The sequence below is a fragment of the Homo sapiens genome, chromosome 10 (genome assembly GCF_000001405.40).
Source record: "Homo sapiens chromosome 10, GRCh38.p14 Primary Assembly".
Lineage (NCBI taxonomy): Eukaryota > Metazoa > Chordata > Mammalia > Primates > Hominidae > Homo > Homo sapiens.
Genome location: NC_000010.11, coordinates 124,914,914 through 125,449,181, shown reverse-complemented (window position 1 = coordinate 125,449,181; position 534,268 = coordinate 124,914,914). Strand labels below are relative to the sequence as shown.

Genomic DNA, 534,268 nt, shown 5'->3' with positions numbered 1-534,268 from the left:
TTGTTGTGTTGTGCGCATACCGTTTTCATTCTCTACTATACTATATTGTTATTATATTATATAACCTGGACCCTTGGAGGAGAGACCCCACAGAGAAGAGACTCAGACCTCTGAGCCCTGAGGGAGCACAATGAGAACTTCTAGAAATGTGAAAAGAAAAGAAGAGAAGAGAAACGGAAAGAGAAGAGAAGAGAAGAAAAGAAAAGAAAAGAAAAGAAAAGAAAACAAAACAAAACAAAACAAAACAAAAGAAAAAAACCCTAGAAACAATTAGGGAAAAAGCAAAAACATTGCTGGGGAAACTCCAGCAGGAAGAGCCAGCAAAAGGAAAGGAAAAATCTCTTCTTGCTCCTCCTGCCTCCTGCCCGGTCTCTCTCTAGCGCCCCCTCTGGGGACCAGCTAGCGGTGGCGAGCTGGAGTTTGCAGAGTCCGGAAGGCTGGGTTTGGGGCTTAGAGCCAGAGCTTCATCACAGGCCCAGTGGGGTGGGGATGATGGGGACAATGAACTAGGTGACAGCATGGAACACCCCAGAAAAGGTCTCTGCCCTCATGCAGTTTAAGGCTACTGAGATGGGCAGACACAGAAAAATACACGCAGAGATAAATATGTAATTGCACATTGTTTAAAGCTCTGAGAAGGACATGAATAGTGTGACATATTTGGATGGGGTGACCTGGGGAGGGCTCTGTGAAACATCTGTCTAAGCTGAGATGTGAAGTACAGCGGGAAGGGCTCTGCCTAGAGAACAGGAGGACGAAGGTGAAGGTGGGGAAGTGCTCCCTTCTAAGCAGAAGGAACAGCACAAACAAGTGGCCAGAGGTGGGAAAAATTTGGTGTCGTGGCGGAACTGGATGTCCGGCTGGGTTTAGATGGAGCTGACAGCAGGTATGGGGCTCCTGTCCCACTCACCCTGTGTCCTAGCCTGCCAAAGGCAAACCGTGTAGCTTCTCGGAGCTTCAGTTTCCCACCTTTACAACATAGGACGGTATCTGCCCCACTCTCGTCCCAGAGATACTGTGTGTGCAAGTGAAATAATGGCTAGGAGTACATTTCCGAAGCATTACAGAAACGCCAAATAGCGTTGCCATCATCTAGAGCTCAGGTCACTCTGGTGGCTCATCGTAGCTCTGCTGTGGCACTGACAGAACGCATTAGTGTGGTCTTCTGGGGTGGAAGGTTCTGGTTTGGCATTAGCCTCACTCTCACTGTTGTAAGCTGTCCACTAATACATATTAAAAGGTCCCATTGGTTGACGAAGGGAAGTTTATGTTGTTGGTTCTCAGTTTCCACAATCGCGAATCTTATGCATAAAACAAATATTTGTGGCAGCTCTGGCCCCAGAGCCCTATATTTATTTCCTTGGTGCAGGCTTGTCTTTGCCACATTTCTGCCAAGAAAGACACGTTGAGTATGAAGATGGAGCACCTCACTTGACTCCATGGTGGCATGTCTGTTCTTGGGGTCACGATTCATTCATTCATTCATTCACTCATTCATTCAATAAATGCTTGAGCACCTATTATGTGCCAGGACAAATTCTGAATTATGGTTCTCTCTGAATACATCTTACAGTGTTTATACTTTAAAATATTTTCTTGGATTCATATTTATAAAACTCTAGAAACCCACCTATCAAGACAAATTTGGGGGCCAATTGCTGAAGTTTAATCTTGCCACCATAGGTGGATATGTCGGATCATCTCCAGCACGTGGTTAGGAGCAGCCTCTAGGCTCTCGGGGCTTCGCTGCTTATTGCTGAGCTACGTCTGTTCCCATACAGACGAGTTTTGTTTTGCAGCATCTCGTGAAGGCTGGTTGCTCTGGGGAGAATGTCCAGTGGCCAGGGGTTGGGTGGTACCTGTGAATTCTTGGTCCCAGACTAACTAGTTTTAAGCCAGGAAGGAGAGCTGGAAGTTGAGAACAGGTTATGCTGGGAAAGCCATTTCCTGGATTCTGCCAAGGATTGAAACTAGAGGACTCAGGCCACATCCCTAGGAGAAAGCCAAGACAGAGAAGAAGGGACAGGGTCCCACTCCTCCCTTGACTCTCCATGGCATGGGTCCCAGCACGGCAGTCAGCACTGGGAGCTCAAGAGAGGACGTTAGAGCCAAACACGTGAACACCAGTTCGCCATCCTGGGAACCATAATTTAATGAGGGGTGTTTATTTTATTTACTGCTATGTCTTAGGCCTTTCCTGGCAAGCCCATGAGTATCTTAATGTGCCAGCGGTCCCTGCCTGAGTACCTCCTGACATTCAATGCATCCTAGTGACATCTTTTCCAGCAGCCACCAGCTACTGAATTGTTTTAATGAACCATTCCGTTTCACCCACCTTACCTGAGTTGTAACCAAGAGGCAGGTTTAGCTCATCGCTTTGGCTTGGTGCAGGCAAGACAGCTCTGTGCTGCTCTTTGGTTTCCTGAATCTGTGGTTGGTGCATCTGCAGATTAGCTAATGGATGGTGCTCTGTCTTGCCAAATGTTAATGGTGTAAAATGTGATCATTTTGCTGACAAATGCAAACAGGTTTCATTCTGACTTGCAGTAGAAATAATCCCTCAATTTTGCAACCTGGGAACAATAGATTTTGTTGATATTGATTACTCCACTTCTAGCTTCTTCCAGTGATACAGTGATTCTTTCTATTGCAGCTCTCAGGTGATATGTGTGTGATGTTCTCTCATTAGCACCCTAATGACAGATATGATGAATTCCATGTCGGTATTGCACCATCTTATAACCGAAAATGAATTTGCTAGGGCAGTTGCTGAAAACACATTGTCTGTCTTACTCTTTCCTGCTTGCGAAGTTGCTGTTCCCTCTCCCAAAGTCATGAAAAGCTCAGCATCTCTGATGCCATGTCACACCCTGGTGCATTTCTTTACAGTTCAGTACAACTCCCTGAGGAACTGGCTTTTAGTATTGACCTTGGGTTAATATTAATAGTCTGGGAGTTTTTCCAGAGAATGTCACTTTACATATATCTCCACTTCTGCAAATATATGCAAAATGTAGCCCCCCGTGCCTCTCATTATGACGTTTCTCCCCAAATTTTAGTAAAAAAAAACTTTAAATTTTTATAGGAATTTGGCATACAATTCCACACCGAAGAAGCCCATTGGTAGGACTCTGCTGATGGCTTCTAAATTAATAATGTAAGAATTCATTAATTTATATTGCATTTCCACTACTATCATAGGCCATGGAGAGATAAGAGTGAGCCAAAACACTCCTCAGGGAACCCGTGGTCTTGTGAAAAAGAGAATGATTGCAGAAACTAAAGGGCAACAAACCGTGGTAAGGGCTCGAAAGGAATAGGGAGCTCTAAGAACTTCTAACCCAGAACTCTACCTAGGCTTGAGGGCAGGGAAGGCTGCCCTGAGGGGATTTCATGTGAGCTAAGTTCTGGAGGATGCTTCAGAGGCCTGAAGTGCGCGCAGAACATCCCAGGTAGAAGATGTGCAAAGACCTAGGAAGAGTCCGGGGAGCGTGAGGGGTAGGGAAGGCTGGGTGGGACCCAGTGGCTGTGGGGAGGTGGAGAGGGGAGAATCACACAAGGCCCACCAGTCCTGGTGAGCATTCAGATCTTTATCCTAAACACCGTGGGAAGCCAGAGAAGGGACAGGTTGTGGATGGAGATGTGATCAGATTTCCATTTTGAAAACAATCCCCCAGGCTTTGGCTGGAGAATGGGTTGAGAGAGTTCAAGATTGGAGGTGGGCAGCCTAGTTGGGAGGTTTTCTTAGGAGTCCAAGAATGAAATGGTGGATGATGGCAGCTTGGATTTGGGGTTGGCAGGAAGATGTAGATGGACTGGGGAGACATTTAGGGGCTGGATGGGCAGACCTTGGTAGTGGATGGATGGGAGCGGAAATGTCAAGGATGGCTCTGAAGTTCTTTGCTTGTGCAGATGGGTGGCTGGTGCACCAATTTACTGACACAGGCCATGTGGAAAGGGGACCTGGTCACAGCGAAGGGTCATGAGTCTGAGATGCCTTGAAGATACCTCAATGCATCCTTTGGTTTTCTTCATGCCATTCTGAATCTTAAGTTAGTCCAACTAGCGTTATCCACATCCGCCTACTACACAGCGGTGGGCTGCTGCAGCCAAGATTCTGGTAGCCAGGGTTGAAAACAGCAGGCGAGAATTCCCAGTGTCTAAATAGCCACACGCTGGATGGCAGGGGGCAGGATTGAGCTCTGTGCTACCCACACACAGGGAAGGACGGAAGGGCACTCACTGAGGCAGGTTTCTCTCCCAAGGAAGGTGCCATCCCCAAGGAAGAGGCCTGCAGCGTGGGGAGGTAAGTTTTCTTTGGGGCTATTGGCTGAGGGTCAAGCTATGTTCTCTAGCAGGTTTTCGTCCACAATAAAGCTGGTATTTGATCGACTTCTGTCTGCCTCGCGCCATTCTGCACTCGTCCCATTACTCTCCAATAATGCTCAACTGCTTTTCATTCTGGCTCACCTCAGATCGTTTCCAGCCTGAGGATGCTTTACGTTACCCAACATGCCCCGGGAGATTCCAGCAGCAACTCTCAGGCCTTCTCCCTATGGCCACTCTCCTTCTTGTGCCTGGCTGGCCTCCTCACCCTTGTGCCCACACTAGAACACAGACACCCTCCCTTTCCAACCTCCTCCCTTCGGATTGGGCACATTCTTCATAGTCAGAGACTTCTCTCATTTCTTCCCAACCTGGATGCCCTCACACTTTTCTCTTGCCTCATACGGAGAATTCTTTAGCTCGAGTTGTCCCCTCTGCCTGGAATGTGCCACCCCACTCCCCTGTCCGGCCCACCCTCCTCATCTCTGAATCTGCCTTGGCACTGCTTCCTTCAGGGTCCTCAGTGGCCACTGCTACCCCTCCTCTGCCCAGGGTGGTCACGTGCCTGCCCCTTGCACATGGCCCTGCCATTGCTCTCCCATATTGGTCTCTGAGGCCCTGTTTATGTATCTGCCCCTACCACCCACTGCCAAGGGTCAGGAGAGGGTCTGCCTCACCAGCGCCTGCCCTGTGCCAGACCCATGGGAAACAAGCAGTAAGTGTTTGTGGAGAAACTGAAAGTAGTAGTTGTTGGAGGTACAGAAACAAGAAGTGTGCATTTTAATGGAATTGCCTCACCTCCCATTGATGCTGGAGCAGGTGTTTCCTAACTCCCAGTCACCCAGTGTGTCTAGCACCTAAGAGACAGCAGGGCAGCTAAGAGACACCAGGGCAGCAATGGCGGGATGGGGAGGAGGAATGTGGACAAGACCAGGGCAGGAGCGGGAAGGGAGCTCTACCCCAGACAACTCCTCCTTGGGATTTCCAGGCGACTCGGCCAAGCGAAAGGCAGAAACAAGAAAACATGGAAAGGATGGCCACTTGTAAGTGGGATGATAACAAACATATGTATCAGAAACATTAGTACTTTCAAAGCGCTAAGCTTTTTGCAAGCATCGTGTCATTTAATCCTCAGGACAACTCTGTGAGATGTTGAAGCTTTTATTATCCCCATTGTACAGATGAGGCACAGAGAGGTTAAGTAACTTACCCATGGTTACCCAGCTAGGAAGTAGAAGAGGTGGATTCAAACCCAGGCTGCCTGGGACAAGAACCTGCACTCCAGTACATCAGGAAAGGCAGCAGCTAAGACATGTTTTTAAATGGGAAAATGCTTCCCTCCAAGACTGGTAGCCCAGTGTTATTAATATCAGATTATAACAATGCACTGAGCTTTCATTGGAAAGGCTGACGTGGTTCCCAAAAAATGTAAGCAAAGGCAGGCAGATCACAGATTGCCTTTCCTGGAGAGAGGCCGAGGGGTATAGAAAAGGTGAAAGGAAAGTTAAGTACTTTGTGAGCCTGGACAGGGGACGGGGGTGGAGTTTAGGCAGAACAAGGCGCGTTTTTTTCCGTATGAGGCAAGAGAAAAGTATGAGGGCATCCAAGTTGAGAAGAAATGTGAGAAGTCTCTGACTATGAAGAATGTGCCTGGACCAAAAGGAGGAGGTTGGAAAGGGAGGGTGTCTATGTTCTAGTATGGGCACAAGGGTGAGGAGCCCAGCCAGCCACAGGGAGGAGAGTGGTCATACGGAGAAGACCTGAGAGTTGGTGCTGGCATCTCCCAGGGCACGCGGGGTAACATAAAGCATCCTCTGTCCTGATCCTCCGGCCTGCTTCCATTCATACATGACTTTAACCACCAGCCAGGGTGCTGGGCCCAGTGACACGGCGGTGACAAGGCAGGGAAGGCAAGGTCCTGCCCAGGTGAACCTCATAGTCCAGACCCTGAATGATGTCCACATGTGGTAAGTGCCACAGTACATTAGCGTGGCAGTTCCTGCAGTGAGTTAGACACTGTAAAGACCCTTCATGTTACAGACCAGGAAACATGAAAGTTGAGTTACCTGCCCAAGTTCACAGAGCTAATGACCCTCTGGCAAGAGGTCGACGTAGTGTCCAACATGCACATAGGGCTTGGAGACGCATTTTGAGCCACTGTGCTGAACCGCCTCCCTGTCTAGACAGTGGCAGACCACCACGTTCAAACTCACCCCACTGTGAAGGCTGCCAGAGACCACAGCCAATGAAAGGCAAGGCAGAGACTGGAATCACCTTGCGGGACAGTGAGGCCGACGTGATTAAATGCCAAGATGATGACAAGACCGTGAAGTTTGCCCAACAGTGGAGAAGAACCATCACGAAATTCAGAAGTTTTCTTTGGAATTAGATGATCTTCATGCTACAGTATCATTAGGAAAAGAAGAAAACAGAAACATTAATTTCCCAACTTCTTACTTAGATACGTAAGGGGAAAGTGCTTGAGCAGAGGCTGGTGGAGGCAGAGTGACAGCTTGGCTAGCAAAGGGGAGGAAAGGCTGAGTGCACGGCACACAGTCACAGCATTGGAACGGTGTTTAGTTCCAGGGCAGTGGAAGAAATGGAGGAAAAGGTACCAAGAAATGAGAAAATGTTCCTTTACCAAGGGCGAATAGGGATCTGTTGTGGAGAAGGTCCCGGTCAAGGCAGACGGGACATTCTGGTAGGAGAGGAGAGGAGAGTAACACAACCATGGCATGGGGTGGCCGGTGAATTACACATTTCTCAGAAGAAAACCAGACAGATCTGAGGATTGTCTGAAAATATGGCACAGGTGAAGGGTTGTATTTTGATTGACGCACACGCAAAATACGCAATTAACTGAGAAACTTCAAGAGTCAATAAAAGTGAAGGGTGAAAGGAACCCTAGTCGCAATCAGGGTGTGACCATGCCATGCAAAGTGAGGGACAACACAACACAACACAACACGGTGCGAAAGCTCCCACCGTCCCCACAAAACCAAACATAAAAACAACCCTTTCTAAAAAGGTATGGAATAGTGGGTATGTCATATTAGGCAGGGGACATAGATAAGAAAACTCAAATTCGTAGTTAAGCTTTAAAGTCAGAGTGACCACAGCTGAGCAACTCACTGGGCGAAAGCATTTCACACCCTCCTTAGGGAAAGGAGGAGATGACGCGACCAAGGTCACACTGCCAGTAAGACGAGAACCTGGATTCTTCCGCTCCAAAGTGAGTTTGTCAACCAGTTTTCTACTGTGCCTTTTGAGCTGGGTGACTTTGAAATTTGATATTTAAAAGACAGTAGCTTCAAAGTAGCTAGGACAGGAAAAAAAGCTTGGAATTTTTTTTTTTTATTCTAGTAAAACATTTGAAATATATTCCATTTAAAGCATTTTTATGTGCACCGTTCAGTGTCATTAAGTACATTCACATTGTTTTGCAGCCAGCGCCAGTATCCATCTCCAGAATTTGTCATCATCCCAAACAGAAACTCTGACACATCAAAAAGCATCTGTCCCTTCCCCTCCCCCTAGTCTCTGGTAACCTCTATTCCACTTTGCAGCTGCACTGTTCGACATTCCCAACAGCAATGCACAGGGTCCCGGTTTCAGCACATGCTTGCCAACCCTTGCTGTTTCCTGGGGGTGTTATTGTGTTGTTGTTGTTGTTGTTTTATTTTATGTTTTGAGGCAGGGTCTCTCTCTCTCTGTCACACTCATGCTGGAGTGCAGTGGCATGATCATGGCTCACTGCAGCCTCGGCCTCCTGAGCTCAAGCAATCCTCCCACCTCAGCCTCTGGAGTAGCTGGGACTGCAGGTGCGCACCACCATGCCCGGCTAATTTTTGTATTTTTTGTAGGGACAAGATTTTACCATGTTACCCAGGCTGGTCTCGAACTCCTGGGCTCAAGTGATCCCCTTACCTTGGCCTCCCAAAGTGCTGGGACTATAGGCATGAGCCACTGTGCCTGGCCCTGGTTTTTGTTGTTGTTGCTGTTTTTTGTTTTGTTTTGTTTTTAAGACAGTGTCTCACTCTGTTGTCCAGGCTGGAGTGCAGTAGCATGATCATGGCTCACTGCAGCCTCAACCTCCTGGGTTGAAACAATCCTCCTGCCTCAGTTTCCTGAGTAGTAGGGCTATAAGTGTGCACCACCCCGCTTGGCTAATTTTTTTTTGGTTTTTGTAGAGACAGGATTTCGCCATGTTGTCCAGGCTGGTCTTAAACTCCTGGGCTCAAGTGATCCTTCCACTGCAGCCTCCCAAAGTGTTGAGATTACAGGCGTGAGCAACCTTGCCGGCTGGGGTGTTTTGATAATAGCCATGCTAATGGTGTGAAGTGCTAACTCATTGTGGGAAAGCGTGGAATTTATGTCTTTTAAAATCATTAAATAATTTTTTTAATTTAGACTGTGTTACATTCAATTTCAGTCTGAGAATCTGGATAATTCATGTTACCAGAAAATCTAGAAGAAATAGCTAGCCTTGGGCAGTGTTTCAGTTTACAAAGTACTTTCAAATACACGGTTTGTGTACTTGCAAGACGCAATAAAGTGTGAGACTGGAGAGATAGATGGAATGACTATTATTGTTGTTGTTATTGTTCTCATTTTAAAGACGAGGAAACTGAGGTTTTAAGAGTTCACAATAATTTCCCAACATGATATACCTAGTAAGCATTATAGCCAAGATTCACCCTCATGGCTGTTCTACTGACTGTCAGATTCCTTCCCCTACAACACACTGTCATTAAGTCCCAACCTCTAAACAAACCCTAGAAATATGGTTTGTACATATGGTACTATGTAAATATTTACATATGACTTATGTGTGCACGTGAGTACACCCCCCAACCCCCACCCCCCCACACACACACACACAATGCACCTATTCAGGGCCTAGGGTAGGCTTTTAGATATAAAGTAGTAACCCACCTCTCTCTCCCTGAATTGGTCAAGATATTCCATTAGAGAATCACATGTAAGCCAGTTCTGAAATAAACTCAAATAGAACATCTGCGATGATGCGTATGGGAGAGGCCATGTGTAAAGCATATTTATGCTTCATCAAAGCCATCTCTATAAGATAGTGTCAATTAAAGCATGTACAGACACCAACTATGATTACTCATTTATTTTTTTATTTTACTTTTTATTGTGAAAATTTTCAAACATACACAGAAGCAGGGAGAACAGTGTCATAAACCCTCTCATAGCCATCTTCTAGCATCTGCCATTATTAGCACTCTGTCATTCTTTCGTCTAGTCTCCTTTCATTAATTTTAATTCTGCTTATCTTTTCTGGAGTCTTTAAAATAAAATTCCAGATATCATATGGTTTCACATATATGAATGTCCACATGTATCTCTAAAAAATAAGGACTTTTAAAAAAAAGTAGCCCAATACAATGATCACACTAAACAATTTTTCTTTCCTTTTTCAACTTTTATTCTAGGTTCAAAGGTGTGTGTGCAGGTTTGTTACGTGAGTAAATTGCATGTCATAGGTGTTTTGTGTACAAATGATTTTGTCACTGAGGTAGTGAGCATAGTACCCGATAGGTAGTTATTTTTTCTTTTTCTTTTCTTTTTTTTTTTTTTTTTTTGAGATGGAGTCTTGCTCTGTCTCTCAGGGGAGTGCAGTGGCACGATCTCAGCTCACTGCAACCTCTGCTTCCTGGATGCAAGCGATTCTTATGCCTCGGCCTCCTGAGTAGCTGAGACTACAGGTGCCCACCACCACACCCGGCTAATTTTTGTATTTTTAGTAGAGACAGGGTTTCACCATGTTGGCCAGGCTAGTTTTGAACTCCTGATTTTCGGTGATCCACCAGCCTCGGCCGCCCAAAGTGCTGGGATTACAGGCGTGAGCCACCGCGTCCAGCCCCAATAGGGAGTTTTTTGACCTTACTCTCCTCCCACACTCCACCCTCAAGTAGTCCCTGATGTCTATTGTTCCCCACTTTGTGTCCATGCGTACTTAGTGATTAGCTCTCACTTGTAAGTGAGAACATGCAGTATTTGGTTTTCTACTCTTGTGTAAATTTGTTTAGGATAATGGCCTCCAGCTGCATCCATGTTGCTGCAAAGGACAGCCAGGATTTTATTCTTTTTTATGGCTGCATAGTATTCCATGGCATATATGTGCCACATTTTCTTTATCCAGTCCACCGTTGATGCCCATCTAGGCTGATTCCATGTCTTTGCTATTGTGAATAGCGCTGTGATGAATATATAAGTGCATGTGTCTTTTTTGCAGAATGATTTATATTCCTTTGGGTATATACCCAGGAATGGGATTGCTGGGTCAAATGATAATTCTAAGTTCTTTGAGAAATCTCCAAATCACTTTCCACAGTGGCTGAACTAATTTTCATTCCCACCAGGAGCGTATAAGCATTCCCTTTTCTCTGCAACCTCGTCAACATCTGTTATTTTCTGACTTTTTAGTAATAGCCATTCTGACAGGTGTGAGGTAGTATCTCATGGTGGTTTTGATTTGCATTTCTCTAATAATTAGTGATATTGAGCATTTTTTCATGTGCTTGTTGGCCATGTGTATGTCTTCTTTTGAGAAGTCTCTGTTCATTTATTAAGTCACCAGATTACAGATACCACCAGGCCACCCAGTTTAAAACAGGGACAGGCAAACAGAGCATGGCTGCAGCACAACATGAAAGTTTGCTAAGTCAGAGCTACTCTGAGTCCAGCATTTTTCCCATCTGTCATTCCCTCCTTGCCACTGACCACCCTCTCCTCTCCTTTCCCCTGAAAGAATGGGCTTGTACTAACGGGCAGCCAACAAATTAGGAAGCCGGTGACAAAGCTAAAAGAAAGGGAAATAAAAGGGAAAAGGACAGTTACTGTCATTTTGTAGGCATTTTCTGAAGTACTGTACTTTCCAATGGATTACGGGTCCTGAGTGAATTCTGAGTTATTTCTTCTTAGTCCTTAGTTCTTGCCAGGTTTCTCATTTGAGGATCCCTGCTGATTTCAGCAGTATTGGCTAGAACTGAGGGTTAATTTAGCCTCAGTGCCACTGGATCCTGCAAATTCAGGAAGAATTTTCTTTAGTTCGCCATACCTGATTTATAAGGGCTCTACTTTGCTTCCAGGAGTGTGATAAATATTAATTAATTTTCAGTAATCTTACTTAACAGTTTTATAGTAGCTTCATAAAGCATAATTAAGATAACAGACCAAAGACTATATCAATACTAGGTATTATTATCTTGCATCATTAATTTTCAAAAATACGGTGTCTAAGCAATACCTTAATCATCCAGATAAGTAGAATTCCATCATAGCATTCTCCAAGGGACACTTTCCAAGGGATAAGCAGAGTCAGCAGGTTTCTGGATTGGGGAGCAGGGGTTGGGGAGGGAATTAGTGAGCATCTGCTCATCGTCAGCACTTCTTGTAAATATAGAACACCCAATAATCAGATAGAGAGACTGAGACTCGGAGGCCACTTGCCCCAGGATTATCAATGAGTAAGTAGTAGAAGCATAAGTTGAACCTATTTCCCACTTTCTAGAACACCAGATTTTAAGCTCCTGGCAAACAATGCCTTTTCCTATAGTGTGCTCCCATCCAGAGGCCCCGGGAGCCTGTCTCTGGGGAGAAATATAAGGAAGTAGGAAACTCACAAACATGAAGAGTATTTATTTATCTCAGTGTGCAAGAATGGAGTATGATTTAATGATTCTCCTCAAGGGTAGAAAAGGTTGTTTTACAGATGGTTATGAGCTTTGCTTCATTGACCCTGTGGGAAGTAAAAGAGAAGAGGATGAGAGAAGATGGAAGCATTAGGAATTTGGATTAGATAAGGAGGAACTTGTAGATGATGATGATGGATGGAAAGGGAACTGGGTACCACAGGAAGTTCAAATGTCCCGCTGTACACTGTTAAAATAAAATAGTCTCATTGGGTTGGTCCTGCCTGAAGGTGTCATGCTAGACAGCAAGGAAAAGATGCAGGTATACAACTCATTCTAAGCCCCCATGGTTTATTTATTTTTTAATTTTGAAGATTTGTGGGTACATAGTAGGTGTGTATATTTATGGGGCACATGAGGTGTTTTGATACAGGTATACAATGAGAAATCATCACATCATGGAGAATGGGGTATCCTTCCCCCCAGGCATTGATCCTTTGTGTTACAAACAATCCAATCTAAGCCACGGTTTATAAGGGTTGTAGCTGTTGGTAGGAGAAAGGAAAGAGCAGTCACCACTGCTACACATGATTATGGGAGATCCTGGGGAAAACCCCCTCTGACATCCCAAAGTCATGGTGGGATTAACAGAATCTGACCCACGTCTTCTGATCTTAAGCAAAAATCTACCTATCCCTTTCCAGGCTGTGTATATACAGCAAGGAAGAATGAATAATTTTTTTGTAAATATCCTGCCTAAGTCCTTATTTGTCCAGAAATTATTCTTGACTTTGGGAGGCACAATAGAGGTATAATTTGTATGCAATAAAATTCACCCATCTTAGGTTCTGTGAGTTGGGCACAGGTACACAGTTGTATAAGCTCCACCCAATTCTGACGTAGAACACTTCATCACTCCAAAGTCCTCTCATGCTCTGATGCAGCCTATCCTCTCCCCTAACCCTGGCCCCTGGCCACCTACTTTTGTCACTATAGTTTGCCTTTCCTAGAATCTCATAAATGGAATACTCATCATGCAATCTTCTGTGCCTGTCTTCTTTCATTTAGCATGATGTTTTTGAGATTTATCCGTGTTGTTTTCTGTATCCATAAGTTGTCCCTTTTCATTACTGAGTAATATTCCACACCAAATGGATAAACCACAATGTGTTTATCCCTTAACCCTATGATAGACACTTGGGTCGTTTCTAGTTTTGGGCTATTATGAAGAATGCTGCTGTGAACATTCATGTACAAATCTTTGTGTAGACATATTTCATTTCTCTTAGGTAGATACCTAGAAAGAGTATTGTTAAACTCATATGGAAAGTATATGTTTAACTTCAGTAAAACTCTCAAACTGGTTTACAAAGTGGCTGTACCATTTTGTATTTTCACCAGCAATATATTAGAGTTCCACTTGCTCTATCCCCACCAATACTAGTTGATATCATCAGTGTGTTGTTTTGATGCTCAAATGGTTGATTAATGGCCTCTCACTAAGGTTCTGATTTGTTTCTGTGAACATTTTCTCATTTGCTTCTTGGTCATTTGTAGATCTCCTTTTGTGAAGTGTCTGTTCAAACCTTTTGCTCTTTTTTAAAAAAATGGGTTGTCTTAATTTTGGCTTGTGTAGTTGTAAGAGTTCTTTCTATATCCTGGACACCAGCTCTTTGTCAGATATGTGTTTTGTAAATATATGTATTCTCTCAGACTGTGGCTCACCTATTCATTTTCATAACTCTGTTGAAGAGCAGAAGTTTTTCATTTTTTTGTGTTCTAAGAAATCTTTTTTAGCTGATGGTCAAAAAGTTTTCCTCTCATGCTGACATACAGAAGTTTTCTAGTTTTAAGCTCATACAGTTAAGTCTACAATCTATTATAAATTAATTTTTATGTATGGTGGGAGGTAAGGGTTAGAGTTCATTTTTTCTATATGGCTAATGAATTGTTCCAGTACCAGTTATTCAAAAGACCAAAATTTCAGGCTGGGGACTGTGGCTCACACCTGTAATCCCAGGACTTTGGGAGGCCAAGGTGGGCAGATCGCCTGACATCAGGAGTTCGAGACCAGTCTGGCCTACATGTTGAAACCCCATCTCTACTTAAAATTTAAAAAAAAAAAAAAGCCATTTGTGGTGGTACACTTCTGTAATCCCAGCTACTCAGGAGTCTGAGGCAGCAGAATCACTTGAACCCAGGAGGCAGAGGTTGCAGTGAGCTGAGATCATGCCACTGCACTCCAGCCTGGGCAACAGAGTAAGACTCTGTCAAAAAAAAAAACCCCAAAATTTCACGTTGAGTTACCTTGGTCCCTTTATGGAAAACAATTAACCATATAAATGAATCTTGGTCTATATGTCTATCCTTATGCCAACATCACACTATTTTATTACTGCGACTCTATAGTAGTAGGCCTTGGATCCAGTAGTTTGAGTCCTCCAACTTTGTTCTTATTTAAAAAATTGTTTTGGCCAATCTAGGTCCTTTGAATTTTCATATAAATTTCAGAATCAGCTTGTCAATTTCTATAAAAAAGGCCTGTTGAGAGTTTGATCAGAATTACCTTGAATCTAGAGATCAATTTTAGGAAAACTTAGTATCTTCACAATATTGAATCTTCCAGTCCCTATGCATGTTACAGCTCTTCTTTTCATTATATTTTAAAACTTTTCAATATTTTGTAGTGTCCAGGTCTTGTACATATTTTGTTAATACTTCATATTTTTGATGTTTCTATAAATGGTATTTTAAAATTACATTTTTCAGTTGTTCATTGCCAGTACATACAAATGTCATTGACTTTTGTATACTAACCTTGTATTTTGGGATCTTGCTAAACTCATTGATTAGTTCTAGTGCTTTATGGAGATTCCTCAAGATTTTTGTGTATATAACCATGCTTTCTGAGAATAAAGACAGTTTTATGTCTTCCTTTCTAACCTGTATGACTTTTTTGTTATCTGTTGCAAACTTTAGTATTTCTAGTACAAAGCTGAATTGGTGAGAGTGGACATTCTTGACCTATTTCTAATCCTAGAGAGGAAAATGTTCACTATTTTACCTCTAGTTTGCAGAGAGTTTTCAGGAACAAGTTTTATCTGCCTTTTCTGCTTCTGTTGATATAACCATATGGTTTTCTCCTTATTCCATTAATATTGTAATTTTTAGTGATTAATTTTCTAACAATAAACCAACCTTGCATTCCTGGTATATGCATTTTCTTATACTGTATTTGATTTTATAATACTGTTTACCCCTAAACAATGCAGAGCTTAGGGGTGCTGACCCCCAGGCAGTAAAAAACTTGCATATAACTTTTGACTCCTCCAAAACTCAATAGCCTACTCTTGACCAGAAGCCTTACTATAACATAGTCAATTAACCTGTATTTTGTATGTTATAGATAAGCCAGACAAAATAAAATGTTATTCAGATAACATAACAAAGAAAATATATTTACTATTCATTAAATGGAAGTAGCTCATCATAAAGGTCTTCATCCTTATAATTTCTATGTTGAGTGGGCTGAGGAGGAGAAAATAGAGAAGGGGTTGTTCTTGCTGACTCAGGGGTGGCAGAGGCAAAAGAAAATTCACAGGTTAAGTGGACCTGTACAGTTCAAACCCATGTTGTTCAAGGGTCATCTATATTTTGTTAAGGATTTTTGCTTGTGTTCATGCATGATATTGGTTCATAGATTCCTTTTTCTCTCCTGATGTCTTCATTTGGCATTGATATTAGAGTGCTACTGGACTCATAAAGTAAGTTGGGAATGTTTCCTCTTTCTCTATTTTCTGAAAAATTTTCTATAGAATTGGTATTATTTCTTTCTTAAATATTTGATACAAGTCATCACTGAAGTCATTAATATCTAGAATTTTCATTGCAGTAATGATTTTTAATTGAGAATTCATTTTTATATTAATATAGGACTATTGATATTTTTATTTCTTAATGAGTTTATTTTGATAACATTGTCTTTCAAGAAACTTGTAGGCTGGATGTGGTGGCTCATGCCTGTAATCCCACAATTCGGGAGGCCGAAGGGGGCAGATCACTTGAGGTCAGGAGTTTGAGACCAGCCTGGCCAACATGGTGAAACTCTGTCTCTACTAAAAATACAACTAAATTAGACAGATGTGCTGGTGCGCGCTTGTAATCCCAGCTACTCGGGAGGCTGAGGTGGGAGAATTGCTTGAGCCCAGGAGTTGGAGGTTGCAGTGAGCTGAGATCACACCACTGCACTCCAAAAAACAAATTTGTATATTTTGTCTAAGTTATCACGTGCATTGCACTGAGTTTTTCATAATAACTCCTAATTGTTTCCCTAATGCCTGTAGAATTGTTGTATTCCTGTCTCTTCTCTCATTCATAATATTGGCACATTCTGCTTTCTGTCTTTCTAGGTAGAACTTTATTGAATTTATTGACTTTTCAAAGAAAAGCCTTTTGGTTTCAGTTATTTTCTCTACGATTTTTGTTTTCTATTTCACTGAATTTTACTTTTTATTATCTCTTTTCTATTTACTTTGGGTTTAATTTGCTCTTCTATTTCTAGCTTTTAAAGATGGAAACTCAGATTATTGATTTGAGAACTTTTTTCTTTTCTAATACAAGCATTTATGGCTATTCATTTCCCTCTAAGCGCTTCTTTAGCTGCCTGTCATAAATTGTGAGAAATTGTGTTTTCATTTTTATTCAATTGAAAAAGAAGTTCTACTTTCTTCTGAAATTTCTTTCTTTACCTATATGTTATTTAGAAGTGTTTGTTTAATTTCCACATACTTGGAGACATTCCAGAGATACAGTCTATTGCTGATTGCTAGTTTAATTCTGTTGTGGTCAGAGAACACATGTATTGTTTCAATCTTTTAAAATGTACTGAGACTTGTTTAATGGCCCAGCATATGGTTTATTTTAATGTTCCATGTGTCATTGAAAATAATGTGTTTTCTGCTCTTATTGGATGGAACAAATCTCAACTAAGTCCAACTGGTTGATAGTGTTGATCAAATCTTCCATATATTTACTGATTTTTTGAAATCAATAATGAAATATGAGTATTGAAATTTCCAACTATAATTGTAGATTTTTTCTATTTATCCTTTTAGTTTTGTCCATTTTGTTCACGTATTTTGCAACCCTGTTATTACACAGACCTACATTTATAACTGATTTATCTTCCTACAATATAACCCCATTGCCATTATGAATTATCCATCTTGGTCTCTAGCAATTCTCTTTGACTTAATGTTTATTTCATCTGACATTACTATAGTCACTCCAGCTTTCTTATGCCAACTGTTTGAATGGTATATTGGTCAGAGTGTGATTTAAAAACAACAGCAACAGCAAGAACCACTACATGATACAGAATATGCAATTTAATTGGGATTTGACCTTATGTAATTATGGGAGATGGTTAAACAGTTTATGTCTGTTTGTTGCTTCTGCATTTAGACATAAACTGGCTCAGACATCAGAGAAGCTGAAGGGGACCTGGCAGGAGCTGAAGGAGCTGCAGACCTGGCTGCTGCCTGCCCCATCGACAAGGTGAGACAGTAAATTAATGACAGTTCATGAACTACAACAGTGCCTAGTGCCCTTGCACCCACCTGCCAAGTGTTTGAAGAATACGCTTGCATAGCCCAGGCATCAGCAATTAGACACAGTTTGCATTCAGATTCTGGGACTCGTCTTTGTGGTCCTCTAAACTTCCAGTTGCCCTGCTAAGTTCAAGTTCTTCCCTCTGATGCCTCAGGCCAGTTAGGCTTCTGCTTACTGCTGCCCAAGCTCTGAGTAGGTCTGGAACACACATATTCAAAGACGCAGCACATTTCACCAGGACCAGTCTGTCTTTCAAGGTGGGCCCTGCCCCCTGGTTTCTGCCTGTTTTTTGGCTAGGCTTTTTGGGGTCTGTATGCACGTGCAAACATTAGTAATCATTCAGAGGTTTCAGCAGAGTTTGGATCTCAGCCTTTCTGTGGGTCCTTCGTTTCTAAGGTGTCCCCCATAGATGTCTAGCTGCTCTGCTCTTCTGGCCTCTATGTCTGCCACCATGAGTAATGAGAAGATATCCTACCAGTAGGCTGTGGTCTTCTGATGTCAGAGGCATTGAGACCGGGTGACTCCAAGAGCCCTTCCAGTTCTAAGAAATCCCTAAATAAACTCTAAAATAACATGTATGCCCTTGGAATCAGGAAAGATCTCATGCTATTCTATTCCCTGATGTCTTAAAGACAGCCTAACCCTACGTGATCTCACTTCTGATTGAAAGGTTCTGACTTGTAGTCACTTAGTTTTCAAACTACTCATAGTCCAAATGCATGTTATTTAAGTTACCAAGTTCTGTTAAGAAGACTATGGAGGTGAGAGGAAGAGATTGGCCAGAAGAACCTTTAGGTTTCACCACATAATCCCAATTCCTTGGATATTTACCATCTCAACTGTATGTGCCACGTAATTCATCTGTTGTTTTTGGTCTCTGATATTCAACAACACCCACTTATTTTCCACAAAAGAAACTCAGTCTTGAAATTCTGTATGTAAATATTTTTCTCATGGCCACTGGTCAGTCAACTTTACAAGTGAACTGAGAGCAGCAGATTATTTTCATAAACAATACAAACCCAGGAATCCTGTTCAGAAGAACATATTGCTGTGATGCACTGAGCTTTTTTTTGTTTTGTTTTGTTTTGTTCTGTTTTGTCTTTGAGACAGAGTCTCACTCTGTTGCCGGGGTGGAGTGCAGTGGGCAGTCTCAGCTCACTGCAACCTCAGCCTCATGGGTTCACATCATTCTCCTGCCTCAGCCTCCTGAGTAGGTTGTTCCCTGAGATTACATGTGCACACCACCATTTCCGGCTAATTTTTGTATTTTTAGTAGAGACGGGGTTTTGCCATGCTGGCCAGGCTGGTCTTGAACTCCTGATCATAGGTGATCCTCCTGCCGAGGCCTCCCAAAGTGCTAGGATTACAGGCATGAGCCACTGTGCCTGGCCTGAACTTTTGTATTTTTATATGGAGCAAGAACTTCTCCATCCACAAAACTTCATTGTTACATTCGCTAGAAGAGGATGAAAATATCTTTCTGTAGTTGTGTTGAATCTAATTGTTTATAAACAAATATACCTGCAAGCAATCAATCCTGAGTACTTCTTGCTTGTTTGATAATTTATTGATATATATGTCTATGTCAGGAACTCATAACTCAAAAATTCCCAAACAATTCACCAGGCCAGCCACCAAGTCTTCTCAAATGTGTTGAGATGACCTGTTCTGTGGGCCATTGAAGGCAGATTTATGCTTAGGTTTCCTTGGCTGAGAATGAGTGGAAAGGAAGGTGGGAAGGAGAAGAGGGAGGACAGAAATGCATGAGACTCGCCTCCTCTTCAACAGGTTCTCCGCAGAAGAGACTTTATGATAAATGTAAAAATATCACAGTAATCTCCAATAGGCAGTACATGGGCTTTAAAAAGGTAGGGGAGGGAGAGAAGGTTTTATTTTCAATTATAAAGCATCTTTTGCAAGTGAATGCATTTTAATACTTTCCTTGACTTAGCCAATAATCTAGGCCCATAGCTCTTTATTGGGAATATGGTTCCTTCAAAATCATGCATTAGTGCTAGATGTAAACATGTTAGGTTACATTGCAAAAGTCTGTAGTATCACAAGAGCATAATAGTACATCCACATAATGAAATATTATGCAACTGTCAAAAACAATGAAGAAAAGCTATACCTACTGACTGGGGAAAAGATACCTTTTTAAGGGATAAAAGCTGTTTGCAGAACAATACACGTAACATACCCCTAATTTATTTATATATTTTTACTGAAGTGTATGTGCCTATTTTTTCATATCCTTTCAGAAGAATACCTGGAAGGATATGCTTCAAACTGTTGGTGGTGGTTCTCTCTCAGGTGTGAAATTAAAGAAATTGAAAAGGCAAGAATACTGCTTTTCTTTATATTCCAAGTGCAGGATTGTGATAATTTTTTTTCTTTCTGATGTATATTTTTATTATTATTTATTTATTTAATTTTTTGAGACATTGTCTCACTCTGTCACCCAGGCTGGAGTGCAGTGGCATGATCTCAGTTCACTGCAAGCTCCACCTCCTGGGTTCACACCATTCTTCTGCCTCAGCCTCCCGACTAGCTGGGACTACAGGTGTCCGCCACCACGCCCGGCTAATTTTTTGTATTTTTAGTAGAGATGGGGTTTCACCGTGTTAGCCAGGATGGTCTCAATCTCCTGACCTTGTGATCCACCCACCTTGGCTTCCCAAAGTGCTGAGATTACAGGCGTGAGCCACCACGCCTGGCCTATTTTTAGGTATTTTTTTAAAAAATTTTTCTGGAGGAAGAAAATAATGGGAAGAAAAGATCCCTGAGCCCAAAGAATTTGCTGACATCACCTGCGTTTTCCTGAGACTGCACATCACGGTATGTCTGACTTCCCACATGTTTGCATGTGTCTCTGGGTTGCCCACTTTCCCCTGGGCATTTGACTCTGCATAAGTCGGTACACACACACACACAGAGCTGGAACCTGTCTGCTGGGGTTGCCTGAGCAGGCGCTCCTTCAACAGGCCTTCTTTAAGTGTCTGTTATGAGCAGAACCCCACTGTGGGACATCTGAGTCTTGGAGAGTTGGACCCTGCCTTCCAGAGCTCCCAGTACCAGCCTTCCCAGGGAGGTGGACAATCCGCGTTCACATGTGTAACAGAGGGGAAGTAGGGCTGTGTCAGGAAGATGGTCTGCCCGCCTGTCTGGGCAGATGAGGAGCTCCACTGAGGACACGATGTTTTAAGTGGGCCTTTGAAATGAGTTGGACCTCGTCACGTGAGAGTAGAAGGGGAGGACACGATATTTTAAGTGGGCCTTTGAAATGAGTTGGACCTCGTCACGTGAGAGTAGAAGGGGAGGGCACACCAGGCCTAGAGGCAACAGGTGGGCCAGAGGTGGCATGTGATATGGCATCTTTAGGGCAGGTCACGCGTGATGTGGCATGTCCAGGGCATGATGAGAGGCTCATTCCAGGATCCCAGGCTGCATGGTGGGATGTGGTCAGAAATGATGTCCTGAAGCCAACAGGCATCTAAAGTGGGAGGAGCAAAATGGTCACACGTACATTGTAGAAAGGAAGCTCTGACGCAGTGACATGCGGTCAGGAGTGGCAGAGGCAAGTGACAGGCAGACCTGAAGACGGCCTCAGCCACAGCCATGGGTGTAAAGGGTGGGGGGCTGGGGATCTCTTTGAATAATCCAGGTGTGAGGGGGACAAAAGAGGAGGATGGGTCTTGCTTGGGAGGCAGAGGAAATGGGGACACCTTTAGTCAAGATATAGCCAGGGATTCCCAGCCTCAGCACTACTGGCTTTTGGGGCTGGGTAATTGTGCACTGTGGGTCTGTCTTGGTACTGTGGGATGTGTAGCATCAACCACTGAATGCCAGGAGCATTCCTTAATCCCTGTTGTGATGACCAGAAATAACCAGACATTGACAAATGTCCCTTGGGAGGTAGAATCACCCCCAGTTAAGAATGAATGGTGTCAGCAAAAAGAAGTCCCAGGTGGGGAGTTGAAGGTGACAGGTGGAGATTTGGGCACCATCAGCACACAGGTCGCTGGAGATGGATGAGATCACTTGGATAAGACAAGCAAAGGAGAGTCCTGGGAGCCTGAACATTTAAGAGACAAGTTAAAAAGGTGTACCAGTGAGTGGGCTAGAGAAGAAATACCAGACAGGCAGGCATAGAACCAGAGGAGCATGGTGCCTGGAAGCTGAATGGGAGCTGGTGGACATAGAGTTGTCAATAAGGCAGGAGTGGGGCTATGGACTGAATTGTGTCCCTTCAAGCCCATATGCTGAAGCCCCCACCCCCAATGTGACTGTATTTGGAGATAGGGTCTCTAAGGTCAAATGGGGTCCTAGGGATGGGGCCCAAATCCAGTGGACTGGTGCCCTTATAGGAAGAAGAACAGACACCAAGAGTGTTCATGCACAGAGGAAAGGCCATGTGAAGACACAGCAAGAAGGTGGCTGTCTGCAAGCCAGGAAGAGAGCCCTCACCAGAAACCAAACTCACCATCATCTTCCAGCCTTCAGAATGATGAGAAAATAAATGTCTGTCATTTAAGCCAGTCCGTGCTATCCTGTACGGCAGCCTGAGGTGATTAAGACAGATCACAATTAGTCTGGGCTTCTGGATTTAAATATCGGGAGTGGCCAGTGATCTAAAGATAGCCAGTGTCCATGGAGCTGAGGAGAGGAATGGAGGTGCACAGAGAGATGGCATGGAGAAAACTCAAGCAGGCTGGATGGCAAAGGAAGGAGGAAGGCAAAAGTTTGGAGTCATCAGGGAGAAGTAGAGTGGAGGAAAGATTTTTTTAGTATAGAGAAGGCTTGGTCTTTTTATTTTCTTGCAACTCAGTGAGGATTCTCAAGATAACTGTCCAGGCTTTTAATCTACTGGCAATGTGTACTGAGGCCTTGATGTGTCCCGATGTTATTTCCTGTGATTTTAAAAGTCCTTAAAATTGCTTTCTAAGAAAAAATGGAATATATATTCATTTGCAAAAGGTTGGTAAAGAAAATGTAGAGAAGAAAATAAAATACACCAACAATCTCAGTGGTGAAGACATCATTTTCATTGTTATCATATGGGAGGATTTTCTCCCGGTCTTTTTTTCCTTTGTACTTTTAACACTAAATTGGGATCATGCAATATATAGAGTTTTGAATTCTGCTTTCTTAAGCTGAGCATTGAGTGATAGGTATTTCTTGTTAAATATTTTTGAACGTTTAAATAAAAACCGTAAAAAGCAAATGTGGGGAGCAAATCAGTGAGGGTGGGTGCATGTGAGTATGTCCTTTTCTTTGAAAATGGCAGAGCCTCTCTCTGTTAGGCAATCTGAGAGTTTTGATTTTTAATAACTACATGCAAGTCCAGCACGTGAAAGTGACATGATTTAATCATGTCCCTATTTTAGGAAGTTAGACTGTTTCCAAATTTTGGGCACTGTGAAAACACAGTGATAAATACCCCTGTACATAAATCTTGGCGTGTATCATTAATTCTGTCCTTCCATTTTCATCCTGGTTATGAATCAGCTGGTTCCGAGAAGGCATCACTACACATTTTTTTTTTCAGTTTCATCTTCAAAAATGATTGTCAATCCTTCATGCCACAAATCCTCAGACTGCATGTCAGAGAGAGACCCTGCCATTCTAAGAGAGACAATGTGCTCACACCAATGGCACCGTCACTGATTTACTCCTTGCATTTCTTTTTTATGGTTTTTAATTAAATTTTCATCATGGGGGACTTGAATTAGAACCTTATCTAGAAAACCAAAACTTTGTAAAGAACGTGGGGGCATCTTGGCCAGGTGAGGTACCTCATGCTTGTAATCCCAGCACTTTGGGAAGCTGAGGCAGGTGGATCACTTGAGGCCAGAAGTTTGAGACCAGCCTGGCCAAGGTGGTAAAACCCTGTCTCTACTAAAAATGCCAAAAATTAGCCAGATGTGGTGGTACGCACCTGTAATCCCAGCTACTTGGGAGGCTGAGGCACGAGAATAGCTTAAACCTAGTAGTTGGAGGTTGCAGTGAGCCAAGATCATACCACTGCACTCCAGCCTGGGAGACAGAGCAAGACCCTGTCGAAAAAAAAAAAAAAAAAAAAAGAATGTTGGAGCATCTAAATCTCCTTCATAAATTTCTGATCAATTGGAGGGAGTTAGAGCATCCATGGGCTGTGTTCCTCTTTGTGCCCCTGGCTTGAGGACACCACCCCTACTGCTGCCCGATGCCCATCTGCAGGCTGTTTATTGTTTTGTTACCAGACAGGGAAGGAGGGGACAGATCCTAGCTGGGTACACACACACACACACACACACACACACGATGCTTACACTTCCATGGCAGTGTGGCAGGTAGATTAAAGAACAGCAAGAAGACACCCCCTACACATACACACATGTACACCCCTCAAATGAGTTCCAAGGCACTGGCCAAGAACTCAGAACTCGAGGAGGGTGCATGGCTCCATGGAGCAGAAGCAGGTGCACCAGTCACAGCAAAGCTTTTGTTTCCTTGTTCGTTTTGTTTGTTTGCTTGTGTTTGTTTTGGGTTTTTGGCTTTTCTTTTTTGCCTCATTTCCTGCATGGCACAGCTGGGTCCTGCCAGAGTTGCAGGGAAAATAGAGGAATTCCTGCTATTCTTCTGCCTTCTTGTACACAGGTTTCTACCATGTATGGAGAGAAATTACACATTATTTCCATGCAGTTCGATTTCAGAGAGTGTCACACAAGTGGGGTCCTCCTGGTTCTCAAATCAAAGTCAGCAGTGGCAAGGGCACAGACTCATTGGGAAAGGGGAAGGGTGAGGCTTGGGGGACCCTAAGCTGTGTCTCAGCCTCTGGCAGATGTCACGGTTCATGGGCCCTCGTCCTCCTGGGCCACCCTGACCTTTTGTTTCCTCTTCCCTGCATGGTTCCCAAACTGAGCTTGGTCAGAGGATCTTCCAGATCTCTTATACACGTGCGAGTGCACAACACACACACACACACGTGTGCACACATACACGTGGCGTGATCACAGCTCACTGACTGCAGCCTCAATCTCCTGGGCTCAAGCAATCCTCCTGCCTCAGCCTCCCAAGTAGCTGGGACCACAGATGTGTGCCATCATCACGCCTGGTTTATTTTTTCAATTTTTGGTAGAGAAGAGAATTTGTCGTGTTGCCCAGGCTGGTCTCGAACTCCTCAGCTCAAGTGATCCTCCCGCCTCGGCCTCCCAAAGTGCTGGAATTACAGGTGTGCACCACCACATCCAGCCCACTAACCCCATTTCTAAGAGGTTTTGTGACTGAGGGATGAGCCAGGGATATTTATCCCAAACAAGCACAGGCTCTTTACCCGGTCAAGCCCCAGAAAAGTCCCCATCAGCCCTGACCCTGGACATTGCTTTCTTCATTATTTGCTTCTGTTTGGAGATCAAATTAAAAACTACTATTAATAAGAGCTAACATTTGGCAAGGACTTCTATGTCCCAGATGCTGGGCTAATCACTTTAAATGTGTTATCTCATTTAATGTTTACCAAAAAAACCCTTATGATGTAGATATTATTATCATGATCCCCATTTGAGAAACTGAGAGGTGAAGCCACTCGTTCAAGGTCACGCAGTGAGGAAAGTGCTGAGTTGGGATGAAAATTCGTGGGAGAGCTTGCCATCGAAGCCACTGGGTTTTGTCTCCTAGCCATCTGTTATTTCGTGTCCATCACCTATTTACTCTGTGCCCAGGAACCTCACCCTTCTGGGGGAAGTTTCCTCCGTTCTGGGGGATGCCACCTCTGCCATGCCCAGTCTATGAACTTCTAGCCGCAGCCCCTAGCTCTGGGGTGAGCACATAACCTAGAATTAAGTCGACTAGAATGGGGCCCAGTTGGTGCCAACAGGACACTCGTGGGCTTCCTCTAGGCTGTTCTGTCCCCTTAGACTTGAAAGGAGAAGCACGAAGTCCTGGGAGCTGCCAGCTGCCTCTGAGGACCCTCGGGGAGTTAACCTCAGAGTCCTCACCTGTGAGCGACAGAGCAGAGGAGAAAAGGAAGAGATCAACCAGGTCCTGGTCACAAACCTGGACCCCAGATCAAAAGCAGCCTAAAATAAGTTTCACCCTGACCTGTTGAGTAACATGCACCAATAGATTCCCTTTAAGTTTGACGGCAGTTTGAGTTGCATTCTCTGTGCGTTACAGCTTGGAGCCTTGACCGGCTGGTGGGTCTTCTCAGCTCTTCCATTCTTCCACGAACCACTCCTGTGACAACACTTGGGAAGTGGCTTGCCTTCTCTGAGACTAGGTGCCCCACTCTGCCCCACTCCAATGCAGGGTGACAGCACACCCCACTCTGCTGGCTGCTCGCAGGAGTGAAATCCAAAGGCAAGAGAGCAGAAGGTAGTTTTTCTCCAATTAGAACAAATCCTCATGAGGTGTTGAGCTTAATTCTTCTAATAGTATTACTCAAATACGTGCAAACTATAAATTAGGTATAACCTCCTTATGCTGATAGATCTCATATATCTATAAAAACCAAGAGAAACTTAAAGATTCAATAGAAAGCCATAAAACCTATAAATGCTCAATTAAAAGCAGGAATTTAATGTAACAGATAATGCTGTGCCAGAACTAAAACATCCTCTCACAATGTGACTCTCGTGCCCGCTGGTCCCGTTCACATCCCTGGAGTTCCGTGAGTGTGTACTCTTGCGTGTCTCATGGTGAGACCCAGTCCTCATCCTTCTCAACCACAGCAGCTTTTCCCAGTTTAGCTCCCAGAATCCTGTGTTTGTCCGGCATTCCTTGGCGTCATTTTAGGTTTCTTGCTAAATGCATTCTTTTCATGGACAGTCCTCTACTCTTTGCTTGTGATTTACTCAGAAATCAACACAATTCTAGCCACGTTACAAGGATGTCGCATGGCAATATTTGGTTACAGGGAAAGGTTCCACAATATGCTGACAATGATTTTTAGAAGAGTATTGTCAGAATAAAAGAACAAGATTTTAAAATTATTGTTGAGACATAGAGGAGTTCCAAGACACGTCCTTGAATCCCAGTTTGGAAAACACGGGGAAAGTGGTGAAGAAGATACAGCTTGGCCGGGCACGGTTGCTCACGCCTGTAATCCCAGCACTTTGGGAGGCCGAGGCTAGCGGATCACAAGGTCAGGAGATTGAGACCATCCTGGCTAACATGGCTCTTTACCTGGTCAAGCCCCAGAATAGTCCCCATCAGCCCTGACCCTGTCTCTACTAAAAATACAAAAAATTAGCCAGGCGTGGTGGTGCGTGCCGGTAATCCCAGCTACCAGGGAGGCTGAGGCAGGAGAATCACTTGAACCCAGGAGGAGGAGATTGCAGTGAGCTGAGATCACGCCACTGCACTTCAGCCTGGGTGACTCCGTCTCAAAAAAAGAACAAAAAAGAAGAAGATGGAGCTTGAGAGGCCAGAGTTTGAGCCCAACCACTTAAAGCTCTTGAGCTCTGGGCAAGTTATTTACCTTCCTGAGCCTCAGTTTTCCTTTTCTTTTCTTTTCTTTTTTTTTTTTTTTTTTGGAGACAGGGTCTTGATCTGTCACCCAGGCTGGTGGCTCACTGCAACCTCCACCTCCTGGGTTCAAGCGATTCTCCTACCTCAGTCTCCCAAGTAACTGGGATTACAGGCACCCGGCACCATATCCAGCTAATTTTTATATTTTTAGTAGAGATGGGGTTTCGCCATGTTGGCCAGGCTGGTCTTGAACTCCTGACCTCAAGCGATCCACCCACTTCGTCCTCCCAAAGTGCTGGGATTACAGGCGTGACCCACCACGCCCGGCCCTAAGCCTTAGTTTTTCTGTCTGTAAATTGGGAATGATAAAAGTATCACCTCATAAGGTTGATAAGCCACAGTAAATGAGTTAATAAACTGGAACACATAGTGGGTTGAAGAGTGTTCCCCCCAAAATCCATTCCACTCAAAACGTGTGAATGTGACTTTTTTTGGCAATAAGGTCTTAACAGGTATAATCCACTTAAGATGAGGTCATACTGGATTAGGGCATGCTAAAGACTGGTGTCTTTATAAGAAGTGGGAAACTTTGACATAGATACAGAAACACACACACACAGGGAGAATACCATGTGATGAGACAGGAAGGATTGGATGGAGCTTCCGCAATCCATGGAATGCCAGGGACTGCTGGCAACCACGAGAAGCTAGGAATAGGCGCGGAATACAGTCTGCCTCAGGGCCTCCAAGAACAAACCAACCCTGCTGACACCTCAGTTTTGCACTTCTGGCCTTCAGAATGTGAACTAATACATGTCTGTTGGTTTAAGGCACCCAGTTTGTAGCACTTTGGTGCAGCAGTCCTAGGAAACTAGTAGAGGTAAGCCCATTTAACACAGTGCCTGACGTGTACAGCAAGCACTTAATAAGTGATAGCTTTTTATTAGTAGACAAGAGCCTCAAGCATTTTAAGAAGTACATGATGATAGTACATGATGATATACAAATGAAAGTTTTTATTAGCCTCTTTTTCCTTTAATTTCAGCCCATGAGTCTAACCCATCGTCAACCTCATCCAATATCATGTAGCATTTTATGGTTTACAAAGCTTCTCCCTGTGGATTATTTCAGTTACTTCTCACAGAAACCCTCTGAGATAGATTAAAAAACAAACAATTCTTGCACATGGGCCAAGGAATCTCTTAGAGCTAATTGGCTGAATGCAATGTGGTATATCAGATTGGATCCTGGAAGAAAAAAAGATTATTAGTAGGAAAACTGGCAAAATCCAATTAAAGTCTGTGACTTGGTTCATAGTAATGGACTAAGGATAATTTCTTAATTCTGACTAACGGAACGCGTTTCTGTGAGATGTTGACAATAGGGGAAACTGGGTGAGCAGTGTACGGAAACTCTCTGCACCATGTTTGCAACTTTTCTTTTCCTTGCAAAGTATCCAAAATTAAAAGTTGATCTTTTAAAAAGCTAATTGGAAATACTTTCCAGCTGATTTGAATACGTTGCTGGAGTATCACTGAGAAACCCTGGCAGATAAAAATATCTGATATATAGGGAGTTGTGTCTACCCTCGCCTTTGCTTCCATATTTTTTCTTTAAAAAAGTTATAGTTAATTTTTCCACTATGATAAAAGCTCAATATAGGACATTTGGAAGACATATAATATTGAAAGGACAGAAAAATATATCACCTATGGTCCTGCCACTTCAAAACCCCCCTCCATGAGTATTTTGGTATATCTCCCCTCCATTTCTTAAAGTTTGGTTTTATGTATACACACGGTAGGTATACAGTATGCGGTCATCCTGTGTCCTGGTTACGTAGTTATCACATTCTAGTTATCTAGAAATTCACATTCATGCTGGGGGAGGGCAACTTTAAACTCCCAGCCATGAGTCTTAGTGGGTACCCAGCACTTCCCTGCCCATGACCTCTCCTCCCTACTGAAATCACCTTCCTGCCCCTGTCCCCACACCCACATGCAGGCCCGCGTGAGCTCTCCCGTCTCACCTGTACCCATACCTCAGTGGGAGAACAGAAGTGATCTGAGAAACACTCTCGTCTCCCATGACCAATGTCCCCAGCCCAGCGGCTCCCACCCCACGCCCTCTGTGTCCTTGTGTGGCCTGCGGAGGGAGCACCTTTCTCCCAGGGGAGCATCATCACCCCACTGCTCTCTGGATTCTGTCCTCTCTTGCTTTCTCAGGAAATTGTTCCTCCCCCTGCCTCTTGAATCACCCACGTCTCCCCCTTCACTCCCAACAGCAGAAAAAGGCCACCCTAGATCTTCACTTGGGGGACGAAGGCCTCCCTAGAGCCCACGGCCCTCTTTAGGTATCACCCCTTTTCTCCGCTCCCGTCACCCATAGGACTCTTTGATGGAACTGACTCCAGCCACTGCCTCTGTTTCCTAGCCTGCTCCAGCCAGGCTCCTGATTTGCCGTCAGGAGATACCAGTCCCTCGTCCCCATGTTGAGAAGGCCAGTACTCCTGTCCTCGTACCTCCCTCATCTCCTGGCTGCCCAGCACCCAGCTCACTGCTGCATCCTCCTTCATTTTCATCTAAGTCTCAGCCCCCTCTGTACCTCCCCTTCTATCAGACCTCAGAATCTGGTCCCTGCTCTCCTTCCCGCCCCCCTCAATCCTGTCCCGCTGACCCCTGGACAGGAGCCACACCGCCCCCTGTCTCCTCCTGGAGTGAGTCCCCTTTGTCCCCACCCCAGGACATCTGCTCCAGCTCCTCCCTCTGCCTGGAGTGCTCCTCCCTCTGCCTGGAGTGCTCCTCCCACTGGCATTCCCACAGGTGTTCCCATCTGGCAAATCCGACCTTGGCGTAAAGGTCACTCCACGGAAGCTGTCTCCATGGCAGGGGCTGCTCTCCACCATCGCCTCTGCAGAGCTTTTGCACCACCAGTCATTTCTTCTGCTGACTCATTTGCTTGCTTATAGCCGGTCTACCCCAATTCCCACTCTCCCACTGATGGCTGCATCCCATCCGAGCTTGGAGGGCATCTGCCATGGGCACAACTCCATCTCCTGGGCCTGTGAGAATGCCTGGTATGTGGTAGGTGCTCAAGAAATATTTGTTGAATAAATGAATGAATGGTGCATATACGATTTTATACTCTGTTCTTTTTTTTCTTGCTAAATGTGATGCTGAACCACTTCCACTCTTTCAAATATCTTTTCCAAGGGCTGGATTGTAGTCTATGCTAAGGTCTGGATGTGGGTATCCCCTAAAATTCTTATGTTGAACTCCTAACCCCCAAAGTGATGGAATTAGGCGATGGGGACTTTGGGAGGTGATCAGGTCATGAGGGTGAAGCCCTTATGATTGAGATTAGTGCCCTTATAAATGGGACTCCTGAGAGCTCTCTTGCCCCCATTCTACCATGTAAGGACACAGCAAGAAGCCAGCATTCTGCAACCCAGAAGAAGACCCTCACCAGTACCTGGCCGTGTTGACATCCTGACCTCAGACTTCCAGCCTCCAGAATTACAAGAAATAAATTTCTGTTGTTTGTCAGCCATCCAATATATGGTATTTTGTTATAGCTGTCCAAACAGACTAAGATGGTCTATGTAGTTGAGACGCTAAAATCTATTTAACCCTTTTCCTATTGTGGACATTTAACTTAATTAAGACTTTTTCCTCTGAAAGATAACCTAGCAGTGAACATCTCTACATACAACACTTTTTATCCATTCAGATTGTGTCCTTAGGAGTGAGCTCGTGAAATAAATATACTAGTCAAAAGGACTTTTTGTTCTTTAGGGAAAAACCACTTTGTCCACTTTGTCTGTAATTGTTCGTTATTAAATGATGCTGGTGTATATACAGTGATAGAGAGTCCTTTGTCCCACCTGGTGCTGTGGGCAGCAAGAAGGGACAGGAAGAGTGGCATCTGCCGTCAGAGGCAGCAAAGGCTACTCTGTAGGAAAAACAGTGCAGAGACGCATGGCAGAACAGAACCACTGCCTAATGTGACTATTGTACGTGCTGAAGGGTCTGTTGGCTTGGAAGTGGCTTCTAGAGGCTGGGTAGCCTTCCAGGGAGGTCATCATGTCTCCTCTGGTTTTCCTGGAAGCATAAGCTTCCACTTTTTTATAGCATGCTATAGTTTATAAATCAATTCCTTCGTATTATCTTGGGTAGTTCTCAGACGTGACCCTGGCCCCCATGAGATTTTTGGGGGATGGGACATTCATGTTCTCACTTGCAGACTAAAGCTGGGAGCAATGTGCCCAGGATCACACAGCCAGACCCCAAATCCAGAAGCTCTGACTCCGAACCCAGTGCCATGGCCCTGTGCCAGTCCCACCCTGCACAGTCGGTGCTCAGCTGCATTTCTGTGTTTGTTACCATGTCACACAAAAATAGCAGGCTGGCTGAGCTCCAGAGTCGGAGGGTGTGTTAGAGGTAGGCTGATGTAGAATACTGGCAATGGAGCTCACACAAGTTCATATCAAGCGCACCTCAAAGACATAGGCCAGCATCCTCCAGGAAGCTGAAGCTGGGACCTGACCAGAGACCACCCTCTGGAGAGATGAACCTTGAGTACACCAAGGATGCCATGGACAGAGATGACAAACAGGGCTGAAGTCAAGTCAGAAGTCTTGAGGACACTTCCAGTGGCAGCATTCACGTGAGCCCAGGTGCTTCCCTCTCAGGCCACTCTGTGCTTCTGCCTGATGAGGTGGGGCCGTAGGCTGTGTTTCAGTGAAAAGCTGTGCATTCATGAAACAGTAAAGCTGGAAGGAGCTCAGAGGTCATCTCGTCCTACCCATTTCCATGCATAGAACTGCAGCCCCCAGTCTTTTTGGCAACAGGGACCAGTTTCATGGAATTCAATTTTTCCACAGCAAGGGGTGCCGGGATATGATGGTTTTGGTTTTCAGGTGAATCTGTTCCACCTCAGATCATCAGGAGTTAGATTCTCATAAGGAGCTTGCAACCTAGATCCCTCCCATGTGCAGTTCGTGGTAGGGTTCACACTCTTATGAGAATCTAATGCCTGATGAGCTGACGGGAGATGGAGCTCAGGCGGTAATGCTCGCTCACCCACTGCTCACCTCCTGCTGTGCAGCTCAGTTCCTAACAGGCCGCGGACCAGTACTGGTCCACGGCCCGGTGGTCTGGGACTCCTGGTATAGAAAATGAAACCATGTTCAGAGAAGTGAATTTCCCAAGACCACACAGCAAGTTAGTAAGGAAGCCCCGGCAATATTTTCCTCCACTGTAGCATACAGCCTCTCATCTATGCAGGATTATTAGAGAAATGCAGCTTTATTATTTTCAAGCACTTAGAGTTACATTGAAAAAAAATCTCCTGTCCAAAGCTCTTAAAGAAAGGACTTTAATGAATAGACATGTTTTATAGACAAACAAGACTTTTCTTCCAAGGGCACTTGAAAGTAATTTACATGTCTTCTCTGCTATCTTCCTTTTCCTCTGAATTTTCTTAGCACACTCTCTCCAGGAATGGACCACGGTGAGCTTCCACCTGGTCACTGTTGAGAATATCACAAATCCCAAATCCCAAATGATGGGATCTCGTGACTGAGGATCTGCTGCACAACAAGCTACTGGATTTCACTGCTCAGTGGCATGATGACAAATAACTATGCAGGAAAACGTGCAGCATTTCCCAAGCAATCAGGAACTTGACCAGGGCAGAAATGGGGAGACAGGACTGATTGGCAGAAGGGGGGTAAGGTTTTACTTTTTCCACCTGTGCAGATCAAAGGGCAGCTGATTGTTTTTACCCCACCCAAATGTTCCATCAACAGCATGGGGTGAAGAGGGGAGTGGGCAGCAGCAACACACAGTCTACAGGGGAATGTTCCAGAAGTTGGTGATGGTGTGCACATGTGCTGTATGTACATGTGTGTACATGCATATGTGTGCATATGTGCATGTGTGCAAAAAGGTGTGTGTACATGCATGTGTGCATATGTACATGTGTGTGCATGTGTGTGTACATGTCCATACACTTGTGTGTGTGCATGTGTGTACAAAGATGTGTGTGTGCACACGTGTGTATGGGGGTGTGTTGGGAGAGCATCAAAGCCTCTTCCTTCTTCCCTGTAGCCCTATGGCTCTCCTGCTGTCCTTTTAGACCTGTGCACGCATTTTGATCATACTGTCAGGATGGAGGCTACATAGTACTTTGTTAATAATTCTTGTAAAAGTTCTTTTTAAGACACTTGCACTGATGTTGCAAGAATTTATTCCTCTCAGCAATTAGATGCCATGATTAGACGATCTTTTATGTTACATTAGAGCAATCCTTAAACAGCAAATCAGATCCCTAGCTCATCAACCTTCTTGCGATAAGGAAGTCTTAAGGAAGACAACCATTTTTAACTTAAAAGAAAAGAAAAAAAGGCAGGTCAGCCCAGGAAAGCCTGAAGGAGACCAGCAGTGGGTTTTAAATCTCCCTTCTCCACTTCCGAACATGCTTGCTTGTTTCTAAGGATGGAGAGTTATTTTGAGCCAAAATTATTAAAATCATAAAGAGACAAAAAGTGAAACTAGCAGAGTCTTTGGCATGGTGGGTCGGGTTTGGAAATTTTTTTTTGTCTTCTTTCCATTCATTCGATCCAAAATGACAGCCTTGAAAATTCCTCTGTGAAGGTCACCACGTGCTAAAACATGACAACGCCCATAATGCAAAATTACAGATAGGGGTGTGTGCGTGCGTGTGTGTGCGTGTGTGTGTGTGTGTGTGTGTGGTCTTCTTTAAAAAAAAAAACTGGTAATGAAGTTGTAAATGTAGAATTTCTTTCATTACCTATTCATTAAAGATATGACATGAAAACAGAGTTGCCATGGTAATGGCTTTGTGGATTCTGAGTACATAATAAGAATTTCGTTGTTTACACTACAGCACAGATAACTGACGGGTGTTATTGTAGCCAGTGAAGTCTTATTTAGCTTCCTGAATGCTGTGAGGGCAGAAGGGCCGTGCAGCCGTCCTCACCACGCCTGTGTGCGGGCAGAGGCTTCATAATCGCCAAGGCACACACTTTCGATAGGAAGTGCATGCTGAGCTGTGCCTTCTCAACACTCTTAAACTTAAATATTGAACGTTCTAGACAAAAAAAAAAAGCCTATCCTGAAGGCTCTGAAATATTTCCACTTAATGTTTAACATGAGTCCATTTGACTTAAAGAAGAGATTTTCTCTGCTAATATTTGGACTACGCAACGAGACTGCCTTGGTTCAGATCTTGACTCTTAAACTTGTTAGCTGTATGACCTCGGCCAAGTTACTGAACCTCTCCCTAATTCTTGGCTTTCTTACCTGTGAAATGGGGGCAGTAGACATAAGCAATGCAGACACAATATACAAACACCACTTGTTGTGAGGATACACACTCGGTGCCTGCCTGGCCCCTATAAAGTGCCCCCTGCCCTTGATGTGGTGGGATTGTCTCACAGAGCATCTTCCAGCTTCCTTTTGACTTTAATGAGTTATGAGCTTATCCCTCTCTTTGTAAGGCCACGTTCCCCCATCATGGTCCAGTGCCTGGCACAGAGTAGGTACCCCACAAAAGAACAGTTTCATTTACGAAAAAATAAATTATTAAAACCCACTACGTGACCTCAATTCAGGAAATGAAGGTTTTTAAAAATTATTATTATTCTTTAGTTTTCTTTGGGGATGAGAGTAGCATAGGAAGGCCAAGATAATTTTTTAAGTCAATGCTTAAGAATGTAGGGAATGCCTGACCCTAGGTTGAAAATGAGAGTGCTTAAGGACTGAGATGCAATGCAGTTTTTTAAACATCCTGCTGCCAACTATACCTGGCCACCTTATGCTAGGGTGAAGAGCATAAGGCACCTAGGATACAAAATTTAATGTAGGCTGGGCGTGGTGGCTCATGCCTGTAATCCCAGTACTGTAGGAGACCGAGTTGGGTGGATCACTTGAGCTCAGAAGTTGGAGACCAGCCTGGCCAACATGGCAAAACCCCGTCTCTACTAAAAATACAAAAATTAGCTGGGCGTGGTGGTGGGTACCTGTAATCCCAGCTACTCAGGAGGCTGAGGCGGTAGAATTGCTTGAACCTGGGATGCGGAGGTTGCAGTGAGCTGAGGTGGCACCACTGCACTCCAGCCTGGGTGACAGAGCAAGACTCTGTCTCAAAAAAAAAAAAAGATTAATGTGACACTCACTCTTAGGGCCATTTACTGGCTATTATTATCCTTTACACACCTCACACCTCTCACCCTTGTCCCGTTCTGTGTCCTGGAATGGCTGGTGGGGTTGGATTCTATGTTCATCAGCTCCAGGCTATGAGGCAAAGCTTTCTTGGACCCATCATATGAGGTCCTTTTTCTTTTCTTTTTTTTTTTTTTGAGACGGATTCTCTCTCTGTCACCCAGGCTGGATGGAGTGCAGTGGCTCACTGCAAGCTCCGCCTCCTGGGTTCACGCCATTCTCCTGCCTCAGCCTCCCAAGTAGCTGGAACTACAGGTGCCCGCCACCACGCCCAGCTAATTTTTTTGTATTTTTAGTAGAGATGGGGTTTCACCGTGTTAGCCAGGATGGTCTTGATCTCCTGACCTCGTGATCCACCCGCCTCGGCCTCCCAAAGTGTTGGGATTACAGGCATGAGCCACCACACCTGGCATGAGGTCCTTTTTCTATACTTCTGAGGGAAAAATAAAACAGGACAAGAATGCTTCCTAACACAGCAGACGGAGATATAACCGGTGACACTGGCTGCTACACTTTGCAAACAGAGTGATACCAGGTGGGTCTTATTTATAAGACAGACATTAATCCAGTTCTGCATGACAGTAGCACAATTTACTCAAAACATGCCAGGAAGTCTTCTAGCCCATTAAAATAAGTGTTCCACAGTCTTCATCTGTACTGCAAATCCTGATTGCTGGCGTCTAGATGAGAGAAAGAGATTCAACCATGAAGACATGCTTGACATAGACTATGATTATATAACAAGAATTTTAATTGCCAGAAGTATTCCTGGAGTAATTATACAAGTGAGGGGGAAAGGGTATAGGGAAAGAGAGAGAGAAACAGACACAAGTCATCTTCCCCTGCCTGTTGTTTTACACAGTAGAGGGGCTGTACTCACCACCTTCCTGAGATGCCCAACTAAACCAGGAAATGCCTCGACCCCTCATCATGCAGGAAGGCAAGCTGGAACCGGAAAGCCGGCTCCAAAATTTATATGAAAATGCAAGGGACCTAGAATACCCAAAGCAACTTTGAAAAAGAAGAACAGAGTTGGAGGGTCTACACTGTCTGATTACAAGACTTATTAAAAAGCCACAGTAATCAAGACAGTGTGATATTGCCATGAAGACAGACACAGAGATCAATGAACAGAATAGAGTCCAGAAATCAACCCACACATAGATGGTCAATTTTGTTTTCACCCAGAGTGCCAAGCCAACTTAGTGGGAAAGAGACAGTCTTTTCAGTAAAAGGTGTTGGAATAAATGAATTTCCATATGCAAAAAAAAAAAAAACCTCAACCTTTACCTCACAGCATATACAAGAATTAACATGAAATGGATCTTTTGCCTAAATGTAAGAGGTAAAAAATTATAAAACTCCCACAGAAAACATAGGTGCAAATCCTGATGACATATGTATAGCAAAGATGTCTTCAATACAACAAAAATAAATTTTAAAAAGCACAAGCTATAAAATAAAAAAATTAGTACATTGACTTCATTAAAATTTAAAATTTTTTGGCCAGCTGGGGTGGCTCACACCTATAATCCTCGCACTTTGAGAAGCCGATGTGGTGGATGATTTGAGGCCAGAAATTCAAGACCAACCTGGCCAACGTAGCAAGACCCCCATCTCGTTTATTTAATAAGATAAAATAATAGTAAAATAAAATTAAAATAAAACATTTTTCTTCTTCAAAAGACACTGTTTTGAAAATAAAAAGGCAAGTCACAGACTGGAAGAAAATATTTGTAAAAATTTATCTGACAAAGAACTTGTTCCTAGAATATAGAGAGAACTTTTACAACTGAGTAATAAGAGGAAACACAACCCAATTTAAAAATGGGAAAAATATTTAAACAGACACTTTACCAAAGAAGATATACTATGACAAGAAGCACAGAAAAAGTGCTTAACATTACTCAGTTAGGGAAAGACAGAGGAAAACCACAATGTGATGTCACTATGCATCATCAGAATGGCTAAAGTGAAACAGACTGACCATACCAAAAGCTGGTGAGGATTTGGAGGCACTGGAATGAATCCTCACATGCTGTTAGTTGGTATGTAAGATGATACAACTACTTTTGAAAACATTTTGTCCGTTTTTTTTTTCTTTTTCTTTTTTTTTTTTTTGAGACGGAGTCTCACTCTGTCTCCCAGACTGGAGAGCAGTGACACGATCTTGGCTCACTGCAACCTCCGCCCCTCAGGTTCAAGTGATTCTCCTGCCTCAGCCTCCTGAGTAGCTGGGTTTACAGGTGCCTGCCACCGAACCCAGCTAATTTTTGTACTTTTAGTAAAGACAGGGTTTCACCATCTTAGCCAGGCTGGTCTTGAACTCCTGACCTCGTGATCCACCCACCTTGGCCTCCCAACGTGCTAGGATTACAGGCGTGAGCCACCGCACCCTGCCTGTCAGTTCCTTAAAAAGTGAAACATAGATCTACCATATGACCCAGCCATTACGTTTGTAGTATTTATTCATAAGAAATGAAAGCCTATGGTCATAAAAAGACTGTACACGAATGTTTATAGCAGCTTTGCTTATAATAATCAAAAGCTAGACAAAAATACAAATATCCATCAACAGGAGGATGTATAAACAAATTGTGGTATATCTGTGTGATGGAATCAGCACTACAATGGAATGATCTACTGATACAGCAACATAGATGAATCTCAAAATAACTATTTTGAGTGAAAGCAGCAAGACAAAAAGTACATAATGCGTACATCTGTTTATACAAAATTCCATGAAATGTGTATTCATCTATCGTGACAGAAAGCAGATCTGTCTGGGGATGAGGAGGGCAGTGAGGGTTGCGAAGAAGTGTTTATGTTCGTTGTGTTGACTGTGGTGATGGTTTCATCCCCTCCTTGGTGGTGGAAGACCAGCAGCTTGTGCCCCGGCCCAGCTGACAACCAGTTGTGTTTACGACACCATCAGGAAGCTATTGGTGTGATGATGGCTCTGAAATTCCTGCCCCAGGGCAGGACCATCAGCCTTTCCCCCTCTGCTCTAGTCTCCATCCAAAACTCCTCCCTGAGTCTGATCCTTCGGTATCTGGGTGCTGGTGGCTCTCTGCATATGCCCTGTCTATGCATAGTGGTCATAGCAACAAGGAAAACTCAAGTGTGACTGAGATTTGGTACTTTCTATTTAATATAATGATTCAAAAACATTAAGTAACAATAAAGAATCATTGACTGTTATCTTACAGATCAAGGAGAACTCCCATATCTCTTACCTCATGTAATTACCAATCATTAAATGGCCTGTACAAGACTATATCATTAGGAAATGGCAGAGCAAGGGTTCAGCGCCAAGTCTGCACTGTCAGTCTTGTATCAGTGTTTTCCAAACCTTCGTGAATTTTGTGCACCACCTATCCAATTAATTAATTAATCTTTTTCTTTCAATTGATTACCCTTCATAAAACAATACATCGATTTTCAAGTTTCGTGTCACTCTGTAAATGGAAAATAAGTATTCCTTGACCAAAATAAGAAAAAAAAACTATAAAAACAAATACAGTGGGCACAAGACAATGTTATTAACAGCTAGCTTGATGCTGTCCTTTGCAGAAGGTTCTGAGCCAGAGGATGGCATTAGATGGGTGTCAAAGGCTAACGCCCAACTGGGACTTTGGCCCTGGCTGCAGTCAGAATTATTTGAAGGGGATTGAAGAGGGAGTAACTTTCCCCACTGTGTGAGTCCATCAGTAGCTAGGGCTCATCTCTATGCAACCTAAAGTCATCTTATTAGCTTCACACATTACACTCAGCTACTTCTCCAGTTGTCACAGAACCCCACGAGCAGGGGAAGACCACCTGTCATTAATATTCCCATCTTACTTGCTCTATGCACAGGTTAGGCAGTACAGCCAGTTGAAAGTTGGCTTTGCCTTGTGCAGTCTCACATCTGAGCCGTGTCTATAACTAGTCCTGAGTCATGGCCTCAGCTGACATCTGTACGAGAGAAGAACAAGACAGAGTACCATGTGTGGCTTCCCTGAGGGTGGCACACATTTCATGTGCAATGTGCTGAGGCCACGTGCCAGCAGTGAGCAGGGTCTTGCACTGTACCCCTCTTGAACCCACCTGGGTCCTCCAGACCGTGCCTTTCTGTGGATTCATGCAAATAACACAGGCCTATTCAAGCCTGGACATTTGTTATCTTCCAGATTCTTCTTGAAGAAATTGCCCCCAAATACATAAAGTAAAAATTCCATGAAGCTCAAAAAGAGCAAATAGCTACATTGTCTTCAAGTGCTAGTTGTTTTATTAATTTTCCCCAAATGCTCTGAGTATCTCACTGACAGATTTTGAGAGAAGAATTTGCCTCATTTTCTTGTTGGTCATCCCACCTCAGTGTCCAAAATGCCCAGCATTGTGTGAAGGGTAAGGCCAGGGCAAGTCCCTAACAGACAAAATGGGGTGTCACCTCAGAGCCTCCCCAGTGTGTCCCGATTGTCTTAGTTTCTCTCACAACCCCGCCCCCCAACTCACACACTCAGCTCAGTGGCCCAGGTTGTGTGGCTTCCTGCTGTGTGGACACCTGGAAGAAAGCAAAGCACACAGGGGCAGTTCCTGGTCATTCTCTGGCCAGCCTGAAAGGGCTGTCTTGGACGTGGCTTCTGTCTCAGGTAGTGAGTGGGGTGATTTCTTTGCCAGAAAGCCCTTCAGCACAAAGCCTGAGTGGCCAGCTCCTGCCTTGCTGTGAATAAACTTCACCACTGAGGCTCCGAACAGCAGCCACAGAGGAAACCGTTTCCAGGCATTTTCAAGGTCGGAAAGGAAAGTGAGGAACATAAATATGGAGCAGGCATTGCTGGAGTAGAGCAGACACTGGCATCAAACAACTGGAAGCAGAGATTAGCTACACACTGCTGGGCACCAGCCACAGGCATCCCCTGTTACGGGTTTTTCTCTGCAGAGCTCTCTGGAGCTGGCTGGTGTCCTCACAGTTTTTGGGTGGGGCCAGGAGCAAGATGTGATTTCTCAAAAAATCTGTTTTTTGTTAGACGTTATCTGGCCCCAAGTCTCAGGGTTCAAATCACCCAGAGGCAGGATTTTAGATTCCTAGACCTTGAACAAAGTCTCAGAGAAGGAAAGCCACTCCCCAAAGCTGGGTCCAGCAAACTACCTCTGCCCACAGTGGACAGGATCAGTTCCTTTCATGATTACTTCCCCTGGCAAAGGCTGCTTCTCCCCTCTGGTCAACTCTGGTTCCTCTGGGACCATCAGTAAAGAATTGGCTCCCAGGTCTTCAAACCCTTCTGTAGGGCAAAGTCACTGCCTTAGACAAGTGAGGTTTGGAAAGGCCAGGAGTCCTGATACTTCTTATTCTATTTTAATGAGATTATATTCCAGCTCACTAAGTTAATAGCTCTGTGTGGATGAAAGGGTGCTGGGGAGGGTAGCAGGGAGTCCAGCCTTCTGGGTCCTAGACACACCCATCTCTGTGGCCATGGCCAAGTCATTTGTCTTCTCAGAGTCTTGGTTTACTCATTTATGAAAAACAAGAATAAAATTACTCCTTTGAAGAGGCAGAGAAAGATGGCTGAATAGAACCTTCCAGCAATTGTCCCATCTAGCAGGAACACCAAATTGAACAACTATTTACACAAGAAAATACCTTCATAAGAACGAAAAATCAGATGAGGAATCACAGTACCTGGGTTTAACATCACATTAAGGAAAGTGGCACTGAAGAGGGAAGAAAAGACCGTCTTGAACTGCCAGCACCACCCCTCTCCCATCCCTCTGCAGCAGCAGTGGCCGCATGGCATGGAGAGAGAATCTATGTGCTTGGTGAAGGGAAAGCACAGTGATTGTGGTACTTTGTATTGGAACTTAGTGCTGCCCTGTAACAGCAGAAAGCAACACAGAGAAGAAATCAGCTGTAGTCTTGGAGGGAGCATTAAGACCAGCCCTAGCCAGAAGAGAATCACATCTCCAAGTGGTCAGGAACCTGAGTTCCGGCTAGCCCCACCACTGTGGGCTAAAGTGTTATGGGGTTCTAAATAAATTTGAAAGGCAGTCTAAGCCACAAGGATTACAATTTCTGGACAAGTCCTGGTGCTGTGCTGGGCTGGAGCCAGTGGACTTGGGGTGTACACAACCTAGTGAGACATGAACTGGGGTGGACAGGGGAGTCCTTGCATCATCACTTCCCCAACCTCAGGCAGTGCAGCTCACAGCTTTGGGAGAGACTCCTACCTTCCATTTCAGGAAAGGAGAGGGGAGAGTAAGGAGGAGTTTATCTTACAAATTGAATATCAGTTTAGCCACAGTAGAATAGGGCACCAGGCAGAGTCCTGAGGTCCCCATTCCAGGTCCTAGCTCCCAAATGACATTTCTAGACACACCCTGGGCCAGAAGGGAACTTGCTTCCTTGAAGGGAAGGACTCAGTCCTGGCAGGAATTATCATCTGCCAACTAAAAAGCCCTTGGGCCTTGAATAAACATCAGTGGTTGCTAGGCAGTACTGAACAGGCATTGGGCCATGCTGACTTCAGGTGTGATTCAGCACATCCCAAGCTGCGGTGCCACAGGGAGAGATTCCTCCTGCTTACGGAAAAAAGAGGGAAGAGTGGGAAGTATACTCTCTTGCAGCTTGGGTGCCAGCTCAGCCACAGTAGAATAGAGCATCAAGTAGATTCCTAAGGTCCTCAATTCCAGGCCATAGCTTCTGGATGGCATCTCTGGATCTGCCCAGGGTAGGAGGAACTTGCCACAATGAAGTAAAGGACACAAGCCTGGCAGGATTCACTACCTGCTGACTGTAAAGCCCTTGGGCCTCGAGTGAACATATGCAATAGCCAGGCAGTAGTCACCCAAGGCCTTGGGCAAGACCCAGTGCTGTGCTGGTTTCAGGTCTGACCTGGTGCCTTCCCAGCAGTGTTAGCCACAGGGATGCTTGTGTCACTCCTTCCCCAGCTCCAGGAAGCTCAGCACAGAGAGAGAGACTTCATTTCCCTCTCTATGCTGAGAAAAATAAGGGGAAGTAAGGGAAGAGAACAAGAGTCTCTTCCCAGTAATCCAGGGAATTCTCCCAGATCTTAACCAAGACCACCAAAGTGGTACCTCTATAAGTCTGCAAGAGCCACACCATTACTGGGTTTGGGAAAGCCTTCCCAAGAAAGATGGGTACAAACAAACCCAGACTGTGAAGACGATAATAAACACTTAACTCCTCAATGCCCAGATACTGATGAACATCCACAAACATCAAGACCATCCAGGAAAACATGACCACACCAAACGAACTAAATAAGAGACCAATCCTAAGAGACAGAGATATATGACCTTTCAGACAGTGAATTCAAAATAGCTGTTTTGAGGGAGCTCAATGAAATTCAAGATAAGGCAGAGAAGAAATTGAGCATTCCATCAGATAAGTTTAACAAAGAGATTGAAATAATTAAAAAGAATCAAGCAGAAATTCTGGAGCTGAAAAATGCAATTGACATACCGAAGAATATATCAAAGTCTCTTAATAGTTGAATTTATCAAGCAGAAGAAAGAATTAGTGAGCTTGAAGACAAGCTATTAAAAAATACACAGTCAGAGGAGATAAAAGAAAAAAGAATAAAAAAGAATGAAGCACACCTGCAAGATCTAGAAAATAGCCTCATAAGGGAAAATCTAAGAGTTATTGGCCTTAAAGAGGAGGCAGAGAGAGAGAAAAAGATCAGGGTAGAAAATTTATCCAAAGAGATAATAACACAGAACTTCCAAAACCTACAGAAACATATCAATACTCAAGTACGAGAAGGTTATAGAACACCAAGCAGATTTAACCTAAATAAGACTACATCAAGCATTTACTAATCAAACTCCCAAAGGTCAAGTATAAAGAAAGGGTCCTAAAAGCAGCAAGAGAAAAGAAACAAATAACATACAAAGGATCTCCATATGTCTGGCAGTAGACTTCTCAGTGGAAACCTTACTGGCCAAGAAAGAGTGACACAACATATTTAAAGCACTAAAGGAGAAACAAAAATTTTTATTCTAGAATAGTATATCCAGCAAACATATCCTTCAAAAAGAAAGAGAAGACTTTCCCAGATAAATGAAAGCTAAGGGATTTCATCAACATCAGAACTGTCCTATATGATATTCTAAAGGGAGTTCTTCATTCTGAAAGAAAAGGATGTCAACAAGCAATAAGAAATCATCTGAAGGTACAAAACTCACTGGTAAAAGTAAGTATACAGAAAAACACAGAATATTATAACATTGTAATTATGGTGTGTAAAATACTCATATCTTGAGTAGAAAAACTAAAAGATGAAACTATAAAAAATGATAACTCAACAACTCCTGAAGACATCATATAGTAAGATATAACCAGAAACAACAAAAAGTTAAAAAGCAAGGAGGTGAAGTTAAATCCCAGAGTTGTATTAGTTTTCTCTTTGATCGTTTGTTTGTTTGTATTTGTAATCAGTATTGTCATCAGTTTAAAATAATAGGTTATCGTGACAAGAGTGATGGCTCATACCTGTAACCCCAGCACTTTGGGAGGCTAAGGCAGGTGGATTGCTTGAGGCCAGAAGTTGGAGACCAGCATGGCCAACATAATGAAACCCCATCTGTACTAAAAATACAAAAATTAACTAGTTGTGGTGGCACACACCTGTAGTCCCAGCTACTCAGGAGGCTGAGGCATAAGAATCACTTGAACCCAGGAGGCAGAGGTTGCAGTGAGTCAAGATGGTGCCACTTCACCATCTCACCTGGGCAACAGGGCATCATGTCACCATGATGTTGCATCATGTCACCATGATGTTGCATCATGTCACCATGATGTTGCATCATGTCACCATGATGTTGCATCATGTCACCTGGGTGACAGAGCAAGACCCTGCCTCAAATAATAATAACAATAAATGAAATAAAATAAAATAATAGGTTTTCAAATGTTATATGCAAGCCTCATGGTAACTGCAAATCAAAAAGCCTGCAGCAGATGCACAAAAATAAAAAGCAAGCAATTAAAACATGCCACCAGATAAAAAAAAAATCACCTTCAAGAAAAGTAAGACAGGAAGGAAGGGAGGGAAGACTACAAAACAACCAGAATACAAATAACAAAATGGCAGCATTGAGTCCTTCCTTATCAATAATTATAATGAATGTAAATGGACTAAACTCTTCAATCAAAAGACATAGAGTAGCTGAATGAATTTATACAAACAAAACCCAACAATCTGTTGCCTACAAGAAACACATTTCACCTATAAAGAAACACATTTCACCTATAAAGACACACATGGACTGGAAAAAAGGAGATGGTAAAAGATATTCCATGCCAGTGGAAACCAAAAAAAGCAGGATTAACTATATATCAGACAAAAAAGTTTCAAGACAAAAACTATAAGAAGAGACAAATAAGGTCATTATACAATGATAAAGGATTCAATTAAGCAAGAGGATATAAAAATTGTAAATACATATGCATCTGACACTGCCACACCCAGATACATAAAGTGAATATTATTAGTACCCCACTTTCATCATTGGACAGGTCAGCCAGACAGAAAATCAACAAAGAAACATCAGACTTAACCTGTGCTATAGACCAAATGGACCTAATAGATATGAACAGACTATGTCAGCCAATGGCTACAAAATATACATTCTTCTCTTTAGCACATGGATTATTATGAAGGACAGACCATATGTTAGGCCACAAAACAAGTCTTTAAAAATTCAGAAAAATTAAAATCATATCAAGTAACTTCCCTGACCACAATGGAATAAAACTTTAAGTCAATAACAAGAGGAACTGAAACTACACAGAAACATGAAAATTAAACAACATGCTCTGGAATAACCAGTGGATCAATGAAGCAATTAAGAACAAAATTTAAAATTTTCTTGAAACAAATGATAATGAAAACACAAAATACCAAAATCTGTGGGATACAGTGAAAGCAATATTAACAGGGAAGTTTTTACCTATAAGTGCCTACACTAAAAAAAAAAAAAAGAAAGAAAGAAAAACTTCAAAGAAGCAACCTAATGATGCAGTCTAAAGAAATAGAAAAACAAGAACAAACCAAACTCAAAATAAGTAGAAGAAAACAAAAATAAAGATCAGAGAAGAAATAAATTAACCTGAAACAAAAAAATACAAACGACCAATGAAATGAAAATTGGTTTTTGAAAAGATAAAGTCAACCAACCTTTAGCCAGGCTAAGGAAAAAAGAAAGAGAACCCAAATAAATAAAATCAGAGATAAAAAAGGAGACATTATAACTAATATTGCAGAAATTCAAAAAGGATCATTAGAGATTACTATGAGCAACTATATGCCAATAAATTGGAAACCCTAGAAGAAATGGAAATTCCTAGAAGTATACAACCTACCAAGGTTGAACCATGAAGAAATCTAAACCCTGAAAAGACCAATAACAAGTAATGAGATAGACATAATAAAATGCCTCCCAGAAAAGAAAAGCCCAGAACCTGAAGGCTTCGCTGCTGAATTTTACCAAACATTTAAAGGAGAACTAATACCAATCTTACTCTAACTGTTCCAAAAAAAATAGAGGAGAGAATACTTCCAAACTCATTCTACGAGGCCAGTATTACCCTGATACCAAAACCAACAAACGTGTGAATATATATACCTCATGAATAGTGATGCAAAAATCCTCAACAACAAACTGAATTAAACAATACATTAAAAAGATCATTCATCATGATCGAGTGAGTTTTATCCAAGGGATGAAAGGATGGTTCAACATACACAAATTAATCAATGTGACATATCATATCAACAGAACGAAAGACAAAAACCATATGATCATTTTGGTTGATCCTAAAAAAGCATTTGATAAAATTCAACATCACTTCATGATAAAATCCCTCAACAAACTGGGTATAGAAGAAACACGCTGAAACACAGTAAGAGCCACATAGGACAGACCCACTCCTAGTATCATACTGAATGGGGAAAAACTGAAAGCCTTTTCTCTAAGATCTGGAATAAGAAAAGGATCTCCACTTTCACCATTGTAATTCAACATAGTCCTCGAGGTCCTAGCTAGAACAATCAGACAAGAGAAAGAAATAAAGGGCATCCAAATTGGAAAGGAAGAAGTCAAATTACTTTTGTTTGCAGATAATATAATCTTATATTTGGAAAAACCTAAAGACTCCACCAAAAAAAAAAAACACTACTAGAACTAATAAACAAATTCAGTAAAGTTGCAGGATACAAAATCAACATACAAAAACCAGTAGCATTTCTATATGCCAACAGTGAACAATCTGAAAAAGAAATCAAGAAAGTAATCCCATTTACAATAGCTACAAATATAATAAAATACCTGGGAATTAACCAAAGAAGTGGAAGATCTCTAGAATGAAAACTATAAAACATTGATGCAAGAAATTGAAGGGGATACAAAAAAATGAAAGAACCAATATTGCTAAAATGTCTATACTAGTAAAAGCAATCTACAGATTCAATGCAATCTCTATCAAAATACCAATGGCATTCTTCACAGATACAGAAAAAAATAATCCTAAAATTTATATGAAACCACAAAAGACCCAGAATAGCCAGAGCCACTCTGAGCAAAAAGAACAAAACTGGAGGAATCACACTACCTGACTTCAAACTATATCACAGAGTTACAGTGACCAAAACAGCATGGTGCTGGCAAAAGGCAGTCACATAGACCAATGGAACAGAATAAAGAACCCAGAAATAAATCCATACATCCACAGTGAACTCATTTTCAATGAAGTTTCCAAGAACATACACCAAGGAAATGACAGTCTCTTAAATAAATGGTGCTGGGGAAACTGGATATTCATATGCAGAAGAATGAAACTAGACCCCTGTCTCTCACCAAATATAAAAATCAAATCAAAATGGATTAAAGACTTAAATCTAAGACCTCAAACTATGAAACTACTACAAGAAAACATTTGAGAAACTCTCCAAGACATTGGTCTGGGCAAAAACTTATTGAGTAATACCCCAAAAGCACAGACAACCAAAGCAGAATGGACAAATGGTATCACATCAAATTAAAAAGCTTCTTCACAGCAAAGGAAACAATCAACAAAGTGAGAAGACCACCCACAGAATAGGAGAAAAGATGTGCAAACTAGCTGACAAGGGATTAATAATCAGAATATATAAGGAGCCCAAACAACTTAATAGGAAAAAATGCAATAATAGAATTCAAAAATAGGCAAAAGAGCTGAATAGACATTTCTCAAAAGAGGACACACAAATGGCAAATAGATGTGTGGAGAGGTGCTGAACATCATTGATCATTGGTGAAATTAAAATAAAAACTGTAATGAGATATCATCGTACTCCAGTTAAAATAGTTTCTATTCAAAAGACAAGCAATAACGAATGCTGGTGAGAATGTGGAGAAAAGGGAACTCTTGTTCAATGTTCACAGGAATGTAAATTAGTATAACCACTATGGAGAACAGAATGGAAGTTCCTCAGAAAATGAAACATAGAGCTACCATATGATCCAACAATCTCTCTGCTAGGTATATGTCCAAAAGAAAGGAAATCAGCATATTAAAGTGATATCTGCACTCCTATGTTTTTTGCAGCACTCTCCCTAATAGCCAAGATTTGGAAGCAACCTAAGTGTCCATCAACAAATGGATAAAGAGAAGGTGCTACATATACACAATGGAGTACTATTCAGCCATAAAAAAGAATGAGATTCTGTCATTTGCAACAGCATGGATGGAACTGGAGGACATTACATTAAGTGAAATAAGCCAGGCACAGAAAGACAAACTTCACATATTCTCACTTATTTGTGGGAGCTAAAAATTAAAACAATTACGCTCAAGGAAATGACAGAAGAATGATGGGTACCAGAGGTTGGGAAGGGAAAGCAGGGGAGTGGGGGATGGATAATGGGTACAAAAATATAGTTAGATAGAATAAATAAGATCTAGTATTTGATAGCACAACAGCGTGATTACAGTCAACCAAAATTTATTGTACATTTTAAAATAGCTAAAAGAGTATAATTGAAATGTTTGTAACACAAAGAAATAAATGCTTGAGGTGATGGATACCTCATTTACCCTGATGTGATTAGTATGCATTGTATGCCTGTATCAAGAGATCTCATGTACCCCATAAATATATACACCTACTATATACTCCCCAAAATTAAATTTTTTTTTAAATTATTGCTTCTTCACTGGTTATTGTAGGCTCCAGTATTATTACAGCTAATTCTAAAGTATAACGTGCTATAGTGATGAGAGGTTGATAGCTCGTCCAGTTACATGAGTACCATGTAACAGCTCAGGGTGGTTAGAGGAAGGGAGAGAGCTGCTGGCCACTGGGATCTCCTGCCAGGTTAGTATGTGAGGCCAGCCGTGCTGGTGCCTTCAAGGAAAATGGGACACTAAAGTGCACACGACTTCATAAAATCCTCAGCAAATCCACAGTCCTTAGTTAAGCAAAATTTGTCCGCTTTCAGTTTTTCAAACAAAACACCATGGTGTCAATTGCTTGATTTAAAAGGATCAAAACAGGCTGGGTATGGTGACCCACTCCTGTAATCCCAGCACTTTGGGAAGCCAAGGTTGGTGGATCCCCTGAGGTCAGGAGTTTGAGACCACCCTGGCCAACATGGTGAAACCCCATCTCTCCTAAAAATAAATAAATAAAAACTAGCTGGGCATAGTGGCATGTGCCTGTAATCCCAGCTACTCAGGAGGCTGGGGCAGGAGAATTGCTTGAATCCAGGAGGTAGAGGTTGCAGTGAGCCGAGATCATGCCACTGCTCTCTAGTCTGGGTGACAGAGTGCGACTCTATCTCAAAAAAATAAAATAAAATAAAAGTAAATAAATAAAATAAAAGGATCAAAACAAAAACAAATCCCATCCTCTGCTACCCAGCCGACAACTCCTCTCTTATATCTAGGAGCCCCGTGCTGATCAGCAGCCTTTGATGCCCCAAGATGACCTGAGTGTCCCCAGGAGCCCCTGTGGTTCTCAACCTACTACTCTGCAATCCCTGAAATTATTGTACATTTTTAAGGGCATGCGCATATGCACGTTTTCATTAGGAAGGGAAGAGGGTTCCTAGCTTGCGTCTGATTTTCCAAGGGAACAATGACCCAAACAAAGTTAAGAGCCATCATTGCTCACTTTACTCTGCTTTCTAAGGGGAAGGGTGTGAAATAGCTATTTAGCCTGGAGAGGCGGGGTTCTGAAGGCTCAGGGACTCCTCTCCCCAGGTTAAAGGGTCATCCTGTGAAAAGCTGATCTCTGTCATTAAAAAGAATGTGGTCAGCATTGAGGAATGGATGTTATGGAGAGGGGGATTCCCTTCAAAACAAGGAAGGAACACCGTTTAAACAGTAAGAGTTGTACAACCTGCCTTGTAAGAGATAGGAGTGCTGGCCACATGGAAGGTTCCGGTTCAGTGGAATTTGGATAAGTACTTGCCAGGGATGTTCTAAAAAAATCCCTGCCTCAGGAGAACACTGAACTATAGAACTTCAGTGCCCATCCAATAAAACCTGAAGACTATGAAATCAACAGATAAAAAAAAAAAAGTGTTGAAAGTTTGTTTAAATTCCAACTGTTATATCCAACATTTATTAATGAAAGGCAAATAGATACGATCATTCCTCCAAATACAGATGATTTACTTATCTGTTTAAAATTTTTACAATTTTTTCTTTCCAATTTAATTTTTGAGGAGATTTCTTTCAATCTAACTTAACCTCTTTGGTAACTCTTCCCCTACACATTCACCAATGCAAATGATGGAAAAGAGTATCATTTTCCTAAATATAACTAAGTTTTGGGCACTGTATATTCTCACAGCCTTACCATTTTAGAGTTTAGAAGACAGGCTCAATTACTGGAGGTATACAGCATATAAAGGAACTTAAGTTCACATTATCTACTTGGTGTTGATAGGTTGCATTTTTACCTGTCAATTAGTCTCCTATAGCCCATTGATAACCATGTTAAATCTGACTTCATGAATAATTTGATCACTCCTGTTTTCCCTGAGAACCATAAATTGTAGTTATTTGGTATTATGTAAAATCATTTTCATGCAAGGTGAGCTTTAAAAATTCATGCCACACATTTCACACATGTTATTTCATAATGCTTAAATTTTTGAGAGGCAGGTATTACACTGGACAAATGAGAAAGTTATTTCAAGACCAAATTTTCAGTTCTGACCTCTAATTTGTATTCATAACTAATAGCAAGAGGTGAAATTCTACACAGTAGAATTAAAGTGTGGTTTGCTCCTAAACTAAAAACATATCAAAATCGATCTCCTTTCCACATTTCTTAGTCTAACCCATTCGAAGAGATTAGGGTTGTAGGCTATATTGATTGCTGGGATTTTCCCCTTGAACAGTTTAAATAATGCCTCTTTGTCTTTTATTTTTGCCGTACATTCTTTTAGTAAAATAACCAGGAAGTAAGCAGTCCTCAGGCAGGCTTCATGTGAAAGTCTTCTTTGGAGAAGGGAGCTTTGGCTGGGAGCTCCAGGGTCCCAGGAGAATGGCTCTGCTTCTTTGTATCTGACAAATAAGGCCAAAATGATAGATCTCTTGGCTTAAGGACATCTTACATATTTATGGACTGACATCTTTCTCCATCAAGATTCATGATCTAGATTTTCAGCTGCCAAGAGGGACCTCGGCCATTGTTCTACCAAGTGGTGCATTAATACGACCTTTTCATTGTTCAAATTCAGAGAGCAGAGTGAATAAAAATCAGTGGCATGCAGATATATAGTTGGAAGACAACAACAATGACAAAATCTTCCTCCTTCCGATTTCAAATACAGCATGTCAGAGAACCTATTTCACCTAAAAAACTTTAGCACAATTTGGGAACGGTTTTATAAACAGCATTTTAATTTATGATCCAATGTTTCCTGAAGCCCGGATTTAAGATTCGTATTCTTCTAATCATTTAGCAAACTCTTTCAAAAAGGGCAGTTTGCCCTGCTGCAATGTCAAATTTTAAAATCATATTTCCACATCAGGTTGAGGACTTGAAAACTAAATCCTGAGGTGAAATTGAAAATGCTGATATATACAAATTCAGTGATAAACCCTAATTGTCCTATTAGTTACGCCACAGGATAGTACACATTGTGTGTAGAACAAGCCATATTTCTTGTATAAAAGTTAACAGTATGATCTCAGGACTCGTATGATGAGATGACTAACTGTTTTTTTAAATTATAGCCTACACACAACTGTTGAGCTGCTGAGGCTGGGAGACCTACTTGGTTTTCTAACTGTTATTAGGAATTCATGAAAATTGATTACCTGAAGAGCTGTCAGATCTTTACTATTTGATGGCAGGGATGATAAAAGCAACTGTTTGTTGTCAGGGTGATTTTTTTTTCTTTAAAAAAACATTTATTAGAACTGTTGGAAATCATGCTGGTTAAAACAGGAGTTTGCAATTTTCTAAGTATTTTATGTCTCTTGGAGGGGATTCATTATAATAACAGAGTACTAGGCGACTCTATTTGTGTGAAACAGTGACCTCTTTGGAAATGCTAGATGTGTAACAAAATGAATGTTCACTGCCCTTACAGAGATAAAAATATTGATCTTAGGAGCTCCACGGCCTAAAGACTACAGGTTATTAGAAAATAATGAAATGTTGTCTTTCTGTTTCAGCATCTTAACAGTGCCGACTATCACCAGAGTACTTAATTATCCAACGAGCACAACTTTAATAACAGGCGGAGTTCTAAAAAGAAACAATAAAAAAATTCTGATTTTATTTGTTGCTTGTTTTTCCCCCAAGAGGTTGAAATTAAGTGACTTCTTCCCCCAATGCCTGTAACATATTTTTGGATCAGCACTGTTAAGTAAACATGATACTAGAGGTTAAGAAATAGTTTAGTAAATTAAAGCCATCTGGATAGTTGGATTTAAAATGTTCTTCATTGCAAATTAAGATGACACCTTTTTGGTTACTAAAATAATTCCACTTTCCCACTAGTTTCCCAGACTCATCTTGGTGTACTGCATTCCCTATTCTGAGCTGACTCACCTTGGCCTAATTCCACTGGACTAAAAACCTCAGCAGGACTGAGCTATGTGCTCTTTACAAGAGCTTCACTTTAAATATAAAGGCTGTGAAGGCATTGGTAGGTGAAAAGTAAACAGAGAACACATCTGTGAAACATTCCATAATTTTTATAAAACTACAGCTAGATAGGAGGAATAAGTTCTAGTGTCTATAGCACTGTGGGATGATCATAGTTCACGACAGTTTATGACATAATTTCAAATATATAAAAGAGAAGAATCTGAATGTTTCCCAACACAAAGAAATGATAAATATTTGAGGTCATGGATATGCTAATTACTCTGATATGATCACTACACATTTTATGTATCAAAATATCCCTATGTACACCATAAATTAAATGTAATAATTATACATACATATGTATAATGAATTATACATATGTATGTATAAATATATGTATATATAAATATGTATGTGTACAAATATGTATGTGTAAATATGTTTACTTAATTATACATATAATTATATGTATGTATACATAAATGTGTATGTGTATAAATATATATAAATATGTATGCTTAATTATACATATTTATGTATAATTATATTCATGGAGTATGTAGGGATATTAATGTATAATTATGTGTCTATTTAAATATTTTAATTTAAAATTTTTTTAAAAAATTAAGTAAACAGAAAAAGTTATCCCATAATCTAACTATATATTATAAATTACAGGAAAACTGGTGTGGTTCTATTAACATCAAAGAAATAAAGATAAGAAATATTACAACAAAAAGGAAGATTTTAAGTGATAAATGAGTCCATTAATCAAGAAGACATAACAATCCTAAATGCATTTCCACCCAATCACCACAAACACAAGAATACATTGAAAAGTAAAATCACTATAAGGAGAAGAAAAAAAAGAAGTGCAGGTAGTTATTTCAATACTCCACACTCAGTAATTGATGGACTAGGAGACAAAAATCAGACAAATAGAAAATAGCACTATGAACAAATATAAGTTAATGGGTATTTAAAATAAACCTCACCCAACAACTGCAAAATACTTTTTTTAAGTATACATAGGACATTCACCAAAGCAAGTCTTACTAAATTTGAAATTATACATAGTATGCTATCTGACCACTACAGAACTATATTAGAAATCAATACAAATGGTATCTTTAGAATACTCAAACATTTTGAAATTAAACAATGCACTTTAAAATAATCCATAGGGCAAAGAAATAATCACAGAAGAAATGAGAAAATATTTCAAATTGAATGATAATGAAAATGTAACATAATGTTCTGGTTTGATATTAAAGCAGTGTTCAGAGGAAAAGGTATAGCTTTAAATGCTTGTTTTAGAAAAGAATAATTGTCTAATCTTTATGATCTAAGCTTCCCCTTTAAGAGTATATAAAAAGAATATTAAATTAAACCTAAAATAAATAGAAAGAAGAAAATAATAAAGATATAAATGGAAATCAATGAAATGAAAAACAAACAGTGGAAATAAATCAATAAAACAAAAATTGGTTCTTTGGAAATATCAATAAAATGATAAAACTCTGTCTAGATTGATCAAGTAAAAACAGATAACACATTATCAATATCAGGAACGAAAGAGAGAACATCACTATGGATCCTACAGATACTAAAAGAATAATAGGGAAATACTATGAACAACTTTCAGTCAATAATTGTGAAAATTTAGATAAAATCAACAAACCTTTGAAAGATACAAACTAACAACACTGTCATAAAAAATTAGAAAATCTGCACAGCTCTTTATCAATTTTTAAAAATGAATTTGTAATTAAAAATTCTCCCACAAAAAAAAAAAAAAAACACCTCTAGGTCTAGATGCCTTTACTGGTGAATTTTGGACATGGTTATTTGTTGTGGTGGGGAGCTGGAAGAAATCTGGAATCCCAGCACTGGGAAAATGGATAGTTTACAAGGCAGGTCATGGAACATATACTGCAGTTAGAAGCAATGACACAGATATCCCTTTAGCTATGTGAAGAAAGTAAGAAACAGAATGAGATATGTTTATGTAAGATAAAAATGCATATATACAAAACAAGAATACACATTTTGCAGGAACACACACAAAAATACATTAAAAACTTTTTTTTTTTGAGATGGAGTCTCACTCCATCGCCCAAGCTGGAGTGCAGTGGCGCAATCTCAGCTCACTGTAACCTCCACCTCCCCGGTTCAAGCAATTCTTCTGCCTCAGCCTGCCAAGTAGCTGGGACCAGAGGAGCATGCCACCACACCCATCTAATTTTTGTATTTTTGGCAGAGATGGGGTTTCACCATGTTGGCCAGGATGGTCTCAATCTCTTGACCTCATGATCCACTCCCTCAGCCTCCCAAAGGGAAACTTTTTAGAATTGTTCCATGTGGCAGGGAGGGGAATAATGGTGTTGATTAGGACAAAAGAAAACAGGAGAGAGGAAGAAAAAAGAAAAAGCAGTATGCATGAAGATATTCTATACACAAATATATACACAAAATTGAGACACAACACACATTTATAGTCATACAAAAGTGATTATGGTATATCCATTAGAGAGATTGTTAAGATTACATAGAAACTTTGTAAATACTTGTTATGTATGATGTTAGATTTCAAAAAACAAGAGACAAATGATGTCGCAAAATGAATATGACTTTTATAAGGGAAGAGAGTGCCTACATACACACACACACACACACACAAATATATATATATATGAGAAAAAAGATCTTGGCCAGGCACTGTGGCTCATGCCTGTAATCCCAGCACTTTCAGAGGTCGAGGCAGGAGGATTGCTTGAGCTCACGAGTTCAAGACCAGCTTGGGCAACATGATGAAACCCCATCTCTACACAAAATACAAAAATTAGCTAGGAATGGTGGTACACACCTGTACTCCCAGCTACTTAGGAGGTTAAGGAGGGAGGATCACCTGAGCCTGGGAGTCGAGGCTGCAGTGAGCCGTGATCATGCCACCGCAATCCAGCCTGGGCAACAGGGTGAGACCCTGTCTCAAAAAAAAAAAAAAATCAGAAGAGAAAATTAAAATGCTACAAATGGTAGTATTAAAATGTTGTGATTATGAATAATTGTTTCCCTTTTTCTATTTACTCTATGTTTATGTTTTTATAATGTTGATACCCATGCCCTCTGTTTCATGATTTCTTTGTCATTCATATCCTGCTTTTCTTTTTTTAAACAGTATACTAATCATTTGCAAACAAATACAGAAAAAGAGCAAGTTTTTAACCTGCACTTAAGTGAATCTAGACAATTCACAGCTCTCCAAACAGACTGCAACGTTGGTAAATTCATCAGTTATCAGCAGGTTGAATCCTAGCTTCCATTTTGTAGTGTGACATAATTCTGAATTATGGATCTCCATAGTGAAGGATGCCTTCGTTCTCCTGCTTAATGCAGATGAAGATCTTTGGAGTACTTTAAGATTTGGAATTGTGTTTATAGGAACCTTAAGGTTAGAACTTGAAATAATTATATTGAAAAATTGAATCTGTGCCCACAGTTACTGCGGCCACTCATATAGAAATTTTACTGTGTCCTCAGGGCTAGGTCAGTTTGGGGAGGAAGTGGGGAGTAGTTTGTTTTATTCCTTTTTCCTTTCTCTTTTAACTTTTTATGGTGGTTGTCTCCCTATTTTCATATGGATGATGTTAGCATAGAAACTTATTTTGAGAAATTGTGCTACAGCATCTTTGTTTTCATTCTTCACTGTTGATAATTCTAAATGTGAAAAAGAACCCTTTCAATGGGAAAAGATTAGCCTAATATTAAAGGGAAAGTGATCAGGGATGACTTCAGAATAGTCAAATATTCCAATTTTGTTTAGACCCAGAGCCAGGTCTATTTTGTCACTCTCTAGTTTAAATTTCAATCGTTATTTGCGGAGATGTATAAAGTATGCATTATGAATGAAGACAAAACCGTGGAATTTAATTTGCCAAGGGATCCTTTCACAGAAGCTATACATAGCTCCAGACATCAACTTTAGCCCAGCAAGGAATCCCCAGAGAGAAGAAATAAATCTCAAATATTGTTCACAGATGTGCAGTAATCAGAAACCACCCATATAATAAAGAAGTGCTCAGATTTTTTCTTTATCCTTCTAATTTTTTTCCCTATGTCTCTTTCTATGTTACTCTCACTTGTTCCTCTCTCTTAAGACATATAATGAAAGGATGTCTCTGGGTCTTATCAGACATCTATGGTTTTCCTTTCCCTCCATAACTGTCAGAAAAAAGAAAGTGGATAGTAGTTATCTGTAAAGTATCCTGTATTTCACCTTTATTATCTGTATGCTACACTATCCTAGATCTAACCCCTTGACAGTAATAAAGAGAAAATCTTTTTAAGGAATTGATCTACATTGCTGCTTATTCTTCACCGCAGGATGTGATCCTTTCATTTATTACAGAATAATCGTCCTTATGCCAAAGTGTATGATGCAATATGCTGAAAGCATATTCTGAGCTATTTATCAGAATTAATGGCAGTGAGGCACATGGAGGAGATTTGAGTGTCCTGCAAGGATAGCGGACAGGGAAGGGCTTAGGTCAGTTTAGCTCCTGGCCACTCAAAGAACCATAATGGCATGTTGCATTTAAGCAGATCACTCAGTGAGATCAAAGAAATGGCTGCCATTTCATTCTCCTTCATAGAGTGTTTTTAATGAGGGGAACTTTGTTGAGAGACAAGGACGATGGAAAGAGTTTGAGCTTTGAAGTCAGACAGACTTGGGTTTGAATTCAACCCAATTATCTACCATTATCTACTATGGTGTGACCCTGGGAAAAAACTTGAGTCTGTCTTTCTCAGTTTGCTCACCTCCTCTAAAGTGTTGGGGGAACAGGGGCGGCGGGGAGGGTGGAGGTGGGCAGGAGGCAATAACACCTACCATGAAGGATTGTTCTGAAAAGTTAAATAGAGACTCTAGGACAGAGCAGGCACAAAGCTGGCATTTAATAAGTAAATATTAAAATTTTTTAAACTATGTTTTATAGCCCATGTGAACAATATTGATAATAATAGCTTTGAGCAGTAATTCTCAAAGCTTGTTTTGAGGGAACCCTGGAAGTTCTGATAATTTTATAACAATACAAAGATGTTATTTGTCTTTTTCTAAGTCATTCTTTTACAAGTGTATAGCAGAATTTTCAAAGGCTACAAGATATGTGATACTACAATAGATTGAATGCAGAAGCAAACAAGAGAATCAAGCTATCTTGGAATAAGCGAAACATTAAAAACATTTACATACATGTAAAACAAGGCTACTCTATTTACCATGATACTTTTAGAAAATACAGTTATTCCAGCCTGGGCAACATGGCAAAACCCCATTTCTACAAAAAATACAGAAACTAGCCAGGTGTGGTGGCACATGCCTGTAGTCCCAGCTACTTGAGAGGCTGAGGTGGGAAGACCACCTGAGCCAGGGAGGTCGAGGCTGCAGTGAGCTGTGATCACGCCCCTGCACTCCAGCCTAGGAGACAGAATGAGACCAAGAAAGGAAGAAAGAAAGAAAGAAAGGAAGAAAGAAGGAAGGAAGAAAGGAAGGAAGGAAGGAAGGAAATAGAGTTATTTTTCATAAAATTGTTATGTATACTACCAAGTAGTGAGTGGTCTTAGTGTATGATGTGTGTATTTGTGTACTGGTTTAATGTAAAAAGTATTACAGTGGTCATAATTAAACTTTTGAAAAACCCTAGTTTAAAGCATGGCCTCAGAGTTGTGTGCACAGGTGAGGGGGTACAGTTCTGACAATGACGGAGTGCCTTACATTGATCACGTAATGTATATCAGACTAATTCTCCCTCAAAAAGAAATATAGGCGAAGAACAGTGGCTCACACTTGTAATCCCAGAGCTTTAGGAGGCCAAGGTGGGCAGATCGCTTGAGCCCAGGAGTTTGAGACCAGCCTAGGCAACATGGTGAAACCCTGTCTCTACAAAAAAATACAAAAATTAGCTGGGCATGGTGGCATGCAGCTGTAGTCCCAACTACTTGGGAGGCTGAGGTGGGAGGATCACTTGAGCCTGTGAGGTGGAGGCTGTAGTGAGCTATGAACATGCCACTGCACTCCAGCCTTGGCAACAGAGCAAGACTGTCTCAATTGAAAAAAAAAATGAAATTATAAAGTTTGGATAAAGTCATTTTTAAAAGGTTTAAAGGCCTGGAGAACAATAGAAGAACAGGCAGATTCCACATTTATATGGATTTTCCCTTGCAGGCTCTCCTTAGTCTACTTGGCTCAGGGCAACTAGACTCAAGGAGAAAGCTTCAGGGTTCTTGGACTGAGAAGCAAGAAAATAGAGTTTGGGACAACTGAGAGTGTAAAAATTGAGGAGTTAATTCTTAAAAGGAGAGAGCCACAGAGAAGGAAATCCCAAAATCTATATATAAATTTACCCCAACTCTTTGACTAACCCCAAAACAGTACATGTGCAAGTGAGACCCCAAAGATTCTAGTAGGAAAACAATATCATCCAGAGGTCTGAAACAGCTGAGCAGAGTTTTGCCATACTCTGAACCTGGCTACTCTTCACCACAGGGGAAACAGAATTCAGAGTTCACATGTTACCAAGTTAGATGGATTTGGTAAATACCCTGGGCGACCCATTGAAACCTCTGAAGGGCCACGCCTTAGGAGTAAAAACTGTCTCAAGAGGGATTCAATCTAAGATTAAGAAAATGCTGAAATAGAACTGCCATAAGGAAGTGCAAAACCAAATATCCATAAGTTCAAGGTGATCTGTCAGTAATTTAACTGCCTGCTGCAAGAAAAAGCATCACTCTTCCAAAAAAAAGAAAGAATCCATATTCTATATACTATATCAACATATTTACAGTGTTAGTATACAATAAAAAATAATTTGACAAGTAAAGAAATAAGATGGTCAAGAGAGCAATCAATCAATAGAAACAGACCCTCAGATAATTTAGATATTAGAATTTGCAGGTGAGGATTTTAAAATAATTATGGTAAACGTATTAAATGGTCTACAGGAAAATATTAATAAAATGAGTGAAGATATAGAAAATTTCAGAAAAGACATAGAAACCATTAAAAAAGAATCAAATGAAAGTTCTAGATCTGGGAAATTATAATAGCTATAATTCAAAAGTCATGGAATGGGATAACAATTGATTGGATATAACAGAAGAAAGAATTAGTAAATTTGAAGACAGGTCAACAGAAATCATCTAAACTAAAGCACAGAGAAAAAAAAGATTGAGAATAAATCAACAGAGTCCCAGTGGCCTATGGGACAGCATTAAGCAGTCTAATATATATGTATTTAGAGTCCCAGAAAAGAATAAAAAGATCCAAAATACATTTGAAGAAATATTGACTAAAAATTTTCAAAATTTGACAAGAAAAACCAGAACAAAATAGCAACTCAAAAAAATATAAAAAACTCAGTGAATTGCAAGCAGAATAAATACAAAGAAAACCACATCTGGGCACATGACAGACAAACTTATAAAGGCCAGATATTATACAGATAGACACAGACAAACTGGTAGATCTTAAAGCATGACTCTGCAAAAGATGGAATTGTGTTGGTTCAAATTCTGGCTCTACCACTCATCAGCTGTGAAAATATGGGTACATTACCTTATATTTCTATACTTTAATTTTCTTATCTAAGAAATGAGAATAATAATGTTAACTTTTTTAGGTTTTTCTGAGAATCAAATGAGTTAATTAGTATAAAGAGTTTAGTACAATATCTGGCATATAACAAGTGCTCAGCAAATGTAATCTATTAATATTTAACATTCTTCTGTAATTGTTGGTCATTACTATTAGACAAGGGAAATAAATAAAATTTATAAATGCTAGAAAGGGGGGAGGCAAAAATAATTATTTTCAGATATGATTGTGACTCACATCAACCAAAAACTTAATAGAAACAATAATACAGCTTACTAAGGGTTCTAATTTAAAATTAATATATAGATAACTTATATAGTCAATAACCTGTTAAAAATATGATTTAAAGAAATATAAGGCCAGGTGCGGTGGCTCATGCCTGTAATCCCAGCACTTTGGGAGGCTGAGGTGGGTGGATCACCTGAGGTTGGGAGCTCGAGACCAGCCTGACCAACATGGAGAAACCCCATCTCTACTAAAAATACAAAATTAGCTGGGTGTGGTGGCGCATACCTGTAATCCCAGCTACTTGGGAGGCTGAGGCAGGAGAATTGCTTGAAGCCAGGAGGTGGAGGTTGCAGTGAGCCGAGATCGTGCCATTGCACTCCAGCCTGGGCAACAAGAGCAAAACTCCATCTCAAAAAAAAAAAAAAAAAAGAAAGAAAAAGAAATATAATGGGAAATCCACTATAGTACCAAAAATACAGTACACCTAAGAATAAAGTAGATGAAGAGCACATAAGATGCACATAAATAAAATTGTAAAACTCCACTGAAGAGCATAAAAATTATTTTTAAAATAGAGAAACATATTTTATCTTAGGGGGAAACATTCAATATTTCATTCTAAATCAAACTAGAATTCAATAGTCTCAGTCAGATGTCAACAGAACATTTTTTGGAACTTGACAGAATAATTCTAGAGCTTATCTGGAAGAACTAACTTCTGAGAATAATATGAAAAATTCCAAAATAGAAGAATAATGGCAAAGCACTTGCCCTGGCAAACAGCCTGTCCTGGTAAGAGCAATAATCAGACGAGTGAAATGGAATAGAAGGTATACATGCAAACCTGAGGTTAGAAAAGAAAATAGTATTGAAGGATGATGCCTAAAATCAATGGAAGAAGATGAATCGCTCATCAATGGATGACATGGGAAATTTTGCTAGTCATTTGTAACTCTACCTCAATCCTTACACCATAATAAATTGCAGGTGTATCAAATGGTTCAATGTAAAATTGTAACTATAACTGTAGAGCTGTTAGTATAAAGCAGTGGGGAATAGTTTCGTGTTCTTAGAATAGAGCCCTTCTCAATGTAAATACCAAGGCCAAAAAACTATTAAGAGATAAGGTTGAAAATTTTATTATATAAAAACATTTAAGTTTATTCATGAAAAAAGACACCATAAATAAGATCAAAGACAGACTATAAACTGGAAAAAATTGTTAAGATATATGACAAAGGGTTAATATTATTAATTTACAAATATGACAATTTCAAACAAGGCATATCAAACAGAAAAATGGGCAAAAGACTGGAATAGGTTAGTTACAAAAGCATAAATGGCTTTTAAACCTAAAAATTCAGCTCACAAATGCTTAAAGGAATGATAATTAAAACTACTGTAAATATTTTCCTATATCAAATTGGCAAAGACTTAAAAGGGTGATAAAACATAACATAGGCAAGAGTGTGGATTAACAGGCACTTTCATCTTCAGTTAATGGGAGTACAAATTGCTAAAACCTTGTTGCACAGGAATTTGGTGATAACTATCAAGCTGTAAGAATAGCAATGATTACTGTTGTCTTTTATTGGCTTTAATGGGCATTACCTCTAGTGTTTTATCAAGAAGCAGAATATTGGTATTGTTTTGTGTGATGTAATGAACACACACACCACACAAACACATAAAATTTTATCTAGGAAGTATCCATTTATTTCTATTTTACTATGGGGTTTTTAGAAATAAGGAACAGATATTGAAATTTATTAAATGAGTTTGGAATCTAGTGAGAGTATATGATAGAATACATGAATAGAGTTCTCTATATTAAGCCATCTTTACTCGTCTTTACTAAGAACTTCTTTTGGCCATTATTTCTTTAATATTTCACATTAAATAGGACATATATAAGATATATATATATACTAAATATCCATATGAATGTTCTATATTTCAATAGGAGATGCTGATTTTTACGTGAGTATTGAGATCAGCCTACTCATTGTCTGTCAGTGGACTGATTAGTTTTTTTCCATGCTCTCTTTATAATTTCTGGCTTTCTAACAAGATTTTAGAAGTTTTCCTTATTTCTCTGCTCTGGAAGAGCTGATGAAGCACAGGAATTATCTGTTCCTTGAAGGTTTGGGTGATTTGTCCCTGAAGCTCTCTGGGTTTTAGAACTTTGCAGTTTAAGATCTCTGTAACAACTTCCTCAGCCCTTTCCTTGGCTAGGAGCCTATTTGGATTTTCTAATTATCTTTCAGTTGGTTATAGTCTTACGTATTTTTCTTGAAAGTCATTTATTTCATTTTTTTATTCAAGTTGATTAGCAGAAAATTAAACAAAATACTACCTTAGAATCCTTCCCATTTATCAATATCTATGCTTAGTTTGCCTGTGTGAATCCTAGTTTTGTATATTTGGGCTTTCTCTCTTAGTTCTTGACTAATCTAGCTGGTAGATTCACACATGACATTAATTTTTCCCACAAAGAACTGTATCTTGTGTTTATTAATTATATCATTTTCTAATTTATTAATTTCTAATGTATCTGTCATTTACTTCTTCATTCCTAAAATTTATGAATTACTTTTTTAAAAATAGACTTTTTGAGCACAGTCTTAGTGTCACAGCAAAACTGAGCAGAAAATACAGTTTCTTTTAATTACTGGATTTGGTTGCTTGGATCATGTTTTTCTCCCTTTTTTATTTAATAAAGTGCTTAATGGAAAATGTCCTTAAGTCCAACTTTTGCTATATCTCAAAGGTTTTGAAGTCATATTTTTATTGTAGCTATTTCTAGATATGTTATCTAGAGTTACAAGTTTTATTTACTTTTTTGTTCAAAAAATACATCACACAGGAAGGTTTTGGTTTGATTTGCAGGGTTTCGAGGATTTGTTACTTTTCCACTTTTGTTATTAGCTCCAAGACTGAGTGTTTGTCAGAGACTGTCACAGTTTTTTCTTCTTTAGAGAACACAATAAGTTTTTATTATGGTTTAATTGTAAAAATGTGTACATGTATCATTACCACTGGCACTGTTAAAGGTGTGCTGTGTATATAATATCAATTAGATCTATCCTGTTAATTATATTATTCAGACTTTCTCATACTGATTTGTTTCCTATTTGGTCACTAAAGAGAAATTTAAAGTCTTTCATTACAACTTTATTTCTATTTGTTTTGTCCTGAATTTCTAGAGAATTTGCTTTATGTAGTTCAATGAAATTTATTATTTAGTTAATAAAGATTATGATAATTTTATCTTAGCTACACAACTCTTTGTGTCAGAAAAAACCCTTACCTTGCAAGTGATAAAAAACTCAACTCAAACTTTTTGAGAGAGAGCCAGCATGGCTGACTAGACACAGCCAGGAAGAGCCTCTCCCACTGAAACAGACCAGACCATCGAGTAAAACAGCACACTCTGAACAGATCTTCAGAAAGAAAGCATTGAGCATGGACAGAGAGAGGACACACACGCTGGGCTAAAAGGGGAGAAAGCTAGGAACCCTATACAGGATGACCAAGCACCAAGACTCATTCCTGGATCTGAGCAGCTCCTAAGGAAGGGATGAGTGATATACACATGGAGTGGCTAATTCTTTCCATGGACCTCCAGGATCCTAGCTGTGGGAGACCCCCACAACCACCACAGACATCTGCCTGGAGTGTTGGCAGAGACAGAACTCTGGAGAGTTAGCAGAGAGAGAACTCCAGCCTGCACAGAGCCCAGAGGTGGAGGAATGACTGCAGTGGAGCACAGCTATGAGTGCCCACCCCCGCAAGGCCCACCATACTCCTCTAGGCAGCTCTAGCCTTTGTTGGCTGCCAGACCTGGGCAGAGCATGGCTGTCTTGCCCATGGGAAAAAAAACAGTCTGATCTGAGCATCCCTCTGTCTGCCAGCCTCTCCAAGGGTTCCTGCCTGGCTGCACCTACTTGCAGTGCAGCCTCAGCTTGCCAGCAGTCACTGCCATAGCTCTTTTACCAGCGGACTCCACCTAACCATTGGGATGCTTTTGCAGACAGACTTCTGCCAGCATGCACCTGCTCACAGCCCTCCCCCACCAGTGTGGACTCACTTGCAGCCTTCCCTTACAGCCCCCTGCCTCATTGGCACACATGTGCATGGACCTCCCCCCACCACTCCTCCAACCAGCACACACATCCATGGGGGTCTGCCGATGTCCTGCTGGAGTGCTTTTTCCAACAGCCCCCATCTGAGTGCTGTTGCTAGTGGACTGGGAACAACTGAGTCCCTCCAGTACAGCAGGTGCTTAACCTAAAGGGGCCAGAGAACAAAGCTCTAGGCATAGTCCTAGCACCCCAGGGTTGGAACACATAGCCCAGGAGTGCTGAGCTGAGCCTTGGCCCTCTGAGAGCATCCAGAAACAAAGCCAATTGACTAAACCCCACTTATACCACAGCAAAACCTTCAAGGGCATCAGAGGATATAAAACCAAAAAGCCCCAACCAAAAGATAGCAACTTCAAAGATTAAAGGAACATCAGCCTACATAGACGAGAAAGAGCCAGTGCAAGAACTCTGGCAACTCTAAAAGCCAGAGTGTCTTCTTACCTCCAAATGACTGCACTAGCTCCCCATCAATGGTTTTTAACCAGACTGAAATGGCAGACATAGAATTCAAAATCTAGATGGCAAGGAAGCTCATCAACATATAGAAGAAGGCTGAACCCCAATCCAAGGAACACAGTAAAACGGTCCAAGATTTGAAAGATGACATAGCCATTTTAAGAAAGAACCAAACTGAACTTCTGAAAATGAAAAATTCACTGCAGGAATTTCAGAATGCAGTTGGAAGCATTAATAACAGAATAGACCAAGCTGAGGAAAGAATCTCAGAGCTCAAAATCTGCTCCTTAGAGTCAATGCAGGCAGACAAAAATAAAGGAAAAGAACTTCTAAAAATGAACAAAAACTCCAAGAAATATGAGATTATATAAAGAGACTAAACCTATGAATCATTGGCATTCTTGAAAGAGATACAGAAAGAACAAGCAACTTGGAAAACATATTTGAGGATATTGTCCATGAAAATTTCCCCAACCTCACAAGAGAGGTTGACATGTAAATTCAGGAAACTCAGAGAACCCTTGTGAGATACTATACCAGGCAAACATCCCCAAGACATCTTAAAGGCAGCTAGAGAGAAGGGGCAAGTCACATAGAAAGGGAACCCCATCAGGCTAACAGTGAACCTTTCAGCAGGAACCTTACAAGTCAGAAGAGATTAAGGGCCTATATTCAGCACCCTTAAAGCAAAGAAATTCCAACCAAGAATGTCAGGTCCAGTCAAATTGAGCTTCATAAGTGGAGGAGAAATAAACTCCTTTTTAGACAAACGAACACTAAGGGAATTTGTTACCACCAGACTTGCCTAAGTACCTAAGGGTACCTAGGTACCTAACACTTCCTAAGAGGTACTTAGGAAGTGTTAAACATGGAAATGAATGACCAGTACCTGCCACCACAAAAACACACTTAAGTACCACAGCCTACTGACACTATAAAACACTATGTAATCAAGTCTACATAACAACCAGCTAACAACAGGATGACAGGATCAAATCCTCACATATCAATATTAACCTTGAATGTAAGTGAGCTAAATGTCACACTTAGAAGACACAGAGTAACAAGTTGGATAAAGAAGCAAGACCTAACTGTATGTTGTCTTCAAGAGACCCATCTCACATTCAATGACATATATAGTCTCAAAGTAAAGGGATAAAAAAAAAATCTATCAAACAAACAGAAAACAAAACAGAGCAAGGGTTACTTTCTTATTTCAGACAAAACAGACTTAAAATCAACAATGATCAAAAAGGACAAAAAAGGGTATTACATAATGACAAACAAGAAGTCTTCTTAAACAAAAAGACTTAAATATCCTAAATATATATGCCTCCAACACTGGAATACCCAGATTCATTTTTAAAAGTTCTAGGCCAGGTGTGGTGGCTCACACCTATAATCCCAGCACTTTGGGAGGCTGAGGCGGGTGGATCACCTGAGGTCAGTAGTTCAAGACCAGCCTGGCCAACATGGTGAAACCCCATCTCTACTAAAAATACAAAAAAATTAGCTGGGCGTAGTGGTACACACCTATAATCCCAGCTACTTGGGAGGCTGAGGCAGGAGAATTGCTTAAACCCAAGAGGCAGAGGTTGCAGTGAGCCGAGATCGCGCCATTGCACTCCAGCCTGGGCAATAAGAGCGAGACTCCATCTAAAAAAAAAAAGTTCTTAGAGACCTATGAAGAGACTTAGATAACCACACAATAACAGTAGGAGACCTCAACACCCCACTGACAGTGTTAGACAGATCGTTGAGGCAGAAAACTAACAAAGATATTTGAGACCCAAACTTGACACTTGACCAAATGGACCTAACCAACATCTATAGACTACTCCACTCAGCAACAATAGAATATTCATTCTTCTCAACTACACATAGAACATACTCTAATATCAGCCACATGCTCAGCCATAAAGCAATTCTAAACAAATTTTTAAAAAATGAAATTATACCAACCACACTGTCAGACCACAGCACAATAAAAATAGAAACCAATAACAAGAAGATCTCTCAAAACCATACAATTACATGGAAATTAAACAGCCTACTCCTGAATGACTTCTGGGTAAAGAATGAAATTAAGACAGAAATAAAAAAAACTCTTTGAAACTAATGAAAACAAAGACCCAACATATCAGAATCTCTGAGACACCACTAAAGTAGTGTTAAGAGGAAAGCTTAAAGTGCTAAACGCATATATCAAGATGTTAGAAAGATCTCAAATTAATGACCTAACGTCACACCTAGAGGAACTAGATAAACAAGAGCAAGTCAACCCCAAAGCTAGCAGAAGAAAAAATAACCCAAATAAGAGCTGAACTGAACAAAATTGAGTCATGAAAATTTATACAAAAAATCAAAGAAGCCAAAAATTGGTTTTTTGAAAGAATAATAAGATGGATAGACCACTAGCTAGATTAATAAAGAAAAAGAGAGACGATCCAAATAAATACAATCAGAAATGACAAGGTGACATCATCTCACCAATCCCACAGAAATACGAAAAACCCTCAGAAACTATTATAAACACCTCTTATGCACATAAACTAGAAAACCTAGAAGAAATGGATAAATCCCTAGAAACATACAACCTCCCAAAATTGAACCAGGAAGAAACTGAAGTCCTGAATGTCTAGACCAATATCAAGTTCCAAAATTGAATTGGTAATTAAAAAACTTCCCAACCAAAAAAAGCCCTGGAACAGATGTATTCACAGCCAAATTCTACCAGATGTATAAAGAGCTAGTACCAATTCTACTGAAATTATTACAAAAAATTGAGGAGGAGGGATTCTTCCCTAACTCATTCTATGAGGCCAGCATCATTCTGATATCAAAACCTGGCAAAGACAAAATGAAAAAAGAAAACTTCAGGCCAGTATCCCTGATGAACATAGACGCAAAAATCATCAACAAAATACTAGCAAATTGAATCCAGCAGCACATCAAAAGGCTAATCCACCACAATCCAGTAGGCTTTATTCTTGGGATGCAAGATTGGTTCAGCATATGCAAATGAATACATGGATTCATCACATAAACAGAACAAAAACAAAAACTACATGATTATTTCAATAGATGCAGAAAAGGTTTTTGATAAAACTCAACATCTCTTCATGATTAAAAAGCCCTCAATGCACTAGACAGCAAAGGAACATACCTCAAAATAATAAGAGCCATCTATGACAAACCCACAGCCAACATCATACTGAAAGGGCAAAACCTGGAATGGAAGCATTCCTCCTGAGAACCGGAACAAAATAAGGGTGCTCACTCTCACCATTCTTATTCAACATTGTACTGGAAGTCACAGGCACAACAATCAGTCAAAAAATAAATAAATAAATAAATAAATAAATAAAAGGTATCCAAATAGGAAGAGAGTAAGTCAAACTCTCTCTCCACAGGCAATATGATTCTATACCTAGAAAACCCTATAGTCTCTGCCCAAAGGCTCCTAGAACTGATAAGCAACTTCAGTAAAGTTTCAGGATACAAAATCAAGGTACAAAATCAATAGCATTTCTATACACCAATAACCTTCAAGCTGAGAGCCAAATCAAGAATGCAATCCCATTCACAATAGACACAAAAAGAACAAAATACCTAGGAATACAGCTAACCAGGGAGGTGAAACATCTCTACAATGAGAATTCTGAAACACTGCTGAAAGAAATCAGAGATGACACAAACAAGTGGAAAAACATTCTATGCTCATGGACAGGAAGAATCAATATTACTAAAATGGCCATAGCAATTTATAGATTCAATGCTATGCCTATCAAACTACTAATGTCATTTTCACAGAATTCAAAAAACAACTATTCTAAACTTTATATGAAACCAACAAACCCTGAATAGCCAAGGAAATTCTAAGCAAAAAGAACAAAGCTGGCTTCAAACTATATTACAAGGCTACAGTAACCAAAACAACATGATACTGGTACAAAAACAGACACATAGACCAATGGAACAGGATAGAGAACCCGAAATAATACCATACACCTGCAACCATCTGATCTTTGACAAAGTCAACAATAACAAGCAATAGGGAAAGCACTCCCTTTTCGATAAATGGTGCTGGGATAACTGGCTAGTCACATGCAGAAGATTGAAATGGGACCCCTTCATTTCAACATATACAAAAATCAACTCCAGATGAATAAAAGACTTAAATGTAAGAACTAAAACTATAAAAATCCTAGAGAAAAACATAGGACATACCATTCTGGACGTAGACCTTGGCTAAGATTTCATAATGAAGTCTCCAAAAGCAAATGCCACAAAAACAAAAATAGATGAGTGGGACCTAATTAAGCTAGAGAGCTTCAGCACAGGAAAAAGAAAACTAGTGACAGAGTAAACAGGCACTACAGAATGGGAGAAAATATTTGCAAATTATGCGTCTGACAAAGGTCAGATATTCAGAATCTATAAAGAACTTAAACAAATCAACAAGCAAAAAACAACCCCATTAAAAATGGGCAAAGGACATGAACAGGCACTTCTCAAAAGAAGACATACAGACGGCAAACAAGCATATGAAAAAATACTCAACATCACAAATCACTAGAGAAATGCAAATCAAAACCGCAATGAGATACCATTGTGCACCAGTCAAAATGGCTATTATTAAAAAGTCAGGCTGGGCATAGTGGTTCATGCCTGTAATTCTAGTACTTTGGGAGGCCAAGGCATGAGGATCGCTTGAGCCCAGGAGTTCAAGACCAGCCTGGTCAACATGGCAAATCTCTGTTCCTACAAAACATTTAAAAATTAGCCAGCATAATGGCATGCATCCATGGTGCCAGCTACTTAAGAGGCCAAGGCAGGAGGATTACCTGAACACAGGAGGTTAACGTTGCAGTGAGCCATGTTTGCACCAGCGCACTCCAGCCTGGGCAACAGTGAGATCCAGTCTCAAAAAACAAAAACAAGAAAAGCGAATGCTTACACACTGCTGGTGGGGATATAAATTAGTTCAGCTACTTTGGAAAGCAGTTTGGAGATTGCTCAAAGAACTTAAAATAGATCTACCATTCGACCCAGCAATCCCATTACTGGGTATATACCAGAGGAATATAAATCATTCTACCAAAAACACATGCATGCATATGTTCATCACAGCACAATTCTTAATAGGAAAGACATGGAATCAACCTAGATGCCTATCAACAGTGGATTGGATAAAGAAAATGTGGTACATATACACCATGGAATACTATGCAGCCGTAGAAAAGAACAAAATCATGTCCTTTGCAGCAACATGGATGCAGCTGGACGCCTCTATCCTAAGCAAATTAATGTAGGAACAAAAAACCAAATGCCACATGTTCTCACTTATAGGTGGGAGCTAAACACTGAGTACACATGAACACATTATGGGAACGACAGACACCAGGGCCTTCTTGAGAGTGGAGGGTGGGAAGAGGTGAAAGTCAAAAAACTACCTATCCAGTAGTACGCTCACTACCAGGGTTTGTACACCAAACCCCAGAAACACACAATTTTCTCCTGTAATGAATCTGTACATGCACCTCCTGAACCTAAAATAAAAGATGAAAAAAGAGAACTTGTTGAAACAATAATAGAATTTACTAGTTCTTGTAACTAACAAAATAAGCTTTAGATTAGGCTTGATCCAGCAGCCCCAAATAATGCTACCAAGAACTTCATTTTTCTTTCTCTTTCTACTCTGTCTTTTTGGGCATCTGCATATATTGTTTTGAGGCCCATCCAAAAGCTAAAAAGAGTTTATTGCCACCCCAAGACATATGGCTAATAGTGGGAGAATGGTAACCTCTCAAAGGGGAATCAGGATACTATTGAGGGAATCGCTTCTGGAAAAGCAACCAACAAATGTCCATGCACCACCTTCATAAGGTAGTTGCTTCATTCAATGCCTTTCTCCTTAAAATCTCCTTTATTTGATAGTCATGCTACAGCTTGCTTCATTTCTTTTTTTTTTTTTCATTCTGCTTGTCTTATCTTTGCCCATCCTATGTAGTGTGTTTCAATATATTTATCTATTTGTGTCATTTAGAAATGAAACCACATCCATTGATTCACCCTCATGAATGATATGTCTAAACTCTCTCTCTGTTCACTCCTGCCCTGCATGAGGCAGCTAACATTTTTTCCTGGTAACTCTCAGGCTCATTGTTGACCTTTATACCCTTGCCATGTGTGAGTGCTCATGCTTGTGATGCCCTGTCTCCTAATTCTCCACCCCTGTGTTCAGACAAGCCCCAATTACTGTCACAGCCATCACTGTCCTATCTATGTGTCCATGAACCTCTGCCCACTTACTGCCACTGAGACCATTATACTTCTTGATGTTGCCCCTTTAGTTCCAACCCCTTTTACTGTCTAAGGGCCCTTTTAATTTTATTTCCACAAAGTTAATTTCTACCACTCCTGCCTGCACTCACGTTTTCTTCCCAAAAGGTTGATTTCAAGCCTCTAGTGCTATAGCAGAGGCTGTGTCCTGCCCATGGTCCCCCATTCCCCAACTTTCACCTCTAGAAGCCAAAGGAGGCTTGCTGCAAATGCTGCAATGTTCTCCCTGCAAGCTTCATCTCTGGCCAGCAAGGGGCTGAGCTATGGACAGGAAAAGCCAAACATTTTAAAGAGGGATGCCCAGAAAGCAGCTTCATCCACTGATATGGGAGCCCATGGCTGGGATAACATAGGCATTTCTTCACTTTCTGCTAAAGGTCCCAGGGGGATGGAGCTCACCACAGACACTGACTCATTAATTCATCCCTTTTTGGCTTTCCTCCTGTCCTATCTCACTTCCCCATGCCACTGCCAGTATATCCTGGAATCACCTCCCAAACCAAGCTACATAGGCCTTGAATCTTTGTCTCAGGGTCTCCTTCTGGGGGAACCCAAACCAAGACAGACCCCAAAGATAAGAACAACACTATTTTATGTTTTGCCATGAAAAACTTAAGTTAAAGTATTCAGTGAATAATGAATATGTCTCTTTAACTTCTAAGTACAGTAGCCCTACTGATAATTACAGCTTATTTGATATAAGCTCAATTGAACGCAATGTCGACCACCTTCTATGTGCAATGTGCTGAGCTAGGTGCCAGTGATGGAGACAGAGGATTAGCAAGCATCAGGTCCACCCACAAAGGGCTTAGAAGGAGAAGGAGTTAAGTCATTTACATAAATCCCTTTGATTCCTGAGAGTGTTATTAGTGTGGAAGGTGATAGAAGCACCTTTTCTTTTGAAAATCTGTTGTTTTTTATATAAGACCTTAGGAGACTTTAATTCTAATCACTTCCTCCAGATATCGGTGCTATTTTATAAATGTTCTTATTTATCTTTAACCAATGGAATTCCTAATATTGTTTTACACAGGTTATGTCTGTTTAGTTGCACATATTCTCCTCCCTCTGCTTCCTCCTGCATCTCAAGGTAAGATCTCATGGATTCCATCCATCTGGAGCACATTCCTTTGGCCTAGAGTCCATATTTTAGAACTTCCTTTAGTTAGAGGTCTACTGCTAGCAAAGTGTCTCAGTTTTCTCAGAAGATACTTCAGTTGGTAAATTATTCTAGGTTGATAGTTATTTTCACCTAGTATAGTGAGGATGTCATTCCACTCTGTTTGGGTTTTTGCTGTTCCTGTTGGGAAGTCAGCGTTCAGCCTAATTATTCTTTTGAAGACAAGAGGGTAATTTATTTCCCTCTGGGATAGTTTTTGAGATAGTCTCTGTTCCTGGTGTTGCTCAGTTTCACTGTGGTGGGTCTAAGTTTAGGGCTTCCTTTTATCTATCTATCTTGTTTGGGATTCACTGGACTTAATCTGTGGATTGGCATCTGTCATGAGTTCTGGGAAATGACTGGTCATTGTTTCCTCAAACATTACCTCTGTGCCATTTTCGCTGTCTTCTCTTTACAAAACTCTGTTTGGACAGTTATGTTGGACCTTCTCATTCCTTTCTTCACATCACTTTATCACTCTTTCTCCTTTTCCATACCTTAATTTCTTTGTGCTTCACTGTGGGAAAGTGTTTAGACCTATCCTTAAGTTTATTAACTCTCAGCAGCTGCCTCTAATTGCTTTCCATTGAGTTTTTAATATTAATCACACTGTTTTTTATTTTTTAAATTATATTGTTTATTTTTCAAATCTGCTCAGTCATGATCTATAACCTATTATTCTTATTCATTTTATTCCTTTAAGCATATTAACCGTTCTTACATTCTCTATCTGGTAATTTCAACAACAAAAGTCTTTGGGGGACTGATTCTTCTCTATTTTTCTGTTGGCTTTCACTCTTGATTATACAAGATGTTTTCTTGTGTTTTTTATTATGTGTATATATTTTTTGGAACTGTATAAGTGTAGGTTATTTGAGATCTAAGTTGAAGGTGGATTTTCACAGGAGGATAGAGGCGGTTTGCTTCTGCCAAGCACCTGGGAAGATAACCAGCCTGGAACCATTTTAAATTCACTTGAGATGAATGAATTATTGCCTCAGTTAGAATGAATTTGGCTGCAAATCTGCATGGGGGCAGCCTGCACTTATGAGTTCCCATAGAGGCACACTACCCCCAAATGCAAGCATCTCATCTCCCAAAATGCAAGGAAATATATTGTTGAACCATTGTGCTGGTTCAACAATATATTTCCTTGCATTTTGGGAGATGAGAGAAAGGTGGTTTAATTTCCAGTTCACTCTTACATTGACAGTGTAACCTTTTAGAGCGAAGTTTCTCAACCTCATTATGACTGATATTTTGAGCCAGATAATTCGTTGTAGGAAGTTGTCTCATGCAGTGTAGGGTGTTTAGCAGCATCTTTGATCTCTACCCACTAGATGCCAGCAGCACCTTTCCAGTCATGACAATCAAAAATGTCTCCAGGCATTGCCAAATGTCCCCGGGAGGCAAAATCACCCCAGTGAAGAAACAACTACTGCTTTCAAGTACCAGCAGGGGTTCCCCTTTTACACTCCATCCTTGGGTAGATCTTGAGCCTTGTCTCCTGTTCCCATGGAATTATGAATATCAAAGTTCAAGGTTACCCTGTTCAGCAAAGTAGGTTGGAAAAACTGATCTACTTCAGTGCATCATTTCTTGTTGGCCTCTGAATATTCTATACTCATTTCCCGCTCATTGACACTTTGAAAAGGGATGTGTGTGTGTGTGCGCACACATGTGCATGTATGTATTTCAGGGTTTCTTGTCTGCCACATTACTGGGAACAGGAGCTCTTTTAACTTTTTTTATATCATTATATCCTTTTACCAAGTCCCCATTATCCTCGCTTTTATAAAATTTTTACTTTTAACAGGCAAATAATTACTATCAATGGTTGCCTGAAAAAAAAGAATGGTGAAATAGGAGCGAAATGACAAAATTACAGATAATTTCTTTTAATCAACATTTCTGCACCTCCTCCCATTATCAAGCTTTATAAGAATAGCTTTAAAATTACCAAAATTGAGTTTCAGTTTCTTCCCCTTTACTTTTCTGTTCTTTATCACTCACATCAGTGGAGTTCTGGAGGTGGCTCACACCTGCTCACGAGGGCTGACTGTGCACATGTCTCCCCAACTCCACAGTCAATGAAGCCATCTTGGAGGTTGAAATAGGCCATGTTGGGAATATTTACACCCTGGAAGTCAGCAAACACTACAAATCAGGTTTCTTGTTTCTCATAGAGCTGGTTGGCCAGCATGTAGCAGCACACCACAGTCACAAATGGACAAAACACAGATTATAAGAAAGACAGAACTTGCTCATTTCGTTTCTTGATAATTGACTCAAATGTGTATGTCCACCTCGGTTTTTTCTTTTATTAATGGGCTAAATTATGTTCCCCTCCTCACTACCAAATTCCTATGTTGAAGCCCTAACCGCAGTACCTCAGAATATGGCTGTACTTGGAGGTCAGGTCTTTAAAGAGGGAATTAAGTTAAAATGAGGTCATTAGGGTGGACCCTAACGCAATATGACTGCTGTCCTTATAAGAAGGGAAAATTAGGGCACAGACACACACAGCGGGAGAGTCATGTGCAGACACTGGGAGAAGACGGCAATCTACAAGCCAAAGAGAGAGGTCTCAGAAGGAATCAACCCTGCAAACACCTTGATCTTAGATGTCTAGCCTTCAAAATTGTAGGAAATAAATTTCTGTTGTTTAAGCCCCCCAGTCTGTGGTACTTTGTTATGGCAGCTCTCTGAAAGGAATGCATCTTTTTACCTTGATTTTTTTGTATTCCTAGTACACCGCCACACCCAGCATGCAATTCTGGGCCCAAGAGTACCTGCGATTGGAACATAGCACCAAGGAGGCAAAAATCATGGACTTATTCACAGGAAGGACAGGGAGAAAAATTATCTCCACGACTGCTGAATGCCTTTAACCTCAACTTGCAACTAGGCAAAGATGTTTGCCTAATCCAACCTGGTTGCCTAAGGCCAACCCAAGAGAAATCCTGACCGCCCATCAGTACTTCCTAAAAAAATGCCCTTAACATTCAGGCCCTGCTGGTGGTGATGTCATCTTCCTGAAGTCAGCATGTTCCATTTTTCGTAAGCATTATCATAACGTTTCCTGGCTGGAGTCTAGAATGCCAATTCTCTCTCTCATTGCTCTTGCTACGTCACTCCTAAAACCAGCTTGATGTGCCGTTGAAGACAAGATTCCAGTCTATCCTAATGACAGAGAAGAGAATTTCTCAAAACCTTGATTTTCTATGAGAAACTTTGAACTCTTCCTATTCATGCTTATTTATAATTTATTTGAATAAATCCTCTTATTACTCAACTGAACAGGAAACCTAAACTTTGACTCAGTGGATGCCTGGAGAACAAACGAGGTCAGGAAAGTGGGATGTAAGTGGAGTTTCCTTACAGGGAGTGCTCCTGGTCCAATGGGTCTTATTTCTAGTTGGCACTCTTTTTTTTTTTTTTTTTTTTTTTGAGACAGAGATTTGCTCTTGTCACCCAGGCTGGAGTGCAATAGCACGATCTCCGCTCACTGCAACCTCCACCTTCCGGGTTCAAGTGATTCTCCTGCCTCAGCCTCCTGAGTAGCTGGGATTACAGGCACATGCCACCACACCCAGCCAACTTTTGCATTTTTAGTAGAGATGGGGTTTTGCCATGTTGGCCAGGCTGGTCTCGAACTCCTGACCTCAGGTGATCCACCTGCCTCGGCCTCCCAAAGTGCTGGGATTACAGGCGTGAGCCACCATGCCCAGCCCTACTTGGCACTCTTTTGCTGCTGTGTTTTTTCATTCTTTTATTTTTTCTTTCCTTTATTTTTGCTTTTCTAATCAATAACTCACGGAGCACAAAGGGGAGCTCACACCGGCTCCTTGATTTGCTGTATACATCACTTGAAGTGTTACATTTTAGAACCTAATTTTTAAAAATCATTTACACTTCAGGGTAGAAAAATAGCAACATTACTAGAAGATTCAATTAAATTATCCCAGGTTAATGTGTTCACTGTCAGCAATGAATAACCACAAGTGTATAGCCAATGAATAGACTATAAAGCTCTATTTCTTTCGCAGATCTATAGTCTATTCTGTGGGCATATTAAAATATATTTTCTAATAAAAAAAAGAGACACGCTTTTGTTTACTCTTTTTCACAGCAAGTTACTACCTATCATTCCCAGGACAATGGTTTCCTTAAAACTACAATAGCTTTTATCTCTTCAAGCCCCAGAGGACACTGGGAAAATCTCTCACTTGGGTTAACTTTGCTGAATATATTTAACCAGTAAATTATTTGCCTTCCCAACTGGAAGAACCAATATACATTTATGTTCTAGAAATGGGTTGTTTTACTAACTTTATGAGTGAAGACCTCAATAGTAGCAAAGCCGAGGGACATTTAATTAAGTTATATTTGCTTTTTCATGATCTTTAGCTCTAGCTTATAAATCAAGAATCAATGAGTACTTAATTTCCTCTTATAGCATTAAAAGTAATTGCTTCATAAATTCACTTTAGTAATCCAAATATTTGCACACAGTACAGCACAAAGAGAAGTTGTTTCACTGATGAGATCCTAACTTTTATTTTATTAGTAGAAAATGGAGCTTGCTCATTTTATAGCTTATGATTTTCCTGGCTGCCTCAAATTCTTTTTTGAAGCAGACAGGACATAAATTTAAAATAAATACAATTATGACTTTGCCTGAGAAAAAAAAAGTCAGTCTACTTATTTAAAATATAAAAAGAAATCATATATTTCTACTAAGTAGAGTATAACCATAATGAGTACATTTTTCCCAAACAATTGTGTATGTTCAAAAGGCAACAAAAACATTTCCAAGCCTGATTTAACCTTTACTTTACCTGCATATTTTAATTGAGGGTGGGGAGGACAAAAAAAGTCTTCATAAAATTGTTGTCTGTCTTGCTGAGCAATTGACTATCTCTAAACTTGCTCTGCCCCAGAAGCTGAAAGCATTCTGTATTCTCTTAACTGCTCTGTTAACAATATTTCCCAAAATTTAGTTACAACATGAAGACCTACAAAACTCATCTGCAATGTCTGAGTCATTCAAGTCTCCATGAACAAGAGACCATTTGCCTGGTGGTACAGATGAGAACTAAAATGAGAAACGATCTGAGCCCAAGGTCATCTGGCAAGCCAAGGTCATCTGGAGCTGGCAGCTGAGGGGGCTGGGAAGGAACTCACGTCTTCAAAGGGCACACCCAGGGCCATGGCTGCCCTCAGCTACTGCAATTTATGGATTGTTTCATTGTACACATATTTTGTAGTACCTACTGTGTGTCAGATACACACAGTAGGTATTCTAGAAATAGAGTAAGCAAGAAAGCCATGGCTCCTGGTGATAGGGAGCTATATAGTCTAGTGACAACATGAATGAGCCTAGAAAACATTATCCTGAGTGAAACAAGCCAGTCACAAAAGACCACATATTGTATGATTCCATTATATGAAGTGTCCAGAACTGGCAAATCTATAGAGATAGGAAGTAGATTAGTGGTTGCCTAGGGCTGGGGAGGATGGCGGGATGCGGGAATTGCGGGGATGGGAGGGGAGGAGGAGGATAGATAAAGGATGCAGAGTTTCTTTCAGGGGTAAGGAAAATGTTCTAAAATTGATTGCGGTGGTCCATGCACAACTCTGCGAATATACTAAAATCATTAAATTTAAGTCACCGAACACTTTAAATGGGCGAATTGTAAGGTGTGTGAACTGTATCTCAATAAAGCTGTTTTTTAATAAAAATTGACACAGCACCTAGAGAAGCATGCCTCCCGACCGGGAGGTAGATGCTCACTGGCTTGGTCTCCAGCTGTCCCCCGCTTACAGGCCTCCTCTGCACACATTCCCCAAAGGCTAGGCCTGCCCTGGCACTGGGGACAGCCCAGGGGGCATCATGAAGCCACAAAATTGTTCCCCACCTCCTACCTGCCCGCCCTCTGCATTCCCGCTCTAACCTTGAAGAGCGTGTGGGGCGCCTCTGGGCGCGCATGCGCCGGTTACACAGGATGCACTCAGCCGTGTCTGCATTGTCAGGCGCTTCTTTACAATCAGCAGCAGCACGGGCCCTCAGAAGGGCGCCCCCACCCGGACAGCTGCTCTTTAGTTCTCTGGGATCCTGCTACCTTCTGACCCCAGCCCCAGGGCTCTTGGCTGAACGCAACTTACAGAAGCTCCTGGCGGTCTCCTGTGAGGCACACCCGGGGTCAAAGCATACCCTCGGCTGATCCATAGTTTAAATGACCTCATTCCAGAAAATTATCAGTAGAAACATCGGCACTACAATTTGTCTTGCCATTATGAGATTCACCTTTGACACCTCCCATCTTGGTGCATTCTGCCTGCAACCCTGGCTTCTGCGGTCCACCTGGTGATATTATCTTTGCAGGCCCCACTCAGGGCCGCGGCCTCCACACACTGATCAATATTCCCTTCTGTGTTCTCATACAGTCGAGGCACACTGATTTTGTGATATGGAGCCTGAGGCTCCAACTGGCCTACAGGCTTCCTAAATCCAGGGGTGCCCGCTTCATCTTCCCAGGGCCCCACACCCAAAGAGGCGCCATCCCACTGGGATTATTCAACTTGAATTGAGTTCAGTCATTTAACAAGCAGAGACTTGGATGGGGAGCATGTAGGCAGAGGCATCACAGTACTGCTTCCCAAAGCCTGAAAAGAAAAACAAGCGTGTTTCTTTAGTGATATCAAATGAGACAAAGGAAGGAAGGAACCGCCTGAGGTCACAGACAACCAACCGTCGGAGTGGAAGATTTCCATTGAAGCTCGATGGAATAATCAAGATTTATTTTTTAAATATTGTTATTAAATAAACATTACAGAAACTTTTGCATATCCAACTTATTTATAGCTTAAGGCATTAAAAAACCACATTAGTATGTTGAATTATAAGAATTCACTGCAGCCTGCTAACTGACAGCACATCAAATTATTTGCAAATATTTTCTGGAACAGTAACCTTGAAGGATGCCAGCCCCATTCACTGTAACCTTATCACAAGACAGGAACTGAGGCAGAGATGAGTTCCAAAGCAAAGGAAGCTTTCGTTCCCTGCAATCTCTGTGTTGGGTGTCTGAACAAGGAGTTTGTCCCCCTTCTCTCAGCCAAAAGCCTTGCTTGTATCTCTTGGGCATTTACATTTCTCTCTGCTACACTTTAAAAAGATGGTATGCAGAAGCATCCCTTGAGGGGAGAGCATAGTTCTGTGAAAATTACGTAATCATTTTAACAAAGAGTCTCTAATGGATATGAAAAGCAAAGTCAAAATAAAAATGAACTTCAGGGTGAGAAGTACAAAATCTTCGTTTCCCCCACAACCCCATGGTGCATCTTCTGTGTTGCCTGAGAGGGCAGCGCACTCAGGACCTCGTATATTTTTGGCCTTGTGGAAACCATGGTGGCAGATTCCTTGAGAGAGTGATTTTTCTTTAATATCCAATATCGTTGCCTTTCAAATGTGTTCATTTTTACCTAATATTCAACATTATCTTCAATACTTCAAATAAATTCCTTTCCATCAAGAAAATATATTTCTTTTGATGAAAAGCTATTATGACCCATTTAAACAATTGTGAAGTGGTTGGGTGGTTTAAAAACGATATCTAGATCATTTTGCAAGGTTGGCACAACATCTGACTTCTAAAATCAGCATTTGCCAAATATGTTAGCCATACTACAGTTGCTAAGCTAACGAGAAAACACTAATCACTTGGCATAAATGTGGCCATGTTAAAATTAAGCAAAATTGATTGCCTTCAACATAACCCTTTGTTTTTGCCTCCAAAAATCTGCTTTGCACATTTGGTACAGGTAAGAACACATTGCTTACCCTGACACCAACATCTTTCATGTCTTAAACAGCTTCTGTGCTTTTCTTTGTTCTCTCAACAATAAAAATGAGCCCATATTTTGCCACTCCTCTGTGAATCCAACACTTGTTTATTAAGCACCTACTATGTGCTCAGTGCTATAATATTAAATGTAACTCTGTACTCTATGGTGCCCAAGGACTACCGTTGTGTAAATTAAGTGCTGCTAGGAAGACTAGACTAGTGTAGTCTAGCTAGTGAATCCGGCACACTGCTGCTAGATAATAACACTTCCAAGTGACTTTACAACTTAAAATCAAAATGAATTGTTTCACTTAGCTTATCAATTCTCTTATATTCTCAACAACATATTTTTAAAAAGCAAATTTAACACAACTACTATGTGTATGACTCTGTGGTAAGCACAAAAGGAGGAGAAGACATAGATCTCTCCTCCAAAGGGGTATATAAGTGAGCTCAGCAGACAAAGCACCCAGTTTATAATGAGATAAATATGTTAAATTCATAGAGCTGCAAAAAATGTATCAAGAAAAGAGAGGAGGAACTACAACTTATTGACTATCTACTGTGGCCAGGATGTTTCACATATGATGAGTCTCAATCCAGGCATGTGTGTCCCAGGGGTATCCTATAGCACACAACCAACGGGCAAGTAAAAAAAACACATGCCACAGAAACTGTCTGAAACCATGCACCACTCAGAAGAGAATTTTGAACATATGTGTCTCTGTAAACTTGAAAGATTAACACATATATTTTCTTTTCAATTGAAACCTGTTAATTAAATGTACATGTATGTACCTGGGCCCACTCCTGACCTACTACATCAGAATCTCTCATGTTTGCCAATAAGAAACATTAGCATATATTGATTATGCTAGTTATATTAACTGATTTAATCCTTAACCATTGAAGAAACTAAGGCTCAGAGACCTCAAGGCATTTGCTCAATGCAACAAAGTTAGCAAGTGGCAGAGAGGAATTGGACATAGGGTCTTTCTGAGTCTATTGAGATGATCAGGTGGGTTTTGTCCTTTATTCCATTCATGTGGTATATGACATTGATTTCCATGTTGATCCAACCTTGTGCCCTTAGGATAAATCCCACTAGGTCATGGCATATTATCCTTTTCATATGTTGCTGGATTTGGTTTACTAGTATTTTGTTGAGGGTTTTTGTCTCTATATTCATAAGGAATGTTGGTCTGTAGTTTTTTCTTGTAATATCTTTATCTGGTTACAGATATCTGAGTAACGCTGGCCTCTTAAATGAGTTAGAAAGTGATCCCTCCTCTTCTATGCTTGACTAAGTGAAGGACTGGTGTTCATTCTTCTTCAAGGTTTGGTAGAATTTAGCAGTGAAGTCATTTGGTCCTGGGCATTTATTTGTGGGAAGTTTGTTGATTACTAATTTAATCTCTTTACTCCTATTTAGATTTCCTATTTCTCCTTAAGTCAGTGTAGGTGCTTTTGGTATTTTTGATCTTTATAGGAATTTGTTCATCTCATCTAGGTTTTCTAATTTGTTGGTATGCAGTTGTTCCTAGTATTATTTTGTCATCTCTTTTACTTGGTAGTAATGTTCCCTCTTTCATTTCAGAAATTTGATTTTAGTAATGATTTTAGTTAATATGAATCTTCTCTCTTTTTCCTGCTCAGTCTAAAGGTTTGTCAATTTTTTTAGTTTGTTGGTTTTTGTTGATTTTCTCTGTTGCCTTTCTATTCTCTATTTTATTTATTTCCTCCTCTGCTAGCTTTGAAGTTAGTTGCCTTACTTTTTCTAGTTTCTTAAGACAGAAGTTAAGTTTTTCAACTCAGATCTTGCTTTTTAAAACATGGCTATTTAGAACTATAAATTTCCCTCCAATCACTGTTTTCGCTACATCTCATGAGTTTTGGTGTGTTGTGTTTTCATTTTCATTGATTCAAAGGATGTTCTAATTTCCCTTGTGATTTCTGCTTTGATTCATTGGTTATTTAGGAGTGTGTTAATTTCCTCAAATTAGTAATTTTCCCAAATTTCCTTCTGTTACTGATTTCTAATTTCATTCCATTTGGTTGGAGAACATACTTTGTATGATATCAACACTTGTGAGTGAATTTGGATTTGTTTTATGGCTTAACATATGGTCTATCCTGAAGAATGTTCCATTCGCACTTAAAAAGAATATGTATTCTGCTGTTGGGCAGAGTGTGCTATAGATTACTTTTAGGCCTACTTAGTTAATAGCATTGCACATATCTTCTGTTTCCTTGTTTACCTTCTTCCTGGTTGTCTATCTATTATTGAAATTAAGGTATTGAAGTCTACAACTATTATTGCTGAATTGTCTATTTCTGCCTTCAATTCTGTCAGTTTTTGTGTCATGCACTTTAAAACCCTATGTTAGGTGCACATGTGTTTATCATTGTTAAATCTTCTTGATATGTTGACTCTTTAATCACTATAAAATGTCTTCCTTTGTCTCTAGTAAAGATTTTTTTCTTAAAGTCTATTTTGTCTGATATTAGTTTAATCACTCTAGCTCTTTTCTGATTACTGTTTGCCTGGTATATCTTTTCGTATCCCTTCACTTTCAACCTATTTGTGTCTTTGAATCTAAAAGGTACCTCTTGTAGACAGCATATAGTTGAATCATTTTTTACCCATCTGCCAATATTTGTCCTTTAGTTGGAGTGTTTAATCCATTCCATTTAATATAATTACTGATAAGATTTTTGTCTGCCATTTTTCTATTTACTTTATATGTCTTATGCCTTTTTGTATTTCTGTATTCCTCCATTACTGCTTTTTTGTGGTAATTATTTTCTCATATGTTATTTTAATTTTATTATCATTTCTTTTGCCCCTCCTTTTTTTTATTTTTATTTTTTTTTGAGACAGAGTCTTGCTCTGTCACCCAGGCTAGAGTGCAATGGCATGATCTTGGCTCACTGCAACCTCCGTCTTCCAGGTTCAAGCAATTCTCCTGCCTCAGCCTCCCGAGTAGCTGGGATTACAGGCATGCACCACCATGCCCAGCTAATTTCTATTTTTAGTAGAGATAGGGTTTCACCATGTTGGCCAGGCTGGTCTCGAACTTCTGACCTCAGGTGATCTGCCCGCCTCAGCCTCCCAAGGTGCTAGGATTATAGGCATGAGCCACCATGCCTGGCCTTGCCCCCATTTCTTAAAGTTATTTTCTTAGTACTTGCCTTAGGGATTACCATTAACATCCTAAACCAACTTAAGTTAAATATTATCTAAAAACTATGCTCTTATATAGCATTATTTTCTCCTCCCATTCTTTGTGCTGTTATTGGCATACAAATTACATTTTTATACACCTTATGTCAGTTAACACAAATTTATAAGCATGAAGAAAGGAAGAATTACAAACAAAAATACATTAATATTGCCTTTTGTATTTACCTATGTAGTTACCTTTACTGGTGCTCTTTATTTCTTCTTTCTTATCTAATGTTCTTTCATTTCAACCTTAAGGACTCCCTTTAGTATTTTTCCTCAGCCAGATCTGCTAAGAACAAAATCTCCCTATTTTTGTTTATCTGGAAATATTTTGACATCTTCTTCATTTTGAAGGATAATTTTGCTGGATATAATTCTTGTTTGACAGTCTTTTCTTTCAGCATTTTGAATATGTCACTCACTGACTCCTGGCTCCCATAGTTTCTGATAAATCTTGTTGAGAATCCTGTGTATGTGATGAGTAGCCTCTTCCTGGCTGCTTTTAAGATTTCCTCTATGTCTTTGGCTTTTAACAGTTTGGGTATGATATATTTAGGTGTGAATCTCCTTTCAGTTTATTTGATGTTTGTTGAGCTTTTTGAATATATACAGTGATGTTTTTCATCAAATTAGGAAAGTTTGGGGTGATTACTTTTTTAAATATTTTCTTGCCCCATCCTCTCTCTCCTCTCCTTCTGGCATTCACAGTATGCGTATGTTGGTATGCTTCATGGAATCCCACAGATCTCAAGGCTGTTCACTTCTTTGTTGTTGTTGTTTTTTCCTCTCTCTCTTTATCCTTGGACTGGAAAATTATCTTACTGACATGCTCAAATCTGTTGTTAAGCCTCTCTGATAAATTTTTTATTTCAGTAATTGTACTTTTCAATTTGAGATTTTCTATTTGGTCCTTTCTCATAATTTCTATCTCTTTTGATATTCTATTTTTGGTGAAACATCATTCTAATATTTTAATTTTTTATAAATGGTTTCCTTTAGCTATTTGAATATTTTAAATAAGTAAACCAATGTCTGGAGTTCCTTGGGGATAATTTCTATTGACTGGGTTTTCTTTCCCACTGTGTATCAACAATGCTTTCTTGTTTATTTGCAAGTCTTGTGTTTTTTGTTGTTGCTGCTGCTGAAAACTGGATATTTAAAATAATATAATGTGGCAACTCTGGAAATCAAATTATTCCCTCTCTGCAGGGTTTGTTGTTGCTGTGGTTGTTTTCTTGGTGACTTTTCTGAACTACTTCTATAAAGTCTTATTCTTTGTTGTGTGTAGCCATTGAAGTGTTTGTTCAGTTAGCTCAGTTGTCAGCCAGTGATTGGGCAGAAATTTCCTTAAATGCCTATTACCAATAGGTTTCCTAGTCTTTGCTGAGGAGTTTTGTGTGCATGTTGGGGGTATTACTTCAACACTTAGCCAGGCCGTTTAAAAATCAATCTTGGCCTTCACTTCCTGCTTATGCAGAGTCTCAAAATTATCCAAAGTGGAGAGCACAGGGCCTTCTCAGGGCCTTCCTGAGCAGGGGCATAGCCCTTGGGCATGTGCACAGTCCTAAACATGTGCCTGGCCTTCTAGATTCCCAAGACTATATCAAAGCCTTTCAAAGACCCCTGTGGACATTTCATTTCCTAGCTTTTCCTTTTAAGCTTTTAGGTTTGTGTACTGTTTCCCCAAACTGTTATCTACCATCTTGGGAAGCTGTAATGTTAAACAATTGCCTAATTGTTTTAGACAACTGTCCCTGGGGAAAAAAAGCTGTTCACACTGGATGAGCTACCAGTCAGATCAAATAAAGACAGCCTTGTGTGGGGGTCTTCCAGAAACCACTAGACAAGTCAGATAGTGGCAATTCTCTGGAAATGAGGCTTTGAAGGAGCTTCAGCTCTGTTCTTCCCTTTCCAGGGTCTGCCAGGCCACTGGTTTTCACCATGATTGCAGACTATTGGTTTTCAAGGTTACTACTACGGAGCTCAGGAGTGGGCAATAGTAATAAGGCCAATTAGATTGCCATAAAGCTTGCATTTCATACAAAGATACAGTCGTTTTTCTTGAATAAATGCTCCCCAGATTGCTGCAAGCCTTTGGTTAACTTCAGCAAACGTTGACTCTGACCATTTTTGCCGATGATCTCATTGTTTCTATAGAGGAGATGATTTTTGGAGGTCCCTGCTCCACCTTTTTTGCTGATATCACCTCCACCTCAACCATCCTATGGTGCCTTTAAGAGGAAAGTATGATTCATGGTCCAGATATCAACAGTGAGAGCTCTGCTCTTGAGGCTGCAGTAGGCAGGTTGGGATTTATGGAGCAGAAGGAACTTAAAGAGAACCTTGAAAGAGAGAATTTTAAGTAGTCTACCTGACAGAGTAGGGAGGAGGGTACAGCACCTTCCAGAAAGAGGAAATACTGGGGTGTTTATTGTTGTAGTAAATGTTTTTAGTTCAGACAAGAAAGTCACTATAGACTCAATATCAAAAAGTACAAAAGAAAAAATAGATTTCCAATGCGTGCAAGCCTCTGATCCTATCATGGGGCCATGTGACTCATTTAGACCAATCAAATGTGAGTGAAAATAAAGATGGACACCTTCGGGCCCAAGAGGGCTAGGGCATAGCTCTTTATCCACCCACTGAATGAAGGGGATTGTGAGGCCCTGGAGGAGGCATAGCCATGAGCTGGAAGGAGCCTAGGTCCATTATATTGGTACTGGACTTGTCCTGAGCAAAACTTTACTTCTAGTGTGTTAAGCTACTGGGATTTCAGAATTTTTCTTTTACAACTACCGGCATTATCTTAACTAATACAAACATCATTAATCCTGAATTTTTTTTTACATATTCCTTTCTAGTTCTTATCAGCGTGCATTTACTTTTGCATAGCTGTTATCATAGCATACAGACCATTTGTATTCATTTTTTAACATATAGATCTATTAAGATATTTTCCATGTCCACCATTATCTTTATAGTTATCATTTTCAATAACTAGATAATATTTCACTGAACAAATGTAAACATGTCTCCGATTGAACATTTGTTTTTCAATTATTTTTGTCTTTTTGAGAAAAAACAAAACAAAACAAAATAACCAAAGAAATACAGTGTTCTCAATGGGGTAGAAGAACCTATTGTCAAACAACTTTACTATTAGCTGGTTAATATACACAGAGAGCTCAGGAGAATGAGATGGCTTTCCCTCAGCGTCACTTGTGATTGAGACCCACGCTGGAGGACCCTGGAGGACCTTATTCTCTTTCCTCTGCTTCTCACCCCTGGGGTCCTCTCCTCCACCTTCAGCATTTGGTTCCGTCCCATTCCATCCAGGGAGACCCAGAGGATCCCTCCACAATCCCTGTCTCCCACAGACACAAAGACACAATTTCTGATCTTGCCTTGAAGCCTGCCTGGAACAACAATTAAACACCTCCCTCAAATCAGTCGGGAGTGTGGCAGGAGACAGAGAACAGATTTTAATTATGTCATCTGAGGATCGTTTCACAAAGAAATGATCTGTAAGGTGTGAGCACGGAGTAACAAAACCACACAGAATTATGCAGTAACACCGGGGAATGATTTCGGAAATCGGCAAAAGGTTGTCACCCTCAGCCCTCACTCACTTGATCATCCCTTTAAAGCCCACCTCAAGGGTCATCTTCTTGGGGAAGCCTTCCCTGACTCTCTGATCCTCTGTGTCTAGTTCCTTGAGGGCAGACACCGCACCTGCTAAAGACTCTGCATCCCGGCACCCACCAGGTGTCTAGGCATCCTGGGACATAGTAGCTGCCCAATAAGTGTTTGATGAATAAATTCACCAATGATTGAATGGATTAAAAGGATGGAGAAAGTAGCAAGAAAACTAGGAAAACAAGCATAGACTCTTGATGCCGTATTTGTCAGTGTTTGTACTTTTACTGTACAATCAACTGTTAAAGTTGGCCATAATTTGTCACTATCCCTAAAATTAGAAATACAGATTACAGCATCTGTTGGAAAACCAAATTTTTAAACCTTTCAAATGTGTTAAGCATGCAACTACCAGAATAAAAATGTGTATTTAATAACCAAAGAAATACAGTAAGACTTTTCAGGCCATTAAAAGGAACTCCTAACCCAACCTCTCACCAAAAGACAGCCTGGTGAGCAGAATAAGGGTTGAGAGTAGTCGATAAAATTCACTCAGCAGAAGGAGGAAAAAAAAAAAAAGAAAACAGGAAAACAGAAACATCAGCCATGTGCGGTGGCTCACACCTGTAATCCCAGCAATTTGGGAGGCCGAGGTGGAAGGATCACTTGAGGTCAGGAGTTCGAGACCAGCCTGGCCAACATAATGAAACACTGTCTCTACAAAAAATACAAAAATTAGCCAGGTGTGGTGGTGGACACCTGTAATCTCTGCTACTCAGGAGACTGAGGCAGGAGAACTGCTTGAACCTGGAAGGTAGAGGTTGCAGTGAGCCAAGATCACACCACTGCACTCCAGCCTGGGCAACAGAGTGAGACTCCATCTCAAAAAAAAAAAAAAGGAAACATGTCTTTAAAATCCCTGTATACACAAACACATATCATTTATTTATCCTAAAAAGAGGTAGCCCTCTACAGAAGAATTAAATGATTGTATATTTTTAGCAGCTTTGAAAATCTACTTTGCGGACCAACAGACCTTCTGATTTTTATTTGTTTGTAAAATATTTCCTTGTTTGAAACAGCAATTGATTGTCTATTTTGTATTTAATAAAGAGATAAATTAATAAGAATTTTATACTTCAAAGTATTATAAAATGCCTATTAGTCTCATATTGGGCAAGGAAAGGTACAAAAAAAAAATCCATCGAGATATACTACCAACAGATGGAAAGAGGAACAGGCATCAGGATAAAGGAAAGAGACAAAGAGCAATGGACAAAGAGTGTTTTTTTAAAGTGAGTCTAATAATAAATCCCTCAAATGAGCTGCATTTTGGGGTAGGACTTCATCTACTCAACTCACACTTCCCACGTTTGTTAACTATAGGGCACAAGGACTCAATCAAATACAGTCCCCAGGCTAATCAGTGTGACAGGTCATTTAAAAACAACAACAACAAATTTTGGAACAAAAAGACTGGAGTTTTAGGATGGAAGTGCCCTTTTTGCCTGGTATGACCTTGGAGCCCCCGTTTGTCTCTACACCAGGACCATACAGATCTCGTGCTTTTTTGTTTGTTTGTTTGTTTGTTTGTTTGTTTGAGACAGAATTTTGCTCTTGTCGCCCAGGCTGGAGTGCAATGGCACGATTTCAGCTCACTGAAACTTCTGCCTCCCAGGTTCAAGCGATTCTCCTGCCTCAGTCTCCCAAGTAGCTGGGATTACAGGCACACACCACCATGCCAGGCTAATTTTTGTATTTTTAGTAAAGACAGGGTTTTGCCATGTTGGCCAGGCTGGTCTCGAACTCCTGACCTCAGGTGATCCACCCACCTCAGCCTCCCAAAGTGCTAGGATTACAGGCATGAGCCACTGCACCCAGCCTATCTCATGCTCTTATGTAGGTAGAAATGTTTTGGTAAGCTGTAAATCATCAGTGAATGTGTATGCACATAATGTTTTGAAATATTATTCAACACTTTTTCCCTTCTGGTTGGTTCCTGTTTTTTCCCTTTCAATTTAAAAATAGACTTTTGAAAGTCCATGCCTGGGCCATTGTTTGACAGCCAGCCTTGCCTTTGCTTTGTAAGCAGCAAGAGCTTGAGAGAGAAAGGGCTTTGAAATTTCTAAAAACTTGGGTCTCAAAACTAAAACCTGGTGGACTGGGGCGGGAACACAGCGTACGGAAGGATGCGTGCCAGAGCAGGGCAGGCTAGAGAAAGTGAGGAGCGGGGAGCTGGGATTTACCCGCTGGTGGGGGTCCTCTTCTCTCTCCAACCCTCAGGGTGGCATCTGAGATTCTCCTGATGGATTTGGAAACCCAAAATTAGTGAACCCAGAACTGATCCCCAGTGGAACTCTGATAGGAAAGAGCCTTGAAGAGAATTGGAAGAGTGATGCTGAGTGCAGCTGTAGGCAGAAGGGAAGAAGCTGCTTCCTCAGGCCTAAAGAAATCCCCTGTGTGTGTGTGGAAAGCAAAAGGTTGCCAAGGAGCCAGGATGATGATATGGTTGGGCTGTGTCCCCACCCATATCTCATCTTGAATTCCCATGTGTTGTGGGAGGGATCCAGTGGGAGATGATTGAATTATGGGAGTGGGTCTTTCCTGTGCTGTTCATGATGGTGAATTAGTCTCATGAGGTCTTATGGTTTTAAAAATGGGAGTTACCCTGCACAAAGTTTCTCTTTGCCTGCTGTCATCCATGTAAGATATTGGCTTGCTCCTCCTTGCCTTCCACCATGATTGTGAGGCCTTCCCAGTCACGTGGAACTGTAAGTCCAATTAAACCTCTTTCTTTTGTAAATTGCCCAGTCTTGGGTATGTCTTTATCCACAGTGTGAAAATGGACTAATACTGTAAATTGGTACCAGTAGAGTGGGGCACTGCTGAAAAGATACCCGAAAATGTAGAAGTGACTTGGAACTGGGTAACGGGCAGAGGTTGGAACAGTTTGGAGGGCTCAGAAGAAGACAGGAAAATGTGGGAAAGCTTGGAACTTGTTGGGAACTGGTGCAAGGGTGACTTTCTATGTTTCAGCAAAGAGAATGATGGCATTTTGCCCTTGCCCTAGAGATTTGTGGAACTTCGAACTTGAAAGAGATGATTTAGGGTATCTGGCAGAAGAAATGTCTAAGCAGCAAAGCATTCAAGAGGTGACTTGGGTGCTGTTAAAGGTATTCAGTTTTATAAGGGAAGGAGAGCATAAAAGTTCAGAAAATTTCCAGCCTGACAATGCAATAGAAAAGAAAATTTCATTTTCTGAGGAGAAATTCAAGCCAGCTGCAAAAATTTGCATAAGTAACAAGAAGCCAAATGTTAATCCCCAAGACAATGGGGAAAATGTCTCCAGGGCATGTCAGAGACCTTTGTGGCAGCCTCTCCCATCACAAGCCCAGAAGCCCAGGAGGAAGAAATGGTTTCATGGGCTGGGCCCAGGGTCCCTCTGCTGTGTGCAGTCTAGGGACTTGGTGACCTGTGTCCCAGCTGCTCCAGCCGTGACTAAAAGGGACCAATGTACAGCTCAGGCTGTTCCTTCAGAGGGTGGAAGCCCCAAGCCTTGGCAGCTTCCACATGGTATTGAGCCTGCAAGTGCACAGAAGTCAAGAATTGGGGTTTGGGAACCTCCGCCTAGATTTCAGAGGATGTATGAAAACGCCTGGATGCCCAGGCAGAAGCTTGCTGCAGGGGTGGGGCCCCTCATGGAGAACCTCTGCTAGGGCAGTGTGGAGGGAAAATGTGGGGTCAGATCCCCCACACAGAGTCCCTACTGGGGAACTGCCTGGTGGAACTGTGAGAAGAAGGCCACCATCCTTCAAACTCCAGAATGGTAGATCCACTGACAGCTTGCACTGTGCTACTGGAAAAGCCACAGACACTCAATGCCAGTCCGTGAAGGCAGCCAGGAGGGAGGCTGTACCCTGCAAAGCCACAGTGGTGGAGCTGTCCAAGACCCTGGGAACTCACCTCTTGCATCAGCGTGACCTGGATATGAGACATGGAGTCAAAGGAGATCATTTTGGAGCTTTAAGATTTGACTGCCCTACTGGATTTTGTACTTGCATGGGGGCCTGTAGCTCCTTTGTTTTGGCCAATTTCTCCCATTTGAAATGGCTATATTTACCCAATGCCTGTACCTCCATTGTATCTAGGAAGTAACTAAGTTGCTTTTGATTTTACAGGCTCAAAGGCAGAAGAGACTTGCCTTGTCTCAGATGAGGCTTTGAATTGTGGACTTTTGAGTTAATGTTGAAATGAGTTAAGATTTTGGAGGACTGCTGGGAAGTCATGATTGGTTTTGAAATGTGAGGACATGAGATTTGGAAGGGGCTGGGGTGAAATGATATGGTTTGGCTGTGTCCCCACCCAAATCTCATCTTGAATTCACATGTGTTGTGAAAGGGACCTGGTGGGAAGTGATTGAATTATGGGAGCAGGCCCTTCCTTCACTGTTCTCGTGATAGTGAATGGGCATCATGAGATCTGATGGTTTTAAAAACAGGAGTTTCCCTACACAAACTCACCCTTTGCCTGCTGCCATCCAATTAAGACATTGACTTGCTCCTGCTTGCCTCCTACCATGATTGCAAGGCTTCCCCAGCCATATGGAGCTGTAAGTCCAATTAAACCTCTTTCTTTTGCAAATTGCCCAGTCTTGGGTATGTCTTCATCAGCAGCATGAAAATGGACTAATACAGCTGGGTATCACTGGCTGGTGCACACAGCATGGCTGTGGGTGGGCTGTGAGCCAGGCATGGTCCTTCCCAGGACAAACATCCCCAAAAGCTGCTATAGGGCGAGGCCCATTCTCTGCCAAGTCCAGCCAACACAGGCCAAGGTAGACCAGCTGGGGAATCACACCTGGAATCAGCCTGGGTTTACTCAGTTTCCTTGTATTGGCAAGATGGGTGGAATTGGGGGTCTGGAAACAAGTTAACTCCCAGGGTACATAAAGTGACCATCTTTGCACATCCAAGTTTGTGACTGGCAAATGTGCCTGCAATACATGAATGCTATGGGCTTTGCATTCAAAGTGCTTTGGATACTGTCATACCAGGTGTATTACTATTATTAATTGCTTGCTAAAAGGGAGATATAACTTATTTATTCAGTAAATGTTTATTGTCTCGGCACTGAGAAAGGTACTGTAAATATAGGAGGAAACAAAGCAGCAAAGTCCCCGCCCTGGGGGGTTCCCAGCCTGGTCAGGGATGCCTTTCCTGAGAAGGTGACATTAAAGGAAAGAGTCAGGAAGGATAGTTTTGGGAAACAGAAAGTGCCAGGTATCATGGGTGTGGCCCAGGTGTTTGTGCGAGGGCAGCAAGGTGGCTGGCATGGCTGGGCAGAGCAGGGAGGAGGGGAGAGGAGCCAGGCTGTCAGTTAGGGGCAGGGGCCACTGTGGAGTGCCCAGACCATTCTGAATATTGGCTTTGACTCTGCATGGGATACAGGCCATCGAGGGTTTCTAGTAGAGGAAGGACCTGATATGCGATGAACTCAGCAAGTGGACGGGAGAGCCATGGGGACGCCTGCCCAGGTGACGGCCTTTCATGGCAAGAACACACATGAACAGGGGCATGAAGAGCCATGCCTTTCTTGGGAACTCAGTGGGTTTTCTTTTTGATGATCCTGTTTGGTCTCTGAGATTTATTACATTAGGGAAAAACTTAAGAACCGGCATGGCATCACTGCAAGGAAGAAAAGGGGGCCACCATCATTTGTCCATTTTATAGCTCAGGATACACAAAAGAGACAGAAAGATTTGCCCATGGTCATAAAGCAGAACAGCGGGGCAGAGGGCCAGATGCCAGGCCTCATATTTCCAGCCCTGCCACACTTACCTGGCAGGTGCCACCACCAAGGGTGGGCAGGGCCTTCAGAGGGGAGGCCAGGCCCTGGGGGCCGAGGGGCAGGCAGGTGGCAACCTGGAACAGAGTTCTTTAATCTCTCTCTCTCTCTCCTCTCTCTCTCTCTCTCTCTCCCCCACCACGCCCCACCTCTCTGCTCCAGACAGGGAATGAGAACAGCAAACCTCAGGAGAGTGAGAAATAAAGAACAAATGGCAGCGAGGTGCTTTATGGATGACGGCAGGATGCTAAATAACAGTAATGCAGCCGGGAAGGTGCAGCATAAACGATGATGGAAGGAATTCTGTCACCATGACTCAAGTTTTACAAGGCCAGCTGGGAGCCCAAGGCCGTCTGCCTTCCCTGTCCGGGTGATGGAACACCCCTCAGCTCAGCACCCCGGGCCCTGCCTCAGTCTGCAGCTCTGGGGCTGGGCGAGGACGCCTCTCGGAACCACATTAGCGTCACTAACAGCAGCTCACAGCGCATTTACACGGGGCCGGGACGTCTTCCCTGTGAAGGTGGCTTTCTGATTGATCTCACTTCTATCCTGTTCTAATGGAGACGGTCACGGGGGAAATAGATGGCCACAGTCCTGTGACAATCGGCCCCCACTTCTCACCTTCTCTGCCTCTCCCAAGGCTAACAAAGATCACCTGGTTTATGCATCACAGGGAATGCAAGCTGGGGCTGGAGCAGCTTTTTATCTTATTAATTTTTTTGCCTTTGCTTCACTGCCTGCCCTCTTAATTCTTCACTGCCCCCCTGGTTTTACATAGATCCTGGTTCTCCCTGCACGTCTCTACCCTCAGCCAACTAATTTATTGAATGGCTCTTACCTAAGGCCAAATGAAGTTCTCCTTTATTGACACAATTTCTCAAAGTCTGTAACGTGTAGACAACGACTTCACCTCACGTTCTCTTTAATTAATGGAGAGCCACTCACCACCCTGGGTCCACCAGCCACACACCTGTGCACCTCACATGTTAATTTCTTTTTCACCCTGCTGGCTGTATGCTTCGAGGTCTGGCCAAATGATAGAGACACAGAGAATTGCTTCCTTTCCTTTTTTTTTTTTTTTTTTTTTTTTTTTTGAGACAGGTTCTCACTCTGTCGCCCAGGCTAGAGTGCAGTGGCATAATCTTGGCTTGCTGCAACCTCAACCTCCTGGTCTCAAGCAATCCTCCCACCTCAGCCTCCCGAGTAGCTGAGACCACAGGCACACACCACCATGTCCAGCTAATTTTATTTATGTATTTATTTATTTTTGAGATGGAGTCTCGCTCTGTCGCCCAGGCTGGAGTGCAGTGGCGCGATCTCGGCTCACTGCAAGCTCCGCCTCCCGGGTTCACACCGTTCTCCTGCCTCAGCCTCCCGAGTAGCCGGGACTACAGGCGTCCACCACTACACCCGGCTAATTTTTTGTTGTTGTTGTATTTTTAGTAGAGACGGGGTTTCACTGTGTTAGCCAGGATGGTCTCAATCTCCTGACCTCGTGATCCACCCGCCTCAGCCTCCCAAAGTGCTGGGATTACAGGCGTGAGCCACCGCGCCCGGCCTCGTCTAGCTAATTAAAAAAAAAAAAAATGTATAGAGAAGGGGTCTCACTGTGTTGCCCAGGCTGGTCTTGAACTCCTGGGCTCGAGTGATCCTCCGGCTTCGGCCTCCCAAAAGTGCTGAAATTATAGAGGTGAGCTGCTACTTTTATTCAGTTCTTCACTCAGAAACTGCATGTTGAATGAATAAACACCACACAGCTCCTGCCCCCACGAGAGGGTCAATGGGATTTGGACACGGGCTGGGCCATGGATTACGAATCATCCTCTGTTGAGTCACACAACATAAAATAAGGGATCACGTTAATTGTCCAGAATCATTTTTACCTAAAAGATACTTTTATTTGAAATATCCAGGTAGTTGGGTAAAATTGGAGTTTGCTAAATTGTTTTTGGCCAAACCCTCAGCTAGCTCCCTCTGATTTGTCAGCTCTTGTCTCTGCCTGTGAAGCTATAAAAGGGGAACCCAGAACTGCTTCCTGTTGGTTGTGCCCACTTGCCAAGTTCTAGCCTTACAAAACCCTGTCCTCTAAGATGAGACTCTAAATATGTTAGGCAACCTATTTCAATCCTTTTATTTCACTAAAAGTCACTGAAAGAAAGCACAAATCCTGGATTAGTACATAACTTCTGTTTGCTCTTTTACTAACGAAAAGACCGAAAACTCCCAAAACAGAAATTCTCTCTGCTCTACCTTGCCAAATCACTAGCTTAAGAAGAAGGCAGGGCATTCTAATTAGAACTAGACCCAGCACAAGCTAAGATGTGTTTTAAATTATTTGAATAGCTAATATATTCACAAAGATCAACATTTTTTAGCATGAAAAGGTAACCAGGAAAAAGTCTTCTTCCCAGCCATCCCTTCCTCTCTCAATTTCCACCCACCTCCATTTCCACGCACAGGTAACTCTGTTTTGATATTCTTAATGTATTCTTCTGGGCTTCTTTATGTAGATCAAGCAACTATTCATATAGATTCTTTGGTTACCCCCACACATACCTTCACATGTTACATGCACTCTTCTCCTTTGCTTTGTTCTGCATTATTGTGTATCTTACAGATCTTTTCTTATTTAGAGGTCTTCCTCCTTTACACATGGAATTCCATTGTCCTTAATAGAGAGCTTCTTTCTTTTAACATGGTATCCCATTGTATGGATGCCTCATCTGCTGAACTACCCATCTCTCAATGGTCTTGGATTGTCTCTACTCTTGTGATTACCATGCTGAAGTGAATAACCTGGTATATACAGCATTTTGCATGTGGACTAGTAGATCTGTAAGACAAATCTCAGAACTGGAATTCAAGGCCAAAGGGATATACTTTTCTAATTTTGATAGGTGTTGTCAAATAGCCTCCAGAAGGGTTGCTCCAATGTGCACACCCAACAGCAATATATAAACATGCCTGTTTCCCAGAGGCCCGCCAAAATGGTGTTATCAAACATGTTTCTCTTCCAATCGATTAGTTGAAAAATGAAGTCTGTTTTTATTTGCATTTCTCATATTGTGAATGAGGTTAGCCTCATTTTTTCATATGTTTAAGAGCAATTTGTATTTCTTTTTCTGTAAACTATCTGTTCATAAGCTTTATCTGTTTTCCTATCTTTTTTTGTTTTTTTCTTATCTGTTCCTAGAAGCTCTTAACATAAGGTGCTATGGTTTGAATGTATCCTCCCAAGTTCATGTGTTAGAAGTCTAATCCCTAATGTAACAGTGTTGAGGGGGTGACTTTTAAGAGGTAATTAGGTCATGAGGGGGCTCTGCCCTCATAAATGGATTAATGCCATTATCGTGGGAGTGAGTTCATTATCTCAAGAGTGAATTTGTTATAAAAGCAAGCTCAGCCATCTCTTACCCTCTCCTGCACATTCTCTTGCTACATGATGATTTCTGCCATGTTATGACACAGCAAGAAGGCCCTCATCAGATGCAGCTCCTTGATCCTGGACTTCCCAACCTTGAGAACTGTGAGCCAAATACATTTCTGTTATAAAGTACACAGTCTTTGGTATTCCATTAAAGGGATTAAGACCGAAGTTTAGTCCTCTTACTATGATTAAATTACAGTTTACCTGTCCTGTTTTCATTTGTCTTTTGATTTTGCTTTTCATGTTTTTTTTTTTTTTGCTTTTTTGTGTGTGTGATGTGGTTGTGGTTGTTTCACCAAACAGAAGGCTTTTATAATTGTGTAGTCAAATTATCCATTTTTTATGGGTTCTTGCTTTTGTGTCATAGTCAGAAAGGCCTTCTCTATTCCAAGATTAAAAAGGAACTCTCCCATTTATCTTCTAATATATTAATGGTTTTCTATTTTACATATACATCTTTGATTCATTTAGAATTTGTCCTAATGTACAGTGTAAAGTTTAGATTATTTACTTTTCCAGATGGCTATCCTTTTATCTCATCAGATGACAAGCATTTTTGTCATGTAACCCAGAAAAGAAAAGAAGCCATTACTATCACAGGCTTTCTTTTTCATCCTTAGATACACATTGACTTAAGGATCTGTTCTTGAAGCATCCTTCTTATTGCTTCCCTAATCTCTGCTATATGTTCAAACACCAGGAATTCCTTGCCATTACATTTGCTAGTCCATCTTCCCAAACACCCAACCTGCTTGTCTTTTGTCATTTTAATTAAGCTTTTTATTGAAATGTGACATCCATAAAGAAAGGCACACCATTCATAAGTAGCCTTATGAAGTTTTAAAAACCGAGGACCTCCAGATAATCATCCCTAGCTCAAGATCTAGAACATTGCAGCATCCAAGAAGGCCTCTCAGACTCTCTCCCAGTCTCTGTTCCCACTCACAATTTCTATCAGCAGATTAGTTCACTCGTTGTTAAGATTTATATCAATTAAAGATATATGTACTCTTTTGCATGTGACTCCTTTCTTTTGTGTTGTGCTTGTGAGATTCATCCGTGTTGTTCCACATTGAGTCCTTCATTTGTTTTTGTTGCTGTATAGTGTTCCATTGTGTGAATGTAACACAATGCATTGCTTCATTTTAATGCTGCTATTTGGATTGTTTCTAGTTTGGGACTATTACATGTACTGAAGCTATCAACATCCTTGGCAGGTCTTTAGATGCATCTCTGTGAGCTTTTCTATTGGGTATAGAGCTAGAAGTGGAATCGCTGGGTCTTAGGGGATTGCACATGGTTAGCTCCGACCTCTGCTGCTATTTGGTCTCTGTTTTTGTGCTCAGTTTAACAAAAATTTAGTCAGTTAAATCCACTGGTATTTGTTTGGTCCCTCCTGTATTCAGACACCTTACATAAACTATCTTACTAAATACCATGGCCCTGAGGTGTCAGAGCTGTTATTGCCCCTAGTTTATAGCCAAAGAACCTGAGCAGCATCACACTCTCTCAGTTGAGAAGTTTCACCGGTGAATCTGTAAAATGCTGAAGCTATCATATTTAATAAAGCTACTTATCTTCTCAACAATTTGAGTTTCACTCTGTTTTTTTTAAAACAGGCTTTAAAACAGGAATGGACTTTATTTATGGATACAAGAAGAAATTGCTAAGCACTAAAAGAGTGAGTGATGTGACTGATTCAAGTCAACATATATTATTCTTAAGTTGTCGTTTAAATTATGATGGGTTTTTATGTCTACAGAAGCTGGAATAAGAAATATCAAATACATCAGATGTAATGAGAGTCCATTTATTGATTCGTTTACTCATTAGTATTTCTCAACAAATATTCCTGAGCCCCTACTCAGGACTAGAATGTCAGGGCTGGAGCACAGTTCAGGTAAAGTGATAAAGTAAGATGGGCAAATATTACAAATGTCCTAGATGTTGAAAGCTAAGACGCTACAGCTTCCACTGAAACCAAAGCAAAAAACTCCAAAGCATTCTGACAAGTAGCATCAAGGACCATGTACAATAAAGAGCTATTAGAACAAAAGAGGGAGTTGGGAAGGCTTCTCAGAGATAAGATATTTGGGCTGGGTTTTGAAGGATAAATAGGAGTTCTCTAGACAGAGGAGCAGAGGAAAGAACTCATGAAAAAAAAACACAAATGCATAGTCAAGAAATGATATTTTATGTGTGGTACAGGGTAAATGAAGAGAGGAAGTGAAAAATTAGGGGAAGCAAGTGACAGATGTCAATCATTTCAGAGAGAGCCCTGAATGCCGAGGATTTTGATTTTATTCAGTGTGTACTTGTGAGCAGAGTAATGACCCAGGTAGATAGGCAGCAATTCTGAAAAATGTAGAAAGCATAGAATTGACATTTTTCAAAATAATAAGATACTATTTGGGACACTGAAGGATCCTCATTGGAATTCCTAGTTTTCAGCTTCATGCCTGGGGAGAAACCTGCTTTAGAACAGAAAGGTTCAAAACTGGAGGCCATGGAAGTTCTCATTCAATTAGATAAGGACAGGTTAGTTGATCAAAATGGTCAACTAAGCAGGAAATCAGAAAAAAAACATAAACACCTTAAACTTTCTTATTAAATTAAAACAAATAAATGTATATGTATTTGACAGTAATCTAATATGGGTATAAGGCCTCTTCTTTGATACTCGAGGGCATTTCAGGTGTATTTTTTACATGGATCACACCATAATATATTGGCATTCATTCCTTGTTGCAGGTACTTCATATGGAGCAAGAACTAAAGATATTTATGAGTAATCTCTGAATAATCTTCTAGATTCTTATAAATTTTCAATTTTCAATTTTTGTGACATTTTGCAAGTTTTCAATGACTCATCTATATTGAGTCTTTTCAGTAACATTCAACTCGTATTGTATAGACACAATTCTTTGTCTTTGTCCACTTGTATCTTATTAGCTCATGCAATATTTAATTAATTACCTGACTATAATAACAAGTGAAGATGACATGAACAGGTTTGGGAACTAGCACAACAGGCTCTGGGCAATGGCTGGGAAAAATACACAGATGTTCTAGACAAGTGGTTCTCAGTACATGATCTCTAGACCAGCAGCATTAGCATCACCTAACAACTTATTAGAAATGCAAATTCTCCAGCCTGCTCCAGACTGATTGAATCAGAACGCCTGGAAGCAGAGACCAGCAATTTGTGTTCTAACAAGCCCTACAGGTGATTCTGAGGCTCCCTAATGTTTGAGAACACAAAGAGCAACCTACTTATCCCAAGCTTTCTATGCAGGCATCATTCTGTTTCCTTGATGGAGGGAATGGAGGGCAGCAGTTCATCTGATCACAGCTTAAGAGGGCTTCTCGGCTGGGTGCGGTGGCTCGCACCTGTAATCCCAGCACTTTGGGAGGCCGAGGCAGGCGGATCACGAGGTCAGGAGTTCAAGATCAGCCTGGCCAGCATGGTGAAACCCTGTCTGTACTAAAAATACAAAAATTAGCCAGGTGTGGTGGCTGTGGTGGCAGGTGCCTGTAATCCCAGTTACTCGGGAGGCTGAGGCAGGAGAATCACTTTAAACTGGGAGATGGAGGTTGCACTGAGCCAAGATCGTGCCACTGCACTCTAATCTGGGCAACAAGAGTGAAACTCTGTCTCAAAAAAAAGAAAAAGATGGCTTCTCATACATACCTCTAGGGATGTATGTAGACATCCTCTTCTACCTAAATTGAATCAGTCTGTAGCAAATTCCTCTAATGCCCAACATCACATTCCCTGGACTGCCTCTGATTTCAGCCACAACTGGAGTGGGCAGTTCTGTGTGAGCTACAACTCCCATTGCACAGGCTGTCCATCTTTTCACCTTCTGTCTCCTGTCCTTCAATCAGGGGACAAGGGACAATGCTGGAACCCTTCCTTACACTTCTCAGGAGGTCCCAACTGAAGCAAGCCCCTTGCCACACTATGTGAAGATCATACTCCCTTTGCTCCTCCCCTCATTCTCGTTACTCCCTCACACCTGATTCCTAGGATTCTTCCCAAATAAACTACCTGCATCCAAATCCTTGCCTCAGGCTCTGCTTCCAGGGAAACCGACACTAAGACACACTCATCTTTCCTTAATCAAATGCCTTTGGTACATTTTCATCTCAGCATGTGTATTTTATCTCATTTCATATGAGTGATTGATACTGTATTTCACTGTATATCACATCTATAGCAACTTATTTAGCTAGTCATCTACTGGTAGATGGAGTGTTTCAAATTACAATGTGATGAAAATTGTTATACAAAAGTCTGTACTCTTATGCATATGTGTCTATAGGGAAATTTTCAAAAGTAAAATTGCTGTGTCCAAGGGTATAAACATTTAAAAATTGTATTAGTGCTGCCAGATTTCTCCCCAGAAAAGCTGTGCCAATTTGAACTCACACCTAAAATGTGTGATACTGCCTGTTACACTATATCTTTCCCACTACTTAGTGTTTGTGATGGCTAATTTTATGTGTCAACTCAACAGGGCTAAGGAATGCCCAGATAGCTGGTAAAACACTATTTCTGGGTGCATCTGTGAGGGTGTTTCCAGAAGAGATTAGCATGTGAATCAGTGGACTGAATAAAGAAGAACCCCTCTCACCAATATGCGAGGGCATCACCCAACTCATTGAGGGCCTGAATAGAATGAAAAGGCAGAGAAAGGGTAAATTTTCTATCTCTACTACAGCTGGGACATCCATCTTCTCCTGCCCTTAGACATCCGTGTTCCTGGTTCTCAGGCCTTCAGGTTCAGACCATTGGCTCCCCGAGTTCTCAGCCTTTAAGGCTTGGGCTGATACAACACCACCAGCTTTCCTGGGCCTCCAGCTTGCAGACAGCAAACCATGGGACTTCTCAGTCTGTGAACCAATCCCTCATTATAAATCACTTTCTATATATTTATATTGTTTTATATATATATATATATATATATATATATATATATCCCATTGGTTCTGTTTTTCTTGAGAATACTGACTAATATGGTGTTATCAATCTTTTTTAATCGCATAAGTTAAAATTGGTATCACATGGTTGTTTTATTTTATATTACTGTAATGATGAGTTTGAGCGTGAAAATTATTTATCTGGGTCTCCTCAGTGTGTTGCAAAGAATTTGATACTTTTAAGTTTTGGACTTGCATATCTTTTTAAGGTTTAATTATAGGTATTGTGTAGTATCATTTTACTATTATAAATGATCTTCCTAATATTACAGTTTTTAGCTGTTTATTGCTGGTGTATAGAAATGCCACTGGCATTCATCTATTTATTCCATATCCAGCCACCTTGCTAAAGGCTCCTTTAAGTCTAACAGTTTATAGCTTATTTGGGGTTTCCTTTATCCTTAGTAATTTTATCTGCAAATGATGACAATCATATACTTCTTCCTTTCAGATTGCAATGTCTTTGATTTATTTTTCATGTCTTTTTTATTTTTTGACTAGGACCTCCAGGACAATGTTGAATATCAGTGGTGTTAGTGGACATTTTTGTCTTATTTCTACAAATCAATATGATAAAAGCAAACAACCTAGATGAAAGATGAAAAAGACATAAGCCTATAAGTTCACAGAGGAGGAAAAAGACATAGCCTGTACATATAAAAAGAGATGTTCAATTTTGCTAGTACTAAAGAAATGCAAATCAAGACCACAATGAAATGCTTTTTTTTTTTTTTTTTTTTTTTTTTTGAGACAGGGTCTCACTCTGTCACCCAGGGTGGAGTGCAGTGGTGCAATCTCAGCTCACTGCAACCTCTGCCTTCCATGCTCAAGCGATTCTCCTGCCTCAGCCTCCCAAGTAGCTGGGATTCCAGGCCCCCACCACCACACCTAGCTAATTTTTGTATTTTTTGTAGAGATGGGGTTTTGCCATGTTGGCCAGGCTGGTCTCAAACTCCTGACCTCAAGTGATCCACCCACCTCGGACTCCCAAAGTCCTGGGATTACAGGCGTGAGCCATCGTGCCCAGCTGAAATGCTATTTTATGTCCAATCAACCAGCATAAAAAGCCTGACATACTAACTCATGGACAGGAGGTGTGGACCAGTGTAATACCTCAGACCTTGCTAGGACCTAGGAAATGAAGGGGAGCGTGCTGGAAATGTAAGCCAGTGTCATTGTTCCAGGGCTTGGGTTGGAGGGTGGGCATGATGCCCACTGCAGTCATCAATAAACATACAAATAAGTAAACAAAAGAGGGGATAAAGGAACCAATGCTGAGTGTGTGTCATAAACCAAGACTTAAAATGAACCCTATCCTGGGTATCAAAAGTCCAGAAAAAATAAAAAGGAAAAAGAAGCATAAAAAAGAAGGTAAAATTCATTTATAATTCCATTAGTGAGAGACATTTTCTGAACACTCAGTCTATCTTATGCATATATGTAGATAGATGATATTGATAGATGAGAAATAAAGACACAAGCAATACAACTACAACAAAGTTGGGACCATACTGTATACACCACTTTATATATTTATAGGTTTCTTCTATTTCTTTTTTTTTTTTTTTTGAGATGGAGTCTCACTCTATCACCCAGGCTGGAGTTCAGTGGCATGATCTCAGCTCACTGCAGCCTCCGCCTCCTGGGTTCAAGCAATTCTTCCTGCCTCAGCCTCCCAAGTAGCTGGGATTACAGGTGCCCACCACCACACCCAGCTAATTTTTGTTTTCACTAGAGACAGGGTTTCACCATGTTGGCCAGGCTGGTCTCGAACTCCTGACCTCAGGTGATCCAACCACCTCGGCCTCCCAAAGTGCTAGGTGTGAGGCACTGTGCCCGGCTTTTCTATTTATTTAAGGAGCTTAAAAAATTTTTTGTTGTATTTTGTGACTTAATCTAATGCTTTTCTGCTCATAAATGTTTTGAGAGAGGAAACGTGGTTTTATCTGGATGCTGTGGTGCACGTCTGTAGTTCTAGCTACTTGGGAGGCTGAGGTGGGAGGATCACTTGAGGCCAGGAGTTGGAGGCCGCAGTGGGCTATGCACTCTGATCTGGCCTGTGACTAGCTGCTGCACTACAGCCTGGGCAATATAGTAAGATTCTGTCTCTAAAAACAAACAAACAAAAAAATTAATTAATTAATTTCCTAAAAAGAAAAATAGTTTTAGTAAATGATAAAGCAGCTAAATTATCAGTGGACAATTGAGAAAATAGTGCTACTGACAGAGAGTAAAAAAATGAAAAATCTAATAGGGGAGTTCATTTGGGGTAAAGATGTTATGTATAGCTTTAGAGATTTCGAGTTGAAAGTGAACGCTCAGGTTGGGTATTTGGTTGAAAATTGAAGCTAGAAGTTTGGCTATGAAAATACAGAGATAGAAATTTTGGAGTCATCAGAGTGAGGATGATAGCTGAAGCCAGAAATATGACATTAGTGATGTCTAAAGAATAAGAAGGACTTGAAAATATGGTTTGTGTTAAAGGAGCAATATTACAAAGAGATAAATGAGCAGAGACTTCGTGAAAATCCACTATTCAGGAGAGAAGAGAGAGAGAAGGAAAAGAAACAAAGTCTCCAGAGAAGAAGAGATCAGAGAGAGAGAGAGAAAGAGAGCAGGGTGGTAAGTGTGGGGAAAGAAGGCAAGAGTTTGAAGGTGGTAGGGTCTAACGCAGCGCCAAAAATGGAGGAGGATAAGAAAGCGCTGCTGGCGGAGTGTCTGGAATGGAAACCGGGTTGGAACGAGCGAAGGGCAGTGAAAGAAATGGAAATAAGCCAGGAGTGTCCCAGAAGGCTGCAGCTCTGTGCCGTGCACCAGCTATAGGCCAATCAGTTCATCCTCCCCGCTCTTTGGGGTGGGTATTACCATCCCTGCCCCAGGGGAAGGCTTGGGGAGGTTGAGGCCATGCCCTTTGCAGGTAAGTGGGCTGGGATTCTGACGATGCCCTTTCTGCTCTGCCGTGCCGCCCCCACTCCTCCGGCTTTGAGAACCACGAGGCAGGAACTTCCTATTTGCCCAAGGCTGAGTGCACACCTGCACTAGTAAATGCTTAACCACTGTTTGCCGGGTGAGTGGAAGAATGAAGACCTTTTAAGAAAAGTTCTCAGAGGCTCCTCGTTGCACCCTGGGGACCGGTGTGTCTTTCCCCAGCACACATTAGCATACTGTCAACGCCTGAACACCACGCTTCTCTGCCTCATTGCTTAGGAAATAAATACATGTATCTTGCTGTGCAGAGAGTAAACCACTAGTGGCCAGATTTTTTTAAACATTTTAAATAAGTTCCAAGGGACTTTAGGACAGCAGGATGAAAGCCCTTTAATTTGAACTTTAGCATCTTCATATCTGTTATTTTCTCCAATATATGGTACGGAAATACTGAGTGAATATGTATTTGCCGATGTCCCTGAAATGATTTGAACATGAAAAGCCTCAAGAAATCAGATTTGCTGTTTTCCACAAGTAATAGAGAAAATGTGATATCTGGAGCCTCGATTACACCAGAGAATTGTGTTTCTTTTCTTCTTCTTCTTTTTTTTTTTAAATCTGTTTACTGATGAGGAGGAAAAAAGAGCAATAATGGGAAAAAAAATCTGCTTTCTGCCTAACACATGATTCAGCTGACAGCACAAAGAATCAGATAATTCTACAGGAAATTGACAAGCTAGATAGTGATTGGGATGTAGCTGTAGTGTTCTTCTCTAAGTACCCGCGATATTACTGTCTGATGCTTAACATTCACAAACCATTAGACCCAACATGTATATTTATGGTTTGATAATCAGCTGTCATTAACAGATGAATAAACAACATAATGTTCATGTTTAGAAGGAATGTACAAATGGAAGAAATACTGCCAACAACCCAAGAACATTTACCTTGATTCCCTCCACGAAAAATAAAGAGGAACAAATCTCTGTAATTTTAATAGTTAAATCATATCTGCTATTCTGTCTTATCTTGGCTGCCAGAGCTTCAGACAGATTTCTCTTTTTCACATAAAATTTACCATGTCAACCCGGCTTATCTGTTAGGAGAAGTTGCATTAAATTTACTAGATTAGAGATCATCATTCTGTGGCCCTGTCTCCATAGTCAGCCCACAATAGAGTTGATGTAAACAAACACGTTCAGCAATGTCTTTCAGGCTGATAAAATTATTCAGTACTTTTAGTTGTTCTACTTATTAGCTTAGGCAAGTCACTTAACCTCTTTGTAGCTCGAAGTTTTTCACTGCGATACAAAAATAATGCTATCTACTCTAACTACCTCATTGGTTATAATAATGGACCCAGAAGAAGTGTGTCAAGTAAAACTCTAAACATGAGAGTATTTTGTGGAAGACAATGTGACTATAGCATCTTAATTCCAGTGCGATGGGAAATTTACGTACAAATACATCTGCTTTGGGTTTAGTGGCTGGGGGGTCTCCTATGCTACAGGCCTTTTAAAACTCAACAATACTGGCATCCACATTCATAGCAGCATTACCCACGATAGCCAGAAGGTGGAAGCACCTCAAGCTTCCCTCCACGGATAAGTGGATGAACAAAATGTGGTTTATTCACACAATGGAATATTATTCAGCCTTTAAAAGGAAGGACGTTCTGACCCATGCTGTGACATATATGAACCTTAGGACCATATGCTCTCCAAAAAGCCAGCCACAAAAAGGCAAATTCCGTATGGTTTCACTTACATGAGGTACTTCAAGTTGTAAATTCCTACAGATAGAAAGTAGAATGATGGTTGCCAGGGGCTGAGGGGAGCAGCGAGCAGGGAGTTGTTATTTAATAGGCATAGAGCTGAAGTTTTGTAAAATAAAAAGAGCTCTGGAGATTGGTTGCACACAGTGGGAATGCACTTAATGCTACTAAACTATACGCTTAAAATGATTAACGTGATAAAGTTTATGGTGTATTTTACAATAAAAAATTAAGGTTTGCTGGATGTGGTGGCTCACAACTGTAATCCCAACACTTTGGGAGGCCAGGGCAGGAGGATCACCTCAACCCAGGAGTTTGAGACTGGCCTGGGCAAGGTGGTGAGACTCCCATCTCCACAAAAAAACTTTTTAAAATTAGCCAACTGGAGGCATGGACCTGTAGTTCCGGCTACTCAGGAGGCTGAAGTGGGAGGAGCTCTTGAGCCAAAGAGACTGAAGCTGCAATGAGCCATGATCACGCCACTGCACTCCTGCCTGGGTGACAGAGCACAACCTTATCTCAAAAAAAATTTTTTTTTAATTAAAAAAGAGTAATGAATCAATTTAAAAGAAAACCTCGACATTATCCCCCCAGGTCAAGATTGCAGACTGCTTCCTAGCATTTGTCTCCTTTCTCCTGAGACTCCATTAAAATAAGAGTAAAGGAAAAGGAATTTTTTAAATGTAGGAGCCCACACCAAAGAAAATAAAACAAAGGAAACCATCAGAGAATACATGATTTGAACCAATTTCCAGATGATGTAAAGGTGATCGGGGAGTCCTGGCTGCTGAAACAGAGCAAAGACAGGTGGATCCTAGACAGGAGTTGTGCACAGAAGAGGTCAGTCTGCCCAGAAGTGTCCCCAGAGTCTGCAGACTTGAAAACTGCAGATCTCCAGTGGGCAGCAGTGAGAAGTTGGGCATTTGTTAAAAGCCTCTATTCTGAATGGTCCAGCCCATACACACTCACACATCCCATTCTCTGCAGGCCCATCTGTGGTCAGCCAGACATCATTACCTAGGAGGAAAACCTAGAGTTCTTCTCTGAACAAATCTATGTAAAACTCTAGGGTGAACCAAGGCAGCTAGTGAGAGCGCTCTTGGCCCAGAACAGAGGCCTCCTCACTTGGTGCATGGGACCAACCCATCCTGGAAGTTGGCCCTCGGTCCCCTGCACCCCAGTGAATGCTGAGCCTTCAGGTCAACAAGCCCTAAATGTGCCTCAGGCCCCAAGTAGGCATTTGCATTTTCTTATCTTTAAATATACCAGACGTGAGAGGAGAATCCGGACTACGAAAGAGAAAGATAAATAAACAACAACATCAGCAAAAATGACTCTGCAAGAAACAGAGACAACTGAAGAAATAGACAAGGAGTTTTTTAAAACACCCTCTAATATCCTCCAAGAGATTTGAGATTATAGTGTTTCTTTAGAATAAGAAAAAGATATAATTTTTAAAAAAGAACAAGAATTACAGATACGTAACCAAAATAGAGCTGAAATAATATAATAAATGAAATAAAAATGGAATAAAAAGACAAGGGATAGAAGATGATGCCAAGAAAATCTTGTGAAATAAAGAGAAAAAAGGGCAGAGAAATAGGATGTTCAAGAGAAAAGTTAATAAATAGAAAAGGTTGATCCAGGAGATCCAATATTCATTTTAAAATGTTCTAGAAAGAGAGACTAGAAAAAGCAGAAAGGATGAAGACCAAAGAAATAATGAGGGAAAAAATTCCTAGAGCAAAAAGGAGAAGCGAGACTTCAAATTAAAAGCATGATAGTGAAAAAGACCACAGCTAGACATACCAAGTGGATATTCTCCATAGACTAACCCAAAAGAATTTCCCTTTTTTCCTGCTAGCAGTTCTCCACATTTGCAGCTTAGGTAGCAGGCAGAGATCCTATGACATCAGGAATGGCACGCCCCTCTCAGCCCCAGGGAATCAACTATAACTGATCTTAACCAATCCTAATAAATTCCATTCTCTTCTACCAATGAGTGTCTAGGAGTCAACATGTAGCCAGGTTCTGGCCAAAGAAATGTTCAAGAGATGTGTAATAAGGAGCTGTTCTTTCACAACAAAACTCCAAGCCTCATAAAGAGAAGTGATATTCTCTGCAATGGTGCAAGGAATGATGTCGGAGCCATCTTTCAACCACGAGGCAACAAGCCAAGGATAACAAGATTCTGTTCCTTCCACATCCTTCATAAGGCGGGACAGACAGAAAGGGCCTGAGCCCTTGATGAAACCACTGAAGTGGTGCGTCTAATCTGGGACCACCTACTTCTTACAAATATTGCTTAAGCCATTGTTAATTGAGTATTTTTGGTGGTTTTTTTTCTTAATGCTAAAAAGGTATTCCTAACTGATATAACATATATTTATAAAATTTCATAGCAGCAAGAATTCATAAAACAAAAAAACAAAAACAAAAAAATCCTAATGGCTTCCAGAGAGAAAGAAATTACCTAGAAGGAAACTGAATCGGCATCAGACTTATCAATAACCAAATGGATACTAGAGGTCAGCAAAGCAAGATCTTCAGAATCTTGCAGGTTTATCATTTTGAACCCAGTGCATTGAGCAGGGTCTTGGCTGGAAACAGCACACTCCAAAGGGATAATTGGAGAGTTTGATGAACTTATTCGTTTTCACAAATACGAGATGAAGAGAATGTATTTCTAATACATCTTTTTGAGAAAGTTACTCAAGGATGTAATATTTTTAAAATTTCAATAGGTTTTGGGGTAACAGGTAGTGTTTGGTTACATAAATAAGTTCTTTTTTAAAATTGTTTTTATTTCCATAGGTTTTTGGGGAACAGGTTGTATTTGGTTACATGAGTAAGTTCTTTAGTGGCGATAGCTGAGATTTTGATGAACCCATCACCTAAGCAGTATACACTGAATCCAATTTGTCATGTTTTATCTCTCACCCCCTCCCACCCTTCCCTCCAAGTCCCCAGAGACCATTGTATCATTCTTATGCCTTTGCATCCTCATAGCTTAGCTCCTACTTATAAGTGAGAACATATGATGTTTGGTTTTTCATTCCTGAGTTACCTCACTTAGAATGACAGTCTCCAATTCCATTCAGGTTGCTGCAAATACCTTAATTCATTCCTTTTTATGGCTGAGTGTTCATATATATATATATATATATATATATATATATATATATATATATCACAGTTTCTTCATCCACTTGATTGATGGGCATTTGGGCTGTTTCTATATTTTTGTAATTGCAAATTGTGCTGCTATAAAAATGGGTGTGCAAGTATCTTTTTCATATAATGACTTCTTTTCCTCTGGGTAGATACCCAGTAGTGGGATTGCTGGATCAAATGGTAGATCTACTTTTAGTTCTTTAAGGAATCTCCACACTGTTCTCCACAGTGGTTGTACAAGTTTACATTACCACCAGCAGTGTAGAAGTGTTCTCTTTTCACTGCATCCAGGCCAATATCTATTTTTTTTTATTATGGCCATTCTTGCATGAGTAAAATGGTGTCTAATTGTGGTTTTGATTTGCATTTCCCTCACCATGAGTGATGTTGAGCATTTTTACATTTTTTTTTTTGGCCATTTGTATATCTTCTTTTGAGAATTGTGTATTCATGTCTTTAGCTCACTTTTTGATGAGATTGTTTGGTTTTTTTTCTTACTGATTTATTTGAGTTCCTTGTAGATTCTGCAAATTACTCCTTTGTTGGATGTATAGATTGTGAAGATTTTCTCCCACTCTGTGGGTTGTCTGTTTACTCTCATGATTATTTCTTTTGCTGTGCAGAAGCTTTTTAGTTTAATTAGGTCTCTTCTATTTATCTTTGTTCCAAAAAGCTCCTAGAACTGGTAAATTATTTCAGCAAAGTTGCAGGATACAAAATTAATGTACACAAATCAGTAGCTCTGCTACACACCAACAGTGACCAAGCTGAGAATCAAAACAAGAACTCAACCCCTTTTACAATAGCTGCAAAAAAAATAAAATACTTAGAAATACACTTAAGGAAGAAGGTGAAAGGCCTCTACATGCAAAATTACAAAATACTATTGTAAGAAATCATAGATGACACAAACAAGTGGCAACACATCTCATGCTCATGGATGGGTAGAATCAATACTGTGAAGATGACCATACTGTCAAAGGCAATCTACTGTGAAAATGACCATACTGTCAAAGGCAATCTACATATTCAATGCAATTCCCATCAAAATACCACCAGCATTCTTCACAGAACTAGAAAAAACAATCCTAAAATTCATATGGAACCAAAAAAGAGCCCGTATAGCCAAAGCAAGACTAAGCAAAAAGAACAAATCTGGAGGCATTACGCTACCCAACTTCAAACTATACTATAAGGCCTTAGTCACCAAAACATCATGGTACTGGTATAAAAATGGACATATAAACCAATGGAACACAATAGATAACCCAGAAATAAAGCCAGATACAGTTAACTGATCTTCGACGAAGCAAACAAAAACATAAAGTGGGGAAAGGAAACCCTATTCAACAAACGGTGCTAGGATAAATGGCTAGTCACATGTAGAAGAATGAAACTGGATCTTCATCTCTCACCTTATACAAAAATCACCTCAAGATGGATCAAAGACTGAAATCTAAGGCCTGAAACCAGAAAAATTCTAGAAGATAACATTGGAAAAACCCTCCTAGATATTGGCTTAGGCGAAGACTTCATGACCAAGAACTCAAAAGCAAACGCATCAAGGATGTAATTTCAGCCACACAAAAAGTGTTAAAACCAAAAAGGAGAAAGGAGTGGGAAAGTGAGAAATGGGCAATAATGGAACTAATCACAAAATCCCAGAACAATGTTATACAGCAAGATTAGAAAACAGCCAGTCCATGGCCAGGCGCAGTGGCTCACGCCTGTAATCCCAGCACTTTGGGAGGCTGAGGTGGGCAGATCATGAGATCTGGAGTTCGAGACCATCCTGGCCAACATGGTGAAACCCCGTCTCTACTAAAAATACAAAAAATGAGCCAGGCATGGTGGCGCGCACCTGTCATCCCAGCTACTTGGAAGGCTGATGCAGAAGAATCGCTAGAACCTGGGAGGCAGAGGTTGAACCGAGATCTCGCCACTGCACTCCAGCCTGGATGACAGAGTGAGACTCCACCTCAATTTAAAAAAAAAGAAGAAGAAGAAGAAAAGAAAAGAAAGCCTTGTGGCTCCCATAGCACAGGTGACCAGCACAGAAGTTGATGAAGCCAGTTCTGCCGGGTCCCAAGCTCTGGCTGGAGGCCCCGTGTCCTCTGACATGTGTTGGCTGGAAAGGGAAAGTAAGGGCAGCAGAGGATCCAGAGCACGGGATGCCTACACTATGGCACCACATTTCCCAGGCATCTTCAAAAAGAAGGAAAGGAAAAGCAAATCCCTTGCAGTGGCGGACTCCTGCCCGTAGGGCAATTCCCCAGCTAGGAACACTGCTCCCAGGGCACAGCACTAAAGCTTCTAGTTCAATGAGACCCTTAGAAGACACTTGTTCATTTGGGGACAAGGAAATTTAAAAAAAAAAAATAAATAAACTTTTAATTGTAGCACAGTTTTAGATTTACAGAACAATTGTGAAGAAAATGCATATTTTCCATACACCCCACACCCAGTGTCCTCTATTATCAACAGCTGAATACACCAATGTTGATACACAATTAACTAAATAATAATTCATTCATTGTTACATGATAACTAAATTAGAATACAGGTAACTGAAGAGTGATAAACAATTGTTAAGATTTCTGCAGCTTCCCCCTAATGTCGTTTTTTGGTCCTAGGAGCCCATCCAGGACACCACATTTGGTCGTTACATCTCCTTCGATGAGATGTCACCATCTCTCTTGGTTGTGACAGTTTCTTAGGCTTTCCTTGTTTCTGATAACCTTGAGGATTTTGAGGAGCACTGTCAGGGATGTTGTAGGATGCCCCTGCATTGACATTTGCCTGGTGTTCTTCTCCTGACTAGACTGGAGTTACGTGTTTTGGAGAGGTAAAGTGCCCCTCGCATCGCGTCATTCAAGGGCGCATGCTCTCCATATCACTTTTCACTATTGCTGTTAACCTTGATCACCTGGCTGGGGTAGTGTTTGCCAGGTTGCAACTTTTTTTTTGAAGAGAACCCAGAGTGGTGGGGGCAGGAAACACAAAGTCCCCCAGTCAGTCATTGGGCGTGATAGTAAATAGAGCCATGACTGCTTCTACTCGTCAGTTCCTGGAACCATGCATTCTTCCTACTGGAGAGACAGGACCAGCCATCTACAGGTCTCCGAATGTGCATACTCTGTCCTGAAGTCCGGCACCCATCCTTCCAGAGGGTTCCCCTTGAGCTGGCACTACAGTTGTGCCTCTAGAAGGCTGTCCCAGCATTCACTGAGGCTGGCTGCTCCTGGATGGTGCAGTATGTAATATAAGCCACCGGCTCACTCCCACACCCCACTCCCTAAGAGGCAGGTCCCTTGGTCAAATGCTATGGTGGGTGGGATTTCAGGCCTGTGGACCAGGTCTTCTATAAGCCATCAAACAACAGTGCTGGCTGAGGCTCTGTGGACAATAAAGGCAGCCCATACCTGGAATAATGTCTCCCTTTGAGGATGAACCATTGGCTATTCCAGAACGCCAGGGCCCAAAGAAGCTGACTTGCCTCCAAGTGTCTGGTCTCTTCTAGAAGTAGTGCCATACCAGAGGTTCCATGTGGGTCTCTGTGGCTGCAGGCTGGACATTCAGAGGAAGCAATAGCTAGAATGATCTTGTTAAGTCGAGTCCGTGCTGTTGAGCTCATGCATAGCCTCCACTTCTGCCACCATGGTCCCTCTATTCACGCACCTATACTGTTGCTTCTGGGTGGCCAATGATGAAGTGTGGTTAATGTCAACTAGCCAAGTCATTTGTCTACCTTGTTTTCCAGTTCTTTATCTACAATACATGTTTCCGGTGGGCATTAATATGCGATTCAAAAATCTTCAGCACTCTGCCCGCTCACACTTGTCCACACCAGCCTTCCTTGTCTCTTATTTTTCTGTCTTTTTTCTTCCAGTCCCAACGAGTTGCCAAGGTCATTGACCAGTGTGTAGAAATCCATGTATCTATTCTCACTTGTGCCATTTCTCCTTCCACATACAGCAGATGACACTATCCACCACAAAAATGGTCCTTGGTCTGGCACCCACGCAGCAATTAAAAAGAGGAGTCAAGATGAGAGGAGTTGTCTCAGGATTGGTGGGCTGTGGGAATCTGCTTGGGATTTTTCCCAGGAAGGGGAGTCAGATTTTTCTAATGGCCCCTTTAGGGATCAATACAAGACACATTTGCACCAAAGCCAACTGAATCTCTTTTCTTACAGCTGCCCTTGGGCCTACTGTACTCATAATACAAAAGGATGTGTTAAGAGTAGGCACAATAATGAATGTAACCCACCAACATGACCTACACCATACCATGCGTTACATACTGATTGTCACTACCATTCATTGAGGCTCTTCTATGAGCCAGGCTACAGGACAAGTACTGTGTCCTGTACATTCCCTGTGTTATTACACTTAATCCTAATGGCAACCCTATGAGGTTGGCAGTTTTACTATTATTTTCATTTCACAGGTGAGAAAATGGAAGCTCCAAGAAGTGAAGTAACTTTAACACCCAAGTCAGTCCAACTCCATGCTCAAGCATTCAGCTCCTCAGGCCTCCAATAGAGTCTTTTGAGAACAACTATGCTGCTTAGTAACACAGTATGTATGTAGCTATAGTATTAACATACTGATATACATTTAAATTGGTATAATGGACTGAGTATTTGATAAGAAAGAGAAATAAAAATGCCCCTGTCTGTGCCTCTCATTGGCTGGACCCAGTGGGAAAACGTTGGGGGCATGATGTTGGAGGATGGACCCAATGGGAAGATGCTATCCATATGGGCCACAAGGGGCATGAGCATCTCTGAAGCAGGGTGGAGAAGGATGGAGAATAGACGCATAGCAGGTTATCATCACATAGGCCTGTCCATCCCCCCAACTAAAATGTAAGCTACAAGAGTGCAGAGCTGTAGGGACCTTCATCTGTGTTGTTCTCTGATGTATCCCAAACACCTAGAAATGTGTCTGGTAATGAGCAGATGAATAGTAAACATCTGTTAAATAAATGGAGGATTTATTGCCTGACCCAGTTGACCAACCAACATCACCTGGACCAGAAGTCAGCAAACTACTGCCCTCTGTCCACTCGTTCATGTATTGTCTGTGGCCACTTTCACACAATAACAGCAGATTTGAGTAGGTGCTACTGACATTGGCCCGCAAAGCTGAAAATATTTGCTATCTGGCCCTTTCCAGAAGAAGATTGCCAACTCTTGCTGTAGAGAGACAGTGCAGTCCTCCAGAGCTCCAGTAGCAGGCCTGGGAGCCAGGGAGTTGGAAGGAGCCAGCCATCAGGAGCTAGCAAACCTCAAGATTTAAGCATTTCATGGGAGGGAAACCATTCCTGAGCCCAGAATTCTGTTTAGTGGATTACCTCTGCACAAACCCCAAATGACCCTAAAAGAAGGATGTCTTCTTATCCAGAAGAAATTCCCTCACCCAGACACCTCATCCATAGATGAGAATAACAATGCCATCAGCAGATAGAAGCTTCATCTGAGGAGCACAGAGGTTTCTTGCCTCATTCGTCTTGGTGACTTACGTGGTAAAGAGGATGAAGAGAACCCAGGATGGTTCTACCCAAAGAGCCTCCATTTTCCAGGCTTCCTGGGGTTATGCAGAGTGGAGAGGTGGCAGTCCTCTTCCCCTGCATGCCCTCTGCACACCAGAACCCTCTCCTTCTAGAGCCCTTCAGGTTTTAAACTCAACCCTCACCTTCTCCCCCACCCACCCCCACGGTTTCTGCCTCTGTTTTAAACCTGAACCACAAACTTCAGCTTATGTACTTACCTTTTGGATGTGACAAGCTGGGGGCATGGGGTTCAGGGCAGCTTAAATTTCCTAAAGGTTACTATTGTGGCAGGGTGAGGTGGGAGGACCTTCTTATGGCTCTAGGCCACCAAAGCCCATTGGGCAGGGGCTGCTCCCACACTGCTCCTCTCTCTGCCAGTCTTTAATCAGTCTTCCTCTTGGTCTCCCTCCAAGAAAGGCCACTACAATCATCACTTTCCCATCTTTCTGTCTGTCAGCACTTACTGCAACAGACAACCAACTAGACAACCCCCACAGTGCCAGAAATACCTTTGCATGGACCTCATTATCAAAAATAGAATGCAATCAAGACCAGCGGAGGTTACAGTAAAGTCACCAAAAATTACCCAAATGTCCCTCTGAGCTAGCTCATAGGTTTTAAAAGTGTGTGGTGGGTGGAATGAGCCTTCTATGTTCCTAATTTTGGCTCCTCCAAATGAAATATTAATAATACTACTACTATTGCATTTGACAACATGAAGAAGCTTCCAGTGATCAGGAAGTTATTGAAACCCTTGGGGAGTGTAAGCTCCAATACCACAAGGCAACCCACTTCACAAAGCCCACCAGAAAACCATAGGCATTCATCAGACTAAAACTGCATGTACTCAGAGACATATTCTTTGCACCTACGAAATGTCATATTTCTATCCATTGACCTCGTGGATACCCACAGTAAGTCATTTGCATCTGAGATCATCCAGCCAGAAAGAGTAACTGAGTCCTGATTCACAGGACAACGTTTTGCTGACATTCACTTTATTCACTTTCCCCAGTGATTCTTCCTTTGAGTCAGTGAGTTATCCTCAAGGGTTTCAGTAACTCCCTGATCAACTTTTGTGCCCGGGGACTCACATCTACATTACCACATAAATTGTGGTTCTGAAAACCTGCCATGAATACAGATGTCTTTGTCTGTTCAGCTTATTACTGGAAGCTTCTTCATATTGCCAAATGCAACAGTAGTAATAATATTAATATTTCACTTGGAGGAGCCAAATCTGGGAACATAAAAGACTCGTTCCACCCACCACATATTTTCAGAACATAGGAGCTAGCCTAGAGGGACATTTGAGTCATTTTTGGTGACTTTACTGTAACCTCCACCGGTCTTGATTGCATTCTATTTTTGATAATAAGGTTCACGCAAAGGTATTTCTGGCAGTGTGGGGGTTGTCTAGTTGGTTGTCTGTTGTAGTAAGTGCTGACAAACAGTTGGAATGAAAACTTAAATACTTATATAATCTGCAGAAAAATGGACTCACATCTGTGGGTAAAATAAGCAGATAAAATGGTGCTCAAATTAGATTTGATTTTCCCCCCTAGAATTGGCAATGTGTAAATGAGGCTGGCAAGTGACGGCAGGCATCAGATGACACTGAATAAGAATGGCAAAACTGCAATGCCAGCTTGGTTCCAGGCAGCTACGGTCAGGTGATTTGCCCATCCATAAAGAAGCACATGGAAAAGATTGCAAGAGTTGGGATGCTGAGATGGCAGAACTGTGATTTGAGGAATGCCAGCAAATCAGTGTTCAATCAGCATAGATGTTTGTCTGAAGTCCAATAGAACTGCAAGTCCAACTTTTAATTCACTTACGCCAATTACCCCCACCATCCCCCATAGGCACAAGATTGCTTTACTCAAACGTATCTCTCATAGAAGAAAATGATCGGTCTTATTTGTTCCATTTCACCAGTTACTGAGGAAATGGATAAGACATTTCTGGTGCCATTTTGAAAAAATGAATCCAATGTAGGTCACATTGGAATGAAAACAAAGATGCCCTTCTGAAGCTACCATTGTGGGGGTAATAATGTGTAATAATATTACAGTAGTAATATTATTAATATTTCACTTGGAGCTCCTGTTGGGGGGAATAAAAGCATAACGCAAAAGCAGGGAATAAATATCTGCAATTATGCATTAGCTAATGCATGTAGCTGTCCTTGCCCAGGCTTGGAGTTATGGGTTTGCATTTTCTTTTCTAAAACAGTTTTTTAACACTGACATCTTGGCCTTGAAGACAAATGTTTCTTCACTTGCTTAGAATAAGAAATGGGTTGTGCTGGCTTAGAAACACAGAATGCAGTGAGGTTTTCTGGCTTTTTGTTTTTTTAAGAAAAAAAATTCAGAATATATAACCTACCAATAGGATCTGAAGGGAGAGGGTCTGGTCTAAACCTTCTTGCCAGGCCATCTCAATGGCCTTCTTATGTACACGTGGAAAAATAAGAGAATTGAAAAGAAGTCTGTTTAGGTTTCCAACTGTTCAGAAAACAAAGCATGGTTTCCTCTTCAGTTTTCTATTTTGTAAATATTTCGGTACAATAACGTAGCCCCACATTTTAATTTGACTGACTCACCATGGGAGGGCAAATCGAATAGCTAAAAGGAAGTCTTTAGGTATGATGGCACTGGAAAATATTCAGAACTCAAGATGGGGGTGGGTAGCATCTGGGGAAGAGGAGCTGTGGGGTGAACAGGAAGTTTGCTGACTGCGGACTTGAGCATCATGCCTCATAGGCCTTGAATAAGCAGAGGCAGGGGTCCCTGGTGCTCAAGCTTCTCACTGAAAAAGAAATGGGATTGTTTGCCTGCAGTGGTTACTGAGGGAAGACCCACCCTGACCGAGTAGGTGCTGCTGAAGGCATCCATCAGGTGCTCTGCCCACCTGCCCAAGCAATTTTGAAGGGAGACCAATAGAAAACCAAGAGCTGAATGCCTGAGAAACATCTCCCCCGCTAAAGCCATTTCTGGGGCAGCCCCTCCACACTGCTGATACCTGTGTCCAGATGGCCACTTTGACCTTGGCTGCAGTCGCTCAGGTCCTCTTCTGTCCATGCCTGGCCTGGCCTTGGCTGGAACACTATGGAGGGGCAGGAGGGGGTGGCCATCTGGTGTGGGAGGCGTTGGCTGTAGGTCCTCTCGGGAGACAGGTGGTTCAGCGGCAGGAAGGACTTACCAGGCTGAAACTAATCAGAAGATGGGCTGGCTGCTGGTGTGTGCTGGAAGCTCACAGAAATGTTACAGAGCAAGGCAGACGGTGGAGGGTGGAGAGGCCGGCAATGAGGAACTGGGTCACCCTCATCATTCCTCCCTTGGGGTGGCCCTGAGTGAAGTCCCTGGGCCACAGGTCTAACCAGCAAAGGAAAAGCCAGCACCCCAAGGTAAGAAGAGAGGCCCAGGGGCCATGAGGAGGGGAAGGCCCTAAGACTGGAGGCCTTTACCCCTGGACCACTGCCCCAAGCTTGTGTGTCCCAAGCCTTTGATGGCCACCCCAGTGGCTCCTTCTGGAAGGTGGCTGTGGCTTGGTCTGATCCAAAGGGACTCCTGGAGCTCTGGATGCCATGAAGAGGGAGCAGTGGCATGAAGGTCTCCATCCCTGGTCCATTGGATCTGCCTCCACCAGCCTGGTGTCATCCAGAGCTAGAGGCATCACCAAAGAACTCTAGGAGGCCACCCTCTGGCATGGAAAACACATGGACCAGAGCAGCCCCAGCCATGGCATTCACTCACTCTTGACCTTGGTGAAGCCATTGAGCTCTGCAGGCCACATTTGTTCACCTAGCAAGTAAAGAAAATGAACCTGGTAGATAGACTGTCTCTAGATTCCTCTCAGGGAATGGTGACTTGAAGCCAGAAGATTGTGAGTTTGAGTCCTAGCTCTCCAACTTCCATGTTATATGATCTTGGGGAATTTACCTTCATCACCTGAACCTTCATTCTCTCATTGGAAACATGAAATAATAATGCTTCATTTAATCTGAAGTTAAGTGAAATAAAGTGCTCAGGGGGGTAGGTGGTACAGGATAGGTGACTCCTTTTTCCCAGTTGTCCTTCTTCCTGAGGTCCCTTCAGTTTAAAAATTCTGCAATTCCATGGATGCCAGGGAAAACCCAGCTTAATCTATAACATCTTTAGAATCCTACCCCATCAGGGCTGACTTCCTTTGCACAGGTTGGGGATTCTGTAAGAAGGTACAGGTGCCATGTGATCTCCTGGACTGGATGCCCCTGAGCAAGTCACCTGTCCTTCTGGCTTTGGTTTCTACATCCACAAAACAATGAACAGGGCCCTGGGCTAATGCCATCCCCAGAAACTCTGTGTCCTTCTTGGCTCTGGATTTCTGCTTCAGTGGAGTCCTGCTCTCATGGAGATTCATGCTCAGCGGATGTGGAAGGGTGCAGGTCTTCAGGTGGGTGACCTTTGACCATGGGAGTGCATCAGGACCACCACAGAAGCTTTGGCAAAGAAAGTTGCATCCAGCCCAACCTGGGGCAGCATTCCGGAGCTCCGCTGTGGAGTCTGAGAGTCTGCTTTTCCAAAATCTGGGGTTTAATGGAAATAAAGAAGCCAAAGTCTAGGGAGCAAAGAGCACCAAAGGAAAATTTAGAAAACAGTAAAGAATTTGCTCAGAAAAAGGAAGGGCTTATCTGAGACTTTCTTCCCATGTTAATTTTGCAAAGAAGTCCAGATGAATAATTCCTTCTTTCATTAATTCAACATCAATTTTTGACCTCCTAGTAGAGTATATGTCACACTGCATACTGGGGTTCAGAGTCCTGAAATGAAACAACATCTTAGAGATGGAATCTTCCAGAGTCATGACTCTCCAGATAAGGAGAATAAGCCCAGGAAAGGACGTGACTTGGCCAACATCCCACAGCCAGAGGCTTGAGAGGACTCGAATCCAGACCCCAGCTCCCTCCCCCAACCTGGCAGCCCAGCAGCGACCACAGGCACGTTTTGTTTCATCTGTCAGTGTTTTTCTGCTGATTTCAAGGAAAAATCCATCTTGTGTTACTAAAATCACAAGATCTGGCCACCAGTACACTGGGCCTGTTTCCCACGGGCAAGGATCTGCAAGTCACGTTTCCCTTGTCTGGGAGCTGAGGGCCTCAGTTGGCCACAGGCCCACCCTCCACTGAGCTCATTTATTTGGGACACCTGCCTGGGCCCCGAAGGCAGTGAGTTTGCAATCCCTGACCAAGGGAAGAGAGGCTGGAAGGATGAGAATGCCATGGAACCTTCTCCCAGTTCCACAAATGAGGAGGGCTAGTGAGTCCACTGAGCCTTCAATGAATTCTTCATGGCGAAATTCAGTTAGACATTTAAGTATAAAAGAACAGTCATGTAAATCTAAAAATTAAAAAGCGTAATTTATATATTCATATTGACATTTATTGTCCATGGGATTTTCAGTGAGCCTGAAACCATGTGCCCCAGAATATGGGGATTCTTTCCTGGGGGACCTTGATATCCCCATTGGGCTCTAAAGGTTTGAAAGGGCTTTACTCACCTGTTTTCCTGGTGCCATGCAGGCGACCACAGAGATGAGCTGGGCTACAGGTTCTGCCTGTTTCCCATCGCCTTTGCTGGCTGGGATCAATTGTCCCCTCCACCAGATTCTAACCCAACTTCTCACCCTCACCCTCCAGCACTTGGACTGCACTCACTAGAAATTCAGAGAGGAATTTACCTCCACACTCTGCATGAGGGAAGGGAGTTCAACCAGCAAATTAACTGTGTTTGCAAAGCAGAAGGTAAATGTTTAACCTACAGAGAAGATCATTCCATTTGAAAACCCCTAGTCATCCTTTTCTGCAGACAACCCATCTACCAATTATAGAGAATTAAGTTAAAATAGGTCCAGCCTGAACGTCTGCCGATCCTCCCTTCCTGAGAATGGGGAAACCTGGTTGTGCAAGGAACTTCGAACATGGTTCTCAACACAGGCATTTCACCAACTGTGTTAGTCTGTTCTTACGCAGCTACTAAAGACATACCAGAGACTGGTTATTTATAAAGGGATTTATGGGGGAAGAGATTTAATGGACTTACAGTTTCACATGGCTGGGGAGGCCTCACTATCATGGCAGAAGATGAAGGAAGAGCAAAGAGACATCTTACATGGCGGCAGGCAAGAGGGCTTGTGCAGGGGATCTCTCATTTTTAGAACCATCAGAACTCATGAGACTTATTTACTACCATGACAACAGTATGGGGGAAACCGCCCTCATGATTCAATTTTCTCCACCTGAACCTGCCCTTGACACGCAGAGATTATTACAATGCAAGGTGAGATTTGGGTGGGGACACAGCCAAAACATATCATCAACTCAGGTGAGCTTTCCCCAAATTTACTTTGAATGAGTCAGGCTTTAGAGAATATCTACAGATCAGGAGCAATGGATCAAGTCTCCAATGGCGGTGGAGAGATCTACATAGACACCCTTTTCACTTGATTCTTCCAAAAGATTGGGGGAAGAGGATGAAAGGGGGAGAACACAAAACTGAAAGGTCGAAGTGAGCAGAGCAATTGTGCCTGAGCTGTTGTCCTCTCCGTTCTGCCCTCTCATAGTGTTTTGTGGGGGTTTTTTGTTGTTGTTTTTTGTAGAGACAGGGTCTCACTGTGTTGCCCAGGCTGGTCTCAAACTCCTGGGCTCAAACATCCTCCTGCCTCCGCCTCCCAAAGTATTGGGATTACAGGTGTGATCCATGGTGCCCAGCCTTGCCCTGTCATGGTTGCTGGTCAAAACTCCCTTCATCTCTACACTCAGCACAAGTGTCCTCCCTCCACAGATTCCTCCAGTCCCCCCAGTTCCAGTACAATAACCTCCAGCTCTTTCTGCCACCCAGATCTCCCACGGTGCTTGGCTCCCACCTCTGCTATTTCAGCTGTCCACAGCAGGCTGCGTCTGTCAGTGGTCAGTTCCTTGGAGGTGCAGGATCCACATCCTACTCATTTTGTGTCTCCCCTGACCCTGTATAAATCCCAGAGCACCTAGGACAGTGCTGAGCCCAAAGTAAATGCTCAGTAAATGTTTGCTGAAGTAGAGAAAATGACAAGAGTTCAGAATTATAAGGAAAGATGTGGGACATCTATAGGATAATGTATTGAAGAAAGTTTGGATACAAAATATTGCAGGGTCAGGTATTCTGGTGAAAAGAACGTCACTTGGGAGCTGTGATCATTCATCTTAACTGCTCAGTGTGGGTCACTGAGTATCTACTCTGTGCCAGGCACCATGAGTGTTTCCATTATCTATCATAGCTGAGCAAAAAAAATCCCAAAACATAGCAGCTGAAAACAAGGTCCCAGGACTAGGGTGAAGCAAGTGGGGGCCCTAGAGCAGTTTAAGGCAGCGCTCACTCCCAGGGTCAGCCCTGAGAGTGAGCACCTCATTGCATTTTTTGCCCCAGGGGCCTCTCCTGCCTCACCCTAGTTTTCACCATGCTTAAAACGACAATTAATTTAATGTAACTCATGGTTCTGTGAAATAAAAGGGCTCAGCTGGGTGATTCTTCTGCTAATCTCACTTGCAATCTCTCTTGTAGTTGCAGTTGATTGGCACCCAGGCCTGGAGTCATCTGGGGGTTCTACGGAAATGCCAGGACAGCTGGGCCTCTCTCCCTCTCCATGTGGTCTCAGAGCCTCTCTATGTGATATTGCCATGTGGTTTCTCCAGAAAGATAGTCTCACAAGGCAGTGCAGGATCCCAACAATACGTGTTCCAAGAGGGGGAAGCCAAAGCCCTCTTCAAGGCCAAGCCTGGGACTGGCACAACTTTGTTTCCGCAGCATCTTCTTGGTCAATTCAGTCTTAGGACCAGCCCAGATTTGATGAGTAGGAAAATAAGCATCACCTCTCAATAGAGGAAGTGTTAAAGAATGTGTAGCCATCTTTGATCCACCATCATGAATTAAGACAGAGAATAAGCCATTTCCCAATCCGAAGAGGAATTGCAGAAATAGAAAAGTTGAATGAACTGGGCTGGGATCTAAGCTCGCTACTTTCTCTGAGTCTCAGTTTTGTCATTTACAAACTGGAGGTACTAATTTATTGAATGTCCGCTACATGCCAAGCACTATGATAGGTACCGGAAATACAATAATGAACATGACCCTGCTCCTAGGGAAATTACATTATAATGAGAGAAGTAGATTGTTTAAAAGGGAACCACATGGATAAATTATATGCTGCAGTAAGTTCTATGAAGAAAAGAAGAGTGTGCTGAAAGAAAGAAGACCAGGTCTGGGAGGAGAGAAGCAGACTCCTCCAGGACCAGGATAGATCAAGAAAGGTCTATCTCCAAGGTGGCATTAAGCCAAGACCTGACTGCGAAGGAGGGCTTCATCCTGAAGGGAGCTGAGCACTAGGGGAGACAGGGCGTAAGTGGGGCGGGAGGGATGTTGTAATTATTTGAATGGGAAGTGAAGAGAAGGCTTTGTGGAGGGAACACGTTTGCTCGTTGGCTTACCACTAACCCTGAAAAGTTAAGTAAAAGAAAACTCTATACAAGCAATTTGCAAACACATTATGAGCACAGAATGCCAAGCAGCAACAGCTCTAGAAGTGAATAGGATTTGCTGTTGACTAATTTTATTGAAGGCTTGAATGAGAGCAGAAATCATCCCCCTGGTGTTTTTAACAGTAATAAAGCTGCTGCTTTCTCCCAAAGCCCTAATCTCTCGAGAATGTTTGTTCCCCATGTCAGCACTGCAGGCACGGGGATGGTTAGGGTAACACCTCAAAACCATCACTCCTTTACCTCCATGGAACCCCCCTTTCTCATGAGGCTTTTATCATCCAGTCATATCATGTCTATCTCATCTCCACACTGACATCTTCCCATCTCCCAATCGCTTCCACATATTCATCAAGAGCTGACAGCTAGATCCTGTGATCCCATCTTTCTCTCCACTGCAGACCTTCCCAGCACACTGCATGGTTTAACTGTCAGCATGCATGCTCATCTAACTCAAGCCTCCTAGCTCCTTCACTGCCACCCACTCCCATGGCTCATCCTGGGCCTCATCATCACACAGAACTGCTCCACTGTGGAAATACATCAAGGCACCACTCTCCAGAGGTAGTCGCCTTACCTCCTCCTGTCCTTCTCACTTCCTCATCCCACCACACAGGCTGTGCCACATTTCAAGATCCTTACAGCCTGGTGAGTTTTCCCTGGGAGTCTTTCTAGCTTCCCTTCCATCCTTCATGATTCTAAACATCATGTTCTTCCGAGCCCTGCCTTCATAATGTCCTCATCCTTATCCTTACACCACATTTGCTGATGAATCACTTCTAAATAAACCCTGCAGTACACCAATCCTAACTCCCCATTCTCTCCTAAACCCACTGCAGTCAGGTTTTCACCCCCATCACTCCATTAAAACTGCTCTCGGCCGGACATGGTGGCTCATGCCTGTAATCGCAGCACTTTGGGAGGCCAAGGCTGGCAGATCACTTGAGGTTAGGAGTTCAAGACCAGCCTGGCCAACATGGTGAGACCCTGTCTCTACTAAAAATATACAAATTAGCTGGGCGTGGTGGCTGGTGCCTGTAATCCCAGCTACTCGGGAAGCTGAGGCAGAAGAATCTCTTGGACCCAGGTGGCGGAGATTGCAGTGAGCTGAGATTGTGCCACTGCACTCCAACCTAGGCAACAGAATGAAATCTGTCTCAAAAACAAAAACAAAAACAAAACAAAACAAAAAACTGCTCTCATCAAGATTACCAAAGACCTCCATGCTGCTAAATCAGTTCCCGGATCACATCATAATTCACCTATTGGCAGCATTTCCTTCTCCTTGATACATTTTCTTCACATTCTCTCTGGGTTTCTTTCATTTTTTTCTTTGATAAAATTTTTTTCTTTTTAATTTTTGAAAAAAATTTTGTAGAGACAGGATCTCACTGTGTTGCCCAGGCTGGTCTCAAACTCCTGGCCTCAAGAGATCCTCCTACCTTAGCCTCCCAAAGTGCTTACAGGTGTGAGCCACTGCATCCAGCCTCTCCCTCCATGCTAATTGCTGCTTCTTGGACTTTTGCTGGTTTTTCTTCTTCGCCCAACTTAATTTTGAAGTGCCCCAGTGGTCAGTCGTTGGTCTTCAACTCTGTGTCCACACTCACTATCTCAATAATCTCACTCAGCCTCATGACCTTAAATGAAATGTATATGCTGACAATTCCAAAAATATGCATGTCTCTAGCCTATATGTATCCCCTAAACTCAATACTTAAATATCCAATAGCCTACTCAGCAAACCTCTCAAACTCAACATGTCCACAACTGAACTTCTGATTTTTTTCCCCAAAAAACATTTGTACCACACCCAGTCTTCTCCAACTCAATTGGTACTAACTCTATCTTTACAAATTTCCAGGTCAAATTTCTTGGAGTAAAATTGCATTTCTCTCAAACCCCACATTCTAACTTCAAAATATGTCAAATTCTGATCATTTCTGAGTAACTCCATTCAAACAGACTCTTATGCAGAGACAAAATATAAAAATATGACTACCTAAAGGCACTGGAAAGCAACCCAGAGAAGGCCCATTCTGGAGAGGAGTGAACACTTGGGAGAAGGGAATGATAGTCGATGAGTTTCTCCATCTTTTGTGAATGTTATCCAGGTGAAGGCTCAAATATATACTATGTTGAGCAGTTAAAAGTCCAATAGAAAACGCTTGGCCTTTCTGATTTAAAGGATCAGAGGAGAGAATTCAAGGCAGTCATATCTGATAAGAAATGAGGGGAGAAATGTTGGAAAAGAGAGAACTACAAAAGTGAAGCCCCAAATGCTGGGTATAAACACAACCCAAATCCCTGGCTGACACTACACCATGCATGAGAAGGACAGATTCCAAGAGGCCCAGCTAAGGCTGAAAGGCTGAACTGATATTTGAGTTGCCCCCTACCACAGGGAAAACAGAGTTTGTTCTTTGTCTCCAGCCAAGTTAAGTGCCTGTTTAAACAAAAAAAGAAAGAAAGAAAATCACCCTTCAAAGGAATATAACAAAACCCAGTGTCTTCACAAGATAACATTCTCAATGTCAAGATACAATCCAGCTGAGAGTGGTGGCTCACGCCTGTAATCCTAGCACTTTGGGAGGCTGAAGTGGGTGGATCACCTGAGGTCAGGAGTTCGAGACCAGCCTGGCCAACATGGTGAAACGCTGTCTCTACTAAAAATACAAAAATTAGCCAGATGTGGTGGTGTGCACCTGTAATCCCAGCTACTTGGGAGGCTAAGGCAGGAGAATCGCTTGAACCCGGGAGGCAGATGTTGCAGTGAGCCGAGATCGTGCCACTGCACTCCAGCCTGTGCAACAGAGCCAGACTCTGTCTTAATTAAAAAAAAAAATACAATCCAAGATTACTCAACAAACAAAACAGTCAGAAAAATACAACCTATTTTCAAGAGAAAAGAAAATTTTTTAAAGACTACCTCCTCTGTATTTCAAAAGGTTCATAAACATTTTGTAAGATATTAAAAATATACATGTCCAGAATCTAATGCCATCTGACCACCTCCACCATCGTCGCCCTGTTTAAAGTCACCATCATCTATTGCTAGGAACACTGCCCCAGCCTCCAAACAGATCTCCCTGTTTCCACCTTTGCCCCCCATAGTCTACTTCCAACATAGAACCCAGAGAAATACTCTCACAAAATAAGTCAGATCATATCAGCCCTCTGCTCAAAACTCTCTAATGGCTATCATCTCACTCATTGTCAGCTGAAGCCCCTACAATGGCAAATACAGCCCTAGGTGAGCTATCCCCCTCTACCTCTTTAACCTTTTCTCTTCTGTTTCTTTCCCTCACTCCCTCTGTGCCGGCCACATCAGCCTTCTTGCTGTTCCTCAAACACCCAAGCCATGCTCCCACCTTAGACTTTAGTATTCCCTTTGCCTGGACACTCTTCCCCCAGACACCGGCTTGGTTAGCTCTCTCTCCTGCTCCAAGTCTTTGCTCAAATTTCACTTTCCCTGACCCCAGCCCCCACTGAACACTACAACCTGCTTCCACGCCACCTCCAAACCTCTTCAGCTGCTCTAATTTTCCTTTTTTCCATATGACCTATCCCCTTCTGACATATGATGTAATTTCGCTCATGGTTATGTTGTGTCTTCCCAGCTAGATTATAAGCTCCAAGGATAAGAATCATTGTCTGTTTTGTTCACCAATTTGTCCCAAGTGCCTAGTCCTGTGCCTGGTTCAGAGCAGACACTCAATAACTGGGGAAATTAATTAATACATAAAATATTGCTAAAGAAAAATCATACAATTGTGAGGACTGATGCCATCTAAATCAATGTCATGCTAAGCACATGCTCCTGTCTCTCCTCCCTTACAAGGTCCCATTGAAATGACAAAAAAATGAGATATTTTTAAAGAAAAACAAAGAAACAAAAAACAAAACCAGTCCTGGAAACAAGAAATAGAGTCTGCAGCTGACCAGATAATTAGAGGAAACTCTAGAGGATCAGCTACAGATGAGACTGGATTGATGATTAAACAAAGCAGGTAGTCAACAAACACGTATCCAGCATCTTCTATGATTATATACTGTCCTAAGTGCTGGGGTATGGCTGTCAGTGAATGTTCAACTCTCAAAGAGTATGGGGAATGTGGGAAAAAATAAGCGAGGAAAAAGTAAATATTGTTTTATGTGCATAACTCTATAAAGAAAATAATACCTGATAATCTGACAGAGTACTTAAGTGGTTGAATCCTAGTAATAATAGGAAAAGGCGTAGGAAATGACATTCATAAGGTAGACAAGGGCCAGATCATATTTGCAACCCTGCAAGTTGAAATAGGAAGCCAGTGGATGGATAAAAGCAGAGAAGTGACATTGTTAGATATAGAGTTTTAAAAGATCTCTCCAGTTTCTGAGTATAGGATGAATTACAGGGGAAGAAGACAAGAGTAGAAGTAGGGAGATGGTTTAGGAGACAATGACAGTAATCCAGGCAGATGAAGACCATAGTGGGGCAAAGGAAAAGCAGTGAAGATGCAAGAAATGGTTTGAGTTGTGAATATGTGTGCAGCTACTGCCAAAAGGAATTGCTAATACATTGGATGCAAGGTGTGAGGGAAAGAGAGGAATTTATGGTGAACACTAAGTTTTTGGCCTGATCAACCAATGGATGGTGATACCATTTACCGAAATGCAAAAGACATGGGTAGGCTCAAACACACATGCCAGCTGGTTTGCCAAAGTTGTGTAGGGGGCTTTCCCCAAAAAGCATATCCAGATTCTAATACTTGGGGTTTATAAACTAGCAGTTTTCTCTCTGTAAGAAATATTGGCATAAAATAGGCTACGTTAGAATCTGCAGTTAGTAAGAAAGGAAAATTACAGTTTAATCTCCTTCATGAACATAGGCACAAAAGGCCTAAACAAATATAAGCAAATAAAATTCAATGATAGATAACAAGGATAAGACATCATTATTAAGTAGGCTTTATTCTAAGAATGCAAAGTTGGTTTAACATTTTAAATTCAATCAAAATAATGCACTACATTATTAAATTATATAATCATCTCAATAGATGCAGAAAAAGCATTTAATAAAATTCACTACCCATTCATAATAGAAATAATAGAGAACTTTAAACCAAGAGCATCAAACAAAAAGCAGAAAAATACAATTTAGTGAACATCATAATTTATTGGAAACATTCTTCCAGGACATTGGGAATGAGACAAGATTGCCTACTATAACTTTGATTCAACATTGTACCGAAGGTCTTAATCACTACAATAAGGCAAAAAATAAAAGTTTAAGGATAAAGGAAGAAAAAACAAAACTACCATTAGTCAAACACGTGTTCAAATATTAGAAAATTGGAAAGAATATTCAGCAAAGTGAATTTAAGGTCATTGGATATATGCTTAATATGCAGAAATTGATTGTGCGAGCAACACACACATAGAAATTAAGTTTTTAAATGCTATCATTTATGATAGCATCCATAAACAAATTATCTAGGAATAAAGCTAACAAAAGATGTTGCAAAATCTATATACACAAAAACTGGCAAAACTTTCATGGAAATTAAAGACTTAAAGGAACAAAGGAAAGAAGAAAGGAAAGAACAAAAGAAGGGAGAGAGGAAATGAGGAAGACCTAAACAAATGATGGTATATAGCAAATTTATGAATTTGAAGAGTCAATATTATGAAGATATAAATTGTTCCAAAATTGAGTTTTAAGTTCAATGCAATTCCAATCAAAATTCAGAAGTCTTTTTAAATGTGTGTGCAAACTGACAAGTTGATTCTAAAATTTATAAGGAAATGATAAATGCCAAAAGTCACCAAGACAATCTTGAAGAATAAGACTGGAGGACTTACGTTACCAGATATCAACATTCATTACAAAGCTACAGCAATCAAGGCATGTGATATCGGTGCAATGATAGGCAGATAGAGCAATGGAACAGAACACCAAATCCAGAAACAGATCCACACACATACAGTCACTAAATTTGTGACCAAGGAGACACATCAGTACAATGGAAAAAGACGATCCTTTCAAAGAATAAAACTGAGTCAATTGAATATCCATGTGGGAAAACTGCATCATAACCACGACCTCACTCCATTAACAAAAATCAATCCTAGGTGAATTCAAGGTCAACTTGTGAAAGGGCAAACAATAAAGCTTTTAGAACACAAACAAAGGATAATATCTTCATAGCTTTGAAGTAGGCAGAGATGTCTTATGCATAACATAAAAAGCACTAACCATTAAGGGAAAAAGTTGATAAGTTAAACCACTAAAAATTAATAACTTCTAGTCATCACAAAACATCATTAAGAGTATAAAAAAGGCAAGCCACGAGGATTGACAAGGGACTCACTTCCAAAATATATAAAGAATTCCTATACCCATAAGAGAAAGATACAGAATCCAATAGAAAACTGGGCAAGAGACTTGAGCAGGCACTTCACAAAATAAGCTATCTAACTGGCCTAAAAATATGTGGAAAATTTCTAAACTCCTTGGGCATTAGGGGAATGCAAATTAAAACCACCATGAAATACTAATACATAGCCACCAGAATGACTCAAATTAAAAAGACTGATACTACCAAGTGCTAGTGAAGATATGGAGCAACCGAATCTCTCATACATTGTTGGTGGGAATTTGACAGTATCTACTCTGTCTGAATATATGCACATTCTATAGCTCAACAATCTACTACTTAATGGAAATGTGTACAATATGTTCCTTAAAATATGTACAAGAATGTTTATAGCCATGCTACTTTTAAAAGCCAAAACCTGAAAACAACTTTGGTAGTAGAACTATTAAATAAATACATATACTTTTGGCCTGATCAACCAATGGACAGCAGATGAACAAATGATTGCTACACACAACAACATGGGTGAAATTCACAAACATAATGTTGAGTGAAAGAAACCACTCTATGGATATGTTCACTTTGTGAAAATTTATTGAGTTTTATAATTATAATTTATGTCCTTTTTAGTATTTGTGCAGAAAGCTTACTTTAAATAAAAACATATATTAAACTCATAACAAAATGATCCATTTGATAAAATAATAGCCAAAAAACAAAAACTTTCAGAAATTAAAAATATTATGGGCTAGGTGTGGTGGCTTACACCTGTAATCCCAGCACTTTGGGAGGCTGAGGCCCAGCCTGGGCAACATTGGAAAACCCCATCTCTACAAAAAATACAAAAATTAGCCAGGCGTAGTGGTTCACACCTGTAGTCACAGCTACTAGGGAGACTGGGGTGGGAGGATCACTTGAGCCCAGAAGGTCAAGTCTACAGTGCAACATGAGCATGCCACTGCACTCCAGCCTGGGCATCAGAGTGAGACCCTGTCTCAAAAAAAGTTATTATGCAAAAAAAATTCAGTGGACCACCGGAATAATACAATGAGCATGGCTAAACCTCAGACTGATAGGCTGGAATAGGGATCAGCAAACTTTTTCTGTAAAGGACCAGATAGTTAATACTTTAGGCATTGTGGGTCATACAGTCTCTGGACAGCTACTCAACTTTGCCTTTGGAGCGAACATAGACAATATGTAAATAAATGGGCATGGCTTGTGTTTCAACAAAACTTTATAGATTAATTATGAAATTTGAATTTCATGTAATTTTCACCTGCCATGAAGCATTATTATTTCTTTTATTTTTTTCAACTTTTCTTTTAAGTTTATAAAGAAAATAGGTTTAATTGACTCACAGTTCTGCAGGCTGTACAGGAGGCATGGCTGGAGAGGCCTCAGGAAACTTACAATCGTGGCAGAAGGCAAAGGGGAAGCAAGCACTTCTTCATGTGGCCAGCAGAGAAACATGGATGGCAGGAGAGAGTCAACCATTTAAAATCCATTATTAACTCAAGGGTCATACAAAAATAGGCAGTGGGCCAGATGTGCCCCATTGGCTGTAGTTTACAGACCCTTGGTCTACAAGATCTAGCCAAGGAAAACTTACACAATTTATGGCTGAGACAAACAGAAAATCAGAAAAAAAGAAATAAGTATGATAGACCCAAAAGGTAAAATATTCATTTAGTTAGCATTCCAGAAGCAGAGGAAAGAGAGTAAATAAAAGTGAAAGCAGTGCCCAGGGGACAAGTGAAAGAAGGTCCACACCTAGATATTTTTGGTGACATTTCAGAACTCTAGAGATAAAGAGGAAATTCCACACTGTTCCAGAGAGAAAAAAGCATTTTACCTGGTTAACCTTGAGAGTCAGACTGAACTCAGACACAGTAAATCGTGGAAGATGGTGGGAAAAGGTCTTAAAGTTCTTAGAAATTGTTTTGGAGCCGAGAAGTCCATGCATAGCCAAACTGTCAGTGAAATGTGAGGGCGAATAAAGATACCTTTGGAAATGTAAGGAATCAACAGTATCTCTGGTGTAACACGAAGATCTTGAGACAGCTTAATTCTTGATTCCCTGGGAATCAGTATGGGCATGTTTCTTTTTTTTTTTTTTATGGTTTCCTTTTTATTTTTTTATTATACTTTAAGTTCTAGGGTACATGTGCACAACGTGCAGGTTTGTTACATATGTATACATGTGCCATGTTGGTGTGCTGCACCCATTAACTCATCATTTACATTAGGTATATCTCCTAATGCTATCCCTCCCACCTCCCCCCACCCCACAACAGGCCCCGGTGTGTGATGTTCCCCTTCCTGTGTCCATGTGTTCTCATTATTCAATTCAGTATGGGCATGTTTCTTAAGTGCACTGCTGTGATGGAGACGTTTAGAATTGCAGACACGGTTCGCTGCTTGCACTACAACTATGACTTCCCACTCACTTTGCTAACAAACCCCAATTTTCTTGAAAATAAGATGGCAATGTACTTCAGGCAGACAGTTCAGAAGGTTAACTATTAATTAGTCTAAACTATTCATCCATTCTCCTTGCTATTGGATCAGTCGGGGGTAGGCATGTGATGAAATTCTGCCTCTGAGATATTAGGGGAAACTTCTGGAAAGCTCCTGAGCAAGATTTTCCTTGCAGATAAAAAGAAACACACAGGAGAAAAGGGCTCTTCCTCTCCTGCTCACGCTGCTGTGTCTGCCCAAGAAGCAGGGAGCTGGGACACCTATCTGTACCATCAGGTGACAAGCCTGCGAACAATAGGCAACATGAGGCTATGACACAGTGGAAAAATAGAAAGCACCTGGGTCTTTGATAATATCTGAGCTGCTTAATTAATCCACCCTTGAACCAGTCTACCTCCAGAATTCCTGGTACATGAGATAATAACATTTCCTTTGTTTAAGTCACTTTTAGTTGGATTTTCTGTTATTTCCAACCAAAAGCATTCAATTGATAGAAGTGATGAAGTAAGACTGGACAGCATTTATCCACCCACATATTTGTAAAACTATGCCTGTCTGACCAGACGTGGTGGCTCATGCCTGTAATCCCAGCACTTTGGGAGGCTGCTGCAGGAGGATTGCTTGAGGCCAGGAGTTCAAGACCAGCCTGGGAAACATAGCAAGACCTTATCTCTAGAATAAATAAATAACAATAAAAATTTTAAAACTATGCCTCTCAGACCTAAACTAGGCCCATAGAAGGGCAACAAAATGATGAAGGGATGCTGGGGCTACTGAGGAGGACAGGCTGCTAGTTTGGGGCCTCTCTGGTCTAGAAAGAAAAAAAATCTGAGAGTAAAATGGTCAAAATCCATTAAGGCAAAGTATCATTGGTAAGATCAGGATGGACTTGAATGTCAGATGCTGAAAAGTTGGAGCAGCAAAAGCCTCACTGCAAAACCCAAGCCCTGCATGAGGGTAGGACATGAATATTGGTTGCCTGAGCTCTAGAGAAACAGTAGCTAAATTACAAAGACCTCTCAGGACTTACAACCACTTCCATCCAGACAGGACTTAGGTAGAACAACAGGAAGATTCTCTGCACACTGCCTGTAAGCACCTGGTTGGCATTCATTCACCTTACAGAAGCTGCTCATTCTAGGATCTGCATGGCTAGAATAAGGATATCAAGCACCAGCCCATTGTCATGGGGCCACTCGCCTAGGCTATTCAGTATCCAGTATACACACAAACAACTCAACTCAAAGCCATTTCCTCAAGGATCTTCTAGTCACGACTGAAGCCATCAGAAGACAGGCAGATGGGCTTTGATTTTTCAGTAATACTCCTTGAGAACTCACCAGATTTGTCAAGAAAAGGGCATGACTTCATGGTCATCATGACCATCAAAGTGAAATCATTTTGTGCTTATATACCAACCAGTGCAGTGATTCTCAACCCTGGAGGCATCCTACAATCACCTGGAAATTCTGATTTAATTTGTCCAGAGTAGAGCCTGGGCAAAGGTTTTTGTTAATAGCTCACCCAGTGATATTAATGTGTTTCACAAGAGAAAACCCTTTTTGCTAGGAGATAGGCCATGCGAGTTAAATGTGTGGGCAGGGGTAGGCTGTGGTTAGGCATTACTGAGAGGGCTGAGTCCTTTCTAATTCCCATAGTTGTTTGAGGGTTAGTGGAGATCAGATCTAGATTTGTTTGATTGCAAAGCCCATGGGCGTAACAAGTAAGATCTACTTCTTTGCATCCTCCTCAAACTATCTCTAGTTTGTTATTGTTGTTATTGTTGCTGTCATTAATTTTATTTGGATTTGGAAATAAGAAAGTCAGACACAGCTAAGAAATATACGCAATCCTCAGATTAGAAACAAGCTGTTTTCCAAGATTTTGGTTGTTAAGTCGGCCATTTGTTGTATATAAAGGGTTAATAAATGGAGGACTGCACACAGTTAGCTGCTGTGAGCTGGTAAAAGCCGGATCCAGCACATCCCTGTGTGAACTGGACAATAAGTAATGAAGGACAAAGTAAGCACGGGAGATGCGCTCTATGGTCAAGTTGTGAATAGCAGAAAAAGTAAGACAAAACAAAAACAAAATCAAAAGAGCAGTTTTTGTTTATTTTCCCACCAAACCATCAATTTTTGCCATATTAAATTCTCTCTCCTGGATCTAATTTCAGACTCTTGTGTTCCACTAAACTGTTTACCTAGTCTTATACAAACATCTTATTGGTTTTACTGCAGTGCCTTAACAGTATGGTCTGAGACCAGGACAGTTTCCTCTCAGCAGGCTTGGTCTCTCATATATTTGTGGCTATTCTCTAGAATTTAGTCCTCCATAGAAACTTTTAGATTATTTTATCCACTCAAAAAAAACTGCTTACTTTTCCATTATATTTATATAGTAATTTATCATTTATATAGCATTGATATATTCATAATGTAAAATATTTGCATCCAAAATCATAGTAGTGATTTTCTTTTTGTTCAGATAGGAAATAGTCCCAAAAAACACAATGAAAAATTGCAATACAATTTTTAAAAACAAATTTTAAAAACAGACATTTTATGTCTTTCAGTAAGATTTTATAGTTCATTTAGATCGAGAGTGTTTTTTATTAAATTTATTTGTGGTTTACAGGTTTTGCCATTATTGTCAATTAACTATTCTTCATATTTAATTTCAAGGTGTTTATTGCTAGAATGGACAAAAGTTATTTTTTGTATATTTATCTTATAACCATCCACCTTCTGAATTTTTCTTTAAAATATAGTACACTTGGCTCTTCTCATCCCCAGATTCCACTAACCTTGACTAGAAAATATTTTTTTAAAAATAAATAAAAACTATCAATACAACAATAAGAAATACAAATTTTGGTATATTTTTTTCTAGGTGGATTTTTTTCTAGGTTTCTTTTTTTTTCAACTTTTATTTTATTTTTAATTTTATTTTATTTATTTATTTTTTTGAGATGGAGTTTCGCTCTTGTTGCCCAGGCTGGAGTGTAAATGGCGCAATCTCGGCTTACTGCAACCTCCACCTCCTGGGTTCAAGCAATTCTCCTGCCTCAGCCTCCCAAGCAGCTGGGATTGCAGGCGCCCGCCACCACACCCAGCTATTTTTTGTATTTTTAGTAGAGACAGGGTTTCACCATGTTGGCCAGGCTGGTCTCAAACTCCTGACTTCAGGTGATCCACCTGCCTCGGACTCCCAAAGTACTGGGATTACAGGCATGAGCCACTGCACCTGGCCTTCAACTTTTATGTTAGATTCAAGGGGTTCATATGCAGGGTTGTTACCTGGGTATATTGCGTGATGCTGAAGTTTGAGGTACAAATGATCCTGTCTCCAAGATACTGAACATAGTACCCAGTAGTTAGTTTTTCAATCCTTGTCCCTCATCTCTTCCCCATCTAGTAGTCCCCAATGTCTACTGTTGCCATCTTTATATCCATGAGTACCAAATGTTTAGTTCCTACTTATAAGTGAGAACGTGCAGTATTTGGTTTTCTGTTTCTGGGTTAATTTGCTTGGAATAATGGCCTCCAGCTGCATCCATGTTGCTGCAAAGGACATGATTTCATTATTTTTTATGACTGCATAGTATTCCATGGAGTTTATATACCACATTGTCTTCATCCAGTCCACCATTGATGGGCACCTAAGTTGATTCCATGTCTTCATTATTGTGAATGGTGCTGTGATGAACGTGCAAATGTTGTGTCTTTTGATAGAATGATTTGTTTTCTTTTGAATATATACCCAGGAATGAGATTGCTGGGTCAAATGGTAGTTCTAAGTTATTTGAGAAATTTCCAAACTGCTTTCCACAGTGGCTGAACTAATTTACATTCTCACCAACAGTGTGTAAGTATTCCCTTTTCTCTGCAGCCTCACTAGCATCTGACTTTTAATAATAGCCATTCTGACTGGTGTAAGATGGTATCTTATTGTGGTTTTGAATTGTATTTCTCTGATGATTAGTGATGTAGAACATTTTTTCATGTTTATTGGCCATTTGCGTGTCTTCTTTTGAGAAGTGACTGTTGATGTCTTTTGTCCATTTTTTAATGGGGTTGTTTTTTGCTTGTTCAGTTATTGGAGTTCTTTATAGATTCTCAATATTAGACCTTTGTCAGATGCATAGTTTGCAACTATTTTCTACCATTATGTAGGTCGTCTGTCTACTCTGTTGATAATTTCATTGACTGTGCAGAAACTCTTTAGTTTAATTAGGTCCCAATTGTGAATTTTTGTTTTTGTTGTAATTGTTTTTGAGGGTTTAGTCATAAAGTATTTCCCAAGGCCAATGTCCAAAATGGCGTTTCCTAGGTTTTCTTCTAGGATTCTTACAGTTTGAGGTCTTATATTTAAGTTTTTAATACATCTTGAGTTAATTTTTATCTATGGTGAAATGTAGGGATCCAGTTTCATTATTGTACCTATGGCTAGCCAGTTATCCCAGCTCCATTTATTGAATAGGGAGTCCTTTCATCGTTGCTTATTTTTGTTAACATTGTCAATGTTCAGTTGGCTGTAGGTTGACAGCTTTATTTCTGGGTTCTCTATTCTGTTCCATTGGTCTATGTGTCTGTTTTTGTACCAGTATCATAGTGTTTTAGTTACTGTAGCCTTGTAGTATAGTTCGAAGTCAGGTAGTGTGATGCCCCAGCTTTGTTTTTTGCTTATGATTGCCTTGGCTATTCGGGCTCTTCTTTGGTTCCATATGAATTTAAATTTTTTTTTCTAATTCTGTGAATCATGTCATTGGTAGTTTAATTGAAACAGCATTGAGTCTGTAGATTACTTTCAGCAGTATAGCCATTTTAATGATATTGATTCTTTCAATCCATTAGCATGGAACATTTTTCCATTTGTTTGTGTCATCTATGATTTCTTTGAGCAGTGTTTTGTAATTCTGCTTGTAGAGATCTTTAACCTCCTTAGTTAAATGTATTCCTAGGTGTGTGTGTGTGTATATATGTGTGTGTGTGTATATTGTAAATGGGATTGTAGGGCTCTCAGTTTGAACGTTATTTGCATATGGATGTACAAAATGATTTTTGTACACTGATTTTGTATCATGAAACTTTACTGAAGTAATTTATTAGTTCTGGGAGCCTTATGGTGGGGTCTTTAGGGTTTTCTAGGTATAGAATCACACTATCCATGAAGAGAAATAGTTTGACTTCCTCTTTTCCTAGTTAGATGCCTTTTATTTCTTTCTCTTACCTGATTACTCTGGCTAGCACTATGCTGAAGAGGCATAGTGAGAGTGGACAACCTTGTCTTGTTCCAGTTCTCAAGGGAAATGCTTCCAGTTTTTGCTTTTTCAGCATGATATTGGCTGTGGGTTTGTCATAGATGGCTCTTATTGTTTTGAGGTATGTTCCTTCGATGCCTAGTTTCTTGAGGGTTTTTTTCATGAAGGGATGTTGGATTTTATCAAAAGCTTTTCTCATGTCTATTGAGATGACCATATGGCTTTTATTTTTAATTATGTTTATGTTGTGAGTCACATTTATTGATTTGTATATGTTGACCCAGCCTTCCATCCCAGGAATGAAGCCTTGATTATGATGAATTAACTTTTTGATGTGCTGTTGAATTCAGTTTGCTAGTATTTTGTTGAAGATTTTTATGTCTATGTTCATCAGGGATATCGGCCTATAGTTTTCTCTTTTTGTTGTATCTTTGCTATGAAGGTTATGCTGGCCTCATAGAATGAGTTGGGGATGAGTCTCTCCTCCTCGATTTTTTTAGAATAGTTTCAGTAAAATTGGTACCAGCTCTTCCTTTTATGTCTGGTAGAATTTGGCTGTGAATATATTCAGTCTGGGGATTCTTTAGTTGGTTTTTTTTTTTTTAACTACTGATTCAATTTTGCAACTTGATGTTGGTCTGTTCAGGGTTTTAATTTCTTCCTGATTCATTCTTGGAAGATTGTGTGGTTCCAGGAGTTTATCCATTTCCTCTAGATTTTCTAGTTCATTTGCATAGAAGTCTTCATAATAGTCTCTGAGGACCTTTTGTATTTCTTCAGGCTTGGTTGTAATGCTGTTACCTTTGTCATTTCCAATTGTACCTATTTGGATCTTCTCTTTTTTTTTTCTTTGTTAATCTACCTAGTGCTCTATTGATCTTTATCCTTTTAAAGAACGAACATTTGGTTTTGTTGATTCATTGTATGGATTTTTGGGTCTCAGTTTCATTTAGTTCTGCTCTGGTTTTCATTGTTTCTTTTCTCCTACTAGCTTTGGGTTAGTTTGTTTTTGTTTTTCTGGTTCCTCTAGGTGCAATATTAGATCATAAATTTGAGATCCTTCTAATTTTTTGAGGTAGACATTTATTTAGCACTATGAACTTTCCTATTAACACTGCTTTTGCTGCATCCCAGAGATTTTGGTATGCTGTGTCTCTATTTTCATTTATGTTGAAGAATTTTTTGACATCTTCCCTAACTTCATTGTTTACCCAAAAGCCATTCAGGAGCAAGTTGATTATCCATGTAATTGTGTGGTTTTGAGAGATCTTCTTGATATTGATTTCTATTTTTATTCCACTGTAGTCCAAGAGTATGTTTGGTATATTTCTATTTTTTTAATTTATTGAGGCTTGCTTTATGGCCAGGCATGGGGTCAATCTTGAAGTATGTTCCATGCACAGGTGAGAAGAATGTATCTTCTGTGGTTGATGAGTGGAGCATTCTGTAGATGTCTGTTAGGTCCAATAGGTCAAGTGTTGAGTTTAAGTTTAGAATTTCTTTGTTAGTTTTGTGCCTCGATAATCTGTCTAATGCTGACAGTGGGGTGTTGAAGTCCTCCACTATTATGTGTGGTTGTCTACGTCTTTTCATAGGTCTAGAAGTTTGTTTTATGAATCTGGGTGCTCGAACATTGTATATATTTAGGATAGTTAATCACTCTTGTTGAATTGAACCCTTTATCATTATGCAATGCCCTTCATTATCCTTTTCTTACCATTGTTGATTTAGAGTCTGATATAAGAATAGTGACACCCTCTCTTTTTGTTTTCCGTGTATGTGGTAGATCTTTCTTCAACTCTTTACTTTGAACCTAAGGGTGTTGTTACTTGTGAGATGCATCTCTTGAAGACAGCAGATGGATGGGTCTTGTTTTTTATTCAACTTGCCACTCTATGCCTTTTAAGTGGGGCATTTAGACTATTTATGTTCAAGGTTAATATTGATATGTGAGGTTTTAATCCTATCATGAAGTTGTTAGCTTGTTGTTTTGTAGTTTCTTTTGTGTGGTTGCTTTATAGGGTCTGTGGGCAATTGTACTGTGTTTTGTGGTAGAAAAAAATACAAATTTTGAAAAAATACAGTACAATAGCTATTTACATAGCATTTACATTATATTAGGTATTATAAGTAATCTAGAAATTATTTAAAGTATATGGAAGGATGAGCACAGGTTATATGCAAATACTACCCCATTTTATATAAGGAGGTTGAGTAGCCACAGATTTTGGTATCCACACAGGGTCTAGAAAAGGATTCCCCATGAATGCTAAGGGATAACTGTATTTTCTTAACTACAGACTTTTTTGTTTTTAGGTATATTATAGTATCATCCACAAAGACTAAGAGTTTTTACCATTTTTCTGGTATTTATGCAACTTATTTTTTGTTGTATTACATTTGTTAAAATCTCTGACAAAATCAAGCAATAATAGTGACAGTAGTCATTCTCATAGTTTCTGATTTTCATTAAAATAATTTTAGAATTTTACCTTTTAGAACAATATGTACTCTTGGGTATTGGTAAACAGTCTTTATTTTATTTAATCAGCATCCTTCTATTTCTATTTTACTTAGAATTTGCCATGCAAATGTCTGCTGGCTTTTATCAAATGATTTTTAAGCATCCATTGATATGGTCATGTGGTTTTCTCTTTTAACTTTTCATATAATGAATTAGTATAAAAATATCCCTGAAACTGAACCATCATTATTCCTAGAATAAACCTTCCATGGACATACAGTACAAATTTTTGTTACATATATATATATTCTATTTACTGATCTTTTATTTAACATTTTTGCAACTGTATTTATAAGTAAAAAAGGTTCCTAGTTTTGTTGTTATCTTTCTTGTGGTACATCAGACTTAGGAAACAAACTTATTTTGCCTTATTCTTAGGCTTGCATTAAATAACATTGGAATTATTTGTTTTATAACAACTAGATATGACTCTGTTTGAATCTTCTGGTCCTACTGCTTTTTCAATGACAGATCTTTAAAATTTTTTCAAACTCTTTTGTGGTAAATAGTCCTTTCAATTTTTCATTTCTTCTTCAATAAGTTTTAGTAAGTTGTATTTTACTAGGAAACCCATTTCCTTTTGTGTTTGTATCTGTTGCCATAGAGTTGCATGTGCTGTTCTATTATAATATTTGTAACACTTAAAATTTATTTATCTGAAGTTATGCTCCATTGTCATTCCTATAGATACACATTTTGTTTCATTTTATCTTAGGGTAACATAAGATTTGTTTATTTCATTGGTATTTTCAGTGAATAGTTGGATTTATCCAGTCTTTGTACCAGTTTTTGCTATTTTATTAATTTTCGCTTTTTATCTTTATTAATTTCTTCTTCTTCATTTCTTTTTGTTTAGTTTGTTGTCTTTTCTTCTAGTTTCTTAAGATGAATATTTAATACTCTTATCATTTTATTATTTTTAATATAGAAGGCATTTAAGGCTCTAAAATATTTTATAAATACAGAATTCTCTGTGCCCCACAGGTTTTGGTATAAATATTCTCCTTTTCATGGTTATTTAGTGGCGTATAATTTCTCTTTGATTTCTTTGCTCCAACAGCTAATTGGGAGTGGTATTGCTTAATTTCTGATAAGTTAAAACTCTTTTATTGCTCATTTATTTTGTTATTTTGTTGTTTCTAATGTGGTTTTTTTGTGACCAACTTAAATGCAATCAAGTTCTGTAAATATTCTATAGATATAGAAAGAAATGTGTATCATCTCTTTTGAGTTGTGTAAGTTTCTATACACATTTATTAAATCAAGTTTCTTATCATGGTTTTATTCTTCTATAGCCTGACTTATTTTTTTCTACTAGATCAGTTCAACTCTGAGAGAAAAAGAGAAATGTACCCAAATCTTTCACCATAATTGTATTTTTATTAGGCTCTACTTGCAATTCAAATATTTTTTAGATATAAGTTACTATATTACTTGGTGCATATAGATTTTGGATGGTTATAATTACTCATAAATTATGATCTTTCATTGCATACTTTCTCTATTAATTTTTTTAGTGTTTCTACTTCAAATTTCACTATGTCTGATTTTGACATTCCAGCTTTCCTTTGGTTGCTTTTGTTTAGTATCACTACTAATCCATTACTTTCAAGTTTTTTCTATCACTTACCTTCAAATATGCATAAATTGTATTTAACCGACTTGGTTTTTAATGCCAAATATGACAACATCCGTTGTTTTTTGTTTTTTTGTTGTTTGTTTGTTTTTGTCTTTTTGAGACAGAGTCTAGCTTTGTCACCCAGGCTGGAGTGCAATGGTGCAATCTCGGCTCACTGCAACCTCCTCCTCCCAGGTTCAAGCGATTCTCCTACCTCAGCCTCCCGAGTAACTGGGATTACAGGCACCCACCACCATGCCTGGCTAATTTCTGTATTTTTAGTAGAGACAGGGTTTCACCATATTGGTCAGGCTGGCCTTGAACTCCTGGCCTCAAATCCGCCCACCTTGGCCTCCCAAAGTGCTGGAATTGCAGGCATGAGTCACCACGCCTGGCTGACAATGTCTGTTTTTAATGGTAAAGTTTAGTCCCCTCGTATTTAATATAATGACTGATATACTTGATTTTATTTCTTCTGTCTTACTTTGTATATTATTTAAAGTATTGTATCCTCTTTAACATCAGGAATAACAAAATAGCAACATGAGTTCATGAGATCGTTTATCTTCATATAAGTGTGTGTGTTTGTTTGCTTATGTATTTCCTAGCTCAGTCTGCTGAAAAGACCTACAAACAATGACCAACTATTTATCTGCTCTGACTGTCATAACAAAGCACCATAGACTAGGGGGCTTAAACAGAATAAATTTATTTACTCACAGTTCTGGAGTCTGGAAGTCTGAGATCCACGTGTCAGCAGGGGTGGTTTCCTCTAAGGCCTCTCTCCTTGGCTTGTACCTGACTGTCCTCTCCCCATGTCTTCATACGGGCTTCACTCTGTGTGTCTATCTGAATTTCCTCCTCTTCTAAAGACACCAGTCATATTGGATAAGGGCTCATTGATATTAACTCATTTTAACTTAATTCCCTCTTTTAAGACCCGCTCTCCAATTATAGTCATATTCCGATGTACTGAGGGTTATGACTTCAACATAGAAATTTTTAGAGGACACAATTAAGCTCATAACATCACCCTCGTCCAGTGGCAATAGGCATCTCTACTACCCAGTCTCTGGTCTTTTAGACTAAAACAAATAAGGTCTATTGGAGAGGCTTCTGTGGTGCGACAAAGTTCTATTTCTTGACCTGGGAGGTGGTTACAAGGGTGTTCACGTTATAAAAATTAATTAGGTCGGCCAGGCGCAGTGGCTCATGCCTGTAATCCCAGCACTTTGGGAGGCCAAGGTGGCCGGATAATCTGAGATCAGGAGTTTGAGAACAGCCTGGCCAACCTGGAGAAACCCCATCTCTACTAAAAATACAAAAATTAGCTGGGCATAGTGACGCATGCCTGTAATCCCACCTACTCGGGAGGCTGAGGCAGGAGAATAGCTTTAACCTGGGAGGCGGAGGTTGCAGTGAGCCGAGATCACGCCACTGCACTCCAGCCTGGGCGACAGGGTGAGACTCCTTGTCAAAAAAGAAAATAATAATTAATTAATTAGGTCATATATTTAGTTTGTGTTTTTTGGTATATGTGCTTCATTTTACAGCAAAAAAGATTAAAAAGCATCAGGCAAATTCCAATAGAGAAGTGCCCTGCAACAAACCTGACCAGCTCACCTCAAAACTGTCCTGGTAATCAAAACAAAGAAAGCCTGAGAAACTGTCACGGCCAAGAGGAGGCTCAGGAGTCATGACAGCTTCAATGTAATGTGGCTTCCAAAATGGAATCAGAAAAAGGATGCTACATTAAAACAGAAAAAACTCAATAAAGTAGGGAGTTTAGCTAATAATTTATCAACATCAGTTCATAAATGGTGACAAATGTACTATATTCATGTCAAATGTTAATATTAGTAGAAACTGAGTGTGAGGCATATGGGAACTCTCTGTACTATCTTCACAGCTTTTCTGTAAATCTAAAACTCTTCTAAAATGGAAAGGTTATTATTTTTTTTAATCCAGGAGCAGAGAAGCGTACAACTGCATAAGAAAGCCATTGTTCAAATATGAAGAAAAATAAAATGTGACATGATTTTAAGTGATTGACAGAATGCAAAAATGGATAATCCATTTGAACGTCCTCTTTTGAGCAGTCCAGGAAAAGTGACATTGGAACCATCGGAAAGAAAACAGAGTCGCAGCACAAGACTTGGTTCTTCCATGAAAAAATATTTGCAAAATCACATTTGTGTAAATGCTGCTTATTGCTTTTAAGTCCATAGAATTTATTTGTAGATAAAACAGAATAAAATGTTAGCATTCTTTGCAAAGTAAAAGTAAATATAGCAGGTCCTTGAATGTCATTTCATTTGATGATGTTTCGCTATAACGTTGACAAAGAAAAAACAATTGATTCCCGGCAGGGGCCACCATCCAGGTGAAGTTTGCACCTTCTCCCTTTGTCCACCTGCGTTTCCTTGAGGTACTCCAGTTTCTTCCCACAAAGCTGTGCAATTAGGTGGATTAGTGGGTCTCCATTGTCCCGTGTGAGCGGGTGTGGCTGTGTGTGTGAGTGAGTCTTGTGTTAGATGGCATCTTGTCCAGGGTAGGTTCCCGCCTTGCGCCTTGAGCTGCTGGGAGAGTCTCCGATACCTGCGACCCTGAACTGGAATAAGCAGCTTGTGAAATGAATGAATGTATAAATACAAATGATTATAAAATAAAAATTCATCAAGCAGACGATAATAATACAAATGTCTGACCTTAGATGATGCAGTAGGATGGTAGGAAAGCACTCGACGAGCCTGCCACATTTAGTAGGGGTTGTTTTTGAACTGTGTGGTGGTAGACCGTGTTCCTTACCATTTTCACTTTGTAAACATTTATTCCTTGATTTAACCCACCACCACTATGACAGCTGTCACTCACTGATTCACCAAAAATTGGGTACATAATTATCTTGTTTTTATCAATCTTTCTTAATTAATGTACGTTAATGATTATATGTAGAGCTGACATTTATTTCAATGTTTATTAGAATTGTTTTGATCATTGTTTAGAAGTTTGGTGATGTTTTTGTGACCAGAAATATGCCATAGGAACTTAACTCTTGTTTATATCAATTAGCCTATGGTAAAATTGGTTTGTTATATGTTGTTTCACTCACAGTTACAGTTTCTAAGAACTTATCAACCATGTTGAGGACCGACTGTATACAACTTAAAGAAATTGAAAAGGGGCCGGGCGTGGTGGCTCATGCCTGTAATTGCAGCACTTTGGGAGGCCGACACGGGTGGATCATCTGAGGTCAGGAGTTCGAGATCAGCCTGAACAATATGGTGAAACCCGGTCTCTACTAAAAATATAAAAATTAGCGGGGCGTGGTGGCGTGCGCCTGTTGTCCTAGCTACTCAGGAGCTTGAGACAGGAGAATTGCTTGAACCCAGGAGGCAGAGGTTGCAGTGAGCTAAGATCGCGCCACTGCACTCCAGACTGGGTGACAGAGCAAGACTCCGTTGAAAAGTGAACAGAGATAACAGAGGGGTCAGGAAGGCTGGGCACATTAACCTTAGAAAGGAGGAAGTAAAGAGTACTGTCTCTAGTTGATAGAAGAGAAGATAGGGAACAATGTGATTTTTAAAAAATATTTTAAAGCCTTATCAAGGTATAATTTACACACCATGAAATTCACTCTTTAAATATTCAATTCAATGATTATGAGTAAATTTACAAGGCTTTGCAATCATCACTACGATCCAGTTTTAGAACTTTTCCATCACCTCAGAAAGATCCTTCCTGCCTGTTTGCAGTTACTCCCTGTTCCCAGTCCCAGTTTTTGGCAACCTTGATTTCTGTCTTTACAGAGTTGCCTTTTCTGGACATTTCACATACATGGAATTATACAATATGTGGTCTTTTGTGTCTGGCTTCTTTCACTGAACATAATGTCTCCAGCGCTCATCCATGTTATAGCATGTGTCAGTACTTCATGCCTTTTAACTGGTGAATAATATCTTTGTACGGATATGCCACATCTTATCTATTCATCAGCTGATGGGCACTTGGGTTGTTTCCACGTTTTAGTTATTATGAATAAATGCTGCCGTGAACATTCCCACACAAGTCCTTGTGCGAATGTATGTTTTTGTTTGTCTTGGGTAGATATATGTGGTAGTAGAATTACTGGGTCACATGGTAAATTTGTTTAACTTTTTAAGAAACTGCCAAACTATAGATAATTAAGTATATTTGTATTGGCACAAACTATTTAAAAATCTAAAGATAATGATTAGGGATATAATTATATATGGGGAGAGGACGGTGAGAGCATATATATTTAATGGTTAAAATGATTACCTGTGTGAGGAGGGACTGGTGAGCCAAGGGACCCATTGTAAGCCCCTCTGCACAACTTTCTTGTCAAGTCATGCATATGTGTTACTTTGATTTGAAATTTTTTTAAGTAGTATCAAAACATCTCATGTACCCCATAAATATATACACCTACTATATACCCAAGAAAATTTAAAATAAAAAAATTTTGAATAAAAAATACTAAAAAAAATTTTTTTTAAAGAAAAGAAACTTTTTAAAGTAAAAGATAAACAAGCGAGTATGCCTAGACTGCGAGGAACGCAATGGGGACTGGCCAGAAGCAAGACGATGGATTGGGATGCTCATAGTGGAGATGAAGAAGAGGGGGGAATTCTGCTGATTTTTAGAAGAAATATTTGAACAATTGGACAGTCTTATCAATCCATGCACTTATAGCAGAATTGCACACAGTCATAATTGCTCACACTCAAAAGATTGTGTCAACGTGGAAAAACCTCTATGCTCAACTTTCTAATGGCCTGGGTTAACTAGAATTCTCTAGAACGTGATACTTGTCTGTCTGGCATGGTATCATGTGGAATGACAGATTTCCAAAAGACTTCCTTTAAAAAACAAAAACAAAACATTGGATCATTTAATACATTTTCAGCCCAAGCAATGCATATTCAAGTAAAAGTGGCTCAAACATGGGGTTTTATTTTTCTCACATACCAAGGAGTGTAGGGGTAAGCAGTTTCCAGGGTTGGTTCAGCAGCTGCACTGCATTGAGGCTCTAAGACCCCTCCCTTGCGCTGCTCTTGGCCTCCCAAAGGGTCTTAAGACAACTGTGGCAGCTCCAGCTTCACTTCCTCATGTGATAAAATTCATACGCATCAAGAGGGTGAGTGGTTCTTCTCAGACATCCATCTCTCTCATCTTTTCCAGAAGCCCCAGGAGACTTCCATTTATGTCTCATTGGCTGGGACTGGATCACATGCCCAGTCTGGGTGGCAAGGGAGGCTGGGACAGCAAGTCACCAGTGTTTTCCATCTGGGATAGGATGCAGATTCTGCCAGCAGAGGAAAGGAACTAGGGCTGGCTAACGAGTAGATGTACTCATCAGGTAGGGCTGCCATCGGAAAATGCCAGACTCGGGGGCTTAAACAACAGAAATGTAATTTCCCATGGTTTCAGAGGCTGGAAGTCCAAGATCAAGGTGCTGGCAGGTTAGTTTCACCTGGGGCCTCTATCCTTGGCTTGCAGATGGCGCCTTATCACTATGTCTTCATGGCCTTTTCTCTGTGTGTGCACTCCTGGTGTGGCTTCTTTTTATAAGGACACTGATGGCCTCCTTTAACCTTAATTCCTTCCTACAGGCCCTAGCTCCAAATACAGTCACGTTGTGGGTTAGGGCTTCAACCTATAAGTTTGGGAGGAGACAAATCAGTCCATAACAGTAGATAGCCGGATCATCCACCCTAATCACTAGATTGTAAAATGATTTTGGCAACTATTTCTCTCTGAATTATATTAATAATATAATGGCTATAGCACAGAAGTGTGTATGTATATATATATGTACACACATGTATATGTGTGTATATATATATATATACACACACATATACATACACACACACACACACACACACACACACTCTTGCAGACCCTTCTCCAAATACAGTTATGTAGGGCCTGTGAGGAGGTAATTAAGGTTAAATGAATATAACACAGAAATATATATATATACACACACACACATATCTATGTGTATATATATGCACATACACAAGCCATACACACACACACTTGTGTTTTCTTCATTTTCAGTTTCTAAGTGTCAAGATCTTGGGACAATGGATTTTCCCTGCGTTCACCATCAGAGCTGTGAACTCTTCCCCTGTCTTCTCTATCCCAGAAAACACTCTCTGCCTATCACTTAATATTGCTTACAAGGGTCTTGACTTTTAAGCAATGCGACATTCAGTGTGTATTTAAATGCCATCCATTACCATCAAATGGTGACATTTACTTCATTTGTAATTCAGAAAAAGAAAACAGATCTTCAAATACAGAAGAGACACTCATATCAAAGATAATGGACCCAAACAATTGCCACCCCTTGTATTTCAAGTTTGGAGAACAGAGCTAATAAAAGATTAAAGAGAAGGCCCAGGAGCCCGGGGAACAAGTTTGAGCAATCACTTGTCACTTGAGGTTAGCACAGAACTTATTCTAACAAGATATTACTTGCAGAATTTCCACCATAAATCTTTTATTAAGTCCAAGAATCTCAGTCAAGACATTTCCCATGCAGGATTGTCAGAAATAATGCTCCTTCATAGCTTCCTTTAAAACCTGAGGATAAGAGATGCTAAGTGCCGAACCCACTGACCTTCACATAAACCCAATATTGTTATTGATTTTCCTCTCCTCAAAGACGCAAAATACATTTTTTGGAAGCAACCATTAACGAGCCTGTTTAGATAAGCCTGGACAAAGACAATGAGTATTTACTTTGCCCTCTTATTTGCTTGGAGCAGAAGCCCCTGGTTGGGTGTAATTGATTCCTTTTGATTGTTTTGCAGCCCCCCAGGGCACAATAAGGAGGAGGCAGCAGAGGTAGCCTAGTCGGAGGGCAAAAAATACTGTAGAATTCCAGCGTCTCAGGAACCTTTGCAGGCAGTGCTGACCTTCCCAGTTAGGCAGGATTTCTTATCCTTGGATTTCAGGAAAGAAGTCCTCGCTCCCCTCAGTAGCCCTGCTCTGGCGTCTCCTCCAAAGTCTCCCCCCCTGACATCTAATAGCTGGTTGCATCCATTACACGTGTCTAGATTTTGTTTGTTTGTTTCTTTTGAGACGGCGGAGTCTTGCTGTGTCGCCCAGGCTGGAGTACAGTGGTGCAATCTCCGCTCATTGCAACTTCCGCCTCCCGGGTTCAAGCGATTCTCCTGCCTCAGCCTCCCGAGTAGCTGGGACTACAGGCACACGTCACCACACCTGGCTAATTTTTGTATTTTTAGTAGAGACGGGGTTTCACCACATTGGCCAGGCTGGTCTCGAACTCCTGACCTCAGGTGATCCACCCGCCTCGACCGCCCAAAGTGCTGGGATTACAGGCGTGAGCCACCGCGTCTGGCCTAGATTCCTCTTTTTTTCTATTTTTGCCCGTGGATGTCCAGTTGTTCCAGCACCATTTGTTGAAAAGACTCTCTTTCAACCATCTCATTGCCTTTGCTCCTTCGTCAAAGACCAGCTGGCTATATTCATGTGGGTCTATTTCTGGGCTCTCTATTCTGTTCCGTTGATCTATTTGTCTCTTTTGTCATCAATACCACACTGTCTTGATTACTTGTAGCTCTAGAATAAGTCTTGAAGTCGGGTAGTGTCAGTCCTCTCATTTTGTTCTCCTTCAACCTGGTGTTGGCTATTCTGAGTCTTTTGCCTCTCCATAAACACTTCATAATCAGTTTGTCAATATCCACAAAATAACTGGCTGGGATTTTGACATCCATTCCAAGTGAAGAGTTCTCTCTGCCACAGTTGTTTTCTCCTTTTACTTACATCCTTTTCCATTGTAAATGAAAAAGAAAAGGAAAAAAGTACTTTTGAAGAAAATGCCAGCAGGAAGTTTTATTGGCTGGGTTGGGTACATCAAAGTTCGCTGGAGCTGAGTCCCCAGAGGCCATTGTGTGGCTGTCAGACTCACTCGGAGAAAAGCTGGGCTCATTGTTTATTGCTGGTCAACTGCCAAGGTCATCTTATACATTAAGATGACTCTCCTGGAATCTAAGACTAATTAAAATTAAAATCCATCAGTTTAGATGATGGGAATGTTTGAAATGGAGCAGAAACACACACTTTGAGGAAATCATATGTGTAATACCTATTTGATAAATGTATCCTCTAGGCTTTTGGTTAAAAAAAATACTGCTAAATAGGTTGTTAATGTTCTGATGCATGCTGATATTTTAGGTCTTCCCAAACGCTGTAAATTGGATAGTTAAAATATATAGTATATTAAGCAAGGCAATCATAAGAGGGGGAATGATTTTTGAAGTAAACAGAGATCGGGTGGGTTATAGGATTTTTATGTTATGCCGCATAAAGTGATTTTAAAATATTTTAAATTTCAGCAGTGCAGGTACTTATTGTGGACTGAAGCCCAACAAAAGCAAAATTTATTATCAGCTGTAATACTTACTGAAACTATGTTTTCTCTTTTGCTTGTTGATGCTTGCCAATTCTAAACACAGATATCCAAACTTCTTACAGGTTTCTGCAATTCCTGAGACTCAAAACTAATGGTTGACTTGAAGATTTATTATATATAAACTTATAGAAAATTTTGTTCTTATGTTTTAATTTTTTAAATGGGAGGTCTTTTGCACCTAATGCACCTGTGTTCTTTAATAATGAACATAGTTTTCTTACATTGAGGGTGGGGTATAGCTTGGAATAGTCTCTATGGAAAATAATTTGGTGACATCAACCCAAAATGTAAATGTACATAACCCTTGACTTAGCAGTTTTGTCCATAATAATTTATCCTACAGATTTATTCACAAACATGCAAAAAGATGTATCAACAATGGTATTTGTTGAAACACTGTAATAGCCAACAATTTGAAGTAAACTCAATGTCCATCTATAGAGAACCAGCTAAAAAATTATATCATAAAGAATTTATATTCATAAAATGGAATACTGTCCAACCTTTTTTTGAAGTGAAGAGTCTAGAGAGAGAGAGATAGAACTGACTTCAAGATGTTCTGTCAAGTTTAAAAGAATAAGTTACTGAAAAGTGTTTATAGAATGCTACCATTTGTACAAAAAATACACATGTATAAACCTACTCTCTATCTCTGAAAAAATTCTTCAGACACTTGTAACAGTTGTTGACTGTAGGGAGAGGATCTGGGTGGCCAGGGTGGGATGGCAAAAGGATCAGATCCTCCCATGTCTAATCATTTGTACCTTGAATTTGTATAATGTGCCTCTTTTATCTGTGCAAAAACTACTTATTTGGCTAAAAAGATATAATTTATTTTAATTAAATTTTTAATAAATTTAATAATAGAAAAACTAAATATAAATGTTAAAAAAGGAAAAATAATTACAACCCATATTTCCAGCACCCAGAATTAACCACTACTAACATTTTGCTATATTTGCACCCAGTTTTTTACCCATATGTATTATCTTTCAACATGATACAACCCATATGAACCCATGGTCCTTTAAAAAAATATGCGAACAATCCAGATAAAGCTAAACTTCCTTGACCTTCAAGCCTTCCACATGCCCCTCCCACCTACCCAAAGGAGGCTTTCTCATGGATTGTGCTCATCTTTGCATCTTAGGTAATAATTTTATAGTCCTATTCATCTACAGAAAGCATTTCGTGCCTTTAAAAATTTACATAAATGATATCATGGAATATTCCTCATTCTCTGACTTTATTTTTTCACTGCAATTACATTTTTGGAGGTTTATCCATTTAGTACATTTAAATCTTGCTCATGGTTTACTAGTTTTTATTTTTCTTTTTTTGAGACAGGGTCTCACTCTTTTGCCCAGGTGGGAGTGCAGTGGTGCAATCACAGCTCACTGCAGCCTTGACCTCCCAGGCTAAAGCAGTTCTCCCTCCTCAGTCTCTCTAGTAGCTGGGACTACAGGCATATGCTACTATACCTAGCTAGTTGGGTCTTTTTGTTTTTTTGTTTGTTTGTTGCTTTTTTTTTTTTTTTTTATGTAGAGACAGAGTCTCACTTTGTTGCTCAGGCTGGCCTTGAACTCCTGGGCTCAAGTGATCCTCCCACCTCGGACTCTCAAAATGCTGGGATTACAGGTGTGAGCCACCACACCCAGCATGCTTTACTTTTTCAGGATGAAAAATTTCCATCACTAATTCATCACTAGATCTTAAAGGCTCTTCACGAGAATAAGTTTCCATTTGTTCATTCTTCAGCTCACATTTGCAGGGCACTTGCTGCATGCAAAGCACCATGTGGGTAGGAAGCTGTGGTCTCTGAGAGCCTGGCATGGAAGGTCAGACATGGACCTCTCCCATGAGGTGGAAAGGTAACTGCCAGAGGAGAGGCTGAAGGTGCTGGGGGCTTCACAAGCGGGCGTGATCATTTCTGGATGGAAATAGTAATAATCACCGCCAGCACCAGGTATTGTGTGCACACGGTGTCCCGAGCATCATTCCCTGTGGTTTACATGGCTTTTCTCGCTTAACCTTTACAACAATCCTGTCAGGTGGTTCCTATTCTGTAGATTCAGAAGATGAGCTTCAGAGAAGTTTGGGTAACTTGTGCACAGTCATATGGCTAAAATGTGGTAAATGACCTCTAATCGTTTCGAGAACACTGCAAGGTAGACGTGTTAGCTCTCATTCTACAGGTGAAGAATCAGAGCTGCAGAGAGGTTGCTGGGTCACATGGCTGGAGTTCTGCACTTCCTTTCCCTCTGTCCCTGTGGCTTCCGGAGTCACATCAGACTCATCCTGCACCCAGGGCCTGCATTGATAAGATCAGGCAAGCCAAGACCTGCCCAGCACTGATCTGTCGGGACATGGGGACGGATGCAGTGCCCTGCCCGGTCTGATGGGGCTTCTGTTCCACCTCCTGCCTCCACGTCCCTGAATCGCAGGCCCCTCACCTTGTCCTTCAACTTCTTTCCCTTCTGTGTCTCTATTCACATGGCTTCTTCCCAGTGCCTTGAATTTTCCTTCCTCTCTGCCTGTGAGTTCCCACTTCCGAATGTCTTTTATTTGAATGAAATTTACAGACTGTGCAGTGTGAAGCCTTTGTCTGCCCATTGCCACTCGCTATGCAGGGCCACCTTTCTGTCATTCCATAGCTAGCCTGCACAATCTATGTGATTCCAGGGCTGGTATCCAGACCTGAATGGGTGCACTCCAACCAATTAAGAGAACCCTGTACCCCAGCCATACTGGTTGGTTCTAAGATGGACGCTTGATCTAAGTCAGGCCAATTAGGGTCTTTCCCAAACTTTCTCCCTCTCTTTGGGATTAGAAGCCATAAGGATAATGTAAGCATGATGATATGGTTTGGATCTGGGTCCCCACCCAAATCTCATGTCGAGTGGTAATCCCTAGTGTTGGAGATGGGGCCTGGTGGGAAGTGATTGGATCATGAAGGTGGTTCCTCATGGTTTAATACCATCCCCCTTGGTGCTGTCGTTGTGATAGTGAGTTCTCATAAGATCTGGTTGCTTGTAAGTGTGCAGCTCCTCCCACCTCCTCTTGTTCCTGCTCCTGCCATGTAAGACGTGCCTGCTTCCCCTTCACCTTCTGCCTGATTGTAAGTTTCTTGAGACCTCCCCAGAAGCTGAGCAGATGCTAGCATCATGCTTCCTCTATGGCCTGTGGAACACTGAGCTAATTAAAGCCCTTTCCTTTATAAATTACTCAGTCTCAGGTATTTCTTTATAGCAATGTGAGAAAGGACTAATACACATGGCTACTGCTTGCCACTCACCACATGTAAAGAACTTGCTTGGAATACAAACAGCTAGAGGCAAACAGGCTGAGAGATTTAAAGAGTGATAGAACTCTGACATTATTTGAACCCCTGGATCCAGCCATTCCTGGTCTCCTCTCAGAAATTCCAAATTACACATCAAAACATATTCCCTTTTGTAAAAGTTATGTTTTATGTCATAGAGTGTCGAGTACTTCATACCTCAATATAGGAAATAGATATTTTATAAATGTAATGTTTATAGCATTTCTTTATAAAATGAAAATGGCAAAGCTTTATAATAATCACATAAAAAATAAAGCCAGGAGTTATGGATGAAAATTGCAATATCAGCATCAGTAATCCATTTATTTCTATATTTTTGGTTCTTTAATATTAAGAGAATCTTGATTCAAACAGGTAAGTAGTTTTAAGCAGCTTACATGACTACCTTAAGGTGTCCTCTCACCTAACTGGTTTCAAAAACTTAAAAAAGGAGTAGGTCAGTTTTAGATCTAATCTGAGCTATCACAAGCATAATCAGTTCTTTTTTTTTTTTTTTTTTTGAGACGGAGTCTCGCTCTGTCACCCAGGCTGGAGTGCAGGGGCGCCATCTTGGCTCACTGCAAGCTCCGCCTCCCGGGTTCACGCCATTCTCCTGCCTCAGCCTCCCGAGTAGCTGGGACTATAGGCACCCACCACCGCACCCGGCTAATTTTTTGTATCACCAGTGGTGTTCTATGAACCAGTGTGAAACACTTCATGAAAGCTGAATGTTAAATTTTCAGGAACTTTGCACGCCTTTTCTTAATCAACTATAACTTGAAATTGGCCATGGTGAGAGTACGTATGCCATAGAAATTAGAAATAGCAGAAAACGGGGTGGAGGTTTTTCCCTAGAGAGTTAGTTGTTAACTATTTGGCAGCACACTACTGGCTCTCATTCTTTCTCCATTTTTATTACACTCTTACATTCATATAATGATGTGTACAAATCTTAAGTGTTCGTTTAATAGATTTTGACGTATATATGCCCTCTTTGCAAATAACCATCACGCTGATCAAGAAATAGAATGTTCACAATGAGAACATTCTCACATGCTCCCTCACTAGTCACAGCTCACACACAGAGAGACAAGCATGATCACTATTGTGACCTCTTTTTTATAGATGAGTTTTGCCTATTCTCAAGCATGTTATAAATTAACACACGGCGTATTCTCTTTTGTGTCTGGCTTTTTTCATTCTTCCTTGTGTCTGTGAGAGTCATCCATGTTGTTGAGTGTAGTAGTAGTTTATTCTTTTTTTTTCCTGTGGGGTTCCATTCCATGAATACACCACAATGGATTTCTCCATTCTACTCTTGATGACACTTGGATTGTTGCTAGTTTTTAATTAAAGCCAGTATGAATATTTTTGTACATTCACCTGGGGGTATATGCACTTTTTTCTCTTGGATATATACCAAGTAATCCAACTGCTGGGTTCTAAGGGATATGTTTGCTCAGCTTCAGTCAATACTGCCAAACAGGTTTCCAAAGAAGTTATACAATGGACTCTCTCACCAGCAATCCATGAGAGTTCTTGTTGCCCCACTTCCTCCCCACCACTTAGTTTTAAGTCTTTGTTTTTAGCCATCCTAGAGAGTGTGCAGTGGTGTCTTATTATAATTATAATTTACATTTCCTGATAGTAATGAAGCTGACCGTATCTCCACATGGTTATTTGCCACTCGAATATCTTTTTTGTGTGTGAAGTGCCTGCTCAAGTCTTTTGCCTATGTGTTTGTTGAGTTTTCTCTTCCTTATTGGCTTGTACAAGCTCCTCATATGTTCTGGATACAAGTCCTTTGTCAGATGCATGTGTTGTAAATATCTTCTCCAGTCTTTGGTTTGTCTTTTCACTCTCTCAGTGTATTTTGATGAGCAGAAGTGCTTAATTTTAACAAAGTGAAATTCGGCAACATTTTCTTCTGTGAATAGTATGTATGAGTGTGTATCCATGTGTGTTAGTCTTTACCTGTTTGTATCCTCACACTCATACCTCCTTTAAGATAGCTTGGCTTCACCCATGACTATGAAGATATACTTCTCTGTTTATCTTTAGATGACATATGGTTTTATTTTTTCAACTGCCTTCGTGTTTTATCAAATGTAAGTCAGACAATAAACACTTAAAATTCACAAGCTCTAAAATAATCACAAGACAGCATTATCATTGGACTAATAATATATTGTGGGAATGGGTGCCAGGCAGATGCACTTGAACTTGCCTAGGCTTTAATTGGGCACAGTGTGTGGGTTGTGTGATTTGGTTTACACACCTAAATTCAGGGAAAAAGGCCATTGTAGAGCCACTGTCTTTCTCCCAGTGACACACTTACTGGAAATTCACACCTATGCACAGGGAAGACACTGGAAGCTTTATTTCATAGTCAGGCCAGGTGACAGAGCTGGTTGCCCCAGCTGGCTAAAATTGAACTGTCACACATTAGAATGAACATGATTTTTTTTTAATTATGGGTCCTAAAACACTTGTCACAAATATATTCTAAAGATAAATTTTAAGGCAAACATGTGATGTACATTGGTGACTCTGGCATGAATATCACTGTCATGGGATTTAAATAATAGTAGAAAATTGAGAAGAAATTTTCTGTGGTCATTCATCCCTGAAAGATCCCCAAAAGCCCCCAGCCCAGCCTGGAAACTCCACTGATGGAAGGCAGATGACTCCGCTCCAGTGACCAGTGGAAACTGTACCTGCCTTCAAATCACGGGGAGTGCTGTCCTTCATTGTGATAATCTACAGAAATTTCGAACGTTCTGTAAAACGTGCAGTAACAATCAATACAGATTTACAGCTGCATTCTCAACAAGTCTTTAAATATTTATGTCACTGCTTTACTTAAGTTACTCACGGAATTATATTGTATGTGATCCTTACACACTCAACAAAACGTTGATTAAATATCCACTACTCTCTTTCGTGTTCTGCGTTAGGAAATTACATTCTTTGAGTCAGCAAACAGGCAGCAAGCAAGCCAACCCATCAAGCAGGATGAACTGATACCGCACTGGCTCTAACGTGCTTCTCAGCACCCACTCGTATGCTGCGGAGCACAGAGCCATAGCTGGAAAAGGAAATGAAAGAAAGATCTACAGACCTACTATGTGCCGTGTCATTTACTAGTCACCCAATCTCATAAGAAAGGTATTGTAACTAATGAGGAAATTGAGGTTTGGGAGAGTTTGCATAACCTGTGCAAGATCACACACAGCTTCCCTGTGTGTGGAGGCAGAAGGTGGGAATCAGGATTCGAACCTAAAGTCTCTCACTCCTAAGTCTTCCTCATGGTGGCTGCAGTCTGGAGCAAGGAGAAGAGCCAGGGCTGCGCGAGAAAGTTTATTTTATGTCAGGTGTTTCTAAGTAGGTTGGAAGTGGGTTTAAGTCTGAATATATCGGAGTAGCTTTCCTTTGTTTGTAGGAGTCTGTAGATTTCTCACTTGCTGAATTTTACAGTTGAGGCTGGTGTTTTTGCTGATAAATGCCCGTGGACAGGCTTTTCAATTTCCTTTTCATTCCTGGAGATATTATTTAGTACATTTCTTTGATGCCTGGCGATGCACAAATCGGTTTTAATATCAATAATGTACCATTTGGAAAACATTCAATTTCTAGACCTGCCAAAAAAACATCCCTCCATGTCAGGATTTATTGAATTCAATCCTAGGAGGCTGGGGGAGAGTGGAGTTCCTTAAGCAGAAGAGTAAACAGATGGTCTTTGGAAAGTGCTCGCGTTCTTAAGCACCGAATTAGTTTTGGACAGAATGGAGTCACATATGCCAACGCTTGTTGGCCAGCAGAGTGGTAGCAGGGAGACATCAAAACTATCGTGACATTCTTCAAACCTTTGGGCTTAATTTGGGCCTCAGTGATCTGATAGGAATGGTTACAAATTGCCAGCTGCCCCTCGGTTGGATAATTTAGGGAAAGAAGGCGTGACTGGCAGTCAGGAATGGGATACCCAAAAGGGGGTTAGAGCAGTTTAAAGCATTTGATGTTCAACATCCTTCAGGGCCACCTCCCACAAGGACCAGAAACCAATAAAGCCATGATTGCCACCTTCGGACCTCATCTAAAATAGTAACCCCCTGCTATGGTTTGCATGTATGTCCCAAGGTTTATGTGTTAAAAACTTCATCCCCAGTGCAATACTGTTAGGAACTGGGGCCCAATGGGAGGTGTTTGGTTCATATTGAACAATGTCGTTATAGTGAGAGTAGGTTCATCATCAAAGCAAGTTCAGGCCCCTCTTGCTGTCTCTCTTACCCTCTCACGTTCTGCCATGGGATGATGCAGCAAGAATTCCCTTGCAATGCTGGCACCTTGACATTGGATTTCCTGGCCCCTACAACTATGAGAAATAAATTTCTCTTTGTTGTAAAACACTGTGTCTCTGGTATTCTGTTATGGCAGCACAAAATGCACGAAGACACCCCTGGGATAAGCCCACTGGCACGTCATCGGTGGGGTTCAGTGGCTGTTCAAGGTACACTTCTCAGAATTAACCCTTCCCCATCTAGTTTCTTCACACTCTTCCCCTTTTGGAAATATTTCCCCTCTGTGTTAAATGGTCCTCTGAACCCACCATCTTTTTTCCCCCCACTTTTTTTTTTTAAGGGATGAGGTCTCCCTATTTTGCCCAGGCTGGAGTACAGTGATACAGTCACAGCTCACTGCAGCTTCAAACTGATCCTCTCACCTCAGCCTCCAGAGTATCTGGGACTACAGTTGTCCACCAACATACCTGGCTAGTTTTTTATATATTTATCTTGTAGAGATGGATAAGGTCTTACTATGTGGCACACGTAGTAACTGTCTTGAACTCTTGGCTTCAAGCAGTCCTCCTGCCTCAGCCTCCCAAAGTGCTGGGATTACAGATGTGGGTCACCATGCCCAGCCCTGAGCCCACCATCTTAACATGAACATTCTCACTGGATCCTATGGCCCTGCTCAATGCCACCTCCCATCTCTTGTCCCTCTGCATCTGGCACTTCCATCTCCTCTCTGCAAGTCCCCACCTGAAGTTCCCAATGACCTGGCTTCACTCCCAGCACCCTGGCTTTCAGGAAGCCACTTGAAATTTCTTTTTTCATTTTTATTTTTCCCTTGTGTTTTAGGTTCAGGGATACATGTGCAGGTTTGTTATATAGGTAAATTGTGTCATAGGGATTAGTGTGCAGATTATTTCATCCCCCAGGTAATAAACATAGTACCTGATAGGTCATTTTTTGATCCTCACGCTCTTCCCACCCTCCCTGGTGTCTGTTGCTCCCCTCTTTGTGTCCATGTGTATGTACTCAATATTTCACTCCCACCTGTAAGTGAGAACATGAGGTGATGGTTTTCTGTTCTTGTATTCGTTCACTTGTGTAATGGCCTCCATCCATGTGGCTGCAAAGGACATGGCTTCGCTCTCCTTTATGGCTGTGTATATTCCAAGGTGTATATGTACCACATTTTCGTTATCCAGTGCACCACTGATGGGCATTTAGGTTGATTCCATGTCTTTGCTGTTGTGAATAGTGCTGACCTGAACATATACTTGCATGTGTCTTTATGGTAGAAGGGTTTACATTCCTTTGAATATATACCCAATAATGGGATTGCTGAATCAAATGGTAGTTCTATTTTCAGCTCTTTGAGGAATCGCCACCCTACTTTCCACAGTGGTTGAACTAATTTTCACTTCCACCAACAGTGTATAAATGTTCCCTTTTCTCTGCAACCTCATCAATATCTGTTATTTTTTGACTTTTTCATAACAGCCATTCTGACAAATGCGAGATGGTATCTCACCGTGGTTTTGATTTGCATTTCTCTAATGATCAGTGATACCGAGTTTTTTTTTCATATGCTTGTTGGCTGCGTGTGTGTCTTCTTTTGAAAAGTGTCTGTTCGTGTCCTTTGCCCACTTTTTAATGGGGTTGTTTTCTGCTTGTTAATTTGTTTAAGTTCCTTGTAGATTCTCGATATTAGACCTTTGTCAGATGCATAGTTACAAATATTTTCTACCATTCTGTAGGTTGTATGTTTACTTTGTTGATAGTTTCTTTTGCTGTGCAGAAGCTCTTTAGTTTAATTAGGTCCCATTTGTCAATATTTGTTTTGGTTGCAACTAGTTTTGGCATCTTTGTCATGAAAACTTTGCCAAGTCCTGTGTCCAGAATGGTACTTCCTAGGTTATCTTCCAGGGTTTTTATAGTTTTAGGCTTTACATTTAAGTCTTTAATCCATCTTGAGTTGCTTTTCACATATGGTGCAAGGAAGGCATCCAGTTTCACTCTTCTGTATATGCTACCCAGTTATCCCAGCACCATTTATTGAATAGGGAGTCCTTTCCTTATTGCTTGTTTTTATCGACTTTGTCAAAGATCAGATGGTTGTAGGTGTACAGTATTATTTCAGGCTCTGTATTCTGTTCCATTGGTATATATATGTATACACATATATATGTATCTGTTTTTGTAGCAGTACCATACTGTTTTCATTACTATAGCCTTGTAGTATAGTTTGAAGTCAAGTAATGTGATGCCTCCAGCTTTGTTCTTTTTGCTTAGGATTGCCTTGGCTATTCAAGCTCTTTTTTGATTCCATATGAATTTTAGAATAGTTTTTTTTCTAATTCTGTGAAGCATGTCATTGATAGTTTGATACAAATAGCACTGAATCTGTAAATTGCTTTGGACAGTATGGCCATTCTAACAGTATTGATTCTTCCTATCCATGACATGGAAAGTTTTTCCATTTGCTTGTCATCTTTGATTTCTTTGAGAATTGTTTTGTAATTCTCGTTGTAGGATACTTCACCTCCCTGGCTAGCTGTATTCCTAGGTATTTTATTCTTTTTGTGGCTATTGTGAATGAGATTGTGTACTTGATTGGCTGTCAACTTGGATGTTGTTGATGTATAGAAATGCCACTGATATTTGTGCATTATTATTTTGTTTGTTTGTTTTTGAGACAGAGTCTCGCTCTGTCACCCAGGCTGGAGTACAGTGGTGTGACTTGGCTCACTACAACCTCCACCTCCCAGGTTCAAGCAATTCTCCTGCCTCAGCCTCCCTAGTAGCTGGCATTACAGGCATGTGCTACCACACCTGGCTAATTTTTGTATTTTTAGTAGAGATTGGGTTTCACCATATTGGCCAGGCTGGTCTCAAACTCCTGACCTCAAATGATCCACCCACCTCAGCCTCCCAAAATGCTAGGATTACAGGTGTGAGCCACAACACCCAGCCTATACATTAATTTTGTATCCTGGAACTTTGCTGAAATCCCAGTCACCAGTAGAGAGCCTGGCATATAGCAGGTGCTCAGTAAAGAAGCATTAAATAATTAAGCCCAGTGACATTTCCTACAGCTCTTCATTCTCCAACTGCTCTCCCATGCCAAGCGCTGCTGGCCACATGCTCCCCACTTATACCTCCCTTCCCCACTGCTGGAGCCTCAGGTCCTCCTTCTACTTCTCAGATTGCTTCTGTCCTTCTCATTCGAACTCCCCTGCCACTTCCAGTTCCTTGGGCACTTCTCTTCCGATGGTTTCTTGATAGAGGCTATCATTTTCCCCAGGCTGGAGATTCCCAAATCCCCCCTTCTTTTTAAGTTTCTTTATTAAGATGAAATTCACATAACGTAAAAGGAATAATTTTAAAGTGTACAATTCAATGACATTTAGTTCATTCCCAATTTTGTGTGCTCACCACCTCTATCAAGTTCCAGAACATTTTCTTCTCCCCCAAAGGAGACCCTATAACCATCAGGCAGTCACTCTTCCCACTCCTTCTCCCCAGCCCCTGGTAACCATTAATCTCCTTACTGTCCCTATGGATTTACCTATTCTGGACAGTTCACAGTGGAGCATACAATGTATGATCTTTGTGTCTGGCTTCTTTCACTCATCATAATATCCTCAAGGTTCATCCACATTGTAGCGTGTGTCAGAACTTCATACTTTCATGGCTGAATGATATTCCATTGTATGGATAGACCATGATTTGTTTATCCATTTGTCACCTGATGGACATTTGGGTTGTTTCCACATTTTGCTGATTGTGAATAGTGCTGCTTTGAACATGAGTGTACAAGTTTTTGTTTGAACACCTGTTTTCAGTCCTTTGGGTATACACCTAGGAGTGGAATTGCAGAGTCAATTCTATGCTTAACTTTTCTGAGCAACCCCCAAATCTCCTTTTATAACCCTAATCTGGTCACCTGGGTCCTCACTGGTAGAGGCAATTCTCATCTTCACTTCTGGGAGTTGTCCATAGTCACTTCACACCAACAAGTCCAGAATTGGCTTTGTGCCCCTGCTCATGCCTGCTGGTGGTCTCGCTGTAAGGGCCAGCATTCCTTCAATTTCCTAAGCTAAACTCCTTGTCGGCGCCAAATCTTCATGAAACACTACTTTTGTGGTCATTCCAGGTTTTTCTTTCACCACACTCTCCAATCCCAGCTCTCAAGATCATCCAAAGACATTGCATGTTGTATCCACTCATTCCCTCATTCCTTCATTCATTCATTCACATACTCAACCACCATCTGTGAAGGCTGCACTCTGTGCCAAGAGCTACAGAATGCAAAGTTGTAAGAAACAGAGTCCCTGTCCTCAAAGAGCTTGAATACAAGAGTGACTAAAAACTCCCAGAAGCGACAGGTGTCTACAGAGGCATGATATAGATCCGCCTCTAGAACGGCAGAGGCTGAGGTGAACCAGTAAAGGATCTTGAGGGAAGGGACATTTGAAGAGGGCCTTAAAGGGCGAACTCTAACTAGAGGCAAGAGAGAAGGCCTGGGTGAGACAGAGCGAATGCTATGAACCATGGGCTTCTGAGCAACAGCACGTGCTCCCCACTAGAAAGACCCCAAGGCTCAGACAGTGGTTGTCAAGGTCGGAAAATGAGGACTCTGGAAGACAGGTGGAGACTTTCCTTGGGGAGCAGTGCGGAGCCAGGGAAAGTGTTGTGAGGAAAGAGGGCATTGCCATGGGAATGCTAATTTAGGAGGGCTGATTAGCAGTGGTGTGGAGGCTGCATATGGGACCAAGCCTGATGAGGGAGCCTGCTTAGCAGGCCAGCATTTCCCACTGTAGGCCCCTTACAATCTCAGTAAGAGTTAGGTAAAAAAAAAAAAAGGGGGTTGATTTTTTTTAATCTGTTATAATATGACCAGATGTTAAGACTGAACACAGCAGGTGATCAACCCCAGAATACTTACCATGCTGTCCTCTAGCCTTTCCTGAGTGCTCGAAATATGTCATAAGAATAACTTTTTAAAGAAAATAAAATATAACTCCAAAAAAGTGTGGTTATGTAAGTTTGGGACACACTGGAGTGAACAAAGTTAAATCAAACTATTTATTTACAGCAGGCCTTTTCAGAGACTCTGGGATTCAAATGTGCACTGTAAATGTGAATTTCCAAAAGCTGAGTGTTGGAGGCAGAGATTCTCCCACTGACTTCACTGCAGAGCCTTCATCCAGGTCCTAATACTCACCTGCTACCAGTGTGGTCTGGGAAATACCATTGCAGTGCTGCCGATGAGAACAGTGGGCGCCTCATCGATCTCGCCTACAGGATGAAGCTGGCAAAGAAAAGCCACAGATGACAGGTCACCACAAAGGCAGCACTCTTAGGGCTTCACATATAGCTCCCAGTATTTGGGGACGTTGAGACTGAAGGCACATTCTTGACCTCAAGGATCTTGGAGTTCACTCTGGGGAGAGGGAATTATTCACAAACAATGCAACGCCTGTGTCTAGCAAGAGACCCAGCAAAGACTGTGGTTGACCTGGGAGCAGGCTCTTAGTGATTGGCCACTCTCCTTCAAAACAACACCTTTTAAATATTTGTTTAACAGTCAGAGGAGTAGAAGAAATTCTTTTTTTTAATTCATAAGAATAGCATGGCTTTTCTTTTTGGTTGAAATAAGCAACTTATTGCATGTACTGAGCAGAATATTACAGCTTATTTGACACTGTCTTTCCTTCAGCAAATTTTTGACACCCCAAACTGGGGAGCATCAGCCCCTCATCTGCGCTAAGGAGTGTGGTGTTCTGTGTGGGTATGGTGACAAAGACTCATTCAAAATGCAGCTGAAAGTTCTTGTTCAGGTTTTGCTGCCAACAGGACATTTCTCATGCTGCTGTAGTGCATATTTTCATTTCTGCTCTGTTCTGTGATTCACCACACCAGTCAAGTGTCGTGTGGGGAGTGGAGTCATATTAGATTATATAAAATGTAGATAATGAAAGAAATTCCTCATTCACAGTAAATAGCACTGTGCCATGCACTATTTTAGTTTCAGAATTTGGTGTCCTGAGATGCCGACTCCAGGTAGCTGTTGCTAAGGGGCCCCAGGCTAGAGGGTGTGGCCTGAGGTTGCTTTGTACCTTGCCTGTGCCTGGTGCAGCATCTCTCACTGGGCTGGCACCGGCAGGGAATTTTCTGCTCCACTGGCTTTCTCCTTCGGTGAGAATGGAACTAAGTTATATTTTACCTGTTGAGTAAGGAGTCATATGTGGAAGCCTGCCTTAAGAAGCATCTGTGATTGATACCATTGATGTTTACAGAGACTGGTCCCCCTATATCTAATCCCTCCTCCTTCCACTGTAATCAAACTCTTCCTGGACACACAATGACTGACTATCAAGACTACATTTCCCAGACTCCTTTGCAGCTAGCCGAGGCTATTTTATTAACTTCTAGCCAATGGGATGAGAGCAGAAGTAAAGTTGTGTCTTTAAAGGGAAGGGGTGTGTCCTCCCTTTCCCCCCATGCTTCCTCCCCTACATGGTGGCCAGCCATGTTGCACCATGCACGAAAGAGCAATATGTTAGGGATTGTGGAGCCACAAGAGAGAAGGAGCTTGTGCTCTGATGGTTTTGTGGTGCAAACCCACATTCCTGCTCAGACTTTCAGGTAAGTGATAGATACCTCAGTTAAGCCATGGTATTAGGTCTTTTTCATACACAGCTGAAACCATATCCTAATACTGACCCCTTAGAAGCCTCCTGGTTGCTCCGCCATCCGTAATCAATGCCCAATGGAGGCATAAACGAGAGGTGAGCAATCCCCTTAGGAATCAGGAAGGCTCTTCAGGAAGGTAACATTTCAACTCGGTCTTGGAGGATGTGGAGCTCAGACAACCTGAGTAGGACACAGGAAGAAATTGGGAGGCTCAGGAAGGAGAAAGGACAATTCATTAACCAATTTATTTCAACAGTTCTGTGTGTGTGTGTGCGCACACATATACACATTCACAAGTCCCCAGAGGAGCAGGGTAGAGGTGGTGGAGGAATTCATGAGAAGCAGAAGAAAGCATGCCTATTCAAGTTAAACAAGGAGGAAAGAGTAAAAGTGGGTGTGGTATCAGTTAGGAGGCTGTGGCTACAAGAAGCAAAACCCCAGCATAAACTGGCTTCAGCAGAAGGAAGTCATTGACTCACAGGGCACCAAACTTCAGGTGGACTGGGTGTCAGGGATGGTTGACCAGGCAGCCCAATGATGCCACCAAACTCTCCAATTCCAGAGTCTGCCCGTCTCTCTGTTTCTACCATCTTCATCATTAGCTCCGTCCTACGACTGGTTCACTCCTGGTTATAAGACCACTGACTACAGCATTGAGAGCGACAGGCTGCTTCTTGCGCATTCAGAGGGAGAAAGAAATCCTGGCTCTCTTGAGTCAGGTGAATATTCTCAGAAGCTGCCAGAGAAAACCTCAAATCTCAGCAGCCAGTATTGCCCCGCCATTGGCAAGCAGGACACTGACCTCAGCCCCGCGTTGCCCACCCTTGATCTGAGTCAGCTCCTCCACAGCCTGGCTGCACCGCGGTGGGAGAAGGGTGCAGTGGGGATGAGGGCTTCACACCAATGTGCCCCTAATATTTGCCTAAATTAAATGGGGCCAGATTTGTGAAAAAACTCCAGTCAGGTAGCTCTGCTTCTTCTGAAACCAGAAGGAAGTCTTCAGCTCAGAATCAAGAAATAGAGAATCTTAACAATTTATCTACACTTTTTTCCCTTTTTCCAGTTTAGCTGAAAATGTCAGCTTGGGAAGGGAGGGGAGGATTGAGGATGAAATGAGTAAACAAGGTAGCCCTCTCCTGGGGCCCGGGGAAGAGCAGGCATTCGCCTGGAGGTAATATAGAAGGTTAAATACAGAAGAAGAAATAACACAGTACACAATTATAGGCGTTCATTCTTCTGCTTAAAATGGGGAGTAAAGGTCACAAATCAAATCAAATCACTGCATTAAGTCCAGAAGTCACCTGCCTCCAATCACCTAAGTCCCTTTGTTAGCGCACAGTAAAGCCATCCCTGTTCCATTAATTAGAAGGCCAGGGCTCTCCAGAGGGCAACAGCGCAGCTAACAGGCGAGCATCCTGCAGCCCTCAGGTTAATTGCTCCATTGAAGCTGCAGGCTCCAGGGCTCTGAGCGGAGGTGGCCACCCTGCTGGAGTGTCTGCCACACCAGAGGAAGTTTGCATTGGTTTGAACAAAAAAAGAAAATAAGGAAGTGCACTCCTACTGAACTAAACATATTCAGCCCTGTCCTCTGCTCTGAAAATCAGGGCTTCCAGCTTTCCTGGTGGTGGAAAGCCCCTGTTTCTTAAAATAATGGTGATAGTAGGTGAGTCTGAGTTTTTAAATGTCTTCTCAATTTGAGTAAATAAAAAGTTAGCAACTCTATGTCAGTGCCCAACATTGTGTGTTATGATCATACTAGACTGTGAAACCCACAGTTGGAGCCACAAATCAGGTCTGCCCTTGACTGCAGGAGAACTTCGTTTATGTCCCCGTCTCTCTTCCTTTAGGGGCAGGGATCCTGAAGTGTTTGCCTTTGTTTCCCCACATCTAAAATAGTCTTGGCCATAGACTTAATTTATTTGACAAACCTCCCACTCAGCTCTTCTCCAGACTGAGGAATTCCATGTCCAGCACTGCTTATCCAAGCTCCTATTTCCAGCCCTTCCTTCCTGTTCATCCCTGTTTTCCCTGTAAAAATTCTCCACGTTTCTTCCTCAGCACTGTGGGACCCAGAACGCCCACTGAGCTGAGCTCAGTGCAGGGACTTGCAGCAGTGGAGCCCTGGGTACCCGGGCTGGCCAGTTTTCCAGCTCCAGGAGAATGCTCCCTCCCTACAACCTTCCATGGCTCTCACTGTTACCTCAGGTCCTTTCCTTGTCTGGTTCTGAATCCTCTTCCCAGAGGCTTCCTTCTCAATGCTCCATGAGCAGTCCTGTCCCCACCGATTGGCTCCATTGCCACCTGCCCTCTTCCGCAGCCCAGTATCTGCAACCATCCTGACCAGAAGGCAAAACCATCTTAAATTAATTCTGTTTTCTGCTACAGTGTCATTAAAGTGCTAATGTAAATACAGTCTTTCTGTTTTTAAAACAGTCCTAATAACCCAAGAAAACTTCACAGTGAATGTGCTATCTGTCCCAGTCAGTGTCAGGATGATGGACACATGGATGCTGGACTTTCTGTTTCTCCATCTGACACCTGTTGCCTGTCAGGCTTCCTTTGTTCTGGTGCATCATAAACCACACTTCTTTCATTGATCTCAATTCTACATGTGGCACACAAAGGCCTTTCTTTGCTGCAGATCTGCAGAACTCAGAGTAAAGAGCCAAAACATTATTCAGTTAATTTGATTGACACAGACATCTACTGTGAGCCACTAACACCAGAAGCAGGGTGTGGCACAGATCTTCAGAGCTGGATCTTAAGTGTCTTACAGAATGATCCCCTGAGCTCAGCAGATTTCCCAGAACATGGCCAAGTGTTTACTCCTCTTTAAGCAGCAGCAACAGCCTTGTGGTTGAATTTGGTTTGGGATAAGTTGATACTGGGTTCAGAGTGTATGAGATGATACTAAAGAAGTGCCAGAATGCATTCTCAACTGTCTTTATCTACAAAACTCATGAAAGTTGACACAAAGAGAAGTTGCTGTAAGCCACCATTAATATCACGGATGCAATACTCTGGCAGGTGCTAAATCTTGTCCTCCAACCTGGGCCACTCCAGAAAAGGCACTTGATTTCAATATGACTTGAGAGCTCTCAATCCTCTTGCCCAACACGAGAAATTACATTTTGTTTTAGAAAATGCCAAACTTACTTTTTAAAAAGTGTGATAACCACTCATATTCCTTTCACTGACATTCATCAATTGTTAACATTTAACCACATTTGCTTCCTCTTCCCCTCACCACCTCGCTCTGTCTTTCTCATATGTCTATAATGGATTTTTTTTTTGACTGAACTAATTGAGAATAAGTTGCAGAATCATGACCTATCACCCCTAAATACTTCAGCATTAATTTCCTAAGAACAAAGACATTCTCTTATGTAACCACAGTATAATGATCAAATTCTGGAAATTTAACCTTGACACCGTACTATTATCATGCAGTCGTTACACAAACTCCCAGTTGTCCCAGGAACATCCTGTAAAGCAATGTTTTTCTGACTGGATCCACCCAGCAAGCACATATTGCATCAACGGTCACGGCTCTAGTTTCTGTTTTATGGGGACCAGATCTGAAGCTTGTCTGCCTTGCCTGACGCTGGCAGCTTTGAAGAGCATAGGCCAGTTGCTTTGTAGCATGTTCTTCAATTGAGTTTGTTGGATTAGTCATTGGATTGAGGACATGCATTTTGGGCAGAACCATAGCAACCCAAGTGACACCGGGTCCTCAGTTACATTAGCGCATCTGCCTATTGGTGACTTTAGCTCCAGCCACGTGGTTAAGGTTCTATCTGCCAAATTTCTCCACTGTAAAGTACAAAAAAAAAAAAAAAAAACCTTAGGATTAATAAATAATGTGTGGGGGAACACTCTGAGACCTCAATTCAAAGTACTTGTGTAAATAGTGGAAGGATAAGCACAAAGTCAAAGGGGTCCTGATCCCAGCCATCATGAAGTTCAGTCTGGTGGAAGACGCAGATAAGCACCTCCTCATGACGCAGCACCTTCCCATCTTTGGGGAAGGAAGCAGGGAATGAACATACTCTTGAACATCCCATAATACAAAGCCAAACAAAATCAGTTTGCAAGAGGGATCCTAGCTAATTAGAGGCACCAAGGTACCAAACACCTACTTCCAAATGGAATGATTGAGAAAGGCGTCCCAGGAACGCAAAGGCAAATCACCTGCAATTATAACAAGCAAAAAAGCCACAGGAAAAAGGTGCATGTGAACTATAAACACATGAAAAGACGCTCGAGCTCATCAGTAGCCAGGCAAATGCACATTAACATAATGAGTGTTTAACCCAGCATAGAGTCAAAAAAACAAAAATGTTAATAACACACAGTGCTGGTTGGCATACAGGAAAGCTGCTGGAAGTGTGAACTGTTCCCTCTTTGGAAATGAATCTTGCAAAGCTACTAACATTTTAAACACCAATGCATTTTGACCCAGGTCTCTATTTGAATTACTTCCTTAGATCAAGAAAGACATCTGAAAACCAAGTGTAAGTGGTAGAATTTTAATCTACAGCAACAAAATCTCGAGAAATGTCACAAGCTTTTTTCTCTCTGTGTGAAATTTAACCTTGTCAGAGACCTTCATGCACTGGGCTGGCAGGTGATGCAATCTCAGTTGTTTGGGGAGTTCTGACCCCTTCCTAGATTCTCCAAGGGCCCTAGAGGCCCAGCGTTATCTAGAACATTCCTAGAAAGGGCATTTGGCCTCCAGACCAAGTCGGCCTCCATAGTACATCTTGTGGGCCCAGGAAAGAGAGCAGCTCCTCTGTTTCTGTGCTTGGGGCTTAATCTGGTCTCCTCAGGTACACCACGTCCCCCACTACCCAGAGGGCCTGCCACCCCCCAGGAAGTCTGGGGGGTCTGGGTTTCAGGTTCCAACACGCAGCCTTTTCCCCTTTCTCAATGTTAGATACAGCTCCTCACTGCTTCCACTTCCCTAGAATTTGCTTTCTCTAGACTATTTTTCTAAGTGAAGTAACTTAGGAATTGAAAATCAAACATCATATGTTCTCACTCATAAGTGGGAGCAAAGCTATGAGGATGCAAAGGCATAAGAATGACACAATGGACTTTGGAGACTCAGGGGGAACAGATGAGAATGGGGTGAGGGATAAAAGACTACAAGTTGGGTTCAGTGTATTCTGCTCGGGAGATGGGTATACCAAAATCACCATGAGTAAAGAACCTACTCATGTAAGCAAATACCACCTGTTCCCCCAAAATTTTTGGAAATAAAAAACTTTCCTCTGTTCCCAGAAACTCTCCCAACCGAGGCTCCCCCATTGCCCCTCAAAAGCCTACGTAGGGGGTCCCTTTGCCAGGCCACACCAAAGCTGCCAACCACACTTCTTTGCTTGTGTGATGAAGCCAACCCACCCTGACCCCCCGAGGGTGGGGGATGTGTTATTTATCTTGGCACCAGCCACGTAGGGGTTCTGGCAAATTGTAGATCCTCGGTCAGTGTTTGGAGAATAAATGTGTATAATTTTCCATCATTTTTAATTAGCAAGTATATACTTTCAATACAGAATGGTTCATGCTATTATGTTCCACGTGATAGCCAGCTTTTTTCATACAACAATATATTTTGACTAGCTTCTTTTTTATTGCATCTTCTCCAAAATATAAGATGCCATTACATAAATGTATCATAATTTATGGAACCAACCTCTTACTATTGTTTCCGACTGTTCATTATTATAAGCTCTGCTATGATGGACTTTACAACTCTATTTTTACAAACATCCAGAATTATATCCTTAGAACAAATCCCTATTTGTAGAATTGCTCCCTCAAAGGATGTACAGAACCATAAGGCTTTTCTTGAGCGTTGCCAGATTGTCCTCTAGAAAGGCTGTGCGAATTCACACTCCTACCGGCAGAGAGAGAATCCGTGCGCCTGGCACACTAACCTGGTCTGGTTTTTAAACAAACACATAAGCAAGTTGCAATTTGAGGTTTGGTTCTTTCTTACAGGATGCAAGAATCTTCAGGCTGCCCAGTTCCCACCACCCAATTCACTTGCTGCACTTCTCAAGAGTATTTTTTAGATCTCAAAAGAAAAAAAACACTCCCAGTGCTCAGAGTCCCATCACATAGGGCCTGTTGCCTCATTAAGAACAATAACGTGCTCCACACAATGCTGATTGTTTGATGTCTGAGTAGGGAAGAGAAGCGAAAGAAGGAGCCAACGTCTGCTCCCAAATATGTCTGCACAACTGGTATCCGAAGGCAGAACTGGGCCGGGGAATCGAGGCAGCTCTGGAGAAGCCTGTCAGCAGTCCAAGCAGTTTTACGGAACACGGGATAATTAACATACACTAATTTCTTACTGCTAATATTGATCTCTATCATAAAAGCAGTCATTTTCTCATTTTAAAAAATTGGGGAAGCAGAAAGAATGGGGGCAGGGAGCTCATCTATAGTCCACCCCGAAACAGCTGGTGAATGTTCACTGCTTCTTCAAAGAAGTTTCTCGTCCTCTACATAGATTACTTCTTTCATGTGATTGCTGTCACACAGTAATGCAGCAGTGTGCCCTGTCATTTTTTTATTCACCAACACACTGTAAGCATTTTTTAAATCTTGATACAAACTCGCAGTAAACCTATTTTTAACAAGTGCGTAATATCCCTTCACGTGGATGGGACATAGCACAACCATTTCCCCAACTGGACCCGTAATGTTGCTGGGAGTGGTGGCTCACACCTGTAATTTCAGGACTTTGGGAGCCTGAGGTGGGAGGATCACTTGAGCCCGGAAGCTCAAGACTGCAGTGAGTGGTGATTGTGACACTGCACTCCAGGCTGGGCAACAGAGTGAGACTCTGTCTCAAAAAAAAAAAAAAAAAAAGCAACTTTCTACATAAAACATTGGTGTATTATTTTGTCACTTATCACATAGGACCATAAGTGAAGAATTCATTTACAAGAGAAAAAAAAGGCACATTTAGAGATGCTGACCCCCTTGACAATCAAATGAAGGCTATAGAGTGGTCATCTGTCACTCTTCTCACCACATCAGATATTGCAAAAATCACAGACCCAATGCAGGTTGAAGTATTTCTCTGCAGACTCCAACCTGGGATCGCATTTCTATCTCCATACCCAGAGTGCAGCCACCAGAGCAGTGGGAACTTGGCTTGTGAGCCTTGTAGGGATGCAATTACAAGGAAAAGAAAATGGTCTGTTTTTGTTTTGCAGCAATTCCTCATTCCTGCTTATTAGCTTCTCTGGTAATTTTGACTTTCCAGATTTTACCAGCATTATACTTTTGGTCACAGTCATCAGTTTGTGTCTCTCTGTTGCTTCTCCAGATTCTTGTTACCCATACCTTTCTCTGTGTTTACTTGGTTATTCTGGTAAAATATAAACTACAGAAGCTTCCTGAGAAGTGAGTACATGGGATATAAATTTTTTGAGACTTCCTTTTTTCTCTTTGAGACAGAGTTTCCCTCTTTCGCCCAGGCTGGAGTGCAATGGTGTGATCTCAGCTCACTGCAACCTCCACCTCCCTGGCTCAAGAGATTCTCATGCCTCGGCCTCCGAAGTAGCTGGAATTACAGGCATACACCACCATGCCTAGCTAATTTTTGTATTTTTAGTAGAGATGGGGTTTTGCCATGTTGCCCAGGCTGGCCTCAAACTCCTGGCCTCAAGTGATCCACCTGTCTCTGCCTCCCAAAGTGCTGGGATTTCAGGTGTGAGCCACTGCACCTGGGCTTTTTGAGACTTTTTGAAGTCTGGAAATGTTTATTCTACCCTCAGGTTTGATTGATAGACTGGGTAGAATTCAAGATTGAAAATCATTTTCCTTCCAGGCCAGGCGTGGTGGCTCAAGCCTGTAATCCCAGCACTTTGGGAGGTCAAGGCAGGTGGATCACGAGGTCAGGAGATCGAGACCATCCTGGCCAACATGGTGAAACCCTGTCTCTACTAAAATACAAAAACTTAGCCAGGCGTGGTGATATGCACCTGTAGCCCAAGCTACGTGGGAGGCTGAGGCAGGGGAATAGCTTGAACCCAGGAGGCAGAGGTTACAGTGAGCCGAGATTGCGCCACTGCACTCCAGCCTGGTGGCAGAGCAAGACTCTGTCTTGAAAAAAAAAAAAAAAGAAAATAATTTTCCTTCCATATTTTGAAAACATTGTTCGTTGTCTTTTAGCTTCCAGGGTTGCCTCCAGGCTGAGAATTCCAAAGCCAGTGTGACACCTGATCCTTTGATATGACAGTTCTCTTGTATTATGTTGTGTTTTATTTCTTTTCTGGAAGTTTATAACATTGCTTGTTTGTCCTCAGGGCCTTGAAATTTCATTATATGGCTCTATTTTGATTCATTGTGAATTCATGAACCTCTTCAACCTGAAACTGTAACTTTTCATTTGGAAAATTTTTCTTGAATTATTTCACTTATTATTTTCTCCTTTCTATTTTCTCTCTTCCTACTTTCTGAACTGGTCCACTAATTTCGCAATCGTTTTGTTTTCCATCCCTTGGTCTTTTTGTTCAATTTTTGAGTGATTCCTCAACTTTATCCTCCAATCCTTATTTTGGGTCTGTCATTTCTAGCAGATGTTTCATTTTCAAGCAGTCTTTTCTTATTGGCTGGTTTGTATTGATTTATAGGAGTTCTTTGTATAATCTGGATAGAAGCCCTTTGTCTAATGTATAAATTGAAAATATCTAGTTTCCACTCTGTGGCTTACTTTTTCATTCTCTAAATGGTGTCTTTTGAGGAACAGAAATTCTAAATTTTAATGAATTTTAATTAATTTTTAATTTTATAATTAGTGCTTTTTTTGTCCAGTTTAAGAAATATTTGCCTACCTCCATGTCATGACAATATTCTCCTATGTTTCCTGCTGGGAGTTTTATTATTATACCTTTCACATTTATACCTATTAGTCCTCTCAAATTGACTTTAATGTGTAGTGTCTGGTAGGTAGTGCTCAAGGTCCTCTCATAGTTTGCTTTGGTATCTTTCTTTCATGTTAGATGCTTTCTTTAGATGTCTGGCAATCCTTGGTCATTTTCTCATGTTTAAATGTGAGGAACTCAGAATCTGTTTAGAAACTCCAAGTATGTGAGTAGGGAATGACTACTATGAACTTCCCTATACATGTCCATCTAAACACCTGCGCATTCATCTCTTCACAGTCTTTGCTCTTGTGCAGGACAACCTCCATAAGGAAGATTTCTTAAGTCCCCAGCCTGGAGGCCCAGCCTGGGTATGAGCATTCCAAGGGTCTAGGGGGAGAGAACTGGGGGTACCAGCATCCACTCTACATAGGCTCCCTTAGCCCATTGGGGTTCCCAAGTCCTTATCCGATCCTCTGCTGCACCTGATGTCCCACGGCAGCATTGCCCAACTTCACCTTCTCCAGAGAATAATGTGCAAACTTATGCAAGGCACGGGGTGAGGGGAACCACCCCTGGCCCAGCCAACAGAGCGAAGAAGCAGAACTAGGGACCTGACTGTTTCTGAAACAACTCTCAGCATCCCCGAGACTCACCTGGTGCCACCCACTCCTGCGTGTTTTGAGGATTCAGCTGCGTACATGGAGTTGATTTTCCATTTTCTCAACCACCAGCTGGGGATTCAGCCTTCCCAAATCTGCTAAAGCAGTTACCACTCGTCCATCTGTTGCTCAGACTCCCAGACTGTGCTGCTGTTCTCCTCTCATGTTCTTGAAAGTTTATGAGTTTCAAAAAAATCTCCCTACTGAAGCAGGGGGTAGAGGAACAAAATTAGTGTGTTCAATCTGCCATCTTTACCTGGAAGATAAAGAGATGGGCTTCTCTTTTTTCTAAGTATAAGCTATTTTTTTAAAAGAAATCAACTGACAACATGTATCAAGAAACTTAGGAATATTCATACCCTTTAATTTCACTTCTAGACTTCTAGGGATTTATCTCAAGGAAATCATCAGAAATGGGGGCAGAAATTTTTATTTTAGTGTTCACCACAGTGTTATTTATAAGGCACAAAACTGAAAACAAATGAAATGCACAACAATATAGAAATAGTTTAGAAAATTCTGGCATATCCATAAGGTGAAATATTAAAAATCATTAAAAATAATACATATGGGCCTGGTGGGGTGGCTCATGCCTCTCATCCCAGCACTTTGGGAGGCCAAGGAGAGTGGATCACTTGAGATTAGGAGTTCAAGACCAGCCTGGGCAGCATGGCGGAACCCTGTCTCTACTAAAAACACAAAAATTAGCTGGGCATGGTGGCACAAGCCTGTAGTCCCAGCTACTTAGGAGGCTGAGGCAGGAAGATTGCTTGGGCCTGAGAGGTAGAGGTTGCAGTGAGCCAAGATCACGCCATTGAACTCCAGCCTGGGCGACAGAGTGAGACCCTGTCTCGAAGAAAAAAAAAAAAAAAAGAGAGAGAGAGAGAGAAAAGAGTATATATAGGAAATGGGAAATGTTCATAATGCAATTAGTGATGCAAGGATATAAACTATACATTCAACTTCATCCTGCTTCTGGAGAAAGAGGAAAGGAGAGAGAAACAAATAGAAAGAAGTACATCCAAAGAAGGAGGTAGGGGAGAGGAGAGGCATGAAGAGAAAATATAGGCCAACCAAGATTTTTACCCTAATTGTCTTTAAACATTATTGCTATAATCAGAAAAACAATTGTTTTAGAATTAAAAATAGGGTCTTGCCTTCTTTCAGCCATCTTGTCCCTCTAATCCCTCCCTAAACATGCAATTTGCTTATGTGCCTCCACGTTGTGACTCATAAAACCCTCTTGCCTGGAACAGACTTCATGTCTAACTCCTACATAGCCTTCAGGTCCCAGCTCCTGCGTCCTCTGCCTTTAAACAAATCCCTGTCACTCCAGGTTGACGTGGCAATCCACCCTCCTGTGCCTAAGCCCAGTGTGCGTGTCTTTATTATCATGCCTTCCACAGTATTACACTCAGTGATTTTCTTTTACATGAACTTCCAGAGGGGGAACGTATGTCCGATTCGCCACTCCATCCTGGCACAGAGCAGAGTTTAACTCATGGTAAAATCATAAGCATTTGAATGGAGTGAAGTTGATGGGTTGAAGGAGTGAATAACATTTTCACAGGTCACACCACTGGGGGCTGGGTTGTGTATTAATCTATGCGCACCTACCTTTCCATAACTATGAAATGTTGGACCTACAAAGCCAAACTCAAGATATCTGTGTTCATCTCGTGACTCCTACTCAAATGATCCTTAGAAAATTTAAGAAGAAATAATCTGCAAACATCTTAGATCAGCCTCACAAACCAGTCTCGGAGGGAAGTAGCAAACCCTGCAGGACGCAGCTGCAGTTGACAAGAGTGGCTCAAAGCACAGGGCTCTGTAATAATTATCATTATTTAACAGCATTCCACAAGGAACCATTACAGGAACAAGGCTTGAAATTAGAGTCAAACGATTCCCCCTTCCCTTCGATCTACACACACAAGCCCCCAGTGGCGCGGCGAGAGGGGTAGGAACGCTGTAATTATTTCTAACTCTCTCCCCAACCCCAAAATACCATCTTGTCACATGGCTTGTCATTTTTGTATGGCTCTGTCTATCATAACTTGTCATATTTTCCCAGCTTTTATTGCAGTTCTCATGAAGCACATGTATTCCTGGTGGAATCGTGGCTGATGCTGGGAGATTCTTGTTAAAACCCGCTGAAACTTTGTCCTGTCTCTGCTGCTGCCTCAGAGGGCTTGGGAACAGTTCCCTCCTGAGCATTATGGGCCTGGTGCTACTAGGATGTAAGCTTCCTGTAGTGTAGGGGGTGCCTGGCAGCCCCGCCCAGAGCCCTAAACCAACAGCCAGTGGGGGCATGTGGACTCTGAGGGTCACCCTTAAAGGTGGAGGAAAACCTGTCCCTGCTGGTCATATTCTTGGTAACTGGAATGTTACCAAAACAAAAAACAAAAAAGGAACTTTCTGCATAAAACATTGGTGTATTATTTTGTCACTTATCACATATGACCGTAAGTGAAGAATTCATTTAGAAGAGAAAAAAAGGCACATTTAGAGATGCTCACCCCCTTGACAATGAAATTAAGGCCATAGAATGGTCATCTATGACTCTTCTCACCACATCAGATATTGCCAAAATCACAGACTCAATGCAGGTTGAAGTATTTCCCTGCAGACTCTAACCCTGGATCTCGTTTCTATCTCCATACCCAGAGTGAATCTCCCTTGCAGAAATTCAATCTACACAGGAGTAAACACTTGGCCATGTTCTGGGAAATCTGCTGAGCTCAGGGGGTCATTCTGTAAGACACTTAAGATCCAGCTCTGAAGATCTGTGCCACACCCTGCTTCTGGTGTTAGTGGCTCACAGTAGATGTCTGTGTCAATCAAATTAACTGAATAATGTTTTGGCTGTTTACTCGGAGTTCTGTAGATCTGCAGCAAAGAAAGGCCTTTGCGTGCCACGTGTAGAATTGAGATCAATGAAAGAAGTGTGGATTATGATGCACCAGAACAAAGGAAGCCTGACAGGCAACAGGTGTCAGATGGGGAAGCAGAAAGTCCAGCATCCATGTGTCCATCATCCTGACACTGACTGGGACAGATAACACATTCACTGTAAAGTTTTCTTGGGTAATTAGGACTGTTTTAAAAACAGAAAGCCACGTTTTAAAAACAGAAATCTCCCTTGGGGAATCTAGGAAGGGGGCAGAACTCCCAAAATAACTGAGATTGCCTCACCTGCCAGCCCAGTTTTTTGGGTGTGGGCCTCAGGCTCTCCATCCAGGTAGGTGTATAATGAACTCTGGTGCTTTAAGGCCAACCAGCTCCCATTTGCCTTCCAAAGAGCATTCCAGTCTCCCTGAGGGAAATTACTTTACCTGTGGGATTGTAGGCAGGACCCTGCCTTCACCAAGCCAAGGGCTCTTAGGCTGAGCCCTCGCTGAGTGCAGAGCTTGAGCTGGGAGCCAGGCATCCAGGAATGGATGGAGATCCCAGCATTCCTGCCAAGAGGCTACTCCCACAGGTCTGCTTCCATCGCAGTGCGCTCCCTTCCCCTCAACCAGCTTCCATGATTTCCGCCTATTGCCAAGCCAGGTCTCCAGGCTTCCCACTGCGCCCAGATGCTTTTCCAATCACTCCCCTTGTGCTTAGGTCGGCAATGAGTTTCTGTTGCTTGCAGCCTGAGCCCCCTGGCCCACCCGCTTGCTCCTCCCTTTTCCCAGGGTCCTCAGAGGCCGCTGAGAAATCCTGACCTCAGGGTGGCTGTGATAAGAAGCCTTCTCTCCTGGATCACACCTGCATTCCCCTCCCCTAGACAAGCCCCCTTCCCCAGGAGCCTCCCAGCTCTCCCCCTTTACCAACCCTCTCCCTTCTCCCCTTTGGACACTTGTCTCATGGGGTCTATGTGCTCCACTGGCTGACGGCCACCCCATTTGGCCAATGAATCTTGCTCAAGCTGCTTCCATCTTCTAGAATGGTTGCCCCACCCTAAGAGGCAGCTCTGGGGCCACCTGCTCCATAGGGCCTTTCCCTCAGACCCCAGAGGGACAGGACATCCTCCCCCACAGCACTTCACAGGCACCCTTCAGGACACGAGGCATGTTTCATCTTCTGTTACAGCCACTTCTACACACGTCCCTTAAACTTCCCAGCAGGGGTGACATGTCAGCAAACTATGGGAGATGCCAGAATCTCCTCAGCACAGTCCCGTGCTGGTGTGCAGCAATGGGGCTGTCTCCACCGACAGGCTCAGCCGAGCCCTGACACCGTCCCTGAAACAGGCCAGCCCTGTCCACACAGCCACAGGACAGCCTCTGTGAGAACATGTGCCCGTCTCACTCACCGTCTCTCAGGCCTGGGCTCTGTTTTCCATTAAATGTCAAGTTCAGCGGTCCATCATGATCAGAAAGGGCACACGTTCACTGGCATTAAAACGTCTTATTAACAAGATGGACAGATCCAATAATGGAGAGTTAAAAAGCAGGTTAGGTTCAGAGCCTGCACCCGGGAGATATACCACTTTCCACAGAATAAAACTCAAAGGACTTGGCTCCGCTTTCAACCTCTTCCATCCCCCACAACAACAACAACACACACACACACACACACACACATATACATGCACGTATAAACACACATGCATACACAAACATTTGCACATACATACATATATACATACGCACACACAGATACTCATACACACACAAAAACATATATACATGCACACACAAACACACACACACAAACACGTATACACAGCCCGTACCCAGCTGCAGCTCAGCAGGATGGCCACTCCTTCCACACGCCCTCGTCCTCCTGCCGCCAGCCGTTGCTTATGCTCTGTCTGAAACACCCTCTTCAGCTCTCCACCCAGTAACATTCTTTTGGAACTTCAAGGCCCTGTGAAGACCCACCAGCACCAAGAAGCCTTCCTACCCATCCCTAATCTAAGTGAATCCCACCTCTCTTTCTCCCAGTGCCTTTCATAGCCTTTTGATGCCACTGACCATCCCCCCGCCGCCGTCCCCTGCCCATCCGCAGGGATTAGTATATGTATCAGTGCCTGCTACCAGATCGTAATTCACAAGGGGAAAGACAATTAACACCTCTCCTCTAGTTTCCTCATCTGCAAAATGGGTATAATCACAGCCATAGGATTATTGTGAGAATTAGATGAGTTAATACATGCAAAGCACTTAAAGCAGCACTTGCACAGAGCAGGTGCTCTGCATTAATTGAGTGGCTGCAATGAGCTATATGCCTACCTCAATGTGCTATTACCGTTAGAGATGTGGAAACTGAGACCCACAGAGGTCAAGCACTTGCCCCAAAGTTGTCAAGTCATGACGTAGAATCAGGGGACTCACACCCAGGTCTGGCTGGCTCTGAAAATCTACCTTCTTCCTGCCCCACCTCACTCCCTGGACTAAGATCATCCCTGGCTCATCCAGAGCCAGCCTGAGCATGTTGCTCTTTTGAATTTTGAGGAAGGAAATCACCATGCCAACCCACCTTTCTCTCTCTCTTCTCTTTTTATTTTATTTTTTATTTTTATTTTTTATTTTTTGAGACACAGTCTCACTCTGTCACCCAGGCTGGAGTGCAATGGCACTATCTGGGCTCATGGCAACCTCCACCTCAAGTGATTCTCCCGCCTCAGCCTCCCGAGTAACTGGGATTACAGGCATACACCACAATACCCGGCTAATTTTTGTACTTTTAGTAGAGACGAGCTTTCGCCATGTTGGCCAGGTTGGTCTCAAACTCCTGACCTCAGGTGATCTGCCGGCCTCAGCCTCCCAAAGTGCTGGGATTACAGGTGTGAGCCACTGTGCCCAGCCTCTCTCCCTCTTTTTAAAGAAAGGGTCTTGCTCTCTGTCACCCAGGCTGGAGTGCAGTGCCATGATCATAGTTCACTGCAGCCACCAACTCCTGGGTTCAAGTGATCTTCCTGCTTCAGCCTTCCTAGTAGCTGGGACTACAGGCACATGTCATCATGACCAGCTATTATAATTTTTTAAATTTTTTACAGAGACAAGGTCTTGCTGTGTGCATAGTCTGGTCTCAAACCCCTGGCTTCAAGCAACCCTTCCACCTTGGCCTCCCAAAGTGCTAGGATTACAGGCATGAGCTACCATGCCCAGCCCCACCTTTCTTTTAAAAGAAATCCCCCCCACCCCAAAACTGGATATCCATATGCAGAAGAATGGAACTGGACCACTATCTCTCGCCGTATATAAAAATCAACTCAAGATGGATTAAGCACTTAAACATAAGACCTGAAACTATAAAACTACTAGAAGAAAACACAGGGAAAACACTTCAGGACTTTAGTCTAGACAGAGATTTTATGGCTAATATCTCAAACGCATGGGCAACGAAAACAAAAAATAGACAAACGGACTATACTAAGGTAAGAAGCTTCTGCACAGGAAAGGAAACCATCAACAGAGTGAAGAGACAACCTGTGAGTGGGAGAAAGCATTTGCTGCATCTGGCAGGGAATAATTCCCAGAATACACAAGGAACTCAAACAACTCAACAGTAAAAAACCCAATGACCCTATTAAAAAGTGGGCAAAAGGACGGGTGCAGTGGCTCATGCCTGTAAGCCCAGCATTTTGGGAGGCTGAGGCAGGCGGATCACAAGGTCAGGAGATCGAGACCATCCTGGCTAACACGGTGAAACCCCGTCTCTACTAAAAATACAAAAAAATTAGCCAGGTGTGGTGGCGTGCACCTGTAGTCCCAGCCGCTGGGGAGGCTGAGGCAGGAGAATGGCGTGAACCTGGGAGGCGGAGCTTGCAGTGAGCCGAGATTGCACCACTGCACTCCAGCCTGGGTGACAGAGCAAGACTCCGACTCAAAAAAAAAAAAAAGAAAAAAAAGTGGGCAAAAGACATGAATAGGCATTTCTCAAAAGAAGACATACAAATGGCCGACAGCTATATGAAAAAATGCTCATCGGCACTAATCATCAGGGAAATGCAACTCAATACCACAATGAGATATCATCTCACCCCAGCCAGAATGGCTATTTAAAAGGACAAAAACTAACAGGGATGCTGGTAAGGATGCAGAGAAAAGGGAACTCTTAATACACTGTTAGAAAGAATGTCAATTAGTACAGTCACTATGGAAAACAGTATGGAGATGATGTCTCAAAAACTAAAAATAGGACTACCGTGTAAGCCAGCAATCCCACTACTGGGTATTTATTCAAATGGGAAAAAAAGCCAGTATATCAAAGGATACCTGTGCTCCCATACAGCACAATTCACCATAGCAAAAATATGGACTCAATCTAAGTGTCCATCAAGGGATAAATGGATAAAGAAATGTGGTCTAGATGCAGAATGGAATACATTCAGCCATGAAAATAATGAAATCTTGTCATTTGTAGCAACTGTGGATGGAGCTGGAGGCCATTATGTTAAGTAAAATAAGCCAGGCACAGAAAGACAAATACTGCACATTCTCACTTACATGTTGGAGGAAAAAAGAAAGAAAAAGAAAAAAAAAAACCACATGGATCGTATGGAGGTAGAGAGTAGAATAGTGGTTGCCAGAGGCTGAGAAGTGGGGAGAGGATGAAAAAAGGTTGGGCAATAGTTACAAAAATGCAGTTAGATAGAAGGAATCAGTTCTAATGTTCAATAGCATACCAGGGTTATATATTTCAAAACAGACAGAAGAGAGAACTTGAAATGTTCCCCGCATATAGAAATGATAAATACTTGAGGTGATGGACACCCTAAATACCCTGACTTATCATTCCACATTCAATGCATGTAAAAATAACACATGCACCCCTAAATATGTGCAAATATTATGTATCGATGAAAAAAGAAATCTCCCCGCTACATTGAGGAATTTACATCTCGGCTTAGTGGGGTTCCCAGTAAAAACTCAGCACTTGCTGGTCCGCTCCGATCCCACCCTTGTGCTCCCCACAACTGACTCCTGGCAAGTTTTGGAGCGAGATGGCGGCAGAGTTCAGGGTAGGAGGGGAAGGTCGATTTGGTTATCTGACAGCAGTATGGTGCTTTCTAGAGCAGGGCTCGATGTGCCTTATTTCTTCAGCAGGAAGGCCTCGAGGGAGCGGTGCCCATGAAGCTATCGCCCACCTCCCCAGAACTTCGGTGCGGAGTCCTCAAGGGCCAGGAGATGCCCACCGTCAGCACCCACTGCCAGGGGCTTCACACTCCACACAGCACCCCAGACCAAAGGGATCCATTGTGAAGTCCACCTTTTTATTCTTCTCGGTAGTGGCAGCAGGCCAGGGAGGCTTGCCTGGAAGCCTCAAGAAGCAGTTTTGCCCGCAGCGTCTCAGTGGAAGGATGAACCCAGGCAGGAGCCAAGGACATGTCAATGTCCCCCCAGGGCCAGCTCTGCCAGGTGTCTTGACACTCAGCTGACAGCCCAATGGGATCCTGCTTCCCTTCCGTACAAATTACAGCGTGACACAGGAGACCTCGCCTGAGCTCCTACACCATCGCCAGCACTTCATATTTCCAGGGCGGGCGTGGGGAAGCCAGACGTCCACCCCCATTCGGGGCTCTTGCTGGTTAGAAACTAGAACTCGGCAGTATCCTGAGACATTGTCAGACTCCACCCTGAGGCGGGGCTGCCACTGCCCATGGAAAGAAGGAGGTGTCAACGAGGGATCCGCAGTCACCATCCTCTAAGCAGATGCACCGTCCAAGGCATGGGGTCCCCCAAGCCAATCGGGCTTAACATGAGGAAAGCAGCTCAGTGTCCATTTGACAAGACAGCTTCAAAGCTGACTCATTCTGATTTTTTTGTTGTATCTATTCCAAAAGCTAGTAAAATTAGTTCTCTCTCCTATACACACACACATGCACACATGGACAGAAATACTATTTCTTGGGACATGGCTGGCATATAGGTTGTACCAAAGAGTAGAGTTACAGGCTGGGCCCAGTGGCTCATGCCTGTAATCCCAGCATTTTGGGAGGCCGAGGCAGGTGGATCATTTGAGGTCAGGAGTTCAAGACCAGCCTGGCCAACATGGTGAAACCCTTTCTCTACTAAAACTACAAAAATTAGCCAGGCCATAGTGGCACGTGCCTGTAATCCCAGCTACTCGGGAGGCTGAGGCAGGAGAATCGCTTGGGCCTGGGAGGCAGAGGTTGCAGTGAGCTGAGATCATGCCACTCACTGCACTCCAGTCTGGGCAAGAGAGTGAGACCGTGTCTCAAAAAAAAAAAAAAAAAAAAAGTAGAGTTACAATATGAAATACAGGACCTTCAGTTAAATTTTAATTTCAGATATTTTAATTTCAGATAAACAATGAATAATTTTTTTGTCTAAGCATATCCCAAATATTGCATGGGTCATACTTACACTATAAAATCTTTTGTTGTTTTTCTGAAGTTCAAATTTTACTGGGCATTCTGTATTTTTATTTGCTGAATCTGGCAACCCTACCAAAAACCCACTCATTCCAGGCATAGTGCAGATGTGGCCACAGAGGGGGCGGGTGCTGGGAAACCATGCCTCAGGGCCTGGCTCCCACAGCGGCCCATTGAGAAGTGTCTGCCTCCCATTCCTGGCCTGTCCATCCTGGGGTACCTGAGCCCGGGTAAGATCAGAATGGGAAAGATGCTGCCGAAGGGCGGCCACAGTCCTGTTGCTGAAATGCTCCATCCTTAGCTGTCTGCATCTCCCCACTCTGTTTCTGCATCTGTACCCTGACCCCCTTCTCACCTCCCGGACACTGCATCATTTGCCTGGTCCTTACCCCTCTGGAAGACCCCTGCCCTCCGCATTCAGATGACTCCACACACTCCCAGTGGTCACCCCCTCCTCACAGGACCCACCTGGGGTGTCTCTCCACCTCCAGCCTCACCCTACAACTGCTGCTCAGCTGTGCTTCCTAAGGCACAGCTGGTTCTCATCGTGCCACTCCCTCCCCTGCTCCGTAGCCTGCTCTGGTTCCCTGCTGCTCGCCAGGTGATTCCTTAGCCTGGCATCCAAGCTCACTCCAACCGTACTCACCCTCCCTGGATTCTCTCTCTTTCCCTCCCCTGCACCCCTCCCTGCCTGTTCCCTCATTACACTCTGCCGGGGGTGCCCCGGGCTCCTCTTCTCCAGGGACCGGGCTCTACACATTTGTCAAAGCCCAGGACACTTTCCTTCCCTGCACTTACTGCTCTCCGCACAGTGTCCCTTCCAGGTACTTGTTGGCTCGCTCATTGTCTGCCTCTGCACGTCACCTCTGCTATTTCACAAGCTCCATAAGAGCAGAGACCTGGTAGCCCCAGGCTTGCAGGAAGTAGGGAGCTGCAAGAGGTGTGCTCGGGAAATGCTGTTGCCAAATAAATAAAATGCCACTTCTTCCAAGAAGCCCTCTCAGATTTCCCCCAGCTGCCTGTGATCCCTCCATGTTCAGAACCCATGTGGCACTGGAGCAGTGCTGTGTAGTGCACTGATCATTTCTAACTTTTATTTCTTTTCTAGACAAAGTTTTGCTCTTGTCACCCAGGCTGGAGTGCAGTGGTGCACTATCTCAGCTCACTGCAACCTCTGCCTCCTAGGTTCAAGCGATTCTCCTGCCTCAGCCTCCCGAGTAGCTGGGATTACAGGCACCCGCCACCACGCCCAGCTAATTTTTGTATTTTTAGTAAAGACGGGGTTTCACCATGTTGGCCACAGTGGTCTCAAACTCCTGACCTCAGGTGATCTGCCCACCTCAGCCTCCCAAAAGTGCTGGGATCACAGGTATGAGCCACCACACCCGGCCCCATCATTTCTAACTTAGATTATAGAGTTTGTCTTATTCCTCCTGCTAGACTGCAAGTCCCTGGAGGGCAGAACTCAAGCCTTACTTGCTGCATTCTGTGCAGATTGTATGAACAAATGCATTTGTGAAAGCATGAACAAGTATAGGAAATTGGGCAATGGCCCAGGGGCCTGCAGAAGGCCTTGTGTAAGGCCATCAGGTTTCAAGCTCCCAGCACCAGCTCTCCCCAAACAAGCCCCTGCCTTTTTCCCCAGGGTGTCTGGGATCCAGACCCCTGGTTCATCCCCTAGAGCTTCCAGTGCTGCCCCAGCCTGCGTCCCAGCAGCTGCACCCTGGGAGTAGGGAATCCCAACTCCACCATGACCTACTCAGGGTAGAAGCAAGGCTGTGTTTGAGGAGGCACTGCCACCTGGCCCACAGCTAGAAGCCCACCCAATGCCAGGATGGGGCTCAGTGTGGCTATAAAGGGGAGCAACAGGCAGGGAAGACCCAGGAGCGGGAGGCACTAGGGTTTGGATGCAGAGAGGGTGCTCGGACTGAGCTTTCTCTGGGATCCATCTTGGAGTGTTTTGGGGGATGTATCCCCTCCCCACCCCTGCCACCAAGACCACCCAGCAGTTCCTGCAACAACACGACCCTAACAGTTATGGGAATTTAAGAGGAAGATGACCAAGATCTTCTCTCCATTCTTTCCCCAATTCATTCATTCAACAAATATTTACTGAGCGATGACCTGCCAGGAAGGAATGCCATCCACGCACCAGATACCTTAGGTATGTTGTCACTAATTCACACCTCCGCTCATTCTACAGGAAATGGAGGTTTGGAAAAATGATGCAACGTGGCTGAGGCCACCAGGTGAGTGTGTCCAGGCCAGTCCAATTCCTGCATACTTATTCAATGTCCCCCGTACCTCTTATTAGTTTTTTATTGTGTTTTGTTCAAGAAAACGCATGTCTTTGTATGCTCCCCAAGTACATCTAGCTATAGGTTTCAAACTAAGAGGAGAACGCTCTTTCAGTCATTCAGCAAACAGTTTCTGATGCCAACTGTGCATCAGGTCCTGAGGGTAACCCACCGGGATGCCTCTAAAGATAAACAAGACCTGTCACCTCTGACAGAGTTCACAGTCAGTGGAACAGTGGACGGAACAGCAACGCAAAGTGAGCCATCACTGCGCCGTCATCCTGGCTCTTGGACTTTTCTTCTCACTCATCTGCAAGGTCAGAATAAAAATAATAAGTGTGTAACCTTCAATCCAACATGCCACACGCAGACAGACTGCACACCCACTCACCCCCGCCGACACACACACACACACACACACAAAATGAAAAGAAACACTTTATGTTGCAATGAGCATCGTTTTGTTTTCATACCTGTTTCATTTTTTCCCGTCACAGCCTACGGTTTTCCTATTGTCTCTTTTCACCTCCCTTCCTTTCCATGTTTCCCTGACATGACAACCCTGTGAGAAGAACACTGGAATCATCAGCCTGCATGAGAGGTATCATTAGAAGTGCATTGATATTATTGAAGGCAGGGCTCATTAAAACAAAATAATAAAGATCCAGATGATAGCAGGGAAAGCAGGTTGTCTGGGTGCCACTGCACAAAATACTTCATTAGTGTTCCTAATTAAACTAACAACTGTCACGAAATAAAAATATCACACCCCCTAAGATCTGCCTGCTTATCCGGTGCTGTTCTAGTTGAAAAGCCCCCATGTCTACTTCACTGTGATCCCTTTCTGAAATAATTGGTGTGGTTTGATTGATAATGCAGATTCCTCTTTAAAGGAAAACACACTATTTTTCATAATCAGAGCTGGAATGCATAATGAGCAGGCTGGTGATGCCTTCAGCATCAGGTCTGTCAAAGCGCACAGTTATTTCCATATTGATGCAAACTAAGATATTACGCTCCCTCATTACGTTGACGTGGCACATCTTTCAACAGTCAGCTCCAAATCATACATTCCTTGCAAACAAAATTACCTTCATTTTCTCCTTTGGTTCAGCGGAGCTAGCAGTTAAAATGTGCCCTAACAAGCTAATCAACTAATTTTTAGAATATGTTGGAACCGTTTAATATTCTAAAAGAAAACAAGAAAAAGTTGCTAATGGGTCTGCAGGCATAAACAGAAATAAATAGACAACTGGTTCATTGAGCATTAGCATACTTAAGTTTGAGCCAGTCACGGTGGAATTCATTTTGCAAGTCAAAAAAGCAGTATCTATTTGTATCCATAAGCCAAACAACTTCATTTACTCGGTACATACTTGAGCAGATAACCTTGGAGTGAAGGTAACAAGGAGAAAGAATTCTTTTGAAGAGTGGTGTGTTCTCTCAGAGCGGGGAGTGAGGGGCTGAGAGAGGAGACATGGCTCAGAGAGGGGCTGAGCTTTGCATTCTAGGGTTGGCCTGCTCGCTCTGCAGGGAAGAAATGCTCAGCTGTGTCTAGGGGTGGTCCAAGAGCTCAGAGGGACCCAAAGCCAAGTGCATCCCAAGGGAGATGACAAACGACTGTTTCTATGGTGGCCATCAGTGAAGGAGCCTTGGAAAGCACCTGTTGAGGGCCTACACCTGGGGCTGTCCCGGACTGGTTGAGAGGAGCAAGCAGGCCCAGACAAACCTGGGTTTGCATCTGTATTAGTCCACTTTCATGCTGCTGATCAAGACATAACTGAGACTGCATAATTTATAAAGAAAAAGAGGTTTAATGAACTCACAGCTCCACGTGGCTGGGGAGGCCTCACAATCATGGCAGAAGGTGAAAGGCACGTCTTACATGGCATCAGGAAAGAGAGAATGAGAGACCAAGCAAAAGGGGAAACCCCTTAGAAAACCATCAGATCTCATGAGACTACATGAGAACAGTATGGGGGAAACCACCTCCATGATTCATTTATCTCCCACTCGCCCCTCCTACAACACATGGGGATTATTACAATTTAAGGTGAGATTTGGATGGGGACACAGAGCCAAACCATATGACCACCCCAGAGCCACTGGGATGGCACCAGCTGTTGGACCTTGGGTAGGTGTGCCTGAGTGTCCTCACTGTGAAGGCAAAGGAGGGGTAAATGGCTCCTCCTCATAGGGCTGGAGTGTGGGTTAAGCGTAGTAGTAGATACAAAAGGTTGGGCACGTGGCAAGCTCTACTTGGGGGTCAGCTATTATTCCCACTCTTCCTCCATGGGGAACCTAAGACCCTGCTCTCCAGGCAAGCCCAACTCCCCTCCAATCCCAAACTTCTCTATGGGGTCCCACCTTCCTGGCTTTGTTCACACACACCCTCCTCCCGGCCTGACCTGCCGTTCCTCCCTCACCATCTTCCACCACCTGGATCCTGCCCATCTTCACCTTTCGAGGCCCTTCTCAAAGAGACTGACACCCCAAAGCCTTCCTTGATCCCCACTTAACACACTTACCAGCAGGCACAGTTTCCTCTTTGAAGGCGATGTCAAATTTCATCAAGATCGCACAAACAACTGTCTCCATTGAGCCTCAGGGATGGGAATGGAGTCTTGTTTCTTTGGAGTCAACATTAGACATGGTGCCCAACACATAGTAGATACTCACTTCATGTTTGCCAGATGGACATATGAATGGACGAACAGACAGATGGGTGGATGGATGAATGGGCAGTAATTTACCATTTTTTTTTCTTTATGAGATGGAGTCTCTCTCTGTCGCCCAGGCTGGAGTGCAGTGGCACGATCTCAGCTCACTGCAACCTCCGCCTCCCGGATTCAAGCAATTCTCCTGCCTCAGCCTCCCAAGTAGCTGGGACTACAGGCACGTGCCACCATGCCCAGCTAATTTTTTGTATTTTTCGTAGAGACGGGGTTTCACCGCGTTAGCCAGGATGGTCTCAATCTCTTGACCTTGTGATCCACCCACCTCAGCCTCCCAAAGTGCTGGGACTACAGGCGTGAGCCACTGTGCCCGGCCAGTAATTTACATTTTTATTATGACCCTTCCCATGTTTCTCACTGGCTGACGGTCATTGATATATATATTTTCATCCCTCGCTATGCTGTGCTGTCCTCAGGAGGCTGCCCCACCCCATCCTATGTACACATTTTGGTCCCTGTGCCTAGCGTGCCTGCGCCATGCCACTGAGGACCTACCACTACTGGAATGCATGGTGTGCTGGTGCCATTACCTGTGTGCAGTGTGATATTCAACATTTTTAACAGCCTGTAGGGCACTGATATGGACAATGGGACAGATGTTAGCAAATACGACGAAGAGAGGTATGCTGGCTCCTTTCCAACCTACCGTGGTTTGAATGTGCCCCCTCCAAACCTCAGGTGCTGCCAATGTGGTCGTATTAAGAGGTGGGGCCTTTAAGAGTTGATTAGGTCATTGAGAGCTCCTCCCTTCATCTATAGGATGGAGGCTCCTATAAAACAGGCTTCACACAGCCTTCCGCTGTGAGGACACAGCATCTCTCCTCTCCTCACTAGATGCTGGTACCTTGATGATGGACTTTCAGCCTCCAGAACCATGAGTAAATAAAACCCTGGATAAATGATCCAGTCTCTGGCATTCTGTTATGGCAGCACAAAACAGACTAAGTACTTAGTACCAGGTGTGGGGTACCTGCTTCTGTGTCTCTCCCTCATTGAGACCCTGCCGAGGCCAGGGTTAGGCTTACCTCTCTGTGCCCAGCACAGTGCCCGGCACAAAGTAAGTGTCACTCAGTGGAGGCTGGATGGAGCTGACAAGTTGCCCGAGGCTGGCCAGGCCACACAGAGAAGCTGAGTGACTTCACCCCTGCCCCTACCCCTGCCCCTGCCCCTCCTGTGGGTGCAGTCTCCAAGGCCACTTCCTATAGCCATACGATAAGCACTTTCTGTCCTCAACCAGTCCAACTTCACTATACAGTGAAGATCAAGGAGTGGCATTTTTCATTCTGGCACTTTTTTTTTTTTTAGAAAAACTAAGATGAAACCAGGTGCAGTGGCTCACGCCTATAATCCCTGCACTTTGGGAGGCCGAGGTAGGCGGATCACCTGAGGTTGGGAGTTCAAAACCAGCCTGACCAACATGGAGAAACTCCATCTCTACTAAAAATAAAAAATTAGCCAGGCGTGGTGGCGCATGCCTGTAATCCCAGCTACTTGGGAGGCTGAGGCAGGAGAATCGCTTGAACCCGGGAGGTGGAGGTTGTGATGAGCTGAGATCGTGCCATTACACTCCAGCCTGGACAACAAAAGCGAAACTCTGTCTCAAAAAAAAGAAAAAGAAAGAAACTAAGATGAAACATAACCTGCTTGGCAAGCGCTTATAATTTTCCACAAAGATCTTCCTATGACTCTTGACATAGGACCCAATTATAGGAGAGTGACAATGCCTCCCTTCTGCACAGCATTTTGCCAATTCCTCAACACCCACACTGCCCCGTTGATTTCATCACTCTTCACATCAGACCTAGGAAGTAGATAACATCATCCCCGCTCTTCAGAGGGGGAGAGCTGGCACTCTCTGAGAAGGAGCAATTTGTCCAAGCACTTTACTAGGAAGAGCTGGGGCCAGGACTTGAACCCAGGTGTTGGACTCCTGAGCACATTTGCTTTTCTGTACCCCAAGACACTTCTCCAAAATCTGTGAAATTCACTTTTCACTTAGCAAATAGCTCCTGAATACCTACTTGATGCCAAGCCGTGTTCTGAGAACCAAGTGGGGGAAAAGAGCCCCGGAGGGAGGAACAAGCTTGACATGTTCAAAGAGAGAGGGGGGCCAGGGCTGCTCACTGGAGCAGGGATCATGGGGAGATAGGAGATGAGTAATGGGTAAGAACTCAAGTTGACTTTCAGATCAGAGGACTTTTAAGAGATTTGCATAATTTATATCCTTTTGAAAGCCATCATCTAAATGTATAAACACAGCCATGAATTTTCCCCTTTTGAAGAAAACCATACACAGAAATTGGTAAGCCCAAACCTACAGTCAAGGAGTAGAACATCACGCACTGATGTTAAAAAGAAATGTTTAAAGCTGAAGACGGCAACCTCAATTTAAGGACGTGTTTGTTTTATGTAAATACACTTCTAAAGGTATGCAGATACTCTTTGCAACAGTCAGATAGGCGAAGATGAAAAGGAATGAGAGCATGCCCTTGGTAAGTAGGTGAGAGGCTGGCAGAGGTGGGGACAGGACTGACGTGACGTAAAGGGGAAACTGAGGCTTCCTTCAGCAACAGTAGAGAGCCCTGTTCCATCACAGCTCCACATATTAGTAGGTGATCACTGAGAAAACCCAGAACCATTATTTAGAAGGTAGAATTCGATTCCATTTACTCACCTTGTAAGACAGGGAGGTGTCAACCTATGTTTACTTTTCTGATTCCTTAAAAACATTTTTAAAATAAAAGATATATTTAAAGGGCCACACTTTCACTTTCTAGAAAGGGAGGCACAATAAATTATTATAAAAAGACCCTCTAAAATTGCATTTAGAGGTCAGAAAACAGCAGAAGTGGCTTTAGCTGGGGCACCAGCAGATACACTTTGGGATGTTATAGCAATAATACTGGGCAATGTCACAGACACAGAAAGCATATATGTCAATGTTGCAGGCTTGCTCGGGCCTTTGTGCAGACGTGACCTCAAATACCCACGTGGGAAGGGGTTGTCATGGAAACGATAGCTCACCCTCTGGACCGGTGAGATAGAATGGCCCCAGGCATCTGAGCCACCAGCTGGGTGGGTGAGCACAAGCGGAGGCAGAAACTGGGCAGAGGACAGCGCGGTTCACAATGCCTGTGTCCCTCCTGGGCCTTCCTATGTGAGGGGCTGGGGCGTGAGGGAGACCAGCCTCGGCCCTCAAGAAGCTTCCACTCCAGAAAGAGCCAGCAAGTGAGTGTAAATTACCCCACTCTAGAGGGCAGTGGCAAGTGCCGGGATTGGTGGGGAGCAAATTTAGGGAGTCAGAGGATGCCACAGGGACATCTGACTGCAGAGATTGGGGAAGCTTTTCTCACGGATGTGGACTTTGGCTGGGTGCTGAGAGAGGGATGAGACCACAGAACAGTCCAGGCAGACAGACCCATGTTCATAACTGTGTTTTGCTGCAATGTGGTGTGTGCAAGAGCGAGACCTGAGAAAGGCAGATTTGCAATATCGGTGATAACCTCAGTATCAAAACTGCACAGATTTTTATCTAGCTCATATGTTTTTGCAGAGAAAATACTTTCTTTAAAATGCAGGTTGTAGCTCTTGGAGAGGCTACCACATACAGTCAGATTTGAAGGCCTCTGATGTTGAATGATGTTGAATGTTTCTAAATATTTTAATGGTTCTTTTCAGGTCTTGACTTGTGTATGGGAGCACAGCAAACGCCTAGAAATTAGCATCAGTAGGAGATCAGGGGCTTTTTACAACATTGGATTCTGGGTACGCTTTTTTAAATTTTGTAATAAAATTATTCTTAAAAGTCCAGGCTGGGCACGGTGGTTCGCACTTATAACCCGGCACTTTGGGAGGCTGAGGTGAGCAGATCACTTGAGCCCAGGCGTTCCAGACCAGCCTGGGCAACATGGAAAAACCCTATCTCTATTAAAAACAGAAAAATCAGCCGGGTGTGCTGGTGTGCCTGTAGTCCCAGCTACTCGGGAGGCTAAAGGTGGGAGGGATCACCTGAGCCTGGCGAGGTCAAGGCTGCAGTGAGCTATGATCATGCCACTGCACTCTAGCCTGGGCCACAGAGTGAGACCTAGCCTCAAAAGAAAAATAAAAAGTCCAGATTACAAGAATACTGAATTAGTTACAGAAGGAGAAGCTCAGTTGCCACAGTGAGGCTCAAGGCCCTCCCCTCACATCCTGGCCATGGGACCATCAGCCCTCCATCCCCACCCTGGCTGGAAAGAAGAGATGCTCATAGTGAGTCTTCATCGTAGGCTCCAAGGCCACACATCTGCCATTCTGTAATTGTCATTCAAGGCAACTGGAAGATATTTGAGCTCAATCCAGATGGCAAGTCAGCAAGATCATGACCATGGCAGGTAAATCAAGGTAAAAAGAAATAGGTCTCCTCCAGCTGGGCCCACCTGGGAGTGTGGTCAGGGGAGCTGCCTCTTGGGTGAGTTTCAAACTGGGTTGTATGGTTTGGTGGCAATCTGGAACCACTCACATTCGCTCCATTCCTTGGGTTCCATTTGGGACCTCCAAATTTTTGCTGCAGGGGATGAAAAAAATATCCTGCCTTGGCAATCAAAGCAGACAGTTATAGGGTTCCCATCTGGGGCGTGGTGGACAGAGTCACTGGATTTGCCCAGTGGCCATCAGGGCTTGCTCCCACAGACTCCCATGAACTCCCAGAGCCCATCAAGCAGCCACTGGGCCAGGCCAACTGAACAGCATCTGCAGACTCACCAAGGATTCCCACCCTGAAGCATCATGGCTGCTTTGCTTAAAATAGACTTATTGACTGTGACCTTCTGTCTTGTGCATTAATTAGTCCATATTTTCAAAGCGCTTTGATGACGAAAAGTGCTATTTAGGAGCCAAGTTTTGATGGTTATATCTGCTGTTCTTTATATAATGCCACATAGACATTGCTACATGGCCCTGGGATGACAGTGTGCTTCAAACAAAGAACAGTCCTGCCCCAGCAGAGTTGGAAGATTCCAGCACAATGGCAAAAACAAAACAAAACAAAACACAAGCAAAATGGAGCACAGATGAATCAGACCCTTTCTTTTTTTATTAATTTTTATTTATTTATTTATTTATTTGAGACAGAGTCTCGCTCTGTCACCCAGGCTGGAGTGCAGTGGCACGATCTCGGCTCACTGCAACCTGTGCCTCCTAGGTTCAAGCGATTCTCCTGTCTCAGCCTCCTTAGTAGTAGGGAATACAGGCTCACAGCAGCTAATTTTTGTATTTTTAGTTTAGTAGAGACAGGGTTTCACCATGTTGGCCGGGCTGGTCTCAAACTCCTGACTTCAGGTGATCTGCTCGCCTCGGCCTCCCAAAGTGCTGGGATTACAGGCATGAGCCATTGCGCCCAGCCTCTTTTTTTAATTCTATTTAACTTTTTTTTTTTTTTTGAGACAGTCTCACTCTGTCACCCAGGCTGGAGTGCAGTGGCGCTATGTAGGCTCTGCAATCTCTACCTCCCAGGTTCAAGCGACTCTCATGCCTCAGCCACCCAAGTAGCTGGGATTACAGATGTATGCCACCACACCCAGCTAATTTTTGTATTTTTAGTAGAGATAGGAATTTGCCATGTTGACCAGGCTGGTCTTGAACTCCTAGCCTCAAGTAATCCTCCCACCTCGGCCTCCCAGAGTGCTGGGATTACAGGTGTGAGCTCCTGGCCTGAATCAGACCCTTCTAAACATCCCGACTGGAAAAGAGCAGGCGATCGGAGAATTACAGTTTCAGGGAGGGCAGAAGATAAGCCTGAGAAGCGTCAGCTCGCTGGGCACTGAGATAAGAGAAGCATCAGAAATGAGGGGCCTTTTATTGCTTGTGAGGCTAACCTGCCGTGGACTCCCCAAGAGACCTCACATACCACAGGGTATTCATCTCACACTTTCACCTGTGTTGCTCCCTCACATGTTGAACACAGTTTCACCTGTGTTCTTATGGATGGGAAAGCTAAGATGTACCCAAAACAGAGCTCGTCTTTCTTGGCCAAGTCTCACCCTAGCAGAATGATCTTAATATTAACCCAGTGTAAAGAGATGGACAAAACATTCTTCTGCAGCTTGCGTGTGAATTTCAAAGGGACTCCCATCTTGATGAGGAAAAATTAATGGGCAGATCCACCTGGAACAGAAGCAAAGATCCCAGAGGCCTGAGGGACATGAAGCTGCCCTCTACAGGGAGAACTGAAGGAGCAGGAAAAGAAGAGGAGGAATTGGGGGAGGCGGGGAAGTGGCCAAAAGCTGCGTAAAGCACAATGTAGAGGTTTTAGAAGCTTCAGTAAGGTCACCATACTCATAAAGTGCTGGTGCAAATAGATCTTTGATGGAAACCAATGAAGGGGGTGAAACTATGTGTACAGGTGATGGGAAAAAAACTGAAACATCTTATGCAGATTTGGATGGGGGCATGAAGAAGGGGGCTTGAAGGGGAGACTCCAGATTCCCATAGGCTATGATCATTGGGAGTGTAATGATTAATATTGTGTCAACTTGATTGGATTGAAGGATGCAAATTATTGTTCCTGGGTGTATCTGCGTGGGTGTTGCCGAAAGAGATTAACATTTGAGTCAGTGGACTGGGAGAGGCAGACCCACCCTCAATTTGGGTGGGCACCATCTAATCAGCTGCCAGAGTGGCTAGAATAAGGCAGGCAGAAGAAAGTGGAATGAGGAGACTTGCTCTTGCTGAGTCTTCTGGCCTTCATCTTTCTCCTATGCTGGATGCTTCCTGCCCTTGAACATCAGACTCCAAGTTCTTCAGCTTTTGGACTCTTAGACTTAACCAGTGATTTGCCAGGGGCTCTTGGCCCTTTGGCCACAGACTGAAGGCTGCACTGTCAGCTCACCTACTTTTGAGGTTTAATTGACTCACAGTTCAGCATGGCTGGGAAGGCCTCAGAAAACTTACAATCATGGTGGAAAGGGAAGCCAACACATCTGTCTTCACATGGCAGCAGGAAGGAGAAGTGCTGATCAAAGGGGGGAAAGCCTCTTATAAAACCATCAGATCTTGTGAGAACTCACTCACTATCACGAGAACAGCATGGAGGGAACCACCCCTGTGATTCAATTATCTCCACCTGGTCCCACCCTTGACACGTGGGGATTATTACAATCCAAGGTGAGATTTGGATGGGGACATAGCCAAACCATATCAGGGAGTCAAACCAGTTTTACCCCAATTCCTGCCTGGCAGAGAGCCCCAGCTCTCATCAGTGGCATAAGAACATGAGCTCCGAGAGAGAAGGGGCCACACCTGAAAGGAAGATTTGCTAAGAAGTCAATGAAGTGTACGTTTCAGGGCTCCTCACTTACATAGGCCCACTCCAAGGCAGCAGGAAAGCCTCAGCAGTTTGTATTTGTGATTTTATTCTTTTAAAGAGGGTCCCCCCAAATTGCATAAGCTTTGGGTCACAAAAACCTGGGCCTGCCCCTGCTTGTCTGCTTTTTTTGCCACTGTATCCTCAGAGCCTCCTAGAACCATGCCTGACATACAGTAGGGGACTGTTAAATTTTTGTATTATATGAATGGATGAATGGATAGATTGATGGAAGGAAAGAAACGTGAATGAATGGATGGCTGGACAGAAGAAGGGAGTGAAGGAGAGAGGAAACATGGATGAATAGGTGATTGGATGAAGGGAGGGAGGAAGGAATGGATGGATAAAGGGATGGATGGAAGGGAGCAAACATGGATAGATGGAGAGTTGGATAAAGGGAGGGGAAAGGGAAAGTAGGGTGAAAGGGAAGAGAGAAGAGAAGGGAGGGATAGCAGGGAGCAAACATGGATACATGGACAGTTGGATGGATGGATAGATGATAGAAGGGAGGAGATATGATGGACAGTAGATGAAGGGAGGGAGGAGACACGATGGGAGGACAGTTGGATGGATGATGGACAGATGGATGGATGGATGAAAGCAGGAAGAAGGGATATGGGTGAAACAGTGATGTCCAGTTTATAACTGAAGATAAATTGAAAGCTTTTGGCTAAAAGGGAAGAGTTCCATTTTAATTTAATTTATACAATGCTAAAAATTATCTTACTTGGAAGGGGACCTCATGCAGAAAACAGAGAATTTCCAATAAAGAGCCACCCACAAAGACAGAAGTGCTTACGAGGAGGCCTCCACTGCCACAGATCAAACATTAAACATTCAAAGCAGTGGAAAACAAAACCGCAAGTTCTGTTTATATTTCTAGTTTCAAGGTTAACTGTTTATTTTTAAAGTTTCCATCTTGATTAGTTCATTAGCCACCATTAGTAAATTTAGAAGTGCTTGAATTTCAAGAAGAATGTTTTCTCTCTAGCCTACCTTGGCACAGCAGGGCCTGGGAGCAGCAGGGCATTCTGCTGACATTTCTAATGGAGCTGGAACCAACAGCTAAGGGTTCCTTGACAAACAGAGAGCCAAATCATGAGTGAACTCCCATTGACAATTGCTTTGAAGAGAATAAAATACCTAGGAATCCAACTTACAAGGGATGTGAAGGAACTCTTCAAGGAGAACTACAAACCACTGCTCAACAAAATAAAAGAGGATACAAACAAATGGAAGAACATTCCATGCTCATGGATAGGAAGAATCAATATAGTGAAAATGGCCATACTGCCCAAGGTAATTTATAGATTCAATGCCATCCCCATCAAGCTACCAATGACTTTCTTCACAGAATTGGAAAAAACTACTTTAAAGTTCATATGGAACCAAAAAAGAGCCTGCATTGCCAAGACAATCCTAAGCCAAAAGAACAAAGCTGGAGGCATCACACTACCTGACTTCAAACTATACTACAAAGCTACAGTAACCAAAACAGTATGGTCTGGTACCAAAATAGAGATATAGAACAATGGAACAGAACAGAGGCCTCAGAAATAACACCACACATCTACAACCATCCGATCTTTGACAAACCTGCCAGAACAAGAAATGGGGAAAGGATTCCCTATTTAATAATGGTGCTGGGAAAACTGGCTAACCAAATGTAGAAAGCTGAAACTGGATCCCTTCCTTACACCTTACACAAAAATTAATTCAAGATGGATTAGAGACTTAAATGTTAGACCTAAAACCATAAAAACCCTAGAAGAAAACCCAGGAAATACCATTCAGGACATAGGCATGGGCAAGGACTTCATGACTAAAACACCAAAAGCAATGGCAACAAAAGCCAAAATAGACAAATTGGATCTAATGAAACTAAAGAGCTTCTGCACAGCAAAAGAAACTACCATCAGAGTGAACAGGCAACCTACAGAATGGAAGAAAATTTTTGCAATCTACCCATCTGACAAAGGGCTAATATCTAGACTCTACAAAGAACATAAGCAAATTTACAAGAAAAAATCAAACAACCCCATCAAAAAGTGGACAAAGGATATAAACAGACACTTCTCAAAAGACGACATTTATGCAGCCAACAGACACATGGAAAAATGCTCATCATCACTGGCCATCAGAGAAATGCAAATAAAAACCACAATGAGATACCATCTCACCCCAGTTAGAATGGCAATCATTAAAAAGTCGGGAAACAACAGATGCTGGAGAAGATGTGGAGAAATAGGAACGCTTTTACACTGTTGCTAGGACTGCAAACTAGTTCAACCATTGTGGAAGCCAGTGTGGCGATTCCTCAAGGATCTAGAACTAGAAATACCATTTGACCCAGCCATCCCCTTACTGGGTAGATACCCAAAGGATTATAAATCATGCTGCCATAAAGGCACATGCACACGTATGTTTATTGCTGCACTATTCACAATAGCAAAGACTTGGAACCAACCCAAATGTCCATCAATGATAGACTGGATTAAGAAAATGTGGCACATATACACTGTGGAATACTATGCAGCCATAAAAAAGGATGAGTTCATGTCCTTTGCAGGGACATGGATGAAGCTGGAAACCATCATTCTGAGCAAACTATCGCAAGGACCAAAAACCAAACACCACATGTTCTCACTCATAGGTGGGAATTGAACAATGAGAACACTCAGACACAGGGTGGGGAACATCACACACCGGCGCCTGTTGTGGGGTTGGGGGAGAGGAGAGGGACAGCATTAGGAGAAATACCTAATGTAAATGATGAGTTAATGGGTGCAGCACACCAACATGACACATGTATACCTATGTAACAAACCTGCACATTGTGCACACGTACCCTAGAACTTAGTATAATACAAAAAAAAAAAGGGTTCCTTGTTCACGGTTAAAGGTGCATGAAGAGATTAACCAAAGGAAGGGTGTGAAGTGCTTGCCTATTCTTCATCTGTTTCACCTGCGGGCCCTCAGTTCTCAGGGGAAATCTGAAGGCTTGGAGAGGGGAGAAAGACCTCCTCCATTCGCTGAGAGTTACTGTTCAACGATTTGTTATTGGTGATCTGCCACCCAGCTTCATCTTCAAAAGCTTCACCTGGGAAAAGTTTGCTGTAGTGAATTGTAAATTGCAATGTGTCCCCCAAAAGATATGTCCACCTGGGATGTCAGAATGTGACCTTATTTGGAATAAAGGTCTTCACAGATGTAATTAAGGTAAGGACCTTGAGGTGAGATCATCCAAGATGAGGGTGGACCCTAAATCCGATGTAAGAGACAGGAAAAGGAGAAGACACAGAGACACAGGGAGAAGCTCATGAGAAGACTGAGGCACAGATTGGAGGGATGCAGCCATGAGCCTGGATGCCTGGAGCCACCAGAGGCTGGAAGAGGCAAGGAAGGATCCCCCGCTGGAGGCTTTGGAGGGAGTGCAGCCCCGCTGACAACTTGATTTCAAACTTCTGGCCACTAGACTGCGAGAAAATACATTTCTGCTGTTTTAAGCCAGCAAGTTTCTGGTCATTGGTTGGGGCATCCCTGGGAAACTCATCCAGATACTTTCTCTATGTTGGCCCAAACGGGGCTATGGTCAGCACGGACTGACTGTGATGAAACTGTTTCCTCCTCCCCTAACCTCTCCTTTGGTGATATAAAAGTCTTGTCTAAGTGGCTGGGCATAGTGGCTCACACCTGTAAACCTAGCATTTGGGAGGCCAAGCCGGGAGGATCACTTGAGTCCAGGAGTTTGATGAGAACTTGGCAACATAGTGAGACCCCCCTCTCTAAAAACAATTTGTTTTAATTAGCTGGGTGTGGTGGTGCACACCTCTTGTCCCAGCTACTTGGGAGGCTGAAGTGGGAACATCACTTGAGCCCAGGAGATCAAGGCTGCAATGATCTATGATTGCACCACTGCACTCCAGCCTGGACAACAGTGCAAGATCCTACAAAAAAAAAAAAAAAAAAAAACACTTGCCTAAGGGATATGGAAATTATCTAAGTGGAATGGTAATTGTTTTTAAATTCCTTTTTCCTCCAGGATATAGAATCCCAACTCGTTAAATAAATGTAAATATTTGGAGAAGTGGCTCTGTCCCTATCTTTGTAGGATGTACCTATATGGCCTTCATCACATTTTCATATCCATCTAATAGAGCTTATAGTTATTTGCAGTATGCATTCATATGATTGCACCTAATAAAATACATATCCTCATAGAACAGTGCCATACAACATGATGCCTTTTATGTGGTAATTGCTCTGTAAGTCTTTATCGTACTAGGTGTGGTGTGTGATGTTCACTTCTGAGATGATGCTTGCCCTGTCATTTTCTTCACTGGGAAAATATAGAATCCAAAATTTTAATTTAAAATTTAGGAAAAACATGTATTCCTTTGGAGGAAAAAAAATCTTATTTTACCAGAATCATAATTATCCAAGTTAGAAATTAATACTTTGACATGGTTTTAAAAAATGAAAGAAATCTGAAGATAATTCCTAAATCACTATGCATTGGGTACATTTAGCAACAACATTAGGATTAAAAGCAGCTGTTAGAAGATTCTGATGGCACTAACAAGAGTAAGAATCATAGCTCCTATTGATTGAGTGTGGACTCTGCTAAGTGCAAAGCCAGATGTTCTCACTATTCCAGTGATTCTCAACCAGGGATGATTTTTGTCCTAAGGGGATATTTGACAATTTTGAAGACATTTTGTGTTGTCACAACTGGGCAGGAGAAACAGGGGTGCGTGGGTAGACCAAGGATGCTGCTGAAACATTCTACTATGAACAGCCCAGAAGATCAATAGTGTGAGGGCAGGAAGCCCTGGTGTACATGATGTCATTTAGCCCTCTCTGCCCAAGCTCACCAATAATGCCTGTTAGGAGGTGACTGATCCAGCCTACAGATAAGGAGACTGTGTTTCAGGCACAATGGATAATGTGCTCATATTCCCATGGCTAGCTTGAAAATCATTCCTTTACTCTATAAGGATATATAACAAAATAGCAGTTATCTACCAAAATAGGAACTTGGGAGGAAAAACATGAAAGAAAAAGAAAGAAGTCACAAATACTCGGCGTTCAGCAGCTTGTGGAAATGCTGCTGCAACTTTTGTGACTGAGTATGTTTCCGGATGAATACATCATGAATACATCATACATCACAGAACCAAGGGGAACGTGTTCTTGTACAATCTGCCACCCCAAGTTTGCCTCTTCTCAGATTTTTTTCTCTGCTTATCATCCATAATTGGATAACTTTTCTCCAATTTTCTCCTTGCCACAGCGAAGATAAGGTTTCTGTTTAATCACCCTCCTCTAAGCACTTGCAATCAGGCAGGATATTGCTGCTTTTAAAATAAGACAATGACATTTAATGGCTTTCATTTTTTCCTATACAAAAGATTAATTTATATGCTGGAGTCATCGTTTCATTGGAAAACTCAGTCTATTCTTTTTTAAATGCTGTGATATGATTAACAACTCAATCCCACCCCCTTATGTTTTTAACTCGGTGGTTTTCTCTGTGTATATTTGCCTTCACAGTTTAATTTAGCCTTTGCTTTGGCTTTAGAATGAAATGAGTGAGAGGAGCAGAGGCATCATGCCCTGTCCTCAGAGAGGTGCCCTGGGCATCAACCTGTCCCATCCTGGGTATTGCTGGCTCGTTAGCAAGAGAGAACCATCCCGGTGAGTGAATGGAACATTTTGGACCTCACTTGAAATGCCTGCCTAGCTCAACAAACGGAAGATCCCTGTGATCTGCCTTTGACATTCCCACCTCCCGCTGCATCCTTCCACACCCAGCTCTGGGTGCTCCGGGCAGTTCCCGAATTCCGAAATAGCCAATGTGTCCTCACATTTCCACATCTCTTAGCAAGACTTTTCCTTCCGCCTGGGTTCCTTCTCTCTGTTTCTTCCATCAAAATCTGTCTGTCCTTCAAAATTCATATCAAATGTCTTGCCCTTTAAGTCTCTGCAGATTTCCCTACAGAAAGGACGCACTCCCTCCTGGGCTTACACAGCCCTTGCTATCAAGGCTCTTGTTCTATTCTGCCGTTTACCACAGGGCTCCAGTGAAGCCTCACACAGCTCTGTGCTGCCGGATCATCCCGGATCCTTTTTTTTTTTTTTTTTTTTTGAGACAGAGTTTCACTCTTGTTTCCCAGGCTGGAGTGCAATGGTGCGATCTCGGCTCACCGCAATCTCCGCCTCCCGGGTTAAAGCGATTCTCCTGTCTCAGCCTCCCAAGTAGCCGGGATTACAGGCATGTGCCGCCATGCCCAGCTAATTTTGTATTTTTAGTAGAGACGGTGTTTCTCCATGTTTCTCTTTCTTCTTCAGGCTGGTCTCCAACTCCCAACCTCAGGTGATCCACCTACCTCAGCCTCCCAAAGTGCAGGGATTACAGGCGTGAGCCACTGCGCCTGGCCCATCCTGGATCATTTTACAGATGAGGAAGTCGAGGTGGAGAGGACTTCACCAATCTGCTCAAGTTCACCCAGTTATTAAGGGGGCTTAGGGAGCGGTGGGCTCAAACCCTCCAAAACCTTTTTTCTCCTTATACAACTCAATGAAAAGCCCTTTGCAGTACTGAGGAGGAGAAGGGTCTGAAGGATTACCCAGCAGAGAGGGGTCACCGTGGCCACAGCCAGATGCCTTTGTGGACAGAGTGGGTCACCTCCCCCAGCTCACTCACTGCAAAAAGTGGGCTGCACCTCCCTGACACAGCCCTGTGAACCTGTTTCGTTTAGAAATTACCACATTAACCATGCAAAAATGAAACCTTCTAAAATGGTGCCATGAATCTGTATTAACAAAATGTATTTATCCATCATCTATGACAAGATTCTCACCACCAAAAAGTCACATCACTTCATGTCTCATGCAGAAGGAAAGGCTTCTGCCAATCCTCAGGCCAAGTCCTGGCCTCAGCAACTTGCTTCTCATTCTTCCTGATATTAATGGTTAGTGCGCCCTGTTTCTTAAGAGAAAAGATGCCCTTTTAGGATGCAGCCTTGCTGTCCCTATTGTCTCTATTGTTTATGGGTGACTTGATCCATTGTGACAACTTCATGGTGCCCCCAAAGCTGTACATGACAGAAACTGGAAATTCCTCTTGCAAGGGGAGGAGCGGGGAGATGGAGTCAGGAAAAAGAAATCCTAGTTGTAAAAATTTTGTGCCAGAACAGTTTGTCTCTCTTTGTGTTCCCTGATGCCATAACCTAGCAGTTGCAGACAGAGGAGCGGTCCCATTTTTCCTTCCTTCCAACACCCCACTTACCACCCTCACTGTCTGCCACAGACTATTTTAACTCCATGCTGACCTTCAACCCAGTGCTACCCAGTGTAAAATATGCCCTTCACCAGATTGCCTATGGCCCGGAAAACTGTGGCAGGCAGAGCTGTAGGCACCTTGGAGATCACCCGTTGAGTGGCTCTTAAACTCTTTCGGTTCCAGACACCTTAAATAATTTGGTAAAAAATTATGCACTGACAACACCAAATGCTAGCAGGGATGTGGAACAAGAACTCGCATTCGTTGCTGGTGGGAATGCAAAAGAATGCAGCCACTTTGGAAGACTTTCAGTTTCCCATAAAAGTAAACATACTCTTACCATAGGATCCAGCAATCACACTCCTTAGTATTTACCCAAATGAGCTGAAAACTTATGTCCACACAAAAACCTGCACATGGATGTTTATAGCAACTTTCTTCATCATCGCCAAAACCTGGACTCAATCATGATGACTTTCAGTAGGTAAATGGAAAAATAAACTGGGGTATATCCAGACAATGGCATATTATTCAGCACTAAAAAGAAATGAACGATCAAGCCACCAAAGACATGGAGATTCCTCAAAGGCAAATTGCTTAGTGCAAGAAGCCAATCTGAAAAGGTTACATGCGATATGATTCCAACAATATGAACCCGGAAAAGGCAAAACTATGAAGGCAGTGAAAAAAATCAGTGGTTGCCAGGGGTTACAGGGAGGGAGGGATGAATAGGTGGAGCTCAGAGGATTTTAGGGAGCCCTGAAACTACTCTGTCTACTGTAATGGTGGATACATGTCATTACACATGTCCAAACCCGTAGAATGGGCAACTCCAAGAGTGAGCCCTAACATGAACTATGGCCTTTGGGTGATAATCATGTCAGTGTAGCTTCATCATAACAGATGCTCCACTCTGGGGAAGGATGCTCATCAAGCGGGAGGCTATGCATGTGGGAAGCAGGGGTTACGTGAAAGATCTCTGTGCCTTCTGCCCAATTTTGCTGTGAACCTAAGACTGTTCTAAAAAAATAAAATCTACTTTAAAAAAAAAAAAAAAAGAGCTCTGGCCCTCTCCCCAGAAAAATGCACAGGCACACAGGCTTTTACCTACAGTTTCAGGAGGTCCACAGACCTATGACGCTCCATGGTATTGAGACCCATGATCCAGTCCAAGAGTCCAAGACAAGCAGAAATGGCCAAAATCATGCAGCCAGACAAAGATGTAGGGCAAATGTTCAGATCCTGTGCTACCCATGGTGTTCCCCACATCCTCCCCCTCCCCTCATGCTAAATCAACATGATTATACATGAGGTCATTCATTAATGAGGAATAACATACATATCAAAATACACAACTCAATCAATGTTCATAAACCAAACACACCAACCAGGTCAACAGACAGACCACTCTGAGCACTCTCCCCATCCTCCTTATGCCCCCAACTGTCACCCACACCCACAGAGATAAACGTTATTCTGATTTCTATCACCATAAGTGGGTTTTTTCCTTGTTTTTTTGGATGGAGTTTCGCTCTTGTTGCCCAGGCTGGAGTTCAATGGCGCGATCTCGGCTCACCACAACCTCTGCCTCCCAGGGTCAAGCAATTCTCCTGCCTCAGCCTCCTGAGTAGCTGGGATTACAGGCATGCACCACCATGCCCAGCTAATTTTGTATTTCTAGTAGAGACGGGGTTTCTCAATGTTGGTCAGGCTGGTCTTGAACTCCCAACCTCAAGTGATTGCCCCCCTCGGCCTCCCAAAGTGCAGGGATTACAGGCGTGAGCCACTGTGTCCGGCCAGGTTTTGCTTCTTTTTGGACTTTATATAAGTAGACTCAAAGAGTATGTACCCATTTGTGTCTGAATCCTTTCACTCAAAATTGTTTGGCATTGGTGCCATGTTTTTTGTTTTGTGAGCCTATCAGTGCTTTACCAACACCCGCAGCTGTGACTGTCTTGCCATTTCAGACTTGGGAATGGCTATTGTCATTGCTGATTCTGTGAGAATGTGAAACTGGATAATATATAAAATGCAAAATAAAACAAAATCAAAATGAAAATAAAAATAAAAAACCAAAATTGTGTTTGGAAGTTTCATCCATATTGTTGTGTATAATTGTAATTACAATGTTCCCTAGTATGACTATGACCCAATTTAATTATTTACTTATGTTAATGGACATATGGGTTGTTTCCAGTTTGGGGCTGTTGCAAATAGTGTTGCTGTGATGTGTCTTTTGTTGAATAAATGTACATAATTATTCTGAGTATATGCCTGGTCACAGGGTATGAGTTACTTTTAAATTTATATGCAATAACAAAATATGTTTTCAAAGTAGATGTAGCAATTTACACTCCCACCAACAACCATTTTAGATAGGTGTTTATGGCTTAATATGCATTTTCTTGGTGATCACCGAGGTCAAGCACCTTTTCAATGTTTTTTGGTAATTTGTGTATCCTCTTTCGTAAAACATTTTATTCACATTTCTTTCCCAGTTTTTCTGTTGGGTTGTCTTTCTTCTTATTGGTTTGTAAAGAGTTCTTTGCTTCTTATTGGTTTGTAAAGAGTTCTTTGCATATTCTGGTCAGGAGCCCTTCGTCAGATTTATATATTGCAAATATCTTACATCATTCTGAGGCTTGCCTTCTTATCCCCTAATAGTATATTTTGGTGAACAAACATTTCTTAATTTTAATGTAGTTCAACTTACTAAGCTGAATAAGCTTATTTATGATTAATGCTTTTTGTGTCCTACTTTAGAAATTTTTGCCTAATGTTGAGTCATGAAGGTATTCTCTACATTTTCTTCCAGAAGCTTTACTGATTTATTTTCACATTTAGATCTATGATCCATCTGGAATTGCTTTTTGCATATGTTATGAGATAGAAGTCAGGTTTCATTTTTTTTCCATATGAATATTCAGTTGTTTAGGTACCACTCATTTAAAAGGCTAGTCTATCCCCAATGCACTGCACTGCCAATCATCTTTGACATAAATCAACTAACCTTGTATGTGTGGGTCTGTTTCTGGACTTTATTCTCTTCTGTTGGACTATTTGTTTATTCTTGTGCCAAACTATGCTCTCTTGATTATTGTAGCTATATAATAACTCTTATTATTTAGTAGCGTTAAGTCTTCTAACTTTGTTCTTCTTTAAGATTGTCTTAGTTATTTTACTCTTTGCATTTTCATATAAATATAAGAATCAAATTGTGAATTTCCATAAAAATCCTCCTGGAATTTGGATTGGAATTGCATTGAATCTACAGATTAATTTGAGAGAGATTTGATCTCTTTACAGTATTAAATTTTCTAATCAATGAACATGGTATATATTTCTATTATTTAGGTATTCTTTAATTTTGCTCAATAATAGTTTATACTTCTCACGTTGCTACAGCCTTACACATTTTTCATTAGATTAATTCCTAGATATTTGTTGTTGGTTGTTGTTTTCTTTTATTGTTTGGTGCTACTGGAAATGGTTACTTCATTATACTTTGTGATTTTGTTGTTGTTGCTGCTCTGAAGAGAACAATTGATTTTTATATGTAGACTTTGTATCCAGATCTTGCTAAACTGATTTATTAATTCTGAAAATTCACATTTTTGCATTTTCTCCATGCACATCATGTCATCTGTGAATAGATACAGTTTTATTTCTCTCTTTAATTATGGTGTGTGTTTTTGTCTTTTTCTTGACTTACTGCACTAGCCAGGACCATCAGTAAAATGTAGAAGTTGTGACAGCAGCCATCCTTGTCTCACATGTAACTTCAGAGAGAAAACTTTGGATATTTCACCATTAAATATGATATTTTGCAATAGAATTTTTGTCCAATTTAGGAAATTCTTTTTTATTGCCACTCTTAGTTTCTACTTTTTATCAAGTGCTTTTATTGCATTTCTCTAGATGATCATTAGTTTTTCTCCTAAATTATTCTGTTAATGTGGTGAATTATAGTAATCAATTTTTTTTTTTTTTTTTTGAGATGGAGTCTCACTCTGTTGCCCAGGCTGGAGCGCAGTAGTGCGATCTCGGCTCATTGCAAGCTCCGCCTCCTGGGTTCACACCATTCTCCTGCCTCAGCCTCCCGAGTAGCTGGGACTACAGGCACCCACCACCACGCCCAGCTAATTTTTTGTATTTTTAGTAGAGATGGGGTTTCACCATGTTAGCCAGGATGGTCTCAATCTCCTGACCTCGTGATCCACCCGCCTCGGCCTCCCAAAGTGCTGGGATTACAGGCGTGAGCCACCGCGCCCAGCCAGTAATCAATTTTTGAATGTTACACTAAATTTACGTTTCTGAAAAAACCCAACATGCTATGATATATTTTCTTTGACATATAACTTGTATTCAATTTAAAGTATTTTATTTAAGATTTTTGTTATGTTTATAAGAGAAATTTGTCCACAATTTTCCTTTCTCATAATGTCTTTATCAAGTTTTTATAAGATTATGTTAGCCCCATAAAGCAAATTGGGAAGGGACCCTTCTTTTTCTACTTTTCGGTAGAATTAGTTGGTTGTTTATTTCTTAAATGTTTCAAATAATTAACCAGTGAAACCATCTGAATCTGACGCTTTCTTTGTGAGAAAGATTCAGTGACAGAATAAGATTTTTGGTAAGTTTTTTGATAGGCATAGAACTATTCAGATTTTCTATTTCTTGAGTCCATTGTAGTAAGTGTTGCTTTTCTAACATTTTGTCTGTCTATCCTGGTTTTCAAATGCATTAGAATAAAGTTGTAGTATCATCTTTTAATATCTGTAGAATCCATAATTATATCAGTTTTTCAATCCAGATTTTGGTTCTCTGTCTCTCTCTTTCTTTCTCTCTCCCTCCTTCTTACCATCTCTCAACTTCTAGAAGTTTGTTGGTTTTATTAGTCTTTTCAAAGAACCAGCATAAATTATTAATTTATTTATATTATGTGTTGATTCTAGCTTATTAACTTCTGCCTTTGTCTTTTTTATTTCTTCTTTCTACTTTCTTTAGATTTTGTTTGCTATTTTTTTTTAATTTATTGACATGGAGATTTAGACCATTATTTTCAGCCTTTCTTCCTTTCTTATTTATTTTAAAATTATAAATTTCCCTCTAAGCAGAGTTTTAGGTGCATCTTTTTTTATTTTTATTTTATTTTTTTGTTTGAGACAGGGACTCACTCTGTCACCCAGGATGGAGTGTGCAGTGACGCAATCATGGCTCACTGCAACCTCAGCCTCCCAGGGTCAAGCAAACCTCCCATCTCAGCCTCCCAAGTTGCTAGGACTACAGGTGTGCACCACTATGCCCAGCTAATTTTTAAAAATTTTTATAGAGCCACAGTCTCCCTGTGTTGCCCAGGCTGATCTTGAACTCCTGGACTCAAGCACTCCTCCCACCTCGGCCTCCCAAAGTGCTGGGATTACAGGCATAAGCCACCATGCCCAGCCACATCCCACTTTTTTGATATGTTATATTTTCATTTTCCTTGAGTTAAAAATATTTTATAATTTCTGCTGAGATTATTTTTTACCTATGAGTTAATGGGAAGCATATTGCTTAATTTCTAAATATTTGGAGAATTTCTAATTAAGTTTTTAAAAATTGGTTTCTAGGCCAGGCATGGTGGCTCATGACTGTAATCCCAGCACTTTGGGGGGCTGAGGCAGGAAGATCACCTGAGGCCAGGAGTTCAAGACCAGCCTGGCCAACATGGCAAAACCCTGTCTCTACTAAATATACAAAAATTAGCCAGGTGTGGTGCCATCCTATAGTCCCAGCACTTTGGGAGGCTGAGGCAGGAAGATCACTTGAGGCCAAGAGTTCAAGACCAGCCTGACCAATATGGTGAAACCCTATCTCTACTAAAAAATACAGAAATTAGCCAGGTGTGGTGGCATGCCTGTAGTCCCAGCTACTTGGGAGGCTGAGGCAGGAAAATCACTTGAACCCAGGAGACAGAGGCTGCAGTGAGCCAAGATCATGCCACTGCACTTCAGCCTGGGTGTCAGAGTGAGACTCTGTATCAGAAAAAATAATTTAATTAATAAATATAAAAATTGGTTTCTAGTTTAATTCCACTGTGGTCAGAGATTATCCTCTGAATACTCTGAAACTTATTTAGACTTACCTTATGATCTATCACATGGTCAATGATAAATGTTGGTAAATATTCCATGTAGTCTTGAAAAGAGTGTTTAATCTGTCATTTTTGGGTAAAATGTTCTATGTCAATTAGGGTCAAGTTTGTTCATTGTGTTGTTCCAAAATTCATTTTTCTTACTGAAGTTCAGCTGTATGTTCTAACAATTACTGAGAGAGGTCTATTAAAGCCTGCCACTATAATTGTAGAACTGTCTATTTCTTATTTTATCAGTATTTGCTGTGAAGCTATATTATTATGTTTCTTGATGAATCGGCTTTTTTATCACTATGAAATGTCTCTGTTTATCTCTGGTAATGCTCTCATCGTAAAGTCTGTTTTGTCTTGTATTAGTAAACCTACAAAATCTTTAACTTGGTTGGTTTTTCAGGATATATTTTTTCCTGTTGCTTTACTTTAAACCTTTCTGCATGCTATATTGAATTTGTGTCTCTTATCGTATAGTTGAATCATATAGTTGGGCTTTATTCTGTAATCTATTCTGACAATATTTGTATTTTAATTGAATCCATCAATTTACACTTAATTTTATTTACATTTAATGTACTGACTAAGATATGTATTCAAATCTATTGTTTTCATATTGTTTTCTATTTAGTTTTTTTTCTTTGTCATGCCCATTTTGCCTTCTTATGGATTAATCAAGTGTTTTGTGTTACTCTTATTTTCTGTCTATTAACTTGTGAATTATACGTTATTTTAGTACTCTTTAAGTTGTCACTGGATTACAACATGTCTCCTTGACTTATTTGAGTATAATTTAAATTAGTGCTCTTATCATTTCCTAAACAATTTGAGGAATTCAGAGCCCTTTAAGTCCATTTGCATCATTTTCTCCTTTCTCTTGTGTTACTGTTGTCACACATCTTAATTCTATATATATTTCAAAGCCTGAAAGACAGTATCGTGTTGTTTTGTGCAGTCAATGTACTTTTACCCAGAGGCTTACACTTTTCTTTGCTCTTCATTTCTTTCCATATTTTTCTAATTCCATCTGGGATCATTTTCTTTCTATGGGAAGAAATTCCTTTAATATTTCTTTTAGTGCCAGTGTCTTGACAACTAACTTTCTGGTTTTATTTGACAGGAAATGTTTGTATTCACTGTTACTTTTGAAAGATATTCTTTCTGTGTATAGAATTCTGAGTTGATAAGTTTCTTTTCTTTCAGCATTTTAAAGTTGTTATTCCATTGTTTCCTGGCTTCCATCATTCCTGCCAAGAAGTCCATTGTAAGTCTTATCACTGCTCCTTTAAAGGTGCCCTGCTGGCTGCTTTTAATATTTTTTCTCTGTCTTTAGTTTTAGGCAGTTTCACTATGACATGACTAGGATAGTTTTCTCAATATTCATACTGGCTAGAGTTTGTAGGTCTTCTTGAATTTGTGATCTGATGTATTACGTCAGTTTTTGAACATTCAAAAACCCTTCAAATGTTATTACTGATCACTCTCTGTTATGGTTTGGCTCTGTGTCCCCACCCAAATCTCATCTGGAATTGTAATCCCCACATGTTGAGAGAGTGGTCTGGTGGGAGGAGGTTGAATCATGGGGATGTACTTCCCCCTTGCTATTCTCATGGTAGAATTCTCACGAGATCTGGTTGTTTGATAGGTGTGTGGCTCTTCCCCCTTTGCTTGCTCTCCCTCTCTCCACTTGCTTCCCCTTTGCCTTCTGCCATGATTGTAAGTTTCCTGAGGCCTCGTAACCATGCTTCCTGTTAAGCCTGTGGAACTGTGAGTCAATTAAATCTCTGTTCTTTATAAATTATCCAGTCTCAGGTAGTTCTTTATAGCAGTGTGAAAATGGACTAATCCACTCTCCCTCTCCTCTCCTTTAATTACACATAAGTTTGACCTTTTCATCACCATTTCCTTTATTTCTCTCATGTTTTTTCTTTATAATTTTCACCCTGTTTGCTCTTCAAGATTTAGTCTGAATATTTCTTACTAATCTGTCTTCCAGGTGACTAATCCTCTCTTTAGTGTGTAAAATTTGCTAGTAAACATATTACATTTTAAATTTGTGTTATTGGCTTTTTCAGTTTTATACTTTTTATTTGGTTCTTTTTATAAATTTCAGTTCTCTGAAGAAATTTTCCATCTTATCTTTTTTTTAATATATCGATTACAGTTAATTTAAAGGTCCATGTATAAAAAGTGCAACATCTGATTTACCTATGGGTCTGTTTCTATCTTCCGATTTTTTTTTCCCCTCTTTTGATACTGTTTTTTGGTATGCCTAGAATTTTTGTTGTTTTTTTTGTTTGTTTTTTTGTTTTTTTGGTTTTTTTTTTTGAGACAGAGTCTCACTCTGTTCAACCCAGGTTGGAGTGCAGTGACGTGATCTCAGCTCACTGCAACGTCCGCTTCCTGGATTCAAGTGATTCTCCTGTCTCAGCCTCCCAAGTAGTGGGGATTACAGGCACCTGCCACCAAGCCTGGCTAATTTTTGTATTTTCAGTGGAGGTGGGGTTTCACCATTTTGGCCAGGCTGGTCTCGAACTACTGACCTCAAGTGATCTGCCCGCCTTGGCCTCCCAAAGTGCGGGGATTACAGGCATGAGCCACTGCACCCAGCCTGGTATTCCTAGAATGTTTAATTGGGAGCCAGATATGGTATATGAAAAATGGAGAAGGTCAGGATAATGATGTCTTCCTCCAAAGAAGCTTCAACTCTATCATCTTTCAGAAAGCTAGAGTAAGAGCAGATGGCTTCCAATCCAGTCAGTGACATTGTTGACCTGAGTCTGAGTAACAGTCTTTCTAAAGCTCTAGTTCACAACATCTACAGGTGTAACCCTCTAGGTGTCCAATTCAGAACCTTACTTACTGGGAGTACTTACTAGGAGTAAGTCAGCTTGGAGTACTTACTAGGGCCCCTCCTCCTAGGCAGCTCCTGAATTCAAATATTTATCTCTCCAGCACCATGAAACTGCCAATAACTTACTGTTTTCTCAGCCACTTTTTTCTTGGATTCCTAGCCTCTTGCCCTGTGCAACTGTGACTTGGTAAACACCTAAACGTGAAAAACATCACATACTGGGTTCACTTCCTTTCACTTCCCTTCTTTCCATGATTCTGACTGTCTATGTTCTGGTTTACCTAAGTAGCCCCAATCTCCAATTTTGTTTCCCTAGCCCTGCAAGATTATAAAAATTCGACTGGCTTCTCTGCCTCTTAGCAAGGACCTTTTACCAGACTTTTCAGCCTCTTGTCACAAGCAAACGTCAATAAATCACCCCAAAGTAAAAGCAGCATATAGAATGTTGAGCTAAACTCAACGGCGCCTTCACACTCCAAGATGTTTGTCTCTCAAATCTTGGCTATCATGGCAGATCTGCAATGCTTTCAAACAGATGTTTTTGGTTTGGGATTTTTATCTAATTTTGTATGGATTTTCTAGTTGTTCTCAGTGGGACCGTTGGTCTAATATAAGCTTCTCTGTCATACACAAAAGGCAAAAATCTCATTAAGTTTTATTTCAGCATGGAATTCAGGATCCAAACAACATAACCCCAACTATTCTTACTAATTTTACCTCCTGCCTTCTCCCTACGTGGGCTATGGACTTTGCTTTTTCTCCTCTCAGCATTCGCTCCTACTGTTTCTTTACCAGAAATGTCATCGCCTGCCAATCCCACCTGTCATTTTCCAAGACTCATCAAAAATATCACTTTTTCTGTGACTCCTGTCTTCATCCTACCTGCAGAATGTGATCCTTTCCCTCCCTGACCACCCAGCACTGATCTGCCACTGCCTTGTCTTTGAGACATTGTGTTCCTGTCCTGTAACACTAAGCTTGGACTTAGATCATTCACATAGGCTTGAGGGCAACATTACCTCATTCAGATCTATGAATCAACTTGAAATTTAATATATCTGTAGTAGTCAGGAATCTTGGATTTAAGGGGCAGAAACTTAAATCAAATTGGCTTAAGCAAAACAGAAAGGAATATAATGGCTCGAATAACTGAAAACTCCAGATATAGCTCTACTTCAGGCACACCTGGATCCAAGAGCTCAAATTATATCTATAAAAACCTGTATTTCTATATCTTTCTGTTTTGCTTTCTCTCATGTTGACTTTATTCTCTAAAAACACTTCCCAAACAGAGCAGCACTCCCCAGCAAGGGTTTCCGAGCTGCACCACGCCATAGCCTCCCAATCATTAACATCAGAGGAAAAGAAAGAACACTTTCCAGCAAGTGCTCAAGCAAAAGTTCTGAGATGCATTCTGATTGGATGAACTTGATCACATGCCCATCCTAGATCAATCACAGTGATCAGGGAGATGATATACTTTACTTGCATGTCCCAGGTGAGGTTGGATTATCAACGCCATTCAAACCAGGAGGATTAAGAATGGAGAAATGGTGTTCTTCTGAGAAAATTTAGGGACCTATTATCAGAAAACAGTGATGGCTGCATGCTGACAAGGCAGAAACCACATTCTTTCATTGGGGTGACAGCCTATCAGGAAGGATATTATCTAATCCATTTCATGAATTACTCCTGGAGACCCAGCTGTTCTAATGAATTGAAAAAACAACAGCCTTGTGGCTCACTTTCCAATGCTGGCATCCCACAGAATTCCACCCAACGCAAATCTGATACTCTGCAATCTGTCTTACTGATAAAGCTTCTGAAACCTTCTGTGACCATGATTCCTTTCACAATGCAACTACACCAGCTCTTTGCAACAACCACTTTTCCTACTCTTCTTCTGAATTCATTACCCTACCTTGACTGAATCACCCTCAACAGATGAAGAATCTTGGCTGTCAGTTCCTCCCTAGTGAGGATTACCTGTGGTTTGGGGAGGAGTTGGCAGCTTCCTCCCCAGGGAGCTGTTCCCTTTGTCACTTATGGTTTCTGCTCCTGGGGTGGGGGCTGATGCCAACACTCACCGATGGGAAAGAGGCTCAGTTACTGCCCTCCAAGGTGTTGGTGACCCTGCCTCTTCTGCAGGCTGCTAGTTTCTTTCCGGAGTGATATCCAGCAGCCAGCCTACTGTAGACAACACAGTTTCAGCCCTTCTTGCTGAGAAGATGTTCTACTTGAATGCTGCAACAAGTGCAGCAGATGTCTTAAAGTACTCTGCATGTTTTGCCAGGGAAAATGCTATTTTTAAGAGGAATAGACGGTCATGTCAATGTGCATAACCTTTGATACAGCACCCCTGTTTCTAAGAATTTATCTTAAGGAAATTATTATAGACACACAAAGATACATGCAGAAGGATGTTCACTGAAGCACTGTTCTTAATAGCAAAAAGTTTAAAAAGGAAAGGGCCTAAATTTTCATCAATATCAAAAAGACCACAGAAATGGTGATCTCAGCTGAGTCATGGGCCCTTTTGCAACCATTGAAAACCATGTGCTTAGGCTGGGCATGGTGGTTCATGCCTGGAATCCCAGCACTTTGGGAGGCCGAGGTGGGCGGATCACTTGAGGTCAGAAGTTCGAAACCAGCCTGGCCAACATGGTGAAACCCTATCTCTACTAAAAATACAAAAATTAGACGGGCTTGGTGCTGGGTTTCTGTAATCTCAGCTACTCAGGAGGCTGAAGAAGGAGAATTGCTTGAACCTGGCAGGCTGAGGTTGCAGTGAGCCGAGATCGCACCACTGCATTCCAGCCTGGGTGACAGAGCAAGACTCCATCTCAAAAAAAAAAAAAAAAAAAAAGCTAAAATATTCACTAACTTGGAAAAAGTGGTATAAAGTGTTCAAAGTACAGTAAGAGAGAAAAAAGGCTAAAAATTAGTATATCCAGCTTATATTTTTTAAAAAGATTAATCTTGATGTACAAATTCACCTAGAAGCAGTTCTAAGAAGATACACACCAAAACACTAGCTGCGGTTATTGCTGGGTAGTATAATAACAGTTGATTTTTGGCTTTTGTGTATGAAGAACCATCATCTCATTTCCTTCTGAGTGAGATGGGAAAACTTCTACACCCTTCCAAATAGCCTCATCCACATCAGCATCAGACCACAAACACAACATCTGTTTTAAAGAAATTTGCTTCTGTTAACTGGGCTCCAAAGAACAATTGCAATTTTTTTAAAGCATGAGTATTAGCCCCGAACATGGTTTTATTGGTGGCAAAAAAAAAATTTTTTTAATGCTATAATGCTGGGAAGGGACCAACTTTCAAGACCAGAAGCAGGCTTCTGAGGCCAAGAGTCCCAGCTTGAACATAAAAGCCAGAGACAGGCCTCCCGTTGGGCTGGTATTTGAGGCAGCTCCTCTTCAACTGCTGGGCTGCTGGGAGATTTCTCTCCCATTTCCGAAACTCTGAAATGATGTTCCATTATCTCTATAATACATTTTCAAAGGACAAAATACGTGACAAAGATGAGGCTCCAAAGGTCCCTTCCAAACCCAAGGTCTGCTCAGAGATGGTGCAAATCGAACAGAAAGTTTGGCCAGAAAACAAAAGGAGGTGAAGAAGGAATCCGGGTCTTCAGGTGGCTTTATGCTGTAACCCACAGGTGATAAAGGCACCAGGCAAAGATTTTGTTCGCATTTAAATATGTGATTTTCGCTCTCCCTGGATCCCTTTATTGTTTGTTTTTCCTGCTTCTTGCTACATCTTAAATTTGAACATTATTTTAAGCAAAGTTGTTGTATGTTAATTTACTTTACCAAATACACAACCATCTCCAGGGCTGACATGATAGATGGAAACTGCAGTGGCTATTGGCCCCAAAGGCAGTCATTTGTGTTTTGAAATTCCTTAATTATATATGTACACAGCGCCTCTAATAGCCCCTGCAGAGGCACCAGGCCCGGCCGGAGTCCCTAAACACTGTCACACAAGCAGGAATAAAAACTTACAAAGGAAGAGTTTTAAATCAGTGGTGGGAATAAATCATGTTTTTAAAAATCTGTAATGTCAAATATAAGACATTCTAATCACCACATCTATAATTACAAAGCAGAGTAAATCACTAAAAAAATTAAGTGTCCTCAATATGATAAAGAAGAATAATTAACTTCTAACGCAAAGCTGGCATCCTGATGCTGGATGACTCAGGCTAACCCTTAGGAAGTAAGGATGACAAAGGAAATCAACTTTCAAAGCAGTGAGGAGACTGCCGATGGCTTCAGGAGGGGCTTGTGTCTTACTATTATACACAGCAAGACAAACAAATGAGCCACTGAAATGATCACGCATATGCAAGGGCCTCTGTGTAAATACCCAAACTTTGAAAATAAAAAAGCCTTTCTGTTTTACAGTGTACACGCTTGATGAAGAAGTAGCATGTACGTCTCTTTGCATGCACAAAGCATTTCCACAGAGCGCTATTGGTGTGGGCTCATGAAGCCCAGAGGCCCAGCTGGGCATACAGCATCATCCAAATTTTACAGAAGAGGAAACCAAAACTCAGTTGGTGCCTGGTCTATGGCTCCATGGTCAGAAGTAACAGAGCTAGGACCAGAAATCCAGTCCTCTGAGCTGTTATCCTGCAGTGCAAGGGCCTTCAATGCAAAGGATAGAAAAGAAGCCATGTGGAGGTCACCTGCGCCATGGGGCATTGGCCCAGGTAGGATGCAGGCAGGGAGGCCCACAGGGCTGGCACCAGAAACACTGGCCAGCCACCACTGGAATGGCCCAGTGAGAAGAAGCGGACACCATCTGGAGCCCAAGTCCCTACTCCTGCTGGTGGTCCCAACTCTCTTCTAGGGAGATGGCAGCAGCAACCTGGAAACAGATCCCAGGCTTGCCATTGTCCCCTAGGACACCTTGGGCAGCATGCTTAATGTTTCTACAAACAATAGTGTCCCCTTCTTGGCAGGCAGGCTAATACCTGCCCTGTGTAATTCACAGGATTGTTGTGAGGATAAAAACGAGGAAATTCACGCCTAGCACGTAAGCCAAGAGGAACTGCTGGTTTCATCGGAAGAGAAATGGCAAGTAATGAATTAAGCATATGAAAGTGCCTGTGAACTGTGAAGTGTTCACACATATGAGGGCTGTTATTATTATTCCTCTAACAAACAGTATTGAGAAGACAGCACAGCACTGGACTAGGTTCTCTAGGGGATGCCAAGTGTTGGGTGAGATGAATTCCCCATCCTTAGGGAGCTTGGGCTCTAGAAAAGCTTCAAAAAATTAAATGAAAATGGCCTTACCCACGTGAGAGTCAACAGCGGCAGAAACCGCAACCCCAAGCTCTTTGTGAGGGCTACAGGAAAATATCTGAAAGGGCTTCGGAAGCGCAGGGAGAGGTCCCAAGAGCTGAGGGTTTTTGCAAGGAGGCAGCACCTCAGAGGTCATCCAGGGTCTCAAGGGTGGTCCAGGAACCAGCAGCATCAGCAGCGCCCGGAGCAGGCCAGCCGTGCAGAATGTCAGGCCCCGCCTCAGACCTGCTGAGTCAGAATCTGCAACGTAACCAGATCCATGGTGATTCATGTCCACATTCCAGCTTGAGAAGCCCTGGGCTAGTGGATCCCAATTGCTTGAATTCCAGACTGGCTGACCCACCCAGCCTGGTGGAGGAGCTGCCCTGGGAAATCCACCCCACTCGACAGCCTCCCCATGAGGCCCCTGCCCGGAAGGGCTCAGCAACTCTGAAGCAGCCGCTCTGCCATGTGGGGTTCTATCCTATGCATTTGATTCAAGGCTTATATCTGAAGGCTCCATTCTCTGGCCACAGCATCTTAATATTAATAGGCCTCTCCCTAGCAGCAGTTACAGGGACCTCTGCAACCCTGGCTTCAGCTCCTTCAGAGGCTGAATGCCCGGTCATTGCACGGGGGTTTCCCATGGTCTCCCAAAGTAAGTTTTGTATCAGCTACATGGCTTATATGCTAAGTCAGACCAACCCAAACACACCCTTCAGGTTTGGTGAGCAACCACCCGGCTGTTCTTGCATGATGCAGTAACCAGCAGAAACGCCATTTTATCTATGGGCAGGAGGACCCTGCCACTCCAACAGTCAGTGACCCATTCAAAACCTGCACTCTTTAGTGACAGAGCTGGGGCTGCGATCCTGGTGACTGCTGCCCATCAGCACCCTCTGCCTCCCTTTGCTTCATAGTAAGATGTAACGTCTACCACAGCACGGTGAGAGGGTGGAGCGCCTTCTGTCCACATGGGCTCCGGCAGCCTGGCAGCTATGGCTGGGATGTCTAGGAGCAGCCTGCAGGGAAAATGGGCTCCAAGAACATGCTTTGAAATAACTAAAGGGGGCCAGGCATGGTGGCTCACACCTGTATTTGGGAGGCCGAGGTGGGTGGATCGCCTGAGGTCAGGAGTTTGAGACCACCCTGGCCAACATGGTGAAAACCCGTCTCTACTAAAAATACAAAAATTAGCTGGGCATGGTGGCAGGCACCTGTAATCCCAGCTACCCAGGAGGTTGAGGCAGGAGAATCGCTTGAACCCAGGAGGCAGAAGTTGCAGTGAGCTGAGATCATGCCACTGCACTCCAGGCTGAGCAACAGAGTGAGACCCTGTCTCAAAAAACATTTTTAAAAATAAAATAACTAAAGTGACCACGATTAGACCTCACACCCATGAGGATGGCTGTTATTTAAAAAGAAGAAAAAGAGAAAGAAAACAGCCAGTGTTGAGAAGGATGTGGAGAAACTGGAACCCATGTGCATTGTTGATGCGAATGTAAAATGGAACAGCTGCTGTGGAAATCAGAATGGCAGTTCCTCAAAAAAAATAAACATGGAATTACCATATGATCCAGCAACTCCACTTCTGGCTATAGACTCAAGGAAACTGAAAACAGTCTTGAAGAGGCATTTGTACACCCATGTTCACAGCAGTATTATTCACAATAGCCTAAAGATGGAAACAACCCAGACATCCACATGTGGATGAATGGATAAAGAAAATGAGGTACATACATACAGTAGAATAGTATTCAGCCATAAAAAGGGAGGAAATTCTAGCACATGCTACAACATGGATGAACCTGGAGGGCATTATACTAAGTGGAATAAGCCCATTACAAAAGGACAAATACTGCATGATTCCATTTATATGAGGTCTCTAGAGCAGTCAAATTCATAAAGACAGGACATAGAATGGTGATTGGCTGGGCTGGGAGCAGGAGGGAATGAGAAGTGAGGGTTTAATGGGGACAGAGTTTCCGCTTTGCAAGATGAAAAGGGTTCTGGAGATGGATGATGGTGATGGTTGCTGCGAATACACTTAGTACTACTGAACCACACGCTTTAAAATGATTAAAATGGTCAAATGTTAGGTTTTGTAAATTTTTTAAGACTTCATGCAATTTTTTAAAATCTGAAAAATGGTGTTCAGAGTCTCACTTGTCATCCTGTCCACATGTGCTTTGAGCCAACAGCAGCAGGTAAGAAGTGTCCATGCTGTGTGGAAGACAGTCAACTGATTTAGGAGTTGGGAAAGTTCAAGTCCAGACTCATCTCCCTTTGATGCCTCCATGAATTTGGATGAGACCACCTGCCTGCCTTTTGGAGCCTCATTTCAATTGCAGCCGAAAGCATTTGACAATCCCTATTGTCCCTGCCAGATTTCCAGTATCTGATGCTTCTCCCCAGAGCTCAGTGGTTCCCGCATTAGTTTGCACGGAAAGCTTGTTACATATTCAGATTCCTGGGTCCCAATCCCAGAGATACCGATTCAATCAGGGTCTGGAAATCTGCCATGCAACAAGCAGCCCAGGTGATTCTGACGCAAGGATTCCTCAGAACACCTTAGGAAACACTGCAGTGGGTCACTCCTGGGCTGTTTTACTGTTATTGTACAGTTTGCTGGGGGGAAAAAAATGCAGCCATTTACTAGCTGTTTGACCTTAGGTAAGTTACCAAATCTCTCTGTTCCCCTAGTTTCTTATTTTGCAAATGGGAATTACAACAGCACTGATTTCATAGATTTGTTGTGAGACTTCAATAAAATAAGTAAGTTCAAGGAAATAAAGTGCTTGGAACACTGTCATAGGGTGAGTCCCATGAAACAGACTGGGAGACTCTGAGATTTGCAGGCAGGAGGCTTACTTGGAGTGCCCTCGGGGGTCGGTGCCTATATGAGCTGGGGGTTGGACTGTAGAGGAACCTGAACAGTGATAAAATTGCTACAATGGTCTCAGATGAGCCCCTGTGAAGGTCTGGGGCTCTGATGATCCTTCAGCCAAACTGAGGTCTTTCTGCCTCTCCACTTATGGCCCAGTCATTGGGTGCAGCTACAGCTGGGGAGTCCTGGGAAATTTTCAGACAGGAGTGAGCTGGGAGCCTCAGCTGGCAATTTCCCTGGCTTGCTGTTAAGGGTCTCTGGGCAGCACCTCCCAGCATCCACTACCCTGTGCCTGCAGGTAGCGGGCACTGAGGAGACACCCATGCCTCCCCTGACTCCCCACTGCTTCCCACTGCCCGCGACGTCACCTTCCTGTGCACGTTACCCCACTGCTTCCCACTGCCCGCGATGACACCTTCCTGTGCACGTTACCCCTTCCTGTGCACGTTACCCCTTCCTGTGCACGTTACCCCACTGCTTCCCACTGCCCGCGACGTCACCTTCCTGTGCACGTTACCCCACTGCTTCCCACTGCCCGCGATGACACCTTCCTGTGCACGTTACCCCTTCCTGTGCACGTTACCCCTTCCTGTGCACGTTACCCCACTGTTTCCCACTGCCCGCGACGTCACTTTCCTGTGCACGTTACCCCTTCCTGTGCACGTTACCCCACTGCTTCCCACTGCCCGGGACGTCACCTTCCTGTGCACGTTACCCCTTCCTGTGCACGTCACCCCACTGCTTCCCACTGCCCGCGACGTCACCTTCCTGTGCACGTTACCCCTTCCTGTGCACGTCACCCCACTGCTTCCCACTGCCCGCGACGTCACCTTCCTGTGCACGTTACCCCTTCCTGTGCACGTCACCCCACTGCTTCCCACTGCCCGGGACGTCACCTTCCTGTGCACGTTACCCCTTCCTGTGCACGTTACCCCACTGCTTCCCACTGCCCGCGACGTCACCTTCCTGTGCACGTTACCCCTTCCTGTGCACGTCACCCCACTGCTTCCCACTGCCCGCGACGTCACCTTCCTGTGCACGTTACCCCTTCCTGTGCACGTCACCCCACTGCTTCCCACTGCCCGGGACGTCACCTTCCTGTGCACGTTACCCCTTCCTGTGCACGTTACCCCTTCCTGTGCACGTTACCCCACTGCTTCCCACTGCCCAGGACGTAACCTTTCTGTGCACGTTACCCCTTCCTGTGCACGTTACCCCACTGCTTGCGGTGACCTGGAGAGAGAAAGAAAGATGACCCCTTCCTGAGGCCCGTTAGTGCAGACACACCTCAGAGTCCTGAGCAGGTCAAGGCCTGCCCCCAGGAGGTGAACCTGTTGTCCCTACCTGGTGACGGATGGCTACGGCCTTAGCGTGCATACGGCCAGGTGTTCACTCCCTGCTGAACTCACTCAGTCCTCTTCCCACTTCCTCGCTGCAGTTATTCCCCGTCGTACACAAGAGAACACTGTGGCTTCGAGAGGGCCAGGGCCTTGGCCAAGCCCACAAAGGTCGAACATGGTGGAACTGCAATTTAAGCTCAGGGAGTCTGGGCCTCAGGGACGTGAGTTTAACCACAGGAGCCTACAGGGTATGTGTGGATTGGAGTGGATGTTGGTGTGGAGACAAGAAGAGGAGGTGGGACCCCCCACCGCCCCCCGGGGCCATCCTCCTGAGAGCTGGGGCTGCCCCCAGGGTTTGCTCTGCAGACACACCTGGGAGGCATCAGCACGTTATGCTTTCTCGCCAAAGAACTTAAAATGGAGACCTGGCTTCCGCTGAGTTTCCTCTCTGCCCCATTTCCCGGGGTAGCCCAGGACATCACCTCCCTCTCTGGCCTCAGCAGCAGTGAGGGTCACACAGCATGGTCTCTCTGGCAGCGTCCCCAGGCCAGCGTCAAGAAGTGGCAGTGCCTCCAAGACAAAGCCCACAAAGGACTGTGCCCAGGACTCTGCCCCATCAGCACGGCTCCCTTACCAGCCCTCAGCCAGCCTGTGCTGCGGACTCCGGCGCCCAAGAAAAGCCGAAGGCTCCCTTGGGCCTGCCAGGGCTCACCTCCAGTTCTGGGCCGCCGGATTCCTGCCCCGCCTTTGCTCAGCGCCTGACCCCTGACCCTTACAGACCACCATCCGCAGTTTCCCTTCCACCTTACAATGATGGGGCGCCCTGGGCCAGGGCTACCGCACCTCACCCCGCCCCATCCAGACTCCCAGAAGGCATGGCCCCAGGACCCACTGGGCCAGGAGAAGTAGCTGGGTACACAGCATTTAGGAGCAAGATCCAAGTTTGCTCTGATCCAAAAAGTCCAAAAAATAACTTCCAGGTTACTTGTCAATCTACTCCTCTGGTGTGGGATTTGCTTTCTGCCAGCATCTTTCCATTCCCAGAACCTGGGAGAAAACACTGACCTCTTTAGGAAGTTGGGCTCTCCCCTCACCACTGCCACCCAACTTTACAACCTTGGCCAACATCTCTGGTTGCTGCTGCTGAGAGAGGTCAAGGCCAAGGTCATACTCTAGTTGGTACATAAGCCAAGATCCACTTGAGGCCCGACTTCAGAGTGGACATTTCCCACCTTGAGTGTGCGCTGACCTTTCTAGAATGCAAGGCGGTGCAGGTAGGGCCTGTGCCTGTTGCTCTTCCACTCCCTCACATGCCCCTTGCCTAGCCGGCCAAGGAGGCTGTGCAGCCCGAGGCTCTCAAAGGCCTCTACCAAGGCCTTCTCTTCCTTCCCACCCAAGCTTCCGGCAGCCTGGCTCCAGTCTGACCCAAACCCAGATCACTGGCCAAGCAGGCAGAAGGTGCTGATCAAAAGGGCCCTCAAAGCTCATTTTATCTAATTGTGAGTCTTCACAGAGAAAGGGCTGAAAAGGGAGCTGACGTGAACAGTAAATCATGTCTGCAGAAAGAGGAGAAGCTTCCCTTGGAAATTAAGGAACGACTGTCGACAGGCCGGACCATCAGAACGCCAGCTGCCTAATGAAGCAATAAAGGCCTTTGTCCCCCCACTTCTCGCTGCTCTGCTCTTACATGTACAATTATTACAAAAATCAAAGAGAGGAATGTTGCCTTGAGATATGATTTCCATATTGGTATGGATTGTATTATACAAGCAGTACAATACGCTCCATTATCATTTTGATTATATGCGCCTTTCGTTTGCACTATTGGACCATTATCTGCCATACATTCATTACATTATAAGAAACTGGAACTATATCCTTGCAATGAATTGTAAAAAAGGATTTCTATTTTTTGCAGATTGATATTTCAGGGGAGAACATTAAACAGCAAACATTATTTGTAAAGTTTTTTTTTTAACATAAACTCTTAAAAGAAGGAAATAACCCTGATATTTCTAACAGACAGAAAGCCCCAGGCTAGATGCAATAAATGATTGCAATTTAGAATGCATGTACTATTAGGGATTCCTGATTAAATTGTAAGTTCCTTGAGAGAAAGAAGTCAAATAGATGAGGCTGGGGAAGCAGGCTGCTGGTTGGGAGAGAACAGATCCAGTCCGTGGTGAACAGCAAGACGTGGCTTAACTGGCCTCCAGGCTGCAAGGCTAGGTTCACAGGGAGCAAGGGAAGTTTCCAGGGAAGAGGAGTAGTTGTCTAAGAGTCTGGGTGGGATGCTGAAGGCTGCCAATTTCAGGTGTTCCTATGGAGAAACCCAGAAGAGGGTTTGTCTGGTTGTGACTCAAAGGCAAATCAATTCATTCCCTGACCTGTGCAAGTGAGGGAGCTGAGAGAAAGAGCTGTGCCCATGAGTGCCCCCAGCCCCTTGCTCTCAAACCCTGCTCTCAGGCATCAGGCATCAGACATGAAGCAGGGACTCCGCGTGGTGCCTCCTGCTTCAGAGGCCACACAGGGGCTGTGATCCAGGCAGACCAGAGCTCACACCTGGCTCTGCCAACGCCAAAGAGCTGTGTGTCCTAGGGCAAAGTCCTTTGCTTCTCTGATCCTCAGTTCCTCCATTGATAACATGTGGCTAATACCTAATCTAACTGGATCACATGTTTGCTAGGATGATCCAATAAACCTAGAGGTGGGAAAGTCCCTTGAAAAGCGTAGCCCTGCTTATTATATGAATAATAAAAACATAATTTCCATGTTATTGCAAACATCATTACTCTTCCCAGCTCAGTCTGTCTAAATCACAAGCATCTCTCTGCCACTCAGGGCCTAGCTTGAATGCCACCCCCTCCGTGGGACCCTTCTTGCTGCCCCCAGCCAGAAGGGTCCCACCCTCTCCTGACTCCCTCACGAGGCACTCTCTTTTCTCTTGAATCACTTTTCATGTCTGCCCTCCCTCTAGATAGGAATTTTTTAACTTCACCTCACTATCCATTCATAGTGGGTCATGAAATCAATTTTGAGGGTTGCAACCAGCACTTCTTTTTTCAATAAAATAGGCTAGAATAGAAACTATCAGAATGTAGCCAGGTGCAGTGGCTCACGCCTATAATCCTAGCACTTTGGGAGGCTAAGGCGGGCAGATTGCCTGAGCTCAGGAGTTCGAGACCAGCCTGGGCAATATGGCAAAATGCTGTCTCTACTAAAAATACAAAAAACAAAATTAGCCAGGCGTGGTGGTGCACACCTGTAATCCCAACTACTGGGGAGGCTGAGGCACGAGAATTGCTTGAACCCGGGAGGTGGAGATTGTAATGAGCCAAGATCATGCCACTTCTCTCCAGCCTGGGTGACAGAGCAAGACTGTCAAAGGAAGGAAGAAAGGAAAGAAGGGAGGGAGGGAGGGATGGAAGGAAATGCATCATGCAATGTAAAAGTGAATATTGTTCCATAAATTTTTTTTCCAAAAGTACACGAATATACTGGATCCCAATGTAGTACGTATTTCTGGTTTAAAAGTTTGACAGGCACTACATCAGAGTCTGTGCTTCCAGACGGCAAAGCATTGGCCTCGCGAGCTGTATATCCATCCCTGTGGCACAGAGCCCAGCCCCTGACTTACAAGAGGAGTATGACAAGTGTTTGTTGAATGAATCTTTGTTATTATCCTAGATATTATGTTACAGCATGATTTACAATTCGGACCCATTTGGGGCCAGGGAAAGTAAGCAATTACTGTCTCTGGGCAAAATCTCAGCTGATGGAAAGGGCCAGGTCTTTATGATCTGTTCCTGCAGAAGCAATCAGTACTCTTTTTTTTTTTTTTTTTTTTTTTGAGACGGAGTCTCACTCTGTCACCCAGGCTGGAGTGCAGTGGTGCGATCTCGGCTCACTGCAACCTCCGCCTTCCGGGTTCACGCCATTCTCCTGCCTCAGCCTCCCGAGGAGCTGGGACTACAGGCGCCTGCCACCACGCCCAGCTAATTTTATGTATTTTTAGTAGAGACGGGGTTTCACCGTGTTAGCCAGGATGGTCTCGATCTTCTGACCTCGTGATCCACCTACCTCGGCCTCCCAAAGTGCTAGGATTACAGGCGTGAGCCACCGCGCCTGGCCAATCAGTACTCTTTAGAAACAGTTTTTCCACCTGCATCAACAATCACCCAAATACTCCCGCCTCATTAGCTGCAAGGCTGGGCGGATTAAACATCCTCCTCATCCGTTCCTTACCGCGGCACACTTGGCTATGAATGGGACTAACTCAAGCTTTAGAAGATCCTTTTATACACTGTTATATTGATTTTTAAAACATTTTTAGTCGACACAATGAAAAGCTCACCCAGGGGTCTTCCTTCAACTTCAGAGTTGAAATCCATATCTTAACCTCTTACTGCCTGGAGCCTACCTTGCCCCAGAGCAACTCTGGGGACTGTGGTGGGACCTGACTTTACTCGTGTGGTTCACTAACCCCTTTTAGGATAAATATATTGATTTTTGAATAAACATTTTCATTTTCCCGTTCTCTCCAGTTTCCTAATTGCTTGACATGGAGCCTCTTGGGGTGTGTTGCATGTTGATCTTTACCGTATTTAAAAAACTAAAAAGCCCTGAGTGCTATTTTTAGAACTTGTAGCTCTTTATTTATGTGATCCTGTGTCCAGTACAAGTTCATCAATTACTTTAATTCCCACTAAATGTGGAGCTGGATTTCAAGTGGCGCTGGAAGGTTCACGCACCCTTTTAGCTCTTGGTTTAAATCTTGATGAGGGCTGAAAGTGAAGGGTCTTAACCTTTTTCTCCTTCAGCCCACCCCCAGGCCCAGGGCGCAAGATGGCATAGCTTTGTAATCCCTCAGGGAGGACAGGGATGGACTCGAGCGGAGAGCAGTCAGGGAGAAGGCAGCACCATGGAACCTCTTTGCCTTTAGGGCATTTCGTGCAAATTCAGCCTCTGCTCAGGGTCTCAGGACATGCAGCAACCTTGCAGACTGCGTCCCGGCCGTGCAGCCTGTTCAGTGAGCGCTCTACCTGCCCCGTCTGCCCCAGTTCCTAGCCCCTCCTCCAGTGACTAACCCCACCCTGGCTCCCCAGAGGCCACCTGACAACCTCTGCCTCACCTGCACTTCCGCCCACCAGACTGAGAACCGGAAACCTTAGACAGCCAGAGCTGAGGGAGGGATTGTTTAGAAGAGGAAGGGGTGGGTGCTACAAGCTCCCAGCCATCCACTTACTGGGAGTCCACCATGCACCAGGCCTGCAATGAAGGGGAGAGGTGTGGTCCCTGCCTCCAGGGGAGACAGTCACAAAACCCCTGATATAGGACAAATGCTTACCCCAAGGTGAATGTATTAGCAGAGGGGGCTTTGGGGAGGTGACTCGGTGATGAAGGCAGAGCCCTCATGGATGGATGAACATCCTTCCAGGAAGAAACACGAGGGGGCTTGCTTCCTCCCCTGCTCTCCGCCATGCAAGGACGCAGGAAGAAGGTGTTGTCCATGAACCAGAAATCAGGCCTTCCACACACACGGGATCTACCAGCACCTTAATCTTGGACTTGCGGCCTCTGGAACTGTGAGGACTAAATGCCTGTTGTTTAAGCCTCCCAGTCTCTGGTATTTTGGTTATAGCAGCCTGAACTGACAGGAGTGAAAATCAGATGTGGCGGGCTGGAGATAAAAGGGGAAAGTAGGAAGTACAGGTGGCAAGAGTAGCCCATTCCTTCAAAAAGCTCTCCTGTGAGCAGGAGGCAAAGGGGGCACCCAGGACGGACAGAAGGTCACTGACAAGGAGGAAGCATGACTGTGTGCGAAGGAGGAGCAGCCAGCGAGGGGAGGAACAGTCTGTGCAGAAGTGCAGGGACGCCAAGAGGTGAGGAGCGAGGGTGGGGAGGCTGTGGCTGGGAGGAAGGGAAGTGATTCCGCATCAGCATCTGCCACGCTGGTCTATGAGGTCCTGTGAGGTACTGACTGGTGTTCAGTTGTCAACCAAGTAGAAGCAACACCAGGTTACAAAGCCAAATGAGCTTCATGATAGCAGAAGTGCTCAGAACCAAAGTCATCTCAGGCCAGTCACATTCAGAGAGAAACAGTGGTCAGCTATCCGAATGTTTTCCAGCACTTTCCAGTCCTCTACTCCACTTTGACTCCAACAGCAAAGTACATGGACCTGGTGGGACCATGTGTGTGCCCAGGTCACACTGAGATCCAGCTCCCTCTTGCTGGATAATGTGCACATTTCTATCTAGGAGGGGCTGAGGGGCTGCAGGGTTATCCAAACTCGGGCTAAAGATGCTGTTTTCTTAGCAGCTGTTGCTGGAGACTAAGTGTTCTGTGGATCGCAGTTTTGGAAAATGCTCTAAAAACTGGTTAAGGTGCTAGAGAGGAAGGTGTCAGAGTGCTGGAGAGGTCCCTGCCTGTGGACCCCACTTTCTCTGGAAAGTGGGGGGCAAGTCCCTCTCTCGCCACTTCAGGGAAGCTGTGTGAGCTCAGTTTGGGAAGATGCCACTGGAGAGAAGGATCACAAACTGGCCAGACCGGAAACCACCTGTGGCTGCCTTTCCTTTCCTTTTCTTTTCTTTTCTCTTTTCTTTTCTTTTCTTTTCTCTTTTCTTTTCTTTTCTTTCCTTTCCTTTTCTTTTCCTTTCTCTCTCTCTCTCTTTTTTTTTTTTTAAGACGGAGTCTTGCTCTGTCGCCCAGGCTGGAGTGCAGTGGTGCGATCTCGGCTCACTGCAAGCTCTGCCTCCCAGGTTCACGCCATTCTCCTGCCTCAGCCTCCCAAGCAGCTGGGACTACAGGTGCCCACCACTGCGCCCGGCTATTTTTTTTGTATTTTTAGTAGAGATGGGGTTTCACCGTGGTCTTGATCTCCTGACCTCGTGATCCACCCGCTTCGGCCTCCCAAAGTGCTGGGATTACAGGCGTGAGCCACTGTCTTTTTCTTTCTTCTTTTTTTTTTCAAGTTCTCACTCTGTTGCCCAGGGTGGAGTGCAGTGGTGCAATTACAGCTCACTGCAGCCTCAACCTCTGGGGCTCAAGCAATCCTCCCACCTCAGCCTGCCAAGTAGCTGGGACTACAGGTGCGTGCCACCATGCCCAGCTGACTTTTGTATTTTTTTATAGAGACGGGCTATTGCCATGGTGCCCAGGCTGATCTCAAACTCCTGGGCTCAAACGGTCCACCCACCTTGGCCTACCACAGTGCTGGGATTGCAGGCGCAAGCCCCTGCACCCGGCCTGACCCCATTTCTAATCCTGGTTTTCATGGGATGATTTTTCTCCAACGGCGTTCGGCAGCCCTGGTGAAATATAGCAGAGGCAGATAAGGAGGGATGAAGAAGGAAGAGGGGCTTTCAGCAGGGCTATTGGATTGAAGGAGCGCTGGCCCAGAGTCAAGGAAGCTGGGTTCTGGTCCCAAATCTGGCAAGCCGGTCACCCTGGGCATGCTGCTGAAAGCCTGTGAGCTCTGGTTTGCTCTTCTGCAGCTGGGCTTCATGTGCCCGTCCTGCCTGCTTCCAGAGGGACGTGACAAGAACGAAATGGCCCCGTAGATCTGGATGTCCTTGGCAAATTACAAAAATGTGCAAGGGGCTTTTGTTGGAACTTAGGTCCTCTCCTTTTAGGTGCTCATGGTATTTCAAGTCCAGAAGCAATTCAGGCTGTTTCTGAGAGTGGTCATCGCAACAGCCACCACTGGAGAACTGACACTCAGACCTCCTGGCCACCAATCAGTGACCCACAGGTGGAAGGAAACTGGGCCTACAGTGTGCCTGAGAGATTGGCCAATGCCTCAGAACCCTGCTTGCTTGGCTACCAGGCCTGCCTTCATTCATTCATTCACCCAACAGAGATTTGGTGGTTTCTGTCTGTGCGTGGTAGCTGGGAGGCCACAGGGAATGGAACAGACACAGTCACTGCCTGCACCAAACCCACGAGCCGCTGGCACTGCAGCCCAGACAATGTGATGTCCTGGAAGAGTTTCCTAATGGCGGATTGTAGGAGCGATGAGGTTGGAATAGGGGACCAGGGGCCTAAACCCGACTAAGGACTTTGGATTTTGTCCTTAGAATGTGCGGCACCAGCTAAGAGTTTTAAGATGTAAAGTGGCACATATTTACATTCTTTACATGTCATTTAGGCCAGGGGTCAGCAGTCGTGTCCTATAAAGGAACCTGAGAGTAAATATGTTAGGCTTTAGGAGCCAAGAGGCAAATTGAGGACATTATGTAAGGACAGGTATAACAAGAGAAAAAACACATTTCCAGAAAATTTCTGTCGATGAATATGGGTTTATTCTTGTAACATAGGTCTGCTACTGAGAAGAATCAACTCTCTTTTGAAAGGGATAGCATTTTGCCTAATTGAGGTTCAAAGTTAAGGTTCTTTATCATCATATTGATTCCAAATGCTCATCTATAAAAACTGCTCTTCGCTCGTGGGCTGCACAAAAGCAGGCAGTGGGCCCCTGGTTTAGAGCAGACACGGTCAAGGATGTAGAAGGAGGTCCACTCCCTCAAGGGGAGAAGAGTTGATGAAGCTGCAATCCTGGAACAGGTGGAGTCCACCCAGGGGAGGTTCCCAGGAAGGCATAGGCTAAAGGTCAACAAGAACAGTGCAAACCCCAGCGGGTGACCAAGGAGAGGGATCATTTGCATTAAGGCACAAAGTCAACAGGAGTGGCTGCAGAGCTCACAGAGCAGGACACAGGACCCAGAAGCCCCCAAGGGCCACAGGGGCCACAGCTCCAGGGTAAGAAGAGGCCTGCTCAGAGGGCATCTGGGGAAGACCTCTCCAGCTCCAGGGTAGAAAAGGAACAGAGGGGTCTCAGGCCTGGGTGCTGCCCAAGGCCAGGTGAGTAGTGAGAACCCAGACAGAGGGAAGTGTGAAGGGCTGCAGAAGAGGGCCATGGGAGACAGGCCAGGGCCTCAGGACAGGAGACTGGGGTCCCCCAGGCTCCCACTTGGGTGCTGAAGTTGGGGGTGACACCAGCTCAGGGGGTCCCATGAAACACCTAGTCATGCAGGGCTGAAACTCAAAAGAGAGGACTGAGCCAGAGAGACCCATCTGGATTTTCAGCAAAGAGCTGACCAGTGAACCCTCAGGAAACGCTGGAGTGCAAATGGCACCACCAAGAATCAGTCCCAGGAAAGAGGCACAAAGGCCGGGAAGAGGACTGGGCAATGAAGAGTCGCCCTTAGAGAACAGGAAAACCAAGAACGGGAGGTCAGAGAAAGAAAACTCTGCCAGAAGAGGGAGCATCAGCAGGGAGGTCCAGGCCCTGCAAACATGAGGGTGCCCAGAGCTGCCTTCAGGGTAGGTGGGGACAGGAGCCAGCCATGGTGGCAGGAAGATCAGATGGGATGTGAAGACACAATCCAGGACAGGGAGGACAGACAAGTCTTCCCAGAAGCTTGCCTGGGAAGGAAAAGAAAGATCTGGAGCCAGAGTTGAGGGACAGGTGTCAATGCTGAGGAGAAGAAGCCAGGAAAGAAAGAAGAATAAAGGTGAAGTGTGAGTTGTATTTCGACATTAGATCCTTCATCTTATCCCAAAGGAGACTAAGCAATTCCATAACTGGGTGTGGGCTCTGGGCCGCATGATTCAGTGTACTTGGTATGAAGCTTTCAGATCCAGTATACTGGTTCTAAATTAGTATACCATTTGTTTCTTTTAAATAGTATACTAATCTGCCCTTTTTATATTTGATGGAGTTAATTTTACGACTTAAAAAGTGAATTTTGGCTGGGCAAGTTGGCTCACGCCTGTAATCCTAGCACTTTAGGAGGCCAAGGTGAGCAGATCACCTGAGGTCAGGGATTCAAGACCAGCCTGGCCAACATGGCGAAACCCCGTCTCTGCTAAAACTACAAAAATTAGCCGGGTGTGGTGGCTCATGTCTGTAATCCCAGCTACTTGGGAGTCTGAGGCAGGAGAATCACTTGAACCCAGGAGGCAGAGATTGCATTGAGCCCAGATCATGCCACTGCACTATAGCCTGGGTGACAGAGTGAGAATCCGTCTCAAAAAACAAAAAAAAAAAGTGAATTTTATAACTTAATGTGCCTTCGCTTTTTGCTTTGGCTCCCAGGAAGCTCAGAGCTAGTCTGCAGGCCAAATTTAATAACTACATAGAAGAACAAGATTTGCAGATCTGAATTATTTTCTCCCCTTAGTCGTATCACGCTATTCTGTCCATATCCCCTAATTGTATTTTTATTTTTAAATTTCTGTCTGTGTTCCATTGTTTTCTTTTAGCGGGCTGCTTGAGATGTTTGGTGAAATGAGGCAACGTGCCTGTGATTTTGTTTTCCACCCCAGTTGCCGGGGCATGCTCTGAGGCTTGCAATTTCCGTGGGCACAGCCAGGTGAGTTTGGGTGGCGTCGTCTGATCCCCACTCTTGACCCCTTGGCCCCTGCAGCTCTCCGAGCAGAGAAGTTGTTCTTCTGTCACTGCTTGCACATTGGTGAGCAAAAAGATGGAAAAGCCAGTGTGATTTCCAACTAATCTTGACTAAGTCAGATATAGGGGGTTTTTTCCCCACCTCTGGGAAGATTGTCAAGTGAAACAATGTGGCTTTGAGCTTCTGACAGATGCTAATGAATTGTTGTTTACATTTTTGATTTACTGCCTAAACAAAGATAAGACATGCTCTTGAAAACACATTGAATGCACAATCCAAACACATCCATTAAATCTGTCACAATAAACATGACAGCTTTCTTCTAACCTAACAACTGGCATGCCTCATTTGCATATTAATGAGAAAACCGGGATCAGCCGCGCAAATTACTTATATCTCATGAAGGGGCTGCTCCTGATGACAGCGAGACACTTGGGGGTGTAAATACACCACGTTAATACCTTTGCTGTTTTGGTGCCTTTTCCCTCTCTGTGCTTGGGCTCTGTGCGCCAGGTTGGATATTTCCGTTAAGCTGTGTGGGGGCAGGGGCCCCTGACGGGAGTCATCATGGGCCCAGAAAGAGCTGGATTGGCCTCAAATCCTGCCAACACTCCAAGAACACTTAGTGAGCACCTACTACGGCCTGGTCAACAGTTTCCAATTGCAGTTGAACTTGATCATGAATTGCATTCAAATGAACCAAGAGAAAAATATGAGAATTTACTGGTACCAACCAGGTGTGACTTTTCACATGCATCATCACATTTAAACCTCACAGGAAGCCTTAGAACAGGGTGCACAAAAGTAAAAGTGCAAGGACCCCGACTCCCATTCCTCACCCACGGCAGACATAGCTAGTCAATGCCAGAACTCCTTCCAGCTGAGCCTGGAATCAAACTCGCAATGCTCAAGGCAAGACTTCAAGAGGCTGCCACCATCCAAAGGATCCACACAGGTGATGAAGCCCCATTGGTGTCCTGCCTTAGGACAGGTATGATTGTTGACATTACAGAAATGAGAAAAAGACCCATTTGGAAAAGTTAGGGGACCTACCAGGTCACCAGGCAAGGAAGAGGCAAAGTCGAGATTCCACCCTGGGTCTTCCAGCCACCAGCCCAGTTCCCTCCTCACTTCTGCCGCTTCCTAGAGCACCTCACGGCTCCACTCTTTACACAGCTTCACCTGGGCCTATGTGTCTAGGTAGGAATTAAGTTGATTATGATTGAAGGTATCAGCAACAAGATAACTCAAATTGAAGGGGCCAGAGAACATAATGCTTCCAGGAAGAAGTGGTCCAGGCCCCAACACCACAGTGATGTCTTCAGAGTCACGAACGCTGAAAGTCTGCAGGATATCCCATCCTCAGACACGCTTGGGTCTGCACCCCACTCTGGCTGCCTGGGGCAATTCCCTTCATTTCCCTGAGTCTCATTTATAAAAAGGAAATGATAGCTCTCACTTTCTACCACCATCATGAGCATAAAAGGGATTTTGCTCTAAAGAACTTAGCACAAAGCCTGCTCAATAAATGGTGGTTTAAAAATGCCAAACCCTCACCACCAGAGGTTTTGCTAAATCTTTTACTCCAGCTGGCTCCACCCAGCTGCTTCTTCCTTGCTATACGCCAGACTCAAGAGTGCGGCAGTTACTCTCAGAAAGTGCCATGCCATCTGAGGGAGACTCACACCTAAAGAGAAGCTCTCCTTTCCCCTTCTTCCCTCTGCTCCTCCAGCATCTTCTTCAGGAAGGGCCTGTCCCTGAGCTGGAACTGCCAAGTCAGGGTGGTGCAGGCCCTGCCCACAATCCAAAATCCCCAGGTCAGGCAACTCAGCCCTGGCTTATTCTTTTAGAGCTCCCATCCTCATTCCACATTGCAGCACCCACATCCCAGGCTTTGGCCCCTGGCCATTGAAAGGCCCGCTGGGTGTCCAAGGTGGTGTTCACAGAGGCCAGGTGCTCAGAATCTGCTGACAAGAAGACCTCAAGTGTACAAGGTGGAGAGAGCCAAAGGCACTCTATAAAAAGGAATTCTCAGGGATGCTGCCACTGGGCATTTTTATTACAGATTAATCTATCCACATTACTTCACAAGAGAAAAAAGGTCCTATTCCTATTGAATTAGATGCACATGGAAATATTTCCAATGCTGCAACTCTTTCCCCTACTGATTTCCTTTTCCTTTTCTTTTTTCTTTTTTTTTTATTTTTTTATTTTTTTTCATTTTCTTTTTAGAGACAGGGTCTTGCTTTGTTGCCCAGGCTGGAGTGCAGTGGCACAGTCATGGCTCACTGCAACCTCAAACCCACCTAAGCCTCCCAAAGTGTTAGGATTACAGGCGTGAGCCACCACACCTGGCCTGATTTTCTTTAACTACCACGTCTTGATATCTTTAAAAAAAAAAAACAAAAAAAAAAACAAAACGGAGTCTCGCTGTGTCTCCCAGGCTGGAGTGCAGTGGCATGATCTCGGCTCTCTGCAACCTCTGCCTCCTGGGTTCCAATGATTCTCCTGCCTCAGCCTCCTGAGTAGTTGGGATTACAGGTGTGCACCACCACACCCAGCTAATTTTTGTATTTTTAGGAGAGACAGGGTTTTGCCATGTTGGCCAGGCTGGGCTCGATCTCCTGACTTCAAGTGATCCACCCGCCTAGGTCTCCCCAAAGTGCCGGGATTACAGGCATGAGCCACTGGGCCTGGCCCAAGATCTTTGTGTTAGGCTCATGCTAGATGTTACATGTTGTGGGAAGCTCCTAAGATGACCCCCAGTGAAAGCCCCTCTCCTGGTTTTCACCCCCTTGATACCTGTCCCTTGAGTGTGGGCTGGACTTGACAGCTCACTTCTAACAAACAGGATATGACAGGGGTGATGAATGTCACTTCCGAGATTAGGTTATAAAAAGACTATGGCCTCTGTCTTGGGCTCTCTCTCTCTCTACTCACTCTAGGGGAAGCCAGCTGTCATGTCATGAGGCACCCGGAGCCTCTGCATAGCAGGGAGCTGGAGGCAGACTCAGCCCAAAGCCAGTAGGAGTTGGAGGGCCTCATTCTACCAGCTTACAGGGGACTGAAGGCTAGCTACAATTATGTGTGTGAGCTCACATTGCAGTCAGGCTGGGGATTCCGTCTTGGCCAAGTCTTCAGACGAAACTGTAACCCAGGCCACAGCTTGACTGCAGTGTTGTTGGTGACCTTGAGGCAGAGGCACCAGCTCAGCTGCACCTGGATTCCTGACTCAGAAACTATGAGATAATAAATGTTTATTGTTTTCAGCTGCTAAATTTGAGGGCAATTTATTATGCCATAATAAATAATACATATTAAGTGGAACCATATAAAATTGTTACTTATTAAGTTTTTAAAAGTTAAATGTCAGCAATTTCTTATGAGTCAAACCAAATGCTTTATCCTATTTATTTCATATAACGTCCTGCAAGCTACCTGCTCTTTAACCTCACTCAAAAAATGTGGAAATAGACTCTCAAAAGTTAACAAATACAGCATGCCTCTCCTGTACCAGTAGTTTTGCTAGGCACCAGGGGACGAATGAATGGGACACAGTCATTGCATTAAGAAAACAGAGGGGCTCTGTTACAGGCTTCAAACAGACAGAAAGCCAGAGCCACCCATAGCTGAGTCAGTGTGGGAATTCCTGCAGTGCCCCGGCCGACCGAAACGTAGAGCATGAAACACACAGACATTTGACGGTAATTATCTCAAAAAGATCAGACCGGTGACATTTCTGCAAGGAGACCAATTCTGCCACAATTCCTTCCATCTATTAGTCACTATCTCACAATTATTTTGCCTTTTCTAATCAGCAGTGAGGCATTTGAAGCCCTTTCTTGAACACATTTATCATCTCCAATACTACGTGGACAGAATCAATTTTATTTACCCTTGCTAAGCCTACCAGGATCTCATTTGTAATTAGAGAAGTACGTGTGAGGGAAAGGATTTGTTGTTGCTAAATTAGGTCAAATGTTCCATCCTTGGCGTGTCTGGCGTGTTTATAACATGCCCTCCATGGCTGGTGGCAGGCGGACTCAAGTGCCCAACAACGTCCTTCCCTAAATCAATGCTCATCATGGTTTTTCCTATCTAAGTTGCTTCAGGGATTGTCCCAGCTGTCCCTAGCCTATCCAAGGAGTTCCCTGCTGGAGGGAGATTGTTCGCAGTCCCCTAGAGCTGAACCTGAAATTGATTTTGCCTACTCTAGTACGATCTGCAGACAAGGAAGAAACCACGAAATGGTGGCCAAAGAAAGACACCCGTGGCACCTCAAAAGTGACAAAACATTGAGAAGCAATGCCCATCGTAATTCTCCATTTGTGTCCAAATGGGAACCTCCTGGGGAACCAAGAGGGCACTTCTGATTAGCAAAAGGATATCTTAGGAAGCACATTCACCTCCCATTCCTCACCCAACCCTTGGTGCTTCCAAGCTTCACCTTGAATGGACCTCTCTCCTTCTCCTGATGGCAAACTGAAGGGCTCTGAAGAGGTAATACATTTCCGGGTCAGGAATGACCCACAATATAACTCAATCTGTGTTATAACTCCCCTCTTTCTCACCTTTTTAACTTCCCAGTACAGAGCAGACAGCTGTGCTCAGGAACTGCATCTCCCAAGGGTCTTTATTTGGGGAATATGACAAGAAGGAAAAAATGGAAAACACACCCTCAGGTGTCACAAGGGAGAGGATGATCCAGCAGCAGTTTTCCCCCTCTTTTCCCATTAAAGTCCTACCTGACAGCCTACCCCATGGAGAAGCTTCATAGGAATTAAGATATTCCAGATATTCTCAGGAAAATGAAATATTGAAGAATGGCTTCCTGAGCTGATAATGGTGGTACATTTGAAAAATAGACCAGAGTGCCGTGTTTAAAAGCCTAAAGTCATAAAAGGTATTATGAATGGATGGATGGGGAACCTCTACAAGCAGACTTCATTGATGTCACCGTAAACGATGAATGCTGTCACTCTTTTTTATATGTAACAAGAAGATATGCTGCTGCATCCAGATCTCATTGTAGAAGCTGTCAGACTCACTGAAATGGCATTGCATAAGCTATTTATGATGATATGAGGGAAAATACAAGGTTAAGAGATCTTTATCTGCTATCTATGGAAATGTGCTTCCACACGAAGGCAGTACATGAAATAACCTTCCGGATAACCCACGACATTGGGGGAGCTGTAAAGTGAGATTAACCAGCAGAGACAGGTCTGCATTCAAATTATGTTTGTCCTCACCCTGATGCCTTGGCCTCATGAACACACAGGTGTTTTTCTAGCTTTCTCTATGTAAAATCCCACTCCGAGTTTTACAGCACTCATTGGTGTGACAGATTCATAAATGATCCAACAAAAAATTCATGCGCCACCTTTCAGAAGATAGCAGGGCAGCGGAGAACAGCTGCCCAGGCACAGATGACGTCTCCCAGCCACCCTTGCCTTTGTCATGGCCAAACCACAGGCTACAAGTGGAGGGGAGGTGGTCATTTCCAGGCAGGAGTTTTTCAAAATCAGGTGTGCTTCCCCCATGATCTCTCCAGGTTTCCAATGCCCTGGGGGGGTAGAGGATTTCCAGGCTCTAGGGGATGGTGGAGCTATGACAAGAAAAACCCTGGGCCCTGAGTCACCCCATGGAGAAATGACACCACCAACCCAGGACCAATCCACACCGCACTTTATATAAATGAGAAGTTAACTTCTATTTCACTGCCCAGCCAACTAAAATTTGCAGTTTGTTATAACAGCTAGTGTTATCTTTATTAGTTGATATGGTTTGGCTCTGTGTCCCCACTCAAATTTCATGTTGAATTGTAATCTCCAGTGTTGGAGGAGGGGCCTTGTGGGAGATAATGGAATCATGGGGGCCGACATCCTCCTTGCTCTTCTTGTGATAGAGTTCTCACAAGATCTGGTTGTTTGAAAGTGTGTAGCACCTCCCCGCCCCCTCTCTCCTGCCAGCCATGTGAAGATGTGCTTGCTTTCTCTTCACTTTCTGCCATGATTGTAGGTTTCCTGAGGCCTCCCCAAAAACAGAAGCCTGTATAGGCCAAAGAACCATGAGCCAATTAAACCTCTTTTCTTTGTAAATTACCCAGTCTCAGGTATGTCTTCATAGCAGTTTGAGAACAGACTAATACATTAGTACAATTTGGTAACTTTCTAAGAAATTTATTCATTTAGTTATACTTGCATTCATACCATGAATGGGAGGAAATATGGTGCAGCAGCCTCCAACAGGTCTGGAGTCAAGACCTGCATGTGCCACTGGACTTGAGGTACCATGGGAAAATTGCTTATACTCTCTCAGCCTCCATATTTGTTTTTGTAAAATGAAGATTTTAAAAATCCTGACCCTTATTCACAACAGCCAAAAGGTAGAAGCATCGAACATCTGAGCAACCTGTTCATCAACAGAGGAGCAGATAAAGTGTGAAATGCACACACTGGAGAATATTATTCAGCCTTGAAAAGACGTTATGCTAAGTGAGGTGAGCCAGCCACAAAAACACCAAGACTGCAGGATTTCACTTTCTGAGGTTGCTAGAGTTGTCAGACTCATAGAGACAGAAAGTAGAAGGGTGGTTGCCAGGGGCTAGGGGAGGGGAGACTGGAGAGTTGTTCAACCATGCCCTTGAATCCAGGAGTTTGTACAGGCCCCAGGCCTGCCTGAAAGAAGCAAGAGCCTCCACTTCGGGTTCCCTGAGCCAAAAAAGGCCCCCGTTTGCCTAAGATGTAAGTAGAGTGCCCATCACTTACATCAATATCGGTCTCTCTCCCTCTTGGTCCCATACGTGCCTTACTCACCACCCAGGAACCCAGCTCAGGAGCTGGCATGGAATTAGAAAGCAATGCACGTGGTAGTTGCCAAATGATACACATTTTTAGGGTGACCAATCATTGTGATTTTCCCAAGACTGAGGGGTTTCAGGGCTAGAAGAGAAGCAGTCCCAGGCAAACTGTGAAGCCTGGTCACCCTGAACGTTCTCCATCTCTCCCTCTTCCCCCAGGTCCAGCTCTGGATGCACCAGCTCTTCCTGGTGAAAGAAACAAACAAACAAACAAACAAACACTTCCCAGGGCACTTCCCAGGGCCCAGGGAGGAAGTGCCAGCCTCTGAAGGCAGAGTTGTTGGCAGCCCTCTAAATCTGTGCACTGAATCCATGATCACTCTGAGCCCCCTCCCTCCCAGGGCCTGCACTGGCAAAGCCCCAGAACTCGGTCAAACCAGAGCTTCACAAGTTTGTCCTGGGGTGCAGCTGGACCAGTCCTAAAGGGGCCACTTACTGTCATTTTCGGGCATACCCCGGGCGTTTGCACAATCCATAAGTGGGTTTTTTTTCCCTCCTGGGGATGTACTATTTGTAACCGGATAGTGTAAGAAAAAAGCTTGTGGGCAAGACATTTCTAGAAAACTGTCTTCTTTCTGTGGCTTCTTGTTCCACCAGCCTCAATGAAGTTCTGTTAACTATTATAGGAAAAATAGTTAATCTCACATTCTCTTCTGGATTCTTGAGGAATCTTTCCCAACCACAGGCCCCAGAAACAACAGCCTTGACCTCCATCATATGACCAGGGAGTCAGCTTCCCAGGATCGAGGAGACAATTTGTTTGAGAGGAGAAGGGACAGACGCTGTTTTGAGCAGACTGGCAGGAAACGAGTTGTGGATTTCCTGCTGGAAACCCTTGCAGCGGAATAGAACTGAATTCTCCCACTTTCAACGATCCCTTTCCCTTGCTTTCTCTTTGTCAATATGCTATTATCTCCAGTGACTCCTGCCCTCCCAAGAAAAATGAGGCAGGAAATAGACAATAGAAGAGGGAATATGGCAAATGCATATTTCCTGTCAACAATATGCCTTCCTAATAGATCGTCAGATGAGTATTTTATTAGAACAACGATTATGACAGCTACAATATTTCCAGAGACAAACGAGGGTGAATCTGAGCTAGAGGAATGTGGAAGGAGCTTTGCCAAAAAACAGCATGGGTTTGGGGCTTGGCTGTATATCTGGGCACCAGAAACGTACCCGTTCTAATCTTAGGTCTGGCTCCAATAGATGTGTGGCCATGCTCGCGGACACAGACATGTCCTCTCCCTTCCTTTCTCCCTCTCTGGCCTGAGGTTGATAACATTCACAAGTCTCCCTCCCCGGAGGCCTGTGCTTGGGACGCCCTGGGTGATGCACCCCGAGGCGCTGAGAGTCCCAGAGGCGGCTGTGAGAAGTAGGCACCTGCAGCTCGGCTGTTCTCCCTGGCTCCTGCTTTTAGGCGGCTGAGTCCTGACTCCAACCAGACAGGTTCCCTACCACCCTCCCGCCGAGCTGGGGCACCACGCCCAGGCCCATCTCAGCCTGCCCGGCAGCCCACGCAATGGATCCCATCCAGGAACACAGATGCCTTCAGAGCTTGATGGGGAGGGGGACGGAAGGGGCAAAGAGTTTACAAAAATGCCTCCGTGGACGCTTCCTTTTCTAGCCTTGGAGCACGCTGCCTGCCTCAGAGCAGAGGCACAGTGGTGATGGGCCTTGGTGCAGAGCTGAATTCAGGCCCCAGGCCCTTGACCTTGGGCCCCCATGGTCTTACGGAAGTGCTCACCACAGTCCAAAATATCATAGGTATGGTTTCTGATGAGTGTCCACCTCCCCCCGGGACTGTGCATTCTGTGAGAACGAGGGCCAATCTAGCTTTGCTTACCATTTTTCCTGGAGATTATAGCAGCCCCTGGCACCTAGTAAGTGCTCAATACATGAGTGCATGAAGCTTTTCATGGAGCAGCTGCCGTCTCTGCTCCTGGTGTGGCCACCATGGGGAACAGTCTCGCATAGCATCTCACACACAGACAGGACAGAAATCGTCCGTGTTTCCCCAACCCAAACACTCAGGCTCCAATTCCCCCTTGCCCCCACAAAAGATAAGGAAAAGCTTCCTGGTCCTGCTTGAGGGAGTGCGAAGTACCCAGAAACCAGTGTTCTGTGAATTGAGGCACTGGAAGGTTCTTTTGCTGGGGAGAGGTAGGAGAGGGAGAGAGAGAGTGACTGGAGCTTCTTTTCTTCAGGATTTAGAAGAACAAGCAAAAGAAAAAGGCACACTTCGTTGTCCCTGGGATCCAGAACAGTGAATTCAAATAAAGAATTCGTCTCATCAGTGGACAGCCAAGAGGAGGGCAAAAGGGAGAGAAAATTCAAGTCCAAGGAGATCTTCCTTTTCTTCACAGCGCAATGATTTGAAAAGCTTCATCATAAAGTGGGGACTGCCTATGCACGTTCCATTTCAAACTTCATCATATTCTGAGATGATAAAGTCGTCTCTGTCACGTTAGCAAAAATAAAAATAAGAGAACGGGTAGAGGCAGATGGCTTGAGGGCTTTATGAAAGAAAAGAAAAGAAAAGGCAGAAGTTTAACCTCCGGAGCAGGGTCTATAAATAGAACCAAAAAATCAGTGAGACATTAAAATTGATGGTTAAGCAAAAACACAAGTAAGTTATTAAAGAACAAAAAAATTGTGTACAACAATCAACTACTCAATTAATGGAACCATGTCCGGATGAGTAAATGGAATGGCCAGAATGGAGGTCCTGCCAAGGGTGGCTGGCCCCTTCCAGCCCACTCTTTTGCTATCAGCACAGCTAGGCCCTCCACTGCCAGGCCCTCCAGCCCCATTCTCCAGAAAGACGGTGACCCCAGGGCCCTAGGGCCGACTTCAAAGAAAGTTCAAAGATTCCTTTCAACTTGTTAACTAGTCCTACTTTGTCCAAACATGGACTCAGCTATTGGAGGCCCAAAAGGTGAGTCAAAAAAAAGAAAGCAAAAACAGCTCATGTCCTATAGAGGAGTTATTGTCGAATTTCAAAATGAAACAAGCACCCTCAGAACCGTCAATCATGGCAGGAGAATCTCCTCCGGAAGAGACGTGCACAGCTCCTTGGAGTTTGCTTTCTTCTGAGGAGAAAGTAGTTTATTTTCAAATCATAAAGGTTATACAAACAGAAAGTGTGAAAAATGCAGAAGAATATAAAGACCAAAATCCAAAATGAGCTGTAACCCATCAACTAGAAATAATCAGCCTCTACTTTTTGATCTATTCCTCTTTTCTTCCAGTCTTCATACATATATAAAAATATTTATATTTTTCCAGGCTTGGTGGCTCATGCCTGTAATCCCAAAACCTTGGGAGGCCAAGGCGGGTGGATCACCTGAGGTTAAAAGTTTGAGACCAGCCTGGCCGATATAATGAAACCCTGTCAGTATTAAAATACAAAAATTAGCTGGGTGTGACGGTGCATGCCTGTAATCCCAGCTACTCAGGAGGCTGAGGCAGGAAAATCGCTTGAACCCGGGAGGCGGAGGTTGCAGTGAGCTGAGATCAGGCCACTGCACTCCAGCCTGGGTGACAAGAGCGAAACTCCATCTCAAAAAAAAATGTATACTTTGTAAATAGCCTACATTGTTCACATACTATATCACAAGCAGTTTCCCGTGTCACTGTATATTCTTTGAAACCACAATTTATAAGTGGTGGGATATTTCATCATATGGCCTTGCTCTGATAATGTATTTAGCCATGACACCCTTGACAGGCATCTAGGGTAGATTCTAGACTGTTTCCATTAGGGGAACATATAAGTAAGTAATGCTCAAATCTCATCTAAGAGTCTCCGATAGCATTTCTAATTTTTTCCATAATATAGGTTCTTACAAGTGGAACTTATTGGGTTTGAGGAGAGAATTCTAAAACCTCCTGATATATATGCCAAATTGGATTTCTGAACGATTGCATCAATTTAAACTCTACAAGCGATACAAGTGATTGTCTGCTTGCCGCCTGCTGGCCAGCTTTGAGTGCTAGCATTTTTTAGAATTCCTGCACTATCTGCCAGGCATGGTGGCTCATGCCTGTAATCCTAGCACTTTGGGAGGCTGAGGCAGGTAGATCACCTGAGGTCAGGAGTTCAAGACTAGCCTGGCCAATATAGTGAAACCCCGTCTCCACTAAAAGTACAAAAATTAGCATGGTGGTGGGTGCCTGTAATCCCAGCTACTCGGGAGGCTGAGGCAAGAGAATTCCTTGAACCTGGGAGGCAGAGGTTGCAGTGAGCCGAGATCGTGCCACTGCACTCCAGGCTGGGTGACAGAGCAAGACTCCATCTGGAAGAAAAAAAGAAAGGAAGAAAAAAAGAAAGAGAGAAAAAAGAAAAACAATCCTGCACCATAGATTTGTAAAAGTAGAAGAGGTCTTTCCAACACATTTAATCAGGAGTTTTCCTGAAGAAAGCAGCATTTGCAATGGGGCCAAAGGGGTGAGAAGGATCTCACGGTGGAAAGGGGTAGAGCTGCAGCTGGAACGAGCCCTCTAAGCAAAGGGTCAAAGGCAGGAAGGGACACTCCAGGATCGGCAGACAGTCCTGCTTGGCTGTGTGAGGAAAGGGTGGAGGAGCTGCCTGGAAGGAAAGACCAGGAGGACAAGGCCAAGGGCCTGCAAGGACTCCTCACCAAGAGATGACATCTGAGCTACAGTCCAACAGAGGGCCTACCAGAGAGCCCCATCTCTCACCATCTTCTGCCATCCCAAATTTCTGGCTGTCCCTGATATGCCAAGTTGCTGTCACCTCCAGGCCAGTCCTGGACCTGGACATCCTGTTCCACCAGCTTACACTTAGGTCCAGGTGCAGTGGCAGCCCCCACAGCAAGCCTTCCCTGTCCAGCCTCCCCACCTGACAAAGGTGCCTGCCCTGTGCCCCTTCCCTCTGGGCAGCATCCCTCTCGTGTGGTTGGAGTCTGTCTACGGGGGTCTCACCAGAGTCACCTGCAGGGATTGTCCTAGGCCCAGAGGCTGGAGCTGGACTGTGCACACCTATCCAGCATCTCAGGTGATTCCATGGATGCTCAGGTTTGGAAATCAGTGCACTTAGTCCTTAAAGGAAGGACCCTGTTTTCACAATAAGAAAAGCTGGCCAGAGGGAGGGAGAGCATCAGGACTAACAGCTAATGCATGCAGGGCTTAATACCTAGGTGATGGGTTGATAGGTTCAGTAAACCACCATGGGACACGTTTACCTATGTAACAAGCCTGCACATTCTACACATGTATCGTGGAACCTAAAAGAAATTAATTTTTTTTTTAAAGCTGGCATTTACTGAGTATCTACTAAGTACTGAGCACTGTTCTAAGCACTTTACACCTGGTTACTGTAATCCACATGACAGCTCATTATTACCCCCAATTTACAGGTGAGGGCACTGAGGCCCAAGCAAGTCACCCGAGCAAACCACCCTGTGGCTCTATCACAGTCCCAGCAGGGAAGAGATACCACTCAAAGTCATTATTTGAGAGGCGTTTATTGAAGGGGGGATTTACGGAAGTGGAAGCAAGGTGTAAGGGAACCAAGAAGGGATGGGATAGTCTCCTCGGGCCAGTGACAGCAGGGGACTCTGCCCATTCCTGGCCTGCAGAAGTAAGGGGTGACAGTGAAAGCCATGGTGTTCAGTGAAAGGTGCAGCCAGTCCCTGACAACCAGCTGGCAGGGAGCTGAAGAAAGATCACCCCTCCCCACTCTCCTACTGTCTCCCATCCCTTGTCAGTGTCTCCTATCGGCTAAACTCAACTAGAAGCAGAGGTCCAGGAAGTCCATGATATGGGCCACGCAGGTCAGCCTCCAGGGCGTGAAATAGAATCCAGAAGGAGTCTGGAGGAGTAGCCAGAGCCCTGGCACCATCCCACAGCCAGTAAGGGGCAGAGGGAGCTGGATTGAACCACATCCTTCATCACTGCCCCATCCCACAGCCAGTAAGGGGCAGAGGGAGCTGGATTGAACCACATCCTTCATCACTGCCCCACCCCACCCTGGCATCTCCAGGAGCATGTGACGTGTGGCCCAGCGTGGGCTCTCAGCACCTTTTGTTAAATGCACCTTTTGAGTAAATGAATGAATTCATGCACTGCAGGTATAATGCCTGTGGATACTGGAATCAGGCCTGGGTTTGAACTCTAGCTTCCTTGCTTAGGAATGGGTGACCTTGTACAACTCACTTCATCTCTCTGAGCCTGTTTCCTCGTCTGTAAATGGTAGGTAATCATAGCACCTGCCTCGCTTCCCTGAGGTAAGAAGAACTTGAGATAATGCATGTAAGTGCCAAGCACCAAGCATCAATAAATGCTAACTACTGTTGTTATTGCTGATATGGTACATAATTGAATGCATGTACTGTTTTTGGGATACAGACTTAGGAAGCCTAGTCATTTGCTATACTCATCTGATATTTGGCAGAGGGGAGGTGGGGAGAGAGGTTGAGAAGGGCAGGTAGAAGGATTTTCCTTGGCATCACGGCCAGCAAGTTTGGCCACCCTTTGTGTTCTTGTTCTGTGTATGAAGAGCCCCCTCTGACTTCATTAGTCATGAGTGCAGCAGCAAGCAATAAGTTAATTTCTAACTGTGGTACTTGATAAATTTTCCATTTACCTCATTAGTTTTTACAGCCTGCAATATTTGTGAGAACACTTCCAATTAACCATATGGGAAGCTTCAGTATGGAATCACAACAATTTTTTAAAATGTGTTATTTAACCAAATAAGAATCACAGTCCCCAGAAATAAAAATGCTAGAAACCAGCAATTGATTCCCTGGGAAGGTATTTCCAGGAGGTTGTTGGTCGGGATTCTGAAAGGGGTTCACCTGGAGAGGAAGAGGCTGACCTGGACACTCCCCCTGCATCCCCAAAGGGAGTTCTGGGAGGGCTCCCACAGGGGAAGGGCTCCTGGCACCAAAGCCAGAGCACGTGACTGGGTGTCTGGAGGGCCCGTTCTGAAATCTCACCTATAGCATAGCTGTATGTGCTCCTCCTTGATTTAGCTATTAAGCATTCCTCAACTTCTTTTATTTTTTTTTTATTTTTTTTTATTTTGAGACAGTCTCAGTCCATTGTCCAGGCTGGAATGCAGTGGCACGATCATAGTTCACTACACCCTCAATATCCCGGGCTCAAGGGAACCTGCTACCTCAGCCTCCTGAGTAGCTGGGACCACAGGCATGTGTCACCATGCCCGACTGATTTTTTTTTTTTTTTATGGAATTTCGCTCTTGTTGCCCAGGCTGGAGTGCAATGGCGCGATCTTGGCTCACTGCAACCACCGCCTCCCAGGTTCAAGCAATTCTCCTGCCTCAGCCTCCCAAGTAGCTAGGATTACAGGCATGTGCCACCACACCGGGCTAATTTTGTATTTTTATGGGGTTTCTCCATGTTGGTCAGGCTGGTCTTGAACTCCTGACCTCAGGTGATCCACACACCTTGGCCTCCCAAAGTGCTGGGATTACAGGCATGAGCCTCCGTGCCCAGCCTGATTCTTTTTTTATATTCAGCAGAGATAGGGTCTCACTATATTACCCCGGCTGGTCTCAAACTCCTGAGCTCAAGCAGTCCCCCGACCTTGGCCTCCCAAAGTGCTGTGATTATAAGTGTGAGCAACTACACCTGGCCTCAACTTCTTTTCTTTGTTTTGTTTGGTTTAGTTTGAGACAGGGTCTCACTCTGTCACCCAGACTGGAGCGCAGTGGTGCAATCACAGCTCACTGCAACCTCAAGCTCCTGGGCTCAAGCAATCTTCCTATCTCAGCCTCCTGAGTGGCTGGGACTACAGGCATATACCACCATGCCCTGCTATTTTTTTACTTTTTGTAGAGACAGGGTCTCACTATGTTGCCCAGGCTGGTCTCCTGCCTTGGCCTCCCAAAGTGCTGGGGTTATAGGTGTGAGCCAGCATGCCTGGCCCTCTTTTCTTCATTGATGATCACCAGAAGCCTGTGAGATGGGAAGTGGTCTTCCTGTTTCATAGCTAATGGGACCAAGGACCGGAGGGATTCCAAGACTGCCAACGAAAGTGCATGACCCCGCTGGGGCTCAGGCCAGGTTTTCTGAAGCTGACTCCTACAGACTGGGGACTCACTCCATACTCAGGCCTTTCCTAGGGGCCGTGATTGGGCTACCTGCACATTCTCTGGGATGAACCTCCCAGGCCTCGGGCTGAGCTTATGGCTAAGGCTGGGCCATCAGATATGTCATTCCCCTGATGCCAAGAGTGGTCCAAGCCATAGGCAGAGGCTCCAAATGTGTCCCCAGAAGTCTGCATCCTGGAATCAGGAGAAAGGCATTCAGAATTCTGTCCTGGGGCTAAGTGGGAGAAGCAAATCCAGAAATACCAGCAGCCACATTCTTGACCATGAAAGAGAATTTGGCCTGCGGTAGGAGGTGGCGACACCAGCATGCAGAGAAGCCAGCAGATGTGGGGTGAAGTGTGGGTGTGAGGAGGGGAACAAGAGACAACAACTGCCAAGCTGATGATGCCCCTGATCCCTGGGGCCAGCTCCATCCCTGCCTATGCCAGTAAGTCCCCCGGCCACCCAGGCTAGCTTGAGTAGGGTTTCTGTCACTGCAACCAAGTAACAGAACCGAAGTCTCAGTTTCCTCATTTATAAACTAACTTAGGGAGATGAGATCAGCTGGTTTTTGTTTTGTTTTGTTTTGTTTTTGAGAAAGAGTCTCGCTCTGTTGCCCAGGCTGGAGTGCAGTGGCACGATCTCGGCTCACTGCAAGCTCCGCCTCCTGGGTTCAAGCAATTCTCTGCCTCAGTCTCCCTCATAGCTGAGATTACAGGCACCCACCACCACGCCTGGCTAATTTTTTTTTTATTTTTATTTTTAGTAGAGACGGGGTTTCACCATCTTGGCCAGGCTGAGATCAGCTGTTTTCAAACTGCCTCCAGAGCACTGGGAAGACCCACAGGCTGGGGGATAGGATGGAGGGGGATACCTGGGGTTCCCAACCCCACGTTGGGCTTCTGAGCAAAGTGTTCTTGGATTCTGAGTCTAAACAAAGTGTAAAAACCACAGGCTCAGGTGACTCATTCAGCTGAACTCTCGGCTTTCACACATTGGCCCCAGGAAAAACCTGGGATTTAGCCCCGTGGGCACCTCTGTCCATGGTTCCATTGACGTGGAACCGTGTCAGTGGTTCATGGGGGCTGGTCATGGGGGCTGCCCAGGTCCTTCCTCTTTCTCTCACTCTGTGCATGAGTTACTCAGAGCAGCTTTTCTGTTGTAGAACAAGGAGCGTGTGGACCTGCTGCTGACTCATTCTGTTTCTCTGCTCTGTCAAAGTGAACTCCTTCACCTGCAGAGTGGACAAAGATTCAGGTTTCTGGCCTCTGTCACTGTCTGCAGGTGCAGTGGCCCAGGCTCAGGACTGGCAGTTGAAAGACATGGGTCTGACTCAGACCTGGTGCAGCACTGAGACCATTAACCTACAAGAACAAAATGCCCAAGCCCAGGAGGCTTTATGAATTCAGATTTTTTTTTTTTGAGACAGGGTTGCACTCTGTTGCCCCATCCGTAATGCAGTGGTGTGATCATAGCTCACCGCAACCTCAAACTCCTGGGCTCAAGTGATCCTCACACATCAGCCTCCCAAAGCGCTGGAATTATAGGTATGAGCCACCACATCCAGCCTTCAGATTTTTCCCATCCCCAGAAGGAGATATCCAGCAACGGGTGAGATATGGACTTGTCCATGTTTTAACAATATCATCACTAAAGCCACAGGGCCCTCTGTCTTTCTGCCATGCCATCCTTAGTGTGATGGGTAGGGTCAACTGCCCATTTGCTCTCAGCTCCATTCTCTGCTCTGCCTTGTTTCAGAGAACTGCAGTTCCCAGGATTCTAGGGAGTTCAGCCAATGGGAGGCACTGATGGAGGATTGAAGGGCAGATGGAGTGAGTCGGGCATGTCTCTGCCTCCCTCTGTGCTTCCTGCAGCATCTCTGGCAGTGATTGAACCTCTGCTGTACGTAGCTCAAGCTCCCATCAGACACCACCCTGATGCTCCCAGCTCCTTCCAAGAGGCTCTCGGCTGTAACTTCAGATCCCAGCTCCAGCTTCTGGGTGCTTACTCCTTCCTCCTCTGTCCCTCCAGCCCTAGGAGTGTTAACAGTATCTGTAATTGCTGACCTCTTGGGGCAGGGGAGGTGCTTTGGCATTCCCCTTTGGCTTATCAGTCTTCCATCATCTATGTAAGCAATCACTGCATTAATTTCCTCTGTTTTAAACACCTAGAGTGGTTCCTGTCTCCTGGCTACACACCAGCTAATTAGCAGTCAACTTCAAATTTTGCTCTCATGGCTGTAAGATAGCTGCTGCAGCTCCAGTCATCACATACTCGCCACAAACACATTGAAAGTCAAAAAGAAAGACAGTTTCTCCTTGCTGGCTTCTTTTTGCCAGGGAAGTAGACCCTTTCCAGAATTGGGCAGGATTGAGTCAGTGCCCATGCTGCAGCTGGAAGAGAGGACAGAAAGGTGAGCAGCCAGCATTTTTAGCCCGTATAATGTGAGATGAGCTCTTCAAGCAAGACAAAGGGAGTTGGGCAATGGCTGCTGAGTAGCATCCAATCATGTCTGCCACATGCACTTTGAGCATGACCTTGCTCAAGTCACCTCCTGTCTCAGGGCCTCAGCCTCCTCATCTGCAAAATGGGGGACTTTGGTGAGATCAGTGCTTCAAACTGTGCTCTTTAGAGCCCTAAGGTTCGTAGGAGGTCCCTGTGGGGCCACTGCAGGGCCACTGTAGGGGTCAGGGAGTGCGGTCTGAGCAGGTAGGATCCTATCCCAACTTAAACAAGAACAGTTTCATTTGATCTTTTTGGAAACAAAAGAATTCTGCTGGATTCACTGATTATTAATGCCCCTAGCAGCCCTCTCAAGGACCCAGATTTAACGTTATAGATCAATTTATAAAAATGAGGAAATAACCAGGATGATGTTCTTGCTAAGAATGATCCATTAGCTTTGGGGGTTACTCATAATAAACTTTGGAGATTGATTAAGCTTCTTGGCTCTTTGCCAGCTACTAACCAATCTGCATGATGCTGCAGACTCTAGACATGAAGCGAAGACATTCTCCCTGAAATATTCTTGACTCTCTCTCTGTTCTCTTCAATTATGAGAAGGCAAATACTTTACATATATACAATTATTTTAAACTCTTTATCTTGCACAGAGGAATTGATCCTTGCAGGTCTTTCTTGCTGGCCTTGACACTGATGAATCGCATTAGAGATGGTCTCAGAAAGGGAAGACATGGCCCCTAATGGATGGCTCTTCTCATCTTAATTTTTCCCCTGGAGGGTCTTCTCCATCTGGAATCTTCCTTACTTCCCTTTGTGGATTTAACTCTGTAAATGCCATGCCAGCATCAACACCCACTTTATTTCTGTTGTTTGAAGGCCTCTTTTACATCAAAGGTTCAAAGGCACAGACTGAGAACAGCAAAACCCTAAGAAGCCTCCAGGCACTCATCAAGGCTCAGCCCTGCGCTGAGAAGAGCTGACACCATCTCACAGGTACCTTCAAGGATTATCTCTTAAACACCTACCCTGTGACCCACATGGTCAGAAAGCAATCCTAGGCCCTCAAATTGTTTCGCCGTTTCACATTCTCTTACTTGGATCTGTGGGTCCTTGAAGCTGTTCGGTTAGCACCTTGAATTCTGTCTGGCACAAATCAGACAATGCAAGTGATGTCATCCCCATGTTACAGATGAAGAACTGGAGGCCCAAATAGCTGAATGGCTAACTGTCTCGCCCAAGGTCACACAGGTAATAACAAGGTCAGCAGTTGCACTCAGCTCTGATAATTCCGAGTTGAATGCCCTAGCATGGGGTTTGACTCGTAGGAGATGCTCGATAGATTCCACTCTCTTTCCTCCTCCTCTCTTCCTCTGGACTATCTCTGTGGATTCAGCGCAGATGAAACAGGTGGGTCCAGGTGTGCCCGGCCTTCTGGCGACCTCACAGGATCTGCTGGGGCCTATGTTACAAGGCAGTTTTTCTGCATCAATTACCATATAAAATAGGAATATGGTCTCATTATGAACTATTCAAATAATACAGGTTAAAATAATACAAATAATACAACTCAAGTCCCCTCAGAACCTCACTTCCAATTCCAGACTCCTTTCCAAAGTAACTCCTGGCATTTGTACAGTGTGGATCTTTCCAGATTTGTTTCTATGAACTTATCAGTAGAAGCATATAAAACTATCGGCTGGGCACAGTGGCTCACGCCTGTAATCCCAGCCCTTTAGGAGGTCAAGGCAGGAGGATCACTTGAGTCCAGGAGTTCAAGACCAGCCTGGGCAATGTAGGGAGACCCCATCTCTATAAAATATTTTAAAAATTAGCTCAATGTGGTGATGCACACCTGTAGTCCCAGCTACTCAGGAAACTGAGGCAAGAGAATCGCCTGAACCCGGGAGGTCAAGGCTGCAGTGAGCTGTGATTGTGCCACTGCACTCCAGCCTGGGCGACAGAGTGAGACACCATCTCAAAAAATAAACAAATAAATATAAATATAAATAACAAGCATATAAAAATATCATTTAAAGAAATATGTAGTTGAGTTTTTTTATCTGCTGGGCTTTTATTAATTTAAACAGTATCATACTCTATGTATCTTTTGCAACTTGCTTTGCAGAATGTTCCAAATCACTGTGTACATATTGGCCTCATTTGTCTTTTTTCTACAGTTTAGTGGCCCAATCCTCAGTATGGATGTGTTGTTAATTTGTTTAACCAGTCCCTTATTGATGAACATACGGGTTTCTCCAGAGTCTCACATTAAAAACAATGCTGCAATGGACATCCTTGTCTTGGCTTCTTAAGCATGCATGAGTATTTCTCTGGAGAAAAAAAAAAAATGAGTATTTCTGTAGAAAAAAAAAAAAAGAAACTGTGCCAGGAGTTCCAGACCAGCCTGGACAACAAAGCAAGACCCCATCTCTACAAAAGGAAAAAATTGTTTTAATTAGCTGGGCACGGTGGCACACACCTGTGGTTCCAGCTACCACTTAGGAGGCAAGCAGGAGGATCGCTTCAGCTCGCAAGTTTGAGGCTGCAGTGAACTGTGATTGTGCCACTGTACCCCACCCTGGGCAACAGGGTGAGACACTCATCTCTGAGAAAATAAAAAATAAAAATATCATAATCTAAGTTAAAAGAAGGAGACTGGGAGAAAACAATTGTAACATACATGACAGACAAGGTATTAATAAGCAGATTATACAAAGAAATGTTTCAATTTAATAATAAAAATTCAACGCAATAGAAAAATGGGCAAAGAATATATGAGGCAATTCATCGAAGAAATACACATGGCCAATAAGCATATAAAAAGTTGCCTCGGCCGGGCATAGTGGCTCATACCTATAATCCCAGCATTTTGGGAGGCTGAGGCAGGCGGATTGCCTGAGGTCAGGAGTTCGACACCAGTCTGGCCAATATGGTGAAACCCCGTCTCTACTAAAAATAGAAAAAAAATTAGCTCGGTGGGGTGGCGTGTGCCTGTAATCCCAGCTACTCAGGAGGCTGAGGGGAATTGCTTCAACCAGGGAGGTGGAGGTTGCAATGAGCCAAGTTCGCACCACTGCACTCCAGCCTGGGCGACAGAGCAAGACTCCATCTCAAAAAAAAAAAAAAAAAAAAAAGGTTGCTTCACCTCACTGGGAATCAAGAAAAAGCAAATTAAAACAGCAGTAAGATACCTTTTTTACTCACTGGATTAGCCCAAATCTCAGACATTGGCAAGAGTCTGGGGAAATGGATACAGTGCTGGATGGCAAATTGCTCCTGTCTTTTGGAGGCAGTTTCCACTTGTGGAACAACAATGTTTCTCACTATCTACTTGTTCATGCCAGGCACACATCATATACCTGATGTCCCAGTGGGGGTCTGGAGCCGAGTTGGGAGGAGCTGCATGCTTGGTGGGACAGGCCTCGGGTGACCACGACTCAAGGACTGCCCCACCATCTTGACCAAGTGGTTTTTTCTAAATAGCGCTCCAGCCCCCAGGCCTATGGGCAACTGCTCACAGTTCCTAGTGAGTCAAAGACACCTCTAGGGTGAGAGCAATGTTTTATGGGGTGGAGTGGGTGGTTCTGAAGAGACCACATGCACGATGACCATTCTTGCACGTTCTTGGTATAATTGAGATGCTGTCGACCTGCACACTACGGTACACAAATGACGCCACTATGGCCAGAGCAGTGGGTAGCAATGCTCTATTTCTCCACTCAAAGGAGGGCTCACTCCACACCTCCTCTAAATGTGTAGTTTCCTCGCAGTCTCTGGGCCGTTCCCACAGGCGACATGCATCCGCGGCAGGCCTGACATCACATCCTACTGCCGTGGACAGATGGCTTTGACTTAGAGCTGCACCTGGTTCCCAGAGACTCAGCCTCTACAAAGGATCGAAGCTTCATCTGGGCTTTGCCTTGCAGCCCTCCGTTGGCCAAATCACTGGAGGATGACAGTCAAGCCCGAGGCCCATGTGACAGTCTTGCAAACCACATGCTTCACTTGAGCTGCATCAAACCTGGAGAAGGCGTTTTGGGGCTTTGTTTATGAACTTGAAGGAATACTGTGACTGAGACTCAGGGAGCAGAGGTAAGAGACAGCCCGGCTTCATGTAAATGTAACAGGCCCGTCCGATCGGACAGGCAAAGATAAAAGCCAGCTAAGGCTATAAAGTCAGTGACATGAATAGAATGACAACCATAACGTCAAACATAAACAAACAACTCAAAATCCACCTGCAGTGTGGTTGTTCGGAGCTCTCCAGCTGTGAGGACACTGGGGTCATAATGGAAGGACACAGGACTCTAGGAAACCTCTTTCCTGGTTTCCCAGGACCAGCCTTGGGATTTCCTATCAGGTCCCACCCACTGGCTCTGATGCTTCCATACCCCTCTGTCCTCCCCCACCCAAGTCCTACCCCATCCTTGACTGGAAAGCCAGAAACCTGGGCTTTCACGGTATCCTCCTTGCCAATATCAGATTCTCTGTAAAAATACAGTAATCTGAAGTAACCCTGCAAATTTTTCCTATTTTCAATAACATGGTATCAATTTGTAAACAGAGTAATGATTCTCTGTTACTTTTCAGGAAATTATGTTTAATATAGTTGACTAGAGCAAAGGAAGAACAATTTAATTGAAAGAGCTGCTATGAACCATATTTAACCTCAGATGTACTAAATGGAGTGTCTCAGAGATAAGTTATGGTTTTTAATTTAATGTAAACTATTCTGTGCATAAGTATTGTGTTTTTGCCACTCTAATAATGACTGGTTGGGGTTTATGAACTATTTTTTCGATCATCTCTTTCCTCCGGTGAATACTGCTCATGAATGCTAAACCCAGTCTGGAGGTTTTCCCCACACAGAATCTAAAATGAAAGGCCCTGCCAGCCAGGCCAGCTCTGCTATCTGGTGACGCCGCGCCTCAAATGTGACACGTGCTCACACTGGAGAGGATCTCCCGGTTTTTGAGAAGTGCCCGTATTTCACCGCCCGGGTTCATTCTGCACCCAGCTGGCTCCTTCAACACTCTGATTAATGGGTTCCAGCCACTGCACCAGCACTTTAAATTAAGTTTTGTGCTCACTAAGATTAATTGCTAAGTGAAAAATATTGAAACTTTATTAATCATATAATTCATTTGAGGGGATAATCCCGGGAAAATGTAGTATGTGGTTGAAGTTAATCATCTGACTGTAATGGATGGGCAGGAAGATGGAAGGGAGCATGCTGGGCACCTCACAGCCCAACCTCCTCCGTCATTGGGGGTGCAGGCAAGCCGTGCGAACTGGCACCAACGTTTTTTGTTTTTAAGACAGTTGCTCAGGCCGGGCGCGGTGGCTCACGCCTGTAATCCCAGCACTCTGGGAGGCCGATGCGGGTGGATCACCTGAGGTCAAGAGTTTGAGACCAGCTTGGCCAATATGGCGAAACCCCGTCTCTACTAAAAATGCAAAAATTAGCCGGGCATGGTGGTGGGCGCCTGTAATCCCAGCTACTTGGGAGGCTGAGGCAGGAGAATCGCTTGAACCCAGGAGGTGGAGGTTGCAGTGAGCCGAGATCACGCCCTGCACTCCAGCCTGGGCAACAAGAGCAAGACTCTGTCTGAAAAAAAAAAAAAAAAAAAAAAGACAGTTGTTCATATGTTCATTTGCATAGTGAAGCCATCACACCATCACCAACACTTGCTTCTTGGTCCTCCCCTCTCCCAGCCCAGGCTCTGGCGAGTCCTATGATGGCCGGCCTGCTGCCCTGTTTTTATTTTATATTTTATTTTATTTTATTTTATTTATTTTATTGTGGCAGGGTATCACTCTGTCGCCCAGGCTGGAGTGCAGTGGCATGATCTCGGCTCACTGCAACCTCCACCTCCTGGGTTCAAGCGATTCTCCTGCCTCAGCCTCCCTAGTAGCTGGGATTACAGGCACCCGCTACCATGCCTGGACAATTTTTGTATTTTTAGTAGAGATGGTGTTTCACTATGTTGGTCAGGCTGGTCTCGAACTCCTGACCTCAGGTGATCCACCTGCCTCGACTTCCCAAAGAGCTGGGATTACAGGCAATGGCCACCCTGCCTGGCCTATTTTATTTATATCTCTTCTCTTGTTTATCTGTTTGCTTTTCAGAGGGGGCATTTGTTGTTTTTCTGGCCCACTGGACATCTACTCCCCTTATTTGGGTAAAACCGCCAAGTTCCCTCTAAGAAACTGTTCCCCAACTCTCAGCCCTGAGCTTCATTCAGTTAGGACTCCTGGGGGAGAGCATGTGACCCAGTGTTAGCCAATGAGACTACTGCATTCACCTGGCCACAGTAACTGGTTCAGAAATGAATACCTGACCTAATCAGGGCCGATGAGACGCAGTGAGTCCTTTCCCGGGAAGGCTGGGATGGAAGCTGGCCCTCGTCTTTAGGAAAGCTGCGAGCACGGAGGGCTGGAACTGCAGGCGCCATCATGCTAGCACAAGGGAGAGGACAGCGAGGGGCCACGGGGGAAGCACAGTGAGAAACAGGGAGAGACCGGGTCCTGGTGATGTCATTTGAGTCCTGAAGTTAGCCCTGGATGTTGGACACTGGGGTTTTGTTTTGTTTTGTTTTGTTTTGAAGTTATGTGAGCCATATATTCTGTCTTTGCTTGAGCCAGTTTGAGCAAAGTTTTTTGAACTTGAATCTTGAGTGAAGTGGCAAAAGGACGAAAAGCACCACTCGGCCAGGCTTGGTGACTAACGCCTGTAATCCCAGCATTTTGGGAGACCGAGGCGGGTGGATCACAAGGTCGGGAGTTCGAGACCAGCCTGGCCAACATGGTGAAACCCCCATCTGTACTGAAAATACAAAAATTAGCCGGGCGTGGTGGCAGGCGCCTGTAATTTTCCAGCTACTTGGGAGTCTGAGACAGGAGAATCGCTTGAACCAGGAAGTGGAGGTTGCAGCAAGCCGAGATCATGCCACTGCGCTCCAGCTTCGGCAACAGAGCGAGACTCTGTCTCAAAAAAAAAAGCACCAGTCAGAGGGCCTCCATTCTGGTAGCTTTATGACAAGGTGGTGAGTTAGTTCTTGCCATCCAGATTCCCGGGACTGCCCTCTTCCTGTCTGTTCCTAAACCTGGTTCTCATATCCAGCTTCAGTTAGCTGGTGTCAGCTTCCGTTGCTTGTAGCCAGAGCTTCCTGATGGAATGTAGAGGCTGTTATTGGACAGCGCGGCACCCAGGGTCTCAGCCACTTCATCCATCTGCAGACCTGGATCCGCGGGCATCGCTGTGGGCAGGTCTCAGAGACAGACAGTTGAAGGGAAAATCGTGTTGCAGGATGATAGCATCTGTGTACATTTTCAAAGCACACGAAACACTGTAAACTGTTTACAGATTCAAACATATGTAGTAAAATTATTAAAATGAAATGGGAAATATACACACCGAATTTGTGTCAGTGGCCACCTCTGGGGAGGGGTACAAAGGAGACTTCACCTGGATCTGCAATGTTTTATTTCCAAAAAATAGACCCAAGGCAAGTATGTGATGCTACTGTGTTGGGTGTATGGGTGTATTCTCTGTGCTGCTCTGAATTTTTGTCCTAATAAAACGTCAGATCAAACGAAGGACCTTCCTAGCTCTGAGGTGCAGGGAGTCATGGGCTGAGATCCTGGTGGGGCCCCAGGGGGACCTGGTATGGAGCACAAGGAGACCCTGGCCTGGGACAGTTCAATTTCATAGGGAATGAGGGTCAGGCCGGGATAAACCAGGAGGCAGAGAGTGTGCGCATGCGCCATTCGGGTGGCCAGAGAAAGCCCAGGTAGGCAGGGGAGAGAAAGCCGCTGATGACTGGAAGGTGGGCATGGAGGGCAGGGTGGGAAGTGCTAGGACAAGACTTGTGAAAGGCGTGATCCTGGCCTTGAAGGACAGCTAGGGGCTAGACACGTAGATCAGTTTGCAGAAGGATACACATAACCAACTGGAAGCGTACACATTATTCTCTTGTCGTCGTTATAACAAAGCATATTTTAAAAATAAAAACTAAGAAAAACTTTAAAAAATGAAAAATACTGGAAAGGATCAAGAAGAAAATGACCATCCATAATTTCATCATGCAGCTGTAAATAACCACTTTGGACATTTTAATGCAGCTCCTCCTGTCTTGGCTACAAAAGACAGATACTCTCTGAGAGTCAGGCATCAGCGTAAATACAGAGCATTTTACACAAAGTCAATGGGTTACCATTTGTGCAGTGGTTTTCCTGTTGAAAACAGGTTTGTGATCATGAAAGGTACAAAAGACAGAATAGCAAATGCTTCATAATGTTTACTGTGGCAGGCATGGTCCTAAATGCTTTATATATGCTAGCCCATTCAATCTTCACAACCCCATAAAGTATTTTGCTTTTGTGCTATGATGAATTCCCATTTTTCAGATGAGGAAACTGAGGCCCAGGGAGCCTGTCCAAGGTTACAGAGCTGATGTGTATCTCTGGATTTCAAAACTGGTAAGTCAGGTTCTTGAGTACTTTTTGGTGGTCACCTCATGATTCTGCCTCTCAAGGAGGCTGATGCCTACTGGAAACCCATTCCATGGGGCCTGAGTCCATGCTAAGTAGATTCAGACACAACCTCCTTCCATCTGCACAGCAAGGGAGATGGGCCAGCACTGCGTTCCATTCTACAGGTGAGGCGCAGAGAGGGACGTGCTCTGCCCAGGTCACCCAGCTGAAGACTTGGCTGACTTCAAGCTCCAGCCCTTTCCCTATGCCTGACCCAGGGGCCCAGGGCCACAGGCTTTCTGGGCCGGCCACAGGTTTTCTGGGCCGCCCTCCCAATGTCTGGCCAATTCCTCTGGCTCGTTACTGTCACTTGAGGAATTTCCCACGCTGAGCTAGGCAGCCAGCAGTCCCTTTCTTTCTTTTCACAGCCCTTTGGCGGAGGTTTGCTCAGGGGGTGGGGTGGACCTCTTCATTCCAGCCTTCCTTGTGCCAGCAAGTTCATCTGAGCACAACTTTGTGCATCCAACCAATGAATAATAAATTTAATAATCAAAGAATAATTAATTACACCTGAAACTTCTCACTTGGGGGTACAATTAGCCTCTGGCGCCTTTAGAATGAGTTGCTGGTGACTAATTATGCCCTCAAGGAGGCATTTGTAAGTACAATTAATTGTGTGCAAAGTTGAACCCACAAATACTTGGGAACAAAAAAATTATTCCCACAAAAAGAGTTTGTTCAAAATCCAGACCCTTACTTTATTTTTTTTAAAGATCCCTGTGGCAGGTTCCCCAGCGTGATCCAGATGTTTAAGGCCTACGTGGGGGGGCATCCTACCCCCAGCACAAGGGTCACCTGAGCACAGAGACTCTGATGCTGCGGGAACGCTCCCAGGCAGCCACACAACAGTGAGGGCATTGTCTGGTGTCTCCAGTCGTTTAGTAAGAAATCGTGGGAATGGAAAGAGCAGGAGGAATAAGTCAAGAGTTTAGGGGCAAACCTTCCTTCTTTGTTTCAAACTTCTTGGTCAAAGTTCCTCCTAAGTTGGACCCTGGTTACCAGTTCTCTTGCTCTTGCCCTCGTCTTCTGAAATGCACCTGTCTGTGCCGTTCCTGGTCAGCAGGATGGGACAGGGTGGAGGCACTGGACATGCTCTGGCCGTGTCATTCCCTTGCTCAGAGCCTTCAGTGACTCCCCAGGGCCCACAGATTTAGTCGTGATTCCTCAGGTGGTCCCCAAGGACAAATGAACTCAACTATGTCCCTCCATCTGCTCCCAAACCTAACCCTGTTACCTAACACCGTTCTCCCGGGAAACCCAAAATGATGACCAGCTGTTCTCCATTCTCATCCTATGCACACTCGCACATACACACGTACACATGTATACATACAAACACATATGTGTGTGCGTGGGTGCACACAACACACGCATGATTGTGCACACACATAAACACATATGTTCATGTATGTATATACATGTAAACCCACACGTGTGCCTATAAACACTGACACATATGCACAATACACACACATATACAAACAACATACATGCTCATACACATATACACGTACACGCTCACATGTAAACACACATATACATTCATCCATGTACACTATACACACACACATATAATAAAAACACATGATGCTCACATGCACATGTGCACTTTTGCCACCTGTCTGATTTCAGCCATTTCCCCAGACTCGACGCCAATGCTGCTGTAGCTGCATTCTTTCCTGACCACCTTCCTGCCTGAGCCAAGCTCCCTCCCTCCCCTGGGCCAGCTCTCAGGCTCGCTCTACCTGTGGCCAGCTCTGAGCCCTCTGGCTGGAAGCCCCCCAGAACAGAGTCTGTGACTGCCCTTTTTTACCCCAACAAATGCTCCAGGTGTGTTTGGAGCATGAATGAATGAGTGAAGGAGGAAGGAGTTTGGGTTTATGTGCTTGCATAAGAGTCCATCTGGAAATCTCCTTTAGAACACAGCTGTGGGGGGCTCTGAGGCGGGAGTCCCTCTCTGGAGGTGTCCCCATGAGTAAGAGCAAACAGCAATCAGAGAGCTACTAGCTCACTCCTCCCATTCAGGAAGGGAGTCCTGGCTACGCCTTGGTGCCCACTGCTCCCCCAGCAAAAGGAAATCACTGCCCTCACCCCTGAGCAGCCCTCGTCCCAGCTGGAGAGATGTCGCCAAGGAATCCAAGCTTCTAGAGCACCCGCTGTGCTGGATGCTGAGGGGACTGCCATGTTGGCCATGACGGAACTCACATTCTCGTGGCGGAGATCAAACAGGAAGCTGAGAGGGAGAAGGAGAGTTTTCAGACCAGAGGCAAACATACGGGGTTGGAGGAGGGAAGAGATGGCAGAGGATGCAGGGAGATGATGGTACTGCGGATGGCCTTGAATACCTGCACGAGGAGCTTGTCCTAAGCATGGTAGTACTGAACTGGGGAGCCACTGACGACTCTGGAAGGGGAGAGCAACACAAGCAAGAAAGACTTCAGTGCCAACAGAGCCACTGGGGCTGACTTTGCTAGCGACCAGTAGACACTTGACCTCTGCTTGTGCTCTTCTTCCTTGTCACCCAGTGAAGCCCTGTCAATGCTTCCAAATTTCACTCAGATGTCATGGTCCCTGAGAAGCCTTTGCCCTCCCAAGAAATAGTGTACCCCTCCAGGAGCAAGATGCTTCCAGCAGACATCTTAGAGCCTGGAGAGCTCCCCTGGGTCTCCTCCCCAGGCACTGGTTCTTTGGAAGGGAGAAACCTCTCTTCATTTTCTGTCTTCAGAGCCAACCAATGTTTGGTGACAGCACAGACATTCCTGATAGCAAAGGTGGAGAAGAGCTCCTTAGAGAGGGTGGCATTCTACTCCCGGCCTGCAACCCAGCTGCCAGCGAGGCACCACTGGCAACAACAATTTTGCAAAGCCTGGTGCTTTGCCTTGGTGATTTTCATATTATTTCTGGAAGATAAACCCCCTTTAGTGGCACATTCTGTGTGCTGGGTCTCTGGTTAAAGAGATTTGCGTTCCTTTCTTCGATTTTCTTCTTGGCAGTTTCTCAGTATGTTGCTCCATTGTCTTCTGGTGCTGATGTGGGGTCCCGAGGGCTGCCAATCCTCTAGAAGCCCCTGGAAACTAACAACAGAGCAGAGCCATCTGCCATGTTTCTTATTTGCAGTTTCAGGGCTTTGGGAAAGCTTTCATGAATCCCAGGTGTGGGTTCAAGTATAAAATGGTAGCAACCTGCTTAAGGAAGCCAGATACTCTGTGACATTCTGCCATTCACCAACACATAGGACACACCTTTGAGATGACAGGCCCTGGACAAGGCACTCCAAATACAGAGACGGGCAAGACCAAATCTCTACCCAGAAGTTTCCAGGCTTGAGGGGAATGGTGCTATAGGGAGGCTGGGAAGCCCCAGACAGGAAACACCTATCTCTATCCAAGGAAGCAGGCAAACTTCCAGAGGAAGTGAGCTCTGAAATGGGCTTTGAAGGATGAGTAAGAGTTCATCAGGTGGGAACCTAGGGAGAGTGGGGCTAAAGAGGGAGGAGGGGGAAGAAAGGAGGAGTTAAGGGGAGGGAAGAAAGGAGGAGTTAAGGGGAGGGAAGAAAGGGAGGAAAAGGGGAACAGCCTTCCAGATACACAGAGACAGTCCTGTGAGAATCAGGGACACCGTGCAGGTGGCACCTGGCACAGGCTAACAGTGCTCTGCAAATGTCCTTTGTTATTCAAGCCAGTTCATTCATTCATTCATGTGTTCATGCCTGCCTGCCTGCCTGCCTGCCTTCCTGCAACAGCATTTGTGGAGCACTGGCGTCATTCCAGCCTCTGGGGAAGCCCTCTGGGAGCTTGCAGTCATGCCAAAGCCTCATCACACCAGTCCATGAGCAAGTAAACCTCCTGGCTGAGCAGTGACCTCAAGGGACCAATATGCTAAGCACCCTAGAGCCACTTCCACTCAAAGACTTTAGGATCAAAATTACTGGTTCTACCGAGTGCCACCTGTGTGCGGCTCTCTGCAAGACCCTTTCATGTTGCCTGACTCATCTGATCTCCATGACAGCTCTGTGGGTTGTGCACTACGATTTTCATCAAGTAGAGAAAACTTAGGTTCAGAGAGGACATGATTGCCCAAGGCCAGTGCTGGCTCTGGAACTAGGTGTTCTCACAGCCACCCACATACTGGAGAAGGCAAGACACAGGGGGTGGGCAGGGGTGGGGGCAGAGGGAAAGAGGGATAGAGACCCACAGAGAGAGACCCTGGCTTGCAAATTTAAATGTGTCCGTTTGCTTTGCCAGCCCTCTCTGTCTTTGCCAATGACACCCAAGCTATTGGCTACTGGTCTGTAGAGCGTTCTTTCCTCAGTTGCTACCTTCTCCTTTCCTGCAAAACAGGGTGGGAAAAGGCCACAGAAAGCCTTTGCTCCTTGCACAGAAGACAGCGTGATTTGCGATGCTTCTGGCTCCAGAGTGCTGCCACATGGCGCCTGTCCCTCTTTCCCCAGAAGCCCGGAGAAGGCGGCAAGGCCAAGGTTTGCAACTCCAACAATTCACTGACCCTCAAGACCTTGGCTAGGAGTGTTAAAATCCTAACCGGGCCACGAGTGTACTCTGTTCCTTTTGAAGAATAGTGTTTTCTTCTTGGAAAACAGGCGGGATCAGAAAAGTTCACAAACCAAACCCAGCCTTCCAGAGCTTCGAGTGAGCCAGGGAGAAGACACCTCCAGAGCTCCCAGGCCCTGACAAATCCCTCGGGCGGTACCCCAGCTCCTCAGCTCCCCTCCTGGGGAGGCTCAATGCACTGGGTTATAGGGACAGAGGTTGCACTTAGGAAGGACAGTCACACCAGGCCCCAAGTATCAGCGGCAGCAGCTCACTGAGGTCCCTGGCATCCTGTGGAGATGTGAGCAGGGGTCTCATTGTCCCTTAGTTCTCAAAGACAGAGCAAATGATGCTTCCCTGTCACACGTGAGCACCATTGTATGTGGCATGCCTTTGGCCCAGGCGACACAGCGCAGATCCGTGCATCCCCCGTCTGACCCTCAACATCTCAATCGTTAGTCTGTGTGGAAAGTCCTGCCTAATTAGGAGGCTCCCCACCTCCTGTTCCATTGGCGTTTTGGGGAGAGTTTGTCATTAGAATGTTGGACCAGCACTCTATTAATTGCAAGAATTGTGATTCTTTTATGTATTTATTTATTTTTTGAGATGAGTCTCACTCTGTCACCAGGCTGGAGTGCAATGGCACAATCTCAGCTCACTGCAACCTCCACCTCCCGGGTTCAAGCGATTCTCCTGCCTCAGCCTCCGGAGTAGTTGGGATTACAGGCACATGCCACCATGCCCAGCTAATTTTTGTATTTTTAGTAGAGATGGAGTTTCACGATGTTGGCCAGGATGGTCTTGATCTCTTGACCTCATGATCCACCTGCCTTGGCCTCCCAAAGTGCTGGGATTACAGGCATGAGCCACCACACCCAGCCAAGAAATGTGATTCTTAGATTGAGTTAATAGCTAGTATCTGTATGCAATGTTCCCCAAAGATATTGTACATTACAGTAAATAAACCCCCATCTGAATTCAGAGACATAGCCATAGGTGACCATAATTATATTTAGGGAAGCCACAGTTCTCTAGGCTCCCTTCTCCAACACCCTCCCAACATATATTTCAGAACTAATCTGGCTTCCATGATGGGTAAGCTGCCATGATTATTTCCCATTCTTTCATGAAAACGGACTAAACTATCAAATTTACTGGTCAAGATCCTTGCCATTATGCTTTGCTAAAAATGTCTTGGTACAAAAAGTCAGGCACTGCAAATGGTTGTCATTGGTCTTGAGAAGAATCATCACACATTGATTGTGGGAGTGAGGATTATTGATCTAAGCTGTTAGAAAGTGTTTTGGTAAAATGAGTGAAGAACCTTAAAAATGTCTAAACTTGGTTTTTCATGAAGTATATCTCCATACCATGGCATGCTGTGCAGCCAAATAAAAAGATCTGGTCCTCTATTAAATTATTAGGAAGACACTCATGATACGTTAAGGGAAGTAAGTTAGAAGTGAGTGTGTGTGTGTGTGTGTGTGTGTGTGTGTGTGTGTGTGTGTGTGTGTAAGCATATAGGAAAAAGTCTGGAAGGAAAAATGTTAGCAGTAGTTATATGTAGTGAATGTGCCCGGTAATTTTCTTTTTCTTACCTAAATTATTTACATTGAGTAAGTATTTCTTTTATAATTGGGGGCAAATCTATTTTATCTGGAAAAAAAGAAGAGAAAAATATAGCCTTAGCAACATGAAATAAAATTTGATCAAAAAGAATCCCAAAACAAAACACTAAAAAATGTGCATGCTTTTTCCGTTCCAAGATGGCAGAATAGAAACAACTCCGGTCTGCAGCTCCCAGCGTGATCAACGCAGAAGACAGGTGATTTGTGCATTTCCAACTGAGGTACCTGGTTCATCTCACTGGGACTGGTTGGACAGTGGGTGCAGCCCACTGAGGGTGAGCTGAAGCAGGGCGGGGCATCAGCTCACCTGGGAAGCACAAGGGGTTGGGGGATTTCCCTTTCCTAACCAAGGGAAGCCATGACAGACTGTACGTGGAAAAATGGGACACTCCCGCCCAAATACTGTACTTTTCCCAAGGTCTTAGCAACCAGCAGACAAGCAGATTCTCTCCCGTGCCTGGCTCGGTGGGTCCTACACCCACAGAGCCTTGCTCACTGCTAGCACAGCAGTCTGACATCGAACTGTGAGGCAGCAGCCTGGGTTGGGAAGGGGCATCCACCATTGCTGAGGCTTGAGTAGGTAAACAAACTGGCCAGGAAGTTCGAACTGGGCAGAGCCTACTACAGCTCAGCAAGGCCTCTGCCTCTATAGACTCCACCTCTGTGAGCAGTCTGTAGCTGAACAAAGGGCAGCAGACAGCTTCTGCAGACTTAAACGTCCCTGTCTGACAGCTCTGAAGAGAGCAGTGGTTCTCCCAGCATGGTGTTTGAGCTCTGAGAACAGACAGACTGCCTCCTCAAGTGGGTCCCTGACCCTCGTGTAGCCTAACTGGGAGACACCTTCCAGTAGGGTCCAACAGACACCTCATATAGGCGGGTGCCCCTCTGGAACTAAGCTTCCAGAAGGAGTATCAGGCAGTAATATTTGCTGTTCTGCAATATTTGCTGTTCTACAGCCTCCGCGGGTGATACCCAGGCAAACAGCGTCTGGAGTGGGCCTACAACAAACTCCAACAGACCTGCAGCTGAGGGACCTGACTGTTAGAAGGAAAACTAACAAATAAAAAGGAATAGCATCAACATCACTAAAAAGGACATCTACACCAAAACCCCATCTGTAGGTCACCAACATCAAAGACCAAAGGTAGATAAAACCACAAAGATGGGGAGAAACCAGAATAGAAAAGCGGAAAAGTCTAAAAACCAGAGCACCTCTTCTCCTCCAAAGGATCACAGCTCCTCGCCAGCAATGGAACAAAGCTGGATGGAGAATGACTTTGACGAGTTGACAGAAGTAGGCTTCAGAAGGTCAGTAATAACAAACTTCTCCAAGCTGAAGGAGCATGTTCAAACCCATCGCAAGGAAGCTAAAAACCTTGAAAAAAGGTTAGACGAATGGCTAACTAGAATAAGCAGTGTAGAGAAGACCTTAAAAGACCTGATGGAGCTGAAAACCATGGCATGAGAACTTTGTGACACATGCACAAGCTTCAATAGCCAATTTGATCATCAAGTGGAAGAAAGGGTATCAGTGATTGAAGATCAAATTAATGAAATAAAGCAAGAAGATAAGGTTAGAGAAAAAAGAGTAAAAAGAAATGAACAAAGCCTCCCAGAAATATGGGACTATGTGAAAAGACCAAATCTATGTTTGATAGGTGTACCTGAAAGTGATGGGGAGAATGGAACCAAGTTAGAAAACACTCTTCAGAATATTAACCAGGAGAACTTCCCCAACCTAGCAAGGCAGGCCAACATTCAAATTCAGGAAATACAGAGAACATCACAAAGATACTCCTCAAAAAGAGCAATCCCAAGACACATAATTGTGAGATTCACCAAGGTTGAAATGAAGGAAAAAATGTTAAGGGCAGCCAGAGAGAAAGGTCAGGTTACCCACAAAGGGAAGCCCATCAGACTAACAGCAGACCTCTTGGCAGAAACCCTACAAGCCAGAAGAGAGTGGAGGCCAATACTCAACATTCTTAAAGAAAAGAATTTTCAACCCAGAATTTCATATCCAGCCAAACTAAGCTTCATAAGTGAAGGAGAAATAAAATCCTTTATAGGCAAGCAAATGCTGAGAGAGTTTGTCACCACCAGGCCTGCCTTACAAGAGCTCCTGAAGGAAGCACTAAACATGGAAAGAATCAACCGGTACCAGTCACTGCAAGAACATGCCAAATTGTAAAGACCATCAATGCTGTGAAGAAACTGCATAAATTAACAGGCAAAATACCCAGCTAGCATCACAATGACAGGATCAAATTCACACATAACAATATTAACCTTAAATGTAAACGGGCTAAATGCCCCAATTAAAAGGCACAGACTGGCAAATTGGATAAAGAGTCAAGACCCATCAGTGTGCTATATTCAGGAGACCCATCTTGCTTGCAGAGACACACATAGGCTCAAAATAAAGGGATGGAGGAAGATCTACCAAGCAAATGCAAAGCAAAAAAAAGCAGGGGTTGCAATCCTAGTCTCTGATAAAATAGACTTTAAACCAACAAAGATCAGAAGAGACAAAGGAGGCCATTACATAATGGTAAAGGGATCAATTCAACAAGAAGAGCTAACTAGCCTAAATATATATGCACCCAATATAGGAGCACCCAGATTCATACAGCAAGTCCTTAGAGACCTACAAAGAGACTTAGACTCCCACACAATAATAATGGGAGACTTTAACACCCCACTATCAACATTAGACAGATCAACGAGACAGAAGGTTAACAAGGATATCCAGGACTTGAACTCATCTCTGCACCAAGCAGACCTAATAGACATCTACAGAACTCTCCACCCCAAATCAACAGAATATAAATTCTTCTCAGCACCACATCGCACTTATTCTAAAATTGACCACATAATTGGAAGTAAAGCACTCCTCAGCAAATGTAAAAGAACAGAAATCACAACAAACTGTCTCTCAGACCACAGTGCTATCAAATTAGAACTCAGGATGAAGAAACTCACTCAAAACCACACAACTACATGGAAACTGAACAACCTGCTCCTGAATGACTACTGGCTACATAACGAAATGAAGGCAGAAATAAAGATGTTCTTTGAAACCAATGAGAACAAAGACACAAAGTACCAGAATCTCTGGGACACATTTAAAGCAGTGTGTAGAGGGAAATTTATAGCACTAAATGCCCACAAGAGAAAGCAGGAAAGATCTAAAATCGACACCCTAACATCACAATTAAAAGAACTAGAGAAGCAAGAGCAAACAAATTCAAAAGCTAGCAGAAGGCAAGAAATAACTAAGATCAGAGCAGAACTGAAAGAGATAGAGACACAAAAAAATACTTCAAAAAAATCAGTGATTCCAGGAGCTGGTTTTTTGAAAAGGTGAACAAAATTGATAGACCTCTAGCAAGACTAATAAAGATGAAAAGAGAGAAGAATCAAATAGACGCAATAAAAAATGATCAAGGGGATATCACCACTGATCCCACAGAAATACAAACTACCATCAGAGAATACTATAAACACCTCTACCCAAATAAACTAGAAAAACTAGAAGAAATGGATAAATTCCTGGACACATACACCCTCCCAAGACTAAACCAGGAAGAAGTTGAATCTCTGAATAGACCAATAACAGGCTCTGAAATTGAGGCAATAATTAATACCTACCAACCAAAAAAAGTCCAGGACCAGACAGATTCACAGTCAATTCTACCAGAGGTTCAAAGAGGAGCTGGTACCATTCCTTCTGAAACTATGCCAATCAACAGAAAAAGAGGGAATCCTCCCCAACTCATTTTATGAGGCCAGCATCATCCTGATACCAAAGCCTAGCAGAGACACAACAAAAAAAGAGAATTTTAGACCAATATCCCTGATGAACATCGATGCAAAAATCCTCAATAAAATACTGGCAAACTGAATCCAGCAGCACATCAAAAAGCTTATCCACCACGATCAAGTCAGCTTCATCCTTGGGATGCAAGGCTGGTTCAACATATGCAAATCAATAAACATAATCCATCACATAAACAGAACCAATGACAAAAACCACATGATTATCTCAATAGATGCAGAAAAGGCCTTTGACAAAATTCAACAGCCCTTCATACTAAAAACTCTCAATAAACTAGGTATTGATGGAACATATCTCAAAATAATAAGAGCTATTTATGACAAACCTACAGCCAATATCGTACTGAATGGGCAAAAACTGGAAGCATTCCCTTTGAAAACTGGCACAAGACAAGGATTCCCTCTCTCACCACTCCAGGGCAATCAGGCAAGAGAAAGAAATAAAGGGTATTCAATTAGGAAATGAGGAAGTAAAATTATCCCTGTTTGCAGATGACACGATTGTATATTTAGAAAACCCCATCGTCTCAGCCCAAAATCTCCTTAAACTGGTGAGACTTCAGCAAAGTCTCAGGATACAAAATCAATGTGCAAAAGTCACAAGCATTCCTATACACCAATAACAGACAAACAGAGAGCCAAATCATGAGTGAACTCCCATTCACAATTGCTACAAAGAGAATAAAATACCTAGGAATCCAACTTACAAGGGATGTGAAGGAACTCTTCAAGGAGAACTACAAACCACTGCTCAACAAAATAAAAGAGGATACAAACAAATGGAAGAACATTCCATGCTCATGGATAGGAAGAATCAATATAGTGAAAATGGCCATACTGCCCACGGTAATTTATATATTCAATGCCATCCCCATCAAGCTACCAATGACTTTCTTCACAGAATTGGAAAAAACTACTTTAAAGTTCATATGGAACCAAAAAAGAGCCCGCATTGCCAAGACAATCCTAAGCCAAAAGAACAAAGCTAGAGGCATCACATTACCTGACTTCAAACTATACTACAAGGCTACAGTAACCAAAACAGTATGGTACTGGTACCAAAAGAGATATATAGATCAATGGAACAGAACAGAGGCCTCAGAAATAACATCATACATCTACAACCATATGATCTTTGACAAACCTTACAAAAACAAGAAATGGGGAAAGGATTCCCTTTTTATAAATGGTGCTGGGAAAACTGGCTAGCCATATGTAGAAAGCTAAAACTGGATCCCTTCCTTACACCTTATACAAAAATTAATTCAAGATGGATTAAAGACTTAAATGTTAGACCTAAAACCATAAAAACCCTAGAAGAAAACCTAGGCAATACAATTCAGGACATAGGCATGGGCAAGGACTTCATGACTAAAACACCAAAAGCAATGGCAACAAAAGCCAAAATAGACAAATGGGATCTAATTAAACTAAAGAGCTTCTGCACAGCAAAAGAAACTACCATCAGAGTGAACAGGTAACCTACAGAATGGGGGAAAATTTTTGCAATCTACCTATCTGACAAAGGGCTAATATCTAGAATCTACAAAGAACTCAAACAAATTTACAAGAAAAAAATGAACAACCCCATCAAAAAGTGGGCAAAGGATATGAACAGACACTTCTCAAAAGAAGACATTTATGCAGCCAACAGACACATGAAAAAATGTTCATCATCACTGGCCATCAGAGAAATGCAAATCAAAACCACAGTGAGATACCATCTCACGCCAGTTAGAATGGTGATTATTAAAAAGTCAGGAAACAACAGATGCTGGAGAGGATGTGGAGAAATAGGAATGCTTTTACACTGTTGCTGGGAGTGTAGACTAGTTCAACCATTGTGGAAGACAGTGTGGCGATTCCTCAAGGATCTAGAACTAGAAATACCATTTGACCCAGCCATCCCATTACTGGGTATATACCCAAAGGATTATAAATCATGCTGCTATAAAGACACATGCACATGTATGTTTATTGAGTCACTATTCACAATAGCAAAGACTTGGAACCAACGCAAATGTCCATCAATGATAGACTGGATTAAGAAAATGTGGCACATGGAATACTATGCAGCCATAAAAAAGGATGAGCTCATGTCCTTTGCAGGGACATGGATGAAGCTGGAAACCATCATTCTGAGCAAACTATTGCAAGGACAGAAAACCAAACACCGCATGTTCTCACTCATAGGTGGGAATTGAACAATGAGAACACTTGGACACAGGGTGGGGAACATCACACACCGGGGCCTGTCATGGGGTGGGGGGCTGGGGGAGGGATAGCATTAGGAGATATACCTAATGTAAATGATGAGTTGATGGGTGCAGCAAACCAACATGGTAGATATATAGCTATGTATCAAACCTGCACGTTGTGCACATGTACCCTAGAACTTAAAGTATAATTTAAAAAAATTAAAAAAAAAATGTGTATGCCTTTGACCTAGTGGTTTCACTTGGAATCAGTCCTAAGGAAACAATCTGAAAGGCAAACAAAGTTTAATGGCACAAAAATATGAATTGCAGCAGTATTAATATTAATAAACTTGCCAACAACCTCAATGGCCAACCAAAGGGATCATGTATGGCCCAGCCACAGGATTGGATATTGTATGCCATTTTGGAGGTTTTTGAAGAATTTCTATTAACGTGAAAAATATGCCTATGTCATAATACTCAATGAAAAGCGAGATAAAAATACTCAAATTTGCCTTAAGAATGGAGACCCATTTAAAAAATCACACAATCAACTTGATGAAGCAAATTAAATCCCTAGACAGTTGAAAACAGACCCCTCAGTGTCCAAGATTCCTTTCAAAATGACTGCAGCAAATTCTGCCAGAGCCTGAAGTTCCTGCCATGTCTTTAATGGGCTCACAACTGTTGGTTCCATTATAGGCGAAGCTGGGTGTGACTGCGTGTTTGTGCAGTGAACAAACTCCCCTTCCAGCATGTCCACAATGCAGTTGTCAGCGGATAATACAAAAAGCTTCCTCCGTGCCCTTGGGCAGCGCTCCAAATCCCAAACACCTCTTTGTCAAAACAGCAACATCATCCTGCATTCTTTGCTACTGAATGAAGTTTAGATGCTGAAAATGGACAGTTGAACCCAATTGTACGAGAGTCCCCCCACCCAATTACGTTGCCCTCTTCAGTCTGAGACACCAGGCACATTCTCTCAGGGTTGGGGGGAGTTCCTCTCCCTGGTCCCCGATCCCCAGAGGGCAGACTTTCCAGGCCTCTGCCTGCTCCAGCTCTCACATCACCTCCCATGCCTCTGCGCGTGGGGTGGCACCATCCAACACCCTGGAACTTATGGACAGCTCCAAACACGAAGGCTTTCTAGGCCTGTGTGGTTGGCAGGTGCTTTTCCTATTTACTGCCTTTTATACTTTGGCCCTGAAAAGACATCTGGTGGGTTTGGCTTTGGCTTTGAAAAGAATTTGACAGTGACTGCACCTTGCTTTTACTTCATTCTTCTTTTTTGTTCGTAAAAGTGATACATACTTTTAAAAGTCTGTAAGGTAGAAAATGGAAGCCATTTCTCAACTCTCCCAATCTCACCTCCCAGAGCATGATGTAGTCCTTTCAGGAATTCATTCCTATTCTTTTTTGAAAAATTGCTTAATTCTGATTGCAGAAGTGGTACACGTTTGTCTTAGATAATAGAGACACACAAAAATACATAAAAGTCAGCTCTAATCCTTATGCCCAAAGGTGTCCCCTTGTTCATGTAGTATCTTGATATCTATTTTCTAGCGTTTGTTCTATGCATACATGCCTGAATTATTGCAAAATTAGAATCACAGTATAATTCTAAGTTCTAAAGTGTCTTTTTTTTTTTTTTTTTAGTCAGAGTCTCGCTCTGTTGCCAGGCTGGAGTGCAGTGGTGCAATCTTGGCTTACTGCAATCTCTGCCTCCCGGGTTCAAGCCATTCTCCTGACTCAGCCTCCCAAGTAGCTGGGATTACAGGCGCACCACCACACCCAGCTAATTTTTGTATTTTTAGTAGAGACGGAGTTTCACTATGTTGGCCAGAATGGTCTCGATCTCCTGTCCTCGTGATCCGCCCGCCTTGGCCTCCCAAAGTGCTGGGATTATAGGCGTGAACCACCACGCCCGGCCTAAAGTGTCTTTTTAACATAATAGTATGTCATGACCATATTACAATGCCATTAAATATTCTTTTTTAACAGGTGTATTGACAAATAATTGATATAGAGAACAACTGCGCGGTACTTAATGTACACAATTGGGTGAGTCTGGACATACACATACACCCGTGATACTTTCACCACAATCAAGGTAATAAACATATCCATCATCTCCAAAAATCTCATCCTTTTTTTTGTTTTGTTTTTTGGTGTTTTTTGTTTGGTTGGTTTTGGTGATAAGAATACTTAACATGAGATCTTTCCCCCCTTAGCAAATTTGTAAGTGCATGTATTGTTAATTATAAAAATATGAGTGCTATGTTGTACAGCAGGTCTCTAGAACCTATTCGCCTTGTATAACTGTAACTTTATACCCATTGAACAGCTCGTTTCTCCCTACCCCATCTCCTTGCAATTACCATTCTATTTGCTGCTTATATCAGTTCAACTATTTTAGATACCTTATGTAAGTGGAATCATGCAGTATTTGTCCTTCTGTGGCTGACTTATTTCACTTAGCATAATGTCTTCCAGGTCCATCCATGTTGTTGCAAATGATACAATTTCCTTCTTTTTTAAAGCTGCATACTATTCCATTGTATGTATATACCACGTTTTCTTTATTCATTTGTCAATGGACATTAAGGTTGTTTCCACCTCTTGGCTATTGTGCATAATGCTGCAGTGAACATGGATGTGCAAATATCTCTTTGAGAGTCTGCTTTGAATTATTGTAGATATACGCCCAGAAGCAGGATTGCCGGATCATAAGGTAGTTCTATTTTTAATTTTTTGAGGAACCTCCATACTGGTTCCATAGCAACTGCGCCATCTTACATTCTCACCAACGGTGCATAAGGGCTCCAATTTCTCTGCATTCCTCAGCAATACTTGTTTTCTGTTCTTTTGACAGCAGCCATGCTAATGGGTGTGATGCGATATCTCATTGTGATTTAATTTCCATTTCTCTAATCGTCAGTGATGTTGAGCATCTTTTCAGATAGTCCTTGGCCATTTTTGAGACTTTTAACACATATTGCCAAACCTTCCTCCAGAAATATTGGGCCAGTTGAAATTCCCACCAAGAATGTGAGGACGATTCTCCTTGCTTCTAGTCAACATCGTGTGTCTGTCAAGTTTTTAACTTTCTGCAAATAATGTCGATGAAATATTAAGCAAGCTGTTCACATTTGCCTTGTAACAGTAGCAGCTGGACACTATCTTTGAAGATAAAATGTCTCTGAGCCGGACGTTGCTGACCTCAATTTTCTTCTATGACCAGCGACACTGGAATCCTAGTCTTTGTTTTGGAGAGCTTTCAGTATCCCTTTCCTGTTTTAAACACTTGTATTGCTCCTGAGTTTTATCATTAAGATTTAAACGGCCGTTGAATTTGGGGCATTTTGGGCATTCACATCAAAGATTGCTCCAGAAAGAAGCCCTTGGGTTTGAGTGACAGGCTTAAGAAAACCTTGCCTTGTTATTCATGGGTCTCTACTATGGGGTCCATTGTCTTACGCTGCTGTTCTTGCCAATTCTTCCATAATACAGTAAAAATCAAAGCCTTAAGTAATAGGAGGTTATTTGCAAATGTTATTCTTTTTTTTTTTTTAGTAGCGCGATTCCTTGTTAACAAATGGAATATATTGAAAACTCTTTTGAGAATCCTCATGAGTAGGCAGAGGCTGGACAGTCTGTTCCCAGCCACCAGTGGTGACAAGGTGAAAGCCAGAAAATGGCTCTGTGTCAGCTACTAATGTTTCTCCCAAGGAGCCTCTTTTTAAAATTAGGGTTTCACACATTTCCCAAGTGTGTGTTCATGTGAGCTGAAAAGTTATGACCGCTTTTCAGTCCAGCAATTCACTAGGCATTTCCTCCATGTTCACTTCATGGATGAAGTGAATGCAGCCACTTTCAAAGTGTAGCTGAGGACCAGACTTCCCTGACAGGTGTTTCCAGAAGCAGCAGGTTTGGAGCCGGCAAGATCCCCTGGGATTCTTAAAACCATCTAACGACTTGGTAAAAGGCAAGAGCCATAAGAAAGAGCCACAGCCCAAATGTCATGTTATCAGCAAACCAATCATGTAATTATTTCTGCCCTCGCTCATCATGAAAATGTATGTGAACCACAGCCCAGCGTTGTGGCATGTTCCTGTCATCCCAGCTACTCAGGAGGCTGAGGCAGGAGGACTGCTTGAGTCCAGGAATTTGAGGCTAGAGTGAGCTATGATTGCACCTGTGAATATTGCCACTGTATTCCAGCCTGGGCAACAGGCTCTTGTTGTTGTTTTGTTTTGTTTTGTTTTTGTTTTTTTTGTTTTGAGACAAGGTCTCACCCTATAACCCAGGCTGGAGTGCAGTGGTACTATCTTGGCTCATTGCAACCTCCACCTCCTGGGTTCAAGCAATTCTCCACCTCAGCCTCCCAAATAGCTGTGATTAACAGGCACCCACCACTGTGGCCGGCTAATTTTTGTATTTTTAGTAGAGAGGGGGTTTTGCCATGTTGGCCAGGCTGGTCTCAATATCCTTTTTCATAAAAAAAAGCATGGACAGGGGGTAGCATGACCTTTGGTGGAAAGACACAGGCAGCCCCAGGCAACCTGGTGGGGATGGTGGGAGGAGGGAGAGAAGGCGGGGAGACAGGGAAATCAAAACACTGACCTCCGCTTCCTCCTTCTTTCTAATCCACTGTGGTTCCCCATTGTCCAGACCCAACTGAAAGCCAGTGGGTGAGCGGTTGGTGTTGTCTACACAGTTCAGCCTTCCAGGACAGAGAGTAGAGTGGGAAACGACGTAGGGTAGATCTGGAGGACAAATGAAGACGTCTGGCACGTCAGAGTAAACGGAAAATAAGAATGTGTAAATGCAGTGAAGCCGGGGATTAGTGACAGCATGTAAAATGTGTTCTATAAGGTATTCTGCAGCTGCTAGAGTGAGTTCAGATTTGGGGTATGTGCTTCCTACCAATTAGCACAGAGAGGGAAATCTGCTTGGAAGCAGATCCGTGGTGTCCATTAGGTAAAAGGAAGCTCAGGAGGAGACCCGCTGCTGAAGGAGGAGGCATGCTCTATGTGGAACTTGTTTCAGTCATGCTGTGGGACAGCAAAAGGAAATTGGTTAAAGAATTGGCTGCTATTCTCTGCCAGCTCAGGATTTATAAAGCTTCCCTCCCTATACTCACCTGGTGGATTGCTGCTGTCTTTAAAAGTTCTCTTGAGGCCGAGCACAATGGCTCACGCCTATAACCCCAGCACTTTGGGAAGCTAAACTGGGAGGCTTGCTTGAGCCCAGGAGTTCAAGGCCAACCTGGTCAACATAGCAAGACCTTGACTCCCTTAAAAAAATTTTTTTTTTAGTTTTAGTTTGTTTTTGCTTATGTTTTTTAAAATATAGAGATGAGGTCTTTCTATGTTGCCCAGGCTGGTCTTGAACTCCTGGGCTCAAGCAATCCCTCCACCTCGGCCTCCCAAAGTACTGGGATTACAGGCATGAGCCACAATGACCGGCCAAAAAAATTCTTTTTTTAATTAGTCAGAAGTGGTGGCACACACCTGTAGTCCCATCGACTTGGGAGGCTGAGGCAGATGATCTCTTGTGTCCAGAAGTTTGAGGTAACAGAGCCTGGGCAACAGAGCAAGACCTTGCCTCTTAAAAAATAATAATAATAATGCCGAGCACTGTGGCTCACACCTGTAATCCCAGCACTTTGGGAGGCCGAGGCAGGCAGATCACAAGGTCAAGAGTTTGAGACTAGCCTGGTCAATACGGTGAAACCCTGTCTCTACTAAAAAATACAAAAATTAGCCGGGTGTGGTGGCAGGCACCTGTAGTCCCAGCTACTCAGGAGGCTGAAGCAGGAGAATTGCTGGAACCCAGGAGGCAGAGGGTGCAGTAAGCTGAGATCACGCCACTGCACTCCAGCCTGGGAGACAGAGAGAGACTCCATCTCAAAAAAAAAAAATATTGCCAGGCATGTAATCCCAGCACTTTGGGAGGTCAAGGCGGGTGGATCACCTGAGGTCAGGAGTTCGAGACCAGTCTGGCCAACATGGTGAAACCCCATTTCTACTAAAATAAAAAAGTTAGCCGGGTGTGGTGGCGGGCACCTGTAATCCCAGCTACTCAGGAGGCTGAGGCAGGAGAATCACTTGAACCCGGGAGGCAGAGGTTGCAGTGAGCCGAGATTGCAACACTGCACTCCAGCCTGGGAAAAAAAAAATTATCTTGATTCTCGATATGGCAAAATCACTGAATGCACAGGAAGATGGCTCAGTCCTGGGGTCAGACCCCTGCTGTAACTGTTAATTCCCTGTGACCTATTGGAATGGACTCAATCACCCTATGCCTTAGTTTCTCAGTCTGTAAAATGGGTATCATGGCCGGATGCAGTGGCTCACGCCTGTAATCCCAGTACTTTGGGAGGCTGGAGCGGGCGGATCACCTGACGTCAGGAGTTCGAGACCAGCCTGGCCAACGTGGTGAAACCCTGTGTCTATTAAAAGTACAAAAATTAGCCAGGTGTGGTGGCATACACCTGTATTTGCAGCTACTCAGGAGGCGAGGTAGGAGAATTGCTCGAACCCAGGAGGCAGAGGTTGCGGTGACCCGAGATTATGCCATTGCACTACAGCCAGGGTGACAGAGTGAGAGTCCATCTCAAAAAAAAAAAAAAAAAAAAAAGGAATCATTAGGCCGGATGAGGTGACTCCCACCTGTAATCCTAGCACTTTGGGAGGCCAAGGCAGGCAGATTACCTGAGGTCGGGAGTTTGAGACCAGCCTGGTCAATGTGGTGAAACCCCATCTCTACTAAAAATACAAAAATTAGCTGGGCGTGGTGGTGGGTGCCTGTAATCCCAGCTACTCGGGAGACTGAGGCAGGCGAATTGCTTGAACATGGGAGGCAGAAGTTGCAGTGAGCTAAGATCCTGCCATTGCACGCCAGCCTGGGCAACAGAGCAAGACTCCATCTCAAAAAAAAGCGGGGGCGGAATTATTAAAATCCATACCTCATATGATTGTTGTGAAGATGAATTGAAATTATACGTGGCAAGGGCTGGAGCAGTTCCTGGTGCATGGTGCTTACTAAAGGTCTACACTGACTGCGATGATGACGTAAGAATTGAGAAGCCCTTTGGCATGATCTCATTATATTTGCTCATTTTTAGAGGAAGAAAAGGAGGCCCAGAGAGGGGTGTGACCTATCCCAAACCACATGGTCAGAAAAAAGGCACAGTCAAGAAAAGAACCCAGCTTCCAGTCTGAACACACAACAGAGCTTCTCAGCAGTGGCACTCATGTTTGTATTTTGCCTAGAAAGTTCCCTGGGCAGCCCCATTGGATTGCAGACACAGGAGGAGCGACGACCTCAGAAGCTGGTTCGTGCTATGCGTGCAGTGGCCATTCAGTAAATGCTCTTGAGTGAATTTGTAAAACTTAGATACCATTGCCTGGCAGACCAGGAGCTCTTTGAGGGCAAAGCCTGTGCCTGATTCTTCTTTGTTTCTCTAGTGCCTGGCATAGGAGACTGGCATAAATTAAGTGCTTAATAAATATTTTATATGTATTAATAATTAACATCTGAGGCTACTTATAAATAACTCTGTGGGGAAAGCCCAGTTGGGATTATGGCTTATATCAGACGTTAAATTCTCAGCACACTTACAAACAGCTATGTCAAAACATGGCTGCAATCCACCCAAGACGTTCTTTATAATGACATAATAGTGTAAATGCCATTTAGGGTGACATGTGAACTGATCCCAGAGGTACAAATTATCCTTTGCTCATTCTGCCAGTTTATCCAAGGAAAATCAAGCCCTGGTTGTTACGCATTTTATTTTAAATAAATTCCACTTTCCATCTGCAGTGGGTGAAATTGTGTTCTCCCAAATCATATGTCAAGTCCTAATCCCTGGTACCTGTGAATGTGACCTTATTTGGAAATAGGGTCTTTGCAGATGTCATCAAGTTAAGATGTCCAGTGACTAATATCCTTCCAAGGGGAGGAAACAGATGTAGACACAGACACAGAGGGAGAAAATCACCCGAGGACAAAGGAGAGGCTGGGAATAACCAGGACGGACGGCAACCATCAGAAGTTTGGTAGAGACCAGAGAGGGGCCTCCCCACTGAAGCCTTTCAAGAGAGCATGGCCCTGCTGACACCTTGATTTCAGATTTCTGGCTTCCAGAATTCTCTCTAGAGAGAATAAATTTCTGTCTTTTTTTTTTTTTGTGACAGAGTCTCTCTCTGTCGCCCAGGCCGGAGGGCAGTGGCGCAATCTCGGCTCACTGCAGCCTCCGCCTCCCGGGTTCAAGCAATTCTCCTGCCTCAGCCTCCTGAGTAGCTGGGACTATGGGAGCACACCACCACGCCCAGCTAATTTTTGTATTTTTAGTAGAGACGGGGTTTCACCATGTTGGCTAGGATGCTCTCAATCTCCTGACCTCGTGATCCCCCCCCTCAGCCTCCCAAAGTGCTGAGATTACAGGTGTGAGCCACCACACCTGGCCAATATTTCTGTCGTTTTTAAGCTACCCAGTTTGTGGTGATTTGTTATGGCAGCCCCAGAAAATGAATACACTGTCCCTGTCATACTTGATCTTGCATTTCACGTCCATTTCTGCTGCAGGGAAAACTCTGGATAGGTGAGATGGGAAGTTACACCAACACCGGCAACCACATACGGGGCTCCTGCCATGTGCCAGGCTCTGAATCGGATGTTTACATAATTTATCTCATTGGCTCCTGTCAATAATCCTATGAGCTAAGGCTCACTATATCCTAAGGTTCACTGATTTGTCCAGCACATATTCATCGAACACCCACCACTGTGACTGTCTTAGCATGGAATCCCCCCAAAGCAGAAGCAGACAAGGAACATCTTGGGTGCAGGTGGTTTATGTAGGAGGCGATCCCAGGAAGCAGGAGTGGTGGGTATAGGCAGGTGACTGTGAGCATCTAGGGCTTTGTTATGCTGGGAGCTCTGAGAAGTGTCCAGAATACATCCCAGAACTGTCTTTCCAAAGAGCAGGAGCCCACGGCATTTACCCACCAGCTCCTGCCCCCACCAATGACATCTGCTTGTGGGGTTCCCCACCACCACCTATCTCCCCACACTTCGGGACTCTATTTCAGTGCAGTGTTGGAGAAGGCTCAGGAGCAGAATGCGGAAAGTTGTGCTGCCCGTGCTGAAGGTGTTTGCTGTTGGTAGGAGGGGAGTCTGAGCTTGCACCCGACCATTCACCACATCTGCTGCTAAAATCAGAGATGGGTCAGAGAGATTTGGTGGGGATGGGACTGGCTACATGATCCTCAGGGCCCAGTGCAAAATGAAAACGCAGGGAGGGCCTCTTGTGCAAAATTATTAAGAATTTCAAGATGTCAGCTGCAGAGCTGAAGAGCACAGGGCTCTTCTAAGGGTAGGGTCCTGTGCAGCTGCACAGATTGCAACTCACAAAGCCCTGGGTGTGAGCTCAGGGGCGTCTGCTCTAAGCACGTTCCATGTGCCAAGCATCATGTGGAATGCTTTACACACAAAATAAATGGTAGTTATTTGTACCGTGCCTTATAACAATCACACTAATTAGTCCACTTCAGGGGGAATGAATTTAGACAAATGCATATTACTTCCTCGCTGAGGAGTCCCTAAATCCATACTCGGACTACCACTCCACAGCTGAGAACTACCTAGAGCCTAAACCAGACAACTTTCAATCTTGCGCAAAGAAGTTTAGCCAGATTTGAGTGCTGCATAAACACGTTGTTATGGTTTTCCTGATTACCATCTCTAACAGCAGAGCCGCACAAATCTCTGGCTTGGCTGATACTTAACATGAACACAGGTTCCCCTGCCTTACTCAGTATAATTCTGCCAAAATGCCAGATATGTTATAATTATTTTCTTTCATCAAGAAACCATTCATATGAAATTTGAAAATGATTTGTCGGATCGCTGGGCATACACTTTTATAGCTTTAAGAACAGTAATTTCTACAGTCCCAGAGAACTGCAGACCTGTCCCCGATCCAGGTCCCTGGTACTTGAATTACTTGGCTCTAAGATGGGCCCACCCACAAGTTCCAAAGACAAGCAGGAAGATGGCCCAATGCTTGCTAAGGGAGGCCAGCAGACCCTGTGAAAACCAAATGCTGCATGTGAACCTGAATTGGATACTGGGCTGAGAAAGAAATCCACAAAAGACATTTTGGGACAATTGGGGATGTTTGAATATGGTCCGAGGATTAGCCAGAGGCTCTGCAGACTATCTATAATGAAGGAACAGTTTTTGTTTTTGTTTTCTAGTGTGTCTCAGAGTGATGCTTTTGTAAAACATAAGAATAGTGACTTATTAGGAAGAAGTGGAAAAATACAAAAAATGCCAGCCCAGATTTTTTATTATTAGATTTAACAGATCTAAAAGTACTCTGTCAGATTGCTATAAAAGTTTCTAAAAGCTTGCTCTCAGTTTTAGAATTCAGCTTGTTGTTGACCTGCAAAAATAGTCCACAGGTTGGCCGCAGTATGCTGACCACGCACTGAACATTACTGAATTTACAACCCTGGCATTAATACATATTGTTAATTTTCATAGTCGTGGCTAAAGATATTAGAGTTTTGTAAAAGGTCTTTCTTCTTAAGAGACAAAAATGCTGAAGTGTTAAGGAGTGAAACACCAAGATGTCTGCAACTTACCTTTAGATGGTTCAGGGAAAAAAGTATCTACGTATATACAGTGAAAAAAAAAAAAAACAGCTAATGACACTGTGATCAATATGAAAAAATGGTTCACATAGGTGGTGGGCCTGTGAGTGAGCATGCATTGCACTCTTCAAATCAACTTTTCTTTCATCTTGAAATGAACAGTCAATTCCCTGACTTCAGTGAGTTTGTCCTCCCAGGGGACCTCTGTACTTAAAAAACAAAAAAACAAACAAAAACCATCCATGCTCTTCCCTGAAAAATCTACAAATAAGGGCCCCTGTGTGTCAGGTCAACTGGCCAGCCACTGCTTTATTTCTTCCTGGCACAAATTAGATGTGAGAACAAGCCTCCAGAGATTCCAGAGATGCACAGGCCAGGGGGCCAGGTGCCCGCACCTGTCTACAGCCCAGATAGCAGTAGGAGGCAAAACAGCCGAGCCAGGGAAAATCTGGGAAGCCCAGAGACCTGCAGTTTCAACCTCGGCTCCAGCCTACCTGCTGGAGTGACCCAGCCTCACAGCCTCCTTGGCTTCTTCTGTGAAATGCAAGGGCCACTCCAACCAACATTAAATAATGATGCTTTCCAGAGGCAAGTAAAGGCACGATGAACGGTATCTAATCAACCCTGACATGGGCTCCCCTGGCCAGCTGACCAGATAAACAGGGGCCCTAATTGTAGATACTTAGGGAAAAGCATGGACACTTTTTTTTTTAAGTAGAGAGTCCCCTGAGGAAGACAGACTCACTGCAGTCAGCTCTGTTATTAGGGTATTTTGCAGGTGCCAAAACTGCAGATGATATCAGGACCTTTTTTTTTATTTCAAAAAAGTTTTTACAGTAGTAAACATAAAATTTACCATCATTTTACCATCGTAAGCATTTAAGTGTACAGTTCAGTGGCATGAAGGACATTCACCATTTGTGCAACCGCCATCACCATCTACCATCCATCTCCTGTTTTTTTGTTTCTCTGGGTTTTTTTTGAGATGGAGTCTCACTCTGTTGCCCAGCCTGGAGTGCAGGGGCATGATCTTGGCTGACTGCAACCTTCACCTCCCCTGTTGAAGCAATTCTCCTGCCTCAGTCTCCCAAGTAGCTGAGACTACAGGTGTACACCACCACTCCCGGCTAATTTTTTTTATTTTTTATTTATTTTTTTTATTTTTAGTAGAGACGGGGTTTCACCATGTTGGCCAGGCTGGTCTAGAACTCCTGGCCTCAAGCGATCCACCCACCTCAGCCTCCCAAAGTGCTGGGATAACAGGCATGAGCCACCACACCTGGCCTCACCTCCTGAACTTTTTCATCTTCCCAAACTGAAACTCTGTACCAATTAAACAATAACCAATAACTCCTCATTGCCCCCTCCTAGCCCCTGGCAAACGCCATTCTACTCTTACATTACTTCAGACTCAGTTTCTTCTTTCACTTAGTAAAAGAGGGTCCACTGCTGACTAACGGGATTGTTTCTATATGTGGAGGCCTTCTTGCCAACATGGGATTGAGTTTATCGCAGAGATCAGTAATAGGAAATGGGATTGTTCAAAGAAACGAGATGGAGACACGACTGGATGAGGGTTTCACACTGGGTGTCCCATCCACAGGCCTCAGCAGCCCTGCCAGAGATCTGCCCAATTCTTTTACATCAAGAAGTTGATATTGCGAGCCATTTCCGTGCTATAGATCAGCCGGCACCTCTCATAGCTTTCCCTCTGCAGCCGGTGGCATGGCTTCTCACAATACCGCCGACGCCTAATGTCCTCAATGAGCCCATCCATAGTTAGGATTCTGTTTAGGGTCCTGTGTGCGCTTTCCACATTCCCTTCCTGTGCCATCACAGTCCTGGCGATGAACTCCAGATGTCTGGCCATGACCTTGGATTTAAGTCTTCACTCTGTAGAGCCTGACGCGCTCAGTACCCAGCAGACCCCGATTTCAGGAGCTTTTGACCATAAAGCTAATTCTGGTTGGAGCCGAATCGTTTCCTATGATAATGGAGCTCTTTCCTCCGTGTGCAGCAGCTCCCGGGAGGCTGCCATTCCATCTCTGTCCCATGCTTGGTCATTCTCAGCAGTAATCCCATCGTGGCCTCACTACTGGCCCCACTGAGTCAGTAGCCTGCATGACTCCAGCCTTAGTTACCATTGCTGATGTGTCTGAGGTCTGCATGTCACGGGCCTGCCCTGCTGCAGCATAGGAAAATTAACATTCCATGGGTGGACTCAGCACTGTACATGCAAGGCGGTGGCCTAGTGAGAGGCCAGGGGACTTCTTAGACTCATGTTGGTTCCTATGTGACTCCATGGGCTGATAATGAAGACTGCTTGGCTTTACCACTTTGTGTTCTATGGTGCAAGGATGCGGCCTTTTTAATCTAAATGAATGTAATCAGAACCAGCTATACAGTTTGTGAGGCCCGGTGCAAAACGAAGATGCAAAGCCCCTTGTTCAAAATTATTAAGTCCGGGCCCAGTGGCTCACGCCTGCAATCTCAACACATTGGGAGGCCGAGGTAGGAGGATCACTTGAGGCCAGGAGTTCAAGAGCAGCCTGGGCAACATAGCAAGACCTCATCTCTACAAAAAATTAAAAATTTCATAAAACATTTTTAAGATGGTGACAGCAGAGCCAAGTTCTCCCTTTTGAGCATAGGGTCACATGCCCGGGAAGCCAGGCTCAGTACCTAATCTTTCTGGGAGTTTCACCTTTCCCACAGATAACTGTGGAATCTTAATCCCTACCTCACAGTATTATGAGGCTTAAATGAGATAATACTTGAGCTAATGCAGTTTCCCTGGGATGCTCTCTCCTTGGAGATAGTGACCAGCTGGGGTTAATCTCTGTACCCAGGGTCCAGCCTGGGCCAGGAACGGCACAGACCTTCCTTCAATGTTTGTTGAGTAGTAGTTGCGTGGTATGTTTGCTGATTTCTTCTAGATGTTACAATACAGATTCACTTGTGTCTGTAGATCAACATGTTTGCTTTTGTTTTCCTAGGACTGTAGTCACTGTTTTTCAAAGGACTCAGGCAGTGAGAGTGTGTGTGTGTGTGTGTGTGTGTGTGTATTTAATTAAAAAATAAAAGTGATGGGCTTAAACCCAAATGCCAATTCAATCCTGAAACTGACAGCTTCAACCACTCCAGTTTTGCACCCCTTACTGCGTATGTCGGGCATGAGCACAGAGTTTTGCTCTGTCACCAGGTTGGAGTGCAGTGGCGTGATCTTGTCTCACTGCAGCCTCCGCCTCCCTGGTTCAAGCGATTCTGCTGCCTCAGCCTCCCGAGTAGCTGGGATTACAGGCATGCACCACCATGCCCAGCTAATTTTTGTATTTTTTTAGTAGAGATGGGGTTTCACCATGTTGGCCAGGATGGTCTCAATCTCCTGACCTCGTGATCCACCCACCTCTGTCTCCCAAAGTGCTGGGATTACAGGCGTGAGCCACCTTGCCCGGCCGAGCCTAGGATTTTCAATGCATAGTTGGAAAGGGCCATGGCATCTATAAAAGCAATATGTATTCACTGATTAGAATTAATTATGAATCACATAGTGATTATATTATAGCCAAAGAGAGCACTGTTATTCTATAAAACATTGCAACAAAATTCCCACATCCACTGAGGACAGCAACTGAGAGCTTCAGATAATTGCGGTTCTGAAGTGAGCTGAACCCTGAATAACAGAGATAGGTGAGTAACAATACAGTTAAGTCCAACTCCCAGTAACTCTCGCTGCACAGACCCTTGAAATACTCAAGTGCACACAACTAGTCCATTTTATTGCACAAAACAGTTCCGATAAAAGGACCCACCATTATCTAGGGCCACTATCTTTTTTTTCTACAACCATTGGTTCCTGGAAATGAAATAGGAAAGATAGGAAGCTGAGAAATAAGAACCTCGGTTAGAGGTCTTTGATTGTAGCGGGGGAGGCAGGCTGTGATGCAGCCGCAGGCCGGTCCCACGGGCCTTTTTCAGCCCCTGGGTTCCTACAGACATCAGAAGTGCTCCCGAGGAGGTATAAAGTAGGGAAGGAATTATGCCATCCTGTTTAAAGGCTGCCAGACGGAAGAAAATAAGTGCCTTACAAACTCAACGCTCCACACTGGGGCTGTGGATCTCTCTTTTCTTTCACTACTTTTTTTTTTTTTTTTTGATGGAGTTTCACTCTTGTTGCCCAGGCTGGAGTGCAATGGCGCGATCTTGGCTCACTGCAACCTCCGCCTCCCAGGTTCAAGCGATTCTCCTACCTCAGCCTCCCCAGTAGCTGGAAATACAGGCACGTGCACCACGCCTGGCTAATTTTTAGTATTTTTAGTTTCACCGTGTTGACCAGGCTGGTCTCAAACTCCCGACCTCAGGTGATCTGCCCACCTTGGCCTCCCAAAGTGTTGGGATTACAGGCATGAGCCACTGTGCCAGTCCAAGGGTTCCCATTTCTCCACATCCTCCTCAATACACGTTTTTTTCTCTTTTGTTGATAAAAGACATCCCGGTGGACATGAAGTAGTAACTTATCGTGGTTTTGATTTGCATGTCTCTAATGACCAGTGAGGCCAACCATCTTTTCATGTGCTTACTGGCCGTTGGCCATTTGTCTACCTTCCTTGGAGAAATGCCTATTGAGTCTTTGGCCATTTTTGAATTGGGTTTTTTGTTTGCAACATCTTAAAAAAAATAGTATGAAATAATTCACATGTTGGGGGCAAATGAGCTCCATATTTTAAAATGCAGGTAAAGTGAAGTGAGAAATACTTTTCAGCTCTCAGGATGCCTTGCTTTTAATGTCTTCAAAACAAATAATATATTAATAATACTTTCTCGGCCGGGCACAGTGGCTCACGCCGGTAATCCCAGCACTTTGGGAGGCCAAGGCAGGCGGATCACAAGGTCAGGAGATAGAGACCATCCTGGCTAACACGGTGAAACCCTGTCTGTACTAAAAATACAAAAAAAAAAATTAGCCGGGCATGGTGGCGGGCGCCTGTAGTCCCAGCTACTTGGGAGGCCGAGGCAGGAGAATGGCTTGAACCCGGGGGGCGAAGCTTGCAGTGAGCAGAGATCGCGCCACTGCACGCCAGCCGGTGACAGACTGAGACTCCGTCTCAATAATAATAATAATAATTATACTTTCTCTTTTTTTTTTCTTGAGACGGAGTTTCGCTCTGTCGCCCAGGCTGGAATGCAGTGGTGCAATCTTGGCTCACTGCAACCTCCACCTCCCTGGTTCAAGCGATTCTGCTGCCTCAGCCTCCCGAGTAGCTGGGATTACAGGCATGCGCCACCAGGCCTAGCTAATTTTTGTATTTTTTTTTTTTTAGTAGAGACGGGGTTTCACCATGTTGGCCAGGATGGTCTTGATCTCCTGACTTCGTGTTCTGCCCCGCCTTGGCCTCCCAAAGTGCTGGGATAACAGGCGTGAGCCACCGTGCCCGGCCAAGAACATGTTAGTAATACTTTCTAAGTCAGAATTCAAATTTATAGAACACGTGAAAGTGAAGGAGTGATATGGAAAATCAGGCTTTTTGTGGTTTCTTCCTGAGAAAAGAAGACCACTCAGAACCAAAGACTTCTGTGAAATAAGGAAGCAGAAAATCTTTATTTGTAGTTCTTATAGTTTATGCCTAAGAAACTCCGAAGAACAGGTACTGGTAACCCGGTAGCCTGGCGGTGGCCGCGGTTTGTTTACAGCCAAAAACTAGCTGAGGCGCCATGCCCTTGAGGCAAAACTGCTGAAGAGAGAAGCACCCTGAAGATCAGTTTGTGGAGATCCAGGGTTGCCAGAAGACGAGACAACCGTGATTGCATGTGCGGAGGTTCCTCGATGGAAGCGCAGCCCGGCGCGCCCCTCAGCTGGCCTGGCCAGGCCCTATGAAGGTCACGCGAAAACCCTGCTGCGGGCTTCTTAGCGACCGCATTACGTGGACTAGCGGGCAAGAAAAGCCTGGTCGGCGCTGCCCTCACAGGTAGGCGGTCTTCAATCACGTTTTAAAATCTTGTTGAGTGATTAAGCAATCTTCGATAGTCCCGGCCCCTCCACTGCAGGCCGCTCAGGCCGCAACGCACCTGGTGCGCTTTGGCAAACAAGCCCCGCGGCGGGCTGGGGCAGGATTTAAGAAATGTTTAATGAAGACTGGGAGGCCTGGAGCAACGCTCTTTGGGATGCAGAAAAGGGTCGTGCAGCTCGGTGGCCTCTCCTCCGGCCCCCTGGCCCTGGCTGTAAGTTTCCTCGGCTCTGCAGGGCGCGGGGCACTCAGGGATGGAGGAGACCACACCGCGCGGCTGGGTTCGCGGAATGGCGGTCCCTGCGGCCTCCAAAGGCGGGACCTCAGACCCCTCCCACTCCTTTCCTGCTCGACATCTCAATCCAGCTCCTAATATCTCAATAGGGTTTTTAAACAAATCGATCCTAAGGGCTCAGTTCAGCCCACCCAGGGATTCTTGGAGGACGCACGCCGAACTCAGGGTAGTGAGAAGAGTTTGGGGGGCCCTGGGGCGCAGGGAGAAGACCCCACACTCCACGGCCACCAGCTCCCTTCCGGAGACGGCGCTCGGACGTCGCGGGTCACGGGCGGGGAATTTAGCCCAGGTGCTCGTTGGGCCGCGAGCGGCCGCTGGGCCTGGATTCCCAGGCTCGCTGTGCAGACTCCAACCTTGAGACGTCAGGACGGCGTGGGCTCCGGGCCGCCGCGCAAGCCCAGGACCCCGAGTCGCGGGCCCCCACGCCGCAGCGCGCCTCCCTCCTCGAGACCCGGGGCTCCGACCCAACACAGGGCTTCTCAAATGCCCCGGCGAGATCCAGGCAGCAAGAGGGAACCTTTTTTTTTTTTTTCAATGTGTAAGAATGTTTTGCTTCTTTTAGGGCACAGCACTGCTGCAACTTGCAGCACAGAGGGCCCTTCCCTGCGCACCCACAGCGGTCGCCGCCTCTCCGGCACGGTCTCCCGGATCTGGATTTGGGGAGCGCAAGTGCCCCCTGTGGCCGGCCCGCGCCTGACCCCGCGGGCCTGAGAAGGCAGAAGCGGCCGGTGCGGGGCACCAGGAGGAAGTTGGAGCCCGGGGGCCGGGAAGGGGGCTGGTTGGCGCCGCTGGCTGGGCGGGGCCCCATGGGACCGGGGCCACCCGGGGCTCGCGTTCCCCCACGTGGCCGGCTGCCCGGTACCCCACGTGGAAGGGGCGGAGGAGGATGAAGGGCCAGGGGAGCAGCGGACCCCGAGCCACCGCGACAGGACCTCGGCCCCTGCCACCGAGGCCCCCGCGCCTCCCGAGGGCCTCCCGGGCGGGGCCGGGCTAGGGAGTGCCCGCCGCGCCCGGCCCCTGGCCCTCCCGCCCGCCGCGCTTGTGTGCACTTTCGCGGAGCCACTAATCCCCCGAGAGAGCCGATTTGTAGTGAGGAGTATCTGAAGGGGGCGAGGCCGGCCCATGTGGGGTTGTGTCATTGGTTTGCAAAAAGAGACCCCGCCTTTGCCCCCCCCCCCCAAAAACAGGAGCGAGGAGTGAGCGAGCGGCGACCCTCACCTCGCCTCCCGCCTAGCTCCTGCGCAGCCAGCGGGTACCGGGAGCTGCGGCCAGCGCCGCTTCTTTCCTTTCCTTTTCTCTCCGTTTTCCTTCTCCTTCCCCGGAGGAGAAAACAAATAAAGAAGAGCAAATAGCCGGGAGGCGCTCGGCATCCAGGACGTTCCCTCCCCCGATCCAAGTTGGAATTAGCATCCTCTCGGGGGTGAGCGCGGCGCGGGGCGGGCCCGGGCCGGGGACCCCCAGCGCAGCCCCCTCTCGGCGGGCGGGAGGGCGCGGGGCCGGGACGCGGGGGGAATTGGGAACCGGGTGGGCGGAGGAAGGGGGTGGGGTGGGTGGGGAAGTAGGAAGAGGCTCGGCGGCGAGGGGAGGAGGTGGAAGGGAAGGGAGGGGTAGGGTGGGGAGGGGAGGGGAGCGGAGGGAGGGTGGGGAGGGCGGGAGGGGGAGGGGCGGGGAGCTGGAGAGATTAAGTTTTTGTGTGTGTGTCCCTGTGTGCGTGTGTCATTTTAAGGTGGCTCGGGAGCGGCCCGGAGGAGCCGGCGGCGGCCCGAGGAGCGAGGGACCGAACCGGGAGCCATGCCGCGCTGAGGGGGGGCCGCACAGCCGCCGCCACCGCCACCGCCGCCGGGTGGGGTGGGAGGGGCGGGAGACGCCGCCGCCGCCGCCTCCAGGGTGGGCGCCTTTCGCCGTGGACGCCGACCGTCCGGGACGAGGTAAGGGGGGCCCCGGGGGAGGGCTGGGGCCGCCGCCGCCCCCGCCTCACCTGCGGCCGCGGGCTGGGGGCGCCGCGCCCGCGCCTCACTGCGCCACTCAGGGAGGAGGAGGAGGAGGAGGAAGAGGGCGAAGGACGCGGAGCCGGCATCCGAGGACATCTTTGGTCCGTGCCCCCGGCCTCGTGTCCCCCCTCGGCGCCCGGGGGTGGACGCTGGCTCGGGGGTCCCCGCCCGCCCCCGCCACCGATTGCGCCCGCTGGCCGCCGTTTGCGCCAGGATTTTTGTTGTTGTGATGAGAGTTGATGAATGCGAAGTAGGCGGTCACCTTCCTTCCCATCAGGGTTGAAAAAAAAAAAAAAAGAAACCCCGAGCGCGGCGGCGTCCGGAGGGCAGCGGCGGCGGCGGCGGCGGCGTCTCGGCGACGGTTCCCTGGGCGCCCCCGGCTCCTGCTCCCTGAGCCCGGTGGGTGCGCGCCCGGGGGCCGCCGGCGACCCAGGCCGAGCGCGCGACGCGCCGCGGGGACAATACGGCCGGATCTCCGGGGAACAGGAGTCCGAGCGCGCCGGGGTGCGGCGGGCCTTGCGCCTACGAGGCGAGGGTGGGGGGGGCGCGGAGAAGAGGGGTTCCGTGGGGAAGTCGGGGCGTGAGCGGCTCTCGGTCCCCAGGGGCGCTGCCCCTGCCGGCGGGGGATCCCGCGCGGCTCCCCGGGAGCGCAAGTGAAAGACGGGAAAGGAGGCGAAGTGGAACCCTTTTGTTTTGCCGGCCCCGCATTGTTGGCTCCTCCGGGCAGCCGGGCCACATCTGCTGCCGCTGCCGCCGCCGCCACTGCCGCGCGGGGCTCGGCCCGCCAAAGTCGCGGCGGGGCGGGGGGCCTGGGCGGGCCGGGCGGCGGGCGCGGGCGGGGGCCGGGCGGGCCGGGCATTTCCTCTGCCCGGCCGCGCTCCCGCGGGCACCACTTCCTCCTCGCCCGCCGCCGCCGGGAGCCCGGCCCGCCCGCCTCCCCCACCTTCCCCGCCCGGGCCGCACTTTTCGGGTGGGGCGAATCAAAAAGAAAAAGTTTAGCAGGAGGGGCTGGCTAGGGCGCGCCCCGGGCGGCAGGGACCCGGTGCGGCGCAGGGACAGCCGGGCCGCCGCGGTTCCTCCTCCTCCCAGCCCTCCGCGGCGCCGGACGGCCCCGCGCGGCCGAGGGGAAGCGCCTTTCTTTCTCTCCCTCGCGCTGCCCCCAGCGCCCCGGGCGAGTTGGGCAGAGGCGCGCGGGAGCCGGGGCGTGCCTGGGCCTTTCTCCCGCGGGAGGCCCAGCGGCGTGGCGGGTCGCCTGCAGCCCACGCCGCGCCCTGGGGCTCGGAGGCCGCGGGCCCAAGAGCTCAGCTCGGTCACCGCGGGCCGCGCCGAGACACACACGCGCGCACACACTCCCTCCCGTGGCTCGCTTTCCGCCGGCGACGACGGTCGCGGACACGGAGTGAGCGTGTGCGCGCGAGTGTTTGTGGTTGTCCCCCCTCCCCCCGCCCGGTACTTTTTCCGGAGGCGGCCCAAGCGGCAGTTGGCTGCAGAGGACCCCACGTTTAGGATTTTATAGGGAAGAGGAGGAATTTTTCGTAGAAATCCCCGCTCTGCGTGCTCGTGGTGGAGGCTGCTGGCAATGGCCTACGTCGTCATACCGGGCTTCCTTGCCCTGTCCGGGGTAAACAATCCTTCTGTGTATTTACCCCCTTTTTTCTTTAAAGATTGGAGATCGGGTTAAGTTCTTAGAGAGTCTGATGCGAGTGGCTGGAAGGATAGACAAGAGAATTCTATTCTATAAATATGCATTGGGAATTTAAAATGCTAAACGCCTTATTTGCAATTCTGTTGGATATTCTAGAGACTGGTATATTTTTATCTGACATGGATAATTTTGAGGGGACGTTATATTTTGGGGAAGTTTACAAAGTGATTCTTTCTGCCTTTCTAACTTGGGCGAAATATATCGACTCATACCACCCTTTCAAAAAAGATAGCTTTCTCTACTAGGTGTTTGGGTTCGAAGACAGTTTAAAAATTACCTCGTGTTCAGTACCTAAGATTGCTGTTTTGCCTCGAGGGTTTTCCAAGTAGAAGTGGGTAGTTTTCATGTACTTTGAGAATTCTGAGGTTTTTAACCCCCCCCTTTTTTTTTAAATATAAATCTTTTCTATTTTGAAGTAATGAGACTTTAAAGGATCTTGTTTTTGTAATCACTTGATTTCAAAGGATACTTCTTACAGCAATTATAAAGTAATAGTCAAAATGCTAATTAGACATTTTCAGTCATAGCTGCTTTAATGTTGAAACAGAATTTTTTTCTTTAGCAGAGACTGTATCGTAGAGTTGAAACGCTAAATATTCTTTTGTCTGGCATCAGATCTCTGAACTGCTCTGACATTCTCCTGAAAAACCCCTAGTGCCCTTTTTATTGCCCCCAAAAGAAAAGTTAATGAGATGGTAGATTTCAAGCAAAAAAACAGGCCCTCTTTCTTGCAAAATATGCTTACAGTTGCCATTGAAGTTGGATGTTAGCCGTGAATGCACTTGCCTTTAATGAAACCAGTTTAATCGTTCACACTTGATCAAGTATAACATGAGCAAACAAAGGAAATAAGCCAGCATATTTCTGTAGAGTGTAAGTGTTGATGTTGGGTCACCCCCTCCCCCTACCCTGCCCCCCTGTAAAAGGGAGAGAGGGTTGAAGGCAAAGGGAATTTATGGCGCTGATTGGTTTTTTGTGCCCCAGGGGTAGGGGACCCCAGTTACATCCCTGTGGAAAGCAGTTATTAGAGGGAATTAAAAGATCTTGGGTTTGGAGCTTGTTTTGAACCTGACTAGGTGGTTTGGGTTTAATTCTTTTTCCTGTTCAGAAAGATAAGGTAAAGAATACCGACTCCCCCCCGCTCTTTTTTTTTTTTTAACCCCCACCTGACAACCCCCTCTCTAATTGTACCTTAATAAGAGTCTGCAGGTTGAATGCAGAACCCTGTGAGTTATTTACGGTTTCGCCTGGGAGCTTTGAAACTGACCCTTGAATGGGTGTTCTCCTGCGGGGAGGGGCAGGGTGAATTACCTTTTCTTAACTGATTTTAAAAAGCCTCATTGTCCCTAAAAATCATTTCCTTGCACGAGTTGCAATTTATGTGTGGAACTGAATCATCAATTCCGTGAAGAGAAAGATATTCGTAAAGTACATCTCTCTAAAGTTAAGAAAGTAAGAACGTTTGGCTAGTTAAAAACAAACACTACTGCCATTGTAAAAAACACGCCAGTGACATACTTGGTGAGATATTTTGGCCTTTTGAGAGTCGGGGCACACCTGTTCCTGTCCCTGCCAAGTTGTGTGTGCTTTCCCTGCCATTGTTAATCTGGTCGTGTACACAAGATGAAACGGTAAAACTTGCTATCTGTATAATTATTAACTAGTTTGTCAGTTACCCTTTCAGAGAATAATCAATAACTTCAGTCTTAACTTTTAAAACTCCAGAAATTTTACTTTTTAAGTCTGGAAAATGTTTCAAAGAGAGATTAAATGAAACAAACAAACAGCAACAACAAACAACAAAACCAGAAAATCAACCTACAACTTTTTAGTTTCTGAGTAGCCAGCTACAAGGCAAAGAAATGATGAATATATATAGTATGTACTGAACAAGCAGTGCACTGGATTTTAAAATGATATTTTTATTGTTACCATTGCTGTTAAAATACAAACAGCTCACACTATTTGAAATCCTTGAGATTCACGGATTGAAAAAAAACCGAAAAGGACACCTCTGAGTGAGGGAGTAGCCCTGCTGAGATCTAGCACCAGAATGCCATTTGCCAACAGTTCACTAACATCATGAATCATTTTTGAAAGCAAAGTTATACCCTTTGCACTTAACGCTTTCCCTAAATGGAAAAAATTTAAAGAGTTTACAGCAATGGTAGAATGGCAGCCCCAGTTGTCATTTTTTTACCACTGTCATTTCCATAGAGAGGGGCTGTCATCATAATGTATGTGCATGCAGCCTGGGTCCCTCTGTTAATCTATCAGGGAAAAGCAGCAGCCCTAGTGTCCTGTGGCCCTGAATCAGGCCACAAATATATATTCATACAGCACATGGTTGGGAAGGGAAATTTATCAGTTGGGCAGGGCACAGCTCAGGTAATATTTCCACTTTGGGATGGTAGGTCTGTTACACAGGGTGGAACATATTTTTGTAGTAACTAAAAAATGGGAGGGCAGTGTGTCTGTCCCTGGAAAAAGAAGTATTTGTACTTAATGGAAGTGACCCATGTGGTGAAATCTCGGGGTGTCTTTTCCCCAGCAATCTTTCTATGAATTGCTAGGGGAGGAATGCTTGTGTGAACTTACCCTGCTGAAAACTTTTAGTGGGCACATGAAATGCTGGAATGGATACACTTTTAGAGACTGTGCGGCCTGGCAGATATCAGTTTTCTCCCTTACAGCTGGTAAGCATGTCTTAATTTACGCTGCTGCAAGTTAAAGTTACAGCACTCCTGGAAAGAAGGGAAAATGCAAGGCTTCTCCTCCCCACCTCATCTTTTGAAGTTAATTTTCATTCAAGTCTGTGTTTGATGGAATATGTATCAAAGACTTATGAAAGAGTTTTTTTTTTTTTAATCCTATCTTGGGGTTTGGAAAATTATATTTAATAATTGCTAAAAACTTAAGAACCATTTTAAAGGTGTTCAGTGGCCCTTTTGATCATGATTTAATGGAGAGTATCCAAAAGCCATCAGTGTGACTCTAATGATATTCACAAATTAATGTTTGGGCATAATCTGGAGTTTGCTTTTAGCTATCATTATTAATGTTTAAAGCCTAAATTATGGCTGCACTTGGGCATTCAGAACTTCGCCTGTGAAAAGAAGGGCTTTGCACATTGTGTAAAAAAAAAAAGGGGGGATTCACAAATGAATACAGAATGTACAATAGGGAGAGAGCCAGGCCATTGTTTGTGTGGAATGTTGACCATGGGAGCCAAGGGCTAGTTTCGCCTTCATTCTTCTGACTGCTGGAGAACACAGAAACTTCAGGAGCTGTGGACGGGATGGGAACCAGGGGCACATTCATCCGTCTTTGCCGGGCATGGAGATTTGGCCTGCCCCCTTTCCAGAGTTTTTCTTAGAAGGTGGTCTTTTCTGGACTGCTAAGGAACGTCGTGTGCTTTCTCTTCTCAGTAATCTGCTTTTTTGAGGAACGATTTTAACGGCAGATAGTAAGAGTTCCTCAAGGAAAGTAAACAGACCTTTTCTACCCCCTCGAAATGTGATTTTAGGAAATGATATTCAACTTCAGAAAGGAGGCATCTTAAGTCACAGGAGGAAGTTGTGTTTATTTTTACTCCTCTCCTGACTTTAAAGTAGTTTTTAATCTGTTGGTAGCATTAGGGAGAATGCAGCTAAAATAAGTTTTTGCTGGATGTTCATGTTTTGCGTAGCTGCTGCCATTTCGGAAAAAGCTCCTCCCCCATTCACAAAGCCCTTCTCCTTCCACGTGGGAGCCGAGGTCCCAAAGTGGAACCAACTCTGTAGCTTAAGGGAGGTGCATTCCTGGCCCCTCACTTTCTAACCCTCACCTTAAGTGGAATATGTAGATAATATGTAGATCATTAACCATTGTTGGTGTCTGAAGCCTGTTCAGTTTTTTTAGCAACGACACTCGGTGAGAACCAGTTGTAGTTTGCATGTGTATATGCCTAGTCCCTCCCTCAGTGAATGTTTTAGAAAGTGATCTGCTTTAGCTGTTTACCTAACTAAATTTAACAGATGGTTGCCTAGAGTTGGCTTAATATTCACAAAAATTGTGATGAAATGGTTGGGATCTTATGAATGGGACAAGTGATGATTTTGTTTCTATAGAGAATTGTGACTTTTGTCCTAGGTAATAATAGAGACTTCGTTTTTCCCAAAGATCGGTTGGTGTTTAAAGGATGGGAACCCTGAATAGCTGCTGTTGTCTGCCCCTGATCCTGGTGGTGGCCAGCCTTGCCTTTGGTTTTGTTGCCTTCTGTGAGTCCAGAAAAGCCCTGGAGGCAGGGGTGAGGGGGGAGAGGGAGGGCTGGGCTTTTCATCCGTGGGGTTCTAAAAATCCTTCTCATTTATAAAATACAAAAATACTTACCTTCCATTGTATTGCTGATTTGTGCTTCCTCCAAAGCTCTCCTCTGATCAGCAGAAATGTGCTTCTTGCATTAAAACAAATCCTTAATTATGACTAAAAGAAACTGTCAGCTGCCTTAAAGATTGTCTGGAAATAGTGGCAATATTTCTGTGTCTCATTCCAGCCCACGTTGTGGCAGAAGCCTGGAAGGGCCACGTTAAAGGATGTGTCACAGAGACAGTGTGTGTAGGTCTTCCTGCAGCACAAGCAAGCTCAGGGCTTGTAAAGTCCAGCTTATCGTGGCTGTGCTCCAGCCATGCCTGAAATCTGGCCTCCAGCAATCTGTCCCGTCCCAGGACAAACAAAAACTTTATTATGGAGTCATGGAACCTGAGGAAGTTTCTCTGGAAGGAACCGAAGACCTAGACCGTGGAGGGAGATCAACTCCTCTGGCCTAATGGGGCTTTTCTTTTTCCAAGATGGAATTTAAAAATCTCATCTATAAAATGAGGCTAGCAAAGAATCATTTTATGGTGTAAGTGGCCAGAATCTAACCTGGAAGTGATAGTATTGTACCTGCCGCAGGTGTGTGTGTGGCAGCGGGAGGGTGGAGAGGGGAAATGAGAGGAGAAGAGTTTGGAGGGGAAAACAGAGCATTCGAGGTTTCTCTGCTGGAGGGGGTGAAAGGCCAGGAGTTTGTGCACCTTTCCTTTTAAATGAGCTCTAGCTGTGAGTTTATTATTTTGCTGATGGATGGTCTTTCGTGCAGTCTAGAAGTGCAAACACAGTCGGCTTATCCGCTGCTTGTTCAGGTCCAGGGAGACCAAGGGAACGGGTGGGGGCAGTGCTTGCAAATCCATCTGGATCCTGGACACCCCACTTGGTGTTGCTGCAGCCAGCTCCCAGGCCTGCCCACCTGGAGTACAGCCAGCGCCAGCAGCGGGCAGGGCCCGAGAGAGCTCTTAAAGCCATGTCCCAGGAACGGTTGAGGGAACTGAGAATGTTCAGCCTGGAGTGGAGACACCCCTGGGAAGCCCAACATTGTCCTCTGTGCGGTCATGTGGCCTTACTCTGCTCGGAACAGGGAGGCCTTGCTGTTGGAGCTGCCGGGCCAGATGGGCTGCGTGGGCTCCTGGCACAGGCAGAACTTGGCTGACCATTGGCTCCCAGTGCCAGCCAAGGCTCTGCAAACACCCGAGACCCTGATGGAGACTCAGGCTTTGGGAGCACCTCCTAATGAGCTGGGGAGGATACTGTGTTTTCTTCCCAGTGGGGGGTGACCAATAATCTTAAAGTTTTTTCCCTTTCTCCAGACGTTCAGCTGTGGTCCGCACTCTGGATTGCTCTATCTGCCCTGCGGACTGGATAGAGGCTCAGCGTAGATGCCCAGCTGACCTGACATTTCCTACCCATATTTCCTAGTGTTTCAGGAGCAGGCAGAGACAGACCTGATTCCTTTATCTCGGGGCTTTCAGATTACGGAATAGAAGTCACACTAGGAGGGCAATCAATAAAGAGTATATTTTGCTGTACAGATACCAATATGCACATATAAGTGCCTACAAGTAAAATCTGGGAATGTTTTTGATCTTAAAAACATTTCACAGTCATTAATCTTCACGACGCTCCTGCGGGCTGGGTAAATAGAGCAATTCCTATTTTATGCCAGGAAGAAATATTGAATTGCCTCCCCCAAGTCATAAAGAGGCTGTTTTTCCTCCTTGTTCCTGTGACTCGCGGTGTGGGGGGCCTGGGGCGCCTGGAACCCCTGCGATCCGCTCAGACTGACTCCAGGACGACTTCCGGTGTCCTGCGCGACCTTCTGTTGCGGGGAGCGCCAGTCCGCCACACCTGGCCGCGCTCTACCTGGAGGGGGCGGGGTCTCCTGCATTTCCCGGACCGCGGGGGTGCCCCACCCTGCTGCAAGGACGGGCCTCCTGGCGTCCGGGCTTCTGGGGTCCCGGGGTCCCGGGGTTCCTGGCTCCCGAGCCCCAGGTGAAGCCCCCTCCATCCCTGGGGTTCGCCCCTCTCCTCCCGGCGGGTGGACCTGGAGGCCCCGCCCCCGCGGGCCAGAACACCTGGCGGCGCGGCCCCGCCCCAGCTGTGCCCTCTTCCCCCCGCAGGGCACTTGGCGGCCCCACCCTGGCCCCTCCGCGGGCCGCGGTATCTGACACCCCCGGGCCCCCCCACCTCGCGCCTCGCCTTTACACTTGTAAATGGAGCCGCTTCCCGCCGCGGGGAAGTCGTTGAGAGGTGTGAGAATGGGCCCTGCCCCCTCCCCCCGCTCCGTGCCCACTTCCTCCTTCCTCCCGCTGGCCTTTGTGCTGGGCGGGGCCGCTCGGACCCGGGGCGGCGGGGGTCCAGCTAGACGCCGCCTCAAGCCAGCAGGGTCGCCGGCCCCTCTCCGGTCCGCGAGGCCCCGGCAAGGTAGGAGCCTCGAGACCACGCGGGACACCAGGTTGGCCCCCAGCCCGCACTCGAGGCTCAGAGCAGGGGCGGGGACCTGGTTGCACCAGGCCAGAGCCGCCTCCACCCCGCAGCGGTCGCGGACTCCGGGCACTCATGGGGACTCCTGGGGTCGTGGTGAGTGGTGAGGTTCGTTGATTGACTGCGCGATGGTGGCTGAGTTGCAAGCAAACGGTAAACAGCGGCATCATTTCCACTTGACCGGCTTGGGATCTCGTCTCCTGGGCAGTGTTTGGGGGTGACCACGGTTCTTGGATAACCTTCGAATCTGGGTGTTTTCCTTGTAGTACAAATAGCGCAGTGGCAGTTGCTGTGGGAAACAGCGAGGGCCACTGAGACCTTCAGCAGAACTCCACGTCGAGGACGAGTGACATTTGCGCGCCTCTGCTGCGTTCTCTGCTGTTCACCCCGGCGGCTCCCAACACCTGAAGCCTGGCGAGGCATGTGACTAGAGGTTGTCCGAGCGCAGAGTGGTAGGACGGTGCGATCTGGCCCGTTTCGTCTTGCCCTCGTCTTCTCCATGGAGGAATTTCTGTGTTCGCCTCTATGTTTTGCAGACTTAATTTGGTGCTCCAGAAACTTATGCAGCCATTCAAGTGCGCTCTACCTGTTATTCAAGTAACTAGAGAGCAACCATTTCTTGAGCACTTACTTAGTGTCTGGCACTAGCTCGCTGGGCCATTGTGTGTTGTTGCGTTGCCCTGACTCTTCATTGGTAAAACAGTGACTAACTATCACCTGTGCCTCTGCGAGGACAGCGCTGTGCTTGGCCAGGGCTGGAGAGCCGATCTCAAGGCAGGTGTCTGGCCTTTTCCTGGACATAGTGAGTCTGTGATCCAGAGTCTGACCCACGTATTCAACGGGGCCTGCCTCAGGCTTCCAAACAGGAGCCAGGCTGTTGTGAATATTCACTCCAAAAGTGCAGTGAATGTAAAACATCCTAGAGCAGGAAGTGAGGCAGGCCCCGTTGAATACGTGGGTCAGACTCTGGATCACAGACTCACTATGTCCGGGAAAAGGCCAGACACCTGCCTTGAGATCGGCTCTCCAGCCCTGGCCAAGCACAGCGCTGTCCTCGCAGAGGCACAGGTGATAGTTAGTCACTGTTTTACCAATGAAGAGTCAGGGCCAGGGAGCTTAGGTAATTAAGTCTGGCTAGTTACTACCAACTTCGCCTGGCTCTGGCTTCTCTGTGGCTGACCGAGGCTTCTTGTGGCCTTTGACTGGGACACGGGAATGTCTGGGGATGGCTTTGCCACACTAACCAAGACTAGACTCCTTCTTTCCTCCCAAGCTGTTTCTCCCTTGCCCTCATCTGTGTGTCTCTGATGCAGCACCACCCCACACTCCAAGAATGCATGGGCACACTCTCCTGGGGTTATGTGTGTAGCTTTCACAGTGCTTAGGGTTTCATGTGGTAAAATTGGATTTAGTGGCCAGGTATCATTTCATCAATAGGTAAGACCATGTTTGTGGTCTGGGATAGTGTGATCTCAGTTGCCCTCCACCCCCCATCTCCCTCGAGGGAGGGCTTGGGTCCATGGGATGCACCCCTCCCCAACTCTGGTTGCCTCTGGCATTCAACTGGAGCCATGTGCACACCTGAAATAGGATCTGGTTTGTGGGTTCCACGTTGGGGAGTTGGGGGTCAAGAGACAGGGAAGATGCTTAGGATTTCTCCTAACTGTGATAGTCTGTTTGCACCACTCCTGTGAAAACCAGGGAGAAACTAGGTTTTGCCGGGTGAACTTCCTTTGGGTCGCTCCCCTGCATCCGTGTGGTGTGGGCCTTAGAAAGGAATTTGAATTAATACTCCTGAACAAAGGGAACAGCCTTCTTTTCAAAGAGGCTATCAGAGAACTGACAGGGAATGGCACAGAGTTGGGTGTGTCTTCAAATCCAGAGACCAGCCCCGCTCCACCGGAAGAGTACCCGGAGCAGGTGATGCGGGAGCTCCCAGGTTGACCTTGGCTTTCCATAGAGGGTAAGGTCCCCACAAGGTGAAGGTTTTCCTGAAAAACAGGCTTTTCTTTATAAGATTACCTTCCTATTCTACAACCCTTCTCTTCTTTTTGTGAACACGTGTGTACACTTGTGAGCACATGTGTATTCTGGAAATCCTTGGTTTCCGCTGGGGCTCTGGTGGGGCCGGGGGTGGTGTGGATGTTGGGTGCCCCCCGCCTCCATCTTGGCCTTTGGATTCTGCTCTGTCTTGTGGATGACTCAAGGAAGTGCTGGGAGGAGTCTCTTGACAAATCAGTCATGTGAGTCCCGGTGTCCTGGCTCACCTCCAGCTTGGGTATGAATAGAGTCAGCCCATTTTAAGTGCCCCCTGCAGTTTTTAAACAGGTCTCCTTCCACTTCACTCCACCTGGAAGAGGGTGGTGGGGCCAGGATCATCCCTGGGCCAGCCCTCTCCTTTCTGTGGTGCCTCACTGGGACACTGAGAAGGGGGAAGCTGCTTTCTCAGAGGCTGTTGCTTGGAAAGTGGCATCTAAGCATGAGAATGACTGCGGCGTGCAGGTTCCCATGAATGGTCATTTCCTGTGAGCCGGGCCTTGTGAGTGGTCTTCCAGAGCCCATGTCGTGTCTATGGTGTGTCCCCTGTCCTGTTCCAGGTTTCAGGGATCCTTTGCGCTGGGCAGAAGATCCACTGAGCTGGCATCCAGGTTCCTCCAGCAGAACACGGCGCAGTGGTGGACCTGCCGCAGCTCTGAGGCCAGCGAGCCAGTTTTCCCCAGCACCCTGTTTCCCAGCCCTAGCATCTTCAGAGTGTCCATTCTCCTCGCTCCTCCACGGCGCATGCTTTTCACTCAGGGTTGAGGATTCTTTTTCCTCCACTTGCACACATCCTTCTCATTTCTCAGCTAAGCCTGGGATTAAGAATGAGGCTTCAAGTGACAAAAGCCAGGAGATTTCACAATTAAAGTTGGAATTGTGTCTGCAGTGATGTCTTCCTCAGCATTTAAGGAAGGCCTTGAATAGTGGGTAATATTTTTCTATCCTAAATTGGCCACATGGCTCCAAATAGTGGGCAAAGGAAGACACTCCTGTGGTAAATTCGAGAATGTCTTAGTTGAGGCTCTCATGTCCGTAGAGGATGAAGGGAGGGGGGTTATGACTCAACCCAGTTGTGCTTTTGGGTCCCTGGTTGTGTCCCAGTCAGGCCCGAGAGCTTAGAAGCAAATCCCGTATGTTACTTGGCCCCTCAGAGCAGTCTTTTAAAATATTTCTCAGCAAGGAAGCTTAAAAAGGAGTTTACTTTCCTAATTCTCTTTTGTTTTCTAGAGCAGCGGGCAAGGTGGGAGGGAGAGCCTGGGTTCGCTGTGGTTAGTGGGAAGGGGGCTGCAGCAGCACATGGACCACCTTTTTGGTCACGCCTGTAGCTGGGAGTTTTGCAACCTGGTGGTTACTTGGCATGTCAGGGTCCTGGCTCAGATCCAAAGTTTTGCTCTAGGGGCCCCGGCAGCGCACTTTGAAAGCACTGAGCTAACTGCTGTGCTCACTTTGGTGGCTGGTGACCAGAGAGGTCCCACTGGAAGGTCGTGAATGTCTTTCTTCCTTTCAAACACTGAGGCTCGGCCCAAGGAGAGATGGTCCTGCCCTCCTAGAGCTTAGTAGAGGCAAAACAAGGAAGTGTGGCAAAGAAGGGATGGAAAGAAATGCTGGACTTCTCTCCCACACTGGGAGGCCTTTGCAAAGGGCTTCGGTTTCTGAATCTGTAAAATGAGGGTAAGGAGAGGGTGTGTTGTAAGGATTCAATGAAGTAGTGTTTCTAAAGCCTTTAGAACTGGCCTGACGTACCGTATGTGTTTGTTAGAATTTTTTTTTTTCCCGAGATGGGGGTTTCACCGTGTCGCCGAGGCTTGGAGTGCAGTGGCGCAATCACGGCTGACTGCGGCCTCGACCTCCCGGGTTCAAGCAATTTTCCCATCTCAGCCTCCCAAGTAGGTGGGACTACAGGTACAGGGCACCACACCTGGCTAGTTTCTGTATTTTTTGTAGAGATGGGGTTTGCCATGTTGCCCGGACTGCTCATGAACTCCTGAGCTCAAGTAATCCTCCCTCCTTGGCCTCCCAAAAGTGTTAGGATTACAGGTGTGAGCTGCCAAGCCTGTCATGGTGCTATGTTAAAAATACCTGGAAGATGTCGTGCCCTGTGGTAGGGAAGGGGAGTGGCTGGTGGGGCTGGCTTAGTTTGGGAGCAGCCGTCTTCTTTCTCATTGATTCCTGGGGCCCAAAGCAATGAACTGAAAACTGTTCACGAGGTTAATTTTAGTCTGTGGGATGTTACTACGTATTAGGTCACTCCAAGAAACGCTCAGTAAAATATTTACTTTCTATTTAAGACCTACTTTCTCTTCCTGGAGAAGGAAGAAAAAAACTGCCTTGCCTGATGGGCAGCCAGGGTGGGGGCCCAGTGCTGCCCCAGCCACCCTGCCCAGGTGAAGCCTGTTGAGAAGGGTCGCTCAGGTTTGAATTCTCCTCTACTGAGGCCTCAGTACATAAACCACAGTGAACGTGGGCATGACAGGCCACATTCCGAGGAGCATATTTGTTGAGGAAAAGGAACTGTGTCTGCCCTTCCCTCTGTGCACACGTCATCATCATAGCTCCCTTCACCCTCCCAGGTCCCTGAGGAATGGGTGCGTTTGCCGGTCAGTGACCAGGGCTGTCGACTTGCTTGGTGGCATCCTGTTTGGTTTCTTGTGGGTGCTCAGTCAGCAGCAGCTGTGGTAACTGGACCAGGTGCAGCTGGGTGGCAGATCTGCTGTGATGTTTGAGCATGTTCCTGACCCCAGGCCCTGGCAATGGGGTGGTAATTAATCATGTCCTCCTAGGATATTCATTCACAGATACTGACTGAGCACCCACTAGGGGCCAGGCACAGTACGCATGTGCGTACAGCATCACCAAATGTCTTCTGATTGAAATGTTCAAATATCTTTTCTCCACCCAGCCAGTGTTAACTGCTCTGTGCTTCCTGTGGGGCTCCAGGTGTGAATAGTAGGTCATGTGCGTGAAATGGCAAGGTGGGGTAAGGAAGGTGCCTGTCCGGCAGTTAGTTTGTCACCTTCAGAGTGGGCTGGTCATTTCATGGACCAGCAGTTTCTTTGGATTCAACTCATGCTATTAAAAAATCTCACTTGGAGGCCAGGTGGGGTGGCTCATGCCTATAACCCCAGCACTTTGGGAGGCTGAGGCAGGTGGATCACCTAAGATCAGGAGTTTGAGACCAGCCTGGCCAACATGGCAAAAACCCTGTCTCTACTAAAAATACAAAAAATTAGCCATGCGTGGTGGCGCGCACCTGTAATCCTAGCTATTTGGGAGTCTGAGGCAGGAGAATTGCTTGAACTCTGGAGACAGAGGTTGCAGTAAGCCAAGATCGTGCCATTGCACTCCAGCCTGGGCAACAGAGCAAGACGCTGTCTCCAAAAAAAAAAAAAAATCTCACTTAGGGCCGGGCATGGTGGCTCACACCTATAATCCTAGCACTTTGAGAGGCCGAGGCAGGCCAGTCACCTGAGGTCAGGAGTTCAAGACCAGCCTGGCCAACATGGCAAAACCCTGTCTCTTCTAATTAGTTTTGGAGAAATTGATTTTGTAGATTATATTTTAGTCTCTTCTAGAAATACAAAAATTAGCCAGGTATGGTGGTTGGCACCTGTAATTCCAGCTAATCGGGAGGCTGAGGCAGGAGAATCACTTGAACCTGGGAGGCAGAGGTTGCAGTGAGTCGAGATCATCCCATTGCACTCCAGCGTGGGCAACAAAAGCAAAACTCTGTCTCAAATTAAAAAAAAAAAAAAATCTCACTTGGAAAAGCAAAATGGTCCTTGAAAATGCCCTTGGGAAACCACCCATGCTGGAATGCAAGGGCATCTCAGCTGGCCAGGGACCAGGGGTCTGGGGCCAGAATGTCATATTCTTCAATTGCAAATCCTGGAGAGTGTGCACAATGAATAAGATGTGGGAAGTGCTCCCACGCTAGCTGTTTGTTACCATTATTATTATTAGGGACGGTGGTGCTGGTGGTGGTGGTGGTGATAGTAGTAGGATTCATGGCAATCCCAGTAGTTATGGTGGCGTGAATGTCATTGAGAAAGACAAATCCTCCCGTCAACTGTGCCTTCTTCTTCCTAGCAGGGAGTGGCTGTTTGTGCCCTGTTTTATCAGGAGGGAGCAGATAAGTGCTAGCAACCTTCTCTGGCCCCCTGCCGTGCCCTGCCCTACCCTGCCCCAAGGGACAGCAGATACCTTTAATACTACGAAGCTTGGGTGGGCTTGGTGGTTTTCACGAGTGACTCAGTCAGTCCCCAGAGAGGCCCTGGTACCTGGGGTTGGGGGTGCTCAAAAGGTTGGCTTCTGGAGCAGGGGCGTCCCCAAGGCACCCCTGGCCAGGAGTCTCCTGAGGGCCCCACCCTTCGTCCCGATGGAGAAGCCCTAACATCTGTATTTTTAGCCACCTCCTCCAGGGGGTGCCTGATGCAGCCAGCCCGAAACTGCCAACAGCAGCACACAGACTGGCTTTCTTCAAAAACAAACCACTCCCCCAACACACACCCACACACTCGAGTCTAGTTATTGAACATTTGGCATGAAAAATGGTTGAAAGAAGATTTTATATAACTCAAATAACCCACTAAATTATTTGAAACTTGGAATATGGATTTCTGCTGTACTCATCCTCATTCTTTGAAGAGGGATTCTCCACCCTCCAACATTACCAGGCATTTCTAGGAAGGCAGAGGAAATTTCCTGGGTGTCTGATAAAATTGGAGCTAGTTCCGTATTCAGATGCACTTGACATTTCACTCTTGACCGGGCAGCAGTGTGTATTGAGATGAGGCTGGGCAGTGTCAGAGCATACCTGCTAGAAAAGAAATTGGTTTTGCAGATTATATTTTAGTAAAATCTGAACTGCTCAGTGAAGCACACTATTACTATCTATGTACACAAGTCAAAGATGGATGCCACAGAGTCGATGTTTTTAACATTGGCCCGTGTGAGCAAGAACATGGATCAGCAAAAGGTGCATTTACTTCCCACTGCAGGCAAATATGCTTAACCTTCAGGAGCGCCCCCGAGGCCCTCACTTGTGCCTCTAGCCTGTTTCATCATGATGCAAGCGGATTTGGGAGTGATACCTGCTGTTTTAGAACTGAGAGTGAACTCGTTTTGTGGCAAATCCTTTTTATCTTGATCGGGGAATTTATTAATTAGTAGGCTTCAGCGAGGCTGGTAACCTAGCTTGTTTCTGTTTGCAGAAGTACTTTGTTATACATTGGCTTATTTTATTTTTAGTAACAACCCTGTTGTGAGGCAGTGCGATTATTTCCCACTTGAGGAATTGGCAAGCCGCATAGGCTGGGCTCACAGTTAATTAATGATCGAGCGAGATCCGAACTGGTTCTCCTCCACCAATACCAGGCCGTCCAGAGAATGGTTGTGTATTCACATGACCCCATTCTAGGGATGAGCGGGTGGGTGCAAATTCGAAGGCCAGAAGGGAAGCAGGAGAATCCAGTTTCAAGAGTCTGGAGCCTTTGGTGGGAGTCCCCCGGGTTGAAAGGTGAACTTGAAAGAGCATCCACGGGTGTCCTTAGATGAAGAAGGATTTAAGGGACTCTGTTTGCCCCTTGATATGAGGTTTGTAACTGGGGTCTTGAGCAGAAAGGAATTGCTCTTCTTGGTTTGAGTGACTGCTTTCTGGGGAGCGTCTGGGTGCTTTTTGAGTTGCATGCAGAGCCATTTATGGTGAGAGAAATTATGACCTGACTAATTGGCCCAGGGCTAGGTGTTTTGGGGCTCTGCACTGAGGCCTCTGTGCAAGGAGCTTGTCTGCTTGAATATGGAAAGTGATAGTCTTTGGGGCCCTGGCAGTTTCTTTTGGGGCCGCTTTTGGACTTGAGTTAGCAAAGAAATGACTTTATGATTTATGGTGTTTATGAAGAATACCTATCTGTTTTCACATAGACATCTTAATAGAGATTAAATACAAAATAAAGTGGAATGCATGAACGGAGATATTCCCATAAGCAATATTGTAGTTTTAGGCAGTGTAATTATGTTTTGTACACTTCCCGATTAAGCAGTTATGCATTACTGGGGAAACTACCTTTTAGAGATTTAGAAAAGCTTTAGAATTTAGTAAATCAAATAAAAATAGGTATACAATATTTTAGACATAGGGTTTCAACATGTTACATGGTGTGATAATGCAGTGCCATTGAGGTGAATTTTTTCTTTTTTTGAAATGGAGGCTCACTCTGTAGCCCAGGCTGGAGTGCAGTGGCGAGTTCTCCGCTCACTGCAACCTCTGCCTCCCGGGTTCAAGCAGTTCTCCTTTCTCAGCCTCCTGAGTAGGTGGGATTACAGCACTCCCAGCTAATTTTTGTATTTTTTAGTAGAGACAGGTTTTCACCATGTTGGTCAGGCTGGTCTTGAACTCCTGACCTCAGGTGGTCGGCCTGCCTCAGCCTCCCAAAGTGCTGGGATTACAGGTGTGAGCCAACACACCCGGCCGGCTGAGGCGAATTTGCTTCTTCTGAACATTGCCTGTGGAATGAAGGTGCACCCCTACTGTGTGCGGGATGTCGTGGGGGGGCTGCCGGGCTACAGGGAAGAAGAGCAAGGAGGGTTTATCTGGAGTTCAGCAAAACAGTGGTGGATTTCCGCGAGCTGGGGTGGGCAGAGGTGGCCACATTAGGTTTGGAGTTAGGCTGAAGGGGGTGTGCTGAGGGTAAATGTGGGAGAGGGAACCCAAGGTAGGAGCCTTTCAAGCTCGCGTGTCCTTTCAGCTCCCATGTCCTGGCCACTAAACCACGGGAGGTAACGAAATGATTTTCCCTGAGTAAACCATCTGAAGCGGAGCTGCATCTCAGGCAGCCTCTGCGAGCATGTGCTTCACAGAATCCTTCCTCCTGGTGTCTTCTGGGTGTTGCTGATTTCAAGGAAGCCTGGTGGGGTGTGTGCTGGCTCAGCCACCCCTCAGTTGCAAAGCTCTTGGGGGCCGCAGAGGATTTCACAGTTCACTGCATAAAGCAAGTCATTTAATTTTATCATTTGCTTTTTGAGAAGGATCAAGTTTTCAAAATCCTATGTAGAAATAACTTATATACAGTAAAACACCCTTTAGCATGCAGTTCTGCAAGTCTTGACGATCTAGGCGTCGCCACCGGGTGGTTGCGGAACCATCCCATCACCGAGGAAAGTTCTCTGTGCTCCTATGGAGTTCCTGCCTCCCCGCCCTGACTCCCAGCCTCCAGCCACCACTAAGGAAATCACTCCTTTTTGATAGTAGAAGGGCCAGCCTAGGAAGTGCGAGGAGTTTGGTAGATGCTGGTGTGAGAGGCCAGTAATTTCCAGGACATTTGTAATATCCAAGGATTATGCATGAGCCCCAGGGGTGCTCTGGTCACAGCAGATGGACTTGGCTTGGATGACACCCCTCCTCTCCCCAGTGCCATCCTAGGGATGCCTGAGACTCCAGGAGCTTGGCTCGTCTGGACAGGTCGGACCAAAAGCCAGTCACTGCAGTCTTGAGTCGTGTCTGAAACCAGCAGATAACCACCTCCTCCGCAAAGTAGGCAAACCGCCCCCGTCCCCTGCAAACCCAAGAGTGGGCAGTTCTGGGCCACACCTGCAGGCCCTGGTGCATCTAAGGCCATGCTCCCTGGGCTCCCCAGGGACACTCACAACAGCTGCCTCTCCACACTGTGTCCCACCAGCCCCTCTTGGAAAGTGCCTGGGAACAGGTGCCTCTTCGTCCGCCATAGCCGCTGGCTCCAGGTCCAGAGGGACTGTGAGTGACTGCCAGGCCAGGGCCGCTTTCTCCTTTCTCTGTGGGGGAAGTGGCTTTGGAGGGAGCCGGGCAGTGTGCTAACCGTGTGCATGTCGTGTGTTTGCCGCGTGCTCACTGTGTACTTGCTGTGTGCTTGCTGTGTATTTACTGTGTGCTTGCCATGTGCTTACTGTGTGCTCGCTGTGTACCTGCTGTGCATTTGCCATGTACTTGCTGAGTGTTTACCGTGTGCTTACTGTGTGCTCGCTGTGTACCTGCTGTGTATTTGCCATGTACTTGCCGTGTGTTTACTGTGTGCTTGCCATGTGCTTACTGTGTGCTGTCTCCCTGCTTCCTGTTCCGTGCTCCTGTGACTTCTGGGTGGTCTGGGGTGGTTGAGCGCCCTCAGGTCCCCATTTGTTTTCCTGAAGGTAGAGACCAGTCAGGATGGCCACCTTTTTGTGGTCAAGAAGGGTGGTTTGTGGAAAGCCCAGAGGAATGAGAGCTTCTGAGGTGGGGAAGGTCAGCTGCCCCGAGGCTGGTGCCGGCCCCGAGGGTAGATGGCCATGCTTGCAGTCCTGGGCTCCACTTTCAACCCTGCCAGCTCCTTATGCGTCAAATAGGACGCTAGTCACTAGTTCCTCTCACAGGAGGAGGTAATGAGAAGGCGCTGGAGACTTGTGCCCAGGTGCCCAGCAGAGGAGATGCTTGGCAGGAAGTCCCTATTGCACTCTGGGATATAAGCTGCAACTGACTCATTGCCTCATGGTTTTTGTTTTTATTTTTATTTATTCTTTTTTTTTTTTTGACAGAGTCTCACTCTGTTACCCAGGCTGGAGTGCAGTGGTGTGATCTCAGCTCACTGCAGCCTCTCCTCTGCCTCCCAGGTTCAAGCGATTCTCCTGTCTCAGCCTCCCGAGTAGCCGGGATTACAGCCAGTCTGTCAGGCCTGGCTAATTTTTGTATTTTTAGTAGAGATGGGGTTTCACCATGTTGGCCAGGCTGGTCTCAAACTCCTGACCTCAAGTGATCTGCCTGTCTCGGCCTCCCAAAGTGCTGGGTATGCAGGTGTGAGCCACCATGCCCAGCCACGTCATGGTTTTTAATATTCTTTTTATTGTTTTTTTGACACAGGGTCACACTGTCACCCATGCTGCAGTGCAGTGGTGTGATCTTGGCTCACTGCAACCTCCACCTTCTGGGTTCAAGTGATTTTCCTGCCTCAGCCTCCTGAGTAGCTGAGATGATAGGCACCCACCACCATGTCCAGCTAATTTTTATATTTTTTGTAGAAATGGGCTTTTGCCATGTTAGCCAGGCTGGTCTCGAACTCCTGACCTCAGGTGATCCACCCACCTTGGCCTCCCAAAGTGCTGAGATTACAGGCGTGAGCCACTGCACCCGGCCCTTGATATTATTTTCTTTCAGTTGGGAGAAACTTGAAATGAGTCTTGGAATTTATAAAATTGTTAAGTGGGGATCACTGCATTTGCTAATTTTCTGGTCGTTGCCCGAAATGTCCTTTCGGAGCTCATTCTTTGTCCCCTTCCCTCATCACATCAGTCAGGCTGAGGGCAGGTTTAAGCGGCAGTCATCGTGATTGGCCAGCCCTGACTGGCATTCCCGTGATCTCGGTGCATCTTGTATGCGTGCATTTGCAGTATGAGAAAACCCTTTGATGCCTTTGAGCTCAGACTAAATGTGACCTTGATTCCTGGCCTGAAATTAATGTCTAAGCATTCTTGGCTTCTTCTGGGTGGTCGTCTGTGAACAAACTGCCATGCAGCGAGTGTGATGGAAACATACCCTCCAAAGACATACATAGCTTAGCAGATTTCAGCGGGGCTTCCCAGTGTAGTGTGAGGACACTTGGGTACATGGGGTTAGTAGCTGAAAGGTGGGTGGACACCCCATCGTGTCTTTATTAAGGGTTCAGGGACAGTTCAGCAAGGGTTGGGGAAGGGGTGTGCTAGACGCTGAGTGGAAGTTGCGAATGTGTGTGGCCACCGGTCTGCTTTCGGATGGTGAGAGCAAAGTTCTTTACTGTCTGGAAAGGTGATCTGGGGACCTTTTCACAGGTCACCAGCCACCTGTGCTCTGTGATGTGCAGCTGTGAGCACAGTAGGGTCGCAGTTCTAGGCAGCCACAAGGCCTCATGGTGTCCTGGATACAGGATGCTTTCCCAGAACCCTTCTGGGGCTCCACATCTATCTCCACACTTTGGGTGGGGAAGTTGCTTCCCTTGGGTGGATCCAAAAATTCCAGCTGACTTGGAGGGAAGTGAGTTGAGAGCCCCTCCAGCGGTGCTTGCTCAGGTGAGTAGCTTTTGCTATTACATGCCCAGGCCCAGCTGGCCTAGACTGGAAGCTCCCAGAGTCCAAAAAACAGGGGCTAATGAACAGTCGAGAAAAAAACAAGGCAGACAGTCTTTTAGGGGTGTGCAGTATTAAATCACTTTGAAAGGGGACCACTTAAGAAAATCCTCTGCCCTCATTCAAGAATATTAGAAATACATTAATTTGGTGGAATAATTATAATAGTAGCTACCATCTTTTTTTTTTTTTTTTTTTTTTGAGACAGTCTAGCTCTGTCACCCAGGCTGTACAGTGATTGTACAGTGGTGCAATCTCGGCTCACTGGAACCTCTGCCTCCTGGTTTGAAGCAATTCATGCCTCAACCTCCCATGTAGCTGGGATTACGGGTGTGCGCCACCACACCCGGCTAAATTTTGTATTTTAGTAGAGACAGGGCTTCACCATGTTGGCCAGGCTGCTCTCGAACTCCTGGCCTCAAGTAATCTCCCCACCTCAGCTTCCCAAAGTGCTGGGATTACAGGCGTGAGCCACCTCGCCTGGCTAATAGTATCTACTGTCTGTTGAGTGCCAGGAATGTGCCAAGCAGGGAAGATGGAGATGTATTTGGTAGATGCATAATAGTAATGGCTAATGCACCACTCACAGGCTAGAGACAAAGTAGACTCAGAGAAGCTCAGTGACTTTCCCAGGAACACACAGCTCTTTGGCAGCTGCTGTATGGAAACCACAGTGGGACTCATCAGAAGCCGGTTCCTTTGCACAGTTAGCCGAGTGAAGAGACGGACGGGCACAGGTATGTTTGGAGTTCTTAAGTTCGTCATCTTGCACCCAAGAATCAAGGTCGCAGGGTGAAACTCTGTAGTTCTGGAGCCTGAAAGGCATTTGACATCCTGGCTGGAAACATACATTTTTGTTTTACATTTATTCGGGTAGTGGTTTGCTGGTCTGTTTTTTTTTTTTTTTTTAACCATTTGGCTTGGAGAAATTTTCCCTTTGGTTATGGTAATTACCCTTTCCTGATATGTAAATTGATTACAGCGGCTCTTTCCAATCTTACACATTTGATTATCCACGAGCCTCCTTCTCTGCCTCTTAGTTAATCTTATTTTTAGCACAGTCCTTGAAACCTCAGCGTGAGACTGTCCATCTTCCGCTGTTTCTGAACTGCCGAAGGTCATTTTCACCAGCCCCACCAAACGCGGATGTGTTTCAAGTCAAACACAGCCATTTGAACCAGTTTCAAACAGTTGCCTTTCAAGTGTCAGCGTGGTGGGGACAGGACCTGCCGCATGAGGTCCGTGTTGCTTGGGATAGTCTCGAATCACCCAGCGTGACTCCGTTGGCTCCCTTGGTTCAGTCGGCTCCAGGATGAGTGCACTTGACCAGAAGCTCCGGCGACACTGAGATTATAAGGGAGCCAGGTGAGCGGAGGCTGCGTTGTGGACACCAGCCAAGTCTGGGTGGGAGGAGGCACCGGGACCTATCAGCAACCTGCCCTGGACTTTGTTTCCTCATGTGTGTGTCTAGGGCTTTGCGGATGATTTGCTCCAGATGGAATTAATGCTGCAGTTGTTAGAAGAGCATCTCTGGCTCCGCTTCTGAAGCTAATCACCACCTCTGTTTTTGTAAGTTAGTGAGAGGAGCGTGGCTGGCTATGAGGGTGCAGAGGTGCCCCTCCCGCGGTCCCCTGGGGTCTTCTCTGCATCTGAGTCTTCTCAGAGGCCACGTGAGTGAGTAGCCCCAGTGGACTCCGGATGTTTTGTGAGCCTTACCTCGATAAGAATAAAAACGTTTTGGTGTGTGATTTGATTTGTTTGCTAGAAGATTAGTACAAAAGCAGGAAGGAAAAAGAACGTGGTGGAGGTGATTGCTAGAGGCTGGCAGAAGGTTATTTACGGATTTTTGCTGACAGTCCTTGTTGAAAGGAATTCCCTGTGAGATTTATGAAGCCTTTCCAATTTATTGTCTTTCCAAGTAAGGTAAGCAAATAAATAAGTTATTCTATTTTATTATAAACACAGCCAATGTAAAATTAAAAATAAGAGGAAATGGGGCTCCATTTTTTCAGCCTAGTGTGTTTCAGGAAAGCATCTTGGAGAGGCTTTTTGTTTTGTTTTTGGCTCCAGCACATTGTGCATTTAAAAGATAAAGTCGGTGCCTTGATGTTGTATGTGCAGGTCACCATCCTTGGAGGGAACTGGTTGCAGCCTTGGTGGGGTTGACAAGATGGTGAGGACAGAGGAGCTGGGATATTCAGGACCAGCCCACCAGAGTCACCAGGGACTCCCAGGCCCCTTGGGAAATAAGGCTGAGGGGTTCCCGAGACTCTGCTCTGGGTTTGGCCACAGCCGCTGCCCCCAGAAGGGACTCTTGACTCCTGAGGCCCACGTCCTAGCAAACTGGTGACATCTTCCTGCATCCTTCTTCCTGTTGTCTTGATTTCTTTGTCTCTTCTCCTTAAACTCAGAAATTGTTGGTGCTTTCAGTATCTTGGCGAATTGTGATTTTGTTGATACAGATGTGTAAGGACCCACATGGGAAATTTAGATTTTTAGGTAAAGAACAAGCAGGAATATGAGACCTTGTCGTAAACAAACTTCTCGTTTTCGGCGGTGATGTCAGTGCTGAAGATTTGGGTGGGTCAGGTTTGGTGACCTGTGTCCCACCAAAGGCAGCTCCTGCTCCTGACACGAGCCCGGAGCCCATTTGAAATCGCTCCCGGCTCTTTCAAGGCCCTGGGCAACGCCATCAGGGAAACATCCTGTTACCATTTTGGGAGAATGTTTTACGTCTCTGCCCCTAGATGTCCCTGTGCTAGTGAAGCTGTTTTGGGGGGACTAATAGGCAGCGTTTGGACGGTGTCTTGTAACTGTCAACTGATGACTTCAAGTTCGTTGGCCCCTGCTGTGTAGTAGGTGCATGTTGAAGATAGAGTGAGTCACATTCTCTGCAAGGGTTTGTTTTAGGAGCAAAAGAGGCCTAAGTAGGGAGGCTTGGAAGGTGCTGAGGGCATAATTCCTGCAAGAATGGGCTCCATGGGGTTCATTTTCTTTCTTTCCCACATCCTCCACAGTACCTTGTCCCACTCCTATAGGCACACAAAAGAGGAGGGCCTTTCTTCAACTCAAGGCTAATGAGCTGGGCACCAGGGGTTAGGGTGGGGGAACAGTGTGGCCGATGCTTTTCTGGAGTGGTGGCCTGAACAAGCCTGACCTGCTCCTGCCTGCAAGGAGCTGACCACCCAACCAGAGAACACTGGGCAGGCGATCAAGCTGGGTGAGCCAGACAGGGGGATGTGTCTGGGGCCTGGGGAGCCCCACCCATGCACCCTGAGGTCAGGGCTGGCCTTTCACAGGAGGTAGGCTGTGAGCTGTGAGGGTGAGGGGCCAGCCTGGGCCTCCCTCCCAGCTCACCCTCCCCTAGGAGGCCGCCCCCTGCCTGGGTCCCTCCAGCCCCTTCGTTCTCATCCTTATCTGGATCTGAGAATCACCTGGAGAGCTTTGAAAAAAGATCCCAGCTTAATCCTACCCCCAGGTTCTGAGTGTGTGGTCCACAGTGGCATCTGCCTTGGTAATAAAAAGTTCCCAGGTGACTCTAATGAACAACCAGGTAGGGAACCACTGCCCAGCCAGCACTCCTCAGCTGAGGCCACTTGTCCTGTTCTGCTCGTGGGCCGGAAGGGATGGGCTGGAGAATCAGGTAAGTCCTAACTTCGCTGCCCCACAGACTGGGAGCAGGGTCAGAGGGCAGAAGGCTGCCCTGGGAGGCCGACTTCTTAAATGCACACCTGACTGACAGGTACGCTCCTGCTGTGGGGCCAGGCAGGAGAGCAGCACAGGGGCACCCAGGGCCACACACCGAGAAGTGTCCCGAGTGGTGAGCCCAGTGTGGCCTGGCTTCCCATCGGCAGGTGAGGGTCATCTTTCAGGGCTGTTTCACTTCCTCAAAAGAATGCAGTGGAATGAGCTCCATAGGGTGAGGTGCCTGTGTGCGTGGGGATGGAGAGGAGGGCTAGCTGCTGGGATGCCAGAAATGAAGGGAGGCTGGGATCTTCCTGCCTTGGTCCATGTGTAGCTGGAAGGAGAAAGCAGCCGTTGCCTAGGAGACAAAGCTGGAGGGCTTGACTCAGACTATGGACCTCTTGAGGCTTCCTGCCTGGGTGGGGGATCAGCCCAGGAACCCCACGAGGCGATGGGGGATGGGATGGGGACGGTCATATATGCATTTCTATAGAAAAAGAATCTGGCTTTCCAGTGTCTCAAGGGATTCCGGGACCTTACATTTTTTTCGGAGCCCTCAGATGGGAATCCTTGGCCTACAAAGGTGGGAGGCTGTCTTGTGGACAGTAGGGAGAGAGGGTGGTGGAGCGGGTGCTGCAGGGAACAAAGGACACCTGGAGGCATTCCTGGGCATTGGCTTCCTTCCTGGTGGTTGGGCTTTTGTAGAAGGCAGAGTCAGGGAGAGACTGGGGACTTGGTTTCCTCCCAGGGTGCAGGAGGAAGTAAACCTAACAGTGATACCTGGATCAAGAAGGGGCTCCCCTCTAGCCCAGCGCAGCGAGTGGGGGCGCACCAAGGCATCCATGCACAATGTAGCCTTGCCGCTGCCTATGACGGGAAGGTTTGAGGTTGTGAACGTCGGCTAAGGTCCCCGGGGGTTGGCTGTTGGGATGAACGTGGGTTCTAGTATTAACGTGGGTTTTAGTATTATTGAGGGTTGAGTATACCGGGGGCAGGGGGCAGGGGGCAGGAGGCAGGAGGAGCTAAGCAGCAGGGTAGGTGGAGTGGGGAGGGCTATGCCTGACTCCCTCTCCAGGCTGGGAGGGAAAGGCTGGGGGAAGATGGGAGGAGGCCTGGCCACACGCATCTGTACTGTTGGCTCCTTTCCCCAAGGACCCGCAGAGGTGGCCCAGGGTGCTGGGCGCTTCACCCTCCCTCATTGGTCAGGTTCTCTTCGTCCTCCCGCGCCGCGTGTCTGGGGCTGCTGTGGTGCGGGGGCAGAAAAGGAGGGGCCTGCCAGCCTGGTTCTCCAGCCTTTGTGGGCTTCGATTGGTCCTGCCTGGCAGAGTGCTCTTTGCTCAGAGGAGTCACCAGCAGTTGCTGGGAGCGGTAGGATTATGGTCCCTACCTGGGGTTCAGAACAAGAACTTTGCTGTGAACTCCCCTGGTTGAAGCAGAGGGCCAGGAAGCAGAGGGACCTGAATTCCCCACCAGGCGGTCCCTACAGAGTCATGGACCTTCCTTTCTCCCCGCTTCCTCCTGCCCTGTTGTCTCTGCTGAGCAAGGCACGGGGCGGGGGGGCTTCCGCTGGGTGGACTTGAGTTGGCCTAGATTTGAATCTGCTCTTACTGCCGTGGACTCTGGCATGAGACTCTAAGCCTCAGTCTCTCCACCTCTGAGTTGGGAATGATAACAGAATTACTTGATGTTGGTCATGTTGGCTGTTGGTGATGGGCTTGTTAAATCTGGTCGTTGGGGCTGCTCAATATTTGCATTTTCAGAACAGCATGCAGCGAGTAACTAGCGCTCCAGGACAGGACTTCGGAATGTTTCCATTTGTTCCTTCTGATCGTGTCCTTTTCAAATCTGATCTGTAGTTTGTTTCTTGCCTGATATCCTACCTGCTAAGTTTTACATGCCTTTATGTGCGTTTCTTTTTGGACACATTTTATCACCCATGCAGAAAGAAGCTGCTCCAGTCTTCCAGCCGTGGTTAGGAAGTGCCTGCCATTCAGAAGTCAGTTGTAGTTTTCCACATGGTCGGCTGAATAGGAATGAGGCACTTCCCTGTCCCTAAAGAGCTCACAGTGTGGAGGAGAGATGGTATACTTCTGCTTTAGGCTTTGAGACTCTTTGTAAATACAACTTTGATTAAATTTGTTCATGGTGGCTTATTATTTCCAAGGCAAAAACAGTCATTTCAAAAGACTAGACTAGCCTCTTTAAAGTGATTTAGAGTTTATAGTTGTGTTCAAATGCGTTCTAATTACACCCTCCAAACAACAAGCCTCTGTTTTCAGATGGAGAAAACAAAGGATTCAGATTGAAGGACTGCTCAGACACCCTCCGAAGAGGTGGCCCTGCCTGCGCTCCTCCTGGCTGCAGAGTACCCCACCAGCGCGTGAGCCTGTTTCCCTATCCCCTGGTTTTGAGTTTCTGGCCTGATCGTTGCATGCTTGGCTTCACTGCTACTTTGTGAAACTCTTTGCTGAGATTTTAACCTGGGCTCTACTTTCAGGGCACGATGGGATTGAGACACATCTTGGGGGATGGGTAGGCAGGTGAGCAGGTCTGAGGAGGAGGCTGGGTCTGCCTTGACCTGTCCTCTCCCATCTCTACATACTTACCAGTAATCAGTGCTTGATGCTGAAGGTCATACTGAGATGGAGGCTATGGGCAAGAGTTTGAATCTGTGTGGTCTTCTGTGGGTGCTCACTGACCTGCTGTATGTGGATTTCCATGCACCAGACACATGCTCTTAGAATGTGCCTGGCAGCTTGAGCAGGATTGAGGGATCTAGAGCTTTCTTCTGGCTGCTTCCCCCACAATCAAGGAGATTTAGCAAGCAGGTGCAGGGCCAAGTTCAGGGATGTGGGCCACAGGCAGGCCCTTTAAATCCAGTCATCCATTTTGATTCTTCTCTCCTTGTGGTATCTGTCACTTGTCAAAAAAGACTTCATCTTCTGGGGCTGTCATTCTAAGCGTCATTTTGCCATACTGTTAAAATTTTCTGAGTGTTTGCTTGATTTGTGTTTATTGAAACTAAATTCATTAGGATGATGTGAAAATAGCACTCTGCTGTTTACCAAATCGGATTCTTGTTGTTGATATTTCAGTACATCATCTGTTCTCACTTGAATGTCGTGGAATTTGTTGGTAAAGTGCTGTGCAGATGAAAACCCATATTTTAGTGGAGTTTTTTTTATTCAAATAAGTTTATAAGTATTATATACCCAAGGTGCTTGATTTGCCATTTGATGCAGTCTGTACGGATGTGCGAATACTGGTGCTTGGCTTGGGCTTTGAGAGTTTGGGGGTGTGCTGGGAGACAGCTGCAGGGATTAGGACTCTACCAGGTGCTGAGTCAGAGGCTGGTTGGAAATCCTCCTCCTCCAACTCCGCCCCTCGCCAGCTGTTTGACTGCTGCCAAGTCCCCCAACTGTGGGAACCCCAGGCCTTCATCTGTGAAATGGCCATTCCTGTGTTTCTGACAAGGCTGTTGGAAGACTTCATTGAAGACACTGTATTGGTTTTTCAGCACTTTAACATCTCTGGACTCAAGTTGTGTCATAAAATTGATCACAAGCCATAGTTTAATTGACGGCATTTTTTTTTTTCTCCCTTAGTGGTTTATAAAATGATGCTGGTCTAAGGTTTGATGATGTCTTAGACTTGAAGAACATGAACCTGTTTTTGCAAAAGTTTTAGAGTTTGGCATTTTCCAACAAAAAGGCAGTTGCTGGACTTTTGAATTGGTCAACGAAATTCCACTTGTTACCAGAAGATTTACTAGTTGCATTTCTAGAGTTGTTGGCCTCTCTTTTCTGATTTGATTCAGTGGTCAGATCATCCAGGGTTCTTGTGTTCAGAGACCCAGAGTGCTATAATGCTTCCGAAATAAGCCTGACCTAAGACTGAGACAGAAGGTGAGTATGGCAGAGACCACCAGCTGTCCACCAAAGGGCCCTGCTTCCCTTCCACCACCTCAAGTATCTGTCGGAGGCTCCATGATAGTTCCCACATGGAATGTGGGTGGCAATGTGTGTCGCTTCCCGGCAGCACTAATTAAGAAACAAGTGTGCCTTGCTCAGTTTTTCTCCTGTTGACTGTCAGCTGGATGTGGAAAATCCAGCAGAGAATGCCTAGGTGCTAGGGGAGGATTCTGAGTGCCTGAATCACTCTGTGGAGCAGAGTTGCCCATTAGGAACATGAGCCTGATGTTCTTGTGATTTAGAAATCAAATTCTAATGTGTTGAGCTGATACACAATTTTAGGCTTGTTTGTTAAAGCAGACAATGTGAACGTAAGTAGTACAGTGAGTTGGGTAGTTCCAACCCGCCGCTGCCCCCTCCCTGTCCTACACTTGCTTGGGTTAGATAGAAAGCAGCGCCGTCTCCCATTCACCAGCCTAAATGAACCTCATGGCTTCACTTCACTCATTCTTGCTCATTTATTCACTGAGTCCTGTAGATTCTGCCCCTCCCTTCTGCCCTTGTTTGGGGGCCTCACACCTACCCAAATGGCATCCACCTAAACACTTTGGGTTCGGCTAGGTGCCCTTAAAGCCTGATTTTCAAACGTTGGAGAAGTTTAGAAGCAAGTCGGGCTGTAAAATTGCAGCAATGACCTGGCATGGTGTGGCAGCCATGAAGACGCTCCTGATCTTCTGCTTCTGGGAATGTGAGTGACTGGTGGCCCCAGCTGCTACGTTCTGAATCCCGCAGTGGAAATCCAGCATGGCGTTCCCAGACAGCCTGCACTCTGCGGGCTGCTCCCAGCCGGGGACAGCAGGTGAAGACTCCTCCTCCCCAGCCTCCTGCCTTCCCTGCCATCTCATCTGCATCTGCTGTCAGACTTGCGTCTCCCTCTGCCTCCCCGCCTGTCTGCCTCCCCAAGAAGTCTCTTCCAGAGCTGATCGTGTCTTGGCTTCGGTTTTTGGAAGAGCCGAGCCAACACACATCGTATTTGAGATACAGTGGGTCGGAGGCGATACCCAGGGATTTTCTCCAGCTTGGACAGCGAGCCCTTTGCCCTCTCTGGGTGGCAGGGTGCCTCCCTCTAAAATGAGGGGGCGATGCTTGGCAGTTTCTAGAACCTGTTCAGATCAAGGCAACCTGGGAGTTAGAGTTCCGCTAGTCTTGTCTGGCAGTACAGTCGGTCTCTAAATATGCTTTTATTGTACCTTCCCCACCATCTGGGTGAAGCATCAGTAATGAAAATGGAGTGGAGGCTGCATTGACCTTTTCCAGTGTCCACGCACTATATTTTAACTGGGAAGTTGCATGTATTTTCTATACTTAATACTTTAAAAGCTTCTTGGGCCTCTTGAGAGGCTTGTAAGTGCAGCCCACGTGTGACTTGAGCTGGGAACGCAACTTCAGATTGAGAAGTCCCACTTTTATAGGACACAGCATTTAACAGCAGCTGCGTCCAAGTCGTGTGGCATTTGGCAGCGTGTTTCCAAGTGGACCTGTGGTAATCACTTTGCTCTTGGGGAACCGTGGCCAAGGGCTGCCCTGCCTCCAAAGAGGCTCAGCAAGGGAAGGCTAGAAGTCCTGTGGGCTGGCCAGGCATGGTGGCTCACACCTGTAATCCCTGCATTTTTGGGTGGCAGAGGTGCGTGGATCACCTGAGGTCAGGAGTTCGAGACCAGCCTGACCAATATGATGAAACCCCATCTGTACTAAAAATACAAAAATTAGCTGGGCATGGTGGTGTGCGTCTGTAATCCCACCTACTTGGGAGACTGAGGCAGGAGAATCACTTGAACCTGGGAGGCAGAGGTTGCAGTGAGCCGAGATCATGCTATTACACTCCAGCCTGGGCAACAAGAGTGAAACTCTGTCTCAAAAGAAGAAAAAAAAAAAAAAAGAGAGAAATCCTGTGGGCTATACCTGGGGGTTCTTTGCCCTGCTTCCAAGCCCTGTACAGCCAGCATGTTGCACATGTCATTGTCCTGGGGTTTTCTTCCCAGAGGGCCCTTTTCGGTGCAGGGTCCTCTGTTTCATCAGCCTGCGTTAGCACAAACAACCCTGACCGTGTCCTGGACCTCCTTGAGCTCACGGGCAGAGGTTGCTGCTCTGTCGTGTGCTGTTTGCAGACTTGGACTTGGAGTAGTTATTCTCCCTGTGCCTCCAGGGCCTTGGTCCTCACAGGTGTTTCTGTGCTCCTCCTTCCAGAGACAGGCCTCCTGTGAATCGCTCTGAATAAAATGTTCCCAGCTGAGGTTTTGGAGTCTCCTTTGGAAGGTTGTCTTGGTATTGTTTTCAGTCTCTTGTTAGGAAAACCGGACAGGTGGGTCTGATCATCTACAATGAATGTGCACACCACCCCCGGGTTCGGCAGGACACACTGTGCCCCCAGCCCTGGTCATCTTCTGTTTGACCACATTTCTTGGCTGAATTTCAGATCTTCACCTGGAGCACGGGTCTCATGACCTAAGGTCAACCTGTTTGTGGTTCTTTCTGTTTTTTCTTTGAGGTAAAACTTAGAGGAAGTGTTGGGAGGGAAGTGGGGATTGGTGGGGAAGGGGCATGAGGTCAAATGAAATGCATGACCTTAAGTGTGCCATTTGGTTAGTTCTAACACACGCACATACCTGCGTACCCCCCAAAGCCCTACCAAGAGCTACAGTCACTCCGGAAAGTCCCCTTGGGGCCCTGCCAGGCTGTCCCCACCCTCACCTCCCTGATCATCTCAGGCCACCACTGTTTTGGTTTCTTTTCCTTCAACAGAGGTAGTTTTGCCTGTTCTAGAATTTCATGTAATACTACATAATACATGTATGTACATTATACACAGCATATACATGTATACATACAATTTAATATGTATGTATATTATGACACATGTACCTTTTTGCATGAAGCTTTTTTCATGCCACACACATGATGTATTTGAGATTTTTAAGACATTTTGGGCCAGATTATTCTCTTGTTCCTTTTTACTTCTGAGTAGTATTCCACTGAATGACTCGACCGCAGTTTCTTTACCCGCTCACCCATTAATGGACACTTGGGCTGTTTCCAGCTTTTCGCTATTCTGAGCAAGTAGCTATGAACCATTCTCATGCATGTCTTTTTGTGGACATATGATTTCATTTCTCTTGGGTAAGTTCCTAGAAATGGAATTGCTGGGTCATGGAGTAGGTGTATGTTTAGTCTTACAAAGTGGTTATAACATTTTATGCTTCCACTGATCATGTATGGAAGTCAGCTATTTTTTAAACCACCCTACAGAACGTTGGCTTTCTGCTTGGGTGGTGGAGTGGGATGGGAGGGTGAGTGGGTAGGGCCCCCTCCTCTCCCTTGACCCCCACCTCCCTACTAGCAGGATGGGGGCAGGGGTCTGCACCGTTGGCTCTGCTGGGCGTGGGCTGTGGAGTTCACATGCTCTGGAAGATGTAGCTGTGTCCTCTATATTAGGGTGGGGCCTGTTTCTCTTGCTTTTCCTGGCTATTCTGAACAATTCTTGTTCCTTCATTCCTTCCCCCCGCCTCCCAATGTCTCTCCCTTCCCCTGCTTCCTCTTGTCCCCAAAATACCATGCTCTCTGATGAAGCTCCAGGCTAGTAAGTCAAGAATGAAGGTCGTGGCCTTTGGTACCTGGTGTGTTCCTGGTTCTTTCTGACATCTGTGCCCACTGTTTTGCATTCATGACTGACAGAAGTGGACTTTTGGAGCCTACTGATGGTCACATGGTAGCACATGCTGTCCTAGTTTGCTTCCGTGTGAGGATGGACACTTGGCTAAGTAGGTATTCTAGACAGCTGCTCCCAGAGCAGCCTCACCATGAGCTGGGCCACCCCAGAACCCGGCATCTGGGTGTGCTAGCCTCATGGGCCTCAGGAAGCTGCAGCCAGCTCTTCCAAGTCTCTGGGGTCATTACTTTTAGAAGCATGTTTTATAGGGTTACTAGAATGTTCTCTTAAGTGGATTCCATTTTATGTATTTATATCCTACCTCTTTCAGGAAAGTTCTTTGAGGACTCAAAAAATAGGATGCCGTAATAGGGGTTGAGATTGGGGGAGGGCCAAAATTGATTTTAAAATGCAAATACAGCAACCAAAAATTTCACGACAGTTGCTGTAACAGATAACTTAAGTTGGGCAGCTCTCTCTGAGTTTAGGGAGGGATGACGTGTGTCCTTCAGGGAAACAGCTTGCCACAGGGAGGTGCGTATAGGGCATAGTGATGGCTGTAAAGTGCTCTACCACCAACCATGGGCTGCCAACAGATGCCAGGCCTGGGTTCCCACAACTGCTTCTTGTGCTTGAGATTGCTGGAAAGAGTCAGAAGTACAACATGGAGGGATGTTTAGAGGAGGCCATTCCATGTGGGTCCTTCTAGGGATACCCTTTGATTTAGGATCAAATTTACAATACCTCACCAAACACCGAGCCAATTGGTACAGGTCTGTTCTCCCAAAAAATTATTGATCTCAGCTGGGCTTTTGATAGGCGTTTGAGAGAAGATGATTCACATTCTACTTTCTTCCCAGGAACTGACGTGCACGGCTAGCCCCGGTGACCTGCCAGCCTCTCAGATGTGCAGGTGGACAGTGGTTGAGGCAGGCCTGTTGGTTCCAGTGACACAGACATGAGATCAGGGCAGGATTGGGCTTGTTTGGGTTGTTGATGAGCACTGCAAGGGGTGAGGCAGTGATGTCAGTGGTTGCGGGTGAGCAGAGTTGGAGGGGTTGATGGAACATGCAGTTGGACAGAAGTATCTAGAAGGCAGGTGGTAAGGAGCCTCTGGAGTGCCTTTGATTTGAGAGCATGTGCATGGGGCTGAGGCAGAGTTGCCATCCCTCCTTCGTCCGTGCCTACTTCGTGTAACACTCGGCTGTTTCTTGTTTGAACTCCTTGAGGACAAAGTTATGTCTCATTTAATTTCCAGCCTTCCTTACTTAATAGTACCTGGCTTGTTCACAGTTGATGCAGTATTGGGATGGACAGAGTAGAGTAGAGAGAGAGAGAGAGAGAGAGAGAATGTGTGTGTGTATGCACGTGTGTGGTGCAGCAGGCAAGACAGATGGCAGCTGAGAATGGGCTATAGGCTTTGACCATCAGAAGTGCACGCAGCTCTTTTGGATGTGTGTGTATGTGGAAGATGTGAATGTGGTGTGGAAATGTGGAAATAGCTATAGATGTGTATATGTGTGTCTGTATAGCGGGGGGTGGTGATCAGAATAAAAGCTTGATGGCAAGGATCAAATAAGGAATGTTGGCGCCTAGGGGAGCAGATAGTAGCTTCTCTGGGGCCGAGGCCGGGAGGTGCGAGCACATCTGCCCTAACAGGGAAGGAACAAGTACGTGGCTTGTCCTGATTGACGGGCCTGGCCCTGCCATGTATTTCGGTTCATCTGTGGCTTTCTGCCTTTGCCATCCCCATCCTCAGCTGTACCACACGTCAGTTTGTGGGGCCTGGCCTTGCGGATGGCATTTTCTGGTGCTTCCTATCCATACGCTAGGAACGGAGTTCAGCACCCAAGGAAGAGAATTCTAGCCTGAACCCAAAGAGAGAAGCCCCTTAACTCTTGATGTCTTTTAAGTCCCAGTGACTTTTGAGTTTGGCTTTGGTCGTTAAGTTTCATGACTGCCTATTTTTAAGTGGAATTAGAACTTAAGTTACCGAGAATCACAGCGTCTTGCTAGGTAGCATTCCTCTCGACCCTGCCAGGTGAGCTTCTGAGAGGCTAAGTGACTTGCCTGAGGTCACATAGTTGGACAAGGCAGGAAAGCACCAGCAGCTGAACTGGCCCATTGCGAAGTGTGTCCAGCGGGCCTCTCCCAGGCCACCGCTGCACTGCGGTCTAGTGGTACAGGCCAGAGCCCTGGGCTCCTCCTTGCCTTCCCGCAACCTCAGTCCACTCCTGCTTCTTAGGTGGACGGCACTGGCTTTGGCTTGAGACTGGGTTAGGCATGTCATCTATTTGGTTTCTCGAATGCTCAGCCCTGACACTTCTTCCGATGTTCTTAGCATCACCCTTGAACAAACGTTGGTTGGGGATCCGGGGACCGACTTGTTTACACTTCTTCTGATTTGAGTGAAATACCAAGAGGCTGGCAGAGGGACAGCCCCTGAGCTATGGCTCCCTTTCTTAGCCCAGATCTCAAGAGCTTTCTGCTGTTTTTGCTGTCATCTCTGCTGGATGTCGTCTCTGCTACCGAGGTACAGCAGTTAGGAAACATTCGCGTCCCCATCACTCTGGTCACTCTGCTGACTGGTTTTTGGACACTGAGTGTCCCATTCACTCTATCACTGTTGACTGGTTTTGGGACAGTGAGTATGTGACATGCATATGACCCATGCTTAACTCACTCGGAGCCATTATCTGAGCACTATTTGTCAGGTGCTAAGAAGGCAAGCTTCAATTGACTTAAGTTCCAGCGGGGATGTTTGCTTTTTATGAAAATGATGCTTAGTACCTCCTTACTAAGACAATGGCAGAATAGACCAGACTGTTGTCTTCAGAGATTCCCAAACACCGGATATTGACAAGGTTTGCTTTCCTAAAGTTGAGAAGAGGGCTGAAATATAAGGCTTATATCTGTCTCTCTGAGCATTTTAGAAGAAAGATATATCTAAGCTCTGTGTTTAAATATAGCATGGTGTTTGCTACTCGGATGGCAAATAAGCAATTGAATATGTAGGTCATTGACTTATGAGAATGAGTTTGGAGGTTTTTTTGCATGTGATTAACGCTGTCTTACGATTGGGCTGTTGATGCTCCGCCAACATTGGGTTACACAGAGTTCAGCAAGCCATCTGGGAAGAAAACTGGAAGAATCATGAGAGGATACCTCTGTCCCCTTAAGGTGTTAGGAGTGTGACTTGGTGTTGAGCCCTGTGGCTACAGCCAGTGGCAGTGGCACCAACCGCTCCCAAGTTACACTGGGGAGAAACACATCTGAGTGCCGTGCGTCTGTACATATCTATCAGGAGGGAGGGGGCAGAGGGCGATACTTCATCGAGATAAATGCCAGCGGTGTATTTTAATACATTCTTGATTCAGAAGGCACTGTTTGGAATTGCATATTTAAAAGGAAACTGCCATCCCCTTTTGAAGGTATGTGACATTTAAAAGATCTGTAGCAGAAGATTGGTTTGACAGCTTTGAATTATAATTGAAAGAGTTTTTGTTTTAAAAAAGAAAATGATTACTTCTATTTTAAATGTCATCACAAAGACATAAATATGTTTAATCAAATTATATATTTAATGTATGTAGAATATAATTTTTGTTTGTGTGGAAGAGTCACTGGTTTGTGTGTGTTTTAAGCAGCTTTAAAGCTAAGCAATGTTGATGATTTGAAAGTGATTCAGCTTTTTTGGTAAATGACTGTTTAAGGGTTTATAGAATTTCAAAAAATAGTATTATTAAAATCTGCTTATTTTTTATCTATACACGTGTACCTAGTGGCACATTTTGGGAGATGGAGGTACTTTTATTGTTGCTGACAGATAGTAAATTGTCGAATGAACTGAAAAAACGTGGAACCTTGAAGATAATAAAGGCGGAAACAGCAAAGACGCTCCTGCAGTTTTCTTTTGGATTCTTTGAACCAGCGGGGAGTTACCGGGAGTGCTAGCGTCGAGTATGCCAGCCCTTCCTAAAAGGGAGGCAGCAGGGGAGGCCCAGGAAAAGACACAGAGTGCCACAAAGACCTTTCGGGTGATACAAAAGGCTGGTGTGGCATTTGAGGGCACCAGCAAGGTCCCCAGGCTCGAGAAGCAGGGGCGTAGCTCTGGGTCTCCCCTGACCCTGGCTATCTGCTAGCACACTCCAGCTCTAGAACTTTCTTTGAGCAAGCTGGGTGTTGGAAGCCGGCCAGCCCAGCGTACAACTGTGTATGTCAGCTGGGGACAGTCTTGGCCTGTTCCAGCCTGCTCTGTAGTTTCGATTTAGCCAGACTGGGTCAGGGAGTCCTGAAGTTGTTACCCACCAGAGAGGCACTTGCCCAGCACAGAGCTGCCCCGGGGGCTGGTTTTCTCTGCTGGTCTGTCCTCCAGGGCTGCTCTGTCAGGGAACGTGCCCTCTGTTGGGTGTGGCCCTGGGAGGCCTGGGCAGCTGGCAGCACCTGGGAGAGAACAATGAGTCAGTCATGCCCGCTCCCAGGAAAGAATTGACGTAGCACGAGCATCTCTGCCAGCTCCAGTGAGAGAAGGTCAGGGTTCAGGAATTGTGAGCTCTGGCTTCTCGAGAGACAGGATGCACCCCGGGGCCCCTGGGGAGCCGGAGGACACAGATCCCAGTTGAGTGCGTAAGCAGTGTCAACAGGGCCAGCTCCTCATGGCCCCTCCTTGTAAGCGCTGATCCCCTAAAGAAAGGAATTGCCCTACTTAGTGCCCAGCATGAGCTAAACCACATAAACCAAAAAATGACAAATCTGTTATTTTAAAAATTAAACTTATTTTGAAGTAATTGCAGATTCACATACAGAATGAATTCACAGGGTAGGAGAAGGTAATACAGGAGGTCCCTTAAACCCTTTCCCTGGTGCCCTCCAGTTGTAACATTGTGCAGAGTTCTGGTAACAGCAACACAGCGGAGAAATTGACGTGGATAGAATCCATGGATACTATTCAGAAATCCCTAGTGTAACATGCACTCATTTGGCTGTGTATTTAGTCTGTGCAATTTTAGCACGGGTAGGTCTCTATTTGTACCAGCCCAAGAATCCCCCCGTTGCCCTTTTATAGTCATATCCACTTGAGGTGGCCAGGACGGTCCCCAGCTGAAGCACATGGTCGACACACATGGGTAGACACAGCTGACCAGCTTCTAAGACCCAGTTTGCTCAAAGAAAGTTCTGGAGTTGGCGTGTCCTACCTACTTCCTGGTCTCTAAGCCTGGCAACCACTAATCCGTTCACCATCTCTCCAGTGTCATTTAAGAATGTTATATAAATGGAACCTTACAGCATTGCCGCCTTTGAGGATTGGGATTTTTCACTTGGCTTAATTCCCTTTGAGATTCATTCAAGTTGTTGTATGTATGGCTGGTTGGTTTCTGTGTATTGACTGGAAGATTTTTGACCCAGCCTTAGACCAGAACACTGCGGAAGAGGAAATCCATCATGGAAACCCGAGAGTGACAGGACCCTTGCTTGGTGACAAGTAGAGCTGGTCATGTCGACAGCCCCCTCTTACCTCGTCGCGTCTCAGCAGATGTCCATGGGGTCGTATTGGGAGTGACTTTTGTACCAGTTGGCTTGGCTGATTTTGGAAAGAGTGGAAGAACCCCCTTCACCTTGTGAGTTTTGTTCATCTGTGTTGCATGTGTTTGCACAGTGTACATTGACTGAAACATGAAGAAACAGCCCTTGGGCTTTTGAGTCTCGGTTTTCTTTCTTGGCGCTCATGCTCTCAGAATAATAATACGTGTGGTGCAGGCCCGGTGCACCAGGCAAGTGAGGGCTGTGCTGGCATGGTTTCTTTAGGAGGAAGGCCTGTTGCACCTATGTGGCTTTGGCATGCTTCAGTGAAAACTGTAAAATTACAAGTCCCAAGAATCTAATCTCACAGTGAAAATGTTGAGTTGTTCATTCAGAAAGCACGCTTGCCCTGCATTTTGAACATACATACTTGTGTGTATTTATATGTTCATCATGTGAGAACAGCATTTGTGAATTGCTACCCTCATGAACATCCATGCTGAAAGGTTGTCCATTCTTTCCAAACTGCAGAAATGCGGCTGAGCAGTTACATACGTGTGTAAGTTAGTTCAGGATTCCCAGTGTTAGTGACTTGATGCGCATGAATCAATAGATAATATTTCTATGTCCTTTAGGGGCTCTGCAGTTATTTTTTTTCCTGAATCAAGACTAAAGCCAGCCCTGCTGCTGATTGTAGGCAAGTGCCCTTTGCTTTTTGGGGAGCCAGGACTGGAAGGTCTCTTGGTTCACAGGCCTGGGTTAGGGTGGGCCGCAGGTTGGTCTGGAGTTTGGCTTTTCTCTCCCATCCCAGATTCCCCTGGTAAGAGGCTGCGTCACCTGCATCGAGGACCATCAGAGTTGGGTGGTCGGAACTCACTTTGGCTGAATGTGAAGGGGCTGCTGTTTGGGAGGTTTCACCTCCGTGATGTGTTTCTTGAGCCTGGGTGACAGCGTGGTGTGGCGCAAGGTGGAAAGGAGTTTGTTGCTGATGGTCTGGGGGACGCAGGCCTTTTTCCCCATTTCTAGATGTTGTTGTATTCGTTTGGCACTGTGATTAATTCTTAAAAATAGAATGAGTTGCTTCTAGAGGGAATATATTTTGGACCCGGGAATTCAGTTCTGTCTTTGGGTGCTTCCTTCATGGCTGTGTTTGCAGAGTTTCTTCATATGCTATTTTCTGTGATATACATAGCCTTGAAATGGATTTTTTAAAGTACAGAGTCTGAAAAGTGAGTAGTTTGTACATGGTGGGTTTAGCTGCTGCTCCATTCCACAGCAAGGATACTCTTCATTTTCAATTGAAATCTCCCCCAACCTTGAGGTTTGGGTTCATAATTCAGTTTAAAATTAAATAGAACCCGGTTTCCTTCAGGCCTCTTTTCTTTCCAGGACTGTGGATTCTCGAATTCACCAAGCCGTGTGAGTAAAGCATTTGGTATATGATACAGCTAACACTTGGGTGCCTCTGGCGTGCCAGGCGCCACGCTGAGCGCTGTGCATTGGTATTGCCTGTGCTTCCCGCTGTGGCCCCATGAGGGAGGTACAGGTGACCACACCTGGGCTCCTGGGGGAAGAAGAGAAAGCAGAGGGAGAGAACACTCTCCTGGGGTGACTCACAGCCTCACCCAAGGGCTCCTTACCATTTGGTTGGTCTCTGAGCTTTGCAGGATAAAACTTGGATTCTGTCTCTGCTCTCATGGATCTGCCCATCTAAACCAGTTACAGAACAGGCAGCCCATTTATGTAATGCCTTTTGCAATAGATAAAGGGTTGAGGGTGAGGTCATTGTCAGGGGAAGGCAATGTGAGAGAGTCAGGGTCAAGGAACCGATATCTGGCCACCTTAATTTTACTAACTTCACTTTCCCAGTCAGTATTGCACATGTAGTCCATTGATCAATAGTGTTGACATGGGCAGGGCAATTAGCTGGGCTTGGGGGCCCGTGCCTGTACAGGAGGCTGAGCCCAGAAGAATACTTGAGCCCGAGAGGTAGAGGCTGTAGTGAACTATGATCATGCCACTGCACTCCAGCCTGAGAGACAGAGTGAGACCCTTTCTCTAAAGAAATGTTGTTGGCTGGTGGCTCACAACTGTAATCCCAGAACATTGGGAGGCCAAGGCGGGCAGATCACCTGAGTTCAGGAGTTTGAGAGCAGCCTGGCCAACGTGGCGAAACCCTGTCTCTGCAGAAAATAGAAAAATTAGCTGGGCGTGGTGGTGCATGCCTATAATCCCAGCTACTCAGGAGGCTGAGGCAAGAGAATCACTTGAACCTGGGAGGTGCAAGTTGCAGTAAGCCGAGATTGCACCACTGCACTCCAACCTGGGCAACAGGGTGAGACTCCGTCTCAAAAAAGAAAAAAAGAAATGGTGTTGATATGTAAAGCTGGTCACGCTTGTAAGTAATTTTTCAGGGACTGTGGACTTTGAGCCATTTGGTTCTCACTTCATTTGTTTTTAAATGCCACTTCCTGCTCATCTTCCTGCTCATCCTGCTGGAGTCTAATCTGTGGTCAAGGACTTGGCTGGAGCCCACTGGGAAGTCTCCTTTGGCTGAGCCCTGACAAGGCTTTGGCTGTGCCTCTTTCCCGGCATCAGTCGGGGTCCTAGATCCTCGCTGGGGCAAGGGATTCTCGCTGTGTCTCTCCAGCCCACCAATTCTCTCCCAGGTTGATTGGCTATTGGAATTGAGACATCTGCATTGAAATCCCCAAGAGAACATCCTTTTCTGTATCGAACTTGCATGAGGGTGGAGGGACACTTGGCTTTTTTCAAAACCCACCTTTGTAGTACAGCAGCCACGCAGGGACTTACATCCTAAATGGGGCCACTTTACAATGTTGGTGTGGCCCGAAAACCTGCAAGGCAAAGCAGCCCAGGCAGCAGCTCACTTTCTGCACCCCAGCTTCAGAGCCCTCCTGACAGGAGCTCACAGCTCACATTTTTCCATATTATAGGAAATCATGCTCTTTGCAGAAAATAGAAAAATACAGGAAAGTATAAGAAATAAGTAAATGATAGTTATGTTACACATTGTAAAAATCCTTTTTAATCTTAGCATGGAGAATAACACTTTGGATCTATTCTGTCTCTTATGCATATACGTATATACTAAAAATGAGATTCACTGAAGAATGTTTTAAAATATGTGAGATTTGAATACATGTTTCATAGTTTATTTTCCATTTGACCTATAAGTATTTTTCCTATGTCTTTGAAGTATTTTGAAATACTTTTAGTAAATACATAATTGTTGAGATGGATAGTGTCTGACATATCCCTGTACAGCTCTATCAGGAGAAAATTTATCCTACTCTGGTTTCCAGCATGGTCTGGTACATCTTGACCACTTTTCTAAGGATTCCCTAGGGGGAGAGTGGAGTGGGGCATGGAATCTCAAGTTTACAGAAAAGATGCCCACTCCTTCCACCGCAGTGGGAGTGGGGGTCACACCCTCGCTGACTCCTCAGAGCAGCCAGCATCCTGCTTTTGGTCAGGGGATCTTGCATTAAAACCTGCCAGCTTTAGAGGTTCCATCTCTCGCTGTGGTATGGGTGTGTGCTCTGAATGTCTGAAGACCCCTCTGCTCACCTTCTGGCCCTGTGTAGGGCCTATAGTAAATATATAGTCTGGCCCTTGTTAGATCAGGTGTCCTTGGGATACCCTGTGGAAAGGAGCTCAGAAAACCCCTCTTGGTCACCCTATCAGGGAGAAAGCAAGACCGGAGCCTGACACCAGGATGCCCCAGCTGGTTAGTAGTGGCCACCAGTTGGAGTGAGCCATCTCCTATGTCCGCTCCTTCTGGCAGGTTCCTGACCATCTCACAGGGGTGTGTGCACCTCCACCAGCAGCCGCCTTGTCCACTTACAGTGTGGAACCATGGAAGACTAGAGACGGATACCTTCAAGTGCTTCTGAGTTGGGATGTGTTTTCTACTTGTCTTTCGGAGCTGCGCGCCTTTGCGGGGACCTCAGGGCCAGGCTTCCCTCTGAGCCAGGCTGATTTTAAGCGTTCCCCATCCCCCCCTCCCACCCCCCAGCGCCTCCACTGCACTGGTCTCTTTCAAGTTCAGGTGATTTCCTGGCTTGTCTGTAAGTAGGACTGTCGTGCCCCACTCAGGTACAGGTGTGTGGGGGTGCAGCCAGGCCCCATGAGCCTCAGGTCCAGTTGCTCACACCGGCTGCCTCTGCTTCCATGGCCCACGGGCAGCTTTGGGTGTGGGAATGCAGCTTGAATTCACAAAATGACGTCGTTGTGTGGGCTGCTTGCTCGTGGATCCACTTTTCTTCCCCCCTTTCAAAACTTGGCCCATGGCAGCCCCGATCAGCAGCACCCGTTTATCAATTTGTTCCTTGTTCCTTTCTCCAGTTGTTGCCAGGACTCCCATCTGGCATTCTCCCATCTCACGCCCTTGTTTATTTCTCCGTCCTGGAGCCACTTCGGATGGGGCACTTCTAGAAGCCTAGCTAATGCCGCAAGGGCTTCAAGTTCCTCCTTGTCACCCAGCTCGTCTCAAGTCCGTTGGCCCTGTCATCTAGAAAAGCTGAAAGCTGAAAGAGCAGGGGAATGGTCACATTAATTGACTACATCTGAGACAACACTGGAAACATATCCTATTTTATTTTTCTTTAAAAAGTGGCAGGATTCCAAGACTTCCCTTCCAGTTTTCCACTGGTTGGCCTTCTATTGGAAGACGAGTTCTAAAATCTTGGCTGTTGGGCCTTTTTACATTCTTAAAACCAGCTGAATATATTTAATATTGTAAAATTTCCATAAACACTCTCTGACAAAGACTGTGTATGTAAAGTTTCTGCCTAGAGGGCATTTTTCTTCTCAGAGTTGAGACTCTTGGGCATCAGGGGGTCATAATGAAGTGTTGATTTCACCTGAAGTGCCTCTGTGCCAACGTGGCTGTATAGGGACATGGAAAGAATTAGCTTTCGGGGTTGTTGTTTTTTCCTTCCCTGAATAAAGGATAATTGTTTCCAAGCTAATTAATATGGTTTATTTATTACTAGGCAATAGTTGGTGGAATTGAATCTCGGGAAGGAATAATCCAGCAATGCTAAAGTGACAACCTCTCGGGTACACCCTGTTCATTCCTGTCCAGTGTGTATCTGACACTCAGCCCTTTGGTAGACGTTGTCATTTTATTGTATTTCTTTTCCCCATGTGCCAACCAAACTTGGACTCCACACTGCTTCATGCCCAGTGAGCTTGGCCTTTCTCAGGGTGGGTTTGTCCTTAAAGGCTGGCCAGGCGCGTAATTAATATGGTGGGCTTGGGGGGTGCCGTCCCAGGCAACGTTGAGCTGTGCTGTCATGGTAGCAGCCTGAAGTCCTTGTTAGAGGGCATGGGTCACACGTGTACCCCACTGTGTGGTGCTCGGTGGCAGAGTTGAGAAGTGAGGAGAGGTGGCATCTCCCACTGCCGTTTGCTCAGGGATGCCTGTCTTTACCCCCAGCAGCCCCCAGGACTGCACATGACCTCTTCCTGCAGAGCCAGCTGGCGGCCATCCCAGTGCCACCCCCCACTGCCCCCGTTACAATGCGTTGTACTGCGCGTCCTCACTGCAACTGAAGAGAGTCGGGGCAGAGGAGGGTTGGGAAGGCCAGGGAGCGGGATGTCGCCTTGTGGGAGAGCACAGGTGTGGCCCGTGTTCACACACAGGTGGCCAGAGACTGCACTGAGGGTGGCTGGGGGTGTGTGAACCAGGAGCCACTGTGGTACGCAGGAAAGGAGGCGGGCAGCTGAGTGCCTGTCCCTGGTCCTTCAGGGAACCCATGGGTCCTCTGGGCTGCTTCTCATGGCCTCGAGTCAAGGGCCACCATCCTGCCTCATGCTGCTGTAGGCAGGTCAGTTTTGGGGCAGAGCATTTGGCTTCTTGACAAGATTTTGCCCGAGGCTTTTCCTTGACCGCTGCCCTTGAACTTGAAATCGTTGGGAGGATCTGCTATGGGATGTGTGGGGAAAGCCCCTGGCACCACTTTCCATGCCATCCGCTCAGGGACTGGGAAACAGCTACATGTCTTCCTTGTGGTCCTACCATTGAGAGTCCTCCCCTTCCCACATACTGACTGATACCCCGAGGCAGTGCCGTGGTGCTCTAGGGAGTGTCAGGCTAGGAGAGGGGGCTTGCCCTGGGGTATCTGAGCTGTGTCTGGATGCCTCCGAGGGGTGGGCGTGATCCCCAGGGCTGTGGCTTTAGCTCGGCTTCTGATACAGCTCGGCTTCTGTGGGTCCCACTTTTAGCACCCCCATGGTAAGTCACCCCTTCTGAAGGGGGCCAGAGTGTTGGGAGGAGGGGCAGAGTGTGGGGAGAAGGGTGGGACATTTCCTGGGTACCCATGTGACGGGCCCATTTTGAGAAGGCCGTCAGCATGGGTGCCGAGGGAGTGTCTGTGAGGCAGAGGGCGTTCACTCGTCCTAACAGACACCATGCTTCCAGAAACCTCAGGCCAGCTGTGGGGCACTGTGACCTGCACACTACCCGTCTCTACGTGAGGCGTGGGTACAGGCCTTGGCCCCAGAGTTTGCTTGGGACCTTGTGGCACAGTCATTCGGTGGTTTGGGCAACAGTGGGGCGGGGGCTGAGTGCTGGGTTCGGGCCTGGAGTCGGTGGCCCCTCCTGAGTCCCTGGGGCAGGGACCAGGTTTCTGTTTTGCTCCTGTGCCTCTGGGGCTTGGCACAGTCCTGGCACTGAGTAGGTGCTCAGGAAATCCCTGTTGAAAGGATCCAGGAGTTTGAGGTCATAGTTGATGTTGCATCTAGTCCAGAGAGGTCTCTGAGGAAGCCTGGATGTTTGTGGTGGGCAGGGGTGTGGAGTATAGGGGGCGAAGACTGTAGACTACTCTGACCTGCTACCATGCCCTGTGCTTGGGGCAGAAGTGCAGAATTCTGGATGGTTCTTTACGCAATCCCTCTTTTCTGAGCACAGCCATACCACAGGATGGCAGTGAGGCCACCTTTCAAGGGAGGGGAACGCTTGGGATGCCTAACCATTAACCATCAATGACCTGATTAGGACTATTGGATTCTTGTGCTGAATGTCAACTGTTTATCTCATGAGTTAGGCAGAGATGAGTTTCTTAGAAGAGGTGGATAACGGCCTCAGCCTGGAGACATGTCTGGAGTCTGATGATGACACACAGTTATTGAGTGCTTGCTGTATGCAGGCCTTGGGACGAACCTTCCATGGGTTCTCTCTTTCAAAGGGCCTGACCACCTGTGAAGGTAGATGCTGTTACCTCCAAATCACAGGCAGGATACTACTTCTCAGCCACCGATGCTGGCCTGCGGAACTTGGGATTAATTCTTGCTAACTCCTTGTTCTTTCCCTTGTCCCTTCCCAGAGTCCATTACCTGTGGGAAACTTTTGATCGCCTAAGGGATGGTTTTGTGGACACATTCCAGTTTTCTCTTTTTAGCAGTAAACGTGAACGGTGCTTCCTGGAGTGTGAGGAACACAGCGCACAGTGGTGCTCCGTTCAGCCAGACCCGTGGAAACCATGAGTCAGTTTCAGATAAGGCTTTCCAGGGTGCAAGGGCCCCTTTAGGATCAGTCTTTCTTCTCCCCTAATATATGCCCACGCTGAGCTGAAGTTCTGCTCTCTGGCTGGTGTGACCCAGCCGCAGGGCCAGCCTCAAGAGGAGGCAGCAGGAGGTGCCCCACCTTGAAGCAGGGGTGATGAATCCTTCGCCATCCACGGCGGGACAGTAGTAGGAGGAGGAGCCTAGACAGCCAAAATGTGAGTTCAAGCAGAAAGCCTCAAGTCCTAACGAGAGCTGGCACATGTGAGCTTCAGATGGCAGAAATATCACTAGAAATCCCTCCTGCAGAGAAAGCGTAGGTAAGCGGGCACTTGGTTAGATGAATGCTGCTCACAGCAGGCGGCATGGGGGGGCCAGGCCAGGTTGAGCTGCTCGCCTGGCCTCTGTTATCTCTGCATTTGGGTGGGTGGGTGGGCACCCCTTCCATGCCATGCAGAGTACAGAAGCTGTTCTGAAAGAACGCTATGAGTTCAAGTGAAGGCAGGCCCAGTCCTCCTGGAAGGAGCCACACCAGAGTTTCTCAGACGCCCCCATCAAGACCTTTTTAGGGCTCATTGAAGGCTTCTAAAGGTTCTAGTCTCATTTAGTTTCTAAGAAAAGGATTTATTCACTACAGACCTAAAACGTAATTTTTGTATGCCTGACTTAGTATAAGAACAAAACACCCAAGCAGTGGCGGTGGGGTAGGGGGTCCTGTCTAGGTACTGCAGCCTCAGTTGTGAGTTTCCTATATGTGGAAGGTGCAGGAACTAGCTGACCACAGTCTGGTTGGGACTCCCACCCCCAAATCCATCTCTGGGTGCTGCGGTTCTCTTCTGGGATGTGTGAGAGTACACACCCCCCTGTCATCAGCTGTAGGCAGATCACATTTGCCGCGGGATGTTTAATAAGTTCACGCAGGTTGATGGTACAGGCCAGAAATAGGACCCCTGTCTGGCCCGAAGCAGCCACGTGAACTTGGAGGGGGTGGGCATGCTGACCGGCAGTTACACGCTGAGGCCACTTCAGCTCCTGCGGTTGCTGGTTCAGAAGTAGTGGTGATTTTAATCAGCTAAGTCATTTCTGCGTCTCGTTGTATACTCCTGGAAGTTCTTAGAGAAATCCTGCCAAGAAAATATCCCCTGGTGAATCCTCGGGGCACTAGTCCACGCCGCACTGTCAGCAAGTATCTGCTGAAACAAGTATTTTTGAATCTTTAGCTTTTCTGTAGCTCCAGTCTTTTTAAAGTACTTCTTTTGACCTTCAAGTAACAACGAGCACTTGCTTTAAAATTCTGACAGTCTTCCAAGCCTTTTAACATTCTTATTCCACTAAATAAGCTGTCGCCGTTCACTGGGACAGGCAGCACAGTTGCTTGAACGCCCGGCTTGAAATTCCACGAAATGTCACCTCCTCTGTGAAGCCTTCTACAAGGCAGACTTGTCTATTTCCTACTTAATTTTACTATGAAATATCTCAAATTAGAACCTGTACCCACCATCAAGATTAGGTAGATGTTAACATGTTGCTACGTTTGTCTTCAGACATTGTTCAAAAACAAGTAATGTTATAGTCATTGCTAAGGTGCACCTCCCCAGTTCCTTTTCCATCCCTCCTTCCTTTCCAAAAGGGACTACTTCCTGAAAATAGATACAATCCCTTTATATTTTTGGAAATTCTGTGTAAACCATTGGAAATGGAAGGAGAAAGCCTGTGACATACGAAGACAAGCAACACTAATCAGGAGTATAAATTCTGTTTTGCAGTTAATTAAATATTTGATTCCCTACTATGTTTCAAAGATAAATAAAATGTGATTAAGTAAAAGGCATTTAACCTTTAGAGACTTGGAGATGGGCAGGGTATATAGTAGCCTGCCAGCTAGAGTAGGGAAGATGTTAAAGAAGATAACCTGTGAGATGGGTTTTGAAGGGTGGATAGGAGTTTGCCAGGCAAGCTCTGCCACCTCAAAAAAATAGTTCCTTGGCTGTTAGATGCTTGTGTCACTATAGGCTTGGGATTACTGAAAAGCTATGCTTGTCCCTCCCTTCCTAACACTTCTGAGGCTGGAATGTCTGTCTCCCATCTACTTCCTTAAGAGGTGTGGGTTACAGTGTGGTGTACAGTTGGGAGTGAATTACTACTTGACCTTGGGTACATGATAACCTTGACTGTAGAGTCCATGCTTTTCCTGAGTAGTTCTTCAGAGTCCTTCCTGCCAGTGACTTGGTTCTAGGTGTGGAGCAGGAGCTGGCTGTCGGAGGACTCATTGAATTCAGTGGAAACAGCAGGGAGCATGGTTTTCTTTTGAATGGAAACCATGAGTGTAGCAGTTCTTCTTTATGACTTGCTACATAATCATGCAGGAAAATGCCTGTCACGGGATTGGATCCTAGGAGATTAGCCCCATTGCTAATTAAAAGCCCCATTAAAAGAGGGGAAGTTCTTTTAGGTATCTACAGCTTCCTAAGATTTGAATGGTTTACAAAGCAGAATGTTGGCTGGGCATGGTGGCTCATGCCTGTATCCCAGCACTTTGGGAGGCCAAGGCAGACAGATCAGAAGGTCAGGAGTTTGATACCAGCCTGACCAACATGGTGAAACCTCGTCTATACTAAAAATACAAAAATTATCCGGGCATGGTGGCATGCGCCTGTAATCCCAGCTACTAGGGAGGCTGGGGCAGGAGAATCCCTTGGACCTGGGAGGCGGAGGTTGCAGTGAGCCGAGACGGCGCCATTGCACTCCAGCCTGGGTGACAGAGTGAGACTACGTCTCAAAAAAAAAAAAAAAACGAAAAAGGTAGAATGATGGCTGGGCGCGGTGGCTCACGCCTGTAATCCCAGCACTTTGGGAGGCCCAGGCCAGTGGATCACTTGAGGTCAGAAGTTCAAGACCAGCCTGACCAACGTGGTGAAACCCCATCTCTACTAAAAATACAAAAATTAGCCAGGTGTGGTGGCAGGCGCCTGTAGTCCCAGCTATTCAGGAGGCCGAGGCAGGAGAATTGCCTGAACTCAGGAGGCGGAGCTTGCAGTGAGCCGAGATCGCGCCATTGCACTCCAGCCTGGGTGACAGAGTGAGACTCTTTCTCCCAAAAAAAAAAAAAAAAAAAAAGTCAAATGCAGCTGGGAATGTGGTTCGTGCCTTTTTGTATATTAACCATTTGAAACTTGGTTGTAAGGTGGGGTTGGCAATGTCAGGCCTGGCTGCAGCAGCTCATGTCTTTAGAGTGTGCCTCTTCCCTCTCTCGTGGGGCTCGAGCAAGACTACCTTCATACATGGGCTCTCCAGTTACATAGCAACTCCAGTGTTAAATTCCATCTTTTCTTCCTGGAAAAGCCGTAGAAAGGACACCTGGACATGCCTGCTGCACAGGTTGTCTGCCTTCCCCATCAGCCGCAGAAGGAGGAACTTTGCTCTCTTCTCTCACAGCTGTGTGTGCATAGGAAGTAGTTCGGATGATGTGGGTCCCACCATGTATTCCTTCTCTGTTCCATGTAGAGTAAAATAAATGGGAGTTCTGTTTAATGCATCACCTCGGTTCATATTGCATTTGCCAAGAAAGTGCAATTTTATTGAACATTAGGATTGAATTCTTAACTGAGTAATCAATTTCAGTAGTAAGTTAAAATGCCTTCTATTAATGGACAACTGCAACCGTTAATCAGAGTTACAGTAGATTAACAGTTGTCAGCATTTATGCTAATAGCACTTATAAACCGTGGGCTCATGATTTGCACTTTATAATTCCATATTTCTCAAAACAGTTGGTAATACTTTTTGCTTGAAGGTATTGATTCTTTTGTCCCTTTGCTTGCTACTTGGAGATGTAGAGAAAGCTAAATGACATTTTCACGGTGATGACACAATATCACCTTCTGCTTTTGCACACTTGGCTTTGTGTCAAAATAGATGGAAAGGGTTCATTTGTTCTGGTGCTCTACTGTTTAATTTGATCTGGTGTGTGACTAAAGCAAGACAAATAGTATTTTTAATGAAACCATTTAATAACCTCTGGTAGCTTAGAGTCGAAGGCATTGGAAAAATGCAATTAAAGGATGCCTAGATGTAAACAAAAAAAAAAAATCTCTACTTCATCTTCACTGACTCCATTCATTTTGCTTTCAGGGTTTCATCACCTTAAATGGTTTTGAACCAATGAAGGTGTATTCCCTTAAAAAGACGGACAGCCCATCGTGTGAACTATAGAGTTTGTGGACAGATTTATATTGGTGAGTTATTGTGAAATATCTCCAGGTAAAAGTTCAGTTTTCTAGAATCCCCTTTGCAATGTGTGTTCAATTAGTTGATGAGTATGGATTGCCTGCAGCCTCTGGCTGTTTCATTGGGATGTCTAATCGTGGGATCATATTGATTGTCTTTCAATTAATTGCATCTAGTATTTTCATTTATCAAAAGCAAAATACATGTAATTAACTCTGAAGCAATATAGTTCAGTGTAAAGTGATTTTTGCTGCTGCTGCTGCTATAGAGATAAGTCAACGGAAATTATGCTACAAGGAAACTCAAGTCAGAATGGAAATAGTGTTAGGATTTCTCGATGTATTAATTAAAAAGAATAAAAATGAATTAGAGAAACCATCTCATGACACCCCGAGTCAGTCATAAGTGATAGATGGATGTCTTTAGGAAGAAGGCGGCTTGTGGATACTGGCACCTCTTCAGTCAGCTTAGGCTTTTAGTGTTACCAGCCTCTAGGATGTCTTGAACATACCATGATTTTTCTGGCGGAGTAGATTGGGAATGTGGGTGCAGGCTGAGATGAGCATTCAATCCCTACCACACTCATTGATGGATGGAGTTCAATCCTGTGCCCGTAGCAGGGTTTTGGGATTCTAAGTTTCATTTCGGCATGTCTTTAGCCATTTTTCACAAAACCTGGATCTTTCTTAAAGTCTCAAAGTGGCAACTTCTCTGATGGAATTGATTTTAATCTTGCTTTTTAAAAAAAAATGTTTTCCCCGTGAGGTAACAACATCATTCAAAAGCAAGGGAAACCGCTAGCCAATTGTGTCCTGTCTCTCTCACCTGTCACACTCCTAGCAGAGCCTTGAGGGGACTAGCTTTGGTTCCCAGAGAGGTTTAAGTTTGTGACCAGGCCCTCAGGCCTGGCTTCCTGAGTTGCTGGAGGCAGTTAGAGACTTGGAGCCCAGGGGCACACATGGGTGACCACCTGAGGGGGCCAAGCTGAATCTCTGCCTGAACCTAAGCAGCACAGTGGGTTGTAGGATCAGGAAAGGATCTCTGTGTGTCCCTTCCTTTTCTCCATAAAGTAGATCTAGCTGGGGAAACTGAGGTAGCTGACCCAGACCTAGACCTCCAAATATTGCTTACCAGCTTGGTGACTGAGCAAGTGGTCTCTGCTGGCACTCGGAAGCCTTATCTGTGAATCGAACAGGTGGATTGGGCTGGTACCCAGGACCCTCCCCACCCTTTAAGCTTGAATTTGATGTAGAAATTCAGAACCCTTTCCTGGGAGTGCTCTGACAGGGCTTTGCTGGGCCAAAGGCCATAGCAGAGCGTGAAGCTCGAGTTGAGTTGTGTATGAGAGGGGCCCCTCAGTCATCTTTGAACACTTAAGGCTCTTAGCATTGAGGAGGATGAGGAACTGGAAGTCTGATGGAATGTTCTTTGGTGGAAACCTGAGGGAGGTCAGGACCGCCACTCGCAACCTTATTCAGTTCAGCCTTTCAGGACAAACGTTGCTTACTTTTCTGGCTCTCACTCTCAGACCTGTGTGCTAGAATCTGCCCGGGTTTCTCAGGCAGAGACAAAGTCACCTTGGGCCTGGGGTTGGCAAAGATAGTTCCAGTGTTGGGTGCTGGGTCCAAAGATGTTTTCAGTGGGTTGGGTCATGGTGATGTTTCCAGTTGGACACCATGGAACTGGCCATGTTGGACATCCACGCTCTTTCACCCAGACAAGTACCAGGCCCTGCCTGCCTGGGAGCATCTCCGCTGGATGGACCATCATTACGTTTCATAGATGCTCATTTCAGTGTTGGAAATCATTTTCTCTAAACAGAAGGATGTGGGAACTTGGTGTATAAGGATGAAATGGACTTTTTAAATATCAAAAATGGTTGAATGAGGACACTTTCATTTGACTCAGTCTAATAACCAGAGCCACTCTGGGATCCTGTTTAGCAGTGATCTCCCTCTCAGACAGATGAGTTAACATTCTCCAAATGCATCCAGAACCAGAATGAAATTGTGACACGCTTCCTGTTAACAAATGTTTCCTGAGTGCTAAGCAGACTCAAGACACTTACCCTTATGTGGGGTTCCCACCATTCCTGTATTTTTGGCATCCTTTTGGGTAAGAGTTTTTTATAGCACTTTGGAAGAGCTTAAGAGACTTGGTGTGGTACTGGAGCTGGCCATCACTGGAGCATGGTCACTGTGCTGTGACAACAGCTCATGGTGTCCACGGCCCACGCACACACTGAGTGTGGCCCCACTGGCCCACCTGCTCCCCGCCCAGCCCACCCCAGAAGCAGGATAAAACTTCTCCCCTGACCACTTGCAGATGCTCTCATGGTGGAATTCTCACATGGCCCCAGAAGGCGTGTGTTTGCTCTCAGACCCTTTCTGCTCTGTGGAACGTCACCATGCCCAGGGAGTTGTATCCAGCTCTGCCTGCTGTCTACATGCAGCAACACAAGGAGGTCATGTGGGATTGTAACCAAAGTAAGGACCACGTATGGATTTCAACCAGAGCCCACCTGTTGAGATCTCTGGTCTAGACACATCTTTTAAAATGTGGGCACAGAAGAAGGAGGTAGATGAAAATCACGTGACACCATCAGAGGTAATGGTGAATCCGTGAGGCCCTAGAGCCATTTATACATCGTTTTTGCCCTCTTAGTATTTTCTTTAGCATGTCCTAATTTTAAAAGCATCCCATTCCTGTTGTGCTAGACTTAATATTTTGGTTTATGGCCGTCTTTTTTAGTAACTTGACGTCAAACACTTCAGCCTTCTCCTGACAAGAGGCTCGTTCTCTCAGTAATGAATAGTGACGTGCTAAATTTAGATCGGATGCATGTTCTGCTTTTACTATCTGTTCTGTATGTTGCTATTTGTCAGAATGAAAGCTCAATGTGCCAGATGGCTTTGCTGGCTTCTCCTGGAAAAAGACTTCGTTCTCCATCACTTCAGTTGGGTCATGGTTTTTTAGTACTATTTTGTTGTTAAGCATTAATATTTGCAGCAGTACCCAATTATCTTTTTTTAACAAAAGTGTCACAGAAAAAGTGTTTTTGGTTAAATGCTCATAAATGAGGGGGAATGCAAATCAAATCCCTTAACTTTTATTATATTACGTAAAATGGTGGTAGAATAGTTGCAGCTGTGGTTTTGCAAAGATAGGACTGTTTCCGGCTGCCATGCATGCTGTATTATGTATTTTGACAGATCTCCAGGATGATGTAGAAGCTTGGCCTGCCGACCAGGGCCTCTGGGAAAGACAGTCTGAGGTGACACAGTGCTGGAAACTCAGTGTGCTTGGTGGTGGAAGAGGGGTTTGCCTTGATCTGCTGTGGGAACTAGGCTGGATTTCCATCTGAGTTGTGGCTGTAGCAGGCCACCTAGTTGAGGTCATCTTCCTGATCATTGGTCCTCTAGCCTGCTTCTGGCAGGACAGATATCTTTTTTCCATGAAAAACAGAAGGAAAGTATTGAATTACTCTGGAAACACATACCTAAACCTTGGGGTCCGATTGTCAATGGTTGTGAAGTGGTGGAGGTGTTGGCGCCATGGCCACTGTGCCACTCTGGTCCCAGTGTGTGGCCCCCAGAGTCCTTCGGGCCCTTGGCCTCCTGAGCTCCTGGCCTGCATGCATCCGTGGGGCCTTTGCTAGGGCCGTGTGATCCTGCTCCAGTGTTTGGGCCAGAAGCAAGACTGCCAACATCCGAAACCACAAACCAGAGGAAGATCCACAGGGCCTTTCATCTCTGGGGTTCTCTAGGTGAGAAACAGTCAGGAGGCTGAGATGGGGCAGTGGGGAAGATGCCAGCGAAGCTTTAGCCAGCCTTCGGAGTAGGGGAGGAGGGGCCCCCGCTGAAGCTCTTGGTTCTTGCTTGGATTTTATTCCTGTGCCTTCTGGATGTGAGTTATGCTTCGGAATCCCAGCCTCCCTCCACCCCCCAAGGATAAATGGGAGGCATTGATTCAGTGTTTGTTCTTCTCTCCTGAGCATCTCAGCAACCTAGTGTGGCCTCCCAAGTAGGGATGGAGAGATCACCCCGTCCATTCCCCTTCTTTTTGCTTTAGCATCTACATGGGTCCAGGGTCACACAGGGGTCACGCCCTCCATTCTCCTGGTGAGTCTGGCTTTCTGCTGTTACTGTTGTTTTCCGCTTCCTGCGCCACCCTGGCTGCTGGTTCTCATCAGAGTGGATTTGCAAAGTAGGGAGGAAGAGACCAGGCAGAAGGCCTGAATTTTCCCACTGTGACCCATGTGTCAACACTGTGTGGCCGGCCTGGGTGGGTTCCTGCTGAGTTGCTCCTTCGCTGGAGGGGTACCTCCGAGCAGGGCATCTGCAGGATGGTGGGCACACTTGCCTCTCACTCTTGGCGGGGCCAGGAGTCTCTGTTGCCACTGAGTGACGTTATGCTGGGAAATGGAGGCGTGGTGTCCGCTTCTCTTTCCGTGATCCTCATACCCTTCCCAAGACCCCCATTTTGTTAGTGAAGAACTTGACGCCCAGATCCACCTGCCAGCATGTGTGGCCTTAGGTATATCTGGCATTCAGGAGCCGATGAAGCAACCCCAAACTCAGGTCGCCCCGCGTCCCTTGCTGGTGGAAGCCTTTCCGGAAACACTGTGGTAGTGAGCCTGGCTTCCCATACACTGCAGGGTCCCTTTACAGTGAAGATGGCTTCCCGGGGGCTTTGATATTCCTGGAAGCTTTCTCAGGTTTGTCATGGTACCGTCCCCACACCCAGGGTTGTGGGAGGAAGAGCACTTGGTCCATGTGAAGTGGGGCCGCACATGGGGTGCATCTTTCCGCTGAGAGTGTGGCAGTGTGCAGAGAATGGGCCTCTGCTACCCCTCATCAGCCAACCCTGGTGGAGACCCCCTTGTGCCCTAGACAGGCCTGGCCACTGAACTGAGGGATGGCAGCCCTGTTGTGTGGGACAGCCAGAGACACGGGTCAGCGGCTGATTTCTCTGAGGCTTGGAGCGTGTGTTTGTTAAAGGCAAGAAGAGTGGGAAGGAGTGGATGGAGTGAGCGGCAGGGCCAGAGCCTCACTTGTTGAAGGGAGTGGTGGTGCATTGTGTTTACTGTCAAGTTTCAGGCTGGGGCGTAGATGCCGATGTGCAAATGAGTAGGCAGGGAAGTGAGCTTTCTCTTATTAAAATGTTGGCTTACTAATCAAGTGTTGCTGGGTGTGATTAGTGGCAGAGGAAAAGGTTATTTCTTTCTGTAAATATTTTTGCTTAACATTTATGCGTTACCATTGCTGATTGTATTAATACTCTTAGAATGCATTAGACCAATAACTTGTTTTTTTTTAAAAAAATGTCTTGGTTTTAAGCAGTTTCAGTTGGTCTTTATGGAAGGACACACAGCATTTCACTGAAGCTTGAGGGATCTGCCAGGTTCAAGTGTAAAGGGGCATTAGTTTCAACTTAGAGCAGCTCCCCCAGCTACAAATGCTGATAAAATAGCTCAGAAGTGCAAGAGCCTGGTTACTTTCAGTAATTTTAGGATTTAGTATCTGGATCTGAATTTTGACCATTGTTGAAGGAGCAGATAATTGGATGCATTTTCTAAAGTAATGATTTAGGCCAAGGAGGGCAGATCCTTTGAGCCCAGGAGTTTGAGACCAGCCTGGGCAACATAGCAAGACCCCATCTCTATAAAAAAATTTTTTTAAAAAATCAGCCAGGTGGTGGTGTGTATCTGTGGTCCTCAGGTTCCAGAGTAGCTGGGTGGGAGGATTGTGTGAGCCTGGGAGGTCAAGGCTGCAGTAAGCCATGATTGCACCACTGCACTCAGCCTTGGGTGACAGAGGGAGACCCCATCTCCAGAAAATGTTTTTAAAACTCGGCCAGGTGGCGGCGCCTGCCTATGCCTGGGTGGCCAGATTGTGTGAGCCTGGGAGCTCACGTCTGCAGTGCACTGTGATCACACCCCTCTACTTAGCCTGAGTGACAGAGGCAGACCCTGTCTCAAATAAATTAATAAATAAATAAAAGTAACGATTTAGGAAATGGCTGAGAATTCCCATGACCCTCGTGTCCTCGGGCCTGGTGTTTTCACAGGGGTGGGGGCGGGAGAAGGGGAGAAAGAAGGACGTGCTGTCTGTGGCTTCCTTCTTCCCAGGCATTCATTTAACACCAGCTGAACACATTTGCTTTATTGATTGGTTGATTCATTTATTTTTGGCAAACTTGGCAACTTCCACCTGGCCCCATGCTGTTAAAAATAAAGTCTTCTTGGTCGACTGAATGCTTTTGCAATTCATTCTTTCCATGTAGCAATTAAGATGATTCCCCTAGCCTTGTACCAGTTAAGGATAAATAGGAGGTTTTCAAAGAAAATGCTGCGTAATTCATCGGCATTTGTGTGTGAGCACACGGGTAATACATGCGAGTAGCCTCCGTGAGTGGACTCCTGTGTAAGGAGGTAAAATGGAACGTTTTTCTGCACTTATCCTGAGAAGCAGCCCGAACAGTGACATTTATACATATTTCATAATGTGGTTTCTTCAGGCACGCGGAGCAAACAAATCAATTTCTCAGCAGTATACTGTTTAAAAGAAACAGCAACAACCTGTGGGGAAGTTGCAGAAGCTGTTAAAATTAATTATATATGGCAAAAAGATAGAACATTAGGGGGAAATGTTAATGTGGGAGGATGAAAAAACACAGCCGTGGATGAGCAGCAGTGCAGAGCATCTGATGACAGTGTTTAATTTCCGTTTCTTTATAAATGTATACTGATGAACAACAATGGCGCCCGCACAGGGTCCTCCTGTTCCGTCCTTTCTCCAGGCCGCTGGGATCGAATGTCCCCGTGAGCATCCAGTCAGCTCCACGTGGTGTGAGCCTTGATTTCTGGGAACGGTACCGTGCTGTCTTTTAATAGGGATTTGTGGAAAACGAGAATTGGTGGTGAAGGTATCGAATTCCTGAGCCTTGTAATGCAACACCTTTCCCGTGGTCACCTTCCCTCTTCCGGTTCAGCTATACGTTGTTTAACTCAAAGGAAACCTTTGTTGTCGTGGGTAGGGTGTAACCTGCAACTCCTTGAAAAATTCAGCTTGGGTGATCAGTTTCCTCAGGGATGTAGGGGGAGAGGCTCTTCAGCAGGGGTGGGAGGGTGCTTACAGGAGGGTCCCAGAGCTGTGGGACAGGCTTGCCCCCTTTCCTGGGGGAAGCTCGCCTCTTTCCCGGACACTGCAGGTTTGTAGGATATACCCCTTGGTTCAGCTGGTCATGGCAAGTGAGTCCTCCCTATCACCCACTTCCGCGGTGGTGGGACGCCTGGGGGGCATGGATGGGGCCTGCGTCCTAGGAGACCTTGGCTCCAGCTGCTCGAGGCCACTTTGTCTCTTCTGCATGTCGCAGAAGCGTCTGTACCTCCTGGGGTTGGCTTTCCTGTGAGCATTTGGGCTCCCTCTGCCTGGGTGGCCTGTTGTCTGGAGGGAGTCTTCAGTCCCTCTTAGTGCAGCAGCCAAGGGTGTCTCTTCTCACTCCCTGAGCCTTCTGATTCCTGTATCAGGGGAAGTTAAAAAGTGTTGTAAATGGACTTGGACCAAGGAGCAGGACTCTGACTACGAACTTAGAACCTTCCAGAGTGATTTCCGCAGCTCCCTGAAGCAGAGCTAGCTCCTTGAGCTCATTGTCCCCTTAATTCTGTGCATGGCCTGCATATTGTAGATGCCCCAGAAGTAATTTTTTGAATGAATGAATCCAGGCTGCAGTGGGGCCAGGGGGGTGTGGAGTGGGCTGGGCACATGTAGGAGCGCATCGCAGCAGCTGTCTGGAAGGCTGGGTTGGTTCTGTGTTAGCTGGGAGTGTTTTCTGCAGACAGAAGGCAACCCAGCATGTTATACTACCTGTTCAGGGGAGGTGTGCATGTTCTGAGATAATCACGCCGTGTTCTTGAGCTTTCCACCGCAGGGAAGTGAAGTCATGCCCCCGCCTCTCCTTTGTGCAAGTAGGGCGGGGAGTCTAAACCCATGCAGGTAGGGTGTGGGGACCCAGCTGTACTCTCCCGCCACCTGTGGGTGCTGCTCTTGCGGCAGCCTCGTAGGTGAGGGATAATGTGGTTCAGCCAACCTGACTACATCCAAGCTGGGATGATGAGGACAGCAAGAAGGCCCACTGGCTCTGCAAGTCCTGTAGGCCTGGGTCCCTCGAGACAAAGCTCAGATGGCTTCTGTATCAAATTCAAGGACCCAGCATGGTGGCTGCTGCTTTGCTCACCTTCAGAGGCCTGGAAGCTGGTGTTTCCTGCATGTGTAACTGACGGCCCCAGTCCCACATTTGTTAAAAAAAACCTTCACTTTGATGAGAGTACAGTACTCCTGGCTTTTTGTAATTCAATTGAAACTCACTGCCACTCCCTCATTACAGCAGAAGATGACCTCTAAACCATGACACAGGGCGACAGCTTCCTCTGGGAAGGAGGACTCAACATTGATTTGTGCTCTGATCCCCACCCCCCTGCAAACCCTGGGCTTAAGTGGCAGCACTGCAGAGGCCTGCTGAAGGCCGGAAAGCCCTCTCTGCCTGTGTGTTTAAACAGAGCAGATTGATGCAGAGTTTGATGTGGCCAGGAAGAATTCTTTAGCATGGAATTGCATCATAACAGTCACTCCCTCCAGGAGCCCCAGCGGCTCTGGCACTTCCTCCTGATGTTTGCAAGGGGAAGGTAATGATTCTAATTGCACAGGACTTGGTCCTGGCCTTGGTGATGGCAGGAGGGCAGAGTCCTCATGGTATGGCCAAAAAATGTTTACAACTTGACCTTGTCCTCCTCTGATGGTGTTGACCTTGGACAAACTATGCCCCTCTGAGCCTAGTGCCTCAGTTTCCCCCTCTTGCAAATGCAGCAGGTAGTAGTGCTTAATCTCAGAGTTGTGGGGATTCAATGAAACAGTACTGAACGGGGCTTAACAGATACCTGGTACATGTTAAGAGCTTAGTCAAGAATGACTGCTGAGTCTGGAATGACATTATGGGGACTGACGAGGGAGGCTGATGAGAGGTGGCTTGGTGGGTACAATGTGCATTGTTTCAGCGATCGAGGCACTGAAGGCCCTGACTTCACCACAATGCAATGTATGGATGTAGAAAATTGCACTTGTACCCCATGAATATATGTACACACACAAAGATGATTGCTGCAGTAGCAGCAGTAAATGCACACAGCCAAAGGCTTAGCATGTGGGAGATGCCCTGCTCGCCTGGCTGGGCTGGAGGGGAAGGTAGTACAGGTTGCATCTCTCCAAGCCGGTACCTGTGGTCTATGTTGCAATGAACATTTCGATGCAAGACGAACGGAACTCAAACCTTTCTTGGTCGTGAAGGTCTGCTGTGTTCCTGAAGGTTCTGTCTTCCACCTGGCACTTGGGATGTGGGTTGCTCACTCCTTGCCCATCGACCTGGTAATAATGTTTTCCTATCAAGCAGTGAAAGGTTTGGGGTTTCCATGAAGCCTTTCCCAAATGTCACGCATTGGGGTTTTAGTTGTGAGGGTGTGCTGATCCCAGCCGCAGCCAAGGCGAGGTGCTGGCACCATGCTGCTGCACCCGCTCCTATGCCCACCTGGACATCTGTTTCGTAATGGACATCCTTCCCTGGGAACATGTCTCTACTCCTTTAAATGGCTTGAGGTCTCTGCAATTTGCCTGAACATTAAGTGTGACCAAAGAGCCTGAGGCCAGCCATGGAGAGGACGAAGACATGAGGCTTTCTCTCGAGAGCCACACTGGGAGAGGCCGGGAACACGGCCACTTCACATGAAAGGCGGTTAGATTCAGGTCACTGGGTCTGGACTCCTGCATTTTATGGCAAAGTCTAAAAATGCCGATTTGTAACAACCAATGTTAATGAATTCAGACTGTTTGAATTTCACACTGAATAATGGCTGGAATTATCAGAGCCCACAGCTTATAAGATCCCTGGATCGTGTAATCTTTTCTCAAGATTTAATTGATAGAATGATGTAATATCACATTACTTTTATTAAAAGTTCTGGCCATAAAAGAGAAACACCTATTAGGATAGAAGAATTTAGTAAAAATAGTAGTAATAACAAGACAGTTTGGAATATGTCATATATTCAGTAAATTTCAAAAGTCTTCATCTCATTTAAAATACAGTATTGTGCCCATAGATCCTGAATGCAATACCTTTGTACCCTAGGGCTTCCTCTTTCCTACACTAAAAACATTCTATTTAAATGCAGATTTTGATTTGCAATCTAGGAAGAGGATTCTGGAAGAATGGGAAGAAGGACAACTCTGCATCTATTAATTTTAGTTTTATGTTATTCGCGTTTTTCCTCTCATCCTTATCTCCTCCAGCCCTTCCTTCCTGTAAAAGGATCCTTTCTAAACATACAAATAAAGACATGCTTAGAATTTCAGCACATAAGAATGTTGTTACGCCTTCTTTTATTTTTGTTTAAAAATTAAATTAAAAAATTTTTTTTCCAAAAATGTTTGTTCCTTTGATTTGTGTACGTGTGTGCACGTGTATTTGCCCCTGGGTTGTAGCCTTGTCTTGCTTTTCCACACATGCTCCCAGTATCTTACCTAGGAAATGAGCGGAACAGTGGAATTACCAAGTGCAGATGGTAGAACTTCCCTTACCAGAGCCCAAGTGACTTGTGTGATATTGAGCTTTGGTTACTAAATAAATGGATTTCTGGCTTTTGACATTGTACTCTGAGAATTGGGTGGCCAATCATCAAATACCATTTTTTTCACTGTTGTCTGCATTTAATACAGCATCTTCTGCCATACGCACTTGTCAATTCAAACATGAGCGTTACATTTTGGTCTTTATGATCTGTCAAGGGAAAATGGAAGTAAATTCTTTATAATATGCTAATTGATGTATTTGGGAATTTTTAGATGTAGACAACATCTGTGCATGCCGTTAACACAGTTAATAGCTCCCGTTCTTCAATATGAGAAGGTTTTCAGAGTCTATGTGTGATCTAGATGAGACCTTCTGTGTCCGCCCCCCCAGGACTTGGCAGTGTCAAATTTAAGGCTGTTTTTTCTGGTGCCTTAGGACTGAATCTGAGCCTGCGCAAAGTCCTGTTTTGAGGATGCTTCTGGCCACAGTGTGCTGGGATTGTGTTGGTTCTGGGAAGAGCCTGGCTGGCCAGACCTGGTCTTATCTATCACCCCCATCCCTACTCCGTCCTAGCCTGGACCAGACTGGCTGGAGTGATGGGTCCAGAGAAAGAGACCGTGGACCTGAACAGTCCTTGGGACCCTTCTGCCACTCTTGGAGGTGCCACCTCCCCTGGTAGCTTGGCACCATTTGGGTTCTCCTTTAGCCATGGGTTTTTGACAACTCAAGAGCTTATTTTCCATACAAACTTGTTGATGGTTTTCTAAGGCAGGAAGCATTGCTTTATTGAGAGTGAGGAATTGTACCCTTTGAAAGCTGCCCCCTGAAAAGGGAGTGGAGAGAGATGGCTCCAGTTGGAGTTCAGGATGGGGGTATCTTTCAGTGAACTTGGGGGGAGGGCTGAGTGGTGGAGCTTGGGGCTCATGTCCCAGGCCTTCTCTGGTCAGGAAAGCAGAGTTGAAAAGGGCCCTTTTAATCTGGAGGGCCCAGAATGGTCCAGCCAGTTGCCCCGGAAAGGAAGCCTCATGTGGCATGCGTGCCAGACGCTGCACAGCTTGAGTTGGTCCTATGTGTGTGGCACAGCCTTACAAGGTTGAGGTATTTACCTTTATTCCTATAAATTGATGGATAAGGGGGGTTAATTGATTTCTCTTGGCACTTGGCAAGAACAGACGTCAGATTTGAACCTAGGTCTAGGTTTCAGTTGCACACCCAGCATGTTCTGCTCCACAGCCTTTTCCTAAAATAGTTTAGATGTTGGTATAAACCTGTGCGTACTGAACGTGCCTGACCGTGTGCTAGTATGATGGCTTTTCTACAGTGTCTCCCTAGACTCCATGCTTGCAGACCGACAGCGCGTGGAAAGGAGGCTTTCTGGCTTGGTAAATGCTCAGTCAGGTGAGCTTGCTGAGTTTATTGTAAGCTTTGCAGTTCCATTCCCCACACACCCAGTGGTGGGGATGGAGGGGGCGCAGGGAGGAGGTGGCCCCAGAGCAGATTGAGCCCCTTGGTCTTTGCTGTAGCCAGGACTCCAGGCTAAAGTAGCACAGGGTGGGCAGCTCCGAGGCCTGGGTGTCTCTCTGTCTCTCTCTCTGTCTCTCTCTCTCTCTCTCTCTCTCTCTCTGTCTCTCTCTCTCTCTCTCTCTCTCTGTCTCTCTCTCTCTCTGTCTCTCTCTCTCTCTCTCTCTCTCTCTCTCTCTCTCTCTCTCTCTCTCTCCCCCTCCCCCATTTCTCTCTCTGTTCACCCGCAGCAGCCCCAGGCTGCGTCATTGGCACTGTGAAGGTGCAGGGCACAGGTACAAATAGGGGGGTCTTCTGGCCATCTTTGGACATAAACCCCCATCCTCGGAAGCATGGCCCGCTCATCCCCAGGTCCTGGCCTTCCTAAGGGCTGTTAAACACACATCAACCAAGTGATGCCTTACGGACCACGCATATACCAGACGCAGCTGGGTACCGTGTATTCTCTTGATATTACTATATTCTCAGCCACCAGGGCTAGTGTATGTGGGTGTCATTGTCATTAGCAGCCTAGGGAGGGAATGGAATTTGGGGAGTAGTCTGCCTAAGTTCCATTCCGTTCACTCCAAGAGCTGAACACGTGCTGGGTCCACACACCTGTGGACTGATGGCTGGGACCGTCTCAGTGCTTGGCAAAAAAGAAAACGGGGATAGCAGGCACTTTTTGAACATTGATTACTGACTGCTGCTGCTGTTACTGGTATTGTTGGCATTTTTTGTTCGTTTGGTTTTTGAGACAGAGTCTCGCTCTGTCGCCCAGACTGGAGTGCAGTGGTGCGATCTCGGTTCACTGCGATCTCCGCCTCCTGGGTTCAAGCAGTTCTCCTGCCTCAGCCTCCCTAGTAGCTGGGACTACAGGCGCCCGCCGCCACACCCAGCTACTTTTAGTAGAGATGGGGTTTCACCATGTTGGCCAGGCTGATCTCAAACTCCTGACCTCAAGTGATCCACCTGCATGATCCACCTGCCTTGGCCTCCCAAGGTGCTGTGCTGGGATTACAGGCGTGAGCCACTGCTCCCAGCCTCGTCGGCCTTTTTTGCCTTCTGCTTGTACCTCAACCCTTTGGCAAAAAGTAGGAACTACAGAGGGCCTGTCATTGAGACTTCAAGTTGCCAATGCCCCTCACCTATTCATCTGAACTCAGGCACATGTACATGCTCACACGTGTGCATGCTCACACGTGTGCACACATACATCTGACATGGACACACTGATATGCACACGTGTACAAATTGTGAATGGTATGGACCCCACGTGAGGCATGCACCTAAGGCGCGCCTGTAGCAGCGGGACAGAGAACAGGCTTCCTTGTACCCTGTACTCATCACGGGGGTTGCGCTGGCTTCCTTGGGTTGGCTTTGAGGAGTGCGGCTTGTGACTTCTCCACGGTAGAGAACTGAGGCCTTAGACAAATAGTCATCCATTGTAACTGTTCCCTGCAGTGTTGATAGAAATGGTGTTGGGATAATTAGACTGTGCTGCTGCTTTCTCCTTTTCTCCCAGGTTGATGAGTAGGAGCAGTTTAATTTGAGACTAGTAAATTTTGTAATTGGATTTAAAAGACTGAAATGAGCGGACCTGGTTTCCATATTACCTTTATACCCCAGCGAGGGGAAATGCTTGAGTCAGGTGTGGATCAGATTATTTTATTGTGCCAACATTAATATTGGGAGCACACACATAATCTGGAGTCAGCAGGTTCATCCACTACTATCTCATTAAATTTTCAGGCAAAAGCTGCAAAAATTAATTGGAGGCATGTAATAGTTTAGAATGTGTGCCAGCTTATGGTAATATAAATTATGTGAAGAGAAGACAGTTTTATATACTGAGAGAGGGAAAACTGGTTTACTTTAATGAGAAGAGATAGAAATGTAGAGCTATTTTTTCATTACAGATACACTCTAAAATGTTTGGACTTAGTTGATGAATAGAGTTAATTCGCTGCTACAGTTCCAATAATTCATGTTGCACAGTTTAATGACTTCTAGATAAAAACAGGATTGAAATGTTAATTTCTCGGAAGAAATTGGGGCACTCTTGTATATCAGACATCTCCCCCCCACCCCCCCATTAAACCACTAGTTAATTCCACCAAACAAGTCTCTTTGAGCTATTTCATGCCGTGTAGACTTTTGTATTTCTTACCTGGGCTGGCTGGCTTTTTTTTAAACCTTAATGTATATGATAATCTTAGGTGACAGAATGTGTTAGAGCTGTGTCTAGGCAACCTGACTCAGCAGAGAGTTTCATACCTTTTAGTTTTGTAAATGACCACGTGCTATAACCTGCATTCTCCTGTCCAGTAACTGTTTCGGCAGGGAGGGGGTTTACTGGGTTGTGGTTAGCCATCTGTTTAGTCGAGTAGCGATGTTGTCCCACTTCTGAGCTGGGAAATAGGAAGTATTGATCAGTCAGCTTTAGATTCATGAGGCGATAGTCTCAAATCATGCAGAGATTTTATCACTATGTTATTTTGCATCTTTGTTTTCTTTTTCACTTTTCATAACTTGGAGACATTTTTTCCCCATGGGGTAGGTTCAGCAAAGTTCACTGTCTTCTTTCTCTTTAACCTACTCTCAGAAAAAAAGACGAAAAGGAAATACGAAGTATAGTAATGAAGTGTTAACTAATAGTGGGGCTACATAATTGAGTACTCGGATTTTGTTGCCAGAGTTCTTAGAACAAGAATGCAAACATGTCTTATTTCAACCATGTGCGTGCTGTGTTTTGCTTTTTTTGTGTTTGACAAAGGGGACAAAAGAATAACCCCCTAAGTATTAAGGAGTGGAGGGAAAGGAGATGAGCCCCCACTCCCTGCGCTCCCTTCCTGGTTTGCCTTTGGGTGTACAGTTCATAGGGCTTCCTAGAAACGGCTGCGTTAGGGCCGAGGGGGTGAAGACTTGGCAGGACTTCCTGGCAGAGGCAAGGACTCCCCTGCCTCCCACCTCATGACCATTGGGCCTTAGCAAGGCTTAGTGAATCCTGAGTGGGGTCATCTTTAGCCTAAACCTGGAGTCACCACAGAGCTTTTGTAAACAGTGAGAAACCTACTACTTCCTACAGAAACTGTGCTGTCTGCAAAGCTCAGCGTCTGCTCCAGCCTGAATCCCCAGGCCCTGTCCCTGTACACACCTAGTTTTGAGGTCAGGACATCACAAAACATCTGCCAACATCGAAAAGTCATCAGGAGCCACCCAGACGTGGGGTGTATTGGTGGGAAGAAGGAGCATCTTAGTCTGCTTCCTTCTGAGGCCCACAGTTCCAGAAGGACTAGCGTCCTCAGAGCATGTGGTAGTGGCTGTTCTTGTCTTTTCCTGGTGGTGGGGCCTGGTGACCCCTAACACCAACGGAGCTGTTCCCAGGTTCATTTCGTCCCTTTTTCTGTGGTGAGATGAGGCTCCTCCTGCCCTCCTTGCTGGGTGGTCTTTCTGTTTTGACCACATCCCTTGGAAGCGTGGCTGGGCTGCGTAACTCCAGAGCAGCCTGGTGGTAGCTGGGGCTGCCTTCTGAGTTTGGGCTGGTGGATGCTGAGTATTTGCATTCAGAGCCTTAGGCATTGACCTTGGCTTTCTGGGACCCTACGCCCCTCTGTTTGCCTTTGTCAGTAGAGACCTTCTCACATTTAGGGATTCATTTTTTCCAAGATCTGTTTGCTAGGTGTGTGTCAAACTTCCTCCCAGAGCAGTGACATGGATGGGAATTGTGAGTGTGTTGAGAGACCTACCCTAAAAGATGGGGCTGCAGTCATCCTCAGGGGACCTCCTGTTCTCAGCTCCACCTCAGCCACACTTGGCTGTGGGTCAGCTTCTTCTGAATCAGCATCCGCAGGACAGCGCCACCCAGCCCTGCCACACTTGCTTCCTCCGCGCTTCTTCAGAGGCTGGAGCCCACCCCCATGCTCGTCGTCTGTTCTGCTTTTTTGATGCACTTACTTGTCCCTTTCAGCGTATTGCTTATGTCCTATGTTGGTTAAAAAAAAAAAAAAAATTGCCGGTAATCAGCCCCAGCCATTTCTCAGCATTTCTAGTTTGGAACTTCAGAGACTTCAACTTACGATTCCTTTAAGGCAGGAGTTTCTACTTTGGCACTGTTGACATTTTGGGTCTGGTGGTTCTTCATTGTGGGGGGCTGTCCTGTGCATCATACAATGTTCAACAGCATCCCTGGCCTCTCCCCACCCGATGCCAGTGTTGCCTCCCTCCCCACCCCGGCATGACCAGAGATGTCGCCAGATAGGGCCCAGTGTCCCCTGCTTGAGAGCCCCTGGTGAAGGGGTAGAAGTTGATTCCATGGCCCTTGTCACACTGTACTTGAGCCATACCGTGCTTGGCACGGAAACCACCCTGTAGCCGTTGTCAGAGGTGGAGCGTCCTCCCTGAGGTGCGTAACCCCCACATCATCGTTGCTTCCTTGGGCTGTGTTCTAGCGATTGCGTCCGTCCCTTTTTCTCCTTGATTGCAGATGGAAGGGCCCTGCTCTGAGCCGTCGCCACATGCCTGGTGCTTGGCTCCATGATGCTCACATGGGTGTTCATGACAGTGCATTTGACAGACAGATTTATTTGTCACCTTGTCAGGGTGACATGTTGGGATGGCTCCACCACTTGTGTGCCATTGACACTTGGCTGTCTGAAATCAGGACAAAGCATCCCTGAGACTGATCCGAATGAGGCTTATCAGCACCAGGCGTAACTTACCGCCTGCTTTCCTCTGTTTCTTTAACTTTTAATTGAAACCATTTAGTTACCACCCCTGCTGCTAGGAATCTGGGGACAATTAGGAAAGTCCCATCTGTCCTTTGAACCACATTATATTGCGTTTCTCCTCGCAATCTCAAGAAGACGGCACATTCTAGCAGCAGTGTCTTTGCCTTGCCGTCTCGCCTCCCACTGGATGGTTTTTATCTCACTTGAATGAGTTATAGCAACTCTTTAATTCAATTATTTTCTCCAGTGCAGGCTTTGAGATGATTTAGTTGAATCAAACACCCGGGTTTTCCAATGCAGAGCAGTGACTCCCAGCGAGGCCGTGGGAGGGTTTTTACATTTTCACTTCCAGCCACGGTTGCGCGCGTTCTGTGCTGCCCCCTGAGCGTCCTGGCACAAGCCCCTACTTACCATTCCGAGGAGTAGATTGGAAATGGCAGATGCCGTGGGCTTTGCCAGTCTTTCCCCAAGGCAAGGAATTATCTGTCCAGTGATATTAGGTCACTGCATTCCCACCCAGCTGTGTCGAAAGAAGGGAGGGGGTGGGGCAGCCTGGGTGATGGGCAGGAAGGCCATTTATAAATTCAAGTGTGGTAAACAGTCGACTCTCCTGCTTTGGTATTTGAGTTTGAATTAAACAAAGTGTCGTGGGTGGGAGGTGTATCATACGATCATTTTAACCATTGTGCCTTTTAATGTGGAAAATCTGCCCAAAATAGGACCTGCTGCAGTGGTTTTCACATATACAAAGAAGTGGCTAGAATGTTCTCTCAGAACAGCACACAGGATTAGAAAGGACATTTGGCCGCTGGAATTCTTCAGTGAGAATTCAGTGATTAAGCCTGCCTTCTGTTTTCCTTGTGGGCCGCAGGGTTCCTGTGGATGTCCCCACCCTCAGATTGCTGGAGTAGAAAACTTAACTTTCCAAAACACTGAGTTGTTTTCAGCCCAGCATTAGAGGTTAAAGATGCTCATGTAGAAAGCACGCAGGATGGATCTGACGAAGGAAACAGCTTCTGATACTTGAGCAGGCTTTGGACAGTGCAGATGAAGGGGGCTGAGATACTGAGGCAGTAAAGAGAACGGTCAGCTTGGGGTCTGGAGTCGCTGGGCACTGAGTGCGCGTTCTGAGTGCCATTCAAGCACCACGTAACGGTTGGGGCTGGTGTTGGGTCCTGAGATGGGCCATGGGCCACCGTTAAACTCAGGAAGCACGTGCTGCCCCCCCCCACTCTAGAAGGCGGGCTGTTTTCCTGGCGCTGTGTGTGCCATGCTTTGTGTGAACATCTCACTGGGTGTCGCTCTCATGTGGTAACTGGGCATGTTGTAGAAGTCGTTGCTCCTAAACGTAAGCCAGTGCCCACATTGGGTACGTTCTGGAAGAAACAGTGTGGCCCAACATGGGCTTATCCAGAGACAGGACACCTGCTGCCTGGTGACGTCACCACCTCCCGATGGCACCACTCTGTTCTACTCCACTGCCCCCGGGGCCTGACTTGCTACTATGGAACTAACCCTGTAGGATGAGGCCGCCATGCCCGTGTGTGTGTCTGTCCAGATCTGTCCCCACATACTTGCTGGTGGCGGGTGGGAAGAAGGTTAGATAAGTTACTGTCATAGATTGTGACTATGAAGTAATCCATTAGAATCTTCAGACAAGGAATGCTGGGAGTGGTGGCTCATGCCTGTAATCCCAGCACTTTGGGAGGTGGAGGCAGGATGGATCACTTGAGGTCAGGAGTTCGAGACCAACGTGGTGAAACCCATCTCTACTAAAAATACAAAAATGAGCTGGGTGTGATGGCACGTGACTGCAGTCCCAGCTACTAGGGAGGCTGAGGCAGGAGAATCTCTTGACCCCAGAAGGCAGAGGTTGCAGTGAGCAGAGATCATAGAGATCATGCCACTGTACTCCAGCCTGGGCAACAAAGGGAAACTTCATCTCAAAAAAAAAAAAAAAAAAAAAAAGAATCTTCAGACAAGGAAACCATGCTCTTTGACCTAGTAATCTCCCTTCCCCACCCAATGCCAAGAAAGCTCTAATGCACCAAGATTTTAGTTATGGTGTTACTTGACAGCAAAAAGACAGATGACTCAAGCATCCAACAGTGGGAAAACAGCTAATTCTTTTTCAAATGATGCCTTCACAGTTTGAAATAAGTAGAATGCTTGTCTTAAAATGAAAAGCTTCAATATCAAATGTTGAACATTTATGAATAGAACCATAAAAATAATCATGGGGGAAAGCTGATGAGGAGCAGTTCATAGTGATTATCTTTAGTTGGTAGAATTTTGGGTGATTTTTTTTTCCATACCCACTCCTCCTCCCCAAATGTTCTGTAATGAATATATGTTTGGGTTTTTTTGTTTTTTTCCAAGACAGGGTCTCACTCTGTCACCCAGGCTGTAGTGCAGTGGCACAGTCACAGCTCACAGCAGTCTTGACCTCCGGGCTCAAGCAGTCCTGCCTCAGCTCCCCACATAGCTGGGACCACAGGCATGCATCACGATGCCCAGCTAATTTTTTGTTTGTTTGTAGAGATGGGGTCTCCCTGTGTTGCCCAGACTGGTCTCAAACTCCCGGGCTCATGTGATCCTCCTGCCTTGGCCTCCCAAAGTGCTGGGATTACAGGTGTGAGCCACTGCACCTGGCCTATGTTACTTTTTAAATAGGGAATAAAATAGCTGGTCACCCTGATGCTTCCAAAGGAATCATGCATTTGTTGAAGAGGGGAACAGTGCAATGCAAGATTTACGAAGACAGAGCTGATTACCTTCCCTCCCCAGTCCTCAGATACTGTCTTTCTCCTTGCCTTTACCAGGACGTACAAGTGCATCTGAGCATACGGAGGGTGTCTGTGTTGGCTTACCGAAAGGAGTCCTGTTACTCCTGCATTCCCATTCGATATGGCAGATTGTGCATAGATACCTCTGCAGACCAGTAGGCCTCTCCAATACTTTTCTTTCCCTCTTACTGCCTTTGGGCATGTGTGCACACCCAGGATTTTACCTAAGTGGAATCTGTACTTACTATGGTTTTGGTTTGTGTTAAGTCATATCCTTTGTTTTTTCAATTGTCTCTTTTGGCAGAACCATGTATGCTAGCATCCAGCTGCCTGGGCTCAATTCCTGCCTCTGCCTTTGGTAGCTGTGTGGCATTGGGAAAATGGCTGATCTTTTCTTTGCGCCAATTTCCTCCTTAAATATAAGTAATAATAGTACCTGTTTTATAAGCTTGTAAAGGATAAATGACTTAGTACCTGCAAATTACATGGACCAGTGCTTGGAGACGTAAGCACTTTGCCAACTTGCTGTCAGTGTGGTTGGTTATTTTCCCCCATCTCCCCAGTTTTGTTTTGTTTTGTTTTGTTATTTATTTATTTTTTTTTTTGAGACAAGATCTTGCTCTGTCGTCCAGGGTGAGTGCCAGCACAGCTTACTACAGCCTCGACGTCCTGGGCTCAAGCAGTCCTCCCACCTCAGCCTCCCAAATAGCTGAGACTGCAGGCATATGCCACCATGCCCAGCTAATCTTTAAACTTTTGGTAGAGGTCGGGTCTCACTATGTTGCCCAAGCTGGTGTCAAACTCCTGGCCTCAAGTGATCCTTCCACCTTGGCCTCCCAAAGTGCTGGGATTACAGGTGTGAGCCACCACGCTGGCCCTCCTCAGCTTTTTTTTTTTTTTTTAAATAACCATTATTATTCCATATTTTTTCTATGAAATCATTTATAAACATAAAATATCTTAAGTCTGTAATTCAGTTTATGATACATATTCAGTTATGATACATTCTTTGCATTTCACTGTTTCATGTTTCAGCCAAATCCCATCCCCCCAACCTTTTTTTTTTTTTTTTTGAGCCAGGGACTCTCTGTCGCCCAGACTGTAGTACAGTGGCATGATCTCGGCTCACCGCAGCCTCTTCCTATTAAAGTACTGGGATTATAGGTGTGAGCCACCGTGTCTGGCCCCTATCCCTCTATTAAGTGCCTTTCAGCAATTCTGTTTTTAGAGGAAAATTCCTTTTTGCTTCTGCTTGCTCCTTTTACCACCCCTGCCCATGAAAGGGGGAGTTACCTGTCCAGAGCAAGTATAGCTTTGGCCGTGATCTTCAAGGACTATTGCATTGGTGCTGACTGCTGGGGCCCCTTGGCCCCCAGGTTCCCACCAGTGGAGCAAACACGAAGGGTGCAGCCTAGTCGGAAGTGTTCCCAAGGACAACATCAGTGTGCAGACTTCCAGGGGAGGGGCATATGAAACTGAGCCAACAGAGGCCAAGATGAGAACCCTCCTGTGACATGGTCCCACCCATTAGGCCATTCCCTTGGTCAGCTGGATGGCAAATACTAGTAGTGTATGCTATGGAGCAGACATTTATTAAGTCCCTGCTGTGTGTCAAGGATTGAGCTAGGACTCTGCAGGAAATGCATGTGTAGTTCAGTCCTGGAAGCTGCCCAGCTTCCGCCTCCTGGAAGCATCCTTTTCTCCCCAGCTGCTCTCGCCTGCACATCTTACATTCTCTGGCTGGTCCTTCTGGGTGTGTTCAGCCACTTTGAGCTGTGCCTGCCTGATCTGCACACTTTGCAAATGTGTAGACTCAGAAAGAGAAACAGCCCAAACAGTGGCCAGAAACTGTTCTTGGAGGCTCTAGGTTGACAAAAGGGTCCTTTAATAGCTCCAGGTTGACCCCTCCCCTAGACACCTGTGCTCCCCCTGAGCCACACCGTGACTTCGGAAGTTCAACTGTCATCCAGTTTGGTCGGCTCTTTCACAAAATAATTTCACTGATTCTGTCAGGCATTTTCATTACTTTGATTTAAAGTTTTTGTGTCAACCTCTGGTACTTTAGAATCTCCAGATGTTGAAAAACAAAATCCCATTGGTAATGTTTGTTTTCCTTTACACTTATGAAAAAAGCAACTTTTATTCTCGCCTAAAATTTATTGTCGAGAGCACGTCTTTTAAAGTAAAAAAATGTTTGCAGCATGTCATACGGCTCTGAAATACTATGTAGGTCGCAGCTTGTTTTGAGGCATAAGTGACAAATATACTTGTGAGAGATGTTATTCTTACCCTATTAAAGAAATTAGAACATGGCTTTTGTGTCTCTGATACTGATTTTATATCTTCGCAACCGAATTTGTGAATCCCAGCTAGAGTAAAAGACACACGTGATGCATGAAGAAAGTGAAATGGTTCTGTTTGGTATTTATCTCATCTTGATCTTTGGCTTGGAAGAACTGATAATGAAACTCTCTTTGGGAGGACAGAGAGCTCTGGGGCATTCATCTCCCAACTAGGTCTCCGAATTTGGTGCAGTTCTTGAAGGCAGGTGGGTTTACACAGTGGTGAGAAGTGGGAAGTATGAAGGGTGTGATCTTCGCCCTCTTTTTGTATGCCCGTTAACAAAACTCAATTGTTAGGCGTTGAGTAGGGCTATTGATTTCTAGCCAACGGAAACACTTACTGTGTAATTTCCAGGAGAGAGACATTTTCAGGTGATGTGGACTCATTCCCTGCAGTTCAGAAGGTAATGAGCAATAGTGATCAATCCTGAGGTTATCCGGGGTGATTTCAGCTTGTCCATTGCATTGATTGATAAATGGCATGCTCTGAGGCTGATTGAGTGATGACCAGCAGCATCAAAGAAAACCCTCAGTTTGCATGGCGGGTATTAGAAGTGGCTGCCTTGATGCCTCCTGTCATCGTTTGAGTGGTAAAGAGACATTCTTTGTATGTTTATAACTCTTGATTTGGGGTCATGGTTATCATCTGTACTAACTGCACAGGTCATCCCGCTCCCATCCCTTTTTCATTCTTTAGAATCCCCCACAGCGGTCCACGCCCCTTGCCAACTTCCTTCCACTATCCTGGTTCTGTTGTTACTCCTGCCGACTGCAGTGCTGTTCCGTGAGCTTCTTGAATGACATCGTACAGTATCTCCGACGCACAGTACGTACCAGTTACAGTTGTCTTGACAGGATCTCCTGTGATCTTTTGTCCCTTTTCAGTTTAGCTCTTGGTGGCTCCATAGGCTCTCAAGCATCCTGGACAGTTCTCTGTGGGCTGGCGTCCTGGGTCAGATTCCAGGGCCGGATGTGAGCTGTGCCTTGACCATTTGAAGAGCTCACCGAAGGAGGTGGGAATGGACGGTGCAGGAAAGTAACTCAGGCACCCGAGGCTGCTGAGCCCAGAGAAGAAGCACCTGTCCTTGGAGTATTGTTCCAGGAAATGGGGAGGCAACCGGTTCCAGAGGGCAGAACTGGGTTGGGAGACAAGGAAGCACAGTTCTTGTAAATCAAGAAAATTTGTAAAGCCACATAAGCTGTCCACCAGTGAGAGAGAGCATGTACATGCTGTGAGCTGCAGTCAGGCCGCCTGGCCACAAGGCATGTTGTGGCATGCTGTGGGAGTCGGCGTTGAAGCATCCCAGAGACCTCTTGTGCTTAAACAAAGCTGAGTTATTCAGCACACTCCTAGATGTGGGGTCTGATTGTTGGTCAAACTGAAGGACTCGAGAAAATGAGGACTAAGTGGGGGGATGAGAGACATGTGAGTGGGTGTTGGGCCAGTAGAATGACAAAAGGAGCAGGCCCAGGCTCTTTGGAAGACAGACCTTTGCCCTTCAGGGGGACTGGGGGAGTGTTTCCTGGCAGGTGTGGACATTCGTCCTCATGGATGTCTTCTTTATAATAACCTGTGGAGGACGGCCCAGCGCATCATGCCACTGACCTTCACTGATGCTTCTGTACTTAAGAAGTAATGTCCCTTGGCTGGGCGCGGTGGCTCATGCTTGTAATCCCAGCACTTTGGGAGCTGGAGGTGGGCGAATCACCTGAGGTCAGGAGTTCAAGACCAGCCTGGGCAACATGGCGAAACCCCGTCTCTACTAAAAATACAAAAATTAACCGGGCATGGTGGCAGGCTATAATCCCAGGTACTCGGGAGGCTGAGGCGGGAGACTCGCTTGAACCCAGGAGTTGGAAGTTGCAGGGAGCTGAGATCACACCACTGCACTCTAGCCTGGGTGACAGAACGAGACTCTGTCTCAAAAAAAAAAAAAAAAAGAAAGAAATTGCCCAAATTTTCCTTTCAAGGTTGAAGTTAGGGCTGAAGAATCAGGGCTGGCTCATGATCTCTTCAGACTCAGTCATCCATCCATTCAGAGATCGTGTGTGTGGGCGCACGTGTGTGTCGTGGACTGTTCCTCAGGATCCGCAGGTGCAGTGGCCGCGCTCCCACTGAACTTGTGTTCTAGAGGCGGAGCCCCCTCCCTGAGGGCCTGGCTTTCTCAGTGTCAAGTGGAGAGCATGTTGTCTTAGTCTGCTTTGGCTACTATAACAAAATTCCATAAGCAGGTGGCTCATAGCAACAGAAATTTAATTCTCACAATTCTTGGGAAATCCAAGACCAAGATGCCAGCAGATTCGATGTCTGATGAGGGCCCAAGTTCTGGTTCAGAGACGGTACTCTCTCGCTATGTGGAAGGGTCAAATGAGATCTTCCTTTTTTTTTTTTTTTTTTTTTTTAAATAAAATTTTGCTCGATTGCCCAGGCTGGAGTGCAGTGGTGTGATCTCGGCTCACCGCAACCTCCACCTCCCAGGTTCAAGCGATTCTCCTGCCTCATCCTCCCAAGTAGCTGGGATTACAGCCGATTACCAGCACACTTGGCAAATTTTTGTATTTTCTCCTGCCTCAGTCTCCCGGGTAGCTGAGATTACAGGGATTGCTGGATCAAAGTTTACCACGCTCGACAAATTTTTGTATTTTTAGTAGAGATGAGGTTTCGCTGTGTTGGCCAGGCTGGTCTCGAACTCCTGACCTCAGGTGATCCACTTACCTCGGCCTCCCAAAGTGCTAGGATTACAGGCATTAGCCACCGAGCCTTGGCCAAAAGAGCTCTTTCATCAGGCACTAATCCCGTTCATGAGTGCTCCACCCTCATCATCTAATTACCACTCAAAGGCCTCACCCTCTAATACCACCACCTTGGGGATGAGGCTTTCAGCATAGGAATTTGCAGGGGGACACAAACATTAAGACCAGAGAGATACTTTGGACTGAGGGGACCCTTTGGTGAGAACACAGGGAGTGGTTCTCTGTGGGGAGGCTGAGATTGGCGTGGCAGGAGGAGGCCAGCCATGGGGCATCTGGGGAAAGGTCTGGAGGCCGAGGGGCTGTACCCAGGGCAGGAGCCAGTGCGGTTGTGGCCCTGTGAGGGCAGACCCGGATCTTGACCACGAAGGCACTGGGCGTTGCTGGAGAGCTTCCAGACACTGGGCTAGGATCACATTTCAGTTTCCAGTGAGAATCCTCCTGGGTGTCTCTGGAAAATGGCTTGGAAGGCATAAGAGCAGAAACAAGGGGATCATTTGAGTGAACTCATATAGTAGCAGAGCTGTGCATTGAGATTACCCACACCCCAGCTGCGAGAGTCCCTGTTAATGCAAGGTGGCCAGTTTAAAGCTGACAGGACTAGATTTCCCCATGGAGTGATTTGCTGAAGGCTTTGGGCTGGAAGTTCCAGCGCCCGCAGAAAACTTACTGTTGGAGGTTCTTCGCCCTCGTTTCTGAAGGAAAGCTCCCAGCTCTGCCTGGAGCCTGGGATGGAAATTGTCTCTGGTTAATAGGATCTTTAAGACAGCTAAATCCTGCACTAAAGACTTGATGCAACTGCTGTTGCACACGGAGGTGGCTCCCCTGCCATATGCCCGCAGAGCTTTCTTTCATTGTCATTACAGAGAGTCAGGCGTGTGTACAGGAAGGAGACGGGATCCTGCCGTAATGACTTTGTCTTCACCATCTTTTCTCAGCTGCTTAAATTGCTGTCAGGGCAGCGTAGGAATCTTAAAGGAGGGAGTTTTCTCTCATATAATTATGCTGTTGGTAAAAATGTTGGCGGCTTTTCTCTACTTTTCCCCTTAGCCACCAAAATAAAACTCTTTATCTTGGAACTCGGCAGCTGTTTGCAATCCGCCTCATTTCTCCTGCTGATGTATTGGTGTCGCAGCTTGGGTGATGGGTGGTGACGTGAGGGTTGAAGGTAATTTCTGTCGCAGTCCCATGGTCATGAGCCAAGACCTGGAGTGCTGGAGGTGCGCCAGGTCGGGTCATCTTTGGGTTTTGCCCAGTGAGCTGTTGCTAAGGAGAGGGCTTTGTTTGCCTAGAGCTGGGGGAAATGTTCAAGGGCAGGCACACATTGGCAGAGATCTGCTGACGTGGCGACGGCGGAACTCATGGCTGTGTGTCAAGCCTGGGCAGTAACAGGTGGCGAAGGCCAAACCTTTGGGGGCAGACTTGGGGCAGCAGTGGAGACGTGTTTTGGGGATCTCAAGGCGTCTTGGTGGGAAAGAGTGCCGGTGGGTCAGGAAGGCGGGGGTGCTGGGACACTGCTGCTGCTTGGGTGGGGTCAGGACCTGCTACACAGATACCAGACCCACCCTCTGCCAGGGGACACAGAACGGGCAAGGAGAAGGGCTGTGCTTCTGAGTGCTTCACTGGTCTGGAAACCCATGTTTTAACTGGGGCCACCCCCGGACCCCTGAGACTGAGGTGGTGTGAACCTCAGGGCTGGGGAGGTGGCTTCCAGGGGACCACCTCCTCACGCCCTCCCTTCCCAGAGAGGATGGGGAAGGTTTGGGCGGGAGCCTCCGGACTGGTAGGGACTCCACCTAGAGGCCAGCCCCTCCTGGGGTAGGCACAGAGGCCTCCAGAGCGCCTCCCTCTGAGTCACATTCCTTCTCATTTAGTCACCTTTCCTTCCACGGGGCTGCTGTTGGCTCGAAATAGAAGGATGACTGGACCGTTCTCCGTGCAGCTTCTTCCCTGAGATGTTCCCCAAGCCCCTCAAGGCATCCTTTGTGATGCACTTCTAAACAGCAGCCGGCTGGGCTCACAGTGGCTCACACCTGTAATCCCACGACTTTGGGAGGCCAAGGCAGGAGGATTGCTTGAGCTCAGAAGTTCAAGACCAGCATGGGCAACATACATAACATCTCTACAAAAAATAAAATAACATAGTGGGCTCTCTTCTCTACAAAAAATCAAAAAACGTAGCTGGGGCCAGGCGCCGTGGCTCACACCTGTAATCCTAGCACTTTGGGAGGCCAAGGCGGGCAGATCATTTGAGATTAGGAGTTCTAGACCAGCCTGGCCAACATAGTGAAACCCCATATCTACTAAAGAATACAAAAATCAGCTGGGCGTGGTGGCGCATGCCTCTAATCCCAGCTACTCGGGAAGCTGAGGCAGGAAAAATGCTTAAACCAGGGAACGGAGGTTGCAGTGAGCCCAGATCGCACCACTGCACTCCAGCTGGATGACAGAGCAAGACTCCGTCTCAAAAAAACAAAACAAAAAAAACTTTAGCTGGGTGTGATGGTGCGTGCCTACAGTCACAGCTACTTGAGAAGCTGACGTGGCAGGACGGCTGGAGTCCAGGAGGTCAAGACTGCACTCCAGCCTGGGAGGCAGAGTGAGATCCTGCCTTAAAACAAACAAACAAACAACAGCGAGTGTATCCTGGGTGCTTGTTCGGACTAAGGTGCAAACAGAGGGCTTTGCGTTATGGTCTTTGATCCTGGTGGCATTTTCATTAGACTAGATGGTCACGGTAATGTGGTATCTTTTCCTTTTTTGTAGACAGGCGACTGAGTCTCAGAGGGCGGTATCCTCGCCCAGGTCGGGGGTCTGCACATGGCTGTCAGTGTTGTGTCCTCGGACAGCCCTGTCCTGGGAACTCAGAGGCTCAGCAGTGGTGCCTGTGGAATGGGCCTCTGTTTTCACCGAGTAGTTGACCCCATCTGGCACGACAGGGAGACTCTTTTTTATCCAGAAGCCAAATCAAGAGAGGCTTTTCTGAGTGACTTGGCTGTGCTTTTTTCCAGCTTTGGAAAGTATGTTGAGAATGCGTGCTGGCCCTGGTGGTCTTACGTTGTTGGTGTCAGATGTAAACTTGCGACGTGAAGGCAGAATTTAAGTCTAGCTTTATTTAGTCCAACACGTGTTCTGCAGCAGCCGCTGGCTGCAGAGCCAAGGGGATAACCATCCCCTCCCAGTACTTGCAGTCTGGTGGGGACCAACCCCCCAGAGAGATGGACCCTGTGCTGGCTCAGAGAGAGAGGGCACTTAAATCTTGCTTGGTGTGCTCTGGGAAACCCTCTCCTGGAGCATTGGCTTCTGAGCTGAATTTTCTGGAGTAGAAGGTAATGCCGAGGCCTGCTGGACATATGTCCTGTGAAAATTCTCAGAAAGGCTGGGTGCAGGGGCTCACGCCTATAATCCCAGCACTTCAGGAGGCCGAGGCGAGCGGATCATTTGAGGTCTGGCATTCGAGACCACCCTGGCCAACATGGTGAAACCCCGTCTCTACCAAAAATACAAAAAGTTAGCCAGGTGTGGTGGCGTGCACCTGTGGTCGCAGCTACTCAGGAGGCTAAGGCACGAAAATCACTTGATCCCACGAGGCGGAGGTTGCAGTGAGCTGAGATCATGCCACTTCACTCTAGCCTGGGCGACAGAGCAAGACTGTTTCAAAAAAAAAAAAAAAAAAGAGGAAAGCTGGCAGAATGATCATGGATACAGTGTGCAAACGTGACTTGTGCAGCCACCATACTCTCCTCATGGGGGAGTAAAAATTAGCTGGAAATGATACCTGAGGCAAGAGGCCTATTAAATCTTATTAATAATTGATTTTAGTGGGAAGTACAAGTTCAGTACATAAAGCAGGAGCTTTTTGGGGAAGTTACTGAGTTTTTTGTCTTCTCCAGAGAGAGGCCAGAAGGGCAGCATCTCCAAGGTGAATCTGCCCATTGGCTGTAAGGAGCATGGACGAGGACTTAAGAGGCAGCCCATCTGGCCACATCTCCAAGGCGAGGCTGTCCACTGGCTGTAAGGAGCATGGATGGGGATTTTGAAGACAGTGTGTCCCGGAGCCGGCCTGCAGAGACAGGCTGCCTGGGGGGAGGAGGGCAGCCCCCAGCTCCGGCGTGGCCAGCCCTGACCTTGGGCCATCAGGGAGGGCACGCCAAGCTTTGTGACTTTCAGGTCTGTTCCCTTGCCCACGGGCTGGTTCTGGCTGGTTTCTGGACTGTACTGTGGCCGTGTGGAATTCTCTGGCACACAGCAGCAGGTACAGAGCCTGCCCCTGGGCAGCGCTGACCATGCTGGCCTGGGGTTTGGATACTTGAGCCTGGGTAGAGACAGGGTGGGTTCTCGGTGGCCACTTCCTCTGCAGCAGCCAACAGCAGAGACAGAAGGAGGCCTGGGACCTTGCCCTGCCTGACCCGCCTGTCTTTCCATCTGAAGCGCCCCTGACATGCTGTGACTCTTACTTTATTTTTGGTAGTTTACCTTAAAGAGTAATGAAATCACATTGCAAAAATTTGGGTTCTCTGGGAAAATATCAGTCAATCTTGATTCTAAAACTTGAACACAATCACTGTGGCCATTCATGTCTATTTTTTTTTTCCCTTTAACTTTTTCTTTTGACATAATTACAGACTTACAGAAGAGTTGTAAGAATGGAACAAAGAATTTCTAATTACCCTTTACCTAGCCTCTCCAAATGACATTTTACCACATTTGCTTGTGTTTCTCTCATATACAGAAACACACGCACAGAGTATATAATCTTCAGATCCCTCTGAGATATTTGCAAATATATAAGGCTAAAGTATTTAGGGATGGAGGAGTTAATTTTTCCTAAACACAGTGCCCATTCTTTCACATAAGACAAGTATCAAGGTCAGGAAATTAACATTGATAATCATATCTAATATTCAGATCTTACTGATTTTGCCAGTAGTCCCAATAAGATCCTTTATAGCAAAAGAAACTTCGGATTCTGCGTTGCCTCTGGTTTCCTTGTCTCTTTAGTCATCTTTAATCTGGAACCGTTTCTTGTCCTCCTTTGTACCATGACATTGATGTTTTTGAAGAGAGCAGATGAGTCATTTTGTAGAATGGCCCTCAGTTCAGTTTGTCCTGTGTTTTTTCCTGATTGGAGTTGGGCACTTTGGGCGGGAATGCTCAGGACCCACTGTTGTTGTCAGCACAGCGGATTAGGAGGGCACATCATGTGAATTTATCTTATTATTGGTGGGGTTAACTTTGATCACTTGGCTAAGATCGAGTCCGTCTTTCTCCACTGTAAAGCTATTATCTCAATCTCCTTTTTTTTTTTTTTAAGTCCTGTACATGATTTTGTGCATCGTAACATACCAGGTCTGGGTATGGGATGTGGGAGGCAGCGCTGTGCCCTTAATTTGTGGAGGTGACGCATGTGCAGTTGCCTCCACTGAACGTTAAAAGTGCACTCCTGTGACCCTGAGTTGAGTTCAGAGACTCCTATCAGGTCAGAAGAGCTCCTGCTGTTGACCTGCAGGGCACAGCTTGAGACCTAAGTCTGGCCCTTCCAGATGGGCCATGGCTAAGGTTCCCTCATTCAATAAATAATTGATGACTTCAGCTGCTGTATGCATGGATTTCTTGCGTGACTATTTTTCCCCCTTTTTAAATTTCTTATGTGCGTCTGGAGACCCTTTGGCAGTGGGGCCTGGAGCTCCTTTTAGAAAAGATCCACAGGAGATTGTGTTTCCAATGATGACAGCCAAGATGGCACAGGTGGCAGCCCTCCCATGCTAGGGGTGTTGTCAGGTCGACAGCGCTCAATCCCCATTGTTCCAGAACGGCCAGAGGACAGTGACCAGGGGCAGAGGAGAGTGCACTCTCATGGCCCAGCCCCTCACTTAGCCCACCTGCCCTGGGCTGGGTGCACTGGTGGCTACCACTGCTTGGTAAGAGGTACGGGTGACAGATGTCTTGGTTGACGGTGTGGGTGTGTGTTTTTTTTTTACCCCTAATCCAAGGAAACTGGGTGTATTTCTCTTTGTGAGTTTTGACTGCTGTTCCCCTAAGTCAAGTTATATGGAAGCATGATTTATCTTCTCCAAAAAATATGGGCCCCTCAGTGAAGTTAAACAGAGTATAAAATGCCTTCATGGTAGTTAAATTTATACTCTGTTAAAATGATTTGTGCACTTTGCAGTAAGCTGTGATATTAAGTGCATAAATATACAGCGGAGTTAACTTGGAGGAACGTTTTATTTGACAGGATCACTTAAATGCTCAGGTACAGTATCGAAACCATTTAGCATGGTTACCAGGAATGGAGGGTGAGCCGACTCTGTTTAAAATCTGCAGAAAACATTCAGAATCCAAAGGAAAGCTTGTAAGTAAGTACTTCTCCATGGAGTGCTTAATCGTGGAAGTGGTTTTCATCACAGGAGAGAGGATTGCAATTTCTAAATCAGTCTCCCTGCATCATGTGAGAAAATGCCTTGTAAATAAACTCTCCATTGGAATAGTCACTTGTCCTAAGCGTGGAACTGATTCTATTCAAATTAGCAACCATTATAGATATTTTGGTCTTCTATTGTCAATGACAATACATTTTCCTGTGGGAATAGGTTATTTAGTCCATATTGGGACATTACAGGAGAATTAATAATTAATGACATGCTAGTGCTCGGCCCACCCTTCTGTTTTTGTAGCCAAGGCTTGATTGGATTTTCTGTATGTATAATGGGCTGTTTCAAAATGGTCTTGCCTCATTGTTTCTTCATATCTTATTGAAACCAACCCACTGTTGATCTCAATCTGTGTAAGGAGAATGCGGAGTATGGCATTCGCAGGACTGAATCCCTAGATTTTAAGTTTGGAAGGAGATCCAACCGGGCAGATGAATTGACCGGTGGTGAATATTCTGTAGCATTTTCCTCCCTGGAGAGGAATGCCGCCACCGCTGGGAACCGTGGACTGGCATGTGAGCCAGTGGCTGTGAAAGGCGCTGTGCCCTGTGTCCTCCGTGTACTTTAGAGCAGGAGCGTCACACATGGTGGAGCCGGGTGATATCCCGGGCAGGCTCCCGAAAGCTCCTGGTGGCCCATCAGGGGCTGGTTTTTCCACCTTTTTTTTTTTTTTTTTTTTTTCCTCGAGACAAGGTCTCACTCTGTCACCCAGGCAGGAGTGCAGTGGCATGATCTTGACTCACTGCAACCTTTGCCTCCTGGGTTCAAGCAATTCTCGTTCCTTAGCCTCCCGAGTAGCTGGCATTACAGGCACTCGTCACCATGCCCGGCTCGTTTTTTTTTTTTTGTATTTTTAGTAGAGACAGGGTTTCACCATGTTGGCCAGGCTGGTCTTGAACTCCTGACCCCAAAATGATCTGCCCGCCTCAGCCTCCCAGAATGCTGGGATTACAAGCACGAGCCACCGTGCCAGGCCTGGTTATTCCAAATTTTTTGATTGGTCTAAAATTTGTAATGAATGGTAGGAAAACACAGCAGGAAAAAGAAAGAACATTATTATTGGTAAGGGTCAGATTAAGCCCTGGGTGAGAGTCATGAGTCCCTAGAGGTATCTGAAGAAGTCCTCCTGGCTTTGGCCATCTCTACAGGATCCGGTGATTGCTCCGCCTCCAGAGCTGTCCCCAACCATCGCAGCTTGGCTTGTCTGTGACCTCGTGTCAACTCAAAACAGCACTTTCCCCCCGACACTTTGAAGTCAACCCTGGTAGAATTTGTGAGGAAATGGCCAGTGTGTGTTGGGTTTAAAAAAAAAAAAAGGCTGTGGAAGTAGAACAATCTTGGGGTTGCCACAGAACAGGCAGTTTGAGGTGACGAAGTGGCTTTGTAATCAATAATAATTGATAAGACCTTGTTTCTAGCAGGCTGTAGACAAAAATAATCTTCTTGGACCTATCTTCGCCTAGGAAATATGTCCTAGAACCTCCCTCCTCTGTTGATCTCAACGCCCAAGCCCATCCTCCCATGAGAAAGGTTTTTTTTTTTTTTTTTTTTTGAGACGGAGTCTCGCTCTGTCGCCCAGGCTGGAGTGCAGAGGCGCGATCTCGGCTCACTACAAGCTCCGCCTGCCAGGTTCATGCCATTCTCCTGCCTCAGCCTCCAGAGTAACTGGGACTACAGGCGCCTGCCACCATGCCTGGCTAATTTTTTGTATTTTTAGTAGAGACGGGGTTTCACCGTGTTAGCCAGGATGGTGTCGATCTCCTGACCTCGTGATCTGCCCGTCTTGGCCTCCCAAAGTGCTGGGATTACAGGCGTGAGCCACCGCGCCCGGCCTGAGAAAGGTTCTTATGGGAATTGTGATGAAGGGGTCAGAGCAGCCCCCACCTCCCCCCATCAGCACCACCCAGGGCTGAATCTGAAGTCAGACTTGGCTGCTTAAGCCACAACCTAAGATAACTTTGAATACCAGGTGCTGAAATCACAGAACAGACTCCAAATGGTGGCCCCGTTTGGACTAAATGAGAGGTGAGCTGAGGTTGAACACGGGAGGCAGAGGGCCAGGGGTCCCGTGGGCATCAGCTGGGGTGGGCATCACCACGGTGCCCCCAGCTTTTTCATGGGTGATTTCTTCAGCTGACCTGGGTTTTCAGGGTTCTTTTAGGCAGGCTCCCAGTTGTTTGTGTCAGAGAGCCCTTTTTGTTGGTAATCCCAAGCCCAGAACTTTCCAGAATGTGCTGTTGGATGTGGCTTTATTCTTTGATCCCTTCAAAAAATGAACCACACCGATTACTATTGGCTGCCAGGCCTGGTGAGGGGGTGAGTGAGCCCTTTCTGCGAGCCCGGGGAGTTTGGAGCCAGATGGGGGTTCTTCCTTCCCCGTCTCCAGTCCTGTTGCTCTAAGAACACAGATAAGGGAGTCACTCCATCCCCAACAGGTGCCGCCTTATCCCTGCTGATGTCAGAAACCAACTCTGCAGAAACCAACTCTTCCCCAGCTCACACATGCTGGAAACGCTGAATGTGTCTTATACCCTGCATCTCATTACATGTGTCTTGAAAATGTGGCTTTTCTTTATGTATATAAACCTACATTCACAGCTCTGCACAATCAGTGGCTTGTTTTCCGCTTACAATAGCGACATTTTGGTGGTAGCGGTGCCTGACACGCATTTCATTTTTATTTAACTTATAAAACCTTGGGGTGAGTGCTTCTGGACACACAAAAGCTTTCATGGAGTGCAAGAGTGGTGAATTTTTTCTCTTTTCAAAATGGAGGCGTGGCGCATCTGGACACACACATCAGTTGGCCTGACCTGTGCGTTCGCTACAGGAAGTAAAAGTTTGGATGACATCACTGCAGGGTTATTTCTTGTTATTGTAATTAATGGACCAGCAGGAAGTAGCGAGACAGATGATTCTTGGCAGAAATGACCATTTAAAGGGGGAAGGATGAAGAGGGTCTGGGAAGGAAGAAACCTTTCTGGACATTTAAACTCTCCAGGGATGAAATAGGGAAATACGTAGACAGTGCACAAGGAACGAGCCATCTCTTGCCAGAGTGGATATAAAATTGTTAACCCCTGCTACAACTCAGTTTCTGTTTTTCTCTCTGCCTTCTCAGAACAACGCCGACCTGACTGGCACTGGGTTTTGTCTGGTCCTTTTGTGCCAAGTGTGTCTTCCACGTCAGGTCGGTGGCAGGAGAACTCGGAAAGTGAAGTCTGTGCTGCGTGGAGAGGCGCGCTGCCTCTCAAGTCCCAGGTGCTCTTTTGTGTGAGTGGAAGGAGCTGGAAGGAGTGTGGGGCTGTGATGAAAGAAGGGAGGTGGCCGAGTTCCTGGGGAAAGAGCTGAGTGGTGACAGTGTTCCTGGACAGAACTGAACCTAGAGGAGATCTTCTGGACCCAGAGGAGATCTTGACCCTCCTTGAAGTTGAGCCTCCCATGGTGTGTAGGGGCCAGAGCTGACTGGGCGATGGCCGTGCTCCCAAAGTGGTTGAGCTGGGGCTAGAACCCAGCTGCTGCCTGGACCAGCCTTCCAGGGCCAGTGTCACACCCCAGCCCACCTGAGTGGAGTTGACAGGGTTGGAGCCTTAAGCCACGTTTGCTCAGGGTCGTCTTCTGTGGCCCAGAGGTGGATGCTGCCTGTGGTGTTAAGGGATGATAGTGGGGTAATGGGGGTCTGGAGCTTGGGAAAAGAAAGGAATAGAGGAGGCTCCTCATGGGAGGGAGGGAGGGAGTAGTTCATTTCTGTGTACGGTTCCATTGTGTGATGATAGCACAGATTATACACCCATTCTGTGCGTGGTCATTTGGGATTTGTAGCTTTGAGCTGTTAGGGATGCTGCTGCCATGATCATGTCATTTGGTGCACATGTGCTACACGCATGTCTGTTGAGCACATACCTAGAAGAAGATTGCTGGCCCATTGGGATACACATGCTCAGCTTTGGTAGAAACCGCCTGGTGGTTTTCTAGAAGAGTTGTACCGATTTCCACTCCTGCCAGCTGCGCATGGGAGTTGTGTTCCACAGCTTTGGCAATTCTTAGCATTATCCTCTGCATTTGGCAATTCTGGTGCATTTGTAGTAGAACCTCAGCACGTTTTAATCTATATTTTCCTGGTGCATATTAGATACCTTTTCATTGGCTATTTGGGTATTCTCTTAAGTTCCTGTCAAGTCTTTTGCCTGTTCTAAAAATTGCTTTGTCTGGATTTTTTTCTTACCGTGTCTTAGTCCATTTTGTGCTGCTGTAACAGAATACCACAGAATGAGTAATTTATAATGAATAGAAATTGGCTTGCAGTTTTTGAGGTTGGGAAGTCCAAGATCACAAGGTTGGCATCTGGCGAGGGTCTTCTTGGTGTGTCATTCCCTGACCAAGGGGCAAAGAGAGAGGAGAAAGAGAAAAGGGAATAAAATTCACCTTTTTATAAGGAACCCACTCGCACGATAACAGCATTGATTCATTAATGGGGGTAGAGCCTCATGGCCTAATCACCTCATTAACGCCCCACCTCCCAGAATGATGGGGGATTAAGTTTCCAGCATACTCTTCTTGGGGGCCATATGCGAACTGTGGTATACTGGAACTGTAGAAATTCTTGATATATTCTAGATGGAAGACCATTGTTGCATATTTTTACTGAAATATGTTCTTACTTTGTATTGTCACTCTATAATCTTTTTGATGAGCAGAAGCTTTTTATGATGGCTAGTCTTAGATTTTATGGTTGATGCATTTGTGTCTTAGATCACCGTTGTCTACCCAAGATCCTTAGGACATTCTCCTTTGTTTTCTTTTAAAAGTTTGGTTTACTTTATTGAGTCTGCCTGGCGTCAGTTAGGAGTCCAGGTTCCCACCTATTATTGTTTTCTCGGCTCCGCCTGTGGAAGTCGTAGTCAAGGTAGGACTCATGGTTCCACAGGTGGCTCCAGTGTCACTGTGCCATTGAGCTGCCATCTCAGCTCATTGTACTTCTCTGCCAGGTTAAACCTGTAGCTGATGAGGAACAGCCCTGAGTGATGTGTGGGGTCCAAGTTGTTGAGAAGGGCCAAGGAAACGGAAGTACTACACAGAGTGCTTCAAGGTAAGAAAGAAGTTACTGGAGAACAACACTGAATACATGCTGTGCACTCTGAAACGTACACCCAGTCACACTTACTTCAATGTGAAAAGGACAGTGTTCGCCAGGCACTGTGGCTCATGCCTGTAACCCAGCACTTTGGGAGGCCGAGGCGGGCGGATCACCTGAAGTCAGGAGTTTGAGACCAGCCACGGTGAAACCCCGTCTCTACCAAAAATACAAAAATTGCTGGGTGTGATGGCGGGCGCCTGTGATCCCAGCTACTCAGGAGGCTGAGGCAGGAGAATCGCTTGAACCCGCGAGGCAGAGGTTGCAGTGAGCAGAGAATGCACCACTGCACTCCAGCCTGGGTGAAAAGTGCAAAACTCTGTCTCAAAGAAAAAGAAAGAAAAAAAGACAGTGTTCACTGCAGAGGGTGCATCCCAGCTAGGTCTTCATGGTGCACCAGACAGGTCATTGCCTACAGCCAATTGTCTGCAGGGGATCCTTGTTGCCCTGAGCTATTTTGTTACATTCTTCCTTATGTTCACTATATTCTCTGAGACCTTCATGTAGCTGCTGCTTTCAGGAGACTTTGCCTTGAGGGACTGATTATCATATTCAGAGAGGGGGAATGCTGCTGGTATCTAGAGGGTAGAGGCCAGGCTTATGAACATACCACAATGCACAGGAAGGCCCCCCACCACAAATAATTGTTAAGCCTAAAATACCAACAGTGCTGAGGGGGAGAGATACAGCTGAACAGGTACTGAGAACATCCCCAGCATTCTGTGGTGCTGGGTGGGATTGAAGATCAGGGTTCACGGTTTCCACGCCTGGGCCGTGGGAGTAAGAACAGACCGTCCTGGGAAAGATGACATCAGACAGACTCCAACCAGCACCAGACCCTGATTGGGAGGAGTTTTCCCTCTCATATGTCGCCATGTCCGGACCCTTTCCGGGGGGCAGCACGCAGAGATGCTGGCCATTTTATGTGTCCAGTCCTGGTGAACTTCACTATGTTCTAAGAGAAATTTACTTGTATCTTTCTTTTTGGTGAAACTTAGCTGCTATAGCCATAACAATTTGTATAAATGCCTATATGAATCAAGGCAGTTGACTTTCCACCTAAAAATTGTTTGCCACGTACAAATCGGTTTCCAATTTTATTAACATGTTTATCTTACTTTAAAAAATAAATCCCATTTGAAAGAGGTGCAGAAACCAGCCATGCATGATGGCTCACGCCTGTAATCCCAGCACTTTGGGGGGCCAAGGCGGGCGGATCACTTGAGGTCAAGAGTTGACCAGCCTGGCCAACATGGTGAAGCCCTGTCTCTACTAAAAATACAAAATATAGCTGGGTGTGGTGGTGCACGCTTGTAATTCCAGTTACTCAGGAGCCTGAGGCAGGAGAATCGCTTGAACCTGGTCAATTGAACTCGGGAGGCTGCGGTGAGCCAAGATGGCGTCACTGCACTCCAGCCTGGCGACAGAGGGAGACTCCATCTCAAAAAAAAGAGAGATGCAGAAGCCATTGAAGAAATCTCATCGTGTTTTTGAGCTTCTAAGTGGACATCATCAACATTGAGATTAAGAAAGAAAGATGATGTAAAATGTAAGAGAGTGGCCCTTGCCATTGCAGACACTGATTTATTGGGCAGGGCCACATCTGAAGACTTGGGCGAGCCGGCGTGGAACTGCTGTGGCTGTTAGCTTTCTCTGACACTGTGTTCTTGGGCTCTGGAGGTGGGATCTCAGCTGTTTGCCATTCTGTCATCTCTATTTATTGCATCCAACCGTTAGTAATGACTTAAATGATGATTGCCAAAACTGTAGTCAACAGTTTTGTTAGTGATTTGGGGCCTTGTAAAATAATTAGTCCTGAGACATGTATCAAGGGGAACATACTGAATATCTGAGACTAGCTTTTACTTGATTTGAGCCTGCAGGTCCTGCTACAAGATCCTGTGTGTGCTCCAGGGACCTGCAGGCAGTTACTTGGGGAATCAGCCATGCCAGTGGTAGGTGGTAGTTCCTCCCCAGCTACCATGAGGGCCCCAAGCAATTGGCATCTGTTTCTTTGTTTTGGCCTTCTTGTCAGTTTCCTTTTTTTTTTTTTTTTTTTTTTTCTTTTCTTTTTTGAGACAGAGTCTCACTCTGCACTCTGTTGTCCAGGCTGGAGTGCAGTGGTGCAATCCTGGCTCACTGCAGCCTCCGCTTCCCAGGTTAGAGCAATTCTCTTGCCTCAGTCTCCCGAGGACCTGGGATTACAGGCGCCTGCCATCACACCTGACTAATTGTTTTTGTTTTTAGTAGAGATGAGGTTTCACCATGTTGGCAAGGCTGGTGTCAAACTCCTGACCTCAGGTAATTCACCCACCTTGGCCTCTCAAAATGCTGGAATTACAGACGTGAGTCACTGCACCCAGCTTCGTCAATTTCCTTTTCTTGCAGGACAGATAGGAGCTGTACGTGGATTCCTTTTTCTTTTTTGAGACGGAGTCTCTCCAGGCTGGAGTGCAGTGGCGCCATCTTGGCTCACTGCAACCACAGCCTCCCGAGTAGCTGGAACTACAGGCGCACGCCACCATGCCTGGCTAATTTTTGTATTTTTAGTAGAGATGGGGTTTCACCATATTGGCCAGGCTGGTCTCGAACTCCTGACCTCGTGAGCCACCGTGCCCGGCCATGTATGTGGATTATGTTCTGGCCAGAAAAGCCCATGTCCAGGTCTCAGGGTTTGTCCATGGTGTGGATGTCTAGGGCCCAGACTGGCCACCCTCAGCCCAGAGGAAGTGCCTGTCTTGACCTCTTGTCTTCCACCAAGTACCCTGCGGGCAGCTGACTGTTCCGGCCCATTCCCCTCAACAACAGTTGCCAGATTCCGTTTCCTGCTTGCATCCTCTGTTTCTTAATCTGCAGCATTTGCAAAGGTGCAGGGTCTGCTTTGGGAATGTTTGGGGGTGGTGGTACGCATTTCACGGTATCTGGGAATTTGGTTTTGTGATGGAAGGAAGAACCATTGGACCATTAACTATGGTTTTAGAGAGTTACTGTCTTTCTTCTAAGCGTTTTATTCTTCACTGGCTCTAGTCAGCCTTGCTTTCTAAAAAAGCTCTTCAAAACCTGGCGGACTGGTCCATTCTCCTGTTCCTTGGCCAGCTGTCATCACCATTAGCTCTGTTTTAATTTGCATCTTGTAAGTTTTTACTGCCATCTTTCAGGTCTTACTTCACTTTTGGGGTGGGACCCCTTCGCCTTGTTCCAGCAGTTGGAACTCAGGTCTTCAGCATGTTGGATTAATTTCCTGTCCCACTTGGGCTCAGGCTCACTGTACCAATGACCAATTTGTTAGCCGGCTTTGCTGCTTCCTCCATCAGGAGCACACAGCAAGTGTTCTGCATTTTATTAATATTTCCTGGTTTTTCCATCATCCCTGAATCCCTGGCTGGCCCCCTAGTCCAGTGCCAAGGGCCGTCCAGTGGCCTTCAACCAGGCTCTCATGTTCTTGGGCCTTCCCGCAAATGCTCCTTCCCTTCCCAGAGCAGGGAGCCTGCCCCTCGCTGCCTCTGTTTCCCCTCTCAGCAGGCGGTGGTTGCATGGGTGAGTGGGGCACAGATACGAGGTCGTGGCAGCCCTGGCACACGGCTCGGGAGCATCTGGATGTGCCTGGAATATGCTTCCATGCAACAGAGAGCAGCATCTGCTCAGAATTGGGGAGGGAAGCAATCACCGCATACGGGGCATTTTGTCTTTGCAGGAATGCAGTGTGAGGGAAGTGGGTGATTTTCTTTTTTTCTTTGGTTAAAAAGTTTTTATTTTAGAAAAATTTTAGGCCAAGCATGGTGGCTCGCACCCGTAATCCTGGCACTTTGGGAGACTGAGAGCAGCCTGGCCAACGTGAAATCCTGCCTCTACTAAAAATACAAAATTAGCCGGGCGTGGCGGCAGATGCCTGTAATCCCAGCAACTTGGGAGGCTGAGGCAGGAGAATCACTTGAACTCCAGAAGCGGAGGCTGCAGTGAGCTGAGATCACACCACTGCACTCCAGCCTGGGCAACAGAACGAGACTCCCTCTCAAAAAATAGAAAAAATTTTAGATTTACATAAAAATTGTGATGATAATACAGATTTCATATACCTCACACCCAGTTTTCCGTATTAAAATTGGTAATCATTATTATTATTATTATCATTATCATTTTTTAGAAATTGAGTCTCACTGTCACCCAGGCTGGAATGTAGTGGCCCCATCATAGCTCGCTGAAGTCTGTAGTTTCTGGACTCAAGCTATCCTGCCGGCTCAGCCTCCCAAAGCTCTGGGATTACAGGCATGAGCCACCCCACCTGGCCTTTCCCTATAATTAACATCTTACATTAGTACGATACATTTGTTTTTTGTTTGTTTGTTTGAGACAGAGTCTCTCTCTGTCACTCAGGCTGGAGTGCAGTGGCACGATCTCGGCTCACTGCAACATCTGCCTCCCCAGTTCAAGGGATTCTCCTGCCTCAGCCTCCCAAGTATCTGGGCCTGCAGGCACGTGCCACCACACCTGGCTAATTTTTTGTATTTTTAGTAGAGACCGGGTTTCACCTTGTTAGCCAGGGTGGTGTAGATCTCCTGACTTTGTGATCCGCCTGCCTCGGCCTCCCAAAGTGCTGGGACTACAGGCCTGAGCCACCCGTGCCCAGCCGGTATGATGCATTTGTTACAATTAATGACCCATATATATATATAAAACTGCTGAGCTCAAGTGATTGGCCCAGCTAGGCCTCCCAAAGTAATTGATCCATTGTTATCCAAAGTCTGTAGTTACTTAGGGTAACTTTTTATCTTTCTATATTCACTTCTTTTGGGGTTTGTGTGGGGGGGGGAGGGGGGCAGGGTATGGAAAAGGAAGTAATTTTACATCTTTACTTTCTGTCAACTTCCTGATGGTGGTGGAGTTGGGGAGTAGGGAAACAACAAAATACTCTGTGAGAACCTCCATTAAAGGGGAGACTCTCAGCAGAAATCTCCATGTCCTGATTAGATGGCACAACAAACAGAAATGACCGTGTCCTGGCTTGGGGATTTAATATTGGAAAACAAGCTTGTCTTAATGGAAACTTTCAGCCAGTAATTTTGTTTTCTTGTTTGTTTGAGATGAAGTCTCACTCTGTCGCCCAGGCTGGTGTGCAATGGCACGATCTCAGGCTCACTACAACCTCTGCCTCCTGGGTTCGTGGCAGTTCTCCTGCCTCAGCCTCCTGAGTAGCTGGGATTACAGGTGTGCACCACAACGCCCAGCTAATTTTTGTATTTTCAGTAGAGATGGGGTTTCACCATGTTGGCCAGGCTGGTCTTGAACTCCCAACCTCAGTTGATCCACGCACCTCGGCCTCCCAAAGTGCTGGGATAACGGGTGTGAGCCACCGCACTTGGCCATAGGCAGTATTTTTGTGTGTTTGAAACTCATCATTGTGGGCGTTTACAAGTTGGACTAATTCCAATACTGATTTTGGAATTTAAAGCTTTATAAAATCATAACGCAATTTGTAGTGTTGTCAATAGAAGGTCCTGATTTGTAGGAGCTGGCTGGCAGGCAGCTATTAGGGGAGGTGGTCACTCAGCCAAGACAGGCAGGGAACAGGAAACCCTTGGTCCTGAGAAAGGCCCCTGGAAGAGGCCAGCCCCGAGACTGTTTGGCTAGTGGTGGGGGTGGGCACCAGCTCTACCCCAGCCCTGTGAGTGCATCGTTCCCTTCTGTTCCTGTAGCTGATCTCCCTGCCCCAGCCTGCGATGGGAGGATCAGCAGTAAAATAAGTTGTCTAAGGTCGCGTGTCAGGATCCAAAGGAGAACCCGGTGCTCCAGCTGGCTGAGGGGAGAGTGGGGCCTCGGAGACAGCAGGGGCAGATTCCCCCAGCAGGGCAAAGCAACCCTGACCTCCAAGTTGCAAGGGAATAGGTGACTCAGGGAGTACCTCCTGCAGCCCTGCTGGTCTCAAGACTCCCACCTTCCAGGGCCTGGTCCTGTGCTCAGAAACCCCTCTGCATAGGGTGCTGATGAGTCCTCTGCAGCTCCCTCACCCAAGGGACCACACTGGGAAACCCAGTAGTTGTCTCGGCCATGGCACTAAGACCTTTGCACCCTGGCCATCTTGTTCCGGGACAGCCAGCATCTGTGGTGTGGTATAGAGACAAAGCTGCCACCTCCAGGACACTTGCTCCTTCCTGGCCTTCCTGCTGCCCTGAAACCTGTGGCCTGTGTGTTAGTGGAAACATTCTCAGTTTCATTGCTCAGTAAACCTTAGGTTATCCAAACTGCAAATAAAATGTTCTCTACTTTCTAGATTTTTATAACTTGCTATTTTGAGAGAAAGGGGATGGGGTTATGTGTGCAAATTAACATTTTCTTTTGGTTTATATAACTCCCTGTCTACGTAGTTTGAATTCTTTAATGTAGATGAAGTTTCACACTCCTGAATTTGGGAATGGTCATTGTATGGTGTTCACCCTGTGCCTAGCAGAGGCTCAGTGAACATCTGTGGTCAGAATGGACGTGTCCTTCGCAGATCAGGATGGTCGTGGGGCAGAACTCTGGTGCAGCTGTGAAGCTTCCCAAAATCCTCTGGAGTCTGTGGGCCTGGGCCGCATGGTGAAATTGGCTGTCATCTTCCTCGCTTTGCTTTCTGGCTGCTTGTTGGGGCTGAGTTGAGGCCCATCTGACTGTCTGGAGGTAGTGGGTATTCATCCGTTGTTGCTTGGCACCAGAGGGCAGGTAGATCCTGTGGCAAGTGGACAGGTGAGAGGCCCACCAAGGAGAGGTGAAATTGGGGGTGCCTCCTAGGGTATACATCGGACCCGCCCTGGGTCTGCAGCCCGGTGGCTTCTTGGGCAGACACTGCACTTGGCGGCTTCAGAGGTGAGGGCACAGAATGACGCGGGTCAGGGAGTCCCACCATGGGCCCTGCCCATGGGACTTGATGCTTGGGTCAGTGTACAGGTCAGGGCCTTCCTTGAACTAAAGGCTACGTGCACAGACTGACAGCTGACACTTGCTATAACTTACTGCTTTGAGAGAAAGAGAATGAGGGTTATGCGTGCCATTAATATTTTCCTTTGATTTCTCTCATATTTTGGTTTACATTATATCCTTTGCCTGGGTTTTGAGATGGTAAGATAAGAAGTTTGATAAATGGCATATATAAAAGCAGTTTTTTCCCTTCTAAATGGATATTTTTAAGAACAGTTTGATTTACAGAAACGTCTAGAAGGTTACATGGAGAGTTCCGTATCTCCTCACCTAGTTTCCTTATTATCATTTGACATTACATTAGTATGAGACATTTATTAAAATTAATGAACCAATTATCAATACATTAATATTAACTGAAGTCTACATTGTATTCTGATGATCTGATATCCTTTTTCCATCCCAGAATCCTGTCCAGTTTTTCACCTTGTATGTCACTGTCTTTCTCCTTAGGCCCCACATGGCGGTGGCAGTTTCACAGTCTTTCCTTATTTTTGATGACCTTGACAGTTTTGATTATGATAGTATATTTTGTGGATTGTCCCTCTACTGCAGTTTGTGTGATGTTTTTCTCATTCCTGGGCTGGGTTATGGGTTTCACAGAAGACTTTTTTTGTGTAATCTCTAAATAAAAAAATTCTTGAAAGAAAAAAGTGTAAGCCTTTGCCGGCCAATAATGAATCGCCCCACATAGCAGGTGGACGTGGGGGGTGTCTGGTTGTCCATCAGTAGGAGTCGCCCTTCCCTTATACCTGGGCCTGGTGGTCAGGCGGGGACTTCAGGAATTCAGCAGCCTTGCCTGCGTTCAGCTGACCAAAGACTTTTCCATGGAGCTGGGAAGACTGCCCAGGGGAGATAGGAAGAGGCACGTCGCACACACTGGGCTTCCCTGGAGACTTCTGGATTCTCGAGTTCACCCTGAGGCATTTACTGATCGACACATGGGCTAGTTCCTTTTTTGTTACATTTTAAAATTCTGGTGAGGTCGTTCCATTTATGGATAAGAAACCCCCAGGTGTGAAGGGCTCAGGTGATGTACCCAGAGTCACACAGCTCACGAGTCAGTGGCAGGACTGGAGATTACACTGAAGGTTGGTGCACTGTGCTCCCTGGCTTCTGTGCAGGTGTCACCCTCCTCCACCAGGCAGACTTTGAGTCGTGCAAACAGAAAAGATGCTGCCCACACTTCAGGGCCATGCTTCCAGTCCCCGTGAGCTACCCCCAGCAGGCTCCTGTACGAAACATGACAGCACTTTCTAGGGTGCTTGGCCGTGCCTGCTTCCCCCGTTACATCTGCGCACCCTGCTTGCCTTCCGTTCCTGCCCTGCACTCACCTAGCATGGTGCATGCACCTGACTGCTTAGAAGGCACGGGACGTTCTGACTTGATGTTTTCCCGATTTCTCGCTGGTCCTGATGTTGGTAGCTCCATGTGACACAAAGCATTGAGTCTCTGGCTCTGCTGGGGTTAGGATTTGGGATGTGGCTTGGTAGAGGGGTGGCTGCCTGTGCCTAGCCATCGCCATGTTAACAGAAGCTGTGATGTAGGGGCTCATAGCTCACATCCCTCAGCCAAGAGCCACTGGTCACTCAGACGTTGTCCTGGGTGTTAGGACATCAGCCTGAGCATTAGAGGGAGTTCACCATCAAGAAGATGACGGCTTTTTTTTTTTGGCTAGAGTGCCATGGCACAATCAGGGCTCACTGTAACCTCTGCCTTCTGGGCTCAAGCGATCCTCCCACCTCAGCCACCTGGGTAGCTGGGATTACAGGCGCATGCCACCAAGCCAGGCTAATTTTTGTATTTTTCTTAGGACAGGGTTTCGCCATGTTGCCCAGGCTGGTCTCAAGCTATCCTAGGCTCAAGCTATCCGCCCACCTCAGCCTCCCAAAGTGTTGGGATTATAGGTGAGAGTCACCACACCCAGCCGATGATGGCATTTTTCTGATAGACTGGAAAGCCAGCTGAATGAAATAGCTAGAAGAGGACAGTGACCCTCAGCTTCTTCATATGGAGCACGAATGGATGTAAATTTAGTGGGATTTCTTTTCCACTGGGGCTGGCCACAAGAGCTGGCAGTGTGCTCCTACAGTGAGTCCCTCCTCTAACTTTACCTCCCACTTTCTCCCTCCGGCCCCCTTAGCTCTCAGCTCAGAGACCCACAAAAACAAATCCTGGGGAGCTGACTGCGCAGGATGTGGACTTGGTATTTCCCTGATACTGGCATTTGTTAGCCGGATCCTGCCTCTTCCCTTCGCCACCTCGCCTTCCCCAAAGCCCCTGCGGGCTTTGCTCTTCCTTCCCTTTATTTTGCTGAAGTTGACAGTCAGGTATGAGCTGCATTAAAATGTTGACTCATCCTTGGGTTGTTTTCAATTTTTTAAAAAGTGCACATTGAGAAAAGCACAGATTCATGTGTGCAGCACAGGAAATCATCACAAAGAGAACAAGGCTCTTGTTGGGGGCATTTGAGTTCAAGCAGAGTGCCCCAGTTGCAAGACTTCCATTTGGATCTGATGATGGCTGGACCTCCCTGGAAAGACTGGAACCTGAAGAGCCCAGTCAAAGAACAGTCTGTCAAGCAGCCCCTCCGCAACCACAGTTTTTGTGCAGAGTGGTTTGGGGAGCCCATGGAATGGGGACAGTACGATGTATTTTCTAGTGGCAAACATTTCATCATCAAGTGAGAGTTTCTTTGCTGGGCATTTCCTGTTCTGTGTGAAACAGTTGTGGTTACCTGTGGGTGTGTTTCAGATAATCATTAGAGCATATTCTCTGCTCGTTAAGCAGTAAAACCAGTGAGGTGGGGAAGCTTGTGAAACTGAAATCCCAAATATGCAAAACTTGGCAAGAAAGTAGAGAAGAGCCAGACCAGCTCTGAGCTAAGTCACCAAACCAGAAAGGTTTCATTCTTTGTCTTTTCTTCCTCTGTCTTTAACCACAAGCCTTGGGCTGAATCCCCACATCTCACTACACAGTCAGGGAAGCAGGGTCAAGGCTGACTGGGGACACTGGCGTGGCGGGAATGGGTGAAGTCTCCTGGGTGGATAGTCACCTCTCTGCCTTTTTTGAAACTAAACTTCTCTGATTTTTATTTCAAGTTGTCCTGAAGAACATGATTCTAAAACAGATTCAGAGCACGCACTCTGACTATAAATAGAACATAAGGCAAACTTGGACAATGGATTGTGGCACTTTTTTTTCATGTACCTGAAATTCTTAGAGTTGGGGCTCTCTTCCCTTGAGAAGTAGAACTGCTATTCTTCGGAGACCGATGGGTGACCTCAGCATTGTCCTCACCAAGAACGCTGTTTCCCCAGGGATTGCACCCCTCCCACCACAGTTATTTTTCTCTGAAGGCCTGAGTTTGGAAGAAGTACTTGCCTGTTCCCGTAATTATGGAAACCGGAAGGTAACTTACCTGTTTGTGCCTGGCCTAATTCAGATTAGAAAAAGATCAATCCATTGTTGTCTAATGGACAGGGGACAAATGATGAAGAAAACAGAAATAGCCCATAAAATGATAGGGATGTCCCGGCTCCCAGGCAAACTCTGGTGAAAACCGAGGAGACTATGGTGTTCCCTGAGGTATTCACCATCTAACTGTCTTCCACACCATATATATAAGCTGTTTATAAATTCTTTGTCCTGGCCAAAAATACAAAACCTACTGGCAGTGATTTATTTTTTTAATGCATTTTAAATAACTGGATTCCTATGTGGAATTGGAGTTGGATAATTAAATTACGATGGCCTCTAAAGTTGGGGTGCGGGGGGTTGAGGGCTTCAGCAGAGAGCACCCCTGGAAGGTGGCACTGCAGCCTGGGGGTGGGGGAAAACCGTGCCTGATGGAGTTGCTGCAGGGGTCCCTACACGGGGTGTCCACCCTTCTTGCCCAGACACCCTGTGGCTTTGAGAATCGCTGTGACATAGCCACGGGAGAGCTGTGTCTGCTTAATGCTTTTGTTTACTTTGGAAGTTTGTCCTACATGAATGAATTCGCAAAACTTACATTCCCCGTAAAGCTGTCACTGAGAGAAAACACAGCAATAACTCAGGTGATGTAGTTAAACCACCATTGAGTTTGCGCCATCCATGAGCTGATAAATCGTACAGCTTCATTTGGTAGGAATCAGCAATTTTATGTGGCAATTAATTTTTACTACTGTAGGGGAGCCAGAGGATGAGCATTTTACTTCGGTTTTGTGTGTGTTGAGAGAAACTTAACGGTTTTGCCACAGCAAGAAAGGATCGTGCATGAGGCCTTTCGCACGAGTCGACGTGTTTGGGTGTTATCCTGGGGTGTCCTTGCCAGCTTTTGTTGGTTCCTCACGTGGGCAGAAGAGTGAATGCTCAGTCCCCATCGGGGTGCCACAGGCCTCATGACGTGTGGGGTAAAACACGTATGTGGCTTGCGGAGAAATAAATTCTCCGTATTTCTTAAGTATGATGTTTTTCCCCACCAGACCGATTCGCCCATGCTGTTTCCACATCAGAGATGAAGATGTGCGCAGAGTAACACGTAATTAGCTTTCCAGATTGCTTCGTAGAAGGATAATGTGATAATTTTCCCATTGTTCGTTTTTGGTTCCACCAATGATGGCCATTTAGCACAGCACACAGTTGCGGCTGAGGTCCAGCTCGAGGCTGGCCGAGGCTGTGCACAGCTGCCCAGGGCCCTGCCTCGCTGCTGGGGAGCTGTCCTTTCTTTGGCTGAGCTCTCTTCCTGTGGAGGCCCAGCCTGCTCACTGGAACGCCAGAAAGATCATCTGAGCATAGTTGTCTGTTCAGCCAGCCTCTCTTGGGGCCATTAGGAAAACGGGTGCACAGCAGATGTTGTTCCTTGGGTGCCCTCAGTGGTTTATTTTTTATTTTATTTTATTTTTTTGAGATAGAGTCTCGCTTTGTTGCCCAGGCGCCCAGTGGCGCAATCTCAGCTCAGTGCAACCTCCATCTCCCAGGTTCAAGAGATTATCCTGCCTCAACCCTCCTGAGTAGCTGGGATTACAGGCGTGTGCCACCGCACCCGGCTAATTTTTTGTATTTTTAGTAGAGAGGAGGTTTCATCATGTTGACCAGGCTGGTCTTAAACTGACCTCAGGTGATCCAGCTGCCTTGGCTTCCCAAAGTGCTGGGATTATAGGTGTGAGCTACCGCACCCGGTCCCTCCGTATTTTTTATTACTGATGGCAGCGACCCTAACCCTAACTCTAACCCCTCGCGCTGAGTTCTGCTGCGTGCTGCCAGCGGGTGTCTGCTGTCCCAGAACCTCCCCGCAGCCTTCAGAGTTGTCCCCACGTTACAGTGTTAGAGCTTTAAACAGGACAGACTTAAAAAAGCAGATGTCCTCATCACCCTCATTTCACGTGCGTTCTCTTACAGACACACCCTACTAGGCCATTATACAGTAAACCCTAGCTTCTATTACATCAACAAATAGTTCAGTGTATTTTCCTAAAATAAAAGGACTAACATTTGCTGAGTTTTGAGAGCACCCCTGTGTCCCCCCATTCAGGGGCACCTCTTTCTAGTAGTCCAGAACCGAGGCTGGACTCAGTCGTCCCCTGCTCACCCCGTTTTCCCCTGTAGGCACCGTTTTGAGTCCGCTGGGTTCTGCTTCTCCAGCCCTGGTGGGAGCAGTCGCTAAGGGCCCTCTCGGTTTAGCAATTGAAACAGGAAGTGAAACACACAGGAGTTTAGGTCCATCACAAACTCAGGGCGTGGACGATCCCTGGGCTACCCGGCTTCGGTCCCACCTCCACCCCAGCTGTGTCTTTGGCCCGTTGTTTTCTACCCTGGGCCTCTGTTTAGTCATTTTAGATGAGGAAAGCATACCTGGTTCCTAAGACTGTTGGGAGGAATGAGTGAATTCATGCAAAGTGACGGGAACAGTGTCCAGGATGCCGTGAGCCGGGGAGCCTGCTTATTGCTACAGCTGCTCCTCTCAGTAAGGGTGTGACAGTTGCAGTGACCGTGAGGAGGTGGCACCTCACCGAGGTGCATCTGAGAACCCAGGAATGCAGGCCAGCTCACAGGTCCAGGATGCTGCACGGGGGCTCCGTCTGGCCTGTGGTACCAGCTCTCAGTTGCCTCTGGCTTGGTGTGGGGGCCTCAGGCTTTGCTGCCGTAGACGCTGTTATATCCTCCCATACCCAGATCACCTGGTGTCTGAGTCCCAGGCCACTCCTGGAACTGGGATGTGTGGGATTTGGTGTCAAACTGGCTGTTCCTTGGAGCAAGGAGGAGGAGAGGTGAGGGAGGTCCTGTTCCTGGCGCTGCAGGGCCTGTACCCCTTCCTGTCCACAGGCCTTCTCTGGCCTTCCCCTGGGGCAGCTAGGGGTGTGGAGCAGGGCGGCTGCCAGTGGAGCCACCGTCAAGGGAAGTGTGGGTGTCGCCCCGGATGCCCAGCGAGAGCTTTCCCCTGAACCAGAGTGTCTGGTGCCAACAGCGCCACCAGAGGGGGCCGTTCCACTGGAAGTCCTATCGGGAAGTATTTTTACAGCGCTTGGCTGTCCTTGCAGACGAAAATAAGATGTTTGCTTTAGCAATTTGCTTAGCCCTGAAAACATTCCTAGACAATGCCAGGGCCTTAGTTGAAAATAGTATGCTCAGCTTGCTGGGATGGTCCCAGGAAGGATGTTTTGAGTGAAAATAAAATGGTACATACCAGGGCTGTTTGCCACCGCAGGAATCCTGGGAGAGTTCAGCATTGAGGGTTGCCGGGAGCCGGGATCTAGCAGGGGCTGGCTATGGGCTGCCCTAGCGTGCACCCCTGGGGCCGACCGGAAGATTCCAGAACAGGGAGAACTGTCTGCAGGTGTCACCCTGCATGTTGCTCTTTCCTCCCTTTGCACCTTAGCACACCAGCCCCCGCGGGTCAAGAGGGGTCTCCAGCTGCGGTCCACAGTCCTGGCCTCGGCTTCGTGTCCTCTAGGTTGGGGCACCGGCCTCTCTGGGGAAGCCTGCCCGTGTGCTTCTTATTCCTCGACTGTGAGAAACTTCTTTATCCATCTGCAATCTCTCCTCTTGGCTTCCCCTCTCTCCTGGTCATGGTTCTGCCCACGCAGAATACACCCAATCCCTCTTCCGCATGACTGCCCTGCACATAATCACAGGCAGAGATGGAAACTCGGGAACGTTCCCTGCTGGGGATGAGCATTGCCATTCTCTTCCACAACACATTTGCAAGTTTTTCACTTGCTCAGAACCAGTGTTGCAGGTAAGCCGCAACAGACACACACATGTACACACACACACACACACACACACACACACACACACACGTGGGGGGAATGGAATATCATGACCAGTAGTTAAGGAAAAATGCATTTCTGTTTAAAAGCCATGTTTTAAGAAAAAGTACTTGAACTCAAATAATGACGAGTGACTTATTTCATGACATTTGTCTCTGAGACAAGGTGGCAAATAGTATGCTATGATCATTTGTCGTGTGAAGAGTGAAGTCAGAGTAACCCGCTCAGCTCCAGAGCTTTGTTTTCCTCTGCGGATTCCCTTGGCAGCATTTCTGTGGAGGATAAAAATAGCACACGGTGCCTTAAAATAAATGGCTGTGGGGAATGCTTGTGTACATCAGCTGCGTGGCCACATATGTTCACATTCTCCATATTGTTCACTCTTCAAAAGAGTGACTGGGATAGACGGTTCGAATCTGCCCGCCATATGATAACTAAAGTGACATGGAAGAGCCTTTGGCCCCCGGGAAGGATGACTCCAGGGATGGGCAGTGGGGCAGGCTCAGGTGTGTCAGACTCGTGGCTAACCCGCGAGGTCCTGCAGGTGAGCCTTTTCTGTCCTTTACCCCATTTCATCCTAAGTGTCTCCCCACAAAAGATCAGCAAAGCCAGACCCAACACAAGCTCCCAAACAGGCCCCTTCCTGACTCCCAGTGAATCCAGACAAACGCTGACAAGCTGACAGATTCCGCCTCCTGGAGCTGGTGGGGGTGGGCGGGCAGGAAATTGGCGGGGCGAGAGGGGCAGCACACTGAGCTGCCCACTGATGCAGTGTCAGTGGCCTTGGAGCATGGCTTCTGGGGTCGACGTCAAAAAACAGTGTGAAAATCTTAGCGTGGACATTAGGCTAATGGGTCCAGGTCAGGTGTGGATCAGGATGGGTTGGTGGTGACAAGCCTTGGGTCTGGAGTAAATTCCATCTAAATCATGTCACTTTTGGCTGGAGTGCAGTGATGCAATCTCTGCTCACTGCAACCTCCACCTCCCAGGTTCAAGCCATTCTAATGCTTCAGCCTCCCGAGTAGCTGGGATTACAGGCGTGCACCACCACACCCGGCTAATTTTTTGTATTTTAAGTAGAGACGGGGTTTTGCTATGTTGGCCAGGTTGGTGTTGAACTCCTGACCTCAAGTGACCTGCCCGCCTCAGCCTCCCAAAGTGCTGGGATTCCAAGCGTGAAACACCATGCCCGGCCTCAATTCACATTTCTGAAGTGAAATTGCGTATGTCTTACCCCTCACGTACCTTCATATCGCTGATTTTCTCCTCTATAAGCCAACAAAACCCAGCAGGATCCTGAAACAACTAGCATTGCTTGTGTCTCCTTTTTACTTAAACACGCCTCCCACCCCCACCGCCCACACTTTGTTTAGCACCAGCAAAGGAGACAAAAGTGACAGTGCCGTCTCCAGAAGGTTCACGCAGTGAGCCTCCGGTATCCATGCAGAAGCCTCCCCCTGCCCATCCTAGTGGTAAGGAAATCTCCTGAAGGTCCTCGTCACCTGCCTGACCGTGGGGATGTGCTTTTGGTGGTGGTGGAATCTCCGTGTGAAGAATTTGGTAGACTTGATTCTCTGATCTCTCTGTGCCTTTTTATTTTGAGACAGAGTCTCACCCTGTCGCCCAGGCTGGAGTGCAGTGGCATAATCTTGGTTCACTGCAGCCACCGCCTCCCGGGTTCAAATGATTCTTCTGCCTCAGCGTCCTGAGTTGTGGAGATTACAGGTGTGTGCCACCACACCTGGCTAATTTTTGTATTTTTAGTAGAGACGGGTTTCGTCATGTTGGCCGGGCTAGTCTCGAACTCCCGGCCTCAGGTGATCTGCCCACCGCGCCACCACACCTGACTAATCTTTGTATTTTTAGTAGAGTTGGGGTTTTGCCATGTTGGCCAGGCTGGTCTCAAACTCCTGACCTCAGGTGATCTGCCCGCCTCAGCCTCCCAAAGTGCTGGGATTACAGGTGTAAGCCACCGCGCCCGGCCGTGGCTTCACATTTCAACAGGGGAATAGTTGCGACACACGCCCATGCCTCGCTGTGTGAACACCGTCCTCCAGATCCTTGGCGGTTAGCTTGGAAAAGGCAAAACTCAGGGGGAGAGGAATGGATGGTTAGATCAGGTGAGAGCACCTTTATGGGACGGTGCCCAGGAGGCATCTTGTGAGGACGCAGCACTGTGTGTGCAATCGTATCACGTGAAGAACTTTTAACATCTTTCTGGAGTTTTCTGGTGCCTGTATTCTTTATAGTGGGTGACTTTGGGGAGGGCGCAGCTGCATATTCCAGGCTGGCTGGGTGCAACTGGGACCTCCACTTTGCCTACTGCACAGTGGTCAAGTTCAGGTGACAGTCCAAGAGTTTCTCCCCGTCAGGGCTCCTGTAAAACTCTGTAACAGTTCATAAAGAACAAGCAGAATACTAACTCCGAGAGGCCTCCAAGTTAGAAATGCTTTAGAGGAGAAGGCTGAAAAAGCACCTCCCGCCACCCAGCTCGTTGATGGCATGAAAGCACCAGGCCTCATTCCTGCCACGGCCCTGAGCCTGGCTTCCCGTGAGACCCTCTTGGGGGCCTGTGGACAGGAAGTGGGACGGCCAGGACCCAGACCTGTGACCTGCGTCAGAGTGTAACGAAGTCCAGGCCAGTCTGTTGCCCGAAGCACTGGGATGCTTTTTACTGAAGGAGTGTTTAAAAGGTAAGCTGGATCTCAGACAAAGCTCCTCCAAGAGGCTTCCAGAGGCTGGAGTTTTGTCAACAAATGAAACAGGCCCTATTTTAAGCCACGCTGTGTACCAGGACTTCCTGTTTTTCCAGAGAAACTTCTTGTTTTGGTTTTTGTGATGATGGATTTATTGAAACATTTGCTATTCAAGTGACCCTCTTTGTGTTCCAAGGAAAAAGTCAAGCTGGAGATTCTGTGGCCTGGAAAAGGGATACGCACTCACAGCAAAAACGTCATCCCCAAAAGACTCAGTCGGGGGGAGTCTGGGCCTCAGTGGCCGATCAGTGAATGGACAAAGAGCTAATTGCCAGTCAGGGGCCCAGACGGATTTCATAGCTCGGGGTTTGGCCTGTTGTTTAGAGGGAGGCGGGGGCTGGTCACAGGACAATTGAAAGGGGTTTTTGTTGTTCCTCTCAGGCTAAGTTAAGCCATGTGTGTGTCTCTCTTTCGAGGAGTGCTGGTCTGGCCAATCCCAGCCACGTAAATCCCACTCACTTCCTGCTGACCTTTTGACACCAACAGATGTTTTTTCTTACAAGTGTCATTAGGGCCTCTCTACTCGCTGACCTCATCAGATTGTGTTGAAGTCGTTTTCATCGGTTTTGTCTCTAACAATCCGTTTAACCCTTCCTGGGTGCCTCTCTGGGAATAAGATTGCACTGCCTTCTGGCCTTGCTGTCTCCCTCCTGCCCCCAGGACCTGGCATGGGGAACGGAGCCCAACCCAGAGGGCAGAGAGGCATGCTTCCCCGGCTGGGGGCTGCCCTGTGTACCCCGGGGACAGAGGGACCCTTGTGTCTTCCTCGGGAAGGTGTGATGGAGAAAGCAATGAGGGGCTCAACAGGTCCCTCGGAGAGAACCTTCCAGAGCTCTGCCTGTGGATACATGCTCTGATCACACAGCTCATCAAGCACTGGGGCCACAGACACGGACTGGGAGGTGGGTCCCCATGGCACTTGTGTGACCTGTCCGCATTGCTGCCCGTGATGGGGTTGGGAGCGATGGAGTTGGAGGTCCTAAGGCCACGGAAGTTTCTGTAGCCAACATCCCTCGACTAAGAGTGCAGACTGTCATCTGACCTGACTCTGTGGCCGTTCTAGAGGCAGGAGGATGGCGTTGGTCATTTAACCTTTCCATGAAGCTGAGGCACAAAGAGCAGCTGTGGGGCTGGCGGGTGACTAGAGGGAGTGAGTTTTCAGCAGATGACCCTGACTCCTGGGCCGCTGTGTTGTGATGTTATCTTACAGGCTCTGGGCCTCCTGGGCTCCTTAGAGCCAATGGCACACTCTTCTGAAGGCATCTGGGGTGGAGGGGGAGTGTGTGTATCCTGCCTGCACCTGAGGTTTCGGGGACTCACCTGAAGCCTCATCCAGAGCTGACAGACATCTGTGCTGGGCGTGTCCTCCTCCATGGCGTGCACGCCTTCACTGTGCAAACCAGCCCAGCAGAATGGAATTGCTGGCTGCTTATGCATTGTGTCAGTTACTACTCACAGCCGCTTAGAATAGTTCTCATCGCACATGGAGCATTCTAGAAGTGGTAGCTGCTTTTGTTTATTAGTTATTATTATTATTATTACTATTATTATTATTATTATTATTTTTATTTTTGAGACACAATCTCGCTGTATTGCCCAGGCTGGAGTGCAGTGGCGTGATCTCGGCACACTGTAACCTCTGCCTGTCAGGCTGAAGCAATTCTCCTGCCTTAGCCTCCTGAGTAGCTGGGACTACAGGCACGTGCCACCACACCTGGCTAGTTTTTGTATTTTTAGTACACACGGGGTTTCACCATGTTGGCCAGGCTGGTCTCGAACTCCTGGACTCATGATCTGCCCACCTCGGCCTCCCAAAGTGCTGGGATTGCAGGTGTGAGCTGCCACGCCTGGCCAGTTAGCTGCTTTTAAAGTCATGCATGCAGCTAAAAAGCGTTCCAGCCTCTTGGAGCCTCCTCCTTCCCACAGTCCCACTCCTCAGAGGGACTCCCCTGCCAACAGTTGGGTATGTGTCTACCTGCCTCTTTGATTTTTTTCTTTTCATGATTTTACATGCTAGTCTGGCTTTTTGCTTCTGCAGATGTTCTGTGTCTGCTCTGGAGAGCTCTCCCTTGGAGTGTGGTTCGGGGATTGTGGGGTGTGGCTTTGTGAGACGTAGCCGTGTTTTGCATCTGGCTGGTGTGGCTCAGTCTGACTCCACAAGCCTCTGCAGTGCTGCTTCTGGGGGAGCGGGAGATGTACATCGGGGTCCTAAGGACATAGGACTAGGAGTGACCTGGCCATGTTGAGTCTCAGGTTCTCTGAAGTTTGGATTTGGTGACCTCTACAATCTCAGAAGGCTCCAGAAATGCCGTGATCCTAGGAAATCATCCAGGGCCACCCAAGCATCTGGGCACATGAGGGCATGGCACCTGCGTGGTTTTTGCAGCCTTCCCATTTCTGCCCCTTGTGTTGCAGTTGAGGCCAGCTCCTGCCTCGGCTCATGGTGTTCCCTGTCTCAGAAGCGGCTGTGTTTGTGCCCTGAACCTCTGTGCAGACTGCCTTCAATATTTACCTACATGCTCTTTTTCTCTGAGAGCTCAGACTTAATCGTAGCTGCAGTTCAAGGACCACTTTTAAGAAAAAGCAAGAAGGTCTGTTTACCCAGTGAATTACCATTCAGAGGGGGGTCTAGGAGGCTGCATTCTTAATGTGGGGCCCAGGCTCTGATAGATCTTTTTAATGTTCCCCAGATTTATGGGTGTGCGTGAGTCAGAGTGGAGACCCCAGGGTGCCTGAGTTAACTCTGTGCATGTTGAGCGTAGCCCTGGAATTTATTTTAAGCATCTGGGGTAAGTGAACATAACAGCAGACTTTCCGTTCCTTCAGCTTGTACGCATTGCTGTTGTGAGGAGAATAGCGTTTACCCCAAGAGTTTACAGAAGTGGATATATCACAGACCTCATGTCAGTCTGGGCAGCGGAGGATTTAGAGGGTTTCGCTTGTTTTTTGTTAGTGTTCTCTGTCCTGTAGGTAGTATAAACTAGACGCCATGCATTACAAATGTATTACTGTTTTTATCTTTTCTGTTGAACTGTACTGTGTCAGTGACCATAGTCAGTGTGATAGTTTGTGTAAAGGGTTGTATTAGTTATCTATTGCTGTGTGACAAATTACCTCAAAATGTAAAGGCTTAAAACAACAAAACTTTATTGTCTTGCACTGTCTATGGGACAGGAACCTGCACAGCTTAGCTTGGTGCCTCCTGCTAGGGCCCTGACAATGTTGCATTCAGGATGTCAGTGGGGTTGTGGTCTCATCTGAAGGCCCGGCTCGGGGAGGGTTCAGCTTCTCATGGACTGTTGGGACTGAGGGCCTTGGTTTCCTGTTCCGTGGGTCTCTCCTTAGGGCAGCTGGCATGGCAGCTGGCCTCTGGGAGGGAGGGAAGTTGGCAGGGAAGATGGGAGGATGCCCACACTGGTAGCCACAGTCTCTTTTAACCTAATCTCAGAAGTGACATCCCCTCACCTGTGTATACTGTTTACTGTTTGTTTAGAAGCAGAGCTTGTACAAGGACATGAATTCCAAAAGGTTGGGGGTCCCCGGGGGCCATGGGATTGATTCTTTTTCTGGCATCCACAGTGTAGATGGGATCTGCCTTATTCAGGGAGAGGGTCATGTTCAGCTTGGAAAGCTCTCAGTGGGCCTCTGGGGAGGGGCAGTGATTCAGAAAAGCCTCCATGGCCCTCAATTCATGGCCCTCTACTGTTTTGTGGGCACGCCTGTGTCACCGGTGGGTGGCTGTGCAGAGCTATCCGGCTTCGGATTCCCCAGAAGTCCTGTAGGGGCTGGAAAGGTCACTGAGATAATGTGTGTGCAACCTCAGTGAGGGTCCCTGTGTGGAATCTGATCCTCTGCCGGGTCCCTGGTTTCTTGTGGAGCTGGGCATGAAGGGCAGTCTGTGGCCAGTGCCCTGCCCTTCGGAACTATGTGGCATCTCTCCTTTTCCAAGTGAAGTTCCCATTTCCCTTCCTGTCTTCCCACTCATCAGACCCGTCTACACCTTCGGCTCTGGGCTGAGATCTCCCCTCCCATCTTCAGGAGCGTGTCTGAGATGTTCACCCCGGCATCATCTGAAGTGCTGTCTCTGAAGCCCAGAGGGTCTAACCTCAGACCTTCCAAAAACCAAAACCTATTAGCCTCACCCCTTCTCTGCCTCTCTTGAGCTGAGCCTGTTGATTTCCCAAGGGCCTTGGGAGTGGAGCAGGCTGAGCCCAGGAGCCACTCATCCCTGGGTGTCCTCCCTGGGAGAACCTCTGGGAGGGGCCTGGAGAGGACAGAGGGCCTTCCTTGCACTGCTGTGTTGGGGGATGCCAGGAGGGGCTGCAAGAATCTGGACTGCAAAAGACCTTTCACTGTGTCCTCTTGCTCTCTGTTCGGCGGGCAGTGAGGTTGCCATTCAAAAGATAGAGTGGCGGGTCATTTTCAGTGGGCTCCTCCTGCTCCCATGTCCTTTGTGTTGACAATGCACTGGATCCTTCCTGGAGGTGAGGGAGCCCCGGCCCTCCAGAGATGAACCCCCAGTCGTACTCCAGAAACCTGGGAGAATGCTGCACCTGCCCTGAGGGGCAGCCTTGGCTTCGGTGGCCCCGTGGATTCATGCTTGAATTATCCTGGAAGTTGTGTGGGGTTTTGTTTTCTTTTTTTTTCTCTCTCTTCGAATAAGCCTTTTGTACTCCTAAAGTTCTGTGTTTTGAAGAAATAAGTACACTTGGGGTCAGCGGCTGCATGCTGCGTGATGCGTATTCATAAACTTCATTCTGGGGGAAGAATTTGAGAATGGACCGGAGAGAATGCTTTGACAGTCAGAAAAGTTTTTCTCAAAATTTCCCATGAACTTGGGAAGTGTGGAGATGCACGTGGCTGTCCCAAAGCCATATGAATGGAGTTGATCCAAGCGCCCAATTCCAGCCTGAGATCCAGTGGGCGCTCCGTCTGGGCTCCCATGGGAATGTGTTGGGGCTGCCGCCAAGCAGGAACCGATGGTGCCTGTGATTGTGGACCCCAGATTCCTGCTGGAGCCCACACTATGATACACAAAGCCCGGACTGAGGCATTCAAAGGCACAATCACCATCCGTTTGCTGCTGGACCCCAAGGGCGTTCTTGATAGGTTCTTCCCTCCTCTGTGGGCCGTGTGGGGATCACCTTTCTTTGATCTCCCAACCCTGGCATGAGGCTGATGGAATCTTCTGGGTGTTGTTAACACAGACAACACAAAGGCAGGACGGTCCAAACAATGAAATCCCAGACATGGAGCACAGAAAACAGCTTAAGGGAAATAAGGTTAGAACATTCCCTCCTGGGTCTCTCCCCTGGCGAACACAGGTCTGAGCCTCTCAGGAGGCTGCTCCCTGCGTGTTGTGGGGGTCAGCTCTGGGACCTGCAGCCCCTCTGACCACTGCTGGGAAATGGCCACGGGCACACCTCAGGCCGTGCGTGTTGAGCTGTCTGGGGCGAGATTGGAGGGTGAAGGTTGCCTCTCCCCATAAAGCAGGCTTGGGTTGACTTGGAGCTTTTTAATAAAGCCAGGATTCTGCACAGATTGCTGCCCCTGCATCACAACCAGGCTTCCTGCCGGGGGGTCCTGAGCTTGCAGGTCTCAGCAGCGCAGACCCCCACCGATAGGTGCGAGCCTCCCGTCTGTTGGCATGTGTTGGCGTGCTCGGGTTGCTGAAAGAAGGTTCCACAGACAGGCCAGGACAGAGATGTGTTTTCTCAGAGTTCTAGAGGCTGGAAGTCTGAGATAAGGCATCCGCAGGGGTGCTTCCTTCCAAGGATTTGAGAGAAGCCCTGTCTCCGTAGCTTTTAGATGCCATCTTCACGTCGTCTTCCCCCTGTCTGTGTCTAAGTGTCCAACTGTCCTCCTTTTTATGAGAATATTCGTCTTGGATTAGAGTCCACTCTAATGACCTGTTTAATTTGATTGCCGCTGTAACGACCTTATCTTCAAATAAGGTTCCATTCTGAGGTCCTGGGGCTTAGAACTTTAACATAATTAGGGGGGTCCATAATTCAACCTGTAACAGTCAGTGTGTGACCTGTGGGCATTTAATTGAAAAGGTTTCTTTTTTTTTTTTTTGGTTGGTTGGTTTCTATTTTGAGACAGAGTCTCACTCTGTTGCCCAGGCTAGTGTGCAGTGGCGTGATCTCAGTTCACTGCAAGCTCTGTCCCCTGGGTTCAAGCAATTCTCCTGCCTCAGCCTCCTGAGTAGCTGGGATTACAGGTGCCCACCACCACACCTGGCTAATTTTTGTATTTTTAGTAGAGATGGGGTTTTGCCATGTTGGCCAGGCTTGTCTCAAACTCCTGACCTCAAGTGATCCACCCACCTTGGCCTCCCAAAGTGCTGGGATTACAGGCGTGAGCCACCATGCCTGGCCTGAAAAGGTATTTTAATTGCTTTGGGGACTTAATTGACATCAAGACCATAAATGTTCAGGCTTGGATGACTATGGCAGGAAGTACATGAGGAGTGGGCCTCCAGGGACCTGCCTTTCCCTAAGGGTCTCCATGTACCGTTTTCGAATGGTGTCTGGGGTGGGGACATAAACTTGGGATCCAGGTATCCTGAGTCCTCGGACCTTTTTTCCCATTTATTTGTCTGGCTTGGGCTCTAACATGCACAATATCCCCATAAAATGTCTCAGAGCAGATTTTTAAATGGCCATTACCTTGTCAAGAATTCTCCAGTGGGATTTCATGTAAAATTAGGATCCCTGATGGTAGCTCACGATGAGCTGTAATTCTCCACATAGGTGACTGTATTCATGGGCACCATCCACCCTCCTCATCCAGATGTCTCCCTCTCCAGAGGACTTTGGTGCAGGAGGCCTGTGAGGACCCCAGTTCATTATGACAAGGTTGCAGTTCTCTAGAAGATTCTCATCAGGAGCCTTGTCTACTCCTCCCCAGCAACCTCTTTCCACTAACTTATATTTTAGCTATAGCCTGGAACATTCTGAGCTATGATGAGTGTTAAAATGGGGTGGTGTACTCGTCAGAGACCTGGAGACCGGGACTGGAAGCCACTGTGAAACAGGTGAAATGATTCAAGAAGACAGCTGAACCCCAGCGACACCCCATAACAGAAACAAAAGAACTCTTGTGAGCCGCACCCCCACCCTTCCTTTTCCCGGCATTTGATAGGCAAAGATGAATTTGTGTGACACGGGAGTGTCCCACCCTCCTCCTCCCCATCAGACTCTGCGAGACGCCCGCTCTCCCTTTGGGTGCAGTCATGGATACCAAACAAAGCCTTCATCCCTCTGGGTTTCCGTTACGTAGCCGTCTTCCACGTGAAAACCGTGTTAAGCAAAATGAATAGCTGCAAGCTATTTTATTTCATGTTAAATAACTGTGGATAAGACTAAGATTTTTCTCTTTATGACTCAGGTTGAAAAGATAAGGTCTGGGAAGCGGTGTCTTTGAATCTAGAGATTTTCTGGAGTTAGGGATGTCTGATTTCTACATATCATTTCCACGACCTGTCGCAGGAGACAGGGTACCGGTGCCCCATGATGCTGCAGAGCGGCTTTTGGTGATAGAGACGCATTATGGAATGTGTATACTTGTAAGGACCCAGGCATAGAGTATCTGCCCTCATAAAGCAAACATAATCCTCCACTCCTGAGGTCTGAGTTGGCTCTCCTGGATGCCAGCCTTTGCATGATGAGTGATGCCTTAGTTGAAATGAAGGATGGGCCACCCCAGGTGCCTGGAGCACTTTTATCCCAGTGCATGCCCAAACTACTGGTGTCCTAAACAGTTGGCCCCACAGACGTGGGGTTTGGGGAGCTGAGCTGTGCACTGGGGCGGTGGCTACACTGGCCTGGTCACGTCAGGCTGGGCAGAAGAGTTGGAGCGGGGTGGCTCAAGAGTCTTGATTTGGTTTGACTCTATAACTTGGCTGGCATGGAACTTGGAAGGCTGGGTCCCCACTCCTTCAGCAGGTGGGCCCCTTTGGAGGGAGCCGTTCCTGCTTGTTTTTGAGATAATCTCTCCGGACACTTGGCAGCCCAGCCAGCGTTTGCTTTGATAGCTTATCTCTGCCCGTCCAGCTTGAACTCCCCTTTCCCACCATCTTCGACCATGCCTGCGGGTCTCCACCTCTCCCTGGCCACCATGTAGCCCTCATTCCTTGCTGAAGGTTCCACACTGAAGTGGGTTGTACAGAGGAACCTCGTCCTGGAAAGTGAAAGCAAGTCCCACTGAATGTGACTTGGAGCAAGCTTGTGAGGTATTCGTGGCATCAGAGCCATGAAGAGAAGGTGGAGAGGCGCTGCCTGGGGGAGGTGGCACCGGAGCTCAGGTGGGGGCTCCCCAGGATCCGCACGTGTGTGGGGTCTATCCAAAGGCATCCTCTGCCAAATCAGGCCAAGCATGTGCTGTATCACTCAGTGGTATCCTGCTGCTGTGACAACTGTGGCGACTTTGAAATGATGGTAAGAAAGAGTGTCCTGTGACGGTGGGGACTGAATTAGGCACATCTGTCTCCCGTAGTGGGGCATTAGTGGGCTACACCAGCCCCTCCCATTCTTCTCCAACCAGAAACTGTCAGGTACCCTGCCAGTGTGGAGAAGAGGTGGCCAGCATCTTAGAACTTGGTGAAAGGGGTGTTGTGTGTGTATGTGTGTGGTCAGGTGGACGTGTGTGTGTGTGTGTGTGTGTGTGTGTGTGTGTGTGTGTGTGTGTCTGTGGTCAGGCGGGCAAATTGAGGCCAGAGAGCACATTAATGTGCATTCTGGCCAGAATCAATTCCTGGGGAAAGTTGGAAAAATCTCCTTTCCTTTCTAAATTAGTGTCTACCAGGAAAAAAAGTTGTATATCTTAAGATCATACTTGTCTCACAGCAAACTGATCCTGGTGTTGAGTCAAATTGAGCCTGTTGATCAGGTGTGCATAGTGCTCCAGAGGCTGTCATTTGTAATGGAAAGCCTAAGGGGCATTTGCGGAGCAGCCCAGCCGGCCCCTCCCCAGCACCGTCCTCTCTGTGTGTGTTCCGTCTCTGCCAAGTTGTTTCCAATTTTCAACACTAACTGGTTGCTGTCAGCAGACGTAATGGAAAAATCATTTGTCAGGGTGGCCCCTGGCTCCCTGGGGTCGGGGACTCCACACCCTGGGCAGGGAGCCTCCCTCCTTCTTGGCCTGTACCTCCAGTCACTCCGCTGTGAAAGTGGGACCCCCAGCTAGCGTCTCGGGAGATAAACAAGTAGGCGCTGGCGCTGCATCCCCTTTCCCCTGGCATATCATGCTCCTAGAAACGAAGCATCTGCTGCTGGAACGGTGAGACCTTCTGCCTCTTTCACATCTGGAACTTTCGGGGAAATGCAGCATCTCATCCATGGGCCCAGGCCTTCCCTTCTAGGAGTAGCTGATCTTATTTTCTCCAGGTGCTTGTAGAGCTTAAGTTGGGATAGAAATGAGGATGGTGGCTCATGGCTGTCTCTGCAGCCTCTGGAAGGCCATGCAGGGTGTGCAGTGCCCTCTGCTGGCCAAAGGGCCCCATCGCTGGACACCAGGCCTCCCTTGGGCTGGGCCAGCTCCCAGGAAGGGCTGCAACAGGAAAAGGTCAGCCCACGTGGGGGTTTCCATTGGTTTTGAGAGCAAGCAGAGACTGCAGAGAGCATGTCCTTATACAAGCATTCTGGACCCTACGGTGTCAAGAGATGAGTGGGCTGGGATCTCAGAAGGCCAGTTGGGTTCCCCTAAGGACAGTAGAGGCCCCATAAAATCAGTCGAGGATTCCAGGCCTCTCTGAGGCAAAATTCAAAGGCAAACATCTTAAAAATCTAACCTGAAGATTTTTTTTACAAATTCATATCTCATCATTGCAATTTGTTTGATAAGTAGCTAATTCCTATAATTGCCTTTATTTGATATTTAAATACAAGGGCAATTCATGTGTTAAGTGTAAGCTAAATAATTAAAAGTTAGGAGGATTAAATCTTCCCCCATTTCATATATTAAGACAGCAATGTTTAACATTATCTCATTAATAATTTATTATATACTATATGATACATATAACACAGTGTTCTATAATATGGTTACAATTGACAGTTGAATACATAGTCTAATAAATTGTATTAAGTTTTGCATAGGTTTAGCATATAACCTCCAGATATTTCTCTCCAAGAAGTGTAGCTTGGTGGCTCTTGCCTTTGCAAGTCCTCAAGTTCAAAACCCTTAGTGGCCATCAGTCCCCTGTGCTTTTACACCATGCTGGACACAGCAGATGTATTGTGTGTGCCCAATTGTATTGTGTGTGCCCAGTTTCTCTGCATGACGTTCAGATATAAACATTCTGGAATCATTTCTTGCACACTGTATGTAACAAAAGATGAGTTTTCTGGTGGAACCACTTCTGTCTGCCTAAAATTTGAGATCACTAATTTTTTTTATCTGTTCAACCAGTCTTCTCGGCTACAGATCAAAATTTTCATGCCAGAGTAGGAAAGAGAAAACTAGAAAAGGAAAAATTGATCTGCATTCCTGATTCCTCAAGTCTAAACAGACAGGAATAAGAGGTGTCATTTAGTTTGTTTGCTTATTTGCTTTTATCCCTTTTTTTTTGCTTAACCTTTATTATTAAATAACACTATTAAAACTAATATACAGTTTATTTTTAAGGCATATTTGGAAGACAAGTTCTTTTAAACTGTGTGAAAATCCTAAACACAAGAATGGCTCATTTTCTTTAGCAACAAAGACCAACACTTAATTTCCATTATGACACAAATCAAACAACCAATTAGGAAAATCACAAATTCTTTCTGCTCAAGTCTTCTGTTCTTGATTATAGCTTTTAGCAAGTGAAAATATTTAGAATTTTGGAGTCTTGCATTTAACACGAGGAAATGTATTTTCGTGTGCTAACAACCCTTAACCAAAACGGGAGGATTTACTCAGCTTTGTTGGCCAAGGGAAAGCCTGGTTTTTAGATTTGCTCACCTCCTTCTGTGTGGCAGCCCAGAGCCTCATAGTGTGCCCTCTCCTAGCACTGACTCCATGTGCTCAGAGACTTGCTGTGTACATTTCTTTGATGTTTCTTACTCTGTGTAACTTACAGGGGCTTCACTTTTAATTTTTTGGTCATTTCAAAGCCCCTAAGAATGTTTTGGTGGGAGTTAGATGGACAGAACAGAATCACAGATCCACATTCCTTAGCCTCATATCCAAATTCTTTTTTTTTTTTTTTTTTGAGATAGAGTCTCACTCTGTCACTCAGGCTGGAGTGCAGTGGCGGGATCTCAGCTGACTACAACCTACACTTCCTGGGTTCAAGCGATTCTCATGCCTCAGCCTCCCCAGTAGCTGGGATTACAGGCGTGCACCACCATGCCTGGCTAATTTTTTGTATTTTTAGTAGAGATGGGGTTTCACCATGTTGGCCAGGCTGGTCTCGAACTTCTGACCTCATGTGATCCACCCTCCTTGGCCTCCCAGTGTGCTAGGATTACAGGTATGAGCCACTACGCCTGGCCCTCATATCCAAATTCTAAAATACTCTGATAGCGGCAGAATTTGACCTGCCCTAAATTGTTGAGTCTATTTTTTATATTCTTTCTTAATGCAGTTGGGTCAGTATGATTATCTGTTCTGGCACAGGCATTTAGATGATTTGGGGGGTACACCGTAATAGATTGTGGAAGCCATGTATTTTTTTTTTAAACCCAAGCACTTGTGAATTCTGTAGCATACCTAGCCTTGGGGTGTGGGAAGTGGATTGTAGCCCTGTGTTGGCTACAGCTGGGTTTCCTGCATTGCATCAGCCCTAGGGAATTAGAGGGTGGGGCCCTTGGAACTGATCGAGGGCATGTGACCAGGGTGTGACCATGTCACTCTGGGGTTGGGCTGCTGGGTGCTCCCTGGGGAAATATGAGCTCCCTAGCCTTTCTTTGATGGTGGAACCAGAGTGAAACTTCAATGTGTATATTAGAAAGGGTCACGACTGGGCTTGGTGGCTCACGCCTGTAATCCCAGCACTTTGGGAGGCCGAGGGGTCAGGACACCTGAAGTCAGGAGTTTGAGACCAGCCTGGCCAACGTGGTGAAACCCTGTGTCTACTAAAAATACAAAAATTTGCTGGGCTTGGTGGCTTGTGCCCAGCTACTTGGGAGGCTACAGCAGGAGAATCACTTGAACTCGAGAAGTGGAGGTTGCAGTCAGCTGAGATTCCCTGGGCAACAAAGTGAGAATCTGTCTCCAAAAAAGAAAGAAAGGGTCCTGCTAGTTACCTTTAGGGCATGGTATGGGGGCCCTTGGAGAGGGAGATTTTCCTGTACGCCTCTTTATTGGTAGTGTATAGGAAGTCAGACACCCTCTTAATTCCCAAAAACATAAAACTAAATTTGCAAAAATTAATAAATAATCAGGAAGCAATATTCACTTTTGGCCATTGTCTTAGTTCGGGCTGCTGTAAGAAAAATACCATCGACTGAGTGGCTTTATTTCTCACAGCTCTGGAGCCTAGGAAATGTAAAACTAATGATCTGGCAGATCCAGGATCTGGGAGGGCCTGCTTGCTGGCTGTAGACCTCCTGGCTGTATCCTCGCGTGGGGCAGCAAGATCATCTATTGGGTACTACGGACTGGGTAATAATCCTGTTCCTGAGGGCAGAGCCTCATGAATCACCTCCAGAGGCCCAGCACCCAGATACAATCACTGTGGGCATTAGGGTTTGCACATTCACGAATCCAGCATTCAGCATGGAAGAATTTTAGGGTACACAAGCATTCGGTCCATAGCTGCCGTTCTGAAAATTGGCTCCATTAAGCTCATTTCCTATCCTGATTTTCTCAAAAAGCTTCATTTCCTTCCTTTAAAGTACAGTTTTAGTAATTTTGTTATTAATTGTGGTGTTGCGGTTGCCATTTAATCAAAGGCTGGGCCAGTGCTTTTTGACCCACTGATCCCTGACTCCTTTAGGACGTTTATTTTGTTATATCTGGCTTTGCTGTTGCTTTAAGTTTGAGACAGGCTCTCACTGGGTGGCCCAGGCTGGAGTGCAGTGGCTTTATTCACAGGTGCGATCGTGGCACATCACAGCCTCAAGAGAGCTGCCCGTCTCAGCCTTCTGAGGAGGGAGACTAGAGGCACACGCCACTGTGCCCTGCTTATATCTGGTTTTTAGTAGTTTTTTCCAAGTGTAGTTTACAAAATAAAATGCTCATCACCCGTTCAGAAGATTCTACCCAGCTCTCTTCCTAAGAAAGACATCTGTTGCACAAGTTTGGCTTCTGAAGCCTATGGAATGTGCTCTTTTGAGGTGGCCTGAGCACATGTGGCTGTTAACTCCGGATGAAAAGTCAGAGTGTTTTCTGGGCAGAAGTCATTGGTGGGCTGGCGTTCTCAAGGCCCTGTTAACTGGCACCGTATCTGCAGATGTGCCGCCAGCACCACACCAGCAGGATCCTCGGCTATGTGTGCAAGAGCTGGGTGTCACCACCGCCTGGACTGTTGCTGTCTCCTCATCTTGGCACAGTGGTCGCACAGGCTCCTGGATGAGCCTGTGGGTGCACTGAGAGGCCCTGTAGGCTGCGGTGAAGGAAGCTTTCCAGGAGTGAGTCCTGTCGTTTGGGATCCCAGGCTCAGAAGGGTGGTGGACCTTGTGCATTGATGCGGCCATCTGGGTTGCAGGGAATCTTTTCTTCCTGCATTGGATCGCCTCAACCTCTCAAACAGAAAGTCTGCGCCCCACTCATGCTTAACAGTGAGATCTGAGTTCTCCGGGGACACACTCAGAGAACTTTGGCAGGACTTGCTTAACTACGATGATATTAATTTGTGAGCATATTGTGAAACTCGGTCTGCCTTTATTAACAGAATGTTTAAATAGATTTCCTTGAAAGAATTGAAAGCCATCATCATGTTTAACTGGATTTGAGAGAAATTTCATTTTGAAGAAAGGCACTGTCAAAGGCATGCACTTACTCTATAAATCCCTTCAGCTGCCTATTCTTGATGAAGGCTAGGAAGTGGAGTCAAGAAATCGAGAGGGTCGGCCGGGCACGGTTGCTTACACCTATAATCCCAGCACTTTGGGAGGCTGAGGCAGACAGATCACGAGGTCAGGAGATCGAGACCATCCTGGCTAACACGGTGAAACCCAGTCTCTACTAAAAGTACAAAAAGTAGCCGGGCGTGGTGGCGGCACTTGTAGTCCCAGCTACTCGGGAGGCTGTGAGGGAGGAGAATGGCGTGAACCTGGGAGGCGGAGCTTGCAGTGAGCCCAGATTGCGCCCCTGCACTCCAGCCTGGGCGACAGAGCAAGACTCCTTCTCAAAAAAGAAAAAGAAATAGAAAAAGAAAAGAAATCGAGAGGGTCTATAAAACTGAGTTGATCCCAGGTTTTTGTGCTGTGTAACCTTAAGGGCGCTTGGTAGAGAACCTCATGATGGTGGCGAGGAGCTGGTGATGGTCATTGAGTAAAATTAACCTGCCCAGATTTTAGACTGTGCTTGATGAGGGGAACCCTCCCCTTTCCCCTGCCCTTGATTCTGGATATGTTGGAGTTTGATAGCCAAGCAAGGGTTTGTAAAATGTGCCGTTTTTCCTTTTTGTTCTCTCACGTCTTCAAAAATGTCACATTCTCTGTGATACCTCCACGGAACAAATCTTCCATACCCGTCCCCTCTGGAAACAACCAAGTATCTACAAGTGGCTTTCTTTTCCAAGCCTTGTTCATCTTCAGAAATGAGTTGAATTTCTTGGCACCAAATATTTCAGCCCTAGATCACAGCCCTCACTTAAAGCAAATAAAATTTAAGGTCCACGTTTCTGATCTTTGGTTGGAGTTTGGCCTGTGATACCCGTAACTTTCCTTTTGGGAGGAGGTAGTGTTTCTTGTGCGGTTTGGCTTCAGGGCACTCTTCTTCCTTTTGAAAAGATACAGCTTTCCTGTTGACCTTGACCTTCACTGAGGTTTACCTCCCAGCCTCAGCCAGAAGGGAATGATTATTCGCTGCGGGGATGAGTGTGCAAGGGGGTGTCAAAGGAAAGGCAGGAGCAGCTCACAGAGACCTGCAGGCTCCCACCGAGTGTTTTTGTGCATATCCTCACTGGCTGGTCCTCACTGCCACTCTGGGACATCACAGTGACATCCCATTCTACAGACAAGGAGCCTGAGTCTCCAGAACAGCTCATCCAAGCTCATTCCACGAGTGGGGTCTAGAACTCCCTCCACCCACGATTCCGCCCCTGGCATGATTTGAGGAACAATTTCAGCAGAAGTGGAATAGTGAAACACGTTCCCTCTGCTTTTGTTCCTTCCTTATTTGTGCCCGTATTGTTTGGTGTTTAGGGGGGAAAAATTGATTTATGAGTGGAGCCTGGTTTTCATAGCAGGCATCACCAAGAGAGCTGTGATGTCAGGGAGCCCAGAGCCAGCGTGGATCGGGGGTGCTGGCTTGCTCAGCATGGAGACCAGCTGGAGGCCGCTGTGTGCAGCTCAGCTCTAAGGAGGGCCTGTGGCTGTCATTGGAAGATGGTTATGTTAATTAAGTCCTCGTAAATAGCTTGCTCCTTGGGAGGGCTAAGGAGGAAAATGTCACATTTCATACATTCTTTTTGCACAAGAGATATCGGGGGAGAGGATTGAGGCTACACAAGTCAATGGTCACTGCCCAGACCAGACCCAGAGGCTGGTGGCCTTGGGAGCCAAGATGGCCAGCCCTAAACATGGGTCGGTGCCACTGGCCTGGGGTGTGCAGAAAGGAACCCACAGAAGGTCCAGAACAGAGTGACCCCCCTCCCCCACCCCCACCCCCAAAAAAGCCAGACATGGGAGTCAGCCTCTTTTTTTTTTTTTAATAGTGGAATATTGGCGTTTGTGGAAGCTGATGGCTGATCTTTCCTTTGATTGCATGATTGAGATTCTACTTATCAATTTTTCAGGAAGCCATCTAATTATACAAATTAAAATTCAAAGGAAAGCAAAAGGAATGATTACGCCTCACTCGGGGGTTGGGGGAGGAGGGTGTGAAACCCCCCTTGCCTCAGATTATAATGCTGTCATTTTTCATCTCCGAGGTCTTCACAAAAATTAACTGATTAATTCTCTTCCCCCCTTGGATGACGCAGCTGATGTGGAAATCTGTTTTTACAACAGAGTCAAGGAGGGGCCAGACTGCAGTTTGACCATCAGAGCTTGCGCCTGAGCAAATGACAATTGCTGGCCCGAGCCTCCCTGGTCAGCCTCACCTAGAGTCACTTGTGGGTGGGGGGGGGGGGGGTGGGGATGGACAAAAGCTCAGATCAATAGGTTTGGCCCCCCGCCCCCACTCCAATAACTCTTAAGTTGGCTATAGTTAGGGACTCTTTTTTTGTGTGGTTACCTTTCAGAAAGCCCAGCACTGGCTAGGCGCAGTGGCTCACACCTGTAATCCCAGCACTTTGGGAGGCTGAGGTGGGTGGATCACTTGAGTTCAGGAGTTCGAGACCAGTCTGGGCAACATGGTGTGAAACCCCATCTCTTCAAAAAATACAAAAATTAGCCAGGCATGTTGGCACATGCCTGTAGTACCACCTATTAAGGAGGTGAGGTGGGAGGATTGCTTGAGCCTGGGAGGTTGAGGCTGCAGTGAGCCATGAGCTTGCCCCTGCATTCCAGCCTGAGTGAAGAACAGACCCTGTCTCACCAAAAATAAAAAAGCCAACACTAGCAAAACCAATTTTTAAAATACGTCCACATGGATCTGCTCAAGGGTAACCCCACACATTCTATGACAACCTCCATCTCCTGACTGATCCGATATGGTCAGTCCCCGTTTTGGGGGAACTTCCCAATCGTTGAAAGGGTTTGGTATCTCAGGGATGTTACATTAATTATTTATGTGATTGGAAATTGTGCTTTTTCGTAGCTCTTTTATGGAGAATCACGTAATTATCGCCATAAATCTTTCGGATGCCTTTTCAGCTTCGTTGCTGGGAAATTAGCCGTTAACTTACAGAAACCTGGTAGACCTGCAGTCTGACCTTTTGATAAAGTAACTCTTAATGTTTTGCATAACTGATGACCGTACATCATTATCCTCATTTCTACCCCTTGGGCCTCATTTTTATCTTTATCTCTCCTCTTTCTTTCTGCTAGATCACTGAGAACCACTTTTTCTGTGTGTGTGTGTGTGTGTGTGTGTGTATGTGGTTGTGGTGGTGGTCTTAAAATAAGACTGATTTAATTGTATTCCTTGGGAAAAAAAAAATACAGAAGACAATAGAGTGGGCCTTAAATGTTGTTTCCCAGTTGAGATTCAAGCCACCTTTTTTTTTTTTTTTTTTTTTTTAAAGACAGAGTCTTGCTCTGTCACCAGGTTGGAGTGCAGTGGTACAACCTCAGCTCACTGCAACCTCCACCTCCCAGATTCACGTGATTCTTTTGCCTCAGCCTCCCAAGTAGCTGGGATTACAGGTGCCTGCCAGCATACCCGGCTAATTTTTGTATTTTTAGTAGAGACGGGATTTTACCATGTTGGCCAGGCTGGTCTCGAACTCCTGACCTCAGGTGATCTGCCCGCCTCGGCCTCCCAAACTTCTGGGCTTACAGGCATGAGCCACCGTGCCTGGCCAAGATTCATTAAGCCTCCTTTAATCAATGTAAAGAATGCAGTTCCAGAGCAGTGACTTAAAAGCTGGGATATTGGGGACAGCTGTTAATGATCTGGACCTCACCGGGCACATTGGTGACAGTCAGAGGCTTCCAAAGTGCTCAGATCCTCCTGAGAAGGAGGATGGGCAGCAGCTCCTCTTCCCCAGGCCGCAGTCAGGTCTCCCTCTAGAGAATCCCACATACCCCAAACCACATGGGAGACCTTTCTTGCCTCCTCCATCAGCCTCACCTCTACCTGAAACGTCATGGGGATGGTTACACTCTCACACTAAGAAATACTTCAGCCCATATAGCTGGAACCAAGTGTCAAGGCCAGCAGCCTGGGACCCTGCCCTTGCTGGTGCTGACTGCGGTCCCCTCCAGCTGCAAGGAAGGTTCAGGAAGGCGGCATCGGAGGAACGTTGGTTAGGAGCTGCTGGGGCTTCCCACCCGCGTTCTCACGTGGTAGAGTCAGGGTTTTGTGTTGTGCTGAGCTGTGGCTTTGACCCCTGACCCCTGCGCGGCTGTTTTGGAAAGCATTGTTGTAACTCACCTGGCAGCAGGCCTTCGCAGAGCCCCTCGAGTCGCCACGGTGTGCGTCTGCATCTCAGTGTGAGTGCGTTTGGGGCAGGTCCAACTGGCTGTCACTTGGTCTCTGCCACTGGAATATAATTTATTACACTTCAAATTGGTCAGTAAATTGGAATTTATAGCCCTAAAGTTAAAAGCAAGAGATCTGTTGGAATTTGCTGCTTCCAGAAATAACTGACGATTGTCTTGTGTGCATTCACTTGCTTTCTATTATGAGATAAGAAGCAGGAGGCGGCTGAGATGCACTTGGTGCAGCCTCCATTCCCAGTGCTTTGGGAAAAGAGCAAGTCCCATGTGTCCGCATGGCAGGTTCCCTTATAGAAAGTAGCAGTTAAGTCCCCAGTGAGCTGTTGTCCTGTGCCCAGAGGGTCTCCAGAGAGTAAGGATTCTTTTCTCCTTGTTTCAGGGTTCATAGTGGCGTCATGCACGCAGACTCCTGCAAGTTCCCCTAAGTTCTTAGAGGACTGCTTTGCCTTTTGATCTGAGAGTTGCAAAGTTCCATAAAGAATGGCCCTTGTGGATAAGCACAAAGTCAAGAGACAGCGATTGGACAGAATTTGTGAAGGTAAGAGCGTGTTTGGCGGTTTTTACCAAACATACGTAGTCCCTCACTCAAATCTTCGCTGGCTGCTCCCTTGAGTTGGCTGTGCCACTCCCCAAGCCAGAGTCCCTCCTCCGATTCCAACACTGCATACCATTGGCACCCTCTGCTGGGTGTCCTTGGCCGTGGGCCTGGCCTTGGCTTAGGACAAGGCCTGGCTTCTGGGGCGGGGTTGGGGACTAGGAGGACAGTTTCAGGGCTGGTGGGCCCTGAGGTCTATGTCTTCCATGTACCTAAGGTTATTTTGCATATAAAAGATGGTGTTGATTAGGACCATCTTTTTTCACTTCCTGAAATCTCAGGACTTTACCTGTTTTGGATTAAGATATTTACAATGCTGAATTCCCTGATACTATGAGATTCCTGAAGAGCCCAGCATTGCCCCTCGTGGTGTGTTCATGTCCCTGGTATCTTTGGAAATGTCTGGAAGTGTTCTGTTCATGAAAGGAAAAATAAACATAATTAAAATCTAATGGAAACCTGGGGACAAAACTCTGAAGTGTTGATTAAGCACTGCGCTCTTCCAGCTAGCGGGTGGTAAGAAACCAGCGTGTGGGTTCGGGTTTAGGGGTGAGTGCACCTGCCAGATGGGGTCAGTGCTACAGGGCTGCTCTTTGCTCAGGGTGATTGCTGGTACTGCCCTACAGGGTGGCTCTCGGAGGGAAGCGAAGATGGCTCCGCAGCCCCCTCTGCACCCTTCACGCACACGCTGAAGTTTAGTAGCTGACCCACCAGTTTGTGGACAGGAATATGCAACCCACAGGGCTTCCCCTGCAGCTGCCCATATGGAATTGTCTGTCCTATAAGTAGATGTGGCTCATGCCACACGGGGTGGGGACATCATAGACATTCTGCTGAGTGACTCCATGGCCTCACAGAACTCTGCGCTGCAAGAACACAAAAGCACTGACATTCCTGGGGTTCAGTATAAGGAGTTTGGCGTTAAAGGGTTTTTTTAAAGTAAACATTCACAAATTATAAAAACCTACAGAGAGGTTGGTAGGATGGTACAGTGAACACCAATATTCCATTCAGTTTTCCAGATTCTTTTGAGGGGAGATAAAGATAGAGATATACATATAAATAGACACTGTGTGAGTAGATGATGGATTTTCTTCCAGAACCATCTGAAAAAATTCAGGGGCAGCACTTTACTCTGGACTACCTATGGCATGGCACCTTTTATCCAATTTCGTACTGCTCCCAGTACCGGAATGAACCCCAGGAATCTAACCTCAGGGACAGTATTGTCTAGTATAGGCTGCATATTCGCATTTCCTCCACGTCTCTTTGCCTGTGCAATAGATAAGGGTCACGCATTGTGTTTAGTTGTTACATCTCTCTAGTCTCCTTAGTCTAAAATTATCCCCTGGGCTTTTTTGACTTTCAGAGACATTGGACTTACTGAAGAGCCCAGGCCCCATTGATTTGTAGACTATTCCACAGTATAGGTTCACCAGATTGTATGGGGAGTTGTAAAATTTACTCTTGACTTCCACTGTAAAGGTGCTTGATTGAGGTTACTGAGTACTTGCTTCTGGAACACGCTCGTGACTCAGCTTTCCAAGGTTACTAGCAGGAATGCCTCTGGGGCTGACTCCACCCCCTGCACCCAGGATTCTCCAGGGATGTTGCATCAGAAACTAGAATGGGATTGAAGAGCTAGCAGCGTTTCCTCTGTGTGTTTCCATGGCTGTATAAACCTGACTTGGGCAAAACCATTGTCTGCTTGCAGACCCTCTGTCCCATCCAGACAGGTGCTGAAGGATGGTTCACCAACCTTCCCACCCCCTTCATGTGTAATAGGAAATTTTCAGCCAATTTTTTATAACAGAAGTTTGCATTACCTTGTCTATGCATGGTGTTCCAGATACATTTGCAGTTATATATTTTAAATTTCTCAATAACTATCAACGCAGACAGGCCAAAATGCAGTTACTCCAGTGTGGGTCACCATCTATATGTCAGCTCCCTAGGCATCTCATTAAGTACTCACAGTTGGTCCCAAGTGCTTTGTTGGTGCTCCTCCTATGTATAAGCTGACTTAGTCCTTGTGGCACCTGTTATGGGTCAGGACAGGTGGCACCCATCTCACAGGTGCTGCCAGAGAGGCGTTGAGCAGTAGGCAGTTTGCACCCAGGAACCCGGGCAGTCTGTTTTTTTCTGTTTGGCCTTCTCTCATACCAGCTTGTTGGATTCAGCTCTTTCTTCCACCTGAAGGCCTTGAACATCTAACACACACAAACACACACACACACACACACACACACACACACACACACACACACACACCCCCTCTAGCTTTGAATTCTCACCATGTTTCTATTCTATCAACTACTTGTAGAATGTTCTGTATTGATATGCAGAGAGCCTGTCAAACTGTTTTTTTCTCCCTCCCCACTGCCTACACCTGACACAGGGACTTCTGCGTCCCTTAGGTTTGTTTTTTTTTTCTTTCTAAATGATTAAAAGCATGAAGCTGCCATGTTCTGCTGTGCTTACCCGGTCTGCTCCCAGGCTTGTAGGAACTTTGTCTTCCTGCTCTTGGTGTCTGGATACACCAGCTCCTTAAAATTCGTCCCCTCCCGCCTGCTACACAATGCCAACATCAAGCCCTGGTCGTGGGTCCCTAGGCTGGAATCAGGCAGGCCTCTCCAGGGTCCCACTCCAGGTACTCCGCTGGAATCTGAGCATCACCCCTGCACAGATACTTGTACAACCTTTCCCTGTTTTCTAAGGCCTGTCCAGCCCCTTCCTCTTTGAAACTTTTCAAAGCAAGAAAAAGTGGCATGGAGCTTGATCCTTCTGTGTGCCCAGAATCTGCCGTGGGGATTCACTCCGCCAGGCTGTGTCTCTACTCGGAGAGCAGGACACAGACAGTCTTTGGGACTCCAGCCAAATGAGCTGGAATAATGGTCTTTCTAGCCAATGTAAAAGCCACATTTTAATTTTTTTAATGTAACTCTTTGAGTTTGCTATTTATAATTGTTCCTTTTTTTTCTGATGCCTGCTATCAAGCAATCCTATAATACCATGTAAGAATTATTACGAAGGAGCCCTCTCGTAACACAGGCTGATCAGAACAAGATTGTGGTCTCCTCATTCTCAAGTATAATGGAGATCTTCCTATCTGTTTAGTCTGCTGACATAATTGACATTGTGAACTGCACCAGCTGGAGGGTTTTAGTACCTACTTTATCGCATTATGCCAGAGCTCCTTTGGTTTGCCCCAAACATCTATTGGTTGGAAATGAGGGCTAGCTAACAATCACTCAGCATTGCAAAGGGAACCCAGAAGAGCATCTTGCAGAGCCCTGGGTTTGTAGAACTTAATAAACCACAATGGCTGTTGTTGGTGGTAACTTTTTGTTAGAGCTGCTTCTTGTGGATTATGATAGAATCAGTCTGTAAACACTGCTCCCCTTTCCTGCGGCTGTTGCGATTGCAACTTGAAAAAAGTATGTGTTTCGTTTTACTGCGTTTTGTTCGAATGTGTTAGAGACGTGGAAAATGGTCCCCCGAGGATGGTATCAGCTGAGTTGTGAGTAGTCCCCTTGTAACATGACTCAGGGAGGGTGCTTCTCCATTTCCTCTGCAAAAATAAAAGGGACCTCCTCTTAAATAAACAAGCTCATGAAACATTCCGCACCTCTGGAATGTTCTCACGACCACAGAGGATAAAAGGAATGAGAACGTTGAGCTGGTTGGGTGGATATGAGGAAAAAGGAGACAAGCTGGTTTCTGTGAAACACATAGATAGTTAGAAAGTCTGGGAATCTCATTCTGCATCACCTTTGTCGCAGGAGGATGAGAAGTCTGAGAAGATGCTGCCGGGGATGAGGTGGAAGGGAGTTTCCCCAGTGGGTCTCTTCTGTGTCGCGGGCTCTTCTGCTCTTCTCAGTGGGTTGAACTTGCCATGGTGGAAGCACATGTCAGTGGGATGTACCCCCAAGAAAGGTCATCCATACGTATAAGGAACAAAGACAGGCGCCTCCAGGGTCAGCAAGGTTACCCAAGTGGTCTAGAAGTCCCTCTGGCTCTTTCCTTCTTCCAGCAGCCTCCTTGCCTGGCAAACACCCATCAGAGCCTCCAGGATGAGAGAGTGACTTTCTCTTTCCCCGAGGAAAGAACATAATCCACAGAGTGTTGACAAATGGTTTTGTTTGGTATTTAAGATTTATTTGTTTTTGTTCTGAGTAGCTGTTTTCTTTTCACCTATCTTTGTACAGATGCATTATAAAATCAGGACTTGTTTTGTTTTTGTTTGTTTTTTTAAAGCACTTTGAGCGCTTCGTAAAGAAACAGAGTTGAAGCCTGCCTATAGGTAGTCCACAAACAGTTCTAATAAATAACTTTAAATAGCCCCAAAATGTGGATTTTAAAAATGGGATTCATAATGTTGCTATACATTATAATTATATGTTGGGATCAGGCAATTATGCACATTTCCAGCAATTATGTGATTAGCTGTAATTACATTAGCTATGTAAATATACAATAGTCAACTAGACATGCCTTAAAACCCCAAAGCACAAATGAACATACCCAAACAATCTTATGCAAAGGTAAAGGTTCAGGAAACAGCCAAGGCAAAGCTTCACAGACAAAAGTGCGGTTCTTTGCAAGGGGTAAAGTTTCATGTTTTGCCTTATCTGTCCCCGGCTTTAAGAGAAACTCAGAGTGGGGGACCCCTCCCCAGGGAACCCCTCACCCCACCTGTTCCTCCACCGACTCTGGGGATGGGGTTCATAGACTGCCCTCCCGTTCTGCAGCTGTGAATCAGGTTCGGTGTTTTATTTCTCTGTTGTTACTCATTTCTCAAGCACAAACATAAGCGTCTCTTTGCACCGGTCAGTTTGGTGATGGGCGGATGTCTTCATACTCACCACTTTTTTCTAATAGCAACATGTTAAGGCCACTTTGCTTTTATTTGGGGGGCCAGGGATGTGTAGTGCAACTGGAGTCTGTGGCTGGGGTTTGGGGGTTCATCACCGTCTTCTAGTTTGGTTCTGCAGCTGCGGTTTTCAGCTCCTGCCCCTACCACAGTGAATCGCGCTGTTTCCCACCGCCTGGTTGGTGGTGCCCTGTCTCCATCGATGATTGAGTTGAAACCTCCCACAGTGTGGCCCGGAGCCCCTGGGCCCAGCTGCCCAGGGCTTTACTCTCAGTGCCTGTCCTCTTGGTCCCGGCACCTTTGGGAAAAGAGCATCTCTAGTTTCAGGCCAAGTCAGTGCCTTGAGGGGAGCAGTGCTTGGGGTGGGCAGGGGGAAGGAGTGCCGCGGGGGGAACAGTGCATCCGTAGTCTCCGTGTTTGGAGGAGGCCCCAGGGTAGCCAGACAGCAGCAGACAGCAGCCCGCACGAATGCGGAGAACCTTCTGCGCGCTTCACACAGCTCAACCTAATTGACAGGTATTTGGGGTGACTGTGAACCAGAACCCCAAGATACATTTTGCTGCCGGCTTCTTGCCCTCTCTCCTTTTCCAGAACGTACAGTGTTAAAGCTGTGAAATGAGACTCCTCTCTGATTGGTTTCTACCACTTGGCTCGCTTGCTACTAAAGCTCAGGCACCTTGGCGTGCGCGCTCGAGGGCGTTCCTCTGTCTCTGTCTCATCTCCATCTACAGAGTGACCTCACGTGCCTTTCTCAGCCCTTCCACATCCAGCAGGAGCCTGGCTGAGCACCCCAGCTGGGCTGTGAAGATGCCGAGAGGGGAGAGCATTCTGGGTGTCCAGCGCTGGGGCACAGTGGGATCCCACACTCCCTGTCCCTCCAGCCTGTTTCTCATCACCTGAGGGTTTTGTTTTCCGTGTTCCGGTTGAAGAGATGTCTGTGCCAGGAGGGTTCCTCCCTTCCCATTTGCAACCTGGGATGGGTGACGCAGATTTATCCGAGACTTGGGAGTGAGGCTGAGAGTCAGTTCTTTCGTATCCTAAGAAAGGCTGACCGTCCCATCAAGGCCCGTGTGCTGAAACTGTCCGTGTGCAGGCTCAGGTGGAGCAGGTCTCTGTCAGGCAGCCATTTGTATTTGGGCGGTGGGTGCTTTGCCTAGCTTAGTGCCTACCATGCCCAGGCTTGCAAATGGGGCTGTTTGGGCTTTGATGTGGGCTCAGGCTCAGAGGGCTGAAGTGGTTGTGGGGAGGGGCTTCTGGGGACTGTGTCCATGTCTCTGTCGTTTTTCCCCATCACACCGTACACTCCCTTGAGGCCAGCCGTCCATCACCATTGAGTCATAGTCGACAGTTTGATTTACAGCCCGGGTGTCAAACAAAATGAAAAGCACGTGATGAATGGAGGGAGCACGTGCTGTGGAGGGAGGGGTGCGCTCCGCTCCGCAGGTCAGGGGCTAAGCGGCCATGCCTTGGCCTGTCTCTACAGGCACATGCATGCCCTGGACTATTTTTGGGGTGCCTTTCTCATCTTGAGGAGTGGCAGGTTTTTTGGACTAAGGACAAAGTGACAGAATTGGACTGAGAAAGGTTCATGGGGGAGGGCTCGCTGAGCCAGCCCTGATTAGGAGCATTGCTCACAAAACCAGAGGAAGGACGGCATCCTGGGACCTTCTGATCGCAGGACAGCCGAGGAGACCTCAAACAGTGGAGTGTGATGGGGCGGGTCACCATGGAGGTGAGGTGGAGACTTTGGGAATCTGCAGGAAAAGCTGCTAAAGAGCAGAAGGGGTGGTGTTCATTGAGCACCTACTGTGCGGAGCGTCTTGTGCCGGGTGCTGTCCAGAGCTGAGCACAGCCTCTTGAGGTTGAGTGTGTTCCATTGCTAGAAATGGGAATCCTGACATGGTCCAAGGTGAGGCCTGTCCTGCATCCCAGCTGGGGTCCCGTTGCACACTTTGGCTCCACCAACACTTTCAAAATGGGCAGTGCAAGAGAATGGGCTTGTTTTTTTTTTTCTTTTGAAACCCCATAATGAGTGGTCTAATTTTCATAATGCAGTTCCCAGGAAGCTTTACAATATAGTTAAGAAATTGAGTCAGAAGCAATGTGCAGGCCTTTGTTTTCACTTACCATGGCTAAATACTGAGAGACATGAGGACTGGGGCTTCTTAGGATGCAGCTAATCTGAAAAAGGCTGGGTTGGTTCAGACACTCGACGTCACTCTCCTGACTTCCTTTGGCGCGTTGCGTGGGTGCCCAAGCCTCCGCGCTCCAGGCCCAGAAATTGGTGAGAGCACTCAGTGTGCAAGCAAGGGTGCACGGTGCACTCAGCCCCTTTGATACCTGAAACGATGTCTGGGCAGTTTTGCTAATTGTTGCTGTGTGCTTGCGTGATTTAGACGAAGGCTGCTTTAAAACCCAGCCAGACTTTGTGTTTGCTATGTAACCAGTGCATTTGGTGTGGCCTCCCACCCTTTGCGTTAGATTAGCCAACTTGGCTACTTTGGGTTGAGGACGTTCGGGGGCAGGGGGTAGGGGGTTGATGAGAGGAAAGACTTTTTTTTTTTTTTTTTTTTTTTTTGAAATGGAGTCTTGCTCTGTTGCCCAGGCTGGAATGCAATGGTTCTGTCTCGGCTCACTGCAACCTGCACCTCCCGGGTTCACGCCATTCTCCTGCCTCAGCCTCCCGAGTAGCTGGGATTACAGGCACCCGCCACCACGCCCGGCTAATTTTTGTATTTTTAGTAGAGACAGGGTTTCGCCATGTTGGCCAGGATGGTCTCCATCTCCTGACATCAGGTGATCCGCCCCACTCAGTCTCCCAAAGTGCTGGGATTACAGGCATGAGCCACGGCACCCGGCCCAAGAAAACTTTTTTAATGGCACAAATTCCACAACACTTAACTTGACAGAAGCAGACAAAAATCCAGCACAGGCTGTCCACATTTAAAAGCAGGAAATGGGTATGCCATAGGCCGATTTTTCTGCCCTGTGTCTGCCAGAAAACCGTGTTACCCGCTAACTTCTGCAGCCTCCCTAGGGAAGCGCTCGCTGTGGGAGACGTAGAGGGCACTGTGGTGGCTCCGTCCTGGGATGCAGCAGGCGCTGAAGAGCCTCCTGAGATGTTATTTCCGCTATCACCTTCAGAGCTGCCCTGGCCCTTTGTGTTGGTGGAGGCAGGATCAGGGAATGGAAGCCCAGGCAGGTGCAGGACCCCCCTGGGGAAGCTGTTCCTTAAGTTCCTTCAGTTGGGAACTTAAGTTGCCTCCTGAGAATGAGCTATTCCCTGAGAAGGCCTTGAGACAAACCTGGCAGCCCACCAAGTGGGCGGGTGACAACACAGTTAAGAGGGACACACCATTGAGCCAAATGGCCCTCATGTTACTGCAACCTTCAGACTCACTGATCCCACCTGTTCTTCTTTTTCTATAAAAGTGAGAATTAGACCCCAGAGTCATGTTTTCTCTCTCATTTCAAGCAGTTTCCTGCATGATTATTCCAATGGGAACATGAAATGCTTGTTGGCAGTTTGTCCAAAGACTGCTCCGTCGGAGGGTACCCACTGATCATCCCCATCCTGGCCTCTCTTCCCAGCTCTTCTGGAACTGTCTGGATCCATCTCTGGAATTGTCTGGATCTCTGTAGGTCTCTGTTGTTAATTGACACCTTGTGTCGCACAGGGACTTCAGAATTGGCTTTGGGTGGACATCGCCTCTCTCCCCGACACAGCTATGTTACACAATCATCTTATTTTTACTTGACATAATTTCTATAGTGAGGGTTTTGGCAGAATTAAAAAATTAAGCCCGTGAGATGTATTACTCTAATGGGTCCCATCTCACTTTTAGTCAACATGAGAATTTTTAAGAAAAGCAGTCCTTTCTAAAAGACTGGAGTGTGGTGTGTGTGTGTGTGTGTGTGTGGTGTTTGTGTAACCAGAGTGTTTGGAAAAGTGAGTCCAGTTACAGGTGTTTTTACCTAGCGCAGGAAAACATCTGTCATAATATTTGTCAAATCTCAGAGCCAAGGCTGTGCGAGTTTGGGTGGTTTCCAAGCAGAACAGGTTGAAAGTTGATAGAAATGGAAGCTGGGCCTCCTGGTTCAATGGGAGGCTGATGCTGCCCCAAAGCGCATCTGCCCACATCTGCCCTGCTCCTGCGATCACCCCTTGGACACCAGCTCAGTAACCTCTCTGAAGAATCATTACTGGTTTCTTAGGCGCTACCGGGTAAACATTCTTCTATAGAGCCCTGTTTACATTTGAGAACTTGCTGAGCTGAAAACCAGATAGCAAAGAAGCTGGTGAGTCAACAGAGCTACCTCACCCTGCTACAAAAAAGACTTGGCATGGGGGATTTTCCCGGAATGCTCCAAGTTTATCCACCCATCTTTGAGGGGTGTGCATGCACCATGAGTGGGGTAGCATAGTACTAACACCACATAAGGTCATGTTGTTCATTACAACAAGGGGAGGAAAGAAATTGGCAAGGTGGCTTAATCCTGAGGCGCTGGCCAGGCGCAGTGGCTCATGCCTGTAATCCCAGCACCTTGGGAGGCTGAGGTGGGTGGATCACCTGAGGTCAGGAGTTTGAGACCAGTCTGGCCAACATGGTGAAGTAGATAGAGTAGAGACATGGTAGGCTCTACTAAAAATATAAAAATTAGCTGGGTGTGGTGGTGCACACCTGTAATCCCAGCTACTTGTGAGGCTGAGGCAGGAGAATTGCTTGAACCCAGGAGGCGGAGACTGCAGTGAGCCGAGATCGCGCCATTGCACTCCAGCCTGAGAAACGAGCAAAACTCGGTCTCAAAAAAAAAAAAAAACTGTGTCTCAAAAAAAAAAAATTTAAAGACTGGTATTTCTCTTTAGAAGATTCTAGTAGAGTGCTAGATTGAGAGAGATGTGAGTGAGGAACAGCACTCGGGTTTAATGCTTGCAGGTATGCATGTTGTCTCATTTTAAAGTGCTTTCAATGTATACAGCCTTTGTAGCTTCCTAATCACCGGCTTTTATTTTTGCTATGAATTCTTTGTCATGGGAATCCTGCAGTTGCAGGGCAGGAACCTACCGTGTTAGTCTGGGATGTTGCTTCTCTGGTACTGTTCCATATGTTTAAGGAAATGTCTTAATACTTCGGGGCACTCCTTTATCTAAATAACTGCTGTTCTTTGCATTATTGCGCCTGAAGTCCTTTGTGGACTCTGAAAGCTTAATCCATGTGAATATGGAAAAGCATCTGCAGGATCTAAGCCTGCTGGAATTAGGCTTTTCATCCTGACATACCTAAAGGAAGATGAGATATTCAGATGCAGCCGCTTCCCAGTTCTGCTTTGCAGTGTAAGGTTTAGTCACCCATCCTCCTGTTCCTGTGACCTCTGTTGCAGTCACTTTAAATCCCAGATTACACACGCCCTTCCCTGGCACTCCCCGGCCCCCCGGCAGCATGAGCCCATCTGTGTTTCACAGTAATAAGGTAAAGAATGCATTTGGGCTTGAGCTCGGAAACCTGTTTGATTCACAACCAAAGAGTCGTCTCAAAGCCAGATCTCAGTATTATCAAAGCATCAGGTTTCAGAGCTGGCCCTTTTTTGGGCTAGGCATCCATGGCCTAGGATCACGTGTGGACCTTTTTCTGTTTATCCATGTTTAATTTGTGTTTAGCTGTGCCATGGATTAACGTTTCATCACGGTGGATTAAGAGTGGACTGACATTGAAGCAGCCTTATTTTGCTTCTGTTACCTCTCAGGAATCAGTGGCAGGGGTGGGAACAGCCCCTTCCAGAGGGGGAGGCAGGGTTCATCCTAAAAGTACCCTGGTGCTTGGAAGAGGGAGTATAAACCTGAGCGTCAGTGTGGAAGTAAATCCCAGTTGCAGCTTGGGAGGGCTGGATAGAGCAAGCCACCGGCTTCATCAGTCTAACGAGATGTCACATGGAACAAAGCTTTAGGGTTTTATTTAGCTCCTAATCCGCATGCTGAGAGAGCCCTGGTCCATGTGAGCACACCAGCCAGGAAGGGGGACCTGGCAGGCTGGGGACAGCCTCCTCTCCGGGACTGAGCTGTAAGGAACAGACCTCTCTGGCTATCGTTGGGGAGTGAGGCAAAGTTACCGTGAGTCTTATGTTTTGTCTGCTAAGGTTTCGGAGGATTAATAATTCAGGCCATGCTTTGAAACAGAAAACCCCCAGTTGGTTGTCCCTGCCGTCTCGGAAGGGTTAGCACACAGCCAGGTCTGTTTTTGATGTATGTAATTGAAGATTTATAAAGAAAAGCTTCTCCTCTGCCTCATCCGCAGTCATTTTTTTTCCAATGCCAGTTCCCAGCAGGCATATAAATATTGGTCGTTCTCAGAGCTGGGATGCTGCTGGGTGGTACGAGGGCCCCTGGGAGAACGCCGAGTCCCTGCGGCCTCTGGGGAGGAGAAGCTCCCTGACGTATGGCACAGCAGAGGGGACTTGGTTTGAGCCAAACCACCGACCACAGGACGCTGCCCTGCCCGTGGCCGCCGAGCCCTACCTGTACCGGGAGGCCGTTTATAACTCAGTGGCTGCAAGAAAGGGGTCTACTCCTGACTTCACCTTCTACGACAGCAGACAGGCAGTGATGTCTGGTCGCAGCCCCCTGCTGCCACGGGAGTACTACAGTGATCCGTCTGGAGCTGCTAGGGTACCCAAAGAGCCTCCCCTCTATCGGGACCCAGGAGTCAGCCGGCCGGTCCCCAGCTACGGAGTGCTTGGCAGCAGAACGTCATGGGATCCAATGCAAGGCCGGTCACCTGCCCTGCAGGACGCCGGTCACCTGTACCGGGATCCTGGAGGTAAAATGATCCCTCAGGGGCGGCAGACACAGAGCAGGGCTGCATCTCCCGGGCGGTATGGACGGGAGCAGCCCGACACCAGGTATGGGGCGGAGGTGCCTGCCTACCCCCTCAGCCAGGTCTTCAGCGACATCAGCGAAAGACCCATTGACCCTGCCCCTGCCAGACAGGTGGCCCCGACGTGCCTGGTTGTGGACCCCAGTTCAGCTGCTGCCCCCGAAGGCAGCACAGGGGTGGCCCCAGGGGCCCTGAATCGTGGCTACGGGCCTGCCCGGGAAAGCATCCCATCCAAGATGGCTTACGAGACTTACGAAGCTGACCTGTCCACCTTCCAGGGTCCTGGTGGCAAGAGGACCGTGCTCCCTGAGTTCCTGGCCTTTCTGCGGGCGGAGGGGCTGGCAGAGGCCACGCTGGGAGCCCTACTGCAGCAGGGCTTTGACTCCCCGGCCGTCCTGGCTACCCTGGAGGACGCGGATATCAAGTCTGTCGCACCCAACCTGGGCCAGGCCCGTGTTCTGAGCCGCCTGGCCAATAGCTGCAGGACCGAAATGCAGCTGCGGAGGCAGGACCGGGGGGGCCCGCTGCCCCGGGCGCGGTCCAGCAGCTTCAGCCACCGAAGCGAACTGCTCCATGGTGACTTGGCTTCTCTGGGCGCTGCGGCTCCTCTGCAGACAGCATCCCCCCGAGCTGGAGACCCGGCTCGCCGTCCCTCCAGCGCACCATCTCAGCACCTCCTGGAGACGGCAGCCACCTATTCTGCCCCTGGCGTGGGCACCCATGCCCCACACTTCCCCTCCAACTCCGGGTACAGCTCTCCCACCCCTTGCGCCCTGACAGCGCGTCTGAGCCCCACGTACCCCCTGCAGGCAGGGGTGGCCTTGACTAACCCGGGCCCCTCAAACCCCCTTCACCCAGGCCCCAGAACAGCCTACTCCACGGCATACACGGTGCCCATGGAGCTGCTAAAGAGGGAGCGCAACGTGGCCGCCTCTCCGCTGCCCAGCCCTCACGGCAGCCCCCAGGTCTTGCGGAAGCCAGGTGCACCCCTGGGGCCATCCACCCTGCCGCCGGCCAGCCAGAGCCTCCACACGCCTCACTCACCGTACCAGAAGGTGGCCCGGCGCACAGGGGCACCCATCATCGTGTCCACCATGCTTGCACCAGAACCAAGTAATACATCCTCCCCGCCTGCCCTGCCTGGGGACCTGGGGGGAGCAGGGGGGTGCGGGGTTGTAGAAGTTTGAACATAGGATGGCAAGTCCTCACTCACCAGGCCACACACACACACACCACCAAACAAGAAGGACGCAGCACTGTGGCCAGTTGACACGGCTTCTCTTAAGTTAATCAGATTTGTGTGTCAGGCCAGATCTGCTGGGGCAGCAGTGCCCTCCTGTTCTTTAGTTGAGGTCGGGTTGATGTGTAGATTTCCCATTACGGTGGTAAAACTCAACTGTGTTTCTTGGAGAAAGTCGCAAGTCACTCAGAACAGACTGCAGCCTTGAGCTCACGAGGGGTGGCCCTTTCTGTAGTTCACACTAGGGAACTTTGGAGAAGGCAGGAACGTTTCATCAAATGCTGGCTGTAAAGTGTGCATCCTCCATTTAGAAGGGCGTGATCGTGTGGAAACGTACCTCTCACGGGTCCGCACGCCGTATCAGAGGCAGTGATTACCCACCGTGGAGATGAAAATGTGTGTGTTTGCATACTTGTGGGTTAAACAAAGCAAGATGTTGAAATCCCTCAGAACTCAGTTTCAAAAACAGATTTAGTCTCTCATATCAGAAAATACAGTTGGGAATTCCGCGTGCTTGAAGGGAAGGATATATTTCCAAGTCCAGGAAAGGGAGAGTGATGGTAGGTGGTTTTCTTCACAACATGTGCCAGGTGTGATTTATGGCGTGTGTTTCCTTGGACATTGTGGATGAAGTCCTAGGTGGGCGTCCTCAGAGCACCATTTACAATTTTTATTTTAACTCTAGAGTCTTGACCACAAATTTAAAATGTAAATCAGTTTTCTTCCTTTCAAACATAATTCTTTCCTCCCCGCCAGCCTCCCCTACGTCATTCAGAAAACAGAATCCTTTTCAAATGATTTTTTTTTTTCCTGAATAGCTTGTGAAAATCAGGATGAAACAATAAGATCTACCTTTTTGAAAATAGCCCTGAAGCAGCTGTAGGCGGGGACCGAGGCGCTGGACCTCACAACCCTGCAGAGACCACCTTAAGTTTCTCTGCCATCGCTGTGTGGCCCGTGTGTGCTATTAATATTACCTCCTAGAGATGACCTCCAGGCATTTTGCATTTTGTTTCCAAGTGGAGACTGAGCAACTGGCCTGATTTTCTGCTTTGTCGTATAGATTCTGATTTTGTCTCATGGATTTTTTTGAAGTCTGATCACATCATTATTTGACTTTCTCAAATACATGTGCGGCAGGAGGGACGTCAGATAATTTTTCCGAGGGCCTGTGCCTGCTCTCTCAGTCAAACATTCTTTCTTTGCAACCAACTGATTTGCATGGCGATGACATTTGTTGCTCCAGTAATTTCATCTGATAATGGCCGGGCTTGCAAAGCGGATCTGAAAACATATTCCTTAATTATGTGTTGCTAAGTGACAGGAGGGTTTGGTCATAATCACAGAAAGATTATCTCCTCACCCAAGTCGTGGAAAGGTTTTGCCGAAGGAGGAACCTGTAAGATTGCCTTTTCTTTTCTTTTCTTTTTCCTGTTTATTTTAGACTTGCCTTTTAACAAAAACATTCGCCATTATTTGGGTATGGAGTGAGGGGTATTATATAAGTTGTTTGCAGTGTGATTGCTAACACGATGTTTTACAGACCGGAGGATATTGATTTTTACTTAATTTGCGTGGCAGCGAGCCAGTGCCAGGGAAGTCTGCAGGCAGAAGCCAGCCAGCAAATCAAATGTCTCTGTTAAATGATCCACCCCATAGCTGCAGTTTCCCTCCTCATTCCTTATCGTATGCTGATTGTGGCATTATCCCCCACACCCTGTCGGGAAGGGGGCAGGGGCTGGCGTCCCTGGTAGCGCTTCAGCTGTGTACATGGCTGTACGTTTTGTACAGTAGGTTCCACAGAATCCGCAGTCACATTTGGATCTGTCGGAGCCAGCAGGGAAAGTAGACGGTGTGTGTGTGGAGGATAATGTTGACATTTCAGGAAAGCACAGGCTGGGCAGTCCCGCCGGCCTCTGGTCCAGGACGCGGCCATCTGGAAATCCAGTGTTGCTTGTTTGGGACGCCGCCAGCCTGAACGCATCTTCGTTCTGGTGCCGCCTAACTCAAGTGCTTCCCTCCCATCGGAGGGACAAGGAACGCCCTTCTGGAAGTTGACTCTCTTCTCCCCTTCGGGATGGGCGGTGTTGCACTGCTTATAGTGGGGTGGTTTGGGGTTTGGGGATTGTTTTCAGTATCTATTTTATTTTCGGATGCTTTGGCTATTTTTAATGTATGTTTGCTTTTTCTCAGTCCACGAACTACCTGCCTTATCTTGGTGGGTTTTGTGCATACACACAATAGGCTCCTATTTCTAGTCCAGTTTGCTGGCCAAGCAGTCCAGAGTGACAACGTGAGGAAGGCGTATGCTGCGGGGACCCCAGTGCGGCCCACCAGCCCCGGTGACACAGACAAATGGGGGCTCCAGGCCCGCGTGAGTGGCAGCACCTGGCAGGTGGTGGGGTCGGCTGTCGCTCTCAGGCTGACCTGGCCGGCTATGGCACAAGTCGCGGAGCCCTCCGGCGGTGGCTGCGAGCCAGCAATCTCCCCGTGTCACGTGCTGTCACCCGAGCCCTGCCTGCACCAGATGCAGCAGGGATCATCAGAAACAACGAACGAATGGGGCTGCGGCCATTTTCATATCTTTGTCTTCACAAAATACAGCCAAGCCTGCAGCCTGCACAGGGCTCAGCTCAGGACACACCCTGGGGGCAAAGTTTCAGATGTGAGAAACGCAGTCCCAGCCCAAAGAGCCACAAAAAGATCTTTCTGAGCTTTTTCCATTTTCTTCCAGCCGTTTTTCTTGATGCAACTGGATTAATGGGGGCACATGTGACCCCTGTCTAGTTGCTTAGGGTCACTGCCTGAGGACTCCAGGATGGAGGGAGGAGCGCGTGGTCTGTGTGGAGGGGCTGTTGAGGAGGCTGATGGTTGTGACAGTTACCTGTCACCAGAGCTGGTCACTCTCATGGCTTCTTTTCGTGTGGCCTCGGTTTCCAGCAACTGGAGGTGTGAACGCTGATCTCCTAGGTAGAAAGCACCTCCATCAATAATTTTAGCCCTATCAGAATCTGTATAGAGGGTCGCCGCCATCGGCCCACACCCCTGCTGCTGAGTCCTCAAGCAGCCTTGCCTCTTGTTTGAGACTCCTCTGCACCTTGAGGTCTGTCCTGGGGCAGAGGACGCACTGCTCTTGAGGGTCTTGACCCTTAAACCTTCGGCAGGCTTCCCCCATCTCAGAGCACAAGGACATTTGGGGGTGAGGTCCAGGGGCTGTGACCCCAGGCTGGCCCTGCAGACCAGCAGAGGGATGAGTCCAGCCCTTCCTGTGTGCTGGCCATGCAGTCCAGCCAGAGAGAGTTGTAAGGGAGCAAGGAAACCTCTTCCGGGCTGCCCCCAGGACCCCTGAGTCCTGGACACAGACCACTGCCCTGGGCAGAGCCCAGCGTGAGCTTAGAGGCTTGTTCACTTCTTCCTTCCTTCCTCATTGACCTGTCCCCTGCTGTTCCTTCCTTCCTTCCTCATTGACCTGTACCCCTGCTGTTCTTCCTTCTTTCCATCCTTCCTCATTGACCTGTCCCCTGCTATGTGCCAGGCCTGTGGCCAGATGTTTGGGGCTCCCAGGTGGGCAAGACCCAAGGCTTGTGTTTAGGTGCTCTCTGGTCTGGGGGCCAGGAAAGGCAATTCATAAAAGGACAGTTAACTGTGACTATGTATAGCAGGCACCAAGATGGGGCCTGTGGAGCACCTGGAGCTCCAGGGCTTCTTGGCCACTCCTATGCTTGGAAGAGCGTCCCTACAGCGCATGTGTGTGCACCGGCAGGGAAGCAGGAGAAGGGCAGAGCTCAGCACCGCAGCCAGACTGGGGCCAGGGGAGAGGCCACCGCCCAGGCCGGCGTGGGGCAGATGGAAGTGTGTGCGTGAGCTGTCGTGTGCAAGGGCAGCTAAGGGCCTGACTGGTGTTTTGAGACTCCCTGTGGCGTCTCTTTTCTTGCAGAGTAATCTATGCCTGCGTAGTAAAAACATTCCAGCATTGTGGAGCCACATAGCCAGGACTCTGCCCCTACCCCAGCCTGGTAGAGCAAGAACCTCGGCATGGCCTCCCTTCCAAATCCAAGAGCAGCTGAACGGTTCCCAGGTGCTGACAGCTCAGCCTTTTCTAGCAAAACATTGAACACACCCGACATCAGTGAGCTCTGCGGGCCTTCCGTTTGGCTTTTGTACTTGATCAGTCATTGGGTTTCATGGCCCGGTGTTCCCTGCATTCAGTGTGCCCCTGGGCAAGTCACCTGCTACTGGCCTCTGTGCCTCTGAGGCCCTGGTTGTGACTGATGCCTGACCTCCTGAGACTCCCAGCCCTTCTTGTGACCTCGCCAGATCACCCTCCGCCTTCATGGCAGAACAGCAGTGATCATCCCTCCTGCCCGTTGCTGCCCTGAAGTATTCGCATCTTGGTTGTGCCCCCTTACCAGACTGAACTCAGCGAGTGCCTGAACCTGGCCTCACCCTTTGTTCATGGAGCTCATTCTGCTAGGCTAGACTGGGTTTCTTGGTCCCCTTTCAGGCTCCTGGACGTGCCGTAGACCCCAGGAATATGATTTCAGCCCAGGAGCATAAAGTAGTTGAATGCATGGCCCGAAGGAGTGCCACCTGCTTTGTGTTTGGGCAAGTATGTTGAGTTCTCTGTGCTTCTATTTCCATGTCTGTCAAAGGGGGTAGGTCTTGAACCTGTTTCCTCTGCTTCTGGGAGAGCAGTGAGCAGAGAAGGAAGAGAGGGCTTGTGTGTTGAGGTTGGAGCTGCCTGGCCTCAGCGGGGAATGGCGCTTTTCTTGTCGTGGTTGACCCTTGGCCTCTTCTCACACTGGACTACTGAGGCCCTCGGGGTCTCAGGGGCCAAACTTGTCCCCCAGCTCTGCCGCCTTCACAGCACTTCCTCTGACCCCGTGGGTGTGGATTTCATTCTGTCCATGGAGGACGTGGGGTGAGCCATGCCGGGACAACTAGACAGCGGCCAAGCTGCTGAAGAAGGCCCTGCTGTGGTCCTCAGTTTTGTGCAAAGACTGCTCTCCTAGGCCTCTGTCTTGTTAAAGCTTAGTGGGCCTTTTTTCAAAAGTGAGTATCTGGGAATTTCTGTAAGCCCACCTTGCATAGAGTGTGTCCCCCTCGACAGCGCAGACCCCCTCCACACTGGTGGGTGGGTGATCTGACCAGGAGTCTGGCCAGAGAGTAACGTGGATGCTTGGTGTCAGCTGGCTGGGGTCGTGAGTCTCAGGCCTTGTGCGTAACAGGCTGGGCTCCTCGCCGCATCTGGAGAGCTCCAAGGGGGAAGAGGTCGACAAATGATTTCTGCCGGGCGTGGTGCAGGACTCAGAGCAGGTGGTGAATGAGGTCGGCGCTTGCTGTTGGTTTAAAGGGATTGACCCGTGTTTTCATGGGAGGCCATGTCAGCCAAGACTGCTGCTGGGACCTTGGCCAGCTCTGCCCGCGTTCCAGTCACCAGACCCTCTTCTGTCTGTCTCCACAAGGCCCGCGTTGACTGACCTCCTCATGTCTACAGGGGCGTTCTGTCTTCCTGGTTTAGAAAGCAGTTCCACATGGAGTAGGGAGGTCTTGGCCAGCGGACCCTCTGCTTTCCAGGAAGCAGGTCATGGGGCCATAGCTTCAGTTTCTAGATAATAGTTTTGTGTGGCTGTGCTGTCCCCATCCCATCCCCCCAACCCCCACCCAGTGCTGTGAGAACCACATCACACCTGGAACTCTGTGCATGGCCAAGCTCAGGGCCTCCTAAACCCCTCCAGGGATTGTTGCTCCTCTGAAATCTTTAAAAGCTGTTGATCTTGGCCAAGGTATGGTTCCTATTTTCCTGGAAGGTTTGCGGAGCCAAGGGCATAAGTACCTGAGCAGATTCCACAGACCAGGTGAGTGGCCCCATGTTCACCTGGCCATAAAAACAACCAATGGGCCCCTACGCTATTTTGCTTTAACTCTACTTTCAAATGTGGCCTTTGCTCTTGAGTGTCCAGTGTCCATCCTGGGGCTCCACAAGTCACATTTCAGCTCTGTCAACCTCAGTGCTTGAGTTGAGGGTCTTCCTGGGTCATGGGGCCCAGGCTTTTTGGTGTCAGGCACACAGTTTGGAAATAGTTCTCCCCCATTCTGTGGTTGTTTTTTCAATTTCTTGATAGTGTCCTTGAAGCATGAAAGTTTTAATTTGGAGTCTTACGTATTTGCTTATGCCGTTGGTGTGACATCTAAGAAACCATTGCTTAATCGAGGGTCATGAAGATATATTCTTATGTTGTCCTCCAGGAATGTTAGTTTTAGCTCTGACATTGAGGTCTTGATCTGCTTTGAGTAAAGTTCTGCATATGGTGTGAGGTAGGGGTCCCATTCAGCCAGTTGTCCCAGTGTTTGCTTTGTGCTTTGCAGAAGCTGAGCTGTGGAGAGCTGGGCTGGGTAGAGCAAAATTAGAGCTTCACGCCAGACTTCTTGCATTTGGAAACTAACATTCTAAGGAAGAAAGACGTGGTTTTTTTTTTTAAGTGAGAAAGCCAACATATATTAACAGGAAAGCTTTTCAGGTGTTTGGCACAAATTTATTTACCCCCAAGAACATACGAAGCCAGAATTCTAAAGCTTTTTCACAGATTCCTTGCTCATACGTGGGAGAGGTTTTTTTGGTAAGTTTATGAAAGAGAAATAGTACTTGTAATCCATAACTAATTAGCCCACGTTAGCGATGTAGAAACGAGTGTGATTAAACGTGCAGTTGTCAGGTGTGTGTTTCCCACTCTGAGGCTGGCTTCAACAAAGGGCTTTCTAGTTGTTTTTTACATAAAGGATAAAAAAACTAGCCTTCGTTCACTTTTCTTGCCCCCTCCAGTGGGAGGGAGGAACTGCTGAAGGAACAGGAAGGTACACTGTAGTTAAATTTAGCCCAACAGCAGCTTTCAGCATGTGAATAAAACAACTTTTGCCAAATTGTTAGGAGAGCAAAAAATCCAACCTAGAAACACCCGTCCCCACTGACAGAGTGGGCGGCCCCCTGGGACATGTTCTCCTGAGAGCCATGGAGAAATTCATCCCAGGAGGGTTTGCAAATGTCAATGGGACATGGGGCAGCCTGTGGCTGAGTTAGCACCCTGGGTGTGCTTCACCAGAAGGGGCAAGAGTAGGAACCCTGATTCCTGGTCCCCCAATGCAGTTGTGTGGGATGCCAGTGGCGTTGGCGGGGAGCGCGTCCTGCAATACCAGCTAGATATGAACACGGTGCCTCCGCAGGGCTGGTGGGGTGCACCTACCCCAGGTGGCCCATGGAATGTGCCTCTTGCCCCTTTGCCAGGGCCGAGGTAGGGGAAACCAGCCTTGAGAGAATCTAGGGCCCTGACTGAGTTCAGTAAATATTAGTAATTGTCACTATTGTGGAGTTTGTTTGTTTGTTTGTTTGTTTGTTTGTTTGTTGGTTGGTTTGGTTTGGTCTGGTGCTTTTTTTGGTTTTTGGTTTTTGGTTTGTTTTTGTTTTTTTGAGACAGAGTCTTGCTCTGTCACCCAGGCTGGAGTGCAGTGGAACAATCTCGGCTCACTGCAACCTCTGCTTCCCAAGAAGCTGAGACCACAGGTGCCCACTACCATACCTGGTTAATTTTTGTATTAGTAGAGATGGGATTTCTCCATGTTGGCCAGGCTGGTCTCAAACTCCTGACCTCAGGTGATCCCCCCGCCTCAGCCTCCCAAAGTGTTGGGATTACAGGCGTGAGCCACTGCACCTGGCCTATTGTGGAGCATTTGACAAGGATGATCCCCCATCTGAAATCCCAGGAAGACTCTGGACATTTTTCCTCTGACAGACTCAGAGAGGTTCACCCCCTACCCTGAGTCCCACAGCAGGGGGTGGCCCATGCCATGATGATCCTCAGGCACGGTGCATTAGCACAGCAAGGGAAAATCAACAATGGTATACACTTGGGGAGGAGACACCAGTCCGAGCTGGAAGCCAAGGTCTGTGTCAGCAAGAGGAAACAGGACAAAGTGGCTGGGCTCTGGAGCAAGAGTCATGACGGGCTCTGGAGCAGCAGTCATCATGATGGGCTCTGAGGCTCGCTTCCCATGGGTAACACTGGGGTGATGGTGCCCACCCTACCTGCCCCCCACGGCTCTGAGAACCGCATCACACCGGAGCTGTGTGCATGGCAAGCTCAGGGTCCCCAGCTGGCTCCACGAGCACCTGCTGGTGTTTGCCTGGCTCCAGCTGCTGCCCTCAAGACCATGCTGCATCTGAGCTGCTCCGACTGCGGGGCCAAACTCCTTGCCCTGGATCATGCTGCTGCCTGGGAGAGTTCAGGGAATTAATTCTCCCAGTGAAGAGCAAATGCCATTCTTTTGTGTGATTAAATGGAATGTAAAATGTTCTTTGGTCATAAGAGGATTTAAGCTGGCTGTTGGGAACAGCTGTAACACACACAAGGGTAAAGTTTTAATAAATGGAAAAGTAAATGTAGGAAAAGGTGAGGGAGGGTGGTAGGGCCGGAACACAGCATCCCGTGCAATCCTGTACACAAGGATAGGTGGGAATTCTGCTCTGAGCTTCCTAGCAACCAAAGAAAGAGGGAAACTGATCACATAGAAGAATCACACTGCATGTAAGATGGGACCGATGAACCCGTTGCTCAGAAGCAGAGGTGAGTTTCTCCTGCCTTTATCGCCTCTCCAAAGAAGCGGCATCAGCGCTGGTTTGCAGTTTGCTTTCTGGCATTACCTCCCTGCTCCTCAGCCTGCACCTTCCTCCGCTACCCGTCGACAGCCTCCTGCGTGTCACCTTCTGATTTCACCAGGGCCTCATCCTGGTTGAAGTTGTTAAGCTCTTCTTGCACTTTGGCTGGATACAGTCAGCTGTTCTTTGGCGCTGACTTCCCCCGGGGTTCCTACCTCCTCTTCTGGCCCTGCCTCATTAAGGGATTGCATTAAGGGATTTTTCGTGGTGGAAGGAAGCTCTGCCTGCGGAACTGAATGTTGGCACCAACTGCCCAGCGCAGGCCAGTCCATTCCCCTTCCATCCACAGTGCTTAGAGCTGACCTCTGGCCTCTCAACCCAACACGTTTCCCCACTGGGGATTTGCCTATTAGATGCTTTTTATATGAAGGAATAAATATGCCTTTGTGATGGGTTCTAGTGTTTTCCTGTAAACTGGGCTCTGAGCCTGGGATGCTGTAGAAGTTACTAGATTTTAAGAAAAAGTTAGAGAAGAAAGAAGAGTGGAGGCGGCATCCAGCCAGCTGTTGTGCTGAGAATGTTCACTTCCTGGCTGTGAGCTGGGCCTGGGCGCAGCGCTCTTGGCCCTTGGCCTGCCGGACAGCAGTCCTCGCGGATCACTTTCCTCTTGGGTTTTAGGACCACTCGAAAAACGAGAGTGTGCTGCAAGCATGAGGCTTCTCCCTCTCCCATCTCAGCCTTGGCTGCCATAGCTAAGGAGGAGGGTGTTATTTTGCTTTTGTGGACATTCACCCTGGGAAATAAGGTGAGAAAATTAAGACTGGGTCTGCCAGGCTACAGGCTACTCAGGGTCCTTTTGCGGGAGGACGTGTTGTTCATTTCTCTGGAACACTGGTGGAATTGGTCCATCTGATTCCAAGGGACAAGCCAGCAGCCAGGGCGGCCATCCAGAGGGCTCCTGGTCCCGGCACTCATGGGCAGCCATCCCCTCGGGCAGTGACTCAGTGGTGGCCCCTGGAACTTGGCAGTGGCACTCGGCTCGCTGCAGGTTCATGGAACATCCAGGGCGTTTGCCCTCCTGGTTGCTGCTACTTCCTGTACCTTGGAGGAAAAGTCCCTTGGGGCACTGGGAAGGGTGGGCGGGGCCTCATGGCCTTCCTCAGCCTGATCGGGACCCACCAAAGGGTCCCAGACCCCAGTCTCACTGCACCCTGACCATCCCCTTCCCCGTCACCCCGGGTGGTGCCAGAGCCTTTTTGTGAGGTGCAGGGATCCGGGTACCCAGCGCACAGTAGGCGTTCTCAAACTTTCACACAGTGAGAAGTCAGACTGAGCCATCCATCTCTGGGTTGCCTGTGGCCTTTTTAGATTCCTGCAGAATCTCACCCAGCCCCGTGTGTGTCCACACTGGACACGCTGCCAGCCCAGCACCCAGCCTCTTGTGCGGCCGGCGAGTGAGTGTGCAGCAGCTGGCCGCTCTGCCAGATTCCTCTGGCAACAATTCGTACTTTTCTCTTCTCTATTTTCCCTTATTTTTCTCAAACATCCCCTTCTGTTGTTGTCAGGGGCACATTTTTAGAACTTGAGAGCTGTTCACCCAACACCTCCACCAGCGGTATCCACACAGCGGGCGGGCGAGGCGCCTTCTTGGAAGTGCTTCGGGGAGCACTGAGGCCAGCCCATCCCTCCTCAGCCTCGAGCCAGAGGGAGTCCTCTAGGGTTTGGGCTGCATGGGCTTCCGGGACGCCCTCCCAACTGCAAGACCGGGAGTGGACGGAGGGAGCCCTGGGAGCCCGGCTGTGGCCCCAGCGAGGCAGGGGAGGATGGCCAGGCCACACCAGGGACCGCACAGCAAAGGCTCTGTTTCAAAAACAGACGTCACGTTTCCTGCTTGTGGCCTGTGGGGTTGTCACTGATTTTTTGCATTGATATGAAAACCAGCAGTGCTTCTTTTCCATCTGGGCCATGGCTCTTCTGGGGACAGTGCAGGACTCGAAGAGAAGCTAATGGCCTTGCTTGGGTGGGGATGACTAGTTTTTTCTTTTGTGTTGGTCACTTGCTGGCAAGCGGGTTTTCCCACCTCACTGGCTGGTTGTCCAGCAGCGTGAATCCGCTGCCTGAGAAGTGAGTCTCCAAACAATCACAGCGGGACTGACCACGCAGGTTTCCCCATTACTGCGCTATGAAGCTCCCTCGGGCTCCGGTCACTCAGACCTAATGTCGAGGAACGTGGAGCACATTTTTTTCCTCTACCCAAGGAAGCAGATGTGTGGTAGCTGGTAAACATCCTCCACACCGCAGAGTATCTTCTAGGAAAACTGCCTGGTACGGGGAGCTTGGGTTGACGAACGCTCACTTTTCTTGGTTTTTATTCGCTTGGAGGTGAGATCTGATGATTGGCCCTTCTCTCTGGTTATTGCTGAAAAGGACAGAAGGGCGTCCCTGCCGGCCAAGGCGGCTGCTGGTGGCTCAACCTGGAGAGCCTGGATTCTGAGCAGCCGTGGTCACTGGTCTTGTCCACCACGGCTCAGAACTGGGTGAAACTCAGCTCCCCAAACTCATTCTTCCCGAGACTTTAGGGGAAGTGCTTCCTTCCAAGTCAGTGCTTTCTGGAGGGCTGGTGTTCCCGTCTCGGCAAGTTCTGCCTGGCCAGAGGCCTACGGGCTCAGGCATCTGAGGCACAGGGCATTTGGGCCATTTGCCAGGAGGCCGCCAAGAGGTTGCTCCCCGTAAGGAAGGTCAACCTCGTGTGCATTGAATCTTGCATTAACCCTCTTAGAGGCCAGTGTTAAGGGCCAAGTTGACATAGATCCATTTCTTGGATCAGGTGTTTGTTTTTTCAGTTAATTTTTTAGAGCCAAGTCTCACTCTGTCACCCAGGCTGAAGTGCAGTGGCACACTCATAGCTCACTGCAGCCTTGAACTCCTGGGCTCAAGGGATCCACCTGCCTCAGCCTCCTAAGTAGCTGGGACTACAGGCACGTGGCACCACGCCCAGTAAATTTTGTAGAGATGGGATTTCACTGTGTCGTCCAGGTTAGGACAAGGTTTCTTATCACCGGGGCCATGAATGCCTGCTGGGCCAATAGGACACCGTGAGGAGGACCGTGTGTCCCTGCATCCAGCTTGGGGAGTGGGGCCAGCACACACGTGTTACTATCCTGTGGCGTCTCGGTCTTGCTTGGATGTGCCCTTCTGTTCTCCGCCGTTCTGATAACAGTTACCATGATGACGTCTCTTTTAGGCTGCAAGATCTAGAGAGACACCCGGGTGGGAAGAGCGCATGCCTCACGTGAGAAGCCTCAGGCCCTTGGTTCTTGATTTTGTGTGCCTGGTTGATAGATCGAACAATCACATTCCTGCAGTAAAAGAGAGAGAACTTTAAGACCTACCTCAGCCTGCCGAGGCAAGATCACCTGTCTGTTTCCTAGGGCCAGGCCTGATGATGTCTGTCTTTCCAGTGTCCAGAGCTTGTTGAGTTGAACCAATCCAGCAGGTGGTTTGCACTGCGGTGGACCCTGGGGTTGCATGCTTGGTCTCTGGTGTCAGAGAGACCTGAGTTTGAGTCCTGACTCCATCACTTACTTGCTGTGTGACCCCGGGCAAGTTCCCCCCGCCTCCGTTACCTGCTGGGGAAACAGCAGCGCCTACGGCACAGGGTTGTGTGGAGGGTGCAAGAGAAGTGGCCGTGACCATCCTTCTAAATGGGACAGGCTGTATTCCATGGTCATGATGCTCAGCATATGGTATAAGGAGCTAACTGTTTACCATCCCTTTGTTACCAGAAACTTGACTCCCTGTGTGTTTGGGTTCTTGGTGCATAGGTGATTTTATTGCTGCAATAAAGTATTGAAAACCAATTAAGTAAAAGAGGCTGACGGCAGCGGTGCCCGCACGAGACTATTTTACAACTTCGGGCGTTTCCAGTCTCAGGTATTTCCCCAGCTTCCAGGCACATCCTGGGAAAGTCTAGTCTGTGTCTAATTACTGTGGCACAGAATGCACCCTGCCCACATGGGATATGTAAAGTAGGGGTATCCCAGGCGGCCCCTTGGCTACAGGCAGCTGGTTTTCATTACAGGTGAGGCTGAGCAGATGGTGGGCATTCTTGGTGGTCTTTCCAACAGGCTCCAGACCACCTCACAACTCGGAGCTTGGGCCTTTGAACTGAGAATCTCATAGTTTAGGAGCTGTGGGCTGGAACCACATGCTGGCAGCTGCCACCCTCGAGACAGAAGGCCCATCGCCATAGTCATAGCATTCTTTGCTGCTGGCTGGCAGCTTGGAGAGGCGAGGTGGGCACCTCCCAAGGAGGAATGAGTTAGGTGGACCAGCCAGTCCTGGTTTTGACGACTGAGTTCACCAGGGTGAACAGATAGTCATATGGGAGCCCCTTTTTGTCCTTGGCAGGTTTGTGCTTCTTTTGGCCGGGCGCGGTGGCTCATGCCTGTAATCCCAGCACTTTGGGAGGCCGAGGCGGGCGGATCACCTGAGTTCAGAAGTTTGAGACCTGCTTGGCCAACTTGGTGAAACCCCATCTGGAAGGCTGAGGCAGGAGAATCACGTGAGCCCAGGAGGCGGAGGTTGCAGTGAGCCGAGATCGCGCCACTGCACTCCAGCCTGGACAACAGCGTGAGACTCCATCTCAAAACAACAACAACAACAATTTTTAGTCTTTGGCGATGCCCTGAGGCTCATCTCTTCCACAGAGGCTTGGAGGATCGGCCACACGAGTGGGGTATGCAGAGGCACAGGCAGGTGGGGGAGTGAGAACCCCAGGGCGCATCTGACCTTGGCGTGCCGGCAGGAAGAGAACAAGCAGTCCTCCTGGAAGATTCCACCAGAACTGTTTATTGGACAGGGGACTCAGACGATGTGTGTCCCCAGCCACAGTGGTGGCTGAGAGTGTCCCTATCCTGTGCATGAGATCCTGACCACCCGTCCCTGCAGGGACCGTCCCCGTGTTGGGAAGCAGGAGGGTATGTCGCAGAGCCTCACCCAGTGGGAGCCACAATCCTTATTCCTTGCTCCTCAGGCTTGGATGTTGCTCCGGCTTCTATCCCCCACATCCTGTCCTCCCTCCCGGAGCCCAGGGACCACCCATGTGAGGCTGGGCCACTGGGGAAATCTCGCACACGTAGCGCGTCTCACCAGAAATAGAAGCAGAGCCTCACGTCCTTGGCTGCTTCGCTGTGGGAATGCCTTCTAAGGCGCCGTTTTTGGTGATGTCCCTTCACGGATCTTTCAGGCCCAGTGAGTCAGCAGTGTCTGCATTCACACAGGCTGGGTGGGGTTGTTGGATCTGCCCCGGGTGGATGGCACCTGCTCCCTCAGGGCAAAAATTCACCCCAGAACATGAGCTGCACCCGGGGTTAGGTGAAGGTGACGGAGCCTGAACACTCAACACCAGAGGCAGCCAACAGGACGGTGTCTGGGCTTCCAAAAAGCCACCAGTGCCTAAAAACACTTTCAAGCACCTAACATCACTCTTGGTTTTGTTTTTATTTTAAACTCCATTACAAACCGGGAAATAGCTGTCACTTTCCTGTGTTCTGGGCCCGCTGTGCTCCTCCGTTCCGCATAGCGCGGACACTGCAGGGTGCGGGCTGCAGCTTCCCCAGGGGCTCTGAGGAACCCGTTGAAGTGACTGCACGTGCTTGTCTTTCTAGGGTTGCAGATGAGCTTCGTTTTCAGGGGGGTTTGTATTTTGTGTTTTTTCTGAACTTGATGGTGTGGGTCTGGACATCTCTTTCCAACCCTGGAAGATACCACACATGCTCTTCGTTATTAACATGATCACCCAGAAAGCTTTTGGGGGCCTGAGAACATGGCCCAGGCTCTGGGGAGCATCAGACTGCACCTGACTGGCTGGATAAAGACAGGGGTACCTGGAGCCTCCTGCCTCGCCAGCTCTGTGTCCAGCTGTCACCTGAGCTACAAGGGAGATTACCTGGGAGCCTCTCATGTGTCACATCGTGACTCATTCAGATACATGTTTTATTTAAGAAGCAAATCTATTTATCAGGGTGTTCCTGTGGCCATTTCTTCACCAAACCTCCAGCTGACTTTGCAGAGAATGCCAAACTCAGAAGCCGAGGAGTAGCTTAAAACTAGGTTCCCCATGGGGCACATCCAGCCTTCTGGGGAGCCCACTTGGTGTGGGGCACCCCAAACAGCACAGCCCCTGGGTGCTCAGAGGCCTTGGTGAAGCTAGATTTCCCAACACTCGATTTTTTCCCTCCTTACAGAAAAGCAGGGGGAACTTGAGGGATAATTCACATGAAACCTTTGCCATAAACCCTTTTAAATTGTTCACAAGTAAGAGCCCAACTTTGGAAGATTAAGATCCTGGCGTTTTTAGTGTGAGGAGTGGGCTGGCTGAATATGCTGCAGATTGTGAGCTTTTTCCTACCTGGTTGTACCTCACTGGAGGAAAAATAAGGATAATCCCTATAGCTGCTAAGGATGTACACGGTGATGGCACAGCCATCACCGCTTTCTAAGTTTAGAAGGTGTGCTTCATGCTTTAAATTCCCCGGCACTCATTTTGTACCACGCTGCTCTCTCATTCTCTCCTCATGCTGTCTTCCAGTGCCTGGTTCAGGCCAGTCCTTGTCCAAGGTTGAGTTAAATCATTTTCAGCTGGGCCAGGTCTTCAACAGCTTGGTGTGTGTGATGCCACTCCAGGGCTGAGGTCCTGGCTTCAGGAAGAATGTGGGGATCGATTAGTGATGTCTGCCATGAATGCAGAAAGAGAGATAAGGGTTGCGCATTTGCATTGCATGGTGGGAGGAGGAGTGTGCACATGAGCCAGGGAATCTGTTGGGCGTGTCAGGTGATACTTAAAACTCAAGGATTGGGTTCTCCATTCTGGGGGAGCACATACTACCTATACATTACTGAGACTGTAAAATGAAATCGCAGCCTCTGGGAAGCTGGGCAAAGAAGTGGACGCAGCATTGGGAGAGCTTCCCAGAAGCAACACAGAGAGAAAGCCCATTTGCCAAATGAAAAAGCAGATAACAACGTAGAAACAAAGCTGAGATTTCCAATAGCAGTTGCTTTTTTTTTTTTTTTTTTTTTTTAACCTTAAAATAGTGCCACTCTTAGCAACACAGATTTTCTTCCAAATTATGCCTTGAAGCTGCTCCCGGAGCCACCCGCTCATCAGCACCCTGCTCCTGTGGTCCTTCTCGTGAAAGGCAGAGGGGAGATGCCTGTTGCCCGCAGTCTTCTCTGCAGCTGCCGTGGGAACAGGCACCTTCCCGGCTGCTGGGGACACAAGGAGGGGGAGTCACCGTGGCTTGCTCACTTTCCAGATCAGCCAACTGCAGAACATTTGTTGTTGTTTAGATCCCACGTCTGACGGTTTAGAACAGCTTTTATAACATGGTTAAACATGTTTACAAAGCAAGGGAGACATCTCTTACCTTGACAACACGAGGCTCCCACAGACCGCCTTCCCCCACTCAGAGCTCCACAGCCCTGTGTGCTGGGCTGGCCTGTAGACCCACTGAGGCAGCTGTGTTTACAAGTCTAACGCCAAGTGTCTGAGAGGCACTTGCGTACGTCCCAGCATCAGAATCTGGCCCCCAGCTTGGCCCTGTCACGATTTTCAGTTTTATGTTGTAGAAACCCAAGCCTCTGAAATAACACTGTTAGCAGGCCTTAGTTCTGATTCTGTGTCTGGCTTTCTAGAAATCAGGTCTGCTGAGCTCAGCCAGTGGGGATCGGGTCATGCTGGATTGCAGAAAGCGGCCACTTAATTGGGGAGCAGGCCGCATTTAAGAGGAAGCTTTTCTGAGGGTGGTGGGATCGGTGGGATATTAAGTGGGGCTTCCTTGGAGGCAGGCGGGGCCTCAGGTTCGGCTGTGTTGGGTCACTCCCTGTCCCGCCCCGGCCTCTGGAGTTTGTGTGGTTTTGTCTCCTCTTTCTTCCTGGATCATTGTGCATGAGGCTGGGAGCCACACCGGCTGCTTAGGCTCCTCCTGCCTCCCAGGCCACCTGCAGGTCACAGGGGCTGATGAAGCCGTGAATCGCTTGGCTCTGTTTGGAATGCTCGTTCCCCGGTGCCATAAAGAAATAGCACTTGAACATAAATTTAATTTACTTAGTAAGGCCATTTTTACTTTCTGCAGAAAGGGTACACTCTCCAGCAGTTTTCCCACGAGAGTTCACCCAACAAAGGACACAGGGTCATTTATAACCTGACACGTCCACCCTACCGCTGTGTCCAGTTTCCGTTGGCTGGAAAGGGACCTCACATTCTCTATTTGTCCCGATTGGCTAGCAACTTAGAACTTTTTTAAAGAGGCAAAGGTAGAGGGGAACAAAGGAAGGAGGAAGTAACTTGTGGAATGTTGAGAAAGGTAAAAACACCTTCAAATAAGGAAGAGGAACAGGCTATGACCTAATGCTTGCTTGGACCAGTATAAGCATGCTAAGGCAAATATTTAGGCTAAATTGCGGGAGCTAAGAACATAACGTACATTGATTTCCTTATTACGGCTAGCAAATATTTAAGAATGTTAGCACAGATCTTTGAATAAATTTTGCCTCTAAGAGAAGTTAGTATTTATTCCTAATTAGACGGGGAGGAAAGTCTTTGAAGAGGAACCTCTGCTTTACTCTGTACAGCTCGGAGCTGCTTGCAGCACTCTGACACCTTCTGTCGGGATCTTTGGAAGACCTGCCTGGATCTCCCGTCTGTGGAAGGATCCAGGTACTTCTTACAACATCTGTGTTAGGGCAGCTGGTGACGGCACCCGGCAAATTCCAGCAACTGCCCTCATTCCACAGAGGCTCCCTCCTGCAAGGCCACTACTGTGACTCTGAGCAGCGGTTCTTCTCATGAATGTGATAGCTCGGTCAGCTCTAAGACTGCAACCTGCAGGGACTTCATGGGGCAACCCTGGGGTATGTGGCCAGTGTCTGTCCTTGGGCAGCCGTAGCCCCTGTCAGGAACAGGGAGTGACTCAGGCACTGGTGTCTTGAGACTGCTACGGTGTCAGGAAACTTCCATAAAATCTAGTGCGTTTTAAAAAAAGAGGCCAGAGCCGGCCAGGCACGGTGGCTTATTGCCTGTAATCCCAGCATTTTGGGAGACCGAGGCAGGTGGATCACCTGAGGTCAGGGGTTCGAAGCCAGCCTGGCCAACATCGCGAAACCCTGTCTCTGCTAAAAATACAAAATTAGCCAGGCATGGTGGCACATGCCTGTAGTCTCAGCTATTTGGGAGGCTAAGGCAGGAGAATCACTTGAACCTGGGAGGTGGAGGTTGCAGTGAGCGGAGATCGTGCCACTGCATTCCAGCCTGGGCAACAAAAGTGAAACTCTGTCTCCAAAAAAAAAAAAGCCAGAGCCAGCCTTTGCCTCCTATGTCAGAAATGATCATTTGCAGCTGCTTTGCTTTGGGGTAGAAGCCTCAAATCCTGAAACCCTTTACCCTGGGGCAGGTTGTCTTGTGCTGTAAGCAACAGAAACCCATTTAGATCATTTTTAAATAATGAGAATTTCTGTTGGAAGGATGTCGGCTTAGCTCACACAGTGTCTAGGAAGACTGGAAAATGGGTCTCAGAAACACTGCAGGCAGCTTTGTGTGGCAGGATCAATCCAGTTCCTTCTTGGTGACTGCTCAGGGGAACATCCCATTTGCCTTGCATGGTACTGAGCCAGAAGGTCAACTCCAGGCCTGTCTGCCTGTATCCGAGAAAGCAGCAGCTCCCCACAATGAAATGTAGCGTTTTCCAGCTCCGGATCCTTCCGCCATCCTCCCTGAGATCTACCTGCCTTAGGATCTGTGAGATCCACGCACTTTGCTTTTCCTGGGTGTCTGGTTACTGTTCACAAAAGTCCAGCAGTTTGGCCTGGTGTTGTCTTTGTTTTTGACTGAGCATCTCTCATTTCACAAGTATTTATTGCAGCTGCAGCTCTAAGCAATACCAGGCCCAGGGATGGGCGTCAGCACTGCCTTGAGCTGGTGCACAGCACATCCCGGACGGAGGGGCAGGGCCGTCCTGGTGCACACGCAAGCCTGAAACCAGATAGTAATTGATACCAGGGGAGCCGGCAGGGCTTTCTGCTCTACACAGTTAATGTGGGCAAGCTGTCAACAGTAAGGCACTGATGTCATTTCCGTGATGTGTCCAGTTGCAGCTGGAATTGTCCTGAAATGGACAAGGCAGGTTTACTGGCGGGAGACGGTAGAAAGGAAAAATAGCGCATAGAGGGCACCAGGGCCCTGTGACCCTCGTCCGCAAGTGTCTCCTCATACCTCGTGGTTGCGCACCGTGGTACGGGGCCACCCTGAGCGCTGACTCCCGGGCTGTGAAGTGGGAAGAACAGCAGCACTGCAGGACTCTTGTCAGCCTTGTGGTCTGTACGCATGGAAAAGGCCGTCAGCTGTGCATAGCAACTGGAAGCCATGGCTTTTTAGCATAAAGCCCAGTTCTTCGGAAGCCCTCATTACGTACTGCGCCTTGGGCTTTCTCCTCGCAAATTCCCAATCCTGCCCCACTGGGCCTGGGGACCCCACGTCCCTGAAAGGGTCGTGTTCCATCTTAATGTATATGAATCTTACTCTGTGTGTCAGTTACATCCTAATAGGTTAAAAACTTGCTCAAATGGTCAGAAGCCTGAAAGAGGCGTCAGGAATCCTGTGTGAGGTAAGATGGGGGATCTGTTTGCACCTTCATCTCTCCATATGAGATCTTCCATATGAGCTCTTCCAGAAACCTCTGCCCCAGGCTCCAGCAAGCCTGTAGGGCAGCGGCTGCTAGGCAAGGGCTTGAATTTCAGTCCAGATTCTCTGGTGTGTGGGTGGACAGTTTCCTTCTGGGACTGAAGGAGCACTTGGAAGATGGTGCTTTCCCTTCTAGAGCAAACCTTGGCATTGTCCCAGCTAAGCTCTCATGCCCAGGGCTTGGGGGTCTCCTGTGGCCTCCATATCCCTGCACCTCATGCAGGGCACGCAAGCATCCCACCCACTCCCAACCCCCCACCTCCAGCCGTCGTGCCCGGCATCTTTTCCCAGCATGAGAACCCGTTGGCTTTTCTCTTTTCCCGCCTTGCCATGAAGGACCTGCTGCCAGGATTCGAGCCTCAGACCTTGGACAGGTCTCGGGCCAGCCTCAGCCACGTTCTGCGTGCCCGGCCATCAGGGAGGGTAGAGGGTGGGTTTCACCAAGGAGAAAGGCAACCCGTGTCGGGGAGGGAGCCGATCGCTAGGCAACCTGGAGTTTGTTACCCTGGTAACGGATCCATGCACTGATGATGCTGCGGATGGACATCTTGTGACAATGGCCTCTCAGGCTCCCCAGACGCATCAGCGGCTCTGGATTCCCACCTTGCGCCCAGCGTGGTTTTCCTGTGTGGCTACCATTTAACGAACAGCTTGGATTTCTTATAATCAGGCACTCTCTCCGATAACCATCCTGCCAGCACCCCTGAAAGTGAAGTTGGGGTGTTCCTCACTGTGTGTGGGCGACCGCCTGGGGCATGAGACCAGGACTTCCAGGCCCCACAGGGTTGTGCGCTCAGACCTCAAGTAGGGGCCAGAAGAGTGTACTGAAACAGAAGGAATCTTGTGGAATTTGGCAGTTGTACCATTTTCTTAGCAGAAAACAGGAGCCCAGGTGGGAGCCATGTGTGTCGGGTTCCTCGTCAGGTGACGGTGCTGTTGCGGATCTCGCGGATGAGCTGAGGGGGTATCCAGCTTTGTGCTGCACGCTTCCTGTCCACTCATACAGGTCGTGGGCTGGTGAGGACACGGGGGTGTTGGCCCTCGTCCCTGCCTTATTTTCCCCCTCCCCTGCCCTGTTTTCCTGGTGCAGAAGGATGTTGGAGTGCGGATCCATGCGGACACCCTGTTTGGGGACCTGGGTGTCGGGGCAGCAGCAGGAGTGACTGGGTGCACGTGTGCCTTTGGTGTCTGAGCGTCAGGTGCAGCTGCCGCTCAGGGCTGAGAGGGGCCATGATTTCTCCCAGCCGGGGGTGGCAGGAGAACTGCACTTAGCTTGGGGGCCATGCGGGGCTGGCTGTGGACCTGGCTACCCCAGCCCATTCTTCTGAGGCTGGGACAAAAGCCTTTTTTGTACTTTGTGCTCAAAGAGACAATTATCCCAAGTCCCACTGGCCGAGCACGGCCTTCCATGCAGGGCTGGTGCAGGTGCTCTGGGCCGTCCCTCCCCAGCACCGTGTATAGTCTTAACAGGATGCAGTCACGGCCCCAGTGGAGGGGGATTTCCTTCCTCGTCTCCGAGCGTGTGGCTAACGGAATATGAGCCTTGGTGGTCCAGCAGGAGCCCCCCCGTGGCTGGGGTCCCAGTCATCGTCCCCACCAAGTGGCCAGCTTGGGGACTACTAAGAGCCCTTGAGGAGGTTAGGGATGGAAGGCGAGGCCACACAGATGAAGTTGGCCTTTGTGGAAGGCTCCTGCTTTTGCCTGTGGGACCCTGAGCCTGCTGCCTTGTGCTCAAAGGCCAGTGATCCCGGGAATGTCACACCTTCCTGGTTGGGTTACCCATGGTGGGTCACCAGGCTGGGCTCAGCCTGGAGCAATGGCCTGGACCGTCCAGCCTCAGAGGGAGGGAGGGGATGGGGATGTAAGGCCGCCGTCAGGGTTGATCTGGATATCTGAAAAGTTGATGAGCCCCAAAGTTTTAATCTGAGGCTAAAGAGTTCTAATTTGACAAGAGACATTGCCCCTTCCTGGCATCTCGGCGGATTGCACCTCTGGAACTCAGGTAGTTGTTCTCTTGTGTCCAGGGTGTGGGTCTTGAAGATGTGAGGTTTGGGCAGATGGTCAGGAGGACCTACGAAATCCAAGGATGGATTTGAAGGGGGCAGTTTTTGTTGGAGAAAATGCTGCTTCTCTGTCTCTGAGGTCTTCGGAGCCTGCTGGGTTTGCTGCACAGAATAAAGAGAGAAAAGAGGCCCTGAGGCTCTCGCTGCATCCTGGGCGGGCCCCGCAGGGTGTCTGCCCTGTATGTGCACGGGGCGCAAGCATGCGCGTCTGTAGTGTGGCAGGTAAGGCCTTCCACCACCCTGCTGAACGTCTAGATGCAGCCGCGCTGGTCCAGATGAAGTTGCTAGAGAATTTGTACTTGGACTTGTGGGAAGGACCACTGGGGCCCTTCCTGGGGTCACCCCTGCCCCTCTGTCCTCACAGCTGTCCCTTCACCTTGTTGGCAGCACCAGGAAATCTGTCAGGATTAATATGATGGCTCTGGCCTGTCTAGAGAGCTGCTTGCTGTGTGGTCCTTTGAGAAGTTTGCTCTCCTGAGCCCCTAGAGGCCTCCTGCCCTCAGGCATACCTTCCCTGCCCCAGACCCGCCATTTCTCCTCACCCAGCGCAGGTGAGAGGGGCTGGAGGAGCCTGCCCAGGCCGCCTGTTTGTGCAGGGCCTGTCCAGGAAGTTCCTTTGGACGCACACGCCTTATCCCCTGTCATAGTGTGTGAGGGGCAGCTGGTGCCGGTGCAGGCAGGGAGGCACGCGGTGCAGGGACCCGTCCTGTGCTGGACTAGCCTGTGCTGGCCTCGGGGCCCCATGGTCCTGAGGCTCTCGGGACTATGGTCTGCTGGCAGGGAAGCAGCCGTGTGCGTCTCCAGCCAGAGCCGCAAGTGGATGGGAAGTGGCTCCTCTTCGTGTCAGTGGCTCCCTGGAAGGTGATGCAGGTGGAGGCGGTGCCCTCGCTGCTCCGCCACCCTCGCTTGCCCAAGCCCTGCCCTGAGTGATGAGTGGGGAGCTGCCCCTCCACGCACCCTGTGGCCCCAGCCACCCACCCACTGTGCTCACCCCTTCCCTCCTGGCAGGTATCCGCCCCCAGATCATGAACGGCCCCCTGCACCCCCGCCCCCTGGTGGCGCTGCTGGACGGCCGCGACTGCACTGTGGAGATGCCCATCCTGAAGGACCTGGCCACTGTGGCCTTCTGTGACGCGCAGTCGACGCAGGAAATCCACGAGAAGGTGGGCCCACCCTGCCCGGCCGGGGCCTGCACTGACCTTGGGCAGTTTCCTCCCCAGCATCCCCCCATTAGATCGCCCCAAGTCACCGGCAGGCCCCAGAACCCCTGTTCCCTGCTTTCCTGCTGAACTCCTCTGCCTCAGGTTCAAGGGTGATAGGGCCAGGGGGCCAGGCCAAGTGGTGCCGGTGGGCTGCACGGGGTGGGGCTCCGACCCTGTGCTCTGTTCCCACGCAGGTTCTAAACGAAGCCGTGGGCGCCATGATGTACCACACCATCACCCTCACCAGGGAGGACCTGGAGAAGTTCAAGGCCCTGAGAGTGATCGTGCGGATAGGCAGTGGCTATGACAACGTGGACATCAAGGCTGCCGGCGAGCTCGGTGAGTGCGAGGCAGCGCTGGCTGCCTGGAGTTGTCCGGAGCTCTGTGGGCCCTGCTCGGGTGGGCTTGGAGAAGCAGCTGGAACTGGGACCACGGAGCAGCCGCTTCTGGCTGTAGCAAGGTGGCTGCCTCCAGGCCGGGCTGTGGAGCACCTTGCGGCCCTGCCTTCACATGACACAGGTAGGATAGTCCCTGCTGGCCCTTGTGTGGGGTCTGCGGGGCTGTGAGGCATCTCTGCCCTCAGAGCAACACCCAGCTGGCACAGGCTCAATTTGGAGACACCCAGTGCCGCCTCCAGAGGGGAGAATGCGACTGGCCACATGTCCTCTAAACCACCCCTGCTGGGTGCGTCCCCTAAATGACCCCTGCCGTGTGTGTCCCCTAAACTGCCCCTGCCGTGTGCACAGCTCTAGGCCCCTGTCCACATGGGAACCTGGGCCTCCCGTTCTGGGAGGGCAGCCTTAGCAGCATGTGGTCCAGGTCAGCACCAAAGCAGGTGGGCCCCTGCCCAACACAGTTGATGACAGAGGCTTCCGAAGAAAAGCAGAGGCAGCAGGCGGGAACCCAGAGTTGGGGGCTTCAAAGCTGCTTATCGGCCCCATGCACTTGCGGCTGGGGGTGCATGTTGAGGGGGGCCTCTGCCCAGCACCCCGTGTGAGCTCGTGAGTGCTGAGTGCAGAGGCACAAGAAGCAGACCGCTGGCATCGAGCGTCCTCGGGAGAGGGCCAGGTGGGCACTGTGCTTGCTCTGTGTTTGGAACACGCCACCCCTGCATTTTGGGGGTGGGGGCTGTACTCTGCCTTACGAGTGCTGAGGTGCCCCAAATTCATGAGGCACCATGAATTCCAAGGCAGCAGCCTGGCCTTGGAACAGCTCTTCCTGTGCTCCAGGAATAGCCCAGGCGCTATTTCCCCACCTCTCTCCCATCGGCTAAGGCCCCAGTGGGCCCCGGTGCTTCCGGGACGGGCTGGGTGTCAGATGGGCTCTGTGTGTGAGCGGAGTGTTACATACATCTGAGAATCCTGCTCTCGGGCACCACCGGCCACGTTTTCAGGGAGGCCACCCCCATGGGCTCCAGCTGTCTCTCCACAGCCTTAGCCTGGGGCATGGAGTGTATGGGTCAGAATCTTAGTTGAATCCTTCACGGCCAGTCGGGGCAGCACCCAGGTACCGGAAGCACTGGGTGGGTCTTGGTGTCAGGAGCAGGGCTGGGGAGCCGGGCGAGCAGGGAGCTGCCCGTACACTCACAGGGGTCAGGACGCAGTGGGGTGGGGCTGCCCCACGGGCAAATCCCAAAGCAAAAGGCCAGGGAAGGAGAGAGAGTCACTCAGATTCCACACCCCTTAGGGTCCTGGAAGCAGCAGCTTCACACATCCACCCCTCACCCTCCCCACACCCCTCACTTGCTACCAGCCACGGCGTCCTTCCGAGCCCCTCTGTTGGAACAAAGACACTCCAGAAGATGTGAGTCTTCAAAGGCGTGTTTAATATAAACTAAAATTTTCCATCTTTCCCTGGCACAAACAAGGATATTTTTGTTTGAAAACAAATGTCCTTTGTGCTCTGGGTAGAGCTGAAATCCCAAGTTTCAACAGCAGAGGAGAATACAGCTTCATGTGCCAGGGGCTCTCAAATCCTTGTCCCCCGCACCTCTTGCTTCTCCAGCACGTCGGCCCCTCACCACACAGCTCCCAGGCCCATACGGGTGCTGACCCTGCCCTTCCTCGGCTGGACCAGACGCTGCTTTCCAGGGAGAGAGGGGAGGTCCTTGCCTGTGGAACTTCCTATTTCTCCATTTCTAGAAGTGCCCCGCACAGGCAGTGGGGCCAGAAAGGCACCAAGGCCTCAATGACAGGGGGCCTGGGAGGGCCGAGATGGGAGGTTGTGTTCCCTGAGTTCTGAGACCCACAGAAGACGACCAGGACCAGGGACTGCGGTTTTGGAAAATGTAGAAGGGCTGTGAGTGGTGGATTTTCATTGATCCTGGTCCCATCTGATAAGGGCGCTTGGAAGACATCTGCGGGGCCCTTTTAAAGGGCACTTTTCGAATGTAGACTCTGGAGGCGGAAAATGAGCCTCTGTCCAGACGTCCTTTGTCTCCGAATGCATATTCCCCACATCATGCGGTCAACGGGCCTTTTGTGCTGAGGGCTGGGAGCGGCAGGTGGCTGCAGGCAGGCCCTCTCCTGATGAAAGAGGGTCCCTCGCAGGCCCAGAAAACAAGGCCCTCCATGTTGCACGAGGCAGCACACTAGGCCTCTGGTGACACCTTCTGGGATCGCAAGGCTCTGAGCTGTCAGCCCTGGAATGACAGGCGAGAGTCAGCGCTTCACGGCAAGAGCAGGGCAAGGCTTGAGGAAGCTGCTCACCTGCACTTCTCCCCACGAGCCGGGAAGACCTCGAGAGGGCCCTACACCCCTCCCCACCCCCGCCGCCTCTAGCAAGCTGGTTTATGTGGTTTCCTTGCCAGCGGCAGTCATGAAGGGATTAAAGCACGATGGCACTGACCGTGAGAGAAAAGCAGCTTGCCTCTTTGGGGCCGTTTTCCAGGCTCCGTGGATGCTGGGAGGCCCAGCCTGCGAGTATCAGAGCCACCCATCGTGTGGCACTTGAAGGATCAGCTTGACTCATCCAGAAGGGAGGCTGCATCCACAGAGCGATAGAGGACAGCTAAGAAGATGCTCCCTCCGAGAGAGCGGTGAGGGTTATGGAGGTTCCTGGCAGTGGCGCCGCCGCGGTCTGGGTGGGAAGGTTCTGCCATCCCAGGCAGTGGCTGCAGCTCTTCCTCCTGCACCATCTCCCCGTCCTGGGACTCTGCACTCCGGTGAGCAGTGGAACCACGGAGCTGAATGTCCAAGTTCGGTGAGAAGACTGACCAGATGTCCTGCCTCAACCTGCCTTTTTGTGCCACCCACCCACCCGGGTGCCTTTACACACGTGGCCTTGTGGGGTCTCCCAGCCAGCATCAGCTCATCTCCTAGGAGGAGGTGCTGCTGTTGACGCCAGGCAGCACTGCCGAGCCAGCCCCGGCAGCAGCACGGAGCCAGCGTCCTTGAGGGTGATTCTGCTGCGGGGCCTCCCTGCTGGGCTTTAGCCTGCCCGAGGAATGAAAATTGTCCCAGCCGCCAAAGATTTTCTTGAACCTCTGGCATCAGCCTCAGTCTGTCTGACTTAATAATAACATGGCATGTGATCAAGCCCCAGCTTCTCTGCTGAGCTATTTCAAATGAATGAGGCCAGTTTCCTGCAAGATTCCTGGCATCCAGCTCGTGGGAAAGTTGGTCGGCCTCAGTCACCGTCAACCACACTGGTCCCTTGGCAGGGGTCGGTGGCCCAGAGGAGCCCTCAGTGGCCACGTTGGGTGGGTGGGTGACCTGCTCACAGTGGCTTCACCTTCTCTGAGCTGTGTGTCTTGCTAAGCGGGTCACTCTCAAGGCCCTAGACCTAGGGGTGGCCCTTGTGGGGAGACAGCCACGCAGCCATCTAGAAAGTGGGTTTGTGGCACCCACTGGTCTTGTTTCCTGTCCAGTAGAGCCGAAGAAGCTGCCTTGGTGATTGCCGTCCCCACCCCAATCTGTCCCCACCCCAATCTTCAGGACTTAAGATAGAGGAATCCTGGGCTGCCTTAAAGGTGGCCCTGTCCCAGTGCCTTGGGCACCCCTTGCTGGGAGAGACACTCTCCTAAGGGTCCCAAAGCTGGGATTAGGAGGGAACCATTTCACTTGGGCTGACGTGATGCCCAGATAGCCACACCCCTCCTCAGAGAGCTCAACTGGGAGCCACAGGCTGGCTGCTGAGCCCACCCTCTGGGGCCCCGCCCCTGGCTCGGCCCCTCTGGTCTCTGCTGCAAGCAGGCCTCTGGATCTCCACCTGTCGGGTGTAGGGAGGGGCCGTTCCCAGCCTGGCCCTCTGCCTACTTGCACCCCTGTTGTATCTGGCAGTCATTCATTCTTCCCCAGACACCCTCTGGCTGAGGAGGGTAAATGGCAGGGCCCTTTCTGCCTATGACTTGGGTTAACTCTCCATGCCACAGCTGCTTTGTGCTGGGAGATACTTGACCCTGGTCTCTGCAGCTCGTGTGGGGCCAGAGGGCTCACCCCAAGCCACCCTCGGCCCTGACCTGAAGGCTGCTCCACGGGGCAGGGAGGGCATCCTGTCTGCTCTGAGTTCTTCCCAGCAGAGCAGGGTGCTGAGCACATGACCACAGGGCGATTGTGCACACGCTTCGGCCATCGGTTCCGTTCCCGGGGCCAGCCCTTGCATCCGTGTGGGGGTGGAGGTGTTTTTTTAAAACCAGTATGTTTAAAACGTATGTTTTTTGCATCAAACTGTTAGCATAGCTTAAAACCAAAAGCCATTCTTTGTCACCCTGCCAGCTCCATGAGGGAGACCCTGAGGGGTTTGAGGCTGAGTGGGGTCCACTTGGAGGAGTCTGGTCTGAGGCCCACTGGCTTCCTGCCACTCCGGGTCCTTTCTTGGGACTCAGTGCAAGCCCAGGAGGAAGCCAGTCAGGCCCAAAATCAGCCATAGGAGTTGGGTTGGTCATGAGCCACGTCCTGGAGCAAAAGTCCTCCTTGGGAGGGAGGGGTAGATGTTGGGGCTAGAGCTTCCCATGCATCAGAGCCAGAGGGCCTACCGCCCACGTGCCCAGCCCCGCGTCTGCTAGACGATAAGGTGGGCCTCCCCCGGTGCCAACAACCGAGTCTCAGGAGGGCGGGCTGGGAGCCCTGGGGCTTCCCCACTGATCTTGAGGTTTTCTCATCTCCGGCCTTGGCCTCATCCCTTTCAGGAATTGCCGTGTGCAACATCCCGTCTGCAGCCGTGGAAGAGACAGCGGACTCTACCATCTGCCACATCCTCAACCTGTACCGGAGGAACACGTGGCTGTACCAGGCACTGCGGGAAGGCACGCGGGTTCAGAGCGTGGAGCAGATCCGCGAGGTGGCCTCGGGAGCGGCCCGCATCCGTGGGGAGACGCTGGGCCTCATTGGCTTTGGTACGTGCCACCCTCTGCGCTGACCCCCAACCCCTCCGACACTGGGGCTGGTGTAGTGGGGACCCCTCGGGAAAGGCAACCCCAGCCTGCTCTTGAGGAGCCAGGGCAGGCAGGGCCAGCACCCTCCCCGTGTTGCACGGGGTAGGAGATCGGAGTCAAGACCCATCAGGCAACTCACCCTAGAGGCAGGATCTGGGCTGGTTCTGGAAGAATGCGTGTCCACTGCTGTCTGTAGTGTCTGGCAGGACAGCATTCTTTGCTGTGGGGCAGCGGGCAAGGCGCTGTGCCCAGTAAATTTCCCTGGGCAGGGGTGAAGGGCAGGGGCTGTATGGAGGTGTGTCGTAAAGCAGCAGCCAGGCTTGGGGCTCGTGTAGGGGCTGGCGTAGGGTTCAGTGGAGACGCGGGTTATGGACATGGCCTCACTCCTGAAGGCCTTCAAATGCCAGGTTGGGGTGGCACAGTCAGGCCATCAGCTTGGAAAGCTCTCCTGAGAGAGGGGCAGGAAAAGGAGACGTGAGGAGAGGCCCAGGAGGGTCTTCAGCAGGGTGGTAGGGGCCGGTGCCACGGAGAAGGTGATGGTAAGCAGCCTGATTCCATGGGGGCTCGAGGAGGTCCCCACCCTGCTCACCATCAGGGTCCACACCACACCCAGGAGACCTCGGCCCATTGCCACTGAATCTCAACCCCACCGCTTACCAGCTCTGTGGCCTTGTGGGAATTACCTGAGCTTTTTGCCTCAATTTCCCAATCTGTAAGTAGATATTTGGTGGGATACGTGGTATCTGCCTTTTGGGACTCCAAGAAGGCGCATGTGCACACGGGGCCAGTAATGTTCTGGCCTCCGGGAGACTCCCAGCTGCTGCTCAGCCCTTGCTTGGAGCTCCGCGCCTCCGAGGACGAAGCCCCCGTGCTCCTCTCCCCACAAGCCCCGCTCTGGACCTGGGGTGCCACTTGAACAAGAGAGAAGTTGCTGGACGCTTCCAGGAGTGCACACCTTTCTGTCCCCGCTACAGGCTGTGATCTCCTGGGTCTGGCCTCGCCCGACGCCTGGAGTCTGAGTTGAAGTGTCGGGTGCTGGGGATCTTCTGAAAGGACCCACCGTGTTTTGACTTTGTTGGAAAACAGATGTGGTGTGTGAACACCAGGCTCCCTCTGTCCGGGCCCCACTGGGCCTCATGGCTCGGAGATGCAGCTTCATCTCCATCTCTGAAGCCCCTCCTGGGGCCTCGGTGGTCTCTGGCCAGGCTGCAGAGCCTGGGGGTGGTCATGAGCACCCTGGGTACACGGTGGGGCCTCACTGGGGAGGTGCTTGTTTCAGGGGCTTCTGACTCCAGCCGTCACGGGACTTCTTCCTGGGGTCGTTCCTGTAGCTGTGCCCTTGTCATTCAACTTTAAAAACCCTCTCGGTGTATAGAGGTCAGTGCAGCCCCCTGCCGCCGCCCTGTTTTCTCGAGACTGTACACTAACCCCTGCCGCCACCACCCTGGATCCTCAGCACAGGGACTGTCGTGCTCTCCTTGTTCCCTTTCCAGGTGTCTCTGTAGCCTTCAGGACTGTCGCTGCTGCAGCCATCCTGGGCTAAGAGCTTTTGCTGGCCTCGGGTTCTACTGAGCAAGAGTCCCCCAGGCCCAGCGGGCTCAGTGCAGCAGGCGGGGTGGGACGGTGCCGCCAAGAGAGGGCAGCCTGGGGCTGGGGGCATGGACAGAAACTGAAGGAAAGGCAGCCTGTGGGAGCTGCGCTTTTAAAATAAGCGGCATGGGGGGCCGGGGGGGGCGCTGTGACGGGGGAGCAGGTCTCTTCTGTAGGGACTGGGTTTTGATTAAGTCAGTAGCAGGATTAAGTCATTGGGTCATCAGAAAATCTCATGGATAAAGTTCAAGGGGTTTGTGAACTTTAAAAAAAAAAAAAAAAAAAACAAAGAAATAGCCGTCGGCACGGTTCAAATCTGGGCTTGGTGCTCTGGGCTGCTTTTCCACAGGCCCTCCAGGCCCTGGATCTGCAGAGTGTGAGCCCCACTGATTGAAGCATGTTCGTGCACAGACGCCATGAGGGGGATGGAGGCTGCAGGAACGGGGGAAGGCAGGCGGGGGTCCTGTGAAGTGTGAGCTCCCAGCAGTTGCATGCTGGGGTCCTCAGTTTCATGTTGCCAGTGCGTCAGAGAGCCATCTCTCACTCCGTCCCTGCCACCGTCCAGTCCTGCCTGCTGTAAAGGGTGACACTGAGGAGGAGAGGCGTGATGGTTCGTGCCTTGCTATACTAGTTGTCCTGCAGCTGTCCCTGATCAGACTGGCCTTATTCAACCTTTGTTCTAAACTACGGCAGTTGTCCTAGCCAGGCCATCGGTTAGATGGAGCTGCTGCAGGAGGAGCCATCCAGCATTGAGGTACCCCTGGAACACAGGCTGCCTGCTCGGAAATGCGCATCTTTGTCCTTCTCCTGCCTGCACCTTGGAGCCATGGCTTTAAAGATTCCTTCTGTGATCTCCAAGAGAACCAGTCGAGCATCAACACTAACCATTTTGTTTTCAAAATGCTGAAAACTGCTCTGGGAAGCTGGAGGTGCTATCGAGGGGGACCCCATGGGTTTATGAAATGACAGCCGTTGGGGAGTGGGAGACACCTCCTCATCCTGTGACATAGCTGGCGGGAGGCCCAGGCTGCATAATGCAGATGGGCGCGAGGCCCCACCAGTGGGACAGGTCCAGGTCTGATGGTCATGTGCCCTGCCTCCCGCCCAGAACACAGTAGCATGTGGCCAGTCTGCACTCGGGCCAGCCTGCAGGGAGCCATTGTGCTCATGTCACCCTTTGCAGGAGCGAGCCCAGCAATGAGGAGGCAGGACATTACTCCCTGTGACATTGAGAGCAAGTTTTTCAAACACAAAGCTCATGTTAAGAAGCCTGCAGTGCACACAAGAAGTGGGGAGAGGGGTGGGAACGGAGGACACGGGTGGTGATGGGAGGGGCATGTGGGCTTGTCAGAACACTCTGTGTTTGAAAATGTCAATAACAAGGAAGGGTTTTGTTTTGTTTTTAACAAAAATCCTGCTGTACCCAATATAAGCAGCAAGCACTGCGGTCCTCACCTGTCCTACACCGGCCATGGTGGCCCCTCGCGGGCAGTGCTCGCCTCAGGCCTCACTAAGCTTTGGGCACACGGTTTCTCTGGCAGCAGCTACCAGCGGGGATGCCAAGCCCGGACTCAGCTCAGAAGCAATGGAGGTGGCAGCGCTGGGGCGCGGGCTGTGGACTCACTCACCTGGACGCTCTGTTTCTGTACAGGTCGCACGGGGCAGGCGGTTGCAGTTCGAGCCAAGGCCTTTGGATTCAGCGTCATATTTTATGACCCCTACTTGCAGGATGGGATCGAGCGGTCCCTGGGCGTGCAGAGGGTCTACACCCTGCAGGATTTGCTGTATCAGAGCGACTGCGTCTCCTTGCACTGCAATCTCAACGAACATAACCACCACCTCATCAATGACTTTACCATAAAGCAGGTAATTTGAAAATAGATGCCATGGAAGCTTCTGTCGAAAGGTGGTAGCACTTGCTTGTGGGCACAAGAGGGACACGGAGGGCAACGGAGGTGGTTTCTGGATACACTGTTGAGCAGGGAAGAGGCCCTGCAACAAACCAGTGACAAGCCACGTGAAGCCCCTTCCTCGGGCTGAGCCAGGCTAAGCAGAGAAGGACAGGCGCTAGCCAGGACCCAGCTTCAGAAGCTTCCCAGAACCTTTAAAGAGGCCAGCAGCTCGGCACAGTCCAGCCTTTCCACCGTGTTGCTTCCTCTCAGGATCAGCAGCAACGGCCCTGGCTTCCAGCCGTCACCAACACTTCCCACTCCCTTCCCTCAAACTGCAGCACACACATTAAACCACCAGACCAACAAAACTAGCTTGCAGCTTTCTTCTTTAAACCTTGGTACAAGAGTCTTCCACCATGCCAGTGTGCCTGTAACCGGCTTTTCTTTCCTTCCACAGATGAGGCAGGGAGCATTCCTTGTGAACGCAGCCCGTGGCGGCCTGGTGGACGAGAAAGCCTTAGCACAAGCCCTCAAGGAGGGCAGGATACGAGGGGCAGCCCTCGACGTGCATGAGTCAGAGCCCTTCAGGTGCGTGTTGCCCCAGCCGCCTACCAGGAGCCCACAGGGCCCAGCTCCACACCTGACCCCCACACTTTGAACTCGAGGCCCTTTTCCCAAACAGGTCCCTGGGCAGGAAACTCCAGAGATGACATTTACAGTCTCTGTTCTTCTAAGGATTGTGCTGTATTCTAATTGTAAAAGGGCTGGAAGTTTCCCAGAGGTCATCAGGGAAAGGAGAGGCAGAAAATTGGTGGGGGTGTGGCAGTGGTTCTGGTCTTCAGACAGACAGGCATCATCTCTGCCCTGGATTACAGCAGGACAAGCCTTCAATAGAATTGGGCTTTTTGATCTACCAATTATACGGTTCTTACACAACTTTGATAATTACATTCAAAAATTCCCAGCCTTCATAAAATATCATCACAGATGTTCCTGTATCCATGCTATCTATGTAGCTACTTTTCTACATGGCCAAGAGCTCCCTTGTGCTGAGGAGGGCAGGGAGCGTATGCGACATTTCCCGCTTACTCTGTTTTTTCTACATTTTTCTAGCTTTGCTCAGGGTCCGTTGAAAGATGCCCCGAATCTCATCTGCACTCCTCACACTGCCTGGTACAGTGAGCAGGCGTCACTGGAGATGAGGGAGGCAGCTGCCACCGAGATCCGCCGAGCCATCACAGGTGAGCCCCTCCGTGCCTCTGGCCTGCCAAGGGCAGCCTCAGCTCCACAGTGCAGCCGGCTCCTGTCCTGCTGGCTACAGGCAGCTCTCGACAGGTAGAATTCACTTTTAGCATCAAATTTATATGAGTTGGGCCCTGTTTATTTACGTAAGCCCTGAACTAAACTTCACAGAGGGAACCATTCCCTTTAGTCCCAGACATTATAAACTCGGGGGTCGGGGGGCACACAGAGGCTGAAGGTCAGTGTTGAAGAGCTCAAGCACTTGGGCCTTTGGATGTTCTACATTTTTACAAATGCTTATTTCCCCACATAAGCAGCTACAGGTGTAATGTTGAACTTACTGTGATTTGTAAAAATAATATGATTAATTTTAATCATCTTACCCTAGGTCGCATCCCAGAAAGCTTAAGAAATTGTGTGAACAAGGAATTCTTTGTCACATCAGCGCCTTGGTCAGTAATAGACCAGCAAGCAATTCATCCTGAGCTCAATGGTGCCACATACAGGTGAGAAAAGGAACTGACTTTGTCTCAGCTTGTGAGCACCACGGCCCCGGGGCCAGGGAGAGAAGCCCAAACTTGGCGGAAGCTTAACCTCCCGCAGATGCTAAGTCAGGGTCAGAACAATCAGCCTTCTCAGCAGGAACTGTGTACACCGCCCCCATTTCTTCCAATGCCTAATTTCATGGAACAAACAGAAGCTCCTATTTTAAAAGGGGGTGTGTTCGGTCAGATGTGATTGACCACAGGTGCTAGGAACTGCCTTTCATTCTAAAGCCATCTTAAAACCAGAAGGCTTCCCAGTCACGTGTGGTGGCGCACACCTGCAGTCTCAGCTGCTAGGGAGGCTGAGGTGGGAGAGGTGCTTGAAGCTGGGAGGTGGAGATTGCAGTGAGCCGAGATCACCCACTGCACTCCAGCCTAGGCCACAGAGTGAGACAATGCTGCTACCCCCCGACCCCACCCCACCACCAAAAAAAAAAAAAAAAAAAGGGCTTCTCAAAGAGAAAGGTATACGTAGATAAGATGTTCAAGTGCAAAGGCCTGTGAGCAAGTTCATTTTCCAATTTGAATCTTATGTCCACAGAAGGCATTCTGGTACAGTCAACTCAGGATAGTACAATCAACTCAGGATGATGACCTTGTCCACACACTAAAAATGATACCTGTAGTTTGGGTCAGCTGAGAAACTGGAGCCATGTTTGGGAACGCAGAGTGGGGGAAAGACAGGAGCCCTCACAGGGAGAAGGGGTTCCTTTTGTGGTATTTTCCATGCACGAATCGGTTTTCTCCCACACCCCCCCCCCCATTATTGCTGGCTTCCCAGGAAAATCAGTAGCCCCCTCATGCATAAATGAATGAAGTTGCAGCCTTGAATCTTAAGAAAAATTTTTGCATATTCTAAACCAGGGTTTCTAGCTCTTGGCAATAAGTATATTTGGGGCCAGATCATTCTCTTCATTCTCTCGTAGGAGGCCTGGCCTGTCCTGTGCATTGTAGGACGTTCAGCGGCATCCCTGGCCTCTACCCACGGGATGCCAGTAGCACCTCCCACTCCCACTCATGATGATTGAGAATGTCTCCAGCCACATGTCCCCTGCTGTAGCCACAGTGACGACCAGGGTGCATTCAGTTTGTGTAATGAAGGCTCTGACACTCTTGAAGAAGCTATGCCGGTGCTTGCAGGTCACATGGCTGTCTTCACATTTCATCCAGCCCCGTCCTTTTGGCCCTCAAAAGTATTTTGAGCCTATCACAGCACCAGATTCCCCTGTTGGGTGGAGCTGGGGGCCCACCTCTTCCATGTCTCCATTGTTATTTATCCTTCACGTAAGCTGGGGCTCTTAGGCCCCCTAGAACAGTATGTGTGCACTGAGGAAGGGACCCTAATGACCAGAGTCCTTCTGAAGGTCTTGGTGACAGGATGGCAGGCCAGGAGCTGGGGGTGGGGTGGCTACCATAGTGAGATGCCTCCTCCTCTACCTGGATGGATGATAAGTCTGTGTGAATACACTGAGTCCCACTTTGCCCGAGGACCCTGTGTTCTGTGGTTGGCGAATGCAGTGTGTCCTCACACAGCACTTCGTGCTTGCAATATAAAACCAGCCCGAGCCTGGGCGTTCCGAGGAAGGCGGGCCCCCAGCCAACAGCCAGCAAGCATACCACTTCCCATCTCAGGCCATGGGAGTATATAGCCAACCAGCCTAGAAAGCTTAGTGAGTTCTGGCTGCCATAATTGAGTAGCATAGACTGGGTGGCTTGTAAAGAAATGCCTTGCTCGCAGTTCTGGAGGCTGGAAGTCTGAGATGAGGCTGCCAGCATGGTCAGGTTCTGGTGACGGCCAGGCAGCAGACCGTCAGCTTCTTCCCACATCCTCATATGGCAGAGAGAGGGCCAGAGCACTGACTAGACTCCCTTGTGTAAAGGCACTGATCCCATTCATGACCCAGTCATTTCCTCACCCAGTCACTTCCCAAGGGCTCTACCTCTTAAGGTCATCACCTTTAAGGTGTGGGATTTGAACTGGAATTAGGGGGATGGAGGGAGACAAACATTGAGTCCCTAAGGGTCCATTGTACTCTGTTGGGAAATCATTTTATCAGTCAGAAGTAACTGGTGAACAGTTGGGAGTCCATTTTGTACAAAGTGGGTTTTTTTAAATAGTATAATGTATCCACATTCATAAATAGTATGGGCTAATATCTTCTTATCTAAAAGCTACAAAATTAGTGGCCCCGTGTTTGGATTGGACTAGTTTTGTTTTTATGAATTAGTTGCCAGTGTTTTATATAAAAATTGAGACTTCTCCTTGCTTTGGGGATAGGGAAGATAAACTATCCCATAAAAATCGTTAGCCAGGGCCGGGCATGGTGGCTCACGCCTGTAATCCCAGCACTTTGGGAGGCTGAGGCGGGCGGATCACGAGGTCGGGAGATTGAGACCATCCTGGCCAACGTGGTGAAACCCCGTCTCTACTAAAAATATAAAAATTAGCCGGGTGTGGTAGCGCACACCTGTAGTCCCAGCTACTTGGGAGGCTGAGGCAGGAGAATCACTTTAACCCAGGAGGCAGAGGTTGCAGTGGGCTGAGATTGCTCACGCCACTGCACTCCAGACTGGCGACAGAGTGAGACTCCATCTCAAAAAAAAAAAAAAAAACTATTAGCCAGGCCTGGTGTCTCTCGCCTGTACTCCCAGGACTCTGGGAGGCCTATGATGGGGCATCACTTGAGCTCAAGAGTTTGAGACCAGCCTGGGCAGTCTGGCAAAACCGCATCTCTACAAAAAAATACAAAAACTAGCTAGGCGTGGTGGCTCATGCCTGTGGTCGCCACTACTTGGGTGTCTGAGGTGGGATCACTTGAGCCCAGAAGGTCGGTCAAGGTGAGCCATGTTCATGTCACTGGGCTCCTGTCTCTTATGAAAAGGCCAGAAGTAGAAGAGCCAAGAGCTTGGCAACTCTGCCCTGAACTTACAAGGCCCTATTTCTGTGTGTTCCTTAGATATCCGCCAGGCATCGTGGGTGTGGCTCCAGGAGGACTTCCTGCAGCCATGGAAGGGATCATCCCTGGAGGCATCCCAGTGACTCACAACCTCCCGACAGTGGCACATCCTTCCCAAGCGCCCTCTCCCAACCAGCCCACAAAACACGGGGACAATCGAGAGCACCCCAACGAGCAATAGCAGAGAATGCCAGAAGGTAATCACTCAGATACACTTGGGACCAAGAGACAGTGAAAAATAGATGAACTAAGAGAAAAAGAATCGGATGGTCTTTGTAACTGATTCTGGACATATGCATCATTGATGTTGCAGTGTTGAAACTACAAGAGCTAGAAAACTGAAGATGTCGTCTGCTTACGGAAGCGCTGAAAGACTAGGATGTGATTTATTAACGACCAACTTCTGTTATTGTGTGTTAAGTTTTTCATCTGTGCATCAAATCACAAAAAGAATAAATAGAGCTTTTTCCTTTATCAGTCCCTTGGGCACAGCAGGTCCTGAACACCCTGCTCTACAATGTTGCATCAAGAGTTCAAACAACAAAATAAAAAATATTAAGAGGAAATCCCCATCCTGTGACTTGAGTCCCTTAAGTCTACAGGGGCTGGTGACCTCTTTTTGCTAATAGGAAAATCACATTACTACAAAATGGGGAGAAAACTGTTTGCCTGTGGTAGACACCTGCACGCATAGGATTGAAGACAGTACAGGCTGCTGTACAGAGAAGCGCCTCTCACATCTGAACTGCATACTGAGCGGGCAAGTCGGTTGTAAGTTCAGTAAAACCCTCTGATGATGCAAAAAAAAAAAAAAAAGTATTAAGTTTCACAAGCTGTTTGTACTCAAATATATTTTCTCAGTTTCAGATCCTCTGCTATTTTATTGAGTGGAAAGTCTTGAGCTAAAAGGGTTCAAGAAGAATAATGTTGCATTTCCTTATGTCTCAGGAAACACTTTTTATGGTAACTTGTCAGATTGTCTATGAACAAACCCACTTTTTTAGACATTGATAAAGTCTTCTTTTCTTCACGTGATATTTTATACAAGAACACTTCAGATGTATTAGATGTGACTGATTTTAACAAATCCTATTAGATTTGTATCAACTAGTTACATGTTCTATTCATAGTCTTTTGTGAATCATTGCCTTTTTGTTTAAAAAGATGGCCTATTTTGAGCCTTTGTATAGGTACATTCCTGTTTTTGTGACAAAAGAAAAACTTTAAAATTGTCCCAAACAGAAAAATAATGGCTATCAGAAGTATGTTTTGTTTTAGTGTGAGTTACCGTTACTGTATTTGTTTATTGTAAAGGTGGACATTTAGCGTTCAGTGCAGTTTTCAATAAAAAGTAATTAAAATTTGTTAAGTTCTGAAATTCAAGTACATCTCACTAATGTAAATGTTCTCTACTTGAGATGTTTAAGGCAATTGCATTGTCAATTAGCCAATTTCCAGCTCTTGTTACTACAGGGTTCCATAACCAGACTCAAGACCGCTGACAATTAATTACCTGTGATAACAAAAAGTTTAATTGAAAAATCAAAACCTCACACAAGTCCATCATTATCACGTCATGCCATCCTTAAGATGCAATGGTGGGTTAGTGCTAAATCAATTCAAAAAAAAACAAAGTTGCTCAACTTTTAGAGTTCTGACTTTAATCTACCCCAAAGCAAAATGACCTGGACCTGGTTCAAGGGAGGGAAGTGAACCTTGAAACTGTTTTGCCAATAACCTAACAAACAAAATGATATTTACAAAGAAGTGTTGCAAATAGTCCCATGAGTTAAGAGCTTGATTTAATGGATCTTCTTTTTAAATAGAATTAAACCTTTATACTAAAAGTATTTGCAAGTGTCAATTAAGTCCAACAATTCCAGGTATGAAACTCCCTCTGAGCTCTTCCTTATACTTCCCTTCCCAATTAAAACAAAACAAGAAAATCATGGTGTCTTAAAGCCTTTGGCTTGCCTGGCCTTGTCTGCTCACTCATTTTAAGGTGGTGGCCCCATCCCAACTCTACCATAAAAGTGTCTATTAACACAAGCTCACATGGAGAGAGACGGCGCTCATAGTTACTGACCTATTACCCCAGGGAACAAAAAGGTAGTTTAACGTCTTCGTAACCACTCATCAAAGAGGCAATGAAATATGCGTGAAAAGGAGGCCAAGCGCACACAGAATATCTTACCTTCACGAATATGTGAAGAAGTCTGGGACACGATGAACCTAAGAGTCAAAAACATAAAAAGGCAGGTCTGAATCCATGGTCCACCTGGGTTTTAATTATTAGATCTTGGTCGCCCAAACAAAAATTTATATATATATATATAAATTTGACCCCAAGGAAGAACAAGTCAAAACAAAATGCCACGCTCTGTTTGCTCTAGAAAAAGAACCATCAAGTCCACAGAGTGCAGGTATGACTTACTCTCCAGAGTCAGTCATTAATGTCTGTCACCTAGCCACGTATAATCATCTTTGAAAAAGGACTATATTCTATCTTGGGACAATAATTATGGCTGTTTTAATAGTTCAAGAGCATAATATAGCATTGATTTACCAAAATTTTTGGCCTTTAACAGCCAGTCTATGAAAACCATTTAGAGCCCCATTCCTGTCTGTAGCCTAGGAAATGGAACCATCTTTAATTCTTTCCCACAGGGAAGAATGCTGCACCTATCACACTATGTGGTCAGGGTCACTGATTGATAATAAATAAATAAATAATAGAGCGCTCAGGGGAAACAACACTCACCAGACCACAACACACAGTAGAAGCTAAGTGCTGAGCGTGTACTCTGGACAACGCTGGCTGCAATGCAGACTGCAATGGCTACATGCTTTTCCCTCTAACAATTCTCTTTGGCTTTTTCAATTGGGAGGGCAGATTTTGCTTAACAGGCAACTAGAACAGGATCTCTGCCCACTAAAAAATTATCCCTATACATAGAGAAATTACTACAGATGCTAAGTAGTCAGAATGCTAACATTTTCTACAAACTTGATTACTTATTGGCCAAAATGAAAGCAAACAGCCAATTTTTAACAACACATTCACCACTTGAAACAAACAGCAGCATTTACATTATATCAAAGATTCATTTCTACAGAATCGTACTAAAAAATCATTTTTCCTGCAAGATTTAGCATGCAGCAAAAAATGATCTTTTCATCCTGGGAACACCTTTTTACTGAGTTTTCGGGGGGAAAGAACTAAAGACATGACAGTTTTGTGGGTATTTTTCTATTTTTAGTATTCTGGCAGCAAATTTGAGGTTGTACACATTTCATTATCAACTAAACAAAACAAGAAGCAAGCAAATACTTTAAGGTTTTCACAGCCTTTTTCATCACAGGGAAGGAAAAAACTGTGTGTGTGTGTGTGTGTGTGTGTGTGTGTGCGCGCGCGCGCGTGCGTGTGTCGTCTTTCCAAATTCCTGGCCACATCAATAGTCTAGAAAGTGCTTATCAGGACACCAAATATTTCTGTGTTCCTGAGATAGGTCTGAAATTTTTACCCAGTATTGAATGTATACCTGAAGTGGTCAAATAATACTTCTTATAAAAAAGTTTTTCTACCTAAGATTATAGTTTTAACTTTAAATTAAAGAATGGCCACAATTAACCAACATGCAAAAATTCTCAGACTAAACACTGAGAAATTCTTCATACAATGCATTTGCCACCTTATTGCATTTTTAAAATCTTTATTCTGTAGTGAATTGGTATTCCCAATCTGCCTAAGCAAAGGCATGCCCTTCTAACAAGATTTGCTTAGAGCAGAGGTGATAGAAGGAAGAATCCGAAGACCCTCTGGCATGGCAATCTGGGAGCAGCACATTGTTGATGGAGTCCAAGTGAGCACATTTCACACAATTCATTTAGTGACAAGTGGGCTTGCTCCCTTTTCATCCAGGAAAAAAACTACTCACAGACCACTGCCCAGAATCTGGAATAAGAACCCTCATTTTAAGGTATTCTTCCCAACAAATAAATATCTAAATATTGAAAGGGGGCATATCAGAAAACTTAAAGACACAATAACCAAAACCAAAACCCTCTTCAAAACAAGTAAGCAATGTCTGTATTTAGTTCACTCTAAAACATTCTTAGCTTTTCTTGCAGTTTGTTCCTAAAAGATTTGATTGGGCACAAGAGGAACGAAATTATTAATAAAATAAAAGCTTATTTTTGTTTTGCTGTGGATAATCGGTACAAAACGTTTCCAGATCTGAGACTTAGATGGATCTTTTAAGGTGAAAGTAGAATGCCAGGTTCTACTGAAATAATATCTGAAAGGAACAAAGAGCCATTTGCCATGTGCTTTTTCTAAGTGCCCATGCTGGAAAAAATTTTCTCAATAATATGAAGATGCTGGTACAACTTTTCCTATTAAACAATGTCTTACACAACCACATGCGTTACATTTATAGACAGATTTACAATTTGGAAGGAAAAAAAGTTCTGTCTTAATAAAATTAGTTTTTTTTACAAACTGTAGTCCAACTAAAGTTCTCTGTCTCCTCACGCAGCAGAGGCATTATCTCCATAAGGTGTGTGTGGTCCAGGAAAACACTTCCCCGAGCAGATCCTGCCAGATTTGGTTCATTCCATGATGTCGACTCTGCTTGGAGCACCACACTAACTTTAGGGTCATTACAGATCTGATGCCTTGGTCTTCTGCTGTTTGATTTTTTTTTTCATTCATCTTCATCATCCTCATCTTCCTCTCCATCAGACAGGGATGTACACGGCCGGATCTGTCGGTAGCGGTCAAGCCATTTTTCTACCATCTGAGTGACCAGGGGGTGATTTCGCCGCCGAGAACTCTTCTGCATGGCAACCAGAACTCCCCCCTCCGTCACACAGCAGTCCAGCCACTCCCTGAGCAGTTTTTCTTGCTGTTCCTCATTACCTAGCTTTTGGAGGAATATGAAGACAAAGGGAAAATCATACAACAGATCAGAGACTTGGTAGGAATGTGACATGGAAACCTACAGCTGGTATGCTAACTCATGAAAAGGCCAAAGCAATCAACTTTTCACATGGTTTTGACCTCTTGGAAGTTTTGTGATTAAAGTCCAGTTTGCTCTGGTTAAATTTAAAAAGACATAAATGGGAAATTTCTCAGAAAAAAACTAAAGAGGAGCACACTAGAGGGTAATTTGTTAGATAAAATAAAAAACAAATGTCCTAATAAACTGATCCTGGCAAGCCACAGCTTCAAACACATGACAAGGTAAGTTTACTTAGTCAATTATGTACAAGCTGAAATTATACAAGTTACGGTCTATGAACTTTTTTTCTTCATGTTGTGATTATAAACGTTTTATAATTACTAGTATATTAAATAAAAGACCAATACTTTTATAAGAATACTGGCTTTCTGAAAGAGCGTTGTTTTTGTACCTTCTCACCACCTCCCCTGTCTGGTCTACAGCACCCTTTCACTCCCCTTCATCTACAATACCTGGTGTTCCTGCTCCTGCCATGCACCAGACCCCAAATGTTCCTCTTCTGGGTAAACTGGCCATTGGTTTACCACGTTATCCAGAGTAAAACCCAAAGCTTTAAAAAGCCTTCAATGAACTCCCCCCCATCCCTATCCTCTCTGACCTCTTCTCCCTTCCTCCCTCCCCCTGCCGCCTACCCTCTCTCTTTCCCTGTTGCTTCCCCTCTTAAACCACACTGGCCTTGCAATTCTTGGAACTCTGCTTTCAGATAAAAACTCACTTCTCATTCCCTAAAATGCCATATTTAAATCACAAACCTCATCTTTACTTTTTCTTCTTAAAACCCATCACCACCTTAAGTTCCTTGATGTGTCCCCATACAGCAGTTTTGAAAAGGTAAATTTCAAAGTATAGCTAGTACCTTCAGCAATTACTACCATCACATTCAGAAATTAAGTGATAGTGCAGATAAAACCACACCTGAAAGGCACTTCAGGCTGTTTCTGGTACAAGGTCACTACTAGAAATAGTTCATAGGAGAAACTGCTTACCTCCTGAGCAGAAAGGAAGTGCACATGGAGTAGCTTCCTTTCACTGTCAACCAGAGGCAAAAATGTGATGGTGACATCATCATCGGTATTGAGATTAGCACCAGCACCTCGGTTGCCATAGCCATCATTTTCCATGGCAACCAAAGCAGAGAAGTGGCCCCTCGTATAACCCAGAGCAATCGGACTTTTCCAACAAAAACTCTGTTCCCACAACAAAGGCAGATAAACACCTGGAAAGAGAGGGAAGAAAATCCCAACAGTCACAGGAAGAAAGAGCCACTCCCTCACTGCCCTTGTTCACATTCCCCTGTCCACTGCTCCTTCCTGACATCTGAGCCATTCCGTTCAAAGAAACTTGTAAAACGTTCCTGAATAATGGCTTACCTTGAAACCGAGTATATCCTAAAGTTTCTCCCCGGAAACTCTTGTAATATTTTACTCCATAAACTATAATTGGTCGTCTAAGAATATGTGCCAGTACAAAAATGTGCGTCTGCTCCAAGCTTGCTCCAGGCTGTACGAAACAAAACAAAAACTTAAAACATTTATTACCACTCCTGGAAAACTGATGTGTAAAAAACAATACTACCTCCCCTTCAGTATACTATCGCAGTTGGTTTTTAAGAAAGAAAAGATTGTCAAAGCAGCATTTGATTCCTCAAATAATAAATCCAGTAAAACTGTAAAAGAAATCTATAAAGGCTACATGCAAATATCATTTACCATCCAAACTCACAAATTATACAGATGTGCATACATACTTTGAAATATCCCTCACTACTAACTCTCCAACCTCAGGAACCAGAGATTCAGATAACTAAGGATGCTTTATTATCACATTCTCGTTAAGTTACTGTGAAAGCACTACCTACAACAAAGTCCTCCTGAAATAAATAAGTGAGCCTGTTTCATGCAAATGTAAATGGCAGTATCAACTAACTCGTGAATACTAATATTAAATGGGTCCATCATCGAGCTACAATGCATGGTGTGAGATACATGTCTCATGTAAATCAACCACTATGAATCCTGCCCAAATTGCCCAAAGATCGGGTACCTCCTTCTCTAAGTTCAAATGAACCATGGTGCTTTCTGCAAAAAAAAAGGAGTAGTTGTATATATATTTGTACTTTACAGTTTGGTATACTGAAGTGCTTCACAAAATAAAGCATGAAACCAAGAGTCTAAGGGACAACCCTACACAGTTCTGTGTCACAAGCAGCCTTCATTAATAAAAAGACGTTAGCAAACTTGCAAAACTTCATTCCCACATTAATCAGAAATCATTCCTATTGATGGTAATTAGTTCAGAGTAAGCTAAACTACCCTTTTCCTTTGCCTACATGACACAGGTATTGCCTCACCACAGGGAGCATTATGAAGATTGACAACTGGTTCCTCAGGGCCTGACAGATCAGCAACAGCAATGCAAGTACCTACACCAGTAATCTTAAGTGTCCCCAGAGACAGAACAGAGCTCACCTGGATAGGTACCATAGGCATCAAGCCTATGCTGCAGGAACGGAGAGCAATCCCAAGACTATCTACTGTATGTAACCGTCATAGCACAGCTTTCACTTTTTGATGTTTTTAATCATTCGATATAAAAACACGTTACTCTTCCTGCTCTGCAGTGAGGACTTGCGATGCTAATCTATACTTGCGATGCTCATCTATACTTGCGATGCTATTTATTTGATACACAGCAGTCATCACTAGAACCCAAGTTGACTGATGATACCACGTCAAGCATTCTTTTCTTTGACCACATTGCCCCCAACATGGTTTGCTCAAATAAACCAGTTTAGACTACATGCTTACTTTTCTCATAGAAGCAACAAGACTTGAAGCATCCTCACCTGACTAGCAAGAGAGAGTATAAATGCCCAGTCTTCTTGCCACTGTTCTTCTCTCAAGGAAAAATGTAAACCAAAGCTCTGAGAATACCATGATTCCCAATCTTTCCAGCGTGTGTAAAACCTAAAAAAGCAGGATAGTAAAAAAATAAATAAATAGTCTTCTATAAATAAAACATTTAAAGTTCTGATCATTTTTATTTAATGCAGTCTTTAAGCAGTCTGTGAAACAATTAATAATTTTATTTTGTCTGGTTGGTAATGTATTTTTCTAATGAAAAATGCCTCCCTCTTCCACTAGCAGATACCTTGTAACATCCTTTAACATCTTTAGTCAGAATTTGATTTACCGACAACCAAATTTTCAAACTTCAAACGCTAATGATGAGACTGGTTATTTTCCACTGTCCACAATTAGTTTACAAAAAAAAAAAAAAAAAGTCATCTGAAATGTTGTATACAAAGACACTACATTTCTCTATCAATGTATAGTACACCACCTACTTGATCACTTGTATAAACAACAGGTGGGAAATATTCCGTGTGTTCATAGTATCAAGATCATCTCCCTGAGATTTCTTTCCATAAATAATTTCTCTGATGATCACCTAATAATTCAAAAGCAACCAAAAAGAAACCCACTGCAATGACAGAAAACATTCCTTCTTTATGCTTAACACTGAATTACTGAAAACACATCGATTCTTTGTCTATCAAATATAAAAATTCAGAAATAATTATGCTCAAAATTATGGTTCACTGTCTTATAAAAACAAGCCAACTAAGACCTCTAAAATGCAGACAGACATTTAATCTGTTTATAACATCACATTTATCTTCTATACATCTGAATTCTAGGTAAAAGAAACAAAAGACCAATCTGTTCCTGTTGTTAAAAAGTTTCAGCATATTAAAGTTAAACGTGAACACGTGTGGTAACTCACACCTGTAATTCTAGCACTTTGGGAAGCTGAAGGAGGAGGATTGCCTGAGGTCCAGAATTCAAAACAACCTGGCCAACATAGTGAGACCCCGGCTATATTGCGGGGGGAAAAAAAAAGTTAAATGGGTGGTGTCACAAGTAACTTTACAGTAATTTAATGAAGGGCTCCTTAGAGAGTAAATATATTTCCTAAAGAAATTAAAATATAATGTTCCAGAGGTTTAACTCAGTTTAAAACATTTTTCATACTCCACGTAACTGAGGATGTTTAATCATAATTCCAAATGTTTTAAAATTAAAATATGTATATTCTTTTATAATCGCTAAGATAAATGTGTCTTGAAAATTTTGGCAACAGTGATGAAATACATTGTTTTGAAAAGTTCAAGGAGAAATATCAGAGAAATTGTCAATACTGAAAGTTATATGCAGTTAGAAATTTCTTGGTGCCTAAAATAACTTTATAAATAAGACAGCTAAGCCAGCCAGAAATTCAATGGTGATTGCACTCAAAACTCTTCAAAGACCACTGAAGAAGGGAGGTTCAATGAAATATACTTTAAAACTAAACATGTTAAAATGTTCATCCTCACCACCCCAAGACCTAAACTCTGATACTACCAGAGTCTCCATAAGAACAGACAAGCAAACCAAATCCAGCAATATATGACCAAATGGTACAGGAATACCAGTTTGGTTTAACATTCAAAACTCAATTCCATGTTCATGGATTGGAAGGCTCAATATTGTCAAGCTGGCAATACCACCATCACCCCAATTAAATCTACAGATTCAATGCAATCCCAATCATAATCCCAGCTGTCTTTTTTACAAAAATCGATAAAGCTGTATCCTAAAATGTATATGGAAATCCAAAGGACTCAAAATAGTCAAAACAATGTTGAAAAAGAAATACAAAGTCAAATGACTTACAGTCCAGATTTCAAAATGTATTACAAAGATATGATCATCCAGACAGTCTGGTAATGACATAACGATAGCCCAGTGGAAAAATAAATCAATAGAAAAATATTAAGAGTCCAGAAACAAACCCTTACTTTTATGGTCAACTAATTTTCGACAAAATTGCCAAGGCAATAGAATGTAGAAAGGGTTTTTTTCAATTAAAGGTACCGAAACAACTGGGTATCCACATGCAAAAAGGTGAATTTAGGACATCTCACACTTTAAACAAAAATGACCTCAAAATGTAAAACAAAAATGACCTAAATGTAAAAGTTAAAACTATAAAATTCTTCTATGAAAACACAGGAGTAAATCTTCGTGACCTTGGGCTAGACAAAAATCTCTTCAGATACAACAGCAAAAGCATGAGCAATAACAGAAAAACATTGATAAACTGAACTTGATCAAATTAAAGACTCGTGATTTCAAAAGACACTGCTAATGAAGTGAAAAGACAAGCCACAGAATAGAAAAAAATATCTGCAAAGCAGATATCCAATAAGGGACCTGATACAAACAACATCTGCAAATCAATATTAAGACAATCCATTTAAAAATGAGCAAAAGACGTGGAAAGATATTAAACCAAAGACGCTATAGGAATGAGCAATAAGCACATGAAAAGACACTCAGTATCATCATTAAATAGGGAAATGCAAATCAAAATCACAAGGAGCCCATGTGCCTGCAATCCCAGCTAACTGGGAGGCTGAGGCTAGAAGATCACCTGAGCCCAGGAGTTCAAGACCTAGAACATTTTTCGTTGCTATCAGCAATGTATGAAGATTCCAATTTCTTCAAATTCTCAACAACACTGTTATCATTTGTCTTTTTGGTTATGGCCATTTATGTGCATGTGAAGTAGTATCTCATTGTGTTTTTCTTTGTTTTCAGACAGGGTCTCATTATGTTGCCCAGGCTGGTCTTGAACTCCTGAGCTCAAGCAATCCTCCAGCCTCAGCTTCCCAAGGCGCTGGAATTATTGGCCTGAACCACCAGGCCCGGCCGATAATTCTTCATAACAAAAACAGTCACTTTAGGAGGCCGAGGTGGGAGTCTGAGACCAGCCTGGGCAACATAGCGAAACCCCGTCTCTACAAAAAAATACAAAAAAAAAAAAAAAAAAAAAATTAGCTGGGAATGTTGGCATGTGCCTGTAGTCCCAGCTACTTGGGAGGCTGAGGTGGGAGAATTGCTTGAGCCCACAAGGTATAAGGTTACAGTGAGCCAAGATCGCACCACTGCACTCCAGTCCAGGCAACAGACCAAGACCCTGTCTCCAAAAAGAAAAAAAGGAATAATTCTAAAAGACTTATATTGATTTTTTTCCCCAATTAACATTAAACGCCTCCACCTGCCCCGTGGGAAATTGGGTTGGCATGTCACTGAAAGGCAAGTACAATATATTCAGACTTGAGAACCTGAGTCAGCTAAAATCACGGGTATCCAAGAGAACAGCACAGCTAGCTACAAACACAAATAGCCTATCTTGAAGTGACGGGTGGAGGGGTTCAAATAAAAGAAAATTGCTTTCTCAGTTCTTACTATGTATCTTATATGACTTAAGAAAACATCTCACTCCAGCTGATTTCAATTAAGTGCAAAAGGCACCTCAGCAAAGAGCATCTTTAAAAGGAGACTACACAAGCTACATGCTGGCTCCTCCTCTCCTGGCCTAGAAAACCCACGGCTGCTCACTCTACTCTCTACTGGTCACATGACAGGCCCAGTGGACAAACCTAATGCAACTCAACACAAGAACTATGTATGGGTTATTCCTTAGGGCTAGTATATCTGATCTCCCGAATCCATGGCAACAACACTTACTATCTAACCACTAATTTTCACCCCAACCCACCCCCCAATACTGTAAGGATGTCTGTGTGATCACTGTAATCAATGCAGCTTCCTATGCCTGAACTGTAAACCATCGGGCAAAGCTCCCCGGTGGCAGGGACTGGAGGAGGTGATGCCAAACCATGCTGTTCTGGGACACCTGTCCATATGCCAGCCCTAGGTGCTCACTCCTGAAGCATCCTTTAAGAGTCAGGACTATGGACTAAAAGTTCTGCTGCAACAACTCTTGCCAGTGGCTGTAAACAAACAGCCTAGTTCCTTCTCACCCTAGTAGCCACTCCCTATCTAGCCTATTTACAACATCAGACTGTATTTCTCCACCAAACCATCTTTTTTTTTTTTTTTTTTTTTTTTTCTTAGCAGGGTCTCACTCTGTCACCTAGGCTGGAGTGCAGTGGCATGATCTTGGCTCAGTGCAGCCTCAACCTTCCAGGCTCAAACAATCCTTCCACCTCAGCCTCCCAGGTAGCTGGAACTACAGGCACACACTACCACGCCTGGCTAAATTTTGTATTTTTTGGTGGAGACAGGGTTTCACTATGTTGCCAAGGCTTGTCTTGAACTCCTAGGCTCAAGAGATCTGCCCACAATCTCCCTATCTCTATGCTGGACTTCTGGGACCTCAAATGACTTGCAACCATCTGAGAATTCCAGTCCCGATACAAACATTAGTGACAACTCACTCATAAGATCATCCATAGCCAGCTCTGAGGAACAGGTGGGCATAAACCCCAAAGCAATTCTTACTCACCACAAATGTCTTTTTAAAAAAAGAAAAAAAAAAAAAAAAAGGCCAGGTGCAGTAGTAGCTCATGCCTGTAATCTCAGCACTTTGGGAGGCTAAGGCAGAAGAAACACTCGAGTCCGGGAGTTCAAGACCAGCCTGGGCAATACAGTGAGGACCTCATCTCTACAGAAAAATTTTAAAATTAGCCACGTGTGGTGGCACACTCCTACAGTCCCAGCCACTCATAGGAAGCTGAGGTGGGAGGATCACCTGAGCCCAAGAAAGTGAAGGATGCAGTGAGCCAAGATCGTGCCCCTGCATTTCAGCCTGGGTGACAGAGCAAGACCCTTTCTCAAAAAACAAACACCACCACCAAAAACCCTCATCACTAAAAAAAAGACATCACTTCTAAAATCCACAGTGTACTTTTGGCCTTTCAACAGATCAGGAAATTACCACCAAAGAAAAGGCCAGGCGCGGTGGCTCACGCCTGTAATCCTAGCACTTTGGGAGGTCGAGGTGGGCGGACTGCCTGAGCTCAGGAGTTCGAGACCAGCCTGGGCAACATGGTGAAACCCCATCTCTACTAAAAATACAAAAAATTAGCCAGGTATGGTGGCGCCACCTGTAATCCCAGCTACTTCGAAGGCTGAGGCACGAGAATTGCTTGAACCCGGGAGGCAGAGGTTGCAGTGAGCCGAGATCATGCCACTGCACTCCAGCCTGGGCGACAGAGTAAGACTCTGCCTCAAAAAAAAAAAAAAAAAAAAAAAAGGAAATTACCACCAAAGAAAAGATTACTGGCTGCCTTTTTAGAGAGAACCTGCAAAGTGGTAGATTTACCACAGTTCAAACCTGGCTTTCCATCTTACAGGGCAGAGTGACATTAACCAAAACTACAAGGCAGACCTGTGAAACCACAATGCCAAGAACCCACTGTCTTAGGAACCAAACCAGGTTCATCCTCTTGACATAGACAGGCCCATAGCAGTGGTCAAGAAAATCAGCAGTAGGAAGCTAAGAAAATCAGCAACAGGAAGCTGCTTGGTGACCACAGGATCTGATCAAGAGGGCCAGACCGGCAGAGCACTGACCAGCATCAGGCTTACCCAGCCCGATGAACCTACTTCATACTACCAGACAGCCATCTCCACTAAGAGGCACAAAAGAGCCCTCTCTCCAGGACAATTACTAATTGACTAAAACTACCGGAGTGACACATTCATTCTTTAGCTTTATTATACATCCAGTCAGGTCATCCAGGAAGTTATTTTATTTCTCTAATGTGCCCACAAATTGTTACTCTATTACGTTATGCTTCCCCCTCCGCTCCCCACAAGACAGTCTCACTCTGTCACCCAGGCTGGAGTGCTGTGGCACGATCTTGGCTCGCTGCAACCTCCTCTTCCTCCTGGATTTAAGCAATTCTCGTGCCTCAGCTTCCTGAATAGCTGGGATTATAGGCATGCACCACCACACCTGGCTAATTTTTGTATTTTTAGTAGAGACAGGGTTTCAACAAGTTGGCCAGGCTGGTCTTGAACTCCTGGCCTCAAATGATCTGCCTGCCTCAGCCTCCCAAAGCAATAGGATTGCAGGCATGAGCCACAAACCCCAGCCATACTGCATTATGCTTTGATCTACAATTTAGCTCTCAAGAAAGTAATTTATAGGCCGGGCACGGTGGCTCATGCCTGTAATAACTAAATGAGATAATGTTCAAAGAACCAAAAAAATACCACATAAGTCAAACAAATGTAAAGACTGAACTATTCATTCACAAAAACAATTATTTTTCCAGTGATTGCATGCTGTTAAAAAATATATATATAAAGAACACTTTGATACAATTGAAGAAATGTGATTATGAACTGTTAGATAACAGAATCAATGTTGAATTACTTAGATGTAGGAATGGGGATGTGGGTGAGTAGGACAATATTCTTATTCTGGAAAGATGTATGTTGATATTTTGAAGGGTAAAGCATCATGATGTCTACAACGAATTGACCCACGAGTCTTTCTGTATGGAGACATGGAGCAGGTGTGGCAAAATGTTAATAACTGCTCAACTGAATGAAGAAAATACCAGGATCTATTGCACTGAATTTTTTTAAAATTATTCCATGGGTTTGAAAATTTGCAAAATAAAAAATGTGATCTTAAGACTCCCTCAGGAAGGAAAAAAACTTGTAACACAATGTCAAGATAACCTCTTATGTGAACACAAATATTCAATAAGGCTGGGTGCGGCAGCTCAGGCCTGTCATCCAAGCACTTTGGGGGCCCCAGGCAGGCGGATCGCTTGAGATCAGGATTATCAAAGCCACCCTGGGAAAGATGGCAAAACTCCATCTCTACCAAAAATACATAAAACAGCCAGGCATGGTGATGAGCACCTGTAGTTCTAGCTACTCAGGAGGCTGAGGTGGATGGATGGCTTGAGCCCAGGAGGTGGAGGATGCAGTGGGCCAAGACTGCACCACTGCACTCCAGCACAGCAATTGAGCCAGACCCTGCTTCCATCGATGGATCAATCAATCAATCAGTCAATCAATCCCTAAAAAGATGAGCAACGGCCTTATCAATATTTAAGGCTACTATATATAACTTGAAATGCTGCATTTGAAATGTTCAAATATACTGCCTGTGTCTTATAGAAACAATAAATGCTTGCATTTTAAAGCTTCAAATGTTTCTATTTTAAAATTTAGCAAAAAAATGTATAAAAACCATTGATTCTTGCTTTTATCTCATTTCTTGGGGGAAAAACAAAAACAGAAACCATGGACGTGTTCAAAGTATTTTAATGTCCAAAATGAACTGTTTTTCCTCCAGTTTCCATAGAAAATATAACTGACATAAAAAGTATCCCACCACTACAAGGAAATAATCCAGCAAATGCACTCCTGGGTTGAAACAGGGCAGAATGCCAGCTCACCAATGTGAACAGTCATGCAGGCTGTCATGCAGGGCTTTCCGAAGCACTGAGTCCTTGTCATAGATGCCCCAGGTAGCTTGTAGAACTGAATCAAGTAGGCAGTCTCCTGCAGTCCGGTTCCAAAGTGCATACAGTCGACTGTCCAAACGTGTAGCCAATTCCAAGGACCAGTTAATAATTGGAGATTCTTCTTCTAATTCTGTACGATGGATTTAAATACATGTTCATTTCCATACCTATGTCATTAGAGAATACTCATGGGGAGAAGAACCTATTTTCTAGCTATAAAATGGTTTATATGTAATTTACCAATAAACACCTAAATAAAATTGACCAATTGAAATATAAACTTTTGAGTACTTGAAACATCTTCTGTCTCTAGAATAATTTAATAAACTTTTAAATTCTTTACAGTTTTATTTTCTAAAAAGTGTTTCATATAGAAATATATACATTCTGGAACAGGAAGCGGAGAACCAAGGTTTTAAAATTTTTGTATCTTTATTTGTTCACTCTGTAACAGTGAACCATACAATATAACACTGAACTTCAGGACTTTACGTCTTTAATTTAAAATAAAAATAAAGCAAGTTGACTACACACCAAACTACACCATGCCTTACTAAACAAAACTTACTTGATCAGATGAAAGGTAAATTATACTCATTAATTCCATGCTTACCTTTTTGAACGTCTCTATCAAGCACCTCATCAAATAATTTTTCTTGGACTGTTGGGGGCAAATCTTCAATATCTACAAAGAAAATGCAAACTTAAAAGATCTTTTGTTTCATAACTTACACTTAACTTATACTTAATTACACTTATTAATTACCTACTAGTAACTTTCTCTAAAATAACTCCCTTTCCATTGAAGGTTATCAGATAGCTTTTTCTTAATATACCAGTGTAACATGTGTGATATAAAATATTTCTTTTCTGGGCCGGGTGCAATGGCTCACGCCTATAATTCCAGCACTTTGGGAGGCTGAGGCCAGCATACTGCTTGAACTCAGGATTCTGAGCCCAGCCTGGGCAACACGGCAAAACCCTGTCTCTATACAAAAAATATACAAAAATTAATCAGACAAGGCAGCAGACACCTGTGTCCCAGCTACTCAGGAGGCTACGGTGAGAGAACTGTTTGAGCCTGGGGAGGCCAAGGCTGCAATGAGCCGTGATCCTGCCACCGCACTCCAGCCTAGGCGATAGAGTAAGACCCTGTCTCAAAAAATAAAAATAAAAAATAAATTTTTAAAAATCTAATCATTCTGGGGTAAGCTTAAATACTCAGAACAAGTGCATTTCAAATGAAACTTCCTCCAGTTTCAGAAAACTTAGTTACTATCTCCTACAATTTGTAAAAATCCGTTTGTCTGAACATAAAAATTAAAAACACTGAGATCTAGCCTGAGTAATACTGCGAGACTCCATCTCTACAAAAAAATTAAAAATTAGCCAGGGGTGGGTGGCATGTGCCTATAGTCCTAGCTACTCAGGAGGTCAAGGCAGGAGATCACTTGAGCCCAGAAGTTGAAGGCGCAGTAAGCTATGATCACGCCCATTGCACTCTAGCCTGGGCAACAGAGCAAGACCCCGTTTCAATCTAAAAAAAAAAAAAACAGCAACAAAACAAACAGATCTCAGAATCTCAGATGAAAGATTTTAGAAACGTTTGGTGTTTGGTGTATTTATTCAATGCCAACTGACAAAACGCATTCTGGAGGATGTTTTCAACTGTCAATGAATTGAAAAATGAAAAGTTCCTTCACAAACATAGTAGAAATAAATGAGTAAAAAAGGAATGACATATTCAAGAGGATGCAGTGTGTTCAATTCAAATAACCTGACTCTACCCATCAAAAGCTCATGTTCTAATCCCATCTCTTAATACCAGGTAACCAATATAGCTATCTAATTTCAAATAACACACAAGCATGAAAAGGGAAAATTTTTCAAAGGAGATTTTTTTAAAGGATATTCTAAAATAAAACCAAAGAGAAAAATAAAAGAGTACAACAGATTTTTAAAAAATAATCTGAGGTCCACAAAGAAATCCGTTACTATCAACTGCTGTCTTCCTCTCAGATAGCAGACGCATTTCCTAACAAGTAATCCTCTGTATGCTCACTTCCAGCATATATAAGACAGTCAAGTAATTTAAGATGCACATACAGTAGCTATGTTATGTGCTTTCTAACAGAAACATTTTTCACCTACATACACAAATGTAACTATAATAAAATAAAAAAGTCTTTTTACGTTAGATTTTGGAGTTACCTGCTGGCAATGTAAATGTTACAAGGTCAGTCAGAAAATAGCAAGCAAAATCCCCCTTTCTCTGATGAAGAGAGGCAGCTATCTCTCTCCGGATTTGTTCTGTCAGTTCAGGACACACCATTGCTGGAATACACTTTGCTGCTTGTTGAGACACCTTAAATACAAAAGAAACCTTCCTCTCATCTCATGTATCATAAGTGGAAGCAGAAAACAACAGTATTTAAAAGAAATCAGCAAAATTTCCCAATAACTCAAGGTTTTCTTTAATCTTAAAATACACTGGTATTATTTCCTTACCAATGAAAGTATATACCAGAATAAGTTTTCAGTAACAGTCACAAAAATGTTTTATCCTCTGATTCAGTAATTCTCTTTAAGAATTTATCACAAGGAAATACTCAAAGATGCACATAAAAATGTATGGAAAAGGGTGTTGTTCATAGACACATCACAGGAAGAGGAGAGAGGACAGAAAACCTCAGTAGACTAACCATCGTGCACACAATAAAAACATTCTTTAGAAGCAGAGAATCACAGCTGATAAAGGGAAACTGCAAATACTCTTCTCCCACACCACAAGTTTCAAGTACCCTAACTTGGACTTAAAAAAAGCACGGTATTTAAAGGGTTAGTTCCCACTGACCTCAAGCCCTTTCTTCCTCTCCATTTGTTACCACTCTTGAGTTTTTAAAAAAGCATTTGGCATCTGCAAGTTTAAACACAGACTGCCAACCTCTGAAGCTCAGCCTGACAGGAGTGAGATGGGAGCACTACTGCACAGGCCTCTAAGCAAGAAAACAACAAACCAAAGAAGGCTAGAACTTTCTTTTGTTATTTTTTTATTCTTTTTAAAATGCTAAATAGCAACAAATGTTGCAAAGATTTAATTTAACCTCACATTTCAGTCATATCTAGTTTGTGGAGCTAAATAAAAATACATACACAGAATTCTAAAATCACAGTTGAGCATCTGCGAGTAACAAACAGAATTCAAGGCCAGGCACAATGGCTCACGCCTGTGATCCCACCAACTCTGGGAGGCCGAGGCGGGTGGATTGCTTCGGCTCAGCAGTTTGAGACCAGCCTGGCCAACATGATGAAACCCTGTCTCTACTAAAAATACTACTACAAAAATTAGCTGTAGTCTCAGCTATTTGGAAGGCTGAGGCATGAGAATCACTTGAACCCGGGAGGAGGAAGTTGAAATGAGCTGAGAACGCGCCACTGCACTCCAGCCAGGGTGACAGAGAGAGACTCTGCCAAAAAAAAAAAAAAAAAAAAAAAACCCCAAAGAGAATACCGTGGGAACCCACAGTGAGCCTGTTCCCTGATGTCACCAACCTGGACGATTATCCCAAAGGTAGCCTTCCAGCCACAGTGGGGTGTGAAGCAACAGGTCTTCCAGCCCCTTCTTCTTCTTCTCAAAGAGTAAGGTTTAATGATAATGTTATCTACATCATATATGCAGACAACTAACTGCTATTGCTATTAAAGAAATAATATTTCAAAAACCCTGCATACCCAGCACAGTTACCTGACTCCCTATTCTGAAACTGCAGCTTGGTGCAGTGGCTCACACCTGTAATCCCAGCACTGTGTGAGGCCAAGGCAGGAGGATCATTTGAGCTCAGGAATTCAAGACCAGCCTGGGCAACATAATGAAACTCTGCCTCTACAAAAAACCCCAAAATATTAGCTAGGCATTAGTGGCATGCACCAGTAGTCCCAGCTACTGGGGAGGCTGAAAGGTGAGAGGATCACTTGAGCCAGGGAGGTCAAGGCTGCAGTGAGCCATGATCACTCCCCTGGGCAACAGAGAGAAAGTCTGTCTCAAAAGAAAAGAAAAAAATAAAAAATTTAAAAACTCCTACGTGGAAATTCAGTTCAACTAGACTTTATTGGCCAAGATTACCATTAACCATGAAAATTCTCACTATATCTTAACTCCATGAGCCCAACCATTAGTCAACACTCAAACATGGAAAACCAAATATTAAATATTTTCAGAATATAATTGACTATTTCTCAAGTAACATAGTTAAAATGGCTCCCCCAAAGTAAATTCAAAAATAGCTTATTCCCATCAGCTAGCTCTCAGGCCCTTTCCAAAAACCTGGAAAGACCTTTCCAAAAACCACCTGGACTGGACCCTGACTACCACAAACATTCTAAAAGAAACTTAGCCCCCAAACAACCCCTTCCACCACCATCCTTAAGCAGGATGTGCCCCTGAAGCCTGCCACTCACCTTCTCACCTCCTTCAACCTTATGGTTCTCAACCATCTCCGTAGGCTGGGAGTTCTTAACTTAGGGTCCATGATCTTGGGAATGGTCCATGTACTTTAATGGGAATTTGGTTTTAATTCAAGTTAAATCAATTATCCCCAACTTTTTACCTATATTAAAATGTATTTTCTTATATATCACAAATTTAGTTTAGTATTTTGGTAGCTATTACTTCAATACAACTGATTTCCTTTGTAATCTCATTTACTTCTTATTTTTTGTATTTAAAAACAGTATTCTGGGAAGGAGTCCATAAGTTTCATGAAACTACCAACATGGTCCATGACACAGAAACCGATGAAAATTCCTGCCCCACATACATATCCCCAACTCTAATGTTCTCCTGTTCTCATTCCAAAAGAACTTGGCTGAGCATTCTCTGCAACACACCCCCTTAGTCTAGACTTAGTCCAGACTCCCCCACTTCCAGTCTCCCTACTGGCCCCTTTAATTCTGTCCTTTGGAGTATTTACTCCATGGAGACTGAATCCATGACCAATTTTGCTCTTTGCCTGGAACAAATCCCCTCCACCTCTCCCACGCTGTTCCAGGGTTGTTCTACACGTCCCACGGAATACAGCAAAAGTAATGGTATGTTGCTTCCTAAATCAATTTATAAAAGACACTGCAGGTTTCAAAGACACTGGATCACTCTCTTGTACTCTGTGCCTCTCTTGGATCACTTGTTGGGGGTAAAACCAGCTGCTGTATCATGAGCATCCCTGTAGACAGGCCTGCATGGCACAGTATTGAAGCCTCCTGCCAAAAGCCACCTGAGTGGGCTTAGGAACAGATACTCTAGCCCCAGTTGAGTCTTTTGACAACTACAGCCCTGGACCACTTGACTGCAACCTCATGACATCATGAGCCAAAACTATTCAGCTAAGCAGCTCCTGGATTCTAACCCTCACAAACTCTGTGAGATAACATACATTTGTTGTCTTAGCTGCTAAGTTTCCAGACAATCTGTGATACTGCAATAAATATACTGATGTTCGATCATCATCCCACTGTTACTCCTCAGACTGTCTCAGGAGCTCAATGACTCACAATGGCCCCTCTAAAACCTTGTAATAATCTTCTACCTACCTTTAGGGGAGCCCCTTAAGACTTTCACCCTAGTTCACAACCACCTTCTTTATCCTGGCTCCTGTCACCACCAGCAACTACAACTCCACATTGACAGCCCTTCCAATATACAATAGACAACACAACTAGGCACCACAACACAAATGCAGCCAGGCCTTCGACACTAGAAAAACTCCAATTCTTCTATCTCATGTTCCAAAACCTGGATCCCTCTATCTGAAAAGTTCCCTTCTCCCTTATACTCAATAAGCCTGCCCTTTTGTTTTCATCATGGCCTTCAGTCTCTCAAGCCCCCCACCCCGGCTTCACTGGAATCTTACCAAACTGGACACAGGGGTTAGCTACTACAATCATGTTTCCATCTAACCTTCAAATTTTTTAATCCCCATACAGTGCCCTGCAGTGGTTCCCAAATATTGGCAAATTTGAATAAACAAATATGCAAAAGTATATATGAAAGATGTATACTGACAAAATTTGAATCCACAATTAATATGACTCTCTGCACTTTTACTCTATTTCTCTTACCATTAAAAAATGTTACCTTGGCCAGACACGGTGGCTCATGCCTATAATCCCAGCACTTTGGGGGGCCGAGGCGGGCAGATCACTTGAGGTCAGGAGTTCAAGACCAGCCTAGCCAACATGGTGAAACCCCACCTTTCTAAAAATACAAAATTAGCCAGGCATGGTGGCATGTGCCTACAATCCCAGTTACTTAGGAGGCTGACAAAGGAGACTCGCTTGAACCCAGGAGGCAGAGGCTGCAGTAAGCCAAGATCGTGCCACTATACTACAGCCTGGGCAACAGAGTGAGACTCCAGCTTAAAAAAAAAAAGAAAGAAAAAAAAAACCTGGATAATGTAGTCACATTCTGAATAATTCATACACAATCTCTATCATTGGTAGCATGTACCTAGTTATGTAAGCCAGAAACTGAAGAATCAACTTACATCCACACTGTATCTTCCCATATCCAATCAGTCTACTTCTTCAGACTGAGGGCCTGTCTCAGTCTCTCCAACCCTCTAACCCTCTTCCCATTTCTAAGGCTACCCTTCTGGGTACCCTTCTATGGCTACCCTTCTGCCCTTCTGGCAGAAGTTCTTGCCAGCACCTCTGCAACTCCCTCCTAACCAGGCTCACCCCTCTCCAGTGTGCAGCAGCCAAAACACAATCTGCTCTGCTCACTCCCCTGCGCCCATACCTAACACCATCCAGTGCCTAGGGATAATCTTCAAATTCCTTGACACAGAAGATCCTTCGTAATCCAGCCTCTGCTTATCTTTCAGACTTCCCTTCTCTCCATTCCCAATCACCATCTCAGCCATGCTTAGTTACCTGCAAGTCCCTAGATTCACCACAAATTCCACCATCTCTGCCCCCTGTAAAAATGCTTTCCTCAACTTCCCTTCTCTCCCTTATCCACTTCATGTGGCTAACTCCTAACTCTTTCTCTTCAAATTGCAGCAAAAACATTACCTGCTATAAGAAAGACGACAAGACACCTCAAAACTCTTCAAGTACTGGCATAACACTTGGCATTTACATCTACCAGGGCACAGGCTGCACAGAATTACCTGTTCATTTCTCTACTTTGCTGGAGATTTAATGAAGAAAGAGCCAGTATCTTTACAATTGTATCCCTTCTCAGCCTAGTGCATGGCACACAGTAAATGCACAATAAATATCTGTTAATTGAATGACTAAAGAATGACAGATACATCCCAGGTTTGTATGAACCAAACATGATGAGTCAAACATTGTTGTGACTATTCAAATATTTGAAAGCATATACCCTTAAAAATTAAGTCTCTTAAGTTTAATGTTATTTTTAAAAGGGGGTAAAAGAATTCAAAACATTTTAAAGCTGCTTAGAGAAACATTATAAAATCAAAAATGAAAACTAAAGAACAGGTTTCTTTAATATAAAAGAACATTTAACCAAAACGCCAAACTTACCTCTGTAAGCAATATTGCTAGCATATCCTGCCTCTGAAAACGTATAGCCAAGTGTACAAGAGTATAGCCAACATCAAAGGCAGAAGGACGATTCAGCAAGCGTACTTCATCTGCGGTGAGCTGACGTGCAATGTCTCCTCCTGATGACTTGTATGCTTCTATGGCAGCTAAATCACCTTCTACAACCCCTAAAACAAGCATCAAGATAGAAAAGCATTTAATTCTCATTTTCTTCAAAAAACACAAACCGTAGCAATCACTCCAAAATCTTTTAAGTGTTTCTCTGTGCTTCCTGGATCCTGATGCATCATTTAAATGTCCTATAAGAGTAAGGAAAATAAGTTTTTTCCTTTCCCTTTAAAAATTTTCCTTCCAGAACTAGAACTGCCTAGACATTTACCTTACCATCAGTGCAGGCTCCAGGCTCTGGTGAGATTTAGAGGAACTATTAGGCTGCATGAATTGGATCGAAGATCAATAATCTAGTATGAGAAACCAGACGTAACAAGAGACACTGAGCCCCTGGTTCCGGTCCTGCGTTCATCCTGACTCTGCAGAAACCAAGGAGACAGGGATGTGCTTCCAGCTGGTGTTGAGCTCCTCCTGCCCTTTACACTGCATTCTTAAAGCAGAATCAAAACAAATGCTGAGCTTTCCATACTGCTCTTTAGCTTTGAAACAACTTAGAGCAACTGAAACCATCTTCAGTGTAAGTAAACGTTGGCAACATTTTGATTTCAGATTCTCATAGCCAAGTCTTCCTTATATCCATTAAGAATTATTAATAACGTAAAAATTGGACCAGATGATTTCATATAAAATACGCTAAAATAAAACATTACAATCCAGTTAGAGTAGGGGGGAAACAGAAATATCACTTCTGCCAAATCTATAAAGAACATTCCATTACCACTGAACCATTTTATTAATCTTAACACAAATTAATGTTAGGTAAACACAGTAATACTGTCTACTAAGCAGTCTGGTAAAGTATGGGTATCAGCCTGGGCAAAGAAACAGTAGATTAGCTTCCAATTTACCACAAAAAGTGTTTAAAACAATTTTTAAAAAATTATTTATGGGACCAAATACTTTTAAGTGTTTCCTAAATTACATCAAGACAAATGTGTTTGCTGGACAGAACACTAATACTAGGTAAAAAAATATTCTTAGTGTACTTTTAAAAGAGTATTTTAATTGCCATCTTGAACTAGGAATTAGATCAGACATATTCCTTAGAATATAACAGATTGATAAAATGCAACAATTTTCTACCATTAGTAAAGATAACAAGGCTTCAAAATAATTCCCACATTTACTGAATCCTCATCATATACAGGAACGCCTTGCCAGGCAATATGAGAAGTACAAAGACAGTGAAAACATGACTCCAATATTCAAAACAGTCCTTTCTGCAAATTTCGATCCTCTCCTCAAAAAAATGACCCCCTGCCCCGAACACAGACATATACATTCTTCAGGTTGAAAACCCATTATATTAAGAATGCCTTCTTACAGGAATTCTTATTTTCACAGCAATGTAGCTTGATAAATTCCTCACCATGCATATACAAGTTCAGCTACAAATGCCCCACCTCCACCCACCTTACACATCCTTCTGAGGAACAGTGTACCCTAGAGAAGTCAAAGCTAAAGCTTAATCAAGGATGGCATGAGATAAAGGCTATAAATCTTCCCAAAGGGGCAAGCCTTTCAAATAGACCAGAAAGTGCTACTTGAACTAAAAACAACTCTATGATCGAAGAGTTTTCTGTTTCCAATTATTATGTTCAAATACAGAAAGAACTCTGAAACTTCTGCTTAAATTATTTAATGAACAATTAAGTATAGTCTGGTAGGGCCCATAACTTTTAAGATAATTCAATGCAGTTTTATTTTATTTAGGACTGACCATGCCCACACCATCTCCTTTCACTTCATAGCATTTCTGTATGAAGGCAACGACCTTTCCCTTCAGACCTATCAAAGCCCTTGACTATTCTCAGGTATACATAGCATCAAGGCACCTTTTATAGTCTTTAGTTCTAATCTAAAAATATTATCTACTTACAAATTTTTTCGTATTACATAAAAAATGTTCCAAACACTTCCAAAAACAACCCAAGAGTCTGATCAATTTAGCTGAAAAAGCAAAGAGGAAGATCTGTACAATTTATGTGTATATACGTGTATGCATGTATGTAGGTGTTTTGTACTATATGTGTTCATGTTTATTTCTTATTTCTCAAAGACAGAGATGAGGTAATCTAAAGCTAAGCACCAAATAACTTCCTTCTTTTGCTTGGAAGAAGGGGAGATCTTCAAATCGCTTTATTGTTTTTAGCTAACTCACCATATAGCTGAAGTCTAGAAGAATCTCATCTTAGAAATTCTTAAGATTTCCTCTCTAATGTCTCTGAGAGATTTCTGTAATTAGAAGTTAATGAGCACTGGGGGGTGGGGTGCAGACTACATAGCACAACAAAATCAGCAGACTGTACTTTGGAACTATAATGTACAATAATATCACCAATTCTGCTTTCATTAAGTGCTTTTTAAAAATATAACCAGAACTTACAATGTTGAAATGCATGGTATGTGAAATTATGTCTCAATAAAGCCGATATACACAAACACAACTAGGATTTCTATTTGACCTAATACAAAATTATCAAAAACACTTAATTAGTCCCTCCTACTCCATGCTCTGCATTAAACTACAAACGGGCATACTGCCCATTCCCCAGCATGGCAGACATACAGAAGATGAGGAGAACAGACTATTCTCAGTTTTTGACAGCACGAAATTCTCCAAACTTCCCAGAGCATGAAAAACACACATCACTTAAATATAGGTAAAAAATAATATCTAAAAGAAAATTATTTTATTATCTAGTGTTTGGGGAATACGTAATTTCATTCTTTTCATTAAGAATTGCACATTTTCAGCTACAAAGATTAGTAAATTACAAATCAAATTTCATGAAAATGTCACTGAACTGTCCCAATTTTTGCTACGTCTTTATTGCACACTGCTCAAAGAGAACTTCTGAAAGTTTAGACATTACTTCATAGACACGTTTTTGTTGTAGACGTGGTTGGTTCAACAGGATTTGGCCCATACGCATATAATTTAAAGTTTTAGCCACCGCATGTTTTCTACTTAAAGTGAAGTGCAGGGAAAAAGCATCATAATACATGCCCAAAAAAAAAAAAAAAAAAAAAAACAAACAAAAAAAAAAAACCTTACAATATCTGAGTTCTTCACATAATTACACTTTGAGCACCTTTTAATGTCAGGGGATAAAAAGAACGTAAGAATAAGGTAGAAGAGTTGGTAGACAGGGAAAGACAAATAAATGCAAGTGTTAAAATCTCACTTTATGGGAGAAAGGCCAGGAAAAAATGAAAAGTTCCAAGAGAAGATAATCAACATATACATGTTTTCTAGGTTACTGACATCTCACAATGCCTCCAAGAGTAACTGAAGCATTTTTTTTTTTTTTTTTTTTTTTTGAGACAGAGTCTTGCTCTGTCACCCAGGCTGGAATGCAGTGACGCGATCTTAGCTCACTGCAACCTCCACCTTCCGAGTTCAAGCAATTCTCCTGTCTCAGCCTCCTGAGCAGCTGGGACTACTGGCGCACACCACCACACCTAGCTAATTTTTGTATTTTTAGTAGAGACGGGGTTTCACCATATTGATCAGGTTGATCTCGAACTCCTGACCTCAGGTGATCCACCCACCTCGGCCTCCCAAAGTGCTGGGATTACAGGCGTGAGCCACCACGCCCAGCCAAAGCATCTTTCTCTTAGTACTTTTTTTGAAAATTTAACAAACGTGTATTATGCCTTCTGTCCCTTTCTCCTTCATGAAGACAAATAAAAGGACAGCTGAAGCCACTCTGGGACGATTAATTTTATAAAACTAATCTGTAGTATCACCATACATTCAAAATTGAATGAAATGCACAATTAGCCTAATAGTGAAACATAATTACAGATAAAGTGTTAATACACTTCTTAAAACATGAAGGCCTAAGAATGAAAGCCACTATATTATATATTACTAGCTAAACCGTTAAAAAAAATAAAAAGCAAACATATATTATTCCGTAAGCTGGGCCAGGAGTACAGTTTACGTATTTTGAAGCCACAGGTCAATGACTCACTGGGGACTTCACAGCTACTATGGAACTCCACTGGTTAGAATTTAGAGCTGGCTCATAGATATTTAGAAAACAGACTTATTTTTTCCCCCATATATGGCACAGTTTTCAAAGTTTTGCCTTATTTTCCTTTATGACATAAAATTATAATGGTTATTAACTTTGAAAAGAATGCCAAATGGTAAAAAAAAAGCCAGGACTTACCTGAGCCCACATGGGCCAGCCCAACACTACCCTGGAGTTCTATGGTAGCTGTGACATCACAGCATGGTTTATGCTGTGGGGTCAGGGTGGACCTGGAGTCGGCTGGCACAATTTCAGGAACCCTTAAAGAGAAAAGTTAGTTTTAAGTGGTAATGTTCAGAATGTCCTTTACCATGGTCAGAGAAAGATGCAGATGTGGTTTTCCTCTAGCCAGAGTTTAACTCATTTAACCGGTTTTCATATTAAAAGGAAACTATACCACCCAGTAATACTTTTTTATATCATAAGCATTTGGCTATAGTTTAATCCTGAACCTGGAGATATTCACAGCAAACTCTTTCAAAACTAATGAGCTGTTTTTTAAATAAAATGACTTCAATATTTTTTAAAGTGTACCTTCAAGTAGGCAAAAGCACAGGAACAATCTCAGAAATAATTTGAGCAGGCCAAAACACCTCCTGGTTGTATTTTCCACATAATAATAGCAACAAGTTAAGATCCACTATTTCTATTCCTAGTAACAGTGCTACAAAACAACAGCCTATTCAAAAAATCAGATGAAAATCAAAATTATAAACAAATTCTTAAATTTAATCTATAACATATCAAGACTAGCTTCTATTCAACAATCTCACTGTCCATTACTAAAACATCCTCTTTAGAAAAATAAAAGATTCAATGAGAGAAGGAAGTCAAATAGTCACTAATTAAAGCTTTCTAAATTATCTGTAAGTTGTGACAAACTATGTCAAATATAGTCTATACTACTGAGCTCTTTTCTCCTTACATCTTTGATCAGAGTGTTAACAACCCACTCTTGTGAAAATATAAGTCCCCAAAGTCATGAAAAAATACCTAACCTAACAGATAACTTCGTAAGAAAGAAGATCCTGCCAAGCAGGAAGAATTGCTGCTGAAAGCAACATGGCAGGACTTAAAGGAAACATGCCACAAAGTTATCTTTGGGACAAGTGATCAGAGATGGGGACAAATGTTAACAGGGCTGAAACAGATGAACATGAGTTCACATCATGAGTCACTTAAAACATTACTGAAAATATTCAACTGAAAGGAAATTACGGTTCTTAAAAATCTTAGGTTCCAGCTGGGCTCAGTGGCTCACGCCTGTAATCCTAGCACTTTGGGAGGCCGAGGTGGGTGGAACACCTGAGGTCAGGAGTTCAAGACCAGTCTGGCCAACATGGTGAAACCCTGTCTCTACTCAAAATACAAAAAAAAATTAGCCGGGCGTGGGGGCGTGCGCCTGTCATCTCAGCTACTCGGGAGGCTGAGGCAGGAGAATCGCTTGAACCCAGGTGGCGGAGGTTGCAGTGAGCCGAGATTGCGCCACTGCACTCCAGCCTGGACAACAAAGAGCGAAACTCTGTCTAAAAAAAAAAAACAAAAAACAAAACAAAAACTCTTAGGTTCCAAAAGTAGATTTTGAAACTCATAAAATAGTGTATGCCAAAACCACATTCACCACTGAAATCACATCCAAAGGTTTTTCTGACTTCAAAATAAAAATTTCAATTGCCACACTGCCAAGTTACCCTGGCTGAATTTGAAACTAAATTTTAGATTTTTATAATTACACTATATCTCAGGTAGGCCGAGAGAAACTGAATAGTCTAGCCCACCTTTTTTTTACTAGAGGGTAAATGAACATTTTAAAAGTGGAAATGGGAGGCTGGGTGCAGTGGTTCACACCTATAATCTCAGCACTTTGGGAGGCCAAGGCAGGAGAATCGCTTAGAGCCCAGGATTTCAAGACCAGCCTGGGCAAGATGGTAAGATCTCATCTTTACAAAAATTTTTTAAAATTAGTCAGGCATAGTGACGCATGCCTGTAGTCCCAGCTACTTGTGAGGATCACCTGAGCCCAGGAATTCGAGGCTGCAATGAGCTATGATCACGCCATTGCACTCCAACCTGGGTAACAGAGTGAGACCCTGTCTCTGTTTAAAAAACGAAGCAGGGGCAAGGAAGAAAGGATAAAAGGAAAAACTTTCATAATTTATTATAACTTTATACTGTTCATATTATATACATTTAATTCTTCTAGACAAAAGTAGACAGAATTAAGACAGAAAATCATCAAATTGGAAGAAATGTTCAAAAGTAACCCAGTCAATCTTACTAAGGTCTCCAATTAGAAACACTAAACAAGAAAGCTCCTATAATTTGCCACTGAAAAAGAAAGTTCATGGCTTCTGTAGACACTCACAGCCCCACAAGCATCCATCCCCAAAAGTTTCAGACCCCATGTATCCAATAATCCATCAGGCATCCTCACCACAAAACCTCTTAAAAAACCTAAACTTTCCCTCTCCTATGTCCAGGAAAAATGATACTGTTAGCCAACCCAGATGTCCAAACCAAAAATCTGGCTTTCTAAACTCCTCCTCATCTCAGCCCAGTATCAATTCTTCCAAGTTTTGCCAATTCTACTTCAGTCTTTTTCAAATAAATCTCCCTTTCCCCATCTCCACTGACTCTACCCCAGCTATACCTGGCTATACCTAAGTTGCTATCATTTACTCTACTGGTCTGCCATCTCAAGTGTTGCTCCCTCTACACTAGGGTGAGTGTGGTCTTCTTAAACTACAAATTTAATTACGGCATTCCCTTTTCAAAAGTTGACCACTAGGCTGGGCGCAGTGGCTCACACCTGTAATCTGAGCACTTTGGAAGCCCAAGGAGGGCAGACTGCTTGAGCTCAGCAGTTCAAGACCAGCCTGGGAGAAACCCAATCTCCACAAAAAATTTAAAGAATAAGCCAGGCGTGCTGGCATGCACCTGTAGTCCCAGCTACTTGGGAGACTGAGGTGAGAGGATCCCTTGAGCCCAAGAAGGTTGAGGCTGCAGTGAGCCGTGATCATGTCACTGCACTCCACCCAGCCTGGGTGACAAAGTGAGATCTCATCTCAGGGGGAAAAAAAAAAAAAGTTTACCACTGCCCTCAGGTTAACAGCTAAATTCCTTAACCAGGTTAAGGAATTAACCTATTTAACCAGGTTAAATAGTCCCAATATTCCCTACAGGTTCTCTCTCACAGTCCTCATTCTACACTCCAACCAACTGACTTCTCTCGGGTTATTTGACATGCCTTGGTCTCTCCACCCTGGATTTTTAACACATAAAATTCTCACTAATAGAAACACTATTCCTTCTTCTCTTTCAAGTTTCAGCTTAGATGTCACCAAAAGTCCTCTCCAAATCTCCTAATGAGATTAGGTTCTATGCTCCTTCTAGGACCCTGTACTTCCTCTGCTGAGCTATCCTGGCTTGCTAAATTCTATTTGCCCTATAAACTCTTTGAGAGACATGACTTCTTTCAAAGTGCTTGGGAGCACACTCAGGGAGTACCTGAATGCATGAATGAATGAACAAAGAAAAGGTAAAAGCTAAGACAATTTTTCAAAGTAACTGAGGCCAGGTGCCAAGGCTCGCCGCTGTAATCCCAGCAATTTGGGGAGGCCGAGGCCAAAAATGATTTTATGTTGCCCAGACTGGGACTGGAGATGTGTATTTTTCATATAGATTTCATGTAACTTGATAAAATCACCAAAGAAAGTGAACGAAAGTGAACAAAAGACATGAATCAACAACTCACAGAAAAAAATACAAATGATTAATAAAATGAGACAGCATGCCATTCTTAACAACAAACATCAGCAAAGACAGCTCCACAGGGACTCCCAAACTGTTGCTAATAAAGAACAGGTTAATTTAAGGTGCAGCAATTCAATGTCATATTACACATTCATTTTTAAAAGGTAACATGTTGATTCAAAATATAAAGTTCAATGAAAAAGGATATACAATATAATCTCAACTATGTAAAAGTAAATAAATGCAAAAAAAAAGACTGAAAATACACAAAAAATCTGACAGACTTCCTCTAGGCAGTGAGATTACAAACTATTTTTATTTTTTCATAGCTTTTCTTATCTCTGAAATAGTCTACAATGCATATAGTCTGCTTTTCTTTGAGATGGAGCCTTGCTCTGTCGCTTAGACTAGAATGCAATGACTGATCATAGCTCCCTGCAGCATCAAACTCTTGCCTCAAGCAATCCTCCCACCTCAGCCTCACATACCTGGGACTACAGGCACCCTGCCACCACACCCAGCTAAGTTTTTTATTTTTAATAGAGAAGAGGTCCCGCTACGTTGCACATGCTAGTCGCAAGTTGTCTGCCTTTATTATTCAAAAATGAACTAAACTATCAAAGATCGTTACAAGAAGTCAGTACAAATGTCTAAATTTGGTGAAAAAGAAATAATATATTTTCATCAACTGAGGAAAGGATAAACAAAATGTGGTATACACATACAATGAAATATTATTCAGTCTCAAAAAGGAAGGAAATTCTGGCTAGGCGCAGTGGCTCACGCCTGTAATCCCAACACTTTGGGAGGCCGAGGCAGGTGGATCACTTGAGGCCAGGAGTTCGAGACCAGCCTGGCCAACATGGTGAAACCCCCGACTCTATTAAAAATACAAAAATTAGACACACATGGTGGCACACACGCCTATAGTCCCAGCTACTTGGGAGGCTGAAGCAGGAGAATCCCTTGAACCTGGGAGGCAGAGGGTGCAGCAAGCGCAGATTGCACCACAGCACTCCAGCCTGGGCAACAGAGCGAAACTTCCTCTCGAAAAAAAAAAAAGGAAGGAAATTCTGACCCAGATCACAACACAGATGAACCTTAAAGACATTATACTAAGTGAAATAAGCAAAAGGACAGATACTGTATGATTCCATTCATGAGGTTATTACGACAGTCAAATTGATTGACAGGAAGTAGAATGACAGTTGTCAGGGGCTGGAGGAAGGGGGAATGGAGCTATTTAATGGATACAGAGTTTCAGTTTTCCAAGATGTAAAAAAGCTCTAGAGAGAATGGTAGAAATGGTTACACAACAATAAGAATGTACCCAATGCTAATAATATACACTTAATGAGTAAAATGGTATAAATTTTATCTTACGTATATTTTACCTCAAAATAAATTGCAAAAAAAAGGAACAATGATACAAGGACATTATTCAGAGGTATCGGAGGTGCTGCCTCAAATAATATCACCTATATAGTATTCCTCCCTCCTCTAAAAAAGATAAATGTTTAAACTGAATCTAATCATAAGGAAATCCACAAATCTAAATTGAAGATCATTCTGCAAAAGTGGAATCTTCAAAAATGTCAATCATGAAATAAAAAAAAAAAAACAGGTGCTGTTCTAGATTAGAGAAGACTGAAGAGACAAAACTACACACAATGTATAATCCTTAACTGAACAAGGTGGGGCAACAGCAATTACTGAAACTATTGGTGAAACTAAATATAGACTTTCAGTATTAAATTTCTTGGATAATTATACTGTGTGGTTGTGTAGGAAAAAATGTCCTTGTTCTTAGGAAACACATGCTGAAATATTTAGGGGTAAAGTGTCATGATGTCTTCAGCTAACTCTCAAACAGTTCAGAGAATACACACGAGAAAGACATACAGAGACACCAAATACAGCAAAGAACTGGAAAATCTAGGTCAAAGGCATGTGGTGTTCAATATATTACACTTGTAACCTTTATACAGGTTTTGAAATTTCTCATTATAAAATAATGACAGGGGCCAGGCATGGTGGTTCATGCCTGTAATCCAAGCACTTTGGGATGCCAAGGCAGGTGGATCACTTGAGGTCAGGAGTTCGAGACCAGCCTAGCCAACATGGTGAAACCCCGCCATTACTAAAAAACACAAATATGAGCTGGGCGTGGTGGCGAGCTTGCCTATAGTCCCAGCTACTTGGGAGGCTGAGGCACAAGAATCGCTGGAGCCTGGGAGGCAGAGATTGCAGTGAGCCCAGATAGCACCACTGCACTCCAGCCTGGGCGACAGAGCAAGACTCCGTCTCAAAAAAATAAAAATAAATAAAAGTAAAATAAAAGAATGACAGGGAAAATAGTGGTTGTCTATGCACAGCAGGACTGGAGGTAGAGAGAAGAAGAAACTATTGCATTTCTTTATATTTGCATTTCTGTGCTGCCTGGGTTTTTTTAAACCGTGTGCCTAGTTTAACGCAACTTTTTAAAGTTAGTTTAGATCCCAACAATTCTCTAGAGTCAAAACACATCCTTTTATACTTGATATTTAAAGGATACATCTGGATTTCATATTTCAATGTGTTCGTTTAATATAGTACTTTCTTTTTTAAATGAAAGCCGTTACTGAATCAATGCTGCATATTCAAATGTCAGTTATCACATAATCAAGAATCACGCGACATAGTCCCTTTCTCAGCATAAAAAGGCACATTACTAGTTGGCAACCCTGTGTAATCAATCATTTCTGAAAGCCGAGAACTACGTCTCAGACATACTAAAGGCAACCAAGAAGAATACTGGCGCTTTATTTCTGCCATCACCGCCCATTTGCCTTAATAGAAACATTCATTCCTGGAAGCTTTCTTTTTATCACAGGTGTCAGGAAGTACTTTCAAATCCCGGACCAAACGGGCCAGCATCATTTAATAGTAGAAAGGGAAGAGGTGAAAAGTGTGAGTGTGCACACAGGCATGTGTGTTCCCTACAGATGAGAATATTTTATGTTGCTGGAAATTCTCACAATTCACTTAAAAATCATGACATAAAATGTTATTTTATATCCAGTGTTCCAAGATCAAAACAGGAAATCCTTAAAAACTTGAAAAACAAAAACTACCTGAAGATAATACTTATTTCATGTTGCTAAAAATAACTCTATTACCTATATGAACTACCTTGGACAGGAAGTAAACCCACAATCACAAACGTTTGTGGAGTGAAATGATCACAGTCTTCATAGCTACACACGCATCACACTTAAGAGTATCACGCAAAGTTAGCCAAGGACTACAAAGCATTGCCAGTACTCTAGCACTCACTTTCCTTTTACGGATGCAGGCCAAAAGACGCTACAGAAGTCTGTGTACATTTTGGATCCTATTAAAAGCTTTTAATGTGTCCAGGCATGGTAGCTCATGCCTGTAATCACAGCTACTAGGGAAGCTGAGGCAGGAGGATCACTTGAACCCAGGAGGTGGAGGTTGCAGTGAGCCGAGATTATACCACTGCACTCTAGCCTGCGCAACACAGTAAGACCCTGTTTCAAAAACAAACAAAAAAAAAACAAAAAAAAACCTTTTAATGTAACATTTTTAACTCGAACCATTTTTGTTTTGTCTTTAATAAAAGGACAATTAGGTGGGTTTTGGTTGTTCGTTTTTGTTTGTTTTTTTGAGACAGAGTCTCCGTGGCCCAGGCTGGAGTGCAGTGGCGCAATCTCGGCTCACTGCAAGCTCCACCTCCCGGGTTCACGCCATTCTCCTGCCTCGGCCTCCAGAGTAGCTGGGACTACGGGCGCCTGCCACCACGCCCGGCTAATTTTTTGTATTTTTAGTAGAGATGGGGTTTCACCATGTTAGCCAGGATGGTCTCGATCTCCTGACCTCGTGATCTGCCCACCTCGGCCTCCCAAAGTGCTGGGATTACAGGCGTGAGAAACCGTGCCCGGCCAATTAGACGGTTTTAAAGTTCAAAACTATTAATAAGATGCAAGACCTGTTTACTGGTTCTGCCTCCATTCATATGTAAAACAATGTATTAAGTAAAAAGGGGCCAGGTACTGTGACTCACGCCTGTAATCCCAGCACTCTGGGAGGCCAAGGTGGGCTGATTACCTGAGGTCAGGAGTTCGAGACCAGCCTGGCCAACATGGTGAAACCCCATCTCTACTAAAAATACAAAAATTAGACGGGCATGGTGGCACACACCTGTAATCCCAGCTACTAGGGAAGCTGAGGCAGGAGGATTGTGTGAACCCAGAAGGTAGAGGTTGCAGTGAGCTGAGGTTACACCACTACACTCCAGCCTGGACAACAGAGCAAGACCCTGTTTCCAAAAAAAAAAAAAAAAAACTTTTAATGTACCATTTTTAACTCAAACCATTTTTGTGTTGTTGTCTTTAATAAAAGGGCAATTAGATGGTTTTAAATGTTCAAAACTATTAATATGATGCAAGACCTGTTTACTGGTTCTGCCTCCATTCATACGTAAAACAATGTATTAAGAAAAAAGGGGCCAGGCACCGTGGCTCACGCCTGTAATCCCAGAGCTTTGGGAGGCTGAATCGGGCTGATCACTTGACCCCATGAGTTTGAGACCAGCCTGGGCAACATGGTGAAACCCCGCCTCTACAAAAAAAAAAAAAAAAAAAAAAAAAACAGGAATTAGCTGGGGATGGTGGTGCACTATTCTGGAACCAGCTACTCAGGAGGCTGAAAGTGGGAGAATCACTTGAGCCTGGGCATTCGAGGCTGCAGTGAGCTGTGATCAACGCCACTGCACTCCAGCCTGGGCAACAGAGCAAAATCCTGTCTCCAGAAAAAAAAGAAAAGAAAGAGAAAAGAAAAAAAAAAAGGACACTAAATCAGAAGAGTATCTTTCAGTAGAACACTAGTTTGGCATCAGCATACAATCAGAGTTCATAACCCAGCACTTAAAAAGTAGCCATAACTGTGAACAACTTCACGAGTTTCCTCTCTAAACTCACAGATGTTGATCTCAAAAAATGACATATTAGAACACAGATCTGCAACTGAGCTATCAACACAGAAGTAATGATGACTGCAAAGCAATCCACAGAACAGGAAAAGTTCTAAACACTGAAGGACTGTCCAAACACCTTTGGTATACCAAGCCAAAAACAGGCCAACATGAGCAGAGCAAACAGAACACACACTACAGAAACACCGCACACAAAACGTCAAGTCCAAATAATGTAACCTAACCATGGAATGCTGTAAAATATTAGCAAGTAGCAGATTACCCTGGGCCACAGCAATCAGCTTCATACAGGCATATTTATTTCGCTGACCTGAAAAAAGGCAGGGCTGAAAACATTAATATTCCCAGGCATCAAACATAATTCAAAAGCTCCAGTAATAACCCCCAAACATATCCAGCAGAAAGAAACCCGTTACCATTTGTGTCTTGGAAAGGACAGCTACTTCCCATACTAGTCAGTCCCTCTGTACCTCAACTTCTTTCATTATTAACAATGGCTCTGACCTCCTCTAGGAACTGGTGAAAATTAAGTAAAATTTTTCTGAAATTGTCAAATTAAGGTATTATTTGTTGGCTGGACACAGTGGCTCACGCCTGTAATCCCAGCACTTTGGGAGGCCAAGGCAGGAGGCAAGGTCAGGAATTTGAGACCAGCCTGGCCAATATGGTGAAACCCTGTCTCTACTTAAAAAAAAAAAAAAAAAAATTAGCCAGGCACAGTGGTGTGCACCTGTAATCCCAGCTACTTGGGAGGCTGAGGCAGGAGAATTACTTGAACCTGGGAGGCAGAGGTTGCAGTCAGCCGAGATCACGCCACTGCACTCCAGGCTGGGTGACAGAGCAAGACTCCATCTCAAAATAAAATTTAAAAAAATACTATTTGTTTAGGGCTGGGCGTGGTGGCTCACGCCTGTAATCCCAGCACTTTGGGAAGCCAAGGTGGACAGATCACCTGAGGTTAGGAGTTCGAGACTAGCCTGGCCAACATGGTGAAACCCGTCTCTACTAAAAATACAAAAATTAGCTGGGAATGTTGGCGGGCGCCTATAATTCCAGCTACTTGAGAGGTTGAGGCAGGAGAATCACTTGAACTCAGGAGGCAGAGGATGCAGTGAGCCAAGACCACGCCATTACACTCCAGCCTAGGCAACAAGAGCGAAAACTCCATCTCCAAAAAAAAAAAGATATTATTTGTTTTTAAAAAAGCTATTTGTATTAATTTCTTATTGCTGCTCAAACAATGATTACAACCTTAGTGACTTAAAACAACACAAACTTTCTGTCTTAGAATTCAGGAGGTCAGAAGTTCAGCAAGGCTCTCACTGAGCTAAAATCAAGGTGTTGGGAAGGCTGTGCTCCTTCATGAGGCTCTAGAAAAGCCTTGCCTTTTCTCCTAGAGGCTGCTGGCATTCCTTGCCTCAGGGCCCTGCAACTCTCTCAAGCCTCCGCTTCTCTTCTCATGGTCCCATCTATAATCTTCACTCTCCTGTCTCCCGCTGTGATTTACAAGGACGCTTGTGATTACACCACCCACCCAGATAACCCTGCCATTTAAGCAACCTTTAATCACTTCTGTAAAATCTCTTTTGCCACGTAAGGTGGCATACTCACAAATCCTGGGGACTGGGACGCACGCATGGGGAGGTGGGGTGTGGACATTATCTTGCCTGCCACTCTATTTATATTGGTCATGCAAATCACCCAAAAAGCCCAAAGAGGGGGTAGAGGGAGATGAACCTATAAGGAAGTCAATGGGCAAGTTAAAAATGTAAATTTGGACATTATAACTTATTTCATCAATACTGTTTTTATTTTTTTGTTTTTATTTATTTATTTATTTTGAGACAGAGTTTCACTTTGTTGCCCGGGCTGGAGTGCGGTGGCATGATCTCAGCTCACTGCAACCTCCGCCTCCCAGGTCCAAGAGATTCTTCTGCCTCAGCCTCCCAAGTAGCTGGGATTACAGATGCCCGCCACCACACCCAGCTAATTTTTGTATTTTCAGTAGAGACGAGGTTTCACCATGTTGGCCAGGCTGGTCTTGAACTCCTGACCTCAAGTGATCCGACCGCCCCGCTCTCCCAAAGTGCTGGGATTACAGGCATGAGCCACCGCGACCAGCAGATGGTGTGTTTTTAAAAACACCAAATGTTTTGTGCCTTCAGGTAAGTCATCAATAAAATATCCTTGTGAAAGAAATAATTTTTAAAGCTAAGGAGTAATGAACTAGAGAATAGAAGCCTCTTCTATTTTTTTCTTCACAATCGTTTGTATGCCCTGAGTTTTCTCTCAAGTTAAAAAGTCACCCCAAAGATGTCTTAAATGGGCAAAATCACCAGTGTCCAATGCAAGGATTTCCTTTTCCGTTTTGACATGGTAATTTTCTTGGTAATATAAATCACTTTAAAATCATTCCAGTTCAAAGGAATATAATCTCTCAAAAACTAAATGACTTTTCCTTCACAGAAGTTAATTTAATTTTGTTTGGATTATTGTACAACCTCCCTTTCATTACACCAGGCACATATTTCAACAGTAGAAACTTTTTTTAAAAAAATCATTATAGAAGATTACATTTTGCAACGGTTTTGTTTCTCCAGAGAAAAAAGTAATACTAATTTAATAATTTACTTGAGAAAAACCTCTGACAAATTGTAAATGTCCATCTATATACGTAATTCTTAATATCAATACCAAAACAAATTGAAAAGAATATTTTAAAATGTAATACGCCTACACTTTGCTATTTTTTTTTTTAAACAAGGTGTGTAAGTAAAACCAAATGGACAAATACCTTCTGACATATTTAATACCATGCAAGTTTTAAGACATGGTCTTGCTCTGTCACCCAGGCTGCAATGCAGTGACACAATCATGGCCCGCTGCAGCCTGGGCGCAAGTGTTCCTCCCATCCCAGCCTCCTGCATAGGTGGGGACCACATGGGAACACCACCATGTCCTGCTAATTTTTTTTATTTTTTATAGAGACGAGGTCTCGCCAAGTTGCCCAGGTTGGTTTTAGAGTCCTAGGCTGAAACGATCCTCCCCTCTTCTCAACCTCCCACAGTGCTGGGATTACAGGACTGAGCCACCATATCCAGACCCATCCAGAAACTGTGGAAATATTTAGATATTTCTAGAGTTACACTTGGCACTCTAGAGTGGACAGACACCATATGACACGTTATACGGATTTCTGGCAAGAGGCCCAAATACAATTAGAATCCAAATGGATTTGCCTCAAACATTGATTCTCAACACAATTAAGTTATGAGAAAAGGGAAAATAATAGATTAAATATAACAATATTTTTGCAGACAACTAATATAAGAAAACGTTACCAATACATGTTCTATGTTTTAAAAATCATGTAAGACCAGGCACAGTGGCTCACACCTGTAATCCCAGCACTTTGGGAGACCGAGGCGGGCGGGCTGCTTGAACCCAGGAGTTTGAGACCAGCCTGGGCAACAAGGGGAAACCTCATCTCTACAAAAAATGCAAAATTAGCCAGGCGTGGTGGTGCACGTCTGTAGTCCCATCTACCTGGGTGGCTGAGGTAGGAGAATTGCTTGAGCCCAGGAGGCAGAGATTGAAGTGAGCCAAGATCACACACCACTGCACTCTAGCCTGGGAGACAGTGAGACCACCTTGCCTCAAAAAAGTTAATTAGTTAATTAATTAAAAAATAAAACAATAAAAATCATCTAAGTCTTTACAGACATGTCAAAATTCTGAAAGTGGGACAAATTTTGCTCAGAAACCATCAGAATTATAATCCTCATGATGCCACTTCATCCTGCTACTTGATAAAGAAGAGATTCTGGTTCAGTCCGTAAGTCATTGATTTTCAACAGGGAACACCACTGCATGTGCACTTCACGTCACCCCAAAACTTCAGAGCACCGGGAGGCATTACTGATTCACATATTCCCTATAGTGAAAGCTGTTCATACCACTGCTATTGGGCAACTGAGTATTTCAGCATAAAAATTCCAGTTTCAGGCCAGGTGGTGGCTCACAACTGCAGTCCCAGTACTTGAGTCCAGGAGTCTGAAACCAGCCTGGGCAACACAGAGAGACCCCATCTCTACAAATCATTTTTAAAATTGGCGGGGCATGGTGGTATACACCTGTACGCCCAGCTACTAGGGAAGCTGAGGTGGGAGGACTGCTTAAGCCCAGGAGGTCAAGGCTGCAGTGAGCTGTGATCGCACCACTGCACTCCAGCATGGGCAACAGAGCAAGATCCTGTCTCAAAAAAAAAAAAAAAATGTGTGTGTGTGTGTGTGTGTGTGTGTATACGTGAATATATATACATATATGTGTGTGTAAACATATATATATACATATGTGTGTAAACATATATATATACATATATATGTGTATACATAGTTTCAATGTGAACTTGTTACTTAAGTTTGATTTTTTTCCCCCTATACCTTCAACAGCCCCAACCAAATCTCAGCTCCTAAACTTAAGAAAGATGCAGCTATTGTTTAGGAAGTAAGATAAACGCCAACTAGGAAGCAGCAGGTCCAATGACAACTGAATAAAATATTTCAAGTAAAAATCTCATTTGATAGTTATAGCAAACACATAGAATGATTTTTTTGAAAAAACAAATATTGCCATGAGTGAAAGTAGGGAGGTAGAGAAATTAAACATAAACCTGACTTTAGACTTTTCATGTCCATAGACTGCCTGGTGATAAACTGAAGCCTCTATACCCTTTCCTGTAAGACCCTTTCATACCCACTACTTACCTCAGTCTTCCTGACAACCAGTGAGAAGTAAAACTGGCTCTCCTGGGTTGAGCCCCAACTATTGAAAAACATAGAGAGCTAGGAAGCAGGCAAAGAATCTAGAAATTCATAGGAGGAGTAGGATAAAGGTTTGCCCAGACCCTAGTTCCCAAAAATATTCATTCGTTCATTGATATAAAAATACCTGAGTGCCTAGTATGTATGTAGCAGGCACTGTTGTACATACTAAGATACAGCTTTGAACAAAACATAAAATTACTGGCCCTCAGGAAGCTTAAATTCTAGAGTAGAGAGAGACAAATAATAAACAAGATGATGAAGCATATTAGAAGTGTTATGAAGAAAATTAATGCTGTGGGGAGGGATAATGGACAGGGATGAAATTTTAGATACGGCAGTCATGGAGGACCTCATTGAGAAGGCAATACATGAGAAAAGAAGCGAAGGTGGAGAGCAATCCAGGCAGAGCAAACAGCAAGTAAAAGGCTTGAGGCTTATTTATAGGAAAAAAAAAAAAGGTGGCAAGAGTGGCTGGAATGAAATGGAAAAGGTGGAAAACAGATTAGTTCAGAGATAAACTATATTTGGCCCTTGAACAACATGGAGATTAGGGGGACCAATCTCCCACACAGTAGAAAATCCATGTATAACTTTTAACTCCCCCCAAAATACTGATAGCCTACTGTTGACCGGAAGCCTTACTAATAGCATAAACAGTCGAACACATATTTGTATATGTATTATACACTGTATTCTTGTAATACATTAGAGAAAAGAAAATGTTATTAAGAAAATCATAAGGAAGAGAAAATACATTTACCAACTCATTAAGTCAAAGTGGCTCATCATAAAGGTCTTCATCATCATCATCTTCACCTTGAGTAGGCTGAGGAGGGGGAGGAGGAAGAAGAGGCATTATTCTTGCTGTCTCAGGGGTGGCAGAGCTGGTAGAAAACTCACGTATAAGTGGACGCGCACAGTTCAGACCTGTGTTATTCAAGGGTCAAAAGTATATGGAGGGAAGCTGAAGTGTGCAATACAGAGCATGTAGATGGCCTTGTAGAGTTTTTGAGGGACTCTGGCTTTTAATCCAAGTAAAACAGGTGATCACTAGAGGGTTCTGAGAAGAATTAGCTCCTCTGATGACAGCAGATTGTACGGAGGGCAAAGGCAAGGGTAGATCATGGTTTGGACAAGAATAGTGAGAAGTGGTCAGAGTACAGATATATTTTGAAGGTAGAGCCAAAGAATCTTCTCAGAAATAGAAGTGGGGCATAAGAGAAAGAAGAATCAAGGAGGGCCAAGGCTTTTGGCACAAGCAATGGAATGAGAAATTTGCCATCAACCAAGATGAGAGCCTGGGAAAAAATAGATTTGAAGGAGAGATCAGTTCTGTTTTAGCATTACTGAGCTTGAAATGAGCTTGAGTTTTTAAACACTCCAGGAAAGATGCTGAATAGGCAGCTGGATATATGAGTCTAGGATTCAGGAATACACATTACAGCACAGATTTAATATGGTGTTCTTATCTAACCCTGTGTCTTTTTAAGGACGTATCTATGTACACAAATTGAAGTGCAATTTCATAAGGCAACTGATTCAATACAATAGCAGAACAAAAGCAGGGCATTAGGTAGTGCTGCTCTATTCTCTAGATACATTATTGTCTACCCAGTGAGAAAAGCAGTCTATGGTGAGTGCTCACATGACCGCCCTAAAAACCTGATGTACCTAAAAACATCTAGTACCAACTGCAGACATTCCAGAGACAACTGTACATTTACATTCACACCTCTACCTTTACCACCCTGGTTCTCAACCTCAGGCTCTACTACTGATATCAGGTTTTGGCACAGCTGTCCCCAACATCCTCTCACCACATAAGATAATATGACTTATGTGAAACTTAACACCCAACAGCTATGTCAATATGTTTGCTCGATACTGCTGATGTGTTAGTTGACATCTGCCCTCTCAACAACTGAATCTTCCTCATTCCTAGTTTATCAGCTACAAAGCTGACCTGAGGTTGCAATTTTTTTCCAACTTTAAATGGAAAAGTCTCACATTTTATACTCAGTGTATATACTACTTTAGAGATGTATTTTTTAAAAAACACTTAACATCAATAACCCAAAATACACTGTATCTAATGAAATCTGGGGAACATAAGGCAGGCAGAAAAGGGACGTAAAGATTAATTTTGAGTACATGTGAACTTCTGTTAGTCTTACTGCTCAAGCCTTTTTTTAAATTAACCCAACACAATGTAAACAAGTTTAAAAAAAGTATTTAACATATTTCAGTTATGTTTACACATCAGAATATGGCTATCCCATAGAAACAGGCCTATAATTATAACCTTACGTATAACAGTTCAGAATGACATTGTAGAGTTAATAGTAAAAATTATTTGCCAATAGGAAAGACATAGTCCACATTACCAAGAACCAAATACAATCAACCCTTGCCCCTAAGAATCTAGAAACTTTGCAGGTAGAAACAGCAACTTAATGACAAATCATTTTATAAATAAAACAACGTCAAATCCAATACTGGTCCTATTGGTAGAAGTTTTTGTTCCACTTTTCTTTTCTTTTTTTTTTTTTTTTTGAGACAGGGTTTTGCTCTTGTTGCCCAGGCTGCAGTGCAATGGTGCAGTCTTGGCTCACTGCAACCTCCACCTCCCAGGTTCAAGCGATTCTCCTGCCTCAGCCTCCCAGGTAGCTGGGACTACAGGCATGTGCCACCATGCCCGGCTAATTTTGTATTTTTAGTAGAGACGGGGTTTCTTCATGTTGGTCAGGCTGGTCTCGAACTCCCGACCTCAGGTGACCCGCCCAACTCAATCTCCCAAAGTGCTGGGATTAACAGACCTGAGCCACTGTGCCTGGCCTTGTTCCACTTTTAAATTGAACTCAGTGATTAAAATGCAAAGAGATGGGCCGGACCCAGTGGCTTACCCCTGTAATCCTGGCACTCTGGGAGGCTGAGGTGGGTGGATCACTTGAGCACAGGAATAAGATGCCAGCCTGGGTAACAAGGTAAAACCCCGTCTCTCCAAAAAAAATACAAAAATTTGCCAGGCGTGGTGGTATGCGCCTGTAGTCCCAGCTACCCAGGAGGCTGAGGTGGGCGGATGGCTTGAGCTTAGGAAGTCAAGGCTGCAGTGAGCCATGATTGCAGCACTGCACTCCAGCCTCGCGACCCTGTCTCAAAAAAATAAATAAAATGCAAAGAGGTACAAGGATGGCTAGTCGTCTAGTCAAAAGTAGTAAGGATATGTAGAAAAAGGCAGGACCAAGAAGAAATAATGTCATAAAGACAAACATGTTGATTCATCTAACTTGTGTGTTTCAAGGAAAGAAAATATTTCAAATCAGGTGTTCTTATCCTGAGATCCACTGACTTGAAGCAACCGGGGGTTGAAATGAAGCCCTGATTCCTAAAGGATTCTATGACCTTTAGTGAGGTTTAGTGACCTTCACTGTGAGGTTAAGAACCGTCACAATGAAGTCTAGTTCATTTTCATCTATAAACCTACATGTACTATAACACCACCTTGTAGTCCAAGTATTCATAGTACACTACTCCCTGAAAAAAAAAAAAAAAAAAAAAAAAATGATTTTAAGACTGTTCCAAAGGCATACAAGCAATTAAAAGACAATCACACCCAACATAAAAGCTCACAGATATGTAAAGATTCCATTTATATGAATATCCAGAATAGGTAAATCCACAGACACCAAAAGCAGACTGGCAGTTATCAAGGGTTAGCGGGTAGGGGTAGGGGGCAGTAACTGCTTAATGGGTACATAGTTTCCTTTTGGGATGATGAAAATGTTCTGGAACAACACAGAGGTAGTGGTTACACAATGTGAATGCACTAAATGCCAAATGAGTTGTTCACTTGCAAAACGGTGAATTTTTATGTTAAATCAATTTGATCTCTAAGGAAACTAATAACAAAACCCTTTTGTATCTCCTGTTTAAATTTTTTTAACTGACAATCATACTGTATGTTGCCCCTCAATTTGGAGCAGAAAAATCAGAGGAATAAAATGGGACAACACAGACAGAAGATAGCCCGGTATGTTTTCATCCCCTCATCCTCAGGATGGGAGGAAACTAGAACTAAGACTTGCTAAGTGCCTACTAAGTCTGGAGGTCAGAAGGATTCATCTGCTGGGATATTCTTTTTTGCCAGAACAAAGCTAAAATTGAAAACTCAGGATTTCAGCTGGGCACAGCAAATTATGCCTATAATCCCAACACTTTAGGAGGCTGAGGTGGGAGAATCGCTTGAGCCCAGGAGTTCAAGACCATCCTGGGCAACATAGGTAGACCCCCATCTTTACAAATAATAATTTAAAACAATAGCAGGGCATAGTGGTACATGCTAATGGGGAGTCCCAGCTACTGGGGAGGCTGAGATGGCAGGTCACTTGAACCCAGGAGGTTGAGGCTGCAGTGAGCCATGATTGCATCACTGCCCTCTAGCCTGGGTGACAGAGTGAGATCCCATCTTGGGGCGGGGGGGGGGGGGGAATGATATATATAATTTAATTTTAAAACTCACGATTTCTTGGAAATCAATTCCTAGGACTCACAGGTTCATACACCTAAACTTTCCATATTCTTGGGCTGTACCCAGAGGGATAAATAAAAGAAATTGGTACTGAGGGAAAACATACAGCTAAGGTATAGTTAAAGCTTAGCTATTGTTCCACACAAAGTTTAAACTTAGTAATCATTCAAAATTTCCCTCATAAGACCAAATGTCAAAGCAAGCAGCCCATCCAAATAATTTAATAAAAATCAAACATCTAATCTACTCAAAAAAAAAATACTGAAGACTCAAGTCACTGCTTTTGTGAATTACATCACAATTAACTCACAAGGTCAAGAACTGAAGAAAAACTCTGCTCTCCTATGTCTCTGTCCTTTAACAGCATTTCCTGAGGAAAATGTCACAATACATATGAACCATAACTTGAAGTATGGAATCAGCTGGCTACATGTAATCAGTTCCATAAAGTTTGCAAACATTTACTACATGACATTCATGTTAAATTAACACCAGTATTTTCAAGGTCAATATGTTTGTTCAACTTCTTGGAGTCACACATTTTTGTGGTATTTTTAACATCTGACTAAAGCTTCTATCATCACAAGATGCTCACACTGTTTACAAATACTTGGAAACAGCAGCTGGTGTTCCTCAGTTACATCTTGTTACAATAAACAGAGTAGCAGTTTTAAAGTCCAGGTATATATTTTACTGCTGATGTGTAAAAACTTTGCTTTAACTTAAACGTTTCCACTGCCCCCAGTAATGGAGAGACATGAACACAATTAATTGTGGGCAATTTAGTACAAAGTTACGACAAGATCACAAATACACAAATTTTTATGTATGCATACTTGAAAGTACAGCTATCGTGCTGAATGAATCAAATGCTAGTGACTTTGCGCATATATATATACACACACACACACACACTCACATTTTTGCATGTGCGTGGAGACACAGTCTCACTATGTTACCCAAGCTGGAGTGCAAGTGCTATTCACAGACCGATCATGGCATACTACAGCCTCAAACTCCTGGTTTCAAGCAAGTGGCTAAGACCACAAACGTGTGTCAGCGCACCCAGCTCTTTTCATATCATTTTTACTACCTTTTCCCATCCCACGCAAAAAATGCAGAATACAGAAACTTACCCACACAAGCATTGAGGAAGAGCCAATCAGTCTTTTTCATCCTGTTTTTAATTTGCTTTAGTTTTTTAAAGTCTACTTCAAGTTCCTCCTTGCTTCCCACAGCACCAGCCAATTCAATCCTCTGAAAATCCATTTTCACTTCAGAGTCCCGCTTCGTAGCAGGAGGTGATCTCCTTTGGCTATTACCACTACTGCAACTTCCCCTCCATCGAGCTCTGTCTTGCTCATTTATTATTGAAGAAGCCTCTTCAGTCTCTGCCAATTCTATTGCTTCAATGTTATTAGGTCTGGGATGATCACAAACAACACATCTTTTAGCCTTGGCCCAGTTTTCATATGTGCAAACAGAGCAAGTCCAGTGCTGTGTCCTAGTGTTCAGTTTATTTCTATCATTGTATTCCTCACAAGGATCAACAGAAAAAGCAACTGGTCTTGAGCCAGATCCTGAGGACTGAGGAGATTCTGTAGGACTCCTGGTCCTACGTTGGGATAAGCACTGGGTACATCTGATTGCTCTTGGCCAGTTCAAATATGTACACATGTGGCATGACCACTTATTTGCATTTTCCATGCTATACGAAGATTTCACCCTTGGTCTTGCACTAGAGTCTGGACATATCAAAGGACTACTTCCTCCTTCGGTGCTGGAAGGATCCCAATCTCTACCAACATCACTTGAACCACTTTTAAATGGATCTTCTGTAATAATTGTTCCACTAGGTCTTTGGGCACGACACATAGTACACTTGATTGCAGATGGCCAGTTTTCATACGTACAATATTCACAAGCCCACTTAATTCCACGTTCTGACATTGTGCACTTCTTGAAGTGAGCTGTGTCAGGCAGGAAGCTATAAATAATTAGGACATGGTTATTAAAATAACTACATTCCACCTCCAAAAATACGCTGCCCAAAAAGCAAGTCCTTCAACCTACAAAATATAAATTTCTCAAAAGATGCATGCAACATTTCGACATTGAATTATCCTAATTTTCTTTTTTAATTTCCATAGAAACACTGGAGATAAATTCTCAAAGAAAAAATCTTAGACCCTGGGATTTAATAAAACTGAACTTTGGAATGCAAAAGAGATAGGCAGGAGATATAACGAGGTTTGATCTAAGAAGGATGAGATTAACGGGAAGCCACTAATAGAAATGTTTAATTTCAGGGAGGCCATCACATCAATTTAGAAAAGTAACCAATAGTTTAAAGAGACAAAGGTAGAGGAAACAACACAAACTAAAAAATAGCTTAAACACATAACCATTCTCAAATTATGAACACAGATTATGATTCATGAATTCAGAAGATCAAGCAACGTCTATTTTATCATTCTCGCTAAGGGAGAAAAGCAACTTAAAATGCTAATTATCCACTGTTCTTAATTAGCACAGGTAGTAAAGAAACATGTTGAGAAGTAATGGCTACAATTAACAAAGTAACATTATGAAATAGGTAGTTCCTTGATAATCTGTAGCCTCAAAATCTAGTTCTATCTGGAGTAAAAAAAAGAAGACTGTACTGGGGAAAATTAAATCTGTGGAAGGTCACTGAAATAACCAGTAGCATAATCATTCCAATATAATTGTGAATGTTCATAATTAAAATATTTTAAATTTTGAATATTTAAAATATACTCAAAATCTAATTCATGGCCGGGGGCAGTAGCTCAAGCCTATAATCCCAGCATTTTGGGAGGCTGAGGCGGGTAGATCACAAGGTCAGGAGTTCAAGACCAGCCTGGCCAAGATGGTAAAGCCCCGTCTCTATAAAAATACAAAAATTAGCCGTGCATGGTGGTAGGTGCCTGTAATCCCAGCTACTCAGGAGGCTGAGGCAGAGAACTGCTTGAACCCGGCAGGCAGAGGTTGCAGTGAGCTAAGATCGCACCACTGCACTCTAGCCTGGGTGACAGAGTGAGACTCCATCCCCTGCCCCCCAAAAAATCCAATTCATATTTAAAAGATATTCACACTACTTAAAAGATTTCTAGGATTCAACAATGGGCTAACACTACACTATAATGAAGAAAGACTTCATAATTTAATGGCAACTAATTCATAAATGAAGCAACTTACATAACAAATTTAATTTTTTTTTTTTTAATGGCTTGAATTTAGACACTGGCCACTTTTCCTAAATACTTTTATCAACTCAGTATCATCCCAACACCTATTTTTCACCCGGAAAGAGAAAGAAATCCTAGGCAGAGTATAGAAGCTTTGCTCTCTCTTTCTCAGGGATTTTTCCTGAACCTAGAGGGTTAAATCTTTTGTTTGTTTGTTTTTTTGTTGTTGTTGTTTTCATTTTTGTTTTTTTGAGATGGAGTCTTGCTATGTTTTGCCCAGGCTGGAATGCAGTGGAGTGGTGCAATCTAAGCTCACTGCAACCTCCACCTCCCAGGTTCAAGCGATTCTCCTGCCTCAGCCTCCCAAGTAGCCGAGATTACAGGTGCATGCCACCATGCCCGGCTAATTTTTGTATTTTTAGTAGAGATAGGGTTTCAGCATCTTGGCCGGGCTTCTCTTGATGAACTCCTGACCTCGTGATCCACCCACCTCGACCTCCCAAAGTGCTAGGATTACAGGCATGAACCACCACGCCTGGCCTAAATCTTTCACTTTTGAAGTATACTGTATTATGTTCCTGCCTGCCAAGTCCATACACCATTTATAGTGTGAACTCTGCTAAGAAGAAAAAAAAATCACTATAAGAAAGTATACTACTTAATAGCTAAAATAAAAACCACACTTACTAAGATTTTAGTTCCCACGCTATAACCTCCACCTTGCACATGATTAGAATAAAAGTACGGTTTGCAAATCAGATCAAAGACAAGATTCCGTCTTCATGCTGGCTCAGAATTCTGACTTCCTCAGGAGATACTGCAAAACGTGATAAGTGGTTCTGTCTGACTGAATAGCTATTCCTGTAAAGGAGACCAAAACTGAATTTCACTTGAAGCCTGCTACTTTAGCTAAAAGATTTTTAAGGCTTTATTTTTATCAATTCTCTATTTTAACCCTACTCACTTATTTTAACAATGGACAACTATATTTAGAATTTTAATTTAACAAAACAATAAAATTGGCTAATCAACTGGGCTGGTCAGCCAAATTAAACATGGATGAGACATTTTTCTATATAACCTTAACCCTGTGCTGTGTACACAGTTCTAATATTACTATTAATTTGGCAGTGCTAAGTTAATTCCTACCTGTATTACTCTATTACTAAAAGGGAAAAGATGATAAAATCCAAAAAAGTAGAAAAAGCAAAATAATTGCTTATATTTAGCTATGAAACCACCTTCAGCAACTGCATTTTTTTCCCTGATCCAAGTAATATAAAATTATCTTGTTTAAATTTTTAAATTTAGTTTGTATAATGATTACTTACAAACTGATAGCAGCCCAAAAATGTGTGGAAGAGCAGAGAACTATAATGATATAACCATCCAGAAAGTAGACAATACAGATTTAATGGCAATTTTCATACTCTTTAGGCAGATTCTTTTAGTTTCTCGGGAATGAAATATAAGTTACTTGCTCATGCTACTGGAAATTAAAATGAGCATGTAGAAACTTATTAACAAGATAAATGCCATAATGAACATATATCCAGGGCTACTCTAAGTAATTTCAATATATCTTTTAAAATATTCACATTCAAAATCCATACTTGTTTTGATAAGTCTTACTATGTTTGTAGGTGCAACTAAACAGCCCGTAACCTTATGTTATCTTAGCTAATCTTCATGTAACTAATATGCTGGCACAATATATTTAAATGTCCAGGCTGATTTAAAAAACAAACAAAAAACTGTCATAAAAAATAATCACTGTCATAAATGCCTGGTAAAATAATGGACAGACAGCTGCCTAATTAGCCCACCAACCTCTGAAAATCCAGGTAACTAAGCAATACCAAAACCAAGCTCAAGAGTTTTGAGATGTGCCTTATATTAGATAATAAGCACAGTGGCTCAAGTCTTTAATCCCAGCACTTTGGGAGAATGAGGTGGGAGGATCACTTGAGTCCAGGATTCAAGACCAACCTGGGCAACACAGCAAGACTCCATCACTACAAAAAAGGAAAAAAAAAAAAAAACACGATTTTTGTTGTTGTTGAGACAGTCTCACTTTGTCACCCAAGCTGGAGTGCAGTGGCACAATCTTGGCTCACTGCAGCCTTCACTCCCAGGTTCAAGTGAATCTCCTGCCTCAGCCTCCAGAGTAGCTGGGACCACAGGCGCATCCCACCATGCCCAGCCAATTTTTTTATTTTTAGTAGAGACGGAGTTTCACTGTGTTGGCCAGGCTGGTCTCAAACTCCTGGCCTCAAGTGATCCACCTGCCTCAGCGTCCCAAAGAGCTGGCATTACAGGCGCGAGCCACTATGCCCGACCAAAAAAAAAACTTTTTTTTAATTAGCCAGGTGCAGTCGCCTGTGCCTATAGTCCCAGCTACTCAGGAGGCCAAGGAAGGAGTATCATTTGAGTACAGGAGTTCAAGACTACAGTGAGTTATGATTGTGCTACTGTGCTTCAGCCTGGGATGACAGAGCAAGGCTGTCTCAAGGAAAAAAAAAAAAAAACGTAATGATGTACAGTGTTCACTCTGAGAGAACTTGAAACATTGCAGGAATGTTGTTTAGTAACTGCAAGGTAAAATTCATTGAAGAGTGGCTAGGTGCTCACGCCTGTAATCCCAGCACAGGAGGCCTAGGTAGGTGGATTGCTTGAATCCAAGAGTTCGAGACCAGCCTGGGCAACATGGCAAAACCACATCTCTTCAAAAAATACAAAAATTAGCCCAGGGTGGTGGCACATGCCTGTAGTCCCAGCTACTCAGGAGGCTGAGGCAGGAGGATCGCTTCAGCCCAGGGGACTTGAGGCTGCAGTGAGCCATGATCACACCATTGCACTCAGAGTGAGACTTTGTCTCAAAAAAAAAAAAGAAAAGAAAAAATTCATTGAAGATTATCTGAGACAGCCATTTCTACCTGTGGTAATTAGTAAACAGCACTGAACAGTAAGGATAACATCAACTGAACTATGTGTTTTTTTGCAGTATTACAAAGAAATTAACAGAGTACACTTTTTCCAGATGTCAAAACATTCCAAAAAGTACATAAAATTATTTCCAAAGTAGCCAGCTCTAAAAGTTAATACTCTACCTTGAAATAAAACTTACCAAATATCACTTTAAGTATTAAATATATTCATACGCCCAAGTAAATTTAGTTTACAAGTTTAATTTTGCATGCAAAGCAGATTTGCAAATTCTATCCAAGGACTCAAACTTCAATTAATTGGTAAAATAAAACCACAATAAAATCAACATAATCTAGGCCTTCTTTAAGGAGAACGGGACAAAACTGCTACTCTTAAGACAAATATTCCTTGGTTCAAATGCAATACCAACAGTTCCCATCCTGTGGACCAAGGAGACCAGGAATCCATTTGTGCATCAAGCTCTGCCTGTAGAATGAATAATGTCTCTAAATATATCAACCATTTACTACTACTAAATTGACAAGTACTAAATTCGTAACTGTTTTTAATTATATACTTTCCAATTCAGATAATAAAAGTGCAGAAATATGGTATATGTACTAATAGCAGGCGGGGGAAAGGGACTTACATAATGGAACATTTTTTATACTGTCATGTTTAATATTTGTGAAGCATTACTAAACACTGTACAAGAATTATATTTATATTGAAGTCAATTCCTCAAAATTGTAGCTACACTACAAATTTCCCCAACCACCTACTAAACAATCATAGAGAACTGAAGAAATGAAATAATTCTCGGTGGGGCGCAATGGCTGATGCCTATAATCCCAGCACTTTGGGAGGCCGAGGCGGGTGGATCACTTGAGGTCAGGAGTTCAAGACCAGCCTGGTCAACATGGCGAAACCCCGTCTCTACCAAAAACACAAAACTTGCTGGGCGTGGTGGCAGGTGCCTATAATCCCAGCTACTCGGGAGGCTGAGGCAAGATAATCACTTGAACCCAGGAGGTGGAGGTTGCAGCGAGCCGAGACTGCAGCACTGCACTCCAGTCTGGGCAACAAGAGCGAAACTCCATCTCAAAAAAAAAAAAAAAAAAAATACACACAAATAATTCTCTTCAAGTGCAAACTCAGGAAACAAACTGAGATAAGCTCAATTGCCAGTAGTTTCAAATGATGAGAAGTTATACTACTCAGCTACTCAGGAGGCTGAGGCAGGAGAATTGCTTGAACCTGGGAGGTGTAGGTTGTAGTGAGCAGAGATTGCGCCACTGCACTCCAGCCCGGGCGGCCCGGCGAGACTCTGTCTCAAACAACAACAACAACAAAAAGCAGCCTTAAAGATTTTTATTAGCTTTATTAATACAAATTTATACTTACTAATATAAATAATTATTAGCTTATTAATATAAATCTGCGGAGATTTACAAATGCTCAGAGAACATCTTAGGGATATAAAGACGAAAGCTAAAACTAAAACGGATTTTCCAAGCATGCTAAATTTTCAGGCTCTTAAAATATTACAAAGCAATTTTGAACTATAAAATTTCTGTAAATAAAAAACTTCAAACTACTTAACTCTTAAGCCAAAGTATCGCACATACTCATCTCTTTTCTCATCAGTATATTCTTTCATCACTGTCTTCTTCGCAATAGTCAACAGGAAAAACAACCGGTCTAGACCAGGATCGTGAAGATCGATGATATGGTAAAACCCTTTATCTACAAATCTAACCTCATTTCAGGGCTTCACCAGGTTATCAAATCCTCCATTAAACCCCTTATTTTCTTCTCACAACAAACTCCTATCTTGACTTCTCCAGTTTCCATTAATGACACTATTAATACCTCTGCACCCAGCAGAGAACTCAGAATCACCTTAAATTCTGCCTTCTCCCCACAGATTCTTTCTAGTGGTTTCTATCTAATTACTGTCTTCTCATTCCCACTGCCATCAATCCTTTTCCAGTTCAGGTCAGAACTACCATAAAAGCCTTCTAAGCATCTTCCCTTTCTAAATCCATCCAGCTGACTGTTCCACAATTCTCTTTCTGAGGCTCTTCTGCAACAGTATAAACTCTCAACTCCTTCCTGTCACAAACACACACACCACTCACTCCCAAACATGCCACACACGCCCGACTCATGCATGTGTCACCACCACCCAACATACACATGAAGGTACTGCCTTAGATACAGAAGCACAATAGACACCCTCATTTATAATGAACTCTACCCATCCTTTAAGGCTCAGTTCAAGTCTCATCTTCATGAAGTTTTCAACTCACTCCAAGTACACTCCAAGCAACCATACTTTTATTGACATTTGGCACTTTATATTTCCTCTTGGGGCTAGTTTTTGGAACGCTAATTCATATATGTTTTTCCTATGTCACTCACATCCTTCTATTTCCATCCCTCCCTTCGATTTCCAGTCAAACAGCCAGGCTTTCAAAAACCTTTGTTCAGAGATTCCAGTGGCACGGAAGGTAGACCAGCACCTTGTGTTTAGTAAAACCCAAGAAGAGGCCATGTTGAATGACTTGATGAAAGAAAGGAGTAGACCTTGTGAGCAATCTCAGAAGAAATTCTAGAGAGGATGGAATCAACTCCATGGCAGCAACTGAACAGGCAGCAAGACCTCAGTAAAAAGTGTCTGCTAGATATAAACTAGGTGTCAAGCCACAGGCACTAGGGCCCACAGTTGGTGGCAGAGCCACAGAACCTGATGGAACCTTGTGGAAGGCAATGGAAGACAGTATCATAACCAATGCAGGCAAAATCTGAACCATATGACACCAGGCCTTCCAATAACATGAGGAGAGGGGACCCCAAGGATGACTGAGGTTGAATTTCTTGCCAAAGAAGTAGAAGTCAAATCAAGTTAATTTAAAGAAAGCAAATGTGGTACCTTCTTTCTATCTGAGTTTTTGGACTAAGATTCATGTTTGATACACTTGTTATGTCTTCCTATATCCTTGACCAGATTATAAACTGAGCAAAACCTATTACATGTTTTTCTCTCATTTCATAACACACCAGTTAGGTCCATACTTAAGTATACAACTACATCAACAAATAGCTAGAATATTACACAGCAAGCCATGACTTCAGCACCTTCACATTCTAGCCCCATTAAAAAATTTGTAACATGTAATTGAATCCACGAAATTATTAAACACTTTTGCCTCTGCAACTTCGGCATTTGAAATAAAAAGAACTCTTAGGCAAAATACAACAATCACTAAATTATTTGTTAAATGGCTTAGTCTGAAGCTCTCTGGTTCTATAATCCACAATTAAACATACTGTTCTCACATGGCTTCCAAGACATTCTCCTGGTTTTCCTCCAATCTCAGTAGCTTTTCTTCCTCAAACTTCTTTGTTGGCTTCCTTATCTTTCTGAATTAAAGAGCCAAGTGCCCCAAGCTTTGGTCCTCTTCTCTCTAACCTCTAACTACTTTGGGGATCTTAGACAATCCCTGGGCTTTAAATATCATCTACTTCATGATAATTTAAAAATTTGTATCTCCAAGTTGGATCTCTCCCCTAACTCAAGATTTGTAAAACCAGTTGCCCACCTGACATCTCAATTTGAAGGTTTAACAAGTTTCTCACACTTAACATGTCCAAAACTCAATTCGTAATCAGAATTTCCTATTTCTGAGCCTCAGTTTTCCCATCTACAAATTAAAGGGATTAGACTACTAAAAGCCGCAAAATTGTTCAATAAATGTTTGTTCCTTTCGTCACTGCTCTGAAAGTCTACCATCCAGAGCACTGTGGCAACCCATAAGCTGGTTAACTATTCAAATCTTGCTATGACAATGACACAAGTACAAAACTTTTGCAATCATTAAGTATCTTCTAAAAGTCCTAAATTAGTGTGAAATTGTATGTAAATAATCAATAATTAGATCTCAAAAATGAGCTGGCATTCCTATAAAAAGAGGTCACTATTATCTATGGCATCTGTATCAAATGAGTAGATCTGAACTAAACACACTGTACTCTTCCCAGGAATTTGTGGATAAGTTGGACAAGGTAAAATTAAATAACACCTGCCAGGGTGACCTTGGCCTTATCAGCACTATGCCTTAATTAACTGAGGTGATTACCCTCTACAACTACAACTAACTTCATTCCAACCAAACCTAAATCTTCAAAATGTAACGAATTTAAATGTTACATTTTAATCTGTCAAGGATACATTAGAAAAAACTGTAATAAAAGTTACAACTCTAATGGTCTTGTTTTCTTTTAAACCACTAGACAATTAGCAATCCACTGACTAGAATGAAAGAAGATCTTAAAGACAAAAAGTTAACTTACATTGTGTCAAATCTAGCATGAAACAATATTAATGCTCTTTCTGTTCATCTTGTCATCTCAGGAGGATTTCTAGCTCTTTACATACTTACTCTATCTGAACACTTCAGTTCCTCAATCGTAACAAGAAAGTGAGCGGGTGTAATACAGGTATGTCTTGAGCTTCAGCAGAACCTATCTTAGAGCATAGTTCCTTTACACAGTTTGAGACATCCCAGGTCAATCACGTACCTTAAATCACAATCCCAAACAAAACTAATGTAACAACCTATGACAACATTTACCAAAGGTTTACCATGCACTCAGAAATATGGAGAGATATAACTAGACAAAACACTGTCCCTGTGCTCAGAGAACCTGCAATCTAACTGGATGAAAGACCACAGTTTTCTTAAACATGTATGGAAATGGAACAATTAACTCCAAAAATACACAGCAATCCAGCATTTAAATAATAATAAAACAACTTTTGCAAGAACTATGAACATGCTACTTCATTCAGAATTTAATTTCTGTCAGCCAGGCACAGTGGCTCACGCCTGTAAACCCAGCACTTTGGGAGGCTGAGGCAGGTGGATCACGAGGTCAGGAGTTTGAGACCAGCCTGACCAACATGGTGAAACCCTGTCTCTATTAAAAATACGAAAAAATTAGCTGGGCATGGTGGCGCGCACCTGTAACCCCAGCTACTCAGGAGGCTGAGGCAGGAGAATCGCTTGAACCTGGGAGGTGGACGTTGCAGTGAGCCGAGATCGCGCCATTGCTCTCCAGCCTGGGCAACAAGAGCAAAATTCCATCTCAAAAAAAAAAAAAAAGAAAGAAAAGAAAGTAAACTGATTAAGCTGGACTTCACTGATTATTTAAAACTTCTGCTCTGTGAAAGACACTGTCAAGAGAATAAGAATACCAAAAACCAGAAAAAAAATTTGCAAAAGATAAGTGACTATTATCCAAAATACACGAAGAACTCTTAAAACTCAGTAAGAAAACCACTTAACTGAAAAATGGGCAAAAGATCTGAACAGACACCTCACCGAAGAATATATATAGGTGGTAAATAAGCATATGAAAAGATGTTGAACATCTTTTCAAATGCAGGGGGGTGGCTCGCGCCTATAATCCCAGCACTTTGGGAGGCCAAGGTGGGCTGATCACCTGAGGTCAGGAGTTCAAGACCAGCCTGGCCAACATGGTGAAACCCTGTCTCTACTAAAAATACAAAAATACACCATACATCATTAGGTAATTACAAATTAAAACAATTAGATACCACCACATACTTACTAGAATGGCTAAAATCCAAAACACTGACACTAACAAATGCTATCAAGAATGTGGAGCAACAGGAACTCTCATTCATTGCTGGTGGGAATTCAAAATCATACCTGTAATCCCAGCACTCTGGGAGGCCGAGGTGGGTGGATTACTTGAGGTCAGGAGTTCAAGACCAGCCTGGCCAACATGGTAAAACCCCATCTCTACTAAAATTATAAAAAACTAGCCAGGTGCGGTGGCGGGTACCTGTAGTTCCAGCTACTTGGGAGGCTGAAGCACAAGAATCACTTGAACCCAGGAGGCAGAGGTTGCAGTGAGCCAAGAACGCACCACTACACTCCAGCCTGGGCAACAGAGTGAGACTCCATCTCAAAAAAAAAAAAAAAAAAAAAAAAAATCTTTACACCCGTATAGTGTGGGAATTTTTTTCTAATTGCAAAAAGTTGGAAAGAACCAAGATGTCCTTCAGTGGGTGAATGGATAAACTGTGGTACATCCAGACAATGGAATATTATACAGCTCTAAAAACAAATGGGCTATAAAGCTACAGAAAGACATGGATGAACCTTAAATGCATACTACTAAGTGACAGACAACCTGAAACAGTTACATAATGTATGATTCCAACTATATGACATTCTAGAAAAGGCAAAACATGAAGACAGTAAAAAGATCAGGGGATTGCAAGAGTTAGAGGGAAGGGATGAATAGGAAGAGCACAGAGGAGTTTTAGAGCAGTGAAATCACTGTGTGCTATTATGATAGATACTTTTCATTATAAATTTGTCAAAGCCCATAGAATCTACAGAGTGAATCCTACTGTAAATTATGTACTTTGGGTGATTATGTGTCAATGTTGGTTCATTAATTGTTAACAAATATACCACTCTGTGGAAGGATGTAGACAGTGGGGGAAACATGGGGGCAGCAGGTGTATGGGAACTCTCTGTATTTTCTGCTCAATTTTGTTGTGAACTTAACACTGCTCTAAAAAATAAAGTATTTTTAGGCCAGGCGCAGTGGCTCACGCCTGTAATCCCAGCATTTTGGGAGGCTGAGGTGGGCAGATCACCAGAGATCAGGAGCTCAAGACCAGCCTGGTCAACATGGTGAAACCTTGTCTCTACCAAAAATACAAAAATTAGCCGGGAGTCGTGGTGGGCACCTGTAATCCCAGCTACTGGGGAGGCTGAGGCAGGAGAATCACTTGAACCTAGGAGGCAAAGGCTGCAGTGAGCCGAGACCACACTACTGCACTCCAGCCTGGGCAACAGAGCAAGACTCTGTCTCAAAAAATAATAATAACGGAGAGTATTTAAAATGACACAGGGCTGGAGCAGTAGGAACCACTGCTGTAATCCTAGCACCTTGGGAGGCCTAGGAGTTCAAGATCAGCCTGGGCAACATAGTGAGACTCCATCTCTACAAAAAATCGTTATAAAGTTAGCCCGGTATGGTGGCACACGCCTGTAGTCCCAGCTAGGCTGAGGTGAGAGGATCACTTGAGCCCGGAAGGTCAATGCTGCAGTGAGCTATGATCACACCACTGCACTACAGCCAAGAGAAAAAGCAAAATCTTGTCTCCAAAAAATACATTTATATCCTTAAGAGGGCATAAAAAGCCCTTCATGACTAACTGATTTTTGGTTTTTAACAGAGAGGGTCTTACTCTGTGGCCTAAGCTAGAGCAGCATGATCATGGCTCACTGCAACCTCGACCTCCCAGACTCAAGTGATCCTCCCACCTCAGCCTCCAGAGTAGCTGGGCCTACAGGCGCACACCATTACACCGAGCTATTTTTTAAATTTTTATTAGAGACAAGGTCTCATACATTGTCCAGGCTAATCTCGAACTCCAGGCCTCAATCTTCTCGACTCAGCCTTCCAAAGTGCTGGGTTTACAGGCATGAGCCACTGCACATAGCCATGATTAATCTTTTAAGTATCTTCTCAGCTACTCTTCCAAATATATACGTCAAGAATATCCTATAATATTTCCCTTTAATAATTTATTATCTTTCACTAAAGCATAGAAATGTACTTTACTATGGAAAAACCACTTTCATCTCTTGATATTTATACCTAGTTCTCTCACATATATGAAAATGTACCAGGTCAGGTACCGTGGCTCATGCCTGTAATCCCAGCACTTTGGGAGGCCAAGGCAGGCGGATCACCTAAGGTCAGGAGTTTGAGACCAGCCTGGCCAACATGGTGAAACCCTGTCTCTACTAAAAATACAAAAATTAGCTGGATATGGTGGTGGGTACCTATAATCCCAGCTACTCAGGAGGCTGAGGCAGGAGAATTGCTTGAACCCAGGAGGAGGAGGCTGCAGTGAGCCAAGGTTGCACCACTGCACTCCAGCCTGGGCGACAGAGTGAGAATCCATGAAAGAAAGAAAGACAGAAGGAAAGGAAGGAAGGAAATGTACTGCACTTTCAAAATGTGAGTTTGAGTCCCTCTCCCTCTCTTACATCTGAAATACTAGCCAAAGCCTTAGAACCCAAGCCTCACATCTGAAAAAATGGGGACCATAATGGCTTACCTATCTTTAAGTGGAGGGCTAAAACTGATCACTTCAAAACCCATTAACATCACGAACACTCGCCAGCTTGATGTAACATCAACTTAAGTTTTGTACGGAGCTTTAGGTAAAGAACAGTAACTTCATTGAATCCTCAGGTACCTTCCCTCTTAAAGTACCCCATATCTTTTTTTTTTTTTTTTTTTTGAGACAGAGTCTCGCTCTGTTGCCCAGGCTGGAGTGCGATGGCAGATCTCACCTCACTGCAACCTCTGCCTCCCAGGTTCAAGTGATTCTCCTGCCTCAGCCTCCTAAGTAGCTGGGACTACAGGCGTGTGCCACCAAACCCAGCTACTTTTTGTATTTTTGATAGAGACAGGGTTTCACTATGTTGGCCAGGCTGGTCTCGAACTCCTGACCTCATGATCCACCCGCCTCGGCCTCCCACAGTGCTGGGATTACAGGCATGAGCCACGGCGCCCAGCCTCCATTTTTATGAATAAGAATCTGTGTTGGCCAGGCGCGGTGGCTCACACTTGTAATCCCAGCACTTTGGGAGGCAGAGGTGGGCAGATCACGAGGTCAGGAGATCGAGACCAACCTGACCAACATGGTGAAACCCCGTCTCTACTAAAAAGACAAAAAAAAATTAGCCAGGTGTGGTGGTGCGCACCTGTAATCCCAGCTACTCAGGAGGCTGAGGCAGGAGAATTGCTTGAATACTGTAGACGGACGTTGCAGTGAGCCGAGATCTCGCCACTGCACTCCAGCCTGGGCAACAGAGACTCCGTTACAAAAAAAAAAAAAAGAATCTGTGCCTTCAGGAGAGGTGAAACATCTCGTCCAGGGTCACAAGGCTAGGAAGTGAACCCCAGTTCTGACTCCAGTACCCTCTTGCTAATGCACCACAACCTTCCATGATTATAAACACATTGTCCAAGATTATCAGGCTACAAAACAGATTAGCTAGCTACCACTGATACTACCTCCTAAACAAGTCCCCAAAAGTTTGCTTCATTCCAGACTCCCCTGCTATACCCCTATTCCAAGCCACCATTATTTGTCACTTGGATTACTGCAGAGACTAAGTGATCTAGCACTTCCACTCTATCCACCATCCTTACACAGAATAAAATTAAAACTCCCCAGCCTTACTTACAAATTTTTACATAAAGTGACTTTCTGTTCCTTTTACAAGTCAAGATGATTCTCCCTTTAGGTGCTTTGTATTAGAAATCTCCTCTGCCTAGAATGTTATTTCCCCAGATTTTCCACATCATTCTTGTCATTGAGATATCAGTTTAAATGTCACCTCTTCAGAAAGATTTTCTCTGACCACTCAGGCATTCTCCATCACATCACCCTACTTTAATTTTCTGCACAGCACTTATCACTATCTGACATTTCTTTCTTCATTTGTCTCTCCACACTAGAGCGTAAATAGAACACAATTAGCAAAGACTTTGTCTTGTTCACAGATGTATCCCAACATTTCGTATACGTTTAACAATGAACAGATTATGTTTTGTATGCAATCATCTTTTCAACAGTATTTTATGTAATCTTTTAGAAAATCCTAAGCAACTTCAAATCACATAGGAGGTGCCCAATAATAAAAAAGAATTTACTAAAATAATTTCTATAAAAACAATGCCTTCAACACTTCTAATATATACCACAAATATCCCTGACATATCTTCCCAATACACACTCACAGTTGCACAGTTGGGGAGGGGTGGGTAATGGCTCTTCACATCTGTAAAGATGATCCACACTTAAGGAGATCACTCCTCCCTTCTAATTCCCAGCCCCAGGGGAAGGTGAGGATCAAGTGCTAAGAGTGCCTTTCCAACCTCATCCGCATGCTTCGGCGACACCGTAGCCTCTGCTAGTCCCTAAAGATGACATGTAATTTTCATGTCTCCATGCCTTCACTCGTAACAGGATGCTTGCCTACTCCTATTCCCCTTCTTACCCCGTTTTATATACCTAGAAATCTGGTACTGCTCCTTCAAGGACCAGCTTAAATGTTCCCACCTCGGTAAAGCCCATCCTGACCAACCCCAATCTCATGTTACTGAATAAACTTAGTTCTTTTATTTATTTTTTCTTTTTTTCAGACAGTCTTGCTCTATCACCCAGGCTGTAGTGCAGTGATGCGATCTCAGCTCACTGCAACCTCCATCTCCCAGGTTCAAGCAATTCTTATGCCTCAGCCTCCCAAGAAGCTGGGATTATGGGCATGTGCCACCACGCCCAGCTAATTTTTGTGTTTTTGGTAGAGATGGGGTTTCGCCATGTTGGCCAGGCTGGTCTCCAACTCCTGGCCTCAAGTGATCTGCCCGCCTCAGCCTCCCAAAGTGCTGGGATTACAGGAATGACCCACCGCGCCAGGCCTTTAATCCCTTCTTTACCACTTCAAAACAAACTTCTAAAATAGTTCTTAGTTTACTGAATTATGATTTGTTTCTAACACTGAACTGTGAAAAACTCATTATGTCCCTAAACAGTATCTCCATGTAAACATTGCTTATTAATCATTTAGTTAATAAAAAGAAACTTAATATTCTGCTGGTATCAAAAGATAGTATTCCACAAAAAGTTTAGTTAGTTCGGAAAACTGAACTAGTTCCCGTTTAAAAATAAACTTTAGCTCCATTAAATACCAAAAAGTGAAGTTAATTACCCACCACAAACAAAAGAGGAAAGGATTTAGAAGTGGTTTAAAAATCACAGAAGTGATGTCTTCAGAATTCCACTCACAAGTGTATTGTTTCAACTTTTACTGTGCAACACTAAGAGAGATCCTTTCCTTCTGCTGCAGAATAGGGATAATTTCTTCATATATCCAGGGAATCCTGCCTTGCAATAAATCAACTTACAGTTGAGAATTACAGGGCCGGGCGCGGTGGCTCACGCCTGTAATCCCAGCACTTTGGGAGGCCGAGGCGGGCGGATCACGAGATCAGGAGATCGAGACCATTCTGGCTAACACGGTGAAACCCCATCTCCACTAAAAATACAAAAAATTAGCCGGGCGAGGTGGCGGGCGCCTGTAGTCCCAGCTACTCAGGAGGCTGAGGCAAGAGGATGGCGTGAACCCCAGGGGGCGGAGCCTGCAGTGAGCCGAGATCGCGCCACTGCACTCCAGCCTGGGCGACAGCGAGACTCCATCTCAAAAAAAGAAAAAAAGAGAATTACAGTGATAGCCTGCATAACCATGTGTCAATCGAAGACAGACTGTATATGTGACAGTAGTCCCCATAAGATTATATAACAAAGCTGAAAAATTTGCCTTGTGACGTCAAAGCCACCATAATGTCATGGCACAATACATTCATTACTCACGTTTGTAGTGATGCTGGTGTAAACAAACCTACTGCGCTGGCAGTCTAGCTATGTGTAGCATGTAAAATTATATACAGTACGTAATATCTGATCATGATAATAAGTATGTTACCAGTTTGTTTACTATACTTTTTATTGTCATTTTACAATGTTACTCCTACTTCCTTTAAAAAAAAAAGTCTACTGTAAAGAAGCCCTAGGCAGGTCCTTCAGGAGGTATTCTAGAAGGCATTGTTATCACAGATGATAGCTCTACGCATGTTATTGCCCCCGAAGACCTTCCAGTGGGACAAGATGTACAGGTGGAAGACAGTGATACTGATGATCCTGGCCCTGTGTAGGCCTAAGCTAACGTGTGTCCTAGTTTTTGGCAAAAAAAGCTTATAAGGTAAGGATCTAAAGAACCAAAATATTTTTGTGCAGCTACACAATGTGTTTGTGTTTTAAGTGTTACTACAAAAGTCTAAAGTTTTTTTAAAAATTAAAAATTTATAAAGTTAAAAAGTTACAATAAGCTAAGATTAATTTATTTTTGAAGAAAATTTTTTAAATAAACTTAGTGTAGCCAAAGTGTTCACTGTCTATGAAGTCTACAGTGGTGTATAGTAATGTCCTTGACATTCATTCATCACTCACTCACTGACTTACCCAGAGCAACTTCCAGTTTTGCAAGCTCCATTCCCCTATACAGGTGTACCATTTTTTATCTTTTACACCATATTTCTACTGTGCTTTTTCTATGTTTATGTTTACACTCATGAATACTTATCTTTGTGTTAGAAAAACACCACAGTATTCAATACAGTAACATGCTATACAGCGTTTATGGCCTAGGAACAACAGGCTATAACCCATGGCCTACTGTGCAGTAGGCTATACTATCTAGGTTTTGTCTAAGTAGACTCTATGATGTTCGCACAACGACAAAATCACCTAAAAATGCATTGCTCAGAACATTTAAGCAACGCGTGACTGTGCACTGCTAAAACTAAGTGTGTTTCAACAAATGATGCAGGGATAACCAGACAGCCACATGCAAAAAAACTCAGTTGGACCTCTGCCTCAAATTATACACAAAGCTCAACTCAAAATGATCAGAGACCTAAATTTGAGAGCTAAAACTAAGAAACTCTTAGAAGAAAACATAAATTGTCATGACCCTGGGTTAGGCAAAAGCACAAGTGACAAAAGAAAACATAGGTAACTTAATCAAATTAAAAACTTTTGTGCTTCAAAGAACACCATAAAGAAGGTGAAAACACAACCCACAGACAGAAGAAAGTATTTGCAAATACAGGAAGGGAATTGTATCCAGAATACATAAAGAACTCTTGCAAAAAATCACCAACAAAAAGACAAATAACCCAAATGAAAAATGGGCAAAACACTGAAATAAACACCACTCTAAACAAGATATGCAAATGGCCAAGAAGCACATGAAAAGATGCTCATCATTAGTCATTAGGGAAATGCAAATAAAAACTAGGAGATGCCATTCCACTAGAATGACAATTTAAAAAAAAAACAGACAATAACAAGTGTTGATTAGGATGTAGAGAAACGGAACATATATTGCTGGCAGAAATGTAAAATGGGCAGGGAGCAGTGGCTCACGCCTGTAATCCCAGCATTTTGGGAGGCCGAGGCGGGTGGATCACTTGAGGTCAGGAGTTCGAGACCAGCCTGGTCAACATAATGAAACCTCATCTCTACTAAAAAAATACAAAAATTAGCCAGGCATGGTGGTGCGTGCCTGTAGTCCCAGCTACTCAGGAAGCTGAGACATGAGAATCGCCTGAACCCGGGAGGCGGAGGTTGCAGTGAGCCGAGATCACGCCACTGCACTCCAGCCTGGGCAGACAAACTGAGACGCTGTCTCAAAAAAAAAAAAAACAGCAAAATGATGCAACCACTTTGGAAAACAGGCAGAAAGTTCCTCAAAGGTTAAACATAATTAGCACATGACCCAGCAATTCCATCTGTAGGTATATACCCAAGAGAAGTAAAAACTTACATCTGAACAAAAACTTGTACACAAATGTTCACAGCAGTATAATAGCCAAAAAGTGGAAAAAATCCAAATGCCCATCAATCAATGAATGGATAAACAAAATGCTGTTTATACAATGGAGTATCAGCCAGCCACAAAAAGGAATGAAGTACTGACACATGCCACAACATAAACCTTGGAAGTATTATAAGAGAAAAAAGCCACATAAACGGTCATATATTGTACAATTCCATTTACGACATATCCAGAATAGGCAAATCTAGAGAGACAAAGTAGATTAGTGGTTGCCAGGAGCTGAGGCAAGGCGGAAATGACTCCTTAATGAGTACAGAGTTTCTTTTTGGGGTCATGAAAATGTTCCAGGATTATATAGTGGTTGGTAATGGCTGTACAACTCTGTTAAGTATACTAAAAACTACTGAATTGTATACTTTAAAGGGGTGAATTTTATGGTATATGAAATACACCTCAATGAAGCTGCTTTTTTTTTTTTTTAGAAAAAACTGGAAAGATTTGCAACTGATTCCAATTAATATCACGCATTCAAATATTTTTTATTTATATGAATTAAAACCACCCACATTATGGCCAGGTGCGGAGGCTCATCAAGCCTGCAGTCCCAGCACTTTGGGAGGCCAAGGCGGGCAGATCACTTGAACTCAGGAGTTTGACACCAGCCTGAGTAACGTACCAAGACCCCATCTCAAAAAAAAAAGAAAGAGACCACCCACATTAAAAATTGACTTGACAAAGGATGAAAAACCAAAACTGCGGTGTGTGAGTTCAGGAGTGAGAGGGACAGTTTGCCCTCAATATATGAACAATAAAAATAACAAAAATTCTTTTTTTTTGGTAAGAGATAGGGTCTTGCTACTTTGCCCAGTTATATGGTTTGGCTCTGTGTCCCCACCCAAATCTCATTGCCAACTGTAATCCCCATGTGTCAAGGGAGGGACCCGGTGGGAAGTGACCGGATCATGGGGGCGGTTTCCCCTATGCTGTTCTTGAGATACTGAGTGAGTTCTCAGGAGATCTGATAGTTTAAAAGCGTGGCACTTCCCCTGCTCACTCTCTCTCTCCTGCCTTGTGAAGGTGCTTTTTTTCTCTTCACCTTCTACCATAAGTTTCATGAAGCCTCCCCAGTCATGAGAAACTGTTAGTCAGTTAAACCCCTTTTCTTTATAAATTACCAATCTCAGGTAGTTCTTTTTCTTTTCTTCCGAGGCAGGCTGAAGCGCAGTGGCACAATCTCGGCTCACTGCAACCTCCACCTCCTGGGTTCAAGATTCTCCTGCCTTGGCCTCCCAAAGTGCTGGGATTACAGGTGCGCACCACCACGCCCAGCTAATTTTTTTGAATTTTTAGTAGAGACACGGTTTCACCATGTTGGTCAGGTTGGTCTCGAACTCCTGATCTCGTGATCCACCTGCCTTGGCCTCCCAAAGTGCTGGGATTACAGGTATGAGCCACAGCACCTGGCATCAGCTAGTTTGTTTTTTTTGTTTGTTTGTTTTTGAGACAGAGTCTTGCTCTGTCGCCCAGGCTGGAGTGTAGCTCGGCTCTCTGCAACCTCTGCCTCCTGGGTTCAAGCAATTCTCCTGCCTCAGCCTCCCGAGTAACTGAGACTACAGGTGTGCACCACCATGCCCAGCCAATTTTTGTGTTTTTAGTAGAGACGAGGTTTCACCATGTTGGCCAGGATGGTCTTGAACTCCTGACCTTGTGATCTACCCGCCTAGGCCTCCTAATGTGCTGGGATCACAGGAGTGAGCCACTGCGCCCGGCTGATAGTTCTTTATAGCAATGTGAAAACAAACTAATACACCCAGACTGGACTCGAATTCCTGGGATCAAGCGATCCTCCCACCTGAGCCTCCCATGTAGCTGGGACTACAGCCACATGACACCACGCCTGGGTAGTAGTTTATTTTTTTCATTACTAAAAAATTTAGGGCCAGGCGCAGTGGCTTACCACGGCTGAATACAAAAATTAGCCAGGCAAGGCTGGGCACAGTGGCTCACGCCTGTAATCCCAGCACTTTGGGAGGCAGAGGCGGGCAGATCACGAGGTCAGTTCGAGACCAGCCGGGCCAACACGGTGACACCCCATCTCTACTAAAAGATACAAAAAAATGAGCTGGGCATGGTGGCACGTGCCTGTAATCCCAGCTACTCAGAAGGCTGAGGCAGGAGAATCACTTCAAGCCGGGTGGTGGAGGTTGCAGTGAGCTGAGATCGTGCCATTGTACTCCAGCCTGGGTAACAGGGAGAGACTCCATCTTAAAAAAAAAAAAAAAAAATTAGCCAGGTGTGGTGGCACGCATCTGTAGTCTCAGCTACTGGGGAGGCTGAAGTGAGAGGATAGCTTGAGCCTGGGAAGTCAAGGCTGCAGTGAGTTGTGATCATGCCATACACTCCAGCCTGGGCAACACAGTGAGACCCTATTAAAAAAAAAATATATATATACATATATTTTACATATATATATATATTTTACATATATATATATATTTTACATATATATATATATATTTTACATATATATATAATTTGGGCTCAGGGGTTCATGCCAATAATCCCAGCACTTTGGGAGGCCAAGGCAAGAGGATTGGTTGAGCCCAGGAATTCAAGACCAGCCTGGGGGCAATATAGAGAGATCTTGTCTCTACAAAAAATTTTTTTAAAAAGCCAGGCACAATGGTACACACCTATAGTTCCAGCTACTTGGGAGGCTAAAGTGGGAGGACAGTTTGTTGAGTCATGATCAGCACTGCACTCTGGCCTGGGAGACACAGCAAGACCCTGTGTCAAAAAAAATTTTTTTTAATTTAATTCACTAGGCAGCAGAAAAAATATTAATTTTATATTCAATTTACCTGGCCAACCCCCATTTTAAAATTCAAACTTATGGCTCCTGTCAAAAACTTCATGGAATTAACCAAAATACCACCCTTCCAAAAAGCAAAGAATGCTTACGGATCCAGATTTTTCAGGTGGTGAAATCACTGGTATAATTCTATGAAAATACCTTTTACAAATCTAGTAGCCTAAAATGCCTACTATTTCTGAAAAGTTTATGGACAGTCATTTTAACTTCAATGATGCTAAAAGGTTTCTGACACTTGAAAAAAAATACTTTTTATATACTTTCTAAAAATGAATTTCAAGGGGAAAAATATTTTATTGAACTGGAGAAAGAGGACAGGTTTCCACATAGATGTAGTAGGTAAGTCAAGATGGTTTAGTGCCAAGAGACTGTGTACCCATAAAATACCATACCTCCTACTCATCCAATACAAGAGAAACACACACACCTATTTTCCAAATGCATCAGCATTCACCTATGTACTACATAATTACATGTGTTATCCTTGGTATACAAAAATTCTGTGGACCAGCTTATTTTTCATTCAAGACGGTTGACAGGTAGCAGTAGTGAATCACATATTCTCCTGTCTCATCTGCCTTATCATCAGTGACACAGGCTGCCAACATCTGAGGTTAAGAATACAAACTGAGGCTACAGATTATTTTCTCCTTCCCATGATGCTAAATGTTACCTCCATACAATATGGAATGACCAAACTTAGCATCCAAGACCCAAGTAACTGCCCCAGACACAAATCTGAAGTAAACCAGAGAAACATAATATTTAATTTTTATTTTAATAATATGACACAAACACTATCAAAATGCTGAACATCCTCTACAGGGCAAAGAAGTATGCTGATAATACATATAAACATACCAACCAAATTTTTAAAGAGACAGCCATAGTTTCAAGTATTTGTCTCATAAACCATAAAGTCCCAGAAACACCAATACTTACTACAGTACAAACTGCATATCCTAGAATACCTCTATAACCAAAAATACTTTGTCAGACCATGTATTCATATTTTCAGTGCTGAATATATGGTCTCCATAGATAGATACAGGGTATAGAGATATACCCATTTGGCAGAAGTCTTAAAAAACTAGTTGGGAAGCAAAATAGAAACATAAAAAGATAACTGAAATCAAGGCTAGCATATTCTAAGAAAAGAAAGTCTCACGCAAGAGAAGACTGAATAGATCCCTTGGGTTAAAGTAGTCAAAAAAGGCTTCTCTAGAGACAGGACCTCTCTTGGCCCAGAACATTGTCTCCATGAATACAAGCAGAAGAGGATTTCAAACAGAAAGAATGGCATAAAGCAAGGCCAAGAGGAGGGACTTCATAGGAACAACAAGCAAGTTAGTGTGGCTAGAGTTAGGGATTCACAAATAAATTAGAGTTAGGACTGAAGAATGGATCAGTTCCAGACTACAGAGAAACTTGAACACCACACCAAGAAGCTTGAACTTTATTTTGCCTGTATAAAGGAGTTTTCTCTAAGTCTTTATGTTGTGATGTGAGGAGGTAAGAGTGTTCAAATGTGCAAGGCATAAGGCATAAGTGGAGCACAAATATTCCAAATCGAATACCAAATCAATGAGAGGATAAGTATTCAAAGCCCAGACACAAGAGATTATTATTGGAAAGGAAGAGGCAAGCAGCAATGCCCATATAATAAAACTGAACCAAATCCGGCCGAGTGCGGTGGCTCACGCCTGTAATCCCAGCCTCTGGGAGGCCGAGGCAGGCAGATGATCATCTGAGGTCAGGAGTTCGAGACCAGCCTAGCCAACATGGTGAAACCCTGTCTCTACTAAAAATACAAAAATTAGCCAGGCGTGGTGGCACGCGCCTGTAATCCCAGCAGCTACTCGAGAGACTGAGGCAGAAGAATCGCTTGAACCCGGGAGGCGGAGGTTGTAGTGAACCGAGATCATGCCACGGCACTCCAGCCTGGGCAACACAGTGATGAGACAAGGTCTCAAAAAAAAAAAAAGGGGGGGGGGGGGCCGGGCGCGGTGGCTCACGCCTGTAATCCCAGCAGTCTGGGAGGCCGAGGCGGGTGGATCACAAGGTCAGGAGATCGAGACCATCCTGGCTAACACGGTGAAACTCCGTCTCCACTAAAAATACAAAAAATTAGCCGGGCGTGGTGGCAGGTGCCTGTAGTCCCAGCTACTCGGGAGGATGAGGCAGGAGAATGGCGTGAACACGGAAGGCGGAGGTTGCAGTGAGCGGAAATCGCGCCACTGCAATTCAGCCTGGGTGACAGAGAGAGACTACATCTCAAAAAAAAAAAAAAAAGGAGGAGGAGGAGGAAAAAAAAAAAAACCTGAACCAAATTAATAGTGGTCTACTTTTGTTTTGTTTTGAAATGGAGTCCTGCTCCGTTGCCCAGGCTGGAGTGCAGTGGCTGGATCTCGGCTCGCAGCAACCTCCGCCTCCGGCGTTCAAGAGATTCTCTTGCCTCAGCCTCCCGAGTAGCTGGGATTACAGGCACACGCCACCATACCCGGCAAATTTTCTTGTATTTTTAGTAGAGACGGGGTTTCACCATGTTGGCCAGGCTGGTCTCGAACTACTGACCTCAGGCGATCCGCCCGCCTCAACCTCCCAAAGTGCTGGGATTATAGGCATGAGCCACGGGCCCGGCCAGTGGACTACTTTTGTAATTCACATTTAAAGTTTACATTTATTATAAAGCACATGGACAAGCTCTCACTGTATCAATTACACATATGAAGCAATTTGCCTCATATATTGTACAACTAGATCATGAGTTCCAAAACTATGTTAATCCTCAGACTTTAAATGTGACATCCATAACCCCTATCAGTGTACAGACATGGATCAAGGCCATGAGCTTAAAATATATTACCATGAATGAGTTCATCACACCCAAGCACATTTCAAGAGTAAATAAATGGGTGTCCCAATGCTCTGAGGCATTAATAAAAGGTATCGAAACAGCAACAGAAATAAAATCCCTCATGACACTCAGATAACATCCTCCTCAAAAGAGCAAAATGTCATTACTGTCCTACTATCTCGTAAACCCCCAACAGCCCAATAAAAACAATGTTATGAAATTTTAGTATAAAGAGACTGCCTATCTTTAGAGCCAAAAGTCAATAGGATTCTAAATTTTTTTAGAATTCCCTCATTTAATTCAAAATAATAACAAGGAGACAAGATCCAGCTTTATTTCTCCCATAGTTCAGATGACTTTCCCAAGAGCCTTGGCACAAGCCAAGATCAAAATTCCTTATGGTTTCCCCTGGCTTATGGTTTGTACACTGAGTCATCCATGTTTGACCAAAACAGGGGTACTGCTGGATGCTGCACAAGTGATAAAAGAAGTTAACTAAAACACACAGGTAAAGAAATAACTCATTATATAATAGGTCCCAGAGTTAAAGATTTCTCTCAGGCCAAGCGCGGTGGCACATGCCTATAATCCAGGACTTTGGAAGGCCGAGGCGGGCAGATCACCTGAGGTCAGAGGTGCGAGACCAGCCTGACCAACATGGAGAAACCCCATCTCTACTAAAAATACAAAATTAGCCGGGCGTGGTGGCGCATGCCTGTAGTCCCAACTACTCGGGAGGCAGAAGCAGGAGAATCGCTTGAACCTGGGAGGCGGAGGTTGCGGTGAGCCGAGATAGCGCCACTGCACTCCAGCCTGGGTAACAAGGGGGAAACTCCGTCTCAAATACAAAAAAAAATTATCTCCAATTGTGTTCCTAAAACGGTATTTTTGCACATTAGATTTATTAACATCATCATAAACACGGTGAAACCAAAATACTGGTAAGATGGGGCGGCGCTTAAATCGATAGTCTACGGAGTTACAGAAAAGGGTAATCAACTGACTGAAATACAATATCCTCAGCAAGAGAGTTTCAAAACACCAGTGTATCTCAAAGATAATGGGCCGGTTCAAACTTCCAGGCTTAACCTAAACTGCCTGTCCCTTGCGCTTAATGCCAGCATTCACTACAGTTCTTTTGTCTGTGAAATGACCCGCACCAAACCATAGCAGAGAAAAAACAGATCCTTGCACTGAACACTCGTTACTGCGAGCAGGAGGGGTAGACGAATCTTTCCACTAGCTCCAGCTCCTCCTCCCCACCCGCCTCGTCGTCCCCCACCTTTATTTTCCTACAAATGGCAACTGGAGGCCACCGCAGGAGGTGGAAAGCAAGCGGCCGAGGGACTGAAATACAAGTTTGGAGACACCAGAACCAACTTGTGGCGATGGACCCAAGTGTTTACGGCCTATTGCGGAGTGGGAGCGAAACCCCACTCGCCGATCCGTCTCCGGCAGGAAAAGAAGTTGTGGGGAAATCTGGCGGAAGAGCGGCGGTGGGACCGGCACCGCGTCCAGCCACGGGCGGCCGGCGGTCGGTAAACAAGCTGGGCGGACCCGCCCTCCCACAGCCCCCGGGCCGTCCCCGCAACCGGAGCGCCCAAGATGGAAGCGCCGACAGCGGCGGCCCGGGCCCCTGCCCTCCCCGCGCCTGCGACGCGGTCGCCCCTGGGGCGCCGGGCGGGCGGACAGCCCGTGAGGCCCGGCAACCTGGGCGCCGCCTGGGAGCGAGGGGCCCGGCAGGCCGCGGTGGGGCGCCCCCCGGGGCCCGGTTACCTGGCGGCGGCGGCTCCTCCTCCAGCTCCTGCTCCTCCTCCCCGTCCGACGGGCGCTTGGCGGCGGCGGCGGCGGCGGCGGCGGCGGCGGCAGCGGCGACTCCCCGCGCAGCCCGCGGCTACGAGTCGAGCCCGGCCCCTCTCCGCCTCCCTTCGCGCCGCCGCCCGCCCCGCTGCTGCCGCCTCCGCCCTCTCCCCTCAGTCAGGACATGGTCTCCGAGGGTCCGCGCGCGGCTCCCGGCTGCCGGAGGCCGGGGGAGAGGAGCAGAGAGGAGGCGCGGAGACTGGGGAGCCCCGGGGGGCGGGGGCACTGAGGTGTGGGAGGCGGCCGCGGGCGCTGCGGACCCTAATGGCGGCGGCCGAGGGACCCGGAGCCAAATAAACCCCGCGGCGAGCGGCACAACGTCAAGGCCAGACCCCGCCGCTCGCCGCCCTGTCATTGGCCCCGAGGCCGCCGCCGGCGCAGCCAATGAGCGACCGCCTCTTTCCGGGCTCAGGGGGCTGGTCGACACAGGGTGACGTCAGCCGGCGCGCGGCCCTGATTGTGAGTCGGCGGCGCGCGTCGGCCCAGTTCCCGTTCCTTTCCGCGGCCGACTGCGGTCTTGAGGGTGCTGGACTGCCGCGGGGTGCGTGGCGCTCGGGGGCGCCGGCTGACGGCGGCCTGGAGGGCGTCCTCGGCGGTGTCTGGACGCGCGCTTTGCCTCTTCTCTGCGACAGATGCGCCAGAGTTTTAAGTTAACCCCCAGGTCTCACGTATCCTAAGTGATCTACCTATAACCTAGATGCTGCTTTACTTTTTCTAAGGGACTTTGAAGCTCTTCGTAAAACACCAGGGAAGATAAAGCTCTAGGTGCTTTGTGATGGTTTGATTTTTTAAATTTATGTTTTGCAGTGTCCGATTTTTACCCCTGCCTTTGCTGGGGCTATCCATGTATATGGATGTATGTGTATATTTCTCTTTGCTTTCTGCATGGTACATGTGTGCGTACGTAGATGGACACGCGATGAAAAGTCATGGAGAGCTTGCCTCTTGCTCTCCTCCAGGACTCCCTGGCTCTAGTCTTGGGAAAATCCGACCTTCTTATGGCTGCCTTATCTGTAAATTAGAAATAAGCCTTTCCTAATAAGACTTATTTCTGTAAATAAGCCTTACCTATCTTCAGGCCCAGGATAAATTACAGCTATGGAAAAAAATACTGCTTAGGAGAATCACCTGGAACCAAGTTCTAAACAGAATATGTGTATTTCTTTCTTTTTGTACTATAAAAGTAACCAAATAGCCAGAATAAGCCAGCCATTTGTTAAAACCCCATGAGTATGGGAAATTTTTCTAGCTAGAGAGCTTTGTTTTTTCCCAGTGGGACTTTACCTTGTAGTTTTCATGCTTAAAATTTTGTGAGGAGAAGAAAGAATTTGAAAGATCATAAAAGACAGCAACTCTTTAAAAGCTGTAAATTTAAAAGTTATCTATTAGAGAAAACCTATCACTACTGCCAAAGGGCGTTTAGCAGTTGGATACCTCAGGTTCAACAGGAGGACCATTATTCAGAGTTTAATCAGATTTTTAAAATTTGAATGGGACTTCATTTAGTAAAACTATTCATGGTGTTCTGGCTTTCTCTTTGCATAAATGTGGTCAAGAATGTGTGTTTAGCTTCACTATGGCCAGCAAACAATGATGCTGTATCTTATAGATTCCCCTCTCCAACAACATATTTCGCTGGCATATTTTATTCTCATAGCCATTCCTATAGTGTAGAGATTTTCGACAATCCTTGTCTGCCCAGAGCAACATTACTTATTCAATAAATTGAGTTTAAATTGCAAGTCTTTTGCCTGCAAAACTTAACATACATTCTCATATATATTTATATATATGAGCTATATATATAATTAACGTATAATGAACACAATTGTAGATCAGATCAAACACCATGTTACCATGTTAAGAACAATAGTTAGGCCAACATTTCAACTTTGAAAATATTTTCTTTAAGAGCTCCTGAATTCCTCCAGCTTCCCCTTCCTGAATTCAGACTGCAGAGCCTCTCAGTTACAAACTAACAGGAATCACAGAATTAGGTGTTTTTGTTTCGCTTGAGTTGTAGTTTATTTTGGGAAGGAAATGGGATATCACTGGGATAAAGTTTATTATCTCCTTCCTCAGTTGAGTAAATAGTGAATATCACGTACCAATGAATAAGAAGCCTACAAAGGTAAGACACATCTTAGTGAGGAAACTACAGCATAGAGAAAAGAGTAAGACAGAAATAACCGTAATTATGGCCAGGCACGGTGGCTCACCCTTGTAATCCCAGCAGTTTGGAAGGCCGAGGTGGGTGGATCACCTGAAGTCAGGA

The 534,268-nt window shown here is 45.1% G+C and overlaps 2 protein-coding genes, 3 long non-coding RNA genes, 1 other non-coding gene and 1 pseudogene across 41 annotated transcripts, besides 48 other annotated features; 2 read left to right on the top strand and 5 right to left on the bottom strand.

Moving 5' to 3' along the window:
• Positions 29,700-29,949: a silencer, noted in NCBI's record as "fragment chr10:127107802-127108051 (GRCh37/hg19 assembly coordinates)". NCBI's record gives its function as "represses an EF-1alpha promoter that drives an FKBP-Casp9 reporter gene in an ReSE screen in HepG2 liver carcinoma cells {active_cell/tissue: HepG2}" and the evidence as "EXISTENCE:reporter gene assay evidence [ECO:0000049][PMID:32094911]".
• Positions 37,175-37,375: a silencer, noted in NCBI's record as "peak1126 fragment used in MPRA reporter construct". NCBI's record gives its function as "represses an SCP1 promoter by STARR-seq MPRAs in K562 erythroleukemia cells {active_cell/tissue: K562}" and the evidence as "EXISTENCE:reporter gene assay evidence [ECO:0000049][PMID:32103011]".
• Positions 43,506-44,705: an enhancer, noted in NCBI's record as "BRD4-independent group 4 enhancer chr10:127093046-127094245 (GRCh37/hg19 assembly coordinates)". NCBI's record gives its function as "activates an origin of replication core promoter dependent on BRD2, P300/CBP, MED14 and CDK7 cofactors, and independent of BRD4, by STARR-seq in HCT116 cells {active_cell/tissue: HCT116}" and the evidence as "EXISTENCE:reporter gene assay evidence [ECO:0000049][PMID:35650434]".
• Positions 173,910-186,085, bottom strand: LOC105378542 (uncharacterized). The gene is made up of 3 exons (XR_946435.2): positions 186,002-186,085; positions 185,735-185,838; positions 173,910-174,103 (listed from the first exon to the last, which is right to left on the bottom strand). It is a non-coding gene; the product is annotated as an uncharacterized LOC105378542 (long non-coding RNA).
• Positions 181,671-182,170: an enhancer, noted in NCBI's record as "H3K4me1 hESC enhancer chr10:126955581-126956080 (GRCh37/hg19 assembly coordinates)". NCBI's record gives its function as "activates a minimal SCP1, AML or CMV promoter by ChIP-STARR-seq in naive H9 embryonic stem cells {active_cell/tissue: H9 hESC(naive)}" and the evidence as "EXISTENCE:reporter gene assay evidence [ECO:0000049][PMID:30033119]".
• Positions 182,171-182,672: an enhancer, noted in NCBI's record as "H3K4me1 hESC enhancer chr10:126955079-126955580 (GRCh37/hg19 assembly coordinates)". NCBI's record gives its function as "activates a minimal SCP1, AML or CMV promoter by ChIP-STARR-seq in naive H9 embryonic stem cells {active_cell/tissue: H9 hESC(naive)}" and the evidence as "EXISTENCE:reporter gene assay evidence [ECO:0000049][PMID:30033119]".
• Positions 184,908-186,107: an enhancer, noted in NCBI's record as "P300/CBP strongly-dependent group 1 enhancer chr10:126951644-126952843 (GRCh37/hg19 assembly coordinates)". NCBI's record gives its function as "activates an origin of replication core promoter dependent on BRD2, BRD4, P300/CBP, MED14 and CDK7 cofactors, with strong dependence on P300/CBP, by STARR-seq in HCT116 cells {active_cell/tissue: HCT116}" and the evidence as "EXISTENCE:reporter gene assay evidence [ECO:0000049][PMID:35650434]".
• Positions 185,268-185,562: an enhancer, noted in NCBI's record as "tiled region #1286; HepG2 Activating non-DNase unmatched - State 22:ReprW". NCBI's record gives its function as "activates a minimal TATA promoter and a strong SV40 promoter by Sharpr-MPRA in HepG2 cells {active_cell/tissue: HepG2}" and the evidence as "EXISTENCE:reporter gene assay evidence [ECO:0000049][PMID:27701403]".
• On the bottom strand, positions 215,146-220,665 carry LOC105378541 (uncharacterized). 2 transcript variants are annotated; one of them, XR_946434.3, is made up of 4 exons: positions 220,436-220,665; positions 218,749-218,855; positions 217,193-217,441; positions 215,146-215,372 (listed from the first exon to the last, which is right to left on the bottom strand). It is a non-coding gene; the product is annotated as an uncharacterized LOC105378541 (long non-coding RNA). The 2 variants fall into 2 exon arrangements; XR_007062330.1 differs by having other exon boundaries at positions 215,146-217,441.
• Positions 216,918-218,117: an enhancer, noted in NCBI's record as "MED14-independent group 3 enhancer chr10:126919634-126920833 (GRCh37/hg19 assembly coordinates)". NCBI's record gives its function as "activates an origin of replication core promoter dependent on BRD2, BRD4, P300/CBP and CDK7 cofactors, and independent of MED14, by STARR-seq in HCT116 cells {active_cell/tissue: HCT116}" and the evidence as "EXISTENCE:reporter gene assay evidence [ECO:0000049][PMID:35650434]".
• Positions 219,222-219,736: an enhancer, noted in NCBI's record as "NANOG hESC enhancer chr10:126918015-126918529 (GRCh37/hg19 assembly coordinates)". NCBI's record gives its function as "activates a minimal SCP1, AML or CMV promoter by ChIP-STARR-seq in primed H9 embryonic stem cells {active_cell/tissue: H9 hESC(primed)}" and the evidence as "EXISTENCE:reporter gene assay evidence [ECO:0000049][PMID:30033119]".
• Positions 220,575-221,774: an enhancer, noted in NCBI's record as "BRD4-independent group 4 enhancer chr10:126915977-126917176 (GRCh37/hg19 assembly coordinates)". NCBI's record gives its function as "activates an origin of replication core promoter dependent on BRD2, P300/CBP, MED14 and CDK7 cofactors, and independent of BRD4, by STARR-seq in HCT116 cells {active_cell/tissue: HCT116}" and the evidence as "EXISTENCE:reporter gene assay evidence [ECO:0000049][PMID:35650434]".
• Positions 231,748-232,429: an enhancer, noted in NCBI's record as "VISTA enhancer hs330". NCBI's record gives its function as "enhancer in: hindbrain (rhombencephalon)[5/5]" and the evidence as "EXISTENCE:transgenic organism evidence [ECO:0001131][PMID:17130149]".
• Positions 247,357-247,476: an enhancer, noted in NCBI's record as "active region_4192". NCBI's record gives its function as "activates an Ori minimal core promoter by ATAC-STARR-seq in GM12878 lymphoblastoid cells {active_cell/tissue: GM12878}" and the evidence as "EXISTENCE:reporter gene assay evidence [ECO:0000049][PMID:35858748]".
• Positions 255,689-256,190: an enhancer, noted in NCBI's record as "H3K4me1 hESC enhancer chr10:126881561-126882062 (GRCh37/hg19 assembly coordinates)". NCBI's record gives its function as "activates a minimal SCP1, AML or CMV promoter by ChIP-STARR-seq in primed H9 embryonic stem cells {active_cell/tissue: H9 hESC(primed)}" and the evidence as "EXISTENCE:reporter gene assay evidence [ECO:0000049][PMID:30033119]".
• MRPS21P6 (mitochondrial ribosomal protein S21 pseudogene 6) lies at positions 281,888-282,563 on the bottom strand (annotated as a pseudogene).
• On the top strand, positions 286,719-464,865 carry CTBP2 (C-terminal binding protein 2). Of its 30 annotated transcripts, none has more exons than XM_047424675.1 (13): positions 288,619-288,863; positions 326,314-326,525; positions 338,089-338,192; positions 360,863-360,991; positions 410,027-410,185; positions 445,690-445,844; positions 446,078-446,222; positions 451,012-451,218; positions 454,499-454,713; positions 455,197-455,327; positions 455,853-455,980; positions 456,370-456,487; positions 459,484-464,865. In XM_047424675.1, the coding sequence occupies exons 5-13, from the start codon at positions 410,128-410,130 to the stop codon at positions 459,662-459,664; spliced, it is 1,338 nt and encodes a 445-aa protein (XP_047280631.1). In that variant the 5' UTR covers positions 288,619-288,863; positions 326,314-326,525; positions 338,089-338,192; positions 360,863-360,991; positions 410,027-410,127; the 3' UTR covers positions 459,665-464,865. The 30 variants fall into 30 exon arrangements, with proteins under 30 accessions (XP_047280627.1, NP_001077383.1, XP_047280631.1 ...); XM_047424672.1 differs by lacking the exon at positions 326,314-326,525 and adding an exon at positions 315,570-315,670; XM_047424664.1 differs by lacking the exons at positions 288,619-288,863; positions 326,314-326,525 and adding exons at positions 290,405-290,547; positions 374,339-374,439.
• Positions 287,239-287,848: an enhancer, noted in NCBI's record as "H3K27ac hESC enhancer chr10:126849903-126850512 (GRCh37/hg19 assembly coordinates)". NCBI's record gives its function as "activates a minimal SCP1, AML or CMV promoter by ChIP-STARR-seq in primed H9 embryonic stem cells {active_cell/tissue: H9 hESC(primed)}" and the evidence as "EXISTENCE:reporter gene assay evidence [ECO:0000049][PMID:30033119]".
• Positions 296,742-297,703: an enhancer, noted in NCBI's record as "NANOG-H3K27ac-H3K4me1 hESC enhancer chr10:126840048-126841009 (GRCh37/hg19 assembly coordinates)". NCBI's record gives its function as "activates a minimal SCP1, AML or CMV promoter by ChIP-STARR-seq in primed H9 embryonic stem cells {active_cell/tissue: H9 hESC(primed)}" and the evidence as "EXISTENCE:reporter gene assay evidence [ECO:0000049][PMID:30033119]".
• Positions 299,588-299,882: an enhancer, noted in NCBI's record as "tiled region #360; K562 Activating DNase unmatched - State 14:Gen5'". NCBI's record gives its function as "activates a minimal TATA promoter and a strong SV40 promoter by Sharpr-MPRA in K562 cells {active_cell/tissue: K562}" and the evidence as "EXISTENCE:reporter gene assay evidence [ECO:0000049][PMID:27701403]".
• Positions 303,921-304,030: a silencer, noted in NCBI's record as "silent region_2923". NCBI's record gives its function as "represses an Ori minimal core promoter by ATAC-STARR-seq in GM12878 lymphoblastoid cells {active_cell/tissue: GM12878}" and the evidence as "EXISTENCE:reporter gene assay evidence [ECO:0000049][PMID:35858748]".
• Positions 310,344-310,942: an enhancer, noted in NCBI's record as "H3K27ac-H3K4me1 hESC enhancer chr10:126826809-126827407 (GRCh37/hg19 assembly coordinates)". NCBI's record gives its function as "activates a minimal SCP1, AML or CMV promoter by ChIP-STARR-seq in naive H9 embryonic stem cells {active_cell/tissue: H9 hESC(naive)}" and the evidence as "EXISTENCE:reporter gene assay evidence [ECO:0000049][PMID:30033119]".
• Positions 310,943-311,541: an enhancer, noted in NCBI's record as "H3K27ac-H3K4me1 hESC enhancer chr10:126826210-126826808 (GRCh37/hg19 assembly coordinates)". NCBI's record gives its function as "activates a minimal SCP1, AML or CMV promoter by ChIP-STARR-seq in naive H9 embryonic stem cells {active_cell/tissue: H9 hESC(naive)}" and the evidence as "EXISTENCE:reporter gene assay evidence [ECO:0000049][PMID:30033119]".
• Positions 312,741-313,338: an enhancer, noted in NCBI's record as "H3K4me1 hESC enhancer chr10:126824413-126825010 (GRCh37/hg19 assembly coordinates)". NCBI's record gives its function as "activates a minimal SCP1, AML or CMV promoter by ChIP-STARR-seq in naive H9 embryonic stem cells {active_cell/tissue: H9 hESC(naive)}" and the evidence as "EXISTENCE:reporter gene assay evidence [ECO:0000049][PMID:30033119]".
• Positions 331,432-332,257: an enhancer, noted in NCBI's record as "H3K27ac-H3K4me1 hESC enhancer chr10:126805494-126806319 (GRCh37/hg19 assembly coordinates)". NCBI's record gives its function as "activates a minimal SCP1, AML or CMV promoter by ChIP-STARR-seq in primed H9 embryonic stem cells {active_cell/tissue: H9 hESC(primed)}" and the evidence as "EXISTENCE:reporter gene assay evidence [ECO:0000049][PMID:30033119]".
• Positions 336,211-336,710: an enhancer, noted in NCBI's record as "H3K4me1 hESC enhancer chr10:126801041-126801540 (GRCh37/hg19 assembly coordinates)". NCBI's record gives its function as "activates a minimal SCP1, AML or CMV promoter by ChIP-STARR-seq in naive H9 embryonic stem cells {active_cell/tissue: H9 hESC(naive)}" and the evidence as "EXISTENCE:reporter gene assay evidence [ECO:0000049][PMID:30033119]".
• Positions 341,877-342,396: an enhancer, noted in NCBI's record as "H3K4me1 hESC enhancer chr10:126795355-126795874 (GRCh37/hg19 assembly coordinates)". NCBI's record gives its function as "activates a minimal SCP1, AML or CMV promoter by ChIP-STARR-seq in primed H9 embryonic stem cells {active_cell/tissue: H9 hESC(primed)}" and the evidence as "EXISTENCE:reporter gene assay evidence [ECO:0000049][PMID:30033119]".
• Positions 345,704-346,528: an enhancer, noted in NCBI's record as "H3K27ac-H3K4me1 hESC enhancer chr10:126791223-126792047 (GRCh37/hg19 assembly coordinates)". NCBI's record gives its function as "activates a minimal SCP1, AML or CMV promoter by ChIP-STARR-seq in primed H9 embryonic stem cells {active_cell/tissue: H9 hESC(primed)}" and the evidence as "EXISTENCE:reporter gene assay evidence [ECO:0000049][PMID:30033119]".
• Positions 361,008-361,834: an enhancer, noted in NCBI's record as "H3K27ac-H3K4me1 hESC enhancer chr10:126775917-126776743 (GRCh37/hg19 assembly coordinates)". NCBI's record gives its function as "activates a minimal SCP1, AML or CMV promoter by ChIP-STARR-seq in primed H9 embryonic stem cells {active_cell/tissue: H9 hESC(primed)}" and the evidence as "EXISTENCE:reporter gene assay evidence [ECO:0000049][PMID:30033119]".
• Positions 363,491-364,318: an enhancer, noted in NCBI's record as "H3K27ac-H3K4me1 hESC enhancer chr10:126773433-126774260 (GRCh37/hg19 assembly coordinates)". NCBI's record gives its function as "activates a minimal SCP1, AML or CMV promoter by ChIP-STARR-seq in naive H9 embryonic stem cells {active_cell/tissue: H9 hESC(naive)}" and the evidence as "EXISTENCE:reporter gene assay evidence [ECO:0000049][PMID:30033119]".
• Positions 365,975-366,802: an enhancer, noted in NCBI's record as "H3K27ac-H3K4me1 hESC enhancer chr10:126770949-126771776 (GRCh37/hg19 assembly coordinates)". NCBI's record gives its function as "activates a minimal SCP1, AML or CMV promoter by ChIP-STARR-seq in primed H9 embryonic stem cells {active_cell/tissue: H9 hESC(primed)}" and the evidence as "EXISTENCE:reporter gene assay evidence [ECO:0000049][PMID:30033119]".
• Positions 366,803-367,631: an enhancer, noted in NCBI's record as "H3K4me1 hESC enhancer chr10:126770120-126770948 (GRCh37/hg19 assembly coordinates)". NCBI's record gives its function as "activates a minimal SCP1, AML or CMV promoter by ChIP-STARR-seq in primed H9 embryonic stem cells {active_cell/tissue: H9 hESC(primed)}" and the evidence as "EXISTENCE:reporter gene assay evidence [ECO:0000049][PMID:30033119]".
• Positions 369,915-370,416: an enhancer, noted in NCBI's record as "H3K4me1 hESC enhancer chr10:126767335-126767836 (GRCh37/hg19 assembly coordinates)". NCBI's record gives its function as "activates a minimal SCP1, AML or CMV promoter by ChIP-STARR-seq in naive H9 embryonic stem cells {active_cell/tissue: H9 hESC(naive)}" and the evidence as "EXISTENCE:reporter gene assay evidence [ECO:0000049][PMID:30033119]".
• Positions 385,602-386,199: an enhancer, noted in NCBI's record as "H3K27ac-H3K4me1 hESC enhancer chr10:126751552-126752149 (GRCh37/hg19 assembly coordinates)". NCBI's record gives its function as "activates a minimal SCP1, AML or CMV promoter by ChIP-STARR-seq in primed H9 embryonic stem cells {active_cell/tissue: H9 hESC(primed)}" and the evidence as "EXISTENCE:reporter gene assay evidence [ECO:0000049][PMID:30033119]".
• Positions 386,955-387,034: an enhancer, noted in NCBI's record as "active region_4191". NCBI's record gives its function as "activates an Ori minimal core promoter by ATAC-STARR-seq in GM12878 lymphoblastoid cells {active_cell/tissue: GM12878}" and the evidence as "EXISTENCE:reporter gene assay evidence [ECO:0000049][PMID:35858748]".
• Positions 387,373-387,574: a silencer, noted in NCBI's record as "fragment chr10:126750177-126750378 (GRCh37/hg19 assembly coordinates)". NCBI's record gives its function as "represses an EF-1alpha promoter that drives an FKBP-Casp9 reporter gene in an ReSE screen in HepG2 liver carcinoma cells {active_cell/tissue: HepG2}" and the evidence as "EXISTENCE:reporter gene assay evidence [ECO:0000049][PMID:32094911]".
• Positions 387,445-387,494: an enhancer, noted in NCBI's record as "active region_4190". NCBI's record gives its function as "activates an Ori minimal core promoter by ATAC-STARR-seq in GM12878 lymphoblastoid cells {active_cell/tissue: GM12878}" and the evidence as "EXISTENCE:reporter gene assay evidence [ECO:0000049][PMID:35858748]".
• Positions 389,912-390,659: an enhancer, noted in NCBI's record as "H3K27ac-H3K4me1 hESC enhancer chr10:126747092-126747839 (GRCh37/hg19 assembly coordinates)". NCBI's record gives its function as "activates a minimal SCP1, AML or CMV promoter by ChIP-STARR-seq in naive H9 embryonic stem cells {active_cell/tissue: H9 hESC(naive)}" and the evidence as "EXISTENCE:reporter gene assay evidence [ECO:0000049][PMID:30033119]".
• Positions 390,660-391,408: an enhancer, noted in NCBI's record as "H3K27ac-H3K4me1 hESC enhancer chr10:126746343-126747091 (GRCh37/hg19 assembly coordinates)". NCBI's record gives its function as "activates a minimal SCP1, AML or CMV promoter by ChIP-STARR-seq in naive H9 embryonic stem cells {active_cell/tissue: H9 hESC(naive)}" and the evidence as "EXISTENCE:reporter gene assay evidence [ECO:0000049][PMID:30033119]".
• Positions 396,654-397,410: an enhancer, noted in NCBI's record as "H3K4me1 hESC enhancer chr10:126740341-126741097 (GRCh37/hg19 assembly coordinates)". NCBI's record gives its function as "activates a minimal SCP1, AML or CMV promoter by ChIP-STARR-seq in primed H9 embryonic stem cells {active_cell/tissue: H9 hESC(primed)}" and the evidence as "EXISTENCE:reporter gene assay evidence [ECO:0000049][PMID:30033119]".
• Positions 400,609-401,192: an enhancer, noted in NCBI's record as "H3K27ac-H3K4me1 hESC enhancer chr10:126736559-126737142 (GRCh37/hg19 assembly coordinates)". NCBI's record gives its function as "activates a minimal SCP1, AML or CMV promoter by ChIP-STARR-seq in primed H9 embryonic stem cells {active_cell/tissue: H9 hESC(primed)}" and the evidence as "EXISTENCE:reporter gene assay evidence [ECO:0000049][PMID:30033119]".
• Positions 407,451-407,950: an enhancer, noted in NCBI's record as "H3K27ac hESC enhancer chr10:126729801-126730300 (GRCh37/hg19 assembly coordinates)". NCBI's record gives its function as "activates a minimal SCP1, AML or CMV promoter by ChIP-STARR-seq in naive H9 embryonic stem cells {active_cell/tissue: H9 hESC(naive)}" and the evidence as "EXISTENCE:reporter gene assay evidence [ECO:0000049][PMID:30033119]".
• On the top strand, positions 416,312-416,399 carry MIR4296 (microRNA 4296). Its single transcript, NR_036178.1, has one exon. It is a non-coding gene; the product is annotated as a microRNA 4296 (primary transcript).
• Positions 421,812-422,354: an enhancer, noted in NCBI's record as "H3K27ac-H3K4me1 hESC enhancer chr10:126715397-126715939 (GRCh37/hg19 assembly coordinates)". NCBI's record gives its function as "activates a minimal SCP1, AML or CMV promoter by ChIP-STARR-seq in naive H9 embryonic stem cells {active_cell/tissue: H9 hESC(naive)}" and the evidence as "EXISTENCE:reporter gene assay evidence [ECO:0000049][PMID:30033119]".
• Positions 440,825-441,330: an enhancer, noted in NCBI's record as "H3K27ac-H3K4me1 hESC enhancer chr10:126696421-126696926 (GRCh37/hg19 assembly coordinates)". NCBI's record gives its function as "activates a minimal SCP1, AML or CMV promoter by ChIP-STARR-seq in primed H9 embryonic stem cells {active_cell/tissue: H9 hESC(primed)}" and the evidence as "EXISTENCE:reporter gene assay evidence [ECO:0000049][PMID:30033119]".
• Positions 445,464-446,004: an enhancer, noted in NCBI's record as "H3K4me1 hESC enhancer chr10:126691747-126692287 (GRCh37/hg19 assembly coordinates)". NCBI's record gives its function as "activates a minimal SCP1, AML or CMV promoter by ChIP-STARR-seq in naive H9 embryonic stem cells {active_cell/tissue: H9 hESC(naive)}" and the evidence as "EXISTENCE:reporter gene assay evidence [ECO:0000049][PMID:30033119]".
• Positions 446,005-446,546: an enhancer, noted in NCBI's record as "H3K4me1 hESC enhancer chr10:126691205-126691746 (GRCh37/hg19 assembly coordinates)". NCBI's record gives its function as "activates a minimal SCP1, AML or CMV promoter by ChIP-STARR-seq in naive H9 embryonic stem cells {active_cell/tissue: H9 hESC(naive)}" and the evidence as "EXISTENCE:reporter gene assay evidence [ECO:0000049][PMID:30033119]".
• Positions 447,688-449,330, bottom strand: LOC124902520 (uncharacterized). Its single transcript, XR_007062329.1, has 2 exons — positions 448,731-449,330; positions 447,688-448,524 (listed from the first exon to the last, which is right to left on the bottom strand). It is a non-coding gene; the product is annotated as an uncharacterized LOC124902520 (long non-coding RNA).
• Positions 448,341-448,841: an enhancer, noted in NCBI's record as "H3K4me1 hESC enhancer chr10:126688910-126689410 (GRCh37/hg19 assembly coordinates)". NCBI's record gives its function as "activates a minimal SCP1, AML or CMV promoter by ChIP-STARR-seq in primed H9 embryonic stem cells {active_cell/tissue: H9 hESC(primed)}" and the evidence as "EXISTENCE:reporter gene assay evidence [ECO:0000049][PMID:30033119]".
• Positions 450,905-451,074: an enhancer, noted in NCBI's record as "experimental_10909 CRE fragment used in MPRA reporter constructs". NCBI's record gives its function as "activates a minimal promoter by MPRAs in K562 erythroleukemia cells, with activity observed for both the introgressed and non-introgressed 10:126686762 variant alleles {active_cell/tissue: K562}" and the evidence as "EXISTENCE:reporter gene assay evidence [ECO:0000049][PMID:34662402]".
• On the bottom strand, positions 460,993-532,288 carry ZRANB1 (zinc finger RANBP2-type containing 1). 6 transcript variants are annotated; one of them, XM_006717907.3, is made up of 11 exons: positions 531,910-532,288; positions 508,635-508,808; positions 505,875-506,725; positions 482,401-482,588; positions 477,064-477,217; positions 475,466-475,537; positions 474,784-474,982; positions 467,353-467,473; positions 465,878-466,007; positions 465,494-465,723; positions 460,993-464,408 (listed from the first exon to the last, which is right to left on the bottom strand). In XM_006717907.3, exons 2-11 carry the CDS (start codon positions 508,673-508,675, stop codon positions 464,190-464,192), a joined length of 2,205 nt encoding a protein of 734 aa, XP_006717970.1. In that variant the 5' UTR covers positions 508,676-508,808; positions 531,910-532,288; the 3' UTR covers positions 460,993-464,189. The 6 variants fall into 6 exon arrangements, 5 of the variants coding, with proteins under 5 accessions (XP_006717970.1, XP_047281339.1, XP_047281340.1 ...); XM_047425383.1 differs by lacking the exon at positions 508,635-508,808; XM_047425384.1 differs by lacking the exons at positions 508,635-508,808; positions 531,910-532,288 and adding an exon at positions 531,416-531,669.
• Positions 478,261-478,360: an enhancer, noted in NCBI's record as "active region_4189". NCBI's record gives its function as "activates an Ori minimal core promoter by ATAC-STARR-seq in GM12878 lymphoblastoid cells {active_cell/tissue: GM12878}" and the evidence as "EXISTENCE:reporter gene assay evidence [ECO:0000049][PMID:35858748]".
• Positions 478,451-478,630: an enhancer, noted in NCBI's record as "active region_4188". NCBI's record gives its function as "activates an Ori minimal core promoter by ATAC-STARR-seq in GM12878 lymphoblastoid cells {active_cell/tissue: GM12878}" and the evidence as "EXISTENCE:reporter gene assay evidence [ECO:0000049][PMID:35858748]".
• Positions 531,630-531,899: a silencer, noted in NCBI's record as "silent region_2922". NCBI's record gives its function as "represses an Ori minimal core promoter by ATAC-STARR-seq in GM12878 lymphoblastoid cells {active_cell/tissue: GM12878}" and the evidence as "EXISTENCE:reporter gene assay evidence [ECO:0000049][PMID:35858748]".
• Positions 531,960-532,319: a silencer, noted in NCBI's record as "silent region_2921". NCBI's record gives its function as "represses an Ori minimal core promoter by ATAC-STARR-seq in GM12878 lymphoblastoid cells {active_cell/tissue: GM12878}" and the evidence as "EXISTENCE:reporter gene assay evidence [ECO:0000049][PMID:35858748]".

Coding starts and splice junctions, on each gene's coding strand:
- CTBP2 (NM_022802.3), top strand. CDS start 421,423: ATGCCAGTTCCCAGCAGGCATATAAATATTGGTCGTTCTCAGAGCTGG. Junction 455,981..456,369: donor GATCCGCCGAGCCATCACAG/GTGAGCCCCTCC, acceptor ATCTTACCCTAG/GTCGCATCCCAGAAAGCTTA. Junction 456,488..459,483: donor CTCAATGGTGCCACATACAG/GTGAGAAAAGGA, acceptor TGTGTTCCTTAG/ATATCCGCCAGGCATCGTGG.
- ZRANB1 (XM_006717907.3), bottom strand. CDS start 508,675: ATGTGCAAGGTGGAGGTTATAGCGTGGGAACTAAAATCTTA. Junction 475,538..477,063: donor AACATTTACATTGCCAGCAG/GTAACTCCAAAA, acceptor TTTTCTTTGTAG/ATATTGAAGATTTGCCCCCA. Junction 464,409..465,493: donor ACTTCCTTTCTGCTCAGGAG/GTAAGCAGTTTC, acceptor TTCCTCCAAAAG/CTAGGTAATGAGGAACAGCA.